The sequence below is a fragment of the Haliotis cracherodii genome, unplaced genomic scaffold (genome assembly GCF_022045235.1).
Source record: "Haliotis cracherodii isolate W230 unplaced genomic scaffold, xgHalCrac1.p SCAF_5, whole genome shotgun sequence".
Lineage (NCBI taxonomy): Eukaryota > Metazoa > Mollusca > Gastropoda > Lepetellida > Haliotidae > Haliotis > Haliotis cracherodii.
Window position 1 is genome coordinate 7280041 of NW_027266308.1, and position 576716 is coordinate 7856756.

A 576716-nucleotide genomic window follows, 5' to 3' on the forward strand; every position below is an offset into this window, starting at 1 on the left:
GGCGGACGCTCTACCACTTGACCACGGAGGCGGTCTCGTAATCAGCATAAAACAAAACGTTATGCTCAGTGCGTATAACTGAAAACAACATCACCGATACCCTTGTCCCTATGCATATGGGTAATATAGACCAACCGTCTTTATTTAAAAAATATGTGCGTGTCCCCTTGTTTCATCAAAAGTCCCCAATTCTTCGAGTGAGTGAGTGGATGAGTGAGTTTGGTTTTACGCCGCCTTTAGCAATATTCCAGCAATATCACGGCGGGGGACACCAGAAATGGGCTTCACACATTGTACCCATGTCGGGAATCGAACCCAGATCTTCGGCGTGACGAGCAAACGCTAGGCTACCCGACCGCCCCCAATTCTTCGAAAGGTAGGGGACACTGGGCCCCACATTTCCAGTTTCTGAAATGAGCACTGGTCCTTTAATGTAAAACTAACCAATGCGATATACATGTAGACGCAATGCAGATGTAGTCAAGTATTAATTACAACAACGTACAATCAGTTACAAATGAGAGAGTTTAATAAATGTACATCTCAATAAGTGACATCAGTGTTTGTCGGAGTTACAGTGCTTTAACGGTTCCAGCCTCAAAGCCTTGTTATCGAGCCGTTCCTCAATTGTTAAAGAAATTGACATGTTGCTTTGAATATCACACATTTAAACAGTTGCACTTGAAGATGAAGATGCTGATCACATCGTGCTGATAACGGGATGTTTGAGCGAAGGTATAAGGCGAGAATGACTGTGGCGCGACGTCTTCTTGGAGGTGTGCTGTGGTGAAACATCAAGGAAGTTTAGAGGGGTGCTTGGGGATGAAGGGACTCGAACGGGGCTGGGGGAGCGTGACCTTGGGGGAGACACATACCGCTCCCCACGGCTGGGTACAGGGGGAGCATGTGAAGATGGTACCTCAGTGGACAGAGTTCTTGCCAGGTGCGCGAAGCTGTTGTCTGCTGTTGTATGTGACTTTCGGGGTGAAGATGGGCTGAATACTATTGAGTGGTAAATATGTTCCGATGAATCATTTGATTGGACATCCAGGGACATATCTCCCTCGTTCTGGGGTTCATCATATGGATTATCATCGTCTTGGAAATCTGAGCCCCACGTGAGGTTTTCGTTGTCAGAGAGAAGACGTTCAGCCAGATCCTTGCCTTCGTCATCTGAAACTCAAATCCATCATAAAGGACCTTGCAACCCACCCTATATGCTGCTGAAGTGTTCTTTTTCAATCTCCTTGAAATCAGATCTTAGTGTTCGCTACCGTGGCGAACGGACGCTTGCACCAATAGACTACCCAACCACTCTGCCCGATGGTACGCTTAATCCTCTTTAGATATAATATAAAGGGCCATTGGATGCAGGACCCATGAAGATTCCGGGGTAGAATAGGTCTTCAGCAACCCATGCTTGCCGTAAAAGGTGACTATGCTTGTCGTAAAAGGCGACTAACGGGATCGGGTGGTCAGGCTCGCTGACTTGGTTGATGCATGTCATCGATCAAATTGCTTGGATCGATGCTCATGATATTAATCACTGGGTTATTTACAGACCGCCGTCATGTAGCTGGAATATTGCTGAGTGCATGATATTAATCACTGGATTGTTTGGTCCAGACTCGATTATTTACAGACCGCCGTCATATAGCTGGAATATTGCGGCGTTAAACAACAAACCAACCAACCAACGTATTACATATAGCTGGAATATTGCTGAGTGCGGCGTTAAACAACCAACCAACCAACCAACCATTGGATGCAGTGTGCGTCAAATAAACTGTTCTTACCAGCAGAGGGTTTGCACCAGAAAATATATCCTGTAGCTGGGCCGAACAGATCGCCATTTTCATAAGCTGTAGCCATGGATGTCTGGATGATTCGTGTCAGTATAACAGCAACACCCTGCATCATAGAAATCACAAATAAAAACAGGGGAAAAATAAAATATATCACAGCCATATCACAGCGGGAAAGGACTGTGACCAAGAATGGACGTCAATTGCATATACCCACATGGAAATCGAACTAGCGCTTATTACGAAGCTATACGGTAGTTAATGGGACCAGTGCATTCGTTATAACTGAATGGATAATCGAGGCTACCTCACCGCTCCTTCGTGAATCAAGGAGATGCAAGGACAATATATTGGCTATATAGCGTAAAGGCAATTTTGAATAGTATATGTAATGGAGAAACCATGACACCGAAGGAATGGTATGATTGTATAACCGGGTAGGCACAGAAAAGCCGAGGACGCATAGCCTACCCGGTTATACAATCATACCATTCCTGAGGTGGAATGCATTGTCCAACTTATAAACCGCTATCCATTAATCTATGTCATTTTTGGAGCTTATATTTACGCGGTATACGGGTCGCAAATAAGCGCGGTATAACGAGACACGCTTTATAACAGTTGTTATCGCGGGCCGCGGCGCGGACTGCACGTGCAGAAGAGGGCTGTACGTGCAGAAAGAACCGGGTGCGTCGTAATACATGGCATTGTGTCGTTGACTGTTCACAAGAGAGGATGTCTGACGATGACGATATTTTTGTTACTCAAAGTAAGTTATTTGATGAAAATTCTGCAGAAAAGGATGATGATGACTTTTGTTTCCGTTTTGGTGACCCTTTGTCAGATGATGAAGTTGCTAAAAAACTGCGGAACAAAATTTCGGAGAGAACGAGAATTAAAAACGATTCGGCTCTTGGTTTTACAATTGCTCCCCAGGTTTTACAATTGCAATTGTAAAACTTGGGGAGCAATTGTAAAACCTGAGGAGCAATCGTAAAACCTGCTGAGTGGTCTTACTACAAAAGAAAGGTCGTCTCGGAGATGGTTATAACACCGTGATAGGTTTATAAGTAGTAGTACCATAAGCCATCGTGTAAAGAGATATGGTTGCTCTTGGCTCTTGGGTCCCAATCTCATTACAATCAGGTCTTAGTTCTCGTTAGACAGTCGCTTGAATGCTAGTTGGTTGCAAGATATGATATTAATGAGTGCGGTGGATACGATCGAGGTGAGGTGAAATGGGGTTTAACGTCGCGTCCAAGATTATTGCACTTATATAGCGACGTGCATTACGTGTGTGTGTGTGTGTGTGTGTGTGTGTGTGTGTGTGGCTGCTTGTACTAGTCCGGACTGATGCCGATTTATAGTGCTAGCCCACTGAGATACCATGCCACAGTTTAACATGAGTACCCCCCTCAGGCACAGTATACCGAGCCGACCAGTCCTTGTTTTAGACACTTAATACCGAGCGCCAGACAGGGTAACAATAAGTACCATCTTTTAACGTCTTTTGGTATGAAGCGGCCGGGCATTGAACCCTGGACCTTCCGCTCTCCGGGCGGACGCTCTTCCACTAGACCACGGAGGCGGTCACGATCGATAGATACGGGATAGAATAGACATCCACCGATAACAAGATAACAAAACGTTTAGAAATGTGGGATGTGTGCATGTGACTTTGTTTATTTCAACACTTGCATCTTTTCGACTTACAACAACGCTAAATGTGTCTATAAACATAAGATTTAAAAGTGTTGAAAAATAACTAATTCTTGGTATTCTGATGACGTCGCCCTACAGTAACAGAGTGAGTGAGTGAGTATGGTTTTACGCCGCTTTATGCAATATTCCAGCAATATCACGGCGGGGGACACCAGAAATGGGTTTCACACATTGTACCCATGTCGGGAACCACTAGGCTTCCCGACCGCCCCGTATAGTAACAGAAGGTTCTTCTAAATGCTGATTGGCGGTCGGGTAGCCTAGTGGTCAGAGCGTTCGCTCGTCACGCCGAAGACCCGGGTTCGATTCCCCACATGGGTACAATGTGTGAAGCCCATTTCTGGTGTCCCCCGCCGTGATATTGCTTGAATATTGCTTAAAGCGGCGTGAAACCATACTCACTCATCCACTCACTCTAAATGTTGATAAACTTCCGAGGCAGGCAATATCAATTATCCCCAGGGCGTTCTGGTGTATTGCCTGGGACCTGGTGAATACATTTCAACTGTTATAACTATGCTTTACAATTAAGGTTTTATAAACTTGCAATCTCATTAAAATCAGATATTAGTTCTCACTACCGCAAAACAAAGATCTGAGGACATCCCATTAGGGGTCACGTCAGAACGACCTTTCGTCCGACCAATCAGCGCGTCGCTTACCAGATCATGAAAGTGACAGTCGGAATGTGATTTCTAATCGCGCAACATCGAAAACTTTAACACGGGATATTCCGGACGATAGTTACGGGCTAAACGACTAAATCCATACAATATAGACTATATCTAATAGCCATTCCAGAATGTTCTTTTGTTCAGGTTTCAAATTTTTAATCGAGTTTTTTCAAAATATGTTTCGAAGCGTAGTCGCCAATTTGAAATTAGTGCCGTAAAGCACGAGAAAGCTGCCTTCTGATTGGCTAATGTCGACTTCTTGTCAGTCATTCTATTGGTCGGTCAAAGTTCGCAAAAGGTCGGTCTGACGTGACCCGTAATGGGATGTCCTCAGATCTTTGTTTAGCGGTAGCGAGAACTATAAGATCTGATTTTAATGAGATTGATAAACTTGCCTCTTGGTGTGAACACAATTGTTTTTGATGATTGGTTTAAAGTCACAATTTTGTTTAACATGACTCCAGCTAGTCCATGTTGTACGTGTTTTCTCTCTCGCACGCTTTCAGCGAATTCCTTCTATACCACGATACACTGTATAGTTTCACTATAAGGTATGACGATGTTTTCTTATTTTTTCTGTTATTTCTTGCATTTAGTCGGTTCATACGTTGGGTAAAAAACGCCTCATCGGTTTTGGTTGAAAATGTAAACCTTAACCTCAGGAAAAGCTTTACATATACTCAACAACAAAAGTTCCTGTGACACCAATATTTTAGTAAAGTTTGGTTTTCAGTATTGTAGTACATGTATGGAATAAAGTCACAAAAACGTAACTGCTACAGAAAAGCATGCATTCCATTCAAAAGTTGACTTTTATGCAAGCCCCATGCATTTCACTACCCAAGAATGGGCGTTAACGGGATTCCATATGCACTGTTTAGCATCGTGCTGACAACAACCACTCAGAAAAACAACAAAATTACGCAATTATTCAACAATACGAAATACCACGCCTGTCCGAAAATGAGCGTCTGCAAGCCATTGGTATGCTTGAAGCAGGATCGAGTCAACGTGATGTTGCAGGACGAATGCAGTCAGAGACCATCCTCGGTGTGGCAGGCCACGCGTAACCAATAATCGACGCGACAACAACACACCTACGAAATCGATTCCAGAAAGCAACAGAGACTGCAAGAAGCATCCCTTGTCTTCGACGAATATCTTCACAAACCGTACGTCGTCGCCTCAGATGTCCCATTTTGACAGGAAACCACCGCCAAGCATCTCTCACCATTCGAGCACATGTGGGATGAGATGGATCGGCGCCTTCGACGTCAACCACGTGTTCCACAGACACTCTAGGAACTTCGAAACATGCTCCAACAGATATGGACAGATATCCCACAGGACTTTGGCAATGTCTGGTCCATTTCATGAGACGAAGATGTGTTGCTTGCATAGCAACCAGAGGTGGCCATACACGCTACTGATTTGACATTTTGGCATGTTCATGTTATTTATGAAAGCACGCATTTTCTAAAGTCAGTATGGCAAATTAAACCTTTTGAACACTTACAGGAGTCTTTTATCTGTTGCAAACCGAAATTGTTTCAGATTTGGTCAAAAACATTACTTTGCATTAAATCTTATTCAATGTCACAGGAACTTTTGTTGTTCAGTATATGTACTTAGTCATGTTAGAAACCCAAAACGAGCAAGTGGCAGAAAAAGAAAATGATAACGTTCATACCAATACTTTCAAAGTTTTCGTAAGTTTAAAATCTGACATTTCAATTGTGTCAAATGGGCCCCGTCCCTTATCCTACCACGTACCTGCAGGAGCGAAATACACACGATGAGGGCACCCACATCCGTGAGCAACCCCCACCCATAGAACTTGTCCAGGGCGGGACGACATCCCGTGTTGTGTAGTGTCGTCGACAGTCGGAAATCGTAGTTATGGTGAAGTTTGTTGTCGTGGATGTCGTGGTTGATACAGGGACGTGGTGACGCGGGATTACAACAGCTGAAGGGCACGTCGTCGTTGATGTAGTTTACAACAGCACTGGGGTGTTAAAGAGAAGCGGTTTAGCTCAGAACGTCAAGCTCTCCTATATATATATATATATATATATATATATATATATATATATATATATATGTACTAGGGGATGGGGTTAGCCCAGTCGTCTAAGGTGCCACAATTCTCTGTGCAGAACTTGGGTTCGAATCTCGCATTTTTGTTTGAAGTAAGTAACGTATCGTGTATCCAAGTGATTGCGCTAGACATATATTTTCATCACGCATAGTTTAAACTGCTGTTAAAGTGTACAAAAAGTGTAAAATATACTGATTTTTTGTTAATTCTGACCTGAGAAATATATGATCAACATTGAGTGAGTGAGTTGGGTTTAACGCCGCTTTTAACAGTATTCCAGTTATATCACGGCGTGTCAGCTTGATGTGGGAGGAAAGCCCGAAGTGATGCAGGTTTAAGACGTTTACCACTTCGGTGAAACCCACGAGCACGGGTATGGTGCTGACAAACCCAGAAACATAATCGGGGCGAACCGGGATTCAAACCCACAATCATAGTTTTCTGTCGCGCCCAAGGGACGCAACTTTGCACAGCGAATAGCGGCAGCTTAGACGACTGGGCCATCCGTGCAATGTCGAATGGTTCAATTTATAACATAAACAGTAAAAGTAATTAGATCTACTCACAATAAATAGATAATCAATTTCTGAAAGTTTTCAGTGTAAATGTGATTTCGTTTTGATGTTTTACATAGTTATATTTATGTCTTTTTTCACTCTGCATTATCTAAATTACCAAATACTTCGACCAGTGACATAGGAGTAATTAGATTCTAGATCCTAAGTATGAAATAGATTTTTTTTAAAAAGAAATATGTGTCTAAGAGCAAAATCAATGCATTCTTGTGGGTGTTTTTTAATTTTTATATATCTTCCCTCCAAGCTGTAGTTTAGCTAGGCCAAAATTAAGAAAAAAAGGAAAGACATACTTACCATTTTTATTAAAGATTTTGCTGGTTAAATTTTCGAAGTTCAATACCAGTATATATTTTTCCTTTTATGACAAATAATTCCATTACTTTCATTGACCTACGATCATTATCTATTTCAAACGTTTCCTTTAGTAGCATGGGATGGAATGGGAAACTAGTGGAAATAAACTATCACGTATGTCCATGTACATGTACATACCTAGCAAGGTGTAAATACACTTCTAAAGTCGTATTTATAAATCAAATGAATAAATGAAAGAAAAAGTGGTATTTCATGGATTGGCCATACAAGTATATTTTGAGCAAAGGTCTAAGTTAGGCAGCCAAGTGCGAAATACGACCTGATACGAGGATGTATGTTTTCTGGTGGTCATAGTGAAACAATGACATACGGCGCCCGTGTTGCGAGTGATCGAAAATAGGTTTGTTGAATAGATTTGCTGCCCATGAAAACGTTTCAACAATTTAGATTGAATCTACATGTACTTACTCTTGTGTGAAATTACGTTAGTATAATCTTATTAATTATTAAGAAATAACAATGATGCCCGATATTGAGCGATGTAAATTTGAGTATTGTTAGGGCTGTTTAGCGATCTATCACATTTTGTCCTTTGATAATGTACGATGTCAATTAACCCGAAGTTGTTTTTATCACTAATAAAAGAGCACGGTCATTGAAACATACATGGACGTAACCGGGATTTCTTCAAGATATATATTCCAAACTGTCATTCGTTTTGTGACATAATCTTTGAAACAGTCTGCGTATGAAGTAATCACGACAACTTCCGTCAATTTGTTTTGACGTCAAAAACACGCACAATTTCATCGGGATTTTTTATCGGTAAATATAACTCACGGAAAATTCTCAGTGAATGTGTACTTCAACATAACTATCATATGTCTATCACTGTTAGGACATGTACTTGCCAATGATATGAATTATTGGTCATTTAGATTTCAAACAAGGGCGCTTACTTGACTTTCCTTGCCATATTCGGGTGCGTCCATATTACGATTAATGTGGAAAAGTAGGAAACTTATAATACCAGCACTTCTATCGATGGCTAGGCAGTGCATAGATCTTTTGGATTTGGTGACTCTAGATACTGATGGAAAGACAATCAACTCGAGTTGCATGTTATACAATTTAGTTACACTGTGTGAAGAAATAAAGACGTTGCAACACTTTTGATACAATGTGTACGTTTTTGTAACCGCGACGTCAGCACAGTGCGGCACACTGCGGCACTGAGCGGTTTGCAGGCTGACTGACGTCCAGGCACCATGAGGGTTAATCTGTATAAGGAATTTAATTTATTGGCCAGTTAAATTGTTACCTAGGACACGTTATGTAAATTGTTCAACGTGTACCTAAAATTTAGATTTCATTTCAAGAACACAATCATAAGGCCAGGCAAACACATGCGTTTTGTTATGATACTTTTCCTTCATATAACCTTACCTTTTAGCAGATAGGTAGTCACTATGTATCCAGGAAACGGCAAACCAGTCTGTGTACTTATCGTTTCCACAACACTCGAACTCAATCTGCACAATGTCAATCTCTTGTTTCAAGACGGGATTCGATTTGTATTCTTTCATTGCTGTGGATATGCCCTTTCGTAATGAATCGCTTAGATGGGTAATTTGTACGAAACACATAATCCCTGCTGCGAAAATCGCCAGACAGAGCACAAGGCCTACTATAACTGTAGGGAACAAATATTTAATCACGCCCTCCCTCTTCTTCTTTCTCCTGCTCAAAAACACAACCGCCCCACAAAAGGAATTGTGAAACACGCACATAAATCCTATAGTAATTATACATGATGGTAACACTGTTGCATCTAAATCCTTAATCAAGCGAGCTTTTGTCTGAACAGCAACTTGAATGTAGGCCCCGGCACCTAGCAGCATGAGCGAAGGAATAATGCAAATCAGGCTGAGAATGGATGCCACCAAGGTAATCTTCAACCGTGACTCTTCCGAAATGTCTGTTAGAAAATTTGCCATACCGTTTCATTTTCAGCAGCCACTTATCAGCGTGTCAAATACAGAATGAAGAATAATCCATCTTTCGAAACTGTCGACTATAAAAACATGGCGATTAACGTTGTCATATTGATTGGTAATATGACGTCATTAATGTGATGACGTCATTGTCTTAGTTCATTGTGTATGACGTCATCGGTGAACATGTTCGTTCTATTTGTAGAACACCCGCTATACAATACTAATCCCTAAAATGTACGAGAGGTGTTTCTTCTGTACTTTTGCATATATCGATAAAAAATTCAGTAGTCTTTACCAAATTAACCGTTTATCGTGGAACTTATATACTATAGGTCGAATTATTATCAGTCACCACGTGAAAATGAATGAAAAATATATAAAAATTACCGCCTCCAATCGATAGCAAAATGTTAGGAATTATTTCAAACCTGGAATCGAACTTGTCTAACTAAGCTGCTGACAGAGAATAAATATGCACTACCATCCACGTCGTATTCTAACAGGATTTACTTCCCTTGCCATAACATCTTGAACGCAGAAGTCCACTTTAGTTCGTGGTGACATGGCGCTGTTGTGGTTAACGGTGGTGGTTTTACAGTTATGTTTTACACTGCAGGACAATCAGTTCTGCGAAATCGCCAATGTCCAGATTGAACATGAAGATGGAACCAGACAGGTCTTTGAATTAAAACGAATCGAGCCGATTAAAGGCGCTCCTTGCCTCGTATGTGGGAATAAGGCGAGCAACAGAGAATGGGAAACAACTCCGCTCACGTTCAACATTGTGTTGACGCCGGGCGAAGTCGTCGCGGAGTGTGGTGCGTGTTGTTACAGATTAAAAATAGTATTAATTTAGCGCCAGTTGTCAAGCATATGCGATTCAATTAAGCCATGAGGAATATCATCCAAATCAGTCATTACAGTTGTGTTATCGAGTGGACTGACACAAGTGACAAGTCGGTCGACCGCAATATACACCCACTTACGGTACTTGTATTGATCAGCTGTTGGTGGATATATAGATCTGTTTGATAGATGGGAGTAATTGTCATTTTATTGTGATACATTGTAAACTTTTGTTTCATTATTTATTAATGCATCTGTAACAGTATTCATGATTTAATCACTGTCAGTGTATATGAATTTTGACATATGGATGTATTTTGAATGTATATATCCAAATATTTATATGTGTTCTGGCCACACATAATTATGTTATGATGTTAGGGTAGATATATATACATATAATTGTTTTCATCACGAAAATGACTAAATTAATTCCATCAACACACTTTTGTGTACTTTGATTTCAAAATAATTCTGTTTTTGCTGTGAGTGAATTATGTGTGAACATAAATTCTAACTGGAATTTAACATATGTTTCTATCTTGTGCTCTGATGTGCTTATTTCTATCGTTCATGATTTAACATTTCCTAACAGAGACAGGCAAACACAATCTCCCAGCTGGGCTTTGTACCTCTCAGCATATGAATGAAGTTTGCAAAAAAGATGATCCGTCCTCATGTCCAGAGGATCCGCAGGTTGGTATGCTTTCTCAGTATTAGCCATGAGCATATCGCCATTTTTTTCATTTAATTTTTTAAATTTTCCAAGTTCAAAGTCAACTGTGCAAATAACTTTGGATTGTGTGAAACTATGAGCAAATGCGCATACCGTATTTGATGTAATAAGCGCCCTGCTCTAATAAGCGCCCACGGCGGTATTTGCTAATAAATTGGCTTGTGAACAATCCCAATTAACACCCCTTCCGATTGATCAATGTTCACAAGACTTGTACAATACTCACTCATGTGTTATATGCACCCGTAATTATGGGCAATTAAATTCTAGAGAAATATATCTGTTGTACATAAACATCTCAGGCTGTCAGCATAAACCACGAAATTTATCTTTCAACTGTTTTTTTCACCAAAATAATATTCTAATAAGAGCCCCCTATATCTAGTTTTGAGAGCGCCCTGGGCGCTTATTACGTTGAATACGGTATTTCTGTCCGTGGGCAAAAACTCAGTAGATATCTGTTATAATGCGACGACATGGAATCAAAACAGTGGAAATAAAAATTTCCCATCGACAACTGTACCAGTCATCGCCATCATCTAAGCAGCACACGCCACGTGATCACACACACCGCTTCAGTTATACAAATTACATTTTCTATTTTCTCTGGTATAGCGCTTAATTTTTATATTCATTACAATTAGAAAGAAATGCTTTTATCAATTTGTCATCTGCAAACTGACACACCAATATTGCCCAAATTCGATTTACACATGTTTATCCTCAACACTATGTACTATGAATTTCACAATATATACTGGGTTATGCATATTTGGAAAAATAGCTCAAATAGGTTTTAGAATTGTAATTTGGGGAAGAAATGACAGATATAGTAAGCTGCGACAGAACTGAAAATGCATCATCGTGTTGTTGGATTTTTCTGTACGCGTGAATTAGTCACGTGACACCTCCCACGTGACTCTTCTAAAGTTATATTTAAGCAAGGTGATTATATGCTTTGTTTTTAATATTTCTTCACAAGAGTAAGTTTTGTGCATCATTTTTGGTTAAATATTTCTCTCTTCTGATGAAATCGAGCAAAAGTATAACAAGATGCCATCATGTGGGCGCTATGACAGGGAGTTGGTGATAATTGGTCCTTGGCAATAATTAGCTAGTAGTACTAGCTAGTACCTGTTTTGCTTCAAGTGATTGGATAGTTCACACCCATTACTCCACTGGTTTCATTGTTAATAATTTGGGACATAAAAACTTCCTTTTAACTATAATTATTCTCTAAGTATTCCCTCGCTCATTCCTCATTTTATGTCAAGTGTTTTCAGGGCTCGATTTAAGGAACTTGATTTAACTTGCACGAGGTGCATGTTGACATGAAAACCTAGTTGCACCAGGTGCATGTTGACATGAAAACCTAGTTGCACCAGGTGCATGTTGACATGAAAACCTAGTTGCACCAGACATAACCAGGTTGCACCTTGGTCCCATAGAGTTATCCAAGATGAAACATAGATGCATAAACATGATAAACTAGTCTAAATACGTACAATACCAGATCTCTGACAATCTCATTAAAATCATGTCTTAGTTCTCGCTATCGCTAAAAAAAGATCTGAGGACATCACCTTACGGGTCATGTCAGAACGACTTTTCATCCGACCAGTCAAACCGTCGTTACCAGATCATGAAAGTGACAGTCGGAATGCATTTTCTAATTATGCAACCTCGAAAACGTTAACACAGGGTATTCCGAACGACAGTTAAGGCAAGTACGACTGATTCCGTCAAAATTATCGTCTATCTCTCGGTTCCGTAGGATAAACATTTGAACGGAGTAGGCACTGCCATACATTCTCAACTAGATATTAGACATTACAGAATGTTCGTTTGTTCAGTTTTCAAAATATTTATCGAGAACTGTGTTGTTATATATTATTTTTCAAGCGTAGACAGAAATGGAATTTGCCAGGTTGAAACAATGCCGTAAAGCTTGAGAAAGCTGCTTTCTAATTGGCTGATGTCGACTTCTTGTTAGTCATTTCAGTCGTCTGTCAGAGTTTGCGAAAGGTCGTCCTTACGTGACCCGTAATGGGATGTCTTCAGATCTTTGTTTAGCGGCAGCGAGAACTTAGATATGATTTTAATGAGATTGGATCTCTGATGATCACACATAACACAGAAATTTGTGATGTGGTATGGTAAATAAAACATATAGGTAAAGTGTGTGTTTAAAGATTGTTGTCGTGTGGACGGTAAGGGTTAGTCATACACAAATTTAAAAATTAAAAAAAAATAATAATTCATAAATATTAGGTTGCCTTTTTCAATAATAGGTAGCACTGGTGCCTGTTTGATACAGCTAAATCGAGCTCTCGGTTTCTGTTTGTTGTTTAACTACATACAAGCACTATTCTAGCAATATTACTGGCATGTAAATAATTGAATCTGGACCAGACAATCCAGTGATTGATATTATGAGCAATGGCCCCCGCTGTAGATGATACTTTGAATTAAATCCGCTAAGTCATTAAGTTTGACCACCAGATCCATTTACTGAACGATTTGGTGACATATACCGTATTCGATGTAATAAGCGCCTAGGGCGCTCTCAAAATTAGAAATAGGGGCTCTTATTAGAATAACATTTTGGTGGGGGGAAAAAAACAGAGTTGAAAGATCATAAATTTCTTGGTTTAATCTGACAGCCTGAAATGATACAAAAGAAAAGTCTGTGCGTACAGATATATTTTTCCAGAATTTAATTCCCCATAATTAAGGGTGCACATAATACACGAGTGTGTATTATACACGATTAAATAAGTCTTGTGTACATTGATCAATCGGAAGGGGTGCTAATTGGGATTGTTAACTAGCCAATATATTAGCAAATATTGCCGGGCGCATTTTAGAGCGGGGCGCTTATTAAGTCGAATACGGTAAGTCAAATTGAGCATCATAAGTTTTATTAATGTTTGCTTGTATGACATGTCAGCAATGCAAAAATAAGTGTAAAATTGGATTAATTTTTTTCCAGTTTAGAAGAATGTAGAGGATCCATGATCAAACAAATACAAATATAGTGGCTTAAGTGAAAATTGAAATATGAACTTCTGCAAATGTAGCGGCTATAAAAGGTAGCAGCCTATAATGGGATTCAGACCCCTGGTCTGAGGTCGGACGCCTTGTCCACATGACCAAAGAGGTTAACCCCATGAGCAAGCTGACAAGGTAAGGATGTCATCTGTTGGATGACTCCACGCCCAGTTACGCTCGCAAAGAAAAACCAGTAGCAGTTCTAATTTTGTGGTGGCAGTGATCTTGTCTTCCATTGAAATAACATCTTAGAGGGACATTTTGGAACTGTTGGTTGTTGACAGGATTATTTGTTGTCTTTTAGACATTGTATGTTTGATTGAAAAAACACTTATATACATTTATGATAACTTACATAATCATTTCAATCATTTTTCTTACAGATTTTAGCAAACAGTATAGTTGAACAAGGTCTTGTTCCCATGGCCACCGGAGATTCTGATATTGACCAAAAGATTGGTAAGATTATTTGTCAAGTCATTTAATGTAATCATGGTAATAAAAAGGATGTTTTACCTAAGACCAAATTATTAAAAATACCTGGTAGTAATAGTCTGGAAGTATGCAGATATATACCACATACAGTCAAACACTGTTGGACCCATGAAGATCCGGGTTAGAATAGGTCTGCAGTAGCCCATGCCTGCTGTAAAAGGCGACCATGCTTGTTGTAAGAGGCGACTAACAAGATCGGGTGGTCAGACTTGGTGACTTGGTAGAGGCCTGCCGTCGTATCCCAATTGCATGGATTGATGCTCATGATGTCAATCACTGGATTGTCTGGTCCAGATTTTATTATTCACAGACTGCTGTCATATAGCTTGAATATTGTTGAGTGCTGCGTTAAACAACAAACGAACAAAAAAACACTGTTGTCGAACTTTGATGTGTCAAGTGCATGGTTATTTCAAAGTTAAAGCTTGGTCCCTGCATATTCCTTCTTTATTCATCAACACAACGGTGTTTGACTGTACATGTGTAAATTTGTGGCATTATCATGTGGTCATATTAACTTCCAGAGCCCCCTTCCACAATGCAATCATAGCACTACTGCTGCCACAAGTCTGTGTTAAAGTATGGGAGTTACGATAGTCTTAGCTCTACAACTGTCGTAAGTCTGTGTTAAAGTATGGGAGTTACGATAGTCTTAGCACTACAACTGTCGTAAGTCTGTGTTAAAGTATGGGAGTTACGATAGTCTTAGCTCTACAACTGTCGTAAGTCTGTGTTAAAGTATGGGAGTTACGATCATCTTAGCTCTACAACTGTCGTAAGTCTGTGTTAAAGTATGGGAGTTACGATAGTCTTAGCACTACAACTGTTGTAAGTCTATGTTAAAGTATGGGAGTTACGATAGTCTTTTATCACTACAACTGTCGTAAGTCTGTGTTAAAGTATGAGAGTTACGATCATCTTAGCTCTACAACTGTCGTAAGTCTATGTTAAAGTATGGGAGTTACGATAGTCTTAGCACTACACCTGTCGTAAGTCTATGTTAAAGTATGGGAGTTACGATAGTCTTAGCACTACAACTGTCGTAAGTCTGTGTTAAAGTATGGGAGTTACGATAGTCTTAGCACTACAACTGTCGTAAGTCTATGATAAAGTATGTGAGTTACGATCATCTTAGCTCTACAACTGTCGTAAGTCTGTGTTAAAGTATGAGAGTTACAATCATCTTAGCTCTACAACTGTCGTAAGTCTGTGTTAAAGTATGAGAGTTACGATCATCTTAGCTCTACAACTGTCGTAAGTCTGTGTTAAAGTATGAGGGTTACGATCATCTTAGCTCTACAACTGTCGTAAGTCTGTGTTAAAGTATGAGAGTCATGATCATCTTAGCATTTCTGGAAGAAATAATATTCATATGGGAAAATATTCCAGTGTTTGTAAGATACTGGTTGTGGAAGTATATCTTTGTCAAGAATTTCAACTGGATATTTTTACCTAGGATATTACTTTCTCCTGGAAAGATCTCCAGGGGGAATAAATACCCTATTACAACATGAGAACACGGAGGGCTTGTCAGATCTACATTCAGATTCGTCTTCATATGCTAGTGTTGTATGTGCATGTGCTGCTTGTATTGATCACACACTGAATGACTTTGTATTGAAGCTCTGGCAGTGGTCTTGGTTAATTTGGGATCACATGACCTCGCCATTCAAAAGTTTACAAAAATACTTCAGGTGAGTGTTCTGTTAATCATTCCATCATCCATTAGATGTCAGATTTATCTTCTTCTTTCATGCTGCCTTGAAAAGGCTCTTATTTGAGCAGTTGAGCCTTTAAAAGACCTTAAAATTCTATGTGTCTTGAAAAGGCTGTTAATATAAATAAATAAATACAATTTTTTATAGATATTTTAAAAAATAAAAAAAATATGTAATTGTTGTTATTATTATTAAAAATGTGTGATGACATCATGTAGTAAATGATAGTTTATAACAAGAAAAAACAATGTGTGATTACGGAATGAAATATTGAGTTATTGTTTCCCTACATATTTTTGGAAGCACTTTAAATGAATTATCAAAAGTGTATGTAAACATTTCAAAATATTTTCAGGTCAAGCCAAGAACTGTTGCTGCATTCTATGGCCGAGGGGTGGCCTATGCAAGGAAAGGCTTAAATGTATGTTGCCATCAATGATACAAAGCTAAGGCATGTTTGTCACTGTCTTCTCTACATCCAGTATATATGGGGGAATTTGGGGTAGCCTCGTGGTTAAAATGTTAGTCATGTTGAATCCTCGAGGTTGATAATACATATGAATGGATGGCAGGAATATTGCTGTTAGCATCTACACTGGCTTCTGCAGCGTTCCCCTTTACCGATAATTAAAAGTTTTTTACCGGTAAAATTAGGCTTGGACCGGTAATTCATGTGACTGCCAGTCCCTGTGGACCGGCAAATAAAGTACCTTATAAATCTTTGTTGTTGAACAAAACATTGGCGATATTCAAGTCGGCTTGTCTGTTACCATCAGGGTTTCCCCGTGTCTATTTCTAGGTTAAATGTCCATTTGTAGTGACTTGTCTAGAAATATATGAATTCTACGTGGAGGCTAGCACATTATAAGGGGCACATTATTATTATTATTATTATTATTATTATTATTATATTAGTCGTGTAAGACCCTACTCAGTCACTATCTCCGTACACATGACACATGAGCCTTGTTCTGTCCGCAGGTGCCGGAAAATGCAGTATTAGCTCTGTCTGACTTTACAGAAGCCATTCAGACTGATAAGAAGAGACATGAAGCCTATGAGAGGAGAGCAGAGGTAACACTGGATTCTGTTGAAATATTTTAACCCGCAATGTAGTAATTTGTGTAGAATCATCAATAATTTGTATTGAGAGTGTTTGACCCACTCATAAAATCAGTGCTTGAATGTGTAACAGTGGCATTCCAACACTGGCCTTTGTCAAGAGTCATCTTCGTAAGGCAAGACTGTCTATCAAAGTCTTCCTGAGGCCAAAGTGTCCACAAGCCTCTATCAAAGTCTTCATGAGGCCGAAGTGTCCACGAGCCTCTATCAAAGTCTTCCTGAGGCCAAAGTATCCACAAGCCTCTATCAAAGTCTTCCTGAGGCAAGAGCATCCACGAGCCTCTATCAAAGTCTTCCCGAGGCCAAAGTGTCCACAAGCCTCTATCAAAGTCTGCCTGAGGCAAGACTGTCCACGAGCCTCTATCAAAGTCTTCCCGAGGCAAGACTGTCCACGAGCCTCTATCAAAGCCTTCCCAAGGCAAGACTGTCCACGAGCCTCTGTCAAAGTCTTCCTGAGGCAAGACTCCATGAGCCTCTATCAAAGTCTTCCCGAGGCAAGACTCCACAAGCCTCTATCAAAGTCTTCCTGAGGCAAGACTGTCCACGAGCCTCTATCAAAGTCTTCCTGAGGCAAGACTGTCCACGAGCCTCTATCAAAGTCTTCCCGAGGCAAAATCTAGTTTTGATATCAGCTTCTGGAAACCCTCGTGAAGATGGTCAAGAATGAAAACCTTACTGTATGAATGAAAGTATGTCATGTTTGGAACTTGCCAACAATCATTGTCATCACTGGAACTGTGTCAAGACAATTAAACCAGTTACTGGAACACATGGAAAGTCAAGAGAGCCTCCAGTTGTTGTGTAGACATAAAGATAAAATTAAATAAATGATCAATAATATTTACAAATTATATTTATATCAATAACTTGTATTAAGTTTCAATCTTAAAAAATGGAAAATGAGACAAGTTCATATTTAGATTTTTCTCACAGATGAAGAAAATGACACAAGTTATTTCAAGGTCACCTCTGGTATAAAAGTTTGGTACTTGTAAGCAATATGTTTTTAAGTTATTTGGAGGACAAAAAAACCTTCTGGTTTCAAACTGATGGCTGCTGTACTACTAAAGAGATGATAGTCTTAATTCTGACCAATTCTCAGTTTGATACATTTCTTTCCAAATATTACTGGATGTAAACAAAGAGGACTGAACCCACCGAGCACTACGAGTTCCAACACTCAATGACCAAAGTGTTGAAGCATACTTTTTTCATTCATTAGCAACAAACTTCAGATTTGTGTTACAATTTTATTTTACTGCCTACACCGAATTTTGGGTGAAACATTTTGCAAACCAATTAACATAGGATAAAAGGCTATAAGTGATCTGTTGTGTTAATGGTAATGTGTGTTGCAGGTGTATATCAGCCTCGGACAGTACAACGAAGCACTGGAGGATCTCACAGTGGCCATCAAACACAGGCCCACAGAGAAACTTTATTTTATGAGGGGAGTCATTAACCTTTTACTAGAGGTGAGATAAACATTTCATATTATAGTAATTGCAACACTCGGTATGATGACTCAGTATCTAAGTCTTCTAATATATAACCCACATGGGTAATCCGGATTAGAATTGTATGAGTGAGTGAGTTGTGCTTAACGCCGCTTTTAACAGTATTCCAGTTATATTGCGGCGTGTCAGCTCAATGTGGTTGGAAAGTCCGAAGTGATGCAGGTCTCAGATGTTTACCACCTGGGAGAAACCCACGAGCAGGGGTATGGTGCTGACAAACCTAGAAACATAATCGGGGTGAACCTGGGATTCGAACCCACAATCATAGATTCCTGGCGTGTCAAAGGGACACAACTCTGCACAGCGAATTGTGGCTTCACAGTTGACTGGGCCATCCATGCGCCCAGAATTTTATGATGTAAAGATAACTCCCGAAAGGCTGTTAACATCTTATCGCTTATCTAACCTTGACTTACCGTATTCGACGTAATAAGCGCCCAGGGCGCCCTCAAAATTAGAAATGAGGGGCTCTTATAAGAATATTATTTTGGTGGAAAAAACAGAGTTGAAAGATAAATTTTGTGGTTTATGCTGACGGCCTAATCGTTTATATACGACAGATATATTTTTCCAGAATTGTATTGCCCATAATTAAGAGAGCATATAACCAACGAGTGCGTATTATACACGAATAAATAAGTCTTGTGTACATTGATCAATCGGCAGAGGTGCTAATTGGGATTGTTCACTAGCCAATATATTAGCAAATATCGCCATGGGCACTTATTACGTCGAATACGGTAGTGGATCAAGGGGTTCGATTTGGTGACTTGGCTGATAGTGTGTCATCATACACCCACAGCTTGGATCGTTGCTCACAATATCAATCACTGGTTTGTCTGGACAAGACTTGATTGTTTACAGACTGCCGGCATATAGCTGGAATATTGCTGAGCGTGGCATAAACTACAAATACACACACACACTCTTCTAATTTTCAATTGTGTGATGTTTAGGACTGGCTATTGGTACAGAATTATCGATAAATATCGGACATTTAAGAAAAAACAAATCAGTTGCTTTCTGTCTTCGCCAATGGACAAAAACATGTCTGCTTTGGTAAATTAAAATTTTATTTCATCACAGTGGTTTGTGTAATATATTATTGATGACACAATATTCATATCGAAGGTTGTTAATATTTCTTCCCATCTGTTAGCCATTTGTTAGCCAGCCCTAGTGATTTTTAGTGTTGTTAGAAGAGTATGAGGCCTTAATATTGAGGCTGTTACCTGAAATACACACAACCATTGTCATGGAGTTACATTGTCTGGTGGGGTCACGGGTTGCCCAGTCGTCTAAGGCACCGCGATGCACTGTGCAGAGTTGCGTCCCTTGGGCACCCAGAAACCTATGATTGTGGGTTCGAATCTCGGTTCGCCCCGATTAAGTTTCTAGGTTTATCAGCACCACACCTGTGCTCGTGGGTTTCAATGAAGTTGTAAAAGTCAGACCTGTATCACGTCGGGCTTTCCTCCCACATTAAGCTGACACGCCGTGATATAACTGTAATACTGTTGTAAGCGGCGTTAAACCCAACTCTCTCACTACATTGTCTAGTGTTACAGGTTGTCCCTATTTATGTTTCTATGTTGATTGCGTCATACCAGTGCATGGGCTTCACCAAAGTGGTTAATGTTTAGGACCTGCATCACCTCAGGCTTTCCTCCCACATCCAACTGACACGCCATGATATAACTGGAACACTGTCAGAAGCGACATTAAACCCAAGTCCCTCACTGGCTCTAGTGTTACAAATCTGTATGAATCCTGTTGATGATAATGAAAATAGTCTTGTTGGCTGTAAGGAAATGTATATAAGCTCCACCATCCTAAATATGTTTAAGAGATACTGTTAACATACCACTTTGACAATCTAACCAAGCTCTGTAGGGCTATACCAGGGTGACATTTGGGTGTGACATTCCAGAATTTTGCCGATGCAGAGACGGATTTTAAACAGAATCTGGAGTCTGAGGGGGACATGTACATCATGTCCTACTTCAACCTGGGTCTGGCCCAGTACTACAGAGGTCGAGTGAGGGTGAGTACTGCGGGGTGAGTAGGGGTGAAAACAGCAGGGGCCGAGTCAGGATGAGTACTACAGGGGCTGTCAGGGTGAGTACTACAGGGGTCGAGTCAGGGTGAGTACTACAGGGGCTGAGTCAGGGTGAGTACTACAGGGGCTGTCAGTGTGAGTACTACAGGGGCCGAGTCAGGGTGAGTACTACAGGGGCTGTCAGGGTGAGTACTACAGGGGATGAGTAGGGGTGAGAACTACAGGGGGTGAGTCAGGGTGAGTACTATAGGGGCTGTCAGGGTGAGTACTACAGGGGCTGTCAGGGTGAATAGTACAGGGGTGAGTCAGGGTGAGTACTACAGGGGCCGAGTCAGGGTGAGTACTACAGGGGTGAGTCAGGGTGAGTACTACAGGAGCCAAGTCAGGGTGAGTACTACAGGGCCGAGTCAGGGTGAGTACTACAGGGGTGAGTCAGGGTGAGTACTACAGGGGCCGAGTCAGGGTGAGTACTACAGGGGTGAGTCAGGGTGAGTACTACAGGGGCCAAGTCAGAGTGAGTACTACAGGGGCCGAGTCAGGGTGAGTACTACAGGGGCCGAGTCAGGATGAGTACTACAGGGGATGAGTACTACAGGGGCCGAGTCAGGGTGAGTACTACAGGGGCTGTCAGGGTGAGTACTACAGGGGCCGAGTCAGGGTGAGTACTACAGGGGCCGAGTCAGGGTGAGTACTACAGGGGGTGAGTACTACAGGGGCTGAGTCAGGATGAGTACTGCAGGGTCCGAGTCAGGGTGAGTACTACAGGGGTGAGTAAGGGTGAGTACCACAGGGGGTGAGTCACGGTGAGTGCTACAGGGACCGAGCAAGGGTGAGTACTACAGGGGCTGTCAGGGTGAGTACTACAGGGGATGAGTAGGGGTGAGAACTACAGGGGGTGAGTCAGGGTGAGTACTACGGGGGCTGTCAGGGTGAGTACTACAGGGGCTGTCAGGGTGAGTACTACAGGGGCTGTCAGGGTGAATAGAACAGGGGTGAGTCAGGATGAGTACTGCAGGGGCTGAGTCAGGGTGAGTACTACAGGGGCTGAGTCAGGGTGAGTACTACAGGGGTGAGTAAGGGTGAGTACCACAGGGGGTGAGTCACGGTGAGTGCTACAGGGACTGAGTACTACAGGGACCGAGCAAGGGTGAGTACTACAGGGGCTGTCAGGGTGAGTACTACAGGGGCTGTCAGGGTGAATAGAACAGGGGTGAGTCAGGATGAGTACTGCAGGGGCTGAGTCAGGGTGAGTACTACAGGGGCTGAGTCAGGGTGAGTACTACAGGGGTGAGTAAGGGTGAGTACCACAGGGGGTGAGTCACGGTGAGTGCTACAGGGACTGAGTACTACAGGGACCGAGCAAGGGTGAGTTCTACAGGAGCTGAGTCAGGGTGAGTACTACAGGGACCGAGCGTGGGTGAGTACTACAGAAGGCGAGTCAGGGTTGATGGATCCGTACACAAAGTAATAAACAAGAAATTTTGCGACCTTCTCTACACGTTATCTTCACTCTGCACATTTTCATGTGAGAAAGAAAGTATATCATTTCATGGAGCAGTAATTAAAACCCTGTTTGTTCGGACCCTATTAATTTCTGAAAGCTTGTTTACCTGACAATGGCTGTTTTTTGTGTTCTAAAAATTATGTTTTATTTTCAGAATGCAATAGAAGTATTCAAAGAAGTTCTGAAAAAGAAACCCGATCACATAGATGCATGTACAAGTTTAGCACAGGCGTTCAAGTGAGTTCCTGTTTTCTATCTTCAGGGGCACAGGTACGTGGCCAAACTCGGCAGCTCAGCAGGAGATCTGGGGCATTAATGCCACAATAACCTCTACTTTCAAGTAGATAATTCTAAATACATGTACATGTATTTACCCATCATGAAGATAATTATATATGGGGGGCACGGGTGGCCCAGTCGTCTAAGGCGCCGCGATTTGCTGTGCAGAATTGCGTCCCTTGGGCACGCCAGAAACCTATGATTGTGGGTTCGAATCCTGGTTCGCCCCGATTATGTTTCTAGGTTTGTCAGCACCATACCCGTGCTCGTGGGTTTCACCGAAGTGGTAAACGTCTTAGACCTGCATCACTTTGGGCTTTCCTCCCACATTAAGCTGACACGCCGCGATATAACTGGAATATTGTTAAAAACGGCGTTAAACCCAACTCACTCACTCACACCCAATTATATGTAATGTGACCTTCACTGAAGCTTTCCTTGGGTTCAGATGACATAATGTTATCCATTTGTGATCTCATAAAAATATCGATGGTGTCATATCGCATTTCATCTTCTCGAGGTAGGGGCATTAAGTGAAATTAAAAGTCCAGTTTCCACCCTTGCCGAACTAGGCTGGAATTTCCAGGCTCTATCGTAGCGTCACCAGTTGCTATTACGAGTTATATCCCTTCTATGTCCCTCCTATTAACCAATCAGATTTCATCTCTCATATCACTTGCATTTGCTTCAAACAAAATGGTGGCGTACAGTCAAGACAATCTGATCGCTGATCAAGATCTATATTGTAATAAAATGGGTCTTACCCCGCATCAAGTGCATCAAATCACTTGAGCAGCTTGATTAAAAACATGAAACGACACCCAGTTGGCAGTACACATGCTTTGTAAATCCTGCTGACAACTGAAATCAGCATGTTAAGTTCCATGTTGTTTACAAACCGAATGTCTAGTTCCTTTCTGATTGGACTATGCACAGACTCGTTAGTCCGGCCAAAATGTAACTCCGGAATTCCAGCCTAGTTCGGTAAAGGTGGAAACTGGACTTTTATAGTCAGTTAACTCCCTTGCCTCGGGAAGATGATCACATTTTTCCCAACAATGAAGCATTGTGATTTCATATCACTTCATTTGACCAATCAGCAGTGAGAATCGCTAAACTGCACATTCAAATATTTTGAAGCTCTTACTCTCAGTTGTTTTATGTATATGATAGCCATGTAGTATGTCAAATTCTGAAAAATGATCATTTTTCCCCAGAGAATTAGGTAACTTGAAAGCAGCGAGAAGTCGTTTTAACCAGTCTCTGTCGCTGGACCCCAACCACAGCCTGTCCCTGCAGCTACAGGGGAGCATGATGTACCACAGCGGAGACTCCCACGCCGCCCTCAACGACTTCAACGTCAGTACAGCAGCGTCACAAATGTAGTTGTTGTCACATGGGCCATAGAGCACTCCAATAGATGCTTAAGTGTACCCTTTGGAAACTAAGTGTTCAACAAGAAGAATGCTTTTGAACCATTTTCAAACATCAAACTGCCCTTTGTCAAAGGGAAGCTACTCTAAACCTAGTCTATGAGATGTCACGGCCACAGTCAGACGTTGTTGACAGTCGGTCTGTCCTGTCATAACGTTAAGCAGTGTAGTCAGATGTACACACAGCGACAAAACAAAACAAGGTAACAATTGAAACATATTTCGGGCCAAATCCAACTAATTTAATTTGTGGAGAAGGTTTCAAGCCGCAGAGGTCTACAAGCACAGATTGGCTACAGATCCCGCTTGGCTAGGCCTCGTGCCCTCGCAAAATTGTTTCTCCAAAGTTGCCAAAACTTATAAAATGCCTTCGCTACGTCACAGTTAGACACTGATTTTCAGTATATTAGACTGTTATTTTGATAATGATAGCAATTATCTCTGTAGTTTATCCAGATTCCCGATGGTTAATTCTGACTCGATCGCCGAATGACAAGGGGGACGCCATGTTTGTTTATAAACAGTGAAAGTAGTCCCTACTTGACCTTTGATATTTGCATCTCTATCCGCATATGACCCCAACGGACATCGTTTTTATCCATTGGCTTTATCCTGCCGAGAAACCTACCCATTATATGATAAATGTAAATGTTCACATGGAAGATATCTTGTGTGTTCATCTCATGTAATGACCAAACAATAATGTCATTTCTACAGATGGTTGAGACATTGGGGAAAATATAAAAAGTGTTCAAGTGACAACAACTGTTTAATGTCATCATGCCATTGTTCCAAAGTATAAATGAGACATCGACTGAAAATTTTGTTTCACTAGCAATGTCATTAAAATCAGATCTTAGTTCTCACTACCGCTAAACAAAGATCTGATGACATCCCATTACCGGTCACGCCAGACCGACCTTCCATGAACTTTGACTTACCAATGGATTGACCACGCTTCAAAACATTTTGAGAAATTCTCGATTACAAATTTGAAACCTGAACAAAAGAACATTCTGGAATGGCTAATAGATTAAAGATAAAGCTTGCATGATTAGAAATAACATTCCAACTGTCACTTTCATAATCTGGTAAGCAACGCTCTGATTAGTCGGATGAAAGGTCATTCTGACGTGACCCCTAATGGGATGTCTTCAGATCTTTGTTTAGCAGTAGCGAGAACTAAGATCTGATTTTAATGAGATTGGTTTCACTAGCAAAACATTGTGTTAACACACATGGAAAGCGGACGCTCTTGCCTCGGGAAGATGGCACCTTAGTGACCACGACAAGTTTTGGTTCAGGGCTAGCGGACGCTCTTGCCTCAGGAAGATGGTACCTTAGTGACCACGACAGGTTTTGGTTCAGGGCTAGTGGACGCTTTTGCCTCAGGAAGATGGTACCTTTGTGACCACGACAGGTTTTGGTTCAGGGCTAGCGGACGCTCTTGCCTCGGGAAGATGGCACCTTAGTGACCACGACAAGTTTTGGTTCAGGGCTAGTGGATGCTCTTGCCTCGGCAAGATGGCACCTTAGTGACCATGACAAGTTTTTGTTCAGGGCTAGTGGACGCCTTTGCCACCTTAGTGGCACCTTAGTTACCACAACAAGTTTTTGGTTCAGGGCTAGTGGATGCTCTTGCCTCGGGAAGATATCACCTTAGTGACCATGACAAGTTTTGGTTCAGGGCTAGTGGACGCTCTTGCCTCGGGAAGATGGCACCTTAGTGACCATGACAAGTTTTGGTTCAGGGCTAGTGGACGCTCTTGCCTCCTTAGTGGCACCTTAGTGACCATGACAAGTTTTGGTTCAGGGCTAGTGGACTCCCTTGCCTCGGGAAGATGGCACCTTAGTGACCACGACAAGTTTTGGTTCAATTATCATTGTGCACATATTTTTCTGTTTCAGAAATGTTTAGAAATCGACTCGGAAAACGTTCACTGCCAATATATGCAAGGCCTGGCCTACTTAGCTATGGGCAAGTTTTACGAAGGGGTCAAAGCGTCCACAAAAGTAGGTACCCACGCATTTCATGTCCCTACATTCGCAGTGAGATCTGTGCTTGATATTACTGCAAACATGCCATAGTGTCGCTGGTCTGTGGGGACTATATGACTCATTTGGTAAACAGTTGTGGTTGGACTATTTCCTATAATTGAACCCATCTCCTTCCTAACAGAATTCCTGAGCCAAGTATCCTCTGTGTTTACCAGTAATCAAAATAATTACACTCATACTCTGTTTTAAATCTCATTAAACTCACATCATTGCACTCACTACTGCTTCACTAAGTATAGCAGTAGCAAGCACTAAGGTCTGATTTTAAAGACATTGACTCAATTTATATTTAACACAAAAGAAAAGTTGTTTATTTTTTATAATGCTTACCATTTATTTGGGGGAAATATATCTTTTGATTAAACCTATTAATCTTTATAAATGTACAGACTAAAAAAAAGAAAATCGCCATATTTTGCCTTCTTTCTTTATTTGATGAACTAAAAGAATATTCATGGTCCTACGAATTAGAATACAAAGAAATATGTCAGGGTGATCGTAAGTCCCCATCTTCCAGAGCCAAGGGCGTTAACTATAAAAGTACAGTTTTCACCCTTGAACTCGGCTGGAATTACGGATTTTGTTGGAATAACAAGTTTATGTGTAGTCAAATCAAAAACACGTAATGAACTAGACATCCGGTTCGTAAACAGCATGGATTTCAACCTGCAGATTTCCGTCAACAACAGAATTTGCAAATCTTTCCTTGTATTTATTTAAGGTGCTCAAATGATTTTTATGCACTTCGTGGGGGTAAGACCCAATATAGATCTTGATTATTGATCAGATCATCTGGACTGTGTGCAGCCATTTTGTTTGAAGGAAATACAAGTGATATGTGAGATGAAATCTGATTGGTTAATAGCAGGGATGTAGAAGGGCTATCACTCGTAATAGCCACTGGTGGCGCTACGATCGAGTCTGGAAATTTTCAACCTGGTTCGATAAGGGTGGAAACTGGACTCTTACAGTCTAGTTAACGCCCTTGCCTGGAGAAGATGGTAAGTTCCATACTTTAACATAGACTTGCAACATTCTATGATCGCTTTGTGGAACAGGGCTTTGGTAGTTTACATGGGGTTGGCATGTTAGTATTGTTATTTCCTAATCATGATTGTTGATCAAGCATTGGCTAATTTGTGATCTGTTAATGCTGATCGATGGCAGTATTTTGGAAGTGTTAACGTTTTTGTATTCTCCACTTTCAGGTGATGATAAAAAGCTCAGGATCTATAAAAATGTCACCAGAGTTCATAAAAGCTCATTACCTCAGGGGTACGTGAGACTTAATTAATCCTATGGCTACATCTGTTATATGTTGTTTCTTGGCAATTAACAACCACCTCTGTGGTCTAGTGGATAGATCGTCTACCAGAAAGCAGAACGTCGGTTCAAACCCCCGGCTGTGTCAAACCAAAAGACGTTAAAAGATGGAACTTGTTGTTTCCCTGCCTGGTGTTCAGCATTTAGGGGATAAAACAAGGACGGGTAGACCCGGAGTCAGTATACTGTGTCTGAGTGGGGTATCCACATTTAACCATGGAATGATATCTCAGTGGGCTCACACTATAAAACAGACTGGACTAGTACAAGTGCAATAACTTTGAACTCTATGGCAAACCTCATTTCACCTCATCTAGGCTGTTTCAGTAATGCCGAAGATCCGGGTTCGATTCCCGACATGGGTACAATGTGTGAAGCCCGCCGTGATATTGCTGGAATATTGCTTAAAGCGGCGTAAAACCATACTCACTCACTCTTAATTTTCGGTACAGGCAAGCAAATCCTTTAGAAAAGGATGTCTGACTTCTATAAGCCAAAAACAAAGGAAAATAGAAATACCAGTATTGAGAATAATCATTTTTACCCCGTCTTTTAAGTCACATCTTTCAATCAATGACGTAAGAATATCTGTTAGTTATATCAAACATGGTAAAATGCTACCTGTGTGATGTTACAGAATATGGTCGATATTTACATTCCAAGTTGGACGTGAACCTGGACCAACTTCAACCGGAGTACGATCTGGGAGATGAATTCCAGGATCACTGGGTTAAAACATTGCCATTTACATTTACGGTACGTCATATGTGGTACCATGGTTGTTTGAGAGATTGTTAAAAAATGACAGTTTTACCATATACTTGTGCAGAAATTAACAGGTTCTGTATTTAAGTTTAATACCTAGTAACTATAATGAATCAATCCCAGACGGTCACCCTCTATATTAACGTCATCTAGGCTTATACGGTCGAATCACTCAAAACCAGATCTCCATCAGTATGAGGACAAATGTACGGTCTTGAATTGACACAGCCTTTATTCCATTCCAGTGTCAAGTCCGTTAGTCTCTGTGTTTCTCATTGTCATTATATTGTCAATGGATGATGTCTTCATATAGTTCTCGAGGGCACAGGTGTTATTTAAGGCGCCCTAATTCGTTATGTGGAGTTGCGTCCCTTGAGAATGCCAGAAACCTATCATTGTGGGATGTGGGTTTAAATCCTGGTTCGCTCCGATTATGTTTCTAGGTTTGTCAGCACCATACCCGTGCTCATGGGTTTCACCGAAGTGGTAAACGTCTGAGACCTCCATCACTTCCGTCTTTCCTCCCACATTATGCTGACACCATGTAACACTCACTCACTCACTCACTCACTCACTCACTCACTCACTCACTCACAGATATTTAACAGGATCTTGGTGAGTATTCTGAACCCCTGTTTTGCACTGTTTGCAAACCCTACTCTCGAGCTCATGAACTCATTCACTGTTTCCAGAAACCATATCAAGAGCAGCCAGGGTTACAGCCCGACATCAGGTCAGTAGTTTACAAATCACATCAGGATGATCCATTTCCATCTTCTATGTATACCGACCTGTGAAGATCCAGGTTAGAATAGGTCTTCAGCAGCCATAAAAGGCAACTATGTTTGTCGTAAGCAGCAACTAACTGGATCGGGTGATCAGGCTCGCTGACTTGGTCAATGCATGTCATCGTATCCCAATTGCCTGAATCGATGCTCATGATGTCAGTCACTGGATTGTCTGGTCCAGACTCGATTATTTACAGACCGCTGTCATATAGCTTGAATATTGCTGTGTGCGGCGTTGATCCATGCAATTGGGATCAATGACATGCATCAACCAAGTCAGCGAGTCTGACCACCCAATCCCGTTAGTCGCCTCTTACGACAAACATAATCACCCTTTACGGCAAGCATGGGTTGCTGAAGACCTATTCTACCCCGCCCCGGATCTTCACAGGCCAGGTACATAGTAATCTGGTAGATGATTTTGTCTTAATTTTGTCATATGCATCAAAATGTGTGTGTGACATTTACCATGAAGTTTGTGTATTGCTCTGTGAACATGTCTTCACTAATGCCCTCCTACCCCCCCACTAGAGACGTCACGCCCCAGACCCTGTCCAGCTACCCACCACAAGCACAGACCCTGCTGTGCCGGGCGGAGAAGATCGGCTGGTCCATGCAGGTCAACTCAGATGGATTTACACCCAATAAAAGACTCAATCTTGCCATGGGGCTTGCCTCTATACACATAGCACAACATTTTGAGGTATGTTGGACAAACAATATTCTTAATTTCCACTTTAATTTCTTAATTTATATTCCAAACGTTACACATTGTTCCATTTTCTGGAAAACAGGTCATAAAGTTTATCTAAATCTATACCCAATAATAATAATCATCATCATCATCATCATCATCATCATCATCATCATCATCATCGTCCACTTATAAAATGCATAACTCCATACACCTTGTAGGCTCGAAGCACTGCATTATCATCACCCCAGTCAAAGGACTGTGTACTTGATTGGGAACAAGTCATAGTACAAAGATTGCATTGTGGAGCAAGGCCCTGGGTCCCGTTCCACAAAGCGATCGTAACTACAATCAATCTTAAAGACTTACGTCGATTTTAAAATCGTCTTAGCCAAAGTTTATGCCAGTTCCACAAAGCGATCTTAGGGCGATTGTAACAAGTGCCCCGTCTGTGGCTCCAGTGACACAGGCGAATCCCACTTGTCGATAAAAATCGTGCTTCACATTATGTTAATTGTACAAGATCAAAACGGATATTATTGATAGATTGCAAATGGCGTCTACAGTCGGGTGAAACACCCAGGACACACTGGACTTCACAGTCCTGTAAAGGTCAAAACTCAACGAAACAAACACTCTTGCTTAAATATCTCAAAGTCATGAGTAACTTCATTTCTGGGGACAGGGAATGTGAACGCTGGGTTGCTGGTGTTATGGACGGAGAGACAGCTTCGAGAAGTTTCAAGAGGGCAGGGCGTGGCATACGATATCACACATACAGTTCATCGTCAGATAACGTATCCAGCTGCCGGGTGCAGTCGCTAAACCCACTTTCTATGTGTAAGACACGGTCCATTTCCTTGCACATCATAATAAAAGTCGCCATCTTTGTTGTAATGGTACAATATTTAAGATCGATTTTAACAATCCTAAGTTGGTCCGGGGCAACTTAGCATTTTGATCTTAACTTACAACTCTCTTAGTTAAGATTGCTTTCTGGAATGGGTGGCCGATCGTAACTAAAATTTAAGATCGCGTACTTAGTGAGTTACAATCAACTTAGCCCTAAGATCGCTTTGTGGACCGGGACCCAGGATAAATCATATTGTTGAGCTTTGTCGCTTCATTTTTGCATTCAGATATTTGTTTTCTCTTTATGCTTCAGATGAAATGGAAAAGTTATAAAAATACAAAAGGAAGTGGAGGTATGTATAGAGATAAGACATTTGTTTTGATTTGCATGAGTCATTAAATCATATTCTCAAATTTCTTGAGGTTTTCATGTGAAGTATTCATGGAAAATATAACAAGTTCTGTCTGATACCTGGATCTGCCATTATTCATAGCTACAGATGCATGTCCGCAGGTTTGTGATTCAAGATCATCACAACAAAAACAGTGTGCATATTTAAGTGCTCAACGATTTTCGATCAGATTTTAGGAATTGTTGCCATGGCAACCTTATTGTAATGTCATTTTTTTAAAATCATTTCTCAGCTGTTTTGTCATGTCTATAGAAATTGTGTGATATTCAGGGAATAAGATTTCTGAATATTCATTTATGTGCCTCAACTTTGAACTTTATATACCACTCTTTTTGCTGTAGCAACCATGTTGAAGATATAATTTTGGTAGAATGTTGCAAATGTTCAAGAATATTCAGATAAGCTTAACAGACTCATGGTACATTGGTGGGCACTATTTCCTGTGTTGAGTTGCCTCCCTTAGGTCTGCCAGGAACCTATGTTTGTTGGCTGAATCCAAGATTCACCCTAATTATGTTTCTAGGATTGCTCGTGCTTCACCAAAGTGGTTAACGTCTAAGACGCTTCGCTTCGAGCTTTGCTCTGACATTAAGCTGACATCCATGTATAGATATAACTGAAATACTGTTCAAAGCAGCGTTAAACCAACGCACTCATTTGGAAAGTGGATGAGATCATATCCTGAAATCTCCCCCCAAATGTGCTTCACCAAAATGATAATTGTCCAAGACCTGCATCACTTTGGGCTTTCTCCCACATTAACTGAAATCTGTGTAAATCCGTCTCACCCCACTCACTCATCTTCTTGCAATGTAACCCTAGTCAATGTCACAGAAAGGCCTTTAAGCTGGAGGGAGGTATTTGGAATAGCAGTGCAATATCGTCGCCTAGCCGACCCAGAACAGCCAGTATTGTGGGTGTCATCCCTCCCCGATCACCTCACAACAGAAGGGCATCGGACAGACATCACATTTATAAGGTGGGCCCAAAGCTTCATGTGTCTTCAATCAGCTATACAGAATTGAAAGGAGAAAGTTTGTTCAAAAAAATTCATCTCACTGTAATATGGTGACACTGTCAGTAGTAGACTGGTCATTCTGTCATAAGGTTGTTTATAAAAAAGAATTATATAACTAATATATATATTTTTCCTCCTCCTGGTGTGTTCTGAATGAATAAGGGCCTCCGGATTCCTATTTTGTAACTTTCTGGGAACAATGTTTCAAATTATTTTTGGATCCATTTTATTTTTTAAATTCAATCTGTTATGATAAATGGGAACTGCTCCAGTCTATATACTATGGTAGGATGGGTGTTTGATAAAGCTGTTCCCTATACCTTGTGTTTGTTTTGCAGGGGATCAGTAGCTAACCTAAAAGTAATGCAGTATTTTGACCTGGTGTTTAAACTGGCCAAGACAATGCTAGAACACTATTCAGGGTAAGAACATTGGAATCCATAATAAATTAATCATTAGATTGTCATCCCTGCCTGTATGTGGAGCAACCACACCTCAAATTGTTTTGTTGGTCCCAAGTACCTTCAGATGAAGAGAGCGCCTCCGTGGTCTAGTGGTAGAGCGTCCGATTGAGAGCGGAAGGTCCGGGGTTCGATCCCCGACTGCGTCATACCAAAAGACGTTAAAAGATGGTACTTGTTGTTACCCTGTCTGGCGCTCGGCATTAAGGGGCTAAAACAAGGACTGGTTGGCTCGGAGTCAGTATACTATGTCTGAGTGGGGTATTCATGTTAAACTGCGGCATGGTATCTCAGTGAGCTAGCATTATAAATCGGCATCAGTTCGGACTAGTACAAGCAGCCACACAAACACACACACGTACATGCACGTCGCTATATAAGTGCAATAATCGTGTACGCGACGTTAAACCCCATTTCACCTCACCACCTCAGATGAAATTTGGCTCATGTGTTTCCTTTTTTTGATGAGCATTAACAGTTAAAACAAGGACTTAGCTTGGAGTCAGTATACACATGTACTGTGTCCGAGTGGGTTATCCATGTTTACCTGCAGGATAGTATTTCAGAGGGCCAGCACTGAAAAAAACAGCAAAACTGGACTATTACATGTAGCCAGACACATATGCATGCACATCACTATGTAAGTGAAATTATCCCAAGTTCACCTCAACTAAACTCAACTTCATAAAATGTTTATGTCTATGTGAAAACTACGGAAGCCTTTTAGGGCCATTTGTTTTTTTAATTTTTTTCGATACTATCTTGAAATTTCAAGATAATAAGTTTAAATTTCGAGATAAGTTGAAATTTCAAGATGCTAAGTTGAAATTTCAAGATACTATAGAAAAAAATAAAAAAAACAAATGGCCCTAAAAGGCTTCCATAGAAAACCTACTTGAAGCTTTTAATTTCGGATTTTCTGTCCCAAGTGAATGAATGCAGTAAATCCCTCATCAAATGCCTGGCAGTTACACCATTCATTTACTTGGGGCAGGTAGTCAATAACTCCTCATACCTCCTTCATTATTCTGTAATAATTAGACAACACAAAATGGTACAACAAATTCTAATCCTGTTCTGATACGGTAAATGATCAACATTACATTATTGATGCACTACTTCATCAACAGGATTATGTTGCAATTGTTACACAGATGAATTTTAGTTATCTCGAAGTGTTCGTTGTCTTGTAATAATGGTCAATCAGAGATGGACAATCCTGGATCCCACTATTAACCATCTTCGATGTTAGCAGTTTGAGGGATGTTGTTTCAGGGAGGGTGTGGTGTCCTATGCAGATGTTAACAGTTTGAGGGATGTTGTTTCAGGGAGGGTGTGGTGTCCTATGCAGATGTTAACAGTTTGAGAGATGTTGTTTCAGGGAGGGTGCAGTGTCCTATGCAGATGTTAACAGTTTGAGGGATGTTGTTTCAGGGAGGGTGTTGTGTCCTATGTAGATGTTAACAGTTTGAGGGATGTTGTTTCAGGGAGGGTGCAGTGTCCTATGCAGATGTTAACAGTTTGAGGGATGTTGTTTCAGGGAGGGTGCAGTGTCCTATGTAGATTTTAACAGTTTGAGGGATGTTGTTTCAGGGAGGGTGTGGTGTCCTATGTAGATGTTAACAGTTTGAGGGATGTTGTTTCAGGGAGGGTGTTGTGTCCTATACAGATGTTAACAGTTTGAGGGATGTTGTTTCAGGGAGGGTGCAGTGTCCAATGTAGATGTTAACAGTTTGAGGGATGTTGTTTCAGGGAGGGTGTTGTGTCCTATACAGATGTTAACAGTTTGAGGGATGTTGTTTCAGGGAGGGTGTGGTGTCCTATGCAGATGTTAACAGTTTGAGGGATGTTGTTTCAGGGAGGGTGCAGTGTCCTATGCAGATGTAAATAGTTTGAGGGATGTTGTTTCAGGGAGGGTGTGGTGTCCTATGCAGATGTTAACAGTTTGAGGGATGTTGTTTCAGGGAGGGTGCAGTGTCCTATACAGATGTTAACAGTTTGAGGGATGTTGTTTCAGGGAGGGTGCAGTGTCCTATGCAGATGTAAACAGTTTGAGGGATGTTGTTTCAGGGAGGGTGTGGTGTCCTATGTAGATGTTAACAGTTTGAGGGATGTTGTTTCAGGGATGTTGTTTCAGGGAGGGTGTGGTGTCCTATGCAGATGTTAACAGTTTGAGGGATGTTGTTTCAGGGAGGGTGTGGTGTCCTATGTAGATGTTAACAGTTTGAGGGATGTTGTTTCAGGGAGGGTGTGGTGTCCTATACAGATGTTAACAGTTTGAGGGATGTTGTTTCAGGGAGGGTGCGGTGTCCTATGCAGATGTTAACAGTTTGAGGGATGTTGTTTCAGGGAGGGTGTTGTGTCCTATGTAGATGTTAACAGTTTGAGGGATGTTGTTTCAGGGAGGGTGTGGTGTCCTATGCAGATGTTAACAGTTTGAGGGATGTTGTTTCAGGGAGGGTGCGGTGTCCTATGCAGATGTTAACAGTTTGAGGGATGTTGTTTCAGGGAGGGTGTTGTGTCCTATGTAGATGTTAACAGTTTGAGGGATGTTGTTTCAGGGAGGGTGTGGTGTCCTATGCAGATGTTAACAGTTTGAGGGATGTTGTTTCAGGGAGGGTGCGGTGTCCTATGCAGATGTTAACAGTTTGAGGGATGTTGTTTCAGGGAGGGTGTGGTGTCCTATGCAGATATTAACAGTTTGAGGAATGTTGTTTCAGGGAGGGTGCGGTGTCCTATGCTAACCTGAAGGAAGACATCAGGAAGGCCCAGTCATGCGAGGATCTTCTTTCAGTAGCCAGGGTAAGAAGGAGTAACTTGAAGCTGTGATGGCTTGTACAGTTGTAGCATCAATAAAGCCTCTTACCAAACATTACTTCCTCAACCCTCAACCCATTTAGTGTTTCGGGGGGGAGCAGGGGTTCACCCACAATTTGTGTTTCCATCAAGACAGCCTGTGATGAGTTATGCATTGTATTTAGCATGGGGTAGAAACTAAAGGCAAAATTATTTATGCTTATATTTTCTGAAACAAACCAATTTTCAACTTCAGACGTTGTGAGCTGTATTGAGCCAAAATTTGTCACAGTGAAAGGTTTCCAGTATCACAATCGGAAGTTCAATATGGCAGTCAAGTGGCCATCTTTGATTTCTTTTTATACCCACAAATAGTTTTGTTAAGGCGGTAAATGTATTTATTGTTTTCAAGGTATCTCAAGGGCAAACGAATACAGCTTTTGATCAATAAAGATAGGGTCTTGTAAAGTTTAGAATTGTTTTGCCATTTTTGTAGTCTGCTTTTTTTTGCACAGAAGAGAAAGATCAACCCGCATGGGTTTCTTGTGTCGACACAAGTTCCCAGTATGACAAAGACTAAAGAGGAGGATCGGTTAGACGGCGCCATGCTGATACTGACAGAGGACTTGTGAGTAGAGTCACAGTGTTGTTCATAAGCAGTACTGGCACACTGGTAGTTTATCTACTGGGTTATTGTTCTGTGGACATAGTTGTGTCATTAACTTCTTGAAACATTGGTCTAAGATATGGTGGGTTATTTTCAGAAATGGCAAGATTGTGTTTGCTCTGAACGTAGCCAATACCCAAGAGCGAATGACGATGTACTCGTCGGAGATGGACTACGTTTTTACACAAATACAGGACGAGATCAGGAAGACAGGCCTCAGCAAAATAACTGTAAGTGTTGTTGGGGAGGGGCGCAGTGTGACTTGCTTGCGCGCGTGAGTGCGTGCGTGCGCGCATGCGTGCGTGCTCGCGTGCACTCACTTACTCTGTACTGCATCTGTTGTCAGTTATCTAATAACCCATACCTCGTACTGTTGCAGGACATTGACCAGATACTCAACCTGATTGTCTCCCTGGTGTACTACTTTTACAACCTCATGCCCCTCACCCGAGGCTCCAGGTATGTCACATGTGTCTTACTCCTACCTCACCCGAGGCTCCAGGTATGTCCCTAGTGTCTTACTTCTACCTCACCCGAGGCTCCAGGTGTGTCCCTATGTACTACTTCTACCTCACCCAAGGCTCCAGGTATGTCCCTAGTGTCTTACTTCTACCTCACCCAAGGCTCCAGGTATGTCCCTAGTGTCTTACCTCTACATCACCCAAGGCTCCAGGTCTGTCCCTAGTGTCTTACTTCTACCTCACCCAAGGCTCCAGGTATGTCCCTATGTACTACTTCTACCTCACCCAAGGCTCCAGGTGTGTCCCTAGTGTCTTACTTCTACCTCACCCGAGGCTCCAGGTATGTCCCTATGTACTACTTCTACCTCACCCGAGGCTCCAGGTATGTCCCTAGTGTCTTACTTCTACCTCACCCAAGGCTCCAGGTATGTCCCTATGTACTACTTCTACCTCACCCGAGGCTCCAGATATGTCCCTATGTACAACTTCTACCTCACCCAAGGCTCCAGGTATGTCCCTAGTGTCTTACTTCTACCTCACCCGAGGCTCCAGGTATGTCCCTAGTGTCTTACTTCTACCTCACCCAAGGCTCCAGGTATGTCCCTATGTACTACTTCTACCTCACCCGAGGCTCCAGGTATGTCCCTAGTGTCTTACTTCTACCTCACCCGAGGCTCCAGGTATGTCCCTAGTGTCTTACTTCTACCTCACCCGAGGCTCCAGGTGTGTCCCTAGTGTCTTACTTCTACCTCACCCAAGGCTCCAGGTGTGTCCCTATGTCTTACTTCTACCGAGGCTCCAGGTATGTCCCTAGTGTCTTACTTCTACCGAGGCTCCAGGTATGTCCCTATGTACTACTTCTACCTCACCCAAGGCTCCAGGTATGTCCCTAGTGTCTTACTTCTACCTCACCAGAGGCTCCAGGTATGTCCCTAGTGTCTTACTTCTACCTCACCCGAGGCTCCAGGTGTGTCCCTAGTGTCTTACTTCTACCTCACCCAAGGCTCCAGGTGTGTCCCTATGTACTACTTCTACCTCACCCAAGGCTCCAGGTATGTCCCTAGTGTCTTACTTCTACCGAGGCTCCAGGTATGTCCCTATGTACTACTTCTACCTCACCCAAGGCTCCAGGTATGTCCCTAGTGTCTTACTTCTACCTCACCAGAGGCTCCAGGTATGTCCCTATGTACTACTTCTACCTCACCCAAGGCTCCAGGTGTGTCCCTAGTGTCTTACTTCTACCTCACCCAAGGCTCCAGGTGTGTCCCTAGTGTCTTACTTCTACCTCACCCAAGGCTCCAGGTATGTCCCTAGTGTCTTACTTCTACCTCACCCGAGGCTCCAGGTATGTCCCTAGTGTCTTACTTCTACCTCACCCGAGGCTCCAGGTGTGTCCATAGTGTCTTACTTCTACCTCACCCAAGACTCCAGGTGTGTCCCTATGTACTACTTCTACCTCACCCAAGGCTCCAGGTATGTCCCTAGTGTCTTACTTCTACCGAGGCTCCAGGTATGTCCCTATGTACTACTTCTACCTCACCCAAGGCTCCAGGTATGTCCCTAGTGTCTTACTTCTACCTCACCCGAGGCTCCAGGTATGTCCCTATGTACTACTTCTACCTCACCCAAGGCTCCAGGTGTGTCCCTAGTGTCTTACTTCTACCTCACCCAAGGCTCCAGGTGTGTCCCTAGTGTCTTACTTCTACCTCACCCAAGGCTCCAGGTATGTCCCTAGTGTCTTACTTCTACCTCACCCGAGGCTCCAGGTATGTCCCTATGTACTACTTCTACCTCACCCAAGGCTCCAGGTGTGTCCCTAGTGTTTTACTTCTACCTCACCCGAGGCTCCAGGTATGTCCCTAGTGTCTTACTTCTACCTCACCCGAGGCTCCAGGTCTGTCCCTAGTGTCTTACCTCTACCTCACCCAAGGCTCCAGGTATGTCCCTAGTGTCTTACTTCTACCTCACCCGAGGCTCCAGGTGTGTCCCTAGTGTCTTACCTCTACCTCACCCGAGGCTCCAGGTATGTCCCTAGTGTCTTACTTCTACCTCACCCGAGGCTCCAGGTGTGTCCCTAGTGTCTTACTTCTACCTCACCCAAGGCTCCAGGTGTGTCCCTATGTACTACTTCTACCTCACCCAAGGCTCCAGGTGTGTCCCTATGTACTACTTCTACCTCACCCAAGGCTCCAGGTATGTCCCTAGTGTCTTACTTCTACCTCACCCAAGGCTCCAGGTATGTCCCTATGTACTACTTCTACCTCACCCAAGGCTCCAGGTATGTCCCTAGTGTCTTACTTCTACCTCACCCGAGGCTCCAGGTGTGTCCCTAGTGTCTTACTTCTACCTCACCCAAGGCTCCAGGTATGTCCCTAGTGTCTTACTTCTACCTCACCCAAGGCTCCAGGTATGTCCCTAGTGTCTTACTTCTACCTCACCCAAGGCTCCAGGTATGTCCCACGTGTACTACTTCTACCTCACCCAAGGCTCCAGGTGTGTCCCTAGTGTCTTACTTCTACCTCACCCAAGGCTCCAGGTGTGTCCCTAGTGTCTTACTTCTACCTCACCCAAGGCTCCAGGTATGTCCCTAGTGTCTTACTTCTACCTCACCCAAGGCTCCAGGTATGTCCCTAGTGTCTTACTTCTACCTCACCCAAGGCTCCAGGTATGTCCCTAGTGTCTTACTTCTACCTCACCCAAGGCTCCAGGTATGTCCCTAGTGTCTTACTTCTACCTCACCCGAGGCTCCAGGTGTGTCCCTAGTGTCTTACTTCTACTCACCCAAGGCTCCAGGTATGTCCGACAACTTTTGGCTCCGTAGAGGAGGAGCTTTAATCCACATGATACAGGATTACTCGGTGTTGATTCCAACAAAGAAATTGATGACAGTGTCTCTGACAGTATCACAATTGTATGACATCATTTTAGTGTATTTTGAATTGAGCTGTATTTGTATCAAACACTGATGATGGACAAGATTTTATAAACCTAAGGCTTTGTGATGCAAAATATAATTAGAAAGATGCTCAGTGAGAAAGTATAGTACATGGATCTGTTCTCAGTCCATGTGTTGTGAAGTGTCCACTGCACAAGGTTGATTGTCTCGGTGCCCTTGTTGCAGTGTTGTGGCATACACAGTAGCCCTCGGTCTGGTCATGTCGGTGGGGAGACAGGTGACGGGGAAGATACCTACAGGCAAGGTAGGTGCTGCTTCATCCTGTACATCAAGACGGACTAATTATGTAATGGGTGGAAAAGTGGTACTTTTATGTAACTTTGCGATTCGCTGTGCAGAGTTGCGTCCCTTGGGCACTCCAGAAACCTATGATTGTGGGTTCGAACCCAGGTTCGGCCTGATTATGTTTCTAGGTTTGTCAGCACCATACCCGTGCTCGTAGGTTTCACCGAAGTGCTAAACATCTGAGACCTGCATCACTTCGGCTTTGCCTCCCTCATTAAGCTGACAGGCCGTGATATAACTGGAATACTGTGAAAAACGGCCTTATAAACCCAACTCACTCACTCACCCTCTCTCCAGTTTACAGTTTCAGAGAGTAATATATACAATATATGTCAGAAAGTGTTCCGCCAATTCGATGCCTATATGGGAATTTGTTTTCAGATATGATTTTAGATACTTTATTTTATAAAATTGTTAATGTAAGTTATTTGCGTGATTTATAACTATAAAATAGCACAGCATTATCTATTTCATTTATGATATATACTATTCAAAAGAAGTTAAAGAAGATTCTTTCATATGACTATAGTTACTATATCATGCCATGACAGATTAACTATAGTCACATGAAAGAATCTTCATGACTGGTGTTCATTAACCTCCATTAATCCATAAAATTAACACTACCTGAAATTAAAGCATCCAGAATCCAATATTTAAGTTTGTTTTTAGGTGCAAATTGCTGGAATATTGCGGATGTTGAGTAAAGCAATACTTATTCATTCATTCGGTTTGTATTAACTGTTTGTATAGGATAGAATGATGAATGGTGAAATATAGGGAATTCTTTTAGACATTTGATACTATAATATGATATATCTGTAGTGATGTGATGGTTAGAATTTGTCTCCAGCAACCCATGCTTGTCGTAAGAGGCAAATAGCAGGATTGAGTCGTCAGGCTCACTGACTTGGTTGATTCATGTCATCGTATCCCAGTTGCCTAGATCAATGCTCATGATGTCAATCACTGGATTGTCTGGTCCAGATTTGATTATGTACTGGAATATTGCTGAGCGTGGTATTAAACAACAAACAAAATGATGTAATGGTTTCAGCTGCTGGAGTTGGAAGCCATGCTAGCAGGTGCCCCGGATGCTTTTGTAGCTGTCTCTAAACAGTGGATGAGTATCAAGAAGTATGTCAACTCACCTTGGTTCCAATCCAGACCAACATGTTGTATATGTTAAGCGAGTCTTTGAAAAACTTACGTTATAGGTGAAATTATTTAGTTTAGATCATCATAAAAAATTGCAAGTGAAATTGCCTCCACAAGAAGCATTATTATCACATTGAAATAGTTCCTTGAGAGAAAATAAAAAGTGGCAGGACATCACAGTCACTAGTGGTACTTTTGATCACGGGGATCCTGGGATAGAATAGGTCCCCACCCGCCCATGCTTGTTGTAAGATGCAGCTGAATAAACATATTACTGGGGCAAGCGCATTAAATGACTATGAAATTCCTTCCTTGCTGACCTAGGCTGGAATTATGGAGTTATATTTTGGCTGGGCTAACGAGTCTATGCATGGTCCCATCAAAATCGCGTAACAAAATCGCAATCGGTTCGCAAAATGTCGTGCTGATTTCCATCGATTGCAGGATTTGCAAAGCATGTGTACCGTCAATTTAGCGTCAACATATATATTCCAAATCTTTTCATGTTTTTAATAAAGGTGCCCACATGATTTGATTACTAATAAAGATCTTGATTATCGATCATATCGTCTTGACTGGGCACCGCCATTTTGTTTGAAGCAAATGCAAGTGATATGAGAGGTGGAATGTGATTGGTCAATAGGAGGGACATACAAAGGACATAACTCATAATAGACACTGGTGGTGCTAAGCTCAAGCTCAGAAAATCCAGCCTAGTTCGGCAAGGGTGGAAACTGGACCTTCACAGTCAGTTAACTCCCTTGCCTCTAGAAGATGGTAAATGGATTGAGTGGTCACTATGAGACTTGGCTGATTGCATGTCAATGTACATTGATGACTTTGGATAGTGCACTTTGTATCAATCACTGGTTTGTCTGGTCTAGATTCCATTATTTACAGGCTTCTCTGATACAGCTGAAATATTGCTGACTGGCGTTAAAACAACAAATAATCATTAAAGCTTAACAGTGAAGTTCATATGTACATGCTCTCTCCTTTGTCTGTCTGAACAATTTATTCTCTTCTACCCTTATCTATTAGTTCATCCGTGAACATAGAGGTTAGAACTGGTCTTAAGCAACTCATACTTGTCCTAAAAGGTGACTAATGGGTTCATGCATGTCCTCATATTCTTGTAGGACTTCATTATTTACAGACCACTGTCATACAGCTGGCATATTGCTGAGTATGGCGTTAGACAGCAAACAAACCAAAAAGCGTATCTAGTTCACGTTTCATGCTGTCATTTGGGCTAACAGCTTAAATAAAATGTCATCATTTGTGTTTCAGAAACAACAGTCTTGTCTCAACACTCCCTAAAGTATGGGAGGTTTTTCCAACAGTGCGCCATGTTTTAGAAGCCCTGACAGTTAACACGAGCTCATGTTAATATATAGGAATTTTAACTGTTTTAACTTTTATATGCATTCCAGCATCGATCACACACCCCTTGATATATGCACAACAGTCCCTTGCAAATAATGATCTCATTGGGAAGTCAAAGGTGCTGCATTCTCAGTGATGAAACATGAACTTGTCGTTCAGGAGCAAGGAACACCAGGTGTCATGTCATAGGGGTGGTCTGTATTGTGGGTGGTCTGTATTGTGGGTGGTCTGTATGGGTGAGTATGGGGTGGTCTGTATTGTGGGTGGTCTGTATGGGTGAGTATGGGGTGGTCTGTATTGTGGGTGGTCTGTATGGGCGAGTATGGGGTGGTCTGTATTGTGGGTGGTCTGTATGGGCGAGTATGGGGTGGTCTGTATTGTGGGTGGTCTGTATGGGCCAGTATGGGGTGGTCAGTATTGTGGGTGGTCTGTATGAGTGAGGATGGGGTGGTCTGTATGAGCGAATATGGGCAAGTATGGGCAATTATTGTGGGTGGTCTGTATTGTGGGTGGTCTGTATTGTGAGTGGTCTGTATGGGCGAGTATGGGGTGGTCTGTATTGTGGGTGGTCAGTATTGTGGGTGGTCTGTATTGTGGGTGGTCTGTATGGGTGAGGATGGGGTGGTCTGTATTTGGGGGATCCTAGGTCCCCTGCTATGCCTATCCGTTATATATAGTGCTCTATGCCGCTGTGTGCCTTACTGTTATAAACATGAAGACCAAATAAAAAACATTTTTTAGGATAAATATTCTAGCCCAGATCAGCTTTTTTTCTTGTTTTACAGAAGATCCAAACCTATCTGTATGCAAATGCTAAAAGATTGGTTGAATGTAGGCTCATTTCAAAAACCTTCATGTTGCCAACTCTACTTGAAAATTTCAGATTTATTTTGTATTTGTCAGGGAGAATGCAGTACAGTTTCCCTCTGCTCTAAGTGTTAAGTCAGGGAGAATGCAGTACAGTTTCCCTCTGCTCCAAGTGTTAAGTCAGTGAGAATGCAGTACAGTTTCCCTCTGCTCTAAGTGTTAAGTCAGCGAGAATGCAGTACAGTTTCTCTCTGCTCTAAGTGTTAAGTCGGTGAGAATGCAGTACAGTTTCCCTCTGCTCTAAGTGTTAAGTCAGGGAGAATGCAGTACAGTTTCCCTCTGCTCCAAGTGTTAAGTCAGTGAGAATGCAGTACAGTTTCCTTCTGCTCTAAGTGTTAAGTCAGCGAGAATGCAGTACAGTTTCTCTCTGCTCTAAGTGTTAAGTCGGTGAGAATGCAGTACAGTTTCTCTCTGCTCTAAGTGTTAAGTCGGTGAGAATGCAGTACAGTTTCTCTCTGCTCTAAGTGTTAAGTCAGTGAGAATGCAGTACAGTTTCCCTCTGCTCTAAGTGTTAAGTCAGTGAGAATGCAGTACAGTTTCTCTCTGCTCCAAGTGTAAAGTCGGTGAGAATGCAGTACAGTTTCCCTCTGCTCTAAGTGTTAAGTCGGTGAGAATGCAGTACAGTTTCCTTCTGCTCTAAGTGTTAAGTCAGGGAGAATGCAGTACAGTTTCCCTCTGCTCTAAGTGTTAAGTCGGTGAGAATGCAGTACAGTTTCCCTCTGCTCTAAGCCAACAAAAGTCTGTAATGCCAGAAAGTAAAAAATGTGTGTCCTTTGATGTGTTGAAGTCAAGTCTGGATATAGTGATGAAATCAAAATTTGCCTTAATTCATCACTACAAACTAATTTCTGATATCTGGGAGGTCAGACTTACAAATACTGTGAATATCATAGCTAAGTTTTAATATTACTTGTGGAAAGAGTCAATCATTTGTTGACAAGTTGAGAAAAATCAGTTGATAACAAAGAATTTATGTGATTATAGCAAAAACTCTTATTACTGTCGTCCCTCGCTCTAACTTCCTTCACAATATGTACTGTATTCAACGTAATAAGCCTCCCGCTCTAATAAGCGCCCACGGCGAAATTTGCTAAGATATTGGCTAGAGAACGATCCCAATTAGCACCCCTTCAGATTGATCAATGTACACCAGACTTATTTATTCGCGTATAATACGCACTCGTGTGTTATATGCACCCTTAATTATGGGCAACTAAATTCTGGAAAAATATATCTGTCGTACATAAACATTTCAGGCTGTCAGCATAAACCACGAAATTTATCTTTCAACTCTGTTTTTTTCACCAAAATAACATTCTAATAAGAGCCCCCTATTTCTAATTTTGAGAGCGCCCTGGACGCTTATTACGTTGAATACGGTATGTGGCACAGCACTCTATTCTATGTTGGAGTTCATTATGAATATAGTCAGGAGAAATTGTAAGTATTTTCCAATTTCAGTAACTGTACATTCTGTTACTGCACGACACAAACACTTGCTATATACTACTCAAAAGAAGTTAAAGAACTCCCAATTTATTCCATATGACTACAGTTAATCTGTCATTCTACCATGACATTGGTTCCAAATTAATATAAGAGGTATCTACTCTACAATGGGACTACATCAAATTTCAAAACACATTGGGTTTATGGCCAGTATGTCATGTTTTACCTTACCTGACGCTACACACTGCTATAGGTGTAGCGTCAGGTAAGTAGAAAACCATTGCATTTAATCAGAAATGCTCATGTTAAGACAGATTAACTATAGTCCTATGTAAAAGATGGATGTTCTTTCATTTCTTTTGAGTAGTATAGATTGCAAAGAATAATGATTGTGTTGATTTTACACTTACTAAAATACTCAGATGGAGAATAGATGAGAAATATATTGATTATGAAAACAAATTTGAAAATAAACTTCCATGAGAACAGTATTACAGATGATGAAGGAAATTAAATGTGTCAGTGGAGGTTCTCAGTGTTCAGTGACACTCATGGTGTACCTAGTAACATGGTGACATGATTTATGCAACTTTTCCCAGAAGATTGTGCTAGTTTTCTATGGTTTGAACACAGCCAGATGTCAACAGTGCTGTCAATAAAACAGTTGTTATATCCCAATGGCATTCATGTTGTGTGTACCAGTGAGGTGACCTGTGAAGACCCGGGGTGGAATAGGTCTTCAGCAACCCATGCTTGCCGTAAAAGGCAACTTAGCTTGTCGTAAAAGGCGACTTACAGGATCAGGTGGTCAGGCTCACTGACTTGGTTGATGCATGTCATCTTATCCCAATTGCGTGGAACCCGTGATGATTCCGGGGTAGAATAGGTCTTCAGCAACCCATACTTGCCGTAAAAGGCGACTATGCTTGTCGTAAAAGGCGACTATGCTTGTCGTAAAAGGTGACCAACGGGATCGGGTGGTCAGGCTCGCTGACTTGGTTGATGCACGTCATCGATCCCAATTGCATGGAACCCTGAAGATTTCTGGGTAGAATAGGTCTTCAGCAACCCATACTTGCCATAAATGGCGACTATGCTTGTCGTAAATGGCGACTAACGGGATCGGGTGGTCAGGCTCACTGACTTGGTTGATGCAGGCCATCGATCCCAATTGTGTGGATCGATGATCATGATATCAATCACTGGATTGTCTGGTCCAGATTTGATTATTTACAAACTGCCATCTTATAGATGGAATATTGCTGAGTGCAGCGTTAAACAACAAACAAACCAAACCAGTGGATCAGTTGGGTTTAACGTTGTTTCAAGTTATGTCCCAAAGGAAGGCCGAAGTGATGCAAGTCTCAAACTTTTACCACTGTGGGCAAACCCACAGGTATGGAACCGATAAACCTGAAAACATATTTTGGGCGACTGAAGTTTGTCATAGATTTCTAGGATTCCCAAGTTGTCTAGCAGAGGAGGCAGAAAGATATTTTGCCCCTGTGGGGAATCCAGGTTAGAATAGCTCCCCAGCAACCTATACTGGTCATAGTAGACAACAAAATTGATCTGGAGGTCAGTCGCATTAAAATCAGATCTTAGATCCCGCTATCACTTAACAAATATCTGGTCGTTCTGACGTGACCCCTAATGGGATGTCCTCAGATCTTTGTTTAGCGGCAGCGAGAACTTAGATCAGATTTTAATTGAGATTGATCTGGTGGTCAGACACTGTGACTTGGTTGATTTCATGTCATCATATCCGATAGCTTGAGCTGTTGCTCATGATATCAATCACTGGTTTGTCTGGCCCAGGCTTAATTATTGTCAGCCTGTAAACAATACAATTAAAGGGTAAATGGGAAATACTGACTGCATTTATGGAATGTTGTCTTTTCAAACATCATATGGGGGCAGGTCTAAGACGCTGCAATTCGCTGTGCAGAGTTGCGTCCCTTGGGCACGCCAGAAACCTATGATTGTGGGTTCGAATCCCGATTCGCCCCGATTATGTTTCTAGGTTTGTCAGCACCATACCGTGTGTGGGTTTTCCCGAAGTGGTAAACGTCTGAGACCTGCATTACCTTTTCCATGTGCTTTTCCACCACATTAAGCTGACACACCATGATATAACTGGAATACTGTTAAAAGCGGTGTTAAACCCAACTCCCTCACTCACTCACTGAAACGTGATATAAAGCATGGTAAGACTCCATACATGTAAGACTGTACACACCGATATTTCTTGTCTGCATGTACATGGATACAAGTAACTTATGTGAGTCAGCTTGAGGTGAGGTGTAATGGGGTTTAACATCGCGTCCAAGGTTATTACACTTATATAGCGGCGTGCATGCACGTGTTTGTGTGGCTGCTTGTACTAGGCCGGACTGATGCCGATTTATAGTGTTAACCCAGAGATACCATGACGATCTACCATTAGACCAAGGAGACCCTCTCCGCCTAAGGAAGAGTCGTGTCCTTTACACTAAAAACTTCGTGATGGGTGCAGCTGTTACTGGCATGATACTGTCCGTCACACATTCGTGACCAACTCGTGTTATTCCGGGACAAGCCGAATAGTCTTCTTGCAGGTTACGGAAAGAGGCAAGTGGTGACGAATGTGTCCGTCTTATACACAGATAAGACACATTATATCGGGCTTTTTCGGAATATGTGTACATTTCGCCACTGTCATGTTCATAAGCTCATGAAATTCGCGGATGAGAAGCGCTTAGTGGTAAAGTTCAGAGATGCGACCATAAAATATTCAAGTTTTAACATTACGCTGAAAAAAACCCGGATCGCTACATCGACAGCTGTTCTTATTTTAATACGAACAGTAGACTTTTAGTTGTGTCACCCCTTTGAGCATTGACATACATCCTTGGATATTTCAGTCTGGTTGATGAAACAACTTGATTCCCGTGTGTCCGACGAACGTTGTACCTCTGCGATATTTACATATAATACTCGTGATTAACTCTGAATGGAAGAAATGCAATCGCCCACCTGTTCTCGGGGGCCTGGTGGTATGAAATATATTTGTTTCGATTTCACTAAATGATATCCAACTCTAAGTATAATCATTAAACATATCTTTAAAAGACACGTTCACGTAACTGTTAGACAAATGTGTTCGAGATTAGCATGTGGGTCAGCCAACGCATATTGCCGCAAGATCGATGGTTTTTTCGTCCATAGTTTCCTGAGACAAACGGCTTAGACTAAACAAATTGTCAAAACGGACCCTCTTAAGAGGCTTGAGAATGATGGATGAAGTGCGACCTTTTCATCATGTTTCCCATATTCTCATCAAAAAGTCCTGTTTATCATTCCGGTCAAACTCTAGGATGGGTTAATTAATATTTTTTACGCTTTCAAGCTAGGTTCAAACCCATGAACGTGTGGCCTTATCTTAGCGAGTAGGTAATCTTAAATGAGGCAACGCAGCTGTTTGGTTTACGCATGCGCAGTGGACTGGTTTGGTTCTTGTTCAGTATTAGAAGGAATGTCCCGTGTCAAATAGACGTTTAAATAATTACCATCGCGATGCTCGAATCAGACAGGCGACATCTGCTTTTGGGAATGTGATCCACGAAAAGTGTTTTAATTGAATTCTAAAGAATTTAATCAAGCACGTTTTTGCCATGAAGAGTGTAAATTTCTTTTCTCGCCTGTCAAGATGGATTTTGAAAGGAAGGAACATTTGGTCTTTCTTTCGTCGCATTCTATCTTTGTGAGATAATAAATATTCTCATAATTTGACACGCTGAAATTAAGTATCGTTGAATAACACTTTTGGCATTCTATACAGACGCATCGTATTAATTTCGTCACTGGCTACAATTATTAAGGTAATTGACGTTTGCAATGGGGTAACTTGAAACGTTGTTACTGTCGCTGTATCTAAACTTCTTCCACGACGAGGATCGCATTCTCCGCGTGTTCCAAAAGACTCGGGTCCCACACACGGGCGATCTTCGTTCTCGTATATTACTCTCTTTATTTGAGCTCGGGGTAGTATTAACGAGATTCCTGATCCTCGGAGCAAGCTTTACGTGCGGTTCTGCAGATAACTTTAACAGAACAACGTAGCCTTGTAGAAGGACAATCGGACTTGCTGCTAAGCAACATTTGTGTGTTGACATTTCGCACGTGCAAGGTCATGTGTTTATGACGTGTCACATCAGGGATTGTACGTTCAATAAAATATAGATAAGGCCAAATCTAACGGTAGCTGTTCTGTGCCTGCTGCCCAACAAGCTGATATTGCTGCCAAAGCCAGACCACCACCGTTGTATGTTTATATTAATTTGTCATTTTCATAAATAATGGCGGCATCGCATGAAAGCCTGATAGTATTGGATAGACCTATAAGGACACAAGCGACATTGGTGTGTTTATTTCATGTTGGGCTGAGTCGAAATAAGGGTACACGTGACTAGATTAAGTCTGTTTTCAGAAAAAAGGAGTTTAATGTGTTACAAGTAGATATGCGTTTTATCAAATGTATCCGTACCGTGTACACAGAATTGAGACTATCTCTGTTTGACGATAGAAATTAGATATCCCACCAAAGCTGAAAAAATACCCCCCTTGCGAGTCATCATTCGATAACGATGTTAATTTTGCAGAGTGTATTCCGCATGGGATTTATTGAGGTTGGGTGTAATAAGTAATTGGGATTATCTGTAATTATGTTAAAATTATTAAGCCATCTTGCGTTATGGAAATGTCAATATATAAGTTTGGTTTTTTTAAACGTTTTTATTGTTCCCAGAGTTGTAGATTAATACAGTATTCCGTCAAAGACATATTTCGGATTGCATAGAATGGCACAATACACTCTTTAAACAATTAAAGGGTTGGAAACAAACATTGTGCCATTTCAAACCAAAACGGTTGCAACACACAATCAGACTCAAACATGTCCTGTGTCAACAGCGAGCTATGAATCAAATGCTGAGAATAAAGGAGAGAGAACCATTTTTTGTTAAAGTTATTTTTGTCATCCTTTTTATAGCAATAAATTTCTCGATTGAATGTATGTTATTAAATAGTTTTAAAAGTTGACTAATTTCGGTTTGGTTCCTTTAATTCCACTTACACGAATATGCCTTTTCCCCAATAAAACTATATGATTGATTCAAGTATTAGAGTAGTTAGAACCAAACCAAATAAGATATTTTGTCAATTGAATTTTTTGTGAAAGATAATTGTTAAGCCAAAGTTCGAGATCATGCCAAAATTGTTTAGTTTCATTACATTCCCAAAAGACATGGCTGACGTCCTCATTGACAGCATGTTAATATATAAGCTGGTTGGGTTGTTGTTTAACACCGCACTCAGCAATATTCCAGCTATATGACAGCGGTCTGTAAATAATCGAATCTGGACCAGACAATCCAGTGATTAATATCATAAGCATCGATCCACGCATTTGAGATTGATGACGTGCATCAACCAAGTCAGGGAGCCTGACCACCCGATCCCGTTAGTCGCCTCTTACGGCAAGCATGGGTTGCTGAAGACATATTCTACCCCGGAATCTTCACGGGTCATGTGGTTTAGTGGATAGAGGTTGGTCAAAATACTGTGCAAAATAGTGGTGAAAATTATATGAATAGATCACTCAAAAATCAGTGATACACCAGGTGTTCGCGAAAAGGGTAAGCATGTCCTGCCCTATCGGTCCCCCCGCCACTCACAATTTGCATAAATATAAAAACTAAAACACCTCCAAGAAGATACACTGTAAAAATATTACGGTCTGGTCCAGAAACGAACGATGACGTTTACCAGCAGCCAAGTAGGATGTATCCAAAGAAACTTTTTTTTCTTAGATTAATCCATTTAATATACATATAAACACCACTTGTGCGCCGTTAAACAACAAACCAAACCAAAAACTAAACCCTGTGTACTCAGACATCTCCGGAAAATTTGAGATAAATTTGAAATTAAACCATATCTAAAAGTAATCACTCCATTAGAAGACCGCAAAACGGTTACAAGGCTAAGACTCACGACTTCCAGATTAGAGAGGAAGATACTCAAACACGCCACCCGCAGATCATGTTCTGTAATACTAAATAGAAGATAAACACCTTCTGTTGAAATGCCCTCTCTACAAAGGTCTGAGACTAGAACTAATATGATCATCCGCCTTAGCTATGCATCCAGTATCACTTGAAATACTACTCTTTCCACCAGAGCCTTCTGCAAAAAATATCCTCTTTTACAAAATGTTCATGCAAAGAAAATCTACATCTCTTCTCAAGATTTTATACTTACAATGGATATATTTCTGTACATTGTGTCTTCTCCTTCTTCTTCTCCTTCTTTTTCTCCCCTTCTTCTACTCCTTCTTCATCGTCTTCTCCCCTTCTTCTCCCTCGTCTTCTTCTTCTGCTTCTCCTGCTTCTTCTCCTTCTCCTCCCTCCTCACCCCCTCTTCTTCTTCTGCTTCTCCCCTTCTTCTCCCTCGTCTTCTTCTTCTGCTTCTCCTTCTCCTGCTTCTTCTCCTTCTCCTCCCTCCTCACCCCTTCTTCTTCTTCTGCTTCTCCCCTTCTTCTCCCTCGTCTTCTCCTTCTTCTCCTTCTTCTTCTTCTTCTTCTTCTGCTTCCTCTTCTCCTTCCCCCTTCTTCTTCTCCCCTTCCTCTTCTCCTTCTCCATTCTTCTTCTGCTTCTTCTTCTCCCCCTTCTTCTTCCTTTTCTTCTGCTTCTTCTTATCTGATGTGTTCACATGAATGAGAAATATAATTGGTTCCTTTCAACACAACAGATGCAAAAGTATGGTGCAAATGTCTGATTGGGGGGGGGGAGGGGGTGTCGTTCGTTCACTCACTCACTCACTCACTCAAATAGATAAGCATAGTTACCCAGTATTAACTTTGATGTGTATATATATATAAAATACAGCCCACGCAAGTCTATAATGTTTTGGCAAGTATATATTACTGCAGTAGAAAGTGAAGAGAGTCTCTGGGCTCCCTTTTATTATATTTTTAATAAGATAATTGAACAACTGTTGTTGTTTTCTGTACGATATGTTCATTTCAGAGACTCGATGTTAGTCTAACAAGACACCAGCGCGCACGCATGTGGTCATCCTGGCATCTAGTAATCTGACACCCCCAGATTGCGTTATAGTGAGGCGAGGACAGGTAGATGGGGTAACATGACTCTTGACAGGCGGGGGCGTGGGACCCCCGGGGGTGGGTCACGTGACCAGAACAACAATTTTTCTCTTTGGCATATGACATTCTTTCTGCGTTAGAGTCACTGACAAAAAGAATGGTATCAGTACACTGTGGGTTTTTTCTCACGCAGAGCGTGTGAGCAAAAGTTCGTTTAAACTTAGTGTTTTAATATGTTATTCCAAGAAGTGTTTGACAGATATGTAATTCATAACCATTGAGTTACACCCTTCATGGTCGTCTCCGACGAGGTTGTAACGGTTAATTGATCTATCGATGCATAGCAATTGTTCATGGTAGGGTGACAAAGTCTATGACAATTTAAAATACCAACAAATAGCATGTACCGTGCTAATCTACCGTTAATTCAGACACTCCTAGCAATCTACCGTTAATCCAGACACCCTTAGCAATCTAACGTTAAGCCCGACACCCCTAGCAATCTACTTTTAAGCAAGGCATCCCTAGCAAGCAACCGTTAATCCAGACACCCCTAGCAATCTACCGCTAACCTAGACTCCTTTAGCAATCAATCGTTAATCCAGACACCCCTAGCAATCTACCGCTTACCTAGACTCCTTTAGCAATCAATCGTTAATCCAGACACCCCTAGCAATCTACCGCTAACCTAGACTCCTTTAGCAATCGATCGTTAATCCAGACACCCCTAGCAATCTACCGTTAACCTAGACTCCTTTAGCAATCAATCGTTAATCCAGACACCCCTAGCAATCTACCGTTAACCTAGACTCCTTTAGCAATCAATCGTTAATCCAGACACCCCTAGCAATCTACCGTTAAGCCCGACACCCCTAGCAATCTACCGTTAACCAAGACACCCCTAGCAATCTACCGTTAACCCAGACACTTCCAACATGCACTGAAGGGTGGGAAGGGTGGAAAAAGGGGTCTAACTGCTCCCTGCGATAAGTGACTCGTGACGTGGATATTATGTACACTCCACAACGACCGCCGCCACCGCCACCCCACCCCCCACCAATTTTCAAATTCCTGGCTCCGTCTCGGACATAATTACAGCAGTCGTTATTCCACAGTGATCAATCCCTTGACAGCGACCCGATATCATCTTTGATATATCATATTTAGCAGGCATATTTGCACTATCTCCTAATACACTGTTGACGAATTCGTCATCAATGACCTATTATTCCATTAGGAGACTACAACATCAAAGACGTTCCTTCATCCGCAGCAATACCACCATTTCAGCACGACATCTCCGCGCATAGCGCTAAACGCCGGCAAACAGATTCCCGCCATTTTAACGACATCAACAGGATGTTATCGCCGTGATTATCTCCCAACACCACAGAAGTGAGGGTCTGTGGGGCTGCGGCTGTTTCATGTCACGACTTCATGTTGCTTTCACGACATCTTGTTGCACAGCAGTCTTCATTAATGTATTAGTTTTAAATGACTGCTAGTCGTAATGAGCCTCTAATTTCAATGACCACTACACCTGCATTAGATTAGAATACTGATGGAAAACACTAATGCAGGTTTTACACGGCACACACACACACACACACACAAACACACACACACACACACACACACACCACTAGGAAACCACTCATTCGTGACCAACTCATGTTATTCCGGGACAAGCCGAATAGCGACTCGTGCCCCTCTCATGGCCATTTTTGCGACCGGGTTCCGTCTTAGCGCAAACGGGCACAACTAAAACAATTGTCAACTCGTTGCGTAATGGTTAACATATATTTCCCCATATATTATATATATTTTAGATGCCTTTTAAAGCACATCGGGACGTGCGGAATTATACAGTATGATTGAACACATTTATCTGTGTCTTGGGTATATTTTTAGATGCAAGACATATGTAAAATCAAAAAATATTTCTGAGGGATTCTTTGACGAAGTACTTGAAATCATACGCGCACTCTGATTGTTTTGTCGTATTTTCGCGCATAACATTCATCGATAGGGGGACGAGTCTTCTTGCAGGTTACGGAAAGGGGCGAGTGCTGACGAATGAGAAACCACTAAAATGTAGACTAACATTATAGTCTCTCAAATGAAAATATTTTACGGAAAAAACGTTAAATTATCCTCATGCAATGAAATAAAAGGAATAAAATGAGCCTAGAGACGCTCATCATTTTCAGAAACTGAAACTGCAGCAATCTAGACTTGCTAAATATTATAGACATGCATAGGCTATATTGGATATATTTGTTTCAGGTCCTGTGTGACAGACTAACAGAGAGGAATAGTCACACTTTAACTCATATTTTAAAGATCCAAAACTCTACAGGGACATTGATAAAAAAGAAAACAAAACAAATTTCCTGCTTTCACTTCTCGTACTTTTCCTTTTCGAGAACCCCTGGTGTCATCGTGATTTTAAGTGATCCATTCATATAATTTTCATTGGTATTTTGCCCAATGCAATCTGTTTCGGCGGATAATCGAGACTGGTTATTCTCTGGCGTTGACGTTTTTTAATGTCTTTGTTACAAATATTCTTGGTCTACTAACGCCCCTTTCAATAAAACGCCCCGTGGGATTTCCGGGTAAGCACAGATCCTCGTCAACCTGTGCTGATCGTAAGAGACAACTCAGTGGATGGGGTGTTCAGGCTTGGTGACTTGAGAATGGTTGATAGCGTGTGCTCCTGCCCCGACGGTTTTGGACGTTACACATAATATCAATCACCGGATTGTCTGTTCCAGACTCGATTACCTACATGCCGCCGTCATATATTCACATGCACAAAAGTTAAGCGCCACCCACCATATTTGTGAGCTGTTACTTTTGGCACTTAATGATGACTATTATAACGAGATGTACGATTGGTATAAGTCGTATATGTAAACCTCATGTGATGCAAAAGTTGTCCCAAAGCAAGTTTATTTTGTGTTCCAAAAGAATATGAACAGAGAGGATTTTTACCGAAGACCAGAAATTGAAGGATTAGGAAACATTGAAAAACCTTTTTTTGTCATGTAACTGTCATGATATCAGCAGACCATATCAGGTGTTACATAGGCACCCTAGGGAAAGCAGAGTCTATTGCAAGACAGAAACGTCAGTAACGTGTGTGTGATCCTCGGACATTGACCACAGCTTCAAACCTACCTTCAATGACTGTCATTGACATCATTGGTTTGACATTGTTTGACATTCAAACGAGTGATAACACTGTGATGACGACCCATTTGTCTTGCAATGGCCCTGCATGACATGCCAGCATTTTTCATGCCTATCACTTGCCATCTTTCAGCGTTCGTTAACTTTCTCCTCACCATGGCTGATTTTCAACCACTATTGGAAGGGGAATGGAGCAAAATGGAACCACGTGTCTGAAACTTTAATTTCACTATTTATAGGGTAGGGGAACTGCAGCAACACGTAAAGCACGCTTTCCTTGTGGTATCTGGACAAATTTGGGTTCGCGAAACTATGGAAGCCTAATTCAGTCATACATAATCATATTTCGTATTTCTGATTCCCACACGTGATATCAAGGGACTATGAATATGGTGGCGCTTAACTTTTGTGCATGTGTATAGTTGGAATATTGTCGAGTGTGGCCTTAAGCAACAAGCAAACGCCAAATGAACGGATGCAAGAATATTTTTCTTGGTTATGTTTTAAATTTAATCACGTGTGTTCATGTAGAAACAATCTCTCAGAAGCATCGATCTAGGATGATGAAATACATCAACAAAGTCAGTCACTCGATCCCGCTAGTCGCCCCTTACGACAAGCATGGGTTGCTGAAGACCAATTCTAACAAGTGTAGAGCCTGACAAAGTAAATGGTTAACGATCGAAACGATCAAATTACTCATTCACATCTAAAATCTGTACAGTAATGTTTACTTATGTAATCTTACACATACGATAATGTTTTAAAAGCAGGTTATTTTAAAAGTATATAATCATGTGTTTATGGTATTTTTACAATAATTTGATAAGGCCAAAAGAAACGTTCGAGAAACAGATCTTGGATTTTTCACCCTATGATAACAACAACAGGTTAATGTTGTCCAAAATTCTTTTTGTGAATTTAAAGGGTTTACAACCCAAATAGCACAGATCAAGCCTTACAATGCACAACCATAGATATACAGTACATATATGGGGATTACAATATCATTACATTTATAAACCGAATTATCGTTACATTTGTCAGTTGCTGTAGATATGCTTCTGTGCTTCTGTGCTTCTGTGCTTCAATGTATGTGTTTTTATCCTTCAGGTAAGTGCGATGTAAATATCCCACAGCTGGCTTAACCTTTTGTAAATTTAAGAAAATAAATGTTTTATCATAAACGTTAGATCGATATCAAGACGCGACATATATGTAATATGGGTATTGGCGTATACGGTCGAGTGGAGAGAACTATTGTTTTATTCGCATTATTAAAAAGGATAACAAAAATGCGATTTAAAACATTTAGAAAGATGTTAAGCGTATTACAATCATTAACCTTATGTGTGTGTGTGTGTGTGTGTGTGTGTGTGTGTGTGTGTGTTTGTGTGTGTGTGTGTGTGTGTGTGTTTGTGTTTGTGTGTGTGTGTGTGTGTGTGTGTGTTTGTGTGTGTGTGTGTGTGTGTGTGTGTGTGTGTTTGTTTGTTTGTTTGTTTGTTTGTTTGTTTGTTTGTTTGTGAAGGTTAACCAAGAAGGAACATTGACAAAAGTATGTGAAGGAAATACGTATCACGCACTCATTGCTATCATGAATTGAGAATGTCGTAGGGCTAAGATCGCTTTGTGGAACTGTGCCAACAATAAAGTAATTCTTCAAAGAAAAACTTGCAATACGGACTTTAGAAATCCCGTTATGACAAATGAGGCCAGGGTTACATTTACCTTGGAGCACATTACTTGGATTTCGAAGATTATATGACAGCGATACCATTGATATATCACTGAGATTAGACAGTTCACTATTATCAACAATTTGGTAAACCAGATACACTATCCGTTTTCTACCGTAATTGTGGTGATTCCTTGCAGATGCAGATAACCGTAGCTGCTTCTCACAGTATGTGCGTTAATTCATCACTTTCCTCAATGCAAAGATATCCTTGGCTTTACGTGTACACATAAAATGAGTGTTTTCACATTTGCGGTTGTAATTGTGAAATTGATGCCAAGAAATTTGTTTTGGAACATACGACATTACGCCGAGGTTTCAAATGTTGCAATCTAGAATCAAACACTCAATAACAACCGTAAATCTGAAAACACATAATGTTTATCTACAATGTACATAGTCTGTCTTACAGACCCTGATACAAATATATAACAAATACAGCCCATGCAAGTCTATAATGTTTGGCAAGTCTAGATTACTGCAGTATCTGAAAATGAAGAGAGTCCCTGGGCTACCTTTTATTATATTTTTATTAAGATAATTGAACAACTGTTTTTTTAGACTTCAATGTAAAATATAAAGTTACTAATATAAAATTTCCGTGGTACCCACTTCCTACGTGAACTATAAGCTGTGAGACAGACAGAGGATATCTCTCTGCATGTATATAGTAAATGAATGTTACATGTATATAGTGAATGAATCTTGCACGTGTATAGTAAATGAATGTTGCATGTGTATAGTAAATGAATGTTACATGTGTATAGTAAATGAATGTTGCATGTGTATAGTAAATGAATGTTGTATGTGTATAGTAAATGAATGTTGCATGTGTACAGTAAATGAATGGTGTATGTATATAGTAAATGAATGTTGCATGTGTACAGTAAATGAATCTTGCACGTGTATAGTAAATGAATGTTACATGTGTATAGTAAATGAATGTTGCATGTGTATAGTAAATGAATGTTGCATGTGTACAGTAAATGAATGTTGTATGTATATAGTAAATGAATGTTGCATGTGTACAGTAAATGAATGTTGCATGTATATAGTAAATGAATGTGGCATGTATATAGTAAATGAATCTTGCACGTGTATAGTAAATGAATGTGGCATGTGTATAGTAAATGAATGTTTCATGTATATAGTAAATGAATGTTGCATGTTTATAATAAATGAATGGTGCATGTTTATAGTAAATGAATGTTGCATGTATATATTAAATGAATGGTGTATGTGTACAGTAAATGAAAGTTGCATGTATATAGTAAATGAATGTTGCATGCGTATAATAAATACATGTTGCATGTATATAGAAAATGAATGTTACATGTGTATAGTAAATGAATGATGTATGTATATAGTAAATGAATGTAGCATGTATATTGTAAATGAATGTAGCATGTATATTGTAAATGAATGTAACATGTATATTGTAAATGAATGTAGCATGTATATTGTAAATGAATGTAGCATGTATATAGTAAATGAAAGTTGCATGTATATAGTAAATGAATGTTGCATGCGTATAATAAATACATGTTGCATGTATATAGAAAATGAATGTTACATGTGTATAGTAAATGAATGATGTATGTATATAGTAAATGAATGTAGCATGTATATTGTAAATGAATGTTGCATGTATAAAGTAAATGAATGTAGCATGTATATTGTAAATGAATGTAGCATGTATATTGTAAATGAATGTAGCATGTATATTGTAAATGAATGTAGCATGTATATTGTAAATGAATGTAGCATGTATATAGTAAATGAATGTTGCATGTATATAGAAAATGAATGTTGCATGTATATAGAAAATGAATGTTACATGTGTATAGTAAATGAATGTTGCATGTATATAGTAAATGAATGTAGCATGTATATTGTAAATGAATGTAGCATGTATATAGTAAATGAATGTTGCATGTATATAGTAAATGAATGTTGTATGTATATAGTAAATGAATGTTGCATGTATATAGTAAATGAATGTTGCATGTATATAGTAAATGAATGTAGCATGTATATAGTAAATGAATGTTGCATGTATATAGAAAATGAATGTTGCATGTATATTGTAAATGAATGTTGCATGTATATAGTAAATGAATGTGGCATGTGTATAGTAAATGAATCTTGCACGTGTATAGTAAATGAATGTTGCATGTGTATAGTAAATGAATGTTACATGTGTATAGTAAATGAATGTTGCATGTTTATAGTAAATGAATGTTGCATGTTTATAGTAAATGAATGTAGCATGTTTATAGTAAATGAATGTTGCATGTGTATAGTAAATGAATGTTGTATGTATATAGTAAATGAATGTTGCATGTGTATAGTAAATGAATGTTGCATGTGTACAGTAAATGAATGTTGCATGTTTATAGTAAATGAATGTTACATGTATATAGTAAATGAATGTTACATGTATATAGTAAATGAATGTAGCATGTTTATAGTAAATGAATGTTGCATGTGTATAGTAAATGAATGTTGCATGTTTATAGTAAATGAATGTAGCATGTTTATAGTAAATGAATGTTGCATGTGTATAGTAAATGAATGTTACATGTGTATAGTAAATGAATGTTACATGTGTATAGTAAATGAATGTTGCATGTATATAGTAAATTAATGATGCACGTATATAGCTAAAGAATGTAGCATGTATAGGGTAAATGTATGTTTCATGTATATAGTAAATGAATGTTGCATGCGTATAATAAATACATGTTGCATGTATCTAGAAAATGAATGTTACATGTGTATAGTAAATGAATGTAGCATGTATATGTTAAATGAATGTAGCATCTTGCATCTTTATAGTAAATGTATAATGCATGTATGTTTAGTTTGTTTGTGTGATTGCTTGTTGTTAACGTCGCACTACGCAATATTCCAGTCATACGAAGGCGGCGTGTAGCTTATCGAGTTGGGACCAGACAATCCAGTGATTGATATTGAGGGCAACGAACCACGACGTCGAGGTACGGTGACACGCAGTCGTTTTACTGCACTGCCTATTATATCATGTAGAACGTTTTAACCTTTTTGACAAGTGTACCCAATTTGAAAAATGTTTTATGTCCTTAAACGATAAAGATAAGGTTAGTTTTATACTGTCATAACTTAAACTGTCCCTTTTTAACTGCCAAAACCTGCCATAATATCTTTAAAAAGTGCTGCTAATTTGTATATTCCTACTTCATATGTATTTTATTGTAATTGTTTACGGTTTTATCGAATACTCTTAGTTCATTTTTGTTTTACTGTATGCATATAAGTCTCTCGTAAATACGCATGGAATGGCTCAACTTATTTTTAAGAATGTATGTGTAAAATTTTATATATCAAATATTGAGGTAAGACTTTAATTACATGTCTGTCTGTCCGTCCGTCCGTCCGTCCGCCCGTCCGTCTGCCTGTCTGTCCATCCGTCTGTCTGCCTGTCTGTCTGTCCGTCCGTCCGCAATCCGTCGAGCCTGACCACCCAATCTATTTGATCGCCTCTTACGACCACCACAGGTTGCTTGGGATCAGGTCTAACCAGGAATCCCCGCGGGAAGCGTGTCTGTGGTAAATCCACACTGCATGTCCATGTAGTGAACGAGGAGACAAGGGATCATAAAAAAACCTGAAGTGGTCCCTCAATCTGCATGAGTGAGGAAACAAGAAAAACGCTTATGGTCATCGGATGTGTTGCCATTAATTAGAATTTGTTCTTTCAACGTTTGCAGATTTTGAACTTTTTGGTACCAAATGTAGTGGGATTAACATGTGAATGTGATTGAAGGGGTTTTCAGAAAAGTTGATCTGATAATATCTTAGTTTTTCTTGGACTTGGATTTTTAAAAAATGTTCTGGAAACTTCTGGAAAAAATAAATTTGCATCATAACAAAATAATAAATAGTTCATTGTCCGGGATTGTTGTAGGGCCCCGAGTAATTGTGTTGATACTTCTTTCGGAGAAAATAATTGTATGTCTTGAATCAGCGAACGACAAACTGTCTATCTCTGACAAAAGTGCCCAAGAGATTTTAAGCGCAACTGTATTATAGCTTAGTACTTAATCAAGAATATATTATAGGTTACCCTTATAAAGTCAGTCTTGTTACTCATCATTCATAGAAGTGTAATTATTAGAAAAAAGCATTATAAAAGGAATGTTATTCATTAAACCTGGATGTCAACTTATCATTGCTGTAGGAGTGCCTATCCATTATTTAAGGATATACAATATCGACCTACCTACAAAATTTGTTTATAAAAGTGATGAGAAAGAACTTTTAAGAAGCTGTTGTAGTCAGGTCCGATTGCAGTTTGCTACAACACTTTTAACTCAGGCACATTTAAGGGATAAACGTCTTAAAACATTTTTTTTATATCCCAAAGCTACAGGCTCCTATATACGGATTTCTAAAAATGAACAACTGGACATAGAAAATGCAGGTTGCATTTGTATTGTGAATAAAGTGCGGTCTTCTCCTAGTTCACAGGGTGGAATAACGTCACTACTTGGCTACATATCATTTAACTTAATTCTTTTCCCCAAACCAGATATGTCTGTTTGAGGATGTATCAAGATATATTTATTATTCATTTTATTTAGCCAGTGCCATTTATTTCTGTATTTATTTCATGGTTGGCCGAATGGTAGAGACCTGTAATAATGAACATTGTACAGATGACGTTAGATAGACATGTTCACCTTTGAAGGAATGAGAACCAAAATGTCTGAGAGTGTTGTTGAAGGTATGACATGTATCTGATGTCAAAGTGCAAATTTGCAAAATCTTATACAACTTCGAGATGCCATCAACAATGCTGATTATTCGGTAACAGAGAGAGGCCGATACCGCTGCTTACAATTGCATCAGCAATGTCCAGCTATTAAGAAGGAAGAAACATTATTGTATGAGAAATAAAACAAAAACAGTTAGTATTATTCTAAAATTCTGGATTGTTTTATTTTGGCAACGAGGAGACACCCATCCCATCATCATTGTGATAGCATTTATTGTTTAGTTTTAGTAAACATACTACTTAAAATCCTTCTAATTCTCTTGATAAAAATCATTCAGGTAAACATACACTCAAACATTCTTATTTGTTTTATTGCAGTAAACACAATACCGTCAGTATCATTTAAGAAGACTTCACTGAGAATTCAACAAATTGGTATCAAATGATAATTAATTACACTGAAACTTAAAATGAGACAAGATATTTATTAAACCAACATTAATGGGCTGCTATAAAGATACTGGTTCTATACAAAGCCCTGGCAGTTTTCATCACGTAGGTTCCCGTTAGCTCGATGAACGTAAACTTTCACGTGTCAACTCCATCCCATCTCAATCCCATTCACAATGACATGGTCCCTTATCTCACACAACCCGTTAAAACTAATTAATCGTTCAGTGATTAGCTCATTGGTAATTAAACATCTCATAAAGCCGAGGTGACGGGCCGCCTTCCGATAGCAAGAATGCATTCCACATGTAGGCCACACCGAACCAATAAATGTCAACGTTAATTCACGAGATTTGCCGATCACCACCTCGTAATGACGATGACGGCATAATGTTATTGTTCGATAACGAACGAGATTTCATTGACTGTAGCTAATCTCAAAATAATAAACATGAACTTGGAAACAGTTTCAATTCAAGAATAAGAAAATGTGTCCTTCACACCTATTCTTGTCACTTTTATTTTCATTTTCATCATGTTTTCATGCATTTATATTATGCATATCATTTGTCATGTTCTTATCACTGCGCCATATATATGTTCTATGTTTGTACCAGGTCCCATGTGGGTATTTTGAACAATAAAATTCTTGATTCTTGATTTTTCATTCCGCAAGCTTAAATTTGCTTTGGGTTGTATAAAACGACTGAACAACATTTTAAGAGGTGCATATACGTTGACTTTGATAATCATGTAGAAGTTGGAAGAACATGCATGAATTCTATGGATAACAAAAAAAAGTATAAAAGAAGTTGTTTTTTTATACATATAAAGGTGTCATGTATTCACACATTTACGTATGCTTAAAAGTTGAGGCGCATTAGAACGTTTGAATATGCTTAAAAGTTGAGGCGCATTAGAACTTTTGAATTAAAAACAAATATTCTGAGTTACTTTTAATATTTAAACTTTATTCTAAAATTCTTCTAAAATTGTTTAAAAAATGGTTTTCAATGATTACACATTTATGTCGCTTCTTATCTCATTGCATATGACAGGATGGGTTGGTCTGAATGTACAAATGTGTATTTCTGATGAATATTGCATATGATGGTGTAACATACATACACTTTGTTGTGATATTTGATGAAATAATGAGTTAAACAGAACCTGAAATATAAATCTGCAGAATGTGTGTTGACATTGGGTAATATTACGATGGGTTACCAAAATACAAGAATATTGTTAGGTTACTAAAAGTCAGAATAATATTAAATTAAATCATTTAAACACAAAAAACAAAATCAATACGAATGATCAATCGATCTGCAATATGTATTGTGTATATGTGTGTTAGGTATAGCAGTAGGTGAGATGTTGATGAATTCCTGTCAGTTCTTGTATACACCTAATACAAGTGTGTCACTTTCAATTTGGAAACCATTTATATGTATTGTACAAAATAATGATTGATAATTCCAAATTTCATGGAAATAGATTTGACAGCATTCATTATATATGATTAAATATTAAATTAAAAATATGAACAGAATAAGATATATCTTGATCTATATTCTTGTTATGTCATGTTTCCTTGAGAAAGATGTCTACAATCATTGCAAATAACGCTTACCATTACATAAATTGTATATATCATTTTATAGAACTTTGTTTCGTATGTGGCAGGTTTTAAGCAAGTCGCGCCCATGACACCCCCAACATAATTATAATTTAGACGCAATGTAATTAAAATTAATAGAATTTCCACACAGGTATTAGCAGGAGGGCAACAAGGTCATAACAAGGGATGAGCAAACATCATGACCAGATAGAACCTGCATTGTCACCATCGGGACACACACACCTCTCAGCCCGACCCCACGCCGGCTGCCCGACCCCCACAACGGCTCGGAATTACACGCTTCAGCACGGGTGGCCATGTTGACTATCCCAACCCCGGGGTAGGGGGAGGGAGGTCACGTCCCCCCGGAGTGTTATGTTGTAATGTCAGTGGGAAGGGGTGAGTGTCGCAGTGTTATCGTGTCAGGGTGATAATGTACATCCACACTTAATATATGGTCTATGTAAATATTTATCTAGCTTTAATTTGTTGTCTTTTCTGGTTTTTAATGTTTCAAGCAGTTGAAGCGAAGTATTATTGGTTTCGTGATAGTTTACTTGGTAAACACAACTTAATCTTCATTGGAATTCGGTTTTTTTAAATAAATGTTGATAGCGCAATGTTTCAATAATAGGATATTCTTGAATGCATTTTAGAAAAGTTTACTTTTCAAAGTGTCCCTCTTAGTTTAAACACGCATATGTAAAAAGAGATGGTATATAAAACATATTTTATTCAAGAAAAGTTTGATATTATCATTCTCCTTGACACTGTCACCACTTAACATGATTTTCTTTCACAAAGAATCCGATAAATTATTTTATACCCCACAAAGGTTGACATACTTCTGGAGATTTAAAATAGACATTTAGCCACCCACACTTCGAGTGATGGAACCTGCTCGTAGGAAATATGCCAACGTTTCAACCCAGCTGTGTGACGATGTATGTGGCGAGTCATTTCAGTGGACTTATCAGATTCAACGAGCTATTCTAATCTTTTGTTTACATTTGCATAGGACATTTTTATGTCAGAGAGATTATAAAGTTCTCTTATTTCTCAATATTGTCATCGTCGGGCTAGCAGGCTCCTATATATTTCACCAAGTCTTCATAATGAGAGCAGGACATTGGTCTTGGTTAATCCACGAAGACGTAAAAATTTTATTCCGATACAATTAACTCCGGCACGAAACTTTCACACGGAGGTGGTCTGGCTTTCTGCCGTTGATAAGGCGATAATTACACCCTAATTGATAGCTTTTGCCTTCATAAAACGTAATGACTTCCAACTGACCAATCGGCGAGCAGGAACACAATAACAATTTGAGGTACTCTCACATATGGGGACGTGAGCATCGTTTCTTTGGAGGGGCAAATTAATGCACTTACTTACTTTTTTTAATTCTATTTTACAATTTACAATTTCTGTTGGATAGAATATTCAATTTATGTTGTATTAATGATCAAAATAAGAAGAATAATATTGTATAAAATAAGTCGGCGGCATGTGGAGAGGGTTCGTGACGTCACTTACCGACCCGACCCCCCTTGGTGCCAAAATGGTTGCGACCAATGGGCTCCCATCATTGCACCACTACAAGTGTTTATATGAAATGTCGAAAACTTAAATAGTTTCATCTCGGCGTTTAGGGTAAATGTAAATGCCCCGGGCTACGAAAGAAAACAGAAGTTGGAGGACTAGAAAGAGGATGTACCTCAGCAACTGCATCAGCTGTGTGCCCGGGGGTGCCGCCTTCTGGCCACACCTCACTGGCGACAGCGTCACCGGACTCATCAAAAAAGGACATTCTTTTAATATTTCAGAAATATTACATCCAAACTCGGGAACTATCACCCACCATTATTCCACCCCTGTGTTCACATACGGGATGTCACCTCGAACAGCATCGCCCCCACCCACAAGTTCATCGGGGCTCGCACCCCTCCAGGCTTTGTGTGCCTCGGGGATGTCGGCATTCACGTCCCGGGGGTCAAGCGAGCAGGGGAGAGGGCAAAGTGACAGTTCAACATCTAATCAGCTCAAATTTGGAATTACCCGAATTTTATCTGATGATTTCGGAAAGGACAAAGGTGAAAAAGGTGAGTTCAGGTCAACGTGAATTTATTGTGTTTTGCATTTGTAGTCGACGACAATACAACTGGCACATGATAAGCTCATCAGTAAATTGTGCTTTGAAGTAGAAATGAAGACATAGTAAAATTTATGTAGAGAGAAAGATTTTTAAACTTTTAAATATGAGATTAAATCAGTATTAAGCGAAGCTCTGCGAAAAGGATGACGTGATAAAGAGCAAATGGGTTACACATGATGGTGTATAATTTTAGATTTTCACACGCTAATTTTCCAAGTTTCTTTGAAATAAAAGACGCCATTATTTGTGGTGCGGCCTTATATTTGCCTATAATCATTTGAAATATTATCGTAAATAAAATTAAATTCAAAGTTTTCACTACAATTAATAAACAAATCATTGAAGTCATAGTGACATTTTCACTCTTATCACTCTCATGAAATAAAGATTTTAATAGAAGGTTCATATTATGTACAATATGTTTTAAATATTAAAGCTTTATTTTCATTTGACTCTTTGATTAGGCGGTGTATCCCAGAAAGCTGTATAATATAAATGTCATTCTCAGGGATACTAATTGCTAGGAACAACCGTCCACTGTGGTTTCTGCTGAACGTCAGCGCTAACACCCCACGAGGAATTCGTCCACTGTATTTAAGTCATATGTCAACACCACTTTAAATGATCATAAACAAATCCCTCCGCCAAACACCTGAGCGGTCAACATCCTCTTCCGCGATACAAACAAGTCCAGGAAAGGGGTATCAGGTACATGGAGGGGGAAATAGGGAGCCCCCCCCCCCCCCCCCCCCCCCCCCCCCCAGGCTGACAGCATTAGACAACGAGTAGGGTGGCCGGGAGTTCGTGCTGGTAGCTATCTGAAACACATTGCCAGGGTAATTGTGACATATCCAATTGTTCTGACATCTGACACGTAAATTAGCATACGTTCAAATTAGAATATTCACCTGAAACGAAATAGGATATAGACTTGCCATAAAATTAAAAGGATTTGTCAAAATTATTAAGTTTAAACTGACATTTTGGACACATACTATGTAGAATATTATCTATTTGATAACAGTGCAATATGTGGTTAAATAGGACTGTCGTGACTGTTAATACATAAATGTACATATATGTCTATTTTTGGAAATGTTCTGCTATATTTACTGTAAGTTCTGCACCTTATATAAAGGAGTTTGTTTATTACGTGTAATAGAACCATATATTGTTTCTGTATGCAAATATTTTATCCCTTGTGCATTGACATTTGAATGTCATCATCTACGTCACAATGGACGCGTGTGTCACCCACTCAGACAATCAGCATTCTCAACATGTTTCAGATGGGTAATAATAATTGTTACAAGTTTTTTATATGATAATACGTTGTCATTTATCGTCATTAAAATATATTTCTTAAAATATACATTCCATTTTCCAAAATAAACACACATCCATTATCAAGGAGAAAAATGAACCAAACAATTTAGATACTGGTAAAAAATCAGACACTGAGATGATACAAATGTATCTCTATCGCCTCGAATTAATTATTATAATAAAATAATTAATATATCTATCTTTTAAATATCACCAATTATTCTTAATTGTTGTTTGTGGGATACAGATTTCAATTATCGGAGATGGTTCCAAAAACATACATGTTGCTTAATAAGCGATCCTGGTACGTAGGTAGCGTGGACTATTCAATATCCTTCACAGAAACTGATGTCACAGAAGGCGAGATCACCTTCTGAATGCGGTAATTATGCGATATCATGAAGAATAAATAGAACAAAAACATTTCTCATGTTTCTCATTTTTCATGTTACTTGCTTCCTGACATTATATTCAAGAAGTATATGCACTTACTATTTATTGTTTTGATTTAAAATTACAGACTTGTATTTTGACAGCTAACAGATATATATCAAATTATATGCCTATTCATTGTAAGCGCAAATATTTCTTTATAGTTTACTATAACAGAACTTGCCATTTATTATATTAGAATTATTATATTATGTTTGCATTGACATAATTCTGGTATATTAATTATTAGAATCAATATACATAATATCATTGAATGTTTTAGTTCATGTGCATCATGTTATTATGGTATTCTTTTCTAGATAAACTATACCTCTCAGTTAATACTATCATATTTGATTTTTAATTGAAAATACCTTAAGTAAGTAATATTATATGAAAAAGACTAACTTAGCTTGCGCATAGACATCCTTCAAAGAATACGTCTACATGGTTTTACTTTTTAAACCATAATTTGATGTAAAAAAACTAAAAACTAAAAAATCAAAAAAATCGCGCAATACAAAACTGTTGATGGGTATCTTACCTATCTTATCTATCTATCTGAAAATCAATGAATTTGTTTTTTTCGGCACAAATTTTCCTTTCAAACATGGTTGAGGTCATGTGGTTGCAAATTCATTTCTGACTCCAGTTTTCATTGAACCAATTTATTTTCACACAAAATTAACCAGCCACATATTATCTTTTACAAACTGTTGCAGTAATGAGTGATGATCAGGACATAAAATATATCAGTTCTTTCAATTTGTAATTACGTAAAATGTAAACTCGGTATACTTTCTTTTGCCCCTCAGTTTATTTATCATTTTCATATGTTTTTTGTTTCAGCATCATCACCGAAACGCTCACCCCCGACGAGCCCTGCCCGACCCCACCTGTGTCCATGTAACAGCGTTACCTGCAGCCCCGGGCACTACCCACAGATGATGTACCCATCCTCCCTGTCTGCCGTACACGCCCTGCAACCCCCTCAATACCCCATGTCCGCCGGCTCAGACGCGCTGCCAGGTGAGCTATTTTCATGTAAGTCAAATTTTATTTAATCCTTTGTTCGTTTAGTTAATGATTCATATCTTTTCTCGGATATTGTTCTCAAATTGTTTTGTTTATATGAGAATTTTAATGCTGCGCCTTCAAATATACAATGTTTCTCTGCGTCCAAGCCATTACTAGCCATATAATTATCAAAAAATCTATTATTACAAATAAGATGCACAAGCCAACATATTATATTCTTAGTTGGTATTGTTATCGACATGTAAACAAAAATATTGAGAAATTTAAGCATCATATTTTATAATATTATCCATTTGAATGCATACAAATAATGATCTATTTAGCATTATCAGTCAGTTCGCAAATCATTTTTCATAGTACTCGTAAATACATATTAAATGAGAAAAGTACTCATTATTTAATTAAATGAAACACATATAAATTAACGGTTTACATGAAATGAGAATAACTGAAAGTGTAAATTTTCAAATGGGATTCAATAATTGAATTCAAATTTTACAATTATTTACCATATAATTTGCACCATCGTAGATCAAATATCAAATCTATGATTACATCTGCTATTGTCGATTGATTTCAATAACATGTAAATATAGTTCTTTATAATGTTTCTGTATTAATACTCTCAGCTACATATCTTCATTGATATTATATAAAATTGAAGTTCATCAAATGCAACTGAACCAGACATCTTCATCACATACATCTACCATCATCACATGCTAAAGTATAGAGGGTACATGTCTACCTATTGGTTAGCATTGGGTGCTGTGCATCTTCCCGAGGCAAGTGAGTTAACTGACTTTTAAAGTCCAGTTTCCACAGTGGAAAATGGACTTTTATAGTCAGTTAACTCACTTGCCTCGGGAACTTTTAAAGTCAGTTAACTCACTTGCCACGGGAACGTTTAAAGTCAGTTAACTCACTTGCCTCGGGAACTTTTAAAGTCAGTTAACTCACTTGCCTCGGGAACTTTTAAAGTCAGTTAACTCACTTGCCTCGGGAACTTTTAAAGTCAGTTAACTCACTTGCCTCGGGAAGATGGTTCTGTGCAACACTGAGTGGAGGTAGTTTCTGCAACGATAGACAATATATAATGTCAACACCCTCAAATAACTTCAGGTGGAAAGTTCAGAATCCCATGGTAGTCGGACGTTTAGCGAATGTTTTTTTTGTACCTTTTATCGTTACGAAGCCTTACTGTAAAATATTAAAGAATATTTACAATAGATATATTATGCTCGTTATTTTTGCATTTTTGCATGTTCTGATTCAACTGTATTTTTGTGGTGTTTGGAAAAGGTTTGAATGTGTTTGATATGTTCTTTGGGTGGCATTGAACCGTAGACAGTCACTGAAAACCAATTTTTAGCTCGCCTGAGCTATCAGTTTTGTGTCCAGCCGAAACGTGATCTTGTTAACAATTTCCCGTCTACATGCATTGAAAATGTTCGTACCATTAATGATTATCGTGTTCAGCTTATCAATTAGGTTTGAAAAGTGTTCTGTTTAATCTTCGGATAGTTTAAACATTTGATATGTAAATCAATCTTGAATACCGGTACAGCTTGTATCCTTCAAAACAAAAACGAACAAATGTCTCTTAGAGATTCAGTTTTCGTAATCTGATTTCCAGTTTATGTTGGATACCTTCAGAAATGCCATCCATTACATTTCGCTAAATCTAATGCCATGTAATTTAATAAAAACATAATTTTATTATCATTTTATTATTTTTACCATTTGAGCAAGTCCCGATTTACCGTTAGATCTTTTGCACAGGTGGGAATACATTAAAGTGATAGCGTCACTCGCTAGTTATATTCGTGGCTCCGCGCATTCAAATTTAACTGAAAAGCAAGACTGTTTTATACTTCCAGTATATCATTAATGAATCAGTCGTGAAGTTTTATTTGAAATAAAACAGAAAAAAACACGATACTCATTTTAACGACGAAATAATATCGAAAATAGAAACAGTATTTTTTGTATTTAAACCAATAAAAGCTGTGTATTTCTTCAGCCGTCAGGACTCGAGGTAGTACTGGTATCTCCTTTTGTGCGAATATCCCCCGTTTTCATTTTCATTTCACAAAGTCATATTTACTGTTATTATCTGAACATACGGTAGCATGGATAGAGCATGTGCCTACATTGTTGCTTCCAATTACCAAATACAATTTCATTACAAAGATCAGTTAATCTCTGAATGGTTAATATACGCAGAGACCATAAAATAGAAATTTATTTCATTGTCTCTGATATGTTTCATAAATATATACTTTCGGTATAATTTAGTCGAACTTACAATTACCAATTCAATATACGCATCCGATTTATACACAGAAACCATAAAATAGAAATCTATTTTATTGTCTGTGGTATATTTTTCATAAATATAAACTTTTGGTATGATTTAATCGAACTTACAATTAACAATTCAAAACAATTTAATTATAAACATTAGTTAATCTCTGAATGGTTAATATATGTTTCTTTTCATAAACTTTCGGTATAATTTAATAGAACTTACAAGTTTTACCAATTCGAAACAATTTCGTAAAAAGATCAGTTAATCTCTGAATGGTTAATATACGCAGACCATAAAAATAGAACTCTATTTTATGGTCTCTGATATATGTTTCTTTTCATAAACTTTCGGTATAATTTAATCCAACAAATAAATATCAACCACTTGAGATGAATAGGTGAAAATATGTCCGGAGAAACTTGTTTAACTTTCCTCAATCAGATCTATACAAGTCTAAGTCATAAACCTTAAACGCTGCTTTTAGCAATATTCCAGCAATATCATGGCTTGACACATTGTACCCATGTCGGGAATTGAATCGGTCTTCGGCGTGACGGGCGAACGCTTTAACCACTAGACTACCCGGCCGCCCCTAAACAGATCAAGCATTCATATGAACTTTATATACAATATATTTATTTTAGCAAATTGCACTGACACAGAATCTATTTACAATAACAAGTGAATAAATACTGACCACAAATTCGGTTACAAATTGCTAAGAACCATGTACATTGAATACTTGAATGCAGGTTGGTGACGCCGGGTATATTCCGTGGTAGATCTCCTGGAACTTATGCTTGTCGTGAGAGGCGACTTGTTCGATGGTCAGGGTCGTTGACTTGTTTGACTGCAACCCTATACCCCGACATCCGTGAAGATCCGGGTTAGGATCCATGTTTGTCCAAAGAGATGACTAACGGGATCGGGTGGTCAGGCTCGCTTATTTGGAAGATGCGTGTCATCGTATTGTCACCAATTGTTACATCGATGCTCATGATGTCAGTCACTGGATTGTCTGGTCCAGACTTGATTATTTACAACCCGCATTCATATAGCTTGAATATTGCACAGAGTGCGGAGTTAAAAAACAAACAAACTAACGTAAAACCCCGACGGCTTGGAATGGTGCTCATTACATCACCCATTGGATTGTCCAGCTCGGGTATTTACAGGATGCTGTCATGTGTAGCTAGAATAGTGCAGCGTTAATAAACAACGAAAGTTACGGGTGTGTGTAATATCTTGATGATTTACAAGTTGGCAGAAAAATAAGTATTTGACTTTTTATGACATTTTTTTTATTGTGATAATGTTCCTCCTCATCAAAAACAATTAAAGGAAGATGTAATTCACGATGTTGACAGTCTTTTCGTAAAGCCCGTTGTTATTCTGTACTGGCTTCAATAATGTCAGGGTAGAGCGTCATTCTGTATTGACTTCAAGAATGTCAGGTTGTGCGTTGTTATTCTGTATTGGCTTCAAGAATGCCAGGTAGTGTGTTGTTATTCTGTATTGGATTCAAGAATGCCAGGTAGTGCGTTGTTGTTCTGTACTGGCTTCAATAATGTCAGGTAGTGCGTTATTCTGTTTTGGCTTAAATAACGTCAGGTAGTGTGTTATTCTGTTTTGGCTTCAATAACGTCAGGTAGTGCGTGGTTATTCTGTATTGGGTTCAAGAATGTCAGGAAGCGCGTTCATATTCTGTAATCGCTTAAAGAATGTCAACCACGACTACTTGTTGATATCAACCACGTTGACAATATTACAGCTCACAAACTCACCTATGGTTTCATGTTGTGATTAAGTACTGCTGACGTCTGACTTTGTTTTGTGTCTGTGTCTAAATGACTTCACCCAAAAAACAAGCGAGGGGGTGAACGTTGTTTTAAGGCACCGTCAACAATGTTACCGCTGTATCACGCCGCCCTGTAAATTAAGTCTTGACTAGACAACCAGGGGTTGACAGCATGAGCATGGATAACCTCTATCGGTGAACGATGACTCAAATTTAGCCAGGTGAAACGTGGTAACCACCCACCCCTCGTGGTAGGTTTTGGGACCTGATCCCAACAGTATCCTACAGGAACGAGTGAATGTTATTTAACGCCGCATTCGCAATTTCCGCAAGTAAATAATTGAGTCCAGACAAGTGATTGATATCATGAGCAACATCCCACGTCGTCGGGGTATACTGACACGCTATCAACAAAGTCACCACCCAATCCACTAAGTCGGGTGCACGGGTGGCCCGGTCCCATAAGGCGCCGCAATTCGTGCGGTACAGAAACCCAGGATTGCGGGTTTGATTATAAATCTAGGTTTGCTAGCGCCATACCCGTGCTCGTGCGTTTCACAAAACCTGTACACGTCTGAGACCTGCATCACTTCCTATGTTTATTCTGACCATGTTTATTCAAACTGTGTGACATTTTCTGGTTCGGATCAGTGTCAGTAGCGTCAATCTGACACGAATTAAAGGCTGATTGACTAAGAAGCAGCGTGTCGTGGCTTTGCGCGTTGCTCGTTTCATCCAGACTGGGAAAGAGTTCGAATCCGTGTCACATGACCGACAGTTACCATTTTACATACGCTACCTACAATACACATGAATCATGTATGGTAGGTCCATGTGAACAGGATAGTATTTTGTTTCCAACGTGTTAATTGGCACCGCTCCTACTTGAGGGTAGGGGTGCGTTTATGTGCGGGTGCGGTATTTTTTCAAATCAGTACATATGACACTTTTCGTGTTGTTTTACTCAATTTTAAAAGTCAGTTCTTTTCGTTCAGATAATCTTTTGGAAAAACCCCGCCTCGAAAACCTCGTTCTACCTTTAAGAATTATCGGTCGTTTGGTTCACCGTGACATCTTTTACGAATAACTCCATTTATTATTCGTGACAAATAATTACAAAGACAAAATATTTTTGATACAATTTATTCATCAATCTTTATGTATTTACAACTACTCAAATATCGCGATTACGACACACTACACCCATGAACTAACCTGTTAAAGATGTCCGTTACCGCTTCACACCGTGTGGCAGATGTATCACTCCGCCTCCTTCGCAGGGGGGCCTGTCTTAATTACCATTCGATAGGTGGCGTAATTAAACTAAATAAACTGCGCATGTTTGCGAATGGCCGTAGCTGGTCCGGAGACACTATGGTGAAGCGCACGTCAGTTGATGCCTGCGGTGAAATAGATTAATCGCTGGTAGCTATGACATGTATACAGATACAGGGAAAACAATATACACGAGCGAGTAAGGCACAAGAGGGTAGAAAGGCGCTCGATCAACTTTTGTTTATTTTACCGTAAACCGTTGACACATGATGTCGTAATGACTTTAAAATCAATTTGACAAGATGTATCTTCTGTTCTCGTCACAAACACTGGTCCTCGTAGGGCGACTGTTTTTCACGGGCCTGAAATTATATCAAGGACATAGTTAATGTCGAAAATATTTGAAGTGGTTGGACCCTGTGTTTTCTGAATTGTTTGTTTGTTGTTTAACGCCTCCCTCGGCAATATTCCAGCGGTTCTGAAATTGTAGTCGATTTATTAGTGAGTGAGTGAGTTTATGTTAAAGGTCACATCGGCGACATTACAGACATATCGTGACGACATTTTATAGTACCATTAGAGTGAGTGAGAGAGTTGATTTTACACCGCTTTTAGCAATATTCCAGAAATATCAAGGCGGGGGACACCAGAAATTGGCTTCACACATTGTACCCATGTGGGGATTCAAGCGCGGGTCTTCGGCGTGACGAGCTAACGCTTTAACCACTGGGCTACCCGACCGCCCCTAGTACCATTAGATTTACAAAGGAACATATTGAATATTTTTAAATGGTCGACTCTTAAGCATCGTATCACCAATCGTTTGGTTTTCTCCGGAGGAAATGACGTTACTTTTAGAGGTCGTTGTTTACCAAACGATAAAGTTGAATGCCGCCAATGTTACATTGATAGAAACGCACCAACATCACTCTAGGTATATCTGTGTTATGACATTTAAACACACAGCTACACTTGGCTTCAGTAGCTGATAGGGCGGTCGGGTAGCCTAGTGGTTAAAGCGTTCGCTCGTCACGCCGAAGACCCGGGTTCGATTCCCGACATGGGTACAATGTGTGAAGCCCATTTCTGGTGTCCCCCGCCGTGAGATTTCTGGAATATTGCTAAAAGCGGCGTAAAACCATACTCAGTCAGTCAGTAGCTGATATGTTTACAAGATAAAGTGACTTGAATAATTCATAGTTGTTTTGGATGGGATAACTTATTTCTTTCCGACATTTCTCGAACAGGGCCGTATTCAATCCTCAGTGCAGACAATGGGACATCCGGGCAACCCAAGAGGAAGAGATCTTGGTCACGTGCTGTCTTCTCCAACCTCCAGAGGAAGGGCTTGGAGAAGCGGTTTGAGGTGCAGAAGTATGTCACGAAGCCTGACAGACGACAGTTGGCCGCCATGTTGGGGTTAACGGATGCTCAGGTAAATGAAGCTAGAAAAAGAAAGTGACAAAAACATCACTGAAGACAATACATGAGTGAGTGAGTGAGTGAGTTTGGTTTAACGTCGCTTTTAACAGTATTCCAGTTATATCACGGCGTGCAAGCTTAATGTGGGAGGAAAGCCCGAAGTGATACAGGTCTCAAAAGTTTACCTTTTCGGTGAAGCCCACGAGCACGGGTATAGTGCTTACAAACCTAGAAACATAATCGGGGCAAACCGAGATTCGAACCCACAACCACAGGTTTCTGGCGTGCCCAAGGGACGCAACTCTGCACAGCGAATCGCGGCGCCTTAGACGACTGGGCCACCCCCACCCGAAGACAATTCACGAGATGACTTATTGGGTCGGATGGTGAAGCTCGATATTCAAGCATGTACCAAATACACACATATACCGCAGAGGGTGTTAGTTGGCGAAATGACTTGCAATCCATTTAAACCGTGACGCGTTCTTCTCACGATAACAGTTTCTAGCAGATTTTGACAGGTCTGGTAATTGCTGGTCCCTATCAAAGTATCGTTCTTTAACTAACAACATAATGACTTTCATTACGCTACTCAGATTCTCAATAGGATAGTGGGGATGTTCAATTAACTGGATATAAACTTTAACAGGATACCGTTATTGGTAATGGCTAACGTAGGACCCAAACCGCTTGTGTTTCAACAGACATTTAACAGACATGCAAAAAACATAAGTCATTAAACCAATTCCAATTTGATAAAGTTTAATTACATGCCACGACTCTCGGACGCAGAACCCCCCACGACTGCCGAGGAATATTGGTGTCTGGGTAGTGGTAGAGCGAGTGAAATGGACGCGGGAGGCAGAGGAGGGCACGCGCTGACAGCTCATTGCGGGAGGGAGGGGGCAGAAGCGGCAATAAAAAATAACATTTTGATTAAATGGGGCACACCAGGATCTCGACTGCAACATTTTCCACAGTATTTTATGTGAAGGGTCTAGCTGCAAGCGTACAAGAACACCCTCATTAATTGAATGTGATTTCTACAAGAGGGGATGTCGTATATTAATATAAGCAGCTCACGTCGTTGGAGTTGGCACTTTAATTGAAGTGATCAGCACACCGACCTGCTGACATTCTGCGTTATCGTATCTTTCCGTCGCCGTGGCAGTCGGGGGTTACGCACTCGTAGGCCGCACGTACGTGTAAGTCGGGCTTCGAGGTAGTGGACTACTTATTTACACGAAGAGCGACACCTAGCGGAGATTGTCATGAGATGCTCATAAATAACGACACTTGCCAGGAATGTTTAATCACTTTATACGTAATACCTCCATTTTGCAATTCAAATCTTGTACAGGCAGAACCGAAAATAAAATAAAATTTATAGTTGGCCGATAAGGGAAACTATCTTTGTCAAGATTGGATTCAAATATGTAGGCAGAAAAGATAATAAACCGATTACGGTGTGATGTGTATTTCAATTTGGGCGTCAACATCGCAATACGTAAGACATGTCAGCTTTACCATTTTAACAGCCTCGTTAAAACTACCGAGTGTATACAAAACATCTAGAAGCAAGACTTTCCTATGTGTTTTATTACCCAAACCTATTGATTCACGCACCCGGTGTGGGAAATTGTTTGCGATTCCCTAATAAAACGAGGGTAAAAAAAATCACAAATAGTTTTAGATACTACATGTAAACACGTCATTCTCCCGATTAACTAACAATCCAGTTAAGATAAGACAAAAATGTACGAGCCAAATAAAGCCAATGCTGGTTTACCTTTTTAAAAAAATGACATGAGAAAAAAATATCAATTATTTTTCTTGTTTCTTGATTACTTAAACCGTTGCCATGTACAAAATTTGTATCAGTTACATGTATATGCAATGAACGTGTCAGTCGTGTTCGACCACCGTATATCGTCAAAATAAAAGTTTAGGATGCTTATATTACCAAAATTATAATTTTGAAAAATTAACATATCAATTTGTTAAAGTAAAATAAATTAAATCTTAACAGACATTTAAACAAGTGATCTGATACCGTATAGTATAATTTAATACCAATGCTTAAACACCGCACTCCCGTTTGCCGATAATGGCTTTCTGGAAGCGGTTCCATCTGTGGCCGTTTAGGCTTAGTAACAGTGCGCTTCATGTTGATGCTCCGAACACTAATCGTCTATCTCCTGCAAGGAAGCGATTGCCGGCCGCCTCCCATACACAGATAGCCACTCATTTCTCACCTAACTCTTATTTACTGCACTCAATAGACATTTATCACAAGAGGCAAAACTGTACATGCAAAAAGCAAACGCATTTCCTGCAAAATCTACAGTTCCACTCTCACGTGTCTACCAAATGCTTCCCCTTCTACGTGGGGGGCAAAACATCAAAGGCCGATGCCGACATCACCCACAAAAGTTTATTCTCAATTTTAACTTGAAACGTCAGAATAAACCTCACTCTTCAAAGTGTTTGCTTAAAATCGGCTGGCAGACGTTGATAGAGACCATGGATACTTTATAAAAAAAAATCGTAACTGAAAAAGATTAAATAATTTAACCGAATAAAATTAGAGAAACGATAAACACGAACGCCATGTTTGACCATGCAGAGATCATCCACCTCGGCGGAGCGCATGTGCGGTTTACAAACTTGCAGATATTCTCACACCTTCCGCGAGGCGGTGACGCATGCGCATGTCCCTATTTAAGATAAAAGCCTGCAACCAATGAAACAAGCCGCTGACATATTCTGCACGTGATGGGTTTTGAGAATTAAATAATGAAGGACTACAATTATCCTAAACGTCCTAAGGTCTGTATGTATTTGGAAGTAAATTGACGCTGACCCAGCAATAGCGAGGGTAGAATCAGTCGAGACTAATATTCAACGGTCGAGCCATATAACGGAAGATATAACGGCGACGCAAGAAATTGACAGAACAAATTTTGTACTCATAGGGATTCGAACCAGTGTCTTTGGCGTAACGAGCCAACACTTTAACCGCTGGGCAACTCAATCGCACCCAAATAGAAAGGAGAGAAATTAGGTGGCCTCGTGATGTGAAAGTAAGACATAAACAAAACTGTCGCTGAGGTCGTGGAGAACTAGACGCCCAATAAAATTAATTTGTTTAACTTCAGGTGAAAGTGTGGTTCCAAAACAGACGGATGAAGTGGCGTCACGCGCAGCAACAGAAAGCAAAAGACGACGAGGGTTCGCCAGATGGCGAGACCGGAAGTAAGGAAGGCGAGGAAAGGGCACTAGACAAGGTTGACATCGAGGCTGACTCCGAAGAGGAAAGTGACGAGTGTGACAAAGAGGAGGAGATTTCAATAGACAGTGGGGTAGAGGAAACAGATGTACCGTGTTCTATGGTGAGCCAGGAAGAGAGTGCCAACTGAGACGGTCTCACAACAGTGGGTGTACACATCCAGCCATCTCAACTCGTGGCATTGTCGAGAAGAACACAGTTTGAGACCTTGTCCAATGAGCGATCGTCCTCTGATCACGTGGAGCATATTTATAACCCCAGTAACCTTCTGCAGGCAGATTGCGTGCTGCACGTGCGTTACATGCAAACTGTGATATTTGGCTGTGCATAAAGCACGATAGAGGACGAGTATCAATACATGAAGACACAAACGTCATTTACGCAATATGAAAACTTTCGACGATAGTAACTTTCTATTTCGATATTTTCTGTCAATTATCCTGTTACATAAGTTGCAACAAATCTATCCTCTAAAACCATCTATATGTTGCTGTTAGTATTTATCTGAATTCTATGGTGTCAAAGCTTTTTGTGAAAGTTTAAGGTATGGGAGTCCGGTATAGATTTTTATGCTGGTGTGATTGTCTACATGATGACTGTTTTTGAAGCACAAATACACGTAGGCAATCACATTCAGATCGACAGTTGTATATATATTTGTAAATACAGTCGATGTTCATAAATATGTTCTTGTAAATAAATTATTGAATATGGAATTCATTGTTATTTATTGCCTTGTTGCACAAGCACCAAATACATATTTAGAGCACGCCGGGACAATTTGTTGTTTAACGCCGCACTCAGAAATATTCCAGCTATATGACGGCGGTCTGTAAATAATCGAATCTGGACCAGACAATCCAGTGACTGACATCATAAGCATCGATCCACGCAATTGGGGTACGATGATCAACCAAGTCAGCAAACATGACCACCCCATCCCGTCAGTCGTCTCTTACGACAAGCATGGGTTGCTGAGAGATGGCACAATTAAGATACCAAGTTACACAATCTTGTGATGTTGATATATTCCCATATGCAAAGGCATCGGGGTGCGGTTCTAAGTTTTGGCTGCGGTAGTTACGATCCTTCTCGAATACACGTAATGGTAAACGGCAAGCATGTTGGCAAAGATATGCCCAAATCAATTATACTGTAACTAAGAGAGATACGACTTCCTGACATGGAGTCGTACTAAGTGCCTTCATTTCGAAGAGGCTCTTAAAAAAGAGATTAATTCTCTGACACTTTCGTAAGATGAAATAAGTGTTCATGAAGCTTGAGTTTCTTTCGTTTTCATGTCAACTGCGCAAGACCAAATTTTATCTTGCACTGGCGTTTACAGGGCACACTCACCTTTGAGGCGCCACTGAACGTTGTACCGTTATATATTTGTGTGTACACTAAATAACCCAAGATTTGCTCAATGTACCGTTCATTTCGTAGTACGTAGCGCATGTGTTTTTCTCTCGCAGCACTCCTATTGTCCAGACTGGTTTCCGGCTTTCTATGAGCTGCGACATTTGTCATGAGTGAGTATTGTTTTACGCCGTTTTTGGCACTATTCGAGCAATATCACGGCGAGGGACACCAGAAATGGGCTTCACACATTGTACCCACATGGGGAATCGAGCCCGGGTCTTCGGCGTCTTTGTGACGAAGACTGATCCATTGTGCGATTACATCTATTCCAATGGTTCTTTTGGGTGCCTGTTTGTTAACGCACGGTAACTTCTTACAGTTTTCACCTCGAGCTAAACCAAAAGAAAATGTTTTAACAAATCAAACAATCTAATTGAATAAAGCGTTTACTGAGTGAGTGAAGAGGATGTTAATGCTTGGGAAGAACTCGAATTATGTTAATAATTCTCGTGTATCGCCCTCGCCTTAAGGATAATGCACAAACATTAACACTTTCTGGACTCATAACTAATATATGGGGCTCAATGATACCAAGAAGACGCTCAGCGAAACATGAGACTTCTCCTGGACATCAACAGATTACCTGTTAAACAAGTGAAGAAGTGAAGTCTAAACCATTTCAATACACCAAAGCATAAATTTCGAGATTAATCTTTCATCAGTTAATCTTTCAAACTGATCCAGAAAATGTCCCGACCTGGACTGCGTTTTACGTGACGTACATAACCTGCGCCCTTATATCGAGGTTATGACGTACCATTTATCACTGAGGTACTGTCGAGGCAATGACACATGCCGTGCGCCATTGACGCACTCTCGAGGCAATGACAGATGTCCTGCGCCCTTGCCGTACTGTAGAGGCAATGACAGATGTCCTGCGCCATTGAGGTACTGTAGAGGCAATGACAGACTCCCTGCGCCCTTGACGTACTGTAGAGGCAGTCGACAGATGTACTGCGCCCATGACGTACTGTTGAGGCAATGACAGATGTCCTGCGCCCTTGACGTACTGTAGAGGCAATGACAGATGTCCTGCGCCCTTGACGTACTGTAGAGGCAATGACAGATGTCCTGCGCCCTTGACGTACTGTAGAGGCAATGACAGATGTCCTGCGCCCTTGACGTACTGTAGAGGCAGTGACAGATGTCCTGCGCCCTTGCCGTACTGTAGAGGCAATGACAGATGTCCTGCGCCCTTGACGTACTGTAGAGGCAATGACAGATGTCCTGCGCCCATGACGTACTGTAGAGGCAGTGACAGATGTCCTGCGCCCTTGACGTACAGTAGAGGCAATGACAGATGTCCTGCGCCCTTGACGTACTGTAGAGGCAATGACAGATGTCCTGCGCCCATGACGTACTGTAGAGGCAGTGACAGATGTCCTGCGCCCTTGACGTACTGTAGAGGCAATGACAGATGTCCCGCGCCCATGACGTACTGTAGAGGCAATGACAGATGTCCTGCGCCCTTCACGTACTGTAGAGGCAATGACAGATGTCCTGCGCCCTTCACGTACTGTAGAGGCAATGACATATGTCTTGCGCCCTTTGCGTACTGTAGAGGCAATGACGTTTACCCAGCGCACTGTTCTACAAAGGACCATGTAAAATAGCTCGTGCAATATTAAAGGAAAGACAGCTTGGCAGTACTTGATTCTGGTTACACTTGTGTTCTATTCATAGTCAATTTTATCAAACGTGTAAACGAAATGAATCTCGGCTGCGCAGTATCGCGATCCACATACATACGCCACTCCGACCGACATTATCCACTCCGAGATACATAGCACTAAATACATTAACTCTTGACATATACCAAACGCCATGGAATGACCTGTTCAAATAAATTTGTTAAACAAAGTATCCTTCTCTAATCACCCTGCCACTTCCAAGGCTATTAAACAGTCATCAATATCGTTGACTGGCTGAGAATCAGGAACCTGCAGCTGAGGAAAACGACCACCCCCTAGGGAACAATTGGCCGACCCTTGTGTAAACAAATAAATGGTTACAAATGGGCGATAACATTATGTTTACGAGGTGAGAGGGTTGTCAGACGAGGGCAAACCACGGTGTCAGCTTCTCAACTCGACGACTATGGGTACTTGACTTTATCGCAATACAAATATGGGAAGTGTAGGGGGGTATCTCGTCTTACTAACAAACCGTCACTCTCGATAAATGACCAGTAATTATCTCGCCTGTATCTGTGGTGTATGGTGTCTCCATGTCAAGCGTGGGGAACAGGAGACGATGTATGTACAGCGATACTTACCAAGACGTACAATAACTAATTACAAACATATCACTTTCGTGGAATATACTCGTGTAAACCAAACAATCATCCATGGGTTGTTTATTCAAAAATACAGCAAACTACGGTTATAACGAACACGCTTATAACGAACTGACTGATATATCGAACTTATTTTTAAGTCCCGGCCTTTTGTTGTATATAAGCTATTTATCTGCCTATAACGAACTACGGTTATAACGAACTAAAATTAGTGGTCCCTTTGAGTTCGTTATAACCGTAGTTTACTGTGTGGTCTTTAGACTTTTCGTTCTTAATCAGGGTTGCGGTGGTCATAATTATGGAGATGGACACAGCTAGATCAAAAGACCAAAACATAGTCTATGAACTATTTTAAGCTAGCTAGACTTTTACTTGTTATAATCTATACCGGTTTAAAAAAAAATTTAAATGCAAGTATTCGCCAGTTATGGTACTGGATTGCTAGAACAATTAAATTTAACTTTCTTATTAACTAGCTAGCCAGTTGTATATATGGTGAACTCTTAAACGGCTCACTCAATAATGACTTCGAAAACAAGAAAACGATTTTAGAAATTTGCCGGTATATGTGGACCTGATGTCTCACATTGGTTTCACGTTCTTACCATCGACACAAGGTCCTTGCGATGGCCCTTCGATGTCACACAGGGTTTGTCTTACAATGAGTGAGTGAGTGAGTGAGTGGGTTTAACGCCGCCTTGGATAGTACAGTGTATAACAGTTTTTCATGCGGTCAGCATGTGGGGAATACTACCGAGGTCATTGAAGTGTTAAATGTTTACAATTTTATTAAATCCAGCATGGGTACGGTGGTGACAAACCTAGAAACATAATCAGATGAACAAGGATTCGAACAAAGGTTTCTTGCTCGCCTACGGGACGCAGCTATGGTAAACCTTTTTAAACCATGGATGCGCCATCAATATTTCCATGCATTTATCAGTCTACAAATAACATTTCAACTTCAAATCCACATTTTGTTAACAAAAAAAGAAGGATTTTCAGTTGTGAACATTGACGCGACGACGAAGAATCTTGTTTAGCAAAGCTATCCATTAGCGGCCCAGGAAAACGGGAGCTTGCGATTGTTTTTAATGCCACAGCAAGGAATATTCCAGCTATACCCCCCTGACTTGTAAATAATCGAGTCTGGACCAGGCAAACCTGCGATGAAAAGAAATATCAACAGGTCATGCCATCAATTCAGTGTGACACAAATCAACAATGCCATGATGTCTATCCAATCCCGATCCGAGTTGACAGGCATTCGGTGATGGAGACCTGTTCTGGTCTGGAATCCCAACACGTGCTAGATACAGATGGAAATCTATTCTTACGTCTTCGTAAATTCAACATTCTCTTCAAAATAAACGGTCTGTCAATATTAATAGGAAATGCCACAAAACAAAGATGTGTTGTAAAAGAAAGAAGGTGAGAAATTGTCCACATGGGTTAGCCATGGGTTTGGGATCACCTTGCCGTTTTGGATGCACGTTTGGTTTGGTTTGGTTTGGTTTGTTTGTTGTTTAACGCCACACTCAGCAGTATTCCAGCTATATGACGGCGGTCTGTAAATAATCGAGTCTGGACAAGACAATCCAGTGATTGACGTCATGAGCATCGATCCACGCAATTGGGATCGATGACATGCTTCGACCAAGTCAGCGAGCCAGACCACCCGTTAGTCTCCTCTTACGACAAGCATTGTCTCCTCTTTCGCAACGCATGGGTTGCTGAAGACCTATTCTACGCCGGATCTTCACGGGTGCAGGTAGCGGTCTTTAATACGCGACCAACATGACAAATTAAAACTTCATTGGTCTCTGCCCACTCCCCACCGCCATGATATGCAGACGTCGGCTATCTGTGCATTGGCACATGTCGGTGTCGGCCGTCTGCAGCATGTCTGATAAGCCGAGACAGACATACGAGGCGAGACAATTAGCACATAGTTACCTCAAGTGTGGCTCCATCACAGGTACTACACACTCATTTGACATAATGCAGGGTTCGGATGCAAAGTTTTTAAACGCCAGAGGGCTATTAGGTGAGGTGAAATGGGGTTTAACGTCGCGTCCAAGATTATTGCACTTATACAGCGACGTGCATGCATGTGTGTTTGTGTGGCTGCTTGTACTAGTCCGGACTGATACCGATTTATAGCGCTAGCCCACTGAGATACCATGCCGCAGTTTAACATGAATACCCCACTCAGACACAGTATACTGACGTCTTTTGGTATGACGCAGCTGGGGATCAAACCCCGGTACTTACCCTCTCTGGGCGGACGCTCTACCACAAGACCACGGAGGCGGTCGCCAGAAGGCTATTACTTCTCATCTCTGACAAAAGCAGAAAAAACCCACCAAAACCCATATAAAGCTTACACGATCATGAACCATTTGATGACATCTGATGTTCACGAAACGGGACCGCGTGTCCTGCCCTATACTGCCACTCGGTGTGGCTTCTCAGCGTCACTCCTAAGGTATTGTTAGATTTCTTGTGGCTTCTGGATGTGAAACAGTTGCAAACGCTAGGTTGATACAAGACTAACACTTAGTCAATGAAAATATGTTTTACAATATTTTTAAGAAATCTCTTCGGAAGAACCTTTCCGCTTCTGCTGTTTTCGATCTAGACTTGCCTAGGCTTTGGTAAAAAAATATAAATTCCACAGTCATGGTGCAGGACTTGACAAATACCCGATCCATGACACTTACAATTTCAATATGGAATTAAGGAACAGTACATGGACCTTTAAAGCTCGTCTGGGCTGTCAGTTTTCATTTTGAGCAATATATTCACAGAATTTAGTATATATTAAAACCGGTATGGGCTGATGAAATCCAAAAGATCGCATATAAGAATGTGTTTGATATCACAGTTTGTTTTTGTTTTTTATACACAAACACATAAATTCAAACAGCTTTCAGGCCGTATATAAATAACAGAAAAAATAGGATTGGCATCAGTCTGTTACCGTTTTCAGCTGGGACGTAAAGCTCCTGGCCATATATAACCTATAGTATGTTGAAACGAGAAGGGTGTGCTGTAAAACACATCCGTCATTAAGATAAGACAGAGAAAATATTCTACATATACAATACCTCCGTCGCTAGCGTATATGATATCTCCGTCATTGTAAAGAAACATTCCAAACCAAAATGTGACAAATTCATAGAGACGCTCCTGGTGGTCGGGTTTTATCATAATGTTGCCCCTTAATCGGTTGTCTTGCAAACAGATGTTGGAGGCTTTCAACTTTTGTTTCACTGGGAATGATTATGGCCGTCTTTTACTGTTAAAATTTTAAATTCCTGCCTTGGTTTTATGAAGTGGGGAATGTCCGAGGAACTCTCCGAAGGGGCCGAGGCCATTTTGTTTTAAAGGAATGGAGAGTTATGACGATATTCCCCAGTTAAGAACAAATCTCCAGTGTTATACTTGGTCATACCATGCTCTTCTGTAATATATTTGAAAAATAAACCAGAACTCTTTGTAGACTGTATTTGAACTGTGTGAATCGCCCTTGCGTGATGCACGCGGAATACGTTCTCTGCAACTGTTTCAGGAGTACCAAAATATTAAATAGATAATTTAACACCACACCGTCATGTGTCGACGTAGTTGAGGTCGACAATTAGACGTTGTCAAATCAAACGTTGTGGTTTCGAACCCCGCTTGCGGCAAATGTTTTCCGACCAAATTTGAAATAATTCACTTGACAAAACAAACAATATAGTTCCGCCTATTCCAAGCGTACATTACCGTATTCGACGTAATAAGCGCCCAGGGCGCTCTCAAAGTTAGAATATTATTTTGGTGAAAAAAAGTTGAGTTGAAAGATATATTTCGTGGTTTATGCTGACAGCCTGAAATGTTTATATACGACAGATATATTTTCCCAGAAGTTAATTGCCCATAATTAAGGGTGCATATAACACACGAGTGCGTATTATACGCGAATAAATAAGTCTTGTGTACATTAATCAATCGGAAGGGGTGCTAATTGGGATTGTTCACTAGCCAATATATTAGCAAATATCGCCGGGGGCGCTTATTACGTCGAATACGGTATTTGAAATGTTGTTTCAAAAAAATATATAACTGACAAACAACTCTCCATTCCTGAAAAATAATGGAGCGTGGAACAATAAAATGACGTCACAGACGTATTTTAATGAGTCCTGATTCCTGTCAAGAAAGGGCACCACAAACAACAACAGAGTTACATAAGTAAACATGCATTTTTTATTTATGTGCATAACCTCTTTATTTAAACCAATAAAAACAAAAGGGATCAACATAACAATCCTGGGACAAAATGGCCCCCGTTGGCCTTATCACCCTGGCGGAGTGATACATGGTGGACTCCTCGCCGTCAAAGGTCCGTCATCAGCTTCCAACTGCGCTCGCTTGAATGTGAAGATAACAATTCCACCTTCAAACAACAATCATCAAGTACAGATAATTCTGTGGGACGAGTGTTCATTAGTATTTAAGCTCTGTGACGCGAAGCATTTCGATTTCCATTGATGTTATTCAGTCTTTCAGGAAGCCCGTAGTTCATAGAACGTGTTGAATAGGTTGACGGAATATCACTCATCCGGCTGCATTGAGGAAGTCGCTAAACGCTGCATATTGTAAACAAAGGCCTGTTATTTACAGCACAGGCAGAAGGATCACTTGATTCGCTTGAGAATTAATTATAGGTGTCAGATTTTATTTACATGCAATCCGCCCACTCCCACACGAATAGCCGAGTGATCCGAAGCTGTGCTACCATGCATTATCAAAGCCCCACTTTGTGGAACTGTAAATTGGAAAGGAATAGAGGGTTGTGACATGTTTAAATCATTAATCGGTAGAACACCATGTAACAGCCCATGGTTATACGTCCTAATAAAATATACACATGTTGTATTGTCAACCGGACAGGTGTTTTTCATTGTGTGGATTACTGACAAATATTTTTCGTAGACCTGAAAAATCCCAAATAAAATACACTTACTTCGACTTTTCGTAGATATGAAAAGAACTGATATGTCATATCCACAATGACTGGTCCTGAAAGGTAAGACTCTTTTAACACACCATTCACCCATGCCGTCTCATGGAAACAATTAATTTCTTTTGTGCAAGTTTGCGCTAACGCATTATAATACTAGTGTATGCATGGGGATTTTTTTAAATAGAAATAGAAAAAGTCACCATTTAAACCCTTGTTTGATAGCACGACAATGCAATTTCTAACTCCCCGAATTCTGGAAAATAATGTGATTTGTTTGAATAGAAAGGTCATACAATGGCTTCATTTTTTCAGTAGCGAAAGGGACAATATAGTTACTGTGTGTATACATCTAAAAATATTCTTAATATTTATTCCTGAATAAAAAAAAAAATATGTCGGAAGGAAATGAGTTAAGATGTCAGAACAACCAGCAACTCAGCGAGGCCTTCTTTGATATCCGACACATAGTCAGGAAGGAATGGGCCAACGATGTGAGAAACGATCTTGCGATTTATAAACCTGTCTTCTTCCATCTAGACACTTCCCTCCTCGCCATGTGATTCCTTTCAAGACAACACTCGCAGGAAACAATTCTAAACTCCATCAAACTTCTCTTTAACACTGTGCCAATCAGCTCTCAAATACTCGCGGTGAGTGTTATGGGTTTCGGCCAATGAGCTCCACGCATAAACAAAATGGCTGACGGTTTACTTTACGGTTGTCGTTATGGGCATTTCCTCGCCACCAGGCTAAACATGTGGCAAAATTAGCTGGGATTCGGTGTCGATATCACTCTCATTATCTGGAATTGTATTGCCTGCCATCAAGTCGCAGTTCAAGTTAGTGGGGCTATTTACTTGAGGAGTTGATATCTATATAATCTTGTTTCCTCAAGTATTGTCAGGCATTGAACATGGCATGACGTCACTTCCCGTGGCAAGAAGTTCGGAGTAATAAGCAGTGTAAACATCCCCTAGATTTTAAGGAGAAATCTGCAAAAGTGACACTTTACATTTTAACCAACAAAGAATAAAATGATTAAGCTGGTGTTGTTTAGGAAAGCATTGTCAAGCGCGGAAATATAACTTTCTGGAAAATGGTGAGGTGGGGTGCACAGCTTTCTGGTAAGGGTTGGGGAAGGGTTTGGGTGGGTGGGGGGAGGGGGGGGGGGGTAAATATTCGTTACGCAAAGTGTGCTCTGTAGCTCACCTGATTTCTGAGTGCGATTTTAGAGACACCACACCACACCACATTCATACAAAGTTTCAGCTCCATTGACCGTGTAAGTTCAGAGATGTACAAAAAGCAATAACACCAGAAATACGGGGGAATGTGTCGGTCACAAGCTCGTAGCACGACCAAATAATGAAATAATCACACATGTAGGAATGGCTGTGTAGTAGGTTAAAATGGCAGTTTCAATATTTTGACCCAATAATAAAATAATCACACATGTAGGAATGGCTGTGTAGTAGGTTAAAATGGCAGTTTCAATATTTTGACCCAATAATAAAATAATCACACATGTAGGAATGGCTGTGTAGTAGGTTAAAATGGCAGTTTCAATATTTTGACCCAATAATAAAATAATCACACATGTAGGAATGGCTGTGTAGTAGGTATAATGGCAGTTTCAATATTTTGACCCAATAATGAAATAATCACACATGGATGAATGGCTGTGTAATAGGCTAAAATGACTGTTTCAATATTTTAGCCATGTTTCAAGTCGGATTGGGATTCTGTGAGCACATTTTGAGTTTCAACTCCATTGGCCTTGTCGTTCCAGAGCAGGTTTCCAAAATGCAGAACTAGAAAAACGGGGCTAAGTGATGTTCAAATCTTGATTAAAAAAAAAAGTCGGATCGAAATTCTGTAAGCCCGTTTCAGAAACACCATACCTATATTCATGCAGTGTCAGTTTCTTAGGCCTTATAGCAGAGATGTCGAAAGTGTAAATTTAACGACTGACTGACGGACAACGCGCAACGACATATGCACCCTTGACCTTCAGTCAGTGCGTGTATATAAAGTTATCGATTGTTAAAATAACAATTCCCCCACACTGTATTGAAATCCGCGAGCAAAGAGGTAGTATACATGTGGGGAAGCCAAAACCACTGGATCCAGTCATGAATAAGGGAAGCAACTATGCACAGCGGGGTGAATTTATCTCGGTTGCAAGAAATGATATTTTTTGTTTCTGTGTGCAATTGATCATTGACTTTGTGTCAGTTCTTTTGCACTACCAGTACTGTTTTATGCCAAAGTCTTTTGTACGGACACAGTCCAGCAGGTGGGTTGAGGGACTGTATGTAAGTCCAGCAGGAGGGTTGAGGGGCTGTATGTAAGTCCAGCAGGTGGGTTGAGGGACTGTATGTAAGTCCAGCAGGTGGGTTGAGGGGCTGTATGTAAGTCCAGCAGGAGGGTTGAGGGACTGTATGTCAGTCCAGCAGGTGGGTTGAGGGGCTGTATGTCAGTCCAGCAGGTGGGTTGAGGGACTGTAAGTAAGTCCAGCGGGTGGGTTGGGGAATGTATGTCAGTCCAGCAGACGGGTTGGTGATAAAAGTTATGTGTCTTGCAGGAAACCCACACGTACACAGACATAAAAATCATGAAAATCAAAATGAAAACGCACCTTGGCCTTCTCTAACCAAGAAAGAAACCAGAGGGCGGTGTGAAGCTGCCCCAGCCCACCAAAATATTTCAAAAGGTTTTGGTTTTTTTATATGCTACTTGATGAACGTAATGGACATGTCAATAGGAAGGTTATGTACACGTTGATCTATACGGACCTCAGTATGTAGCCAACAATTCGTTTCGGTTTCAAGCAAATCAACAGTACAGTGCAAAATGCATCGGCATCAAACCAAGATGATGATTGTGTTTTCTCAAATGCATGTATTTCTGTGAAGTCCTGTAGTAGCAAAGAAAAACGGAAATAAAGGACACAACATTCCCGTTAGATCCGGCGTTTATTTAACAAATTCTTGTTTACTTGCATCCGAAACCGACACATCTAAATCGCGTTATCAAACACGTCGATAATAACATGTATTCCTGTTAATAAATTGGACCACTGTCTTTACCCCTGTCTGTCTCCCAGGCCCAAGAGAAAAAATAAATAAAAAGGAGTCCAACTCAAGTCTAGAATGATGTCGCAAGTCTAGATTGCCTCAGCTCCAGGAAATTAAGGATTGTTCTGGGCTCCATTTGGATTTTATTATTTTTATTTTGTAGATATATTATTTAATGAGATAACTTTGTTTCTGGAACTAAATGTCAGTCTATCTTTTCCCGTGCAACAGCAATAAGTTATATATATATAATAATAATAATTATAATAAAAATAATAATAATAATAATAATAACAGCAGCACGTGTTGTGTTGTTGTTCATGTGCAATAGTGGGCCTCATTGCGACAGAGTATTCAAACAAAGATCAAGGAAAGACTGACGACTCTGGACCGACAGACGTGGTATGGTGTACACGACAATACGACAATACGTGGGCGACCACGTCTACCTACATTCTACACGTTGATTAGCCGATGTGCGTGCATAGTTCAAACAGTGGGTTCCTGGAAATCCTAGACCTGTAAATGGCCTGTCTTGGTCCTTGTTAAATCTCTGACGATGCATGTGTTGTTTTTTTCAAATTTGAAATGAGGTGGTTGTCACTAAAGACTAGACCTGGTGAATAAAGTGGATAGGATAGAAGCTCGTGTCCACATTCCCATAGAAAAGACATCGCAGCATGCATGACTGGTGAGAACTGGAGCACTGACCTGTTTGGAGAATCCACCGTCAAAGTTCGACGCGACGCGACTCTTCTCTTTGGTAGTAGACTCGCACAATCTGGCATAATATTAACCATTTCTCGCACGGTGTTAAATAGTAGATGTGTTGATTTGCTGTTAAAAAAGGAAGGTGACCATAAGTTTGATAGTGGATGCTGTTCTTTTAAACATTTTGGTTTGGGAAAGCCCAAGCGTTTTCACTCCATGGATTCTTGTTTGCTCCTGAAGCCAGAGTGATGGATCCAGGTCTCACCACCTGTGACAAGCCTGAAATGAAATCTTCTGGGTTTCGATTGTATCTGGTCACTTAAGTGAAAGCCACGAACACAGGTATGAGGCTTACACACCTAGGAACGTAATCGAGGCGAACTGGGATTCGAACCCACGGCCACAGGTTTCTGGCGCGCCCAAGGAACGCAACTCTGCAAAGTGAATTACAGCGACATTTACGACTGGGCCAACCGTGCCCCCAGTATTCTAGGAACCATTGGGAACAGACCTTTGACACATGTTGCTGTTCATGAAGGATTGTTTGTTGTTCCATACGAATAGCCTGTTGTATCCATTCGTGACCAACTCGTGTTATTCCGGGACAAGCCGAATAGCGACTCGTGCCCCTCTCATGGCCATGGTTATCGAAAGAGGCGATTGGTGACGAATGTGTATCCTCTAACTCATGGAGTGTCCTGTGCCAATTTGTTCAGTGCCAGGTTGTGGACAGCATCGGTATATTCTTTCGTGGTGCTCATCTTCCCTTCTCTCTCCCTACCATGCTGGAATCATTTAACGGGCGATGATCCCTCCGCTGCAACTTGCAAAGTTACGTGGCGAAGTTGTGGACACTTTCAGACTCAAGAAAACTATTCAAATAAAGCCCCACATAAGAAATGCAACAATGTTGTTAACTAATCTGACTTACTCGAGTACAATGGGTCACTGCAAGTCGTGACGGTGTTCCTATTGACCACCATAACGACAGTCTATGATATGGGCAGTCGCAATGTTGAATCCAGGTTGTCGCGTCCAGTACATAAACTAACATGCATTAAACAACGACGAGCATAATCCTTTGGGCTTTCCCCATAAACAAATCATGCGAATGTACCTTGGCTTTGAAGGTTAACAAACACATCTGTCCGATTGTCTTGGGAATTCAAATTACGAGATTGTCCTGTTGATACGCGTGTCTTCAAGAGAGCGATTCAGTGAAGGATTCAAGAGAAGGCGGCTAGTGGACTGCGAATCATCAAAGAACAAAGATATTCGTTTCACTGATATTTCACTATCGGTGCATCGTAAGCGATTGTTCCAACCAGGGACAATATCAGATGCAGACATCAAAATATAAGTGTCAAGGTGCATACCTAGGTGTATATAGTACAGCATTCGGGATAAAGATGGCATTGGTTGATAACTGAACGCATATACGTTGCTGTTAGAACACCTTTGTGCAACACCATGCACATTCCAAGCCAAGTTCGGATGATACCGAGTACGCGAAACTCGGTTCTAGCGGTCGCAGAAAACTGCATGGTGTGCGCACACACAAATATACTTCATATAAACCGAGAGCACAGAAGCCTTAACTTTCAGACAATATTAAATATGACAGTGCAATAAAACACACTGTTCAAGTAATACCTGACCAGAGAGTTCTTGCACCTCTGAAGTAAAGATCAGGAGTTCAGTACTGAGGGATGTTCCAACAGGTAGGGTAACAAAAGCAACCTTGCTACTCAATTCAGCACGACGAACTACATGGCCATGTCATCCTATTAACATGAGCTGCAATTCAGATTGAGCTACCTATCTGGAACTTGGATTGACCTCAGGTGCCATGCATACAATACTTACACGTGCAGATGCTGGAAGGGTCCTCTGTGATTCCTGAAACTTTATATCAACAATTCTACCGTTCTTTCAATACATGTTTATTGACCAGACGAATGACTACAATTTGGCGACAAATGTGCATGAAAAACATTAAAGTGACAGAGTTATAAAACAACAAGCATGAACGAATTGCTAATGCTGACATTTGATATTCCTTGTTCATGTAATCACTACAGGATGATATCCACCAGTCCTAGATACTTCAACAGCTGCATCACTCGTCTGTATACACACACACACATATGGTGGCTGGGCGAATACTGTACTTCAAAACACTGACAAATACTACATATGATCACTTCTACGTGGACCGAATGAAAAGTATTCTATTCAGGCATGTTCTGTGTGAGTAAACATAATTTTACACCTTCTTTCAGCAATATTCCAGCAATATCACAAAAGGGCTTCACTCATTGTACCCTTCAAACCTGGGACCTCCTCCTGATGAAATTGAATGAAGGTGATTAGAGCAAGCATGTTATTCTGCATGTAAAAGTATTATACTTACACCAAATTGTAATCTTACATTAAAACACTAAGGAAATGTTAAAAAGACCCATTCCTGTGTGACAGGACATACGGGTATTACTTAAAACATACATGTCAATTAGGGGTTTTCACTGTCACAAATCATGTCAAATGCTGATGTTCCCACATTGTCAGCAGTGTAAGTAGCACAAGACAAGACCTTCCAATTACATGCGGTATTTACAAGTTGGGGCAATTTTTATAAAGATGTGGACACATAAAAATCATGAGACATTCTTCAAGCTCAAAGAATGATGAAACCTTAAAGAAAAAATATTTACAACACACCATGTACAAAGGAACAGTGAATATATGTTGTTCTGAACTGTTGACAATGTCCTGGTTGGCTTCTTATCCAGACTGTTGTGTCAAGCCTGGTGGTCCTCATGGCCGTGACAATCAAATGGTTCTTCTTTACTGCACAACAATGAGGATACACAACAGCTGCAGCAGCAACATAAAAACAGACTACAGTACAACAACAAATCTACAAGCTTTAATGCAAAAGCAAGGCTGTTCTCTTCTGGGGGGCGCCATGATGAGGCTGCAAGATCGTGAGAGGCAGTGTACATCAACGGTGAAAGAAATCATGCACTCAGTATTTACAAAGCATGCACTCATTCAAACATATCTTAAACTTTATTCATCTTAAAACAAGAAATGACATCTTTGACCACATGAACTAAAATCTGTTTTGTATTTATGTAAAAAATACAGAGATGGCTCATGGTTGTAAATATGTGGTGTCTTCCATCAGAAGCCCTGCCATGCTTCTGGAGGATCAGCTCATGGACATACAAATCTTTGCCATAATATAGCAGGATCATGTGGTGGGAACATGGCCTTGAAATTTCCTCATCCTATCAACATGGTGAATACTAAAGCTTTTCAACAGAAGAGCAGATGACCATTCCCAGGAAGGCTTGTAGGCTGTTCTCGTCCACACGGCACTGTCGCTGTATTGGTGGCTCTGTTGGAAGTCCTCTGCAAATGCCCAGAGATCTTGTGACCTTTTTGTTGACCTAACCCCCATGGGAAAATCTGGAGTCTGTTCCTATTGATCAACATTCTTCTTCCATCCTCCACAAGTATTGTCAATACCTCATGATGTTGTCTTGGATGTTTTCCAGAGATGCTGAGGGGTCTCTCAGATGCTGTTGATTCACCCACAGTCCATATCTCACACTGAACAAGCTCAGCCAGGAAGACTTTTCTGCAAAAGATTAGCAAGACACACAATATCAGTGACTTAGTCTGACTTATGACAACCTTCCCTTGAACATAGATGACTTGATATCATATTGTTGACACTCATTTACAGTACAGAAACCTAGCAATAGGAATGTTATATGGGAGATCATGAGTTTTTGTTCTCCACAGTCAGCAATATCTCAACAATATTATGAATAATCATGAATAGACAAACGAGTGCCTGAAGGCATGAACAATGAACAACGCAATAGGACACTATCAGCCAAGTCACAGAGCCTGTCCACTAGATCCATGTCTGTTGGTTTGTTTGTTTGTGATTTAACACCACACTCAGCAATATTCCAGCTATATGATGACGACCTATAAATAACACTGTTCGGACCAGACAATCCAGCGACTGACATCATGAGCATCGATCCATGCAATTGGCATTTGATGACATGCATCAACCAAATCAGTGAGCCTGACCACCCTATACGGTTATTTGCTTTGTACGACAAGCACTGTCACTTTTAACTGCAAGCTTTGGTTGCTGAAGACCTATTCTTACCCAGATGTTCATGGGTCACAAACAAGAATTGGATGCTGAAGACTAATTATTCTCCACACTTCCCAAGTGACATCCAGGTTATGATTCGGTAAGCCAAGTTTGTTTCTTTGTGATTTAACAACACTCAGCAATAATCCAGATATATGAAGGCGATCAGTAAAAAAAAGAGTTAGACCAGACAATACAGTGGTTGATATCATGAGCATAATTCTACAGAATTGGGATACAATGACATTCATTAGTGTTCAAGAATATTCATATTCAATTTGAAGACCCTGATGCAGAGCTGAAATGTTTCATATCAGACCACATTGTACTTCCATCATTGTTTGTTTGTTTGTTGTTTAACGCCTCACTCAGCAATATTCCAGTTATATGACAGCATTCTGTAAATAATTGAGTCTGGACCAGACAAACCAGTAATTAATATCATGAGCATCGATCCACACAATTGCGATCGATGACATGCATCAACCAAGTCAGCGAGCCTGACCACCCGATCCCGTCAGTCGCCTCTTACGACAAACATAGTCGCCTTTTACGACAAGCATGGGTTGCTGAAGACCTATTCTACCCCTGATCTTCACGGGTCTCCATCATTGCAATGTGTAACGGAATGTTCAATATTCCATCTTCATCTCAAAACAGACCCATTTATTTCTAGTTTTATCGTTGCTCTATCTCTGTTGTTAACTAAAACAAGACCTTGTTTTCTTCAAGTTGTTAGAAGCATCAGCATAAGGACAAAGACTTCTTACATGGTCACATGGGAACAAAGTAAAACATCTATCTAAAAGATACTATAGCTAATGAAAGAAAAGAGAAGTAAAAGTCAAGCTTCCTTAATAAAAATTGTAATTGCATTCTCAAAAAGCTAATTTGGTGATAACCTCCAGTGTAGACATGTGAGCGATACAGATGAACATCAAAGAGGAGGGAATAAAACCACATAGCCACAAACATCCCATCTCTTCATAATGGGTCCTCGGCACTTTCTTATAATCAATTAATGTTGTGGGCAATCGTCTTGACATCAGCAGATAGAAGTATCAACTTCCACAGGATAAGCTCCCAACATCACAGGCACAGCCCCTCCACCTACCTACTTACATATGTAAACACTAGAATGAAATATAGGACCTGTGACTTGCTGGGAAACACCAAACCCTGCAAAGAGCTTTGTAAGTAGCTGTGTGCCTATAAATTCAAGTGGTATTACTCATGAGGTCGTCTCCACAATCTGCGGCTTTGAGTTTCTGCAGGCTAGACTTGAGAAGACCGATGGAGACCGCTATGTCAGAGGACGCATGCTTTCGTTACAAACTCATTAATTCTTGTGCTTGATAAAGTGGGAATTTCCTACTTACTAGACTGAGAGTGACTTACTAATTATGCATTAATTGTACAGGTGTGGTGGAAGGTGCTTGTTGTTATGAATAATGCCTGGCATGCATATGGAAACTGTATGTTTCAATCTCATTAAAATCAGATCTTAGTTCTCGCTACCACTAAACAAAGATCTGAGGAGATCCCATTAGGGGTCACGTCAGAACGACCTTTCTTCCAAGCAATCAGAGCATCGCTTACCAGATCATGGAAGTGACAGTCAGAATGTGATTTCTAATCATGCAGCCTTGAAAACGTTAAAACGGGGTATTCCGCTAATTTTTATCCGAGAATTTGTCAAAATATGTTTCAAAGCATAGTCGCCATTTTGAAATTAGTGCCGTAAAGCATGAGAAAGCTGCCTCCTGATTGGCTAAAGTCGACTTCTTGTCAGTAATTCCATTGGTCAGTCTGACGTGACCCGTAATGGGATGGCCTCAAATCTTTGTTTAGCGGCAGCGAGAAGATCTGATTTTAATGAAGATTGCTATACGTTTTAAATTCAAGTAAAGGCACCTTCAGGACATGCACCCGATTTACACAAATTATTTGATTACTTGACCTGCTTGTTTTCTTAACATGGAGTAATGTGAAACCCCATTTGTCCGGAAACTCGGACATTGCACGATAACCGTTGTGAGTGTTTATATATGATAATGTGGACACAACTACCCTGGATTCACTACTCAGAAAATGTAACCATCTGGACGATTCCGCCAAGAATGTTCTGTTCACAGGTCTAAAGGGTGACACCCATATTATTATTATTATTATTATTATTCTATTATTATCATGATTATGTACAGATTAAAATAAAACATGAAGCAAAGAGTGTTTGGCCGATCCTGGCACTGTTTTTATTATTACTATCATTATTATTATTACTACTACTACTACTACTACTACTACTACTACTACTACTACTACTATTATTATTATTATTATTACAGAAAACACATAGATAACACTTATATTATCTGAAAAAAATTAATCCATAAATTTTTCATTTATTTTCTTTTTACCAAATATATACATTGAGATAAAAATGTTATAGCAAAAAAGCAAACCAAGTCAAATGACAAGTTGGTTTAACTTGTTAAAAAGCTTGTCAGTGCTCCAAGCTATCCAGATCCAATTTACAATCAGAAGAAATGTGTACGCAGCAGTCCGAGTGCCCAATTAAACAGTCCCCAGTGTCCTCGATACCTCTTGACTGAGTTACACCACTCTAATTACAAGTGGGAACCCAATGGCAACTAACTTGGCCCACTCTCTGTTTGAAAAGATGTCTAATTTATGGAGGTCTGCACAGATTGTTTCTTCCAAAATACTCCGAGGTTTGTGAGATAGGGGCGCTGTGTATATAGAAGCCATGTAGCTAGGGCTATCAACCCATCTCACATCACATTAATGGTAATAGAGACTGATTTCAACCCAATCTGCTTAGCTTTATGTAGTGAAGGGCCAATTCCAGCGGCAGATCCGCTGATATCTGCCGATGACTAACTCACTCATACATTCTCTGCCACATGCAAACACATTTGAAATTTTTCATTTCACAATCCTTCATTGGATGGGAAAAAATCCATTTAATTGAGAAATTTATTTGGGTGGTCCACCTTGGCACTTGGATTTATCCAATATATTAAGCGTAAAAGAGCATGCTGGTTCACATCCATCGTCGCTTCAACAAACGCAGGGCTGGCAGAGGCAGGGGAGGTAAGAATCCGAGAGAGGGAGGGAGGGAGGATAAAGCTTTGATTGTATCACCAGCTCGCAATTGCTTAGCTCACCTTGCAGATAGCTTCATGGGCAACTCTTGTAAATATGACTCCAGGAAATTGTGGTTTTAGAAAAGTGGCATCTCTATCAATGTTTACATTTGGAAGTGCAACATAGTAACCGCACACCAACATTTTCAAATAGTGTCTCCTACAGCATCTTTGTAGTAGGTGATAGCGCTGGCTGTGTGAGTGACAAGAAGCTATCTGCCGCCTCCGCACTCGCTACTAACCCTGGCGGGATATACAATGTGGGTGGTGTCTTCGCATGCTGACACACGTGTTTAAACACTTACGTATAACAAGATAGCGACAACTTTAGAGAGGCCATTTACACTTTTAAACACTTTATAGAAATAGACACAATATGTCAAGTTTATATAAATACTGATTATCATGAGAAAATATGAGGGAATTTTCGGAATGATGTGACCCAGGATTCCCTTCAAATTGGTTGAACATAAACTTGGCTGCCTTATCATGCAGGGAATCTGCATGCAGGCCAGGCGAAGGCTCATTAATTGCATGAGGTGTAAACAATAGCGTGACACTAGACCCAGTGTCATCTCTCGCTGAGACATAAACATGAAAACATCCTCAAAGTTTTCCCATTTGGAAATTGCCCTCGCTTCTTGATGTCCACATCTCAATTAAAAAATTCATATTCATTCTGGGATCGAAAAATAGGTCAAACAATATTTCACAAAAAAATACAATAAAGATCATTACGTTTTAACATAGACGTGTGTGTTGAACATTGTGCCAATGTTATCTTTATCAAAGGGTAACAGGAACACTGTTGTTATTGTGACGTAACGTCCAAATGGCAGGGGAAAGCGTGATAACGGGGATATGCATCTAGAGCTGCATGAGATCAACCTGCTTGTTTAACACATGCTTCAGACAACTAGTGCTATCTGTCTTTAAAGGTGACTGTTTCACATGCTAGATAAAACACATAAGCGCTGTTGAGTGATGAATGTGTGATGTGTATACATTCTGATACTGGGGTCGGGATAACAAGGACCGCTGCTGTGCTCAAACACACCAAACTTGGTGATGTTTCAGGAAAGTTTCAGCGGAGGTCGTGATACCATGTGAAGGAATATACTCTTGCAATTTAACAAAGGACAAGCTCATACTTGAATGTGATGTTTCAGGGAATACACTTTAACAAAGGACAAGCACATACTTGAATGTGATGTTTCAGAGAATATACACTTTAACGAAGGACAAGCACATCCTTGAAGGTCATGTTTCAGGGAATATACACTTTAGCAATGAACAAGCACATCCTTGAAGGTCATGTTTCAGAGTATATGCACTTTAACAATGTACAAGCACATCATTGAATGTGTTGTTTCAGGGTATATGCACTTTAACAATGAACAAGCACATCATTGAATGTGATGTTTCAGGGTATATGCACTTTAACAAAGGACAAGCACACCCTTGAAAGTGACATTTCAGGGTATATGCACTTTAACAATGGACAAGCACATCATTGAATGTGATGTTTCAGGGTATATGCACTTTAACGAAGGACAAGCACACCCTTGAATGTGATGTTTCAGGGTATATGCACTTAAGCAATGGACAAACACATCATTGAATGTGATGTTTCAAGGTATATGCACTTTAACAATGAACAAGCACATCCTTGAATGTGATGTTTCAGGGTACATGCACTTTAACAGTGAACAAGCACATCATTGAATGTGATGTTTCAGGGAATACACTTTAACGAAGGACAAGCACATCCTTGAATGTGATGTTTCAGGGAATATACAATTTAATGAAGGACAAGCACATCCTTGAAGGTCATGTTTCAGGGAATATACACTTTAGCAATGAACAAGCACATCACTGAATGTGATATTTCAGGGTATATGCACTTTAACAAAGAACAAACACATCCTTGAAGGTCATGTTTCAGAGAATATGCACTTTAACAATGGAAAAGCACATCCTTAAAACAGATTCAATATGAACCAGTGTAGCAGGCACACACACACTTTACTGTTTATTTCTGATTTTCTTCACTCAGTTGCTAAATTTTGTTTCAAACAAGGAAAAGCTCATCTGTATAAGAAGTCTTTATTTGTGTACAGTGGTCACCCTGGGGCCCCCACTTTGGCACCTCCACTTTTGGACCTTCACTTTGTAGCCCAACTTTGGCATCCCCTCTATGGGATCCCCTCTATGGGACCCCCTTTTTGGCACCTCTCTTTGGGACCCCCATTTTGGCACCCCCACTATGGGACCCCCACTTTAGGACCCCCACTTTAGGACCCCCACTTCGGGAGCCCTACTTTGCATCCCCCAGTTTAGGACCCCCACTTTGGCACCTCCACTTTGGGAGCCCTACTTTGGCACCCCCACTTTTGGACCCCAATTTTGGCACCCCCACTATGGAACCCCCACTTTAGGACCCCCACTTTGGGAGCCCTACTTTGGCACCCCCACTTTGGGAGCCCTACTTTGGCACCCCCCCTTTAGGACCCCCACTTTGGCACCCCCACTTTGGGAGCCCTACTTTGGCACTCCCACTATGGGACCACTATGGGACTACCACTTCGGGACCTCCACAAGCATGACCTCAAATCTCCAGGAGCAGAAAGGCCAAGGTAAATCCCTGGCTGTTATCACTTATTGCAGACTAAGCCTGAGCTGAGGGTGGGGAATTGATGTAAATATATCTACATCTTATGAAGGTGACTGATCTCTCTGTGGATGAAGAGAACAAGGAGAAGTGTGATTGAGAGGCAGGGGAACAATGACCTGTCAGTTCAGTCACAACCATCACTTGGTCAAGCCTTGAGCTGATGTATAACTCAGTCCAGCAAATGTTTACAAATTATATTCCTGTAAATCCGGTAAATCATTTCATTAAAATTATATCCACATACAAAACAAAGACAACATGAATGGGCAAAAGATTTTTTTTTTGAAAAAAACAAAAAAAACATTTTGTTGATTAAAGTCTACAAACATCATGACTCACTGTTAAAAACATGCTTAAGCTGAAAAAAATGGTGAAATATTGGTATTTTGTCAGTGAATCCTTTATAAAAAAAGAAAATATATTCGCCAGTAAAACAAACTAAAACAAGGATATTCATAAAACACCTCTGGTTCCACCCACAAAAGCCTCTTGTGCAAGTTATCTGTGAGCGTCTTGAAGACCCCTAATACAATTGACCATTAGCCTTGTTAGATATGTGGGGGAAAGTTGGGCTCCAATTGCATGCAAATAGCCCTCGATAGCATCAGCGGAGTGAATGTGTGAAACACAAGCTGTTGATACACCCAGCCTTTAGAGATACACAAAGTTCTACAGATAATTCCATGTTCCTTTATCACCACTCATAATTATTATGTTGGCAGTTCCACGCTGAACCTGAGGATAGGTTACACTTTTAATGAGGAGAAATGCTTGTTCATTGGAGTGTTGTGTCACTCATTGAAAACAATTTGCTATCTCTGTCTGAAAAATTAAATTATGATTCATCATGATGATAGAAACATAAAAATGAATCCAAGATGGACAACCTATTTGATAAGTCTGTGAACTGTTTTCCTTCATATCTGGAAAAAAGTCAGCACATATGTTTAACTACATCCACATTTAATGTGGGTGTTAGTGTGGCCATGGAAAACTTGTCATGGTTTCAAGATATCCATAGGTGTTAAGCTCATATAAAGGTTCGCAAGATTACGTAAATATGTCCACATAGTCCAAGGATAATTCTCGTCATGTCATGACCCAGAAATGATTGCCTGCCCACGTCACTTTTCACCTGACCTCATTGTTGGCCCACATCATTGTCACCTGACCTCATTGCCGGCCCACATCATTGTTACCTGACCTCATTGCCGGCCCACATCACTGTCACCTGACCTCATTGCCAGCCCACATCACTGTCACCTGACGTCATTGCCAGCCCACATCACTGTCACCTGACCTCATTGCTGGCCCACATCATTGTCACCTGACCTCATTGCTGGCCCACATCATTGTCACCCGACCTCATTGCCGGTCCACATCATTGTCACCTGACCTCATTGCTGGCCCACATCATTGTCACCTGACCTCATTGCTGGCCCACATCATTGTCACCCGACCTCATTGCCGGCCCACATCATTGTCACCCGACCTCATTGCCGGCCCACATCATTGTCACCTGACCTCATTGCCGGTCCACATCATTGTCACCTGAACTCATTGCTGGCCCACATCATTGTCACCTGACCTCATTGCCGGCCCACATCATTGTCACCTGAACTCATTGCCAGCCCACATCAGTGTCACCTGACCTCATTGCCAGCCCACATCAGTGTCACCTGACCTCATTGCCAGCCCACATCAGTGTCACCTGACCTCATTGCCGGCCCACATCATTGTCACCTGAACTCATTGCCGTCTCACATCATTGTCACCTGACCTCATTGCCGGCCCACATCATTGTCACCCGACCTCATTGCCGGCCCACATCAGTGTCACCTGACCTCATTGCCGGCCCACATCATTGTCACCTGACCTCATTGCCGGCCCACATCAGTGTCACCTGACCTCATTGACGGCCCACATCATTGTCACCTGACCTCATTGCCACCTGACCTCATCATGCCACTCATGATACCAACTTTATCATCCCCAAACTCATTGTCCCCAGACCTCATGATACCAACTGCAACCTAACCTAATTTCCTCATCTGCCCAGCCCATTTCTTGTACATATACACTCTTTATTTGCATAATATGTGTTATTATTAACATGAAATGTACACTACCTTCTAATCACATGTATAACTTTATGTAAGGAGAGGATCAAGTGACACACCTTTGTCCAATCCTATTGACTTTGTCAATAAATGAAGTCTAAATCAAATCAAATCAACACACACAAGTAGAGGTTCTCACTCCCTGTGGACAAAGTCGGACTTCTACCAACTCCAGTCCCAACACTGACGCAGAGGAAGGGAATGAAATACTTCAGTGTTAGTTTGGGACAAACATCAAAACACTGCCACAGGCCAGGCATCAGAGCTGACATGAAGGACGACCAACACACTTAGAAAAGGCCTTTCCTTCTGATGTGAAGTTTATCATCTACTCTTATGACCTACGGCCTGGACACTGAGATTGTCCTGAAATGTCTCTGTACCATATACATCTTCTGCGACTATCAGTTACAGTGTACTTGTTTAATATTCAACAATGAAGGATGTCAGTTCAATGAATGTCAACATGATAAATCGGGGTAGCTACCTTTAACAGCTTAAAAGTATTTTGTTTGATTCAGTGCCCTATGAGCAAAGTCATCATCTGTGATTCTCTCCCAGTCTCGCTGCGTCTGGCCAACGATAAACCCGATCTCGCGCCTTCGACTCTGATGCTGACGTTCCTCTACATCTGCCCACCGAACCTGCAACGGCAGAAAACTTGCTCAAAGACATCGCCAAACAATGCATCAAGGACAAGATCAAACTTAAACTCGTATGCTGAGGTCATTACTCTCAAAGAGTGAGTGAGTATGGTTTAACGCCACTTTTAGCAATATTCCAGCAATATCATGGCGGGGGACACCAGAAATGGGCTTCACACATTGTACCAATGACCCAGGTCTTCGGCGTGCCGAGCGAACTACTCTCAAAGAACATTTTGTACAACTGAGATGTAATTTCAAAACAAGGAAGAATGTTTGAAACAATCTTTTTTTCAGTTCAGACATGCATGGTTTTTTCCCCCAGAATAATGATTTCAATTAACAGTGAAACTGACAATATTTATAAGTCTGTTTAGGTTGGATGAAACAACCAGGTCCCCATTATTGATAAGCTTGTAAGAGTTACTTCCCCTTACAACAAATGCCTTCAACTCAGTAGACATTCGTAGCAAGTGCTCAATTTGTTGAATATTCATACAATGTGATCTATCTATACTTGCAATAAAAGAAGGAAATATAAATTGAATATCAATATTAATATTCGGGAATAATATCAATATTTGTTGCATGCAGTCGAACAAATTGTTCGCAGTTTTCTCAGAATAACCACTCACCCTCTTTTTGCCCGGTTCGGACATACGATTAAAATAGTCCAGTTGTAGATAGTCATCTAGACTCTGTGGAGACGGACTCCTCTTCCTCTTGTTGAGACGGAGGCCGTCGAGCTTGTCTGAAACACAACATGGTCACTGTTGGTATGTCTGTTGTATATCATTACACAGTGTGTGTGTAAGTGTCACACCAGTTTCAACAGTTATTGAACATTATATCACTGTGTGACAGCTTGTGGCAGAAACCCCTCAATTCAGGGCCACAAAGTAATCAGAGTTCTAAGATGACAGTAATTCCCATACATTAACACAGAGATTTGATGATGAAACCCATGAGCACATGACCAAGGATCACACTTGGATGTCTCAGGGTTCCACAGAGTAAGAAGCACATTTGGGTGTCTCAGGGTTCCACAGAGTAAGAAGCACATTTGGATGTCTCAGGGTTCCACAGAGTAAGAAGCACACTTGGGTGTCTCAGGGTTCCAAAGAATAAGGAGCACACTTAGGTGTCTCAGGGTTCCACAGACCAAAGTCTCTACCCAGTCCCAATGTGAATCCAGGTACACCTGGGTTTTGATCATGAATTTGTTAACCAGAAGGTTGCTAGTACAAACCAGAAGTCTGCCGGTACAAACCAGAAGACTGTCGGGACAAACCAGAAGACTGCCAGTACTAACCAGAAGACTGCCAGTACTAAACAGAAGACTGCCAGTACTAACCAGAAGACTGCCAGTACAGACCAGAAGACTGCCAATACAAACCAGAAGGCTTCCACTACAAACCAGAAGACTGCTAGCACAAACCAGAAGTCTGCCAGTACAAACCAGAAGACTGCCAATACAAACCAGAAGACTGCCAGTATGAACAAGAAGACTGCCAATATGAACCAGAAGACTGCCAGTATGAACCAGAAGACTGCCAGTATGAACCAGAAGACTGCCAGGACAAACCAGAAGACTGCCAGTACAGACCAGAAGACTGCCAGGACAAACCAGAAGACTGCCAGTATGAACGAGAAGACTGCCAGGACAAACCAGAAGACTGCCAATACAAACCAGAAGGCTTCCACTACAAACCAGAAGACTGCTAGTACAAACCAGAAGTCTGCCAGTACAAACCAGGAAACTGCAAGTTCGAACCAGAAGACTGCCAGTTTTAACCATCTAAGTACGCAGCCCATCCATACTGCACAACATAAAGTTCAAAAAGCGAGTTGACAAATCTCTATTAAGGTACTGACATCTAAAGCATTGCTGATCGACATATGAGGGTATTACAAGAGTAAAATACACATTGTCAGTCTCACACACTGCTCTCAATACCACTCACCTAACTGTTCCTCTGATGCTTCGATCTCCCATTTGGACTTCTGGTAGACCTGGAGAACAGACAGGTGGACAGGGGTTAGCTACAGTTACACACACAGCCAGAGAGAGAAGTGTAGGAGCCAGTGTCTGCTGATCCACTATACGTCAAATGCAGCTCAACTCTGTGAACTCCACACACAACAATCTTGTGTTAGAACCAACATTCCATCTTGTGTGTCTCCGTGGTGTCTGAAAATGGGATCGTCTTTTCCTGCCTGCATCATGGATAGAGATCCGCTATTTTGCCTTTTACGACCAACGGAATCGGTTTCGGCACATAATCAAGATTGATCATTCTCTGTCATTGACATTTTATACTTATATTTATCTACAACTTATGTAAAATGTTTGGAAATTAAATATTAGGTCTACCATGGCTTGGTGTCAAGACATTTTCTGATATCAAACCTTCTTGGCTGAATAAACATAAATTATACATAACTATAAAAATCAAATTATTTTCAGTATGCAATAAGGTTCATCAAGAAATGAAAAAATCTGGAATATTAAATCATAAACTTAACACTTGTAAAATCTACAAGAATCAAGGCAAAACATGAAAAAGGGAAGCGAGTGAGTATTATTTTACGCTGCTTTTAGCAGTATTCTAGGAATACGTAAAAGGGAAGACTGTATCAGTAAATAAATATAATGATAAAACGTTAGGTTTGAATGTTCCAGTATTAACCTTTCATGATGCTAGGGTGCAGCTGGATTGCACACAAGCGTTCTAGATGCGCATGTATACAGTATTTCACTGCATACAAAATATTGCATCCTAATTGTAATGCATAAAAATTAAGAACGGATTCAATTAATATCCACAGAGAATCCCATTGGAAGTGAAAAAAACATCAAGGTTGGAATGACTGAAACAAATTAAATTGAAGCAGGTACGAAAGACTTACAATGTATTTCTGATAAGAAATACGACAATGTTCAGACAGTTTACTGCAATATACTACAGATATATAAATCATAATGGTGGCCTGTAAATAATCAGGTCTGGACCAGACAACCCAGTGATCGATATAGTCAAGCCACAGGGGTAGGATCACAAACTATCAACCAACTCACTGAGCTAGACCATCAAACATCTGATCACTTCTTATAACCAGCAAAGATTGTTGGGGACCAATTTTATCCCGGAATACCCACAGGGAAAAGATCAAGGTAAATCCCTGATATATAATATTAGGTGCAAGTAAGTAAGGGGCGTGAACCCCTTTTAATCCAGACTTCTTCAGTTTGAAAACTTTGGAACACTTTGTTCATGAACAACAGAAATTCTGGCAGCACACACACCTTTATATGGGGAAAACTTAGTAGGCTCGGCCGTAGTTAACTTTTTTTTACAGGGGGGCAAATATTTGTACAAGTTTCACTTGTCCCCAAATTGATTCAATTAAAACTGTTTCTATGAAAAATCTAGGGGGGCAACTGCCCCCCCTGCCCCCCGGCTGGCTACGGCACTGGTAGCATAATGACAGGGTCCCCCCACAACATGGTTTACATCCCAAACACCTGACCATAGTCTCAGTGGGTTATACTTGACTCAATATATTATTTAGTCAGTTGGTTTCTGGGGACTCTACCAGAAATGATTTATTTTTCAATGTTTCAATCAACAGAATGTTAATGATTTTATTTATTTTAATATTTTGTAGACTGGATATAAAACTCCACTAGCAGGATTCTCCAAACTGTGCTCATGACTCAAATGTAGTGAGTCATGATGACTCCCCGTGTCCACAGCACGACAAACTGTGACATGCTGGTGACAGCACTTTTCATTTTGGTTCGATGAATGCATTATTTAAAGTGCCATCATTACAAAAATATGAATATGAATCGTAATAAAACATACATGGAATATCTTTTTCCATCAATTCACATCAACAAAAGTACATGCATCACAATTCTTTTTTTTGAAACAGCTCCATTGTCAAGAAAACGCCTGCAAAAGAAGTATTAGTCACAAACACAACACAGAATTACAACACATTATTGTCATAATCTTATCTAAATGATAAGCTCCGAGACTTTCATGCACAGTCCTACTGGTGCTTAACAGAGGCCAAAAATCATGGATCAACCCTGGCAGGTTAACTCTATGTCAACTCTATGTTAACTCTATGTTAACGCCATGTTAACTCTATGTTAACGCCATGTTAACTCCATGTTTGCAGTACATCCATTTGATCGCATCAGGTTATGAGTCAACAAATGCTTCTAGCAATAAAAGCTAACTTATTACTTTCATAATAATAGTTCTTCTTAACATCAGTTTAAAGAAGTACGTACACAATTTATACCAATGACAACAGGGGTCATCAAGTACACATTAGTATCGAACAAATGTACACAGGGTTTAGCCTGGGAAATGGTATGTATGGGAGAACATGTCACAAAATGAATGGGATTTATATCACGGTAATGAGATTTTTACAAATATTAATGAGATTGTATATTTTTCTACAACTTTGTGAAATACAATTTTCACTAACACATTAACTATCAAGATGAGTTTGGCTTGCAACTTCAAATATTCCAGCGACATGTATATTTCGTGTGAGAGTAATAACCATTGCGTGTACGTACTGCGCCTTCATATTTGTAAACTGACAAGGAACCGCGATTTCGTAACAATAAATGACATAAGATAGTTACGTGATAAATCGCAAAGAACAATGAAGATCGAAGCATGGTTTATTTCACGATAAAACATTGTACTATCATGAAGTCGTTTCTGGAAATCAAACATGTGATCGCAACTTGATGACGTCATATATTGGACGACATTTTTGAGAGGGGAGTGTCTACTGAGTTGTTCCCCACAGATGTAGATGGGCAACGCAGATAAACGCGCTGTCCGAAATATCGCATCCGAAGGTGGGGAGAGATATGACAATCGGTATTGGGAGAAAAGGAACAAGTAATCGATGTGAAGTTTGTGAGAATATACCGGAAATACCCACATGTGCATAAAATGGACATATCAGATATTGCCAAGGCCAGATTCTATTGAGGGAGTAATGATTATTTAAATTTGGGTAAATATTTTTAAAGCTTGTACATTTTATTATCATCCTCAAAGAGGCTCTACACAATAGACATAGTTTATTCTCCTTGCAGTGTTTTATTGTAAGATAAACAATGACCATGAGCCGTTCATTTCTTAATTAAATATATCTTGTAAGTGTATGCAAGACTGACAGAGTTTCAATAATCCGGTGGTGGGTAGGTTCAAATTTGCACATTATGGGCGATCCTTAGCCCCATTTAAACTTTGTACAGCACTTATATTTTCATCATTAGCAACCTGCTGACTACAAACAATACATTCAATATTTCTCTAGTGAGGAGCATCAGAAATTAACGGAAAAAGATCAACACACCTGAAGATCTTTTTATGTCATTACCTTAGCATAATTACTTCTCTGAGAGGCATTTCGAAGTTGGAGTTCAAAGTAAGGATAAGATATATAGATGAACAACTTCCTTCATTGTCCTTATTACAATAAGGAGCGACATTTCGGTGTAGGTACTGACACTGTTATCAAGTGACGTTTTGGTGTAGGTACTGACACCGTTATCAAGTGACGTTTCGGTGTAGGTTCTAACACCGTTATCAAGCAACATTTCGGTGTACATCGAATCATCTCTCCTACTTGTAATAGGGATGTCGAACATCCATATATGTTATCCTTACAAAGCATAATTAGTTTGCAAAAAGAGATGCGGGACAAAACCACACACCTGCTTCTTCTGGTAGACCGTTGTCAGTTATGATAATATGCGCACAAATTGACATGATGATGAGTATATTAGATTGTAAGCTTTTGGGGATGTAAGATTTTATTGACGCGAGATCGGTGAGCGTAAAGTATCGCGGAATCGCGTCTCAAAGTGTATTGGCTTCTATGTACATGTAGGTTCACAGATGTCAAGTTATGAATCCACTGTCAACAATGTTTCAGTGCAGCTGTTCACAGATGTCAAGTTATGAATCCACTGTCAACAATATTTCAGTGCAGCTGTTCACAGATGTCAAGTTATGAATCCACTGTCAACAATATTTCAGTGCAGCTGTTCACAGATGTCAAGTTATGAATCCATTGTCAATGTTTCAGTGCAGCTGTTCACAGATGTCAAGTTATGAATCCATTGTCAACAATGTTTCAGTGCAGCTGTTCACAGATGTCAAGTTATGAATCCATTGTCAACAATGTTTCAGTGCAGCTGTTCACAGATGTCAAGTTAAGAATCCACTGTCAACAATGTTTCAGTGCAGCTATTTATATGTTACATATTTATCTACTGTCAACAAAGTTTCAGTGTACATGTTCACATGTCTCAACATATTAACCTTCTGTCAACAATGTTTCCGTGAAGATTCTGACATGTCATCTTCTTTGTCAACAATGTTTCAGTTCAAATTCTTATAATTTCAACATTGTTAAATTATTGGCAAAACTATTGGCAAAGATACTTTCAAGAGAAAAACTGTAAACTTGAAATATCTGAATTGTGCCTCTTACTATAACCAAAAAAAACCACATTTCCATTCTCAAAAGAAATCTCCATTGCACAATTGCGATTATATCACAAGCATTGTTTATGAATCACTATCAAATAGTGAAGATACGATGTGTTTGATAAAAGGCCAGCAAATCCTGCCCATCTGGTAGTACCCTTAGAGCGCATTATCAATGTGGACCTTGAATAAAACACTTGAACAATATTCTACCTCTTTCACAGAGGAAGCAGAATCTTTAAATTACTTTAATTATTTTAAAATGGGTGGAATGACTAACAGAATCATTGGGTATAGAGCGTGTATACTAAAGAAGAACACTTAATATCACCTTTATAGAATGATAATAAATTGTTTTTTACTATTTTCTTACTGAATGTTTAAATGACCCAAGTTTCCACCTTATTTGGTTTGATCTCTCGTCATTCCATTGATAGTGTTGTACAACCCGACAAGTGATGAGTGTTGTGTGAACTGGTCGCAAACACAAACTTGTTGGTTAAAAGTAGCTAAGTAAGCAGATTTAGGATGGAACTAGCCTGCTTTTAGAGAACACATAACATGGACCGTGGACATATATTGCAGGGCGTGGTTTGCAATACAACATCAAGACAGGTAGGCTGATAAGATGAATGATGAAAATGTGACTGATACAAACATATAATGAATTTGTGATATGTGTCAGTGTTCACTCCTTGCTCAAGTGATCTATCCACTTATTGTTCATTCATATTGTATTGTCAGAAGACAATGATTTACAAGATGGTATCAGGGTATCACAAAACATTGGGGTAGCAAACATGTGGCTGTTGAAACTAGTCTTAACATTTATTGAAACAGGAGTGAGTGAGTTGGGTTTCACACCGCTTTTAACAGTATTCCAGTTATATCACAGCATGTCAGCTTAATGTGGGAGGAAAGCCCGAAGTAATGCAGGTCTCAGACGTTTACCACTTCGGTGAAACCCACGAGCAGGGGTATGGTGCTGACAAATCTGGAAACATAATCGGGGCGAACCAGGATTCGGACCCACAACCTAAGTTTCTGGCGTGCCCAAGGGACGCAATTCTGCTCAGCGAATCATGGTGCCTTAGACGACTGGGCCACCCATGCCCCTGTTGAAACATGAGAAATAAAACCTACCAGATTCACATGGCTCCAGGCAATTTGGCAGCCACTGAATATTTACTCACATTAATTGACAGTAGAACTCTTTCCAAAGAATTAATTAGCCATAAATTCTTAAAAAAGCTGTTTCAGGTGACTTCTAACTTGTATAACAAGACAGCACTCTTGTGCATTATTCACTGCAGTAGAGTTTATGTGTAGGTAATGCCTGCATTCAATCAGTAAATGTAGACCTGTAAAGACATATGAGCATGCAAGTTGAAAAGGCTACACTGGATAATTCGTGGTTTCATAAATTTGTCATGCATATATGTATGCAATTTTTTTTATTTATTTAAATTTAATTTAATTTAAATTAATTTAATTATGGGGATTTAGACTGCATATTTTATGCATATCTGGATTCAGAAAATAAGCCAGGTGATGATATCCCGCTGATTTTATAGTCAGTGATGCCATGTGACACCAAGTATAACGTGGGCATTATTATTTGCCACAAGTTCAAATGAACGAACTTACAGAATTGGAGAGACGGCATAGCAATCTGTTGGGTCCACCGACAATTAATTTCTGTATCCAACAAGTTTGTTGAACTTGAAAAAAAGATTAGAAGTTCATAATACAACCGCTGACCCCCAGCCAAAAATGCGACACAAAATCAATGCGACTCCCCCCACCCCATCCCCAGTGGAATGGTACATATCCTTACCTTAATCCAATCCAACAGTAAATAGCACCGCTTATTGGCGCTCAGTAGAGATGGCGGCAAATTGGTTGTGAATGGTTCCAGGGTATTTATCATCACAGAATGGAGACATAATACACAGGGTAATCAAGTATTGTTTGCCTTTCAGCTGGAATATGCAAGTGTATGTTTTGGTGTGCTATTGACTTTACACTACATTAACACATGCTGGATTCTATCTGGGTCGGCAGCGAGATGAAGAGGATGCACATCATATACAGCTGATGGTGCTGCACGCAGTTGCAGGAACTACAGACTCACTTGCAGACCACAGACTCACTTGCAGACCACAGACTCACTTGCAGACCACAGACTCACTTGCAGACCACAGACTCACTTGCAGACCACAGACTCACTTGCAGATCACAGACTCACTTGCAGACAATTCCACCATCACAACGTTTAATGTACGTTGCTCATGTCTGTTGGTGGGGGTAAAGTCCTATTTCCTGAAAATCAGTACAGTAGAATACGGATATAACGAATACGAATAGAGCGAACAAACGGAGACAACGAACTGTTCAAAATTCCCCGATTTATCTCCAACATGATATCATATAAAATTTACGTATATAACGAACTACAGCGAACTAACGGATACAGCGAACTGATATCTGATCACGGACAAACCCATCTATCACTAATTAGTGATGTGTATAGCGAACTGTTAAATCTAACTCAGTGTCAAATGTCACTGACAAGTGGCTGTACGCAATCAGCGGCGAATCAACACAATGTATTGTGTTTTGTTTTATCCAAGATGGCGGATGTTTCTGAGCGAAAACGTCTAAAACGAACAACGGATATAACGAACTGATTTCTCCGGTCCCTTGTAGTTCATTATATCCATGTTTTACTGTAATTGGGAAAGAAATTTTCATCATGGGCCTTTTGGCTCAATGATTACGAATTGTATGGGCTATTTTGGACAAATATGGGTCATTTTTGGCAAGTATTGGCCATAAATTTTACTCTATGAGCCATTGATAAATTCAACAGATTGCAGCTGAACAAAACATTTCAGTTCAATATATTCTTAATCTTGAACTTTAAACAATAACATGTCATATCATCAAGAAATATTGCTGTGCAAACTTACAAACGAAACTCTGTCGTCCCTCGCGATAATGTGCTTCACGATACCGCGTTTTCGCTTAAACCACCGGGTAATCATTGACTCCCATATTTTTCATTTTACCTCTGAAACATCTTCCCGTAATCGCAATCGGAAACAGCATATCAACAAATCTGTATTGAATTACGCAAGCTAATCCTGCTGTTACACTATCGTGTAATAAAAAGTGCACACTGTATATCTGGATAAAAGGATTGTAATCTATTTTATCAATTTTATTCACATTTTCTTCAATCCTGTTTACATTAATTTTGGGGAAATTGTGTTTGAACGAATCAGCACATCCCTCCAACGCAATGATATTTTCAGCAACAAAAAACAGTTTACCACTATTGGTTCCGTTGAAATGAACCTTAGTTGTCAGAGAATGGATCATAGACCATAAATGCCATACTTGGACTCGTTAAGTAATATTTGTAGTAGTTTGACTATTTCATGTTAAAATTTGCGATCGCAAATAGCAAGACCGCGGATAACCTCAACTCATTAAACTATTTCATAAAATTCAAATCCGGCAACATACCAAAGTGCAACGCTTATAGTTAATATTATTTTTGATAAATCTTGTATAGCTACAACTACAATAACACGATATGACAACATATTATCCCTGGTAAAATAACAGTTTCAGATATTATTTCTTCCTATCATTGCATAAAGATTCACTTAAGTTATGTTATTGGCTATTTCTGAACTGATTCACCCATAGATCTGGGAGAAAATGTGTGAACATGTGACTGCCATTTACATAGTTCAAGAGACAAATACTCACAGGGACAACGTGATCTTAATCTCTCTGTATGAAACACAATGCCAAGGGTAACAAGTGACTTAGTGAGTGAGTTGCGTTTAACGCCGCTTTTAACAGTATTCCAGTTATATCACAGCATGTCAGCTTAATGTGGGAGGAAAGCCCCAAGTGATGCAGGTCTCAGACGTTTACCACTTCGGTGAAACCCACGAACACAGGTATGGTGCTGACAAACCTAGAAACATAATCGGGGCGAACCGGGATTCGAACCCACAATCATAGGTTTCTGGCTACTCAAGGGACGCAACTCTGCACAGCGAATCGCAGCGCCTTAGACGACTGGGCCACCCGTGCCCCCCCAAGGGTAACAAGAACTGCAATTGAGATGGTAAATCATCATATCTCGTGATGTCCTATTGCAAAATTCATATTTTCATTGACCAAGTTTGTGATCTCCCTTTGTTCAACTGAAGCAAAACAATGTTTTTTTGACTGTAAACTATTCACTAAATAGCAATAATACTCAAGTGCACACGCTGCACAAAAAACCCCGATATCATCCGTCCTGCATTCCACTTTAGGAATATCGCGGTTGTCTAAAAGCAGGGAGGGGGTGGGGTGTCTTCCATGGACCTCGAGGCCAGTCACCCGGTTCCAAATTTGCACCTCAGTCTCAACTAAATCATATGGTGACGCAAGAAATGCAATAAATAGCACTGAGCAAATGACGTACTCAGTTCAAATCCTACATAATTGGAACCTTTCGTGATGAACAAAAACATGAAACGATTTCGTATGAATTAGTACAGTAGTGTAAAGAAAGATGGCGGAAATTCGGCGATTCATTGGTCAAGATGACAAAATTTACTTTTTTGGGCTGTCAACGGAAATTTGACACAGGTAAGATACCTACTGGACATGCAGGCTGTACTTTTTTGCCATTTTTTAAAATTATATGCATTGGCACATGACGCATGACTTTGCCAATCACTGGAAAATGGAATTTTCTTTTCTTATTTAAATCCAGCATTTAAATGCAACCTTATGAATTAAATAGAAAACAGAAATTGTTGAGTCACACGAACTTGTGTGACATGCTGGTTGTGAGAGCACACAATATGAGTGTAAACTAGATGGCTATTAGCACATACATCCATTGCACCTTGTGATAGACTAATTGAAGAAAATATAACATATTTTGATATTTATGCCAAGCTTCATTCAGAACCAGTGAATATGTTTAAGGTAAAACATGTTCACATCATGTTTGACTAACTCCACATCCCTCATCTTGCTAGTATCTATGGGTACTTACCACATTGTTGCCATATCTTCATCGTCAAAAAAAATAAACATTCGCTTCGCGTCAACGTGTCCCGATGTATTGTCATTCGTTTGTATTTTTTAAAACGCAGACCATGCTATAAAACATGACTGATGTAGGCACGATATTGGATACCTTTCTAGTAAGATATATAACGGATCATTGAAATGTAATAATGTAATCATTGAAATGTAATAATGTAATCATTGAAAATGTAATAATGTAATCATTGAAATGTAATAATGTAATCATTGAAATGTAATAATGTAATCATTGAAAATGTAATAATGTAATCATTGAAATGTAATAATGTAATCATTGAAATGTAATAATGTAATCATTGAAAATGTAATAATGTAATCATTGAAATGTAATAATGTAATCATTGAAATGTAATAATGTAGTCATGTTACCAGGACTGAATAACGAAGCATTGAAACACACAATTCTGAAACTATCCACAGCAGCAATGGTAAAACTAAGGAATAGAACAGGTCATTGTATATTTATGACAGGTGTGTATCAAGTAAAAAAATTACCTGTGTCATAAAAAACAACATCCCAAATTGAAACTGAATATAATTCAAAATCTTTGATTAAACTCAAGGCCATAGTGTTAATTTCAATTGGCATACTACTGTGTGATGTATTTGCAAATAGCTTATTGGATATAACACCACATTGTGTAATTTGAGTTTAGGAAATGTTAGGGTTTAATTATGAGGATGTAAATGAGTGCATACTTCTTACTATTTATTTGTTTTCCATTGTGTTTGGCACTAGATATTTTATTTTAGTTTATATTTAAAGTAACATGGGATAGTAATTCTATATTGGGATTTGACATCCTCAAAGTCAGGACACTTGAAGAAAGAAAGGAGTTGTCAAGCACCTACCTTGGGTGACACCAGCGGCTGAAAGGCAACTGGAAGGTCATCAAGGTCACACAGCACATACAGTACAACGTTAGGAGCCTCAGTGGAAGCACACGTCTGTGAGAGAACCTTCCCACTTACCCCACCAAAGCCATGAAGCTCCACCTCAACATCGTCATCATCGTCAGTCTTGTGCTTCCTGTCGGACTTCCCTTTCTTCACCGATGTGTTGTCCTTGTCCTCAGCCACTGCATCATCTGGGAGGTCCTCCATCTCCACCTGTGGGAGACATTGTGACAGTACAGACAGTGATGCTGACCTCTTGTCTGTAGTCTGGGTGTGTACACACATCCCTTCCCTGACACGCCCCCCACACTTCCCTTACCCTGACAGCCTCACCCCATACCCCACCCTGTACACTGACCTCTTGTCTGGAGTCTTCCTGTAGCAGCCAGCAGATGTCTAAATGGAGGAAGTGTCTGGGCATTTCTTCCCCCTCACCCACACATGTACACACATCCCTTCCCTGACACGCCCCCTACACTTCCCTCACCCCACACCTGTACACACATCCCTTCCCTGACACGCCCCCCCCTACACTTCCCTTACCCCACAGACCCACCCCACACATGTACACACATCCCTTCCCTTACCCCTACAGACCCACCCCAAACACCCCTCCCTTGGCCAACTTCCTGTATCAAGTCTTCCTGAGGCAGCCAGCAAATGTCTAGGTGGAGGAAGTGTCCCAGGGTCGTCTCTTCCCCGTCACCCAGGCACCCCCACCCCACAGACCCACCCCACGCACCCCCCTGTACACTGACCTCCTGTATGGAGTCTTCCTGTAGCAGCCAGCGGATGTCTAGATGGAGGAAGTGTCTGGGCATTTCTTCCCCCTCACCCACACATGTACACACATCCCTTCCCTGACACGCCCCCTACACTTCCCTCACCCCACAGACCCCCCTGTACACTGACCTCCTGTATGGAGTCTTCCTGCAGCAGCCAGCGGATGTCTAGGTGGAGGAAGTGTCCCAGGGTCGTCTCTTCCATGTCACCCACGCCCCCCCACACTTCCCTCACCCCACAGACCCACCCCACACACCCCCCTGTACACTGACCTCCTGTATGGAGTCTTCCTGCAGCAGCCAGCGGATGTCTAGATGGAGGAAGTGTCTGGGCGTCTCCTCCCACTTCTTCTGGATCTGTTCGCACAATTGTCACATAATAGTCACACAAGTGTCACACAAGTGTCACACAAGTGTCACATAACAGTCATCACCATATTGGAAGAAACAAATCTCATGAAGGTGACCTTCGTCAATTCTATATTCAACATCCTCATCTTCTCAAAACTCACCACTGTCTACTGCAGTTTAAATAAAGTAGCACCACAATGAATAAAACAGTAGCACCACAATGAATAAAACAGTAGCACCACAATCAATTAAACAGTAGCACTACAATGAATAAAACAGAAATGACTAAATCTATTTTGAATGCATTATAATTTTAGCTATCAGTTCTTAAAATTCAGTAAACATGTGGAAAACAAATTCAATTGGAATACAGAACAATTACATATAACAACTCTATGATAATCTAATAACATCCAATAGTCGTTTGTCGATTGTGGAATGGGTGAATGAGTGAGTTTGGTTTAACGCTGCTTTTAACAGTATTCCAGTTATATCACGGCATGACAGCTTAATGTGGGAGGAAAGCCCCAGGTGATGCAGGTCTCAGATGTTTACCACTTCGGTGAAACCCACGAGCACGGGTATGGTGCTGACAAAACTAGAAACATAATCAGGGCAAACCGGGATTCGAACCCACAAGCATAGGTTTCTGGCGTGCCCAAGGGACGCAACTCTGCACAGCGAATCGCGACGCCTTAGACGACTGGGCCACCCATGCCCCCGATTGTGGAATGGGAATTTGGTTGACCAAGAGCTCTGGTTTCTGCAGCCACCAGTCAGGTCTCTGTACTAGGCACAATGTGCACTTTGTATCAACCCACCTGATGAGTGAGTGAGTGAGTGAGTATGGTTTTACTCCGCTTTTAGCAATATTCCAGCAATATCACGGCAGGGGACACCAGAAATGAGCTTCACACTTTGTTCCCACCTGATGACATTCCTCACCTTCTCAATGTCCGTCAGCTTGAACTTGTGCGTGTTCCTCTTGGCACAGGTGTTCACATCAGCCTGAACGCTGGCAATGTACACCTGTTATAGTAAATCAATGAGTGAGTGAGTGATTTCCTGTTATCAGGTTTTCCGGAAAATAGAGGAAAAGTCTAGGGGGGGTCTGGAGGCAAGCCCCCCCCACCCACCCACCCCCCGAATCTTTTTAAACATTCGATTGCATTTTAAGCAGTTTAGTGCAGTTTGGCCAACATTTACACCAAGAAATGTTATAAGTCAATGGCAAAAGTCAATAAGTCAAATAGACAAAAATGACGGATGCAGTAAAATTTCAAAGTTAAATCAGTACTATTAAAAACATCGGGCATAGCTTCCGCACACTGCCCTAAATTTCACCCCCCACCCCCTAGACACAAGGACAACTGTCACAAGCATGCAATGTCTGACTCTTTCCCGATGTTGAAGCATATTGAAAAAAAATCAGCTTGTACTTACTTACTTTTCGTTGAAAAAATCAAAACTCCATTGCAAACATAAGGCATTAATACAACATATATCCCCATGTTATATTTTTTCGGACGCTGAAGAAACATTCATAGTTTTCTCGCTAATCACATTAACAAATGTAAAACATCTCATTCACGTTACAGTGCAAGTATTCGTGATAGAAACGTATGATGTCCAAAAACCCATGATGTTGAAACCTCTGATCGAAAACAGGATAATCCCCGACGGGTGTCCGGTTTTCGATAATATTTTTCGGAATGTTTTCTTCATATATTTTTACGCGGAAGATGATTTTTTCCGAGGACTACAGTTTTAAAAAACGTGATTTTCCACGTTTCCGCGGAGATTTCACATCCCTGTGTTATGTGTTACCCTGTCAGGTTACCCCTAGCAACCTATGCTTGTCGTAAGAGGCACCTATATGAATCGGGTGGTCAGACTCAGTGACTTGGTTGATGGGGCGTCAGCATACCCCGATGGCATGGATCGTTGTTCATAATATCAATCACTGGATTTTCTGGTTCAGACTCGATTATTCACAGACCACCATCATAGCTGGAATATTGCTATGCGTGCTGTGTTAAACAAACAAACAAACAAACAAACAATTTATCTTACAGCCAGCAATATTTGACTGCTGTATCAAGATGGCAGTCTACAAACTCTCAACAACTGATGGTGGGTACGCATGTCACAGAACAATAGCTCAACAGTTGTTTCGACTACCGGGGTAGGTTTTGAAAATAATTGAAATTATTCAAATTTGCCTGTCAGTTTCATTTAGACCTTTCACATCCTTTTGAAATGGTGAACAAAACCAAACAATACCTTGACAGCAGTGTCTTACTCTAAAATCATATCACATGTCACAGTTGTTTAATGTCCCATGTGACCCAGTCCTATAATGTCACACGTGGCAGTCGGATGATGACACATGTGACCCAGTCCTGTAATGTCACACGTGGCAGAGTCGGATGATGACACATGTGACCCAGTCCTGTAATGTCACACGTGGGAGAGTCGGATGATGACACATGTGACCCAGCACTATAATGTCACATGTGGCAGAGTCAGATGATGACACATGTGACCCAGCACTATAATGTCACACGTGGCAGAGTCAGATGATGACACATGTGACCCAGCACTATAATGTCACATGTGGCAGAGTCAGATGATGACACATGTGACCCAGCACTATAATGTCACACGTGGCAGTTGGATGATGACACATGTGACCCAGTAATATAATGTCACACGTGGCAGTTGGATGATGACACATGTGACCCAGTACTATAATGTCACACGTGGCAGTCGGATGATGACACATGTGACCCAGCACTATAATGTCACACGTGGCAGAGTCAGATGATGACACATGTGACCCAGCACTATAATGTCACACGTGGCAGAGTCAGATGATGACACATGTGACCCGGCACTATAATGTCACATGTGGCAGAGTCAGATGATGACACATGTGACCCAGCACTATAATGTCACACGTGGCAGAGTCAGATGATGACACATGTGACCCAGCACTATAATGTCACACGTGGCAGAGTCAGATGATGACACATGTGACCCGGCACTATAATGTCACATGTGGCAGTCGGATGATGACACATGTGACCCAGCACTATAATGTCACACGTGGCAGAGTCAGATGATGACACATGTGACCCAGCACTATAATGTCACACGTGGCAGACTCGGATGATGACACATGTGACCCAGTACTATGTCACAAGTGACCAAATCAGATAATGTCACACTCTCACACACGTCACATGTGTTGGGGCAAGGTGAAGTGCCACAGTAACAAAGATAAGTAAATGTGTGTTTGTTCTTTAACACGGCACTCAGCAATATTCCAGCAAGATCACAGCAGCCTGTACATAATCAAGTCTCAACCAGACAATCCAGTCATTGATACAATGATCAAACATCCATACTGTCATATGACGACATGATACCAATCAAACCAATAAGCCCATTAAATCGCCTCTTACGACCAGTATAGGTTGCTGGGGACGAATTCTATCCTGCAATACACAAACATCCCAAATCATAGCATATCAACGAATGACGACACTTCATTTTAATAAGAGAAATCCCTGCATGCTATTTCACTTTCATAATACATCACTGATTATTGTTTACAGTGAGTAAGTGAGTTGGGTTTAACGCCGCTTTTAACAGTATTCCAGTTATATCACGGCGTGTCAGCTTAATGTGGGAGGAAAGCCCGGAGTGATGCAGGTCTCAGACGTTTACCACTTCGGTGAAACCCACGAGCACGGGTATGGTGCTGATAAATCTAGAAACATAACTGGGGCGAACCGGGATTCGAACCCACAATCATAGGTTTCTGGCATGCCCAAGGGATGCAACTCTGCACGGCAAATCGCGGCGCCTTAGATGACTGGGCCACCCGTGCCCCCTGATTATTGTTTACAAAAAAGACATCCTCCCGAGGCAAGGGCATTAACTGACTATAAAAGTCCAGTTTCCACCCTTGCAGAACTAGGCTGGAATTTCCAGGCTCAATGGCTATTACGAGTTATGTTCCCTTCTTTGTTCTATTGACCAATCAGATTCCATCTTTCATGTAACACTTGCATTTCCTTCAAACAAAATGGCGGTACACAGTCAAGACGATCTGCTCAATGATCAAGATCAATATTGTAATAAAACTGGTCTTATCCCGTGAAGTGCATCAAATCATGTGAGCACCTTAATTAAAGCATGGAAGAATTTGCAAAGTATCTGTCGACGCCCAGTTGGTGGTATTCAAGCTTTGCAAATCCTGCAGTCGACTGAAATCTGCACATTGAAATCCATGTTGTTTACGAACCGTTCGTTACACAATTTTGATTGGACTATGCATAGACTCGTTAGTCCAGCCAAAATGTAACTCCATAATTGCAGCTTAGTTCAGCAAGGTGGAAACTGGACTTTTATAGTCAGTTAACTCCCTAGCCTCGGGAAGATGATATCAAAAGGTGTACCATATTTCTACCAGAAACAGAGACAGACATCCCTTGAATTAATGCTCCAAGACATATTCTACAAGTTAATATCATTTATATGCTTGAAAAGAGAAAGACTGGCTAGCTAACATAGATTACCTGGAAGCCCTTAGATTTTGCATAACTCCAGAAATCTTCGTAATGCTTGACCTTCTCGTTGACAGCATCCACAATAATAAAGGGGAAGAAGCCATTGTCTATTGTCTTCTTGAAGGACTTGAGCAGGTTGTCTCTGTAGGCACTCTCCATCTCCGCCTCGTACTCATACTCCAACACCTGCAACAGCAACCCTTACAATGAGAAAACACAGGACTGCAGCCATCGTGTCTTCTTGCACTCACAAACAATACTCGGAAATCATCATAAAAATATTCACCTCCAAGCAACACAGTCAGCGTGCATAATTAGAGCATTGGTGACCAACTCGTGTTATTCCGGGACAAGCCGAATAGCGACTCGTGCCCCTCTCGCGGCCATTTTTGCGACCGGGTCCTGTATTCGCGCAAACGGGCATACCTAAAATAATTGTCAATTCGTCGCGTTATGGTTCACATGTATTTACCCATATATTATATATATTTCAGATGCAATTTAAAGCACATCTGGACATGCGGAATTATACAGTATAATTGAACACATTTAACTGTGTATTGGGTATATTCTTAGATGCATGACATATTTAAAATCAAAAATTATTTCTGAGGGATTCTTTGACGAAGAACTTGAAATCATACGCGCATTCTGATTGGTTTGTCGTATTTTCGCACATAACATTCATCGATAAGGGGGCGAGTCTTCTTGCAGGTTACGTAAAAAGGCGATTGGTGACGAATGTAATTAGAGCTGTTATTATTTATATCAATACAAAAGTAGTTCTGGCAAAAATGCAAAAGTATGAGAAGAAGCCTTGCCAAATTTCTCTTTTGAGCATCAGAAAAAATCTTTTATCAATATGCCAGCCATTTTACAGCAGGATTACAGTATCTATGTGGAGAAACAAGCAGCTGTCATCAGACATGAAGGGCAAGGTGCACCGAGCAACCTTCCCATGTTCGTGCGTGAGGGTATTTCTCCTTCCAGGTACCTTCTTCGTGACCATCTTCCCCGTCTCGGAGTCCTTCTCCTTCTTCTCTGTCTCCACCATGAAGTAGTCGTCCAGACACAACATTCGCGGGGCACTGCCTCCATTGGCCAGTTCCTTGTCCTGCACATAGTTAACACACATGTCACACGTCACATGTATCACACAACATTCGCGGGGCACTGCCTCCATTGGCCAGTTCCTTGTCCTGCACACAGTTAACACACATGTCACATGTCACATGTATCACACACCACATACAAAACATCACATGCCACATGCAAAACATACTCATCACATATCACATACAATACATCACACATCAAATCACACAAAACACATCATACATCACAGATCACTTACATCACATACAATACATCACACATCACATACAATACATCACACATCACATACAATACATCACACATCACATACAATACATCACATACAATACATTACACATCACATACAATACATCACCTACAATACATCACATATTACATACAATACATCACACATCACATACCATACATCACACATCACCTACAATACATCACACATCACCTACAATACATCACAAATCACCTACAATACATCACAAATCACATACAATATATCACACATCACATACAATACATCACACATCACATACAATACATCACACATCACATACAATACATCACACATCACACATCATTCTGATTCTTCTGTACCCTGCATCATGTCCACATCATGTCGGGTTTCAGAAGGGTTTCAGTTAACGCCCTATTAATCCCAAGATGGGTAAAGTAGTCACCGATCACTCATTCAAAGCACAGCACTACTTGTGTAACATGTCTAACTGACTTACAGAACAGCATACCCTACAAAAATTACATACGCTAATAATTTTGTGAGGTGAGGTGAAATGGGGTTTAACATCTCGTCCAGAATATTGCACTTACATAGCGACGTGGATGCACGTGTGTGTGGCTGCTTGTACTAGTCCGGACTGATGCCGATTTATAGTGCGAGCTCACTGCGATACCATGCCGCGGTTTAACATGAATACCCCACTCAGACACAGTATACTGACTCCGAGCCGACCATTCCTTGTTTTAGATCCTTAATGCCGAGCGCCAGACAGGGTAACAACAATTACCATCATTTAACGTCTTTTGGTATGACGCGGCCGGGGATGGAACCCCCGACCTTCCGCTCTCCGGGCAGACGCTCTACCTCTAGACCACGGAGGCGGTCGCAAACCAAGAAATAACAAAAGCTACACTCGGCCCCTTGAGTAGGAGACCCTAGTGACTCCCCGTACACACTGCACAACACTTACACGGACAAGTTTGCTGACGTATGTCTTCCCACTGCCAGGTAATCCCCGGAGAATGATGACGATCTGGGGCGGGCGAGACTTGCGGCCCGGGGAACACAGTAGGTCCTCCACCTTGGCTGTTTCTATCTTGGGCTGGTACACAGGCTTAGCCTCCTGGGGGGAGCGCCCGTAGGACTCTCTGAAATGGAAGCTAAAAAGTGAGCACAGCTCACAGTCAATCTGTCCCCACATCAAGATCGTTGTTGCCATCATCCGTTTTAGGCTTGTTAGCTTGCTTCATAGAGTGTCCAGGTCGACAAAGGTCATCCATGGGTGGTATTGCAAAGGGTGCATGCATTTGATCAACACTGACATGTATTGTGGTTAAAAGGAGTACATGGTTATAGGGGTGTCACGATAAATCGAAATATCGATATATTGCTATTGGTAAGCACTTAAAAGTCAATAAATCGATTGTTAAATCAGTTTCTGATCAATAGTATCAATTTCAGTTAGGAATATTGATAGTTTCGATTGTATTTACCGTATCAATAAAATACATGCGATGCAGTTCAAATTTGTTTTTCTTTTGATCGTGAGTGGTAATTTACACATGGTAATGTGGAAGATTTTTCTTCTTAAATTATTAGGGTAAAAAAAAAAAAAATCAGTCATATCTCAAACTTTAATTCTTATTTATTCTTATGGTTATCACTTCAAAGGAAGCTTCAGTTCCAAGGTTTAATTCAATGCTAAAATCCATCTGAGATGATACCCTGAAAACTATCGATATTTATTGCAATAGTTTCTTTCAATATCAATAGTTATCGCAATTGTTTCTTTCAGTATCAATAGTTATCGCAATAGTTTCTTTCAATATCAATAGTTATCACAATTGTTTCTTTCAATATCAATAGTTATCGCAATTGTTTCTTTCAGTATCAATAGTTATCGCAATAGTGATATCCAGACCAATAGTCACCCCTACTATTCAAATTGATGGATCATGAACTAAAACCTGACGATACAATACATGACATACCTACAATACATTTATTGATAGTAATATACTATTAATACAATTCTAAATTAAACAATCATGAAAGTTAAACACAAATTGGTAAAGAACAATGTTCCCTTGCCAGCCTGGCCACACGAAACATGGAGAATATTTCATAAAAACTATGCAAATTATTGCAATAAATATCAAAATATTTCTCAAGTACCATCAGTCTACTTGCCCTAGCTTGTCACTTGGCTTTATTTTCAATGATTATAGATTTTAATTAACTAAGCTTAGGCTAAAAACAAAACTTAGTCTTTTTTCTCAGACACTGCACGCATCATCATAAAGTTCGCTACACATTTCATTTTTATTTCCATTTAACAAAAAAAATATATCCTTAAATATTCAAGGTCCAACGGTAGTCAAATACTGTTTTCCAGTATTTTACTCATCAAGGAATACAGTTATGTAGACAGCCCTCTTCCAGGTTGACTGTTCACTTGGTTACTTACTAGTTTGAACAACCCCAAAATAACAACAAAAAACACACCCAAACGCCATTGCCTGAGAACCAATGCTTTTATCTTTTTAAGCCTTACTAGACTCATTGTTACCAGTCCCAGACTTCAGGGTACATCACTAAGTGAATATCTTACATATCATACAGTTGCTGCATCGTGAGACCCTTATTTGGATATACCGTATTCAACGTAATAAGCGCCCAGGGCGCAGTCAAAATTAGAAATAGGGGGCTCTTATTAGAATATTATGTTGGTGAAAAAACAGTGTTGAAAGATAAATTTTGTGGTTTTTGCTGACAGCTTGAAATGTTTACATACAACAGATATATTTTTCCAGACTTTAAATGCTCATAATTGAGGGTGCATATAACACACGAGTGCGTATTATACGCGAATAAATAAGTCTTGTGTACATTGACCAATCAGAAGGGGTGCTAATTGGGATTGTTCACTAGCCAATATATTAGCAAATATCGCCATGGGCGCTTATTAGAGCGGGGTGCTTTTACGTTGAATACGGTACTTCAAAACTAGGCTACCGTATTTAAAATTAGGATGTTAATCAACTGTTACGTGTTATTCATCAGTGGATCTTGGCATGCAGTGCAACCATGGTAACATCATCATCATCATCATCATCATCATCACTACCACCACCAATATTTTGACCATCGTCATCAAGCAACTTCTTATACACAAGAAAATACAGAACTGATTACATAGCGATCTGCAACTTGAACATGTTAGTTAATAGGTGAACAAAAGCATTCTAAGATCTGGGCACGTGAATATGATTATATTCCACTTATACAAAGCCTCTAACAATGCCAACAGATAGAACAATTATATAACACACGACAAGCATTCTGATAGTATCCATCTTGACCATTAAGTGAATAATTGGGAGATCAACATTATAGGATTTGTGGGTGTCATTGAGTATTCAAAGTGCAGGATGTTCACACCTTGTTTCCATACATGGAATACTCTACTATACCCACAAAAAACATGTTTGTCAACAATCTAAACATGGTACTCAAACAGCTGAGACACATGACATCACTCTCGGTGAGGTGACGTGAGATAGGGCTTAACATCGCCTCCAAGATTATTGCACGAATATAGCGATGTGCATGCACGTGTATGTGTGAGTGTGGCTGCTTGTACTAGTCCGGACTAACGCCAATTTTACAGTGCTAGCCCACTGAGTTACCATGCCTCAGTTTAACATGAATACCCCACTCAGACACAGTATACTGACTCCGAGCCGACCAGTCCTTGTTTTAGTCCCTTAATGCCGAGCGCCAGACAGGGTAAAAACAAGTACCATCTTTCAACATCTTTTGGTATGAAGTGGCCGGGGCTCGAACCTGGAACCTTCCACCCTCGGGGCAAACACTCTACCACTAGACCACGGAGGCAGTCTCCCCACTCTGGAGTGCTATGATGTCATGATTCAATGGATTAACGCTTCTCCAAAAACAAAGTTTAATAGTTTTCGGAAAAATATTAATTTTACAATTGGTCGTGGCATCTCCCATACAACTGGGAGTGTCATGGGAAAAACAATCCGAGTATCAACTAGATGATAAGTAACTGCCCTAACTTCACACACATGGAGGGCGGTCGGGTAGACTAGTGGTTAAAGCGTTCGCTCGTCACGCAGAAGACCCAGGTTCGAATCCCGACATGGGTACAATGTGTGAAGCCCAATTCTGGTGTCCCCCGAAGTGATATTGCTGGAATATTGCTAAAAGTGGCGTAAAACCAAACTCACTCACTCACTCACACTCACACACATGGAGATGGACACCATGCATGGAGTGAGTGAGTGAGTTTGGCTTAACACCGCTTTTAAGAGTATTCCAGTTATATCACGGCTTTTCAGCTTACAGGCCTCAAAGTGCAAATTTTTATCAAGTAGCCATATGGCTACAAGTATATTTTTTCCAAGTGGCCAGTGGTAAAATCAAGAAGTCAAGCCAATATTGTAGGTAGCCAAGGGTATTTGAAATGATCTTTCATTAAATAACTATAATACCGGTATGTACAAGTCATAGCACTAGTCTTGGAATTGTATATTAGTGGAAACTGTACATGCTGTACTTCGAGTTTTGTTATTTGTGACTCGAACAATGATGCAATTTATGTTTCCAGATTATATAGGTATATCCTTGCTTCTCCAATAAACTATCAACTAAAATGAAATACTAATTACATTAATATTTATGCATTTCGGTTAATTGTTGACTTTAGGAGGAATTATTTGCGAGTACAATCAGTAGCAGACATGTTCATTTTTGTGTCTAAATATGTGTAGCAATAGAATTAAGTCACAACCAGATACTTTTCAAGGTAGTCATTTGGCTACCTCTGAATTTTAGACATTAGACAAATTGAAATTTAGGTCGCATTGGCGACCGTTTTAGTTGCAACTTTGAGGCCTGGCTTAATGTGGGAGGAAAGCCGAAGTGATGCAGGTCTTGGGTGTTTACCCCTTCAGTGAAACCCCCGAGCACGGGTATGGTGCTGACAAACCTAGAAACATAATCGGGGCGAACCAGGATTCGAACCCACAATCATAGGTTTCTGGTGTGCCCAAGGGATGCAACTCTGCACAGCGAATCGCGGCGCCTTAGACGACTGGGCCACCTGTGCCCCCCCATGCATGGAACACAGTCCCCCACTAAGGTATATTAATTTGATGGGAGGAAAGTCAAAAGACAGACATTAACACCTTTGATGAAATAAATATTTTGTATGTTTGTTGTTTAGCATGACACTTGGTGATATTCCATTATATGATGGTGGTCTGAAAACATTCAAGTCTGGGCCAGACCAACAAGCAATTATTATGAGCAATGACAGTGATAAGGGTTCAGTAACATGCAATCAATCAAGTCAGCAAGTTTGATCACCCAATCAATCAAGTCACTAAATTTGATCACCCAATCAACCAAGTCATCGAGTTTGATCAGCCAATCAACCAAGTCAGCGAGTTTGATCACCCAATCAACCAAGTCAGAGAGTTTGATCATCCAATCAACCAAGTCAGCGATTTTGATCACCCGATCAATCAAGTCACTGAATTTGATCACCCAATCAACCAAGTCACTGAATTTGATCACCCAATCAACCAAGTCAGCGAGTTTGATCACCCAATCAACCAAGTCAGCGAATTTGATCACCCAATCAACCAAGTCAGCGATTTTGATCACCCGATCAATCAAGTCACGGAATTTGATCACCCAATCAACCAAGTCACTGAATTTGATCACCCAATCAACCAACTCACTGAATTTGATCACCCAATCAACCAGGCCACTGAATTTGATCACCCAATCACCCAAGTCACGGAATTTGATCTTTCAAACAACCAAGTCACTGAATTTGATCACCCAATCAACCAAGTCACTGAATTTGATCAACCAAGTCACTGAATTTGATCACCCAATCATTCAAGTCATGGAATTTGATCACCCAATTAATGAAGTCACTGAATTAGATCACCCAATCAACCAAGTCACGGAATTTGATCACCCAAGTCACTGAATTTGATCACCCAATCAACCAAGTCACTGAGTTTGATCAACCAATCAACCCTCACTGAATTTGATCACTCAATCAACCAAGTCACTGAATTTGATCACCTAATTATGAAGTCACTGAATTTGATCACCCAATTAACCAACAAATGACCAAGTCACTGAGTTTTATCACCCAATCAACCAAGTCACTGAATTTGATCACCCAATCAAACAAGTCACTGAATTTGATCACCCAATCAAACAAGTCACTGAGTTTGATCACCCAATCCCTTCCCTCGCTGTGTAATCAAGCATTGGTTGCTGGGTGGCTATCTTAATCTGGAAACTAGGGGAGACAACTCTGCATGAAAACATTGCAGTGTCTAAGACCAATGAGTGCCATTGAAAATAAATAACGGAATTTAAAGAATGTACTTCAAAAACAGATGACACTCTGAAAACACTCACATGACTAACCAACTGCTCAAACTGAACCAAGAATTGTCAATCCTCAGTGAACATCACATATTGTGGACAAGAGATAACACTGTGAACAGATGAACTACTACACCTCAAACAGTCTGGATGGACTCTTGACAGGTGATAGCGATTACTCTGAAACAATACCCCACTGTGTGAACATCTGACAAACCCTTCATAGGAAGGATAGGAGGTCACATCAGGCGAACTTTCAAACCAGCCATTCGGAATTGAGGTATGAATAAGCAAAGCACTTAGAGCAACTTATTTGATCTCGAAATTAAACACAAACAAGCAGTTCCAAATGCAAACAATAAAGGCCATTATCATACCTCCATGTCAGAATGATGAGATCTCATTGGTTCACATGATCTTGAAAAAATACGATGTATCCTACCTGGGAGGGAAATACATTTCTGATTGGGCGAATAAATCCCTTATACCCATCTTCGCTTTTTCCAAGTCAATGAAAGTCACATGACACACTTTTATGTCTGCGCGCCATGGCGTTTAAACCTAGAAGAGTAAACCATCGAGGGAACATTTGTGTGTGTATTCTTTTGTTAAGATCGCAACTTCCAAATCAAAGCAGTAGAGAAATGAAACCAAATCAGTTAAACTGGGTGTCAAAGTTTGTTCGGGGTTCACCTGAAGCATCTTATGATGAAGGGTTTGTCAGGCAGAGAGGAATCATATCTGCAAAGGATCTGATCTTAAGGAGACTGACTTGTTGAACATTCTCAATTCCTGATTAGAATTTGATATTAGTGTAGGATCAAAATGCACCTATTAAGTGACCAATAACATACCATAAACAACATTAATCTATATTTGGACAGACACAGACAGAGATGCAGATGCAGACAGACGAAGACGCAGAAGCAGACACAAACACTTACTGTTCTCTATCCTCCTGACGGAAACGGACTCGGTCTCGGTCTCGGTCCCGGTCCCGGTCCCGATCTCGGTCCCTTTCTCGTTCTCGATCTCGATCTCTATCCCGATCTCTGTCCCTCTCCCTATCTCTGTCTCGATCTCTTTCTCGTTCATACCGATCTCTCTCAGAACTGCCACGATCACCTCCTCCTCCTCGACCAAATGCATCATAATCTGAAAGATGTGTTAAAAACATTAATGACACCAACAAAGACATGTTTCATAAGCCATTGAAGAATGTATATTGTTTTTCACAAACAGCTTAATCAATATTTAAAAAGAAACTGCTCCAGTATCAAAGAATGTTTGTTTGTTTGTTTGTTGTTTAACGCCGCACTCAGCAATATTCCAGCTATAAGACAGTGGTCTGTAAATAATCAAGTGTGGACCAGACAATACAGTGATTGACAACATGAGCATCGATCCCAAAATTGGGATACGATGACATGCATCAACGAGGTCTGTGAGCCTGACCAACCGATCCTGTTAGTCGCCTATAACGACAAGCAAAGTCGCCTTTTACAGCAAGCATGGGTTACTGAATACCTATTCTAACCCGGATCTTCGCATTTTTACTAGAGGCAAGACTAAAGACTTCTGTCCTGCAAGTGAAAGAATTTTGTTAAATGCAGCAATCCGCAGTTTTCCAGCTACTGTACGGCATATGATACTTCATCGTGGAAGTCGTCAAACCAGAGGTTGACAGCATGAGCTCATTCCAGGCCATCTGGGCATGATGATAAACAATTAGCTAGGTCACACATTGTAACCATAGATCGTCATTTGTCAGCTCTGACGAGCATGAAATACTATTCTGCCTCCAAATCCGCATAGGTGTCTGTGCTCAACTGCCATGGGAAACTATTATTTATTTTTAAGGCATGCCTACTACATGTTGTACATCCCACAAGTGATTGTCTGTCTTCCCCAAAGGAAATACTCCTGTTATTACCCCACCCTACACAGGCCTCACCCCTAGACTCCCTGCTTCTCTCTGATGAGCGTGAGTCGGACATCTCCTCGGACGGCCCGCGGCCATGCCCGTAGTCTATGACGGCCGGAGCCTGGTAGGGTTGAGCTGGGCCCGGGGAGTCTTCTGAAAGGAAAGGATGAGGATGTCAGTACAGGCACTGGGTGAAACACAAATAGTTCAGAAGAAAAACAAAAACCTGACCATTGCTTTTTCAATATTCCAGCAATAACACGGCGGGGGGACACCAGATATGGGCTTCACACAGTGTACCCATGTCGGGAGTCAAACCCAGGCTTTCAGAGTGAGTTTCAGAGTGAGTTTCAGAGTGAGTTTCAGAGTGAGTTTCAGAGTGAGTTTCAGAGTGAGTTTCAGAGTGAGTTTCAGAGTGAGTGAGTGACCCGGTGAGTGAGTGAGTGAGTGAGTGACCCGGTGAGTGAGTGACCCGGTGAGTGAGTGAGTGAGTGAGTGACCCGGTGAGTGAGTGACCCGGTGAGTGAGTGAGTGAGTGAGTGACCCGGTGAGTGAGTGACCCGGTGAGTGAGTGACCCGGTGAGTGAGTGACCCGGTGAGTGACCCGGTCCCCGAAATCCACAACCACTGTTCCTTTAGAATCTCCAACCTGTCTATGGCCATAGTCGATAGTGAGTGAGTGAGTGAGTGAGTGAGTGAGTGAGTGAGTGACCCGGTGAGTGAGTGAGTGAGTGAGTGAGTGACCCGGTGAGTGAGTGACCCGGTGAGTGACCCGGTGAGTGACCCGGTCCCCGAAATCCACAACCACTGTACCTTTAGAATCTCCAACCTGTCTATGGCCATAGTCAATAGTTTCTGCAGGTAGTATGGATGGTCGGTCAGGGTACGTGTAGCACTCCCTTGCTTCTGGGTATCTGTCAGGAGGGTATGCAGGTCTATCGAGAGGGGTATCGGAATATCGTGAGCGATACGGATCCCGATAATAGTCATCATATCTGAAATACAACAGTAACCATAGTAACACATCAGTGGTTTCAGCCCTTCATCCTTCATCCATAAAGTAAGATGTTAAAAGTTACTCAAAATACTGACAAAGTGTTGGCTGGGTACACTTTACACAGCACAGCTACACCACAGCTAGTTATATTAATCTATGAATTACACCAACATGGTTGCATGTCATTCTCATTAAAATCAGATGCCTTACATCTACGATGCCTCCATAAGTCGCATCGAGTGCACCTGGAGTAAACAATATTCGTCACGCTTGCGTGTAGATACCATGGTGCTCAGAAGCAACAGGGTTCATTAAATATCCCCAACAATAATGGCTTAGTCCTACTTATCTACATTCCGAACTTGTTGATTAAGTTCGTTTTCAAGATACAGAAATCAGATTAGAAAGTTCACCTGACGTGACTTCTTGTGGAGGAGTCATCAGATCTTCACACATAGAAGCATCATACCGGAGTAATACATCAGATTTTAATGAGACGGGGTGAACCCATGAACACAGAATGCTAACAGATGTAGGGTCATAACGGGGCCACATTCAAACCCATAAGCGGATCAGATGGATTTACTGATGCATCGATTCATTTACATCAATGGATAGGATATACAATATGCCTCCATATCTGTCAATGCATGTTTAGTTCTGTGTAGATTTTCTAAAAGGAATATTTATGAAGTTTTGAAATAATCCAGGCTGACAATCCAGTGATTGCCATCATGAGCATCGATCCCCGCAATTGGAATCGATGACATGCATCAATGAAGGTCACGAGCCTGACCACCCGATCCCGTTAGTCGCCTCTTACGACAAGCATAGTGGTCTTTTACGGCAAGCATGGCTTGCTGAAGACCTTTTCTACCCCGAATGGCCTAGTGGTACAGCATGTCAGTTAAGAAATGCTAACTCTGACTGCATAACACAACCAGAAGGAACATTGATTAAGCAGGTGAGGTGAAATTGGGTTTAACGTCGCGTCCAAGATTATTGCACTTATATACCGACGTGCATGTACGTGTGTGTTTGTGTGGCTGCTTGTACTAGTCCGGACTGATGCCGATTTATAGAGCTAGCTCACTGAGATACCATGCCGCAGTTTAACATGAATACCCCACTCAGACACAGTATACTGACTCCGAGCCGACCAGTCCTTGTTTTAGCCCCTTAATGCCGAGCGCCAGACAGGGCAACAACAATTACCATCTTTCAACATCTCTTGGTGTGAAGCGGCTGGGAATCGAACCCCGGACCTTGCGCTCTCCGGGCGGACGCTCTACCACTAGACCACAGAGGCAGTCCATGGAGTAAGCAATCATACAACTTTAACACATGATTGATTTCATGACTACATGATAGCTGGACCACCTGAACCAGAGAACAAATAACAATAACAAGCCATTAAGTATTACAATATGCATCATCATGTGATGATGTGTCATGACACGCCTAATGACAAGGAAAACCAGTTTGTTTTTAGTTAATGGCCACACTCAGCAATATTCCAGCTATATGACAGCGACCTGTAAAATAGAACCAGACAGTCGAGTGACTTGATATAGTGAGCAATAATCCACGCCTACGGGGTACGAGGGCATTCTATCAACCAAGTCACTGAGCCAGACCTTCCATTTGGTTGCCTCTTTCCACCAGCATAGGTTGCTGGGGATCTTATCTTAACTCAGAAGCCCCAAGGTACAACTAGCACAGGTTGTTGGGGACCTGTTCTATTCTGGAATCCCCATGGAACAACCAGCACAGGTTGTTGGGGACCTATTTTTACCTGGAATCCCCATGGTCTTACCAGCACAGGTTGCTAGGGACCCATTCTAACCCGGAATCCCCATTGTCTGACCAGCACAGGTTGTTAGGGACCCATTCTATCCCGGAAACCCCATGGTCTGACCAGCACAGGTTGTTAGGGACCCATTCTAATCCGGAATCCCCAAGGTAGGACCAGCACAGGTTGCTGGAGTCATATTCTGACCCGGACCAGCACAGGTTGATGGGGACCTATTCTAACCCGGACCTGCACAGGTTGATGGGGACCTATTCTAACCCGGACCAGCACAGGTTGATGGGGACCTATTCTAACCCCGAACCCCCAAGGGATGCACGTACCTGTCTCTGTCCCTGTAGGAGTCACTGTAGGGGTCGCTGTAGGGGAATCGATCATATGCTGTAGGGGGTGGGGGAAGGGGGGGAGGCGGATAGCTCCTGGCATCAGGACGGTCATAGTAGGGGTCCCGCCGTTCAAAGTACGGATCTCGTAGAGCATATGGGTCTTCTGGATGAGGTGGAGGAATTCTGGGCGGGTAATCCCGATTGAAGGGCTGTAAAATATACATGTCTACAGATGTTTTCACAAGATTTTATCAAAACATTGATGAAATGTCAAAATTAAGATCATTAATAAGATATAAGATGTAACATTCAACATGTTCAAGTGACTGAAACTGAATTTTATCCAATGTTCTTTTGTGAGTGCATTTAGTGGTTTTATACCGTTTCGAACAGTATTCCAGTTCCATCATGGTGTGTCAGTATCATGTGGGAGGAAAGCCTGAAGTGATGCAGGTTTCAGACGTTTACAACTTTTGTGAAACCCATGAGCAAACTGTATTGTGCTGACAAACCTTGAAACATAATTGGAGCAAACTTGAACTCACGATCATAGGATTCTGGCATGCCCTAGAATGTAACTCTACACAGCGAATTGCGGCACCCTAGATGACTTGACCACTCCCTGTTCTTGATGAACTAGATAACATTTCCAATTTCCTTTGAAGGTCAGCCACTCTTTCGGATGTGGGCTGGAGGATGAGAGATATGACGATTCTCATCCAATCCTCCACAGCAGCCATTGTGGCCACAGAATCCTCACCATGTTCTTACCTATGTGTCTCCTTCAAGCCTGGCTACTAAGGACCTGTAATGGCCTAGAATCCCCAGTGAGGCCTGGATAAAGACTAAGTTTATACTGGCTCAACAGTATTTCAGTTATAACACCAATGATGATGTCAGCATCATGTCACGCTTTCCGCCCAGATGTTTTGTTTGTTTGTTTGTTTTTTGTTTAACGCTGCGCTCAGCAATATTCCAGCTATATGACCGTGGTCTGTATATAATCAAGTCTTGACCAGACAATCCAGTGATTGACAGCATGAGCATTGATCCAAGCAATTTGGATACGATGACATGCATCAACCAAGTCAGCGAGCCAGGCCACCCGATCCCGTTAGTCGCCTTTTACGACAAGCACAGTCGCCTTTTACGGCAAGTATGGGTTGCTGAAAACCTATTCCACCCCGGAATCTTCACGGGCCCTGCCCAGATGTTACATGTTGTTTACCGCCACATGACAGACAGCATGATGAGCATCGATCCACGAAATTTACAAATCTAGGAACATGGTCAGGAGACATCTGGAATTCGAACCTATAAAGATTCTGGCATGTCTAAGGGAAGCAACTCTGCACAACAAATTGTGGTGCCTTAGTCTCTGGAGATGACAGGGCCAACTGGGCCCTCACACCCCCCTTTCCCTGGACAAGCAAGTGAGTTTATACTTACGTCATAAGGAGGCCAGTCTGCTTTGGGCCTGTCTGGAAAATTGTCTTCCGATGGGTAAGGATCACGTTCATCTTGACCAAATCCCCCTCTTCCCCTTGCTCCAGGACCTCTACCCCATGACCCACCACGTGGAGGTCGCCCTCTTGGACCACCACGACCGTGGGAATTCCAAGTGTCTCCAAAATTGCCTTCAAAGTTCCTGTCAAAATTTCCTTCTAGGTTCCCGTCAAAATTTCCTTCTAGGTTTCCGTCAAAATTCCCTTCAAAGTTCCTGTCAAAATTGCCTTTAATGTTACCTTCAATTTGACCCTCCTGAAGATGAGAAAAAATAATATATGGATGTAATGTTCAGTAGACATGTGGAAGAACATTTAGAGAATTCCAAAATAATAATTAACAGACTGACAGGTGCAAGGACTTATTTGGTTTATGAAACACACACAGGACAGATTCTTGATTTCAATAACCGATCAAAAGGGCCTTCCATAGATCTACATTAAAAATTGTGGCCTTGTCCAAACTAGTACTATCCCTGGAAAAGCGGATCAGAAGACTTTCCTTAAGATAGTTCCCTAACTATTAACATGATCAAGATGGAAAGGTGTGTTCATACTCTTAACTTGTGTTTCCAGTTGTATTTGAGAGGTAGTGAGTGAGTGAGTGAGTGGGGTTTAACGCTGCTTTTAACATTATTCCAGTTATATCACGGCGTGTCAGCTTAATGTGGGAGGAAAGCCCGGAGTGATGCAGGTCTCAGACGTTAACCACTTCGGTGAAACCCACGAGCACAGGTATGGTGCTGACAAATCTAGAAACATAATCGGGGTGAACCGGGCTTCGAACCTACAATCATAGGTTTCTGGCGTGTCCAAGGGACGCAACTCTGCACAGCGAATCGCGGAGTCTTAGATGACTGGGCCACCCGTGCCCGCCTATTTGAGAGGTAACAAGGCAGGTCATGTATTGGTAACATTGCTCCATTTCAGTCATGAAAGAACAGTATACAGTCAAGTCCCGTTGATCCGACATGGTTGGTTGCATATGATTATGTCGGATTAACGAGAATGTTGGATAAATGAAATTAAGTAGTATCAACGTTTGTGATCCAAAATCAGACAACTACACGATAGATAATGATACAAACGCATAAAAAAATAAAATAAAAATGAAATATTCATATAGAATACTAAACGAGCTCCCGTGTAATACCAATTTTATGAAACGAGTGAATGGTCCTGGTATCTGATGAGCAAAAGCGAGTCAGATACCAGAACTATTCACGAGTTTAGTATTTTATTTATTACTTGCCATTTATAACTTTTTTTAGAATTCCAGTCGTGTATGAATAGGCTGACACCTACACGATCCACAACTTAATCCAATCCACAACTTAATCTAAGCACATCAAAAGTGACACATATCTTTTTAATACCATACCCTTCTTTAGAATTCAGGCGTCCGTTCCACAAATTTACCATAGCGCAAAGGTTATCGTAACTCCCATGCTTTAACAGAAAGTTACGACTGTCGATGCGCTACAATACGATCACCTTGTGGAACGGGACCTGCACCACAAAGTTTACAATCACGTCACAATACTCAATGACGTGATTTGTGGAATTTTGTTGCAAGATCCATTGGCGAAACAATGCCATATGACGTTAGCCTAGCAACGGGGTTGCTGGGGTCATTGAGTGTGCATAAGCTCCTCTCAGTGATCTATCATCTCCTCACGCAATGTCGTTGTTGATTAAGCCAAGAGATGTTGAGAGCTTTCAATGTTTCTTAGTGTAACTTGTTCCCGCAGTACATAAGCACGCGCTAATGTATTACACTATGTTTTCTAATCATGCAACTTCTAAAGCTCAAAACAACACAACAGTAACGCATCAAAACACGGGCTGTGTACTCGCAGGAAGACGACCACGGAGTACGCTGATCACTGTGTCGGATCAAATGGCTGATTAATGAGTGATTTTTGGTAATTTGTTGCAAATAAGGTGTGTCGGAGTTGGACTGTGAGACTGTCAGATTAACTGGTCTAAATAGCATTGATTTAATCGGTTCCCATCATTAGTGTCGGATAAAACCGATTGTCAGATTGCCTGATTAACGAGACTTGACTGTACGTTGATTGGACAGCTTCTTACAGTCGAAGTGAACTCAAAAACAAAGCTACAGTGGCGAATGGGACGAAGGTATTTATCGTAATAGATTGGAGATTTATCACCCTGGACATCTGAGGAAGATGTTAACATGGTGTTGCTCATCCTCTGTACCTCCAGGATTTACATTTAGGTGAACCTGCACTAACGCCTGGATCCCAAACCCTGATCTCAAATGACCCGCCATTATTTTCATTAACCAACCTGATTTCCTACACTACTCAGTCTAACTGACCAATCAGTTACAATCAGCCTGATATTGTGTTGGCGAAATCAACAAAATGGCAACCAGTCCCATTGATGATGCTAGAGTTCGTCAGAAATACAACATTAAAACCTGATCAACATGCAAAAGAAAGCCCCCCAAAATCTTTTGATGGACAGTGATGTCTTCGTGTCCATTAAAACTGGCAGTGGCAAGTGCCTTACTCATTTCATTTTTCATAATCTCGACGTTTGATTGGTAGGTAAAATGAAAATCAAGGGAGGGTTATCTGAGCTTGCGAGAACCATGACAATGGACCCCGGGGCAAGTGTGGGTAATGCAAGCCTTGGACATATTGAGGATGGGTGTTTCCAGAAGAAGTGTGCTACACACAAGAGTTTAATGTTAGTTTACCTGTTTTATAGGGGTCTCATCATTATCATCCTGATAGGACACAAGGCCTGGTTTGCTATCTTCATCCACCTGCTGTTCACCAGCCCCTTCTTCTTCTTTCTCTTTGGCCTCCATCTTTACAGCCAAAGGGAACAATGGCTTGTCCTGACTGGGTGTGTCCAGTAGTCCTGGTGGCTGATCTGATGGGGATCCTTGAGAACCATGAGGTGATGGTCCTCGAGGTCCACCTAGGCCTGGAGATAGACCTTGAGGTCCAATTAGGCCTGGAGATGGACCTCGGGCTCCACCTAGACCTGGAGATGATCCTCTTGGTCCACCAAGACCTGGAGATGATCCTCTTGGTCCACCAAGACCTGGTGATGATCCTCTTGGACCGCCCATTTGGCCTGGTGCCTGACCTCTTGGACCGCCCATTTGGCCTGGTGCCTGACCTCTTGGACCGCCCATTTGGCCTGGTGCCTGACCTCTTGGACCGCCCATTTGGCCTGGTGCCTGACCTCTTGGACCGCCCATTTGGCCTGGTGCCTGACCTCTTGGACCGCCCATTTGGCCTGGTGCCTGACCTCTTGGACCTCCCATTTGGCCTGGTGCTGTTCCCCTTATCCCACCCCTACCAGGGGCTTGACCTCTTGGTCCACCCATACCAGGAGGTGGACCTCTTGGGCCACCCATCTGACCTGGTGCTTGACCCCTAGGACCAAACTGTTGTCCCGGTGCCTGGCCTCTCAGACCACCTTGACCTGGTGCCTGACCCCTTGGACCATCTTGACCTGGTGCTTGACCTCTTGGGCCACCTAGACCTGGTGCTTGACCTCTTGGGCCACCTTGACCTGGTGCTTGAAACCTGGGGCCACCTTGACCTGTTGCCTGACCTCTTGGGCCACCTTGACCTGGGGCCTGACCTCTTGGGCCACCTTGACCTGGAGCCTGGCCTCTTGGGCCACCTTGACCTGGTGCTTGACCTCTTGGGCCACCTTGACCTGGTGCTTGACCTCTTGGGCCACCTTGACCTGGAGCCTGACCTCTTAGACCACCTTGACCTGGAGCCTGACCTCTTGGGCCACCTTGACCTGGAGCCTGACCTCTTGGGCCACCTTGACCTGGAGCCTGACCTCTTGGACCACCTTGACCTGGGGCCTGACCTCTTGGGCCACCTTGACCTGGAGCCTGACCTCTTGGGCCACCATAACCAGGAGGTCCAGGCTGAAAAAAAAAGAACAAAAAACACATCAGCCCAAGAAGCTAAGATCCGAGTGAGGTAAAGTCTAAAATCAAGACAGGGTCGGCAGAAATTGACACATTGGGGAATCGAACCATGGTGTTTGGCTAGAGGAGCTAACACTTCAACCACAAGGCTACCCCAGAGCTCCCCAAACCATAAGAACCTGACTTGATATGAACATGTTCGAAAATAAAGGAGAGTCCTTGTGTCAGAGAGGGAGCCACATATGCAAATGGCCCAGAGGACACATTTTTTGGCATCATATATGCACAATTCACAGTGAAATGTAACTCTGAAGGGAAGATATCTTGAATATCTTTAGTGAGTGAGTATGGTTTTACGCCGCTTTTAGCAATATTCCAGCAACATCACGGCAGGGGACACCAGAAATGGGTTTCACACATTGTACCCCCCATGTCGGGAAACGAACCCGGGTCTTCTGTGTGACGAGCGAACGCTTTAACCACAAGGCTACCAGAACGCCCCTTGAATATCTTTAAATACAGACATCATTTTAAGTGTTTAAATAGGTAAGACCACTCAGAAATGAAATAGATCCCGCAGCACAACCCATTTCAATGATTAGGCATCAGGTCTGATACTTAAAGAGGTTGCATACAAAAACAAAAAAATTCAAGAAATGGGTTTATTTTAGTATCATTTTGTATCAAATTATGCAATAAAAAAAACAAGTCACCACAGCATTTTTTGAGTAAGTGGCGCCATCTAGAGTCACCGGATGATAAAATCATCTTGCCAATAAAATGGTCATTTTAAAGTTTGATCATTAAATGAGTGTTTTTAAATAGACATATTACAGTATTGATATGACTCAAAACAGAAAAACGAAAATTCAAGTGAAAACATTTTTAATTTCACACATCATTTGACTTTAAAAAAAAACACATTTTCCAAAAAAAAATGATTCATCTGTCACAAAGCATTTTACAAAATCAAGATATTTTTCAAACTGGCTTATTTCTAATAGTTATTAATTGTAAAATAAAATTATAAAATAAAAACAACATGTTACCAGAGGATATTTAAATTATTTTCAATCAACACAGCATACCCCTAAAATAATGAATCAGGGGAGGTAACTCTTGCCCAAATTTACGTTTTTATGAGTTCAAGTACAATTAGCCGCGAGTCAATGGGACGTAACCGCATTACAAATACTCGCCGTTACATGCAAGTCCGGTATGCGAATGAACAATGGTATCCAACGCCTTTAACTCAAGGTGAGCAGTTTAAACACGACTACTGAGTTATCTCCCTTTCTTACAGGCTGCATTTGACAAGGCAGTACTTCCTGTTTTGTGTGCGGATAAACATGCAGTATATACTGAACAAAGTTAGAGATCATGAACATTTTGGGGGCATCTTTTTGTAGCACTCAAGACACAATTTCATACAAATATCCCCAAAATATCATGAACCTTTTTTGTTCAGTATATATGTACTGTAATATTTTGTCTTGAATCAAGGACAGGAGTCCGGACTCCTGTGAATCAAGGAAGCATGATGACCTAATTATTTCCTCCCCAATATCTCCCCCTGCCTGACTTGTCTCCCTTTAACAATGAAATTGTTGTGTGATCAGCTTTACGTACCATCCTTGAGCCTCCATAAGGGTATGGCCCTGGTCCTCTTGGGTTCCTGAAAAGTAATTTACAAGAAATACAAATGGGATTAAAGAATGATTTCAACACGACTTCTCTATCATAACTCAATTATTGCTGAAAAGATATTAAAAATAATCATTATCATCGATTACATATATATATATATATATATATATAAATATACCCACCGACAAAGAAACGCGAATACCATTCATGTTGGTTAATATATGAAGAATTATTTACAGTCAAGTCTCGTTAATCCGACACTCGTTAATCCGACAATTGGCTTTATCCGACACTAATGATGGGAACCGATTAAATCAGTGCTATTTAGACATGTTAATCCAACAGTCTCGCACTCCGACTCCAACAGACCTAATTTGCAACGAATTACCGAAATCACTCATTAATCAGTCTCGTTAATCTGACACAGTGATCAGCGTACTCCGTGGTCATTTTCCCGCGAGTACATAGCCCCTTGATTTGATGTGAGACGAGTCGGCGAGTAGCTTCATATTTCAAATGCTGCAGAGATAAACTTGCTTAACAATAAACAATTAGTACTTTAAATAAACAGAACCGGATTAATCACATGCCTAGATTACCTCAATCTCATAAAGTCGGATACAAGTTCTCGCTAACGCTGAGGACATCCCAATACAAGTCACGTCAGAACGACCTTTCGCGAACATTGACCCACCAATGAAATTACTAACAGGAAGTCAACATTAGCCACAAAGAAAGCAGCTTTCTTAAGCATTGCAGCACTAGTTTCAAATTGGCAGCTTCCATTCCAGACTATGCTTTAAAAAGTATTTTGAATCGGTCATACATTGTGTTAAACTTTGGAGGATGCATGATTAGAAAACATATTCCGCTAATAATGTAACATGACAATATGAATATTGCCCTTTTCCTCTTTTTTTATGACGTGTTTGAATTGTTATCAATCATGTAGTTGTCCGATTTTCGATCATGAATGTTGATACTTCCTAATTTCGTTTATCCGACATAATCATATGCAACCAACGGATTAAAGGGACTTGACTGTATATTCAAGAGATATCACATTCGTTTGACATGCAATTGAACCTAGTGGTATGTTGTGTGAATTAGCGCTCATGAACGCATCACATGTGACTTCACAGATCCATGATGCACCATTTGTCTCGTGCTGGATTAACGTGTAAAGTTTGGAAATCACATGCAGCATATCGTGATAAGAATATAGACTTTCTGAGGTAACACTTGCCTGATTGTTAGTTTTATCATGAAGTGGTACACACTGGAAACATTACTTCTTAACATACACACTTCTCAGTGTTTCCATGGTTCACGTTTCTTTTGGTGGTGAGTATATGTGTCCTATATATGTATTTATTATGCCTCAAAGTGAATTTGACAAATAAGCGGGCAGAACTACTGACAACATATGAGCCCGTATACCGTCAGTAAAATCCAAGATGGTTGTTACTGACCTAATATGAGACAGTATATGGTCAGTGACAGCCATCTTGGATTTTCCAACACCCACATCACATATTTCACATGGAAACTCTGGCACAGAAATTCGTTATTCAACACTGTTTTGTGTTTTACTATCATTAATTTTGATGTGCAAGGAAGTTAATGTTCTTTTGGATCACGTTCGTGACGTCAATAAAGATTATATAATGTCAAAATTATCAACAAGGTTTGGCCTCTGAGGTTTGAAGAGTAGTCTCCCTTTGACCCTGACCGTCTTAGGTTGTAAGCGTAAAGTTTTCATTTTGACATCCTATTTGCGATAGGTATACCAGATAGTGTAAACTTTTCAGCATAATAAATTTGTTATGGTGTCTTTAGTTGCCGTATACTGTGTCATATTAGGTTAGCTGAAAAATATAACTAATATGATTAGGAATCAATAGATAAAGCAAATGATTAATAAAATGTACTAAAGAAACGAAAAACTCCTGCCTTTAATAGGTAAACTTTTCATTCACATTTGACCATAAAATCCTGACTTACATTGGCCCCCCGAAACCACCACCTCGACCCCGGTCTGCCATGGCCCCACGAGATCCACCCCGACCTCTTTGCCATCCTTGAGGTCCACCACGACCTCTTGGACCTCCAGGAAACTGGCCCTGGGTTAGATCTTCCTGGAAGTCCTCGCCCATTTCTTCCTCTGGAACTGCCTCTTCTTCTTCTTCCTCCTCTTCTTGCCTGTGATAAATAGTGAAACAATAAATACTATGTGTCTCTGTGCTCATGCTAAACACCGAAACCAAACAATTAAAGGTTAGTTTGTTTGTTGTTTAACGCCACACTCAGCAGTATTCCAGTGGATGTGACGTGCATGCACGTGTCTGTGTGTGTGGCTGCTTGTGCTAGTCAGGACCAATGCCGATTTCATAGTTCTACCACACTGAGATACCATGCCGCAGTTTAACACGAATACCCCACTAAGACACAGTATACTGACTACGTTTTGTCCTTGTTTTAACCCTTTAATGCCGAGCGCCATCTCAGAAAATGATTTTACTATGGTAAGAATCAATACTTTTTACTCAGTTTCACTACTAGGAAGTATCTACATGAGCTTTTCTCCATGGTCTTATGAGTGCCTGGTGAAGTGTCGATAACTGAATTGAAACTAGATGTTACGAGGTCTGAAATAGTTGCAATATGTAGACCGACATGTTGCCAAGCATTCTAAAGCTCAAGAGGAGAAATAGAAACTTCAGTATAACTTACATCTGATCCCCTGGACCGCCAAACACAGGTCCACCGAAGCCTGGTCCATGGGGAGGTCCAAATCCTCCACGCATGCCTCGGCCTCTGTTCATAAAAGCCCCTCTTTGTCCTCTTGGTCCCTGGAATGGACCGCCTCGTCCCCTTGGAGCACCTGGGGCAAGTCCTCCCTGATGTTCATAATTCTCCTCCTGTTCCTCCTCATTTGCCTCCTCCATTTCATCAATTTCTGGGTTTTCATGTCCTTCAAAGGTGATATCCATTAAAGGAGTCGGTCCTCGCATTCTATTTTGATGAGGACCCCTAGGTTGAAAACGTGGTCCTTGTCCTCTCTGGAACCTCTGCACAGGTGGACCTCTTGGCCCTCCCCACCTTGGACCGCCTGGTCCTTCAAAGCAACCCCTCGGACCACCAAATCTGGGACCGCCAAATTGAGGCCGTTGGCCCATTTGTCCAAAATTCTGATTCTGAACAGATGGATCCTCTTCTCCATAATCTTCAACAGTTTCCTCTTCTGCTTCTGCTTCTTCTTCTTCTTCTCCTTCATTTCCTTCTTCCTGCTGTCCAAACTGTCCTTGAATTCCAGGTCCTTGATGGCGGAAACCTGGACCTTGATTAGGACCACCTCTACCTCTACCACCCTGGAATGGAGGCCTGCCTTGAAAACCATGAGGACCTGGGGGTCTTTGTCCTCTAAAGTTTTGGTTTGGAAATCTTGGCTGTCCTTGAAAACGAGGACCTCTTGGCCCAGGGAATCTGTTCATATCTTGCTGGAATGGCTGGTTACCATGGTTACTTGGAGGATATCCTTGTTGGTTTCCATAGTCACCTTCCTGTTGTTGTTCTTCATCCTCATCACCAAAACCTTCCTCCATATCATCTTCATTCAAATTGTCCTCCTTACCAGCCTGCTCCTCAAAGTTTTCAGTATTGGTGACTGGACTTCCCTGGAAGCCTTGATTCGGAGCCTGGTTGGGAAACCGGGGTCGATTTCCTGGACCTCCAAATCTTTGATTCATTGGCTGTTGATTGGGAAAACGACTCTGAGGTCCACCAAATCTAGGAGTGCCGAATCTTGGAGGTGGTCCTTGAAAATTGCTAGGGGCCCTGATGCCTTGCTGACCCGGGAATTGCTGGTTGCCTTGCTGTCCGGGAAATTGCTGGCTGCCTTGCTGTCCAGGAAATTGCTGGTTGCCTGGGGGTCCCTGTGGAGACTTTCCTGGGAATTGCTGGTTGCCTGGGGGCCCCTGTGGAGACTTTCCTGGGAATTGCTGGTTGCCTGGGGGTCCCTGTGGAGACTTTCCTGGGAATTGCTGGTTGCCTGGGGGTCCTTGTGGAGACTTTCCTGGGAATTGCTGGTTGCCTGGGGGTCCCTGTGGAGACTTTCCTGGGAATTGCTGGTTGCCTGGGGGTCCCTGTGGAGACTTTCCTGGGAATTGCTGTTTGCTTTGGGAGTCCTGTGGAGACTGTCCTGGGAATTGCTGGTTACCTTGGGCACCCTGCTTCGACTGTCCTGGATACTGCTGATAGCTTGACTGAGATTCTTCAGGTTGTTTTGGAGCAGGTTTTTCACTTTCTCTTTGTTTCTCTATGACTGTCTTACGATCCTGGATATCTTTTCTCCTGCTTTCCATCTGTTGTTCATACTGCTGCCACTGCTGCTCATACTGACGAAACTGGTCTTTGTTGGGATGATCTGAAAAACAGCATTACAGTTCATACAGCTTTGTTTTTTTTTAACGCTTTATTCAGTAATATTCCAGCTATGACAGTGGCCTGTAAAAGCAAATCTGGACCAGGCAAACCAGCGATTGATATTATGAGCTACATCCATGCTGTCAGGGAAAGATGACATTCTATCAAGAAAGTCATCCATTTCAGTTGACCATTCATGACAAGCATAGTTTACTGGGGCTCAATTCTACACAGAAACCCAAAAGGATTGTATGACTGAAACAGATAATTTCAGTGATCAATTAAGATTTTTGGTTTGGTTTGGTGTTTTACATATTCCAGCCATATGACGGCGGTCTGTAAAAAATCGAGTCTGGACCAGACAATCCTGTGATTGACAACATGATCTATCCACGCAATTGAAATCGATGACATGCATCAACCAAGTCAGCGAGCCTGACCACCCGATCCAGTTAGTCGCCTTTAACGGCAAGCATGGGTTGCTGAAGACCTATTCGACCCCGGATCTTCACGGGTCGATCAATTACGAAATGTCAGGTTGTTAATCATACTTTCAGTAACACATGGAGTGGTCAAATTGATGGCAGTTGGCAGCATCTTACCATTGTACATTGTAAATTGTTGTAAATTTTTATGCAACTAGAAAAATGGAATTCAAACCTTTTCTTAGATAGCTTATTTTAAAACTAAGCACAAACAAGCCTCACCTTTATTCTGATCCTTCCACGTGTCGTACTGCTCCTTCCACTGCTTGTACTGCACATCAAACTCCTTCTCCTCTTCCATGACAGCATCCATCTCCGCAGACGAAGGAGCAGCTGCTGCGTTGCCTCCTGCTACAAAGTGGGCGAGTCAGTGAGATGGGTTCAAGTCCCGTTTGTATAACAGTATTACAGTTATATCAGGGTATGGAAGCTTAAATGCTTAATGAGGGAGCGACACATGTGAGGTGAGGTGAGGTGAGATTGGGTTTAACGTCGCGTCCAAGATTATTGCACTTATATAGTGACGTGCATGTATGTGTGGCTGCTTGTACTAGTCCTGACTGATGCCGATTTATAGTGCTAGCTCACTGAGATACCATGCCGCAGTTTAACACGAATACCCCACTCAGACACAGTATACTGACTCCGAGCCGACCAGTCCTTGTTTTAACCTCTAATGCTGAGCGCCAGACATGGTAACAACAAGTACCATCTTTTAACGTCTTTTGGTATGACGCAGCCAGGGATCGAACCACTGACCTTCCGTTCTCCGGGCGGATGCTCTACCACTAGACCGCAGAGGCGGTCGCGACACATGTGATGATGGTTTGGTTTGACTACAGGTATCTTACATGGGAAACAAGCCTTTTGTACACCTTCAAACAACATGGGTATAGGTCCCTACCCTCGTGTCTGACAATTTATAGTTTTATGGAGGTGGTGAGAGTTTTATTACTATTGAGTAACAACAGAACAAAAAAACATTTACAACGCATTAGATGATTGGATTGACCATGTGAAATGTTTTGTTGAGAACCCACATCAAATCGCAGACTTCCATTCGTCATGTTCATGATTTTGAAGAACAGCAAAGAAAAGTGGCAGCCGATCAGTGCTTTCTTTATAAAACTGATACAATTTACAAATATCTTCATAAGTGAATTTATAAACTATCATGATTATGTCTAAAAGTCATACAATATCCCAATATCCAATGATATTAATTACAAAATTAACAAACAGAGAAATCCCACTGACACTATGAACATGATAAATACAAAAATACAAAACAAGTTTAAGTTTAACACATGATTCTCTCATATTACTATACTTAATCTGTCATGCCATGACAGATTAATCATATTTGCATGAAAAAAAGCAGGTGTTCTCTAATTTCTTGTCAGTAGTTTACATTGCATATACCATCTCTACATTAGTCTTTACCTGGTGGCTGTGGCTGCAATGGCTGTGACTGTGGTGGCTGTGGCTGTGACTGTGGTGGCTGTGGAGGTGTTGGCTGTTGCTGGACCTGAGCTTGTCCAGACTGGCCTGGGTACGACTGGTATCCCCCTTGATAACCACCATGGTACCCCCCTTGGTATCCTCCTTGATACCCTGTCTGGTACCCAATCTGTGGCTGTCCCATCCATTGGTTCCACTGAGTGTGCTGTTGTGTGTGCTGTTGTGTCTGCTGTTGTTTCTGCTGTTGCCACTGTTGAGCTTGTTTAGCTAACTCTGCCATCTTATTGGATTCTGCATCATCCTTTGGCTTCAACTCCTGAAAGGTTTTTCACACTATTATACATATGTTCTTGCAGTCACTCCAAAACGCATCATAAATATTAGCAGTGTTTGACATAAGCATGATAAGGCTTTCCTGGGATGCTAATGGTCTGCTGCAATGATATTTGAACCAAGGGAAGGTGGTTGTTAACCTTATCATGCTTATAGTGCCTCACAGGCACTTTGGTGTGTATACTCCCAAGGGAGCTGAGAATGAAAATCAAGTGCACACTGATCCATTCACCTTGGTAATATTACTAATAATCACAATAATAATATTTCTAGTGCTTTGAGCGTGCTTCAATAGAATGGACGAAAGCTAAACATGTTAAAGCACATTACAAATATCCATTTATTAACTCATAAAGGAAATCTGAATAGGTTCGCCCGGTAAAGTGCGCTAACAATATCCATGTACTTATTTACCAGTCAATTGCTTAAGCATGTGTTAAGATTTCCAAATGAGCTTCATTTCTGACTGAAATAGTCTTCATAATTAACTCAGTCTCAATGAAGACTGCAATACCAACCTTAGACTTCTCTGGGCCCTTCTGATCATTATCAGGAGCTGGGGGTGGGGGATCTGGTGGGAGAGGGGGTTTGTCATCTGAAGGCACTGGAGGCTCCACAGGCGGAGCTGGATTCAGGCCATTTCCTGACGAAGAATCTATGGCGTCCACTTCTTCTTTAGGCAGGGGAGGCTTTTGACTAGCGTCTGGTGGTGGGGGTTGTGGAGGCTGGTTTGGTGGCACTGGTCCTGATGGCATTTGTGGCATGACTTGTTGCTGCGGCCATTGTCCTTGTTGATAATACCACTGGTACATATGTTGTTGCTGTTGCATTTGCAGTTGGGGGTTAATATACCCGCCTATAGAAGCCTGTTGCCAATTACCGTACATTGTTCTATCCGTCGTATAGCAGCGACTTCGTTCCTGAAACGTCAATTTTGAGTTATCGTAACCTCATGATAATCATGGCGGTCTGTTAATATGAACAGAGTTATCTATCTTAGCGGAAGTGCATCAAATAAAATCCGGAATTCAAATTCCATGTTCGGACCAAAATCAACCGGGCAGTACCATTAAAGACCGCGAATATCTTTTTCGTTATTACAATAAATAACAAATAATAAGGTTTAGAAATCATATCGTATCAATAATCAATAATCATAATTGTGATCTTGCATTGGAGGAGCCCGTAAAAGGTTAAGGTTTTATCTGAGTATATAAAATATAAAATCGTTCCATATGTGTGTCTGAGCCGTTTCTTTGGATGTTCAAGGCTGAAACCAGGGTTGGTGTCAAATGAAGCTGTGTGTTATGACAGTACTTAGATAGGGATGAAACTCCGTGCATGAGCTCGGTTTATTCCGTTAGCTAAACCTAACCTCCGGCGGCAATGAAGTAGTGATTTTCCATGATTTCATCGGACTACACGGCACAGTAAACGATTTCTTCGTATAGTTTTGGAAAGCATTTTAACATATCAATATATTTCTAAAGCAGCATTAGACAATTAATCTAAATAGTAGGCTGTTGGTGATTCTGAAATGAAGTGATATGGGGTTTAACGTTGCTTTCAAGACTATTGCACTGATATAGCGACGTCCATGCATGTGTGTGTGCCTGCGTGCGTGCGTGCCCTCGCGCTGCTTGTACTAGTCCGGACTAATGGCAGTTTTATAGTGCTAGCCCATGACTATGTAAATATAAAGAAGGAGTCAGATCATGCTTATGAGTCAAACGAATTTTACACTCACATACAGATGTCCATGAACCTGTTGCTTCTATTAGTCCGGTACCGCCTCCGTGGTCTAGTGGTAGAGCGTCCGCCCGGAGAGCGGAAGGTCCGGGGTTCGATCCCCGGCCGCGTCATACCAAAAGACGTTAAAAGATGGTACTTGATGTTACCCTGTCTGGCGCTCGGCATTAAGGGGCTAAAACAAGGCCTGGTCGGTATACTCTGTCTGAGTGGGGTATTCGTGTTAAACTGCGGCATGGTATCTCAGTGAACTAGCACTATAAATCGGCATCAGTCGACGCCCGGACTAGTATAAGCAGCCACACAAACACACACACATACATGCGCGTCTCTATTTAAGTGCAATAATATTGGACGCGACGTTAAACCCCATTTCACCTCACCTATTAGTCCGGATTAATGTCGGTATTATAGTGCTAGCCCCCATGCACTTATATAGCGACGTGCATGCACGTGTATGTGTGTGGCTGCTTGTACTAGCCCGGACTGATGCCGATTGATAGTGCTAGCACACCGAGACCATGCCGCAGTTAACCTGGATACCAAACTCGACTCCGAGCCGACCAGTTCTTATTTAAGCCTTTAATGCCGAGCGCGAGGCAGGGTAACAACAAATACCATCTTTAACGTCTTCTGGTATGACGAGGTCGGGGATAGAACCACCGACCTTCCGCTCTCGGGCAAACGCTCTTCCGCTAGACCAGAGAGGGGCTCATGTTATTCTAAAAATGACAATTCCCTAAAAGAAATCCAGGAATTATTTATGCCCCCAGCTGAGACAAATACCATTATAATTTACAATATATCACCTATGAATGGACATTTTTAGACAGTAAAGAGTATGGCTTATTTTGTTGTTTATAATCCATGTTGGGATATTTTTCCCAGGACTGGCAAGTTCTAGCTGATCATTGTCACAACCGAATACACTGTTCCACGTCCACTTTTCCTTTCATATTTGAAACTAGCGCACTAAACTAATATATTTAATGAGAATACCAGTTGAAACGAAATAAGCATGGCCCATTCGTGACCAACTCGTGTTATTACGGGGAACAACCGAATAGCTTCTTGCAGGTTACGGAAAGGGGCGAGTGGTGACGAATGAAGCATGGCCATGCGAGGTGGAAGCACCGGTATGCCTCAAGGATTATTCTGCTATACCATCTGTATTTTTATTTTGTTTCTCATTTTCCGCTTATCCGAAGTCACAATTTCGTAAAAAAATGTTTAAAAACAAACATTTAGTTATTCATCCGCCAGCTCCTTCTGAAGCCGGTCATTGTAGAGGAGAACCATGAGACAATCAGGATGGCCTGTAAACGTTGTCCCATAAGTTTAACTCCGTCCATCTATATTTCAAATGTTTTGTTTATTTGGTTACAACTAATACCCCGTTCACATGCACAACATTTACTAACGTAAGTAATTTTGCACATGTGTTACTAAACATACGTGTGTATATGTAAATTTACTATGCGTTCACATGAAAATCAACTTAGGTGTGTATATAAAGTATGTAAATTGTGTAAGGCACATGCACATATTCGTCAGTCTGTTTACGATTTTCAACCCAAAACAGGTTGTTTTCCAATCAAAGTTGAATGAGAAGAGAGTTACTTCACCGAAAATTTTCGCTTGAAGCGACATGTGTTTGATTTAATTTATAGACAAAGTTTTGACTCCTTGAAACCAAAAGAAAACACCGTCCGCTCAACTCTGTATATACGCATAAAAGTTGCAACTGTTGACAATAATTGGTTTGGTGTTGGCAAAAGAACTGATGTTAATTAGATCATCCTCTTACGTTAACATAAACGTTCCCATAGCAACATATAAACACAGTGCAAATTTACATTTGCATCTGCGCTAGACATGATGCAAATTTGCTCCTGGTGTAAATATACACATATGAGTAAACGCGTTCACGTGACAAGTATACTCACGTATGTATTTCTACACACGTATGCACATATACACACATATGTATAGGTGAGGTGGGGTGAGGTGAAATGGGGTTTAACGTCGCGTCCAAGATTATTGCACTTATATGTGTGTGTGTGTGTGTGTGTGTGTGTGTGTGTGTGTGTGTGTGTGTGTGTGTGTGTACTAAAGAAACGAAAAACTCCTGCCTTTATTAGGTAAACTTTTCATTCACATTTGACCATAAAATCCTGGCCCTCCGTAACCACCACCTCGACCCCGGTCTGCCAGGGCCCCACGAGGTCCACCCCGACCTCTTTGCCATCCTTGAGGTCCACCACGACCTCTTGGACCTCCAGGAAACTGGCCCTGGGTTAGATCTTCCTGGAAGTCCTCGCCCATTGCTTCCTCTGGAACTGCCTCTTCTTCTTCTTCCTCCTCTCCTTGCCTGTGATAAATAGTGAAACAATAAATACTATGTGTCTCTGTGCTCATGCTAAACACCTAAACCAAACAATTAAAGGTTAGTTTGTTTGTTGTTTAACGCCACACTCAGCAGTATTCCAGTGGATGTGACGTGCATGCACGTGTCTGTGTGTGTGGCTGTTTGTAGTAGTCCGGACTGATGCCGATTTATAGTGCTAGCACACTGAGATATATACCATGCCACAATTTAACATGAATACCCCACTCAGACACAGTATACTGACTCCGAGCCCACCACTCCTTGTTTTAGCCCCTTAATGCCGAGCGCCAGACAGGGTAACAACAAGTACCATCTTTGAACGTCTTTTTGTATGACGCGGCCGGGGATCGAACCCCGGACCTTCCGCTCTCCGGGCGGACGCTCTACCACTAGACCACGGAGGCGGTCTCACATATGTATAGAGGCGCATGTGAACGGGGTATAGGTGACGCAGCTTACTATCAGATTGAATGTAGCGTATGGCTGATAGTGATGAACGCACAACCCTTCCTGTATTTACTAAAAGCCATGAAATGAGACGATATATCAGACGTCCTCAGCGTCCCAAAAATTCGAATCGAGCAGAGACGACGCCAATAGAATTTGCTACGACCAGCCAACTGACAGGTGCGCCGCTATCAGTGATGAATATTACCTGATACCCGGCGTCTGGGCCAGGTGAAAACGATCCTATTCACCAGCGCACCTGAGCTAAATTCCCATTGATTTTTACGTCACAAACTGAGTTACAGTCTTCCCGTGAATTGGGTGCAACTTCCTGGAAGGCCACTTACAAAGCCACCGCATGGACTCTCATCCCATCTTAATGTTCTTCTGGGTGAACATGATATCTCAGAGGCGATAAAATAACTTATTTTATGGTCTCCTATAGTATCAACTGAGCTCAATGCAGAAGATGTTTTCAAATCATGCAGTTCGTTGCTTTGTCAACATAAACCAACTGTAAACTAATATGCGTGTTGATGATATGATGTTAATTCCCCGATAACAGACACATTGATCGAGTTTTCATCCTGTTTGTAATCGCTACACATGAGCATTATGCCAACCCATGCATCAAGTGTTTATGTCGCGATTTCGTCACACGTCCAATCGCGTAAGATATATTTTTAGACGAGGATTGTATTGATACTGTTCCTTTCTAAACAAGTCAACCCTGTACTTCTTCCGGGCGAGGGTTCCGCGTATATACTAAACACTCCGTGAGCGTCAAATGAGGGACAAAAAGACGATCGGGTGATCGCAATGCGTGACGATGTATCATCGCAGCAACGAGATGTGTAGTCCATGACTGTGATGTGAGTGAGTGAGTGAGTATGGTTTTACGCCGCTTTTAGCAATATTCCAGCCATATCACGGCGGGGGACACCAGAAATGGGCTTCACACATTGTACCCATGTCGGGAAACGAACCCGGGTCATCGGCGTGACGAGCGAACGCTTTAACCACTAGGCTACCCGACCGCCCCCCATGACTGTGGAATATATAATAATAATAATAATAATAATAATAATAATAATAATAATAATAATAATAAGAAGAAGAAGAACAACAACAACAACAACAAAAATAATAATAATGATAAAAAAATTATATGGCGCTGTACTCCATGCATAAGCATGCTCTAAGCGCTTAGACATTTATTGACCCCGGTCAATGGATCAGTGTGCACTCAACAATTATTCTCAGCTCCATGGGGAGTATACAACCCAAGCTGCCTGTTAGACGATAGAAGGTTAACACACACATTGCCATCTCATCCTACCGGGTACCCATTCACTGCTGGGTGAACAAAGGCACAATTCGAACAAAGTCACTTGCCCAAGGAGACACCATATGTGCACCATGTGCTTCACTGGAGACAGGACCGAAGCCGTGGAAACTCTCAAGCTGCTGAACAGGTCACCCATCCATGAACTCTCCGCCTCGTTATTCAGGTCTCAGACGTTTACAGCTTTTGTGAAGTCCACGAGCCCAACCCACAATCATAGGTTTCTGGCGTGCCCAAGGGACGCAACTCTGCAAAGCAAATTGCGCACCTTCATTGAACAATTGGTTTGTGTTCCCCATTATGGAATTGGGGTCGCATTGCACTGAGATTGTTCGTCCACGTCCCAAAATGTTTGTCAAATTTTGTTTCATCAGCTTCTTGTGTAAAGAGAAAAGCTCAAAGTGATGCCGACGTTTACCGCTTTGATAAAACCCACGGAAATTGGGGATACCGCAATGCCAGGGGTCACAATCGTCACCGCTCGAATAATTCCGTAACCTCGGCTTGTCCCGGAATGGGACGAGTTGGTCAAGAATGCAGGGGTCATAATCGGGCCGTATCTTGGATTCGAACCAAAGACAAGCAGATGCTGATACGGCGAGCTGAAGCTCTGAGACCCGAATTCGAAAACCTTTCACTTATGGGCTAATCTTGTCCCAAGTTAATAAAAGAAATACATTTGAGACCATTCATTTAAGGATAACTTAAAGAAACCAATAATCTTTGTTTGGACACTTTGCAAGTTTGTATAGGCGCAGTCTCCGTATGGATTTATGTTACTTTATCAATCTGGGATTCGAACCCACGACCATAGCTTTTTACACGACCAAGGGATGCAACTGTGCATATTTCAGCGTCTTGGTCGACTTGGACACTCCCATTTAATTGATGTTGTTTGTTGTTTAAAGTCACACTCAGCAATATTCCGGTTATGTGACGGCGGTCTGAAAATAATCGAACCAGGACCAGACAGCCTAGTGGTCGATATTGTGAGCAACAATCCACGGTGTCCGAGTACGACGACACGCAATCAACCACGTCAGCGAGCATGATCAACCGATCCATTTTGTCGCCGTACGACCAGCATATAGGTTGAGGGGAATGGCAATAATAACCCAGAACCCACATGGAGTCATTTATTTGAAGGGGGCACGGGTGGCCCAGTCGTCTGAAGCGCAGCGATTCGCTGTGCAGAGTTGCGTCCGTTGGTCACGCAAGAAATCTATGATTGTGGCTTCGAATCCCGGTTCGCCCCGATTATGTTTCCAGGTTTGTCAGCACCATACCCGTGTTCGTGTGTTTCACCGAAGTGGTAAACGTCAAAGACCTGCATCACTTCGGGCTTTCCTCCCACATGAAGCTGACACGCCTTGATATAACTGGAATACTGTTAAAAGCGGCGTTAAACCCAACTCACTCACTTACTCATTTAATTGAACGTGTATTAATTAGGTATAGATTTTTCATTTGTACAAGAATGATCATTGGCGTTATCACGGATCTGACCAATATTGGGATTAGCGATTTTACAATGTGTGCATCCCGTGAAGATCCGGTCTTCAGCAACCCATGTTTGCCGTAAAAGGTGACTTAATGCTTGTCGTAAGAGGCGACTAACAGGATCAGATGGCCAGGCTCGCTGACTTGGTTGATGCATGTCATCGTATCCCAATTGCGTGGATCGATGATCGTGATGCCAATCAGTGGATTGTCTGGTCCAGACTCGATTATTTACAGACCGCCGTCATAGAGCTGGTATTTTGCTGAGTGCAGAGTTAAACAACAAACAAACACTAGTTTTTCTAATAAAATTTCGGTGATTCAAATAACGCAGCGATGAATCCCGAATATTACTGAATGTGGCGTAAAACTTCTTTCACTCACTCACACGTTCATATCTTGTGGCTGATTGGTTAAAAGCAAGTACTATTTTCCTGTCATCATATTCCATTACCTTCACAGATTGTGCACCGAGAGGGTAAAATATTTCATTCGCTTTATATTGAGCAAGTGTATATAAGTTTAACAACAGATCCAAAATTGAATTTCTACACCAGAGAATAATCAGTCTCCAATATGTTCCGAATCCATGGGCAAATTAGTTTATATATAATAAATATATGAATGGATCACTGAAAATCAGTGATGACACCAGGTGTTCCTGAAAAGGGTAAGCGTGCCCTTGTCTACCGGTAGCATCCGCTACTCACACAATTTTCGGTAAAAACGTAAGTGTCAGGAGATGTGAAAACTAGCTCCAAGTAAAGGTCATGGCTTGCGGTAGCATCGCTCATCACGTGTCATACGTCCTCTGAATGTCTGCCACGCAATTTCTAGAAAGACTTGACCAGGTCTTTGATGGCGAAACTTTGGTTGAAAAATTGTATTCAGTTGTTATCAAGGTGTGGATATCGCTGAGTGCGGCGTAAAACTGCACTCACTCACTCACTCACTCACTCACCCACCCACCCACCCACCCACCCACCCACTTACTCACTCACTCACTCACTCACTCACTCACCCACCCACCCACCCACCCACCCACTCACTCACTCAACCCACCCACTCACTCACTCACTCACTCACTCACTCACCCACCCACTCACTCACTCACTCACTCACTCACTCACTCACTCACTCACTCACTCACTCACTCACCCACCCACCCACTTACTCACTCACTCACTCACCCACCCACCCACCCACCCACCCACTCACTCACTCACTCACTCACTCACTCACTCACTCAACCCACCCACTCACTCACTCGGGGCGGTCGGGTAGCCTAGTGGTTAAAGCGTTTGCTCGTCACGTCGAAGACCCAGGTTCGATTCCCAACATGGGTACAATGTGTGAAGCCCATTTCTGGTGTCCCCCGTCGTGATATTGCTGGAATATTGCTAAAAGCGGCGTAAAACCATACTCACTCACGCACCCACCCATCCACTCACTCACTCACTGGTGTTGATTGGTTTAAACGTGCAAGTAGTATTTTCCTAAAAACATATTTCTCTCACTTCACAGACTGGTTTATCCTGGAACCGAGAGAGCAAAATATTTCCTTTAGCTTCATGCTGACCAAGTGAAGGTTATGTTTAGAAGATTAACAACAGGTCTCTTCGTATGTATTTTCCTAAGTCCTTGACATCATTTAAGATGTTCGATTTTATAAAATATTTCGAACAAACGTGTGTTCGTCCCACTATTTGATATAATTTCCTTCCACGACTGCTATAAATATAAAAAAGGTCAAAAATATGACGCAGAAGAGCAAAAAGTGAAAGTGGATTCTTTGTGATTCAACACATCTAATTAAAAAGTGTAGTTGCTACATGCACACCGACACTTACAAGAGCTAGGTTTACATCAATGTCTTGCCAAGCCGATACGTACGATAGCCCAACTCCCCTAAGAGCGGAAAGTTCGTTAGCTGTAACTGCCTTCTGAAAGTCTGAAACGCGGACGACTTGGAGTGGAGGGCGGGGTGTGCCAAAACAAAACACGAGAAGCTTTATCATCCATACCATGAACTCCTGTGTCAAGCAGCAGTGTGAATCAAGACAACCTCATTTATTTTGGAAACCAGAAATCGGCGAGTTCGTGCAACCCTCTCTCGTATGAATCTCCCCTCGTTCAACAAGGTTGTTATCTCGCCATTACTGACGTCATGATGTGGAGTTCCCGATGAAATCGCCTGTGTGGTACGAGAACTTAATTGATGTAAGATGTCTTTTGATACCATAATTGACCATTTAATGTTTTACTGATAAAATGACCTTTTACTTTAAAAAACCCAAGCAGTTTCTTTCGTTTCACGTGCCCACTGCGTGCGGATTGTCACAAGCCTTGCCTGTGATTCAGTGATCTGATTACAACCAGATATAGCATCGCGGTTTCAGTGAATGCAAGTTCGATTTTGAAATGGGACACTGGGATATATACGATTCTCCTTCAACTACATGCGTGGGCCTTGACGGATGATATACACGTTTAATATAAACTTATTCATGTATCTATCATGCACACATATGCTCAACAACAAAAGTTCCCGTGACACCAATATTTTAGTGTATTTTTCAAATAAGTAAAGTTTGGTTATCAATATTGTAGTACAGGTACAGAATCAAGTCACAAAAACGCAACTGCTACAGAAAAGCATGCATTCCATGCAAAAGTTGACTTTTATGCAAGCCCCATGCATTTCACTACCCAAGAATGGGTATAAAAACATGTGCGTTAACGGGATTCCATATGCATTGACAACCACTCAGAAAAGCAAAACAATTACGCAATTGTTCAACATTACGAAATGCCACGCCTGTCCGAAAATGAGCGTCTGCGAGCCATTGGTATGCTTGAAGCAGGATCGCGTCAACGTGATGTTTCAAGACAATTTAACGTCCACAGAAACACCATTTGGTGTTTATGGCAATGTTGGCAACAGACGAATTCAGTCAGAGACCATCCTCGGTGTGGCAGGCCACGCGTAACCAGTAATCGACAAGACGACTGGATTCGAACAACACACCTACGAAATCGATTCCAGCCAGCAACAGTGAGTGCAAGGAGCATCCCTGGCCTTCGACGAATATCTTCACAAACCGTACGTCGCCGCCTCAGATGTGCAGGGATTGTCGCCAGAAGACCCGCCAGACGTCCCATTTTGACAGGAAACCAGCAGATATGGACAGGTATGCCACAGGACTTTGTGGGACGCCTGGTCCATTCCATGAGACGAAGATGTGTTACTTGCATCGCAAACAGAGGTGGACACACACGCTATTGATTTGTAAATTGACATTTTGGCATGTTCATTTTTTTTTTAAAGGAAATCACGCATTTTCTGAAGTCAGTATGGCAGATGAAACCATTTGAACACTTACAGGCGTCTTTAATCTGTTTCCAACCGAAATTGTTTCAGATTTGGTAAAAAACATAACTTTGCATTAAATCATATTCAATGTATATGTGGAAAGAACGTACCTGACGGTCACATATCTGAGAGAGAGAGAGAGAGAGAGAGAGAGAGAGAGAGAGAGAGAGAGAGAGAGAGAGAGAGAGAGAGAGAGAGAGAGAGAGAGAGAGAGAGAGAGAGAGGAGAGAGAGAGAGAGAGAGAGAGAGAGAGATTTGTATGTGCGAGATTAGCACACGAACAAACTGAACGAAGTGTACATTGTATCGGGTTCTTTATATATTCACTGTCGTCCACACTCTCCTTGTCATTGCAACCAAGGTCGTAAACACCCCCAACCCCCTCCCACCAATGAATGAATCATCCGATCAACCATACGTCGTGTCGGCGGCCGGGACACGTTCCCCTCACACAGTTTGTCTGTATGGAGTTTTGTGTCATCACTGCTTCCTATAGAGTCGTGGTTTATAGTTTAATGAATTTGTCAACGGACCAATTGACAGTAAAAACTATAACCTATACTTTGTATCCGCGAAGTGACAGCAATTCAACTGACAAGTCGAGCAGATGTAAAGTACGCTGGCACATACGTTATGCTTATACACTCGCTGTCCAGGGTGATGGTTGGTTGGTTGGTTTCACTCAACAATATTGCAGCTATATAACGGCGGTACGGAATGATGGAATTACATTACATTATTGACTTCCATGCTAATCATTTTGTAATGCATAAACCATGTGACAAAGACAATATTGTGTTAGTGTGGGTAGGATATGCAGTCACAGACTGCGGGGACTGCCCGCTCCCCAATATGGGCCCCGTTCCTCAAAGCGATCTTAGCACTGAGGTGATCGTAAGTCCCATACTTTAACATAGGCTTACGATCACCGTAGCGCAAAGATCGCTTTGAGGAACGGGGCCATGGTCAAGACCATCGTGGCTTACCACCATATAATTGTTACTGGGGGCCACGTTTTGTTTGTTTGTTTGTTTGTTTTTTTAACGCCGCACTCAGCAATATCCCAGCTGTATGACGGCGGTCTGTAAATAATCTAGTCAATCCAATGATTGACATCATGAGAATCGATTCACCCAATTGGGATACGATGACATGCATCAACCAAGTCAGCAGCCTGCCCAACCGATCCCGTTAGTCGCCTCTTGCGACAAGCACAGTCGTCTTTTACGGCAAGCATGGGTTGCTGAAGACCTATTCTACCCCGGGTCTTCACGTGTCACTGACGTTACGTACTTATCCTAAGTCACAGACTGACCATATGGGATCGAACAAAAATCATATTTTATATAGAGTCTTTATTGCGGACACTAGTAGGCTTCGGCCAGGAGTGAGAGTGAGTGAGTGAGTTGGGTTTAACGCCGCTTTTAACAGTCTTCCAGTTATATCACGGCGTGTCAGCTTCATGTGGGAGGAAAGCCCGAAGTGATGCAGGTCTCAGACGTTTACCACTTCGGTGAAACCCACGAGCACGGGTATGGTGCTGACAAACCTGGAAACATAATCGGAGCGAACCGTGATTCGAAGCCACAATCATAGGTTTCTGGTGTGCCCAAAGGACGCAACTCTGCACAGCGATTCGCGGCGCCTTAGTCCTAGACGACTGCATTTACAGGAGTGCGTACTACATTGGTTGGACAATATAAGCAATGACTATTATACGATTTGTTTGAATGGACATGATTAACCTGATTGACATCTATCTATCTATAATAAAGCTGAGACAAAATGCACGGGAGGTGGCATGTCGCTTGGGTGTCAGCAATCTGCAATTACAAAATGACGGACAAGGTGACAAAGGACGGACAGGCAGAGCTGTGAGACTTAATTACCTGACCCGTGAAGTCAGCCCAATCCGTTAATCGCCTCTTACTACAAGCATAGTCGCCTTTTACCGCAAGCATGGGTTGCTGAAAACCTATTCTACCCCGGATCTTCACGGGTCGCGGGACATATTACTGGGCGCCGTTGTACAAACCAACCTTAGCGCTACGACTGCCGTAAGTCTATGTTAAGGTATGGTGGTTATGTTCACCTTAGTGCTAAGCTCGCTTTGTACAACGGTACCCTGGGCCCCGTTCCTCAAGCGATCTTAGCGCTACGATGATTGTAAACCTATGTTAAAGTATTGGACTTACGATCATCTTAGTGCTAAGATCGCTTTGTGGAACGGGGACCTGGGCATTATGAACAAGTGTCTGGAGCACCAAAATCAACAGAAAGCTTGAGAATACAAAACGTATTTTTCTAACGATATAACGTTTACAAATACAAACAAATCACTTTATAATGGTTGTTGATATTTAAGATTTAACCTTAAAACACAAAATGTTTATGATGATTAAGCGTACATACTGTTCACAAAATACTGTTCACAAAATAATTAGTCAACTCTCAGCAAAGAAACCCACCACTTTTACTTCTATTCACCACATTGTGGGGATTATGGGTTGTTTCTGTGGCAATATTTTTTTTCTAATTGTGCTATTAATGACGAACGACATATAATTTGCTTTGAGTATTTCCATGGGGGAAAACTTATGAAATTATTTTTGTGACGATGTATAAGTATAGAGGCAAAAACATGCAGAGAGGGCGATGTCTGCTTTTGCCATGTCACATATGCTACATCTTCTCATTTTATATTATTTTCTGTATAATTGCATCACCGAGAGAGACAATTGCGTGTACGAGTTTCGTTGCGAAAACCAGATTAATGCACTGAATCTATAGACAGACCAGTGACTAGTACATTGACTTTACACAAATAACGTATTTCATCAGAAAACAAATATCAAGATAAAATAAAAAAACATGTTTGCATGAGAAAGTAGAAGCAAATGTTCCAGAAATGTTGCTTGCACTGGAGCCCCAATCACACCTATATCGACGCACGCTGCCCTCAGTCCCAGTCTAGTGTTGCGTAAGCTCCATACAGTGTATTTGAAGCGCGCGTGTGCAAGGCTGCCCTATGATGCAATATACCGGTTCGATACAAGTAGTGCAGTTGGTTATACACCGCTTCGCACGTACAATTCGTGGTCACAATTGCGGGATTTGGGGATTTCATCACCGGGACAGTTTTTGACATTGAAGGTTTTCAGGATTTGATCTTGCGTGATGTGTTCAACAAGGTGCACGTGATCATGAAAAATCGCCCATACGGTGAAAATTGACGTCTTTTTCATCATCTAGAATATACTTATTATGACCCCCGCTGTTATAATTCATTATCGATCGCCATATTGTTATAAAACGTCATTTTAACATCATCATAACCCATTTCCTCTCTCTCTCTCTCTCTCTCTCTCTCTCTCTCTCTCTCTCTCTCTCTCTCTCCTCTCTCTCTCTCTCTCTCTTTTGATATATCATCTTTATAACACCATGTTTCCACGTTATTATACAAACCTGTACGATACCACGTGGGCAGACTATCAAGGAATATTTTCTCTGTGTTTTAAGTGAAAAATTTAATACTATTTTTTAACTGACATCAAGAACTCGTTTTAGTTGTATGCAGTGGGTGACTTGATATGCTTCAGTACTTTTCCAGGCACTAACAGATTTTTTCGGAATATAAAAATGGCTACCATTTCTTGTTATACTCGTACCTGTAAAAATCATTCATTCAGGTGACAAAACATTTTCTTGTTGCCTATGGTGATTTCATGTGTATATGTGTGAAAATAAAAATAGAGAGACCTAGGGAGTGTTTTTGTTTCATTTTTTTTTATCGTATTTTTTAATTTGATGTGATTTCAAAGTCTCGGGGTTGCTGAAAATATAAATCGTATAAATTTAAATGTGCCTATATGAGACTCTCATAACATCCGGTGGTTTCTGCACGAATTAGCTTCTTAATGCATATATTTAAACCGTAACCAAACAACAAGAGAATTATCAGTTTGTTCAGAAAGAGAGACTTATACTCTCTCTCTCTCGCTCTCTCTCTCTCTCTCTCTCTCTCTCTCTCAATACCTAATGTGAATGATATCTTGTGAGTAAACTCTGCATGGTTACATGTTTAGGTAAATAAATTGAATAATATTTAAAACAATTACTTTTATGTTTAAATTTATGGTAAATGTTAAATGAAACTTGGATGCTTAGTGGAGAAAATAACAAAGACCATGCTTACATTTAAGGATTACAGCTTCTCGATTGAGAACACTCGGGAAGATTCGAGGACGCTAGAACCCAGCCCGGAAAGGGCCGAACATAGTCGAGTGACGTCACATATACCGTGTCACAGATCTAAACACTTGAGAGAAGTGCTTTCACACAGGATTTATTCGTCGAACTAGAACAGTCGTACCTGGAAGTACCATATTACATAGCCTGTGGAATACCGTTAACGATGACATCCAAAGACAAGAAAAGGTAGGAGATCAAATATATCGTGCCTAGACACCTAATCGTCGTAGGGGCCAAATATCGGGTGATGCACAGACGGTGGAGTTGTGCTCTCACACTACATATATTGTTCACCTACTTGGAGATTCATTGAGGGATGCCGTTATGCAGAACGGACTACTGAGACGGTTGTCTTTGGACTGGTAGATTCCAGACCAGATTGGCCAGCTGTCATGGGACGTTATTGTTGTGGATTACAGATTTTGATAAGAAAAAAACTTGCGTTAGACTTTGACCTTCGTTGTGTTAGGAAATACTTATGTTTAATAACTCTCTGTGGGTATAGCGAGTATAGGTTGTTTGTTGATTGGTTTGGAAACTATATTTTTATTTATCAAGTAATTGTTTTTAGAAAAGAGTGTTCTCAACGTGGGACTATTTGTGATCCGACACCATTTTGACCGATTTGATTACGTAGAGTTTTCTGGGTCGACATGTGGCCTTAGACAGAAACTATGTCACAGAAGAGATGATTGGTGTTCAGTTAATTAACTGTATTATGTTTTATGGATGTAAATGGGTTTTTTAAAACACAGTGTTTTAATAACATCAACATCCATAGTGTTTATTCAAATGAGTAATACATTTTATCAATAATGTGAACATTATTAAACAATGTAGACCATTCTTCGTATTGCTGGATTGAGTGGAGTAGATCCCATGCAAGCAGTCATGCCATGGACATTCAAAAACACATGACTTTAACTTAGTTAACTTTTTTGACAGGGGGGGGGGGGGGGGGCAATTAAGATTATTCATTTCTCATTTAATCAAGTTATAACTTTCACAAGGAAAAATATTTTCTATAAAAAATACCCCTTCCCCCCAATTTACCACACTATTTGGACACAAAGTATTTAGAATCCTTTATGAATCCCATGGGTATTATAGGTGAGAATATAGGTCCCCTGCAAGCTATACTTGTCGCTAAATGTAGCAATATATTAGGGGATAACTTAGAAAATAATACAAAATATCTTTTGTTGGAAATAATTGTTATAAAAAAATGTGAATTATTATATTTGAGCACTCCAACAGATGCCATGTAGCGACGTGCATGGATGTGTGTGTGTGGCTGCTTGTTCTAGTCCGGACTTATGCTGATTTATAGTTCTAGCCCACTGAGATACCATGCCGCAGTTTAACATGAATACCCCACTCAGACACAGTATACTGACTCCGAGTTGACCAGTCCTTGTTTTAGCCCCTAAATGCCGAGCGCCAGACAGGGGTAACAACAAGTACCATCTTTTAACGTCTTATGGTATGACGCGGCTGGGGATCGAACCCTCGGCTGCCGTTGTATATCTACTTAGGCAGTAAGGGGACACGGGTGGCTCAGTCGTCTACCGTGCCGTGATTCACTGTGCAGAGTTGCGTCCCTTGGGCACGCCAGAAACCTATGATTGTGGGTTTGAATCCCGGTTCACCCCCAATCATGTTTCTAGGTTTGTCAGCACCATACCCCGTGCTTGTGGGTTTCACCCGAAGTGGTAAACGTCTAAGACCTGCATCACTTGGGGCTTTCCTCCCACATTAAGCTAACATGCTGTGATATGACTGGAAAGCGACGTTAATCCCAACTCACTCACTCACTCACTTAGGCAATAAGGACATAATAATTTGATTATAAGATTTTCATCCACATTTTAGATTTCAATTAAGTGAAAGCTACTTTATTTTGTCATTTATATTTTTCAAACAAAATGTTCAAAGCATCTGTGTGTATTAATTGTGTTTAGCAGGGCTGGGACATCTGTGTGTATTAACTGTGTTTAGCAGGGCTGGGACATCTGTGTGTATTAATTGTGTTTAGCAGGGCTGGGACATCTGTGTGTATTAATTGTGTTTAGCAGGGCTGGGACATCTGTGTGTATTAACTGTGTTTAGCAGGGCTGGGACATCTGTGTGTATTAACTGTGTTTAGCAGGGCTGGGACATCTGTGTGTATTAACTGTGTTTAGCAGGGCTGGGACATCTGTGTGTATTAACTGTGTTTAGCAGGGCTGGGACATCTGTGTGTGTTAACTGTGTTTAGCAGGGCTGGGACATCTGTGTGTATTAACTGTGTTTAGAGGGGGTGGGACATCTGTGTGTATTAACTGTGTTTAGCAGGGCTGGGACATCTGTGTGTATTAACTGTGTTTAGCAGGGCTGGGACATCTGTTTGTATTAACTGTGTTTAGCAGGGCTGGGACATCTGTGTGTATTAACTGTGTTTAGCAGGGCTGGGACATCTGTGTGTATTAACTGTGTTTAGCAGGGCTGGGACATCTGTGTGTATTAACTGTGTTGAGCAGGGCTGGGACACACAGATGATCCAGCCCTGCTAAACACAGTTAATACACACAGATGTCCCAGCCCTGCTAAACACAGTTAATACACACAGTCAGAAAGAAATGCGAACATTAGTGACTTGTAGTGTAACCATAGAGTTCTAGATAATCTTTTTCATTAAACAATATATCACGTGAATAACCACGGGTCTGGGTAGTCCCTGTTGGTACCCAGGTTGCGTGTGTACTAAGTAGGACCCGGGTACCCACAGGACTACCCGGGTCCTACTTAGTACACACGCAACCTGGGTACCCGAGTTACCTGTCCCAGCCCTAGTGTAAACATTCTCTGACAATATTATTACCGTTTTCAACGTAATCATAGTAATAAGCGCCCAGGGCGCTCTCAACATTAGAAATAGGGGGCTCTTATTAGAATATTATTTTGTCGAAAAAAATGAGTTTAAAGATAAATTTCGTGGTTTATGCTGAGAGCCTGAAATGTTTATGTACGACAGATATATTTTTCCAGAATTTAATTGCCCATAATTAAGGGTGCATATAACACACAAGTGCATATTTTACGCGAATGAATAAGTCTTGTTTACATTGATCAATCGGAAGGGGTGCTAATTGGGATTTTTCATGTGCCAATATATTAGCAAGTATCGCCGTGGGCGCTTATTAGAGCGGGGCGCTTATTACGTCGAATGCGGTATGTCAATTGATTTCTTAATGTAGGGGAAGGGAAGATACTTCTGCAATTGTCAGTATATTTCATTGGATAACACAAGAGTGCATATTTAACGCGAATGAATAAGTCTTGTTTACATTGATCCCCCCTTCCGATTGATCTCTGCCAATCAAATCACTTCTTTCCAATTACTGTCATATGCATATTTGTGCATCACTGTAAATAGTGTGTGTCTAGGTTGTCTTTTTGTGAATTTGTTTCTGTTGTCTTTTTTCATACAGTTTTACACAGTGTCGACAAACTACTTTATCTTAACAGGCACAAAACAGAACAGCCATCACTTAAGAAAATAGCTGAAATGAATAGTTACCCCATAAACATGTGATAAAGTCAGGAAATTTATATCATTCTTAAAGTTGTCGCTGATCCATCCATCCATCCAATTAGGCCCCATAAATCATGATAAATCCATGTTACCGGTAAAAAATATTGATCTGGGCTGATTTGTCTCAATTTGGTTAAAATAATCTGTAATACAAGAAAATCATTGATCAGGTCTTTGCAATATTTCTATTGTCTTTATGACCAAAAAGATCTTGTGCCTACCATGGTGATTTGAAACTGTTTTTGTGAAACCAGGACCCTAAAGAATCAAGTGATATGTCTGCTGGGTTTGTAAATCTGAATGAGTATATGCCTCTTGAAGTGCTGTCTGACAAAGCTCTGCTCATAAAATTCAGAACTGACATGTGACATGGTTGCTATGTTGTATATGTAATTCTCAAACCTTTAAAATAATAGTAAGTCCATTTAAGGTGCAGCTAATTCCATTGACCAAGTTCTTTTAGTAATATTACCTGGTTATTATTAGTATTATTACCCGGTCATTATTAGAATTATACCCGGTCAATAGATCAGGATGCACTTGATGTTAATTCTCCACTCCCTGGGGAGTATACAACCCAAGCTGTCTGTGAGGTGCTGAAGGTTAAAAGTCACTATTACCACCTTATCCTACCGGGTACCCATTCACTGCTTGGTGAGCAGAGGCAAATTCCACCTGTTTTATCAGTATGGGGGAGGACTGAGACCCTAGAAATTCAGGAGTAGTGCTGGCAAAACTGGTTTCCCATCCAACTACTCTCTGCTACCGACATTGCTTAGCTTCACCTGATTTGTGAACTATGCACAGTGCACAGGACCACAAACACCATGTTACTCATATTCGTGAATAATTAGATATGTACAATAAGCATGATGTATACACATTTTGATCTTTCTTATGGTTTGGGCTATGCAATTTGTAATGATTTAATCATGTTAATAATTGATATCACATATATTCATGATCAGTTGTCATGAAAGTAATATAGTACTCAAAAGAAGAAGAAGAAGATCCAGTGTTTTTCTATAGTTCATATGTCATGGTCATGAGAAAATGTTCTTAAACTACATTTGATACCTGTAAAGAATCGGGTTAGAACAGGTCTTCAGCAACCCATGCTTGTCGTAAAAGGCGACTATGCTTGTCATAAGTGGCGACTATTGGGATCGGGTGATCAGGCTCGCTGACTTGGTTGATGTATGTCATCGTATCCCAATTGCATAGATCTATGCTCATGATATCAATCACTGGATTGTCTGGTCCAGACTTGATTATTTACAGACCGCTGTCATATAGCTGGACTATTGCTGAACGCGGCATTAAACAACAAACAAACAAAAGAAATAATTACGTTTGAGTAGTATATCTTCAAAGTGTAGACACATCAAGGTGAGTAACGTGGCCCAGTGGAATTATGTTTCCTATCAGTGTTATAAATTATTTAATAAAATACATCTTGATCCCCTGCATCATCAGCTTCAGTTTGGGGTCGTCCATTGTGTATTTTAAAGATGTGGCCGTCTGTGATTCTCTCAATCTGAGCTGTCAGCAATTGATGATCGTTTCCTGTGTACATTTTTTAGACCTGTCATGTCTGGCCTCAGTAACTGTTTCCAACCTAATGTCTGATAATATTTCAAGTTGAAGTTCTCCAGCGCCAGCGTTATGGTTTTATCAGTTAGACAGTCCTGTGTTGACTCATACATAAAGATCTTCAATCTGACACATCATATTTCATATTGACACAAAATCTAAATAAGATCTTAATCCCCCTTTTACAACTTTAATGCTGCATGTGTATTCGGATTACACATCTAAATAAAATCTAAATTAGATCTTAATTCCTCTTTTACAACTTGAACGCTGCACGTGTATTCGGATTACACATCTAAATAAAATCTAAATAAGATCTTAATCCCTCTTTTACAACTTTATCGCTGCATGTGTATTTGGGTTACACATCTAAATAAAATCTAAATAAGATCTTAAACCTTCTTTTACAACTTTAACGCTGCAGCCTGCATGTGTATTCGGATTACACATCTAAATAAAATCTAAATAAGATCTTAATCCCTCTTTTACAACTTTAATGCTGCATGTGTATTCGGATTATGTCAGCTGATGTTATTTGTCCAATTTGCACACAAAAGTATCAATTAGCTGAAATTATTGTCAAGTTTGCACATCAAAAGACCAAACAATAAGTTAAATATTCATGAAGTCACACAAATGCTGCTTAAAGTGTTTCATGCTTAATGCAGATTGTGGTATACATGGTATAGTGTTCAAACTTAATGTATATTTCAGCTAAACAGTATTTTGGTGTGTATTTCAACAAATAGCATTCATATTTCTCTCTTATTTTCATTGTAAGGCCTGTAGGTTATAATTCTCATTTTGTATGTGTTCTTGAAAGCAAACATTGTACATGTTGTAGGTTATTATTCTTATTTTTCATCTGTTCTTGAAAACAAACATTGTAGGTTTAAATTCTCATTTTGTATCTGTTCTTGAAAACAAACATTGCAGGAAATAATTCACATTTTTCATCTGTTCCTGAAAACAAACGTTGAAGGTTTTAATTCTCATTTTGCATCTGTTCTTGAAAACGGTTTAGAATAGGTCTTCAGCAACCCATGCTTGCCATAAAGGGCGACTGTGCTTGTCGTAAAAGGCGACTAACGGGGTCGGGTGATCAGGCTCGCTGACTTGGTTGATGTATGTCATCGTATCCCAATTGTGTAGATTGATGCTCATGTTGCCAATCACAGGATTGTCATGTCCAGACTCGATTATTTACAGTCCGGCGTCATATAGCTGGAATATTGCTGAGTGCTGCGTTAATCAATAAACAAACAGAAACTCAATACACAGTGTCAGAGATTAAGTTGTGTTGATGTATTCCGACTGTGATGGAACACCTATGGATGTTTAATATATTCATGTCGTACAGGGAAACACACATATCATGTATACAGGAGAAATACATAGTCAAATGGCCGAGTAGACTTGCACAAGTCTCTGAGGCAATAATTACTAGTTTAAATCATGCTTTCTAGATTATATGAATAATAGGAACAAATTGTCCCTTTAAGAGACTGGTGTCCTTGTACTGTCCGCTCATCTAGACTTGCCTATTGTGAGGATAGAATTAGAGTACAGTACAGCCTTGGAGCAAGGCTAATGGTGAGCTGAGATAGCCAGCTGCAAACTCCCGGGTCCTGTTCCACAAAGCGATCGTAGCGGTAAGACAATCGTAACTCCCATACTTTAACATAGACTTACAACAGTCTTAGCGCTAAGATCACTTTGTGGAATGGGGCCCAGGGCCCCGTTCCTGAAAGCGATCTTAGCACTAAGGTGATCGTAAGTCCCATACTTTAATATAGGCTTACGATCATAGCACTAAGATCGCTTTGTGGAACGGGCCCCTGGTAGGCAGAAAATAAAAACACTTTGTGCCTCAGTAGTATCAATATGTATACACTGTATCACATTGTTTAATATCATGTTTCGTCAGTGAGTTAAGTCAGCCTAAGTGCATGTTATAAGTTGTTTGTTGTCTGTCAACCTTGCCACTCTTTGCATAATAAAAATGAAATAATTTCTGTTAAAACTTACAGCTTTCTACTGATATTGTCAATTTATTCCAGTTGAATACGTAGCCCTCTTGCCCTTTACATGTGTTAAAGCCAAAGAGTAAATTAAGGCAAAAAATGACGAATGTCTACGTGATTCGAATCAGCAACACCGTGGTAGGAACAGAGGGTATTGTCAACAACATGACATGTCGACAAAAAGCAATGGATATTCATTCCTCCAATGACTAACATTTTGCCATTGAATGTAGGTTTAAAAAACTGAATATAAAATCTATGAATAACTTGAATTCTTTCTTCCCCTTCTCACACCAGCTTTCTTGTATTACTAATAAGTATTCCTTAATTTTTTTATTGTGAAAACCGTTACTCTGATTTCAGTTATATGTCTGTTTAGTTTGTAGGTTTTTTCCCCTTTTTATTTTGCACGTTCAAAGACCTTAACATGCATACTGAGCATGCTAAGATGATTGATAGCAAAATAAAACATATTCCTAATAATTATACTCAAAAATAAACATTCTGAATTTTCTGATTACATATTGTACATTGACTTTCATACTTGCTCTCAAATGAACCTTCCCCTGGGAAGGTACGCAAGTCCGGTATCATTCAAAGTATCTTTTCATTTTGCTGTGATTTTAATCGTAGCATTTTTGTTGATTTTAACTGTTTGGCTAATCTTTCTGATCATCGCCAGTAGCCCGAGGGATGGTGTAAATCCTGCTGGGGACCATGTAGGTAGCAGAAGTACCGTAAGTCCCCATGGTCCCTAGTATGGTGGCCTAGCTTTGGTTGCTGGCGATCTACAGCCCGTTTTTATACTGTGTCGTCTGATTTAATTTGATCGTTTTATTGCTCTAAAATTAGTTTTTAAAATTATAATCTGTGATATATTGCTAATTGTTGTACTGTCCTTCGGCGACAGGTTTATATATATAATATAAATGTTTACCTTGTTCAAGTCACGATATGGCTGAAATAGTGCCGATGTGACTTTAAATATTAACTCACTCACTCACTCACTCACTCAAATGAACCTTAATGGCATGTTATACTTCTGGTGTCATACAGTTCTAGCTGGAAAAACTGGAAAACAATCAAAAAATGTTGGTCTGGTCTTGTAAAAATGTTTGTGATAGTTTTTGTTTTGTTTTGTAATTTGTATTGGGGTAAGGCACACACACTGTCATTACACTTGATATTCAAACACTACTTTTCACCATGGCTCATTCATGTCAGCTTGGTGCATTAGTTCCTTCCCTTAGCCAAGCCAGGATCACTCTCAATCCAAGATTGACCGTGGGTGTACGTTTGCTGGTGGGTTTCAGAAGAGTGGTCAAATCTGTTACGTATGTCACATTGGTATATTTATTTCTTTTGATTGTTTTGGGGAACAATCTCCAGGGAGTGCACCATCTTTATAGGCAGTGTTTGTTTGTTTGTTTGTTTGTTTGCTGTTTAATGCAGCACTCAGCAATATTCCAGCCATATGTCAGTCTGTAGATTATCAAGCCTGGACCAGACAGTCCAATGATTAATATCATGAGCATCGATCCACGCAATTGGGATGTGACGACATGCATCAACCAAGTCAGTTAGCTGATCACCCGATCCTGTTAGTCGCTTCTTACGACAAGCATGGGTTGCTGAAGACCTATTCTAACCCAGATCTTCACAGGTCTCATATGCAATGAAGATAGTGGTCTACATTGTGTATGCCTGGTTGGATGGTGCGTCATGGTTTTAGTGAGGGAACAATATTTCAACGCATTTCGCAGCAGTTTCAGGATCTCCTTTTGGAAAATCTTAGATTTAGGTTTACTGTGACTGAGTGACTTGGGTGTAACATGGCTGGGACCATAACAGAAGCGTGTCTTTCAGTATCTGAGTTTATGTATGTCAGTAGGTCAGCTGAAGCTCACCCCTTGGTTTGACATTCACATCACTGCTGAATACACGACGGTATGAACACAATAAGTGCATAATTAGATTTTCATCTTAACTTCAAAATTGTGAGACTAGAGGCATTTTATGTGTTGAAACAAACTGTGGACACTAAATGTCAATGTATGTTCTTCTCATGCAACATGAATGTTTTGTAGGAGTCTGTAGACACTCGACCCGTGAAGACCCGGGGTAGAATAGGTCTTCAGGAACCCATTCTTGCTGTATTAAGCGACTAATGGGATCGGGTGGTCAGGCTAGCTGACTTCGTTGATGCATGTCATGGATCCCAACTGCGTGGATCGATGCTCATGATGTCAATCACTGGATTGTCTGGTCCAGACTCGATTATTTACTGACCACTGCCATATAGCTGGAATATTGCTGAGTGCGGCGTTTAACAACAAACCAAACAAATAATACAGTGAGATAGTGAGATTTTTTGTAAAAAACGAACTGAAAGCCGTAAGTACCACGACTTGAGGTTTAGCCAGGCTATCATTTATTTCAGCAAGTTAAAAAACCAATGAAGTACATTTAGTGATTTTCCTCATCTGTAGGTACTTGGGCGGTGGGGTGGCCTCGTGGTTAAAGCATTCACTCCTCATGCCAAAGGCCGAGGTTTGATCCCCGTCATGGGTACCATGTTCGAATTTCTGGTGTCTCCTGCATGGCTTCTCCATGGTTCAGAGCTCCAGATAAGCTGCGTATCTGCGTGAAATACGCATCAGAAATGCAGAAATACGCAGTAAAATATAATCCAAGCGTATCAAATACGCAACGAACATTACAGATACGCTACAAAAAAAATATTTGTGCGTCTCATCAAAATATTGTGAAGTAACCCTGCGTATTCGATTAGCAAAACTTATTTTGAAATTATAAACGGGCATTCCGTCAACCTTGCCAAACTCCACGATGACAGTCACATCATGATCATTTTCCATCACACTTTCGTGCGGAAGTATCGTGGTATTTTTAAGTCCTATAAAGCTCTCAAACCCACACGACACCAGTTTGCAGGGACTAGATGAGTAGTGTTTTTAAATATTTAACTTAAATACCCACATGTGTAAAAACTAGTGGGTAACAGAAATTTGAATACGCAGATAGAATTACTGATACCCAATGATTTTAAAATGCATGGGTAAAATACCCACAACACCAAAAGCTTATCTGGAGCTCTGATGGTTGGAAGTTGCTAAAAGCAGCGTCAAACTAGACTCACTCACTTGTGGACCGTCAGATTATGTGGTTGGGATGTTGGAGTAGTGATGCAGATAGAGATGAAAATCTCTTCATTTATTTATGTTGGCTTTAGTAAGCTTTTCAAGCTTTGAAAAAAAACTATTTTGAAAAGGAATATATTTTATTCCACACATACAAATGACAAAGACCACATCTTTTCATTGTTATTCTGATCAAGATGCAGATACATGAAACCTTTTTGTGTCTAATAGCATACGTTTTCACAATGAAAAATGAACAGGTAGTGCAAAAAGGTTTGTCAAAAGATTCTGTCAGCGACATGGTGTTGTGTGTAACAGGCTAGTGTGTGTAATGGCCCCGTCAGATAGAATGTGACCGCATACTGACACCATTCATTGTCACGTAGACCAGGTCATGTTTTTGTACCACTGTGAAATGCGGTTTCATAACAACACATGGTACAGCCATACATACAGAAATGGGTCCAGATTGTTGTGATCCTGATATTAATGGGGGTATAAGTTAGGGCTGGGACGGGTAACTCGGGTACCTGAGTCAGATGGGTACTGAGTAGGACCCGGGTACCCACCGGACTACCTGGACCCGTGGTTAGTAGGGCTGGGATGGGTAACTCGGGTACCAGAGTCGGATGGGTACTGAGTAGGACCCGGGTACCCACCGGACTACCTGGACCCGTGGTTAGTAGGGCTGGGACGGGTAACTCGGGTACCCGAGTCAGATGGGTACTGAGTAGGACCCGGGTACCCACCGGACTACCCAGACCCGTGGTTAGTAGGGTTCGGATGGGTAACTCAGGTACCCGAGTCGGATGGGTACTGAGTAGGACCCGGTACCCACCGGACTACCCGGACCCGTGGTTAGTCACGTGATATATTGTTTAATGACAAAAATTATCTAGAACTCTATGGTTACACTACAAGTCACTAATATTTGCATTTCTTTCTGACTATGCACCCATTCCTTCTGACTTTTCATATGGTTGAATAAAGATATAACTTAAGTCAACTTCAGTGTATGAATGACCAGATTGTTTCATACATGTATCTAAATATGTTTTGGAAGTGCTGTGGAAAAAAAAAAATCCCAATCGGACATTTTGTATCTCTTGAGACGTACAGTGGGTACCCGGGTAGGGTCGGGTACCTGGGTAGTAAATTTGCACTCGGCCTTTGTTAAATAGCAAAGGATTCTTGTATTAAACAGAAAACAGGTCTAATACTAGTAATAGCAATATAAGGATATGCGGTTGAAAAGTCAAATTTGAATAAATTTAAGAATCATGTCATCATTTCGCTACCTGGCCACCCCTAAGAGCTTGTAAGCTATTTCTAAATATTACATTTGATCATGTTTCACTTATATGAATCACAATTTATTTATCCTCTTGTAAACAAAGGAAGATTATGGATACCAGACTTCCGAATCATGACTGTGTTATGTTTTAAAGACAGCGTGGGTTATATAACCACATGAGATATTTGTACGTGGTAGTTATGATATCACTGGGATGTTGGGTATCCTTCCTTGTAGCATTGTTGTCAAATATGTACCTAGAAACCCCTATTGTTGGTGTGCATTAGTGTTTCCGAGACGGGTCTACTTCCTTGTGGGATTGAATCGGCTTGTACACAACCAATGAATAGGCTTGTAACTTTGTACACAACCAATGAGTGTAGTCCACTACCAATGAACTTTTTACACTGCCAATGAACTTTGTACACTGCCAATGAATAGACTTGTACACTGCCAATGAACAGACTTGTACACTGCCAATGAATAGACTTGTACACTGTCAATGAATAGACTTGTACACTGCCAATGAATAGACTTGTACACTGTCAATGAATAGACTTGTACACTGCCAATGAACTTTGTATGCTACCAATGAATAGACTTGTACACTTCCAATGAATAGACTTGTACACTGCCAATGAATAGACTTGTACACTGTCAATGAATAGACTTGTACACTGTCAATGAATAGACTTGTACACTGTCAATGAATAGACTTGTACACTGCCAATGAACAGACTTGTACACTGCCAATGAACAGACTTGTACACTGCCAATGAACTTTGTATGCTACCAGTGAACTTTGTATGCTACCAATGAATAGACTTGTACACTGTCAATGAATAGACTTGTACACTGTCAATGAATAGACTTGTACACTGCCAATGAACAGATTTGTACACTGCCAATGAATAGACTTGTACACTGCCAATGACCTTTGTATGCTACCAATGAATAGACTTGTACACTGTCAATGAATAGACTTGTACACTGCCAATGAACAGACTTGTACACTACCAATGAATAGACTTGTACACTGCCAATGAATAGACTTGTACACTACAAATGAACAGACTTGTACACTTCCAATGAATAGACTTGTACACTGCCAATGAACAGACTTGTACACTACCAATGAATAGACTTGTACACTGCCAATGAATAGACTTGTACACTACAAATGAACAGACTTGTACACTTCCAATGAATAGACTTGTACACTGCCAATGAATAGACTTGTACACTACCAGTGAACAGACTTGTACACTGTCAATGAATAGACTTGTACACTGTCAATGAATAGACTTGTACACTGTCAATGAATAGACTTGTACACAGTCAATGAATAGACTTGTACACTGCCAATGAATAGACTTGTACACTGCCAATGAATAGACTTGTACACTGCCAATGAATAGACTTGTACACTACCAATGAATAGACTTGTACACTTCCAATGAATAGACTTGTACACTGCCAATGAATAGACTTGTACACTGCCAATGAATAGACTTGTACACTGTCAATGAATAGACTTGTACACTGCCAATGAATAGACTTGTACACTTCCAATGAATAGACTTGTACACTTCCAATGAATAGACTTGTACACTGCCAATGAATAGACTTGTACACTGCCAATGAATAGACTTGTACACGGTCAATGAATAGACTTGTACACTGCGAATGTTATGTTCATTGTTTAGGATGCACCTTAACTTCAAGGTGCATCCATGATAGAACTGGAAAGTACCCAAATGTTAACTTGACTCAACCTTTGGTGCCAGTGAAGAATATCTGCAAAGTCACCAAACAATTAGAATAGAAATGTTGCTGCAGAAGATTTGCAGAAGAAGGCCATCGTTTGGAATGTATATCCCAAATTCAGACTGTTATTAATTAAACAAGCTGTAATTCAAAGAAAACAATCAAGGGAAGATTTTTATTTAAAATGATTGAGAGCCATGTCACTATGTCAGGTTGGGAAATGTCAGCAGCGATTAAGTTGAATCTAAGTTACCATGGTTACTAATCCCTTGTATTCCAATTAGCGCAATGACTTTATAATTTGATGTACTCGAAACCATATAGGGCCATTGTTCAAGCAGAACCTATAACCTAGATGTAGCATATAGAGAATCTCACCCGAGTGTCTTTGATATTAAATGTATCAACACGAGTTAATAAAAGTGGGAAAACTCCGAGGCTTGCTGAGGAATTTTTCCACTTTTCTCAACTTGTGATCTCACCCAAGTGATATCTCCTGTGGGAGCCAGTTTTGGATGATAAATAACTACATCCAGTGTAGCAAACAATAAAATACTGAATAGACCTTTCTATGGACAAAGAAATTCATGATCTATGTTGATATGAAATGTAATACGTTTTGAGTGGGAAAGCAGTATAGGATGGTGTGAGACAAGAAGCACTCCCAAAATACAGATGATCTTGTGAAATCTAGCATGGTCTAGTGGTTTTGATATAAACAACTGGAGACAGATTTGTACTGTAAAAATTCAATGATTGAAAGGCTGGCCTGCTGTAGATTCAACATTGCCAAGTGCGGCTTAAAACAGGATTTACTCCCTCCTCTGTGCTGATCCCTGTGCTTTTTGTGGAGACAATGACGTATCCTTTGCTTCACCCATACTGATAGCCTTGCTTCAAGGCTGTACTGAAAGATAAGTCCATGGATGTGTAGTTCTTCCTTCCTCCCAATAGGCAAGTCTAGATATGTGGACAGTACAGGACTCAGTCTCTTAAGGGGACAAATTGTTTTCATTATTTACATAATCTAGAAATTATGATTTAAACTAATAATTATTGCCCAAGAGACTTGTGCAAGTCTGTCGTACTGACGATCCAAGGGTTAACAAGGATGGCGTGTCTGTCAGGTACATCACTTGATGAAGAGGCAGAATTTATCAACCTTACTCATAGGAATCTCATGTTTCCCTTCTAAACAAATGTGTTCCTGTCGTTACACTTTTAAATGTCCATTTTTCTACTAATGCTGGCTTTGTTCAGGGTTGCAGTCTTGAAATTAATTTCCCCAGACCACAGGACTGGCTGCTTGGAAGTCTTACAGTCCTTGTCAATTGTTGCCAGTCCCAACAAGTTTCAATGAAAAGAATAACACAATAACACTATCCTTGCGACTGGATCATGTCACTCTTATTATTCATATAGAGGTTGGGGGCACGGGTGAGGCCCTCCCTTCCCCTCTTGAACTCCACTGCCCAACTCTTAAAGGTGGCAACAGAATGAGTATCATCCCTTAAAGTTGATGGGGGCACAGGTGGCCCAGTTGTCTAAGGCGCCGCGATTCGCTGTGCAGAGTTGCGCCCCTTGGTCACACCAGAAACCAATGATTGTGGGTTCGAATCCCGGTTCGCCCCGATTATGTTTCTAGGTTTGTCAGCACCATACACGTGCTCGTGGGTTTCACCGAAGTGGTAAACGTCTGAGACCTGCATCACTTCGGGCTTTCTTCCCACATGAAGCTGACACGCCGTGATATAACTGGAATACTGTTAGAAGCGGCGTTAAACCCAACTCACTCACTCATATGGAGGTTTGTATGTAGTACAAAGGTCCCCCCTAAAATAAATGCTGTGGTGCCGATTAAAAGCATTCTTAACAATAGGGTAGATTGTAGAGATTTAATTTATTTAATTATTTTTATCAGTTTATAGTTGCAATAAGACAACAAAGATTTCTAATTGAAGCTTATGCTCTGTATCACCTTCAAATCATGCGATGTATGACATGTACTGTATCTGCTGGGGAATTAAAATTAATTAAAAATTAAAAATTCTCTTTTTAAGACTGAATGTCTTCATTTGTATTAGATATTCAAACTTAAAGTGACAAAACAGACCTTTTTATATAATAAACTTTACTTTCTGAAAGTATTTTGTTAATTTGAATTTTTTTGTACATACAAAATTTCAAAATTCTCATCCTTTTCTTTGGACATGTTGGAAATGCAGGCCTCAAAGTTTCATTTTGGACCAAGAAATAACATGGCTACTTGTAACACATACTTCTTTCTCGGTAGCTTTGGGGTTTGGAATTTTGAGGCAATAATCGGACAAGAAATCTAAAAAACAATATTTTACCAGGAATAACATTTTCCAATATTGTGTTATTTGAGTTGCAGCTTTTACTATATATATATTTTAAATAGGGATAAAAATGAGAGTGTAAGACTCTGGAACAGCTGATTGCCATTGCCGTTACTTACTGCATGGAACGAGTCGAAACCATCCCTTTTATTCCTTGATTACAGGTGTCCCTTGTATTCATTGATTACATCTTTAGTACAGGTGTCCCTTGTATTCCTTGATTACAGGTGTCCCATGCAGGTGTCCCATGTATTCCTTGATTACAGGTGTCCCTTTTATTCCTTGATTACAGGTGTCCCTTGTATTCCTTGATTACAGGTGTCCCTTTTATTCCTTGATTACAGGTGTCCCTTGTATTCCTTGATTACAGGTGTCCCTTTTATTCCTTGATTACAGGTGTCCAATTATTCCTTGATTACAGGTGTCCTTTTTATTCCTTGATTACAGGTGTCCCTTGTATACTTTGATTACAGGTGTCCCTTGTATTCCTTGATTACAGGTGTCCCTTGTATTCCTTGATTACAGGTGTCCCTTGTATTCCTTGATTACAGGTGTCCCTTGTATTCATAGATTGCAGGTGTCCCTTTCATTCCTTGATTACAGGTGTTCCTTGTATTCCTTGATTACAGGTGTCCCTTGTATTCCTTGATTACAGATGCCCCTTGTATTCCTTGATTACAGGTGTCCCTTGTATTCCTTGATTACAGGTGCCCCTTGTATTCCTTGATTACAGGTGTCCCTTGTACATTTCAGAATATTAATTATCAAGGAATACAAGTTCTGTTTTCCTTCAATCAGTGGTGCTCCTATCTAGAACATCATAATTATGAAACTTGCTTTTAAAAAGTGTTAATGTTAACGGACAGGAAGCCAGAACTTCATGTTTTCTCATATCCCAAGTTGAATTTGATATTCATGTCCGCCACAATGATAATGAGTGACTTGGGTTTAACACTGCTTTTAACAGTATTCCAGTTATATCACGTTAATCATGTTTATGTGGGAAGAAGGCCTGAAGTGATGCAGGTCTTAGACGTTTACCATCTTTACCACTTCGGTGAAACCCAGGATAATGCTTCAGGAATGGTTGTAGGTTGAGTGACAGATGTTGGTTCCAGTATTTCTCCTATTCATCATATACAGAATGATACTGTAATCTAAACATTTCTTTGAACAAAATGTGAAATTTATTCTTCAAATTGGCTTTATTCAATTACAAACTGTAAATACTTGTGAAAAAATCCTTTAAATAATGTTTAACACATTTTGGGGCATGAGTTGAGCACCATCAGTAACGTGACATTCATAATATTAATATGACCATCAGACACCACACAACCATCAGACACCACACAACCATCAGACACCACACAACCATCAGACACAACACAGCCATCTGACATAACACAACCATCAGACACAACACAACCATCAGACACCACACAACCATCAGACACAACACAACCATCAGACACCACACAACCATCAGACACAACACAGCCATCAGACACAACACAGCCATCAGACACAACACAACCATCAGACACAACACAACCATCAGACACCACACAGCCACCAGACACAACACAGCCATCAGACACAACACAACCATCAGACACCACACAACCATCAGACACAACACAACCATCAGACACAACACAGCCATCAGACACAACACAGCCATCAGACACAACACAGCCATCAGACACAACACAGCCATCAGACACCACACAGCAATCAGACACAACACAACCATCAGACACAACACAACCATCAGATATTGGCGTGTCACCTGAAGGTACTTGTTGATCCTCTGTTGACCTACATATCAACCAGATCACTTGCACCAAGGCTATGTTGTTTACTCCTCTTCATGAAATATGATGCAGGCCCTCAAGTGGCCATGCACATCACTATTTCAGTAGGTACACCCTTCCCAGGTCCCCTCAGCTGGTGATGGGGTTGTTTCTGCTTTCCTGGCAACAATACATTGCCAGACATAGCATGGTGTTTGTGTATAGTCAGAGCTGCTATAGTGTACACAGCTGTAGACATATGATGGACTGGATTGTGGTACTAATAATACATGATAGGGTTTAACCAAAGGCCCAGAAAATATGTTCTGCTCCCAATAACATAATTTCTCAAAATAGGGTAGGTAATTTGGCTATATAGTTCTTCTTGGATGTTTTTGTTTTTAAGCCTGTTGTCGTGTTGTCATGAAAGAAGAGTAACATTACAAAATACTTGGGAGCCAATAGGAATCCCCAGTCTGCAGCAAATGTCAGTAAAAATTCCCGAAATTGGTTCTCAACGATTATGATATTCATGCTAAGAGGCTGTGTTCTGGAACATGCATTTTTTCTGATTAGTTTATGGTCCTGTCAAGACTTCCACACACTCGTGAAATAAATGTCTGTCCCAGATAGACATTTATTATCAAGGTTGTGATGACACCTGCTGATGTAGTATTTTCCTTATCACTGAAACTAGTTGATACAGACAGCAGTTATTACAGGTATGTATCTTATCCGGTCTAAATGTAGACAGATCGTATCACCAAAATATATGCAGCAGTGTAGCAACTGCAGTGATGAACAAGTAGGTCTCTCTAAATGAAACCGCCTCCATGGTCTAGTGGTGGAGCGATCGCTCGGATAGCAGAAGGTGGTTTGACAAAATACTACTTTTCTTCCCAATAGGCCTGCACTTAGGTAACTCCTGTTTCTTATCGGTTACCTACATCACTTTAGCAGGCGCATTGTACATGTGAACTAGTGGTCCTTGTGCAGACTATCAATTAGCCACGATTAATAGGTTACCACATACTTGTCCTCGAGAGCTGGACACTTACTAGCTGTAAATGCTGTAAGTTCATTGCCATGACCGGGAGCCATAAAGTACTGCCCCAATGACTACTTTCAGCCTGTGCATAGCATCAGAGTGTGGGATTCAGTAACACCCAGAGGCCAGTCCAGGATTATCAAGTGGGGTTCCTATGAACCAAGTTAAAAACTGAGCACAAGCCTATGCTAAGGAGACCGCCTCCGTGGTCTAGCGGTAGTGCGTCCGCCCGGATAGCAGAAGGTCCGGGCTCGGGGTCAGTATACTGTGTCTGATTGGGGTATTCATGTTAAACTGAGGCATGGTATCTCAGTGAGCTAGCACTATTAATCGGCATCAGTCCGGACTAGTACAAGCAGCCACACACACACACGTGCATGCACGTATGCATGCAATAATCTTGGACGCGACGTTAAACCCCATTTCATCTCACCTCTCTAAGTGAAATATGTCAATGTATGTGTGAGTGTGAGTGTGAGTGTGAGTTGAGTTTGATCAGTATTCAGATTAGTGATGTAACGATACGGCGATACAGTATTGTATCCCGATGCACAGCCCACAATACGATGCATCGATTTAGAAAACATGTATCGCGATACATAGGATATTTTCATAACACAGTTTTACTTACCGTATTTTCTTGAGTATAGTGCGCACTTTTTCCCCAAAAACACAGCTGTGTAGAAGGGGATGCGCATTATACACAAATTAATTAGTTTTGAAGTTTTTTCCCCCATGGAAAGACATTACCGTGAGCACGTAACACCGGAAATACCATGTCAACAAATCCATACTGAAGTTGGCAAATCATTCATGTAATTACACTGTCTGGCTATAAAAAGTGTTCTTTGTATATCTGGACTTTTGTTTGTAACATATTTCATTAATTTTATTCAAAATTCCTTTTAATATTGTTTGAATTAATTTCGGCGAAATCGTGTGTGAAGCGATCGGAACATCGCACAACTCACCGTTATTAACAGCAACCACGGTCAGATTACCGCCATTGATGCCTTGAAACGAACTTTAGTTGACAGAGAATGGATACATATATCCTAAATGCCATACTTTGATTCGTTAAAAGTCATATTTGTTTTTGTTTGACGATTCTATGTCAACACGTAATTCTCGTGATCAAGCGATCACGTGCACGGGAGCCTTGATGGTGACTGGTCAGACTGGTTGCATGTAAAAAATAATACCCGGCAATAGCGATCAGCTGCTTCGCTTCGGGTTATCATTATTTTAAATATGTTTAGTAAAAGCTGCATCAAAATTAACAAGATATTGGAATATATTATTCCTGATAAAAAAAATAGTTTCAGATACAACTTTTGCCGATCCTTGCATTAAAATCCTGTAAAGTTATATCATTGGGTGTGTCTTGACCGAATCACCGGTAGATTCCAAGAAAACGTGTGTACAGCTGATTGCTGTGTCCGGCTTAGTTTACGAGAAAATACACAAGGTAATCTTAATCCCTGGATATAAAACAATGCCTAGCTGAACAAAAAATACAATTTAAACGGTAAATCAACATGTCGGGTGATTTTTTATCTCAAATTCCGAATTTGTACTGACAAAGTTTCTCATCACCCATTCGTTTGCCGGACTTCGCTGAAGGAGTACAGTGTAATTTTTTCTGCGCATAATATTCAATTATTTTTTTTTTTCAAAATATTGAACCCGCTAGAGGGGGGTGCGCATTATACATTGATGTGCACTATACTCAAGAAAATACATGAAATACGTTTAACAGTTTCAAAGCCAGTTTGTTGTTTCAGTAAAACATACTGTATTGCTGACAATTTGCTATAACAGTAAATAAACACCTTATATCTTCTTCAACTGAACTTGTCACATCTTTTAGAGAGCAGGAAGACATCAACTTGGCTTAGCTTGTACCAGTAAACACTGTATCGTGATACGTATCGTATCGCGACCCTTGTATCACGATACGTATTGTATCGCGACCCTCCCGTATCGTTACACCTCTAATTCAGATATATCACAGTGTGTCAGCTTGATGTCGAGGAACCCAAAGTGATTCAGGTCTACTTTACACATTATTGTGTTTGTTTGTTTATTTGTTTATTGGTTAACGCCACACTCAGCAATATTCCATCTATTTGACAGTGGTCTGTAAATAATCGAGTCTGGACCAGTCAGTCCAGTGATTGATGTCATGAGCATCAATCTACGCAATTGAGATATGATGACATGCATCAACCAAGTCAGCAAGCCTGACCACCCGATCCCGTTGGTCGCCTCTTACGACAAACATAGTTGCCTTTTACGACAGGCATGGGTTGCTGAAGACCTGTTCTACCCCAGATCTTCACGGGTCACAGATTATTGCAGGGGTATCATTGGGTATCGTGCTGACAAATCTAGACACATGATCAACATGATCAAGGCAATTCTAGATTCAAACCCACAATCAAGGGCTTTTGGTATGCCTAAGGGACGCAGCAACAGCAAAATTCAGGGGCTTTGAGAGCTGGGCCTTCCATTAGAAGTAGGATGTGGTTCTGCCAGGTTCACATGTTTTGTTGTAAGATACAAAGATTAAGGTTTTGAAGGTTGTAATTGCGTTATGACATTTGGGTTATCGTGAATAGTGATGACATTATCTGCAATTATTTATTACAATGTGTTGGCAAATAGGCTGTTTGCTGTAGACACACCCAGCCCATATACAATGATGTTAGTGTCTTTTTAATTATTTTTTTTTAACACTTTGAAATACTTGTTTTCACAGTTCATAAAAGGGTATACATGTTATTTTCAATTATGTATCTGGACCAATGAACATGATGAAGATCTGGGTTAGAATAGGTCTTCAGCAACCCATGCTTGTTGTAGGAGGCGACTATGCTTGTTGCAAGATGTGACGAACAGGATACAGTGGTCAGGCTCGCAGACTTGGTTGATGTATGTCATCATATCTCAATTGCGTTGACCGATGTTCATGATATCAATCACTGGATTGACTGGTCCAGACTCGATTATTTACAGACCACTGTCAAATAGCTGTAATATTGCTGAGTGCGGCGTTAAACAATAAACAAAAAAACAAACATTCATTCACAAAAACAAACATTTAGATTCGATTCTTTACAGACCGGCATCATCATTGCTGAGTGCGGCATTCAACAACAATCCTTGTACTAGCCCACACCCCAGTGGTTCGATACACTGCAGTGTCATAGTCCTCACCATCTCATACCAATAGACATTAAAAGATAACTTGTTGTTACCTTGCCTGGTGCTAGGCATTGAAGGGATAAGACAAGGTCTCATCTACTTATGGAGGTACATTCAGGAGGTGTGTGTCCTTATTTTCAGAAGCCTTACATGCCATCCTTAGCATAGGTGAGGTGAAATGGAGTTTAACGTCGCGTCCAAGATTATTGGACTTATATTATAAGCGACGTGCATGTACATGTGTGTGTTTCTGTGGCTGCTTGTATTAGTCCGGACTGATGCCGATTTATAGTGCTAGCACACTGAGATACCATGCCGCAGTTTAACATGAATACCCCACTCAGACACAGTATACTGACTCCAAGCCTACCAGTCCTTGTTTTAGCCCCTGAATGCTGTGCGCCAGACAGGGTAACAACAAGTACCATCTTTTAACGTCTTTCGGTATGACGGGGACAGGGATCGAACCCCGGACCTTCTGCTATCCGGGCGGATGCACTACCGCAAGACCACGGAGGCGGTCTCCTTAGCATAGGCTTGTGCTTAGTTTTTTAACTTTGTTCATAGGAACCCCACTTGATAATCCTGGACTGGCCTCTGGGTGTTACTGAATCCCACACTCTGATGCTCTGCACAGGCTGAAAGTAGTCATTGGGGCAGTACTTTATGGCTCCCGGTCATGGCAATGAACTTAGAGCATTTACAGCTAGTAAGTACCCAGCTCTCGAGGACAAGTATGTGGTAACCTATTAATCGTGGCTAATTGATAGTCTGCACAAGGACCACTAGTTCACATGTACAATGCGCCTGCTAAAGTGATGTAGGTAACCGATAAGAAACAGGAGTTACCTAAGTGCAGGCCTATTGGGAAGAAAAGCAGTATTTTGTCAAATTTGGCTTTTTTAAGTCCTTATTTTCAGAAGTATGTCATAGCTACTGATTTACAACACCCATTGTCTGAAGAACATTTAATTGCAAAGGCTCATTACCCTGGAGCCATGACATCTATATGCCTTGAAACACCTAATTGCTGTTATTTAATCCTAATTGTTAATCGGCATTTTTGTGTACATCGACCGTCTGCCATCCTGCTGATGAATTACTGTTTACATTTATATTTATTACTTACTAAATGTCAGGTGACCTTGGCTATATAAGCCTTGGTCCAGAGAGAAAAAGAGAAAGAAAGGTCTTACCCTTAGCCTAGCTAGGGTTAGGCTGGGTGCTCTGGGGCACCTAGACAACAACCACTACCACTATGTGCTGACCTGGCACATAGTGTCTTTTGTATGTATATATCTACATGTATAAAGTCAAACTGTATATACCGCAAGCCATCGTCTCCAAGTTGTCACTTCCTACTGAGAACCATACGTCGGCCCCTTGCATATATGAGTATGCAAATTATTCAACGTCAGAGCAACATGATAAGTATATTAGCGATGCATTAAAAATCTAACAAACCTTGTTTGTGGGTCGTGTTATCAGTGAAACTTAAGTTACTGTTGCTAAAACATTACTGGGTATTATGTGTTGTGATAACATGATTGTTGACATTTTTCATTCCAATTTGGAGTTTATACCGACATATGCTGTCGACCTTGCCAGCACCTGAAAATGCCTAGATAAATCCTTTGGAAGTCGTTTAAATCTAATGTAAAAACAAATATCACTCATCATTCATGTCCAAATTAATTGGATGGGGATATATTCTGTTGAGGTTTCAGTTCAAATCTTTCCTTTTTACATCTTTGCTGCCAACATGCCAGACGAAAAAAGGTCTTCACGTGCAGAGCTGAATTTTAATAACTAGAATCTTTGAATAAGTTGTTTGGAGAACATTGTGCTGTACTGCATCTTTTGGATAAGCTATCAGCAAGTGTATACAGTCAAGTCCCGTTAATCTGACATCGATGGTTGCATATGATTATGTCGGATTAACGAGTATGTCGTTAAAATATTGCGAATACCACGCCAAAGACAATACTGCGACGAGATATTTTTGCGAGTTGCCGTGTTGAGATGACCCCTCGCGTACCAAACAATAGACAGCTTCTCTCCGAAGCTAGTTTTTCTGAGTTGGCCGGAAAGTTGACCGGAAGAGATTGCGACCAATTATCAAATACGATAATTGACTCAACTCAGTGTCATGTCATGTGTGGACAAAATTGCAAAGGACACTGACGCAATCAAGCGAGGTTGGAAGAAGGCAGAATTACTGTGAGGTAACAGTGACACTAACTGGTCTGTTTACACTGTCATTTGTGATGTATTGTGTGACCATTCTGCATTCATTTGTGTTTTTAACTTATTGAGTAACTTGTAGTTCTGGTTGATGATTTCAACATTTGATGACGTGTTGCAATGAGTGAGTGAGTGAGTGAGTGAGTGAGTGAGTGAGTTTGATTTTACGCCGCTTTTAGCAATATTCCAGCAATATCACGGCGGGGGACACCGGAAATGGGCTTCACACATTGTACCCATGTCGGGAATCGAACCCGGGTCTTCGGCGTGACGAGCGAACGCTTTAACCACTAGGCTACCCGACCGCCCCCGTGTTGCAATGAATAAAGTATGTATGTATTATTCATACTTATTTTTGCGTTTTTAATTTTTGCGATTGAGTCTCGTTCGCAAAACTCGCAATAATAAAACGGTCGCAAAAAAATCCCTGTTTACAGTAGTCTAGAATGGACGTCGCAACTTTGAAATTGGTACCTAAAGTTTAAGAAAGCTGCTTTCTAAGTGGCTAGCGTCGACTTCCTGTTGGTCATTTCATTGGGTCATAGTTCGCGAAAGGTTGTTCTGACGTGACCTGTAACGGGATGTCCTCGTAGAGAGCAAGAACTTGTATCTGATTGAGGTTGAGGTGATCTAAGCATGTGATTTATCCTGTTTTCTTTTTATTTAAAGCATTCATTGTTTATTGTTAAGCAAGTTTATCTCTGCAGCCGTTGTAATATGCAGCTACCAGCCGATTCGTCTCGCATCAAAACACAGGTTGTGTACTCGCGGGCAGATGACCACGGAGTTCGCTGCTCACTGTGTCGGATTTACAAGACTTTTTAATGAGCGATTTTGGTAATTCGTTGCAAATCAGGTGTGTCGGAGTCGGAGTGCGAGACTGTCGGATTAACGGGTCTAAATAGCACTGATATAATCAGTTTCCATCATTAGCTTCGGATAAAGCCGATTGTCGGATTAACAAGTGTCGGATTAACGAGACTTGAAAGTATATGGTGATCACACTTTTGACAGACAATAGACTATGACTGCCACAGAAGTCAAACCCATGATAAGCAGCATGCTCCTTCCCAGTGTGTGACACCTTCGTTACACTCTCGGTAACATGGCGCGGCCATGAAAAGAATCTTGAAATTTGCCCTCTTACCCCAAATGTAGTCACGTTTATATTTTTATTTTTGTTTTTGGGAATGTTATCACAGTGATTTTTTAAAGGATTACGACAGACCATATTTCCCAGATGAATTTACCTATTTGTTTGTTTGATCAGATTGGTTCGAGATTGCAGACAAACTGAAAATCAACCAACTTCCTCCTTACATTTTTACCATACCATTAAAGTAATTTAGTTAGGGTAAGAGTATTCGGCGTCATGGCATTCATCGCTTGTTCGTAAACATAACTGTCAGTCGGTTCAAGGCATTCAAGAGTGATGTCATGTCTGTCTCGAAACTGAGACTTCACCTCAAGGCATTCAAGAGTGATGTCATGTCTGTATCGACACTGCGAGAGTTCATCTCCAAACAGAAAGTTCTCCAGGAAATGGACATTTGATACCTGCAAATTTTAGCCTTTTAGCCTCCAATGCTGATAGTTCCAGATATATGTTCCCCACATCAAATCCTCAATAAACCCCATAAATCTGAAAACATATATAACATTTATCTCCTAACTGAAGCCTTTGCCGGTACCAGGCAGACTAAGCAAGTAGGGCACATTTTCCGTTTGATAAGGGAAATTGTTTCAGTTAGCAAAAATAGTTTATTTTGGTTTTAGCTAGAGGTTTTGCAGAAACCTGGAGCTGTGCAGTTGGATGATAAGCTTGTCTGGATGGACGCTCAGAATGACATGGCATGATTAGCACGTTGGAGGGCAGCCTGTATCGCGTGTTTAGGTTCAATTGACTGCAGGCACAGCTACATCGCAAGCCTTGGTTTTCTCACAAGAAGATGTTTTATCAAAGGTGGACAAATTGGCAATAATTAGGGAATCTTTTGAGAATGAATGTATGCCCTTTTGTTTGAGAACAAGCATATGTTATGGCTGTTTGTGCTTGGTGAATGTTTACGTGCTCTAGATTCATGTTTCCTAAGTTTATGTATCTTGAATGCAGCCCAGCTGGTTCAGAGTGATTTGTTTCAAGTGATTCAAATACATTGACATGTGTGACAGATTTACTTTACATGATTTGGCGGTTATTTAGCCATCTCGTGTTTGATGTGGACAAGTATTTATTGCAGAACTGTGTTGTTTGATTGATCAAGTTTAACTTTACGTAGGAAAGACAAGCAGTTGTGAAGCCTTGTGTGACATCCTTCAGTTTCTTGATGTATGTAAGACGTAAATTATTGGTTGAAAAACATATTTATCATTAATCAGGAAATATAACATATCTTTTTACATCAAAGTGAGTGAATGAGTGAGTGTGGTTCTACACCGCTTTTAGCAATATTCCAGCAATATTCCAGCGGGGGACAAAGAAATGGGCTTCACACGTTGTACCCATGTCAGGAATCGAACCCAGGTCTTTGGCGTGACGAGCGAACGCTTTAACCACTAGGCTACCCGACCACCCCATTTTACATCAAAGCAAATTGTTTGAAGATAATGTTGGAAAAATAACATCATTTGATAGGTTAATTTGATTGCATTGTATTTTGATTGTAAAGATATTATTGATGTTGGAGGGGGATTAAGACACTGTTTATGATTTATTTCTGTGTGTGTTGAATAGAGTTTTATGAAACTGGAGGGTTTCTTTTGTTTGTTGTTTTACAACGCACTCAGCAATGTTCCAGCTTGATGACGGTGGTCTGTAAATAATCAAGTCTGAACCAGACAATCCAGTGATTGATATCACAAGCAGCGCTCTATGCAGTTGGGATATGATGATATGCATCGTCCAAGTCAGTGAGTCTGACCAGCGTGTCCTGTTAGTTGCTTCTTACCACAAGCATGGATGACTGAAGATCAATTCTAGCCCAGATAATGAGCGGCTTTCAACACTATGGCTACCCCACTGCCCAAGGACACGCTTTTGTCCCTATTAGAAAGGTTTGGACTGGAAAACGTCTGTCCCTATTAGAAAGGCATAGACTGGAAAGCATCTCTCCCTATTAGAAAGGTTTAGACTGGAAAGCATCTCTCCCTATTAGCATGTGATTAGAAAGGTTTAGACTGTAAAGCATCTCTCACTATAAGAAAGGTTTAGACTGGAAAGCGTCTGTCCCTATTAGAAAGGTTTAGACTGGAAAGCATCTGTCCCCATTAGAAAGGTTTAGACTGGAAAGCATCTGTCCCTATTAGAAAGGTTTAGACTGGAAAGCATCTGTCCCTATAAGAAAGGCTTAGACTGGAAAGCATCTGTCCCTATAAGAAAGGCTTAGACTGGAAAGCATCTGTCCCTATAAGAAAGGCTTAGACTGGAAAGCATCTGTCCCTATAAGAAAGGCTTAGACTGGAAAGCATCTTTCCCTATTAGAAAGGCTTAGACTGGAAAACGTCTGTCCCTATTAGAAAGGCTTAGACTGGAAAGCGTCAGTCCCTATTAGAAAGGCTTAGACTTGAAAGCGTCTGTCCCTGTTAGAAAGGTTTAGACTGGAAAGCTTCTGTCCCTATTAGAAAGGTTTAGACTGGAAAGCATCTGTCCCTATAAGAAAGGCTTAGACTGGAAAGCATCTTTCCCTATTAGAAAGGCTTAGACTGGAAAACGTCTGTCCCTATTAGAAAGGCTTAGACTGGAAAGCGTCAGTCCCTATTAGAAAGGTTTAGACTGGAAAGCATCTGTCCCTATAAGAAAGGCTTAGACTGGAAAGCATCTGTCCCTATAAGAAAGGTTTAGACTGGAAAGCATCTCTCCCTATTAGAAAGGCTTAGACTGGAAAACATCTGTCCCTATTAGAAAGGCTTTGACTGGAAAGCATCTCTCCCTGTTAGAAAGGTTTAGACTGGAAAGCTTCTGTCCCTATTAGAAAGGTTTAGACTGGAAAGCATCTGTCCCTATTAGAAAGGTTTAAACTGGAAAGCATCTGTCCCTATTAGAAAGGTTTAGACTGGAAAGCTTCTGTCCCTATTAGAAAGGTTTAGACTGGAAAGCATCTGTCCCTATTAGAAAGGTTTAGACTGGAAAGCATCTCTCCCTATTAGAAAGGCTTAGACTGGAAAACATCTGTCCCTATTAGAAAGGCTTTGACTGGAAAGCATCTCTCCCTGTTAGAAAGGTTTAGACTGGAAAGCATCTGTCCCTATTAGAAAGGTTTAGACTGGAAAGCATCTGTCCCTATTAGAAAGGTTTAAACTGGAAAGCATCTGTCCCTATTAGAAAGGTTTAGACTGGAAAGCATCTCTCCCTATTAGAAAGGCTTAGACTGGAAAACATCTGTCCCTATTAAAAAGGTTTAGACTGGAAAGCGTCCGTCCCTATTAGAAAGGTTTAGACCGGAAAGCATCTCTCCCTATTAGAAAGGTTTAGACTGGAAAACATCTGTCCCTATTAGAAAGGCTTTGACTGGAAAGCTTCTGTCCCTATAGGAAAGGTTTAGACTGGAAAGCGTCCGTCCCTATTAGAAAGGTTTGCTGTCACGTCCACTAAGTAACCTCCACGTGAGGATGGGGATACTTCAGACAAAAATTTCAGATGACGTACAAGTTTGATGTATTATCCTGTCTCAATGTGTGTGAATATTTTTTATATGTGCATTTCAACGTTTAACAAACTTAAGGAGTGCTAGTGATAAGAGCTCTTGCAGTTCCAAGAACACGGGAGTGGGAGACCACAACAGTGTGTGTGTTCTAGGATTTTACATGACAAACACGTCATTGTTTGTGTGGGAATGCGCAGTGGTTGGTACGTGTCAGCACTGTTGGACAAATCACCCAGTTCTCCCTTGAGTCTTGTATTACAGGATGGAAAAGAGTCCAACCCTGCTTACAGGGCAGATAATCTTGTCATGATTACCATGATAATAAATAAGTTGCTCATCCATAACAATTTTGCCTTAGTTACCATTCCAGCTTCTAAATGCCACTCAAAGAAGTTACCATAATCCATTGCTTGGGAAAATCCTGGCTCTTTGAATTCTCTTAGGCAATCATGATTATCACAACCCATGGGTGGCCCATCAGCCAGTTGTGCTACAAGTCTCGGTGAAGTACACCCCTTGGAGATTCTGGGTTAGAATTAGTCTGAAGGAACCTATGCTGGTCTTATGAGGCAGTAAACTCATTTGTGTTGTCCGAGGCTCGGTAACTCGGTTGATTGCGTGTCATCATACACCAACGGTGTGATCGTTGCTCACAAATATCGATCACTGGATTGTCTGATGCAGATTCAATTTTATATAGGAATATTTCTGAATGGGCATCTTCTGGATGCCAGAGGGCCATTTCTCCCTCCTCTACAACCCTCACTTTGAAATACTAAAGTTTTCAGTCATTTTCCCTCTCTCTGGATGATAAATATATAATTAGTATAAATATGTATATATCAGTCTCTCATAGCCTCCGTGGAGATCCGGAGTAGAATAGTTCTTCAGCAACCCATGCTTGCCGTAAATAACGACTGCTTGTCGTAAGAGGCGACTGACGGCATCGGGTGGTTAGGCTAGCTGACTTGGTTGAAGCACGTCATCGATCTCAATTGCGTGTATTGATGCTCATGATATCAATCACTGGGTTGTCTGATCCAGACTCGATTATTTACAGACCGCCATCGTATAGCTGGAATATTGCGGAGTGCGGTGTTAAGCAACAAACCAACCAATCTTACTGTATGTATTTTAAATATGTTTAGAACCAATTAAGAAGAATATTATAAGTTTGTACAGACTTATATACTCTCTCTCTCTCTCTCTTTCTCTCTCTCTCTCTCACTCTCTCTCTCTCTCACTCTCTCTCTCTCTCAATGAACTCTCACTGCTGTGAGAGAGACATGACATCATGAAACAATGGATGGCATCACATGCTTCTAAGCTGATTGTGATGTGTTTTCCATGAGTACTGGTGGTAGTAAAGACTCCAACTCAAGTCTAGGGTGTTTTGGAAAGACTAGAAATTCCCTTCTGAAATTTAAGCATTGTTCTGGGCCATTTGACTTCAGTGAGTTCAGCATATGCTCAGACACCCACTACCTTGCCAAACAAAGTTTTAGGTTACCTTTTTTCGATTTGGAGCAAGTCAGGTCGGCCTCCAAAATGGCTCCTGACCCCTGGTGAAAAGGGTGCCAAAGGTCAAGGTCGAGTGCCCTGGTGGTGGGAGGGTGAAGGTCTACCTGCCTGCCGAGTTTCAAGCCTTTGTGACAATTTTGAAATTTGACCCCAGATGAGACCATGGGCAGTGGACTTAGGTGTTTTTCCAACCCAAAATTTAAAATTTCCCTATTTCTATGGGTCTCAGACCTTGCCATATGAAGTTATTCCCTACCCCCCACCCCCCACCCCCCCCAACACCATAGTGGTATCCCCCTTTTACTCAGATGATCTTGGCCTTGTCAGTGAGGCATGCTGTTTTCAGTCTAGTTCACTTGTCTGGCAAAGATGTACTGTTTGTGTTGCCGGCACACAGCGCTATGTGACGGTAAAATTATGGTTTGAATTTGTGAACAGTGGGTGTTTAACAGCTGATGGTTTGGTCTTCAGGAAGTTTGCATATTTGGGACATGAAATATCTGAGATAGTTAGAAAACTTGATAATCAATTATATTTTTATTTTCACAATGTGAATGGAGCACATTCCCTGTGCATGCTGAATGTTTAAGTTCCATTTGCCCCCAAATCATGGACACTGAGAGCCTTGGTCTTTTTGTGTGTTTTTTAGTTTTCATTTCTCAAATAATTCTTGCCTTCTATAGTTTGTTCACAGAGACGTTATGATATGTATCTGGGAAGTGATGCCACCCTACCTTAACCATGTTAACAGTTGATAGACTTTGTATTTATTTTAATGACTTACATGGATATTACATAATAATGTTGATTCGTCAGAAATCCTTGTTGGTAATAAATAGGATACAAAACTTGTTTCCACTTCATAACATATTTTTTCTCCGTCCATCGCCAGATCAAAATCATTCCACCTCGGGCATTAATTTTATATGAAATTTAACACTTGTTTAATATCCTATGTTACTAGTAATGCTGCCATCATGACCATCTGGACAACAGAAAGTGACTTTTTACTGCAAACATTCCATCATTCAGTTGTATCATCTTGCATAGTTTTTAACACTGATCATCTGACCTGTGAAGATCCGGGGTAGAATAGGCCTTCAGCAACCCATGCTTGCCATAAAAGGCGACTATGCTTGTCGTAAGAGGCGACTAACGGGATCGGGTGGTCAGACTCGCTGACTTGGTTGAAGCATGTCATCGATCCCAATTGCGTGGATCGATGCTCATGATGTCAATCACTGGATTGACTGGTCCAGACTCGATTATTTACAGACCGCTGTCATATAGCTGTAATATTGCTGAGTGCGGCATTAAACAACAAACAAACAAACAAACAAACAAACAAACAAACAAACAAAACACTGATCATCTTCTACAGCTGAAAGGTATTCTGAAGTTTACTTCAGTACCAGCAAGCGCATTATAAAGACAATATATGTCATTGTTAAGGTAATTAACCTGTGTGTTTGTGTATCAGTTTCCAGCATAAAAGTACACATGTTCTCTTAAAGCTGTCATCAAGTTAATGCTCTAAATACTCTTTACCGAACCTTGACACACAAACTTCCGTAATAAACAACATGTTGTGATCAGGGAAAGACATGATATGCTACAATGTGATTTTAGAATTTGAGCTTCACTGATCGGTATCTGGGGAATCTTGAACTGACATAAAGCCCATGTACAATAACTGTCCTAAATGTCTACCCATGTGTGAATTGCGGGAGCTATTGTTTTCCTCGAGACTGGTTCCTGCTGTCCTCTATTGTCTACTGTTACATGTCTACAAAATCTGACACCCTCCTGTACTCGTTAAGACGACACCAATCTGTGATTGGTGGTTAGCGGGCATTACATTGCAAGATACCTTGATCATGTTGATTGCCTGAGGCTGCTCATTCATAGGATCAACATGCCTTACAAGTAAGTCCTGCTTGTTTCATACTGTTCTGCGGTAGGCAAAAAGTATCAAATATGAAATTGGTGATTAAGTATTGCCACAAGCATGATACATTTTTACATATACGGAATAGTTTCTGGGCTCTTGTTTCAGGGCCTTGATGAAGGAAAACTACGTTTGAGTTAAGAGTTAAGCACTTGTGGCAAATGTCAGAATTTTAAAGGGGTTTGAAGTTTGAAGTTGATGTGTCCTATTCGCTAGTCAAGGTCATTACATGTGATTCTGGTTGGCTGTGGTCATGTTAGTGTTAGCTGAAAGAGTTGCAGATCATGAGGTGAGGTGAAATGGGGTTTAATGTTGTGATCGTGATTATTGCCCAAATATAACAAGGTGCATGTACTTGTATATGTGTGTGGCTGGTGAGGTGAAATGGGGTTTAACGTTGCATCCAAGATTATTGCACTTATATAGCGACGTGCATGTACTTGTGTGTGTGTGGCTGCTTGTACTAGTCCGGACTGATGCCGATTTATAGTGCTAGCTCACTGAGATACCATGCCGCAGTTTAACATGAATACCCCACTCAGACACAGTATACTGACTCCGAGCCGACCAGTCCTTGTTTTAGCCCCTTAATGCCGAGCGCCAGACAGGGTAACAACAAGTACCATCTTTTAACGTCTTTTGGTATGACGCGGCCGGGGATCGAACCACGGACCTTCAGCTCTCCGGGCGGATGCTCTACCACAAGGCTGGTGGCACTAGTCTGGATTTATGTCAGATTTATAGTACTGGTCCACTGAGATGCCATGCTACAGTTCAACATAGATACCCCATTCTGACGGTTTACAGACTATGAGCCAACCGGTCCTCGTTTTATCCCCATAATGCAGCGTGCCAGGCAGGATAACAACAAGTGCCATCTTGTAATGTCTTTTGCTGTGACTAGGCTGGCGATCGAATCTCAGAACTTCTCTCCGGGCAAACACTCGATCCACATGACCACACAGACACCCATGACAAAGGAGCATGGCTTCGAAGTACCAGCATGACAAGTGTGAATTCCATTTTGTCATTGCATGTACTAGACAAAAAATAGGCTGAACATTTGTGTGATGTACATCTAGTCAAGCCCTGTTGTTGTCTCGAACACGTGTGTAGAATCCCCAGTCTGGTCGGGCAAAGTCTTGCTATGTTTCTCCCATTTTAACTTTGGTGTGTTGGACTTGATGTGTGAAATTCCCAGTTGTACGTAGTCTGTACACTCGATCTGTACATCGTCCCAAGAGGTAGAAATAACTTACAGCTTACCCTGATCAGTGCTGATAGGTCCAGCTCAAAAGTTTTAAAGAGTTTCTTAATTTTTCTTTAATCATCTATTGATATGAACATTGTGTATGAACATAGTGTATTTGTTTTGTTGCTTGCTGTTGTCTGATGGCCAAGTCTGACAGCAATAAGGTCGTGTTGAACCCTGGATAAGTCAAACTCTATGGTCCCCAGGAGTTTGAGACAACAGGGTTTGACTAGTTTTCATAATGTCATCTTGACTGATGTTATAACATGTACAAACTGTATTTTCTTCCCTGCAACCAGAAGGAAACGATAGCATTCTTGACACTAAGGCTTACATGGAGGAGCTTTTAAATGAGCTATCAATTGACAAGTGGCAATTAGAACGACAAGCACTTACATAGCTGTTGCCATGTCTACATGGTAGTAATTTTCAGAAGTTAAGTAAAAGCGAAATGTTTAGTAGAGGCATTATAAGTAGTTTAATTCTTGTTTAATGGGGCAATGGGGTATCCTAGTTGTTTCAGTGCTACGATACAATAGGATGAATTTTATTGTACATACCAGGAGACTGAAGACAAGTTTCATGTTCTTTTTTATGTGAAAAATATAAAACGTTGAGATTAAAGTTTCTACCTAATTTAGATATTACACACAAAGACAATCAATTAATGATCAATTTGTTGAATTCGACCAATGAAGAAGTATCAAATCTTTAGCAATGTATTTGAAACATGCATTTCGACTCAGGTGATGCCAGGTTCAGGATCACGTTGATTTTTATGTATCTGTTAAAATTGAACTTTGTTATGGCCCATGTGGCCTTGCATACTGAATAAACTGTCTGTCTGAATATATACATCTTCCCGAGGCAAGTGAGTTAACTGACTATAAAAGTCCAGTTTCCACCCTTGCCGAACTAGGCTGGTATTATGGAGTTACATTTTGGCTGGGCTAACGAGTCTATGCATAGTCCAATCAAAATCGCGCACCGAAATCGAAATCCGGTTTGTAAAATGTTGTGCAGATTTCTGTCAATTGCAGGATTTGCAAAGCATGTGCACAGCCACCTCGTTGTCAACAGATATTTTCCAAGTCTTTTCATGTTTTTAATCAAGGTGCTCACGTGATTTGATGCACTTCGCTATGTACATGATGTAAGACCCGTTTTATCACAATATAGATCTTGATTATCAATCAGATCGTTTTGACTGGGCGCCACCATTTTGTTTGAAACAAATGCAAGTGATACGAGAGGTGGAATCTGATTGGTACATAGGAGAGGCTTAGAAGGAACATAACTCGTAATAACCACTGGTGGCGCAACGGTCGAGCCCAGGAATTCCAGCCTAGTTCGGCAAGGGTGGAAACTGGACTTTCATAGTCAGTTAACTCCCTTGCCTCGGGAAGATGGAATATATACCACGTCCTGATATTACTGGAATGTGAACGCATAAACCTATCCTCCCCCTCTGGTGTTTATTCTATATCACCATTTATATATCGCTCTTGCAATTGTGCACCAGTTTTAAGACACAGTTGGAGTGACACCTTTTCCAACGCTGAAAGGCCAAAATAAGATATAGGTGTTAGATGCAGTTTTGATATGAAATATATACAGGACGCAAATACCCACCACGATCCACATCAGATGTTTCATATAGACGCTAAGTTCGGCACCAATGATGAAGGAATGCGAAACAGCTAAGTTCACAAAGGGTATGCTAAGTTTGTCTTCTGTCAAGCCAGATGTTTGATATTTAACTCTCTTAAAGAACCCAAGGAAGCCTGTGAGCAGCCTTGACCATGTTGACCTATATCTGTTATCGGGAAGTGACACTGATTTACTCTAGAGGGTCCACCATCCCCAGCTATCCAGGAACTGGCATAATGATTCACACCCAAGGATCATTAGAGCTGACAGTGCCAGTACAGTTTTATAAATGTATGTTTGTATGGAAGAGATGTGGTGATGCATTCCCTGAGAAGTCATCCTGTTTGAATGGTGTTTGTATTGTGTATGTACTTCTCTGTAGCCATAATAATGTTTTGATAGCCAATCTTGTAGCCGAGATAAGAGCTGATCCAACCCTTGAGGCCACAATAAATCAATTATCCAGTTTTTTTCAATATTGTGAGTGGGAAGTATTATGTATTTTTTTATGCAATCGGATCAAGGCATCTGCGTACATGGACTGTTGATGGATGTGATTCACATGAAGAATGAATGGGTGGTAGGAACATGTTTACATGTGTATTAGAGCTCCCACAAGTACTCGAGTACTCAGGGCTTGGTCTTTGGTTTGAGCAAAACTAAAGTTTGTTATTGACAACTTGAGTATGCTCAAAGAGGTGACTAACTGGATCGGATGGTCGGGCTCCTGACTTGCTTGATGCATGCCATCGTATCCCAATTGCGTGGATTGATGTTCATAATGTCAACCACTGGATCATCTGGCCAAGACCGTTTTCATATAGCTGGAATATTGCTGAGTGTGGCGTTAAACAACAAACAAACCAACAAAAAGTAAGGGGAAGTAACTCTAATTCACATACTTTGTTCATTTCAAAACACTGTATAGAATGAAAGAAAGACGTCGCATTAATTTAGTCAAACAAGTTAGAGCTGGTGTGTATAAAGAATAGCCTTGATAGTAGTTCTTCTCCTCTGTAATTATTTTGGATGATTGTTCTGTCAGTTATCCAATCACATACAAGCTTATATCAATATCAATTCTCATAAGACGGCTGCAAATAGATTTCAATTGATAAAAAACATTTTCTCTTGTTACAAAAACATAGTGCAAGTATTTGGCCAAAGTAGATAAATTACCGTATTCGACGTAATAAGCGCCCCGCTCTTAAAAGCGCCCAAGGTGATATTTTCCAATATATTGGCTAGTGAAAATCCCAATTAGCACCCCTTCCAATTGATCAATGTACACAAGACATATTTATTCGTGTATAATATGCACTTGTGTGGTATATGCACCCTTAATTACGGGCAATTAAATTCTGGAAAAATATATCTGTCGTGTATAATATGCACAGACTTTTCTTTTGTATCATTTCAGGCTGTCAGCAGAAACCATAAAATTTACGATCTTTCGACTCTTTCACCAAAATTATATTCTAATAAGAGCCCCCTATTGCCAATTTTGAGAGCGCCCTGGGCGCTAATTTCGTCGAATACGGTACTCGGAATTGGATTCATTTTGTAGCAAGTTGAATAGTTGTCCAAGACATTTTAATGTACGCCAGTGTTATTGTCTTCACGATCTACATACAGTCAAGTCTCGTTAATCCGACATCGTTGGTTGCACATGATTGTGTCGGATTAACAAGTATGTCGGATTAACGAAATTAAGTGATTTGTGATCGAAAATCGGACGTCTTCACGATAGATAATAACCGTGTGTACCTTGTAATAAAATCATTTAAAACGAAATATTTATATTGTTATGTTGTTTATTCATTCATTCCTTAATTTATAATTAATGACAGTGAAAAAATTTTCATTTTTTTTCCGTTTATACATAACAATAGAGACATTACTCATTGAATTTATCACATCAATGACACACGTTTCCTCGTGTAAATGCAAGTGCTACTGTCTTAGTTAATCTCTGCAGCCAGTGCGTGTCAAAACACAGGGCTGTGTACTCGCGGGCAGATGACCACGGAGTACGCTGACCACTGTGTCGGATTAACGAGACTGATTAATGAGTGATTTCGGTAATTCGTTGCAAATTAGTTTTGACGGAGTCGGAGTGCGAGAATGTCGGATTAACGGGACTAAATAGCACTGAATCAATCGGTTCCCATCATTTGTGTCGGATAAAGCCGAGTGTCGGATTAACGAGACTTGACTGTAGGTCAGTTTGTCTCAGAAAGTTACATAATTAAAATCTAACACACAGGTGGGTTTGTTTACGTTTTATTTAAGTTAGGTAAAATATATCTTGCTTTCGTTCACTAGAAAATGAAAGCTGCATAAGCCTACATTCAAAATTTCTTTTTTATAACTTTTTATTTCTGTTGCATTTTTACACATGGGCTATACAATGTAACACATAGGCAGTAAACAGAATTATTGTGTAGGAAACAAAAGATGACAAGATGATCAAAATTTGTAGAATTTATCGATATTATTACTAATGAGAGCTGTGTATTTTGATCATGTTGTAAGCATGTAATATTTGTAAATCTCTTTTTTAAGAAACTGGAAGTTCGGTACCTTTTTTGAATATTTATATTTAAAAATTACGAATTTGCAAAGTAAGATAATTACATTTATAGGATCGTTGTGTCACTGATCAGATCCAAGCATAATGGGTTTTTTTGTTAATGTGAGCTTAACTTGAATCTCGTTGGTATGGTATCTCAGTCCTCCTTATACCTAAACAGTGTCTGTGCCTGTGTAGATCACTCAGCACATATGTAATTAACGTGAATATATGTTTTACTTATTAACAAATCAGATTAAAATGGTAAAAAACAGGATAAACGATAAATAAATCCAGTAAGATGAGTGATGATTTGTTTTTTATTTAAGCTTGAAATATATGTAATACACAAACAGCTGACAGCTTTTTGGCATTTAGCCTATGATTTGACAGGGACGCTGTTACTTACATACTGATTGATATGCTGTACTTGATATAACACTTAGAAACTAATGATTTTGTTTGTTTGTTTAAACAGATTACTGGTATTGTATACACAGTAAGCCCCACACAAGAAGTTAAGTTTGTTAGGGAGAGATCGAGCAGTATTACTGCAAATATAGTACTTATGATCATGAGAGGCACCAAAGAGGTGAGGTGAAGTGAAGTGAAATGGGGTTTAACGTCACGTTCAAAGATTATTGCACTTGAATAGCGATGTGCCTGCATGTATGTGTGGCTGCTTGTAGCAGTGTACTAGTCTGCACTAATGCCAGTGTTGATAGTTCTTGCCCACTGAGGCACTACTGAGTTTAACATAGATACTCATCTCAGACACAGTATACTGACTCCAACCTGACCAGTCCTTGTTTTAGCCCCTCAATGTCGAGAACCAGGTAGGGTAACAACAAGTACCACCTTTTAATGTCTTTTGGTATGACATGGCTGGGGATCGAATCCCCCCGACCTTCCAATTTCCAGGAAGACGTCCTATCCACTTATCCATGAAGGTGGTCTCAGATGCACCTAGAAATTACGCACTTGAATATTCATTGTATTGGGCGACAGAGTTACCATTTTATCAATATGTTATGTTTGTTTGTTGTTTAACGCCGCACTCAGCAATATTACAGCTATATGATGTCGGTCTGTAAAATAATCGAGTCTGGACCAGACAATTCAGTGATTGACATCATGAGCATCGATCCACGCATTTGGGATTGATGACATGCATCAACCCAGTCAGGGAGCCTGACCACCCGATCCCGTATAACACCTATTAGTCAAACATATTTCAGCATATCAATAACAAAATCAGTGATAAACTGTTGAAAACAGGGGCTATAAGAATGCAGCTAAAACTGCGGTTTCTTATTGGATTTTTTATTTTTTATTTTTTATTTAGTGATAAAATACTATGATTTTCTGAAATACAAAATTGATGTCACACTAGAGTGAACTAGCTAAGTATGCCGGAACAACTTTCAGTCTTCCCCCTAGGTGGGTGCACGAGTGGCCCAGTCGTCTAAGGCGCCGCGATTTGCTGTGCAGAGTTGCGTCCCTTGGGCACGCCAGAAACCTATGATTGTGGGTTCGAATTCCGGTTCGCCCCAATTATGTTTCTAGGTTTGTCAGCACCATACCCGTGCTCGTGGGTTTCACCGAAGTTGTAAACGTCTTAGACCTGCATGACTTCAGGCTTTCCTCCCACATTAAGCTGACACGCCGTGATATAACTGGAATACTGTTAAAAGCAGCGTTAAACCCAACTCAGTCAGTCAGTCAGTCTTCCTCAGTGACACTTTGTTTTTCAGAGAAAGATTGTGAAAATCAGTATGAAAATACATAATATTTAGATCAATTGTGTTTTCTTCTTGAATGACTTCTTTGTCTTCTTGGATAGGCATTTCTTAGAAGTTGAAAGGTGACAAAGTAGACAAAAAAGTTTATGGATAACAACTTCTTTAGCATTCTGTAATAGCAGCGTTTCGGTAAAGGTCCATATACTGTTGTCGAGCAAGACTGAATGATAAAATAATAAGGCTGGGACAAGTCCAGATTTACTACCTGGGTACTCGACCACCTATTACTCATCCCTACCTCGATACCCACTGTAGGTCTCAAGAGTTGGTTACAAAATGTCCCCCTGGACCCCTGGCAAAAAGTATATAGATACACGTATTAAACGATCTGGTCATGCATACACTGAAGTTGACTGAAGTTGTATCTTTAATCAAAACATAAAAGACAGAAAGAATGCGGGTATGGTCAGAAAGATATGTGAACATTAGCGACTTGTAGAATTAGTTATAGTAGTGAATATTTTCTCATATAATCATTTTTCACATGGCTAAACATTGGTCTGGGTAGTCCTGTGGGTACTAGGGTCCTACTCAGTACCCACCCGCCCCGAGTACAGTGGTCCCTATCTACAACGCTACCATGGGGTCTACTTACTTACTTACTTACTTTGGAGATTTAACGTGCGCTTTCCGACTGATGCGTATTTCGCACACGGGCCCGGCCAGGCCATTTAATGTGTTTCCGAAAGAGCAAAAGTGGTCTGTGCAACCCAAGAGGGGGGTTTAGGGGTTGCTTATATAGAATTTGGGAATTTTGAGATTTGGAATAGATGCCGATGGTGTTGGGGAGGAGAACTAAGGGAGCTGGGTATGGTGGATGTTTGTGTGTTTATGTAATTTTGATTTGGTAGATTATAGTGTTTTTAGATGCGTTTTATTAGTTCCGTTTTGATTAAGAATACGCCTAAGGCCTTGAAGCTTTCTAGTTTATTTTGTGGGTTTAGCATTGCTTCTAGAGGGACAGCCTTGTTTAGATTGAGGGTGGTTTGTAATGCGGTTCGATGTGTTAGGTAGTGTGTGCAGTGGATGAGTGCGTGTTCTGGGGTTTCTAGTTGTCATGGGGTCTAAATAATTGGTGAGCTTTATAGACAATGAGACGTTTAAGCGAGGCGGAGTTGAGGGGATGAACAACACAACAGTGCGCTTTTATATACAGTAACGTATGTGAAGCCAGTTTAATTGGTTTGATACGGTTACTTGATTCGAATCAAAAGGAATAACCGCTGTGTTGTGACAACACGCTGTGTGTATACAGTTTGCCATGTGAGTTGACAGTGTCGCCTCATATTGGATTGCCCACTAATTAAGAATACGAACCTTGCTTGTGGTTCTCTTTTATTGCATGCATGCGCTTCTAAGATTAAAACATTTAAACCAAAACTACCTAATCTAACAACCACCCAACACACACAGCTCCCTTAGTTCGTCCCCCAACCACTCTTGGCATTCATTCCAAATCTCAAAATTTCAAAATTACTATATAAGCAACCCCTAAAGACCCCCTCCTGGGTTGCACAAACTCACTTTTCCCCTTTTCGGAAACACATTAAATGGCCTGGCCGGGCTCCTGTGCGACATACGCTTGCAGTTGGAAAGTGCACGATAGATCTCTAATATAAGTAAGTAAGTTCTAAGATCAAAGAATGTATAGTGTGAAAAGTTCACTAGTAGAACAATCATATTTCCAGGACTTGCCGCGGATGTTTTCAAACAGATTATTAGAACTCCCTTCTGCGATAAATGGCTGATTATGCAGTGAGAACCATTATGTGCAAATGAAAAATGAACAACAATACAATCTGTGTAAAAATCTCAGTATTGAAAATGTACATATATTTTGGGAGCCATGCGTTACCGCGCGCTGTAACCGAGATAGCGCTTTATCAAAGAGCGCAATGCCCAGCGATCACTGTACCTGAGTTACCCGTCCCAGCACTACTGAATAATGAACATCATTCAGAATTATGTATGGTAGGTGAAGGATTCACAGTAACAACAGTTATCATACATGAGAAGGATTACATGAGTAAGGTAACTGATAACAACAGAAGTATAATCATGATAATATTGTAACAACATGATGGAAAGAGTGAGTGAGTGAGTGAGTGAGTATGGTTTTACGCCGCTTTTAGCAATATTCCAGCAATATCACGGCGGGGAACACCAGAAATGGGCTTCACACATTTTACCCATGTCGGGAATCGAACCCGGGTCTTCGGCGTGACAAGCTAACGCTTTAACCACTAGGCTACCCGACCGTCCCCATGATGGAAAGAGAACACACGATAAGGAAGCCAATTAAAAAGGAAGCCAATTAATCCAGATTAAATATTAGGTGGGATGATGGGGAAAAGTATTGCTTGATGAGTTCATGGTTGGCAGATGGGATGAATTGGCCTTAATTGCTGTTGAGGCAGCTTCTGCTAGTTTTCTTTGAGTGAACTCATGATGGTTGTTGGTTGGTTTGTTGTTTAACGCCGCACTCAGCAATATTCCAGCTATATGGCGGCAGTCTGTAAATAATCGAGTCTGCACCAGACAATCCAGTGATTAATATCATGAGCATCGATCCACGCAATTGGGATCGATGACATGCATCAACCAAGTCAGGGAGCCTGACCACCCGATCCCGTTGGTCGCCTTTTACGACAAGCATAGTCACCTTTTACGGCAAGCATGGGTTGCTAAAGACCTATTCTACCCCGGAATCTTCACGGGTCTGATGGTTGTGGGAGAGGATTTGGATGTTTCCCAAACTGATGTTGTGATTGGGGCCATTGCTGGTATGGTTCAAGATTGCTGATTTACTGTCTGATCTGATGGTTGAAGTTTTGTGCTCTGATCCTGGTGTTGATGGGGCAGGATGGTTTCACCTGCATAGGATTGTCCATAGTGACCGTCAGTTAGACCTTTGCCTTCTTGGAGTTTGGTGGTGTTTCTGACGTTGGCTCTCGTGATACGACAAAGTCACTTTCATCTTTTACATTTGTTTTGTCAACATTGCAAGATGCAGGAAGTTAAACATTTTTTTTCGATAACATGGTTCAATGATTGGAGGTTTGTGGTTGTGTGAAAGGAGGTTCATGGCTGCGTCATTAAGAATCTATTGCATCAATTTGTCTTTGGCTTACTGTAGGGCGGTCGGGTAGCCTAGTGGTTAAAGCGTTCGCTCGTCATGCCGAAGACCCGGGTTCGAATCCCGACATGGGTACAATGTGTGAAGCCCATTTCTGGTGTCCCCCGCCGTGATATTGCTGGAATATTGCTAAAAGCGGCGAAAAACCAAACTCACTCACTCACTCATTTAAATTAATTCTTTCTCGGTAATGCAGGAGAGCTACAGAGCCTTGTGTTGCTATATTAACATTTGTCGAGCTTAGGTAACCATCGTAACTAATTATATGATTAAATATATCCTAAAAAAACTTTGATTCTTTTAAATCCTATTAAATTCTCAAAATGTTTTTCTTGGCACCTATTTTGGGAATTAGAATATTATCTGAAGCCGAGGTGACTCTTCAACCTGCTTAGGAGTAGGAATGCTTGTTGAGGATCCTGATGGGTTTAAATGCTTAATGTAAAACACACTTCAAACAATATCGTAAACATAAAATTCATCTTTTTTTATCGTAAATGCTCAACGTAAAATATCAAAAAATAACTGCTTAACGTAATTAAATAATTAACTGCTTATCGTAAAAATGATTAAAATGGTTAAAAACAGTCTGTCTTCAAGCCAAATGCTTCGCCACAGAAAGCAGGCTGCGCAACTGACGCAGGGGACCAGTCTAGAATGTTTAGCGATATGAGATTTTACCCGGTATTAGAAATATGAATTGTCAGGATGAAACGAAAGCAGAATTAAAAGTCCCATGTCCCGCCATGGCCGATGTAGGAATTTTCGTGACGATTTTATGGAAAAAGAAGAAAAATTACTGCTTAATGAAAAAGTACCTTAAATTTTACTGCTTACTGCTTATAGTACACCCCCCCCCCCCCCCCCCCCCCCCCCCCACACACACACACACACCCCCATCAGGACCCTCCTTGTTGGAACATTTGATGGAGAATAGTGTTAAAAAGACATCACAGGAAAGAAAGTCAGTCATCAGAGTCCACAGAAGATTGTGGTTGTGACAGGAAGATGAACTTGAGAAGTGCCAGCTGTGCACTGACTTGACCTATATAGAGAAAGAGGATGTCAGGCTGACCAGTGGAGTCCATATGAACTCAGCAGGATAATACTCGATAATATTTGAGGGTCTAAAACAAGATCCCTGAGTTCATCATGATTTGTTCCCTCGTTCCTGTGTTCCCTGTTGCACATTTATCAGTGTTTCTCCAGTGCCACTCCTCAGCACTGTCTCCTGGTCGAGGGAAGGAAAAGAAGCAAGACAAATAACATTTCCATTGGGATCAACAGTCATTATTGGTAGAACAGTCTATAAGATCCTACAACCGTAATATAAAGGTTTAAATTACAGGCACATATATTGGCGCTCTCCTTGGAGCTGTGCTTGCTATCAACTCATCTGGTTGTCTTTATCATGTTAATCTGTGGAAAATCTAGTCTTGCTTCATTTGGGCTATTGAATAACAGTTATGACTGGAGTGAAGAGACTATAGGACTGTCTTATCCATGATTAGGTCAGTACAACTCTGGGAATTTACATTAACATGTGACCAAGGAAATGTAAAAGATACACTTAAACCCTGAATTGTATTGAAATACACAATAAACATGAATATGAGCTTTTTATTAAACACTAAATGTTTATTCATAATTCCTATTCAGTTTTGGAGTCTTCCAAATTTCTGTGAAATAATATTTGAATTATGATAAATTGTACATGAGGAACCCCTGCAAGGATTGGAGGAAACAGTTTATTTTTTCCTGTACTGACAATGCAGATTTAAATTTAACCAATTTTGTTTGTTTGTTGTTAAACCCCACACTCAGCAATATTCCAGCTATATGATGTCAGTCTGTAAAGAATCGAGTCTGAACCAGACAATCCAGTGATTGATATCATGAGCATCGATCCACGCAATTGGGATCGATGACATGCTTCAACCAAGTCAGCGAGCCTGACCACCTGATCCAGCATAGTCACCTTTTACGGCAAGCATGGTTTGCTGAAGACCTATTCTACCCCGGAATCTTCAGGGGTAAAAATTAACCACTTGGTTAACCAAAAGGAAGAGGAATGATTTGTGGGATGGGGCTTCAGGGGTTTGGGGAGGGGTGGGAGGATGTATAAGGTATTAAGTTTCATAGTGACACAGAGAGGCGATAGGCCAGAACACTACGTCACCAACTTGTTTAGGCTGTCACCAACTTGTTTAGGCTGTCACTGTACTAGTTTCCTGTTCTATTCTGGTTTCAAATGGGTGCCTTTCTTTCGTACACAATGGCAACAGCCACTTCAGTGCTGTCAAATCCTTACAGAGATATATGTTTTGTATTTCAGACAATTACATTGAATTGTTTTTTTTACATGGCTCCATTTTGTTTAATTTTGTTGCTTACTTCTGACATTTGTTGTGTGACAGTTTTAGGGCTGGGACGAGTCCTAATTCCGGGGTAGAATAGGTAGGTCTTCAGCATCCCATGCTTGCCGTAAAAGATAACTGTTTGTCGTAAAAGGCAACTAACGGGATCAGGTGGTCAGGCTTGCTGACTTGGTTGATGCATGTCATTGATCCCAATTGCGTGGATCGATGCCCATGATGTCAATCAGTGGATTGTCTTGTCCAGACTGGATTATTTACAGACCACTGTCATATAGCTGGAATACTGCTGGCTGCGTCGTTAAACAACAAACCAACCAATCAAATTTACTACCCGGGTACCCACCACACTATTACCCGACCCTACCTGGATACCCGCTATATGTCTCAAGACTTGTGTGTAAAATGTCCGATTGGGAATAGTTTGACTGTAGCCTTGGTAAAATGTATTCAGACACACGTATAAAACGATCTGGTCATGCATACACAGAAGTTGATTGTATTTTATTCAAACCTTTAAAGGTCAGAAGGAATGGGTGCATAGTCAGAAAGAAATGCGAACAATAGTGACTTGTACTAGTTGCAGTGTAACCATTTTTAGATATTTTTTGTCAATAAACAATATATCATGTGACTAACCACAGATCGGGGTAGTCCTGTGGGTACCCGAGCACCTGAGTTACCCGTCCCAGCCCTAGACAGTTTACTGCCAAATTACTAGGACAGTTCACATGAGGAAAACGTGGTTCACGCTTGGTAAACTCCTTACAAACACCCAGGGTCGTCAGTGAATCATTCATATAGTTTTCAATTTTGCCCTTTACGCTCAGTGGAATCTGTTTTGGCAGATATTCAAGACTGGTTATTCTCTGATGTTGACATTTTTTGTTTGTTTACATACTCTTGACGTATTGAAACGTAAAAAAATACACCTGAAAAGCGCTATTTTTAATCTATTGCATTGTGCAGTTAAGGTAATGAGATGATCTTGTCTAGGTGTTGTTGTTTTTAGGTCTGCCACAAGACTGACATCTAGTCTCTGAAATGAACATATCGTACAGAAAAATGAAGTATCTTAATAGAAATGTCATAAAAAGGAGCCTAGAGACTCTCTTTATTTTCAGATACTGCTGCTTAAGAAATTTAGACTTGCCAAACATTATAGACTTGCATGGGCTGTATTTGACATATGTGAATTAGGGTCTGTAAGACAGACTAGCCTGTCACGTCCAGGAACCTGTTCCACAAGGCGATCTTACTGCTAAGTTGGTCGTAACTCCCATACTTCATCATAGGCCTATGATCAACGTAGCACTGAGATCGCTTTGGGGAACAGGGCTCAAGGCTCAGGTCTCTTTCAACCGAACCCATTTGAAAAAGTCGAGAAATTACACTTTTTGATTTGTAATTGATTTTGACGGCCCTACCTCGACCTTTCCCAAAATTTGTGGCCATAATTCGCCATTTTGTCTGTTCATTGAGATACTGTCTCTGAGGCATTTTTAAGTGTGCTTAGCTCAGTTCCATTGATGATTGCGAGTTCCCCTATAGGCGCACGCAGTTTCTGGAACAATGTATCTCTCGTATATAAACATTTGAGGCTGTCAGCATAAACCACAAAATTTATCTTTCAACTCTGTCTTTTTCACCAAAATAATATTCTAATAAGAGCCCCCTATTTCTAATTTTGAGAGCACCCTGGGCGCTTATTACATCAAATACGGTAGATGTTACACTCAGATGCAATGGCACTTTATTGTAAATGTACGCCTCAACGATAGCCACATTCAAATGATTATTTCCCTTATTTTTGGTCAGTGGTCTTTGTCGATCTCGAAGCCGAAAGTGACGAGCCTCCCTTGACAATTGTCCGTGTTGTAAGTGGTAGAATTTTGTTTGTTACAAGGGTTTTTGTTCAATAAAGTATGCCAGAGGTATTCTGCATTAAAAAATGCATCTGGCTTCTTTTTTTTTTCTCCCTCCTCCAACCCTGGACTTTGGGCTGAAAACTCCATAATCCTAAAAATAAAAAAAGCCTGGCCTTATAGACTTGCATGAGCTGTATTGGATATATTTGTATCAGGGTCTGTGAGACAGGCTAAGCATGAACCTTCACAGCAAGATACCAGGCTCTGCTTTATATGGGAAAGTACAGTCCGAAGAAGTTTGTTTCAAGCTGAGTTAACCATTAATTGAGTTCAACATGGATGCTTTTGCCTTTGGACTAGTGAGCATTTTGACTTTTAACTTTCATTTCAAAGACAGCAATATGTTTTGCCTCTCAGTAGGTGATTTGTTTCCAAATATGCCTTCAAGAAGAATACCCGTCATACCAAAAGACGTTAAAAGGTGGTACTTGTTGCTACCCTGTCTGGCGCTCGGCATTAAGGGGCTAAAACAAGGACTGGTCGGCTCGGAGTCAGTATACTGTGTCTGAGTGGGGTATTCATGTTAAACTGCGGCATGGTATCTCAGTGAGCTAGCACAATAAATCGGCATCAGTCCGGACTAGTACAAACAGCCACACACACACATGTGCATGCACGTCGCTATATAAGTGCAATAATCTTGGACGCGACGTTAAACCCAATTTCACCTCACCTCAAGAAGAATGTTAACATGATTAACGAGCACGTTTTCTTTTAACTTTTTTGAGATAATAAATGGTCATTGTTCTGCATTGTTCTAAATGGAAGCTGTCTGCAACATGTGCATTAAGTTCTCGATATATCATAGAAAATGAAAATATTTATATGTTGTGATTAAAATAACACAATATTGGAAGATGTTACTCCTCATAAAATAATAGTTTAAGATACAATACATCAAAGTTCTTTAAAATTATATTATTGGGTAACTTTTAACCAAATCACTGGGAGATTTGGAGAAAACGTGTGAACAGGTGATTGTTGTTTCCAGCTTAGTTTACAAAACAATACACAGGGTAATCTTGATCTCTGCATATAAAACAACGTCCAGCAGAACAAGAAATACAATTCAAATGGTCAATTATCATGTCCACAGATACTTTATCTCAATATTTGCAAATTTCTATTGACCATTTGAACTCTGTGAAATGGATCATTAAGCCTGACTGAATAGAACTGAGTACTTAATATGGAAACTAAAATCTCAAACTGATTCCCAGTGTTGCCCATGCAGGGCTTAGGCCTCAGCAGTCAGGTGACTCTGTGTCTATATTCTATGTCATCCATTTCATTACTGACACAGGTGCCGCGATTCGCTGTGCAGAGTTGCGTCCCTTGGGCACGCCAGAAACCTATGATTGTGGGTTTGAATCCCGGTTGGCCCCGATTATGTTTCTAGGTTTGTCAGCACCATACCTGTGCTCGTTGGTTTCACCGAAGTGGTGAACGTCTGAGACCTGCATCAGTTCGGGCTTTCCTCCCACATTAAGCTGACACGCCGTGATATAACTGGAATACTGTTAAAAGCGGAGTTAAACCCAACTCACTCACTCACTCACTCACTCATTACTGAAACTGCTCATACTGATTTTACCACTAATACCAGCAAGTTGAAGGTGAGCTGAAACAGGTCACCATTTGCTCTGATGTGTATATTCTAGGGCTGTTACAATTCACTCGCGTATTTGGTGAATCGAACCGTATCCATTCATGAATTGAATTTGTTATTTGTGACCTATAGAATCGAATATTCATGAATATGCAGTCATGTTATCTAAAAATATCCATAAGAACATATTATATGCATAGATTTCTTGAAAGACAACACAATTTGACAATAATGTGCTCACTGGTCATTGTCATTTGAGCAGATACTAGCACCTGGATAAGGGAAGTATATTAATGTATAATATGTTAATAATGAACAAACCATGTCAAATAATTGGTGTTGCTTTTGTTTCACTGAATATAACAAATAATACATCAACAGCTGACTTGTTAGTGTATTCATGAATTAAAATTCGTATTCGTTACCCTATGTTCGTGATACGAATGTCAGCCCTCTGGTATACAGACGTCAACAAAAACAATGTTTTGTGTCTTTCACAACACTCACATATAGGATGTGACCAGTCTGGGCTTAAGGAGTGCACTACTGACACTTGTAGGCTTCTCAGCCAGAAATACATTGGTGAAGCTTTTGAAAAACATTCTAGTAATTAGGTTGTGTAAAAACCTGACATGTTGGTCCCTGCTTTTACCATTCCTAGCCTTGCTAAGGTTTGGTTTTGCTCTATGACTTGTTATAAATATGTGTAGATGGATGGATGGATGGATGGACAGAGGGATGGTCAGATAGATGGGCAGATGGATGGAAAGATGGGTGGGTGGATGGATGGATGGTTGGATGGATGGCAGATGGGTGGGTGGATGGATGGACAGATGGATGGGCAGATAGGTGGGTGGATGGATGGGCAGATAGATGGACAGATGGATGTGTAGAGGGATGGGCAGATAGATGGACAGATGGGTGGGTGAGTGGATGGATGGACAGATGGATGGACAGATGGTTGGGTGAGTGGATGGGCAGATAGATGGACAGATGGGTGGGTGAGTGGATGGATGGGCAGATAGGTGGGTGGATGGATGGACAGATAGGTGGGTGGATGGGCAGATAGATGGACAGATGGGTGGGTGGATGGATGGGCAGATAGATGGACAGATGGTTGGGTGAGTGGATGGGCAGATAGATGGACAGATGGGTGGGTGGATGGATGGGCAGATAGATGGACAGATGGTTGGGTGAGTGGATGGGCAGATAGATGGACAGATGGGTGGGTGGATGGATGGGCAGATAGGTGGGTGGATGGATGGGCAGATAGATGGACAGATGGTTGGGTGAGTGGATGGGCAGATAGATGGACAGATGGGTGAGTGGATGTATGGGCAGATAGGTGGGTGGATGGATGGGCAGATAGGTGGGTGGATGGATGGACAGATAGATGGACAGATGGGTGGGTGAGTGGATGGATGGACAGATGGGTGGGTGGATGGATGGGCAGATAGGTGGGTGGATGGATGGGCAGATAGATGGACAGATGGATGGGTGAGTGGATGGATGGGCAGATAGATGGACAGATGGTTGGGTGAGTGGATGGGCAGATAGATGGACAGATGGGTGGGTGAGTGGATGGATGGGCAGATAGATGGACAGATGGTTGGGTGAGTGGATGGGCAGATAGGTGGACAGATGGGTGGGTGAGTGGATGGATGGGCAGATAGATGGACAGATGGGTGAGTGGATGGATGGACAGATGGATGGACAGATGGGTGGGTGGATGGATGGGCAGATAGGTGGACAGATGGGTGGGTGAGTGGATGGATGGACAGATAGATGGACAGATGGTTGGGTGAGTGGATGGGCAGATAGGTGGGTGGATGGATGGGCAGATAGATGGACAGATGGGTAGGTGAGTGGATGGATGGACGGCAGATGGACGGGTGGATGGATGGATGGGTGGGTGGATGGATGGATGGATGGGTGGGTGGACAGATGGATGGGCAGATAGATGGACAGATGGGTAGGTGAGTGGATGGATGGACGGCAGATGGACGGGTGGATGGATGGGTGGGTGGATGGATGGATGGGTGGATGGGTGGATGGATGGATGGATGGATGGATGGATGGGTGGATGGATGGACAGATGGATGGGCAAGTGATATGTGAATGGATACCTGCAATGATGAGTGGTATATATGGATGTAATGATTGGGACCATAAATTCACCTGTATATACCTGAAAGTCCTCGCAAGCGACTGTCAGTGTCAGTGTAAAGTCTTATCATGCACATATTGTTGACAATATTAAGCCTGACTGAATAGACCTGAGTACTTAATGTGGAAACTAAAATTACAACCTGATTCCATGTATTGCTCAGTGCAGGGCTTGGCCTCAGCAACCATGTTGGGTGGTTGCTTTGTTGTTTAACACCGCACTCAGCAATATTCCAGCTATATGACAAGCGGTCTGTAAATAATCGAGTCTGGGCCAGACAATCCAGTGATTGATATCATGAGCATCGATCCACACAATTGGGATTGATGACATGCATCAACCGAAGTCAGCGAGTCTGACCACCCGATCCCGTTAGTCGCCTTTTACGACGAGCATAGTCACCTTTTACGGCAAGCATGGGTTGCTGAAGACCTATTCTACCCCGGAATCTTCACGGGTCCCAGCAACCATGTAACATGTTGTTGACAGCGATGTTTTATATTGATACAAGCAGGACAAGTGAATAGGAACTTCAACACAATTGTTTTACTCGAAACACGTAAGTTTACCCTGTCTGTCCAGTGAGCAATTTATGATTGTTTTTGTCACAGTATGGCTGAAATATTGCTGATGTGACTATAAGTTTCATGAACACATTCACTTGACAAATAAATTTCTTTGCGGGCACAGATTAAAGGTTATTGATAATATGGCTTTCTAAACCCCCAACCCCCGAAGTAGGATTTGCCGACCCCGAGCTGACTTTGCCTGCCTAAGCCTCCATACTCCTGGGTCTTTATGACCCCTTCTCTTTTCTAAAGGGGGTCATAGGTGTATTGTGTTGTGTCATCATTGTACGAATAATCAAGTCATATCTTGGAAGTTATCAATTATTGCGTACTTCAGGTTGTCAAAATTCTGTTCAGTTGTCTGAGGCTCTGCAGTTGACTGTGCAGAGTTGTGTCACCTGTATGAACCTTGATAGCATTTCAGATTAATGTGGGAGGAAAGCCCGAAGTGATGCAGGTCTCAGACCTTTACCAATTCGGTGAAACCCACGAGCACAGGTATGGTGCTGACAAACCTAGAAATATAATCGGGGTGAACGGGGATTCGTAACCACAATCATAGGTTTCTGGTGTGCCCCAGGGACGCAACTCTGCACAGGGAATCACAGTGGAGTTCAAGAGGGGAAGAGAGGGCCTCAAAGATGATCCCGGGGCGGTCGGGTAGCCTAGTGGTTAAAGCGTTCGCTTGTCACGCAGAAGACCCGGGTTCGATTCCCAAAATGGGTACAATGTGTGAAGCCCATTTCTGGTGTTCCCCCCGCCGTGATGTTGCTGGAGTATTGCTGGAATATTGCTAAAAGCGGCGTAAAACCATACTCACTCACTCACTCACTCAAAGATGATCAAGATCAGGGAGACCTTCAACTGCGTAAACTGTTGATTGGGTAAATAAGGTATATAAAGTATATGGTATAATTATGGTTGCGTAGCCATACAGTAGGCATATTTCATGAGACAGTTGAGAACATTCTGAGGAATGAACTGGGCATGACAATGGTGTCGGCACGCTGGGTTCAAAGGCTTCTGACTTGAAATGCACAAATTTTATTCTCTCTTGTGAGAATTTTCCCTGTTTTAAAGCAGACCCCGCTGATTTCATGGTGATTGAGTCTTTGGTTCCTCACTACCAGTTGACTAACAGTCAAAGCAGTGGAAACATCTGACCACGCCTCTGAAGAAGAAGGCATAGTGTGTTTCAAGCAGGCAGATGGCAAGGTGATGGTTTCAGCTTTCTGGGATTCAGTAGGAATCCTACTGGCGGACCACCTGCCAAAAGGTCAGCTCATATATGGCCAATAATATGCTATTCTGCATAGGAAACTGCATTAAATATCCAGGGTACATGTCATGGACAATTCTCTGAGGCTGTTTTGTTCCACCAGGACAATGCACCTGTGCACAAGTCTGTTTTTGTCTTGGCTGCAATGCATAACAATGGCTTTGAACTCTTTGAACATCCTCTGGATTCACCAGATTTGGCATCCTCAGATTTCCACCTCTTCCCGAAACTGAAGAAAGAACTGTCTGGCAAACATTACGCAAATGATGATGGCATCATTTCTGCTGTTTAGGACTTTTTACACCGCCAGAAGAAAGCCATTCTTCACCAGTACGATCCAGGCACTTCAGCATCGATGGCAGAAGTGATTGGACCTTGGAGGGATTTATGCTGAAAAATAATTATCAACCAACTTCATAAATGCAGTCCATCATATTTAGGCTCAGCACTTTCAGCAGTCCCTCGAGGCAGAACAGTCCCAAAACTGGGTTCGGGGTTCCAAGACCGGGCACCACAACAAACTAGGTCATACCTCATGGAATGTTATTAAAATAAACACATGCGTAAAAATAAATGCTTACAACAGGACCCATGAAGATCCAGGTTAGAACCCAACCCATTTTTGCTGTAAAAGGCGACTGCTGGCAACGGGTGGTCAGGCTCGCTGACTTGGTTCATGCCTGTCATCGTTCCCCAATTGCATGGATCGCTGCTCATGATGCCAATCACTGGATTATCTGGTCCAGACTCGATCATTTACAGACCGATGTCATATTGCTGGAATATTGCTGAGTACGGGGTTAATAAACATGCAAACAAACAATGCTTACAACAGAATTTTTGGTGGGACTACCAAAATTTATTTTAGGTTATTAGGTTTTTACATTCTGTCGGCGGAATAAAAATACAAACTTGCATGATGATTTTTTTTCAGTTTACATTATTTATTTATATATCCTGCATAGTTTATGCCTGTCCTTGTGATGCCTGAATGTGGTAGTATAAATACAGCATCAATGTTATCAGTGGGAGCTTCTCTCCTATTAAGCTGACAACTGACAAGTACTTGCTCACCCCACATGGTTTGTGTATCTTGTATATTGGTTCGTCATGTGCACTTGCTTTGGCCATATGTTTGGCCTCATTGGCTGGACTGAGATAAGATAAGATACATTTTATTGTACGTATACCATGTATACACCCACTGTGGGCCGGATACGGAAGCAAATGAACACATTGTACATTTACAGTTAGATGGTATGCTGAGAGGATGATAATGAGACACTGTGAGAAAATATAGTTATAGCTCAGTAATAGCACCTTGGTTTGAACCTATATAGAGAGTGCATATTGATGCATTTGAATATGCAGAGTGTTAATCGGGCTAAGGGGCTGAACAATCAGTTGACTTACGACAGACCATGGTGGCGCCTTGTTGGATAAGGGGGAGGAAGATGTATCGCCTGATGCTGGCTTATCTAGGTTCGCAGACAGGGAGACCTTTAGACTAGTTACTGACTCACATTTAGATTTCGATCATTCATCCCTAATGAGGTCAGTGGCTTATGGCTTAGCCTCATTGAAAAGTGTGTGTTTTGATTAAGAGTGGGTACATGAGTGTCTTAAGTGTCTAATTTCAGAGTATCAGCCGATTCTGGCAGAAATTGGCTCAATTTTAATAAGGAATTTTGGCACATTAATACATAAAAATGCCTGGGTTAGCCAATCAAATGCCACGTGTAATTTATTTGTTCTGGTTAAATTTGATTGGCATTCTTCGTTTATCTTCGTAACATCTATGGGATAGTGGTTGTTTTCTTCTGTACATTATGTTTATGAATTTATTGAATGTCTTATCCAGGTTTTATGTTTTATACAAATTTCAACCATGCTCTGACCAAAAGAGCAAATAGTCAACGTTTGACATGTAAATGATATAGGGCAACTGATGACACAGTTTCGGTTGGGGAGGGCCAGATAAATACCGTATTCGACGTAATAAGCGCGCAGGGCGCTCTCAAAATTAGAAATAGGGGGCTCTTATTAGAATATTATTTTGTCGAAAAAAATGAGTTTAAAGATAAATTTCGTGGTTTATGCTGAGAGCCTGAAATATTTCTATACGAGATTTTTCCAGAACTTAATTGCCCATAATTAAGGGTGAATATAACACACGAGCGCGAATAAATAAGTATTGTGTACATTGATCAATCGAAAGGGGTGCTAATTCGGATTGTTCACGAGCCAATATATTAGCAAATATCGCCGTGGTCGCTTATTAGAGCGGGGCGCTTATTACGTCGAATACGGTAAGTGTTTCAACACACATGGCTGGTTAAGCGAGCCTTTTTTCTTTCACTTGCAAGATTTAAGGGTCAGTGAAAAAAATTCATTTTGGACAATTTCAGGAGAAACTGTAACTATGAGGAAGCCTGTGAACTAAGGTGAATGTTTACCATATGTGTTTACAGTCGTTATCTATATCTCATTGCAAAATTGCTGATGTTTAGATATAAGAAAATTGATTCCTGAAAACCTCTAAAAGCTGCCTTTTTGACACATTTGAGCTAAGTTGCACCAAACAAGACCAGGTTGCACGCTGGTCTCATACAGTTATCAAAGTTGAAACATAGGCTGGTCTGCTGCCAGTGTCATGTAAGTTATGACGCCTTGCTGTAAAACGTTATAGGAACAAGTGCACATGATCTTGAAGTACCCACAGTTTGATGACATCAGAAAGCATGACAAATTACACATAACACAGGTATTGGTGATGTAGTGTGGTAAATTGAGTGTGTGGACAAGTAAGGGTTAGTCAGACACTAAATTAGTCTTTTAATAGGTTTAATACGGGATCAGGTGGTCTGGCTCTCTTACGGACTTGGTTGATGGATGTCATCGTATCTCAATTGCATGGATCAATGGTCATGATGTGAATCATTAGATTAACTGGTCCAGACTTGATTATTTACAGACCGCTGTCATATAGCTTGAATATTGTTGAGTGCAGCATTTAACAACAAACAAACAAACAAACAAACAAAACGAATTTTTTTTACATGCACTTGTTGCTTGTTGACATAAATATTAGGCTGCTTTTATAATATTAGGTTGCACTTGTGCATGTTTTATAAAGCTAAATCGAGCCCTGAACAATGTATTTTCATCATTAGGTTATTACAGTCATAGCCTGCTTATACGGACCTCAGATATCTGAAAACCTCGGTTCCCAGACAATTTTCATTCAAAACGAAATAATTACTATATAAATACAGAAATTCAGTTTCCGGAACCGGATGGTTATTTTCATACACTGAAATGCACACAAAATTGTCTCACTTACCCGGACAATACACTTACGCTGGTGGTAATCCTTCCGCTGGTGGTAATCCTTTGATTCGTGAGAAGTCAATTAACCAAGTGACACTGAGTTACGTTTGAGACGAGCTTGTTTATTGTACATGTAATCCCATTCGATAAATATGGAGTCTGTGGAGGTCAAAGGTCAAAGTTGTGACTTCAAACTGAGTATGGCCTGTCAACCAGCGAAACGTAAGCAACCAAAGTTACAGCACGCAAAAAAAGGGAAATTTGAAAAACACCCGTCAGCAAGTTTGGAAACCTTCTGTGAAAGTTAAGCCATTTGTGATAGGAAAAGCTCGACGACCGGCAAGTCCCTCAGTGATATTGACATTTTGCAAGCCGTAACACAGCCGGAGCAAGATTCAGACGATGACCAAGACGAGCAGCCCCTCCAACCCACTACAGTCACTCACAAGGAAGCTTGTGCTTGTATAGAGACCTTGATTACATATTACAGGCGATCTGGACAATTTGGAATTGTTGTTTAAAATTCTAACCTCAAAATGTGGTAAAGTTCAAACTTCCATGACAGATTTTTTTAAATGTGTAACAGTGTATGTCTTGAATAAAGATTGAGAGGATGTATCTGTTTGCTCTGTCATCTGTCATGAGTTGCATAATTGAAGGGAAGTAACTCTTTTAGTAAGAAGCTTGATTCAGTTATACAGAAATTCGATTATACAGACGAATTGTGAAATTACACAAGTGTCCGTATTAACGAGGCACGACTGTATTATGACATGCCCAGGTTATATACATGTGTTGTACAGATACTTCACATATACTGTAGTATAGTTATGCACAGATACATGAATCATCCTGTGGTGAATCCTTACAGCTCTTTGGTTTCAATTTCCCAATGGACTTGATGTAGAAAGTCAGATAGACCTCATCCTGTGTGCAAACTGCTGGGCAAGGTGTGAGTAGTGAGTGAGAGAGTGAGTGAGTGAGTGAGAGAGAGAATTGGGTGTATCACTGTTTATTCCAGTTACATCGCAGCGTGTCAGCTTAATGTGGAAGGAAAGCTCTAGGTGATGCAGGTCTCAGACTTTTACCACTTTGGAGAAACCCACGGGTATGCATGGTGCTGACAAGCCTAGAAATATAATCTGCGTGAACTGGGATTCGAATCCATGATAATAAGTTTCTAGCGTGTGTAAGGGATGCATCTCTACACCACGAATAGCGAATTAGGTATGGAAGGGTCATGGTCAGGTGACTCATTGGAGTTATGAAGCTTAAGGATTTTTGTTGCAAGAGATAATCAAAGTGGTTTTAGCTCTGTGACTTGACTGATTGACCATACCAGGATGGTGGGATTGATGATTGTGTTTTCAGTCACCGGTGTGCCTCGTTCAGACTTGATAATACACCGGTCACATCGATATAGCTGAACTATTGGTGTTCTCAGTCAGTGGGATAAGATATCTTCATTGATTTGCATCATACAAAGCATCATACAGTTGGTGAAGGCCTATAATAAGGTGTGTTCATTTTGCAGGAACAGTGATAAGAGAAAGGAGAAGTCCCGAGATGCGGCCAGATGTCGTCGCAGCAAGGAGACAGAGGTGTTTTACGAGTTGGCCCAAAATCTGCCGCTGCCGAGCAGTGTGAGCACCCAACTTGACAAGGCCTCCATCATGAGGCTCACCATCAGCTTCCTGAAGATCTGCAAGATCAGAGAGGAGAAAAAGTGGCACGGTAAGCTCCAGACTATCATGTAGTCGATGCAATTAAGTGTTTGGTTAAGGTTGGGTAAAAAAGCAATACTGTATAAAGGAATGCTCAAGTATTAATCTTAATTTCAGCTTGGTGCTGAATGAATATTAGATGCTAGATCTGAGAGGGGGAAGAGTATTGGCTGCTAGATCTGAGATGGGAAAGAGTATTGGCTGCTAGATCTGAGAAGGGGATGGGTATTGGCTGCTTGATCTGAAAAGGGGAAGAGTATTGGCTGCTAGATCTGAGAAGGGGATGAGTATTGACTGCTAGATCTGAGAAGGAGAAGAGTATTGACTGCTAGATCTGAGAAGGGGATGGGTATTGGCTGCTAGATCTGAGAAGGGGAAGAGTATTGATTGCTAGATCTGAGAAGGAGAAGAGTATTGACTGCTAGATCTGAGAAGGGGATGGGTATTGGCTGCTACATCTGAGAAGAGGAAGAGTATTGGCTGCTAGATCAGAGAAGGGGATGGGTATTGGCTGCTAGATCTGAGAAGGAGAAGAGTATTGACTGCTAGATCTGAGAAGGGGATGGGTATTGGCTGCTAGATCTGAGATGGGGAAGAGTATTGATTGTTAGATCTGAGAAGGGGAAGAGTATTGACTGCTATATCTGAGAAGGGGATGGGTATTGGCTGCTAGATCTGAGAAGGGGAAGAGTATTGATTGCTAGATCTGAGAAGGAGAAGAGTATTGACTGCTAGATCTGAGAAGGGGATGGGTATTGGCTGCTTGATCTGAAAAGGGGAAGAGTATTGGCTGCTAGATCTGAGAAGGGGATGGGTATTGGCTGCTAGATCTGAAAAGGGGAAGAGTATTGACTGCTAGATCTGAGAAGGGGATGGGTATTGGCTGCTAGATCTGAAAAGGGGAAGAGTATTGACTGCTAGATCTGAAAAGGGGATGGGTATAGGCTGCTAGATCTGAGAAGGGGATGGGTATTGGATGCTAGATCTGAGAGGGTGAAGAGTTTTGGCTGCTAGATCTGAGATGGGAAAAAGGATTGGCTGCTAGATCTGAGAAGGGGATGGGTATTGGCTGCTTGATCTGAAAAGGGGAAATGTATTGGCTGCTTGATCTGAAAAGGGGAAGAGTATTGGCTGCTTGATCTGAGAAGGGGAAGAGTATTGGCTGCTAGATTTGAGAAGGGGATGAGTATTGACTGCTAGATCTGAGAAGGGGATGGGTATTGGCTGCTAGATCTGAGAAGGAGAAGAGTATTGGCTGCTAGATCTGAGAAGGAGAAGAGTATTGGCTGCTAGATCTGAGAAGGAGAAAAGTACTGCTGGTAAGATCTGAGACAGGGATGATGGGTGTGATTGTTTTATAGAAAATATGCCCTCCGATGAATCGCCAGAGCGTCAACCTATTCCAGTTTCTGCACTCACAGAGAAACCCTTCAAACACAGGAAACAGCCTCCATCCTTAACCACAAGTGGAGCACTGCTCATTTAGCTTATCGCAACCATGTTGAACTGCAAGCACTCCAACCTGTTCCAGTTTTCTGCCACTGGGACCCATTTGTTGTTTAACTGAGCAGCCCTATACACCAGCCGCTGATGAAGCTATGTGCTTGCCGGCTCTCATCTGTATCTGTAATGCTGATGTCTGCAGATAAGGACAGCAATTACGTGAAGGCTTCCTATCACTTTCCTAAACTTTTGTGAGATATATGCTGATGTTGAGAGGCAGTAAATAAGGACTGTGCCTTGTTAGGGGAGGTTTATGGAGAGGGGTTATGTGGAAATCAGCTCGTGGCAACAGCAACATGGCCAGATACACCTGATGCTGTCATGGGACTGTGATGATGCTGTAGTTTAGTTTTAGCTCTCAGAACAAAATAACAATGCTTTGTTGTTATTCCAGCTATATGACGGCGGTCTGTAAATTATCGAGTCTGGACCAGACAGTCCAGTGATTGACATCGTGAGCATCGATCCACTCAATTGGGATCAATGACATGCATCAACCAAGTCAGTGAGCCTGACCACCCGATCCTGTTAGTCACCTGTTATGACAAGTATAGTCGCCTTTTATGGCAAGCATTGGCTGCTGAAGATCTATTCTAACCGGATCTTCACAGGTCACAAAATAACATGAACATTAGAAGGTGGTTGAAATTGAAGGGATGTTCACTCAATCCTATTGGCTGGATAGGGATTGAGTAGAAAAAGCATCTTTTGGTCTCTAGATGTGTAGTATAGGTGCAGAATGACATTTTCCCCAGTAATAAACCACTTGAGCAGTGGTTGGAATAATTTTTAATCCCAACAAGACAGTCGGGCAGGTGACCCATAAGTGTTCAAAGCACAGGTTGATTTATTAATGAATTGAATATGCGTCAGGTAACCTTCTCTGACTCTAGAAGGGGGCACGGTTGGCCCAGTCGTCTTAGGTGCTGCAATTCGCTGTGCAGAATTGCGTCCCTTGGGCACGCCAGAAACCTATGATTGTGGGTTCGAATCCCAGTTCGCTCCGATTATGTTTCTAGGTTTGTCAGCACCATACCCCTGCTCGTGGGTTTCACCGAAGTGGTAAACGTCTGAGACCTGCATCACTTGGGGCTTTCCTCCCACATTAAGCTGACGTGCCGTAATATAACTGGAATAATGTTAGATCCAACTCACTCACTCACTCAAGAATGTAAATCATAGTATGTTGGTGATAAGATCCACAAGTTCTTGTGGTGTGTTAGCGAAAGTGGAATGTCCTCTGTTGGACTAAATCTCTAATTTACAGATAATGGGGGATCAGGATACAGCCCTCTGCCTTAGAGCTTGCTATAGCCCGTAGTTTTACTTGAATGTTCATGCCATCAAGTGTTAGGTATCAGCATTGAAATAACACAAGGAGCCTTCCACATGCATGTGCACAGACAGATAACGTATGTGCACTTAAACATTATGAATATTAGTTTTCTCAGTAGGAGTAGTTTGTTTGCTTAGGTGATTAATACGTTTTTAGTTTGTTTACGGAATTTTGTTTTGTACTTAGAATATCAGTGATCAAAATGTAAAAAAATAAATCTCTACTGCCCTCACAAGGCACATAAATGTCGCCATTTTCCAACCTAAACAACTGCGCAAAACGTTATAGGGAATTAAAGGGACATAACTCTCTCTACATTGCTTCAAACTTTGTGGATGAATGCTTGTATTTTGTATTTTGGAATGAGTCCTCTTTTTGACTAAAAGCTAATTTCGGTGATATTTCATGTCAACTTATTTTTTAATTTCTTTTTTATACTTTTACATTTGGAAATACTAAAAAAATGTCAGAAAAGTCATTGTATTTTCATTTTCTTATTTTCCATTTTACATCTATGAAATCACAAAAACTAGAATAATCACATTACGAATTGATACTATTCATAAGCTAATAGCTACTTTCCAAATATAATTTTACCATGATGTCTGATGCCAAATTAGGTATTATTTGTTCATTTTGTGGCCAATATTTAACAGTGCCCTAATCAAAGCTAAATGTAATTTTCCAAATCTTAAGATTACAAACACACAATCCTGTTTACAGTTGACTGTTCCTTGAAATACGAGCAGCAGGATGTGGCGAAGTGTTGACTTTCCTTCCTGTGAACCTTTTCCACTGGAGCCACTTGATACTATGATATATATATGGCAATGCATTCGCCCAGAGCATGTGTCAGTCCTAGTAACCCTACTAGTTTCAAATATGGAACAATTTCTGTGGAGTAAAAAAATGAGATGTGGAGTGAGTTGGGTTAAGTGTCAGTGTGGACAGTAGGTCAGTTATATCTAGGCAGGTCAGTTTTATTAGGTAATGGACCTTAACACCAGAAAGCATGAAGCTCACCAACTGTGGATTGGTACCTATGACCAGCAGTTCCTGTAGTAACTAAGGGAGGCAACTCTGAAGCTGGTGTTTCTTGCATTTCCTGTGTACTCAAGTTGGGCCATGTTCATGTTATCTTATTTTCTTCAAATATTTCAAGACTGTTCTCGTGGATAGAGCGTCTGCATAGAGCGGGGTACTGATGGGTTGATCCCCAGCAGTGTCATACGAAAAGACTTATCTCCCTTAAGTGTGCCAGGATGTGCTGATCATGGCTTTGATTCCCAGATTCTCTCCAATTATGACCCGAAGTGGTTTGTGAGCACAATGCCCTTACTGGTAGGTTTACCAAAAGGCTGTGGCCTGCATATCTTTGGCCTTCCATTTCACATCAACTTACATCATTTAATAAACCTGAACACCTTACTCGCACACTTCCTCCTAAAAAAGCTACCATCTAAGGGAGATAACATTGTGCAACATTGCTACCACCCGTCCCTGACTTCCACCCACATCCCCATTGAAGATAGCAAAGGTCACAGTGACACTCAATACCCAAAACATGCAACCCACATGAGCCAGTCAAATGTACAGGTTGAAATATGTTTGTTGAAGGATACGTGCTGCTTTATGCTATCATTGCTATTTTTGCCGGGCCCCTATCATAGATAATAGACATTCTTTATCTACTGATACAACTCATACGTCATGGAACAGGTAGTTTTTTTGGGGAAGACATATTTTATAATGTTTACTTTAGTTTTTGACAACTGTCACTCATTTGATACACCCTTTCCTTCCGTAGAAGTGGTGAAGTGGCCATGTACTCTGTTGTCACTCCTTGTGTAGTGTGACGTCGTACATGGTTCAGTCACCATGCACTGGATGCCCCCAGTGGGAACTGGTGGGACAATACTGTTGTTTAACGACACCGTCAGCATATTCTACCTGTGTCCAAGTGGGCCCTAAGTAATCGAGTCTGGTCAAGTCATGTGACCAGTGGTGTTGCCCCAGTCATCTAAGGTGCTGTGATTCCCTGTGCAGAGTCGTGTCCCTTGGGCATGCCTGAAACCTATGATTGTGGGTTCTAATCCCGGTTCGCCCAGATTATGCTTCCAGGTTTGTCTGCTCCATACCTGTGCTCGTGGGTGTCACCGAAGTTGTCAACGTTTGACACCTGCATCACTTCGGTCTTTCCTCCCACATTAAGCTGACATGCCGGGATATAACTGGAATACTGTTAAAAGCGGCGATAATCCCAACTCTCTCACTCATGCTCTACCATTGACTTCCTACTGGGTACTAGGCACTGGAGACCTATTCTACCCTGCACTTCCTGCTGGGTACTGGGTACTGGAGACCTATTCTACCCTTGACTTCCTACTGGGTACTGGGCACTGGAGACCTATTCTACCCTGCACTTCCTGCTGGGTACTGGGTACTGGAGACCTATTCTACCCTTGACTTCCTACTGGGTACTAGGCACTGGAGACCTATTCTACCCGTGACTTTCTGCTGGGTTCTGGGTACTGGGCACCTATTCTACCCTGCTGGGTACTGGGTAGTTGAGACCTATTCTACCCTGGACTTCCTGCTGGGTACTGGGTAGTTGAGACCTATTCTACCCTGCACTTCCTGCCGGGTACTGGGTAGTTGAGACCTATTCTACCCTGCACTCCCTGCTGGGTACTGGGTAGTGGAGACCTATTCTACCCTGGACTTCCTGCTGGGTACTGGGTAGTTGAGACCTATTCTACCCTGCACTTCCTGCTGGGTACTGGGTAGTTGAGACCTATTCTACCCTGCACTTCCTGCTGGGTACTGGGTAGTTGAGACCTATTCTACCCTGCACTTCCTGCTGGGTACTGGGTACTGGAGACCTATTCTACCCTGCACTTCCTGCTGGGTACTGGGTAGTTGAGACCTATTCTACCCTGCACTTCCTGCTGGGTATTGGAGACCTATTCTACCCTGCACTTCCTGCTGGGTACTGGGTACTGGAGACCTATTCTACCCTGGACTTCCTGCTGGGTAGTGGAGACCTATTGTGCCCTGCACTTCCTGCTGGGTACTGGGTACTGGAGACCTATTCTACCCTGCACTTCCTACCGGGTACTGGGTAGTGGAGACCTATTCTACCCTGGACTTCCTGCTGGGTACTGGGTACTGGAAACCTATTCCACCCTGGACTTCCTGCTGGGTTCTGGGTACTGGGTACTGGAGACCTATTCTACCTTGCACTTTCTGCTGGGTTCTGGGTAGTGGAGACCTATTCTACCCTGCACTTCCTGCTGGGTACTGGGGATCTATTCTACCCTGCACTTCCTGCTGGGTTCTGGGTACTGGGGACCTATTCTACCCTGCACTTCCTGCTGGGTACTGGGTACTGGGGACCTATTCTACCCTGGCTAGAAGTGTAAAATGAGCTTCTGACGTGACCATTGTTGTCATCTCGATGTTGGCTATATGCCTTTTACCTTTTCATTTTGTCTAGATGTTCCTGATGGATTGGCCTGTGATATGTAGCAGGTGTCTCAACCATGGAAGCCAGGGTGCTTAAGCTTAAATATCCATCAAAATGTTTTATGTGTTATTATTTTGTTTTCCTTGGAAACCATAATAAGAGAGCTGTTCTTGTTGCTGACAATATCAATCTCTGGATTGTCTGGCCCAGATTCTATTATTTGCAGGTAGCCATCATAGCTGGAATAATATTGAGTGCCAGTTTAAACAACAAACAAACATATTTTCTATGCTTGCAATGTATGGGAGTAAAGAATATTAATTTATTAAAACAGATGTTCAAGCACATAAATCAACATTCCTTGTTTAAAGATTATTGTCAGCGTTTAGTTTTGTCATGCAACACTGTGTTGCAGGGGTCCCAGATATGAAGAATGAAATACCATAAAAGAAGTAAAAAACACACAGAGAATTAATCATCTAGCCTCAGCTGTGAAACTGTGTCATTGCCAACTATTGCATCAAGCCCAGCTGCACATGGAGCATACATAACATGGAAAAAGAGACAATGTTTGGCCGGCATGAAAGGTCACATGGATGTTGCTCAAGCATTGCTGTGCTGTTGTCAGCCATTGACAACTGTCTGACCTGTTGAGAGGTCAAAGTCATGAGTATCCCCAGAGCTGTGGGGGCAGTCGGGTAGCCTAGTGGTTAAAGCGTTTGTTGTCACGCCGAAGGCCCGGGTTCGATTCCCAACATGGGTACAATGTGTGAACCCTATTTCAGGTGTCCCCCGCCTTGATATGGCTGGAATATTGCTCAAAGCAGCGTAAAATCATACTCACTCTCTCCCTAGAGCTGTGAATGTCTGAGAATATGTGACAGGTGTTTTATTGGATGCAGTTGGTAGAGGTTGTTGAAACATGGATTTGTGTGACAAGATGCAGTACACATTAGTACACATTAGGACAATGGACCTGGGTAGAATAGGTCTTCAGCAACCCATGCTTGCCGTAAAAGGCGACTATGCTTGTCGTACGAGGTGACTTACGGGATTGGGTGGTCAGGCTCGCCGACTTGGTTCATGCATGTCATCGTAATCTAATTGCAGGGATCGATGCTCATGATGTCGTGCACTGGATTGTCTGGTCCAGACTCGATTATTTACCCGCAGCTGTCATATAGCTGGAATATTGCTGAGTGCGGCGTTAAACAACAATCAAACAAAAAACATTACGACAATGACAAATTGACAGGGCTTTACTTAGTGTAATGCTAACTTGAACAGTATTTCAGTTATATCCTTGCATGTCAGTTTCACGATGGGTAAAGCTGGCATTCAACCAGTGGATCGCTTTTGGAAACAGCTCTGGAAGTTGCTGTGTCTTTGCCCAACAACACGAGGAAAGGGCTTGACTTTAATGGTAGCCAGGAGCAAAAATGTCTCCTTGAAACCTCTTTTCTACCTGAAAATGCTCTTAGTGTTCTGAACATCGAGAAGCAATGAATTTGGTGATTGTAGGGTAGGTAGGGGGATGCGGAACTTACTGAGAACTTACACAAGTGTTTTTTTTTCATGAAGTTTTTGTTAAAATGGAAATGAAATACTGCAAGAGAAAAAGGTTGAATCAAAATAATCTAACACGGCAAAAACATTACTTCCTAGTCCTCGAATTGATTCTAATAGTATCTTGCCTTTACCTTTTGTTAGTTGTTTACAAAACAGATAAACATGATAGTAAAATTACCCTTGACATTGTTTTGAGAAGGAATGGTTTTACAACTAATTCTTGTACCAGGAGCATGTAGGTGATATCCTGAATTGACCTTTGGAGGATGAAAGCCTCCAACTTTTACAAACTGATGGCTCCTGAAACTAATTTAGTTGACAAGCAAACAACACACTGGTTGATGATCTTGACTTTTGTTCCATTTGCTTGTGTGTGTACACAGGGAGCCTTAGGAGTGCTGTTCAGAGCTTGAGGTAGTCACATGTACATCTCTGTATTCAGATGATGAAGAGCAGTGTGAGGATGGTGAAATTGAGAAGCGTCTTCATCAGATGTACCCAAAAGCCTTGGAGGGATTTGTCCTCATCCTCTCTCGGGAAGCCGATATCGTATACCTGTCTGAAAACACAGCCAAGTATCTCGGCATCCAACAGGTACGGTACTCAAAGTATTAATCTTTTTTGTTACAAAGCTTGTTATGTTCATACGAAATCACAAGATTGTGGTGATATTAAGTTGCATATGCCTGCAAGGTGTTTGCTCATGGAAAATGTTAAGGTCCCTGTCAATGACATCTATTCATGAGATGGTTTGAATCAGTGTCAGATCCTTTCATTCCAGGGGGCACGGGCGGCCCAGTCGTCTAAGGCGACACGATTCGCTGTGCAGAGTTGCGTCCCTTTGGCACTCCAGAAACCTATGATTGTGGATTCGAATCCCGGTTCGCCCCGATTATGTTTCTAGGTTTGTTAAGCACCATACCCGTGCTCGTGGGTTTCACCGAAGTGGTAAACGTCTGAGACCTACATCACTTGGGGCTTTCCTGCCACATAAAGTTGACACGCCGTGATATAACTGGAATACTGTTAAAAGCGGCTTAAAACCCAACTCACTCACTCACTCACTCACTCACTCACTCACTCACTCACTCACTCACTCACTCCTTTTATTCCACCACCAACTTGTGCAGGCCATCTAGATGTGATGATTTCTCTGTCCCTTTTCAGATTGAACTGATGGGACAGAGTATTTTCGACTTCACTCACCCGTGTGACCATGACGAGATCCGTGACATGATGTCAGACCGCCCCCACGGCGCCAAGGCCGTGTCCGAGGAGCGGACGCTCTTCATCCGCATGAAGTGCACGCTTACCAGCAAAGGCAAGAGCGTCAACCTCAAGTCTGCAACATACAAGGTACGAGCTGAACAAACTGTATAGGTCCTTCAGGTAACTGAGACACAGAACAAAGTATATCTTCTGGCATATTGTATATTTTCATATTGGATTGGATCGTTGAATTGAATTGTTTTATTTGTTGAAGGATTGATAATTCCGGATTGTTGCCCTCGGTCCATCAACACTTTACCTGTGGTGATTGGTTCCTTTAAATGACAAGTGTGCATCACCTGAAATGTTTTTCCCCCACATTAAGCTGACTCTGTGATATAGCTGGGATACTGTGTATGTTATATATTACTCAAAAGAAGTTAATGACAGATTAACTATGGTAATATGAAAAAATCGGGTGGTCCTTAACTTCTTTTGAGTAGTATATTAGCAAATTAGCAAAGCTTACTCCCATCTCTCAAATGCAAAAACTGCCTTGGCTCTGAACCAGTATAACACTTTCATTTTCTAAAGGGTAATTTTGTCACCCCCCCCCGTCGTCGTAATAGAATGTAAAGAATTTTATCCTAATGCTATATACTGAATATTTCGTTCAAATTGTGGAATCCCAGGGAATAAAGTGTTGAATTCCTGTTGAAGGCTGTGGTCAGTGAACAACGCAGTGCAGCAGATGCACTACTGCTGACCGTAAATCATTGAAACAACAAACGGTCAGCCTTTGCACCCAAAAGTAAAAGTGCCTGTTCTGAATAAGTGCAATGTCATGTGATACACCTTTCAAAGAAACAAACCCCTGCCTTGAAAGCAGACTTTGGCAAATGCTTGATTGAAGAAATATTTCTGTTCTGTCCCCTTTTAACACTTGCCAGTGTTAGAGAAACACCTCCCTGAAAGAAATGTCTGACTTGAACGAATACCGGGTCTTACGCCCTTCTGCCCTTCTGAAACATATAAACCCTGGTTCTTATTCAAGTATTTGTGGTAAACAGTAAATTGAGATGAGCACCGGAAACAAGTCAGGGAAATTACATCAGACTGCATCAGCCGTCCGACAGCTAATTATATTATATCCTGTTGACTACAAGCCGTGTCATGGATAGAAGGTCACTGTCGGCTTCTTGGAACTGATGGTCAGACCTGTAGACCTCCCGACAGAGCAACCACTGTTCTCCAAGAGATGGCGTTGAACAATTTGAACAGCCATCTGAAGTACCGTATTCGACGTAATAAGCGCCCTGCTCTAATAAGCGCCCACGGCGAGATTTGCTGATATATTGGCTAGTGAACAATCCCAATTAGCACCCCTTCCGACCCCTATTCGCATATAGTACGCACCGCTTCCTTCCCCCATTCGCATATAATACGCACTCCTGTGTTATATGCACCCTTTATTATTGGCAATTAAATTCTGGAAACATATATCTGTCGTACATAAACATTTCAGGCTGTCAGCATAAACCATGAAATTTAGTTTTCAACTCTGTTTTTTTTCCACCAATATAAAATTCTAATAAGAGCCCCCTATTTCTAATTTTGAGAGCACCCTGGGCGCTTATTACGTCGAATACGGTATGACCCTTTAAGGCTGAGACAACCTATTTATACTGTGACTACATTGATATTTGTTATATATTTTTGAGTATATGGCATAAGAGATGGGCATATATATTTAATATAATCAAATCTTTTTTGTGTGCTTGGTTTCCAAAACCAGTTGACAAAGACAAAGAACTTAAAGTTTTTGGGGGGTGGGGGCAAGTATATCTGTTTAATTATGTTTATTCCACCAATACATAAGCAAGATAATTTACAGGTGTTTGGAGGCCATGTACAAACTATCAAATGCCTCCCTAACCCATGTTAGTGTAGGCAATGAAAACTCCTTCAACATACTGGTGTTTTTAAGTCATTAATCGTAATTAATTCAACAATTTAAAACGAAGAATTTCAACCACCTACATTGAATATTGGGACAACTGTTTGATGAAACAGATGAGATATATAAGGACCCATGATCGAATGCTTTTTTTTTCTTTTGGCATTATCAAAAAGGATTTATGTTTTTGTTTGATATTTCCTGTCATCATATCTATGACCAAGTGAACACAACTTATGTTTCCTTGTTTGTTGTTTAACGCAACAATATTCAAACTATATGACGGCTGTCTGTAAATAATCAAATCTGGACCAGACAATCCAGTCAATGACATCATGAGGTCGATCCACGCAATTGGGATACGATGACATGCATCAGCCAAGTCAGCGAGCCTGACCACCCGATCCCTTTAGTCGCCCTTTACAACAAGCAAAGTCACTTTTTCTGGCAAGCATGGGTTTCTGAAGACCTATTCTACCCCGGATCTTAATGGGTCGGACACAACTTATAGATAACAACTTGTTTATGTTACTGTAATACAGGGGTTTCGGAAACCGTCATATGCACATACAATGAGGATTTGCAGATTTTATTGTTTTCAGTAGCTAGTCGTATATTGAATCTTGATTGACCGCCATTTTGCTTTCTGTGTCGATAGATATCATATTTATTTATGGTCAATAATTAAGTACAGATGAAAAAGGTATTCAAATAACTATTGCTATCAACGATATTTTAGTATTTGTGATTATATTATCTGTCTTGTTTTTAAATAATCTTTAGTTTTAAAAAAAACTTTCCCCGTGAGGACACGTGATAACCAAATATGGGATAATAGTCTCGATGCAAATGTTACAATGCATACACTTGAGCAGATATAACTCATGAATATTAATTAGACCGTTCACTACGTTAACAGATCGTTATTATAACAGAAACAAACATATGTTTTCCATGTATATCTAAATTGATATTATTTGTTATTAATTGTCCGGTTAATTAAACAATTTAAATTGAAACAATTCATAATTCATCATAATATGAATATGTAACAACTTGTAATGTGTGTAAAAAGTCTAAAATACGCTATTTGAAGGGGGCATGGCCTAAATGCAAATGTCCGATTGGGATTTTAAATTTTCCGGACCCCTGCTGTAATAGATGTTATACCTTTGCATTGATGAGGGATGTCATGTCTGCTTCAGATGTTTCAGTAATCATTGGAAGAAAGTGCTGCATAAAAATATTTGTATGTGCATTGAAATAGAATACTTCTACTCTGACAACAGAACAGTTTGATCCCCTCAATGAATTCCTCCCCCTGAACTCCTTTCATTGTGTTTTTCTCCCTGTCTGCCAGGTGATCAAGTGCACAGGAAGGCTGGTCGTAGCCAAGATGAAGAGCAAGAAGGAGGCTGACGATGCCTCCATGTACCCCTACCTGCTGGCTGTTGCGGAGCCCATCCCCCACCCTGCCAACATCGAGGTCCCCCTCGACAGCAGCACATTTCTCAGCAAACACAACATGAACATGACCTTCACCTACTGTGATGACAGGTAGGGGCAAGATTGTCTACTAGGGAAACAAAAGTGATAGCCATCTTCTCTTGTCAAGGTGTTAACCGCCTATAAAGGTCCAGTTTCCACCCTTGTCGAACTAGGCTGGAATTTCCAGGCTCAATTGTAGCGCCACAAGTGACTATCATGTCACTTCTATGTCCCGCCTATTGACCAATTAGATTCCATCGCTCATATCACTTGCATTTGCTTATAACAAAATGGCAGCGCCCAGTTAAGACAATCTGATTGATAATCAAGATAATCAAGTCTTTTCCCTCGAAGTGCATCAAATCACTTGAATACCTTGATTAAAAACATGAAAAGATTTGCAAAATATCTGTCCACACCCAGTTAACGGTACACATGCTTTGCAAATCCTGCAGTCGACAGAAATCCACAATTTGAAATATCATGTTGTTTACAAATCGGATTTCCTTTTCGCAACACAATTTTGATTGGACTATACATAAACACGTTAGTCCAGCCAAATGTAACTCCGGAATTCCAGCCTAGTTCTGCAAGGGTGGAAACTGGACTTTTATGGTCAGTAAACGCCCTTGCCTCAGGAAGATGGTGATAGGAGGTATCAAATGTGAAGTCACTGGAATAAACAGGGATGAGCTAAAAAGCTTAATTTTAAATGATTACTTGTTTCTTTTTATTCGTTTTTTCATCTGCTTTCAACAGGACCCTTTTTGACATTGTTGCAGAAATCAAATAACTCGACACATGACTATTTGTTACGAAACCATGCTCTTTTAAGTCTCGAGCATATTACACTTAGATCGAACTTTCCCTTCACATCAACAGTCAATATTGTTCTCCACTTGACAGCCACACTGTTCCCACTAGATGACTAAAGATTTCACTACGTATAAATACAGCTCACAATAATTGTACCTGGTGAGCTACACTACCCCAGCACTATATTTTTCATACACTTCTAGGATAAGATGGGCGGTCGGGTAGCCTAGTGGTTAAAGCATTTCGCTCGTAACGCCGAAGACCCAGGTTCGATTCCCGACATGGCTACAATGTGTGAAGCCCATTTCTGGTGTCCCCCACCGTGATATTGCTGGAATATTGCTAAAAGCGACGTAAAACCATACTCACTCACACACTCTAGGATGAGCAAGGCAATGCTCTTGGGCAGTCAGATGACAGATATAGATTGGAGTGCTTTCCAATAGACTCATTGTGATTTGTTCATAAAATAACCAGGGACAATGGGGTTAAAGCGTTCACTCATCACCCCGAAGACCCGGGTTCGATTCTCCACATGGGTACAATGTGTGAAGTAGGGCTGGGACGGGTAACTCAGGTACCTGGGTCGGGTGGGTACTGAGTAGGACCCCGGTACCCACAGGACAACCCGGACCCGTGATAAGTCACGTGATATATTGTTTAATGACAAAAAAAAGTATCTAGAACTCTATGGTTACACTTCAAGTCACAAATGTTCACATTCCTTCTGACTTTTCATATCTTTGAATAAAGATATAACTTGAGTCAACTTCAGTGTATACATGACCAGATTGTTTAATACGTGTATCTAAATACGTTTTGCCAGTCCTGTGGTAACAAAATGCCCAATTGGACATTTTGTACGTATATCTCTTGAGACCTACAGTTGGTACCTGGGTAGGGTGGGATAATAGGGGGTGGGTACCTAGGTAGTAAATTCGGACTCGTCCCAGCCCTAGTATGAAGCTGATGACTCGTGTCACCGATGTAATATTGCTGATTTCGGTGTAAAAACGTATTCACGCACTCATTAGATAACTCATTAGATAACCGATTTTCTACATTTATCCATAGAGAGCCCTTGAAAGTATTCAATAGTGGTAACTAGATAGCTATGTCCTTGAGTCCAAGTTATTTTGAAGTTTAAACTTTGCACCAAATAAGAATGTTAGTGAAGCTTTTGCTTCATGATTGAATGATAATAATGATAATAAACAACAGCCTTCTCATCCAACTGATCTTCAAGCAAATAAACATGAACTAAAACTATGTTCATTGTGTAAACGTAAACAATGTGCCATGTATCATAAACACTTTTAATTCATTATTTAGTAATAATGCTTACAATCACAACTATCTTATCCAGCTGATCTTCAAGCAAATAAACATGAATAGAAAACGATGTTAATTGTGTACACATACATAACCACTGGCCCTTCTATTTGTGACGTAGATGTCAAGCTGATTTTAGAAAGCAAATATTTCAACCCCTAGAAATTCCCCTAATGTTTGTTGATTGCTTGAGATGCACAAACATGTTTACATCTCAGCTCAGGCGCATCAGTGGACGAGCCGACATGCCTTTGTTTCCTGCATGCCGAACCACTGCGTCACCAAGCGATGACTGTGTACGGCTGCAGAATGCTATAGAATGCTTGTGACAGACACAGTGACAAGTAGACAAATTCATAGTTATTGATGTGGAAGCACCCTATGTGATAGTGTCTTGTTGTGTTGTGTTATGTTGACATAGCAATAATAACGAATACCGTATTCGACGTAATAAGCGCCTCGCACTAATAAGCGCCCAAGGCGATATTTACTAATACACCTTTGTGTATATTGTCTAGCGGACAATCCCAAATAGCACCCCTTCCGATTGATCAGTGTACACAAGACTTATTTATTCATGTGTAATACGTGTGTTATATGCATCCTTAATTATGGGAAATAAAATTCTGGAAAAATCTATCTGTCGTATAATAACATTTTATAATAACACGATAATTACAAATATCCAGCCATGTCCAACTAACTTATCATACCTCCATGTCAGAATGATGAGATCTGATTGGTCCACGTGATCTTGATAAAATACTGTGTAACCCACCTTGGAGGGGAATAAATTTCTCAGCGGGGGAATAAATCTCTTATACCCCGCCATGAGCAATACAGGCTGCACGTGGATTTCTGAGAGGCAGAATAAATCCCTTGTACCCCGTTTCAAAGCAAAAAGACACATGCTTTTTCTGAGTCAATGGAAGTCATGTGACATAGCACAAGCTAACCTCTGCTCAATCAAACAGCTGTTTTTTTTATCAATTTTTAATTTGTGTTAATTATTTATTAATGTCACATTAAAACATGTTGGTAAGATAAATTTGTTGTAGCAGGATCACTCGGGGTACAGGTTTTTTTTATGCGTCCCTCGTTAGGTTTTTACCCTGAGCGGAGGCGAGTGGTATATAACCTAACACGGGATGTATAAAACCCCATGTACCCCGAGTGATCCTGGTACACCTTATACTTTACCCTGTTATGGCAACGTAAGCTTTATTATTCTCTATAATGCCCTGTTATGACAACTGACTTGTAAGTTTTATTATTTTCTATTAGTATCACAACATATCCCACTCTGCCCAGCTAATATGTCTAGCAGGCTATGTCAGAAAGTCACATGGTCACATGAACGTTTCACGAGAAAAATGTGTTTTCCGCGAAGTAGGGTGTGTTTGGTAGATTGCTATACCCAGAAATCCTTTTGTTGACTAAACCCACCTGATCTGCAACAGTTCATCTGATTTGATGTAACCATGGTGATTGCAACACCTAGAACGATCGAAAATAAATATCAGATGTGTGACTAGTGTGAATGTAAGCATATCTTGTATGTTATGAAAGGGGATGATAAATAAATTAACAGATTTTTTTCGTCCCATCCACCTTACGATTAAATATTTTAAATTAAATCTATGATAACCTAGTTATTGTACTGTCCATCTATGACAGGTTATTTATTCAGTCTAAATGTATTTATCATAAATGTATAACTTTTTCTTATATGATATTGGCTGGAATAATGCCTATGTGATTAAATCTGCACTCACTCACTCGCTCACTCGCTCACTCACTCACTCACTCACTCATTCAAAAACAAACAAACAAACAAACAACATGCATCACATCATGTTTTTGTCCCCAAGCACCTCCTGAAAAGACGAAGAGTTTCACCCTTTGCGAACTTGATGAAATACACATATACATATAGTCCTGCAAAATATTCGAATATGTTTTTTGTGGATTACATCCTTTGATATCTAATGTACAGAGTTGTTGGCTTGATAACAGAATATAAAAAATTAAATACCACCCACTCATATTTAAAAAAAAATGGATTGAAAATCTATTAATTTATTTATTTAATCCAATTCTTTAAATTTGTTTTATTTTTCTGTCAGAATTAACAAGGAACACATAGCCCATAGACACCAATCTGATCTTTATGGAAGCGTAGTAGGGCCATGGTGAAATTCTTTTTTTTGTCTAAGTATCTCCTACGTAGGACTTAGCATCTTCTACGTAGGACTTAGCATCTTCTACGTAGGACTTAGTATCTCCTACGTAGGACTTAGCATCTTCTACGTAGGACTTAGTATCTCCTACGTAGGACTTAGCATCTTCTACGCAGGACTTAGTATCTCCTACGTAGGACTTAGTATGGCCTAGAATCACTATCTCCTACGTAGGACTTAGCATCTTCTACGTAGGACTAAGTATCTCCTATGTAGGACTTAACATCTTCTACGTAGGACTTAGCATCTCCTACGTAGGACTTAGCATCTTCTACGCAGGACTTAGTATCTCCTACATAGGACTTAGTATGGCCTAGAATCACTATCTCCTATGTCGGACTTGGTATGGACTAGAATAACTTCCTCCTACGTAGGACTTAATATCTCCTACGTAGGACTTAATATCTCCTACATAGGAGATACGAAGTCCTACATAGGAGATAGTTATTCTCGTACATACTAAGTCCTACGTAGGAGATACTAAGTCCTACGTAGGAGATACTAAGTCCTACATAGGTGATACTGAGTCCTACGTAGGAGATAATAAGTCCTACGTAGGAGATACTAAGTCCTACGTAGGAGATAATAAGTCCTACGTAGGAGATACTTAGACAACAACAAAAGTTCACCATGGCCCTACTACGCTTCCGTAGATCTTACACTTTGAAAGGTTACAATGTACATGATGTTGAACATTGATAATGTAAGATGTTAGATTATAATCGGTCACCTAAAGTAGGTAGGTGGATAATTGGATACTCATGCTTATGAAATCAATTAATTTTTAATACATGTTTTAATAACAAGGGATCAGCTTGTTTAAAGACTCTCTGACCTTTAAAAGTGAAACGTGGAACAAAAATAGCACTATTGGTTTTAGTCCACGGAACTTGTCCCTCACAAAGAAATATTTGAGGCAATATGTTAAGCGTCAAGACTGACAAGACCAGCTTAGGGCAGAGCAGGCACAGCAGGCATGGCAACATGGTCATTAATCAAGAACAAAAAACTAACATCAGAAATGTCATTAATCATTTTATATTCTTTTCCCTTCTGCAGACCATGATTGCTCAAATTAACAGTGTGTAAGCCTAGACCTGGCCAATGGGATTTTCCTCAATGGCTTTCTGCTCAGAATACGTTTACTGACTTAAGTTGTCTTTACCAATCAGTTTGTAACTCTTTTCTCATGATAAATCTCACACAACGCATAAGAGCAAAATGCTATTTTCATTTCAAACCACAATTCAGAAGATCAAGTTTGGACCTTGAGTTTAGAGTCAGTGAATTATTTATTGTGTTGTGTTACAGTAGGTTATACCACTGTAGCCTGTAAATAATTAAACTTTTGTTCAGACAACCAGTGGTTGATTGCATGAGCACATATAACCGACCAATCCCTATTCCAGTCAACTCTTGTCCCACACACGAGGAGGAATGCTTCAGGAATCCCATTTTGCAAATATGCAAGATGAATACCATATTCGACGTAAAAGGCGCCTAGGGTGCACTCAAAATTAGAAATAGGGGGCTCTTATAAGAATATTATTTTGGTGAAAAAAACAGAGCTGAAAGATAAATTTCATGGTTTATACTGACAGCCTAAAATGTTTATATACGACAGATAGATTTTCCAGAATTTTATTGCCCATAATTGAGGGTGCATATTACACACGAGTGCGTATTATACACGAATAAATAGGTCTTGTGTACATTGATCAATAGGAAGAGGTGCTAATTGGGATTGTTCACTAGCCAATATTAGCAAATATCGCCGTGGGCGCTTATTAGCGCAGGGCGCTTATTACGTCGAATACGGTACTTGTATGTGGTGAATATATCTCTTTTCAATCCGATTTGTCTCTCCTTCTTAATTATTAATGTATCATCGACAAAAATGAGTGATGTATTAAAAAAACTTTTTTGAATTATTTAGAATCCAGGACCTGATTGGCTACAACAGTGAGAATCTGATTGGTCGATCCCTCTACAACTACCACCATGCACTAGACAGTGAAGTGGTGGAGAAAGCTTTCAAAGATCGTAAGTATTGCAAGCAGAATTTGAAACTTACACTTTCAAACTGAAATCTCTCTCTATATATATTTGAGTTTTGTATATGGAAAGTATATTTCTCTACATTACAAGTTTTTCCCCACAGTGTTTGCCAAAGGACAAACAATGACCGGTCAGTATCGGTTCCTCGCCAAAAATGGAGGGTACACCTGGGTGATCACACAAGGCACAATCATCCACAACAACCGCACGCAGAAGCCCCAGTGGGTCGTGTGTGTCCACTATGTCCTCAGGTAAGGGTTAACCCCAGTAGGTCGTGTGTGTCCTCTATGTCCTCAGGTAAGGGTTAACCCCAGTGGGTTGTGTGTGTCCACTATGTCCTCAGGTAAGGGTTAACCCCAGTGGGTCGTGTGTGTCCACTATGTCCTCAGGTAAGGGTTAACCCCAGTAGGTCGTGTGTTTCCTCTATGTCCTCAGGTAAGGGTTAACCCCAGTGGGGCGTGTGTGTCTTCTATGTCCTCAGGTAAGGGTTAACCCCAGTGGGGCGTGTGTGTCCACTATGTCCTCAGGTAAGGGTTAACCCCAGTGGGTTGTGTGTCCACTATGTCCTCAGATATGGGTTAACCCCAGTGGGTCGTGTGTGTCCTCTATGTCCTCAGGTAAGGGTCAACCCCAGTGGGTCGTGTGTGTCCACTATGTCCTCAGGTAAGGGTTAACCACAGTGGGTTGTGTGTGTCCACTATGTCCTCAGGTAAGGGTTAACCCCAGTGGGTTGTGTGTGTCCACTATGTCCTCAGGTAAGGGTTAACCCCAGTGGGTCGTGTGTGTCCTCTATGTCCTCAAGTATTGGTTAACCCCAGTGGGTCGTGTGTGTCCACTATGTCCTCAGGTAAGGGTTAACCCCAGTGGGTCGTGTGTCCTCTATGTCCTCAGGTAAGGGTTAATCCCAGTAGGTCGTGTGTGTCCACTATGTCCTCAGGTAAGGGTTAACCCCAGTGGGTCGTGTGTCCTCTATGTCCTCAGGTAAGGGTTAATCCCAGAAGGTCGTGTGTGTCCTCGATGTCCTCAGGTAAGGGTTAACCCCAGTGGGTCGTGTGTGTCCACTATGTCCTCAGATAAGGGTTAACCCCAGTAGGTCGTGTGTGTCCTCTATGTCCTCAGGTAAGGGTTAACCCCAGTAGGTCGTGTGTGTCCTCTATGTCCTCAGATAAGGGTTAACCCCAGTAGGTCGTGTGTGTCCTCTATGTCCTCAGATATGGGTTAACCCTAGTGGGTCGTGTGTGTCCTCTATGTCCTCAGGTATGGGTTAACCCCAGTGGGTTGTATGTGTCATGTGTACCAATATGTTTGTTCTTTTCAATAGTGTTCATAATGTTACTTGATCTTTATTGAATGTTCCATTCTGTTTGGGAAAGACCCGTGAAGATCCAGGGTAGAATAGGTCTTCAGAAACCCATGCTTGCCGTCAAAGGCGACTATGCTTGTCATAAGAGGTGACTAATGGGATCGGGTGGTCAGGCTCGCTGACTTGGTTGAAGAATGTCATCGATCCCAATTGTGTGTATCGATGCTCATGATGTCAATCACTGGATTGTCTGGTCCAGACTCGATTATTTACAGACGACCGTCATATAGCTGGAATATTGCCGAGTGCTGCATTAAGCGACAACAAACAAACTGTTCAGGAAAACGAAATCTCGTCAGAGTCCCATCATGTTATTCGAACTGTCCTGTGTGGCCAGTGATGTTCAGGGCTCTGTTCCACAAAGTGATCTTCTCACTAAGGTGGTCATGAACTACCACAATTTAACATAGGCTTATGATCACCATACCACTAAGATCACTTTGTGGACATGGACCCTGGACAAGATCTTGTCAGAATCCAATGATGTTATGTATCTCTCTTGTGTGTTCAGTGCCGTTCAAGAGAAGAACATGATTTTGTCGGACGTTCAGCAGCAAACAGCGGATGACCTCTTGTCCTTCAAGATGGAGCAGAGCACAGACAAGATATTCGGACCCAGGACAAAGGACATGGAGCAGAACTACTTCGTTCCTGAGGAACTCAAGAACAACATCACATGTAGGTGGCTCTGCATGTTACAGTGTTGATCGCAATTCATACAGTGACGGGGTGGTCGGGTAGCCTAGTGGTGAAAGCGTTTGCTCGTCACGCCGAAGACCCGGGTTCAATTCCCGACATGGGTACAATGTGTGAAGCCCATTTCTGTTGTTCCCCGCCGTGATATTGCTGGAATATTGCTAAAAGCGGCGTAAAACCGTACTCACTCACTCACTCACTCATTCAGTGACACAATACAAAAACATGTGAATATTTAGAAACTTGATTTGTGGACTGTTCAAGTGTATATGCAATCATCAGTGATGGTTACGCCACTGTCTGCTGTTTGATGTTTCCATTGTCATGTCACTGGAACTAGATTTCTGCAGAGATACAATGTTATATGTCTGAATGAGCCTAGATACAGTGGCATGTATCTATCTGTGGCATATATCTGTCTGGGTGGAAGTACAATGTTAATATCTGTGTATTACAGTGGTGAACAATGAGCCTGCCGATCTGTCCTACTTGGCCCCTACAGCTGGAGATGGGTGTGTCCAACTTGGCTTTCCTATCTACTCCCAGGGTGAGTACCTCCTGACTTGCTAGTCTCCTCCCTGACTTGCTAGACTCCTCCTTGACTGGATAGACTCCTCCCACCCACAGACAGCAGACTGGTAAGACTCCTTCCTGACTGGTTAGACTTCTCCCTGACTGGTTAGACTCCTCCCTGACTGGTAAGACACCTCCCTGACTGGTTAGACTGCTCCTTGACTGAATAGACCCCTCCTTGACTGGATTGACTCCTCCCACCCACAGCCAGCAGACTGGTTAGACTCCTCCCTGACTGGTTAGACTCCTCCTTGACTGGATAGACTCCTCCCACCCACAGCCAGCAGACTGGTTAGACTCCTCCCTGACTGGTTAGACTCCCCTTGACTGGTACCACACCTCCCTGACTGGTTAGACTCCTCCTTGACTGGATAGACTCCTCCCACCAAAAGCCAGCTGTCTGGTTAGACTCCTCCCACTCACAGCCAGCTGACTGGTTATACTCCTCCCTGACTTGCTAGACTCCTCCCTGACTGGTTAGAGTCTCCCCTGACTAGTTAGACTCCTCCCACTCAAGCCAGCTGACTGGTTAGACTCCTCCCACTCACAACCAGCAGACTGGTTAGACTCCTCCCACTCACAGCCAGATGACTGCCTAGACTCCTCTCACTCACAGCCAGCTTACTGGTTAGACTCCTCCCACTCACAGCCAGATGACTGGTTAGACTCCTCCCTGACTGGTACCACACCTCCCTGACTGGTTAGACTCCTCCTTGACTGGATAGACTTCTCCCACTCAAGCCAGCTGACTTGTAAGACTCCTCCCTGACTGGATAGACTCCTCCCACCCACAGACAGCTGACTGGTTAGACTCTTCCGGACTGGTAAGACTCCTCCCAATTACAGCCAGCTGACTGACTGAACCAAAATGCCAAAGGTTGTGTATGTGATAGGTTATTACATTCATTCTTTGCTCATTTACAGTTGCTGATTTCGCATGCATGGACAAAGACCTGCCCCCTCCAATGTGCAAGGAAGAACCTGATCCTGGACCCAGAGACGTGCACCGCAGTCAGGAGTTTAACAGCAACAACCCCTCACCTGCCTCCCTCTCACCCAGGGTAAGTCTGCCTCTCTCCCCCTGGGTAATGCCTCCCTCTCACTCAGGGTAAGTCTGCCTCACTCCCCTTGGGTAATGCCTCCCTCTCACTCAGGGTAAGTCTGCCTCACTCCCCCTGGGTAATGCCTCCCTCTCACTCAGGGTAAGTCTGCCTCACTCCCCCTGGGTAATGCCTCCCTCTCACTCAGGATAAGTCTGCCTCACTCCCCCTGGGTAATGCCTCCCTCTCACTCAGGGTAAGTCTGCCTCTCTCCCCCTGGGTAATGCCCCCCTCTCACCCAGGGTAAGTCTGCCTCTCTCCCCCTTGGTATGCCTCTCACCATGGTTAAGTCTGCCTCTCTCCCCCTGGGTAATGCCTCCCTCTCATCCTGGGTAAGTCCGCCTCTCTCCCCCTGGGTAATGCCTCCTTCTCACCCAGGGTAATGCCTCCCTCTCACCCAGGGTAAGTCTGCCTCTCACCCCCTTGGTATGCCTCTCACCAAGGGTAAGTCTGCCTCTCTCCCCCTGGGTAATGCCTCCCTCTCATCCTGGGTAAGTCCGCCTCTCTCCCCCTGGGTAATGCCTCCCTCTCACCCAGGGTAAGTCTGCCTCTCACCCCCTTGGTATGCCTCTCACCAAGGGTAAGTCTGCCTCTCTCCCCCTGGGTAATGACTCCCTCCCACCAAGGGTAAGTTTGCCTCTCCCCCAGGGTAAGTCTGCCTCTCTCCCCCTGGGTAATGCCTCCCTCTCACCCAGGGTAAGTCTGCCTCTCACCCCCTTGGTATGCCTCTCACCAAGGGTAAGTCTGCCTCTCTCCCCCTGGGTAATGACTCCCTCTCACCCAGGGTAAGTTTGCCTCTTCCCCAGGGTAAGTCTGCCTCTCTCCCCCTGGGTAATGCCTCCCTCCCACCAAGGGTAAGTTTGCCTCTCCCCCAGGGTAAGTCTGCCTCTCTCCCCCTGGGTAATGCCTCCCTCTCACCCAGGGTAAGTCTGCCTCTCACCCCCTTGGTATGCCTCTCACCAAGGGTAAGTCTGCCTCTCTCCCCCTGGGTAATGACTCCCTCTCACCCAGGGTAAGTTTGCCTCTTCCCCAGGGTAAGTCTGCCTCTCTCCCCCTGGGTAATGCCTCCCTCCCACCAAGGGTAAGTTTGCCTCTCCCCCAGGGTAAGTCTGCCTCTCTCCCCCTGGGTAATGCCTCCCTCCCACCCAGGGTAAGTTTGCCTCTTCCCCAGGGTAAGTCTGCCTCTCTCCCCCTGGGTAATGCCTCCCTCCCACCAAGGGTAAGTTTGCCTCTCCCCCAGGGTAAGTCTGCCTCTCTCCCCCTGGGTAATGCCTCCCTCCCACCCAGGGTAAGTTTGCCTCTACCCCAGGGTAAGTCTGCCTCTCTCCCCCTGGGTAATGCCTCCCTCTCCCCCAGGGTAAGTTTGCCTCTCCCCCAGGGTAAGTCTGCCTCTCTCCCCCTGGGTAATGCCTCCCTCCCACCCAGGGTACGTTTGCCTCTACCCCAGGGTAAGTCTGCCTCTCTCCCCCTGGGTAATGGCTCCCTCTCACCCATTGAAAGTCTTCCAAGGTTAGCTTCCGTTTCATCACTCAGGGCGACTCCTGTTCCAACTCCCAATAACAAACTTATTGTCTGTTTGGGCTGAAATAGGAACTGTGTTTCAAGTACTTGTGATAAATGTAGCCCCACTTTCGGCCCTCCAGATTCAGAGCCCTGATGAGTACCAGACCATCGCCAGCCCCACTGATGTCGACCTCATGGATAAATTCTTCTCAACGATGGACACCACACAGAAGGCAGGCTCTGACAGTGACATGGAGGTGAGTTGCAGAGTTAATAGTATGTATTGTTGAAAGATCAACATTTTCTTCTCCATTAGTTTCAATCTTTCTAATACAGTATTTTGATAGTAATGACTCATTCAAAGGTTGCTTAGATGGGAGTACGGTATTTCAAAGTAAAATCCCAACTAGCTCAGTCTTGTTCAATGGTTTTGGATAGCAAAAATACCAATTTAGACATACGCTGATGTATTCCACACCACTGTTTATTGAGCAGCACTTGTATATTAAGTATATAAAGTATATAAAGTATATAAACATCCCTCGTCATGAAGAGATTCTTGTTGAGGCTGAGTTTGTAATTGGTGCTGTAGATTTAGATTTTGTGCTTTTACAGTTATGGCCCTTGATCCATGTAATTTCTTTTCTATTCAGTGCATAGTGTCTACATTGGGGAAAGTAAATCAGATTTTCTCATGACATAACGCCACCCCAGGGCCTATCTCTTCTTAAGGATGCTGTAAATCTTGAAATTAACACGAGCGTGAATTAAATGCGAAAAATGCAAGTCTTTGCTCCCATTATTAAACATCGCATTTATATCAACAATAAGACATTTTGGATAGCAGAAATACCAACTTAGACATACGCTGAAAACAAACAGCTATGTATTCCAATTTTCACTGCTGGAGTCAAGACAAGCGTTCTACTCACTTATGTCATCACTGATCACACCTGCAAGTCCCCACAGACGCAACACAGTGCCAGCGCGCATGTATTGTTTTAGCGTAAGGACTTTACTCAGTGCTAGTAAGCGGTGCTATTTGGTGGGTAATTGGATTAATGAAAAGATTGATTACGGTGAGGATTCTTCCGTAAACCTGACAGAGGACATTTTCTTTTGATAGAAATCCACTGATGCTTGAGAGGAAGGGGTGTCGCTTTCATATTGAGTCGCAATTTTGGCTAGGGTCCAGTGGTCGCATTCTTTTGGAGACGCATTAATTTCACAATTTACAGTATCTGATTATTGCTATAATAAGTTGAGTTTTATATTTGCGTGTTGTTGCAACTGACTGTGACTGCTGTGTGTAGGACGTGGACCTGAACATGCGAGCCCCGTACATCCCCATGAACGCTGACGAGGACTTCAGCCTCGTGCCTCCCAGCACAGACTCACTCTTCACACTGCAGAGTGACTTCAACCCAGGGTAAGTCACGTACATGACACACAAGTTACATCTTCCCGAGGCAAGGGAGTTAACTGGCTATAAAAATCCAGTTTCCACCCTTGCCGAACTAGGCTGGAATTCCTGGGCTCGACCGTAGCGCCACCATTGGTTATTACGAGTTATGTTGGACCTATGGACCAATCAGATTCCACCTCTCGTATCACTTGCATTTGTTTCAAACAAAATGGTGGCGCCCAGTCAAAACGATCTGATTGATAATCAAGATCTATATTGTGATAAAACGGGTCTTACATAGCGAAGTGCATCAAATCACGTGAGCACCTTGATTAAAAACATGAAAAGACTTGGAAAATATCTGTTGACAACGAGTTGGCGGTGCACATGCTTTGCAAATCCTGCAATTGACAGAAATCTGCACGACATTTTACAATTGGATTTCGATTTCGGTGCGCGATTTTGATTGGACTATGCATAGATTCGTTAGTCCAGCCAAAATGTAACTCCATAATACCAGCCTAGTTCAGCAAGGGTGGAAACTGGACTAGTTAGGGCTGAGACGAGTCCAAATTTACTACCCGGGTATCCACCCCCCCCCATTACCCGACCCTACTTGGGTACTCGCTGTAGGTCTCAAGAGGTAGGTACAAACTGTCCGATTGGGAAAAGTTTGACCGTAGCTCTGATAAATTGTGTTTAGATACTTGTATGAAACGATCTGGTGTATACAATGAAGTTGACTGAAGTTTTACTTTTATTCAAACATATAAAAGTCAGAAGGAATGGGTGTAGTCGTCAGGAAGAACTGCGAACATTAGAGACTTATAGTTTAAACATAGTTTTAGATACTTTTTGTCATTGAACAATATATCACGTGACTAACCACAGGTCCGGGTAGTCCTGTGGGTACCCGGGTGCTACTCAGTACCCACCCGACCTGAGTACCTGAGTTACCTGTCCCAGCCCAAACACAACTGCGGTTGTTGAACCTGGTTTTACTGCTGGACAATTGGAAATGGGGTTTGGTACCAAAGAGTCTCCTCAACGAATTTCCGTAATTAGGTGAATTGGGGTTTAAGGTCAAGTCCAGGGTAATTGCACTTATTTATATATGCGTGTGTCGACGCGAATTTGCAAGCATGCCCCTGAGGTCAACCCTTACTTGAGGACATAGTGAGCTGAGGTGAAATAGGGTCGTCCGGACTGATGCTGATTTATAGTGATAGCTCACTGAGATACCATGCCACAGTTTAACATGAATACCCCACTCAGACACCGTATACTGACTTTGAGCCGACCAGTCCTTGTTTTAGCCCCTTAATGCCGATGACAAGGCAGGGTAACAACAAGTACCATACGTAACTAGAGAAACTCTGAAGTAGATCAGTATGAGAAGGGAAGTAACTCTGACTTTTTTTTACTTATTAAGCAAGCCCCTCCACATCCTTAACCCAACCCCTCCCAACATTGTTCCTTTTTTCCTTTTTCTTAATTTTACCCTTATGATCATTCTTATTAGATCATTTGAATGTAATTTTCTTTTAAATTTGATAAATAGAGATTATTATCATATATAAGGAATATTGATGGATTGTTTGTGGTTTGATGCCGGACCAAGCAATTTTCCAGTTTTTGACAGCAGTCTGTAAATAATCGAGTCAGGACCAGTGATTGATATCATGAGCACTGATCTTCGCTTTGGAACAACACTAGTCTTTATGCCCTTGTTACTTCCAAAATCACCTATTTTCATTCACCAACATCAATGGTACTTGTAACTAATTCATCAGCATGTTTTGTAGACTTTTCGGTCGGACAGAGTCCGTGTTTATGGACAAGAATCCTTTTGAGATCCCCCGCTGCCCCATGCAACCGAGTGTTCGAGACATGATCGGAGGGAGTACTGTGGTAGCAAGCATAAAGCAGCCGCCAGACACCATGTTACTACAAGTCAAACGACCTCTGGACATGAATAGCCTTGAAAAAGGGCCTCCTGTTGCAAAAGCAGTAAAGCGGAATGATCCGAGACCCTTGCTTGGAGGTGAGTGAATATCTGAATCCGTTTAACACTTATAGGTTGCAAGTTATTTATGTAAGTACATTTACCATCCAAAACTCCCAAACTGGCTCCCACAGGAGATATCGCTTGGATGAGATCAAGCGATGTCTACACTGTAGATATCGCTGCAATGAAATTACATCACAATGGTATGCAGACCATTGTGACGTCACAATCAAATGACATCACTAATGGCTTTGCTACTGAAGCTGTTAGCAGTACTTTTTACGCTGAAGACACTGCTAAAAACTGTGTACAAATTGAAAAAGTAGGAAGAATGGTATTGGATGATAAATAAAATCTCACCCGAGTGTCTTTTGATATCAAATATTTCAACACTCATTGATAAAAGTGGCAATAATCCACGGCAAGCCTTGGAATTTTTCCACTTTTATCAATTTGATATCAAAAGACACTCGGGTGAGATTCTCTATATATTTGTATGAAATAGATTGGACAACAAGATTATTCTCAGTGGAAGTAAAAGAAGACTATTATGCCTCATGTGAAGTTGTGTTTGAAATGTCATTGATTGATTCAGGGATTTATCTTGACCTGCTCAGAGGCCGATATTCGGCGCCATGTCTGCAGCAATTATCAGTAAAAAGTCCAATTTTATTGTCTATTGGGGGAAGAAGTTCCTACCCCTTTAGATATACTGTAGTAATGACCATCGTCATGGTGATTTGTATATCACTGGTAACAGAACCAGAAAGGAGGAACTGGCTAGTTTTTTTCATGATTGTATTAAATGCAATGTTAAAATAACTCTCTAAAATACAGACTTATCCCAATTTTGAACCAAATAACAGTTTGGAATCCCAGATAAATCCCTGTGATGTCAAGTTTTATTAACACCTTGCAACATGTCAGTCTGAAGCATAATTATTATATTTCAAGCATTTTTTGGGAAAAATTGTATTTTTCGATAAGATCCGAGCCACCTCCTCGAATAACAAATGACAGTCCCTAACTGCTTATTGAATTTTTGATAGCCTGTGAAATTGTGAAATGTTTTAAATTCAGACAGTGTTTGTGTATGAATATCGTTTTCAATCTTTGAGTTTTTCAAATTTGTATCAAATCATACATTTCTCCGCCTTTCATTATGAAATTGAATATTTCATATAAAAAGAGCAATTTGGGGTGTGTTTGTATAATATGCACCTGATTAAAAGGGAAGCGCCATCCCCTCTAGACTGTCACAAGTACTGCATCCGATTTCATGATGCAGAGATTCAGAGGAAGCATTGGAAAGCGTAGTCCAATAACTGCTACTATGGAGCTATAGCAACTTGATCCCGGTTTGCCCCGATTATGTTTCTAGGTTTGTCAGCACCATACCCGTGCTGGTGGGTTTTACCGAAGTGGTAAATGTCTGAAACCTGCATCACTTCGGGCTTTCCTCCCACATTAAGCTGACACGCCGCGATGTGACTGGAATACTGTTAAAAGCGGCGTTAAACCTAACTCACTCACTCACTCACTATAGCAACTTGATAATTGATTTCAGTTTCTCTATTGAGTATGTCACTTTGGGTCAAAAACAAATTAACACAGCGTATACACTTTTAAGAAATGGCTACTTTTATGGAGTTATTTTGTAAGCGGTGCTTAACAGTTTCTAGGTACGGTAAACTTCGGTTATAACGAGCACGTTTATGACGAACTGACCAATATAACGAACTTATTTTTTAGTCCCAGCCATTTGATGTATATATGCTGTATATATGCTTATAACGAACTACGGTTATAACGAACTAAAATTAGTGGTCCCTTTGAGTTCATTATAACCGTATTTTACTGTACATATGTTATGTTATTGTGTGTAAAGTTCAAATTTATCACACTAGCACTGTTGCATGTTGACTTGCATCCCCCAGCATGTAGTGAACATGATAGAGAGGAGGAGTTCTTGTTCAAACCTCCTTCTGAAGCAGGCTTGATGTAAATATGCACTATGATGTTGAAGGCTCGCATGACAAGGTGTGAAACTGCAGGAGAGTCAAAGCTTCTCTCTCTATATGTCTTACAAGTGATGACTTGATCCTACTATTGTTATATATGCTGTTGAATGATATTAACCTTTGTAACAGCCTTTGGAATGCCTGCCACTATAACTACTTACCCTCAGCTTTTTGACACTTGTGAATGTTGATCAAACCGATGAATGCCATTCCTGTCAGTAACCATGGAAACATATAGCAAATTGGTTGACTAACCTTAACTTTTTGACTCACCCGAATGACCTAAAAATATAACACTAATGAATGCTATCACTGTCAGTAACCATGGCAACGCTGTCTTGGCTTGAATCCTTGGCATGCCAATAATCCCTGCATCTTTAAAACTCACCATTCTGACAAGTGATGGTTGTCCCAGGTTCTTGGAGACTGTTTATTCTTTCAGTCATGTCCACTCCAAGCAGGCAATTCCAAACGCTGTTGCTGCCACCTCCGCCCATGAGGTCCATGATACCGGGCAAAAGCTGTCGCTTCAGCGTAAATCCATTTTGTCTTCCAGAAGGTTTGCCCACCAAGGAAAGCGTATTACTTAATTTATTACTCACTGGTGAAGACCGTAACCATGGTTACAAAGTCAACTCAACTCTCCAACGAATGCGTGGGGTAAGAATGAACTTGAAAATTTGAGACAACTAAAAGGGATAGATAGATATGAATCTCTTTCCTTCATTTTAATATTTAAGAACACTAAAACTAAAGATACTATGTTCCACACAGCCACTAAAACTATACATACTATGTTCCACACAGCCACTATAACTAAACATACTATGTTCCCCACAGCCACTAAAACTAAACATACTATGTTCCACACAGCCACTAAAACTAAACATACTATGTTCCACACAGCCACTAAAACTAAACATACTATGTTCCACACAGTCACCGCCACTAAAACTAAACATACTATGTTCCACACAGCCACTTAAACTAAACATACTATGTTCCACACAGCCACTAAAACTAAACATACTATGTTCCACACAGTCACCGCCACTAAAACTAAACATACTATGTTCCACACAGCCACTAAAACTAAACATACTTTGTTCCACACAGCCACCGCCACTAAAACTAAACATACTATGTTCCACACAGCCACTAAAACTAAACATACTATGTTCCACACAGTCACCGCCACTAAAACTAAACATACTATGTTCCACACAGCCACTAAAACTAAACATACTTTGTTCCACACAGCCACCGCCACTAAAACTAAACATACTATGTTCCACACAGCCACTAAAACTAAACATACTTTGTTCCACACAGCCACCGCCACTAAAACTAAACATACTATGTTCCACACAGCCACTAAAACTAAACATACTATGTTCCACACAGCCACTAAAACTAAACATACTTTGTTCCACACAGCCACTATAACTAAACATACTATGTTCCACACAGCCAAAGAATGACGTCAAAACCTAATCCCACTTTTCATGGGGCCAAAATGGAAACATGATAAGAATCATTACTGAAATATCCTGCACTGTGTACGGGTTCCAACCCAAGAAACAGGCACTAGTAACAGGACACTTAATGTGGAGGGGGAAATCCCACAGATACTGTACAATATTCCCCGGGATGGATATATATAATCCTGGGGAATAACCTTGATTATCTGGAGATATTACGTCAGGTGAAGAACTGTGAAGATCTGGGGTAGAATAGGTCTTCCGCAACCCATGCTTGCCATAAAAGGCGACTATGCTTGTCGTAAGAGGCGACTAATTGGATCGGCTGGTCAAGCTCGCTGACTTGGTTGATGCATGTCATGGTATCCCAATTGGGTGGATCGATGCTCATGATGTCAATCACTGTATTGTCAGGTCCAGACTCGATTATTTACAGACCGCCATCATATTGCTGGAATATTGCCGAGTACAACGTTAAAAACAAACAAACAAACAAACAAACAAAATGTCAGGTCATCTTCATGGGGTTCAGCCCATTGCACGGAGAACAAGGATAGGATATCACTGTGTATAAAAGTGTAGTTGCAACAACAAAGGAAGAGACAAAGCAGAGCCCGGTTGTTCTTGCAACTATATAGTCTGTCCTTGAGCCAAGTAGCCAAAATAGCTACCAGCCAAATGCTTGTGCATTGCAATATGTTTGGTCAGATGCTTTTGATTTACATAAGAGAGAGAGTGAGTATGGTTTTACGCCGCTTTTAGCAATATTCCAGCAATATTACGGCAGGGGACACCAGAAATGGGCTTCACACATTGTACCCATGTCGGGAAACGAACCCGGGTCTTCGGCGTGACGAGCGAACGCTTTAACCACTAGGCTACCCGACCGACTCTCATTTACATAAAGTAGGCACAGTTGGGTCATCTTCCAGAACACAAGACTCTCAGGTGCTTGGGGGGTGTAAGACCATCTTCTCCTCGGTTTCCTTCCCTCATATTCTGCTGATGCTATAAGGGCTTCTGCAAATGATGATGTCCTGAAAAATAGCTTTACTGTTCTATAGCTAAAATGGATAGAATTTATCAAAGGAAAATAAACCACAATATCTGTTTTGAAAAATTTACTGCAATCAATGAATGTCACTGACCCACTTTTACAACCATGGAAACGTCACCGAGCAAACCTGATGTTGTCACTTTTGAACGTGATGTCACCTAGCAGCAGGCATGGTAGTGGCCCATCGTCAAGCAATATGAGGGCATTATCAAGTTACAGTGGCCCGCTCATTTCTGATAACATGCAGGCGGTTTAAGGATAATTCTATCCATTTTAGCTATTAATCGTGATATACCGTTCAAAGTGGTGTTAAAACCCAACTCATTCAGTTACATACAGGTTATAGTACCTACTTCAGCATTAAACAGTTTTTATTCATTGACTAGATAGATATCTCCATGTCCGTTTAGACTTGGTGTTAATGCCACTTAGAGAAGGATATTGGTTATATCATGCATCATGTCAGCTGAATGTTGGAGAAAAGCCAGGAGTCTTGCAGATCTCTGACATTTACAAACATTTACAGAGGTATAGCAGTGGCAAACCAGGAACTGAAACAATTTTACCTGGGATTTTACCTGTTCTGTTCATTTTCTTATTTCAGTTGAAACATGATACTTTGTTCACGGATTTGACTCGCCAAGACTGTGAAGTGAACGCCCCCGTGCAATCTCAACATCTTCTGCAAGGTGAGGATCTGCGACAAGCCCTTGATGCGGACTGTCGGCTCAACAAGCGCAACCTGGCCGCCGCCATGTAGCCAAGTGGCAACCTCGACCTCTACGAGGTGGGAACACGATTTAGACACGGGGAAGCAACTTGCCCCCGATTGTGCAGCTTCAGGGTAGCACTGATCTGCACGCTTGTAGGATAGTACGATAGACTGCCCCGGGCACACTTCTTGGATAAATGAGATTTGATTATCTTCCCCTAGCCAGTGTAAACAGGCACTAATATTGGTTTACTTATTCTTGATGGTTTCCTGTGTAATCATGTCATGTGTTTTATTGGTATTTTGCTGCAGACACTTTCGCTATATAGGAAAGTGTTCTTGTTCATTGGACTGCAGAGTGGATTTGTTTCAACAAGAGGTTTAATCTCTTGACTTTCTTTTTTGCTTCACAGAATCATAATTTTGCTTTCATTATGACCATGGATGCGTCATTTCGTGCACAAAGAAATTTCTTGTCGTCTTTTTGCATCAGCGACAGTTGATGTGAGATAGGTGAAGAGGAATTCTTTTCCAAATAAATTGGACAGACGGTCCATGAACATTTGGGACATCGTCCATTCTATTGTCCATCCATCATCCACAACCTTTTTATGTTTTATACTTAATTTCCAAGACTGCCGGTGAACAGAAAAATGTTTTTTAACAGAAAAACGATTAAAATTCAGAATTAAATTATTTGGTTTGTTTTGTAAAATTGTGTTCAGCTTCTTTACATTTTAAGCTCAGTAAGATGTGAAATAACATAGGTGAGTTTATCTTAAGAAATGTATACTAAAGTAAAACTTTACAAATATTCAGACAGCCTTGTGATGTGTTTTATGTAATGTGTGCTGTCTTGTTTGTAAGTAATATGGCAGCCTTTGAAATTCACACGTCTGCTAGCCAAGACAAGTAAACGTCCAATGATGGTAGCCCTCGTTGGTGTATCATTTCAGGGCTGTAATTCTTCACCAGTTCTCCATGCATCAATTTTTCAAATCATTGTAACTGAATAAAACTGGTGGATAATGTAAAAATATTAAACATTTTTGTCTCGATCTAGCAGGACTAGCTTCAAGCTGAGAGGACTAGTGAAATAAAGTTTCCTCTGGACAAGTTTAAAAAAATCCAATTTCTGAAGATGACTGACATTTAATTGTTTCTGCTGATAGATTGTTTTCATAGCTGACCAGGACGCTGTTCCACAAAGGGATCTTGTCTATTTTGAATAGACTTATAGGAGAGGATCGTCTTAGCACTACTATTGCGTGGTGAACCAACAATGCGGTTTAATCACTGCAACTGTCTTCAGTTGATGTTAAATTAAAGTATTGAGTAACGATCGCCTGAGCGCTAAGATCACTTTGCGGAACGGGGTCCAGCATTGTGGTTCTGGATATGTATAGAGCATGTTGATGTGCTTTAAAAAGAATCTTAATCCCATATTTGACCACCATTGTGCCATTCTGTGTCTAGTTTGGCGATTCATGTCAAACAGGCATTATCGTATTGTTATTTGTTGTATTATGAAATATATATAAATATTATACTAAAAATGTCCAAAAAAAAAAGAATGATTCGTAGAACAGTATGTGGTTTTTATTGGAGTGTAGTGGGACCAAGCTCACTGCCAGCATTACCATGGAAACAACACATGATTAATATGCCTGAATTTCACCCAATCAAAATGAAGTATTGGGAGGTGATACGCAGCTGATATAGAAGTTCATGGAAAAAAGCACAAAAATGACAAAACAGCTCTTCCCAGTAGTTCAAATCTCATATACTTAACTTTGACTTGATCTAGTCTCATCTCATCCCACATCACATCCACGTTGTTGTTAACGAGTTGTTGCTATGTTCTGTAGTGTATGCTATCAAGAATGTGGCTGAGTGTATTGGAAACAGTGATTGATCATGGATTATTCACTCTGATATTGGCAATATTATTCTTCAGATCATGCTACAGAATTGAAAATTTGTAATTTTTTAATGTTTTGAAAATTCACATTTTCATGATGTTGGTATGGGAGAGAGAGAGGAGTATTTTTTATTGGACATGGTTTGAAATACAACTTAGATTTGTTACAATTGTACTTGAATATATGTACAACATAGATTTCTCACAGTTGTTTCAATTTGGTCATGTTAAGAAAATTTTTGAAATCACTCTCGCAACAGAGAGCTTCACTCATACTCGCATATTTTTAATATTCTCCCATATTTTTCAGATGCATTTTGTTACAAATATTTGACACAGTGTGTTATTAATGGTATTATTATGATAGAAATAAAGTCATCTTTATTCCAGTGTTAGTGGTGTTGTTATGCAGCGGCTCCATGATGCTGGGAGACAGACATGGGGAATATAGCCCTCGGGACACAACTAGGAAACACACACCTAGAAAACACACCTGGGAGACAGACATGAGGAATATAGCCCTCGGGACACACCTAGGAGACAGACATGGGGAATATAGCCCTCGGGACACAACTAGGAGACAGACATGGGGAATATAGCCCTCGGGACACAACTAGGAGACAGACATGGGGAATATAGCCCTCGGGACACACCTAGGAGACAGACATTGGGAATATAGCCCTCAGGACACACCTAGGAGACAGACATGGGGAATATAGCTCTCGGGACACAACTAGGAAACACACACCAAGGAGACAGACATGGGGAATATAGCCCTCGGGACACACCTAGGAGACAGACATGGGGAATATAGCCCTTGACACACAACTAGGAAACACACACTTAGTGGACACACCTAGGAGACAGACATGGGGAATTTAGCCCCCGGGACACACCTAGGAGACAGACATGGGGAATATAGCCCTCGGGATACACCTAGGAGACAGACATGGGGAATATAGCCCTCGGGACACACCTAGGAGACAGACATGGGGAATATAGCCCTCGGAACACAACCAGGAAACACACATCTAGTGGACACACCTAGGAGACAGACATGGGGAATTTAGCCCCCGGGACACACCTAGGAGACAGACATGGGGAATATAGCCCTCGGGATACACCTAGGAGACAGACATGGGGAATATAGCCCTCGGGACACACCTAGGAGACAGACATGGGGAATATAGCCCTCGGGACACAACTAGGAAACACACACCTACTGGACACACCTGGGAGACAGACATGGGGAATATAGTCCTCGGGACTCACCTAGGAGACAGACATGGGGAATATAGCCCTCTGGACACACCTGGGAGACAGACATGGGGAATATAGCCCTCGGAACACAACTAGGAAACACACATCTAGTGGACACACCTAGGAGACAGACATGGGGAATATAGCCCTCGGGACACACCTAGGAGACAGACATGGAGAATATAGCCCTCGGGACACAACGAGGAAACACACACCTACTGGACACACCTGGGAGACAGACATGGGGAATATAGCCCTCGGGACACACCTAGGAGACAGACATGGGGAATATAGCCCTCGGGACACACATAGGAGACAGACATGGGGAATATAGCGCTCGGGACACACCTAGGAGACAGACATGGGGAATATAGCCCTCGGGACACAACTAGGAAACACACACCTAGAAAACACACCTGGGAGACAGACATGGGGAATATAGCCCTCGAGACACACCTAGGAGACAGACATCGGGAATATAGCCCTCGGGACACAACTAGGAAACACACACCTAGGAGACAGACATGGGGAATATAGCCCTCGGGACACACATAGGAGACAGACATGGGGACTATAGCCCTCGGGACACACCTAGGAGACAGACATGGGGAATATAGCCCTCGGGACACACCTAGGAGACAGACATGGGGAATATAGCCCTCGGGACACAACTAGGAAACCCACATCTAGTGGACACACCTAGGAGACAGACATGGAGAATATAGCCCTCGGGACACACCTAGGAGACAGACATGGGGAATATAGCCCTCGGGACACACCTGGGAGACAGACATGGGGAATATAGCCCTCGGGACACAACTAGGAAACACATATCTAGTGGACACACCTAGGAGACAGACATGGGGAATATAGCCCTCAGGACACAACTAGGAAACACACACCTAGAAAACACACCTGGGAGACAGACATGGGGAATATAGCCCTCGGGAAACACCTAGGAGACAGACATGGGGAATATAGCCCTCGGGACACAACTAGGAAACACACACCTAGGAGACAGACATGGGGACTATAGCCCTCGGGACACACCTAGGAGACAGACATGGGGACTATAGCCCCCGGGACACACCGAGGAGACAGAAATGGGGAATATAGCCCTCGGGACACACCTAGGAGACAGACATGGGGAATATAGCCCTCGGGACACAACTAGGAAACACACACCTACTGGACACACCTAGGAGACAGACATGGGGAATATAGCCCTCAGGACACACCTAGGAGACAGACATGGGGAATATAGCTCTCGGGACACAACTATGAGACAGACATGGGGAATATAGCCCTCGGGACACACCTAGGAGACAGACGTGGGGAATGTAGCCCTCGGGACACACCTAGGAGACCGACATGGGGAATATAGCTCTCGGGACACAACTAGGAAACTAACACCTACTGGACACACCAGGGAGACAGACATGGGGAATATAGCCCTCAGGACACACCTAGGAGACAGACATGGGGAATATAGCCCTCGGGACACACCAAGGAGACAGACATGGGGAATATAGCCCTCGGGACACACCTGGGAGACAGACATGGGGAATATAGCTCTCGGGACACAACTAGGAAACACACACCTACTGGACACACCTGGGAGAGAGACATGGGGAATATAGCCCTCGGGACACACCTAGGAGACAGACATGGGGAATATAGCCCTCGGGACACAACTAGGAAACACACACCAAGGAGACAGACATGGGGAATATAGCCCTCGGGACACACCTAGGAGACAGACATGGGGAATATAGCCCTCGGGACACAACTAGGAAACACACACTTAGTGGACAAACCTGGGAGACAGACATGAGGAATATAGCCCTCGGGACACACCTAGGAGACAGACATGGGGACTATAGCCCTCGGGACACAACTAGGAAACACACATCTAGTGGACACACCTAGGAGACAGACATGGGGAATATAGTCCTCGGGACACACCTAGGAGACAGACATGGTGAATATAACCCTCGGGACACACCTACGGGACAGACATTGGGAATATAGCTCTTGGGACACAACTAGGAAACACACACCAAGGAGACGGACATGGGGAATATAGCCCTTGAGACACAACTAGGAAACACACACTTAGTGGACACACCTAGGAGACAGACATCTAGTGGACACAACTGTGAGAAAGATATTGGGAATATAGCCCTCGGACACAACTAGGAAACGAACACCTACTGGACACAACTGTAAGACACACACCTACTGGACACAACTGTAAGACAAACAGCTAGTGTTCACAGCTGTGAGACGCACACCTAGTGGACACAGCTCTGAGACGCACACCTAGTAGACACAGCTTGAGATGCACAACTAGTGGACACAGCTGTGAGACACACACCTAGTGGACACAACTGTGAGAGAAACATTGGGAATATAGCCCTCGGGACACAACTAGGAAACACACACCTAGTTGACATAGCTGTGAGACGTCCACCTAGTGGACAGAGCTATGAGATGTACAACTAGTGGACACAGCTGTGAGATGCACAACTAGTGGACACAGCTGTGAGACGCACACCTAGTGGACACATCTGTGAGACACACACCTAGTGGACACATCTGTGAGACACACAACTAGTGGACACAGCAATGAGATGCACAACTAGTGGACACAGCTGTGAGACGCACACCTAGTGGACACATCTGTGAGAAGCACAAGTAGTGGACACATCTGTGAGACGCACACCTAGTGGACACAGCTGTGAGATGCACACCTAGTGGACACAGCTGTGAGATGCACACCTAGTGGACACAGCTGTGAGACGCACACCTAGTGGACACAACTGTGAGATGCTCAACTAGTGGTCACAACTGTGAGACGCACACCTAGTGGACACAGCTGTGAGATGCACACCTAGTGGACACACCTGTGAGACGCACAAATAGTGGTCACAACTGTGAGATGCACACCTAGTGGACACAGCTGTGAGATGCACACCTAGTGGTCACAACTGTGAGATGCACACCTAGTGGTCACAGCTGTGAGACACACACCTAGTGGACACAGCTGTGAGAAGCACAACTAGTGGTCACAACTGTGAGATGCACACCTAGTGGACACAGCTGTGAGATGCACACCTAGTGGTCACAACTGTGAGATGCACACCTAGTGGTCACAGCTGTGAGACACACACCTAGTGGACACAGCTGTGAGAAGCACAACTAGTGGTCACAACTGTGAGATGCACACCTAGTGGTCACAGCTGTGAGATGCACACCTAGTGGTCACAACTGTGAGATGCACACCTAGTGGTCACAGCTGTGAGACACACACCTAGTGGACACAGCTATGAGAAGCACAACTAGTGGTCACAACTGTGAGATGCACAACTAGTGGTCACAGCTGTGAGATGCACACCTAGTGGTCACAACTGTGAGATGCACACCTAGTGGACACAGCTGTGAGATGCACAACGAGTGGTCACAACTGTGAGATGCACACCTAGTGGTCACAGCTGTGAGATGCACACCGAGTGGACACAACTGTGAGATGCACACCTAGTGGTCACACCTGTGAGACGCACACCTAGTGGACACAGCTGCAAGATGCACACCTAGTGGTCACAACTGTGAGATGCACACCTAGTGGTCACAACTGTGAGATGCACACCTAGTGGTCACAGCTGTGAGATGCACACCGAGTGGACACAGCTGTGAGATGCACACCTAGTGGTCACAACTGTGAGATGCACACCTAGTGGTCACAACTGTGAGATGCACACCTAGTGGTCACAACTGTGAGATGCACACCTAGTGGTCACAGATGTGAGATGCACACCGAGTGGACACAGTTGTGAGACACACATCTAATGGAGACAGCTGTGAGATGTGTATCTTCCAGGGTTGTCACCCAACTAGGTGTATCCAGTGTCTCCCAGTTCAGGGCATACACCTAACTGGGAGACAGCCCTGGAAGATACACACCTAGGGCATACACCTAACTGGGAGACAATCCTGGAAGATACCCACCCAGGGCATACACCTAACTGGGAGACAACCCTGGAAGATACACACCTAGTTGATACACCTAACTGGGAGACAACCCTGGAAGATACACACCCAGGGGATACACCTAACTGGGAGACAGCCCTGGAAGATACACACGTAGTTGACACACCTAACTGGGAAACCCTGGAAGAAACACACCCAGGGGATACACCTAACTGGGAGACAACCCTGGAAGATACACACCTAGGGGACACACCTAACTGGGAGACAGCCCTAGAAGATACACATCTAGGGGATACACCTAACTGGGAGACAGCCCTAGAAGATACACACGTAGTTGACACACCTAACTGGGAGGTAACCCTGGAAGATACACACGTAGTTGACACACCTAACTGGGAGACAACCCTGGAAGATACACACCCAGGGGATACACCTAACTGGGAGACAGTCCTGGAAGATACACACGTAGTTGACACACCTAACTAGGAAACCCTGGAAGATACACACCCAGGGGATACACCTAACTGGGAGACAGTCCTGGAAGATACACACGTAGTTGACACACCTAACTAGGAAACCCTGGAAGATACACACCTAGGGGATACACCTAACTAGGAGACAGCCCTGGAAGATATACATCTAGGGGATACACCTAACTGGGAGACAGCCCTGGAAGATACACACCTAGGTGATACACCTAACTGGGAGACAGCCCTGGAAGATACACACCTAGGGGATACACCTAACTGGGAGGCAACCCTGGAAGATACACACCTAGGGGACACACCTAACTGGGAGACAGCCCTGGAAGATACACACGTAGGGGACACACCTAACTAGGAGACACACCTGCAGATTCACCTAGGGGACACTCATAGATTAATGTTATAACATATATCAGCTACTGATGTACAGCAAGCAAGGACACAAGGGATAAAGAGAAGATTCCCTATAAAACAGATTTCAAATTCGTTCCTAGCACAAGAAGCTGTCCGAAGAACCAGACAATCCACTGATTGACATCTCGAGCATCATTCTACACAACTGGGATATGAGGACAAGCTTGGGTTGCTGAAGATCAATTCTTACCCCAGATCAGCAAGACCACAAATGACACATATTGTACTACAAGTGCCAACATAGCAATATGCACACGGTGGGTTATGCTAATCTCGACCCGGAGCACCTCGCATAATGGTCGAACTTCCATGATGGAAGCTCCTTATCGTTCAGCTCACCCAGTGATCTGAGCTGACACTATTACCCTGCAGAGTTGCTTCCCTTGCATTTAAGAACTAGTTCTATGCCATGTAAATGGTTTATTGGTTACCCAGCAGTTGGTGTCAATTTATCTTGGAGTAAACAAAAGTTTTAATGCCTGGTCGATATCAAGGTAATTGAATTCAACAGACTCTACTTTTCTTAACCAACTACTGATGTCAATGTTTGATAATATTTATAAATATAATTTCAGTGGGAGACTTCCCATCATGTTTACTCTCTTGCCAAAAAACACTTCAGCAATCTATTAGTCAACCATCCGTGATTTATATGTGGAGTTGCGCCCCCTGTCCGTGACGGGATCAGCTAGTCATGTGTTCGAATCCCGGATTCGCCCAAATAATAATTATTCTTGTTTTGTCAATATCATTATTGCTTTTTGCACACGTGACCTAGTCATCTTATATTAAGCTGGCGCCCCGTCATTACTGAAACACTGTTTTAAATCCAACTGACCAAAGCAGGAGAGAAATATTGCCCCCCACCAAAAATAAATAAATATATATATTGTTTTGTTTTGTTGTTGTTTAACGCTGCACTCAGCAATATTCAAGTTATATGACGGTGGTCTGTTATTAATCGAGTCTGGACCAGGCAATCCAGTGATTGACAACATCAGCATCGATCCACGCAATTGGGATCGATGACATGCATCAACTGAGTCAGTGAGCCTAACCACCCGACCCCGTTAGTCGCCCAAAATGAGTATTGTTCTGTGAATGTCAAAGTGGTAAAGTGTTGTCACGAACTCTTTCCGAAAGAAAGATGAATATTGCCGGAAACATGCTTTCGACTCTTCGGCATTTTGACAATGTTATCGATCTCCATTGTTTCAAATCAGTACAGCAGAGAAATGTGCTTTTCTCCTCACTCATTGACGTTATCAATATTGATACATGTGTTAATCCTATGATAGAGGGACATGTCAACATTCCTGTTTCTAGACGTTACAACACTTTCTCAAACATGAACACACGTGTAGCCATATCTTTAAATACATTATTACAGACCCTGATACAAATATATCAAATACAGCCCATGCAAGTCTATAATTTTTGGCAAGTCTACTTTTCTGCAATATAAGAAAATAAAAAGAGTCTTTTTATTGAATATTCATTAAGATAATTTAACAACTATTTTTTTGTACGATATGTTCATTTCAGAGACTAGATGTTAGTCTAGTGTAACCACATTGGATTGTTTTATTCTAGCGATATTTTATCCTATTGATACCAACGAGGAAAACAATTACCTTTTACGGGGGTTTCAAACCACTATTTCTACGAAACTGTCACTAAAGGTCTACTGAAACACTATCAGTATTACAACAACTTCTTTGTGATTGTTTGTTTGTTTGTTCTTTAACGCCGCCCTCACCAATGTTCCAGCTACATGACGGTGGTCTGTAAATATTCGAGTCTGGGCCAGACAATCCAGTGGTTGACATCATGAGCATCGATCCACCCAATTGGGATACAATGACATGCATCAACCAAATCAACGAGCCTGACCACCCGATCCCGTCAGTCGCCTCTTATGACAAGCATAGTCGCCTTTTGTGGCAAGCATGGGTTGCTGAAGACCTATTCTACCCTGGATCTTCACGGGTCCGTTCTCTTTGTGAGGTAAGGTGAGGTGAGGTGAGGTGAGGTGAGGTGTACACGTGAGGTACATGTTTTTAATGTACAAGACAGATGCATTTCCGTTGCCAGAAATGGACCACAAGAGAATGTTTTATATTTATTATAACACAACAATAGCATTTTGAACAGGCATTATCATGTACAAATATTTTGCATACAGGCATGGCTCAACACGTGAAGTAAAATTTGCGTTTATAGGTTTGTTTGTTTGTTTGTTGTTTGACGCCGCACTCAGAAATATTCCAGCTATATGACGGTGGTCTGCAATTGGGATCGATGACTGATGCTGTCATGGGACTGTGACGATGCTGTAGTTTAGTTTTAGCTCTCAGAACAAAATAACAATGCTTTGTTGTTATTCCAGCTATATGACGGCGGTCTGTAAATTATCGAGTCTGGACCAGACAGTCCAGTGATTGACAGCATGAGCATCGATCCACTCAATTGGGATCAATGACATGCATCAACCAAGTCAGCGAGCCTGACCACCCGATCCCGTTAGTCGCCTTTTACGACAAGCATCGTCGCCTTTCACGGGGTGCTGAAGACCTATTCTACCCCGGATCTTCACGGGTCTGTGTTTATCGGATACCGAACATAGTCAACATATTAGTGCTTTTGCACCTCAAGGAAGTATGATTGCAAACGCCTGATATGAGAACGTGATACCCGTGATTGATGTACAAGCAGCTTCTTCATCAGTATGGACGGCCTCCGTGGTCTTGTGGTAGAGCGTCCGCAAGGCCGCGTCATACCAAAAGACGTTCAAAGATGGTACTTGTTGTTACCCTGTCTGGTGCTCGGCATTAATTGGCTAGAACAAGGACTGGTCGGCTCGGAGTCAGTATACTGTATCTGCGTGGGGTATTCGTGTTCAGCTGCGGCATTGTATCTCAGTGAGCTAGCACTATAAATCTGCATCAGTTCGGACTAGCACATGTACAATCAGCCACACACACTATATATAATTGCAATTCCCTTGGAAGCGACGTTAAACCCAATTTCACTTCACTTCATTCTCACAACGCCATAACGTTTTAAGCTCTCTTAGTATGACGCTGTCGGGGATCGAACCACGACCTTTTGCTCTCCGGGCGGACGCTCTACCACTAGACCACGGAGGCGGTCCTTGTGGAACCAGCTTTTACCTCCGCAACGGAGGAGGTGATTATAGGTGGTGCTATTTTGTCAAATGTCTCTTTTTTTACGGTGCTCATAAGGGACATGGAGTCTGTTTTTCAATATTTTGATGTTTCACTTACTTTTATCGTAACCTTTTGCAAATTAACACAGTTTGTCAAACAAGTCGAACTAGGCTGGTATTATGGAGTTAAATGTTGGCTGGACTAACGAGTCTATGCACTGTCCAATCAAAATCGCGCACCGAAATAGAAATCCAGTTCGTAAATTTCTGTCGCTTGCAGGATTTGCAAAGCATGTGCACCGCCAACTCGTTGTCAGAAGATATTTTCCAAATCTTTTCATGTTTTGAAACAAGGTGCTCACGTGATTTGATGCATTTCGCGATGTAAGACCCGTTTTATCACAATATAGATCTGATTATCGATCACACCGTAATGACTGGGCGGCACCATTTTTTGTGAAGCAAACGCAAGTGATACGAGAGGTGGATTGGTCTATAGGACGGACATAGAAGGGACATAACTGGTAATAGCCACTGGTTGCGCTATGATCGAGCCCAGTAATTCCAGCCTAGTTCGGCAAGGGTGGAAACTGGACTTTTAAAGTCAGTTAACTCCCTTACCTTGGAAAGATGACATTAAACTGACACGTCCACTCCGTGATAAATTACAAATATCGTTCAAACCGGCGCTAACCTAACTCACTCATTCACTCTTTTTCATGGATGAGAAGTCCCGTAAAAATTCCGGGGTAGAATTGATCTTCATCAACTCATACTTGCCGTAAAAGGCGCCTAACGGGATCCGCTGGCCAGGCTCCTGACTTGGTTGATGCACGTCATCGTATCCCAATTGCGTAGATCGATGCTCATGATGTCAATCACTGGATTGTTTGGTCCAGACTCGATTATTTGCAGCCGGCGTTAAACAACAAACATCCAAAACATAGTTGAGAAAGGTTTCATGCCGTTTTTGTTTTTATATCCCCGCAATATCGAACCCGTCTCTTCGGGATAACGAGCGAACGCTTAGACCCCCAGATTTCCAAACCGCCCCGATCTGTATCGAGTTACAGGATATACTCTGTTTATTCACGTATTCGTCTATTTTGTTAATTCTATGTTAGCCACAATTTCAACCTAATTCATGTATCATGTCACAAATATAATATTAATAAACGTCAGAACTCGGGTACCCGGGTCGGGTGGGTACTGAGTAGGACCCGGGTACCCACAGGACTACCCGGACCAGTGGTAAGTCACGTGATATATTGTTTAATGACAAATATATCTAAAACTCTATGGTAACACTACAAGTCAATAATGTTCGCATTTCTTTCTGACTATGCTCCCATTCCTTCTGACTTTTCATATGGTTGAATAAAGATATAACTTATTTCAATTTCAGTGTATGAATGACCAGATTGTTTAATACATGTATCTGAATACGTTTTGCCAGGGCTATGCTAAAAATGTTCACAATTGGACATTTTGGGACATCTCCTGAGACCTACAATGGGTACCCGGGAAGAGTCGGGTAATAGGGAGGTGGGTATCCGGGTAGTCAATTTGCACTCGTCCCAGCCCTACTCAGAACACACATTATCAATAATGTATTTAAAGATCATAAGTTACCCCGATAAAACCAAGCGAGGGCAACTCACACACATGTATTTATAGACCAGCATACTTTACACATGGTAAATGATACACAATTCACATTAAAAATTCATAGCCTTTTCGGACAAATCGTTCCTCGTCTGCGCTAAATTGGGTGTTAATCCACCCCTATAACACGGGGTATAGACGCTGAGTTAGCACCGGGCACATAGAGGGCGTCCCGAACCACCTCCAATATGGCTACCACTCTCTACCTAGCAACTGTACACACACCGCGTGCTCGCGCGACAATGTCGCTCGCTTGTCACTGACTGTCAATGGGAAATATCGCTGGGCTGACAATGAAATGGCGGAACGAGGCTGTTGAGTGTAATGTTTGAGTGGATTTAGGAGTACTGCTCTGTCGAAATATGAAAGGTAGGTGATTCTCGTTTTGCAGACATATATATCATATCGTGGTTTCTGTCATAAAAAATATTATCTATATTTTGGAGGCGACGTTGGGTATTTTTTGACGGACGTTCAACAGAGGTTGGGTGTATATAAATCAAAAGTGATAACGATCGAAACTTCGAGTTTATGACCCTATAATGAAAGAAGAATATTTATTACCACTTTAACTCGAAGGGACGGACATAGTCACTTTTATACAGTGGTAATGGCTTGAGACTATATACCACTGACCAGCTGACAGGCTCTCTCACGTTGTATCGATATATTTTGGCATTACGTGGGTCATAGTTCATTTAAATCAGGAATGTCAGTGTATATGTTGAATATGTTTTTTCTTCAAACAGGTCCTAAAACAGTTATCAAAAACTTCCGTGATATTATTAATGATATAGGGCTATATTGAGGTGAATAAGTAATGTATGTATTTGAATGCTTACCCAAATATTGTATTACCTTTGTACGTTGCTGCTAAACACTTAATGCTTGAATGGACGTGCCCTGACAACAATGAACAGCTGACTCCATTGTTATAAGGGTTATTGCCATGTTAAGCTAATTGATTATATTTTAATTGGAAATATGTTTACTCGTAGTAAACATTAACGCCAAAGCGTTATAACGAGGTTGTTTATATAGTTGTGATATGAACGCTGTAAGCCTCATGAACGTTATGCAAACTAATTCAATTTAAAAGGTCAAATTTGGTTTATGGGTTTCACCAATACAGTGACTCGATTTCTAGATCTATACCAGTGATTGAAACCAACGTTCACATTGAGTGGCGATATCACGCTGGATTAACGCTTATATGGCTAATCGCCCGATTTTTCCAAAGCCCCACGTCAAACAGGGGTTCAGCTCAATGGGATTATTTCCCACTAACTGCGAAGGTGGGACTTAAGTTACTGTGTAAATACCAGATTTTTCGTGTCACATTACGCTACAATACTTCATGTTAACATGACCGTGAAATACCTTTCCACTTCAAGGATAAACATGGTTCTTACATGTGATGCCTGGAACAATTACACGCTTGTATTTGTGAAAATATGTTACCTGCTCTGAAGGAATATGAATCGATTCAGTTCAGACAAAATAAATCATATCACCATGCGTATCTTGTCCCGGAAGCACGGGTTGCCCAGCGTTTAAGGCGCCGCAATTCGCGTTGCAGGGTTGCCTCCCTTAGGCGTGCCAGAAACCTGTGATCGTGGGTTCGAATCCCGGTTCGCCGCAAATATGTTTCTAGGTTTGTTAAGACCATTTCCGTGGTTGGTTCCAATTTACGTTGGTTGTTCGTGAGTCTTGGACTCCCAAGACAACATCAGGAACCCTATCAGTCTCGGATACACACCCTGAAACAAAGCACGCCGATACCTCCCAAGTTTACAATACTTTGGCAAGTCTAGATTTCTTCAGTTTCTAAAAAAGAAGTGAGTGTGTTGTGTTACAGTATTCCAGTTATATCATGGCGTGTCAGTTTAATGTGGGTGGAAAGCCCGAAGTGATGCAGGTCTCAGACGTTTACCACTTCGGTGAAACCCACGAGCACGGGTATGGTGCTGACAAACCTAGAAACATAATCGGGGCGAACCGGGATTCGAACCAACAATCATAGGTTTCTGGCGTGACCAAGGGACGCAACTCTGCACAGCGAATCGCGGTGCCTCAGACGACTGGGCCACCCGTGCCCCCTGAAGAAGATGAGATTCTCTGGGCCCCTTAACGTCATATATTGAAAGACAATTTAAACTAGACCAAAACAAAATATCTTTTCATTTCAGAGGCTTTATTGAAGTCTAGGTAAAACAGATCAATGTTCGTAAACGGGCACTTAAATGTACAACTATCGCCGAGCTGCGATATTCGGGATTATTGCCCCAATTTAGGACTAATTTGCTGTACATCAATTGCAGCTTACATAAACATTAAACCCGTATATGTATATAGCAGAAGTGTTTAAGAAATAGTGTGAAACAGACAAACATAACAAGCCGAACCACAAACAGCTCCCGTACACTGGTGACCCGTGAAGATCCGGGGTAGAATAGGTCTTCAGCAATCCACGCCAGTCGTCACCACTCGCCCCTTTCCGTAACTGCTATTCGGCTTGTCCCGGAATAACACGAATTGGTCACGAATGCAATCCACGCTTGTCGTAAATGGCGACTATGCTTGTCCTAAGAGGCGACAAACGGGATCGGGTGGTCAGACTCTCTGACATGGTTGATGCATGTCATCGTATCATAAATTGCGTGGATGGATGGATGCTCATGATGTCAATCACTGGATTGTCTGGGCTAGACTCGATTATTTACAGACCGTCGTCATATAGCTTGAATATTGCTGAGTGCGGCGTTAAACAACAAACAAACAAACAAACAAACAAAACCTTTTAAGGTATACAATTACGGAACAGTAACCTAATAAGTAATAGTCTATTAATCCCTTATTCAACTTTATCAAATCTAATTGTAAAGTGTATACTTTCTTTTGCCAAGCAGTTCATTTTTTTACAAAATTCTAAAAAAAGATTAATTTGTTGTAAGCTGGTAGTTTAAAAAAGGATGGCGCCGGTTGTATAACTGATTAGAGCGTTACACATTATGAGAGCGCCGGGTCGGTTTGTTTATATTTTTTCCTATGTTGTACTTCCGTCGTCGAGAGTAATGAATGAGCCGGGTTTGTTTGCCCGGTCGTGTACGGCAGCTCTCAAATGTCAGCGTTATCGCACTGGCACAGATGTCACACATGGTCAAGTGGTGAACACTGGGGAGAAAAACTCCCCAATCCCTGGATAACATCGCGCGAAACCATCCTCTCCACAACGGCGAGGATTTGGAAAGGGATATCCTGCAATATCAAGGACACAATGACTCAACGTCACAGTTCCGTAAGGGTGTGTATTACTAACTGCACTGCAATGGGATTTCAGCATCCCATGCTTGCCATAAGAGGCGAGTATGCTTGTCGTAAGAGGCCACTAACGTGATCGGATGGTCAGACACGCTGACTTGGTTGATGCATGTCATCGATCCCAATTGAGAAGATCGATGCTCATAATGTCGATCACTTGATTGTCTTGTCTAGACTCGATTATTTGCAGACGAATATAGCTGGAATATTGTTGAGCGCGGCTTTAAACAAAAAAACAAACAAAATAATTGCAAGGCAATTAAAGAACCGTGTGATTAGCCCAATGGCTAAAGCGTTGGTACGTCTAGGGGTAGAGCGTCCGCCCGGAGAGCGGAAGGTCCGGGGTTCGCTCCCCGGCCGTGTCATACCAAAAGACGTTCAAAGATGGTACTTGTTTTTACCCTGTCTGGCGTTCGGCATTAAGGGGCTAAAACAAGGACTGGTCGGTTCGGAGTCAGTATACTGTGTCTGAGTGGGGTATTCATGTTAAGCTGCGGCATGGTATCTCAGTGTGCTAGCACTATAAATCGGCATCAGTCCGGACTAGTACAAGCAGCCACACACAAACGCTATAATCATGCAATAATCTTGGACGCGACGTTAAACCCAATTTCACCTCACACTTTTCATTGCAAGGGCCAGGGAGGAGAAATGATTACACGTGAAGGTCATAGCGTGCGATAGCACTGCGAATCTACCATAATACTTCTGTTATGATTTATCAGGCTTTGGTAGGTGAAATCTTGATTGAGAAGCTAAGTTGTGAGCAAAACGTGTGTGTTTAACGCCGCACTCAGCAATATTCCATCTGTATGACGGCGGTCTGTAATAATCGAGTCATAATCAGACAATCCAGTGATTGATTTCATGAGCATCGACCCACGCAATTGGGATACCATGGCATGCATGAAGACTTGGTTGATTGCGTGGCATCGTACCCCGACGGCGTATGACGTTGCTCATGATATCAATCGTTGGTTGGACGTGATTATTTACAGACTGTGGTCATATAGCTGGATTATTGCTGAATGTTGCGTCAGACAACAAACAGCATTACAGATTAAACCATTCTTTACGTAATGGCCCTCGTGGGTTGCCGAGGGCCCACCCCTCTGTATGTGCAACAAGCTCGCTGGACAGCGAAGCACCGCGTCAGATCGGTGATTGATCACAGCTCCCCCTCCCCCCCCCCCCCCCCCCCCCCCCCCCACCCATGTGGAGGTAGATCTCGGGTGAGCCGGCGTTATCCATCACTGTCTGTAGGTCAGATCCTAATCCAGATCACGTATTCCCCCTTCACCGTAGTCATCGTTGCTGGGGGTGGGGTTGGAGCCACCACGGGGTGAGGAGGGGTACTGTTGGGGTGGGATTTCCTGGGATCACTCATCAGATTTGTTAACTGGGGGCGCTGGTGGCCCAGTCGTCTATTGCTCGGCAATTCGCTGTCAGGAGTTGTGTCCCTTTTCATGCCAGGATCCTATCCTGCAATATTATCCAAAGCGGCAAATCACCGTTTTCTTCACTGGATAGTTTTGTTTGTTTGTTTATTTTTGGTACAACGCCGCACTCAGCAATATTCCGGCTATATGACGGCGGTCTGTAAATAATCGAGTCTGATCCAGTGATTGACATCATGAGCATCAATCCATGCAATTGGGATTTTACCCCGGATCTTCACGGGTCCTCCATTGGATAGGGCGAATGTGCATGGTTTAACGAAATATTCTAAGATTATCACAGTGAAGAACACAAAGGACTGTCTTCACACATGATACTAGTATTTGGAATCGAACCCGGGTCTTCGGCGTAAAAAAACGAACGCTAAGGCTTGATATCACATTTGTATATAGTCTCTGGAAGAACATGTTGGCAAGATTCCCGACATGGGTACAATGTGTGAAGCCCATTTCTGGTGTCCCCCGCCGTGATATTGCTGGAATATCGTTAAAATCGGCGTAAAACCACTCACTCACTCACTCACTCACATGTTGGCAAGTAATCCAAAGGTAATTCCGCTAAGTGGACATGACAAGTGATCTCTGTATGGAAGTGAAGACTGGACAAAGAATGGTATTGTGACGCTAAGTTAATATGGCTAAGGTTAAGGGGATCTGGTCATCAACCCTGACAACAAGGTATCAGAAACACGGCTTATTCACGGCTATAAAGGCTTTCCGTCAGATAAAACAGCTTGAACCAGTCCTTCAAACCACATGACAAGGGTTGCCTTTCATTGTTCTAATCCAATCACGTCTGTGAACGGATTACACATAGAATTATCCAAAACCTTGATCCGGCGAGTTAAACAGACATTCGAAGGCCAGATTACACCGTCCCAATTTCTTTTTACTTTTTAAAACCATTTTTTTTGCATGAGGACTAAATGATAAGGTCTTGGCATGTCAATATACAATTGGTTATAACATTTTAACATTGGTTATAACTCTGACGGTTGGATTATAAGGCTTTAGTACTGATCAATACTACCGCTTGTTCAAAGATATCTTACATTAGGTTGCAGTGAGACTTAGGTTTATTACATGGTTTACGGACCTGCTGACCCAATACTTCACAAATGTAAAATAAAATTTAAATTTTAAGAGGTATATTTTAATTTGCCGAGCCTGTTCATGTCAGTAATACACCCTTTTATGTAGATCGATGTGGAATCGTTGACTTGTGCTTCTGAGATATATTTTAGATACAGCACATTTTGTTTCATCTAACCGACCATAGTTTAGCTCACCTGCGTGTCAGGCGCCCGGCGTCCGGCGTCCGGCGTCTTCTGTATGGGCATCATCTCCCCAGAAACCAATGAAGCCGGAACTTCACATGTTTAATTCTAACAATGATGACACCTATATTGGTGCAAGCGGTTCGAATGCGACATTCAATATGGCCGCTACGGCAGCCATTTTGAAAAACCTATTTATAGCTGTTAACAGGGCCATTTATGAGCTAAATGTAATAAAATGTGTTATATGTATTGTTAGAAATGGGGCTTAACATGGATGCGATAGCCATTCGGTGTCCAAGAAACCTAAAAACGAGTATTTGTTTCTCCTTTTTACCAAAATCTGTTGACCTAGAACTGTTTGTTTCCATAATAAGGTTTAAGTGTTTTAAAATCAACATAATACAAAATATAACATAATGTTGTTGTTTTTGTTGCAGATTAAGGCACCTTGTTGAAATTAATTTCTTGTTCCATATTTATCGATTACTCGTCAGTATTTATGATTAAATTATATAACAGCAACTATGTAAGTGGCTATATATCCAGGTGAGCTACATTGCAGTGACACTATTTTAAAGAGATAAATATTACTTTCTTCACATTTTGATCTAGGACTTTGAAACAGATCTCGGTACTAACTGAAAAAGGTAAGACAACGGCTTTTGTAAAAGCCTTGTTTTAATGATAGTCGCTCAGGACACGATTCCACGAAACGAACTTAGCGCTAAGACGATCGTAACCCAACACTTTAACAATAACTCACGACAGTCGCAGCGCTAAGATAATAACAAGACCCTTCCCAGTGAATCTTCAGTGAAAAAGCCGGAATACCTTCATACCTTCATACCTTTTTGTTCAAATATGTATTAATTATAACTAAGTGTGTTTAGAAAGCATTAGCCACATGACCCGTGAAGATCCTGGGTAAAATAGGCCTTCAGCAACCCACGCCTGCCGTAACAGGCAACTAACGGGATCGGGTGGTCAGGCTCGCTGACTTGGTTGATGCATGTCATCGATCCCAATTGCGTGGATCGATGCTCAAGATGTCAACCACTGGATTGTCTGGTCCAGACTCGATTATTTACAGACCGCCGTCATATAGCCGGAATATTGCTGAGTGTGGCGTCAAACAACAAACAAACAAACACACATTAGCCACATGTATGAATTAGGTTACAATCAATACAAGATAAAACACGAGCTCCTGGATCGAAACATCAGAGAAACCGTAACGGTAAATATTATGATTCTTGCACACGCTATATGGCCATTATAAACTTTATAAACCACGCGGCTACAGCGAGAGTATTTGACATGGGAGTGTTGCCCGGCATATGCCGTGAATAACTCCCAGGTCTGTGATCCAAGTTCCTATTGAGCAAGTTCTATCAGGGGAGATAATTGTCTTCATCACGGCATCGCCTAGTTCACTCGACGCTGTGTCAGATGGGGCACGTTTAAGGTTTAGAACCAAGATTTTATTTGAAGAATAAGGTGAACTGTGTTTGGGAGGAAAGCCCGATGTGATGCAGGTCTCAGACGTTTACCATTTCGGAGAAACCCACGAGCACGGGTATGGTGCTGACAAACATAGAAACATAATTTGGGCGAATTCTGGATTCGAACCCATGATCATAGGTTCCTTGCGAGCTTAAGGGACGTAACTCTGCACAGCGCCTTAGACGACTAGGACGCCCCTTGTCCCGTTACCATGAACGTTTGTTTGAGAGGTCAAACATCTAAGTGCCGTATCTAGTGGGACAACCGACATCTCATGAAAAATATTAACTTCGATCAGAAGCTATAACACATACACTTACTGGTGTCGTAAGAAGAAATGTAAACTAATATAATCAAATGAAGTTAGCCTGTCAAACAAACCCTTCGCCGTTCATTCCACGTTAAGATATGTACTCCATGACACTCTGTTTACCCTTAATGAATTTCAGGGATTGAATGCTTATAGATTTTTTTTGTTAGAACTTTTTCAAAACCGGTCACTATATTGTGGGATAGAAGTTTATCATCACAAACTCTGTTGAAATATTTGACAACCAGAGACTATTAATTGTAACGGCGGTGTTATATCAGCTCGATCCTTCATCAGAACGCAACACGTGGATCTGAAACTTGTGATTGGAAAATATAACTGTCAAAATGTAATACAGATTGATATGAGTCAATTTCTTTGGCAAATGATTTCTTTTAATACTTATTTTAAAGACGTATATCCATTTAATGGAATTGATAAATTTTGTATATAAATCTACAACATCTGTTAAAATGAAGAGCAAAAGAAACTATACTTCTCCGTTGATTTTACCCGAGTCGTATGTTTGATTTTCTTTTAAAAATATCTTAAGTAAGCGATATTATATCCAAGCAATGAACCGCACTGGCACTTAGTCAGCACATGGTTTTATTTTTTAAAACATAATTTTTTAAAATATTTTTATAAATTAACAAAAAATTGCTCTCATAATACACAACTTTTGATGGGTATCTTAGACGTCTTATTTTTGAAAATCAATACATTTGCTTTTAACGGCACAAATTTACAACATTTCAAATATGATTTCATACCCCAGTATTCATTGACCCAATTTATTTTTACACAAAGTTCCCCAGCCACTTTTTATAATCTTTTGCAGGAATGAGTGATGATTAACTAGACATTATCAAATTTAATAACAGTTCTTTCAATTTTCAATTACATAAAAAACAAACTCGGTAAACTTTCTTTTGACCCTAAGTTAATAACCATAACAATATATGAATAATGTTCCTCAATTTAAAAAGAGAATGATCTCAATATTATGAAATGTCTTTCTATTATGTTTCCAATGTATTAATGTAAAAAGTTAATTGAATTTATTTTTTAAATATTATCATTATTGATTGATGACAACGTAATTAAAAAAACAATAAAACAATTATACAATTAAATCTATATTAATTCAGTACAAAAAAACTTATGTGGTTACGGTGTCTTTACGCAGTTCTGATCACACAAAAGACAACAAAAACCTTACATGTTACAAATAAAATAGATACTGATCTGACAAGGGAAACATAGATAGCAACGCTGTAATATAAATCTGTCGTTATAAAGACCGCCCCACGAATAGCGTGCTGGGCGTTAGCGCTGCTTCTGAAATGAACCAGTCGCTTAGGACCTCTCTACTTGTTTGTTACCGTGTATGCTACAATTTGATATTAGTCAATGGCGGCAAGACACAAAGGAAATAACAACGAATGGTTTACCGACAACCCCCGATAACCATCCTTACCTGGACAAGAATGTCGGCACAGTGACTGACAGTTGGACAATGCTACATATTGCTCGCTGAAAAGTTCCCATGCATTACAGTCTATCAAAATCACTTCAGTGCCAATCACTCATGCTGTCAGTTGAACTCGGAGCTATAAATGTGAGATATAAGATGACTCAACCTCAAAAGGGCCTCTGTATGTATAGGGTGCTCAAGTCAAACTGGGCAAGGAAAGTGGGTACCGCTATGGTCTCCGTGGGTGAGGTTGTGACTGTTGCTCGTCTCTGTTAACTCTAGCATGGATACCGATATAGAGACCATAGACCTAGAGGCAGAATCCTTCGATTACTGTAAGTATAATTGTGGTTTGAGATGTTGAATTTCGCCATCTATGTACGAGAATGTCTGAAAACAAAACTCGAGGTTACAAGAGAGGCGTCTAAATTCCTTTCGAACTAATAAAAGTTATTTTTTCTCAAGTAGAAGACTGCTATTTAATCTGGGATACGTAAGCATATATCATGAGAATCCAGTTAAGCAAGAAATAAAAAACAGAATCGTGGTTTCAGAACGTTTGGTTAGTTTCTAAATATTTATCCCAATTTCGGGTCCTTTCGTAATGTTAGCGTCTGTGTTGAGTAAACGTTGTTTGGGGTTAACGCCTCTTTGAACAGTATTTCAGTTATATCACGGCGTGTCAGCCTGATGTGGGAGGAAAGCCTGAAGTGATGCAGGTCTTTGACATTTACCATCAGCACATGGGTGGAAACCATTCGAAAATCAAGGTGCTTACAAACAAGGGTTAAAACCAGGTCGAGACTGGGATTCGAACCCTCGATAATTCAATCCTGGCACGCCTTAGCAACGCAACTCTACACAGCCAATTTGAGGTACCTTAACCCACTGGGCCATCTATGCCCCTTTATAACAAGCAGTTATGTGTCTATATATTTTGAAGTCCATGTACGTTTATAAGTTTATGGAAATACCAGAGAACAATGATATACGTACTCAGCGATACCCAAACTGGGCGATCAAAGAACAACAGACAGTATTTACTCTGGCCAATATCGATCTAATAAATGTGACCCCTACCCTATTGATGTCCAGGCTTGTTCTGATACCCCGACGGGAAATGTATTGGTTTTTGCCGGACGTGCACGGCTGTGGTCAAGGGTGCACGACAAACTCATTCAATGACGAACCTGGGCATATCCGCCGTTATTGCCACGAGTTACTTTCAATAGCTGATACTAAAGCTTACCCATAGAATAGTTTCGAAAGCAGAAAAGCAGATTGTGTAATTGATTAATTGTTTATGATTTCGATTCAATCACAATATGACAAAAATGGTTGACTCTGGGATATCATTGTTAAAGCATGGATCATCACCCGGGTTCGATTCCCCGCCTTGGCACAATGTGTGAAGCTCTATCATGAAGATTCTAGCTGTCGCTGACCGCCTCCGTGGTCTAGTGGTAGAGATTCCGCCCGGAGAGCGGAAGGTCCGAGGTTCGATCCCCGGCCGCGTCATACCAAAAGACGTTAAAAGCTGGTACTTGTTGTTACCCTGTCTGGCGCTCGGCATTAAGGGGCTAAAACAAGGAGTGGTCGGCTCGGAGTCAGTATCCTGTGTCTGAGTGGGGTATTCATGTTGAACTGCGGCATGGCATCTCAGTGGGCTAGCACTATAAATCTGCATCAGTCCGGACTAGTACAAGCAGCCACGCAAACACATGCACGTCGCTATATAAGTGCAATAATCTTGGACGCGACGTTAAACCCAATTTCACCTCACCTCACCTCCTGCTGTCGCTGAAATATTGCAATAAACGTAGAAAACCATAATCACTCACTCAAAAGAATGGTAAAGAATATTTGCTCAAATCAAAATTCAAATAATGAAACAAATGTACACAAGCAAATACAATGTATGGTAATTCAGGAGTGTAATGCAAAAATAAAATTGCTCTCTTCAGTTGTCCTCGTCTGAAATCTCACATAAGCACGCCACACACTCTAACGTTAAAATAGCAGTGTAACAGGCTCTGTAGGTTCCAAAGAGCTTCAAAACAAACTCTGTATGTTTAGAGATGTTCCTTATCAAGTAACGCCACAGATTCCGGGGTCCATAAAGAACTGTCTGGTCAAACCCTGTGACCCATACCGTGGATCGTTAGTCATCCGTTGTCACCCTTTGTCTCGTCCAGGAACTTTTGTTTGAGACAGACTGTTTTAGAGCTCTAGTTTTTGTTCTCCGAATGACACAAGAAAGCACGATTTAAAACCACATTAAGAATGTCCTAGGGTTATTTTTTGGTAAAATAGGTTTTTCCAGGATTTTCTGGAACAGCCTTTTTTAAAAAAAAAAAAAAAAAAAAAAAAAATCCCATTCAGAGCTTGCCTGTCAAGCAACAACCTCCTTAACTCCACGTTGCCACGAATGTTAAGCTCAGAGGAAACCTGTAAAGACTGAAATGGACAAACGATAACTCGACATAGCTCAGTCGCTGTGGTGCCTTTGAGAACTATGAATAACCTCTTGGTGTAAGTCTTCTGTGTGAGTCTCGCTTGGACTAAAATACCCAACATCCAAGAATGAAAGCTCGACATGATTTCTAACACTTCAAAACCATATTTCAGGTAGAACTATCACGACAAAGGGCCCCTTTTGATTTCTTCTGACACTATAATGCCATCCATTCTTTTGCCTGTATCACTGAGGGTAAAATATTTCTCTAAACGTTTTCATATGAAATTCAAAATCATATGTAATAGGTGATATCGCTGCCAATAGTGGCATGAACCTATACTTACTAACTCATGACATTGTTTGAAGGCCATGACGTTATTAGAAGGTCTTGTCTAATGACATTAATAGTCGGTCATGTCTCATGACATTATCAGTAAGTCATGTCTCATGACATTGATAGTCGGTCATGTCCCATGACGTTATCAGTAAGTCATGTCTCATGACATTGATAGTCGGTCGTGTCTCATGACGTTATGAGTAGGTCATGTCACATGACATTAATAGTCGGTCGTGTCTCATGACGTTATGAGTAGGTCATGTCACATGACATTAATAGTCGGTCGTGTCTCATGACGTTGTTAGTAGCTTTTGTCTCATGACGTAATTGTTGGTCATGTCTCATGACGTTATAAGTAAGTCGTGTTTCATGGCGTTATTAGTCGGTCATAGTTCATGGCGTTATTAGTCGGTCATGTCTCATGGCGTTATTAGCAGGCCCTGTCTCATGGCGTTATTAGTCGGTCATGTCTCGTGACGTTGTTAGTAGGTCGTGTCTCATAACGTTATTAGTCGGTCTCGTCTCATGGCGTATTTAGTTGGTCGTGCCTCATGACGTTATTAGTAAGTCATGTCTGATGACGTTATTATTAGGCCAAGTCTCATGACGTTGTCAGTAGGTCGTGTGTCTTGACATTATCATGTCTCAACATTGTCGATCATGTCTCTTGACATTAGGTCGTCGTTTGTCAAGACTTTATTAGTGGGTCGTGTCTCATCATTGAACCTAGGTCCTCCCCATCACTGTATATAGTAAAGGTATGGGTAACTAATGACCAGGGTCATCAAAGAACATGTCAGTATTGAACTGAACACGTCAACGCCTTGATACAAAACATCAGCATATGCTTTAACCGGGTCAATAGAAACATATGTCCACAAACCACCTTTGCCTTCTTAAAATGCTATCTCCAAATGTCTTTGTTTTATTGAGGTGAGGTGAGGTGAGGTGAAATGGGGTTTAACGTCGCGTCCAAGATTGTTGCACTTATATAGCGACGTACATGCACGCGTGTGGCTGCTTGTACTAGTCCGGACTGATGCCGATTTATAGTGCCAGCACACTGAGATACCATGCCGCAGTTTAACATGAATACCCCACTCAGACATAGTATACTGACTCCGAGCCGACCACTCCTTGTTTTAGCCCCTTAATGCCGAGCGCCAGACAGGGTAACAACAAGTACCATCTTTAAACGTCTTTTGGTATGACGCGGCCGGGGATCGAACCCCGGACCTTCCGCTCTCCGGGCGGACGCTCTACCACTAGACCACGGAGGCGGTTTGTTTTATTGAACCTGTTTGAGAAGCAGATCGGTTTATGGTTCAACCATCTTACCTCATTTCCATAGGTCGTGCCACATACACATTTATACAGTCAGTAATACCCAACGTCAACAGAGGTGTACATTATCCCTTTAAAATATTGCCAAGATGTTTTCAGCATTTGATAGGTGCCCGCCATATTTAATCCCGTATGCCACCTCAGGATTAGCCCGGTACGAAATCTGTTCATATTTGTTGTTCTATGGGTTTAGTGAGTCCCTGGCGTTACTTAGGACATATGTAAAAGGATTTCTTCCCATTCTCCCTGCTAACGGCGGGTACAATGTCTTCTGGGTGAGATCTCGTCAATAGAAGCACGGGACCGTTGAGGCACCTGAAGTTTGTGGGTTCATGATCCGTCACCCTCGACGCCGAGTGTGGCTTTTGGGGCCTGACAACCCGGCGTTGCATAACAAACATATCACGAAAGAGGACCTAGCAATGTTTTTGAGTATTTTACTTTCGCTGTTGTGAAACTATTTCAATACTTTATTGGAACGGTATTGTGCGTGTGACATAAGGGTGTTAGTGGTGTTGGAGGCCAATGATTGATTGTTGAATGTGGGGCACAAGCCTAGGTTTAACGGAACTGGGGTTCTGTCTCGTGTATCTGAATAGAAAGTACTTTACGGGGTCGGCCAAAATGAAATAGGTCTTTCGTGGGTTATTGTGCTTTGAATGCATTTGGAACACATATCGCTAGCTAATACTGAACTTTAATTTATATACACAGTCGTCATACATACATGTACCCAATTCTTTGCAATGATGTAATGACTTTAATTTATATACACAGTCGTCATACATACATGTACCAAATTCTTTGCAATGATGTAAATGTATGATCAAAGAATTCGAACGAAAAAATATTTATACAAAATAAAAAATATAAAAACTATTTTTCACGAATTGTGTAACTTATTTTATGAAATATTTAAATTTAGAAAACTTGGTAATAGTCTTTAAATTAATTTAGGACATGGATCGATTCGCTTTGATTCGGATACGAATTTTTAATAGATATTCAAAGTCAATGGAATAGGACACCTGTTGTGTTCACTGATTTTCGGTGATCCATTCTTATACTTTTCACTACTACGCCGACTTTCACACCCAACGGAATCTGTTTCGGGAGACTTTTATTTAATCTCCGGAGTTAGTGTTTCATGTAGAAACGGGATATAGAAACGTCCGTCCGTCCGTCCGTCACGTTTCGTTTCCGGAGCATAACTCAGAAACCGTTCAATATTTTTTCATGAAACTTTGCAGGTCTTTCAAGTACATGCTGAACTGGTGCCTTTTGCTATTTAGAAATTTTGGAAATTTTTATTTTTTACGTTTCCATGGCAACAGGATGGACTTAGGTTCAAAACTCTTCTTTTTTTACAATTTCCATGACAAGTTACACCTCGGTTAAAAAAGGCTAGGGTGTGTTTAGATTTAATTATGTGATAAATTTTGCAACGGGCGGGGGATATAGCCACGTTATTGGCAAACTCTTGTTACTATTGTAATGACGGAGAGATGTGAACGACGAATCCTATTCACGACCGCTGTATTTCATAACGATGCACACGCAATAGTATTTATCCATGAAGCGATCTTAACAATATGATAACAGTGGGCAAATGAATTAGTTTGTTTTGTTGCTTTGAACTATATTCCAGTTAATTCACGACATATAACTTTGTTTGTTTGTTGTTTAACGCCCCACTCTGCAATATTCCAGCTATATGACAGCGGCCTGTAAATAATCGAGTCTGGAGCAGATAATCCAGTGATTGACGTCATGAGCATCGATCCACACAATTCGGTTACGATGACATGCATCAACCAAGTCAGCGATCCTGACCACCCGATCCCGTTAGCTACCTTTTACGACAAGCGTAGTCGCCTTTTACGCCAAGCATGGGTTGCTGAAGACCTACGAATCCTATCCCGAATCTTCACGGGTCATATAAAACTTTAACGTTGGAGGACAGCTAAACTGAAGCTGACCACTGGGAAACCCACAGGCTCAATTTGGTAATAATATGCAAAGTTTTGGGGTGAATCTGTTATTCCAGATCGGTGTATCCTGACACCAAGCCTACAAGCGTTGTACGTTTATGATTTGATTTAGCACTATGAATGGCTAGAAACAGACCTACACAGCCATATACCGTTATACAGGTGAGGTGAGGTGAGGTGAGGTGAGGTGAAATGGAGTTTAACGTCGCGTCCAAGATTATTGCACTTATATAGCGACGTGCATGCACGTGTGTGTGTGTGTGTGTGTGTGTGTGTTTGGCTGCTTGTACTAGTCCGGACTGATGCCGATTTATAGTGCTAGCCCACTGAGATACCATGCCGCAGTTTAACATGAATACCCCACTCAGACAGTATACTGACTCCGAGCCGGCAAGTCCTTGTTTTAGCCCCTTAATGCCGAGCCCCAGACAGGGTAACAACAAGTACCAGCTTTTAACGTTTTTTGGTATGAAGCGGTCGGGGATCGAACCCCGGACCTTCCGGGCGGACGCTCTACCACTAGACCACGGAGGCGGTCTACCTATACACTGCGTACAGACTTTGTGTATAAGTGAAAAGCGTGACATAACTGCAGTAAAACAGTCGTGTTACATGTCCACACATAGCTGTTGCCTTACAGAGATGTCATTGGTAATATATACGATTCTTTCTTTAATATGATATGATATAATAATTATTGTTTAATGGTTCATTTTCCAAAGCCGTGCAATATTCTGGAAAGGTTCTCTATGGTAATCGATGAATGATGATCGATCTATACTAATCAGCCTCCGGTCGCTATTGATCTCACAAGTCAATCAAGCTAAACCATCTCGTTGGTGAATTATTTTCGTATTGCTACACCTAATACTGTAATAGAGGCTTGAACCAAGAGGCTTGTCCTCAGCGTCAGTGTCTGACACATACACAGGGCTTCAAATTATTGCCATGAAACACATTGTGCATTCACAGAATATGGATGTGATTATTAAATGGTGAGGTGAAATTGGGTTTAACGTCGCGACCAAGATTATTGCACTTATATAGCAACGTGCATGTACGTGTGTGTGTTTGTGTGGCTGCTTGTACTAGTCCGGACTGATGCCGATTTATAGTGCTAGCACACTGAGATACCATGCCGCAGTTTAACATGCATTTCCCACTCAGACACAGTATACTGACTCCGAGCCGACCAGTCCTTGTTCTAGCCCCTAAATGCCGAGCGACAGGCAGGGTAACAACAATTACCATCTTTTAACGTCTTTTGGTATGACGCGGTCGGGGATCGAACCCCGGACCGTCCGCTCTCCTGGCGGACGCTCTACCACTAGACCACGGAGGCGGTCTGATTATCAAATGTCAAGTTATGTATATTTGTGGATTATGTTTCTATTTTAAGTATGTCTGTTACTTACATATCAATTTTCTTTCTAGGAGGTGGGGTAGCACAGCGGGAAGCGCGTTCCGTCGATATGCCCAGATCCGGGTTCGATTCTCCACAATGGTACATTAAAACCCGTCTTTGTGTCCTTCGCCGTGACATTATTGAAGATCAAATCAGTCTCTCTTACTTATCTTCTACTCAATCATAGCTGTCTGCGAGGTTCGCTATGCAGAGTTGCTTCCCTTACATGTGCAAGCTGGATCCGGTCGTCGGGGATTCGAATCCTAGAACAAGCCTTTCCGTGCTCGTGGGTTTCACCAGAGGGGTAAATGTCTCAATATCAACTTCAACATCACTGTGGTTTCGACCCGTCAAGATCCGGGGTAGAATAGGTCTCCAGGAACCCATGCTTGCCGTAAAAGATGACTATGCTTGTCGTAAGAGGCGACTAACGGGATCGGGTGGTCAGCCTGGCTTACTTGGTCGATGCATGTCATCGTATCCCAGATGCGTAGATCGATGTTCATGATGTCAACCTTTGGATTGTCTTGTCCAGACTCTATTATTTACAGACCGCCGTCATATAGCTGGATTATTACTGAGTGCGGCGGTTTAGCTGACCTGAGCGCTGTCCAAGGTAACGTAAGTCCAACTCAGTCTGTAAGTCATTGCTCAGGCCCCGCATCACAAAGCGATCGTAGAACTAAGTCAACGTTAATTTATGGGAATTCGAATGTACGAGGCCCAGGACGTATCGTATTTAAGTTAACGGATGGCATTCACCACAATGACCTTTAATTAAAATCAGGACTAAAATCATAACACGATTCACAAAAACACAAGACGTGGAAACGTCTCACATCCCTGCTGTCAGAAGATGTAACAACCAATAAGCCATATTTTAAAATCTTCATGATTTTGCATTTACTTAAATTAGAATAAACGTTTGTAGATACGACCCCGGGCGTGAAATACACTGCCGGACAAAAATAAATATACACCCACGTTTGAGTGTGGTTAAATGTAACAAACAAGAAATGGTTATTCGTTGGTGATTCATTTGAAACGGGTATCATAGTTGTGTTTTGGACCTTAGGTTTGATTTGTTTCTGCGAATGTCAGCCTAGTAACGTGTAGACAACGTTTGTAATGTTTTGGTCAAATCTTATTTCCAAGCGTACACTTTCTTTTGTCCGGCAGTGTAATTAGGATAAGATTGTATGTAAATGAAATTGTTATTTAGCTCGCCCTAATCTAAGCACCATATGAAGTATCCCTAACACAGGTATATTAGAGCCAAGGATATACTAGTCGGGGGATGGGTGTGGGGTGTGTGTGGGGGTGGGGTGTGTGTGTGTCTGGAGAGGTCATTGACCCATACAACATACAACTGACCAAGCAATATTGAACAGTACGAGTCCAGGTAATGGGTCAGTTGACCCCTTGTGTTGTCAAAACAGCCCGAGTCTCTGCTGCCAACGCTGACACGGCTGTGACATAACGGTACTGTATTATAGTCGATATCAATATATGTATATGCATGTGGTATGTATTCAGTTTTCTTACACCAAACGAATGGTTTTTCTTCTGTGTTCGCTTTAAACCGGTTCGAAATATTGCAATAAAAACGTCTCAGGAGGGATAGCGTTAATAGGCCCGATATTCCCCCTCCCCTTCAGCCTGTTATCATGGAAATTTGTTATTGATTTTATGATCGATCGATGTCACTGGAGCGTGTGTCTCGCTCGGCGGGGGGTATCTGATTGTTGATAACGCTGGTTACTACTTGTAACACGAGCTAAATACAACAACCGCTACTAGGTATAAAACAATGAGAGTAATTAGAGCTGTTCATCTCATCCTCTGGGAATTGAGGGATTTTAGTTTGCCGACTTACATTTAATCATAGTATGGACACGTGAAACAGTACCTACATTGATGTGTTTCTATACAGAAATAAACTACCTACCCGAGTGCCAAAGTCAACAGATATCTTGAAACAGGATGTCACTGACGTTAATTGTCTAACGCTTGCGTGTAGGACTGGTCTTTCTGTGTAGCGTCCCTTACCCACCACGGTCATCGATTCGTGGGTTCGAATTCCAGATTATGATCCTTGGTCTGTCAGCACCATCTCCACGCTCGTACGTTTCTTCTTCATCATTATCAATACCATAACTGATGTCATTTATATTTTGTCATATTTGTTTGTTTGTTGTTTAACGCCGCACTCGGCACTATTCCAGCTATATGACGGCGGTCTGTAAATAATCCAGTCTGCACCAGATAATCCAATGATTGACATCATGAGCATCGACCCACGCAATTGGGATACAATGACATGCATCAACCAAGTCAGCGAACCTGACCACCCGATCCTGTTAGTCGCCTCTTACGACAAGCATAGTGCTGAAGAGCTAGTCTACCCGGATCGTCACGGGTTATATTTTGTCATAAATAGATGAGACACTATAAATTGAAGAAGGAGTTAAACGTCTGACGGTTTCATTAAGCTTCAGGCATTTATGTCAGTTACAAATTCGTGATAAATCATGATAAAGTTTACAAGCGCTAAATTGGCCTTTGTCGTGTGACGTCTACCTGTCCACTTCAAAAGATAGTTCTAACCTGAACCCCGATTAAAGAGACATTGCGATAAGACACCGCCTTGACATACACCTGGTTGTGGAGGTCAAATGGACAACGCTTTAGCTATTACCCATGATGTCACGTGGTCTCGTGTGCACCGGGGCGCACGGGTGGCCCAGTCGTCTGAGGCGCCGCGATTCGCTGTGCAGGGCTGCGTCCCTTGGGCACGCCAGAAACCTATGATTGTGGGTTCGAATCCCGGTTCGCCCCGATTATGTTTCTAGGTTTGTCAGCACCATACCCGTGCTCGTGGGTTTCACCGAAGTGGTAAACGTCTTGAGACCTGCATCACTTGGGGCTTTCCTCCCACATTAAGCTGACACGCCGCGATATAACTGGAATACTGTTAAAAGCGGCGTTAAACCCAACTCACTCACTCTCGTGTGCACCACGCAGGCCACAAATCAGACGAAGTTCAGCAACGTTGGTTCGGGAGGTTGTTGTGTTGATGACAGTGTACTCCCTGACTCCCTGACTCCCTGACACAGTCTCAAGAAAACTGATTTCCCCAAGCTTGATGTTTCTTGGATTTTGTATAGACAACCAGGACACACTGAAGATTGACTTTGTGCAATAATTGGGTTGTTATCACAAATTTCCGGGTTAATTAATTATGACGTCAATTTCTACTGGACTAAAACCCTTAATTACCAGACTTTGTTATTGTCATATAGACCTTTTTGGGTTTCATTTTTAAAAGATTTCTTCCGGAAGAGGTCCATCAAAAGTACTGTAAGTCCCAATGGACCCTAGCATGGTGATCTACCTTCAGCTGCTGGCGATCTATATGCCTTTTTTTTATATTGTACCGTTATATATAGTGACATCTTTTTACAGTTGTATGCTAGTTTTAAATATTAATCTGTGATATTCTAGTAATTTTATTGTCCATCGATGACAGGTTTTAATTAAGTTAAAATATATGTATTACAAAATATAATTTCTCGTCACGATATGGCTGAAATATTGCCGATGTGACGTAGAGCTTTAACTCACTCACTCACTCTTTCGGAAGAGTGAAAAACAGCTTATGTGTATGAACAAATTTGTGACGTTATATTACAAAAGAATTACCTCTTGGGTTAGAAACATGTTGCTTTGGGTGTTTCTTTGAATGATTGAAGAATTGTACTCTAAACCCTCACATTGAAGCAGTGGTTTTAAACTGGACATCGAAACGCACCCCGGTATACGCTCGACTGCTGAAACCTATTGTCGTCAACCACCAGTGACGCTGGCTTGGTATCAAAACTACCTAAGGACATTTAACCACTTATGGTTGTCCACTATAAGTAGACCGTGGACTAGTGATCCCTGCCCAAAGAGCGGAATGTCCGGGGTTCGATCCCTGGCCACGTCACACCAAAAGACGTTATAGGATGGCACTTGTTGTTACCCTTCCTGGCTCTCGGCATGAAGGGGATAATACAAGGTATTATACTGCGCCACCGACTAATACAGCTGAGTTATGTGTAGGAAATATAATTTTACTATAGTACGAGTAATTTATGGATGTCTTGATAAAACAAGGACTGGTTGGCTCGGAGTCAGTATACTGTGCCTGAGTGGGGTATTCAAGTTAAACTGCGTCATGGTATCTCAGTGGACTAGCTTTATATAACCAAGATTAGTCCGGACAGGTACAAGCAGACACACGCACGCACGCACGCACGCACGCACGCACATACGCATAGATGTATGTTGAACGCCGCATCATTAAAACCAAATGAAACATAATGATATTGCATTCGAACTTCTTTGATCTTTGGTAGACTTAAGAATTAAAAAAATTAATTCCTCTTATTTTTTATCCAATATACGCCTCATCTAAAACACTTTAGGGAGGCATTTCTTGTCTTTATTTCTTGAAAAAAATATTTCAGGTGTTTTGAGATCGCCTTTATTTTTATCGATGGGTTTATTTATGCTTATTAACCATTTTCCCGTGAATGTAGAAGTGACAAGTACAAGACTGAAAAGTTTAACATAAATATCCCTGAATATATCGATATCAAACAAACACACTTTAAACAGGCTTTTCTTTGAAATATTTCAGTAATAAATTATCGTACATACCTACATGTACTTAAGCCACACAATGCATACCCAACTATCTTCTCATACACGTTACTGTCAGAAGCAGTTCTGACTATTTCAAATTTAGTTGTTTTGTTGTCCTTAAAAAAAAGAACATCATTATCTCCTGATCACCCCCAACAGGTGGGGACCATGGGAGTACCAGTTGCTTGGACACGATCCCAGCTAAGGCCTTTCTGACACAATCCTGCATAAGTCTTTCACTGACACACTCAGAGGCTAAGTCTCTCAAGATCACTGCCTGGCGTTGTGTGAGGACCTTGGCCCCCTGGTTTCAGAGCTTCTGTTGAGGTAGACACTTTGAAGCTTGAGGACAATAGACTAAGTGTGGGGTTTGCGATCGGCACATTGACCCGGCCAATTAGTACAATATGCAAGTAAATTGTCGTGAAATGGGTACACGATCAACGCGGGTGTTGGGGACGGGCCTCACGTAGGCAAGCACTGACACTATAATCGGTGGCCATAAAGTGTTGCTGTGATTGGAGGTGGTTTAAGTACCGTGTCGGTTAGTGCAACAATGTTGCCTGTTTGTCGTGTCAGACACTGCCTGTTCTGCCTTGAGAGTCGACGTGGGGATATGTCACCTTGTGTTTTACACAACATGTGTTTTCTGATTTATACCTGGACGATTGACGTGTGTACCTCTTCTTGATTACTGATGTGCTTGTGTAACAATGGCCCACGACCTGGGAAATGCGTACCCACACGGTATGTTAACATAAGCGACTAAACCTTTTCTATAATCTCTGCTAAAAGCAGAGTCCATTGTAAGATTCAGACCATGTAATACCTTTCAGACAAAATACAGTAGACTTCGGTTATAACGAACTCGATGGGGCCACTAATTTTAATTCGTAATAACCGTAGTTCGTAATATGCATACACACAGCATATATACAACAAATGGTCGGGACTAAGAATAAGTTCGTTATATCCGTCAGTTCGTTATAAGCGTGTTCGTTATAAACGTAGTTTACTGTACACTGATTTATAATTAGGTTTTAGTTAGATATATGTGATATATATGCGGACATATAAATCATATATTACCCCCTTGTGGTAGAAATGTCATTCGACCATTTAGACTGATACCTTTCTCCTATACTACTCAAAAGAAGTTAAAGAACACCCGATATTTTTTATATGACTATAGTTAATCTGTCATGCCATGACCATAGTCATATGAAACAGTCGGGTGTTCTTTAATAAATTTAATTTAAGTATATATTATCAATATTTTATGTCTTACCACTTTTACCCAATATTTAATTTACATCACTACTGTGGATAACGTGGAGTACTTGATTGCAGTCTCTTTAAATGGCAAGGTGAGCTACAGAACATCTTTGTTAGAAGTGCTCTAGACCAGGGCAACAGCTAAGCTGTGTACACAGATAAGCTTAGTCATACATTTATCAGTGGGTGAGTTAAAATTTTGTCATACATTTTACGTTTCGCATGCTGTGTTGTATATGCCCTATGGGTTTCAGGGAAAGGTTTAGTGGGGTGAAATGTGATTCAATATTATTGCACATATAGCGACGTGTATGCAGGTGTATGTGGTGTTGGTTTTATAGTGGTAGCCGGATTGGTGTCGGGTTTTATAGTGCTAGCCCACTGAGATACCATGCCGATGTTTAACATGAATACCCCACTTACAGTATACTGACTCCGAGCCGACCTGTTCCCTTGTTTTATCCCCTCAATGTCGAGCACCAGGCAGGGTAACAACAAGTACCAACATTCAACGTCCCTTAGACAAGGGATGTGTTCTTTAAGGTATAAGGTTCCTTGTATTAGACTCGCCAATCCCTACCTGTGCAGGGCTACTTTCTTTACCTACCATGATCCTCTGCTTTGGGGTTCAAATCCCGATTTCTCCTGATTGATAAAAGGTCCTTGGTCTAACAGCATCACCCCCTTGCTAGTGGGTTCCACCAAACGGGTGACCCGCGAAGATCCGGATTAGAATAGGTTTCCAGTAACCCATGCTTGTCGTAAGAGGCGACTAATGGGATCGGGTGGGCATGCTCGCTGACTTGGTTGATGCATGTCATTGTGTCCCAATTGTGTAGATCGATGCTTATGATGTCAATCACTGGATTGTCTGGTCCAGACTGGATTATTTCTAGGCCGCCGTCATATAACTGGAATATTGCTGAGTGCGGCGTTAAACAACAAACAAACAAACAAACGGGTAAACGTATAAGACCTGCATCAGTCTGGATTGGACAGACCATGCCCATTAAGCTGATAGCTGTGAGAGAACTAAACTAGTGTTCAGCATGGCGTTAACCCCAACTCACTCAATCACACATATATTGGTGTATCTGTACTGACCTCCACTTGTTCCAGGCCTGGACATCAGCGGGGAGAACCTGGAGGACCTCCTGGCATATGATGACCTCTTCCTGGACTACTTCAACGCCTTCCTCGGACTTCCGGTATGTATCCGTCTGGATACAACAGAGACACCCGCTGGGCATCACGGGTTTTTAACTAACACTAGATTCTGTTTACACTAGGCGCGTATGTGTGCGTGTGTGTACGTGCGGGTAACTGGGTTGGGTTGCCAGGCACGCTGGCATGGTTGATGCATGTCTTCGTAGATAGATGCTCCTAATGTCAATTACTGATTTGTCTGGTTCAGACTCGATTTATTTACTGACCGCCGTCAGATAGCAGGAAAATTGCTGACTGCGGCGATAAACAACAAATAAACAAAAAAAATGCCGTGATATAACTGAAGTTCATCTTTAATGTACATCACTGACGGATATCCTGCGTTGCAGGTGTTTCCCCAAGCCCTGGGCTACAACCGTCTGACCGGGGCGTTCGAGGAGATTGACCTGAGTGACCTGAGCGGCACCCTGTCCGGGTGCGTGTCCCCCTCAGTCCACTATGGCGCCACCACTGGGGAGTGCGAGAAGATGCTGGAGTGGGCTAGGGAGGAGAGACTCCCCCAGTTTCTCAGGTAGCATCTGTCACGTCAAACATTTCTCACAACCTCAAACATCATTCACACGTCAAACATATGTCATATCAAACATATCTCACATGTCAAACATCTCTCACAACCTCAAACATCTTTCGCACATCAAACATTTCCCACAACGTTTGAACACGTCATATACACGCTTCACACAAGATCCAACATATCACACATAAAACATCTCACACAACATAAAACATCTCACACAACTTTTGTGCTGTATCAACCCACTGAGAAAAATCAGTCCCAACGACTTGTTCACTTTCATTCTTCTTCTTCTTCTTCTTCTATGAAAACCTCACATACCAACACTTTTTGTTCTTTTTTATTTTCATTCTTATGAAAATTTTTGTTTCCTTAAGTAACGATTTCCTCCTTGCTGCAATAACGCAGTCTTAAAGAACCAATACCCCCTTCCCATACTTCGCCACCAGTTCCATTTCAGACCACACAAAATTGGTAATTTGTATAACAGAATCGCCGATTCCTCTTTTGTAATGAAAAGTGTTTAAGGGTGACTTGGTTGATCGCATATGAAACTTGCTCATAATATCAATCACTGATTTATCTGGCCCAGACTCGATTATCTACAGGCCGCCATTATATTGCTGGAATATTGCTGGCTGTGGCAACAAACAAACAACTTGCTCTTGTCCAATGAGACGTTGTCATTTGATCACGTGTTGTATGTTCAATACTGCAGACGATATTTTTCATAAGACTACGTGCTGCACGTGCAGTCCATGCAAAGTGTGATACAGCTATGTTTTAGTAAGGGGTAAGTTATCCGACTGTTGAATCTACAACTTATCAAAGACTAGAGGATGTGTAACTTAATGTCATTGCCAGAACTCAGCTGTTCCGAGAACTTAAGTTGTGCAAGCTGTTGCTGCGTCCCCTCGACGACCGTATCTCTGCCAGCCGCAACTCCAGCCGACAGCTACGGGGATACAGTCGTCAGTCCGAGAGCTACGTGTCCAGCCTTAGCAACAGCGCCGACAACAGTGCTGAAGATGCCTTGGATGACGAGTTCGGCCTGATGGAACTGAGACATTCGGCATTATACAGATTCCGGAGACCTGGCAGTAGAGCACTTAGTGACCCCGCGGGGAGGATTTACTATGACAGTGAGTGAACGACCTGTTTATAAAACAAATACAACTCAAGAACAGATCAATTAAATAAATACGTAAATTGACCCTCGCTCTCCACACATGTTCTTGTACATTCTCTGGGCTATTGCAGAGACGGGAGTACAGTACACACCCACCCCCCACCCCCCCCAACCCCCAAGCGAATCCAGCCACTCCCACCCCCACCCCCACCCCCACCCCCAACATACAGATACACCTCCTACCTTAATTTAGGACAACTATCAGGGGTGCACGGGTGGCCCAGTCGTCTAAGGTGCCGCGATTCGCTGTGCAGAGTTGCGTCCCTTGGGCACGCCAGAAACCTATAATTGTGGGTTCGCCCCGATTATGTTTCTAGGTTTGTCAGCACCATACCCGTGCTCGTGGGTTTCACCGAAGCGGTAAACATCTGAGACATGCATCACTTCGGGCTTTCCTCCCACATTAAGCTGACACGCCGCGATATAACTGCAGTACTGTTAAAAGCGGCGTTAAACCCAACTAACTCACTAGGACACCTATCGTTGCTATGGTAATATGATGGAATCGAGTGTTCTTAAACCTCTTTTGAGTAGTATATTATATTATGAATGTTTCGTGGTTAGCCTTGTGGTTAAAGCGTTCGTTCGTCACGGGTTCGAGCTCCACATCGATAGTGTATAAAATTAATTCTTTAACCGGACGTTTCTGATGACCATGGGTGCCTTTTCATGTTTCTGAAATCTATCGTTTTCACAGATAATGGGATACTTGGCCCATACCTTTTCAAACAATTTAAACACCTACGGTTTTTTTACTATTTCATGCTACCGGGTACCCTTTCACTGCTCCATGAAGAGAGGCATATTTTCACATACGTAAGCTCACGTAAACAGACACCACACGTGTTAGGAGTGCTTCAGTGTGGGGCAGCATCGAAGCCCAAGAAACTTTCAATCGTCAGACTGACAAACAATCACCCATCCAACTACTCTCCGCAAACACTCTCTTTCATTATCATACTAGTCCTGTTGATATTAAACACACATTATTAGTATATTAACAATAGCACCGGATCCGGTCCCTCTGTTGGCTCACTTGCTACATCAATTGGTGTTAATAACAATTTATCATCCCAAACTGGCTCCCACAGGAGATAGTGCTTGGGTGAGATCAAGCGATATCTACATTGTAGATATCGCCGCAATGAAATTGCATTACAATGCTTTGCAGACCATTGTGACGTCATTGTTACCATGACGTCACAGCCAAATGACATCACTAATGGGTCTGCTAGTGGCTGTTAGCAGTACTTTTTACATTAAGACACTTCTTGTTACTGTCTACAAAAAAAAAAAAGTTGGTAGAATGATTTTGGATGATAAATAAAATCTCACCCTCGTGTCTTTTGATATCAAATATATCACGCTCGTTGATAAAAGCCGGAGTTTTCCACTTTTATCAACGAGCGTTGATTTGATTTGATATCAAAAGACACGAGGGTGAGATTCTCTATGTATCTTTTTTTAGCCAGATGTTTTCCCGATCTCCTCACCCAAGCCCCTCCGCTTACTCCTAAACAAGCACTCCATTGATCTCTCCGATCTGTTGTAGGGGCAATACTCTGACAGTAAGATAGCTGTTGACGGTAACATGTCTCTCCGACTTACACAAGGGAGTGGTTTGTCCTCTTGAAAAACATACAGTGACACAAAGTACGAAAACTTTTCAATCTTCAGGGGGAATAGTTTCCTGTTTTGTCTAGACAGCTGGCTGTGTAAACAATCATGTAACGTTTGGTTCATTGCGTATTGTGTACATTAACTCTTCATGTGCCATCTGCTCCCAATGGAACAAGGGTCTTAACAGAGTTGCGCCCCTTAACTACAACGATTACCCCATTCGTGACCAACTCGTGTTATTCCGGGACAAGCCGAAAAGCGACTCGTGCCCCTTTCATGGCCATTGTTGCGACCGGGTTCCGTCTTAGCGCAAACGGGCATACCTAAAATAATTGTCAACTCGTCGCGTTATGGTTCACATATATTTCCCCATATATTATATATATTTCAGATGCAATTTAAAGCACATCGGCACGTGCGGAATTATACAGTATGATTGAACACATTTAATTGTGGGTATAGTTTTAGATGCAAGACATATGTAAAATCAAAAATTATTTCTGAGGGATTCTTTGACGAAGAACTTGAAATCATACGCGCATTCGGACTGGTTTGTCGTATTTTCGCACATACCATTCATCGATAGGGGTACGAGTCTTCTTGCAGGTTACGGAAAGAGGCGATTGGTGACGAATGCGATTGCCCAAGCTCCTACCCAGCGCGTGAAACCTTCGTTCCACTATCGGTAACATCGCTGGAAGTGTGGAAGCGTTCATTACAAGAATCTTGAAATTTGCCCTCTGTCCCCAAATGTAGTAACGTTGATGCTTTTGTTTATGTCTTTGTGAATGACATTATAGGGAATTTTGAAAAGGTTTATGACTGACCAGATTTCCCAGATGAATTTACCTTCTTGTTGTTTTAATCAGATTGGTTCGAGATTGCAGACGAACGAAATTCAACCAATTTCCCTCTTCCATTCTTACTATACCAATTATATGATAGTTGAAATGAAACATAAATTCAAATAGACACTCAAAGAAAATATTGAAACTGGGGTAAGAGTATTCGGTCGGCGTCACGGCAGTCATCACATATTTGTAAACATAACGGTCAGTCGGTTGCGAGTTCTACTCCGAGCATGGTTGTGGCCACCTATCACAGTGGGGAGCTTTGACTGGTGACAGCGGTAGTATAGAGATCTCCGCGAACAGGATATCACTGCAACGCCCCCACTCATCCACCAAAAACAATACAAACAACAACAACAAACAAAACAATAACACAACAAACAAAGAAAAAAACCACTAAAATTTAAAACAAAATTAAATAAAAAATAAATAAGAAATATAAAAGTGGGTTTCGTCTAATAACCCCATCACTTTGGGGTTTCCCCCTAACTTTGATATAACTGAGATACTTAGTAGTGTTAAAACCAAAATCAGTCACCCCAACCCCTCCCCTATAACAACAACAACAACAACAACAACAACAAAAAACCCAAACAACAACAAACAAAACAAAAACAATCTAAATTTATAAAAAAAAATAAAAAAAATAAATAAGAAATATAAAAGTGGGTTTCGTCTAATATCCCCATCACTTTGGAGTTTCCATCTAACTTTGATATAACTGAGATAAGTGGTGTTAAAACCAAAATCAATCAGTCCCCAATCACTTACTCTTTTCTTAGAGCATATGACAAACTTCGCAACAATACACTGAGAGGAATAATAATCAATTAATGTTATTGTTGCCTTTTCCTTTTCAAACAAGATTGATTTCCACACTGCCGGGATTCTGTTTATTTTATGTGTAGTTGATGATCTATTCGTGAATGATCGTTCTGCGTTAAGAAACTGATCGGACAGAATTGCATTTTCAACATGGATCGCGGCGTTGTGAAATTTAGAAAAGAACTCGTCAATTAAAAATATGAACGTAGCGTTTGAACTTTAAATTGTTACAGTTGGAGACGGCTACAGTGACATGAGCGACACAACCTCCACCGGCACACCCCCTCCGGCAGCCCCCCGGGGACCACGGAACCCCAGCAACGGGACACACAAGGAGCGAGGGGCGCTTACAGAGCGGGCGTCTTGTTCCCAAGGGGACAAGCGAGGGGGACAAAAGACAGGCAGCACGTCCAAGCGGGCAACCAGGTACCCCCCGCCTCTATTGATGGCCGGTATCAGTCCATCCTCATTTATGCAGGGTATTATATCTTCATTCCATTATGATAAGTATACTGGATACTCCCTATACTGTAACTTCATTTCGGGAGTGACGCCATTCATCGTAACAAATAGAGATATTATACACTGGATATTTGAGGATGGTATCGATCATTAGACTGGATATTCTAATACCTTTTTTTGTCAATATTTGAAAGATATTTCCTAGATAATGTTGATTCCTGTTTGTTTGTTGGTTCTTAAAGCCGCACCCAGCAATATTCCAGCAATATGACGGCGGTCTGTAAATAATCGAGTATGGACCAGACAATCCAGTGATTGACATCATGAGCATCGATCCACGCAATTGGGATACGATGACATGCACCAACCAAGTCACCGAGCCTGACCACCCGAACCCGTTAAGCGTAGTCGCCTTTTAACGGCAAGTATGGGTTGCTGAAGACCTATTCTGTAGGATGTTCACGGATGACAGGGCTATTTGGACTGTATATCCACATATATGTGTAGACACGTTGATAATTGTCCAATCGATTATCCAATGTATTTATCGACGTGCAATTATGATTCAATTAATTGCATTTCAGTAATACTGTATGGCTACGGGCCTATGGTGCTTATACTCATCAATAGAGATTTTTTCACATGACAATATTTAATCGTCTGTTTTTTAACTTCTTTTGAATAGTATCTGTAAAGAATACAGATAAGTATTTCCATTCAGAAAAATACCCTGGACATATTCGGTACCAAGGCTGCGTCGAGAGGTACCAAGATTCAAATGACAGGCCACTGATATTAGGCATCCAATCAAATTGCACTCATGGGCGAGAGAAATTGCAATGATGACGACGCTTTTGAATCGCAACAAATATAAATAGAGGCGAATGTAGCCTTACATGTATCCTACGGGAGCCTTTCAGGGCCATTTGTTCTTTTCTTTTTCTTCTTAAAATACTAAGATACTAGGTTGAAATGTCAAGGTACTGAGTTGAAATTTCAAGTCAATATCTTAAAATTGCAACTTATCTTGAAATTCCAAGATCATTATCTTGAAATTATAACTTATTTAATTTTGAAATTATTATTTAGCATCTTGAAATTTCAACAAAACATCTTCAAATTTCAAGAAAAAAAGTAAAACACCAAATTGCCCTAAAAGGCTTCCGTAGTATCTTGAAAGAATGGAGATGATAATCGAGGATGGTTTAATCCCTGTTTCTGTACTCTTCTGTAAATATTGGTTTACAATGGACATTTACTTTAGATATAATTATAATGTACATACACGTGCTTGAGTGCTGTGCATCTCGTTTAGCGTTAGAGTATATCATGTGTGTTATGTTGACAAGATCCCCGAGCGTCATACCAAAAGACGTTAAAAGATGGTACTTGTTGTTACCCTGTCTGATGCTCGGCATAAAGGGGCTTAAACAAGGACTGGTCGGCTCGGAGTTAGTATACTGTGTCTGAGTGGGGTATTCATGTTAAACTGCGGCATGGTATCTCAGTGGGCTGGCACTATGAATCGGCATCAGTCCGGACTAGTACAAGCAGCCACACACACACACACGTGCATGCACGTCACTATGTAAGTGCAATAATCTTGGACGCGACGTTAAACCCAGTTTCACCTCACGTATGTTGATAAACGGTTGATGTGTTTACTTACATCATATGTTACAGAATATCATCAGAGGTGGAAGTGTTTCCGTCAGATTCCAATAAAGGTAAATATACTTTACATATGTTATGTGGGCTGTTAGCCTAATGTTTTGTACTGTGAACCTCTTTAACTCGGACTCTGTTTATAATGTCCATTTGTCAGTAGGACGATATATCCTTGTGATCCCGACAGTGTCCGGGTGGATACAATATTCTAACATCGCTTGTCTCGAACAACGGACAACTCGACATGTATTCTCTTCCAAGAATTTCGAGGGGTCACAGGTGGCCCATTCGTCTAAGGCGCCGCGATTCGCTGTGCAGAGTTGCGTCCCTTGGGATCGCCAGAAACCTATGATTGTGGGTTCGAATCCCGGTTCAACCCGATTATGTTTCTAGGTTTGTCAGCACCATACCCGTGCTCGTGGGTTTCACCGAAGTGGTAAACGTCTGAGACCTGCATCACTTGGGGCTTTCCTCCCATATTAAGCTGACACGCCGCGATATAACTGGAATACTGAGCGGCGTTAAACCAAACTCACTCACTCCAAGAATTTCGAGATGTCATTGTAGTTATGTATCCGTTTTGGGTACATTATGAGTACAAAACATTATATACTGTTCAAAATAGGTTAGGGATCATGAATATTTTTGTTGTGAATATGGAGTACACAATTAATATAAAAAAAATCATATTCAACAAAATATTCAAGATCCCTAAGGTGTTTTGTTAATGATATATACTTTGCTTTCCTTTCTTTTTTTTAACGACAAATACAAATGGTGCCGGGGCGCTCTACGCCTCTATTTAAACGTAAAAGGCGACTATGCTTGTCGTAAGAGGCGACTATACTTTCGTAAGAGGCGAATAACGGGATCGGATGGTCAGGCTCGCTGACTTGGTGGATGCATGTCATCGATCCCAATTGCGTGGATCGATGCTCGTGATGTCAACCACTGGATTGTCTGGTCCAGACTCGATTATTTACAGACCGCCCTCATATAGCTGGAATATTGCTGTGTGTGGCGTTATAAAACAAACAACAAACCTCTATTTAAACATATGCTGTTTCTGCAGGTGTGAGAAGTCATTCGTCCAAGCACGGCAAGCGCCCACCATACTCATCAACCGAGGAGGCTTTTCTACGGGGGGCCAGGTAGGCCATCATGCCTTCACAGAAGAAATGGTTCTACCTGTCATGTGTATTTTCATATTGACCTACATACTACAGAAAATTTACACTGTATAACAATTGATGTTTTTGTTAATTGAAAAGGCACTTGCGTTTTTTAAAGAAATACTTTGGTTTTATTTATTAGGTTCAAATAACTATTAAAAAAATCAAAATATAAAATAAAATATAATCCTTCTTTGGCGGAGGTTCAAAAACTAAAACCCCATGACCCCTTTTTGTCTTCCATAGCTGTACATTGTTCAATAACCAGGACATTGTATTTCTTTTTTTTCACGAAGATTTTGTCATTTCAAATGAAAATAAACCAATGCCAGATATTTTTCAAAACAATTCTAACAGGGAAATATATGCATAACCTCCAACATCTTCCCGAGGCAAGCTAGTTAACTTGCCTATATCAAAGCCTAGTGGAAACAAGACTTTGATTAAAGTAAGGACTAGTGGACGCTCTTGCCTCGAGAAGATGACCTTCTAAAGTTGAAAAATGGAACCAACAAGATTTGTAACATGAGGTCGGAATCTCCAAACCTCTCTCTTTATTAACCGGGGGCGGTCGGGTAGCCTAGTGGTTAAAGCGTTCGCTCGTCCCGCCGAAGACCCGGGTTCGATTCTCGACATGGGTACAATGTGTGAAGCTCATTTGTGGTGTCCCCCGCCGTGATATTGCTGGAATATTGCTAAAAGCGGCGTAAACCCATACTCACTCACTCACTTTATTAACCGTAACCTTGGTTTGATACGTGTTTCTCGGATGGCCATTTACATTGTTTGACGTTTACATAGACTGTAAATAAGAGATAGAATCTGTCCTTCTCTTAGAGCCATCTCGGCCCCTATCAACTACGACGAGTACTTAAAGGCCCCCTATTTGAACGACTTCGACGCCCTGTTTGGCGAAGTCGAGCCGGAGCCGACGGGGGAGAGATACGTGGTGTTCGAGGACAGCTCCGACGACGACAACACGGAGACAGACGTCCGCAACATGGAGGGGAGGTTGAGGATGTCGTTGCAGCAGATGAAGGAGCAGGTTCTGGGAACGGTGAGTGTTGTCGTGTTCATCTGTAAAATGTCCACCATGAAGGCAGTACTCTTCAATCTAGTGTTGCCTTCACGAGTATCTGCAGTGTGAGAATTTGGGGAGTGCAATAATAAATACTATTTGGAGCATAAAGTCTGAAACCAAACGGTATATTGGGGAAGAAAAGTAGGTAGGGTGGTTTCTAGAACCGACGATATTGTAGCCTTGACCTTCACTCCGATTGGCAGATCATGTTCAACCGTTTCTCGAACACCTGGTGCCATCACTGTTCGAAATGACTCATAAGTGACTTCTTTCAGTGGCATTTAGAAGTTGGTGTGAAGTAAGACGAGTTCTATGGATGAACAACTTCTTTATTACAATTAGTGCGACGTTTCGGTGTAGATCCTAACACCTTTATCAAGCAAGTGATGGATGTTTTCTCAATACAATGTGACTGTGGCGAGAAACATCCATCACTTGCTTGATAAAGGTGTCAGGAACTACACCGACACGTCGCACTAATTGTAATAAAGAAGTTGTTCATACATAGAACTCGTCCTACTTGACTCATAAGTGTTTGTTCTTGGATTGAATCTTCCATTTTGTTGGAAGTGTGTCCTACTTGTGAACTTATGCTAGACAGAAAAAATACGTATGGTCATTTTTTTAGGAGGACATGAAATGTACAAGCAGTAACGAAAAGGAAGCGATTTTGGTCACCCAAAACTGATTATTTGTTCTTCATAGTTCGTCCATGCGATGACCGACATGTTTGAAGGACAATTATATTTCTGTTCCAGCTCTCGGGGATGGAAGCGTTCCGGTCCTTTCTCCACGACACGGCGGGTCTGAGTCTGCTCAACTTCTGGCTGGACTGTGAGTTCTACAAGGACTCCATGCAGGATGAGGAAGAGGACTCCTCTCTGGAGACAAGGAACAGGCTGTTCAGGTGGGGGCTCGGCGCAGTACGGACTGATCAGTGGACTTTAGGGGTGGTGGGGTGGGCGTGGTGACTACTGACACATAAGGTGAGGTGAGGTGAAATGGGGTTTAACGTCGCGTCAAGATTATTGCACTTATATAGCGACGTGCATGTACGTGGGTGTGCGTTTGTGTGTGTGTGTGTGTGTGTGTGTGTGCTTGTACTAGTTCGGACTGATGCCGATTTATAGTGCTAGCACACTGAGATACCATGCCGCAGTTTAACATGAATACCCCACTCAGACACAGTATACTGACTCCGAGCCGACCAGTCCTTGTTTTAGCCCCTTAATGCCGAGCGCCAGACAGGGTAACAACAAGTACCATCTTTTAACGTCTTTTGGTATGACGCGGCCGGGAATCGAACCCCGGACCTTCCGCTCTCCGGGCGGACGTTCTACCACTAGACCACGGAGGCGGTCCTGACACATAAGACACTACTGGGGCGGGGGTGAGGGGTGTGTACATAAACTCTAGAGACCATATATACCTCTCACAAGAACACCAGAACTTCTTATGAGTGGTATACATAACGATATAGGATAAGTTGTTTGTTGTTTAACGCTGCAGTCAGCAGCATTTCAGCTATATGACGGCGGTCTGTAAATAATCGAATCTTGATCAGACAATCCAGTGATTGGCATCATATGCATGAGCATCGATCTACGCAATTGGGATACGATGACATTCAACCAAGTCAGCAAGTCTGACCACCCGATCACGTTAGTTGCCTTTTACGATTTGCGTGGGTTGCAGAAGACCAATTCTAACCTGGATCTTCACAGGTGATGTAGGGTAAGAAAAGGATGCTGTACCAATAGTTATGAGTGAGTGAGTATGGTTTTACACTGCTTTTAGCAATATTCTAGCAATTTCACGACGAGGGACAATGGAAAATGGGCTGCACACATTGTACTCATGTGGGGAATCGAACCCGGGTCCTCGGCGTGACGAGCCAACGCTTTAACCTCTAGGCTACCCGACCGCCCCCAATAATTTTGAAATCTGATCTTCTCTTCCAGAGACATCCAGGACAAGTACAAGCTGAACCTGACCCAGGATGCACGGAACTACATCAGCAAGTCCGCCTCCAACATGGGCCTCAGTCACACCATCTTCCTACGCACCCAGTACGACGTCCTGCGGCGGCTGCGGGCCTACTGGGTACCCCGGTTCCTGCTGCATCACGAGAGGATGGAGCCGTTCAGGTAGCCACAGAGTTGTTTGTTTGTTTGTGACAACAACATCCCTGGCTGTATCACGGATGCTTGTAAATAACTGCTTCAAACAAGTGGTTGATATTATGACAACCACACCGGTCCAATTTGAGTTGGAGAAAGATCTGACATCGATTTGTGGATCGAAGCCCTGATCAGTTTTTGTCTCGGAAATATTAGGCTGTTGTATATCAGTAAGCTTATTATAAGAAGGAAAAACACGTAATTGTTATGCCAAATACATCATTGGCAATATTCGAACAGAAACTATTTAAATATTATTTTTATCATTTGAATTTATCTCTTATATGCTGCCCAGGAGGTCAATATAGATGAACAGGCAGTTTGATAACAGGTTGTACTGTAAACAAGGCGCCTTCATTTTATATTAGCCTCTCTAAGATTTAAAATCCTTTCACAAAAAGAGCTAATTTGTACAGAATATCGTCATTATTAGTTGTGAGCAGGGATTAGACATAATGTGGTAGGATATTCATAATAATATACAGGTATATATCGTGAAAGTAAATTTGAATAAGCTGGACGTATTAAAAGCACGTGTATTCATCATCAAATCCTTCACTACAAAAATTGCATAAAGAGTCTGTAAAATCAAGCAATAGTGGCAATACTATTGGGCCTAGGTTATTTGTGTACGCTTAATACCGTGCTCGTGGGTTTCACCAAAATGGTAATTGCACTGATACGCTGAGGTACAACTATAAATTGTTCAAAGCGGCGTACACAACACTCACTCACTCACTCTCTGTGTGACGTAGCTACGTGAAGCAGGATCCGGAGACTGTCACGTGGAGCATCAAGAAGACCATGCCAAAGAACCCCGTGCCTTTCTTCCCATCAATCTCCTTGGTGAGGTCAATGCCTCTGCGTCCTGATGACGCGCTGTCGTCGTCCTTGACCTCCAACTGGGACACCGTCACCAAGGGCAACACAAGCAGGGACATCATGTCTGTGCAAGGGAGACGACCGTCGTCGCTTGCCAGACATAATGGGTACGTTTTAACATGTATCAGGTTAGGCTTATTAAAAGTCTTGTGTAACATGACCTGCCCTCTTAAGAAAAACATGTTTAACTCTAATCTCGTTTTTGCATGAGATTCCTACCTTTTAGCTTACCTGACAGAGTCATTAAGAGCATTGTGTCTACTTTTCTCAAGCCGCAGGGACCGCCTCCGTGGTCTAGTGGTACACGTCCGCCCGGAGAGCGGAGGGTCCGGGGTTCGATCCCCGACCGCGTCATACCAAAAGACGTTAAAAGATGGTACTTGTTGTTACCCTGTCTGGCGCTCGGCATTAAGGGGCTAAAACAAGGACTGGTCGGCTCGGAGTCAGTATACTGTGTCTGAGTGGGGTATTCATGTTAAACTGCGGCATGGTATCTCAGTGGGCTAGCACCATAAATCGGCATCCGTCCGGACTAGTACAAGCAGTCACACACCCACCCACGTGCATGCACGTCGCTATATAAGTGCAATAATCTTGGACGCGACGTTCACCTCACCTCAAGCCGCAGCGGATATGGCCAAAAGTGTTCACGTGACGCAGAATCAAATTTATGTTACTTTTATGCAAATATGCGTTCGTCCACTTTGAATGTAATTCATCTTGAATTCTTACAGCTTATGTTGCTTCAGGTAAGATTGAATCATTGAATTAAGTCACTGAGCACTTTCTAAAATACTAACACGTTTCCTCTTATACAAAACGTTTTCAGAGGACAATTAACAAAATTGTTTTGAAGTCAAAAACAGTCAAATATTACAATTTTCATCGAATGCACGTGCAGCTCACACTACGATGAAACGCAACATCGTAACAATCTGTCCCACGTGATCAAGAGACAATCTGATTGGACAAGAGCATTTACCTGATAACTTTCAGTTGTTTCAGTTGTGACATCAAGGGCGGATACAGAGGGGGGCGGTGCGGGAGTGCGCCCCCCCCCCCCCCTTTATTTCGAAAGAAATCTTTATTTCTGTATAAATTACCACGAAAGACAATAAATAGATCTTAATTGTGCACCCCCCCCCCCCCCCCCCCCTTTTTCAAAAAAGCTGTATCCGCCCATGGACATGTTTAGAAAAAGATACGGTTTCACAAACACGGTTTAAGTTTGTACTATATTTATTTCAGTGGATTATTGGATGCTCCGTTTTATAACAAACACATGCACTTTTTTAACTCCTGTAACCACAGGGCGACAATCCTTTCAGCGATATCGCCCTGACTAACTACTCACACTTTCCGAGTTTCGCGGTCAACACAGCCAAGAACACCATTGACCTGGCCGTTAACCCCGATGAATATGCATGAGTGGCAAAGTCCATCCTGTTCCAGGGGTGATGGGTATAGACGGTCACTTGGGTAGCTTTGCGTGTAGCTTATTCTGCTTTGAATACGGTTCGATGTTCAGTCACAATATTATGACATTTTGAAGAAATTGGGAATATATAATTATATATCATGAGAAGAATGATTTATGATTTGTCCACGCTTCCCGTGTGATATCTGTGCACGTTCCAACCCAGTCGTCACCACTCGCCCCTTTCCGTAACCTGCAAGAAGACTCGTCCCCCTATCGATGAATGTTATGTGCGAAAATACGACAAACCAATCCGAATGCGCGTATGATTTCAAGATCTTCGTCAAAGAATCCCTCAGAAATAATTTTTGATTTTACATATTTCTTGCATCTAAAACTATACCAAAGGCACAGTTAAATGTGTTCAATCATACTGTACAATTCTGCATGTCCATATATGCTTTAAAAGGCATCTGAAATATATATAATATATGGGGAAATATATGTGAACCATAACGCGACGTTTGCGCTAAGACAGAACCTGGTTGCAAAAATGGCCATGAGAGGGGCACGAGTCGCAATTCGGCTTGTCCCGGAATAACACGAGTTGGTCACGAATGATTCCAACCCTGCACTCTTCAGTCAACTAGGCCTTAGCACGTGTTACGCCAACGAATTAAAATTTCTCGCACAGGTTAACACTTCAGTTTGATGTATCAGCACGTGTGTTTATACTTCTTACCCTCTTATTCATACGGGGGCACGGGTGGCCCAGTCGTCTGAGGCGCCAACTCACTCACTCACTTTTATTCATACAGTAACGTAACGCTGAGTTCATCACTAACGTGTTCTGCCTTACTTCAACATAGGGATTCAACTCTACAGGATAAATGTCTGTTTGTTTGTTGTTTAACGCCTCACTCAGCAATATTCCAGCTATATGACGGCGGCCTGTAAATAATCGAGTCTGGAACAGCCAATCCAGTGATTAATACAGTGAGCCTAGATCTACGCAGTTAGGATACGATTACATGCATCAACCAAGTCAGCGAGCCTGACCACCCGGATCTAAACCGGGATCATATACTAATCAAAAGAAGTTAAGGACCACCCGATTCTTTCACATTACCATAGGATCCGTGAAGATTTCGGGGTGGAATAGGTCTTCAGCAACCCATACTTGCCGTAAAAGGCGACTATGCTTGTCGTAAAAGGCGACTAACGGGATCGGGTGGTCAGGCTCGCTGACTTGGTTGATGCATGTCATCGATCCCAATTGGGTGGATCGATGTTCATGCTGTCAATCACTGGATTGTCTGGTCCAGACTCGATTATTTACAGACCGCCGTCATATAAGCCGGAATATTGCTGAGTGCGGCGTTAAACAAAAAAGCAACAAAACAAACAAACAAAACAAACAAACACATTACAATAGTTAATCTGTCATGCCTTGACATCGTTTGTTCTTTTTTCAATAGTAGGTTTTTAATCAATTAATTCTTTACGTATACATTAATACTTTTGCCCACTGAGTTACGTTTCCTATTCTAACAATTGCATTATTTCTCGAAAAACCTTAAACCGGCTTATGTTTGTAAGGCGCTGAGTGAAATACAGTAAAATACGGTTATAACGAACTCAAAGGGACCACTAATTTTAGTTCTTTATAACCGTAGTTCGTTATAGGCAGATATATAGCATATATACAACAAAAGGCCGGGACTAAAAAAATAAGTTCGTTATATCAGTCAGTTCGTTATAAGCGTGTTCGTTATAACCGTAGTTTACTGTACACTCTCGCTGTTTGTAAATAACCCGTATAAACCCGGCCTGTACATGAAAACATTGATGGTTTTATTTACTAATACTAGTTTAAAACCTCTTATCAGAACAATAACGAAGTTAGTGACGGTTACGACTCGTGTTAGTAGTTAGAAAGATACACAATAATCTTTATTCCTAATTTGGTGGGGACGTTAACAGACAAGCTACAGTCCGTTTGACTCCAAATGAGAACGATGAATTGCAAAATAAAACATGGAGGTGTTGTGTGGCCACAGTGTTGACGAGATAGAGCCACGTTATTGGTCACGAGATGGACTACGGCCAGCAACGGTCCAACCGTAATAGTGGCAGTCGGTTCAGGCACCAGCAGTTCCGACGACAAATCTATGGCATGAGCGAGTCAGATTGCGACTGAAATTATCATGAGACGGCCCCTCTAACGCTCTGTCATTTCCCCTACCACAGAACGTGCAGTACATGCGTGCTTGCGCTGTGCCTTCCACGGTTTGTCCCCACTACGCGTCATGCACACATTTCTATACAAAATAACAAGATAGTTTCTTAAAAAACTTCATCTGTCATGGGTCTTAAAATAAACAAAATTCAGATTTTGTTGGGTACAGGGTATTCATGGTCAAGTACCGTATTGATGTTTCATACACTTTTCTGGATTTCGAGTTATTTTGCAATTCATCGTTCTCATTTGGAGTCAAACGGACTGTAGTTGTAACCGACAAACTCAATAGGGCTTTAAACAATGAGCAGCATCAGGAGGTTGTCAACAGATGATCTAAGCTACTCTGTTTTCTTTTCTGATGTCATGTCTGGTGTCACGTAACATTAGGAATTCAGGTTTGTAGTCCATGTAAACACCCCTTCAGAACTATGTAAGGGGCGGTCGGGTAGCCTAGTGGTTAAAGCGTTCGCTCGTCACGCCGAAGACCCGGATTCGATTCCCGACATGGGTACAATGTGTGAAGCCCATTTCTGGTGTCCCCCGCCGTGATATTGCTGGAATAGTGCTAAAAGCGGCGTAAAACTCACTCACTCACTCACTCACTCAGAACTATGCATTGTATTTGAAGAAACGCCTCTTCATGTCTGTTGTTTGGTATCCAGGTCCACCAAGGAACGGTTCCTGCTGGCGCTGAGCGCGGACCGACTAGCCGGCGGACCTTTCCAGAAACATCTTGAAAAGTAAGACGTAGCATTAATTTTGTATAAAAACCCATTTGTACGGCCGTAACAATTCCTGTTTATATATGCAATATAATTTTTGTATGTAATAGGGACTACAGCCTGACCAGTCCAAGTATCGTTGACAGTTATATTAAGTTGACACATTTTAAGTTTGTTTGTTTGTTTGTTTGTTTGTTTGTTTGTTTGTTGTTTAACGCTGCTCAAAGCAATGTTCAAGCTATATGACGGCGGTCTGTAAATATTCGAGTCTGGACCAGACAATCCAGTGATTGACATCATGAGAATCAATCCACGCAATTGGGATCGATGACATGCATCAACCAAGTCAGCGAGCCTGACCATCCGATCCCGTTATTCGTCTCTTACGAAAGTATAGTCGCCTCTCACAACAAGCATAGTCGCCTTTTACGTTTAAATAGAGGCGTAGAGCGCCCCGGCACCATTTGTATTTGTCGTTAAAAAAAAGAAAGGAAAACAAAGTATACATCATTAACAAAACAAGTCGGCCAGCCTGACCACCCGATCCCGTTAGTCGCCCTTTACGACAAGCTTAGTCGTCTTTTACGGCAAGCATGGGTTGCTGAAGATCTATCCTACCCCGGATCTTCACGGGTCCACATTATAAGTCGGACGAACAGTCGGTTCAGCCCAGGGCGTTGGTTATTGACGTTAACAAAACAAATAAACAACTTCGGTGATAAAGAACTGTTTTGAGAGTTTCTTCGTGATACCGGCGTTGACTGTATTTAAAAGATGACAGGTAAACTGTGTTTATATACATTATGTTCCCCGGCCGCGTCATACCAAAAGACGTTAAAAGGTGTTATTTGTTGTTACCCTGGCTGGCGCTCGGCATTAAGGGGCTAAAACAAGGACTGGTCGGCTCGGAGTCAGTGTACTGTGTCTGAGTGGGGTATTCATGTTAAACTGCGGCATGGTATCTCAGTGGGCTAGCACTTTAAATCGGCATCAGTCCGGACTAGTACAAGCAGCCACACAGACATGCATGCACGTTGCTTTATAAGTGCAATAATCTTGGACGCGACGTTAAACCCTATATCACCTCACCTGATTTATATTAAAAGCGGAATAGAACAGATCCCAAGTACCTGACGCTTGTCGTAACAGGCGACTAAAATTGCATGGTCAGGTTTTGTGACGTCACTGTGGCGTTGTACCCGAGGGTGTGGTTCACTGATCATGCTATCAACCACTTGTTTGTCTGGCCCATGTAGTTAACAGCTACTAGTTTATTTGAAGATTATTGCACTTATATAGCGACGTGTGGCTGCTTGTACTAGCCCTGACTGATGCCGATTTATAGTGCTAGCTCACTGAGATACCATGCCTCAGTTTAACATGAATACCCCACTCAGATCCAGTATACTGACTCCGAGCCGACCAGTCCTTGTTTTAGCCACTTAATGCCGAGCGCCAGACAGGGCAACAACAAGTACCACCTTTAAACGTCTTTTGGTATGGCGCGGCCGGGCATCGAACCCCGGACCTTCCGCTCTCCGGGTGGACGCTCTACCACTAGACCACGGAGGCGGCAGTTATTTACAGGCCGCCATGATACAGTTGGAATGTTGTTTACAACAGTCGCCATGTAGCCTATAGTATTAGTGTGTGTGCCAGGAACGGGGACCAGTCGTTGCTGTCCAATCTGTTGTTCTGGGAGGATGTCACAGAATACGGCGCAACCGAGGACAAGTCTGCAGACCGACTCCTCCGACTACAGCACGCCTGGGCCATCTACAACAAGTTCCTGGCTCACGACAGCCCCTACTACGTCGGTATGTGCAATGCAACAAGTTTTAGCCTTCAGTTTGTGAAGACTTAGTTTAATTTAATTGAATCATGCAGTCCACTTAATTCTGCATTCATTTCAAAATATGGCGTAAAATACAACTAACTGTACTGTGTGGGATGAAGAAAATATAAGGACTTTCGAGTAGATATTACGTTGAAGTATACCATGACCGGTTGATATGACGTTAAAATATAACTGGCATCTCATGTGTGTATGATGTAGTATTGGATGAAGAATATATAAGAACTTTCGAGTAGATATTGCGTTGACGTATACCATGACTGGTTAATATGACGTTAAAATATACCTGGCAGCTCAAGTGTGTATGATGTAGTATTGGATGAAGAATATATAAGAACTTTCGAGTAGATATTGCGTTGACGTATACCATGACTGGTTAATATGACGTTAAAATATACCTGGCATCTCAAGTGTGTATGATGTAGTATTGGATGAAGAATATATAAGAACTTTCGAGTAGATATTGCGTTGACGTATACCATGACTGGTTAATATGACGTTAAAATATACCTGGCATCTCAAGTGTGTATGATGTAGTATTGGATGAAGAATATATAAGAACTTTCGAGTAGATATTGCGTTGACGTATACCATGACTGGTTAATATGACGTTAAAATATACCTGGCATCTCAAGTGTGTATGATGTAGTATTGGATGAAGAATATATAAGGACTTTCGAGTAGATATTACGTTGACGTATACCATGACTGATTAATATGACGTTTAAGTATGACTGTCATCCCAAGTGTGTATGATGTAGTATGGGATGAAGAAACATATTGTCAATTTGTAGTAGATATGACGTTAACGTATAACATAATTGTGTTGATATGACGTTAACGTATACTATGACTGATTAATATGACGTTAAGTATGACTGTCATCCCAAGTGTGTATGATGTAGTATGGGGTGAAGAAATATATTGTCAATTTGTAGTAGATATGACGTTAACGTACGTCATAATGATATGACGTTAACGTACACTATGACTGGTTAATATGACGTTAAAGCATAACTTGCATCTCAAGTGCGTATGCTGTAGTATCGGATGAAGAAAATATATGGAATTTCGGGCAGATATGACGTTAACGTATGATATGATTTGTTAATATGACCATGACTGGTTAATATAACGTTAAGTATACCATGCATCTCTTGTGTGTATGATGAAGTTTGAGATGAAGAAAATATGAGGAAGTTCGGGTAGATATGACATTAACGTATACCATGACTGGTTAGTATGACGTTAAGGTATAGCATGATCTGTTAATATGACGTTAACGTATACCACGACTGGTTAATATGACGTTAAAGTATAACTGGTATTTCAAGTGTGTATGATGTAGTATTGAATGAAGAAAATATAAGGACTTTCGAGTAGATATGACGTTAACGTATACCATGACTGGTTAATATGACGTTAAGTATTACATGCATCTCTAGTGTGTATGATGAAGTTTGGGATGAAGAAAATATGAGGAATTTCGGGTTGATATGACGTTAACCTATACCATGACTGGTATGACGTTAAAGCATGACATGACTCCAGTGTGCATGGTGGTGTTTGGGAGGAAGAAAGGATGAAGAGTTCGGGGCATGCATAATAAGTTCATAAATGTTTATGTTGTCTGAGATGGACAGGAGCATTATCATCAAACACGGAATTCAACAAGTGTAATAGTGTTAGATATGCCACGTTTTCGCTGTTTGTGATTCCCCAGGTCTCCCCGACTCTATACGAGATCGCCTCCACCAGAGCCTCCTGGAGGCTCGGGACTTCGTTGAGGCTTCCATCTACGACTCCGCCAAGTACCAGGCCGTGGACCGACTCGAGAAAGCCTGGATCAGGTTCCTGAAGGAAGACCTCAAGACTTTCCTAGAGTGAGATGTAACACTGTCCTTGTATCTTGTCCTTTGTAACTATATTATTGTACGTGATAATTTTAAGTTGTAATGAGGGGGGCGTTGCAAGCTTGAAGTAAGCAAATTAATCGCTCATCCGGGGGTCTGCAAGGCTTGAAGCGCCTGTGCACTCTTCCAAAGTGGGGCCACAACTATGGCTTGGTTGCCTTGCTCTAATGTAGAATGTAATAGAAGAGGCTCCATGACGTGCTGATGGAATTATGTCTACTTTGAAGATGTGTAGCAGACTGAGGATGATGGGGTGTTAGTTGCCCTTGCCAATTTCCCAGTTGATCCAGTCAAGATTTTCTTGTCCCGCTGTCGAACCCAGCCCCCATTTAGGTTTGAGAACGAGTGAGTGAGTTGGGTTTAATGCCGCTTTTAACAGTATTCCAGTCACATCACGGCTAGTCAACTTAATGTGGGAGGAAAGCCCGAAGTGATGCAGGTCTCAGGCGTTTACCACTTCAGTGAAACCCACGAGCACGGGTATGGTGCTGACAAACCTAGAAACATAATCAGGGCAAACCGGGATTCGAATCCACAATCAAAAGTTTCTGGTGTGCCCAAGGGACGCAACTCTGCACAGCAAATCGCGGCGCCTTAGACAACTGGGCCACCCGTGACCCGGTTTGAGAACGAAGCGACCACAGTCAGCGATTAGTACGATTGCAAGCGGGTGAAGGTTAGCGCCCAGTTGTAAGGCGAATCGCTGTACATCGCTTGCAATCGATTGGTGCTTTGTAACGCACCCCAGGATGTGTTTATGACCATTTCCTTAAAATATGACCGTTAGTTTCAGTGAGGGATTGTTTCAGCTAGGGATGGTTTCGGTGCTTCAAAATAAATTATTCAGGATTATTAACAAGTATTTTTAATCGGTGTCATTTGTTATTTATGATCACAAACTGTCACAATTAGATTTTCTTGATGTTGCTTGCTTCATTTTCACCACTCAAATAACTTAATGAATCACTTCCAGACACTGGCGATTCCTCCCTTTTCTGACTTATGTAGTTTCCGGTAAAGAATACGCCCAATGTACCCCGTGCTATCAAATTATTGCGTACCTTGTGGTCATGTTGGTTGGCTTGGCTTATCACGTGTCATTCCGACCATTGCTCATATATTTCGTCACTAGTTTGTCTGGGTGCCGTTGTACAAAGCGAACTTGGCGCTTAGGTGACCGATACTCCCATACCTTAACCTAGACTTACGACACCCGTAGCGCTGAAGTTGATTTGTACAAGACACCGAGGTCTATTGTTAGGCCATGATGACCTAGCTGGGTCATTGCGAACTGCAGCAATATTCACTCTACACCATTGATCTATTCCTCCACTAGTTGCCGAGTGCGTCCAGATGCGGACAGTCCTCCTAGCACTGCCGACGCCATCGAGATCACCGTCACCGACACGGAAGTGGTCATCAAACGACCTCGACCTTGGGTCAGAAGGTAAACGAGCATGTTCTATACAATAACATCAGCACTAAGGATTAACTGCCAGCACTGCTTAGTGTTCTCTTTTTATGAAGGGCTTAAATATGTGTAACAGGATCGTGATGGTAGCTTTCTAGGCACCGCTTTTATACGCACAGATTTGTCGTGAATATCTAGCCATCTTAACGTTGTGGACCGATTGGTGTAGTTTGGTTACTAATTCATAAGATGGAATCTATTCGTAAAATGGAAACAATTCGTAAGATGGAAACAATTCGTAAGATGGAATCAATTCATAAGATGGACCCAACTCGTAAGATGGAACCGATTCATTAGATGGAAACAATTTTAAATGAGTTGGATATTTAATGTTGCACGTATGTGTAGTACATATGTGCGAACTGTTTATTGTTATATACATGTTTATAATCCCGTGAAGATTGCGGGTTAGAATAGGTCTTGGACAACCCGTGCTTATCGTAATAGGCGACTGAAGGTATCGGTTGTCAAGCTCGCTGACTTTCGTTGATGCATGCCACTGTATCCCAATGAAATAGATCAATGCTCATGATGTCAATCACTGGATTATCTGGTCCACACGCAATTTTTTAGAAACCGCCGTCACATAGCTGGAATAGTGCTGAGTGCGACACACAAACAAACAAACCTATTAAAACTTAGATATTATTATTAATTGTACGGGTTTAGTTTGGTGCAAGTGGCACAATTTCATTTCTATTTAATCTCCAAACTAACTGCATGGAATAGAGCGTCTATGTACCCCATGTAAGTCAACTAGCGTCTCCAACAATCTGATGACATTTTCCTGATGCATGAGCTTGAACGTTAGTTTTCCTCTATTGATGATATTTGATAATACTGACTGCATGCTTTACGTCTTGTAATAGATTCTTACCAAACCAAAATTACTTTATCACACATGCTATATATCTCAAACCGTCTCATTATTTTTTCATTTCGCATTCACGTCTATCCGACCAATTTTCGATCACCTTTATTGTCCTCATGGGTTTCAATGACGGTATCGATAAATCACTGGGTCACGTTCCACAAAGCGATTGTATCTCCTACTTGACATTGTTATCAGATCTTTATTCCGATACGATCATTACTGAGATCAACGGATCTGATTTTATTGAGACTGGTATATCCCTTACTTTAACATTGACCTCTGGCAATCGTGACTCTAAGATCGCTTAATGGATCGGGTCCCTGGTCCACCTTGCTATCGAAGATCTACGACTATTCAAACTTGTATACTTAACATTAGACTCTTAATACTCGTAGGCCTATTAGCGCTGCGATCGTTTGTGCAATGAGCTTAATGCCTCTTCAACGACACGACCTTAGCGCCACTGTTCGTTTTAGTCTGTGTTGTAGTATGAGAGTAGACAGCTGAGATATTTTAGAAAGATTCCATTGTCTGAGAGCCAAGTTCAGGATACAAATAAAATAAAAATCGCCTGACCCACTTTTTCATACAATATTTTATACGTATACAAACATCAAACGTTTGTGTTCTTACACTATTTAAAGGAAGCCATCGATCGATACCCAAAGCCTGGAAGACCTCAAGTAACAGGTGACCAAAATAAAACGTCAGCAGTTTATAATTGCCAGATGAGATTTAAGTGTTTAAAAACAAATGACATTGTACAATCTCATTAAAATCAGATCATAGTGCTCGCTGGTCGAAAAATGTGACCCCCAAAATAGCACGTATCATTTTGGTATAAAGCAGCAACTGGAATGAGCGTTTGATGGCTACCTTTAAAGGTGAAAACTCAATGTATGGACTGCACGTCGGCATGTTTTCGTGTCAGCCTGTCTCCCCCGTGTGTCTGATGTCATGCCTTCGTTTCCTTCTCTAGGCTCCAGCCGCTCAGGTAACTGTGTGACGTTATACTCTCCAGACTGGGGTGGCTTGTCTGTGTGTAACTGGAGTGATTCAATTGTTATTACGTGTTCCTTCACCCTGTCTTATATTTACAACACTGTTCAAGTTTTTTATGCACGTTTTCAGCTGATTTGAAATAATTTGAATAATATTTGAAATTGCACTTCAGAAAAACAACATCCTCACTCACTAGCCAATGTTGACCAAGGACAATTCTCATGATGATCTGACCGACGGTTGCTGAAAAGCAAGCTTTTTACAGATTATCACACATATTTAGTTAAGAATGCGTTGACAAAAAAGCGCAAAAATATCCTTGCTCCATTTTTTGTATGATCTGCAAATATGTAAATCCAGATCTTTCTTTAGGCGATTACATTTTGAATTTACAATAAACTTACTACCGTTTGCTTCCCACTTGGCTTTGAAGAATTTTTCTGCAGAACATTGAACAAAACTGTTTTATTTTCTACATTGCTTCTATAAGAATATAACCATATGGTATAAACTTCATAACAATAATTATTCAATTTACAAATGTGTGTTTTACTTTATTTATGATATGTATTCCTTAACTGGCAGAAGGTCCCTTTGGTAAAAAACTTACATGCAGGGTAGCTCAGTGGTTAGAGCGTTCGCTCGTCACGTTGGACACGGTTCGATTCCCCTCGAATTGATGGAAAGCACTACTAAATCATTACATACTTGTAATATATGTTTACCTAATCAACTGTATAAGGCTTGTTAAAATTTTGTTGCGGTTTCTCACGATCCGCCCGTCCCTAAAATGCCACAGCCTATATTTTTATATATACTTTAAGCACTGTTAAGAACAATTGTTTCATCTCTTGTTTCGTTTTTTTACCGGAGTCGGACCATTTTGTTCACGGAATGATATTCAGAACGTGTCATACTCAAATGGAAACCGAGCCGTGGTAACCATGGCAACGGGCCCATCTCTTCATGCTTCGAACGTGGCCAAAATAGAATCACAAGTATCAAGTTTACTTTAATATTTATCTATCTGCTAAAATAAAATTTAAGACATTAAATCACCTACCTCCAGCCACAGGTTCATGAGAAACAGGAATATTATTTTAACTGACCTGACGGGAAGGTTTACGTGTGTGAAGGTGTATATGATGCCAGGATTGTGATGTATCGTGTGTATACAGTGTTAAGTAGACAGTTTCCCTATGTGAAGTGTACGTGTTTGAACCTCTACTAATCTTCCCACTTCTTCAGTACACCCTTCTGTGCTACCTCCATACATCGTCAATACTTCACTTTGAATACAAGACGTTCCACCCGTGAATACATATCCATGGAAGGTTAAAGGACCTACTCCGTTCATGACACTACCAGTTCCTACCAATAAACCAATGCGTGACACCCAGCAGGACATGGGACCAATCTCATTAAAATCATGTCTTAGTTCTCGCTATCGCTAAACAAAGATCTGAGGACATCCCATTAGGGTCATGTCAGTACGACCTTTCATCCGACCAATCAAAGCGTTGCTTACCAGATCATGAAAGTGACAGTCGGAATGTGTTTTCTAATCATGTTAACATTGGGTGTTCAGAACGACAGTTACGGCCCGTACGACTGATTCCGTCAAAATTATCGTCTATCTCTCGCTTCCATGGGAGAAACATTTGAACGGAAGAGGCGTTGCACAGTACATGGGAAGCACTGCCATACAATCGCAACCATATTTTAGACATTCTCGAATGTTCGTTTGTTCAATTTTCAAATTTTTAATCGAGTCCAGATATTTTTCAAGCGTAGTCTGAAATGGAAGTCGCCAGGGTGTCGTAAAGCTCGAGTTAGCTGCTTTCTAAATGGCTGATGTCATTTCAGTGGTCGGTCAAAGTTCGCGAAAGGTCCTCGTAACAGGATGTCCTCAGATCTTTGTTTAGCGGCAGCGAGAACTTAGATCTGATTTTAATGAGATTAGACTTGGGACACGTTGTATAGCGGCATCCGAGTCGTTTGTGCGATGTAAAAGAACACTCGGAACAAGGCTTTGATTCACTGGTTTAAAGTAGGGAATGACTGTTCTCTGGCGTTGACGTTTAAGGAACTACATCACAGAGCGGCCGTATGTATTCACGGCTGATGAAAGAACGCAATGTATACACATTGTGAAGTACTGGCGATGCGTACATAGTTATGCGATACCTGCATGTTTCAGTTCAACATCTTTCTATTCAGCATCTTGATTAAACCTTCATCTGAAACCATTTTCAATTTCATTTATTAACTTATATCAATTCATCCTAAGGTGTTCCCTGCCGTGATATTGCTGGAATATTGCTAAAAGCGGCGTAAAACCAAAGTCACTCACTCACCCTAAACTTGTTTTATTTTATAAATCTTTGTTCAGATGGCTGTATTTCATTTTAAGGAAGGTATGTAAATTCATTAACAAATATTGAACAGATATTTTGTACGCATGTCCATAAGGCCCTGTTTTGTAAAAAGGCATGCAATTCCTCTCTATTAGTGTTCCCTCAACCTTACTTAAATCATTTTAAGGGTTCCTGGATCCACGGCATCTGAGAGGGCACGACGACTTCAGCGTGCATTACACTTGGCCGAAGACATCGACTTCGACAGGAGGGCACTGAATAAAAAGTTACGTATTGAACGTCGCAAGTTGATGGAGAAGGAACGCAAGAAGGCTGTTAAGGCTGCATACGCCAGACAGAAAGAGGCTAAACTAAAGAAGGGGTCCAAGGTGAGGGTTATATCAAAGTGTTGCCTACGACAGTCAATCCTTGTGTAGAAATGTGTTCAGTGGTCTCGGTGACGTCATTCCTGCGCCAGGATCCGATGTTTTGAATTCTAGATTGGTCCCTAATACCTACGTCACTTTCTTTCTGCAATAACCTGGCATCCGGTGATATGGTTACAATATTGTTGTACTTAAATATTGTACATTGTTAAGGGCATTCCGTATTTGTAATAACTGACATTTTGAAAACAATCTGATTTGTCCCGTCGGTAAGATTAAAACGTAAAATGCATGATATATCAACAAGCTCTTCCATGCCATGCTCGCTTTTTTATGTATCTACATAGCTGCAAATATATAGCTTTAACGTGTGTGCATGTACTGTACAGAAATACTCCTTTTTGCGGGTAGTTTTTTGAGTGAACAAGTTAGCCAATACCTACACGGCTTCTCCACAGCAAAGATTATCCTGTGGGACAGCGCCCTTCGGTATCACGTCATCCGTCGTCATGTTAACATTGTTAATATTTTCAGAGGAAATAATTATAATATATATTGCAGCCATTTTATTCATATTTTCTTATGGAGGATGTGAGGCATCTTCCCGAGGCAAGTGAGTTAACTGACTATAAAAGTCCAGTTTCCACCCTTGCCGAACTAGGCTGGTATTATGGAGTTACATTTTGGCTGGGCTAACGAGTCTATGCATAGTCCAATCAAAGTCGCGCACCGAAATTGAAATCCGGTTTGTAAAATGTCGTGCAGATTTCTGTCGATTGCAGGATTTGCAAAGCATGTGCACCGCCAACTCGTTGTCAACAGATATTTTCTAAGTCTTTCCATGCTTTTAATCAAGGTGCTCACGTGATTTGATGCACTTCGCTATGTAAGACCCGTTTTATCACAATATAGATCTTGATTATCAATCAGATCGTTTTGACTGGGCGCCACCATTTTGTTTGAATCAAATGCAAGTGATACGAGAGGTGGAATCTGATTGGTCCATAGGAGAGGCTTAGAAGGAACATAACTCGTAACAGCCGCTGGTGGCGCTACGATCGAGCCCAGGAATTCCAGCCTAGTTCGGTAAGGGTGGAAACTGGACTTTTATAGTCAGTTAACTCCCTTGCCTCGGGCAGATGGATGTGAGGGTACATTTAAGGGTACTTTTTATGTACTAGAGCTAAACTGGTGGTGATATCCAGACGATACACCGACAAATATGAATGTATTATTATGAAATAGAATTTGAAGATTTTTCATGTTCTTCGGCTAGTATTAACCAGGTTAAAAGTCACATGTTTATGACATACTTGGGCTATTGTTGGTTTCTAAATCAGATCCAGTATTGGTGACCAGACCATATTCAATGTTCTTTTACTACTTCTATGTCTGTCTGGTTACTATTTATATATCTATTTTTTCATATTCGATTTCGGGGCAGGACAATTTAAACAAAGATCATTATCATTTAACAACAAGTAGTCATTATATCATAGAGGTCGGTACAATAGTGAATCATGTTATGCTTCATAAGAAATATTATTTATCAGAAAAGTCTTTGCTCCAGTTTGATTTTAGCGACGACGAATCAGAGAACTCTAGAAGTCGATCTGTGAGTTGATAGTTCGGCCATGCCACTTCTAGAAAACTGCAGATTATACTGAATACAGTTTTACACGTCCACCTCTAGTCTGGAGCTTTTATACGTCCTCATCTAGTCTGGAGCTTTTATCCATCCATCTCTAGTCTGGAGCCGTTATACGCCCTTCTCTTGTCTGGAGCTGTCCTAAGCCTTGCTATGTAAACTTCAACTAACCAGATTTAGATACTTTATTCTATTCGTTTGTCGTTATTCTGTATCGTTTTCCCATTTTCAAAACTCATTTTATGCTTAAGTTGGCATGGTTTTTTTATTACGTTTTTATTTTTATCATGTTTTTCTTTTATCTTCGTTTGCTTGTAATTTGAATCTTTTATCGCTGTAATGTATGCCTGCGTTATTGCACAAGATCATGGCTGTTTGATGTTATAAGTTTGCATGAATTGCTTGTCCCATGATCATGCTATGACATCAAGGTACTAACAGCATGACACGTTAGGCAGCTGATTGAATGCCTATCATATATATATATATATATATATATATATATATATATATATATATATATATATATATATATATTCAAATTCCAGCTTTTTATTTTTGCTTTGATACTTGAACGTGTTTTATTGATAAATGCACTTCCATTTTGCATGTTTGCGCATTCGTCCTACAGACCCTTAGTACATATCAACTAATGTTGGGCAGATTTTCCACTGTCGGGACCCCACTAGCATCATCCCCGGGTCTGGAATGGAACCGAGTGGAGAGAGGCCAGGATTTTGTATCAGATTAGATATTATCAGCTACAGCTATAATCTATTTTTTTTGTATTAAAAGCCATGAGCCTGAATAATTTATTTTAAGGAAAGCACTTGCAATAATGTAATTATTTATTTTCCCACAGTCTGAAGACTAATTATAATGTTCAAGATTTTTCGGGGACAGATTATCTTTTTGAAAAGTTAATTGTTATCCCCTCTCTTCCGAAAATATATAATGGTCGGTATGTTGAGATCACTCCATGGATTCGACCCGATTATGTTTCTAGGTTTGTCAGCACCATACCCGTGCTCGTGGGTTTCACCGAAGTGTTAAACGTGTGAGACCTGCATTACTTGCTTTCCTCCCACATTAAGCTGACATGCCGCGATATAACTGGAATACTGTTAAAAGTGGCGTTAAACCCAACTCACTCACTCACTCCATGGAACTCCATGGACACATATTGTGTTTACATCTTTTATTAAATACAGGGGTCGTGAGGTCTCTTTTCAGATCTTTCAGTCAGTACAAGAGTAATAATATAAAACGCTAACATCAAAGAATAACCAGTCTCGATTACCTGCTGAAACGGCCACCATTGGATCACTGGAAATGACTGAACATGGATCACTGAAATAAGTGATGACATTAGATCACGACACACATTCACTGATCTAGTATTTGAAGGAATAACCAAATTTTAACAGTAAAGTGCATGCATCTTATGGATGCCCCTAAAAAGTGAAATAATTAATTAAGTAATTCATAACGGTTGCTCTCATGACAAGTCATTTCGGACTCGCGTTAAGGAATACCGTTATATATACTGACAGTACCGCTTCACACTAGAGTAGACACTGTTGTCCTTATGTTCACAATAGACGTATAGACACTATTCCTCACGTTCACAATAGACAGTTTACTAGATAGTCTGTAGGTTACATAAGGAAATCTAGTTGTTTTTCCATGTAGATGCCATTTAAAATGGAAATGAGGGTACGGTATTAATTTTTTTCTCAATACATTGTATCCAATGTTCTCCGGTTTGAATATGTAGAACTCGACATTGAGTCTAATAGTGTACAGCTATTTACCGTTATCACATGATACTATATTACATAACCCATAGTACGAATACATCGGTATGTTTCTTTTAATTTATGATCCACTTACATGTACTAATCCTTTTTTAATATTATCACACCAATCACATCATACTATTGATCAAAGAATTGTTTATATACAGTTACTGTTGGCTCTAGACTTCCTTTATGTCGCAGTGTGTACATTAATCTTCTGTTTCCAGTCGGCTGATGGTGTTGACGGTATGGCGGTTGGAGAAGGCGAGGACGGAGTTGAGATACTGCCCTCTTATGCAGACTTGCACTCAAACAGACAGTGAGTTCATGTGCTGCCCTCGTATGTTGTTTATTTGTCTGTTGGCTGGTTGCTTAACGTCACACTCAGCAACATTTCAGCCTTATGTAAATAATCGAGTCTGGACCAGACAATTCAGTGATGGACATCATGAGCATCGACCCACGCAATAGGGATTCGATGACATGCATCAACCAAGACAGCGAGCCTGACCACCCGATTCCGTTAGTCGCCTTTTACGACAAGCATAGTCACCTTTTACGGCAAGCATGGGTTGCTGAAGACCTATCCTACCCCGGAATCTTCACGGGTCCCTTCTTATGTAAACAAAGTTTGTTCTCTGGTACACCCAACAGAGAAGTTAAATATATAAACTGTCCTTGTATGCAAACATGGTCTTTTATTTCACAAACCGAACCATTGTATTGTTTGTATCAAAGCCGTTTTTCGCGTTTACTTTCATTGTTTTTTTAACGAATATAATGCATGTGATTAAATTAAGTAATGAATTATTAAAGGAAGTAGAAATAAACGGTATCAGACTTAACGTGTTAACAGCAACGTAATGGCTTTCCTTCACTAATTGTTGGACCGCCTCCGTGGTCTAGTGGTAGAACCTCCGCCCGGAGTGCGGAAGGTCCCGGTTTCGATCCCCAGGCCGCATCATACCAAAATATGTTGAAAATGGCACTTGTTATTACCCTGTCTGGCGCTAGGTATTAAGGGGCTAAAACAAGGACTGGTCAGTATACTGTGTCTGAGTGTTTTTCATGTTAAACTGCGGCATGGTATCTCAGTGGGCTAGCACTATATCTTGGACGCGACGTTAAACCCTATTTCACCTATTCTCCCTAAATGTTGCTGTTGCATCTTGTGCTGTAGGTTGATGGCAATGTTCCGGAAGTTCATCCAGGATGGGGACTCCAAAGAGTTGGCCCTCTTCCTGCCCCTCTACAACGACCTCGACACCTACTTTGATATGAAAGACAACAAACAGAAGAAAGACTCTCACGCTGGTCATATATACAAGTAAGTCTGGAGACAGTTGCTAGATACCCAGCCATGCCAAGGTAGAGGCCATCATGTCTCTCACCACCTCCGACACACCCAGTCCTTTGACATTGGCTGATGTCATAGGCGGTTAATTTTCCAACAATGAGAGAAAAATATGTTTTTAAATGAAAATCAGAATGAGATTACTCAAAGTGTAGTGAGAAGTTCATGTTTTCCCCAATAAAATATGATGGACGAATTTAATCAAACAAATGAAACCTTTAAAGATAGAATGGTGTTAAGTGTGAGTTCAGTGTGTTCATTGAACATTTCCATGCTGTTATATAAATGAACATTTTCCACTCATTACATCAATGAACATTTTCCCATCATTACATCAATGAACATTTCCCCACCATTACATCAATGAACATTTCCCCATCATTACACAAATGAACATTTCAACATCATTACATCAATGAACATTTCCCCATCATTACATAAATGAACATTTCCACATCATTATACAAATGAACATTTCCATATCATTACATCAATGAACATTTCCCCATCATTACATCAATGAACATTTCCACATCATTACACAAATGAACATTTCAACATCATTACATCAATGAACATTGAAACATTGTTACCTAAGTTAACATTTTTTCATCGGCACATCATTGAACATTTCCATATCATTACATCAATGAACATTTCCACATCAGTACATCAATGAACATTTCAACATCATTACACCAATGAACATTTCCCCATCATTACATAAATGAACATTTCCACATCATTACACAAATGAACATTTCAACATCATTACATCAATGAACATTTCCACATCATTACATAAATGAACATTTCCACATAATCACTCAAATGAACATTTCAACATCATTACATCAATGAACATTGAAACATTGTTACTTAAATTAACATTTTTTCATCGGCACATCATTGAACATTTCCATATCATTACATCAATGAACATTTCCCCATCATTACATCAATGAACATTTCCACATCATTACACAAATGAACATTTCAACATCATTACATCAATGAACATTGAAACATTGTTACTTAAGTTAACATTTTTTCATCGGCACATCATTGAACATTTCCATATCATTACATCAATGAACATTTCCACATCAGTACATCAATGAACATTTCAACATCATTACACCAATGAACATTTCCCCATCATTACATCAATGAACATTTCCACATCATTACACAAATGAACATTTCAACATCATTACATCAATGAACATTTCCACATCATTACATAAATGAACATTTCCACATAATCACTCAAATGAACATTTCAACATCATTACATCAATGAACATTGAGACATTGTTACTTAAATTAACATTTTTTCATCGGCACATCATTGAACATTTCCATATCATTACATCAATGAACATTTCCCCATCATTACATCAATGAACATTTCCACATCATTACACAAATGAACATTTCAACATCATTACATCAATGAACATTGAAACATTGTTACTTAAGTTAACATTTTGTCACCGGCACATCATTGAACATTTCCATATCATTACATCAATGAACATTTCCACATCAGTACATCAATGAACATTTCCCCATCATTACATCAATGAACATTTCCCCATCATTGCACAAATGAACATTTCAACATCATTACATCAATGAACATTTTCACATAATCACTCAAATGAACATTTCAACATCATTACATCAATGAACATTGAAAAATTGTTACTTAAATTAACATTTTTTCATCGGCACATCATTGAACATTTCCATATCATTACATCAATGAACGTTTCCCCATCATTACATCAATGAACATTTCCCCATCATTACACAAATGAACATTTCAACATCATTACATCAATGAACATTTCCCCATCATTACATAAATGAACATTTCCACATCATTACACAAATGAATATTTCCCCATCATTACATCAATGAACATTTCCACATCATTACATAAATGAACATTTCCGCATCATTACACAAATGAACATTTCAACATCATTACATCAATGAACATTTCAACATCATTACACAAATGAACATTTCAACATCATTACATCAATGAACATTGAAACATTGTTACTTAAGTTAACATTTTTTCATCGGCACATCATTGAACATTTCCATATCATTACATCAATGAACATTTCCCCACCATTACATCAATGAACATTTCACCACCATTACACCAATGAACATTTCCCCATCATTACATAAATGAACATTTCCACATCATTACACAAATGAACATTTCAACATCATTACATCAATGAACATTTCCCCATCATTACATCAATGAACATTTCCACATCATTACACAAATGAACATTTCAACATCATTACATCAATGAACATTGAAACATTGTTACTTAAGTTAACATTTTGTCACCGGCACATCATTGAACATTTCCATATCATTACATCAATGAACATTTCCACATCAGTACATCAATGAACATTTCTCCATCATTACATCAATGAACATTTCCCCATCATTACATCAATGAACATTTCCCCATCATTACACAAATGAACATTTCAACATCATTACATCAATGAACATTTCCACATCATTACATAAATGAACATTTCCACATAATCACTCAAATGAACATTTCAACATCATTACATCAATGAACATTGAAAAATTGTTACTTAAATTAACATTTTTTCATCGGCACATCATTGAACATTTCCATATCATTACATCAATGAACATTTCCCCATCATTACATCAATGAACATTTCCACATCATTACACAAATGAACATTTCAACATCATTACATCAATGAACATTGAAACATTGTTACTTAAATTAACATTTTTTAACCGGCACGTCATTGAACATTTCCATATCATTACATCAATGAACATTTCCCCATCATTACATCAATGAACATTTCCCCATCATTACACAAATGAACATTTCAACATCATTACATCAATGAACATTTCCCCATCATTACTTGAATGAACATTTCCACATCATTGCATAAATGAACATTTCAACATCATTATATAAATGAACATTTCCACATCATTGCATAAATTAACATTTCCCCATCATTACATAAATGAATATTTCCCCATCATTACATAAATGAACATTTCCACATCATTACATAAATGAATATTTCAACATCATTACATAAATGAACATTTCCACATCATTACATAAATGAACATTTCAACATCAATTCATCAATGAACACGTTAACAATGTATGTACGCCAGGACATACCTAGACGCTCAGAGTAAGAAGTTTACCCCCATGCCCGAGAAGATCTCCACCAGGGTGGCGGGGGAGAAAGACAGGCCCAAGTCCGCCACATTGAAGGAGGTCCACAAACATGTACAGTCCAAGCTGGAGGAGCTGTTCAAAGATTTTATTCTGGTAAGTTTGCAGGGATGTGTTTAAATAACAACCCACACGCCTTAAGTGATTGAGTGATTTGGGTTGAACCCCGCTTTGACTAGTACTTCAGTAAGATCACGGGGTTCCTGCTTGGTGGGAGAGGAAATCCCCAAGTAACGCAGGTCTTAGACGTTTACCACTTTGGTGAAACCCACGAGGTCGGGTATGGCGCTGACAAACCTAGAATCAGGGCGAATATACGATTCGTAGGTATGATAATAGGTTTTTGGCAATCTTGTGGAGGCAAGTGTGCACAGCGAATTGCGCCATCTTTGACTGTTTGGCTACCCCTGCCCGACGCCTGGACTGACCCATGTTCGCGGAGGATCTACACTGCACCAAAAGATCAAAAGGGCTTCACACATTATACCCAAGGTACAATGCTGCTTGGTAAATGAGCGAACGCTTTGCTCCTTGACAGACAACTTTGTGTTAAGAATATAGGCCTGTGTTGTTGCTTCAGACAACTTTGTGTGAAGAATATAGGCCTGTGTTGTTTCTTCAGACAACTTTGTGTTAAGAATATAGGCCTGTGTTGTTTCTTCAGACAACTTTGTGTTAAGAATATAGGCCTGTGTTGTTGCTTCAGACAACTTTGTGTTAAGAATATAGGCCTGTGGTGTTGCTTCAGACAACTTTGTGTTAACAATATAGGTCTGTGTTGTTGCTTCAGACAACTTTGTGTTAAGAATATAGGCCTGTGTTGTTGCTTCAGACAACATTGTGTTAAGAATATAGGCCTGTGTTGTTGCTTCAGACAACTTTGTGTTAAGAATATAGGTCTGTGTTGTTGCTTCAGACAACTTTGTGTTAAGAATATAGGTCTGTGTTGTTGCTTCAGACAACTTTGTGTTAAGAATATAGGCCTGTGTGGTTGCTTCAGACAACTTTGCCTGTGTTGTTGCTTTTCTGTGATCCATCCCCAGATTTCCATATTTCACCACACACGTTTTCCAAATTTACTAGTTTGCCCTTTACGCCTCATGGTTTGTTTGTTTGTTTGTTGTTTAACGCTACACTAGTCCAGCTATATGACGGCGGTCTGTAAATAATTGAATCTGGACCAGACAATCCAGTGATTAATATCATGAACATCGATCCACGCAATTGGGGTCGATGACATGCATCAACCAAGTCAGCGAGTCTGACCACCCGATCCCGATAGTCGCCTAGGCCTTTTACGGCAAGCATAGTCGCCTTTTACGGCGAGCATGGGTTGCTGAAGACCGATTCTACCCCGGATCTTCACGGGTTAACGCCTCATGGAATATGTTTGGGCAGATAATGGTGACTGATTGTTCTCTGGCGTTGACGTTAATGTTTGGTCAAGAACTAGACTGTGTGTTGCAGTATCAAGCCGAGGAGTTCGGTGTAGACCCGAAGGACCTGGCGTCTATGTCCCAAGCCGAGCTCACCATGAGGATGGGGGCAGACACGGGGACGGCGTGGAAGAAGAAGAACAAGGGCAAGGTAAGGAGGGGAGACAACTCGTGTTACAGATGTGGGTACCTGCTTCAATACTTGGGTAGTCCTCGCTATTTGCATGTCAGAATTAAAGGGCTAGAGGTTTTTTCCATTGTTTGTCACGTTATACGTTATAAACCTTTCTTTTCTTGATTTATAGTTATCCTCTTTATTTATTTCTCAAATTAATGCCTCAGTTTCTAGAATTGTTTAACAAACCAAATATCCCATTTCTGTTAGTCATTCATGTTTTTTTAAGAGGTTTACAAATAATTGATTTCTTTGTTTGATACAAAACACACTTTTTCTTTATATGTAACCTTTCTATCATATGACCTTGTGTCGGAGCCACTTTGATCATTCACCAAGATGTAGTTGATGGTGGAGACAATTCATTTCTCAAAAATACAAAAAACAGGAATCAGAAGAGGAAACGAAACAGGACAAGGAGAAATCTACACAAATAAGGGAGATCACTCTTGATTCTATCAAAGTTCGCGTTTTCGAAGGGAGTCGCCGGCAGCAGCCAAAGTTAAGCGTGAATAAACCTTCACTTAAAGCTAGTGCAGATAAACGAAAACGATCCAGTTCCAAGGTCCGCGACAGGGGAGACTCCCAGTCAAGAGAACAGTTCTCGAGGGTTGATCGGGTAAACAGTGTGACCATGTGCCGTAACAATTTTAACACTTGCAGTGACCAACAGTTCTCCACACTGTGCACATTAGTAATGGATGTATGTGTTCTTGGAATTTGTTTGTTGAGTTATACACATATACGCACAAATATACGCACGTGTATAGGCTAATAGTGTGAATACTGGTAAGGCTGCATGTAAACGATAAACATAGCACATATTGAGGTGAGGTGAAATGGGGTTTAACGTCGCGTCCAAGATTATTCCACTTATATAGCGACGTGCGTGCACGTGTGTGTGTTTGTGTGGCTGCTTGTACTAGTCCGGACTGATTCCGATTTTTAGTGCTAGCTCACTGAGATACCATGTCGCAGTTTAACATGAATACCCCACTCAGACACAGTATACTGACTCCGAGCCGACAAGTCCTTGTTTTAGCCCCTTAATGCCGAGCACCAGGCAGGGTAACAACAAATGCCATCTTTTAACGTCTTTTGGTATGACCCGGCCGGGGGTCGAACCCCGGACCTTCCGCTCTCCGGGCGGACGCTCTACCACTAGACCACGGAGGCGGTCAGCACATATTGAACACATGGCAAGTGATTATAGATATTGATGTGTGTAGCTCGTTTATCACGAATAATAACTTTCTTAACAGTGACGGATACATAGATCAGCAAGTTTGATTACCCTATGATAGAGAGCTCTCATTCACGTATTCTGAAACAATCAAAAGGTTCCTTCAATTCTTTAACGAATACACAATACAAGTGTTGGTTTTGTCCTACTTGTAAGAGGCGACTAACGGCATCGGGTGGTCAGGCTCGCTGACTTGGTTGATGGATGTCATCGAATTTCAATTGCGTGGATCGATGCTCATGATGTCAATCACTGGACTGTCTGGTCAGACTCGTTTATTACAGACCGCCGTCATATAGCTGTAATATTGCTGAGTGTGGCGTTAAACAACAAAGAAACAAGCTAATGTAATTGTCCTACAAAGGACGAGCATTGTAAACCCAAATACCCCAAACACGAACAGTGAGAAAATGAATCATTTAGTATGACGTATGTAGCGCAAGCTAATAGTCCTATAGCAGACGAAGACGTTTGTTTGCTGATCAAACAGTGGCAGTTAAATACTTAAACATTGACCATTACCGCAACATACTACTTGCCTGAGACTGGTTTTGCCAATAGTACTTGGTCTGTTTACTAACACATATACCAAGAAACGCTGTTAGTGTTCGTGTGGTCCTAATTAACAATGATCAATACAATATTAACAATCTAACATATTTACTATAACCATGAGGAATAAGGATGGAATACGATGAGTTTCCAGGCATGTTACTCTCCGTATTGTCAGCAGTCTCATTAAGGTAAATGATGAAATTCAAACATAACTTTATCAGAAGTTTCACTGTTCTTGCGAAGAACCGGGGTAGAATAGGTCATCAGCAATCCATGCTTGCCGTAAAAGGCGACTATGATCGTCGTAAGAGGCGACTAACGGGATCGGTTGGTCAGGCTCGCTGACTTGGTTGATGCATGTCATCGATCCCAATTGCATGGATCAATGCTTATGATGTCAATCACTGGATTGTCTGGTCCAGACTTGATTGTTTACAGACCGACGTCATATAGCTGGAATATTGCAGAGTATGGCGTTATAAAACAAACAAACAAACAAACAAACAAACAAACACGGTCAGTGCCTCAACTTTCAGATTGCAATCTTTACGGGGAACCCTAAGGTTGTTTGTCTACTTCAAAGTGTTACTTCTTTATGATAGCATTCGACCGTATTCTCTGAAACCTATTTATGAAAGTCATTGCGAGTATCTATTCTCGAGTATTGATTTAAGATCGAGGTGTGGGCCAGGATTATGCCGGAACCTTTAGGTCACATGGTTACATCGAGAGGGTCCCAGTTCTAGGAGCTTCAGTGTACCTATTTCAGTATTAATATGGATGAAACCCAAATGGATTTTCAAAATACAAGCTAGCAATGTTGCTCGTGTGAACCTCACATTTAACAATGGTTGATTGTTAATGTTTTTGTCATGATTTTAATATTACTAACATTCTCTTGGAAATATTACTTAACATAACATGTTTATTTCAATACCATTAGTTGGTTTGCTCTTTCATTATCTTTATCGTTTTTGCAAGAAGAGTGACATTGTAACAGACATGTTCAACAGTCTTATGTGCAAGGGGCAGAGATGTCCCTTGGTAGCCTGCAGTAGCATGTTATCTCGCTGCGGTAACGGTAGATTGACTACATAGAGCCACGGTCTGACCGATAGAGTTTTCCTAGACACCCGATTCAAATCTGTATCGCACTTTGTATGCTTCAGGAAAGTGCATGCGTTGTGATCTGTTTAAGAAACAAACAACGAGTGGGAGTTGTTTATCGCACAATAAAACACTGCAGGGAGAATATTGTACGATAAAAAACGACCATGAGTCGGTTATGTCTTATACGAGCTTACGTTTGGTATTCTCACTATTTTCACGTCGATTATCTGCACCTTTTATCCCAATACCGGATGTCATATATATATCTCCCATCTTTATGTACTATAATTCGGCCATCTGCCCTGTCCAGCTACGTCTTTGAGGAACCACACACTGGACACGTCCCTATCTAAAATAACGTCGTTCAATTTATGACGTCATCAAGTTGCGAGCGCATGTTTGAATCTCCAGAAATGACGTCATGACAGAACACTGTTTAATCGTGAAATAAACCACGCTTCGTTCTTCATTGTTCTTTGCGATTTATCGCATTGCTATCTTATATCAACAAATAAAAGTTGCTTATACTTTAGATCGTGCATCAATATAGTTGCTTATGGAGTTGGAAACCAGACCGGTGAAGATTTTGTATTCGCCCTTGCCCCCCCAAATCCGTACTTTCTCGATGATTTCAACCCAAAAGTACATAGAAAGTTGCATGATCGAAAATGTTAGTTCACATATTTGAAGGCAAATGTTTAAGAAGCGAATCGTGATCAAGTGGGATGACGATTACTGTACATTATGACAGGAGTGCTAGGGATGTATGTCCTAAATCGGTAATCTACTAGGAAAACGCTATGGCAAAGACCGTACATCTATGTAGCAAGTCAATATCAAAATCGATTATCGGAAGCATCACATTCACACGGTAACCGCAGCAAGATATCATCCTTTGATTGAACAGTTTGATCTTTGAAGCAAAACTTGACACACAATATGAAAAAAACGGAAGCCTTTTAGGGCCATTTGTTTTTTGGTTTTCTTCGATACTATCTTGAAATTTCAAGATACTAAGTTGAAATTTCAAGATACTATCTTGAAATTTCAAGATATTAAGTAGAAATTTCAAGATACTAAGTTGAAATTTCAAGATACTAAGTTGAAATTTCAAGATAATAAGTTTTTAACATCCTAAGATGTAAAAATACGTTTGAAGTGAATAATCTTGTAATATCAACTTAGTATCTTGAAATTTCAAGATAGTATCTTCAAATTTCAACTTCTCTATCTTGAAATTTCAACTTAGTATCTTGAAATTTCAACTTAGTATCTTGAAATTTCAAGATAGTATCGAAAAAATTAAAAAAACAAATGGCCCTAAAAGGCTTCCGTAGAAAAATGCATGCTATTATAATTTTGGTTTTTATTTAAACATATTTTTGGGGTTTGATACCTGGGCAAGTATATGTACAATATTTCTTCTTTTTTTTTACATGAAATGAGGATGAGGATGAGGATGAAATTGTAACAACTGTAAACTATTTCGCATGTGTCATCCTTCAATGTGTATTATGTATGAAGTTTTCATTAAGAATATCATCACCTGAAAATGTAATAATATCATTTTGGAACGGCGTGTCAAGTCTGCTTTTAATGTAGACTTATTTACATTAGATGCTATGCTCCTCACAACTTGTTAACAGTGAAACAAGTATTACAGTAATAACAATTCTGGTATATCATGTAGTCAGGTTGGAGGCATTGGTGAAATATTAATAATCTTTTCTATGAATATTCACGTAATATATATTCAGTAACCATGGCAACTGTCCTACTAACCCTACTTTTACTATAGGGCTCTCCAGGCAGTTCACAGGATAGAAGTTTAGGCACTCCGTCGCCTACGTTTCTGGCTGCGCGTAGAGCAAGACGTGCGCCAAAGGTATCCCTTAGACTGGGCTCAGTCTCAGATGGTTGTTATGCAGAACTGGAGTTTTACCTTGCACCTAAATACATAACATATTTACGTCTTGTTGCACGTACTAATCCTTTCACGCTTCTGGGGACTGGGTTACCGTCTGTATGTTGTATGTACAGTGTACCTTCACGTTACTAATTTTGTATGAGAATCACCGTCGACCCCACGGTGGCAATTTCTTAATGTTAATATTCTTATTTGTGACCATGTGTTCCTCTTAATGAATTGTGTATCACCTTGTGAAAGTCGTCTATGCTGTGAAAATGGTCATTAACAGACGAGAGCATTTTTATCTGTTAAGCGTTTGCTCGTGTGGAATACGATCACGTCAGCCAACGCTTTAATGTCAGCTCGAGAAGTCTTCATGGGCTGTGTTGGGATATTTCAAAAGAGCATGCCGAAAGAGGCGACTATGCTTGCCGAAAGAGGCGACTATGCTTGCCGAATGAGGCGACTATGCTTGCCGAAAGAGGCGACTATACTTGCCGAAAGAGGCGACTAAAGGGATCGGGTGGTCAGGCTTGCTGACTTGGTTGATGCTTATCATCGATTCCCAATTGCGTGGATCGATGCTCATGATGTCAGTCACTGGATTGTCTAGTCTCAACTCGGTTATTACAGACCGCCGTCATATAGCTGGAATATTGCTGAGTGCGGCGTTAAACAACAACAAAAACAAACAAAAAGAAATGCTTGTCGTGTATGAATAGCTGGAATCCCCTTCATGGAAATCACGAACGACTGAAGAAAGAACACTTTAGCAGTGATCCATGTTACCAAGAACTCTCAGACCTCTACATAATGATTACATGTTCGTTCTCTATTTTGAGTCATATGAAGTCCAAAAATTATTTTGAGAACCCCAAAGGTCTCATTAAGATAAAATTGAAAAGTGTCTCCCAGAAGATATATAATGCATAATACGTTGCCTTACCAGGAGAAGACTTTTAGGGTTAATGGACACTTTGGTAGGAAGTGGTAAATTTGTAAAATGGCTATAACATCATGATAATTAAATCACAACAAACTGGGGGCGGTTGGGTAGCCTAGTGGTTAAAGCGTTCGCTCGTCACGCCGAACACCCAGGTTCGATTCCGACATGGGTACAATGTGTGAAGCCCATTTCTGGTGTCCCCCGCCGTGATATTGCTGGAATATTGCTAAAAGCGGCGTAAAACCATACTCACTCGCTCACAACAAACTGTATGCGGCAATTCTGACGAACACATAATAAATGTTTTGTCGCCGTATGTATTTTTGATTATATCCATACTCATCATATCGCATATTGATTAAGTACATATTGCACTGCTTATCACCGAGTAGTACCAAAGCTTGGAGGGGGACACCTGCCATACTCCCAGGTACAGCCGCACACTATTACAAACACAATAGGATTTTCTCCCACTGCTTACAAATGATTATACACCAGAGGTAGTGCCACTTTCACCAGAACTTCTGTTTTTATATATGGAGAGGGAGTGAGTGAGTGAGTTGGGTTTAACGCCGCTTTTAACAGTATTACAGTTATATCGCGGTGTGTCAGCTTAATGTGGGAGGAAAGTCCGAAGTGAATCAGGTCTCAGACGTGTACCACTTCGGTGAAACCCACGAGCACGGGTATGGTGCTGACATACTTAGAAACATAATTGGGGTGAACCGGGATTCGAACCCACAACGAGAGAACCCACATCTCTTCTTTCCGAGAGTTGACTTTAATAATTTGTTTATATAACGGAAATTGTGCTGAATGTGGCATTACACACAATTCACTCACTGCATGTTGTATGAATGCACCTATGCAGTAACGGAACATTGGGGAATTCGTTCAAGTAAAATATAGAAATACCATTAAAATAATGAATTGCCAATAGAAAAAAGAATTACCATTTCGGGATAGATGGTCACTAGATGTTTGTGTTGATATTAACTCCGTGTGTAGATGTGTTATCGTCAGGAGGATTTCATTCTTTTTGCAGAGGGGGCACGGGTGGCCCAGTCGTCTAAGGCGCCGCGATTCGCTTAGCAGAGTTGCGTCCCTTGGGCACGCCAGAAACCTATGATTGTTGGTTCGAATCCCGGTTCGCCCCAGTTATGTTTCTAGGTTTGTCAGCACCATAAACGTGCTCGTGGGTTTCACCGAAGTGGTAAACGTCTGAGACCTGCATCACTTCGGGCTTTCCTCCCACATTAAGCTGACACACCGCGATATAACTGGAATACTGTTAAAAGCCGCGTTAAACCCAACTCACTCACTCACTCTTGTTGCAGAGATGTTGTTTCGTAAACTCTTTGCATAATTATTCCGTTTTCAGAATAAATGATTGGACTAATTAATGTTTGTGTTAATATTAACATCGTGTGTGCATGTTTGTCATCGTCATGAAGACTTTTTATTGTTACGTTACATATAAAATTTGTGTTATCATTATTCAATTTTCAGGCATTGTTGCAAGGAATCACCACTTTGTGACTGATTAATGTTTTTTGTGGATATTAACATCGTGTGCGCATGTATGTCATCGTTTTGAAGATTTCGTTTTTCTTACATATAGAGTTGTTTGAGAATTCATTTTGTAACACAAATTTTGTTTTGAGACAATGCTGTATTGAGGGATAATGTATTTGATGTATTGACACACTGTGAGGAGACAAATACATTCTACATCTATGAAAAAATATCCGCTATCAATTGAAAAAGTGGAATCAAATTTTTTTTGTGATAGCGAGTTTCGTACGTATAGCAAGGTTTTAAAGGGGAGTGAGGCTCTGGCTATTTGGCAGTCCTAGCGAGATAGAATAAGGTTATTGAAACAAGACTTACCCCTCTAGTTTAATGAACATATAAGTAAAGAAGGAGTACCTTATGTAGTTGCGAACAACGTCTAAGCTTCAGGGGGGCACGGGTGGCCCAGGCGCCGCGATTCGCTGTGCAGAGTTGCGTCCCTTGGAAACGCCAGAAACCTTTGATTGTGGGTTCGAATCCCGGTTCGCCCCGACTATGTTTCTAGGTTTGTCAGCACCATACCCGTGCTCGTGGGTTTCGCCGAAGTGGTAAACGTCCTGCATCACCTCGGGCTTTCCTCCCACATTAAGCTGACACGCCGCGATATAACTGGAATACTGTTAAAAGCGGCGTTAAACCCAACTCACTCACTCTAAGCTTCACGCATGGCGCAGATTATGACGCCTACTGCTAAACAAACGTAAGAGAAACGTGTGTGAATTGAACCCCGTGTTTTGGGATAGTGGGCCTTCCGTGTGCAACGGACCCGTGAAGATCCGGGGTAGAATAGGTCTTCAGCAACCCATGCTTGCCATAAAAGGCGACAATGCTTGTCTTTAGAGGCGAATAACGGGATCGGGTGGTCACGCTCGCTTACTTGGTTGATGCATGTCATCGTGTCCCAAATGCGTGGATCGATGCTCAAGATGTCAATCACTGGATTGTCACGTGCAGCTCATGCTCTATGTGTATTCGTAAATGGACCACGTCGACTCGACACAGCAGCTGTTCACATTGTAAATTAAGTGTAAAGCTTTAGCTTTAAGCGCTAACATATTAATAATGGATCTGTTTGTCCCACAGGAATCGTCTTCGGTATTAATAGATTTGTCAAACTGTACTTTAGGAAACATTCCACCCCTGGGCTCACTTGCACAAACGATCTTAGCGCTAAGGTGGTCCTAACTCCCATACTTTAGCATAGGCTTACAATAGTCTTAGCGCTAAGATCGCTTTGTGCAAGTGGGCCCTGTGCCCTGTTCCACAAAGTGATCTTAGCGCTAAGTCGATCGTAACTCCCATTCTTTAACACTGACTTACGACAATCGTAGCGCTAAGATCGCTTTGTGGAACGGGGCCCTGGTGTAGTTTATGCAGATCCGCGGGTTCAATTGTCAGGTCGTAAGAATCTTGACCTTGTTTAGCAGTAGTTCGCCACTGAAACTTTAGGTAAAACTTCGGAACCTAGCCTCCCTATAATATACCTTGCACACTTCAAGTTGACTGTGTATATATTTATCAGCCAAGGATTGATATTTGTATCATTAATAATTGTAACACGTAAATTGTATAGTTTTACCTACATGCATTATTATTGAACGATATCATCCACTAAATGACTGTCGTGTATATGTTTCAAAGAATATTGATCTGTTTTAAATCATTTTTTTAATTTAAAGACATAATAATGATCAAACAAAAGACTATATCAATAATTCCAAAATCACCTTCGTTGTCCCGTATTGGGAGATCAGTTTTCAATAAAAACAAGAACATGTTCATCTCGTTAAAGGGGCGGTCGAGTAGCCTAGTGGTTAAAGCGTTCATCGTCACGCCGAAGACCCGGGTTCGAATCCGACATGGGTACAATGTGAAGCCTTTTTCTTGTGTACCCCGCTGTGACATTGCATGAATATTGCTAAAAGCGGCGTAAAACCATACTTACTCATCTTGTAAAGCATTCACAGTGTAACGCCTAGTCTCTAGCTGAAGAGAATCTTCCGGAATGACAGTTTTGCGTCATCCCTCTAACATAATGTACTCCACCCCCAGGCGACAGGTCGGGCCCACCCAAGCCGCGAGGACAAGATAGAGTTCCTGAAGGCCCTGGGGGAGTCAGCGATGGGGCATCTCAATATGCAGATGCTGTTCTTCTTCAAGTACCTTGTCAAACACGGCCCTGAAGATGGCATGCCTCAGATAGACAAGGACTTATTCTTCTACGTGGAAGTCCAGAAATTTAAGGTTAGTAATCAACTCTGAAACCAAAGGACAATGTATGATAACTTTGTTTGTTTGTTGTTTAACGCCGCATTCAGCTATATGACGGCGGTCTGTAAATAATCGAGTCTGGACCAGAGAATCCAGTGATTGACACCATCAGCATCAACCCACACAATTTGGACACGATGTCATGCATCAACCAAGTCAGCGAGCCTGACCACCCGATCCCGTTAGTCGCGAGTGGTACGCGAGATTCTGATATAATACCCTGCAGAGTTAGGTCCCTTTAAGTGGTTAGAGCCGATTATGACCTTGGCCCGACGTGCGTCACTTCCGGCTAACCTCTCACAGTCAGCTAAAAGGCTGTTGTAGAACCCGTATGATGATCAAAGCATCGTACAGCCCCAGTTCAACCAATCAGTATTGTCCTACTAAGCACAACCAAACCTGTATTTGACGGTTGGAGTTCAATGTATGCGGGTTTCCCTGTACAGTAAAACCACGTTAGCCTTTACCCCATAAAACCGGACACCCGGTGCTTTTCCGAGTAACCGATCCGATAACATTGGTATGCATTATTTGTTAATCAGCATCAACAGGGTTCGAGTCCATTGGATATGGCATTCTGTGAACTGTTGTGTGTCATGTTTACATCTCTATTTCTGCAGGATTGCAGCCACGCACACTCCAACGAGGAGCTTCTGCGCGCCAAGGTTCAGTCTATCGTAGAGTGCTTCCTGGAGTCTGTCACGACTCCAGCCCTCCAGGTATAGCAGACGCCGTCATGTGTATGGGAGTGAGTGAGTGATTGAGTGAGTCTGGTTTAACGCCACTTTTAGCAGTATTCCAGTCATATCACGGCGTGACAGCTTAATGTGGGAGGAAAGCCCGAAGCGGTGCAGGTCTCGGACGTTTACCACTTCGGTGAAACCCACGAGCACGGGTATGGTGCTGACAAACCTAGAAACATAATCGGGGCGAACCGGGATTCGAACTCACAATCATAGGTTTCTGGCGTGCCTAAGGGACGCAAGTCTGCACAGCGAATCGCGGCGCCTTAGACGACTGGGCCACCCGTGCCCCCCATGTATATGGGAAATGAATGGGAAGATATATATCGTAATCATTTTACTGCATGGTCAAGCATTCACACGTGCGAGTACTGGTATCGGGTATATCAACATTACAATGGCGGGTCCCTAATTAGTCAGATTCATGGCAGGTATGTAAATTCCTATTGCCATGAAGTCATGTTGTTGGGTTGTCATCAATGAATGACGTCATTTAATTCATTAATGCCATTTGCTCATTTCCCTCTTTCCAGTCTAAAACCTATGACATCATATCCTTTCTCTATTGTTTTGAGGGGGCACGGTTGGCCCAATTCGCTGTGCAGAGTTGTGTCCTCTGGACCCGCAAGAAACCTATTATTGTTGGTTCGAATCTCGGTTCGCCCCGATTATGTTTCTAGGTTTGTCAGCACCATACCCGTGCTCGTGGGTTTCACCGAAGTGGTAAACGTCAAAGACCTGCATCACTTCGGGCTTTCCTCCCACATTAAGCTGACACACCTCGTAACTGGAATACTGTTAAAGTCTTTACTGTTTGAGTCTTTTCCTTGCTGTTTCGAGAGTGTGGTCCAGTCGTCCAAGGTGTCGCATTTCACTGTGCAGAATTTGTCTCTTAGGCGTGCCAGAAACCAATGGTCGTGGATTCGAACTCAGGTCGCCTGCATCACATTACCTGATGTACCAACGCCAAGCCAAACTAACACACTATCTGACTTACTACTTCCAAAACCTTAACATCGATAGATTTTACGCATCCAAGTGTTGAATACACATATCCTTTAAATCTCTTTCCTCTTTAAACCTCTTTCCTGTGTCTTGACCGGCTGTTTTGCATATATACTTCTGAAAAAAAGAGAGTTAAGTCCTCAAACGTTTTTTTAAAGTGGTAATGGTGCCCAATACCACTACACTGTGACAAGTAACTTGACACATCTTCAACCTGACACAACCATACTATTGCTCAGGTTGATATCACGCCCGAGACTCACACGAAGACGAACAAGACCACTGCACGCTACCTTCAGGGAAAGGAATCAGGGTCCAACATTTTCGATGAAGCCCAATTCCAGGTGTTCAAGGAACTGCTTCCCTACTGGGCCGGCTTCATGAAGTCTTTTGCCATGGACGACAAGAAGAAGGCACCAAGTATGTCAACATGTGTATGGCGTTGGCTTGGTCGAGTTACGAAAAATAATACTAAAAATAATACTAAAATAATTGAAGTGTTTGCTTAGTAGAAGTTGTTTTGGGCGAATTTGAGCAGATACTGGTACAGTAAACTACGGTTAGAACGAACTCAAAGGGACCTCTAACTTTAGTTTGTTATAACCGTAGTTCGTTATAAGCACATATACAGCATTACTATAGCAAATAGTCGGGACAAAAAAAAATAGTTCGTTATATCCATCAGTTCGTTTTAAGCGTGTTCGTTATAAACGTACTTAACTGTATCTGAATAAGTGTGGACCTCGCTTTCGAAATGTCACCCTTGCATCCCAAGTACCAAGTTGCCTGACTCCCCAATGCCTTAGGTTTGGTACCTCCCAATCTGTTGACTGACATTGGGAGAGTACCCGGGTTTGCTACACGGAATTCAGCCCTTCTTACAATCTGGGTAATGCAGAAGGCTGCATTCTCCGAAAAGTTCTGGGTGGGTTCGACAAGACAGCGCTTCCCGGGAGAAGTCTCATTCGCTCTCTTGGCTGCGTGTAGAGGGAGCAAGGGCCCTGAGCTAATTATCAGCCTAACCAGCCTGACTGCAAGGATCACCCAAACCCTTTTAGCTGTATTTTCTATTTTAGTCGGTAAAAAATAATAAATAATAATATTGGACGACTCTTTATTATTTCTGAAAGGTGTTGTAAATCTTTTATTGATGACGTAGCTCTGAAACGGCGTTGAGAAATGGAAATGGAATTGTTATCCTTAATCTTCATCTTGTATTGGATCGAGCTTGAAATGTTTCAAGAGCTCAAATGTCGCATATAGGTGTGAAATAAAACTAATGTCCAGATACGAATGAGTGATTCGAACATCGAACTGTTTATTTCAGAAACTAAATATCAGAAACTTGTAGAGAAGAGAATGAACTCCATACAAAACTATCAAATGCCACCCACGACCTTCACCCTTCCATCAATACCAGAGGGCGCTGTTCCCGCCTTCACTATTACGCTATCGGAAGGGGTCAAGTTCAAGGTCAGTTGCTTTTATCGCTTTAAGGTTTTGTTGGTTTGGAATAGAGTATAACATGGTAGCATAAACTATTATAAAACATTAAAACTGTGCATGGAAGACGACACCTAGAAAGTGGTAGATATTCACTATGTAGCCTCGATGCTGTATTGTAAGCCTACTTTCTTGCACCACCTTCATGAGGTCCCGTGTTCTGATTTACACGGAGTTTTTATTACTTGGTTCACTGATTCACCAGACCAGACTTTCACAAATGCCGACTGAATTAAAACATAAATCCGATAATGTCTTTCAACTTATGTCTTATCAAATATTATACGTCAACGCCTGAGGATACCCAGTCTCGATTACCCACTGAAAGAGATTCCACTGGGCGTAACATTCAAAATAGTGTGAAAATTGTCAACTTTTAAAAATCATATATATAGGAATGAGAAGAATTCCCGTACCATATTGTTTCATTTCGTTTATTCAATAAACCTGCTGACCAGTGTCTCAAGAGATCCCTTTGAAAAAAGAGTTTTTAGCAGATATATTTTGAGCACCCAACCTGTTCTGAAAGGTAATCTGTAAACCAATTAATAATAATATCCTTAATCTATTTTCACAGACTGCACTCCTTGCATGTCCATTTACCTTTTCCTCTCCTCACTAACAATAGTTTAACGACGAATGCTAATAACATTGCTACATGTCAATACCGTTTCTGTTGGGCTGTGCCATAAGGAACGAGCATATTACTATGTATACTGTAGAGCATATTAACTATAGAACTTGATATTACAACAGGAAGATTTGCCAATAAAGGTTATTGAAGGATGTTATTCACGTATGAACGAATCGCAAATGCCACGATGTGTGATGTATTGTACGGAATCCTATAAAGGACATTGTCGCGTTGTCGCAAAGACACAATGTCGCCCTTACAAAAACAAGCAAAAAGTGTCAAAATTAACCAAAGCGCGACGATGTGACAACGCGACAATGGATTCCATAATTATGTGTTTTAATGTTTATATAGCATGCAAAGTACCCGAAATAACTTGAAAATGGAAAATATACGTCGACATAAATATCTAAAGGTATTGATAGAATGACAATCCCAATAGTATCTGCTATAGTGTTTATTAACCTGTAAATCTGCTATAGGTAGAACATCAATACTGAGGTAACTATGGCTGCATAGTCACATGTACATGTACCTGTCACCTAGCAATATATGTATTGTCACATTGTCAAGTCAAATTGTGTCACAATAGCATAAGGTATGACATCACTGCTCTGACAGTCTCATGTAGCAGCTGCAGATAAAACAGCTGTTTGATCGTTAAGTTCTAGATTGAGCTGTGCACTGTGCAAGCCAGGGCTAAAACCTGTATGCAGTTGTGAGGCAAATATTACACGCATGGTTGCTTTATCCTCGTACTTGTTCCCATGTATACACCCGCATGAAAAAAATGTACATATATACCTGTTAACATACTGTACATATACACTGTACATATACACCCTATTGCTTATACTGTACATATACACCCTATTGCATATACTGTTCAAATATACATGTACATACTAGGGAATGCACGGTACATATCACCTACCCAAGGCAAGGGAGTTAACTGACTATAAAAGTCCAGTTTCCACCCTTGCCGAACTTGGCAGGAATTATGGAGTTTTATTTTGGCTGGACTAACGAGTTTATGCATAGTCCAATCAAAATCGCGTAACGAAATTGGCATCCGGTTCGTAAACCAAAGAATTTGCAAAGCATGGGTACCGATAACGGTTATCTTAGAAATATTTTCCTAATCTTTTCATGATTTCGATCGAGTTGCTCACGTGTTTTGATGCACTTCACGAAGTAAGACCCATTTTATCACAAAATAGATCTTTATTATGGATCAGATCGTCTTCACAAGGCGACGCCATTTTATTTGAAGCAAATGCAAGTGATATGAGAGGTGGAATCTGATTGGTTAATAGGAGGGACATAGAAGGGACATGGTGGCACGACGATCGAGCCCAGAAATTCCAGCCTGGTTCGGCATGGGTGGAGACTGGACTTTTATAGACAGTTAACTCTCTTGCCACGGGAAGATGTGTATATATATACCCTGTTGCATATACTGACGTGTACATATACACCGCTATAATGTAATCAGCTATAGTTAACTGCTCCCAGTATATGCTTATACTGTCAGATGCTTTCTACGCGTTACTACACATGTATACCACTTGTGACTCGCTCGGTAGCGTCGCATAAAAGATACTCCAACTGTATTCCTAGCACCAAGGCAGTGCTATGTAAGCCTTGACAACGCCGGAATATACGAATGTGTTATAGTTGCGGCCTTTTCTTTCGCCACCAGCATACCTAACGTTGTGTGTTATATATCTTTACATATTTCAGCCTCACGCGGAAGGTTCTCTTGCTTTGTCTCTCTCGGACAAAATGTCTGAGAAGAGTGTCCGCTTACCCCTTAACACTCCCCCCTAACCCTGCTGTGGTAAGTGATGGTAGTTGTGGTTGTTGTAGATTACCGAGTGTTCTAGAACAGGTGTGTGTCTTGCGTTTTACCAGACCTACATAGTACGTGCTAGTGTATCCAATTACATGTAATGCTTATCCTCTGTTTTTTTTAAATACAAAAGGTATGTTTGACATAATGTGAAATGCTCACACGGTTATGTAGATCCTTTACAAACAGAATCAAGGTACGCACTAGATTTTTATGTATAGAATATAAAGTCGCAACCATTGGAAACGGGAAGACGTATGTTCGCAATACATTTTTGTCGGGGTAATATCTGTTTCTTTATGTCTTATGAATCGGAATTTCTGCTCGGATTGGTAATCAAGTCAAACAAGGAATTTTGCCAAGAAGTTTAAATTAAGCTACAAGTATATCGATGATCTGATATCTTTCAAAAACCATCAAATAGCCAGTTCCCTTTCACTGATTAACCCACCTGAACTAGAAATAAAGGAGTGAGTGAGTGAGTTGGGTTTAACGCCGCTTTTAACAGTATTCCAGTCATATCGCGGCGTGTCAGCTTAATATGGAAAGTGATGCAGGTTTCAGACGTTTACCACTTCGGTGAAACCCACGAGCACGGGTATGGTGCTGACCAACCTAGAAACATAATCGGGTCGAACCGGGATTCGAACCCACACAGCAAATCGTGGCGCCTTAGCCGACTGGGCCACCCGTGCCCCCAGAAACAAAGGAGACAAGAAAGTCCGGCTCTTCTGTTTCATATTTAGATCCATGCATAAAGATTCAGAGTGTCAAAACATTCTCCAAGCATCATGACTGTATGACAAGAGGGATGGCTTCAACTTTCCAATAATTAACTTTCCCTTCATGTCGAGCAATATTCAATCAGCTCCAGCCTTTGGTGTTTACGTTTCGCAACTTTTGAAATACATTCGAGCATGCCTTTTCTACAAGATTTCAAAGAGCTTCATACAACTCTTGCTCAGAAGTTGTTTGATCAACCTTTCAACATTCAAGGCCTCAGTAAGATTTCAAAAAGGAGGAGGAAATTTCTAAATTAGACGCATCATGTCCGATGCAATTCCCTATTTTGACTTCATTTTTTTAGGTGAACAATTGACTTGCCTTTGCATGTGTTTGTGACGGGTGCCACCGGTGGGGAAGGATACGCTCACCTTTTCGCGACCACCTGGTACCATCACTATTTGATAGTGATTCATAAACAAAACATGAATGTTGTCAGAATCGTACAATCAACTCTGCTTTTAGCAGAGATTTCTATTGTTTATGGGGGCAGTCGGGTAGCCAAGTGTTTAAAGCGTTCGCTCGTCACGCCGAAGACCCGGGTTCGATTCCCGACATGGGTACAATGTGTGAAGCCCATTTCTGGTTTCTCACGCCGTGATATTGCTGGAATATTGCTTAAAAACGGCCTAAAACCATACTTACTCACTATTGACTGTGGAAAGCCTTTTGTCGCTTTTTTTCATGCAGTGACTTATTGTAGTTCTCCCAGTAGACATAGTGTGCTTACACTTTAATAATTCCAATAATAAGGTGTGTTGGTACCAACGAAGAATGAAAAGCACCATCCCTTGGTTTGTCACCTACGTGTAACATGTAAAACACTCCACGAGAGAGTCAGCTGAACATCACGCCCCAGCAATATTCCAGCTATATGAAGGCGGTCTGTAAATAATTGAGTCTGGACAGACAATCCAGTGATTGGCATCACGAGCATCGATCCACACAACTGACATTCCATGACATTCTTCAACCAAGTCAGCGAGCCTGACCACCCGATCCCGTTAGTCGCCTCTTACGACAAGCATAGTCACCTTTTACGGCAAGCATGGGTTGCTGAAAACCTGTTCTACCCCGGATCCTCACGCCCCTTTGCACAGTTGTTGCGTTGTGTCATGGCGTGTCCGCTTAAAGAGGGAGAAAACCATATTTATACAGGTCGTTTTCGTTTACCATTTTGGTGAAACCCATGATCACGGATATGGTGCTAACAAACCAAGGGTCGTAATCGGGTTGAATCTGTGATCTTCGGATCCTAGCACGCCAAAAGAACGCTACTCTGTACATCGGGCTGCAGGGCCAACGCTGTTCCCCTTACACTCAGTAAACTGAACTATGTTTTTTATTTTTTTTATTTTTTAATTTTTTAATTTTTAATTTTATATTCCCTCTTTGTTCATCTCCAGCAAGTACAACATTTATATAGACATGTCATGTCAATACAATTGTGGTACATGGTTTTTTAAAAAAAGTACTTTTTTCCATACAATAAATTCTTGCCTGTAAAGTCCACGTACTGAATCAGTGTATCACTGTTCAGTTTTTAACACAGTGTGGAAGGAAGACCAAAAACTAAAAAACTTTGCATAGTTACAATTTGTGAATGACATTACCTTTGTAGCATTGTAGATGTTCACAAGATGTCATTAACTCATTGGTCTGTAGTTTATTGTTTGCCGTGCATACAAAATCATCTTTAGTATTTTTTATCGTTTGACGTGCTTATGACGAATAATAATTATTCTGTTGTTTTTTACTTGCATACAAGGGTGTCTTAGTAGTCTTTACTGTTCAACGTTCCTACAAAAGTAGCATTAACATTTGTGTTTATCGCGTGCATATGCAAGAATCATAAGAATTCCGTATCGTTTGCACCCGTGAAGATCCGGGGTAGAATAGGTCTTCAGTAACCCATGCTTGCCGTAAAAGGCGACTATGCTTGTTGTAAGAGGCGAATAACGGGATCGGATGGTCAGGCTCGCTGACTTGGTTGAAGAATGTCATCGATCCCAATTGCGTGGATCGATGCTCATGATATTAATCACTGGATTGTCTGGTCCAGACTCGAATATTTACAGACCGCCTTCATATAGCTGGAATATTGCTGAGTGCGGCGTAAAACAACAAATCAACCAACCAAATCCTTATCGTTTGACATGTGACACCTCCTGCTTTTCTCAGATGTGCATTTAAGAAATGGCGTTTAAAATCTTTGCCATGAGTGTCTAATAACAGTTTTTATAGCAAGAGTCAGCACATCCTTGAGAGCATTGTGTGGGTTTCTTAGAGCGTTGCTTTGATATCTGAGAGTAATGAAGCATAAACACGTTTTATCTTTCAGCAACCTGTAAGTATGAACAATGTGTGTCTATTTAACATGTGGGAACATTCACTCGTGAGTTTGCCTCTAATGCAATCCTCTGTCGTGTGTTTCGTTGAGTGGGGGTTATATCTTCTACCTTGACCAACCTTAATTAGCACTTAGTTACTTCTTGAACCCCACCAATATTGATCCTGATAACTAGACTTGTGTCTAGTATAAGTAGTATTCACTATTACTTTTAACTCTCTGATTACGCGTTTCCAATACATGACTCTGCAATGATATTAATACGACTGTAAATTCAACTTTACCCAAATGTTTTCTGTCGAAATGTTTGTAACTAATATTCGTGATTGTCATGTTTTCCACAAGCAATCGGGGCGGTCGGGTAGCCTAGTGGTTAAAGCCTTCGCTAGTCACGCCGAAGACCCGGGTTCGATTCCCGACATGGGTACAATGTGTGAAGCCCTTTTCTTGTGTCCCCCGCCGTGATATTGTTTGAATATTGCTAAAAGCGGCGTAATACCATACTCACTCACTCACTCACAAACAATCACCTGACTTATCTGACACATTGAATATTTATGTCTATTGTCGTAATATTTACTTTTAAAAATCAACTATTCCGTGAGTCAATAATATATAATAAGCATAATTGTTCATTGATGAAAACTAATCATCAGGACTGGACGTTCTAGGAATTTCATACATTTAAAATACTGTTAAAAGGCTAAGTTAATTTTAAAATCATGTTTCAATATTATTCAAATATGTTTTTGTCTTCAAAAAGTTGCCATAAGCATTATTTTTCTTGTAGGAGGCGCCGGATGATGGCCCATCTCTCCCAACACCCAATCCGGACCGATTGAGTAAACTGGGCGGCGCATCAGACAGGCAGAACCGGTCCAAGATGGCTAGTGCTAGTACCCTTAACAGTGCTCGAACATTCATCAAATGAGGATGAACCCAGCATGGCCTGACACTGTGTAGCTTCATTTCAGTTGCGAAATGCGACCCTTCATTACAATGGCAAGCAATTTCACAGCCCGTACTTTGAACCTATATAAGTAAAACCTGCCAGGTATATTGAAACCATTGAGACTAAATACCTCAGTGGGTAAGAATTATGTTACGTTATGAAGAGTGTATAAATACTTAAAGGTAGTCATCGAGATGTCATTCCAAACGCTGCTTAATCCCAAAACGAGGCGATGGCTTCCTTTAATGCTGAACATGTTTAATGTTATGGGAGTGAGTGATGGCGTGAAGTTTGATTTTACGCAATGCTTTGTTAAGATTTTATGTATAATTATGGTATTAATTAGTCGTGTACTTGTTCATGTCTTGCTAGTAGTATAGGTCAGTTTCAATGAATGCTGCAGTCAACTCCGCATACAAGTACGTCACATTGTCACATTTTGCCAACAAAGATCGATTTTTACTTTGTGATATTTGCACGTGTGCTTATTAGCTACCATCAAAGCAGTTGGTCAATAAGATGACACAGTACAGGATATGTCGATATGTCATCCTTGATGAGGTCACAACTGAGAAAGTAACGTCATCAAAACAATTGACTCATAGTTATGTTTGAGTTGACATTTCGCATACGTTGCCCTTAGGGATAATCAACTCGAAACTCGCTAGTCACGGTATCAAAAATTCCCCGAGCGTATAAAATTGCCAGATATTTGTTAACGAACAAAACTCTTATCACAGGCACTGATATTCCTTCATTGCTACTGAATAAATAATTTTGGATTTACTGTATTTATTTTAATGTGGAATTGTCGACATATTCTACTCAATTTTCGATAGGGACATTTTGTGATAAACATAAATGTACATGTACCTATGAACCATTGGACAGTATATATGTAGGTAACTTGTTGTCGCACAAAGTATTCAGTGAAGTAGACGAGTAATGGGGGTGACAAATGTACAGAAATTCTAAAATTTACACCGTCCGTTTTTAGCTCACCTGAACCGAATGTTTAAATATAAGTAAGCTTATATTGGTGATCGTTGATCGTCCGTCTGTCAATCCGTCCATTATAACCTCTTCCATCTCCTCTGAAACTACAAGGCCTGTAGTGCCAAAAAACTTTGTGTAGATTATCCCAGGACAGTTATCTCTTACACTTGTTCCAAGAATTATTTTCCGACTTTAAACATGGCAGCCGAAGTTTTGTCATTTTCGTTTATTTCATGCATGGCCACTCTTGTTCGTATGCAATATATGGAATCAATAAAGTTGTGATACGTTTTTGGACGTAATTCATTTTTGATCTAGCTGTATAGAAAATCCGTTGTTGACGTTTGCAAATATTTCATTATGTATTTTAACTTCAGGGTTGCAAATATTCTAGAAAGAGGTCAGGACTTTTTTCTTTAAAAGACATACATAACCATGTTGGGAATACAAGAGCATTATGACAGTGCTTCCATGTTTGTCAAATATTTGATGTTGTTTTGTGCTCAGGTGAGACAAGGTGTTGCCTGCCTTTATGGTGTGCTGACGGCAAAAGTAAGCCATACTTGTCGGTATTATTTTTAAAATTTGTCTCCCATTTGTTTCTTAGCAGTCATCCTCAATATCTCTATATTTGCAGTCGAAATGTGACAATTAGACTAAAAATGTTGAAACGGTAAATCTGATCTGGACTCATGTTTTACACGTTTTGTAATTTCTATGATGTTGTTGTATTTTTTTTATTGATTGACAGTAACGTTGCTGATTCCTAACGTTAATGTAGTTTGAATTGTTAATTTTCTTTAATATTAGCAATGTTTTATAGGTAAAGGTAAGAACGTTGATATGAATGTTGATAGCACAGTAGATGAACCACCGAGACATCCTGTCCATTTTCTATATTTGTAATAGTTTTGAGAAAATATTTAATTTCAATCAGTGTTATGGCCCTCATGTGACTTGAAGCACAGAGGGCGAAAATTTCAAAATGTATTAAAATGTACAAAACAAAGAAAATAGTTTCTATCAAAATGGAATTGATATGTTAAGATATATTTACAACAATCATGATACTATTGTATGTAGTCAGCCTGTGTTAAATGTACTGTGAACATCTTATATTTATTGCTGCATCAGTATTACCTGTACCATACCCATACAATGCCTTAATGAATCTGTCTCGTGGTTTTACTGCTGAAATGTTTTATAGAATGTGTTATTTTATATAGAATGTGCATGACATTGTATCAGAGCAGGAATCTGTGATAAACGAAACTCGGATGCCAATCAATGTTGCCATGGTTACAAAGAAATAAATGGATGTGGGTTCAAACAGCTGATAACTAGTTTGTGATTTAGAGCACGTGGGCCATATAGGAACCAATAGCATCCTTTGGATCAATGTTTCCTATACAAATCAAGGAAAGATTCATGGGGTTCATCTTCAAGAAAAATAACCAAACATTAGCAGAACGCTTGTTTTGGATATCAGTATTGGATTGAAATTAAATCAGATCAATTACGATCAACATAATGGGTGCACACGAATAGCAGCTTTTATATAAGCGCTAAAAATGAAGTAACACGATTTATTGGGAAGAAACCTTCTGATGCCCCCTTCAAATACACGGAGTCCTTACGGATCGCACAAATTCACGGATCCTTACGAATTGGCCACGAGTCATTTACGTATTCTTTCGAGCAGTTTACAGATGGTTACGTGTTGTTGCGAGCGGTTTACGATTTTTACGGATTGTTACGAGTTATTTACGAAAATATCAATCCGTGGACAATCGTAAGATGATTGTTGACATGTAAAAAAAATTGCCTCTCCTTTCACGGATCATTAAGAGTGTGTGCGAGTTGTTACGAGTTATTTACGGATACCAGCGAGTTATTTATGGATGCTTTCGACTGACTACGAGTTGACGATCCTTAAGAACTCATGAGAAAGATCTGTGACTTCTGAGTCTGCCACGAAAGACGATAAAAGATGGTACCTGTTGTTACCCTGTCTGGCGCTCGGCATTAAGGGGCTTAAACAAGGACTGGTCGGCTCGGAGTCAGTATACTGTGTATGAGGGGGGTTTTCATGTTAAACTGCGACATGGTATCTCAGTGGGCAAGCATATAAATTGGCATCAGTCCGGACTATTTACGGATACCAGCGAATTATTTATGGAAGCTTGCGATTGACTACGAGTTGGCGATCCTTAAGAACTCGTAAGCCAAATCTGTGTATGTGAAGGGGACATAAATTGAAATCTGTGACTTCTGAGTCTTCGGCGTCATAGAGAGATAAAAATCAAACACTTCCGGATAGATAAAGTGTAAGAACTCGAAGGACGCCAATGCAATGCAACTGATCCGGCTTGGTCTCTTTAGATATATAAGTCGATTGGTTATGAAAGAAGGAACACCTTTCTTTATATAATCTTAAAGATGGGCCAAGCAGAGAAGTTGGTACGAGAAGAGCTGCTCATAGTTCCCACTGATTCAGTATTACTTCCCTAAGTAGCCACTCGCAAAGGTAGTGATACCATCCTTATCAATCCATCTCTTTGTATCCAAGGGGGATAATGATGTCTTATTCTTTCTGATCTATATATTCTGTACTTCTTAAAGTATTCATCTCATATTTGAATGTTCTACTGTTGAATAATTTTATATTACTCTTCTTCATGTGTAATGTCACTGTCATTATCAAATATCTTACTTCTGTTAAAAGTGGCTGCCTCCGTGGTCTAGTGGTAGCGCATCCGCCCGGAGAGCGGAAGGTCCAGGGTTCAATCCCCGGCCGAGTCTTACCAAAAGACGTTAAAAGATGGTACTTGTTGTTACCCTGTCTGGCGCTCGGCATTTAGGGGCTAAAAGAAGGACTGGTCGACTCAGTCGAGTCAGTATACTGTGTATGAGTGGGGTATTCATGTTAAACTGCGGCATGGTATCTCAGTGAGCTAGCACTATAAATCGGCATCAGTCCGGACTAGTACAAGCAGCCACACAGACACACACACACACAAAGCCATCTGAGCGCTAAGATGATCGTAACTCCCATACCTTAACAGCCTTACGACAGTTGTCACGCTAAGATTTATGTTGTCGAACTGTGCCCAGGTTAGATAACGTCCCAGTAGCTTATGATTTAGGCGACTTGTGAACCGGATGGTCAGACGTGGTGAGTTGGTAAATAATGTTATCGTACACGTTATCAATGAATGACTTGTCTTGTCCAAACACGGTTATTTGTAGACCGCCGTGATCTAGTGGGTAGAGAGCTGGTACAGGGTAAAACTAAACATGTGTATGTACAATCATGTTCATGACTGTAGTATTTACTATCTGACGGCCAGTCAGGGAATCCTTGTCAGTTTTATTCCCTAATACACGAGTACTTAATTCAAATGGATATGGTTAGAAAGGACACTGGTGTGTTGAAAATAACTGTATTTTAGGGGTCTGTGACTTTCCGTGGAAACAAATAATACTTGTCACCAATGTCCCACTTTGACCCAATATTTGAGCTTATGAACTAAATACATACACTCATCGGAGTATAGAGTATAGAGGCATATCACCGTATGTTGTTTCTGGATCTGATGACATCCCTACGCTTGAGGACTACTGGTCAGATTCCAAAGTGTTAGAATGTAAACATAAGTTACTGTGTATTGATACTTTATGGACGTTTTATTTGCATTATTATATGCTTTACCGAACTTACACGTGTATGTAAGCCGAAAATGATGATCAGAATTAACTGCCCCTGATGTTTGAATATATTTGTCTGTTGGCATTCATGCATAGTCAATGTCAGACATGTGTACGGCTCTGTTAATCAATCTTGTATCCAACGAGAGTAGTTGAAGCCTCTATCAAACATACAGTTAGCACTATGGCGAATTCAACACTAAGTAACGCAAACTGGTTGTGAAAGAGGACTACAATGGAAACTGGATGGTCTCAGTTTCGTGAGCCTGTTGGTGATCGTTGCTTACTCAATTACTGAGTTGCACACGGGGATGATAAAGCTGCAACATTGCTGACCGGGACGTACATCATACATTCGTGGATGTTGCACTAACTCCACAGGACGTACTTGTGCTAACGTTATCTGTGTCTCCTGTCCTGGGTTTTGCAGTTGTTGTATCATTCAATACCTTTTCTCTCAGATCCACATGTAGCCACCTGCGTTACAAGTACAGAAGGGGCATTAACATTGAGAAGTATTTCTGATATATACACTACACAATTCACTAATCGTATTTAAGATTTCTTTGTCAACATATTTTCTTGGCTAATCATCCAAAAAGCTACAATGATCACTCACAGCATGATGGCTGCGGCGATGACACACAGACCAGCAGCCAACATGAAGCTGAACCCTGGGAAGAAAGCAAGGGTTACTGGGTAAAGTCCATTGAAGATGAGGTATGACAACAAGCTTCCAGTGCTATCCACCACGACAGCAACCAGTCCAAACAGGCGTCCTGGAAACAGATAATAAACACATTGAACAAGGGCATGCTTATCTAGTTGCACAGCCTACTGTAATAGGTTCATTATGTTTAAAGTATGGGGGAAAACAGTTCCCCTTATTCAGTTTTCATGTTTGTGGAGACCTTTGGCCTAACAATTACCAGCCTAACTGACCAGATATCCTGTTCAATCTGTTTATTTACATCAGGTCTCATATACGACTTACACTCCTTACCCTGGTTCACCATACTTGATATGCTGAGCCTAACACCACCTAAGCTTTACCCTGTTTGAACAGTCGGACACCTGGTATCATCCCTGAATTTCAGTGATCCATTCATATAATCTATTCACACCTTTTTTGCCTTTTATGCCCAGAGGAATGATTTTTGTGCAGAGGAACCATTGCACAGTTCTGTCCTTACAACACGCGATTGGATTATAACCTTACCCTGTTCAGCTGGGCTGACCATATTGGACACAAATGATCGAGCAACAGCTGCTGGAAAGCCTTGAAACATGGCAAATATCACAACTGAAAGAAAAAGACGGGATTCCAGTTACTTCTTTCAAACATCACCAGCGTTTATGAGAGATACATTTGATGCATTTGCTTAAGCAAACAATCATCGTGTGAATGATATTCAACTATCCGTTTTGTATGAGAAATGACATACCTTTGTGATTGGGGATGTAGCAAACATAAATGGCACATATATTTCAAGCTGTTACAAGTTATCTAGAAACAGCAACCATGTCTGTGTACTGAATCCCATGACCACAAGGCCGATGATCTTGGGCGCCAAGCCCCATAGTCCTAAAGTGGTGTCTCTCAACTGTGACCAGGGTTAGACCGCGAGTGAAGTTCTCCAGACCCTTATAGTAACCAAACGTTGTCTGTGACCAGCTGAGAGGTGCTCGCCTTGTGTACAGGAGAAGGACGTCAGCTTCACCTGTAGCATGGCAAGAGGTGACCTATATATGTATTTGTGTGAGCATTGTGTATATATTCCTGCAAAAAAAAGCGCAGAAGTAGAAAAATTGTAAATTGCTGACATCCATTCAAAACAAATACCAAAACGTCAAAGATGTATTGGCCATTTCTGCATGGATTGGGATTGATTTTTGTGGAAAGAGTGAAGTATTGCAGAGATTTGGTGAAAAGATCGAAAACACATTACCATATGAGACCCTGGCGCCGAAACACACCGACATGACATGCACGTGCAACATCACTGGTTGGGCTATAAAAGTTCGGGTTTCATTTGCATGCCATCACAATCTTACAGCAAGTGAACAGCAAAAACGACTGAAGGAAGTCCAACGCAACAACGCCATCAGCCGACCACAAATAGGAAAATTATCTTCAGCTGCAGCCAGGTTTTTTCACGAAGCACCAAACACCATTACAAGGCCGTGGAACCGTTATCAGATACACAGGTCAACACGGGACCATTCCCAGATCTGGTCGACCATGTATCACTACTGGAGCATAGGACAGATTCATCCGGCAACGTCACTTTCGTGAAAGAACCACCACAGCCTCCTTTAAAACTACGGCAATACCAGGATTGCGTAGGATATCAGCTCAAACAGTGAGGAACGGTTTACACGCTGAAGGTATTCGCACCAGAAAACCACTTCAAGCTGTCAGTTTGAGGGACCTGCCTCGTCGGCTGCGACGTCAATGGTGTGAAGGTCACAGAGTATGGCCACAACTGCGATCGAGACAAGTTTGGCTCAGCAACGAGTCACGTTGTATGCTTTGCTGTGCGGATGGTAGACGTCGTGTTTACAGACGTCGCTGGGAACATTATGCACAAAACTGCATATAGGAAATGGACAGATTTGGTGATGGTAGTGTAATAATGTGGGCAGCCATCTCCTACACTGGTAGAACAGACTTGATGCAAGTTCTGGGGAGCGTAACGGCACAACATTACACGGATGGGGCTACACGTAATTCCCATTATGAAACAAGCGAACGTCCCTTTCCAACTCGACAACGCCTGATCGCACACGGCAAGACTGACAACAGCCTTTTTCAGGAATCACAGCATCCAGGTCCTGCTATGGCCCTCCAGGTATCCAGATCTAAACCCTATCGAACATTTATTTAATGCACTGGAACAACGACTGCGAGCTCGAGCAGGTCAACAACAACCACAGAACATCCAGTTTTTGACTCTAATGGTGGCCATACAAGATATTGAGAACTGTTAACCTTCACCTTGAAAATCTGTTGTTCCATGTGTGCCATAGAGAACCTGGGTCAATGGTGCGTCACATTTTTGAATAATCGATTAATATCTGTTGATTACTAATGTTATATATAAAATATACATCTAAAATATAAAATCTTTGGCAGAGTATAGTATAATACATAATCTTACAATCCCTGTGAAAGGCATACTGGTTTAACCTATAAGGATTGTGAATTAACACTTAATTTGTAATCACCTACTGTTGATATCATAAGAAGGATTAAGGCAATGAAAAGTAAGAAGATATGGCGTTTTCTCTTCCTTTGTCTCTTCTTCATCAGAAAACGACCAGACTCCTTGATGGAGGACAGAAACCAGTACGTGCAGATACCTTCACCCTGGGGTCTTGTCGTGTTGGCTGTGATGTTCTCCAGACGTAGGAGAGCGTATAACAGTTCCCAAAAAGAGCTTCCACTACTGTACGCGAAGACGAAGACGAAGCTTGTATTATCAAGCATGACTCGAAGACCCCAACTGTTCCAGCAAAGAAGACAATCGACTCCAGGATCCCTATTCGCACAGTTCTATTGGCTAGATCAGCAATGTGCATCACGTAGCTGTACACGGACATAAGCAGGGACGTGAAACCCCCGGACAAGCCATTTACTGCAGCAGCAACCATGACGTACTCCACTTTACTTGAGGGGTAAATTGACAGAATCAAGTAGACAATTGAAGACAGCACTTCTCCCAAACAGGGTAAAATCACAGGTAGTTTCCGGCCCACTTTATCACCCAAGGATCCGAGGAGAAACAGAACAATTAAACATGACGGAACAACTTCCACAACATTTTTCCTCAAAATCCAGTAGGACGTTTGAGACTGGACATAATCCTCTTCTGTTTTGTGGTCCTCCTGGAACGTCTTGTTCTGCAGACTGGTACAGAAAGTCTCGTTGTAGCGGTCAGTGCAGATCTTGTCGAACACAAAGGTCTGGAAGGTTGGGCCTCTGAGAAATAATCCGGTTATGTAAAGAAACAAAACTGGTTCAACTGTTATGAGGTTCAAATCGAACTGCCGTCGGCCACATCTAATAACAGCCATGTTTCAGGCAAAAATCTGAAACTAATATGTAATTTCTTTAAAATGATAAAACATATTTTAATTCACATAAAGTAAAAAGGATTGGGTAAAGGTTGTAACAACTTAGAATTCATGCGTCTAAACATATTTACAATTTAAATACTTCGTTTACATCCACACATACCACAAGAAAGTGGATGGACAGAACACAATAAAATGAGTTATTTTACAAGAAAAATAAATCTGGCATTGGTGCACTCTTGGACAGATCCGGATTGCCATATAAAAGTAGTCGTATGTCGAGTTTAGATATGTTACCAATACTATCAGACAAGACTGTGAGCAATGATAGCAGCGTAGCATTTTTCATAATGATTTGCAGTTAGTCGTCAGAGTCCCAACGATAACGATGGATAATGCAAACCTTAGTTGTGTCTGGTCAACTGCAATTTACTGTACTGTGCCAAAGATCTGTGCTGTGCTGTGTATCTGCAGTGTGTACAACACTATATACATGAGGGCGTTTCATTGGAAGCATGACATTTTATTGTCATTGTGTTAACCAGTCGGCCTTGTCAACAGTGAACTTCCCAACAACTTCACCTATATGCCATGTGTCCATAACATCACAACGTGACTCATAAAGTAGTAATTCATTCAAAGGGTAGTCGTCATGTCAGCGGTAGCTGACGTTTGGGCCTGCGGTGGTACCCGCCACAATGTTTTTTTTCTAATTTCGCTAGGCAGTGGCAGTTGCTTTGACCGGCAACGGCAGTTGCCAACTATGCTATCTGGGGCCAGGCAGTGGTAGGTTCTTTTGGCAGCGAGATAGTTGACAAGCAAGGATAGAGTGTCTTATAATTAAATATACCCCCAGAGGCCGGGCAGCGGTAGTCCTAAGGCTAGCAGCGGTACCTGCTAATTGCCATTGGCAACGCTAGTTGCTATGGCAATGATTTCTTTTTCTTGTTCTAAACTACCAGCTTAGTAGCCAGCTAACAGCTGCATAAACTTGGCCATTTCATCCACTGTCAACTTTTGTTGTTATTATAGGCACAGGCATCGTCATGGGTAACCAGTGCCTCACCTTTTGCATATCACGTGATAATTAGATAATGTATCAGACCCTTTGCAAGTACCCTTTGGACTGGATTTTAACTATATGATGTTGTCAGTAATCATTAATAAGCAAAATATGACTACATATTTACGAGAAGCAACCAATTGGATTTTCGGCACCACCACACTGATAAAATACCATCAAGAGAAGTCGTATGCAGACCAGGAATGAGAGCTTTCTATTTCGATTCGCTTCCATCCAGATCAGGACGATTAAGGTGATGGCAGATACGTTTGATTAATCGAGTCTCAGTCTGCTGGAAGAGAAAGAGAAGAAAAGTATGGAGATTCAGATGAACATCCTCGTCCCTGGAGTCAAGCGAAGACCACCATTGTCCAAGCGAGCCGTTCAGCTGATGGAGGGCTGGTATCAGTTCAATCTGCACCATCCCTATCCTTCTGCTATCGTATATGAATCTCTCGCTGTTGCTGGTAACGTCACCGTGGAGCAAGTCAAGAAGTGGTTCGGCAACAAACGCAACAGGAACAGCAACACCAGGACAAGATCCGAAATCGCCAAGAGGAAATTCCGTAATCGTCATGGGATTCAGGAGTATCACATCTTCAGGGCTCTTGAGTGTGGTTACTAAATATGTTATTTAGCTTATATCTTCGTATATCTACCCATGTGCTGTGTATGATGCTATAATAGTGCTATATCTGTTTGAGTGAAGGTTGTATTATGTGTTGTTAATTGTAACATGTGCTTCTTGTGTGAAAGGAAAGTGTTAATTGAATGTAATACCCTACAGAGTGCGCTTATTTGTTATGTTTGCTCTAATAATAAACCAGTATCACATCACACATGATTTGTTCTTGATATAACCACGCAACAACGTGAATGCATTGAAGATAAATAATCATATCCACCTGACGTTCGAAGACCTATCGTGAAAGGAACATTATTTGAACTTATTTGTTTGGCCTCCATACTTCCCGCGAACCAAGGGTTCATGTATTACTCAGATATCATGTCAGAAAATCATAATACACATTTGAAATGGTTATGTAACATGCATGGTACGATTCATGTATGGTACTTCAGTCCATAATGGGAACACAATGACATCATGTTTGTTTTTCACCCTGAACGTTTCTTCTTGATGTGCATAATATGAAATACAGGCGTGCAATTATAAAGCTTCATGCCCTTATCAAAACAACATGGATTTACAATATTGTCTGGCAATGTAATCAGACGGAAATAATTATTTCCTATTGAATACATGTATACTATTTACAGAATGCCACTTCGCCCGAATGTCTTTTAATGATTGTTATACATCTTGATTGCCAGTCGAGCCGATTGCTGATCAGTAAGTACGGATTTACGGACTGCATTCATTTTCCAATAGCTACATCCTCGCCGATATTGAATGCTTTCATATTATACAATGATATTTGAAAGCATTAAGTTTTGAAATGTAATTTTCTTTATACACATTGGGGGGCCCAGTCGTCTGAGGCGCCGCGATTCGCTGCGTCCCTTGGGTACGCCAGAAACTTGGGTTGTGGGTTCGAATCCCGGTTCGCCCCGATTATGTTTCTAGGTTTGTCAGCACCATACCCGTGCTTGTGGGTTTCACCGAAAAGGTAAACGTCTGAGACCTGCATCACTTCGGGCTTTCCTCCCACATTAAGCTGACACACCGTGATATAACTGCAATATATTAAAAGCGGCGTTTAACCCAGCTCAATCGCTCTTTAAACATATTAGTTGTCTAATTACTACCCACTCAATTTAGTCGACATTAGGACGCACACATTAACGACCACATTGAAAACCAAGTGCAATTTAAGAACAACTATGAATTTACAGACTGCTTTCACTTTGTCATATCAACATGCGCACACTATATTGAATAAGTTCAGATTCTTCAAAGACGCTATAACACTAGTTTAATATTGTATTTCTTTTGGGGTTTCTATCTAAATATTAGTTGTGTCCTCACTGTCCCCTGTACAAACTAAACTAGTATCCATTATACATCGATATTCCTTCATATTCGACTTCCAATCAATGTATCAAATAAAAGATGTGGTTGGATAAGAGCTAAGTGTGAACCAAACTCTAATACACAGAGCTTGAGTTGTGTGATTAGAGTACAAAGGTAAGCACTCGAAGTGAGTATGTTTTGATAAGCAGCAGACTCTTTCATAAATACGGAGCGTAAGGTCCGTTTATCAATCAGTAACGAAAGGATTAATCAACTTTCGTATTCTGTAATGGCTATTCTTGGTAATGCATGTAAAGGTGTGTTGATAGGTGATTTCTTCTCACCTGACATGGTATATATGGACGCGGTTGTTTTTTCACAACGGTCTGGCGCAAAATCCACGCCATTAGAGGCTTAAAACGACATAAAAAAAACCCTAACATTAACAACTCAACCAACCCCGCCCAAAGAGCAAATAATCTCGCCAACCACTTTTCGGCCGTTAGCAGTAACAGCAACTTCAGCCAAAAATTCCAAGATAAACTTAAAACAGAAAACAAACCCACAAAAGAACCAAACAATAACAATCTAGAAATAAATCAACCCTACACAATGGAGGAGCTCCTCTACGTAATCCAAAACTGGAAAAAGGGCACAGCTCCAGGATTAGACCTAACTTCTTACCAAACAATTAAAAAAACTCCCCCTAAAACTACTCCAGGCACTACTCAAACTATACAATCTCATCTACCTAAACGGACAGGAAACAGGCCCTAGTCATACCAATCCCTAAACCTAATAAACCAGCTAATCAAGCTAACTCATATAGACCAATATCCCTAACTTCAAACTTATGTAAAGTAATGGAATCAATGGCTAAAAATAGATTACAACATTACTTAACCCAAAATAACATCATAAACCCAGATCAAAGCGGTTTCACTCCTGGCCGCTCAACCCTAGATAACCTCGCCCGACTAGAACAAGATATTAAGACAGGACAACTAAATAAACAATATACCACAGGCATCTTCTTAGACTTCTCTAAAGCTTTCGACATGGTATGGCACGATGGGCTAATACAAAAACTTAAAAAAATAGGACTCAAAGGTCAGATAATAAACTACATCCAGGACTTCCTAAACAATCGTAAAATAACCGTGGGTATAGACCAAACTCTATCGGACCAATGTCCCCTAGAAAATGGCACTCCACAGGGCAGTATCCTCAGCCCCACCCTCTTCAATATAATGATAAACGATCTATTCGAGGGTCTATCCCCTAAAGTAAACACATCAAAATTCGCTGATGATGGAGCCATCTGGATCCGCACTAAAAGCATGAAAATGGCCAAAAATCTACTCCAAAAGTGTCTTAATAAAATACAACAATGGGCTGACAAATGGGGCTTCTCCCTTAACTCAGAAAAAACAACAGGAATAGTATTCAAACATAAAAACATGAAACCCGCCTACCCAATCCTCCAGCCAAACAATCAAACAATCAAATTTCAAAAACAAACCAAATTCTTAGGACTTATTTTCGATGAACATCTCACCTGGGATGCTCACATCCAAAACCTAACAACTAAATGCAGTAAAGACCTACACACCCTAAGATGCCTAACTGGCTCTAACTGGGGAGCACCCAAAGATACTCTCCTCTCTCTCTACATATCCCTAATTAGATCAAAACTAGACTACGGCTGCGCCATATACAACACCCTAAACAATTCTCTATCTAAAAAACTTGACTCAATACAATATCAGGCTCTCAAACTCATTACACGCACCCAACATGGCACCTCCTACACCTCACTTCAGGCCTTAACAGGAGAAATGCCACTAAGTCTACGCAGGGAACAGCTAAGCTTAAATTTCTGGGCCGCGTCCCAATCAAACCCTCTCATCCAAAACTTAAAAAACCAAAACATCAGCCCTAAAAACCAAGCTCTAGCTCGTAAACACCCCTTACTTACCCCAATATCCCAAAGAATAACAAACTACCTAAATGAACACCAAATTAAAAATCTTAAACAAAACTGCAAACAATCAAATATCTTCACCCCTAAACTTAAAATACCCAAAATAGACACAACACTAGCTAGCCAAATAAATAAACAAACCGACCCAAACATAGCTAAAACTACCACACTAGCATACATACACAAAAATTGGCCAAATTGGTGTCACATTTACACGGACGGATCCTCAGATCCGACCTCCAAACACACGGGTTTCGGAGTCCATACCACACAACCAGCTAAAAGCACACAATCCTTCCGATTCCCAAATAACCAATCAATATTCACGGCCGAACTAATGGGCATGGCCTCAGCCCTCCACAATCAAGAATCCAAAAACCACAAAAAAATCCTAACACTTACTGACTCCCAAAGTGGACTACAAGCCCTCCAAAACAAAAATACCAAAAACCGACCTAAATTAATAAATCAAATACTTAAAAGCTCCAACGACCTAACAAAAGCAGGCAAACAAATAACCTTCTTGTGGATACCCGCCCACGTAGGAATATACGGTAATGAAAACGCCGATAAAGCAGCTAAACTATGCCTCAAAATCCCAGAAATAAGCTTAAACTTACCCATCTCAAAATCAGAAATTAAAAGGGTAAACAAACAAACAATCACAAAAATGGCATAACCTATATCTAAACTCAAATAGCCAAATCAAAAGAGTGCTCAGCAAACCACTAACCAAACCAAAAATTCTCCATACATCAAAAAAATCGACAGAGTAATCACTAAACTCCAAACAGGACACACCAACCTAAATAACCACCTAAAAAAAATAAAAAAACACACTACAGGTAACTGCCCACACTGCAAATATCTAGAAACCTCAGAACACGCACTCATCCACTGCACACACTACCTCACACATCGAACCGCATTACAAACCACCCTCAATCTAAACAAGGCTCTCACTCTAGAAGCAATACTAAACCCACAAAATAAACTAGAAAACTTCAAGGCCTTAGGTGTATTCTTAATCAAAACGGAACTAATAAAACGCATCTAAAAACATAATAACCTACCAAATCAAAATCACATAAACAAACAAACATCCACCATACCCAGCTCCCTTAGTTCTCCTCCCCAACCCCATCGGCATCTATTCCAAATCTCAAAATTCCCAAATTATATATAAGCAACCCCTAAAGCCCCCTCTTGGGTTGCACAGACCACCTTCGCCCCTTTCGGAAACACATTAAATGGCCTGGCCGGGCCCGTGTGCAAAATATGCATCAGTCGGAAAGCGCACGTTAAATCTCCGAAGTAAGTAAGTAAGTAAGTCCACAACAGACATCATTCACTCTCAGTATTCATCAATCCATACCAGTGAATATAGTGACAACGGATTATTAAAGATGGCTGGCATCGATCTGTCATATTCTCCTTGCTTGTTGGAAGATGATATATTCACCTTCGAGACATGTGATCGTAGTGAAATTCAAATCCTAGGTATGGTATTCCTGTTATTATTCTTTTAAGTGTGTGATATTGTAATTTCAAAGAGGAATCCCCTTTCTCAATTTCCATTACCTTAATCTCCAAATGTTGTTTAAATAATGAACTGTCATTTCTTTATGTTTCAGATTCAACACAAGACTGTGACATCACAGCTGGCGTATCCGAGTCTGAATTCCAGGATTCCCTCAACGCCCTCTTCAAGACAATTGAAGAACACTGTGATGATGAGCCAGATAATACATCTATGTCCGCAGATTTGGATGTAACACAAGCATCTCCTCCTCCCTTGACTTCTCTTCGTGCGGCTTGCAATGGAGAAACAGAACCACACAAGACATGCATTCCTTCACCATCACCCTTACCCAGCCGTGACCCAACCGACACCCTTTGCTTCAGTCCAGCATCCACAGAGTCCACTGTTGCAGTCAACCCATTGTTGGACGAGGACCTCCGGGGTGCCTTGGTTTCCGAGTGCAAGCAGACCAACTTTCCCAGTATGCTCTTTCAGTCCATGTTGCCAGGAAACCAGTTACCACTGACAACCAGAGAGTGCGAACTATTGAAAAGGTAGAGTGCAATTCAAATATCTATTCTTAACGTGTGTTTATTCTTCACTGTGTCAGTGTTATACGGTATTTGAAAAAAGACGACGAATGTGTGTGTTGTATAGATGATGACTAAATGAAATGAGCGTACGACTCTGTAAAGAAAATGTGTGTAATCTTTGTTTTCATCTTCTTTTAGATTCCACCATCTAGAGAGGTTCTATGCAGACCAGGTGCGAGAGCTTTCTACCTTGTTTCGTTTCATGCGTCCAGTATCGAGATGAGGAGGATGGAGGTGATGGCTGATACCAGCCTGACATGCCATTACCGAGATTGGCTTAGTCGTCATTTTGATACCCAAATACATCAGGTAAGTTTCCTGTCAATGTTAGAGGACAAAACGAAGATGTAAAGAAACATCATTTGATATCATTCATACGTGACATCGTGACATATCTAACACTAGTTTTTTTGTTCTTTCTGCCTTTAGGTGATTGATCGAGTCGAGAAAAGTCTCAGTCTTCTGGAAGAGAAAGAGAAGAAAAGTATGGAGATTCAGATGAACATCCTCGTCCCTGGAGTCAAGCGAAGACCACCATTGTCCAAGCGAGCCGTTCAGCTGATGGAGGGCTGGTATCAGTCCAGTCTGCACCATCCCTATCCTTCTGCTATCGTATATGAATCTCTCGCTGTTGCTGGTAACGTCACCGTGGAGCAAGTCAAGAAGTGGTTCGGCAACAAACGCAACAGGAACAGCAACACCAGGACAAGATCCGAAATCGCCAAGAGGAAATTCCGTAATCGTCATGGGATTCAGGAGTATCATATCCTCAGGGCTCTTGAGTGTGGTTACTAAATATGTTATTTAGCTTATATCTTCGTATATCTACCCATGTGCTGTGTATGATGCTATAATAGTGCTATATCTGTTTGAGTGAAGGTTGTATTATGTGTTGTTAATTGTAACATGTGCTTCTTGTGTGAAAGGGAAGTGTTAATTGAATGTAATACCTGACAGAGTGCGCTTATTTGTTATGTTTGCTCTAATAATAAACCAGTATCACATCACACATGACTTGTTCTTGATATAACCACGCAACAACGTGAATGCGTTGAAGATATCATATCCACCTGACGATCGAAGACCTATCGTGAAAGGAACATTATTTGAACTTATTTGGTTGGCCTCCATGCTTCCCGCGAACCAAGGGTTCGTGTATTACTCAGATACTGTCAGAAAATCATAATACACATTTGAAATGGTTATGTAACATGCATGGTACGATTCATGTATGGCACTTCAGTCCATCATGGGAACACAATGACATCATGTTCGTTTTTCACCCTGCACGCTTCTTCTTGGTGTGCAAGTATAAAGCTTCATGTCCTTATCAAAACAACATGGATTAACAATATTGCCTGACAATGTAATCAGACGGAAATAATTATTTCCTATTGAATACATGTATACTATTTACAGAATGCCACTTCGCCCGAATGTCTTTTAATGAATGTTATACATCTTGATTGCCAGTCGAGCCGATTGCTGATCAGTAAGTACGGATTTACGGACTGCATTCATTTTCCAATAGCTACATCCTCGCCGATATTGAATGCTTTCATATTATACAATGATATTTTAAAGCATTAAGTTTTGAAATGTAATTTTCTTTATACACATTGGGGGCCCAGTCGTCTGAGGCGCCGCGATTCGCTGCGTCCCTTGGGTACGCCAGAAACTTGGGTTGTGGGTTCGAATCCCGGTTCGCCCCGATGATTATGTTTCTAGCTTTATCAGCACCATACCCGTGCTTGTGGGTTTCACCGAAAAGGTAAACGTCTGAGACCTGCATCACTTCGGGCTTTCTTCCCACATTAAGCTGACACACCGTGATATAACTGCAATATATTAAAAGCGGCGTTAAACCCAGCTCAATCGCTCTTTAAACATATTAGTTGTCTAATTACTACCCACTCAATTTAGTCGACATTAGGACGCACACATTAACGACCACATTGAAAACCAAGTGCAATTTAAGAACAACTATGAATTTACAGACTGCTTTCACTTTGTCATATTAACATGCACACACTATATTGAATAAGTTCAGATTCTTCGAAGACGCTATAACACTAGTTTAATATTGTATTTCTTTTGGGGTTTCTATCTAAATATTAGTTGTGTCCTCACTGTCCCCTGTACAAACTAAACTAGTATCCATTATACATCGATATTCCTTCATATTCGACTTCCAATCAATGTATCAAATAAAAGATGTGGTTGGATAAGAGCTAAGTGTGAACCAAACTCTAATACACAGAGCTTGAGTTGTGTGATTAGAGTTCAAAGGTAAGCACTCGAAGTGAGTATGTTTTGACAAGCAGCGGACTCTTTCATGAATACGGAGCGTCAGGACCGTTTATCAATCAGTAACGAAAGGATTAATCAACTTTCGTATTCTGTAATGGCTATTCTTGGTAATGCATGTAAAGGTGTGTTGATAGGTGATTTCTTCTCACCTGACATGGTATATATGGACGCGGTTGTTTTTACATGTTAAAGCAGTCTAATCCAGAAGCCAGCTCCAAAGCCTTCTTTGGTGTAGCACATAAACTAAAACTCGTCACCACCTCTTTCGACCGTTTCAGCAGCAACCTTAATAACCTACTAAAGTAAATACCTAAACCAAGCCTAAACCAAACATAAATCCACCCAGTTTCCCAATGGAAGGCCTAAACATTTTTCAATGGAATGCCAATGGCCTCGCCGGCCATGGTTCTAAACTCAAAGCTAAATTCAAAATAGATAAAGGTCCCCATGTAGCTTGTATTCAAGAAACCAAATTCTCACATAAAACTAAATTCAACCTACCAAATTATAACGCAGTGAGAACCGACAGGTCCAAAACCATGCCAGGCAGAACAGGAGGAGGTCTAATCATCTACGTTAGAGAGGATATTAACTACGAGGAAGTTAAAGTAAACACTCCTAATCTAGAAGCTAATGGAATCCAAGTCACCATCAATAACCAAAAAATAAAAATCATTAACATCTATCACTCAACACTAAAACAAATTAAAGATACAGACCTAGATGTCCTTTACCAATTAGGAAATAAATCAACCATCTTCCTAGGAGACTTCAATGCCCATCATCCTACCTGGGGCATTGCAGATAAACTAGACAACCATGGACAACTAATATCAGAGTGGATCGAAAAAAATGACCTAATACTATTAAACAATAACCAACCAACTAGATACGACAAAACCCACCACACCATGTCGGCTATCGACTTAACAATGTGTACGCCAGACTTAGCACAAAGTCTGATGTGGGACGTCCACCCAGTACCTCTAGGCAGCGACCACTTTCCCATAAATATAACCCTAGGAAATATAAAAATACCAAATCAAACCCCTAAACAGGAACCTAAATTTCAGTACAAAAACGCCAACTGGGACCAATTCCAAGAATTATGCAACGAAGCTAATCTAAACGATTTAGAAACAACAGACCCCGAAACATTCTGTCAAAACCTAACTAACTTCATAATCAACGCAGCCAAATCCGCAATCCCCTTCAAATCATCCAACCCAGGAAAACCCACTGTCCCTTGGTGGAATGAGGAAATAGAGCTAACTAGACTAAAACGCAAATCAGCTTTCAACAGAGCTAAACGAGACCCCTCTCATCTCAAAACAGCTCATGAACTTAACCACCAAGTGCAAAACCTAGTTAAAACTGCTAAAACCAAAAACTGGAAAAAATTCTGTGAGGAGCTAAATCACCACACCGACGCTAGGAAGGTGTGGCGCAAAATTCACGCCATCCGAGGCATCAAACGGCACAAAAAAAGCCCCAATATAAACAACTCAACTAACCCCACCCAAAAGGCCAACAACCTAGCCAAACACTTCTCTAAAGTTAGCAGCAACAGTAACTTCAGTAAGAAATTCCAAGATAAACTAAATAAAGAAACCAAATTCTCCAAAGAAAACAGACAAGACAACCTAGAAATAAATCAACCTTACACCATAGAAGAACTAAATCACGTACTAAACAATAGAAAAAAAGGAACAGCCCCTGGCCTAGACCTCACCTCTTACCAAATAATCAAACACTTACCTACCAAACTACTCCAAACTTTACTTAAACTATACAACCTAGTCTACCTAAACGGACAGGTCCCATCCTCATGGAAGGAAGCTCTAGTAATCCCAATACCTAAACCAAATAAACCAGCAGATCAGGCAAACTCCTATAGGCCCATCTCCTTAACCTCAAATCTCTGCAAAATAATGGAACTTATGACTAAAAATAGGCTACAGCACTACCTAGACCAAAACAACATCATAAATCCTGACCAAAGCGGCTTCACTCCTGGCCGATCAACTCTCGATAACCTTGCCCGACTAGAACAGGATATAAAAACAGGACAGCTAAACAAGCAATACACCATAGGCATATTCCTCGACTTCTCTAAAGCTTTCGATATGGTATGGCACCACGGGCTAATACAAAAACTAAAAAAAATAGGACTAAAAGGTCAAATAATAAACTTCATCCAAGATTTCCTAAACAATCGCAAAATTACCGTGGGTATAGACCATACACTATCGGACCAGTGTCCCTTAGAAAATGGCACTCCCCAGGGCAGCATCCTCAGCCCAACCCTCTTCAATATAATGATAAATGATCTATTCGAGGGATTATCCCCTAAACTAAACACTTCAAAATTCGCGGATGACGGAGCCCTATGGATCCGCACTAAAAGCATTAAAATGGCAGAAAACTTAATCCAAAAATCTCTAAATAAAATACAACAATGGGCAGACAAATGGGGCTTCTCCCTTAACTCAGATAAAACAACAGGAGTAGTATTCAAACATAAAAACATGAAACCTGCCTACCCAATCCTCCAGCTAAACAACCAAACAATCAAATTCCAAAAACAAACCAAATTCTTAGGACTTATTTTCGATCAACACCTCACCTGGGAGGCTCACGTCCAAAACCTAAAAACTAGATGCAGCAAAGACCTTAACACATTAAGATGTCTCACCGGCTCTAACTGGGGAGCCTCCAAAGATACCCTCCTCTCACTATATACAACACTAATTAGATCAAAACTAGACTACGGCTGTGCCATATACAATACCCTAAACAACTCTCTTTCTAAAAAACTTGACTCAATACAATATCAGGCTCTCAAACTAATTACACGCACTCAACATGGCACCTCCTACACCTCACTTCAGGCCCTTACAGGAGAAATGCCACTAAATCTACGCAGGGAACATCTAAGCCTTAACTTCTGGGCCGCGTCCCAAACAAACCCTCTCATCCAAAACCTAATTAACCAAAACATTAGCCCAAGAAACCAAGCTCTAGCTCGCAAACACCCCTTACTCACCCCAATATCCCAAAGAATAACTAACTACCTCAATGAACACCAAACTCAAAATCTTAAACAAAACTGCAAAAAATCAAATATCTTCACCCCTAAACTCAAAATACCCCAAATAGACACAACGCTAGCTAACCAAATAAATAAACAAACCGACCCAAACATAGCTAAAACCACCACACTTGCATACATACACGAAAATTGGCCAAATTGGTGTCACATATACACTGACGGATCTTCAGACCCGATCTCCAACCACACAGGCTTCGGAGTCCATACCACACAACCAGTTATATCCACACAATCTTACCGACTCCCTAACAACCAATCTATATTCACGGCCGAACTTATGGGCATGGCCTCAGCCCTGCATAACCAACAATCTAAAAACAACAAAAAAATCCTAATTCTCACTGACTCCCTTAGTGGACTACAAGCCCTCCAAAACAAAAATACCAAAAAACGACCTAAATTAATAAACCAAATACTTAAAAGCTCCAACGACCTAACAAAAGCAGGCAAACAAATAACCTTCTTGTGGATCCCCGCCCACGTAGGAATTTACGGCAATGAAAGCGCCGATAAAGCAGCTAAATTATCTCTCAAAATACCAGAAATAAGCCTAAACCTACCCATCTCAAAATCAGAAATTAAAAGTGTAAACAAACAAAAAATAACCAAAAAATGGCATAATCAATATCAAAACTCAAATAGCCAAATCAAAAAAGTGCTCAGAAAACCACTAGCCAAACCTAAAATCCTACACCCCTCAAAAAAAATTGACAGATTAATTACAAAACTCCAAACAGGACACACCAACCTAAATAACCACCTAAAACAACTTAAAAGACACACCACAGGCAACTGCCCACACTGCAAACAGCCCGAAACCACAGAACACGCACTCATTCACTGCACCCACTATCAAACACACAGAACCACACTACAAACCGCCCTCAATCTAAATAAAGTTCCTACTCTAGATGAAATACTAAACCCTCAAAATAAACTAGAAAATTTCAAGGCCCTAGGCGTATTCCTAATCAAAACAGACCTAATTAAGCGCATCTAAAAATTAATTAATCTACCAATTCAAAATCCAATAAACATACAAACACCCACCTCACCCGGCTCCCTTAGTTCCCTCCTCCACCCACCTCGGCATTTATTCCAAATTTAAAAATTTCAAAAAATCAATATAAGCAACCCCTAAAAGCCCCCTCTTGGGTTGCACACACCACTTTCACCCTTCTCGGAATACACTAAATGGTCCGACCAGGCCCGTGTGCGAAATACGCTGTAGTCGGAAAGCGCACGTTAAATCTTTTATATCAGTAAGTCAGTCAGTTCCACAAAATCTACTCCAAAAATCTCTTAATAAAATACAACAATGGGCTGACAAATGGGGCTTCTCCCTTAACTCAGAAAAAACAACAGGAATAGTATTCAAACATAAAAACATGAAACCCGCCTCCCCAATCCTCCAGCTAAACAATCAAACAATCAAATTTCAAAAACAAACCAAATTCTTAGGACTTATTTTCGATGAACATCTCACCTGGGATGCTCACATCCAAAACCTAACAACTAAATGCAGTAAAGACCTAAACACCCTAAGATGCCTAACTGGCTCTAACTGGGGAGCCTCCAAAGATACTCTCCTCTCTCTCTACATATCCCTAATTAGATCAAAACTAGACTACGGCTGCGCCATATACAACACCCTAAACAACTTTCTATCTAAAAAACTTGACTCAATACAATATCAGGCTCTCAAACTCATTACACGCACCCAACATGGCACCTCCTACACCTCACTTCAGGCCTTAACAGGAGAAATGCCACTAAGTCTACGCAGGGAACAGCTAAGCTTAAATTTCTGGGCCGCGTCCCAATCAAACCCTCTCATCCAAAACTTAAAAAACCAAAACATCAGCCCTAAAAACCAAGCTCTAGCTAGTAAACACCCCTTACTTACCCCAATATCCCAAAGAATAACAAACTACCTAAATGAACACCAAATTAAAAATCTTAAACAAAACTGCAAACAATCAAATATCTTCACCCCTAAACTTAAAATACCCAAAATAGACACAACACTAGCTAGCCAAATAAATAAACAAACCGACCCAAACATAGCTAAAACTACCACACTAGCATATATACACAAAAATTGGCCAAATTGGTGTCACATTTACACGGACGGATCCTCAGATCCGACCTCCAAACACACGGGTTTCGGAGTCCATACCACACAACCAACTAAAACCACACAATCCTTCCGACTCCCAAATAACCAATCAGTATTCACGGCCGAACTAATGGGCATGGCCTCAGCCCTCCACAATCAAGAATCCAAAAACAACAAAAAAATCCTAATACTTACTGACTCCCTAAGTGGACTACAAGCCCTCCAAAACAAAAATACCAAAAACCGACCTAAATTAATAAATCAAATACTTAAAAGCTCCAACGACCTAACTAAGGCAGGCAAACAAATAACCTTCTTGTGGATACCCGCCCACGTAGGAATATACGGTAATGAAAACGCCGATAAAGCAGCTAAACTATCCCTCAAAATCCCAGAAATAAGCTTAAACTTACCCATCTCAAAATCAGAAATTAAAAGTGTAAACAAACAAAAAATCACAAAAAAATGGCATAACCTATATCTAAACTCAAATAGCCAAATCAAAAGAGTGCTCAGCAAACCACTAACCAAACCAAAAATTCTCCATCCATCAAAAAAAATCGACAGAGTAATCACTAAACTCCAAACAGGACACACCAACCTAAATAACCACCTAAAAAAAATAAAAAAACACACTACAGGTAACTGCCCACACTGCAAACAACCAGAAACCCCAGAACACGCACTCATCCACTGCACACACTACCTAACACATCGAACCGCATTACAAACCACCCTCAATCTAAACAAGGCTCTCACTCTAGAAGCAATACTAAACCCACAAAATAAACTAGAAAACTTCAAGGCCTTAGGTGTATTCTTAATCAAAACGGAACTAATAAAACGCATCTAAAACCATAATAACCTACCAAATCAAAGTCACATAAACAAACAATCATCCACCATACCCAGCTCCCTTAGTTCTCCTCCCCAACCCCATCAGCATCTATTCCAAATCTCAAAATTCCCAAATTATATATAAGCAACCCCTAAACCCCCCTCTTGGGTTGCACAGACCACCCTCGCCCCTTTCGGAAACACATTAAATGGCCTGGCCGGGCCCGTGTGCGAAATACGCATCAGTCGGAAAGCGCACGTTAAATCTCCAAAGTAAGTAAGTAAGTAAGTCCACAACAGACATCATTCACTCTCAGTATTCATCAATCCACACCAGTGAATATAGTGACAACGGATTATTAAAGATGGCTGGCATCGATCTGTCGTATTCTCCTTGCTTGTTGGAAGATGATATATTCACCTTCGAGACATGTGATCGCAGTGAAATTCAAATCCTAGGTATGGTATTTCTGTTAATTATTCTTTTAAGTGTGTGATATTATAATTTCAAAGAGGAATCCCCTTTCTCAATTTCCATTACCTTAATCTCCAAATGTTGTTTAAATAATGAACTGTCATTTTTTTATGTTTCAGATTCAACACAAGACTGTGACATCACAGCTGGCGTATCCGAGTCTGAATTCCAGGATTCCCTCAACGCCCTCTTCAAGACAATTGAAGAACACTGTGATGATGAGCCAGATAATACATCTATGTCCGCATATTTGGATGTAACACAAGCATCTCCTCCTCCCTTGACTTCTCTTCGTGCGGCTTGCAATGGAGAAACAGAACCACACAACACATGCATTCCTTCACCATCACCCTTACCCAGCCTTGACCCAACCGACACCCTTTGCTTCAGTCCAGCATCCACAGAGTCCACTGTTGCAGTCAACCCATTGTTGGACGAGGACCTTCGGGGTGCCTTGGTTTCCGCGTGCAAGCAGACCAACTTTCCCAGTATGCTCTTTCAGTCCATGTTGCCAGGAAACCAGTTACCACTGACAACCAGAGAGTGCGAACTATTGAAAAGGTAGAGTGCAATTCAAATATCTATTCTTAACGTGTGTTTATTCTTCATTGTGTCAGTGTTATACGGTATTTGAAAAAAAGACGACGAACGTGTGTGTTGTATAGATGATGACTAAATGAAATGAGCGTACGACTCTGTAAAGAAAATGTGTGTAATCTTTGTTTTCATCTTCTTTTAGAGAGGTTCTATGCAGACCAGGTGCGAGAGCTTTCTACCTTGTTTCGTTTCCATGCGTCCAGTATCGAGATGAGGAGGATGGAGGTGATGGCTGATACCAGCCTGACATGCCATTACCGAGATTGGCTTAGTCGTCATTTTGATACCCAAATACATCAGGTAAGTTTCCTGTCAATGTTAGAGGACAAAACGAAGGTGTAAAGAAACATCATATGACATCATTCATACGTGACATATCGTGACATATCTAACATTAGCTTTTTTTGTTCTTCCTGCCTTTAGGTGATTGATCGAGTCGAGAAAAGTCTCAGTCTTCTGGAAGAGAAAGAGAAGAAAAGTATGGAGATTCAGATGAACATCCTCGTCCCTGGAGTCAAGCGAAGACCACCATTGTCCAAGCGCGCCGTTCAGCTGATGGAGGGCTGGTATCAGTCCAATCTGCACCATCCCTATCCTTCTGCTATCGTATATGAATCTCTTGCTGTTGCTGGTAACGTCACCGTGGAGCAAGTCAAGAAGTGGTTCGGCAACAAACGCAACAGGAACAGCAACACCAGGACAAGATCCGAAATCGCCAAGAGGAAATTCCGTAATCGTCATGGGATTCAGGAGTATCATATCCTCAGGGCTCTTGAGTGTGGTTACCAAATATGTTATTTAGCTTATATCTTCGTATATCTACCCATGTGCTGTGTATGATGCTATAATAGTGCTATATCTGTTTGAGTGAAGGTTGTATTATGTGTTGTTAATTGTAACATGTGCTTCTTGTGTGAAAGGGAAGTGTTAATTGAATGTAATACCTGACAGAGTGCGCTTATTTGTTATGTTTGCTCTGATAATAAACCAGTATCACATCACACATGACTTGTTCTTGATATAACCACGCAACAACGTGAATGTGTTGAAGATATCATATCCACCTGACGATCGAAGACCTATCGTGAAAGGAACATTATTTGAACTTATTTGTTTGGCCTCCATGCTTCCCGCGAACCAAGGGTTCATGTATTACTCAGATACTGTCAGAAAATCATAATACACATTTGAAATGGTTATGTAACATGCATGGTACGATTCATGTATGGCACTTCAGTCCATCATGGGAACACAATGACATCATGTTCGTTTTTCACCCTGCACGCTTCTTCTTGGTGTGCATAATATGAAATACAGGCTTCATGTCCTTATCAAAACAACATGGATTTACAATATTGTCTGGCAATGTAATCAGATGGAAATAATTATTTCCTATTGAATACATGTATACTATTTACAGAATGCCACTTCGCCCGAATGTCTTTTAATGAATGTTATACATCTTGATTGCCAGTCGAGCCGATTGCTGATCACTAAGTACGGATTTACAGACTGCATTCATTTTCCAATAGCTACATCCTCGCCGATATTGAATGCTTTCATATTATACAATGAAACATACAATGATATTTTAAAGCATTAAGTTTTGATAAGCACTCGAAGTGAGTATGTTTTGATAAGCAGCGGACTCTTTCATAAATACGGAGCGTCAGGTCCGTTTATCAATCAGTAAGGAAAGGATTAATCAACTTTCGTATTCTGTAATGGCTATTCTTGGTAATGCATGTAAAGGTGTGTTGATAGGTGATTTCTTCTCACCTGACATGGTATATATGGACGCGGTTGTTTTCCACAACAGACATCATTCACTCTCAGTATTCATCAATCCATACCAGTGAATATAGTGACAACGGATTATTAAAGATGGTTGGCATCGATCTGTCGTATTCTCCTTGCTTGTTGGAAGATGATATATTCACCTTCGAGACATGTGATCGTAGTGAAATTCAAATCCTAGGTATGGTATTTCTGTTAATTATTCTTTTAAGTGTGTGATATTATAATTTCAAAGAGGAATCCCCTTTCTCAATTTCCATTACCTTAATCTCCAAATGTTGTTTAAATAATGAACTGTCATTTCTTTATGTTTCAGATTCAACACAAGACTGTGACATCACAGCTGGCGTATCCGAGTCTGAATTCCAGGATTCCCTCAACGCCCTCTTCAAGACAATTGAAGAACACTGTGATGATGAGCCAGATAATACATCTATGTCCGCAGATTTGGATGTAACACAAGCATCTCCTCCTCCCTTGACTTCTCTTCGTGCGGCTTGCAATGGAGAAACAGAACCACACAACACATGCATTCCTTCACCATCACCCTTACCCAGCCTTGACCCAACCGACACCCTTTGCTTCTGTCCAGCATCCACAGAGTCCACTGTTGCAGTCAACCCATTGTTGGACGAGGACCTCCGGGGTGCCTTGGTTTCCGCGTGCAAGCAGACCAACTTTCCCAGTATGCTCTTTCAGTCCATGTTGCCAGGAAACCAATTACCACTGACAACCAGAGAGTGCGAACTATTGAAAAGGTAGAGTGCAATTCAAATATCTATTCTTAACGTGTGTTTATTCTTCATTGTGTCAGTGTTATACGGTATTTGAAAAAAAGACGACGAACGTGTGTGTTGTATAGATGATGACTAAATGAAATGAGCGTACGACTCTGTAAAGAAAATGTGTGTAATCTTTGTTTTCATCTTCTTTTAGATTCCACCATCTAGAGAGGTTCTATGCAGACCAGGTGCGAGAGCTTTCTACCTTGTTTCGTTTCCATGCGTCCAGTATCGAGATGAGGAGGATGGAGGTGATGGCTGATACCAGCCTGACATGCCATTACCGAGATTGGCTTAGTCGTCATTTTGATACCCAAATACATCAGGTAAGTTTCCTGTCAATGTTAGAGGACAAAACGAAGGTGTAAAGAAACATCATATGATATCATTCATACGTGACATATCGTGACATATCTAACATTAGCTTTTTTGTTCTTTCTGCCTTTAGGTGATTGATCGAGTCGAGAAAAGTCTCAGTCTTCTGGAAGAGAAAGAGAAGAAAAGTATGGAGATTCAGATAAACATCCACGTCCCTGGAGTCAAGCGAAGACCACCATTGTCCAAGCGAGCCGTTCAGCTGATGGAGGGCTGGTATCAGTCCAATCTGCACCATCCCTATCCTTCTGCTATCGTATATGAATCTCTCGCTGTTGCTGGTAACGTCACCGTGGAGCAAGTCAAGAAGTGGTTCGGCAACAAACGCAACAGGAACAGCAACACCAGGACAAGATCCGAAATCGCCAAGAGGAAATTCCGTAATCGTCATGGGATTCAGGAGTATCATTTCCTCAGGGCTCTTGAGTGTGGTTACCAAATATGTTATTTAGCTTATATCTTCGTATATCTACCCATGTGCTGTGTATGATGCTATAATAGTGATATATCTGTTTGAGTGAAGGTTGTATTATGTGTTGTTAATTGTAACATGTGCTTCTTGTGTGAAAGGGAAGTGTTAATTGAATGTAATACCTGACAGAGTGCGCTTATTTGTTATGTTTGCTCTAATAATAAACCAGTATCACATCACACATGACTTGTTCTTGATATAACCACGCAACAACGTGAATGCATTGAAGATATCATATCCACCTGACGATCGAAGACCTATCGTGAAAGGAACATTATTTAAACTTATTTGTTTGGCCTCCATGCTTCCAGCGAACCAAGGGTTCATGTATTACTCAGATACTGTCAGAAAATCATAATACACATTTGAAATGGTTATGTAACATGCATGGTACGATTCATGTATGGCACTTCAGTCCATCATGGGAACACAATGACATCATGTTCGTTTTTCACCCTGCACGCTTCTTCTTGGTGTGCATAATATGAAATACAGGCTTCATGTCCTTATCAAAACAACATGGATTTACAATATTGTCTGGCAATGTAATCAGATGGAAATAATTATTTCCTATTGAATACATGTATACTATTTACAGAATGCCACTTCGCCCGAATGTCTTTTAATGAATGTTATACATCTTGATTGCCAGTCGAGCCGATTGCTGATCACTAAGTACGGATTTACGGACTGCATTCATTTTCCAATAGCTACATCCTCGCCGATATTGAATGCTTTCATATTATACAATGATACATACAATGATATTTTAAAGCATTAAGTTTTGATAAGCACTCGAAGTGAGTATGTTTTGATAAGCAGCGGACTCTTTCATAAATACGGAGCGTCAGGTCCGTTTATCAATCAGTAAGGAAAGGATTAATCAACTTTCGTATTCTGTAATGGCTATTCTTGGTAATGCATGTAAAGGTGTGTTGATAGGTGATTTCTTCTCACCTGACATGGTATATATGGACGCGGTTGTTTTCCACAACAGACATCATTCACTCTCAGTATTCATCAATCCATACCAGTGAATATAGTGACAACGGATTATTAAAGATGGATGGCATCGATCTGTCGTATTCTCCTTGCTTGTTGGAAGATGATATATTCACCTTCGAGACATGTGATCGTAGTGAAATTCAAATCCTAGGTATGGTATTTCTGTTAATTATTCTTTTAAGTGTGTGATATTATAATTTCAAAGAGGAATCCCCTTTCTCAATTTCCATTACCTTAATCTCCAAATGTTGTTTAAATAATGAACTGTCATTTTTTTATGTTTCAGATTCAACACAAGACTGTGACATCACAGCTGGCGTATCCGAGTCTGAATTCCAGGATTCCCTCAACGCCCTCTTCAAGACAATTGAAGAACACTGTGATGATGAGCCAGATAATACATCTATGTCCGCAGATTTGGATGTAACACAAGCATCTCCTCCTCCCTTGACTTCTCTTCGTGCGGCTTGCAATGGAGAAACAGAACCACACAACACATGCATTCCTTCACCATCACCCTTACCCAGCCTTGACCCAACCGACACCCTTTGCTTCTGTCCAGCATCCACAGAGTCCACTGTTGCAGTCAACCCATTGTTGGACGAGGACCTCCGGGGTGCCTTGGTTTCCGCGTGCAAGCAGACCAACTTTCCCAGTATGCTCTTTCAGTCCATGTTGCCAGGAAACCAATTACCACTGACAACCAGAGAGTGCGAACTATTGAAAAGGTAGAGTGCAATTCAAATATCTATTCTTAACGTGTGTTTATTCTTCATTGTGTCAGTGTTATACGGTATTTGAAAAAAAGACGACGAACGTGTGTGTTGTATAGATGATGACTAAATGAAATGAGCGTACGACTCTGTAAAGAAAATGTGTGTAATCTTTGTTTTCATCTTCTTTTAGATTCCACCATCTAGAGAGGTTCTATGCAGACCAGGTGCGAGAGCTTTCTACCTTGTTTCGTTTCCATGCGTCCAGTATCGAGATGAGGAGGATGGAGGTGATGGCTGATACCAGCCTGACATGCCATTACCGAGATTGGCTTAGTCGTCATTTTGATACCCAAATACATCAGGTAAGTTTCCTGTCAATGTTAGAGGACAAAACGAAGGTGTAAAGAAACATCATATGATATCATTCATACGTGACATATCGTGACATATCTAACATTAGCTTTTTTGTTCTTTCTGCCTTTAGGTGATTGATCGAGTCGAGAAAAGTCTCAGTCTTCTGGAAGAGAAAGAGAAGAAAAGTATGGAGATTCAGATGAACATCCACGTCCCTGGAGTCAAGCGAAGACCACCATTGTCCAAGCGAGCCGTTCAGCTGATGGAGGGCTGGTATCAGTCCAATCTGCACCATCCCTATCCTTCTGCTATCGTATATGAATCTCTCGCTGTTGCTGGTAACGTCACCGTGGAGCAAGTCAAGAAGTGGTTCGGCAACAAACGCAACAGGAACAGCAACACCAGGACAAGATCCGAAATCGCCAAGAGGAAATTCCGTAATCGTCATGGGATTCAGGAGTATCATATCCTCAGGGCTCTTGAGTGTGGTTACTAAATATGTTATTTAGCTTATATCTTCGTATATCTACCCATGTGCTGTGTATGATGCTATAATAGTGCTATATCTGTTTGAGTGAAGGTTGTATTATGTGTTGTTAATTGTAACATGTGCTTCTTGTGTGAAAGGGAAGTGTTAATTGAATGTAATACCTGACAGAGTGCGCTTATTTGTTATGTTTGCTCTAATAATAAACCAGTATCACATCACACATGACTTGTTCTTGATATATCCACGCAACAACGTGAATGCGTTGAAGATATCATATCCACCTGACGATCGAAGACCTATCGTGAAAGGAACATTATTTAAACTTATTTGTTTGGCCTCCATGCTTCCCGCGAACCAAGGGTTCATGTATTACTCAGATACTGTCAGAAAATCATAATACACATTTGAAATGGTTATGTAACATGCATGGTACGATTCATGTATGGCACTTCAGTCCATCATGGGAACACAATGACATCATGTTCGTTTTTCACCCTGCACGCTTCTTCTTGGTGTGCATAATATGAAATACAGGCGTGCAATTATAAAGCTTCATGTCCTTATCAAAACAACATGGATTTACAATATTGTCTGGCAATGTAATCAGATGGAAATAATTATTTCCTATTGAATACATGTATACTATTTACAGAATGCCACTTCGCCCGAATGTCTTTTAATGAATGTTATACATCTTGATTGCCAGTCGAGCCGATTGCTGATCACTAAGTACGGATTTACGGACTGCATTCATTTTCCAATAGCTACATCCTCGCCGATATTGAATGCTTTCATATTATACAATGATACATACAATGATATTTTAAAGCATTAAGTTTTGAAATGTAATTTTCTTTATACACATTGGGGGCCCATTCGTCTGAGGCGCCGCGATTCGCTGCGTCCCTTGGGTACGCCAGAAACTTGGGTTGTGGGTTCGAATCCCGGTTCGCCCCGATGATTATGTTTCTAGCTTTATCAGCACCATACCCGTGCTTGTGGGTTTCACCGAAAAGGTAAACGTCTGAGACCTGCATCACTTCGGGCTTTCCTCCCACATTAAGCTGGCACGCCGTGACTGCAATATATTAAAAGCAGCGTTCAACCCAGCTCAATCGCTCTTTAAACATATTAGTTGTCTAATTACTACCCACTCAATTTAGTCGACATTAGGACGCACACATTAACGACCACATTGAAAACCAAGTGCAATTTAAGAACAACTATGAATTTACAGACTGCTTTCACTTTGTCATATCAACATGCGCACACTATATTGAATAAGTTCAGATTCTTCGAAGACGCTATAACACTAGTTTAATATTGTATTTCTTTTGGGGTTTCTATCTAAATATTAGTTGTGTCCTCACTGTCCCCTGTACAGACTAAACTAGTATCCATTATACATCGATATTCCTTCATATTCGACTTCCAATCAATGTATCAAATAAAAGATGTGGTTGGATAAGAGCTAAGTGTGAACCAAACTCTAATACACAGAGCTTGAGTTGTGTGATTAGAGTTCAAAGGTAAGCACTCGAAGTGAGTATGTTTTGATAAGCAGCGGACTCTTTCATAAATACGGAGCGTCAGGTCCGTTTATCAATCAGTAAGGAAAGGATTAATCAACTTTCGTATTCTGTAATGGCTATTCTTGGTAATGCATGTAAAGGTGTGTTGATAGGTGATTTCTTCTCACCTGACATGGTATATATGGACGCGGTTGTTTTCCACAACAGACATCATTCACTCTCAGTATTCATCAATCCATACCAGTGAATATAGTGACAACGGATTATTAAAGATGGATGGCATCGATCTGTCGTATTCTCCTTGCTTGTTGGAAGATGATATATTCACCTTCGAGACATGTGATCGTAGTGAAATTCAAATCCTAGGTATGGTATTTCTGTTAATTATTCTTTTAAGTGTGTGATATTATAATTTCAAAGAGGAATCCCCTTTCTCAATTTCCATTACCTTAATCTCCAAATGTTGTTTAAATAATGAACTGTCATTTTTTTATGTTTCAGATTCAACACAAGACTGTGACATCACAGCTGGCGTATCCGAGTCTGAATTCCAGGATTCCCTCAACGCCCTCTTCAAGACAATTGAAGAACACTGTGATGATGAGCCAGATAATACATCTATGTCCGCAGATTTGGATGTAACACAAGCATCTCCTCCTCCCTTGACTTCTCTTCGTGCGGCTTGCAATGGAGAAACAGAACCACACAACACATGCATTCCTTCACCATCACCCTTACCCAGCCTTGACCCAACCGACACCCTTTGCTTCTGTCCAGCATCCACAGAGTCCACTGTTGCAGTCAACCCATTGTTGGACGAGGACCTCCGGGGTGCCTTGGTTTCCGCGTGCAAGCAGACCAACTTTCCCAGTATGCTCTTTCAGTCCATGTTGCCAGGAAACCAATTACCACTGACAACCAGAGAGTGCGAACTATTGAAAAGGTAGAGTGCAATTCAAATATCTATTCTTAACGTGTGTTTATTCTTCATTGTGTCAGTGTTATACGGTATTTGAAAAAAAGACGACGAACGTGTGTGTTGTATAGATGATGACTAAATGAAATGAGCGTACGACTCTGTAAAGAAAATGTGTGTAATCTTTGTTTTCATCTTCTTTTAGATTCCACCATCTAGAGAGGTTCTATGCAGACCAGGTGCGAGAGCTTTCTACCTTGTTTCGTTTCCATGCGTCCAGTATCGAGATGAGGAGGATGGAGGTGATGGCTGATACCAGCCTGACATGCCATTACCGAGATTGGCTTAGTCGTCATTTTGATACCCAAATACATCAGGTAAGTTTCCTGTCAATGTTAGAGGACAAAACGAAGGTGTAAAGAAACATCATATGATATCATTCATACGTGACATATCGTGACATATCTAACATTAGCTTTTTTGTTCTTTCTGCCTTTAGGTGATTGATCGAGTCGAGAAAAGTCTCAGTCTTCTGGAAGAGAAAGAGAAGAAAAGTATGGAGATTCAGATGAACATCCACGTCCCTGGAGTCAAGCGAAGACCACCATTGTCCAAGCGAGCCGTTCAGCTGATGGAGGGCTGGTATCAGTCCAATCTGCACCATCCCTATCCTTCTGCTATCGTATATGAATCTCTCGCTGTTGCTGGTAACGTCACCGTGGAGCAAGTCAAGAAGTGGTTCGGCAACAAACGCAACAGGAACAGCAACACCAGGACAAGATCCGAAATCGCCAAGAGGAAATTCCGTAATCGTCATGGGATTCAGGAGTATCATATCCTCAGGGCTCTTGAGTGTGGTTACTAAATATGTTATTTAGCTTATATCTTCGTATATCTACCCATGTGCTGTGTATGATGCTATAATAGTGCTATATCTGTTTGAGTGAAGGTTGTATTATGTGTTGTTAATTGTAACATGTGCTTCTTGTGTGAAAGGGAAGTGTTAATTGAATGTAATACCTGACAGAGTGCGCTTATTTGTTATGTTTGCTCTAATAATAAACCAGTATCACATCACACATGACTTGTTCTTGATATAACCACGCAACAACGTGAATGCGTTGAAGATATCATATCCACCTGACGATCGAAGACCTATCGTGAAAGGAACATTATTTGAACTTATTTGTTTGGCCTCCATGCTTCCCGCGAACCAAGGGTTCATGTATTACTCAGATACTGTCAGAAAATCATAATACACATTTGAAATGGTTATGTAACATGCATGGTACGATTCATGTATGGCACTTCAGTCCATCATGGGAACACAATGACATCATGTTCGTTTTTCACCCTGCACGCTTCTTCTTGGTGTGCATAATATGAAATACAGGCGTGCAATTATAAAGCTTCATGTCCTTATCAAAACAACATGGATTTACAATATTGTCTGACAATGTAATCAGATGGAAATAATTATTTCCTATTGAATACATGTATACTATTTACAGCATGCCACTTCGCCCGAATGTCTTTTAATGAATGTTATACATCTTGATTGCCAGTCGAGCCGATTGCTGATCACTAAGTACGGATTTACGGACTGCATTCATTTTCCAATAGCTACATCCTCGCCGATATTGAATGCTTTCATATTATACAATGATACATACAATGATATTTTTAAAGCATTAAGTTTTGAAATGTAATTTTCTTTATACACATTGGGGGCCCATTCGTCTGAGGCGCCGCGATTCGCTGCGTCCCTTGGGTACGCCAGAAACTTGGGTTGTGGGTTCGAATCCCGGTTCGCCCCGATGATTATGTTTCTAGCTTTATCAGCACCATACCCGTGCTTGTGGGTTTCACCGAAAAGGTAAACGTCTGAGACCTGCATCACTTCGGGCTTTCCTCCCACATTAAGCTGGCACGCCGTGATATAACTGCAATATATTAAAAGCAGCGTTCAACCCAGCTCAATCGCTCTTTAAACATATTAGTTGTCTAATTACTACCCACTCAATTTAGTCGACATTAGGACGCACACATTAACGACCACATTGAAAACCAAGTGCAATTTAAGAACAACTATGAATTTACAGACTGCTTTCACTTTGTCATATCAACATGCGCACACTATATTGAATAAGTTCAGATTCTTCGAAGACGCTATAACACTAGTTTAATATTGTATTTCTTTTGGGGTTTCTATCTAAATATTAGTTGTGTCCTCACTGTCCCCTGTACAGACTAAACTAGTATCCATTATACATCGATATTCCTTCATATTCGACTTCCAATCAATGTATCAAATAAAAGATGTGGTTGGATAAGAGCTAAGTGTGAACCAAACTCTAATACACAGAGCTTGAGTTGTGTGATTAGAGTTCAAAGGTAAGCACTCGAAGTGAGTATGTTTTGATAAGCAGCGGACTCTTTCATAAATACGGAGCGTCAGGTCCGTTTATCAATCAGTAAGGAAAGGATTAATCAACTTTCGTATTCTGTAATGGCTATTCTTGGTAATGCATGTAAAGGTGTGTTGATAGGTGATTTCTTCTCACCTGACATGGTATATATGGACGCGGTTGTTTTCCACAACAGACATCATTCACTCTCAGTATTCATCAATCCATACCAGTGAATATAGCGACAACGGATTAATAAAGATGGCTGGCATCGATCTGTCGTATTCTCCTTGCTTGTTGGAAGATGATATATTCACCTTCGAGACATGTGATCGTAGTGAAATTCAAATCCTAGGTATGGTATTTCTGTTAATTATTCTTTTAAGTGTGTGATATTATAATTTCAAAGAGGAATCCCCTTTCTCAATTTCCATTACCTTAATCTCCAAATGTTGTTTAAATAATGAACTGTCATTTCTTTATGTTTCAGATTCAACACAAGACTGTGACATCACAGCTGGCGTATCCGAGTCTGAATTCCAGGATTCCCTCAACGCCCTCTTCAAGACAATTGAAGAACACTGTGATGATGAGCCAGATAATACATCTATGTCCGCAGATTTGGATGTAACACAAGCATCTCCTCCTCCCTTGACTTCTCTTCGTGCGGCTTGCAATGGAGAAACAGAACCACACAACACATGCATTCCTTCACCATCACCCTTACCCAGCCTTGACCCAACCGACACCCTTTGCTTCAGTCCAGCATCCACAGAGTCCACTGTTGCAGTCAACCCATTGTTGGACGAGGACCTCCGGGGTGCCTTGGTTTCCGAGTGCAAGCAGACCAACTTTCCCAGTATGCTCTTTCAGTCCATGTTGCCAGGAAACCAGTTACCACTGACAACCAGAGAGTGCGAACTATTGAAAAGGTAGAGTGCAATTCAAATATCTATTCTTAACGTGTGTTTATTCTTCATTGTGTCAGTGTTATACGGTATTTGAAAAAAAGACGACGAACGTGTGTGTTGTATAGATGATGACTAAATGAAATGAGCGTACGACTCTGTAAAGAAAATGTGTGTAATCTTTGTTTTCATCTTCTTTTAGATTCCACCATCTAGAGAGGTTCTATGCAGACCAGGTGCGAGAGCTTTCTACCTTGTTTCGTTTCCATGCGTCCAGTATCGAGATGAAGAGAATGGAGGTGATGGCTGATACCAGCCTGACATGCCATTACCGAGATTGGCTTAGTCGTCATTTTGATACCCAAATACATCAGGTAAGTTTCCTGTCAATGTTAGAGGACAAAACGAAGGTGTAAAGAAACATCATATGATATCATTCATACGTGACATATCGTGACATATCTAACATTAGCTTTTTTGTTCTTTCTGCCTTTAGGTGATTGATCGAGTCGAGAAAAGTCTCAGTCTTCTGGAAGAGAAAGAGAAGAAAAGTATGGAGATTCAGATGAACATCCACGTCCCTGGAGTCAAGCGAAGACCACCATTGTCCAAGCGAGCCGTTCAGCTGATGGAGGGCTGGTATCAGTCCAATCTGTACCATCCCTATCCTTCTGCTATCGTATATGAATCTCTCGCTGTTGCTGGTAACGTCACCGTGGAGCAAGTCAAGAAGTGGTTCGGCAACCAACGCAACAGGAACAGCAACACCAGGACAAGATCCGAAATCGCCAAGAGGAAATTCCGTAATCGTCATGGGATTCAGGAGTATCATATCCTCAGGGCTCTTGAGTGTGGTTACTAAATATGTTATTTAGCTTATATCTTCGTATATCTACCCATGTGCTGTGTATGATGCTATAATAGTGCTATATCTGTTTGAGTGAAGGTTGTATTATGTGTTGTTAATTGTAACATGTGCTTCTTGTGTGAAAGGGAAGTGTTAATTGAATGTAATACCTGACAGAGTGCGCTTATTTGTTATGTTTGCTCTAATAATAAACCAGTATCACATCACACATGACTTGTTCTTGATATAACCACGCAACAACGTGAATGCGTTGAAGATATCATATCCACCTGACGATCGAAGACCTATCGTGAAAGGAACATTATTTGAACTTATTTGTTTGGCCTCCATGCTTCCCGCGAACCAAGGGTTCATGTATTACTCAGATACTGTCAGAAAATCATAATACACATTTGAAATGGTTATGTAACATGCATGGTACGATTCATGTATGGCACTTCAGTCCATCATGGGAACACAATGACATCATGTTCGTTTTTCACCCTGCACGCTTCTTCTTGGTGTGCATAATATGAAATACAGGCGTGCAATTATAAAGCTTCATGTCCTTATCAAAACAACATGGATTTACAATATTGTCTGACAATGTAATCAGATGGAAATAATTATTTCCTATTGAATACATGTATACTATTTACAGCATGCCACTTCGCCCGAATGTCTTTTAATGAATGTTATACATCTTGATTGCCAGTCGAGCCGATTGGTGATCACTAAGTACGGATTTACGGACTGCATTCATTTTCCAATAGCTACATCCTCGCCGATATTGAATGCTTTCATATTATACAATGATACATACAATGATATTTTTAAAGCATTAAGTTTTGAAATGTAATTTTCTTTATACACATTGGGGGCCCAGTCGTCTGAGGCGCCGCGATTCGCTGCGTCCCTTGGGTACGCCAGAAACTTGGGTTGTGGGTTCGAATCCCGGTTCGCCCCGATGATTATGTTTCTAGCTTTATCAGCACCATACCCGTGCTTGTGGGTTTCACCGAAAAGGTAAACGTCTGAGACCTGCATCACTTCGGGCTTTCCTCCCACATTAAGCTGGCACGCCGTGATATAACTGCAATATATTAAAAGCAGCGTTCAACCCAGCTCAATCGCTCTTTAAACATATTAGTTGTCTAATTACTACCCACTCAATTTAGTCGACATTAGGACGCACACATTAACGACCACATTGAAAACCAAGTGCAATTTAAGAACAACTATGAATTTACAGACTGCTTTCACTTTGTCATATCAACATGCGCACACTATATTGAATAAGTTCAGATTCTTCGAAGACGCTATAACACTAGTTTAATATTGTATTTCTTTTGGGGTTTCTATCTAAATATTAGTTGTGTCCTCACTGTCCCCTGTACAGACTAAACTAGTATCCATTATACATCGATATTCCTTCATATTCGACTTCCAATCAATGTATCAAATAAAAGATGTGGTTGGATAAGAGCTAAGTGTGAACCAAACTCTAATACACAGAGCTTGAGTTGTGTGATTAGAGTTCAAAGGTAAGCACTCGAAGTGAGTATGTTTTGATAAGCAGCGGACTCTTTCATAAATACGGAGCGTCAGGTCCGTTTATCAATCAGTAAGGAAAGGATTAATCAACTTTCGTATTCTGTAATGGCTATTCTTGGTAATGCATGTAAAGGTGTGTTGATAGGTGATTTCTTCTCACCTGACATGGTATATATGGACGCGGTTGTTTTCCACAACAGACATCATTCACTCTCAGTATTCATCAATCCATACCAGTGAATATAGCGACAACGGATTAATAAAGATGGCTGGCATCGATCTGTCGTATTCTCCTTGCTTGTTGGAAGATGATATATTCACCTTCGAGACATGTGATCGTAGTGAAATTCAAATCCTAGGTATGGTATTTCTGTTAATTATTCTTTTAAGTGTGTGATATTATAATTTCAAAGAGGAATCCCCTTTCTCAATTTCCATTACCTTAATCTCCAAATGTTGTTTAAATAATGAACTGTCATTTCTTTATGTTTCAGATTCAACACAAGACTGTGACATCACAGCTGGCGTATCCGAGTCTGAATTCCAGGATTCCCTCAACGCCCTCTTCAAGACAATTGAAGAACACTGTGATGATGAGCCAGATAATACATCTATGTCCGCAGATTTGGATGTAACACAAGCATCTCCTCCTCCCTTGACTTCTCTTCGTGCGGCTTGCAATGGAGAAACAGAACCACACAACACATGCATTCCTTCACCATCACCCTTACCCAGCCTTGACCCAACCGACACCCTTTGCTTCAGTCCAGCATCCACAGAGTCCACTGTTGCAGTCAACCCATTGTTGGACGAGGACCTCCGGGGTGCCTTGGTTTCCGAGTGCAAGCAGACCAACTTTCCCAGTATGCTCTTTCAGTCCATGTTGCCAGGAAACCAGTTACCACTGACAACCAGAGAGTGCGAACTATTGAAAAGGTAGAGTGCAATTCAAATATCTATTCTTAACGTGTGTTTATTCTTCATTGTGTCAGTGTTATACGGTATTTGAAAAAAAGACGACGAACGTGTGTGTTGTATAGATGATGACTAAATGAAATGAGCGTACGACTCTGTAAAGAAAATGTGTGTAATCTTTGTTTTCATCTTCTTTTAGATTCCACCATCTAGAGAGGTTCTATGCAGACCAGGTGCGAGAGCTTTCTACCTTGTTTCGTTTCCATGCGTCCAGTATCGAGATGAAGAGAATGGAGGTGATGGCTGATACCAGCCTGACATGCCATTACCGAGATTGGCTTAGTCGTCATTTTGATACCCAAATACATCAGGTAAGTTTCCTGTCAATGTTAGAGGACAAAACGAAGGTGTAAAGAAACATCATATGATATCATTCATACGTGACATATCGTGACATATCTAACATTAGCTTTTTTGTTCTTTCTGCCTTTAGGTGATTGATCGAGTCGAGAAAAGTCTCAGTCTTCTGGAAGAGAAAGAGAAGAAAAGTATGGAGATTCAGATGAACATCCACGTCCCTGGAGTCAAGCGAAGACCACCATTGTCCAAGCGAGCCGTTCAGCTGATGGAGGGCTGGTATCAGTCCAATCTGTACCATCCCTATCCTTCTGCTATCGTATATGAATCTCTCGCTGTTGCTGGTAACGTCACCGTGGAGCAAGTCAAGAAGTGGTTCGGCAACCAACGCAACAGGAACAGCAACACCAGGACAAGATCCGAAATCGCCAAGAGGAAATTCCGTAATCGTCATGGGATTCAGGAGTATCATATCCTCAGGGCTCTTGAGTGTGGTTACTAAATATGTTATTTAGCTTATATCTTCGTATATCTACCCATGTGCTGTGTATGATGCTATAATAGTGCTATATCTGTTTGAGTGAAGGTTGTATTATGTGTTGTTAATTGTAACATGTGCTTCTTGTGTGAAAGGGAAGTGTTAATTGAATGTAATACCTGACAGAGTGCGCTTATTTGTTATGTTTGCTCTAATAATAAACCAGTATCACATCACACATGACTTGTTCTTGATATAACCACGCAACAACGTGAATGCGTTGAAGATATCATATCCACCTGACGATCGAAGACCTATCGTGAAAGGAACATTATTTGAACTTATTTGTTTGGCCTCCATGCTTCCCGCGAACCAAGGGTTCATGTATTACTCAGATACTGTCAGAAAATCATAATACACATTTGAAATGGTTATGTAACATGCATGGTACGATTCATGTATGGCACTTCAGTCCATCATGGGAACACAATGACATCATGTTCGTTTTTCACCCTGCACGCTTCTTCTTGGTGTGCATAATATGAAATACAGGCGTGCAATTATAAAGCTTCATGTCCTTATCAAAACAACATGGATTTACAATATTGTCTGACAATGTAATCAGATGGAAATAATTATTTCCTATTGAATACATGTATACTATTTACAGCATGCCACTTCGCCCGAATGTCTTTTAATGAATGTTATACATCTTGATTGCCAGTCGAGCCGATTGGTGATCACTAAGTACGGATTTACGGACTGCATTCATTTTCCAATAGCTACATCCTCGCCGATATTGAATGCTTTCATATTATACAATGATACATACAATGATATTTTTAAAGCATTAAGTTTTGAAATGTAATTTTCTTTATACACATTGGGGGCCCAGTCGTCTGAGGCGCCGCGATTCGCTGCGTCCCTTGGGTACGCCAGAAACTTGGGTTGTGGGTTCGAATCCCGGTTCGCCCCGATGATTATGTTTCTAGCTTTATCAGCACCATACCCGTGCTTGTGGGTTTCACCGAAAAGGTAAACGTCTGAGACCTGCATCACTTCGGGCTTTCCTCCCACATTAAGCTGGCACGCCGTGATATAACTGCAATATATTAAAAGCAGCGTTCAACCCAGCTCAATCGCTCTTTAAACATATTAGTTGTCTAATTACTACCCACTCAATTTAGTCGACATTAGGACGCACACATTAACGACCACATTGAAAACCAAGTGCAATTTAAGAACAACTATGAATTTACAGACTGCTTTCACTTTGTCATATCAACATGCGCACACTATATTGAATAAGTTCAGATTCTTCGAAGACGCTATAACACTAGTTTAATATTGTATTTCTTTTGGGGTTTCTATCTAAATATTAGTTGTGTCCTCACTGTCCCCTGTACAGACTAAACTAGTATCCATTATACATCGATATTCCTTCATATTCGACTTCCAATCAATGTATCAAATAAAAGATGTGGTTGGATAAGAGCTAAGTGTGAACCAAACTCTAATACACAGAGCTTGAGTTGTGTGATTAGAGTTCAAAGGTAAGCACTCGAAGTGAGTATGTTTTGATAAGCAGCGGACTCTTTCATAAATACGGAGCGTCAGGTCCGTTTATCAATCAGTAAGGAAAGGATTAATCAACTTTCGTATTCTGTAATGGCTATTCTTGGTAATGCATGTAAAGGTGTGTTGATAGGTGATTTCTTCTCACCTGACATGGTATATATGGACGCGGTTGTTTTCCACAACAGACATCATTCACTCTCAGTATTCATCAATCCATACCAGTGAATATAGCGACAACGGATTAATAAAGATGGCTGGCATCGATCTGTCGTATTCTCCTTGCTTGTTGGAAGATGATATATTCACCTTCGAGACATGTGATCGTAGTGAAATTCAAATCCTAGGTATGGTATTTCTGTTAATTATTCTTTTAAGTGTGTGATATTATAATTTCAAAGAGGAATCCCCTTTCTCAATTTCCATTACCTTAATCTCCAAATGTTGTTTAAATAATGAACTGTCATTTCTTTATGTTTCAGATTCAACACAAGACTGTGACATCACAGCTGGCGTATCCGAGTCTGAATTCCAGGATTCCCTCAACGCCCTCTTCAAGACAATTGAAGAACACTGTGATGATGAGCCAGATAATACATCTATGTCCGCAGATTTGGATGTAACACAAGCATCTCCTCCTCCCTTGACTTCTCTTCGTGCGGCTTGCAATGGAGAAACAGAACCACACAACACATGCATTCCTTCACCATCACCCTTACCCAGCCTTGACCCAACCGACACCCTTTGCTTCAGTCCAGCATCCACAGAGTCCACTGTTGCAGTCAACCCATTGTTGGACGAGGACCTCCGGGGTGCCTTGGTTTCCGAGTGCAAGCAGACCAACTTTCCCAGTATGCTCTTTCAGTCCATGTTGCCAGGAAACCAGTTACCACTGACAACCAGAGAGTGCGAACTATTGAAAAGGTAGAGTGCAATTCAAATATCTATTCTTAACGTGTGTTTATTCTTCATTGTGTCAGTGTTATACGGTATTTGAAAAAAAGACGACGAACGTGTGTGTTGTATAGATGATGACTAAATGAAATGAGCGTACGACTCTGTAAAGAAAATGTGTGTAATCTTTGTTTTCATCTTCTTTTAGATTCCACCATCTAGAGAGGTTCTATGCAGACCAGGTGCGAGAGCTTTCTACCTTGTTTCGTTTCCATGCGTCCAGTATCGAGATGAAGAGAATGGAGGTGATGGCTGATACCAGCCTGACATGCCATTACCGAGATTGGCTTAGTCGTCATTTTGATACCCAAATACATCAGGTAAGTTTCCTGTCAATGTTAGAGGACAAAACGAAGGTGTAAAGAAACATCATATGATATCATTCATACGTGACATATCGTGACATATCTAACATTAGCTTTTTTGTTCTTTCTGCCTTTAGGTGATTGATCGAGTCGAGAAAAGTCTCAGTCTTCTGGAAGAGAAAGAGAAGAAAAGTATGGAGATTCAGATGAACATCCACGTCCCTGGAGTCAAGCGAAGACCACCATTGTCCAAGCGAGCCGTTCAGCTGATGGAGGGCTGGTATCAGTCCAATCTGCACCATCCCTATCCTTCTGCTATCGTATATGAATCTCTCGCTGTTGCTGGTAACGTCACCGTGGAGCAAGTCAAGAAGTGGTTCGGCAACCAACGCAACAGGAACAGCAACACCAGGACAAGATCCGAAATCGCCAAGAGGAAATTCCGTAATCGTCATGGGATTCAGGAGTATCATATCCTCAGGGCTCTTGAGTGTGGTTACTAAATATGTTATTTAGCTTATATCTTCGTATATCTACCCATGTGCTGTGTATGATGCTATAATAGTGCTATATCTGTTTGAGTGAAGGTTGTATTATGTGTTGTTAATTGTAACATGTGCTTCTTGTGTGAAAGGGAAGTGTTAATTGAATGTAATACCTGACAGAGTGCGCTTATTTGTTATGTTTGCTCTAATAATAAACCAGTATCACATCACACATGACTTGTTCTTGATATAACCACGCAACAACGTGAATGCGTTGAAGATATCATATCCACCTGACGATCGAAGACCTATCGTGAAAGGAACATTATTTGAACTTATTTGTTTGGCCTCCATGCTTCCCGCGAACCAAGGGTTCATGTATTACTCAGATACTGTCAGAAAATCATAATACACATTTGAAATGGTTATGTAACATGCATGGTACGATTCATGTATGGCACTTCAGTCCATCATGGGAACACAATGACATCATGTTCGTTTTTCACCCTGCACGCTTCTTCTTGGTGTGCATAATATGAAATACAGGCTTCATGTCCTTATCAAAACAACATGGATTTACAATATTGTCTGGCAATGTAATCAGACGGAAATAATTATTTCCTATTGAATACATGTATACTATTTACAGAATGCCACTTCGCCCGAATGTCTTTTAATGAATGTTATACATCTTGATTGCCAGTCGAGCCGATTGCTGATCACTAAGGACGGATTTACGGACTGCATTCATTTTCCAATAGCTACATCCTCGCCGATATTGAATGCTTTCATATTATACAATGATACATACAATGATATTTTAAAGCATTAAGTTTTGAAATGTAATTTTTTTTATACACATTGGGGGCCCAGTCGTCTGAGGCGCCGCGATTCGCTGCGTCCCTTGGGTACGCCAGAAACTTGGGTTGTGGGTTCGAATCCCGGTTCGCCCCGATGATTATGTTTCTAGCTTTATCAGCACCATACCCGTGCTTGTGGGTTTCACCGAAAAGGTAAACGTCTAAGACCTGCATCACTTCGGGCTTTCCTCCCACATTAAGCTGGCACGCCGTGATATAACTGCAATATATTAAAAGCAGCGTTCAACCCAGCTCAATCGCTCTTTAAACATATTAGTTGTCTAATTACTACCCACTCAATTTAGTCGACATTAGGACGCACACATTAACGACCACATTGAAAACCAAGTGCAATTTAAGAACAACTATGAATTTACAGACTGCTTTCACTTTGTCATATCAACATGCGCACACTATATTGAATAAGTTCAGATTCTTCGAAGACGCTATAACACTAGTTTAATATTGTATTTCTTTTGGGGTTTCTATCTAAATATTAGTTGTGTCCTCACTGTCCCCTGTACAGACTAAACTAGTATCCATTATACATCGATATTCCTTCATATTCGACTTCCAATCAATGTATCAAATAAAAGATGTGGTTGGATAAGAGCTAAGTGTGAACCAAACTCTAATACACAGAGCTTGAGTTGTGTGATTAGAGTTCAAAGGTAAGCACTCGAAGTGAGTATGTTTTGATAAGCAGCGGACTCTTTCATAAATACGGAGCGTCAGGTCCGTTTATCAATCAGTAAGGAAAGGATTAATCAACTTTCGTATTCTGTAATGGCTATTCTTGGTAATGCATGTAAAGGTGTGTTGATAGGTGATTTCTTCTCACCTGACATGGTATATATGGACGCGGTTGTTTTCCACACAATCCTTCCGACTCCCAAATAACCAATCAATATTCACAGCCGAACTAATGGGCATGGCCTCAGCCCTCCACAATCAAGAATCCAAAAACAACCAAAATATCCTAATACTTACTGACTCCCTAAGTGGACTACAAGCCCTCCAAAACAAAAATACCAAAAACCGACCTAAATTAATAAATCAAATACTTAAAAGCTCCAACGACCTAACAAAAGCAGGCAAACAAATAACCTTCTTGTGGATACCCGCCCACGTAGGAATATACGGTAATGAAAACGCCGATAAAGCAGCTAAACTATCCCTCAAAATCCCAGAAATAAGCTTAAACTTACCCATCTCAAAATCAGAAATTAAAAGTGTAAACAAACAAAAAATCACAAAAAAATGGCATTACCTGTATCTAAACTCAAATAGCCAAATCAAAAGAGTGCTCAGCAAACCACTAACCAAACCAAAAATTCTCCATCCATCCAAAAAAATCGACAGAGTAATCACTAAACTCCAAACAGGACACACCAACCTAAATAACCACCTAAAAATTTTTAAAAAACACACTACAGGTAACTGCCCACACTGCAAACAACCAGAAACCCCAGAACACGCACTCATCCACTGCACACACTACCTAACACATCGAACCGCATTACAAACCACCCTCAATCTAAACAAGGCTCTCACTCTAGAAGCAATACTAAACCCACAAAATAAACTAGAAAACTTCAAGGCCTTAGGCGTATTCTTAATAAAAACGGAACTAATAAAACGCATCTAAAACCATAATAACCTACCAAATCAAAATCACAAAAACAAACAATCATCCACCATACCCAGCTCCCTTAGTTCTCCTCCCCAACCCCATCGGCATCTATTCCAAATCTCAAAATTCCCAAATTCTATATAAGCAACCCCTAAAGCCCCCTCTTGGGTTGCACAGACCACCCTCGCCCCTTTCGGAAACACATTAAATGGCCTGGCCGGGCCCGTGTGCGAAATACGCGTCAGTCGGAAAGCGCACGTTAAATCTCCAAAGTAAGTAAGTAAGTAAGTCCACAACAGACATCATTCACTCTCAGTATTCATCAATCCATACCAGTGAATATAGCGACAACGGATTAATAAAGATGGCTGGCATCGATCTGTCGTATTCTCCTTGCTTGTTGGAAGATGATATATTCACCTTCGAGACATGTGATCGTAGTGAAATTCAAATCCTAGGTATGGTATTTCTGTTAATTATTCTTTTAAGTGTGTGATATTATAATTTCAAAGAGGAATCCCCTTTCTCAATTTCCATTACCTTAATCTCCAAATGTTGTTTAAATAATGAACTGTCATTTCTTTATGTTTCAGATTCAACACAAGACTGTGACATCACAGCTGGCGTATCCGAGTCTGAATTCCAGGATTCCCTCAACGCCCTCTTCAAGACAATTGAAGAACACTGTGATGATGAGCCAGATAATACATCTATGTCCGCAGATTTGGATGTAACACAAGCATCTCCTCCTCCCTTGACTTCTCTTCGTGCGGCTTGCAATGGAGAAACAGAACCACACAACACATGCATTGCTTCACCATCACCCTTACCCAGCCTTGACCCAACCGACACCCTTTGCTTCAGTCCAGCATCCACAGAGTCCACTGTTGCAGTCAACCCATTGTTGGACGAGGACCTCCGGGGTGCCTTGGTTTCCGAGTGCAAGCAGACCAACTTTCCCAGTATGCTCTTTCAGTCCATGTTGCCAGGAAACCAGTTACCACTGACAACCAGAGAGTGCGAACTATTGAAAAGGTAGAGTGCAATTCAAATATCTATTCTTAACGTGTGTTTATTCTTCATTGTGTCAGTGTTATACGGTATTTGAAAAAAAGACGACGAACGTGTGTGTTGTATAGATGATGACTAAATGAAATGAGCGTACGACTCTGTAAAGAAAATGTGTGTAATCTTTGTTTTCATCTTCTTTTAGATTCCACCATCTAGAGAGGTTCTATGCAGACCAGGTGCGAGAGCTTTCTACCTTGTTTCGTTTCCATGCGTCCAGTATCGAGATGAAGAGAATGGAGGTGATGGCTGATACCAGCCTGACATGCCATTACCGAGATTGGCTTAGTCGTCATTTTGATACCCAAATACATCAGGTAAGTTTCCTGTCAATGTTAGAGGACAAAACGAAGGTGTAAAGAAACATCATATGATATCATTCATACGTGACATATCGTGACATATCTAACATTAGCTTTTTTGTTCTTTCTGCCTTTAGGTGATTGATCGAGTCGAGAAAAGTCTCAGTCTTCTGGAAGAGAAAGAGAAGAAAAGTATGGAGATTCAGATGAACATCCACGTCCCTGGAGTCAAGCGAAGACCACCATTGTCCAAGCGAGCCGTTCAGCTGATGGAGGGCTGGTATCAGTCCAATCTGCACCATCCCTATCCTTCTGCTATCGTATATGAATCTCTCGCTGTTGCTGGTAACGTCACCGTGGAGCAAGTCAAGAAGTGTTTCGGCAACAAACGCAACAGGAACAGCAACACCAGGACAAGATCCGAAATCGCCAAGAGGAAATTCCGTAATCGTCATGGGATTCAGGAGTATCATATCCTCAGGGCTCTTGAGTGTGGTTACTAAATATGTTATTTAGCTTATATCTTCGTATATCTACCCATGTGCTGTGTATGATGCTATAATAGTGCTATATCTGTTTGAGTGAAGGTTGTATTATGTGTTGTTAATTGTAACATGTGCTTCTTGTGTGAAAGGGAAGTGTTAATTGAATGTAATACCTGACAGAGTGCGCTTATTTGTTATGTTTGCTCTAATAATAAACCAGTATCACATCACACATGACTTGTTCTTGATATAACCACGCAACAACGTGAATGCGTTGAAGATATCATATCCACCTGACGATCGAAGACCTATCGTGAAAGGAACATTATTTGAACTTATTTGTTTGGCCTCCATGCTTCCCGCGAACCAAGGGTTCATGTATTACTCAGATACTGTCAGAAAATCATAATACACATTTGAAATGGTTATGTAACATGCATGGTACGATTCATGTATGGCACTTCAGTCCATCATGGGAACACAATGACATCATGTTCGTTTTTCACCCTGCACGCTTCTTCTTGGTGTGCATAATATGAAATACAGGCTTCATGTCCTTATCAAAACAACATGGATTTACAATATTGTCTGGCAATGTAATCAGACGGAAATAATTATTTCCTATTGAATACATGTATACTATTTACAGAATGCCACTTCGCCCGAATGTCTTTTAATGAATGTTATACATCTTGATTGCCAGTCGAGCCGATTGCTGATCACTAAGGACGGATTTACGGACTGCATTCATTTTCCAATAGCTACATCCTCGCCGATATTGAATGCTTTCATATTATACAATGATACATACAATGATATTTTAAAGCATTAAGTTTTGAAATGTAATTTTTTTTATACACATTGGGGGCCCAGTCGTCTGAGGCGCCGCGATTCGCTGCGTCCCTTGGGTACGCCAGAAACTTGGGTTGTGGGTTCGAATCCCGGTTCGCCCCGATGATTATGTTTCTAGCTTTATCAGCACCATACCCGTGCTTGTGGGTTTCACCGAAAAGGTAAACGTCTAAGACCTGCATCACTTCGGGCTTTCCTCCCACATTAAGCTGGCACGCCGTGATATAACTGCAATATATTAAAAGCAGCGTTCAACCCAGCTCAATCGCTCTTTAAACATATTAGTTGTCTAATTACTACCCACTCAATTTAGTCGACATTAGGACGCACACATTAACGACCACATTGAAAACCAAGTGCAATTTAAGAACAACTATGAATTTACAGACTGCTTTCACTTTGTCATATCAACATGCGCACACTATATTGAATAAGTTCAGATTCTTCGAAGACGCTATAACACTAGTTTAATATTGTATTTCTTTTGGGGTTTCTATCTAAATATTAGTTGTGTCCTCACTGTCCCCTGTACAGACTAAACTAGTATCCATTATACATCGATATTCCTTCATATTCGACTTCCAATCAATGTATCAAATAAAAGATGTGGTTGGATAAGAGCTAAGTGTGAACCAAACTCTAATACACAGAGCTTGAGTTGTGTGATTAGAGTTCAAAGGTAAGCACTCGAAGTGAGTATGTTTTGATAAGCAGCGGACTCTTTCATAAATACGGAGCGTCAGGTCCGTTTATCAATCAGTAAGGAAAGGATTAATCAACTTTCGTATTCTGTAATGGCTATTCTTGGTAATGCATGTAAAGGTGTGTTGATAGGTGATTTCTTCTCACCTGACATGGTATATATGGACGCGGTTGTTTTCCACACAATCCTTCCGACTCCCAAATAACCAATCAATATTCACAGCCGAACTAATGGGCATGGCCTCAGCCCTCCACAATCAAGAATCCAAAAACAACCAAAATATCCTAATACTTACTGACTCCCTAAGTGGACTACAAGCCCTCCAAAACAAAAATACCAAAAACCGACCTAAATTAATAAATCAAATACTTAAAAGCTCCAACGACCTAACAAAAGCAGGCAAACAAATAACCTTCTTGTGGATACCCGCCCACGTAGGAATATACGGTAATGAAAACGCCGATAAAGCAGCTAAACTATCCCTCAAAATCCCAGAAATAAGCTTAAACTTACCCATCTCAAAATCAGAAATTAAAAGTGTAAACAAACAAAAAATCACAAAAAAATGGCATTACCTGTATCTAAACTCAAATAGCCAAATCAAAAGAGTGCTCAGCAAACCACTAACCAAACCAAAAATTCTCCATCCATCCAAAAAAATCGACAGAGTAATCACTAAACTCCAAACAGGACACACCAACCTAAATAACCACCTAAAAATTTTTAAAAAACACACTACAGGTAACTGCCCACACTGCAAACAACCAGAAACCCCAGAACACGCACTCATCCACTGCACACACTACCTAACACATCGAACCGCATTACAAACCACCCTCAATCTAAACAAGGCTCTCACTCTAGAAGCAATACTAAACCCACAAAATAAACTAGAAAACTTCAAGGCCTTAGGCGTATTCTTAATAAAAACGGAACTAATAAAACGCATCTAAAACCATAATAACCTACCAAATCAAAATCACAAAAACAAACAATCATCCACCATACCCAGCTCCCTTAGTTCTCCTCCCCAACCCCATCGGCATCTATTCCAAATCTCAAAATTCCCAAATTCTATATAAGCAACCCCTAAAGCCCCCTCTTGGGTTGCACAGACCACCCTCGCCCCTTTCGGAAACACATTAAATGGCCTGGCCGGGCCCGTGTGCGAAATACGCGTCAGTCGGAAAGCGCACGTTAAATCTCCAAAGTAAGTAAGTAAGTAAGTCCACAACAGACATCATTCACTCTCAGTATTCATCAATCCATACCAGTGAATATAGCGACAACGGATTAATAAAGATGGCTGGCATCGATCTGTCGTATTCTCCTTGCTTGTTGGAAGATGATATATTCACCTTCGAGACATGTGATCGTAGTGAAATTCAAATCCTAGGTATGGTATTTCTGTTAATTATTCTTTTAAGTGTGTGATATTATAATTTCAAAGAGGAATCCCCTTTCTCAATTTCCATTACCTTAATCTCCAAATGTTGTTTAAATAATGAACTGTCATTTCTTTATGTTTCAGATTCAACACAAGACTGTGACATCACAGCTGGCGTATCCGAGTCTGAATTCCAGGATTCCCTCAACGCCCTCTTCAAGACAATTGAAGAACACTGTGATGATGAGCCAGATAATACATCTATGTCCGCAGATTTGGATGTAACACAAGCATCTCCTCCTCCCTTGACTTCTCTTCGTGCGGCTTGCAATGGAGAAACAGAACCACACAACACATGCATTGCTTCACCATCACCCTTACCCAGCCTTGACCCAACCGACACCCTTTGCTTCAGTCCAGCATCCACAGAGTCCACTGTTGCAGTCAACCCATTGTTGGACGAGGACCTCCGGGGTGCCTTGGTTTCCGAGTGCAAGCAGACCAACTTTCCCAGTATGCTCTTTCAGTCCATGTTGCCAGGAAACCAGTTACCACTGACAACCAGAGAGTGCGAACTATTGAAAAGGTAGAGTGCAATTCAAATATCTATTCTTAACGTGTGTTTATTCTTCATTGTGTCAGTGTTATACGGTATTTGAAAAAAAGACGACGAACGTGTGTGTTGTATAGATGATGACTAAATGAAATGAGCGTACGACTCTGTAAAGAAAATGTGTGTAATCTTTGTTTTCATCTTCTTTTAGATTCCACCATCTAGAGAGGTTCTATGCAGACCAGGTGCGAGAGCTTTCTACCTTGTTTCGTTTCCATGCGTCCAGTATCGAGATGAAGAGAATGGAGGTGATGGCTGATACCAGCCTGACATGCCATTACCGAGATTGGCTTAGTCGTCATTTTGATACCCAAATACATCAGGTAAGTTTCCTGTCAATGTTAGAGGACAAAACGAAGGTGTAAAGAAACATCATATGATATCATTCATACGTGACATATCGTGACATATCTAACATTAGCTTTTTTGTTCTTTCTGCCTTTAGGTGATTGATCGAGTCGAGAAAAGTCTCAGTCTTCTGGAAGAGAAAGAGAAGAAAAGTATGGAGATTCAGATGAACATCCACGTCCCTGGAGTCAAGCGAAGACCACCATTGTCCAAGCGAGCCGTTCAGCTGATGGAGGGCTGGTATCAGTCCAATCTGCACCATCCCTATCCTTCTGCTATCGTATATGAATCTCTCGCTGTTGCTGGTAACGTCACCGTGGAGCAAGTCAAGAAGTGGTTCGGCAACAAACGCAACAGGAACAGCAACACCAGGACAAGATCCGAAATCGCCAAGAGGAAATTCCGTAATCGTCATGGGATTCAGGAGTATCATATCCTCAGGGCTCTTGAGTGTGGTTACTAAATATGTTATTTAGCTTATATCTTCGTATATCTACCCATGTGCTGTGTATGATGCTATAATAGTGCTATATCTGTTTGAGTGAAGGTTGTATTATGTGTTGTTAATTGTAACATGTGCTTCTTGTGTGAAAGGGAAGTGTTAATTGAATGTAATACCTGACAGAGTGCGCTTATTTGTTATGTTTGCTCTAATAATAAACCAGTATCACATCACACATGACTTGTTCTTGATATAACCACGCAACAACGTGAATGCGTTGAAGATATCATATCCACCTGACGATCGAAGACCTATCGTGAAAGGAACATTATTTGAACTTATTTGTTTGGCCTCCATGCTTCCCGCGAACCAAGGGTTCATGTATTACTCAGATACTGTCAGAAAATCATAATACACATTTGAAATGGTTATGTAACATGCATGGTACGATTCATGTATGGCACTTCAGTCCATCATGGGAACACAATGACATCATGTTCGTTTTTCACCCTGCACGCTTCTTCTTGGTGTGCATAATATGAAATACAGGCTTCATGTCCTTATCAAAACAACATGGATTTACAATATTGTCTGGCAATGTAATCAGACGGAAATAATTATTTCCTATTGAATACATGTATACTATTTACAGAATGCCACTTCGCCCGAATGTCTTTTAATGAATGTTATACATCTTGATTGCCAGTCGAGCCGATTGCTGATCACTAAGGACGGATTTACGGACTGCATTCATTTTCCAATAGCTACATCCTCGCCGATATATGAATGCTTTCATATTATACAATGATACATAAATTGATATTTTAAAGCATTAAGTTTTGAAATGTAATTTTCTTTATACACATTGGGGGCCCAGTCGTCTGAGGCGCCGCGATTCGCTGCGTCCCTTGGGTACGCCAGAAACTTGGGTTGTGGGTTCGAATCCCGGTTCGCCCCGATGATTATGTTTCTAGCTTTATCAGCACCACACCCGTGCTTGTGGGTTTCACCGAAAAGGTAAACGTCTAAGACCTGCATCACTTCGGGCTTTCCTCCCACATTAAGCTGGCACGCCGTGATATAACTGCAATATATTAAAAGCAGCGTTCAACCCAGCTCAATCGCTCTTTAAACATATTAGTTGTCTAATTACTACCCACTCAATTTAGTCGACATTAGGACGCACACATTAACGACCACATTGAAAACCAAGTGCAATTTAAGAACAACTATGAATTTACAGACTGCTTTCACTTTGTCATATCAACATGCGCACACTATATTGAATAAGTTCAGATTCTTCGAAGACGCTATAACACTAGTTTAATATTGTATTTCTTTTGGGGTTTCTATCTAAATATTAGTTGTGTCCTCACTGTCCCCTGTACAGACTAAACTAGTATCCATTATACATCGATATTCCTTCATATTCGACTTCCAATCAATGTATCAAATAAAAGATGTGGTTGGATAAGAGCTAAGTGTGAACCAAACTCTAATACACAGAGCTTGAGTTGTGTGATTAGAGTTCAAAGGTAAGCACTCGAAGTGAGTATGTTTTGATAAGCAGCGGACTCTTTCATAAATACGGAGCGTCAGGTCCGTTTATCAATCAGTAAGGAAAGGATTAATCAACTTTCGTATTCTGTAATGGCTATTCTTGGTAATGCATGTAAAGGTGTGTTGATAGGTGATTTCTTCTCACCTGACATGGTATATATGGACGCGGTTGTTTTCCACAACAGACATCATTCACTCTCAGTATTCATCAATCCATACCAGTGAATATAGCGACAACGGATTAATAAAGATGGCTGGCATCGATCTGTCGTATTCTCCTTGCTTGTTGGAAGATGATATATTCACCTTCGAGACATGTGATCGTAGTGAAATTCAAATCCTAGGTATGGTATTTCTGTTAATTATTCTTTTAAGTGTGTGATATTATAATTTCAAAGAGGAATCCCCTTTCTCAATTTCCATTACCTTAATCTCCAAATGTTGTTTAAATAATGAACTGTCATTTCTTTATGTTTCAGATTCAACACAAGACTGTGACATCACAGCTGGCGTATCCGAGTCTGAATTCCAGGATTCCCTCAACGCCCTCTTCAAGACAATTGAAGAACACTGTGATGATGAGCCAGATAATACATCTATGTCCGCAGATTTGGATGTAACACAAGCATCTCCTCCTCCCTTGACTTCTCTTCGTGCGGCTTGCAATGGAGAAACAGAACCACACAACACATGCATTGCTTCACCATCACCCTTACCCAGCCTTGACCCAACCGACACCCTTTGCTTCAGTCCAGCATCCACAGAGTCCACTGTTGCAGTCAACCCATTGTTGGACGAGGACCTCCGGGGTGCCTTGGTTTCCGAGTGCAAGCAGACCAACTTTCCCAGTATGCTCTTTCAGTCCATGTTGCCAGGAAACCAGTTACCACTGACAACCAGAGAGTGCGAACTATTGAAAAGGTAGAGTGCAATTCAAATATCTATTCTTAACGTGTGTTTATTCTTCATTGTGTCAGTGTTATACGGTATTTGAAAAAAAGACGACGAACGTGTGTGTTGTATAGATGATGACTAAATGAAATGAGCGTACGACTCTGTAAAGAAAATGTGTGTAATCTTTGTTTTCATCTTCTTTTAGATTCCACCATCTAGAGAGGTTCTATGCAGACCAGGTGCGAGAGCTTTCTACCTTGTTTCGTTTCCATGCGTCCAGTATCGAGATGAAGAGAATGGAGGTGATGGCTGATACCAGCCTGACATGCCATTACCGAGATTGGCTTAGTCGTCATTTTGATACCCAAATACATCAGGTAAGTTTCCTGTCAATGTTAGAGGACAAAACGAAGGTGTAAAGAAACATCATATGATATCATTCATACGTGACATATCGTGACATATCTAACATTAGCTTTTTTTGTTCTTTCTGCCTTTAGGTGATTGATCGAGTCGAGAAAAGTCTCAGTCTTCTGGAAGAGAAAGAGAAGAAAAGTATGGAGATTCAGATGAACATCCACGTCCCTGGAGTCAAGCGAAGACCACCATTGTCCAAGCGAGCCGTTCAGCTGATGGAGGGCTGGTATCAGTCCAATCTGCACCATCCCTATCCTTCTGCTATCGTATATGAATCTCTCGCTGTTGCTGGTAACGTCACCGTGGAGCAAGTCAAGAAGTGGTTCGGCAACAAACGCAACAGGAACAGCAACACCAGGACAAGATCCGAAATCGCCAAGAGGAAATTCCGTAATCGTCATGGGATTCAGGAGTATCATATCCTCAGGGCTCTTGAGTGTGGTTACTAAATATGTTATTTAGCTTATATCTTCGTATATCTACCCATGTGCTGTGTATGATGCTATAATAGTGCTATATCTGTTTGAGTGAAGGTTGTATTATGTGTTGTTAATTGTAACATGTGCTTCTTGTGTGAAAGGGAAGTGTTAATTGAATGTAATACCTGACAGAGTGCGCTTATTTGTTATGTTTGCTCTAATAATAAACCAGTATCACATCACACATGACTTGTTCTTGATATAACCACGCAACAACGTGAATGCGTTGAAGATATCATATCCACCTGACGATCGAAGACCTATCGTGAAAGGAACATTATTTAAACTTATTTGTTTGGCCTCCATGCTTCCCGCGAACCAAGGGTTCATGTATTACTCAGATACTGTCAGAAAATCATAATACACATTTGAAATGGTTATGTAACATGCATGGTACGATTCATGTATGGCACTTCAGTCCATCATGGGAACACAATGACATCATGTTCGTTTTTCACCCTGCACGCTTCTTCTTGGTGTGCATAATATGAAATACAGGCTTCATGTCCTTATCAAAACAACATGGATTTACAATATTGTCTGGCAATGTAATCAGACGGAAATAATTATTTCCTATTGAATACATGTATACTATTTACAGAATGCCACTTCGCCCGAATGTCTTTTAATGAATGTTATACATCTTGATTGCCAGTCGAGCCGATTGCTGATCACTAAGGACGGATTTACGGACTGCATTCATTTTCCAATAGCTACATCCTCGCCGATATATGAATGCTTTCATATTATACAATGATACATAAATTGATATTTTAAAGCATTAAGTTTTGAAATGTAATTTTCTTTATACACATTGGGGGCCCAGTCGTCTGAGGCGCCGCGATTCGCTGCGTCCCTTGGGTACGCCAGAAACTTGGGTTGTGGGTTCGAATCCCGGTTCGCCCCGATGATTATGTTTCTAGCTTTATCAGCACCACACCCGTGCTTGTGGGTTTCACCGAAAAGGTAAACGTCTAAGACCTGCATCACTTCGGGCTTTCCTCCCACATTAAGCTGGCACGCCGTGATATAACTGCAATATATTAAAAGCAGCGTTCAACCCAGCTCAATCGCTCTTTAAACATATTAGTTGTCTAATTACTACCCACTCAATTTAGTCGACATTAGGACGCACACATTAACGACCACATTGAAAACCAAGTGCAATTTAAGAACAACTATGAATTTACAGACTGCTTTCACTTTGTCATATCAACATGCGCACACTATATTGAATAAGTTCAGATTCTTCGAAGACGCTATAACACTAGTTTAATATTGTATTTCTTTTGGGGTTTCTATCTAAATATTAGTTGTGTCCTCACTGTCCCCTGTACAGACTAAACTAGTATCCATTATACATCGATATTCCTTCATATTCGACTTCCAATCAATGTATCAAATAAAAGATGTGGTTGGATAAGAGCTAAGTGTGAACCAAACTCTAATACACAGAGCTTGAGTTGTGTGATTAGAGTTCAAAGGTAAGCACTCGAAGTGAGTATGTTTTGATAAGCAGCGGACTCTTTCATAAATACGGAGCGTCAGGTCCGTTTATCAATCAGTAAGGAAAGGATTAATCAACTTTCGTATTCTGTAATGGCTATTCTTGGTAATGCATGTAAAGGTGTGTTGATAGGTGATTTCTTCTCACCTGACATGGTATATATGGACGCGGTTGTTTTCCACACAATCCTTCCGACTCCCAAATAACCAATCAATATTCACAGCCGAACTAATGGGCATGGCCTCAGCCCTCCACAATCAAGAATCCAAAAACAACCAAAATATCCTAATACTTACTGACTCCCTAAGTGGACTACAAGCCCTCCAAAACAAAAATACCAAAAACCGACCTAAATTAATAAATCAAATACTTAAAAGCTCCAACGACCTAACAAAAGCAGGCAAACAAATAACCTTCTTGTGGATACCCGCCCACGTAGGAATATACGGTAATGAAAACGCCGATAAAGCAGCTAAACTATCCCTCAAAATCCCAGAAATAAGCTTAAACTTACCCATCTCAAAATCAGAAATTAAAAGTGTAAACAAACAAAAAATCACAAAAAAATGGCATAACCTGTATCTAAACTCAAATAGCCAAATCAAAAGAGTGCTCAGCAAACCACTAACCAAACCAAAAATTCGCCATCCATCCAAAAAAATCGACAGAGTAATCACTAAACTCCAAACAGGACACACCAACCTAAATAACCACCTAAAAATTTTTAAAAAACACACTACAGGTAACTGCCCACACTGCAAACAACCAGAAACCCCAGAACACGCACTCATCCACTGCACACACTACCTAACACATCGAACCGCATTACAAACCACCCTCAATCTAAACAAGGCTCTCACTCTAGAAGCAATACTAAACCCACAAAATAAACTAGAAAACTTCAAGGCCTTAGGCGTATTCTTAATAAAAACGGAACTAATAAAACGCATCTAAAACCATAATAACCTACCAAATCAAAATCACAAAAACAAACAATCATCCACCATACCCAGCTCCCTTAGTTCTCCTCCCCAACCCCATCGGCATCTATTCCAAATCTCAAAATTCCCAAATTCTATATAAGCAACCCCTAAAGCCCCCTCTTGGGTTGCACAGACCACCCTCGCCCCTTTCGGAAACACATTAAATGGCCTGGCCGGGCCCGTGTGCGAAATACGCGTCAGTCGGAAAGCGCACGTTAAATCTCCAAAGTAAGTAAGTAAGTAAGTCCACAACAGACATCATTCACTCTCAGTATTCATCAATCCATACCAGTGAATATAGCGACAACGGATTAATAAAGATGGCTGGCATCGATCTGTCGTATTCTCCTTGCTTGTTGGAAGATGATATATTCACCTTCGAGACATGTGATCGTAGTGAAATTCAAATCCTAGGTATGGTATTTCTGTTAATTATTCTTTTAAGTGTGTGATATTATAATTTCAAAGAGGAATCCCCTTTCTCAATTTCCATTACCTTAATCTCCAAATGTTGTTTAAATAATGAACTGTCATTTCTTTATGTTTCAGATTCAACACAAGACTGTGACATCACAGCTGGCGTATCCGAGTCTGAATTCCAGGATTCCCTCAACGCCCTCTTCAAGACAATTGAAGAACACTGTGATGATGAGCCAGATAATACATCTATGTCCGCAGATTTGGATGTAACACAAGCATCTCCTCCTCCCTTGACTTCTCTTCGTGCGGCTTGCAATGGAGAAACAGAACCACACAAACACATGCATTGCTTCACCATCACCCTTACCCAGCCTTGACCCAACCGACACCCTTTGCTTCAGTCCAGCATCCACAGAGTCCACTGTTGCAGTCAACCCATTGTTGGACGAGGACCTCCGGGGTGCCTTGGTTTCCGAGTGCAAGCAGACCAACTTTCCCAGTATGCTCTTTCAGTCCATGTTGCCAGGAAACCAGTTACCACTGACAACCAGAGAGTGCGAACTATTGAAAAGGTAGAGTGCAATTCAAATATCTATTCTTAACGTGTGTTTATTCTTCATTGTGTCAGTGTTATACGGTATTTGAAAAAAAGACGACGAACGTGTGTGTTGTATAGATGATGACTAAATGAAATGAGCGTACGACTCTGTAAAGAAAATGTGTGTAATCTTTGTTTTCATCTTCTTTTAGATTCCACCATCTAGAGAGGTTCTATGCAGACCAGGTGCGAGAGCTTTCTACCTTGTTTCGTTTCCATGCGTCCAGTATCGAGATGAAGAGAATGGAGGTGATGGCTGATACCAGCCTGACATGCCATTACCGAGATTGGCTTAGTCGTCATTTTGATACCCAAATACATCAGGTAAGTTTCCTGTCAATGTTAGAGGACAAAACGAAGGTGTAAAGAAACATCATATGATATCATTCATACGTGACATATCGTGACATATCTAACATTAGCTTTTTTTGTTCTTTCTGCCTTTAGGTGATTGATCGAGTCGAGAAAAGTCTCAGTCTTCTGGAAGAGAAAGAGAAGAAAAGTATGGAGATTCAGATGAACATCCACGTCCCTGGAGTCAAGCGAAGACCACCATTGTCCAAGCGAGCCGTTCAGCTGATGGAGGGCTGGTATCAGTCCAATCTGCACCATCCCTATCCTTCTGCTATCGTATATGAATCTCTCGCTGTTGCTGGTAACGTCACCGTGGAGCAAGTCAAGAAGTGGTTCGGCAACAAACGCAACAGGAACAGCAACACCAGGACAAGATCCGAAATCGCCAAGAGGAAATTCCGTAATCGTCATGGGATTCAGGAGTATCATATCCTCAGGGCTCTTGAGTGTGGTTACTAAATATGTTATTTAGCTTATATCTTCGTATATCTACCCATGTGCTGTGTATGATGCTATAATAGTGCTATATCTGTTTGAGTGAAGGTTGTATTATGTGTTGTTAATTGTAACATGTGCTTCTTGTGTGAAAGGGAAGTGTTAATTGAATGTAATACCTGACAGAGTGCGCTTATTTGTTATGTTTGCTCTAATAATAAACCAGTATCACATCACACATGACTTGTTCTTGATATAACCACGCAACAACGTGAATGCGTTGAAGATATCATATCCACCTGACGATCGAAGACCTATCGTGAAAGGAACATTATTTAAACTTATTTGTTTGGCCTCCATGCTTCCCGCGAACCAAGGGTTCATGTATTACTCAGATACTGTCAGAAAATCATAATACACATTTGAAATGGTTATGTAACATGCATGGTACGATTCATGTATGGCACTTCAGTCCATCATGGGAACACAATGACATCATGTTCGTTTTTCACCCTGCACGCTTCTTCTTGGTGTGCATAATATGAAATACAGGCTTCATGTCCTTATCAAAACAACATGGATTTACAATATTGTCTGGCAATGTAATCAGACGGAAATAATTATTTCCTATTGAATACATGTATACTATTTACAGAATGCCACTTCGCCCGAATGTCTTTTAATGAATGTTATACATCTTGATTGCCAGTCGAGCCGATTGCTGATCACTAAGGACGGATTTACGGACTGCATTCATTTTCCAATAGCTACATCCTCGCCGATATATGAATGCTTTCATATTATACAATGATACATAAATTGATATTTTAAAGCATTAAGTTTTGAAATGTAATTTTCTTTATACACATTGGGGGCCCAGTCGTCTGAGGCGCCGCGATTCGCTGCGTCCCTTGGGTACGCCAGAAACTTGGGTTGTGGGTTCGAATCCCGGTTCGCCCCGATGATTATGTTTCTAGCTTTATCAGCACCACACCCGTGCTTGTGGGTTTCACCGAAAAGGTAAACGTCTAAGACCTGCATCACTTCGGGCTTTCCTCCCACATTAAGCTGGCACGCCGTGATATAACTGCAATATATTAAAAGCAGCGTTCAACCCAGCTCAATCGCTCTTTAAACATATTAGTTGTCTAATTACTACCCACTCAATTTAGTCGACATTAGGACGCACACATTAACGACCACATTGAAAACCAAGTGCAATTTAAGAACAACTATGAATTTACAGACTGCTTTCACTTTGTCATATCAACATGCGCACACTATATTGAATAAGTTCAGATTCTTCGAAGACGCTATAACACTAGTTTAATATTGTATTTCTTTTGGGGTTTCTATCTAAATATTAGTTGTGTCCTCACTGTCCCCTGTACAGACTAAACTAGTATCCATTATACATCGATATTCCTTCATATTCGACTTCCAATCAATGTATCAAATAAAAGATGTGGTTGGATAAGAGCTAAGTGTGAACCAAACTCTAATACACAGAGCTTGAGTTGTGTGATTAGAGTTCAAAGGTAAGCACTCGAAGTGAGTATGTTTTGATAAGCAGCGGACTCTTTCATAAATACGGAGCGTCAGGTCCGTTTATCAATCAGTAAGGAAAGGATTAATCAACTTTCGTATTCTGTAATGGCTATTCTTGGTAATGCATGTAAAGGTGTGTTGATAGGTGATTTCTTCTCACCTGACATGGTATATATGGACGCGGTTGTTTTCCACAACAGACATCATTCACTCTCAGTATTCATCAATCCATACCAGTGAATATAGCGACAACGGATTAATAAAGATGGCTGGCATCGATCTGTCGTATTCTCCTTGCTTGTTGGAAGATGATATATTCACCTTCGAGACATGTGATCGTAGTGAAATTCAAATCCTAGGTATGGTATTTCTGTTAATTATTCTTTTAAGTGTGTGATATTATAATTTCAAAGAGGAATCCCCTTTCTCAATTTCCATTACCTTAATCTCCAAATGTTGTTTAAATAATGAACTGTCATTTCTTTATGTTTCAGATTCAACACAAGACTGTGACATCACAGCTGGCGTATCCGAGTCTGAATTCCAGGATTCCCTCAACGCCCTCTTCAAGACAATTGAAGAACACTGTGATGATGAGCCAGATAATACATCTATGTCCGCAGATTTGGATGTAACACAAGCATCTCCTCCTCCCTTGACTTCTCTTCGTGCGGCTTGCAATGGAGAAACAGAACCACACAACACATGCATTGCTTCACCATCACCCTTACCCAGCCTTGACCCAACCGACACCCTTTGCTTCAGTCCAGCATCCACAGAGTCCACTGTTGCAGTCAACCCATTGTTGGACGAGGACCTCCGGGGTGCCTTGGTTTCCGAGTGCAAGCAGACCAACTTTCCCAGTATGCTCTTTCAGTCCATGTTGCCAGGAAACCAGTTACCACTGACAACCAGAGAGTGCGAACTATTGAAAAGGTAGAGTGCAATTCAAATATCTATTCTTAACGTGTGTTTATTCTTCATTGTGTCAGTGTTATACGGTATTTGAAAAAAAGACGACGAACGTGTGTGTTGTATAGATGATGACTAAATGAAATGAGCGTACGACTCTGTAAAGAAAATGTGTGTAATCTTTGTTTTCATCTTCTTTTAGATTCCACCATCTAGAGAGGTTCTATGCAGACCAGGTGCGAGAGCTTTCTACCTTGTTTCGTTTCCATGCGTCCAGTATCGAGATGAAGAGAATGGAGGTGATGGCTGATACCAGCCTGACATGCCATTACCGAGATTGGCTTAGTCGTCATTTTGATACCCAAATACATCAGGTAAGTTTCCTGTCAATGTTAGAGGACAAAACGAAGGTGTAAAGAAACATCATATGATATCATTCATACGTGACATATCGTGACATATCTAACATTAGCTTTTTTTGTTCTTTCTGCCTTTAGGTGATTGATCGAGTCGAGAAAAGTCTCAGTCTTCTGGAAGAGAAAGAGAAGAAAAGTATGGAGATTCAGATGAACATCCACGTCCCTGGAGTCAAGCGAAGACCACCATTGTCCAAGCGAGCCGTTCAGCTGATGGAGGGCTGGTATCAGTCCAATCTGCACCATCCCTATCCTTCTGCTATCGTATATGAATCTCTCGCTGTTGCTGGTAACGTCACCGTGGAGCAAGTCAAGAAGTGGTTCGGCAACAAACGCAACAGGAACAGCAACACCAGGACAAGATCCGAAATCGCCAAGAGGAAATTCCGTAATCGTCATGGGATTCAGGAGTATCATATCCTCAGGGCTCTTGAGTGTGGTTACTAAATATGTTATTTAGCTTATATCTTCGTATATCTACCCATGTGCTGTGTATGATGCTATAATAGTGCTATATCTGTTTGAGTGAAGGTTGTATTATGTGTTGTTAATTGTAACATGTGCTTCTTGTGTGAAAGGGAAGTGTTAATTGAATGTAATACCTGACAGAGTGCGCTTATTTGTTATGTTTGCTCTAATAATAAACCAGTATCACATCACACATGACTTGTTCTTGATATAACCACGCAACAACGTGAATGCGTTGAAGATATCATATCCACCTGACGATCGAAGACCTATCGTGAAAGGAACATTATTTAAACTTATTTGTTTGGCCTCCATGCTTCCCGCGAACCAAGGGTTCATGTATTACTCAGATACTGTCAGAAAATCATAATACACATTTGAAATGGTTATGTAACATGCATGGTACGATTCATGTATGGCACTTCAGTCCATCATGGGAACACAATGACATCATGTTCGTTTTTCACCCTGCACGCTTCTTCTTGGTGTGCATAATATGAAATACAGGCTTCATGTCCTTATCAAAACAACATGGATTTACAATATTGTCTGGCAATGTAATCAGACGGAAATAATTATTTCCTATTGAATACATGTATACTATTTACAGAATGCCACTTCGCCCGAATGTCTTTTAATGAATGTTATACATCTTGATTGCCAGTCGAGCCGATTGCTGATCACTAAGGACGGATTTACGGACTGCATTCATTTTCCAATAGCTACATCCTCGCCGATATATGAATGCTTTCATATTATACAATGATACATAAATTGATATTTTAAAGCATTAAGTTTTGAAATGTAATTTTCTTTATACACATTGGGGGCCCAGTCGTCTGAGGCGCCGCGATTCGCTGCGTCCCTTGGGTACGCCAGAAACTTGGGTTGTGGGTTCGAATCCCGGTTCGCCCCGATGATTATGTTTCTAGCTTTATCAGCACCACACCCGTGCTTGTGGGTTTCACCGAAAAGGTAAACGTCTAAGACCTGCATCACTTCGGGCTTTCCTCCCACATTAAGCTGGCACGCCGTGATATAACTGCAATATATTAAAAGCAGCGTTCAACCCAGCTCAATCGCTCTTTAAACATATTAGTTGTCTAATTACTACCCACTCAATTTAGTCGACATTAGGACGCACACATTAACGACCACATTGAAAACCAAGTGCAATTTAAGAACAACTATGAATTTACAGACTGCTTTCACTTTGTCATATCAACATGCGCACACTATATTGAATAAGTTCAGATTCTTCGAAGACGCTATAACACTAGTTTAATATTGTATTTCTTTTGGGGTTTCTATCTAAATATTAGTTGTGTCCTCACTGTCCCCTGTACAGACTAAACTAGTATCCATTATACATCGATATTCCTTCATATTCGACTTCCAATCAATGTATCAAATAAAAGATGTGGTTGGATAAGAGCTAAGTGTGAACCAAACTCTAATACACAGAGCTTGAGTTGTGTGATTAGAGTTCAAAGGTAAGCACTCGAAGTGAGTATGTTTTGATAAGCAGCGGACTCTTTCATAAATACGGAGCGTCAGGTCCGTTTATCAATCAGTAAGGAAAGGATTAATCAACTTTCGTATTCTGTAATGGCTATTCTTGGTAATGCATGTAAAGGTGTGTTGATAGGTGATTTCTTCTCACCTGACATGGTATATATGGACGCGGTTGTTTTCCACACAATCCTTCCGACTCCCAAATAACCAATCAATATTCACAGCCGAACTAATGGGCATGGCCTCAGCCCTCCACAATCAAGAATCCAAAAACAACCAAAATATCCTAATACTTACTGACTCCCTAAGTGGACTACAAGCCCTCCAAAACAAAAATACCAAAAACCGACCTAAATTAATAAATCAAATACTTAAAAGCTCCAACGACCTAACAAAAGCAGGCAAACAAATAACCTTCTTGTGGATACCCGCCCACGTAGGAATATACGGTAATGAAAACGCCGATAAAGCAGCTAAACTATCCCTCAAAATCCCAGAAATAAGCTTAAACTTACCCATCTCAAAATCAGAAATTAAAAGTGTAAACAAACAAAAAATCACAAAAAAATGGCATAACCTGTATCTAAACTCAAATAGCCAAATCAAAAGAGTGCTCAGCAAACCACTAACCAAACCAAAAATTCTCCATCCATCCAAAAAAATCGACAGAGTAATCACTAAACTCCAAACAGGACACACCAACCTAAATAACCACCTAAAAATTTTTAAAAAACACACTACAGGTAACTGCCCACACTGCAAACAACCAGAAACCCCAGAACACGCACTCATCCACTGCACACACTACCTAACACATCGAACCGCATTACAAACCACCCTCAATCTAAACAAGGCTCTCACTCTAGAAGCAATACTAAACCCACAAAATAAACTAGAAAACGTCAAGGCCTTAGGCGTATTCTTAATAAAAACGGAACTAATAAAACGCATCTAAAACCATAATAACCTACCAAATCAAAATCACAAAAACAAACAATCATCCACCATACCCAGCTCCCTTAGTTCTCCTCCCCAACCCCATCGGCATCTATTCCAAATCTCAAAATTCCCAAATTCTATATAAGCAACCCCTAAAGCCCCCTCTTGGGTTGCACAGACCACCCTCGCCCCTTTCGGAAACACATTAAATGGCCTGGCCGGGCCCGTGTGCGAAATACGCGTCAGTCGGAAAGCGCACGTTAAATCTCCAAAGTAAGTAAGTAAGTAAGTCCACAACAGACATCATTCACTCTCAGTATTCATCAATCCATACCAGTGAATATAGCGACAACGGATTAATAAAGATGGCTGGCATCGATCTGTCGTATTCTCCTTGCTTGTTGGAAGATGATATATTCACCTTCGAGACATGTGATCGTAGTGAAATTCAAATCCTAGGTATGGTATTTCTGTTAATTATTCTTTTAAGTGTGTGATATTATAATTTCAAAGAGGAATCCCCTTTCTCAATTTCCATTACCTTAATCTCCAAATGTTGTTTAAATAATGAACTGTCATTTCTTTATGTTTCAGATTCAACACAAGACTGTGACATCACAGCTGGCGTATCCGAGTCTGAATTCCAGGATTCCCTCAACGCCCTCTTCAAGACAATTGAAGAACACTGTGATGAGCCAGATAATACATCTATGTCCGCAGATTTGGATGTAACACAAGCATCTCCTCCTCCCTTGACTTCTCTTCGTGCGGCTTGCAATGGAGAAACAGAACCACACAAACACATGCATTGCTTCACCATCACCCTTACCCAGCCTTGACCCAACCGACACCCTTTGCTTCAGTCCAGCATCCACAGAGTCCACTGTTGCAGTCAACCCATTGTTGGACGAGGACCTCCGGGGTGCCTTGGTTTCCGAGTGCAAGCAGACCAACTTTCCCAGTATGCTCTTTCAGTCCATGTTGCCAGGAAACCAGTTACCACTGACAACCAGAGAGTGCGAACTATTGAAAAGGTAGAGTGCAATTCAAATATCTATTCTTAACGTGTGTTTATTCTTCATTGTGTCAGTGTTATACGGTATTTGAAAAAAAGACGACGAACGTGTGTGTTGTATAGATGATGACTAAATGAAATGAGCGTACGACTCTGTAAAGAAAATGTGTGTAATCTTTGTTTTCATCTTCTTTTAGATTCCACCATCTAGAGAGGTTCTATGCAGACCAGGTGCGAGAGCTTTCTACCTTGTTTCGTTTCCATGCGTCCAGTATCGAGATGAAGAGAATGGAGGTGATGGCTGATACCAGCCTGACATGCCATTACCGAGATTGGCTTAGTCGTCATTTTGATACCCAAATACATCAGGTAAGTTTCCTGTCAATGTTAGAGGACAAAACGAAGGTGTAAAGAAACATCATATGATATCATTCATACGTGACATATCGTGACATATCTAACATTAGCTTTTTTTGTTCTTTCTGCCTTTAGGTGATTGATCGAGTCGAGAAAAGTCTCAGTCTTCTGGAAGAGAAAGAGAAGAAAAGTATGGAGATTCAGATGAACATCCACGTCCCTGGAGTCAAGCGAAGACCACCATTGTCCAAGCGAGCCGTTCAGCTGATGGAGGGCTGGTATCAGTCCAATCTGCACCATCCCTATCCTTCTGCTATCGTATATGAATCTCTCGCTGTTGCTGGTAACGTCACCGTGGAGCAAGTCAAGAAGTGGTTCGGCAACAAACGCAACAGGAACAGCAACACCAGGACAAGATCCGAAATCGCCAAGAGGAAATTCCGTAATCGTCATGGGATTCAGGAGTATCATATCCTCAGGGCTCTTGAGTGTGGTTACTAAATATGTTATTTAGCTTATATCTTCGTATATCTACCCATGTGCTGTGTATGATGCTATAATAGTGCTATATCTGTTTGAGTGAAGGTTGTATTATGTGTTGTTAATTGTAACATGTGCTTCTTGTGTGAAAGGGAAGTGTTAATTGAATGTAATACCTGACAGAGTGCGCTTATTTGTTATGTTTGCTCTAATAATAAACCAGTATCACATCACACATGACTTGTTCTTGATATAACCACGCAACAACGTGAATGCGTTGAAGATATCATATCCACCTGACGATCGAAGACCTATCGTGAAAGGAACATTATTTGAACTTATTTGTTTGGCCTCCATGCTTCCCGCGAACCAAGGGTTCATGTATTACTCAGATACTGTCAGAAAATCATAATACACATTTGAAATGGTTATGTAACATGCATGGTACGATTCATGTATGGCACTTCAGTCCATCATGGGAACACAATGACATCATGTTCGTTTTTCACCCTGCACGCTTCTTCTTGGTGTGCATAATATGAAATACAGGCTTCATGTCCTTATCAAAACAACATGGATTTACAATATTGTCTGGCAATGTAATCAGACGGAAATAATTATTTCCTATTGAATACATGTATACTATTTACAGAATGCCACTTCGCCCGAATGTCTTTTAATGAATGTTATACATCTTGATTGCCAGTCGAGCCGATTGCTGATCACTAAGGACGGATTTACGGACTGCATTCATTTTCCAATAGCTACATCCTCGCCGATATATGAATGCTTTCATATTATACAATGATACATAAATTGATATTTTAAAGCATTAAGTTTTGAAATGTAATTTTCTTTATACACATTGGGGGCCCAGTCGTCTGAGGCGCCGCGATTCGCTGCGTCCCTTGGGTACGCCAGAAACTTGGGTTGTGGGTTCGAATCCCGGTTCGCCCCGATGATTATGTTTCTAGCTTTATCAGCACCACACCCGTGCTTGTGGGTTTCACCGAAAAGGTAAACGTCTAAGACCTGCATCACTTCGGGCTTTCCTCCCACATTAAGCTGGCACGCCGTGATATAACTGCAATATATTAAAAGCAGCGTTCAACCCAGCTCAATCGCTCTTTAAACATATTAGTTGTCTAATTACTACCCACTCAATTTAGTCGACATTAGGACGCACACATTAACGACCACATTGAAAACCAAGTGCAATTTAAGAACAACTATGAATTTACAGACTGCTTTCACTTTGTCATATCAACATGCGCACACTATATTGAATAAGTTCAGATTCTTCGAAGACGCTATAACACTAGTTTAATATTGTATTTCTTTTGGGGTTTCTATCTAAATATTAGTTGTGTCCTCACTGTCCCCTGTACAGACTAAACTAGTATCCATTATACATCGATATTCCTTCATATTCGACTTCCAATCAATGTATCAAATAAAAGATGTGGTTGGATAAGAGCTAAGTGTGAACCAAACTCTAATACACAGAGCTTGAGTTGTGTGATTAGAGTTCAAAGGTAAGCACTCGAAGTGAGTATGTTTTGATAAGCAGCGGACTCTTTCATAAATACGGAGCGTCAGGTCCGTTTATCAATCAGTAAGGAAAGGATTAATCAACTTTCGTATTCTGTAATGGCTATTCTTGGTAATGCATGTAAAGGTGTGTTGATAGGTGATTTCTTCTCACCTGACATGGTATATATGGACGCGGTTGTTTTCCACACAATCCTTCCGACTCCCAAATAACCAATCAATATTCACAGCCGAACTAATGGGCATGGCCTCAGCCCTCCACAATCAAGAATCCAAAAACAACCAAAATATCCTAATACTTACTGACTCCCTAAGTGGACTACAAGCCCTCCAAAACAAAAATACCAAAAACCGACCTAAATTAATAAATCAAATACTTAAAAGCTCCAACGACCTAACAAAAGCAGGCAAACAAATAACCTTCTTGTGGATACCCGCCCACGTAGGAATATACGGTAATGAAAACGCCGATAAAGCAGCTAAACTATCCCTCAAAATCCCAGAAATAAGCTTAAACTTACCCATCTCAAAATCAGAAATTAAAAGTGTAAACAAACAAAAAATCACAAAAAAATGGCATAACCTGTATCTAAACTCAAATAGCCAAATCAAAAGAGTGCTCAGCAAACCACTAACCAAACCAAAAATTCTCCATCCATCCAAAAAAATCGACAGAGTAATCACTAAACTCCAAACAGGACACACCAACCTAAATAACCACCTAAAAATTTTTAAAAAACACACTACAGGTAACTGCCCACACTGCAAACAACCAGAAACCCCAGAACACGCACTCATCCACTGCACACACTACCTAACACATCGAACCGCATTACAAACCACCCTCAATCTAAACAAGGCTCTCACTCTAGAAGCAATACTAAACCCACAAAATAAACTAGAAAACGTCAAGGCCTTAGGCGTATTCTTAATAAAAACGGAACTAATAAAACGCATCTAAAACCATAATAACCTACCAAATCAAAATCACAAAAACAAACAATCATCCACCATACCCAGCTCCCTTAGTTCTCCTCCCCAACCCCATCGGCATCTATTCCAAATCTCAAAATTCCCAAATTCTATATAAGCAACCCCTAAAGCCCCCTCTTGGGTTGCACAGACCACCCTCGCCCCTTTCGGAAACACATTAAATGGCCTGGCCGGGCCCGTGTGCGAAATACGCGTCAGTCGGAAAGCGCACGTTAAATCTCCAAAGTAAGTAAGTAAGTAAGTCCACAACAGACATCATTCACTCTCAGTATTCATCAATCCATACCAGTGAATATAGCGACAACGGATTAATAAAGATGGCTGGCATCGATCTGTCGTATTCTCCTTGCTTGTTGGAAGATGATATATTCACCTTCGAGACATGTGATCGTAGTGAAATTCAAATCCTAGGTATGGTATTTCTGTTAATTATTCTTTTAAGTGTGTGATATTATAATTTCAAAGAGGAATCCCCTTTCTCAATTTCCATTACCTTAATCTCCAAATGTTGTTTAAATAATGAACTGTCATTTCTTTATGTTTCAGATTCAACACAAGACTGTGACATCACAGCTGGCGTATCCGAGTCTGAATTCCAGGATTCCCTCAACGCCCTCTTCAAGACAATTGAAGAACACTGTGATGAGCCAGATAATACATCTATGTCCGCAGATTTGGATGTAACACAAGCATCTCCTCCTCCCTTGACTTCTCTTCGTGCGGCTTGCAATGGAGAAACAGAACCACACAAACACATGCATTGCTTCACCATCACCCTTACCCAGCCTTGACCCAACCGACACCCTTTGCTTCAGTCCAGCATCCACAGAGTCCACTGTTGCAGTCAACCCATTGTTGGACGAGGACCTCCGGGGTGCCTTGGTTTCCGAGTGCAAGCAGACCAACTTTCCCAGTATGCTCTTTCAGTCCATGTTGCCAGGAAACCAGTTACCACTGACAACCAGAGAGTGCGAACTATTGAAAAGGTAGAGTGCAATTCAAATATCTATTCTTAACGTGTGTTTATTCTTCATTGTGTCAGTGTTATACGGTATTTGAAAAAAAGACGACGAACGTGTGTGTTGTATAGATGATGACTAAATGAAATGAGCGTACGACTCTGTAAAGAAAATGTGTGTAATCTTTGTTTTCATCTTCTTTTAGATTCCACCATCTAGAGAGGTTCTATGCAGACCAGGTGCGAGAGCTTTCTACCTTGTTTCGTTTCCATGCGTCCAGTATCGAGATGAAGAGAATGGAGGTGATGGCTGATACCAGCCTGACATGCCATTACCGAGATTGGCTTAGTCGTCATTTTGATACCCAAATACATCAGGTAAGTTTCCTGTCAATGTTAGAGGACAAAACGAAGGTGTAAAGAAACATCATATGATATCATTCATACGTGACATATCGTGACATATCTAACATTAGCTTTTTTTGTTCTTTCTGCCTTTAGGTGATTGATCGAGTCGAGAAAAGTCTCAGTCTTCTGGAAGAGAAAGAGAAGAAAAGTATGGAGATTCAGATGAACATCCACGTCCCTGGAGTCAAGCGAAGACCACCATTGTCCAAGCGAGCCGTTCAGCTGATGGAGGGCTGGTATCAGTCCAATCTGCACCATCCCTATCCTTCTGCTATCGTATATGAATCTCTCGCTGTTGCTGGTAACGTCACCGTGGAGCAAGTCAAGAAGTGGTTCGGCAACAAACGCAACAGGAACAGCAACACCAGGACAAGATCCGAAATCGCCAAGAGGAAATTCCGTAATCGTCATGGGATTCAGGAGTATCATATCCTCAGGGCTCTTGAGTGTGGTTACTAAATATGTTATTTAGCTTATATCTTCGTATATCTACCCATGTGCTGTGTATGATGCTATAATAGTGCTATATCTGTTTGAGTGAAGGTTGTATTATGTGTTGTTAATTGTAACATGTGCTTCTTGTGTGAAAGGGAAGTGTTAATTGAATGTAATACCTGACAGAGTGCGCTTATTTGTTATGTTTGCTCTAATAATAAACCAGTATCACATCACACATGACTTGTTCTTGATATAACCACGCAACAACGTGAATGCGTTGAAGATATCATATCCACCTGACGATCGAAGACCTATCGTGAAAGGAACATTATTTGAACTTATTTGTTTGGCCTCCATGCTTCCCGCGAACCAAGGGTTCATGTATTACTCAGATACTGTCAGAAAATCATAATACACATTTGAAATGGTTATGTAACATGCATGGTACGATTCATGTATGGCACTTCAGTCCATCATGGGAACACAATGACATCATGTTCGTTTTTCACCCTGCACGCTTCTTCTTGGTGTGCATAATATGAAATACAGGCTTCATGTCCTTATCAAAACAACATGGATTTACAATATTGTCTGGCAATGTAATCAGACGGAAATAATTATTTCCTATTGAATACATGTATACTATTTACAGAATGCCACTTCGCCCGAATGTCTTTTAATGAATGTTATACATCTTGATTGCCAGTCGAGCCGATTGCTGATCACTAAGGACGGATTTACGGACTGCATTCATTTTCCAATAGCTACATCCTCGCCGATATATGAATGCTTTCATATTATACAATGATACATAAATTGATATTTTAAAGCATTAAGTTTTGAAATGTAATTTTCTTTATACACATTGGGGGCCCAGTCGTCTGAGGCGCCGCGATTCGCTGCGTCCCTTGGGTACGCCAGAAACTTGGGTTGTGGGTTCGAATCCCGGTTCGCCCCGATGATTATGTTTCTAGCTTTATCAGCACCACACCCGTGCTTGTGGGTTTCACCGAAAAGGTAAACGTCTAAGACCTGCATCACTTCGGGCTTTCCTCCCACATTAAGCTGGCACGCCGTGATATAACTGCAATATATTAAAAGCAGCGTTCAACCCAGCTCAATCGCTCTTTAAACATATTAGTTGTCTAATTACTACCCACTCAATTTAGTCGACATTAGGACGCACACATTAACGACCACATTGAAAACCAAGTGCAATTTAAGAACAACTATGAATTTACAGACTGCTTTCACTTTGTCATATCAACATGCGCACACTATATTGAATAAGTTCAGATTCTTCGAAGACGCTATAACACTAGTTTAATATTGTATTTCTTTTGGGGTTTCTATCTAAATATTAGTTGTGTCCTCACTGTCCCCTGTACAGACTAAACTAGTATCCATTATACATCGATATTCCTTCATATTCGACTTCCAATCAATGTATCAAATAAAAGATGTGGTTGGATAAGAGCTAAGTGTGAACCAAACTCTAATACACAGAGCTTGAGTTGTGTGATTAGAGTTCAAAGGTAAGCACTCGAAGTGAGTATGTTTTGATAAGCAGCGGACTCTTTCATAAATACGGAGCGTCAGGTCCGTTTATCAATCAGTAAGGAAAGGATTAATCAACTTTCGTATTCTGTAATGGCTATTCTTGGTAATGCATGTAAAGGTGTGTTGATAGGGGATTTCTTCTCACCTGACATGGTATATATGGACGCGGTTGTTTTCCACAACAGACATCATTCACTCTCAGTATTCATCAATCCATACCAGTGAATATAGCGACAACGGATTAATAAAGATGGCTGGCATCGATCTGTCGTATTCTCCTTGCTTGTTGGAAGATGATATATTCACCTTCGAGACATGTGATCGTAGTGAAATTCAAATCCTAGGTATGGTATTTCTGTTAATTATTCTTTTAAGTGTGTGATATTATAATTTCAAAGAGGAATCCCCTTTCTCAATTTCCATTACCTTAATCTCCAAATGTTGTTTAAATAATGAACTGTCATTTCTTTATGTTTCAGATTCAACACAAGACTGTGACATCACAGCTGGCGTATCCGAGTCTGAATTCCAGGATTCCCTCAACGCCCTCTTCAAGACAATTGAAGAACACTGTGATGATGAGCCAGATAATACATCTATGTCCGCAGATTTGGATGTAACACAAGCATCTCCTCCTCCCTTGACTTCTCTTCGTGCGGCTTGCAATGGAGAAACAGAACCACACAACACATGCATTGCTTCACCATCACCCTTACCCAGCCTTGACCCAACCGACACCCTTTGCTTCAGTCCAGCATCCACAGAGTCCACTGTTGCAGTCAACCCATTGTTGGACGAGGACCTCCGGGGTGCCTTGGTTTCCGAGTGCAAGCAGACCAACTTTCCCAGTATGCTCTTTCAGTCCATGTTGCCAGGAAACCAGTTACCACTGACAACCAGAGAGTGCGAACTATTGAAAAGGTAGAGTGCAATTCAAATATCTATTCTTAACGTGTGTTTATTCTTCATTGTGTCAGTGTTATACGGTATTTGAAAAAAAGACGACGAACGTGTGTGTTGTATAGATGATGACTAAATGAAATGAGCGTACGACTCTGTAAAGAAAATGTGTGTAATCTTTGTTTTCATCTTCTTTTAGATTCCACCATCTAGAGAGGTTCTATGCAGACCAGGTGCGAGAGCTTTCTACCTTGTTTCGTTTCCATGCGTCCAGTATCGAGATGAAGAGAATGGAGGTGATGGCTGATACCAGCCTGACATGCCATTACCGAGATTGGCTTAGTCGTCATTTTGATACCCAAATACATCAGGTAAGTTTCCTGTCAATGTTAGAGGACAAAACGAAGGTGTAAAGAAACATCATATGATATCATTCATACGTGACATATCGTGACATATCTAACATTAGCTTTTTTTGTTCTTTCTGCCTTTAGGTGATTGATCGAGTCGAGAAAAGTCTCAGTCTTCTGGAAGAGAAAGAGAAGAAAAGTATGGAGATTCAGATGAACATCCACGTCCCTGGAGTCAAGCGAAGACCACCATTGTCCAAGCGAGCCGTTCAGCTGATGGAGGGCTGGTATCAGTCCAATCTGCACCATCCCTATCCTTCTGCTATCGTATATGAATCTCTCGCTGTTGCTGGTAACGTCACCGTGGAGCAAGTCAAGAAGTGGTTCGGCAACAAACGCAACAGGAACAGCAACACCAGGACAAGATCCGAAATCGCCAAGAGGAAATTCCGTAATCGTCATGGGATTCAGGAGTATCATATCCTCAGGGCTCTTGAGTGTGGTTACTAAATATGTTATTTAGCTTATATCTTCGTATATCTACCCATGTGCTGTGTATGATGCTATAATAGTGCTATATCTGTTTGAGTGAAGGTTGTATTATGTGTTGTTAATTGTAACATGTGCTTCTTGTGTGAAAGGGAAGTGTTAATTGAATGTAATACCTGACAGAGTGCGCTTATTTGTTATGTTTGCTCTAATAATAAACCAGTATCACATCACACATGACTTGTTCTTGATATAACCACGCAACAACGTGAATGCGTTGAAGATATCATATCCACCTGACGATCGAAGACCTATCGTGAAAGGAACATTATTTAAACTTATTTGTTTGGCCTCCATGCTTCCCGCGAACCAAGGGTTCATGTATTACTCAGATACTGTCAGAAAATCATAATACACATTTGAAATGGTTATGTAACATGCATGGTACGATTCATGTATGGCACTTCAGTCCATCATGGGAACACAATGACATCATGTTCGTTTTTCACCCTGCACGCTTCTTCTTGGTGTGCATAATATGAAATACAGGCTTCATGTCCTTATCAAAACAACATGGATTTACAATATTGTCTGGCAATGTAATCAGACGGAAATAATTATTTCCTATTGAATACATGTATACTATTTACAGAATGCCACTTCGCCCGAATGTCTTTTAATGAATGTTATACATCTTGATTGCCAGTCGAGCCGATTGCTGATCACTAAGGACGGATTTACGGACTGCATTCATTTTCCAATAGCTACATCAAGGAGAACTCCAACATCGGTAATTATCACGTCATCCTTTCAGCCTTATTCACATACTCTTACAATCACTCTCACCGTTTGTTTGTTTGTTGTTTAACGCCGAACCTAGCAGTGTTCCAGCTACAGGACAGCGGTTTGAAAATAAACGAGTCTTGGCCAGACAATCAGTTGCAGTTTGTACTCCCAGCGAGCAACACTTCCCAAGCCAGCACAGAGCATTGCCTGATAGCCAGCCAAGGAAACTCCATCATCGGTAATTATCACGTTATCCTTATTCACATACTCTTAAAATCACTCTCACCGAATTAATCATAAAACCCCTAAATCCTTAAAAAACAACAACACTAAATAACCAACACCTTATCCTACCCAATCTCCCTAACACAGCTCGCACTCATTTCTACTCACACCCACGCCCACCACTCAAACACACCCTTTGACCCAACTCCTAAAAACAAAAAACACCTAATCCCCCCTTCTCCTAAACACAACGCTCGCTCTTTCCTACTCACCACCCACGCCCACCACTCACATACCTCCACTCCTTCGACTAAATATCTCTTAATCCCCGCTTTCCACTTGTCTCACCTTATCCCAGCCTTCCAGAATCAAACTTAATCTTCAATAAATAATCCATTTCCCAAACCCTCCTACTAAAACCAACAACAAATAACCACCGCAACCTCCTCCGCCTCCTAAACACAAATCACCAAGTAAAAACAACAAACCAACTCACCTCCCCAAAACACTCCACCACCACTCACCACAACACACGCTCTACAACACAACACCCAAACAATATGACTGACACCCGCAACGCCACACTCGCAGACATTCCAGCTCCTTACTCACCCACGCCTGCGGAAGCGCACAACACTTCTGGGAGGTCACTCGAAAACATCGTCCCGACCGAGTATGGCGAAAACACGACATACACCACCCCAACCAAACCAGCTAACTCGCCACCACAAAACACCAAAAAACGCAAACTCGACACATCCACTCCACCTCCATCGCCAACACCCTCCCCGGCCGCCTTCCTCACCACCTTCGCCCTCTACTTCTTCTCAGCAGGCTCAGGCACCACTCTCTCACTAGAACTTTCGGCAGACAAAATAGGACTTTGGTTCAAAAGACAAAAAATAAATTACAACAATATTAAACAAGCCAACAAAGGATACCAGATAATCTTTCCTAACCGAGAATCTTACAACGCAGCAAATAAAATAACTCAAATATTCCACGTCACGGTAATCAAACAAACACCTAATTGGCAACAATATACACGAGGCGTAATTAAGGTTAACCCAAGGGAAACAACTGAGGACTTACAATTATACTCTCTAGAAGCTAACATAAACCAAGACCAAAACCCTCAACCCCTAATCACCAGCACGCGCAGAATAACCTCAACTAGAAACGGAAAAACGGTCCCAACCTCCATTGTCATAATCAACTTTAAAAAAACCGCTAAATTCCCTGAAGCCCCCAAACACATATCCTTCGGAGCCCACACCAACTTAGAAGTCAAACCCTATATAAAGCAGGTTAAGCAATGTTCAAAGTGCCTCAAATACAACCACACTGCTTCCCAATGCACCTACCCTAAAACTAAATGTAAAAAATGCGCACAAACAGACTGCCCAGGCACATGCACACCCTGGTGCATCCACTGCAAATCCACCCAACACACCTCACTTTCAAACCAATGCCCACACAGACACACACTCACCCAGCAGGCCAACAAACACATAAACATAGAAACGGCTAAAATCCAAACACGAAAATTTGCTACACCTGCATCTAAACCACTCCTCCCTACACCACACCCAAACACCATCCCACAAACAAACACCACACCCATAACCGACAGCTCTGTCTGGGACCCCTACCGAGAAACCGCACCCACCTCACACACACAAGCAGCCACTCAACCAACCACGAACCCTCCCAAAACATCAACCCCCGCATGCAAAACAAACCTCAAAATGACCACCACAACACGACCCTCATCCAAGCACCCTACAGCCCATATGGCAACAACGCTCTCCCACAAGCAAGCACAACAACAAAACACAAACACTAAGAAAACATCAGCTACACCCATCCCGCCAACACCTTCACAACCCTCCACATCACATGCCTCCCCCATGGAAACTCAACCAGCTAAACCTAATCCAACCCATGACGAAGATTTCTCCACTACTGAGGAAACAATAGACACTACTCCAACTAAAACAAACCAAACTTCCCAACCAGCCAACACCCCAAACCTAAATAACCTCACCTTACTCCTAGCATATATGCATAGTCAAAACTCACCAAAAGCTAGTATGGAATCCTTCCACAAAGTAGCTTTCAATCTAAAATTAACCGATCTTCCCTTCTTCCTCTTTAACCTCCATCTAAAAGAACTCACCGAATAAAATAAAAAATAAAAACTAAATCACCAATCACCCGAAACCAATAATGGAAGGACTAAATATTTTTCAGTGGAACGCCAACGGACTCACCTCCCACGGCCATGAACTAAAAACTAAATTTAAACTAAATAAAGGCCCTCACATTGCTTGTATCCAGGAAACCAAATTCTCAAAAAAATCCAAATTCACACTACCTAACTACAACTCAGTTAGAACTGACAGAGCTAAACCGAAAACAAGAAGAGCCGCAGGAGGACTAATCATATTTATCAGGGAAGATATAAATTACGAAGAAATAAAAATAGACACGCCAAACCTAGAAGCCAACGGCATTAAAATCACATTAAATAACCGAAACATAAACATCATAAATATTTACCACTGGGCGGAACAAAAAGTCCAACCTGAGGATCTAAACAAACTACTCAAAATAAGCGATAAATCTACTATATTCCTAGGAGACTTTAACGCTCACCATCCTACATGGAGCATAGATGATAAAATAGATAATCATGGCAAATTAATCTCCGAATGGATAGAAACAAACGACCTAGTACTCCTTAATAGCAACCAACCCACGAGGTACGATAAGATAAACAAAAAAATGTCGGCTATCGACCTAACCATATGCACCGCAGATCTAGCCCAAAGCACTCAATGGGAAGTACACGACGTCCCGCTAGGTAGCGACCACTTCCCCATAAACATAACCATAGGAAATACAAACGTACCAATCCAAACAGAAAACCAAGAACCAAAATTCCATTACAACAAAGCTAACTGGGACCAATTCCAAGATATCTGCAACGAAGCTAACTTAAACGAAATAGAAAATAATGATCCAGAAACCTATTGTAAAAACCTAACAGACTATATAATAAACGCAGCCAAAACCTCCATCCCCTTCAAAACATCTAAGACAGGCAAACCGACGGTACCATGGTGGAATGAGGAAATAGAACAGACTAGACGAAAACGTAAATCAGCCTTCAATAAAGCAAAACGCGACTACAAATATTTAAACATAGCCCACGAACTAAACCACCAGGTTCAAAAACTAGTCCAAATAGCCAAAAGTAGAGACTGGAAAAAATTCTGCGAAGGTATAAATAACCGTACAGATGCCAGAACGGTCTGGCGCAAAATCCACGCCATTAGAGGCTTAAAACGACATAAAAAAAACCCTAACATTAACAACTCAACCAACCCCGCCCAAAAAGCAAATAATCTCGCCAACCACTTTTCGGCCGTTAGCAGTAACACCAACTTCAGCCAAAAATTCCAAGATAAACTTATAACAGAAAACAAACCCACAAAAGAACCAAACAATAACAATCTAGAAATAAATCAACCCTACACAATGGAGGAGCTCCTCTACGTCATCCAAAACAGGAAAAAGGGCACAGCCCCAGGATTAGACCTAACCTCTTACCAAATAATTAAAAAACTCCCCCTAAAACTGCTCCAGGCACTACTCAAACTATACAATCTCATCTACCTAAACGGACAGGTTCCTACTCCCTGGAAACAGGCCCTAGTCATACCAATCCCTAAACCTAATAAACCAGCTAATCAAGCTAACTCATATAGACCAATATCCCTAACTTCAAACTTATGTAAAGTAATGGAATCAATGGCTAAAAATAGATTACAACATTACTTAACCCAAAATAACACCATAAACCCAGATCAAAGCGGTTTCACTCCTGGCCGCTCAACCCTAGATAACCTCGCCCGACTAGAACAAGATATTAAGACAGGACAACTAAATAAACAATATACCACAGGCATCTTCTTAGACTTCTCTAAAGCTTTCGACATGGTATGGCACGATGGGCTAATACAAAAACTTAAAAAAATAGGACTCAAAGGTCAGATAATAAACTACATCCAGGACTTCCTAAACAATCGTAAAATAACCGTGTGTATAGACCAAACTCTATCGGACCAATGTCCCCTAGAAAATGGCACTCCACAGGGCAGTATCCTCAGCCCCACCCTCTTCAATATAATGATAAACGATCTATTCGAGGGTCTATCCCCTAAAGTAAACACATCAAAATTCGCGGATGATGGAGCCATCTGGATCCGCACTAAAAGCATGAAAATGGCCAAAAATCTACTCCAAAAATCTCTTAATAAAATACAACAATGGGCTGACAAATGGGGCTTCTCCCTTAACTCAGAAAAAACAACAGGAATAGTATTCAAACATAAAAACATGAAACCCGCCTCCCCAATCCTCCAGCTAAACAATCAAACAATCAAATTTCAAAAACAAACCAAATTCTTAGGACTTATTTTCGATGAACATCTCACCTGGGATGCTCACATCCAAAACCTAACAACTAAATGCAGTAAAGACCTAAACACCCTAAGATGCCTAACTGGCTCTAACTGGGGAGCCTCCAAAGATACTCTCCTCTCTCTCTACATATCCCTAATTAGATCAAAACTAGACTACGGCTGCGCCATATACAACACCCTAAACAACTCTCTATCTAAAAAACTTGACTCAATACAATATCAGGCTCTCAAACTCATTACACGCACCCAACATGGCACCTCCTACACCTCACTTCAGGCCTTAACAGGAGAAATGCCACTAAGTCTACGCAGGGAACAGCTAAGCTTAAATTTCTGGGCCGCGTCCCAATCAAACCCTCTCATCCAAAACTTAATAAACCAAAACATCAGCCCTAAAAACCAAGCTCTAGCTCGTAAACACCCCTTACTTACCCCAATATCCCAAAGAATAACAAACTACCTAAATGAACACCAAATTAAAAATCTTAAACAAAACTGCAAACAATCAAATATCTTCACCCCTAAACTTAAAACACCCAAAATAGACACAACACTAGCTAGCCAAATAAATAAACAAACCGACCCAAACATAGCTAAAACTACCACACTAGCATACATACACAAAAATTGGCCAAATTGGTGTCACATTTACACGGACGGATCCTCAGATCCGACCTCCAAACACACGGGTTTCGGAGTCCATACCACACAACCAACTAAAACCACACAATCCTTCCGACTCCCAAATAACCAATCAATATTCACGGCCGAACTAATGGGCATGGCCTCAGCCCTCCACAATCAAGAATCCAAAAACAACCAAAAAATCCTAATACTTACTGACTCCCTAAGTGGACTACAAGCCCTCCAAAACAAAAATACCAAAAACCGACCTAAATTAATAAATCAAATACTTAAAAGCTCCAACGACCTAACAAAAGCAGGCAAACAAATAACCTTCTTGTGGATACCCGCCCACGTAGGAATATACGGTAATGAAAACGCCGATAAAGCAGCTAAACTATCCCTCAAAATCCCAGAAATAAGCTTAAACTTACCCATCTCAAAATCAGAAATTAAAAGTGTAAACAAACAAAAAATCACAAAAAAATGGCATAACCTATATCTAAACTCAAATAGCCAAATCAAAAGAGTGCTCAGCAAACCACTAACCAAACCAAAAATTCTCCATCCATCCAAAAAAATCGACAGAGTAATCACTAAACTCCAAACAGGACACACCAACCTAAATAACCACCTAAAAAAATTTAAAAAACACACTACAGGTAACTGCCCACACTGCAAACAACCAGAAACCCCAGAACACGCACTCATCCACTGCACACACTACCTAACACATCGAACCGCATTACAAACCACCCTCAATCTAAACAAGGCTCTCACTCTAGAAGCAATACTAAACCCACAAAATAAACTAGAAAACTTCAAGGCCTTAGGCGTATTCTTAATAAAAACGGAACTAATAAAACGCATCTAAAACCATAATAACCTACCAAATCAAAATCACAAAAACAAACAATCATCCACCATACCCAGCTCCCTTAGTTCTCCTCCCCAACCCCATCGGCATCTATTCCAAATCTCAAAATTCCCAAATTCTATATAAGCAACCCCTAAAGCCCCCTCTTGGGTTGCACAGACCACCCTCGCCCCTTTCGGAAACACATTAAATGGCCTGGCCGGGCCCGTGTGCGAAATACGCGTCAGTCGGAAAGCGCACGTTAAATCTCCAAAGTAAGTAAGTAAGTAAGTCCACAACAGACATCATTCACTCTCAGTATTCATCAATCCATACCAGTGAATATAGCGACAACGGATTAATAAAGATGGCTGGCATCGATCTGTCGTATTCTCCTTGCTTGTTGGAAGATGATATATTCACCTTCGAGACATGTGATCGTAGTGAAATTCAAATCCTAGGTATGGTATTTCTGTTAATTATTCTTTTAAGTGTGTGATATTATAATTTCAAAGAGGAATCCCCTTTCTCAATTTCCATTACCTTAATCTCCAAATGTTGTTTAAATAATGAACTGTCATTTCTTTATGTTTCAGATTCAACACAAGACTGTGACATCACAGCTGGCGTATCCGAGTCTGAATTCCAGGATTCCCTCAACGCCCTCTTCAAGACAATTGAAGAACACTGTGATGATGAGCCAGATAATACATCTATGTCCGCAGATTTGGATGTAACACAAGCATCTCCTCCTCCCTTGACTTCTCTTCGTGCGGCTTGCAATGGAGAAACAGAACCACACAACACATGCATTCCTTCACCATCACCCTTACCCAGCCTTGACCCAACCGACACCCTTTGCTTCAGTCCAGCATCCACAGAGTCCACTGTTGCAGTCAACCCATTGTTGGACGAGGACCTCCGGGGTGCCTTGGTTTCCGAGTGCAGGCAGACCAACTTTCCCACTATGCTCTTTCAGTCCATGTTGCCAGGAAACCAATTACCACTGACAACCAGAGAGTGCGAACTATTGAAAAGGTAGAGTGCAATTCAAATATCTATTCTTAACGTGTGTTTATTCTTCATTGTGTCAGTGTTATACGGTATTTGAAAAAAAGACGACGAACATGTGTGTTGTATAGATGATGACTAAATGAAATGAGCGTACGACTCTGTAAAGAAAATGTGTGTAATCTTTGTTTTCATCTTCTTTTAGATTCCACCATCTAGAGAGGTTCTATGCAGACCAGGTGCGAGAGCTTTCTACCTTGTTTCGTTTCCATGCGTCCAGTATCGAGATGAGGAGGATGGAGGTGATGGCTGATACCAGCCTGACATGCCATTACCGAGATTGGCTTAGTCGTCATTTTGATACCCAAATACATCAGGTAAGTTTCCTGTCAATGTTAGAGGACAAAACGAAGGTGTAAAGAAACATCATATGATATCATTCATACGTGACATATCTAACATTAGCTTTTTTGTTCTTTCTGCCTTTAGGTGATTGATCGAGTCGAGAAAAGTCTCAGTCTTCTGGAAGAGAAAGAGAAGAAAAGTATGGAGATTCAGATGAACATCCACGTCCCTGGAGTCAAGCGAAGACCACCATTGTCCAAGCGAGCCGTTCAGCTGATGGAGGGCTGGTATCAGTCCAATCTGCACCATCCCTATCCTTCTGCTATCGTATATGAATCTCTCGCTGTTGCTGGTAACGTCACCGTGGAGCAAGTCAAGAAGTGGTTCGGCAACAAACGCAACAGGAACAGCAACACCAGGACAAGATCCGAAATCGCCAAGAGGAAATTCCGTAATCGTCATGGGATTCAGGAGTATCATATCCTCAGGGCTCTTGAGTGTGGTTACTAAATATGTTATTTAGCTTATATCTTCGTATATCTACCCATGTGCTGTGTATGATGCTATAATAGTGCTATATCTGTTTGAGTGAAGGTTGTATTATGTGTTGTTAATTGTAACATGTGCTTCTTGTGTGAAAGGGAAGTGTTAATTGAATGTAATACCTGACAGAGTGCGCTTATTTGTTATGTTTGCTCTAATAATAAACCAGTATCACATCACACATGACTTGTTCTTGATATAACCACGCAACAACGTGAATGCGTTGAAGATATCATATCCACCTGACGATCGAAGACCTATCGTGAAAGGAACATTATTTAAACTTATTTGTTTGGCCTCCATGCTTCCCGCGAACCAAGGGTTCATGTATTACTCAGATACTGTCAGAAAATCATAATACACATTTGAAATGGTTATGTAACATGCATGGTACGATTCATGTATGGCACTTCAGTCCATCATGGGAACACAATGACATCATGTTCGTTTTTCACCCTGCACGCTTCTTCTTGGTGTGCATAATATGAAATACAGGCGTGCAATTATAAAGCTTCATGTCCTTATCAAAACAACATGGATTTACAATATTGTCTGGCAATGTAATCAGATGGAAATAATTATTTCCTATTGAATACATGTATACTATTTACAGAATGCCACTTCGCCCGAATGTCTTTTAATGAATGTTATACATCTTGATTGCCAGTCGAGCCGATTGCTGATCACTAAGTACGGATTTACGGACTGCATTCATTTTCCAATAGCTACATCCTCGCCGATATTGAATGCTTTCATATTATACAATGATACATACAATGATATTTTAAAGCATTAAGTTTTGAAATGTAATTTTCTTTATACACATTGGGGGCCCAGTCGTCTGAGGCGCCGCGATTCGCTGCGTCCCTTGGGTACGCCAGAAACTTGGGTTGTGGGTTCGAATCCCGGTTCGCCCCGATGATTATGTTTCTAGCTTTATCAGCACCATACCCGTGCTTGTGGGTTTCACCGAAAAGGTAAACGTCTGAGACCTGCATCACTTCGGGCTTTCCTCCCACATTAAGCTGGCACGCCGTGATATAACTGCAATATATTAAAAGCAGCGTTCAACCCAGCTCAATCGCTCTTTAAACATATTAGTTGTCTAATTACTACCCACTCAATTTAGTCGACATTAGGACGCACACATTAACGACCACATTGAAAACCAAGTGCAATTTAAGAACAACTATGAATTTACAGACTGCTTTCACTTTGTCATATCAACATGCGCACACTATATTGAATAAGTTCAGATTCTTCGAAGACGCTATAACACTAGTTTAATATTGTATTTCTTTTGGGGTTTCTATCTAAATATTAGTTGTGTCCTCACTGTCCCCTGTACAGACTAAACTAGTATCCATTATACATCGATATTCCTTCATATTCGACTTCCAGTCAATGTATCAAATAAAAGATGTGGTTGGATAAGAGCTAAGTGTGAACCAAACTCTAATACACAGAGCTTGAGTTGTGTGATTAGAGTTCAAAGGTAAGCACTCGAAGTGAGTATGTTTTGATAAGCAGCGGACTCTTTCATAAATACGGAGCGTCAGGTCCGTTTATCAATCAGTAAGGAAAGGATTAATCAACTTTCGTATTCTGTAATGGCTATTCTTGGTAATGCATGTAAAGGTGTGTTGATAGGTGATTTCTTCTCACCTGACATGGTATATATGGACGCGGTTGTTTTCCACAACAGACATCATTCACTCTCAGTATTCATCAATCCATACCAGTGAATATAGTGACAACGGATTATTAAAGATGGATGGCATCGATCTGTCGTATTCTCCTTGCTTGTTGGAAGATGATATATTCACCTTCGAGACATGTGATCGTAGTGAAATTCAAATCCTAGGTATGGTATTTCTGTTAATTATTCTTTTAAGTGTGTGATATTATAATTTCAAAGAGGAATCCCCTTTCTCAATTTCCATTACCTTAATCTCCAAATGTTGTTTAAATAATGAACTGTCATTTCTTTATGTTTCAGATTCAACACAAGACTGTGACATCACAGCTGGCGTATCCGAGTCTGAATTCCAGGATTCCCTCAACGCCCTCTTCAAGACAATTGAAGAACACTGTGATGATGAGCCAGATAATACATCTATGTCCGCAGATTTGGATGTAACACAAGCATCTCCTCCTCCCTTGACTTCTCTTCGTGCGGCTTGCAATGGAGAAACAGAACCACACAACACATGCATTCCTTCACCATCACCCTTACCCAGCCTTGACCCAACCGACACCCTTTGCTTCAGTCCAGCATCCACAGAGTCCACTGTTGCAGTCAACCCATTGTTGGACGAGGACCTCCGGGGTGCCTTGGTTTCCGAGTGCAAGCAGACCAACTTTCCCAGTATGCTCTTTCAGTCCATGTTGCCAGGAAACCAATTACCACTGACAACCAGAGAATGCGAACTATTGAAAAGGTAGAGTGCAATTCAAATATCTATTCTTAACGTGTGTTTATTCTTCACTGTGTCAGTGTTATACGGTATTTGAAAAAAAGATGACGAACGTGTGTGTTGCATAGATGATGACTAAATGAAATGAGCGTACGACTCTGTAAAGAAAATGTGTGTAATCTTTGTTTTCATCTTCTTTTAGATTCCACCATCTAGAGAGGTTCTATGCAGACCAGGTGCGAGAGCTTTCTACCTTGTTTCGTTTCCATGCGTCCAGTATCGAGATGAGGAGGATGGAGGTGATGGCTGATACCAGCCTGACATGCCATTACCGAGATTGGCTTAGTCGTCATTTTGATACCCAAATACATCAGGTAAGTTTCCTGTCAATGTTAGAGGACAAAACGAAGGTGTAAAGAAACATCATATGATATCATTCATACGTGACATATCGTGACATATCTAACATTAGCTTTTTTGTTCTTTCTGCCTTTAGGTGATTGATCGAGTCGAGAAAAGTCTCAGTCTTCTGGAAGAGAAAGAGAAGAAAAGTATGGAGATTCAGATGAACATCCACGTCCCTGGAGTCAAGCGAAGACCACCATTGTCCAAGCGAGCCGTTCAGCTGATGGAGGGCTGGTATCAGTCCAATCTGCACCATCCCTATCCTTCTGCTATCGTATATGAATCTCTCGCTGTTGCTGGTAACGTCACCGTGGAGCAAGTCAAGAAGTGGTTCGGCAACAAACGCAACAGGAACAGCAACACCAGGACAAGATCCGAAATCGCCAAGAGGAAATTCCGTAATCGTCATGGGATTCAGGAGTATCATATCCTCAGGGCTCTTGAGTGTGGTTACTAAATATGTTATTTAGCTTATATCTTCGTATATCTACCCATGTGCTGTGTATGATGCTATAATAGTGCTATATCTGTTTGAGTGAAGGTTGTATTATGTGTTGTTAATTGTAACATGTGCTTCTTGTGTGAAAGGGAAGTGTTAATTGAATGTAATACCTGACAGAGTGCGCTTATTTGTTATGTTTGCTCTAATAATAAACCAGTATCACATCACACATGACTTGTTCTTGATATAACCACGCAACAACGTGAATGCGTTGAAGATATCATATCCACCTGACGATCGAAGACCTATCGTGAAAGGAACATTATTTAAACTTATTTGTTTGGCCTCCATGCTTCCCGCGAACCAAGGGTTCATGTATTACTCAGATACTGTCAGAAAATCATAATACACATTTGAAATGGTTATGTAACATGCATGGTACGATTCATGTATGGCACTTCAGTCCATCATGGGAACACAATGACATCATGTTCGTTTTTCACCCTGCACGCTTCTTCTTGGTGTGCATAATATGAAATACAGGCGTGCAATTATAAAGCTTCATGTCCTTATCAAAACAACATGGATTTACAATATTGTCTGGCAATGTAATCAGATGGAAATAATTATTTCCTATTGAATACATGTATACTATTTACAGAATGCCACTTCGCCCGAATGTCTTTTAATGAATGTTATACATCTTGATTGCCAGTCGAGCCGATTGCTGATCACTAAGTACGGATTTACGGACTGCATTCATTTTCCAATAGCTACATCCTCGCCGATATTGAATGCTTTCATATTATACAATGATACATACAATGATATTTTAAAGCATTAAGTTTTGAAATGTAATTTTCTTTATACACATTGGGGGCCCAGTCGTCTGAGGCGCCGCGATTCGCTGCGTCCCTTGGGTACGCCAGAAACTTGGGTTGTTGGTTCGAATCCCGGTTCGCCCCGATGATTATGTTTCTAGCTTTATCAGCACCATACCCGTGCTTGTGGGTTTCACCGAAAAGGTAAACGTCTGAGACCTGCATCACTTCGGGCTTTCCTCCCACATTAAGCTGGCACGCCGTGATATAACTGCAATATATTAAAAGCAGCGTTCAACCCAGCTCAATCGCTCTTTAAACATATTAGTTGTCTAATTACTACCCACTCAATTTAGTCGACATTAGGACGCACACATTAACGACCACATTGAAAACCAAGTGCAATTTAAGAACAACTATGAATTTACAGACTGCTTTCACTTTGTCATATCAACATGCGCACACTATATTGAATAAGTTCAGATTCTTCGAAGACGCTATAACACTAGTTTAATATTGTATTTCTTTTGGGGTTTCTATCTAAATATTAGTTGTGTCCTCACTGTCCCCTGTACAGACTAAACTAGTATCCATTATACATCGATATTCCTTCATATTCGACTTCCAGTCAATGTATCAAATAAAAGATGTGGTTGGATAAGAGCTAAGTGTGAACCAAACTCTAATACACAGACCTTGAGTTGTGTGATTAGAGTTCAAAGGTAAGCACTCGAAGTGAGTATGTTTTGATAAGCAGCGGACTCTTTCATAAATACGGAGCGTCAGGTCCGTTTATCAATCAGTAAGGAAAGGATTAATCAACTTTCGTATTCTGTAATGGCTATTCTTGGTAATGCATGTAAAGGTGTGTTGATAGGGGATTTCTTCTCACCTGACATGGTATATATGGACGCGGTTGTTTTCCACAACAGACATCATTCACTCTCAGTATTCATCAATCCATACCAGTGAATATAGTGACAACGGATTATTAAAGATGGCTGGCATCGATCTGTCGTATTCTCCTTGCTTGTTGGAAGATGATATATTCACCTTCGAGACATGTGATCGTAGTGAAATTCAAATCCTAGGTATGGTATTTCTGTTAATTATTCTTTTAAGTGTGTGATATTATAATTTCAAAGAGGAATCCCCTTTCTCAATTTCCATTACCTTAATCTCCAAATGTTGTTTAAATAATGAACTGTCATTTCTTTATGTTTCAGATTCAACACAAGACTGTGACATCACAGCTGGCGTATCCGAGTCTGAATTCCAGGATTCCCTCAACGCCCTCTTCAAGACAATTGAAGAACACTGTGATGATGAGCCAGATAATACATCTATGTCCGCAGATTTGGATGTAACACAAGCATCTCCTCCTCCCTTGACTTCTCTTCGTGCGGCTTGCAATGGAGAAACAGAACCACACAACACATGCATTCCTTCACCATCACCCTTACCCAGCCTTGACCCAACCGACACCCTTTGCTTCAGTCCAGCATCCACAGAGTCCACTGTTGCAGTCAACCCATTGTTGGACGAGGACCTCCGGGGTGCCTTGGTTTCCGAGTGCAAGCAGACCAACTTTCCCAGTATGCTCTTTCAGTCCATGTTGCCAGGAAACCAATTACCACTGACAACCAGAGAATGCGAACTATTGAAAAGGTAGAGTGCAATTCAAATATCTATTCTTAACGTGTGTTTATTCTTCACTGTGTCAGTGTTATACGGTATTTGAAAAAAAGATGACGAACGTGTGTGTTGCATAGATGATGACTAAATGAAATGAGCGTACGACTCTGTAAAGAAAATGTGTGTAATCTTTGTTTTCATCTTCTTTTAGATTCCACCATCTAGAGAGGTTCTATGCAGACCAGGTGCGAGAGCTTTCTACCTTGTTTCGTTTCCATGCGTCCAGTATCGAGATGAGGAGGATGGAGGTGATGGCTGATACCAGCCTGACATGCCATTACCGAGATTGGCTTAGTCGTCATTTTGATACCCAAATACATCAGGTAAGTTTCCTGTCAATGTTAGAGGACAAAACGAAGGTGTAAAGAAACATCATATGATATCATTCATACGTGACATATCGTGACATATCTAACATTAGCTTTTTTGTTCTTTCTGCCTTTAGGTGATTGATCGAGTCGAGAAAAGTCTCAGTCTTCTGGAAGAGAAAGAGAAGAAAAGTATGGAGATTCAGATGAACATCCACGTCCCTGGAGTCAAGCGAAGACCACCATTGTCCAAGCGAGCCGTTCAGCTGATGGAGGGCTGGTATCAGTCCAATCTGCACCATCCCTATCCTTCTGCTATCGTATATGAATCTCTCGCTGTTGCTGGTAACGTCACCGTGGAGCAAGTCAAGAAGTGGTTCGGCAACAAACGCAACAGGAACAGCAACACCAGGACAAGATCCGAAATCGCCAAGAGGAAATTCCGTAATCGTCATGGGATTCAGGAGTATCATATCCTCAGGGCTCTTGAGTGTGGTTACTAAATATGTTATTTAGCTTATATCTTCGTATATCTACCCATGTGCTGTGTATGATGCTATAATAGTGCTATATCTGTTTGAGTGAAGGTTGTATTATGTGTTGTTAATTGTAACATGTGCTTCTTGTGTGAAAGGGAAGTGTTAATTGAATGTAATACCTGACAGAGTGCGCTTATTTGTTATGTTTGCTCTAATAATAAACCAGTATCACATCACACATGACTTGTTCTTGATATAACCACGCAACAACGTGAATGCGTTGAAGATATCATATCCACCTGACGATCGAAGACCTATCGTGAAAGGAACATTATTTAAACTTATTTGTTTGGCCTCCATGCTTCCCGCGAACCAAGGGTTCATGTATTACTCAGATACTGTCAGAAAATCATAATACACATTTGAAATGGTTATGTAACATGCATGGTACGATTCATGTATGGCACTTCAGTCCATCATGGGAACACAATGACATCATGTTCGTTTTTCACCCTGCACGCTTCTTCTTGGTGTGCATAATATGAAATACAGGCGTGCAATTATAAAGCTTCATGTCCTTATCAAAACGACATGGATTTACAATATTGTCTGGCAATGTAATCAGATGGAAATAATTATTTCCTATTGAATACATGTATACTATTTACAGAATGCCACTTCGCCCGAATGTCTTTTAATGAATGTTATACATCTTGATTGCCAGTCGAGCCGATTGCTGATCAGTAAGTACGGATTTACGGACTGCATTCATTTTCCAATAGCTACATCCTCGCCGATATTGAATGCTTTCATATTATACAATGATACATACAATGATATTTTAAAGCATTAAGTTTTGAAATGTAATTTTCTTTATACACATTGGGGGCCCAGTCGTCTGAGGCGCCGCGATTCGCTGCGTCCCTTGGGTACGCCAGAAACTTGGGTTGTTGGTTCGAATCCCGGTTCGCCCCGATGATTATGTTTCTAGCTTTATCAGCACCATACCCGTGCTTGTGGGTTTCACCGAAAAGGTAAACGTCTGAGACCTGCATCACTTCGGGCTTTCCTCCCACATTAAGCTGGCACGCCGTGATATAACTGCAATATATTAAAAGCAGCGTTCAACCCAGCTCAATCGCTCTTTAAACATATTAGTTGTCTAATTACTACCCACTCAATTTAGTCGACATTAGGACGCACACATTAACGACCACATTGAAAACCAAGTGCAATTTAAGAACAACTATGAATTTACAGACTGCTTTCACTTTGTCATATCAACATGCGCACACTATATTGAATAAGTTCAGATTCTTCGAAGACGCTATAACACTAGTTTAATATTGTATTTCTTTTGGGGTTTCTATCTAAATATTAGTTGTGTCCTCACTGTCCCCTGTACAGACTAAACTAGTATCCATTATACATCGATATTCCTTCATATTCGACTTCCAGTCAATGTATCAAATAAAAGATGTGGTTGGATAAGAGCTAAGTGTGAACCAAACTCTAATACACAGACCTTGAGTTGTGTGATTAGAGTTCAAAGGTAAGCACTCGAAGTGAGTATGTTTTGATAAGCAGCGGACTCTTTCATAAATACGGAGCGTCAGGTCCGTTTATCAATCAGTAAGGAAAGGATTAATCAACTTTCGTATTCTGTAATGGCTATTCTTGGTAATGCATGTAAAGGTGTGTTGATAGGTGATTTCTTCTCACCTGACATGGTATATATGGACGCGGTTGTTTTCCACAACAGACATCATTCACTCTCAGTATTCATCAATCCATACCAGTGAATATAGTGACAACGGATTATTAAAGATGGCTGGCATCGATCTGTCGTATTCTCCTTGCTTGTTGGAAGATGATATATTCACCTTCGAGACATGTGATCGTAGTGAAATTCAAATCCTAGGTATGGTATTTCTGTTAATTATTCTTTTAAGTGTGTGATATTATAATTTCAAAGAGGAATCCCCTTTCTCAATTTCCATTACCTTAATCTCCAAATGTTGTTTAAATAATGAACTGTCATTTCTTTATGTTTCAGATTCAACACAAGACTGTGACATCACAGCTGGCGTATCCGAGTCTGAATTCCAGGATTCCCTCAACGCCCTCTTCAAGACAATTGAAGAACACTGTGATGATGAGCCAGATAATACATCTATGTCCGCAGATTTGGATGTAACACAAGCATCTCCTCCTCCCTTGACTTCTCTTCGTGCGGCTTGCAATGGAGAAACAGAACCACACAACACATGCATTCCTTCACCATCACCCTTACCCAGCCTTGACCCAACCGACACCCTTTGCTTCAGTCCAGCATCCACAGAGTCCACTGTTGCAGTCAACCCATTGTTGGACGAGGACCTCCGGGGTGCCTTGGTTTCCGAGTGCAAGCAGACCAACTTTCCCAGTATGCTCTTTCAGTCCATGTTGCCAGGAAACCAATTACCACTGACAACCAGAGAATGCGAACTATTGAAAAGGTAGAGTGCAATTCAAATATCTATTCTTAACGTGTGTTTATTCTTCACTGTGTCAGTGTTATACGGTATTTGAAAAAAAGATGACGAACGTGTGTGTTGCATAGATGATGACTAAATGAAATGAGCGTACGACTCTGTAAAGAAAATGTGTGTAATCTTTGTTTTCATCTTCTTTTAGATTCCACCATCTAGAGAGGTTCTATGCAGACCAGGTGCGAGAGCTTTCTACCTTGTTTCGTTTCCATGCGTCCAGTATCGAGATGAGGAGGATGGAGGTGATGGCTGATACCAGCCTGACATGCCATTACCGAGATTGGCTTAGTCGTCATTTTGATACCCAAATACATCAGGTAAGTTTCCTGTCAATGTTAGAGGACAAAACGAAGGTGTAAAGAAACATCATATGATATCATTCATACGTGACATATCGTGACATATCTAACATTAGCTTTTTTGTTCTTTCTGCCTTTAGGTGATTGATCGAGTCGAGAAAAGTCTCAGTCTTCTGGAAGAGAAAGAGAAGAAAAGTATGGAGATTCAGATGAACATCCACGTCCCTGGAGTCAAGCGAAGACCACCATTGTCCAAGCGAGCCGTTCAGCTGATGGAGGGCTGGTATCAGTCCAATCTGCACCATCCCTATCCTTCTGCTATCGTATATGAATCTCTCGCTGTTGCTGGTAACGTCACCGTGGAGCAAGTCAAGAAGTGGTTCGGCAACAAACGCAACAGGAACAGCAACACCAGGACAAGATCCGAAATCGCCAAGAGGAAATTCCGTAATCGTCATGGGATTCAGGAGTATCATATCCTCAGGGCTCTTGAGTGTGGTTACTAAATATGTTATTTAGCTTATATCTTCGTATATCTACCCATGTGCTGTGTATGATGCTATAATAGTGCTATATCTGTTTGAGTGAAGGTTGTATTATGTGTTGTTAATTGTAACATGTGCTTCTTGTGTGAAAGGGAAGTGTTAATTGAATGTAATACCTGACAGAGTGCGCTTATTTGTTATGTTTGCTCTAATAATAAACCAGTATCACATCACACATGACTTGTTCTTGATATAACCACGCAACAACGTGAATGCGTTGAAGATATCATATCCACCTGACGATCGAAGACCTATCGTGAAAGGAACATTATTTAAACTTATTTGTTTGGCCTCCATGCTTCCCGCGAACCAAGGGTTCATGTATTACTCAGATACTGTCAGAAAATCATAATACACATTTGAAATGGTTATGTAACATGCATGGTACGATTCATGTATGGCACTTCAGTCCATCATGGGAACACAATGACATCATGTTCGTTTTTCACCCTGCACGCTTCTTCTTGGTGTGCATAATATGAAATACAGGCGTGCAATTATAAAGCTTCATGTCCTTATCAAAACGACATGGATTTACAATATTGTCTGGCAATGTAATCAGATGGAAATAATTATTTCCTATTGAATACATGTATACTATTTACAGAATGCCACTTCGCCCGAATGTCTTTTAATGAATGTTATACATCTTGATTGCCAGTCGAGCCGATTGCTGATCAGTAAGTACGGATTTACGGACTGCATTCATTTTCCAATAGCTACATCCTCGCCGATATTGAATGCTTTCATATTATACAATGATACATACAATGATATTTTAAAGCATTAAGTTTTGAAATGTAATTTTCTTTATACACATTGGGGGCCCAGTCGTCTGAGGCGCCGCGATTCGCTGCGTCCCTTGGGTACGCCAGAAACTTGGGTTGTTGGTTCGAATCCCGGTTCGCCCCGATGATTATGTTTCTAGCTTTATCAGCACCATACCCGTGCTTGTGGGTTTCACCGAAAAGGTAAACGTCTGAGACCTGCATCACTTCGGGCTTTCCTCCCACATTAAGCTGGCACGCCGTGATATAACTGCAATATATTAAAAGCAGCGTTCAACCCAGCTCAATCGCTCTTTAAACATATTAGTTGTCTAATTACTACCCACTCAATTTAGTCGACATTAGGACGCACACATTAACAACCACATTGAAAACCAAGTGCAATTTAAGAACAACTATGAATTTACAGACTGCTTTCACTTTGTCATATCAACATGCGCACAACTATATTGAATAAGTTCAGATTCTTCGAAGACGCTATAACACTAGTTTAATATTGTATTTCTTTTGGGGTTTCTATCTAAATATTAGTTGTGTCCTCACTGTCCCCTGTACAGACTAAACTAGTATCCATTATACATCGATATTCCTTCATATTCGACTTCCAGTCAATGTATCAAATAAAAGATGTGGTTGGATAAGAGCTAAGTGTGAACCAAACTCTAATACACAGACCTTGAGTTGTGTGATTAGAGTTCAAAGGTAAGCACTCGAAGTGAGTATGTTTTGATAAGCAGCGGACTCTTTCATAAATACGGAGCGTCAGGTCCGTTTATCAATCAGTAAGGAAAGGATTAATCAACTTTCGTATTCTGTAATGGCTATTCTTGGTAATGCATGTAAAGGTGTGTTGATAGGTGATTTCTTCTCACCTGACATGGTATATATGGACGCGGTTGTTTTCCACAACAGACATCATTCACTCTCAGTATTCATCAATCCATACCAGTGAATATAGTGACAACGGATTATTAAAGATGGCTGGCATCGATCTGTCGTATTTTCCTTGCTTGTTGGAAGATGATATATTCACCTTCGAGACATGTGATCGTAGTGAAATTCAAATCCTAGGTATGGTATTTCTGTTAATTATTCTTTTAAGTGTGTGATATTATAATTTCAAAGAGGAATCCCCTTTCTCAATTTCCTTTACCTTAATCTCCAAATGTTGTTTAAATAATGAACTGTCATTTCTTTATGTTTCAGATTCAACACAAGACTGTGACATCACAGCTGGCGTATCCGAGTCTGAATTCCAGGATTCCCTCAACGCCCTCTTCAAGACAATTGAAGAACACTGTGATGATGAGCCAGATAATACATCTATGTCCGCAGATTTGGATGTAACACAAGCATCTCCTCCTCCCTTGACTTCTCTTCGTGCGGCTTGCAATGGAGAAACAGAACCACACAACACATGCATTCCTTCACCATCACCCTTACCCAGCCTTGACCCAACCGACACCCTTTGCTTCAGTCCAGCATCCACAGAGTCCACTGTTGCAGTCAACCCATTGTTGGACGAGGACCTCCGGGGTGCCTTGGTTTCCGAGTGCAAGCAGACCAACTTTCCCAGTATGCTCTTTCAGTCCATGTTGCCAGGAAACCAATTACCACTGACAACCAGAGAATGCGAACTATTGAAAAGGTAGAGTGCAATTCAAATATCTATTCTTAACGTGTGTTTATTCTTCACTGTGTCAGTGTTATACGGTATTTGAAAAAAAGATGACGAACGTGTGTGTTGCATAGATGATGACTAAATGAAATGAGCGTACGACTCTGTAAAGAAAATGTGTGTAATCTTTGTTTTCATCTTCTTTTAGATTCCACCATCTAGAGAGGTTCTATGCAGACCAGGTGCGAGAGCTTTCTACCTTGTTTCGTTTCCATGCGTCCAGTATCGAGATGAGGAGGATGGAGGTGATGGCTGATACCAGCCTGACATGCCATTACCGAGATTGGCTTAGTCATCATTTTGATACCCAAATACATCAGGTAAGTTTCCTGTCAATGTTAGAGGACAAAACGAAGGTGTAAAGAAACATCATATGATATCATTCATACGTGACATATCGTGACATATCTAACATTAGCTTTTTTGTTCTTTCTGCCTTTAGGTGATTGATCGAGTCGAGAAAAGTCTCAGTCTTCTGGAAGAGAAAGAGAAGAAAAGTATGGAGATTCAGATGAACATCCACGTCCCTGGAGTCAAGCGAAGACCACCATTGTCCAAGCGAGCCGTTCAGCTGATGGAGGGCTGGTATCAGTCCAATCTGCACCATCCCTATCCTTCTGCTATCGTATATGAATCTCTCGCTGTTGCTGGTAACGTCACCGTGGAGCAAGTCAAGAAGTGGTTCGGCAACAAACGCAACAGGAACAGCAACACCAGGACAAGATCCGAAATCGCCAAGAGGAAATTCCGTAATCGTCATGGGATTCAGGAGTATCATATCCTCAGGGCTCTTGAGTGTGGTTACTAAATATGTTATTTAGCTTATATCTTCGTATATCTACCCATGTGCTGTGTATGATGCTATAATAGTGCTATATCTGTTTGAGTGAAGGTTGTATTATGTGTTGTTAATTGTAACATGTGCTTCTTGTGTGAAAGGGAAGTGTTAATTGAATGTAATACCTGACAGAGTGCGCTTATTTGTTATGTTTGCTCTAATAATAAACCAGTATCACATCACACATGACTTGTTCTTGATATAACCACGCAACAACGTGAATGCGTTGAAGATATCATATCCACCTGACGATCGAAGACCTATCGTGAAAGGAACATTATTTGAACTTATTTGTTTGGCCTCCATGCTTCCCGCGAACCAAGGGTTCATGTATTACTCAGATACTGTCAGAAAATCATAATACACATTTGAAATGGTTATGTAACATGCATGGTACGATTCATGTATGGCACTTCAGTCCATCATGGGAACACAATGACATCATGTTCGTTTTTCACCCTGCACGCTTCTTCTTGGTGTGCATAATATGAAATACAGGCGTGCAATTATAAAGCTTCATGTCCTTATCAAAACGACATGGATTTACAATATTGTCTGGCAATGTAATCAGATGGAAATAATTATTTCCTATTGAATACATGTATACTATTTACAGAATGCCACTTCGCCCGAATGTCTTTTAATGAATGTTATACATCTTGATTGCCAGTCGAGCCGATTGCTGATCAGTAAGTACGGATTTACGGACTGCATTCATTTTCCAATAGCTACATCCTCGCCGATATTGAATGCTTTCATATTATACAATGATACATACAATGATATTTTAAAGCATTAAGTTTTGAAATGTAATTTTCTTTATACACATTGGGGGCCCAGTCGTCTGAGGCGCCGCGATTCGCTGCGTCCCTTGGGTACGCCAGAAACTTGGGTTGTTGGTTCGAATCCCGGTTCGCCCCGATGATTATGTTTCTAGCTTTATCAGCACCATACCCGTGCTTGTGGGTTTCACCGAAAAGGTAAACGTCTGAGACCTGCATCACTTCGGGCTTTCCTCCCACATTAAGCTGGCACGCCGTGATATAACTGCAATATATTAAAAGCAGCGTTCAACCCAGCTCAATCGCTCTTTAAACATATTAGTTGTCTAATTACTACCCACTCAATTTAGTCGACATTAGGACGCACACATTAACAACCACATTGAAAACCAAGTGCAATTTAAGAACAACTATGAATTTACAGACTGCTTTCACTTTGTCATATCAACATGCGCACAACTATATTGAATAAGTTCAGATTCTTCGAAGACGCTATAACACTAGTTTAATATTGTATTTCTTTTGGGGTTTCTATCTAAATATTAGTTGTGTCCTCACTGTCCCCTGTACAGACTAAACTAGTATCCATTATACATCGATATTCCTTCATATTCGACTTCCAGTCAATGTATCAAATAAAAGATGTGGTTGGATAAGAGCTAAGTGTGAACCAAACTCTAATACACAGACCTTGAGTTGTGTGATTAGAGTTCAAAGGTAAGCACTCGAAGTGAGTATGTTTTGATAAGCAGCGGACTCTTTCATAAATACGGAGCGTCAGGTCCGTTTATCAATCAGTAAGGAAAGGATTAATCAACTTTCGTATTCTGTAATGGCTATTCTTGGTAATGCATGTAAAGGTGTGTTGATAGGTGATTTCTTCTCACCTGACATGGTATATATGGACGCGGTTGTTTTCCACAACAGACATCATTCACTCTCAGTATTCATCAATCCATACCAGTGAATATAGTGACAACGGATTATTAAAGATGGCTGGCATCGATCTGTCGTATTTTCCTTGCTTGTTGGAAGATGATATATTCACCTTCGAGACATGTGATCGTAGTGAAATTCAAATCCTAGGTATGGTATTTCTGTTAATTATTCTTTTAAGTGTGTGATATTATAATTTCAAAGAGGAATCCCCTTTCTCAATTTCCATTACCTTAATCTCCAAATGTTGTTTAAATAATGAACTGTCATTTCTTTATGTTTCAGATTCAACACAAGACTGTGACATCACAGCTGGCGTATCCGAGTCTGAATTCCAGGATTCCCTCAACGCCCTCTTCAAGACAATTGAAGAACACTGTGATGATGAGCCAGATAATACATCTATGTCCGCAGATTTGGATGTAACACAAGCATCTCCTCCTCCCTTGACTTCTCTTCGTGCGGCTTGCAATGGAGAAACAGAACCACACAACACATGCATTCCTTCACCATCACCCTTACCCAGCCTTGACCCAACCGACACCCTTTGCTTCAGTCCAGCATCCACAGAGTCCACTGTTGCAGTCAACCCATTGTTGGACGAGGACCTCCGGGGTGCCTTGGTTTCCGAGTGCAAGCAGACCAACTTTCCCAGTATGCTCTTTCAGTCCATGTTGCCAGGAAACCAATTACCACTGACAACCAGAGAATGCGAACTATTGAAAAGGTAGAGTGCAATTCAAATATCTATTCTTAACGTGTGTTTATTCTTCACTGTGTCAGTGTTATACGGTATTTGAAAAAAAGATGACGAACGTGTGTGTTGCATAGATGATGACTAAATGAAATGAGCGTACGACTCTGTAAAGAAAATGTGTGTAATCTTTGTTTTCATCTTCTTTTAGATTCCACCATCTAGAGAGGTTCTATGCAGACCAGGTGCGAGAGCTTTCTACCTTGTTTCGTTTCCATGCGTCCAGTATCGAGATGAGGAGGATGGAGGTGATGGCTGATACCAGCCTGACATGCCATTACCGAGATTGGCTTAGTCATCATTTTGATACCCAAATACATCAGGTAAGTTTCCTGTCAATGTTAGAGGACAAAACGAAGGTGTAAAGAAACATCATATGATATCATTCATACGTGACATATCGTGACATATCTAACATTAGCTTTTTTGTTCTTTCTGCCTTTAGGTGATTGATCGAGTCGAGAAAAGTCTCAGTCTTCTGGAAGAGAAAGAGAAGAAAAGTATGGAGATTCAGATGAACATCCACGTCCCTGGAGTCAAGCGAAGACCACCATTGTCCAAGCGAGCCGTTCAGCTGATGGAGGGCTGGTATCAGTCCAATCTGCACCATCCCTATCCTTCTGCTATCGTATATGAATCTCTCGCTGTTGCTGGTAACGTCACCGTGGAGCAAGTCAAGAAGTGGTTCGGCAACAAACGCAACAGGAACAGCAACACCAGGACAAGATCCGAAATCGCCAAGAGGAAATTCCGTAATCGTCATGGGATTCAGGAGTATCATATCCTCAGGGCTCTTGAGTGTGGTTACTAAATATGTTATTTAGCTTATATCTTCGTATATCTACCCATGTGCTGTGTATGATGCTATAATAGTGCTATATCTGTTTGAGTGAAGGTTGTATTATGTGTTGTTAATTGTAACATGTGCTTCTTGTGTGAAAGGGAAGTGTTAATTGAATGTAATACCTGACAGAGTGCGCTTATTTGTTATGTTTGCTCTAATAATAAACCAGTATCACATCACACATGACTTGTTCTTGATATAACCACGCAACAACGTGAATGCGTTGAAGATATCATATCCACCTGACGATCGAAGACCTATCGTGAAAGGAACATTATTTGAACTTATTTGTTTGGCCTCCATGCTTCCCGCGAACCAAGGGTTCATGTATTACTCAGATACTGTCAGAAAATCATAATACACATTTGAAATGGTTATGTAACATGCATGGTACGATTCATGTATGGCACTTCAGTCCATCATGGGAACACAATGACATCATGTTCGTTTTTCACCCTGCACGCTTCTTCTTGGTGTGCATAATATGAAATACAGGCTTCATGTCCTTATCAAAACGACATGGATTTACAATATTGTCTGGCAATGTAATCAGATGGAAATAATTATTTCCTATTGAATACATGTATACTATTTACAGAATGCCACTTCGCCCGAATGTCTTTTAATGAATGTTATACATCTTGATTGCCAGTCGAGCCGATTGCTGATCACTAAGTACGGATTTACGGACTGCATTCATTTTCCAATAGCTACATCCTCGCCGATATTGAATGCTTTCATATTATACAATGATACATACAATGATATTTTAAAGCATTAAGTTTTGAAATGTAATTTTCTTTATACACATTGGGGGCCCAGTCGTCTGAGGCGCCGCGATTCGCTGCGTCCCTTGGGTACGCCAGAAACTTGGGTTGTGGGTTCGAATCCCGGTTCGCCCCGATGATTATGTTTCTAGCTTTATCAGCACCATACCCGTGCTTGTGGGTTTCACCGAAAAGGTAAACGTCTGAGACCTGCATCACTTCGGGCTTTCCTCCCACATTAAGCTGGCACGCCGTGATATAACTGCAATATATTAAAAGCAGCGTTCAACCCAGCTCAATCGCTCTTTAAACATATTAGTTGTCTAATTACTACCCACTCAATTTAGTCGACATTAGGACGCACACATTAACAACCACATTGAAAACCAAGTGCAATTTAAGAACAACTATGAATTTACAGACTGCTTTCACTTTGTCATATCAACATGCGCACACTATATTGAATAAGTTCAGATTCTTCGAAGACGCTATAACACTAGTTTAATATTGTATTTCTTTTGGGGTTTCTATCTAAATATTAGTTGTGTCCTCACTGTCCCCTGTACAGACTAAACTAGTATCCATTATACATCGATATTCCTTCATATTCGACTTCCAGTCAATGTATCAAATAAAAGATGTGGTTGGATAAGAGCTAAGTGTGAACCAAACTCTAATACACAGACCTTGAGTTGTGTGATTAGAGTTCAAAGGTAAGCACTCGAAGTGAGTATGTTTTGATAAGCAGCGGACTCTTTCATAAATACGGAGCGTCAGGTCCGTTTATCAATCAGTAAGGAAAGGATTAATCAACTTTCGTATTCTGTAATGGCTATTCTTGGTAATGCATGTAAAGGTGTGTTGATAGGTGATTTCTTCTCACCTGACATGGTATATATGGACGCGGTTGTTTTCCACAACAGACATCATTCACTCTCAGTATTCATCAATCCATACCAGTGAATATAGTGACAACGGATTATTAAAGATGGCTGGCATCGATCTGTCGTATTTTCCTTGCTTGTTGGAAGATGATATATTCACCTTCGAGACATGTGATCGTAGTGAAATTCAAATCCTAGGTATGGTATTTCTGTTAATTATTCTTTTAAGTGTGTGATATTATAATTTCAAAGAGGAATCCCCTTTCTCAATTTCCATTACCTTAATCTCCAAATGTTGTTTAAATAATGAACTGTCATTTCTTTATGTTTCAGATTCAACACAAGACTGTGACATCACAGCTGGCGTATCCGAGTCTGAATTCCAGGATTCCCTCAACGCCCTCTTCAAGACAATTGAAGAACACTGTGATGATGAGCCAGATAATACATCTATGTCCGCAGATTTGGATGTAACACAAGCATCTCCTCCTCCCTTGACTTCTCTTCGTGCGGCTTGCAATGGAGAAACAGAACCACACAACACATGCATTCCTTCACCATCACCCTTACCCAGCCTTGACCCAACCGACACCCTTTGCTTCAGTCCAGCATCCACAGAGTCCACTGTTGCAGTCAACCCATTGTTGGACGAGGACCTCCGGGGTGCCTTGGTTTCCGAGTGCAAGCAGACCAACTTTCCCAGTATGCTCTTTCAGTCCATGTTGCCAGGAAACCAATTACCACTGACAACCAGAGAATGCGAACTATTGAAAAGGTAGAGTGCAATTCAAATATCTATTCTTAACGTGTGTTTATTCTTCACTGTGTCAGTGTTATACGGTATTTGAAAAAAAGATGACGAACGTGTGTGTTGCATAGATGATGACTAAATGAAATGAGCGTACGACTCTGTAAAGAAAATGTGTGTAATCTTTGTTTTCATCTTCTTTTAGATTCCACCATCTAGAGAGGTTCTATGCAGACCAGGTGCGAGAGCTTTCTACCTTGTTTCGTTTCCATGCGTCCAGTATCGAGATGAGGAGGATGGAGGTGATGGCTGATACCAGCCTGACATGCCATTACCGAGATTGGCTTAGTCGTCATTTTGATACCCAAATACATCAGGTAAGTTTCCTGTCAATGTTAGAGGACAAAACGAAGGTGTAAAGAAACATCATATGATATCATTCATACGTGACATATCGTGACATATCTAACATTAGCTTTTTTGTTCTTTCTGCCTTTAGGTGATTGATCGAGTCGAGAAAAGTCTCAGTCTTCTGGAAGAGAAAGAGAAGAAAAGTATGGAGATTCAGATGAACATCCACGTCCCTGGAGTCAAGCGAAGACCACCATTGTCCAAGCGAGCCGTTCAGCTGATGGAGGGCTGGTATCAGTCCAATCTGCACCATCCCTATCCTTCTGCTATCGTATATGAATCTCTCGCTGTTGCTGGTAACGTCACCGTGGAGCAAGTCAAGAAGTGGTTCGGCAACAAACGCAACAGGAACAGCAACACCAGGACAAGATCCGAAATCGCCAAGAGGAAATTCCGTAATCGTCATGGGATTCAGGAGTATCATATCCTCAGGGCTCTTGAGTGTGGTTACTAAATATGTTATTTAGCTTATATCTTCGTATATCTACCCATGTGCTGTGTATGATGCTATAATAGTGCTATATCTGTTTGAGTGAAGGTTGTATTATGTGTTGTTAATTGTAACATGTGCTTCTTGTGTGAAAGGGAAGTGTTAATTGAATGTAATACCTGACAGAGTGCGCTTATTTGTTATGTTTGCTCTAATAATAAACCAGTATCACATCACACATGACTTGTTCTTGATATAACCACGCAACAACGTGAATGCGTTGAAGATATCATATCCACCTGACGATCGAAGACCTATCGTGAAAGGAACATTATTTGAACTTATTTGTTTGGCCTCCATGCTTCCCGCGAACCAAGGGTTCATGTATTACTCAGATACTGTCAGAAAATCATAATACACATTTGAAATGGTTATGTAACATGCATGGTACGATTCATGTATGGCACTTCAGTCCATCATGGGAACACAATGACATCATGTTCGTTTTTCACCCTGCACGCTTCTTCTTGGTGTGCATAATATGAAATACAGGCTTCATGTCCTTATCAAAACGACATGGATTTACAATATTGTCTGGCAATGTAATCAGATGGAAATAATTATTTCCTATTGAATACATGTATACTATTTACAGAATGCCACTTCGCCCGAATGTCTTTTAATGAATGTTATACATCTTGATTGCCAGTCGAGCCGATTGCTGATCACTAAGTACGGATTTACGGACTGCATTCATTTTCCAATAGCTACATCCTCGCCGATATTGAATGCTTTCATATTATACAATGATACATACAATGATATTTTAAAGCATTAAGTTTTGAAATGTAATTTTCTTTATACACATTGGGGGCCCAGTCGTCTGAGGCGCCGCGATTCGCTGCGTCCCTTGGGTACGCCAGAAACTTGGGTTGTGGGTTCGAATCCCGGTTCGCCCCGATGATTATGTTTCTAGCTTTATCAGCACCATACCCGTGCTTGTGGGTTTCACCGAAAAGGTAAACGTCTGAGACCTGCATCACTTCGGGCTTTCCTCCCACATTAAGCTGGCACGCCGTGATATAACTGCAATATATTAAAAGCAGCGTTCAACCCAGCTCAATCGCTCTTTAAACATATTAGTTGTCTAATTACTACCCACTCAATTTAGTCGACATTAGGACGCACACATTAACAACCACATTGAAAACCAAGTGCAATTTAAGAACAACTATGAATTTACAGACTGCTTTCACTTTGTCATATCAACATGCGCACACTATATTGAATAAGTTCAGATTCTTCGAAGACGCTATAACACTAGTTTAATATTGTATTTCTTTTGGGGTTTCTATCTAAATATTAGTTGTGTCCTCACTGTCCCCTGTACAGACTAAACTAGTATCCATTATACATCGATATTCCTTCATATTCGACTTCCAGTCAATGTATCAAATAAAAGATGTGGTTGGATAAGAGCTAAGTGTGAACCAAACTCTAATACACAGACCTTGAGTTGTGTGATTAGAGTTCAAAGGTAAGCACTCGAAGTGAGTATGTTTTGATAAGCAGCGGACTCTTTCATAAATACGGAGCGTCAGGTCCGTTTATCAATCAGTAAGGAAAGGATTAATCAACTTTCGTATTCTGTAATGGCTATTCTTGGTAATGCATGTAAAGGTGTGTTGATAGGTGATTTCTTCTCACCTGACATGGTATATATGGACGCGGTTGTTTTCCACAAAAGCAAAAAACACCTAATCCCCCCTTCTCCTAAACACAACGCTCGCTCTTTCCTACTCACCACCCACGCCCACCACTCACATACCTCCACTCCCTCGACTAAATATCTCTTAATCCCCGCTTTCCACTTGTCTCACCTTATCCCAGCCTTCCAGAATCAAACTTAATCTTCAATAAATAATCCATTTCCCAAACCCTCCTACTAAAACCAACAACAAATAACCACCGCAACCTCCTCCGCCTCCTAAACACAAATCACCAAGTAAAAACAACAAACCAACTCCCCTCCCCAAAACCACCACCACTCACCACAACACACGCTCTCCAACACAACACCCAAACAATATGACTGACACCCGCAACGCCACACTCGCAGACATTCCAGCTCCTTACTCACCCACGCCTGCGGAAGCGCACAACACTTCTGGGAGGTCACTCGAAAACATCGTCCCGACCGAGTATGGCGAAAACACGACATACACCACCCCAACCAAACCAGCTAACTCGCCACCACAAAACACCAAAAAACGCAAACTCGACACATCCACTCCACCTCCATCGCCAACACCCTCCCCGGCCGCCTTCCTCACCACCTTCGCCCTCTACTTCTTCTCAGCAGGCTCAGGCACCACTCTCTCACTAGAACTTTCGGCAGACAAAATAGGACTTTGGTTCAAAAGACAAAAAATAAATTACAACAATATTAAAAAAGCCAACAAAGGATACCAGATAATCTTTCCTAACCGAGAATCTTACAACGCAGCAAATAAAATAACTCAAATATTCCACGTCACGGTAATCAAACAAACACCTAATTGGCAACAATATACACGAGGCGTAATTAGGGTTAACCCAAGGGAAACAACTGAGGACTTACAATTATACTCTCTAGAAGCTAACATAAACCAAGACCAAAACCCTCAACCCCTAATCACCAGCACGCGCAGAATAACCTCAACTAGAAACGGAAAAACGGTCCCAACCTCCATTGTCATAATCAACTTTAAAAAAACCGCTAAATTCCCCGAAGCCCCCAAACACATATCCTTCGGAGCCCACACCAACTTAGAAGTCAAACCCTATATAAAGCAGGTTAAGCAATGTTCAAAGTGCCTCAAATACAACCACACTGCTTCCCAATGCACCTACCCTAAAACTAAATGTAAAAAATGCGCACAAACAGACTGCCCAGGCACATGCACACCCTGGTGCATCCACTGCAAATCCACCCAACACACTTCACTTTCAAACCAATGCCCACACAGACACACACTCACCCAGCAGGCCAACAAACACATAAACATAGAAACGGCTAAAATCCAAACACGAAAATTTGCTACACCTGCATCTAAACCACTCCTCCCTACACCACACCCAAACACCATCCCACAAACAAACACCACACCCATAACCGACAGCTCTGTCTGGGACCCCTACCGAGAAACCGCACCCACCTCACACACACAAGCAGCCACTCAACCAACCACGAACCCTCCCAAAACATCAACCCCCGCATGCAAAACAAACCTCAAAATGACCACCACAACACGACCCTCATCCAAGCACCCTACAGCCCATATGGCAACAACGCTCTCCCACAAGCAAGCACAACAACAAAACACAAACACTAAGAAAACATCAGCTACACCCATCCCGCCAACACCTTCACAACCCTCCACATCACATGCCTCCCCCATGGAAACTCAACCAGCTAAACCTAATCCAACCCATGACGAAGATTTCTCCACTACTGAGGAAACAATAGACACTACTCCAACTAAAACAAACCAAACTTCCCAACCAGCCAACACCCCAAACCTAAATAACCTCACCTTACTCCTAGCATATATGCATAGTCAAAACTCACCAAAAGCTAGTATGGAATCCTTCCACAAAGTAGCTTTCAATCTAAAATTAACCGATCTTCCCTTCTTCCTCTTTAACCTCCATCTAAAAGAACTCACCGAATAAAATAAAAACTAAAAACTAAATCACCAATCACCCGAACCCAATATTCGAAGGACTAAATATTTTTCAGTGGAACGCCAACGGACTCACCTCCCACGGCCATGAACTAAAAACTAAATTTAAACTAAATAAAGGCCCTCACATTGCTTGTATACAGGAAACCAAATTCTCAAAAAAATCGAAATTCACACTACCTAACTACAACTCAGTTAGAACTGACAGAGCTAAACCGAAAACAAGAAGAGCCGCAGGAGGACTAATCATATTTATCAGGGAAGATATAAATTACGAAGAAATAAAAATAGACACGCCAAACCTAGAAGCCAACGGCATTAAAATCACATTAAATAACCGAAACATAAACATCATAAATATTTACCACTGGGCGGAACAAAAAGTCCAACCTGAGGATCTAAACAAACTACTCAAAATAAGCGATAAATCTACTATATTCCTAGGAGACTTTAACGCTCACCATCCTACATGGAGCATAGATGATAAAATAGATAATCATGGCAAATTAATCTCCGAATGGATAGAAACAAACGACCTAGTACTCCTTAATAGCAACCAACCCACGAGGTACGATAAGATAAACCAAAAAATGTCGGCTATCGACCTAACCATATGCACCGCAGATCTAGCCCAAAGCACTCAATGGGAAGTGCACGACGTCCCGCTAGGTAGCGACCACTTCCCCATAAACATAACCATAGGAAATACAAACGTACCAATCCCAACAGAAAACCAAGAACCAAAATTCCATTACAACAAAGCTAACTGGGACCAATTCCAAGATATCTGCAACGAAGCTAACTTAAACGAAATAGAAAATAATGATCCAGAAACCTATTGTAAAAACCTAACAGACTATATAATAAACGCAGCCAGAACCTCCATCCCCTTCAAAGTATCTAAGACAGGCAAACCGACGGTACCATGGTGGAATGAGGAAATAGAACAGACTAGACGAAAACGTAAATCAGCCTTCAATAAAGCAAAACGCGACTACAAATATTTAAACATAGCCCACGAACTAAACCACCAGGTTCAAAAACTAGTCCAAATAGCCAAAAGTAGAGACTGGAAAAAATTCTGCGAAGGTATAAATAACCGTACAGATGCCAGAACGGTCTGGCGCAAAATCCACGCCATTAGAGGCTTAAAACGACATAAAAAAACCCCTAACATTAACAACTCAACCAACCCCGCCCAAAAAGCAAATAATCTCGCCAACCACTTTTCGGCCGTTAGCAGTAACACCAACTTCAGCCAAAAATTCCAAGATAAACTTATAACAGAAAACAAACCCACAAAAGAACCAAACAATAACAATCTAGAAATAAATCAACCCTACACAATGGAGGAGCTCCTCTACGTAATCCAAAACAGGAAAAAGGGCACAGCCCCAGGATTAGACCTAACCTCTTACCAAATAATTAAAAAACTCCCCCTAAAACTGCTCCAGGCACTACTCAAACTATACAATCTCATCTACCTAAACGGACAGGTTCCTACACCCTGGAAACAGGCCCTAGTCATACCAATCCCTAAACCTAATAAACCAGCTAATCAAGCTAACTCATATAGACCAATATCCCTAACTTCAAACTTATGTAAAGTAATGGAATCAATGGCTAAAAATAGATTACAACATTACTTAACCCAAAATAACACCATAAACCCAGATCAAAGCGGTTTCACTCCTGGCCGCTCAACCCTAGATAACCTCGCCCGACTAGAACAAGATATTAAGACAGGACAACTAAATAAACAATATACCACAGGCATCTTCTTAGACTTCTCTAAAGCTTTCGACATGGTATGGCACGATGGGCTAATACAAAAACTTAAAAAAATAGGACTCAAAGGTCAGATAATAAACTACATCCAGGACTTCCTAAACAATCGTAAAATAACCGTGTGTATAGACCAAACTCTATCGGACCAATGTCCCCTAGAAAATGGCACTCCACAGGGCAGTATCCTCAGCCCCACCCTCTTCAATATAATGATAAACGATCTATTCGAGGGTCTATCCCCTAAAGTAAACACATCAAAATTCGCGGATGATGGAGCCATCTGGATCCGCACTAAAAGCATGAAAATGGCCACAAATCTACTCCAAAAATCTCTTAATAAAATACAACAATGGGCTGACAAATGGGGCTTCTCCCTTAACTCAGAAAAAACAACAGGAATAGTATTCAAACATAAAAACATGAAACCCGCCTCCCCAATCCTCCAGCTAAACAACCAAACAATCAAATTTCAAAAACAAACCAAATTCTTAGGACTTATTTTCGATGAACATCTCACCTGGGATGCTCACATCCAAAACCTAACAACTAAATGCAGTAAAGACCTAAACACCCTAAGATGCCTAACTGGCTCTAACTGGGGAGCCTCCAAAGATACTCTCCTCTCTCTCTACATATCCCTAATTAGATCAAAACTAGACTACGGCTGCGCCATATACAACACCCTAAACAACTCTCTATCCAAAAAACTTGACTCAATACAATATCAGGCTCTCAAACTCATTACACGCACCCAACATGGCACCTCCTACACCTCACTTCAGGCCTTAACAGGAGAAATGCCACTAAGTCTACGCAGGGAACAGCTAAGCTTAAATTTCTGGGCCGCGTCCCAATCAAACCCTCTCATCCAAAACTTAATAAACCAAAACATCAGCCCTAAAAACCAAGCTCTAGCTCGTAAACACCCCTTACTTACCCCAATATCCCAAAGAATAACAAACTACCTAAATGAACACCAAATTAAAAATCTTAAACAAAACTGCAAACAATCAAATATCTTCACCCCTAAACTTAAAATACCCAAAATAGACACAACACTAGCTAGCCAAATAAATAAACAAACCGACCCAAACATAGCTAAAACTACCACACTAGCATACATACACAAAAATTGGCCAAATTGGTGTCACATTTACACGGACGGATCCTCAGATCCGACCTCCAAACACACGGGTTTCGGAGTCCATACCACACAACCAACTAAAACCACACAATCCTTCCGACTCCCAAATAACCAATCAATATTCACGGCCGAACTAATGGGCATGGCCTCAGCCCTCCACAATCAAGAATCCAAAAACAACCAAAAAATCCTAATACTTACTGACTCCCTAAGTGGACTACAAGCCCTCCAAAACAAAAATACCAAAAACCGACCTAAATTAATAAATCAAATACTTAAAAGCTCCAACGACCTAACAAAAGCAGGCAAACAAATAACCTTCTTGTGGATACCCGCCCACGTAGGAATATACGGTAATGAAAACGCCGATAAAGCAGCTAAACTATCCCTTAAAATCCCAGAAATAAGCTTAAACTTACCCATCTCAAAATCAGAAATTAAAAGTGTAAACAAACAAAAAATCACAAAAAAATGGCATAACCTATATCTAAACTCAAATAGCAAAATCAAAAGAGTGCTCAGCAAACCACTAACCAAACCAAAAATTCTCCATCCATCAAAAAAAATCGACAGAGTAATCACTAAACTCCAAACAGGACACACCAACCTAAATAACCACCTAAAAAAATTTAAAAAACACACTACAGGTAACTGCCCACACTGCAAACAACCAGAAACCCCAGAACACGCACTCATCCACTGCACACACTACCTAACACATCGAACCGCATTACAAACCACCCTCAATCTAAACAAGGCTCTCACTCTAGAAGCAATACTAAACCCACAAAATAAACTAGAAAACTTCAAGGCCTTAGGCGTATTCTTAATAAAAACGGAACTAATAAAACGCATCTAAAACCATAATAACCTACCAAATCAAAATCACATAAACAAACAATCATCCACCATACCCAGCTCCCTTAGTTCTCCTCCCCAACCCCATCAGCATCTATTCCAAATCTCAAAATTCCCAAATTCTATATAAGCAACCCCTAAAGCCCCCTCTTGGGTTGCACAGACCACCCTCGCCCCTTTCGGAAACACATTAAATGGCCTGGCCGGGCCCGTGTGCGAAATACGCATCAGTCGGAAAGCGCACGTTAAATCTCCAAAGTAAGTAAGTAAGTAAGTCCACAACAGACATCATTCACTCTCAGTATTCATCAATCCATACCAGTGAATATAGTGACAACGGATTATTAAAGATGGCTGGCATCGATCTGTCGTATTTTCCTTGCTTGTTGGAAGATGATATATTCACCTTCGAGACATGTGATCGTAGTGAAATTCAAATCCTAGGTATGGTATTTCTGTTAATTATTCTTTTAAGTGTGTGATATTATAATTTCAAAGAGGAATCCCCTTTCTCAATTTCCATTACCTTAATCTCCAAATGTTGTTTAAATAATGAACTGTCATTTCTTTATGTTTCAGATTCAACACAAGACTGTGACATCACAGCTGGCGTATCCGAGTCTGAATTCCAGGATTCCCTCAACGCCCTCTTCAAGACAATTGAAGAACACTGTGATGATGAGCCAGATAATACATCTATGTCCGCAGATTTGGATGTAACACAAGCATCTCCTCCTCCCTTGACTTCTCTTCGTGCGGCTTGCAATGGAGAAACAGAACCACACAACACATGCATTCCTTCACCATCACCCTTACCCAGCCTTGACCCAACCGACACCCTTTGCTTCAGTCCAGCATCCACAGAGTCCACTGTTGCAGTCAACCCATTGTTGGACGAGGACCTCCGGGGTGCCTTGGTTTCCGAGTGCAAGCAGACCAACTTTCCCAGTATGCTCTTTCAGTCCATGTTGCCAGGAAACCAATTACCACTGACAACCAGAGAATGCGAACTATTGAAAAGGTAGAGTGCAATTCAAATATCTATTCTTAACGTGTGTTTATTCTTCACTGTGTCAGTGTTATACGGTATTTGAAAAAAAGATGACGAACGTGTGTGTTGCATAGATGATGACTAAATGAAATGAGCGTACGACTCTGTAAAGAAAATGTGTGTAATCTTTGTTTTCATCTTCTTTTAGATTCCACCATCTAGAGAGGTTCTATGCAGACCAGGTGCGAGAGCTTTCTACCTTGTTTCGTTTCCATGCGTCCAGTATCGAGATGAGGAGGATGGAGGTGATGGCTGATACCAGCCTGACATGCCATTACCGAGATTGGCTTAGTCGTCATTTTGATACCCAAATACATCAGGTAAGTTTCCTGTCAATGTTAGAGGACAAAACGAAGGTGTAAAGAAACATCATATAATATCATTCATACGTGACATATCGTGACATATCTAACATTAGCTTTTTTGTTCTTTCTGCCTTTAGGTGATTGATCGAGTCGAGAAAAGTCTCAGTCTTCTGGAAGAGAAAGAGAAGAAAAGTATGGAGATTCAGATGAACATCCACGTCCCTGGAGTCAAGCGAAGACCACCATTGTCCAAGCGAGCCGTTCAGCTGATGGAGGGCTGGTATCAGTCCAATCTGCACCATCCCTATCCTTCTGCTATCGTATATGAATCTCTCGCTGTTGCTGGTAACGTCACCGTGGAGCAAGTCAAGAAGTGGTTCGGCAACAAACGCAACAGGAACAGCAACACCAGGACAAGATCCGAAATCGCCAAGAGGAAATTCCGTAATCGTCATGGGATTCAGGAGTATCATATCCTCAGGGCTCTTGAGTGTGGTTACTAAATATGTTATTTAGCTTATATCTTCGTATATCTACCCATGTGCTGTGTATGATGCTATAATAGTGCTATATCTGTTTGAGTGAAGGTTGTATTATGTGTTGTTAATTGTAACATGTGCTTCTTGTGTGAAAGGGAAGTGTTAATTGAATGTAATACCTGACAGAGTGCGCTTATTTGTTATGTTTGCTCTAATAATAAACCAGTATCACATCACACATGACTTGTTCTTGATATAACCACGCAACAACGTGAATGCGTTGAAGATATCATATCCACCTGACGATCGAAGACCTATCGTGAAAGGAACATTATTTAAACTTATTTGTTTGGCCTCCATGCTTCCCGCGAACCAAGGGTTCATGTATTACTCAGATACTGTCAGAAAATCATAATACACATTTGAAATGGTTATGTAACATGCATGGTACGATTCATGTATGGCACTTCAGTCCATCATGGGAACACAATGACATCATGTTCGTTTTTCACCCTGCACGCTTCTTCTTGGTGTGCATAATATGAAATACAGGCTTCATGTCCTTATCAAAACGACATGGATTTACAATATTGTCTGGCAATGTAATCAGATGGAAATAATTATTTCCTATTGAATACATGTATACTATTTACAGAATGCCACTTCGCCCGAATGTCTTTTAATGAATGTTATACATCTTGATTGCCAGTCGAGCCGATTGCTGATCACTAAGTACGGATTTACGGACTGCATTCATTTTCCAATAGCTACATCCTCGCCGATATTGAATGCTTTCATATTATACAATGATACATACAATGATATTTTAAAGCATTAAGTTTTGAAATGTAATTTTCTTTATACACATTGGGGGCCCAGTCGTCTGAGGCGCCGCGATTCGCTGCGTCCCTTGGGTACGCCAGAAACTTGGGTTGTGGGTTCGAATCCCGGTTCGCCCCGATGATTATGTTTCTAGCTTTATCAGCACCATACCCGTGCTTGTGGGTTTCACCGAAAAGGTAAACGTCTGAGACCTGCATCACTTCGGGCTTTCCTCCCACATTAAGCTGGCACGCCGTGATATAACTGCAATATATTAAAAGCAGCGTTCAACCCAGCTCAATCGCTCTTTAAACATATTAGTTGTCTAATTACTACCCACTCAATTTAGTCGACATTAGGACGCACACATTAACAACCACATTGAAAACCAAGTGCAATTTAAGAACAACTATGAATTTACAGACTGCTTTCACTTTGTCATATCAACATGCGCACACTATATTGAATAAGTTCAGATTCTTCGAAGACGCTATAACACTAGTTTAATATTGTATTTCTTTTGGGGTTTCTATCTAAATATTAGTTGTGTCCTCACTGTCCCCTGTACAGACTAAACTAGTATCCATTATACATCGATATTCCTTCATATTCGACTTCCAGTCAATGTATCAAATAAAAGATGTGGTTGGATAAGAGCTAAGTGTGAACCAAACTCTAATACACAGACCTTGAGTTGTGTGATTAGAGTTCAAAGGTAAGCACTCGAAGTGAGTATGTTTTGATAAGCAGCGGACTCTTTCATAAATACGGAGCGTCAGGTCCGTTTATCAATCAGTAAGGAAAGGATTAATCAACTTTCGTATTCTGTAATGGCTATTCTTGGTAATGCATGTAAAGGTGTGTTGATAGGTGATTTCTTCTCACCTGACATGGTATATATGGACGCGGTTGTTTTCCACAACAGACATCATTCACTCTCAGTATTCATCAATCCATACCAGTGAATATAGTGACAACGGATTATTAAAGATGGCTGGCATCGATCTGTCGTATTTTCCTTGCTTGTTGGAAGATGATATATTCACCTTCGAGACATGTGATCGTAGTGAAATTCAAATCCTAGGTATGGTATTTCTGTTAATTATTCTTTTAAGTGTGTGATATTATAATTTCAAAGAGGAATCCCCTTTCTCAATTTCCATTACCTTAATCTCCAAATGTTGTTTAAATAATGAACTGTCATTTCTTTATGTTTCAGATTCAACACAAGACTGTGACATCACAGCTGGCGTATCCGAGTCTGAATTCCAGGATTCCCTCAACGCCCTCTTCAAGACAATTGAAGAACACTGTGATGATGAGCCAGATAATACATCTATGTCCGCAGATTTGGATGTAACACAAGCATCTCCTCCTCCCTTGACTTCTCTTCGTGCGGCTTGCAATGGAGAAACAGAACCACACAACACATGCATTCCTTCACCATCACCCTTACCCAGCCTTGACCCAACCGACACCCTTTGCTTCAGTCCAGCATCCACAGAGTCCACTGTTGCAGTCAACCCATTGTTGGACGAGGACCTCCGGGGTGCCTTGGTTTCCGAGTGCAAGCAGACCAACTTTCCCAGTATGCTCTTTCAGTCCATGTTGCCAGGAAACCAATTACCACTGACAACCAGAGAATGCGAACTATTGAAAAGGTAGAGTGCAATTCAAATATCTATTCTTAACGTGTGTTTATTCTTCACTGTGTCAGTGTTATACGGTATTTGAAAAAAAGATGACGAACGTGTGTGTTGCATAGATGATGACTAAATGAAATGAGCGTACGACTCTGTAAAGAAAATGTGTGTAATCTTTGTTTTCATCTTCTTTTAGATTCCACCATCTAGAGAGGTTCTATGCAGACCAGGTGCGAGAGCTTTCTACCTTGTTTCGTTTCCATGCGTCCAGTATCGAGATGAGGAGGATGGAGGTGATGGCTGATACCAGCCTGACATGCCATTACCGAGATTGGCTTAGTCGTCATTTTGATACCCAAATACATCAGGTAAGTTTCCTGTCAATGTTAGAGGACAAAACGAAGGTGTAAAGAAACATCATATGATATCATTCATACGTGACATATCGTGACATATCTAACATTAGCTTTTTTGTTCTTTCTGCCTTTAGGTGATTGATCCAGTCGAGAAAAGTCTCAGTCTTCTGGAAGAGAAAGAGAAGAAAAGTATGGAGATTCAGATGAACATCCACGTCCCTGGAGTCAAGCGAAGACCACCATTGTCCAAGCGAGCCGTTCAGCTGATGGAGGGCTGGTATCAGTCCAATCTGCACCATCCCTATCCTTCTGCTATCGTATATGAATCTCTCGCTGTTGCTGGTAACGTCACCGTGGAGCAAGTCAAGAAGTGGTTCGGCAACAAACGCAACAGGAACAGCAACACCAGGACAAGATCCGAAATCGCCAAGAGGAAATTCCGTAATCGTCATGGGATTCAGGAGTATCATATCCTCAGGGCTCTTGAGTGTGGTTACTAAATATGTTATTTAGCTTATATCTTCGTATATCTACCCATGTGCTGTGTATGATGCTATAATAGTGCTATATCTGTTTGAGTGAAGGTTGTATTATGTGTTGTTAATTGTAACATGTGCTTCTTGTGTGAAAGGGAAGTGTTAATTGAATGTAATACCTGACAGAGTGCGCTTATTTGTTATGTTTGTTCTAATAATAAACCAGTATCACATCACACATGACTTGTTCTTGATATAACCACGCAACAACGTGAATGCGTTGAAGATATCATATCCACCTGACGATCGAAGACCTATCGTGAAAGGAACATTATTTAAACTTATTTGTTTGGCCTCCATGCTTCCCGCGAACCAAGGGTTCATGTATTACTCAGATACTGTCAGAAAATCATAATACACATTTGAAATGGTTATGTAACATGCATGGTACGATTCATGTATGGCACTTCAGTCCATCATGGGAACACAATGACATCATGTTCGTTTTTCACCCTGCACGCTTCTTCTTGGTGTGCATAATATGAAATACAGGCGTGCAATTATAAAGCTTCATGTCCTTATCAAAACGACATGGATTTACAATATTGTCTGGCAATGTAATCAGATGGAAATAATTATTTCCTATTGAATACATGTATACTATTTACAGAATGCCACTTCGCCCGAATGTCTTTTAATGAATGTTATACATCTTGATTGCCAGTCGAGCCGATTGCTGATCAGTAAGTACGGATTTACGGACTGCATTCATTTTCCAATAGCTACATCCTCGCCGATATTGAATGCTTTCATATTATACAATGATACATACAATGATATTTTAAAGCATTAAGTTTTGAAATGTAATTTTCTTTATACACATTGGGGGCCCAGTCGTCTGAGGCGCCGCGATTCGCTGCGTCCCTTGGGTACGCCAGAAACTTGGGTTGTTGGTTCGAATCCCGGTTCGCCCCGATGATTATGTTTCTAGCTTTATCAGCACCATACCCGTGCTTGTGGGTTTCACCGAAAAGGTAAACGTCTGAGACCTGCATCACTTCGGGCTTTCCTCCCACATTAAGCTGGCACGCCGTGATATAACTGCAATATATTAAAAGCAGCGTTCAACCCAGCTCAATCGCTCTTTAAACATATTAGTTGTCTAATTACTACCCACTCAATTTAGTCGACATTAGGACGCACACATTAACAACCACATTGAAAACCAAGTGCAATTTAAGAACAACTATGAATTTACAGACTGCTTTCACTTTGTCATATCAACATGCGCACACTATATTGAATAAGTTCAGATTCTTCGAAGACGCTATAACACTAGTTTAATATTGTATTTCTTTTGGGGTTTCTATCTAAATATTAGTTGTGTCCTCACTGTCCCCTATACAGACTAAACTAGTATCCATTATACATCGATATTCCTTCATATTCGACTTCCAGTCAATGTATCAAATAAAAGATGTGGTTGGATAAGAGCTAAGTGTGAACCAAACTCTAATACACAGACCTTGAGTTGTGTGATTAGAGTTCAAAGGTAAGCACTCGAAGTGAGTATGTTTTGATAAGCAGCGGACTCTTTCATAAATACGGAGCGTCAGGTCCGTTTATCAATCAGTAAGGAAAGGATTAATCAACTTTCGTATTCTGTAATGGCTATTCTTGGTAATGCATGTAAAGGTGTGTTGATAGGTGATTTCTTCTCACCTGACATGGTATATATGAACGCGGTTGTTTTCCACAACAGACATCATTCACTCTCAGTATTCATCAATCCATACCAGTGAATATAGTGACAACGGATTATTAAAGATGGCTGGCATCGATCTGTCGTATTCTCCTTGCTTGTTGGAAGATGATATATTCACCTTCGAGACATGTGATCGTAGTGAAATTCAAATCCTAGGTATGGTATTTCTGTTAATTATTCTTTTAAGTGTGTGATATTATAATTTCAAAGAGGAATCCCCTTTCTCAATTTCCATTACCTTAATCTCCAAATGTTGTTTAAATAGTGAACTGTCATTTCTTTATGTTTCAGATTCAACACAAGACTGTGACATCACAGCTGGCGTATCCGAGTCTGAATTCCAGGATTCCCTCAACGCCCTCTTCAAGACAATTGAAGAACACTGTGATGATGAGCCAGATAATACATCTATGTCCGCAGATTTGGATGTAACACAAGCATCTCCTCCTCCCTTGACTTCTCTTCGTGCGGCTTGCAATGGAGAAACAGAACCACACAACACATGCATTCCTTCACCATCACCCTTACCCAGCCTTGACCCAACCGACACCCTTTGCTTCAGTCCAGCATCCACAGAGTCCACTGTTGCAGTCAACCCATTGTTGGACGAGGACCTCCGGGGTGCCTTGGTTTCCGAGTGCAAGCAGACCAACTTTCCCAGTATGCTCTTTCAGTCCATGTTGCCAGGAAACCAATTACCACTGACAACCAGAGAATGCGAACTATTGAAAAGGTAGAGTGCAATTCAAATATCTATTCTTAACGTGTGTTTATTCTTCATTGTGTCAGTGTTATACGGTATTTGAAAAAAAGATGACGAACGTGTGTGTTGCATAGATGATGACTAAATGAAATGAGCGTACGACTCTGTAAAGAAAATGTGTGTAATCTTTGTTTTCATCTTCTTTTAGATTCCACCATCTAGAGAGGTTCTATGCAGACCAGGTGCGAGAGCTTTCTACCTTGTTTCGTTTCCATGCGTCCAGTATCGAGATGAGGAGGATGGAGGTGATGGCTGATACCAGCCTGACATGCCATTACCGAGATTGGCTTAGTCGTCATTTTGATACCCAAATACATCAGGTAAGTTTCCTGTCAATGTTAGAGGACAAAACGAAGGTGTAAAGAAACATCATATGATATCATTCATACGTGACATATCGTGACATATCTAACATTAGCTTTTTTGTTCTTTCTGCCTTTAGGTGATTGATCGAGTCGAGAAAAGTCTCAGTCTTCTGGAAGAGAAAGAGAAGAAAAGTATGGAGATTCAGATGAACATCCACGTCCCTGGAGTCAAGCGAAGACCACCATTGTCCAAGCGAGCCGTTCAGCTGATGGAGGGCTGGTATCAGTCCAATCTGCACCATCCCTATCCTTCTGCTATCGTATATGAATCTCTCGCTGTTGCTGGTAACGTCACCGTGGAGCAAGTCAAGAAGTGGTTCGGCAACAAACGCAACAGGAACAGCAACACCAGGACAAGATCCGAAATCGCCAAGAGGAAATTCCGTAATCGTCATGGGATTCAGGAGTATCATATCCTCAGGGCTCTTGAGTGTGGTTACTAAATATGTTATTTAGCTTATATCTTCGTATATCTACCCATGTGCTGTGTATGATGCTATAATAGTGCTATATCTGTTTGAGTGAAGGTTGTATTATGTGTTGTTAATTGTAACATGTGCTTCTTGTGTGAAAGGGAAGTGTTAATTGAATGTAATACCTGTCAGAGTGCGCTTATTTGTTATGTTTGCTCTAATAATAAACCAGTATCACATCACACATGACTTGTTCTTGATATAACCACGCAACAACGTGAATGCGTTGAAGATATCATATCCACCTGACGATCGAAGACCTATCGTGAAAGGAACATTATTTGAACTTATTTGTTTGGCCTCCATGCTTCCCGCGAACCAAGGGTTCATGTATTACTCAGATACTGTCAGAAAATCATAATACACATTTGAAATGGTTATGTAACATGCATGGTACGATTCATGTATGGCACTTCAGTCCATCATGGGAACACAATGACATCATGTTCGTTTTTCACCCTGCACGCTTCTTCTTGGTGTGCATAATATGAAATACAGGCTTCATGTCCTTATCAAAACAACATGGATTTACAATATTGTCTGGCAATGTAATCAGATGGAAATAATTATTTCCTATTGAATACATGTATACTATTTACAGAATGCCACTTCGCCCGAATGTCTTTTAATGAATGTTATACATCTTGATTGCCAGTCGAGCCGATTGCTGATCACTAAGTACGGATTTACGGACTGCATTCATTTTCCAATAGCTACATCCTCGCCGATATATGAATGCTTTCATATTATACAATGATACATACAATGATATTTTAAAGCATTAAGTTTTGATAAGCACTCGAAGTGAGTATGTTTTGATAAGCAGCGGACTCTTTCATAAATACGGAGCGTCAGGTCCGTTTATCAATCAGTAAGGAAAGGATTAATCAACTTTCGTATTCTGTAATGGCTATTCTTGGTAATGCATGTAAAGGTGTGTTGATAGGTGATTTCTTCTCACCTGACATGGTATATATGAACGCGGTTGTTTTCCACAACAGACATCATTCACTCTCAGTATTCATCAATCCATACCAGTGAATATAGTGACAACGGATTATTAAAGATGGCTGGCATCGATCTGTCGTATTCTCCTTGCTTGTTGGAAGATGATATATTCACCTTCGAGACATGTGATCGTAGTGAAATTCAAATCCTAGGTATGGTATTTCTGTTAATTATTCTTTTAAGTGTGTGATATTATAATTTCAAAGAGGAATCCCCTTTCTCAATTTCCATTACCTTAATCTCCAAATGTTGTTTAAATAATGAACTGTCATTTCTTTATGTTTCAGATTCAACACAAGACTGTGACATCACAGCTGGCGTATCCGAGTCTGAATTCCAGGATTCCCTCAACGCCCTCTTCAAGACAATTGAAGAACACTGTGATGATGAGCCAGATAATACATCTATGTCCGCAGATTTGGATGTAACACAAGCATCTCCTCCTCCCTTGACTTCTCTTCGTGCGGCTTGCAATGGAGAAACAGAACCACACAACACATGCATTCCTTCACCATCACCCTTACCCAGCCTTGACCCAACCGACACCCTTTGCTTCAGTCCAGCATCCACAGAGTCCACTGTTGCAGTCAACCCATTGTTGGACGAGGACCTCCGGGGTGCCTTGGTTTCCGAGTGCAAGCAGACCAACTTTCCCAGTATGCTCTTTCAGTCCATGTTGCCAGGAAACCAATTACCACTGACAACCAGAGAATGCGAACTATTGAAAAGGTAGAGTGCAATTCAAATATCTATTCTTAACGTGTGTTTATTCTTCATTGTGTCAGTGTTATACGGTATTTGAAAAAAAGATGACGAACGTGTGTGTTGCATAGATGATGACTAAATGAAATGAGCGTACGACTCTGTAAAGAAAATGTGTGTAATCTTTGTTTTCATCTTCTTTTAGATTCCACCATCTAGAGAGGTTCTATGCAGACCAGGTGCGAGAGCTTTCTACCTTGTTTCGTTTCCATGCGTCCAGTATCGAGATGAGGAGGATGGAGGTGATGGCTGATACCAGCCTGACATGCCATTACCGAGATTGGCTTAGTCGTCATTTTGATACCCAAATACATCAGGTAAGTTTCCTGTCAATGTTAGAGGACAAAACGAAGGTGTAAAGAAACATCATATGATATCATTCATACGTGACATATCGTGACATATCTAACATTAGCTTTTTTGTTCTTTCTGCCTTTAGGTGATTGATCGAGTCGAGAAAAGTCTCAGTCTTCTGGAAGAGAAAGAGAAGAAAAGTATGGAGATTCAGATGAACATCCACGTCCCTGGAGTCAAGCGAAGACCACCATTGTCCAAGCGAGCCGTTCAGCTGATGGAGGGCTGGTATCAGTCCAATCTGCACCATCCCTATCCTTCTGCTATCGTATATGAATCTCTCGCTGTTGCTGGTAACGTCACCGTGGAGCAAGTCAAGAAGTGGTTCGGCAACAAACGCAACAGGAACAGCAACACCAGGACAAGATCCGAAATCGCCAAGAGGAAATTCCGTAATCGTCATGGGATTCAGGAGTATCATATCCTCAGGGCTCTTGAGTGTGGTTACTAAATATGTTATTTAGCTTATATCTTCGTATATCTACCCATGTGCTGTGTATGATGCTATAATAGTGCTATATCTGTTTGAGTGAAGGTTGTATTATGTGTTGTTAATTGTAACATGTGCTTCTTGTGTGAAAGGGAAGTGTTAATTGAATGTAATACCTGTCAGAGTGCGCTTATTTGTTATGTTTGCTCTAATAATAAACCAGTATCACATCACACATGACTTGTTCTTGATATAACCACGCAACAACGTGAATGCGTTGAAGATATCATATCCACCTGACGATCGAAGACCTATCGTGAAAGGAACATTATTTGAACTTATTTGTTTGGCCTCCATGCTTCCCGCGAACCAAGGGTTCATGTATTACTCAGATACTGTCAGAAAATCATAATACACATTTGAAATGGTTATGTAACATGCATGGTACGATTCATGTATGGCACTTCAGTCCATCATGGGAACACAATGACATCATGTTCGTTTTTCACCCTGCACGCTTCTTCTTGGTGTGCATAATATGAAATACAGGCTTCATGTCCTTATCAAAACAACATGGATTTACAATATTGTCTGGCAATGTAATCAGATGGAAATAATTATTTCCTATTGAATACATGTATACTATTTACAGAATGCCACTTCGCCCGAATGTCTTTTAATGAATGTTATACATCTTGATTGCCAGTCGAGCCGATTGCTGATCACTAAGTACGGATTTACGGACTGCATTCATTTTCCAATAGCTACATCCTCGCCGATATATGAATGCTTTCATATTATACAATGATACATACAATGATATTTTAAAGCATTAAGTTTTGATAAGCACTCGAAGTGAGTATGTTTTGATAAGCAGCGGACTCTTTCATAAATACGGAGCGTCAGGTCCGTTTATCAATCAGTAAGGAAAGGATTAATCAACTTTCGTATTCTGTAATGGCTATTCTTGGTAATGCATGTAAAGGTGTGTTGATAGGTGATTTCTTCTCACCAGACATGGTATATATGAACGCAGTTGTTTTCCACAACAGACATCATTCACTCTCAGTATTCATCAATCCATACCAGTGAATATAGTGACAACGGATTATTAAAGATGGCTGGCATCGATCTGTCGTATTCTCCTTGCTTGTTGGAAGATGATATATTCACCTTCGAGACATGTGATCGTAGTGAAATTCAAATCCTAGGTATGGTATTTCTGTTAATTATTCTTTTAAGTGTGTGATATTATAATTTCAAAGAGGAATCCCCTTTCTCAATTTCCATTACCTTAATCTCCAAATGTTGTTTAAATAATGAACTGTCATTTCTTTATGTTTCAGATTCAACACAAGACTGTGACATCACAGCTGGCGTATCCGAGTCTGAATTCCAGGATTCCCTCAACGCCCTCTTCAAGACAATTGAAGAACACTGTGATGATGAGCCAGATAATACATCTATGTCCGCAGATTTGGATGTAACACAAGCATCTCCTCCTCCCTTGACTTCTCTTCGTGCGGCTTGCAATGGAGAAACAGAACCACACAACACATGCATTCCTTCACCATCACCCTTACCCAGCCTTGACCCAACCGACACCCTTTGCTTCAGTCCAGCATCCACAGAGTCCACTGTTGCAGTCAACCCATTGTTGGACGAGGACCTCCGGGGTGCCTTGGTTTCCGAGTGCAAGCAGACCAACTTTCCCAGTATGCTCTTTCAGTCCATGTTGCCAGGAAACCAATTACCACTGACAACCAGAGAATGCGAACTATTGAAAAGGTAGAGTGCAATTCAAATATCTATTCTTAACGTGTGTTTATTCTTCATTGTGTCAGTGTTATACGGTATTTGAAAAAAAGATGACGAACGTGTGTGTTGCATAGATGATGACTAAATGAAATGAGCGTACGACTCTGTAAAGAAAATGTGTGTAATCTTTGTTTTCATCTTCTTTTAGATTCCACCATCTAGAGAGGTTCTATGCAGACCAGGTGCGAGAGCTTTCTACCTTGTTTCGTTTCCATGCGTCCAGTATCGAGATGAGGAGGATGGAGGTGATGGCTGATACCAGCCTGACATGCCATTACCGAGATTGGCTTAGTCGTCATTTTGATACCCAAATACATCAGGTAAGTTTCCTGTCAATGTTAGAGGACAAAACGAAGGTGTAAAGAAACATCATATGATATCATTCATACGTGACATATCGTGACATATCTAACATTAGCTTTTTTGTTCTTTCTGCCTTTAGGTGATTGATCGAGTCGAGAAAAGTCTCAGTCTTCTGGAAGAGAAAGAGAAGAAAAGTATGGAGATTCAGATGAACATCCACGTCCCTGGAGTCAAGCGAAGACCACCATTGTCCAAGCGAGCCGTTCAGCTGATGGAGGGCTGGTATCAGTCCAATCTGCACCATCCCTATCCTTCTGCTATCGTATATGAATCTCTCGCTGTTGCTGGTAACGTCACCGTGGAGCAAGTCAAGAAGTGGTTCGGCAACAAACGCAACAGGAACAGCAACACCAGGACAAGATCCGAAATCGCCAAGAGGAAATTCCGTAATCGTCATGGGATTCAGGAGTATCATATCCTCAGGGCTCTTGAGTGTGGTTACTAAATATGTTATTTAGCTTATATCTTCGTATATCTACCCATGTGCTGTGTATGATGCTATAATAGTGCTATATCTGTTTGAGTGAAGGTTGTATTATGTGTTGTTAATTGTAACATGTGCTTCTTGTGTGAAAGGGAAGTGTTAATTGAATGTAATACCTGACAGAGTGCGCTTATTTGTTATGTTTGCTCTAATAATAAACCAGTATCACATCACACATGACTTGTTCTTGATATAACCACGCAACAACGTGAATGCGTGGAAGATAGCATATCCACCTGACGATCGAAGACCTATCGTGAAAGGAACATTATTTAAACTTATTTGTTTGGCCTCCATGCTTCCCGCGAACCAAGGGTTCATGTATTACTCAGATACTGTCAGAAAATCATAATACACATTTGAAATGGTTATGTAACATGCATGGTACGATTCATGTATGGCACTTCAGTCCATCATGGGAACACAATGACATCATGTTCGTTTTTCACCCTGCACGCTTCTTCTTGGTGTGCATAATATGAAATACAGGCTTCATGTCCTTATCAAAACGACATGGATTTACAATATTGTCTGGCAATGTAATCAGATGGAAATAATTATTTCCTATTGAATACATGTATACTATTTACAGAATGCCACTTCGCCCGAATGTCTTTTAATGAATGTTATACATCTTGATTGCCAGTCGAGCCGATTGCTGATCACTAAGTACGGATTTACGGACTGCATTCATTTTCCAATAGCTACATCCTCGCCGATATTGAATGCTTTCATATTATACAATGATACATACAATGATATTTTAAAGCATTAAGTTTTGAAATGTAATTTTCTTTATACACATTGGGGGCCCAGTCGTCTGAGGCGCCGCGATTCGCTGCGTCCCTTGGGTACGCCAGAAACTTGGGTTGTGGGTTCGAATCCCGGTTCGCCCCGATGATTATGTTTCTAGCTTTATCAGCACCATACCCGTGCTTGTGGGTTTCACCGAAAAGGTAAACGTCTGAGACCTGCATCACTTCGGGCTTTCCTCCCACATTAAGCTGGCACGCCGTGATATAACTGCAATATATTAAAAGCAGCGTTCAACCCAGCTCAATCGCTCTTTAAACATATTAGTTGTCTAATTACTACCCACTCAATTTAGTCGACATTAGGACGCACACATTAACAACCACATTGAAAACCAAGTGCAATTTAAGAACAACTATGAATTTACAGACTGCTTTCACTTTGTCATATCAACATGCGCACACTATATTGAATAAGTTCAGATTCTTCGAAGACGCTATAACACTAGTTTAATATTGTATTTCTTTTGGGGTTTCTATCTAAATATTAGTTGTGTCCTCACTGTCCCCTGTACAGACTAAACTAGTATCCATTATACATCGATATTCCTTCATATTCGACTTCCAGTCAATGTATCAAATAAAAGATGTGGTTGGATAAGAGCTAAGTGTGAACCAAACTCTAATACACAGACCTTGAGTTGTGTGATTAGAGTTCAAAGGTAAGCACTCGAAGTGAGTATGTTTTGATAAGCAGCGGACTCTTTCATAAATACGGAGCGTCAGGTCCGTTTATCAATCAGTAAGGAAAGGATTAATCAACTTTCGTATTCTGTAATGGCTATTCTTGGTAATGCATGTAAAGGTGTGTTGATAGGTGATTTCTTCTCACCTGACATGGTATATATGGACGCGGTTGTTTTCCACAACAGACATCATTCACTCTCAGTATTCATCAATCCATACCAGTGAATATAGTGACAACGGATTATTAAAGATGGCTGGCATCGATCTGTCGTATTTTCCTTGCTTGTTGGAAGATGATATATTCACCTTCGAGACATGTGATCGTAGTGAAATTCAAATCCTAGGTATGGTATTTCTGTTAATTATTCTTTTAAGTGTGTGATATTATAATTTCAAAGAGGAATCCCCTTTCTCAATTTCCATTACCTTAATCTCCAAATGTTGTTTAAATAATGAACTGTCATTTCTTTATGTTTCAGATTCAACACAAGACTGTGACATCACAGCTGGCGTATCCGAGTCTGAATTCCAGGATTCCCTCAACGCCCTCTTCAAGACAATTGAAGAACACTGTGATGATGAGCCAGATAATACATCTATGTCCGCAGATTTGGATGTAACACAAGCATCTCCTCCTCCCTTGACTTCTCTTCGTGCGGCTTGCAATGGAGAAACAGAACCACACAACACATGCATTCCTTCACCATCACCCTTACCCAGCCTTGACCCAACCGACACCCTTTGCTTCAGTCCAGCATCCACAGAGTCCACTGTTGCAGTCAACCCATTGTTGGACGAGGACCTCCGGGGTGCCTTGGTTTCCGAGTGCAAGCAGACCAACTTTCCCAGTATGCTCTTTCAGTCCATGTTGCCAGGAAACCAATTACCACTGACAACCAGAGAATGCGAACTATTGAAAAGGTAGAGTGCAATTCAAATATCTATTCTTAACGTGTGTTTATTCTTCACTGTGTCAGTGTTATACGGTATTTGAAAAAAAGATGACGAACGTGTGTGTTGCATAGATGATGACTAAATGAAATGAGCGTACGACTCTGTAAAGAAAATGTGTGTAATCTTTGTTTTCATCTTCTTTTAGATTCCACCATCTAGAGAGGTTCTATGCAGACCAGGTGCGAGAGCTTTCTACCTTGTTTCGTTTCCATGCGTCCAGTATCGAGATGAGGAGGATGGAGGTGATGGCTGATACCAGCCTGACATGCCATTACCGAGATTGGCTTAGTCGTCATTTTGATACCCAAATACATCAGGTAAGTTTCCTGTCAATGTTAGAGGACAAAACGAAGGTGTAAAGAAACATCATATGATATCATTCATACGTGACATATCGTGACATATCTAACATTAGCTTTTTTGTTCTTTCTGCCTTTAGGTGATTGATCCAGTCGAGAAAAGTCTCAGTCTTCTGGAAGAGAAAGAGAAGAAAAGTATGGAGATTCAGATGAACATCCACGTCCCTGGAGTCAAGCGAAGACCACCATTGTCCAAGCGAGCCGTTCAGCTGATGGAGGGCTGGTATCAGTCCAATCTGCACCATCCCTATCCTTCTGCTATCGTATATGAATCTCTCGCTGTTGCTGGTAACGTCACCGTGGAGCAAGTCAAGAAGTGGTTCGGCAACAAACGCAACAGGAACAGCAACACCAGGACAAGATCCGAAATCGCCAAGAGGAAATTCCGTAATCGTCATGGGATTCAGGAGTATCATATCCTCAGGGCTCTTGAGTGTGGTTACTAAATATGTTATTTAGCTTATATCTTCGTATATCTACCCATGTGCTGTGTATGATGCTATAATAGTGCTATATCTGTTTGAGTGAAGGTTGTATTATGTGTTGTTAATTGTAACATGTGCTTCTTGTGTGAAAGGGAAGTGTTAATTGAATGTAATACCTGACAGAGTGCGCTTATTTGTTATGTTTGTTCTAATAATAAACCAGTATCACATCACACATGACTTGTTCTTGATATAACCACGCAACAACGTGAATGCGTTGAAGATATCATATCCACCTGACGATCGAAGACCTATCGTGAAAGGAACATTATTTAAACTTATTTGTTTGGCCTCCATGCTTCCCGCGAACCAAGGGTTCATGTATTACTCAGATACTGTCAGAAAATCATAATACACATTTGAAATGGTTATGTAACATGCATGGTACGATTCATGTATGGCACTTCAGTCCATCATGGGAACACAATGACATCATGTTCGTTTTTCACCCTGCACGCTTCTTCTTGGTGTGCATAATATGAAATACAGGCGTGCAATTATAAAGCTTCATGTCCTTATCAAAACGACATGGATTTACAATATTGTCTGGCAATGTAATCAGATGGAAATAATTATTTCCTATTGAATACATGTATACTATTTACAGAATGCCACTTCGCCCGAATGTCTTTTAATGAATGTTATACATCTTGATTGCCAGTCGAGCCGATTGCTGATCAGTAAGTACGGATTTACGGACTGCATTCATTTTCCAATAGCTACATCCTCGCCGATATTGAATGCTTTCATATTATACAATGATACATACAATGATATTTTAAAGCATTAAGTTTTGAAATGTAATTTTCTTTATACACATTGGGGGCCCAGTCGTCTGAGGCGCCGCGATTCGCTGCGTCCCTTGGGTACGCCAGAAACTTGGGTTGTTGGTTCGAATCCCGGTTCGCCCCGATGATTATGTTTCTAGCTTTATCAGCACCATACCCGTGCTTGTGGGTTTCACCGAAAAGGTAAACGTCTGAGACCTGCATCACTTCGGGCTTTCCTCCCACATTAAGCTGGCACGCCGTGATATAACTGCAATATATTAAAAGCAGCGTTCAACCCAGCTCAATCGCTCTTTAAACATATTAGTTGTCTAATTACTACCCACTCAATTTAGTCGACATTAGGACGCACACATTAACAACCACATTGAAAACCAAGTGCAATTTAAGAACAACTATGAATTTACAGACTGCTTTCACTTTGTCATATCAACATGCGCACACTATATTGAATAAGTTCAGATTCTTCGAAGACGCTATAACACTAGTTTAATATTGTATTTCTTTTGGGGTTTCTATCTAAATATTAGTTGTGTCCTCACTGTCCCCTATACAGACTAAACTAGTATCCATTATACATCGATATTCCTTCATATTCGACTTCCAGTCAATGTATCAAATAAAAGATGTGGTTGGATAAGAGCTAAGTGTGAACCAAACTCTAATACACAGACCTTGAGTTGTGTGATTAGAGTTCAAAGGTAAGCACTCGAAGTGAGTATGTTTTGATAAGCAGCGGACTCTTTCATAAATACGGAGCGTCAGGTCCGTTTATCAATCAGTAAGGAAAGGATTAATCAACTTTCGTATTCTGTAATGGCTATTCTTGGTAATGCATGTAAAGGTGTGTTGATAGGTGATTTCTTCTCACCTGACATGGTATATATGAACGCGGTTGTTTTCCACAACAGACATCATTCACTCTCAGTATTCATCAATCCATACCAGTGAATATAGTGACAACGGATTATTAAAGATGGCTGGCATCGATCTGTCGTATTCTCCTTGCTTGTTGGAAGATGATATATTCACCTTCGAGACATGTGATCGTAGTGAAATTCAAATCCTAGGTATGGTATTTCTGTTAATTATTCTTTTAAGTGTGTGATATTATAATTTCAAAGAGGAATCCCCTTTCTCAATTTCCATTACCTTAATCTCCAAATGTTGTTTAAATAATGAACTGTCATTTCTTTATGTTTCAGATTCAACACAAGACTGTGACATCACAGCTGGCGTATCCGAGTCTGAATTCCAGGATTCCCTCAACGCCCTCTTCAAGACAATTGAAGAACACTGTGATGATGAGCCAGATAATACATCTATGTCCGCAGATTTGGATGTAACACAAGCATCTCCTCCTCCCTTGACTTCTCTTCGTGCGGCTTGCAATGGAGAAACAGAACCACACAACACATGCATTCCTTCACCATCACCCTTACCCAGCCTTGACCCAACCGACACCCTTTGCTTCAGTCCAGCATCCACAGAGTCCACTGTTGCAGTCAACCCATTGTTGGACGAGGACCTCCGGGGTGCCTTGGTTTCCGAGTGCAAGCAGACCAACTTTCCCAGTATGCTCTTTCAGTCCATGTTGCCAGGAAACCAATTACCACTGACAACCAGAGAATGCGAACTATTGAAAAGGTAGAGTGCAATTCAAATATCTATTCTTAACGTGTGTTTATTCTTCATTGTGTCAGTGTTATACGGTATTTGAAAAAAAGATGACGAACGTGTGTGTTGCATAGATGATGACTAAATGAAATGAGCGTACGACTCTGTAAAGAAAATGTGTGTAATCTTTGTTTTCATCTTCTTTTAGATTCCACCATCTAGAGAGGTTCTATGCAGACCAGGTGCGAGAGCTTTCTACCTTGTTTCGTTTCCATGCGTCCAGTATCGAGATGAGGAGGATGGAGGTGATGGCTGATACCAGCCTGACATGCCATTACCGAGATTGGCTTAGTCGTCATTTTGATACCCAAATACATCAGGTAAGTTTCCTGTCAATGTTAGAGGACAAAACGAAGGTGTAAAGAAACATCATATGATATCATTCATACGTGACATATCGTGACATATCTAACATTAGCTTTTTTGTTCTTTCTGCCTTTAGGTGATTGATCGAGTCGAGAAAAGTCTCAGTCTTCTGGAAGAGAAAGAGAAGAAAAGTATGGAGATTCAGATGAACATCCACGTCCCTGGAGTCAAGCGAAGACCACCATTGTCCAAGCGAGCCGTTCAGCTGATGGAGGGCTGGTATCAGTCCAATCTGCACCATCCCTATCCTTCTGCTATCGTATATGAATCTCTCGCTGTTGCTGGTAACGTCACCGTGGAGCAAGTCAAGAAGTGGTTCGGCAACAAACGCAACAGGAACAGCAACACCAGGACAAGATCCGAAATCGCCAAGAGGAAATTCCGTAATCGTCATGGGATTCAGGAGTATCATATCCTCAGGGCTCTTGAGTGTGGTTACTAAATATGTTATTTAGCTTATATCTTCGTATATCTACCCATGTGCTGTGTATGATGCTATAATAGTGCTATATCTGTTTGAGTGAAGGTTGTATTATGTGTTGTTAATTGTAACATGTGCTTCTTGTGTGAAAGGGAAGTGTTAATTGAATGTAATACCTGTCAGAGTGCGCTTATTTGTTATGTTTGCTCTAATAATAAACCAGTATCACATCACACATGACTTGTTCTTGATATAACCACGCAACAACGTGAATGCGTTGAAGATATCATATCCACCTGACGATCGAAGACCTATCGTGAAAGGAACATTATTTGAACTTATTTGTTTGGCCTCCATGCTTCCCGCGAACCAAGGGTTCATGTATTACTCAGATACTGTCAGAAAATCATAATACACATTTGAAATGGTTATGTAACATGCATGGTACGATTCATGTATGGCACTTCAGTCCATCATGGGAACACAATGACATCATGTTCGTTTTTCACCCTGCACGCTTCTTCTTGGTGTGCATAATATGAAATACAGGCTTCATGTCCTTATCAAAACAACATGGATTTACAATATTGTCTGGCAATGTAATCAGATGGAAATAATTATTTCCTATTGAATACATGTATACTATTTACAGAATGCCACTTCGCCCGAATGTCTTTTAATGAATGTTATACATCTTGATTGCCAGTCGAGCCGATTGCTGATCACTAAGTACGGATTTACGGACTGCATTCATTTTCCAATAGCTACATCCTCGCCGATATATGAATGCTTTCATATTATACAATGATACATACAATGATATTTTAAAGCATTAAGTTTTGATAAGCACTCGAAGTGAGTATGTTTTGATAAGCAGCGGACTCTTTCATAAATACGGAGCGTCAGGTCCGTTTATCAATCAGTAAGGAAAGGATTAATCAACTTTCGTATTCTGTAATGGCTATTCTTGGTAATGCATGTAAAGGTGTGTTGATAGGTGATTTCTTCTCACCTGACATGGTATATATGAACGCGGTTGTTTTCCACAACAGACATCATTCACTCTCAGTATTCATCAATCCATACCAGTGAATATAGTGACAACGGATTATTAAAGATGGCTGGCATCGATCTGTCGTATTCTCCTTGCTTGTTGGAAGATGATATATTCACCTTCGAGACATGTGATCGTAGTGAAATTCAAATCCTAGGTATGGTATTTCTGTTAATTATTCTTTTAAGTGTGTGATATTATAATTTCAAAGAGGAATCCCCTTTCTCAATTTCCATTACCTTAATCTCCAAATGTTGTTTAAATAATGAACTGTCATTTCTTTATGTTTCAGATTCAACACAAGACTGTGACATCACAGCTGGCGTATCCGAGTCTGAATTCCAGGATTCCCTCAACGCCCTCTTCAAGACAATTGAAGAACACTGTGATGATGAGCCAGATAATACATCTATGTCCGCAGATTTGGATGTAACACAAGCATCTCCTCCTCCCTTGACTTCTCTTCGTGCGGCTTGCAATGGAGAAACAGAACCACACAACACATGCATTCCTTCACCATCACCCTTACCCAGCCTTGACCCAACCGACACCCTTTGCTTCAGTCCAGCATCCACAGAGTCCACTGTTGCAGTCAACCCATTGTTGGACGAGGACCTCCGGGGTGCCTTGGTTTCCGAGTGCAAGCAGACCAACTTTCCCAGTATGCTCTTTCAGTCCATGTTGCCAGGAAACCAATTACCACTGACAACCAGAGAATGCGAACTATTGAAAAGGTAGAGTGCAATTCAAATATCTATTCTTAACGTGTGTTTATTCTTCATTGTGTCAGTGTTATACGGTATTTGAAAAAAAGATGACGAACGTGTGTGTTGCATAGATGATGACTAAATGAAATGAGCGTACGACTCTGTAAAGAAAATGTGTGTAATCTTTGTTTTCATCTTCTTTTAGATTCCACCATCTAGAGAGGTTCTATGCAGACCAGGTGCGAGAGCTTTCTACCTTGTTTCGTTTCCATGCGTCCAGTATCGAGATGAGGAGGATGGAGGTGATGGCTGATACCAGCCTGACATGCCATTACCGAGATTGGCTTAGTCGTCATTTTGATACCCAAATACATCAGGTAAGTTTCCTGTCAATGTTAGAGGACAAAACGAAGGTGTAAAGAAACATCATATGATATCATTCATACGTGACATATCGTGACATATCTAACATTAGCTTTTTTGTTCTTTCTGCCTTTAGGTGATTGATCGAGTCGAGAAAAGTCTCAGTCTTCTGGAAGAGAAAGAGAAGAAAAGTATGGAGATTCAGATGAACATCCACGTCCCTGGAGTCAAGCGAAGACCACCATTGTCCAAGCGAGCCGTTCAGCTGATGGAGGGCTGGTATCAGTCCAATCTGCACCATCCCTATCCTTCTGCTATCGTATATGAATCTCTCGCTGTTGCTGGTAACGTCACCGTGGAGCAAGTCAAGAAGTGGTTCGGCAACAAACGCAACAGGAACAGCAACACCAGGACAAGATCCGAAATCGCCAAGAGGAAATTCCGTAATCGTCATGGGATTCAGGAGTATCATATCCTCAGGGCTCTTGAGTGTGGTTACTAAATATGTTATTTAGCTTATATCTTCGTATATCTACCCATGTGCTGTGTATGATGCTATAATAGTGCTATATCTGTTTGAGTGAAGGTTGTATTATGTGTTGTTAATTGTAACATGTGCTTCTTGTGTGAAAGGGAAGTGTTAATTGAATGTAATACCTGTCAGAGTGCGCTTATTTGTTATGTTTGCTCTAATAATAAACCAGTATCACATCACACATGACTTGTTCTTGATATAACCACGCAACAACGTGAATGCGTTGAAGATATCATATCCACCTGACGATCGAAGACCTATCGTGAAAGGAACATTATTTGAACTTATTTGTTTGGCCTCCATGCTTCCCGCGAACCAAGGGTTCATGTATTACTCAGATACTGTCAGAAAATCATAATACACATTTGAAATGGTTATGTAACATGCATGGTACGATTCATGTATGGCACTTCAGTCCATCATGGGAACACAATGACATCATGTTCGTTTTTCACCCTGCACGCTTCTTCTTGGTGTGCATAATATGAAATACAGGCTTCATGTCCTTATCAAAACAACATGGATTTACAATATTGTCTGGCAATGTAATCAGATGGAAATAATTATTTCCTATTGAATACATGTATACTATTTACAGAATGCCACTTCGCCCGAATGTCTTTTAATGAATGTTATACATCTTGATTGCCAGTCGAGCCGATTGCTGATCACTAAGTACGGATTTACGGACTGCATTCATTTTCCAATAGCTACATCCTCGCCGATATATGAATGCTTTCATATTATACAATGATACATACAATGATATTTTAAAGCATTAAGTTTTGATAAGCACTCGAAGTGAGTATGTTTTGATAAGCAGCGGACTCTTTCATAAATACGGAGCGTCAGGTCCGTTTATCAATCAGTAAGGAAAGGATTAATCAACTTTCGTATTCTGTAATGGCTATTCTTGGTAATGCATGTAAAGGTGTGTTGATAGGTGATTTCTTCTCACCAGACATGGTATATATGAACGCAGTTGTTTTCCACAACAGACATCATTCACTCTCAGTATTCATCAATCCATACCAGTGAATATAGTGACAACGGATTATTAAAGATGGCTGGCATCGATCTGTCGTATTCTCCTTGCTTGTTGGAAGATGATATATTCACCTTCGAGACATGTGATCGTAGTGAAATTCAAATCCTAGGTATGGTATTTCTGTTAATTATTCTTTTAAGTGTGTGATATTATAATTTCAAAGAGGAATCCCCTTTCTCAATTTCCATTACCTTAATCTCCAAATGTTGTTTAAATAATGAACTGTCATTTCTTTATGTTTCAGATTCAACACAAGACTGTGACATCACAGCTGGCGTATCCGAGTCTGAATTCCAGGATTCCCTCAACGCCCTCTTCAAGACAATTGAAGAACACTGTGATGATGAGCCAGATAATACATCTATGTCCGCAGATTTGGATGTAACACAAGCATCTCCTCCTCCCTTGACTTCTCTTCGTGCGGCTTGCAATGGAGAAACAGAACCACACAACACATGCATTCCTTCACCATCACCCTTACCCAGCCTTGACCCAACCGACACCCTTTGCTTCAGTCCAGCATCCACAGAGTCCACTGTTGCAGTCAACCCATTGTTGGACGAGGACCTCCGGGGTGCCTTGGTTTCCGAGTGCAAGCAGACCAACTTTCCCAGTATGCTCTTTCAGTCCATGTTGCCAGGAAACCAATTACCACTGACAACCAGAGAATGCGAACTATTGAAAAGGTAGAGTGCAATTCAAATATCTATTCTTAACGTGTGTTTATTCTTCATTGTGTCAGTGTTATACGGTATTTGAAAAAAAGATGACGAACGTGTGTGTTGCATAGATGATGACTAAATGAAATGAGCGTACGACTCTGTAAAGAAAATGTGTGTAATCTTTGTTTTCATCTTCTTTTAGATTCCACCATCTAGAGAGGTTCTATGCAGACCAGGTGCGAGAGCTTTCTACCTTGTTTCGTTTCCATGCGTCCAGTATCGAGATGAGGAGGATGGAGGTGATGGCTGATACCAGCCTGACATGCCATTACCGAGATTGGCTTAGTCGTCATTTTGATACCCAAATACATCAGGTAAGTTTCCTGTCAATGTTAGAGGACAAAACGAAGGTGTAAAGAAACATCATATGATATCATTCATACGTGACATATCGTGACATATCTAACATTAGCTTTTTTGTTCTTTCTGCCTTTAGGTGATTGATCGAGTCGAGAAAAGTCTCAGTCTTCTGGAAGAGAAAGAGAAGAAAAGTATGGAGATTCAGATGAACATCCACGTCCCTGGAGTCAAGCGAAGACCACCATTGTCCAAGCGAGCCGTTCAGCTGATGGAGGGCTGGTATCAGTCCAATCTGCACCATCCCTATCCTTCTGCTATCGTATATGAATCTCTCGCTGTTGCTGGTAACGTCACCGTGGAGCAAGTCAAGAAGTGGTTCGGCAACAAACGCAACAGGAACAGCAACACCAGGACAAGATCCGAAATCGCCAAGAGGAAATTCCGTAATCGTCATGGGATTCAGGAGTATCATATCCTCAGGGCTCTTGAGTGTGGTTACTAAATATGTTATTTAGCTTATATCTTCGTATATCTACCCATGTGCTGTGTATGATGCTATAATAGTGCTATATCTGTTTGAGTGAAGGTTGTATTATGTGTTGTTAATTGTAACATGTGCTTCTTGTGTGAAAGGGAAGTGTTAATTGAATGTAATACCTGACAGAGTGCGCTTATTTGTTATGTTTGCTCTAATAATAAACCAGTATCACATCACACATGACTTGTTCTTGATATAACCACGCAACAACGTGAATGCGTGGAAGATAGCATATCCACCTGACGATCGAAGACCTATCGTGAAAGGAACATTATTTAAACTTATTTGTTTGGCCTCCATGCTTCCCGCGAACCAAGGGTTCATGTATTACTCAGATACTGTCAGAAAATCATAATACACATTTGAAATGGTTATGTAACATGCATGGTACGATTCATGTATGGCACTTCAGTCCATCATGGGAACACAATGACATCATGTTCGTTTTTCACCCTGCACGCTTCTTCTTGGTGTGCATAATATGAAATACAGGCGTGCAATTATAAAGCTTCATGTCCTTATCAAAACGACATGGATTTACAATATTGTCTGGCAATGTAATCAGATGGAAATAATTATTTCCTATTGAATACATGTATACTATTTACAGAATGCCACTTCGCCCGAATGTCTTTTAATGAATGTTATACATCTTGATTGCCAGTCGAGCCGATTGCTGATCACTAAGTACGGATTTACGGACTCCATTCATTTTCCAATAGCTACATCCTCGCCGATATTGAATGCTTTCATATTATACAATGATACATACAATGATATTTTAAAGCATTAAGTTTTGAAATGTAATTTTCTTTATACACATTGGGGGCCCAGTCGTCTGAGGCGCCGCGATTCGCTGCGTCCCTTGGGTACGCCAGAAACTTGGGTTGTGGGTTCGAATCCCGGTTCGCCCCGATGATTATGTTTCTAGCTTTATCAGCACCATACCCGTGCTTGTGGGTTTCACCGAAAAGGTAAACGTCTGAGACCTGCATCACTTCGGGCTTTCCTCCCACATTAAGCTGGCACGCCGTGATATAACTGCAATATATTAAAAGCAGCGTTCAACCCAGCTCAATCGCTCTTTAAACATATTAGTTGTCTAATTACTACCCACTCAATTTAGTCGACATTAGGACGCACACATTAACGACCACATTGAAAACCAAGTGCAATTTAAGAACAACTATGAATTTACAGACTGCTTTCACTTTGTCATATCAACATGCGCACACTATATTGAATAAGTTCAGATTCTTCGAAGACGCTATAACACTAGTTTAATATTGTATTTCTTTTGGGGTTTCTATCTAAATATTAGTTGTGTCCTCACTGTCCCCTGTACAGACTAAACTAGTATCCATTATACATCGATATTCCTTCATATTCGACTTCCAGTCAATGTATCAAATAAAAGATGTGGTTGGATAAGAGCTAAGTGTGAACCAAACTCTAATACACAGACCTTGAGTTGTGTGATTAGAGTTCAAAGGTAAGCACTCGAAGTGAGTATGTTTTGATAAGCAGCGGACTCTTTCATAAATACGGAGCGTCAGGTCCGTTTATCAATCAGTAAGGAAAGGATTAATCAACTTTCGTATTCTGTAATGGCTATTCTTGGTAATGCATGTAAAGGTGTGTTGATAGGTGATTTCTTCTCACCTGACATGGTATATATGGACGCGGTTGTTTTCCACAACAGACATCATTCACTCTCAGTATTCATCAATCCATACCAGTGAATATAGTGACAACGGATTATTAAAGATGGCTGGCATCGATCTGTCGTATTCTCCTTGCTTGTTGGAAGATGATATATTCACCTTCGAGACATGTGATCGTAGTGAAATTCAAATCCTAGGTATGGTATTTCTGTTAATTATTCTTTTAAGTGTGTGATATTATAATTTCAAAGAGGAATCCCCTTTCTCAATTTCCATTACCTTAATCTCCAAATGTTGTTTAAATAATGAACTGTCATTTCTTTATGTTTCAGATTCAACACAAGACTGTGACATCACAGCTGGCGTATCCGAGTCTGAATTCCAGGATTCCCTCAACGCCCTCTTCAAGACAATTGAAGAACACTGTGATGATGAGCCAGATAATACATCTATGTCCGCAGATTTGGATGTAACACAAGCATCTCCTCCTCCCTTGACTTCTCTTCGTGCGGCTTGCAATGGAGAAACAGAACCACACAACACATGCATTCCTTCACCATCACCCTTACCCAGCCTTGACCCAACCGACACCCTTTGCTTCAGTCCAGCATCCACAGAGTCCACTGTTGCAGTCAACCCATTGTTGGACGAGGACCTCCGGGGTGCCTTGGTTTCCGAGTGCAAGCAGACCAACTTTCCCAGTATGCTCTTTCAGTCCATGTTGCCAGGAAACCAATTACCACTGACAACCAGAGAATGCGAACTATTGAAAAGGTAGAGTGCAATTCAAATATCTATTCTTAACGTGTGTTTATTCTTCATTGTGTCAGTGTTATACGGTATTTGAAAAAAAGATGACGAACGTATGTGTTGTATAGATGATGACTAAATGAAATGAGCGTACGACTCTGTAAAGAAAATGTGTGTAATCTTTGTTTTCATCTTCTTTTAGATTCCACCATCTAGAGAGGTTCTATGCAGACCAGGTGCGAGAGCTTTCTACCTTGTTTCGTTTCCATGCGTCCAGTATCGAGATGAGGAGGATGGAGGTGATGGCTGATACCAGCCTGACATGCCATTACCGAGATTGGCTTAGTCGTCATTTTGATACCCAAATACATCAGGTAAGTTTCCTGTCAATGTTAGAGGACAAAACGAAGGTGTAAAGAAACATCATATGATATCATTCATACGTGACATATCGTGACATATCTAACATTAGCTTTTTTGTTCTTTCTGCCTTTAGGTGATTGATCGAGTCGAGAAAAGTCTCAGTCTTCTGGAAGAGAAAGAGAAGAAAAGTATGGAGATTCAGATGAACATCCACGTCCCTGGAGTCAAGCGAAGACCACCATTGTCCAAGCGAGCCGTTCAGCTGATGGAGGGCTGGTATCAGTCCAATCTGCACCATCCCTATCCTTCTGCTATCGTATATGAATCTCTCGCTGTTGCTGGTAACGTCACCGTGGAGCAAGTCAAGAAGTGGTTCGGCAACAAACGCAACAGGAACAGCAACACCAGGACAAGATCCGAAATCGCCAAGAGGAAATTCCGTAATCGTCATGGGATTCAGGAGTATCATATCCTCAGGGCTCTTGAGTGTGGTTACTAAATATGTTATTTAGCTTATATCTTCGTATATCTACCCATGTGCTGTGTATGATGCTATAATAGTGCTATATCTGTTTGAGTGAAGGTTGTATTATGTGTTGTTAATTGTAACATGTGCTTCTTGTGTGAAAGGGAAGTGTTAATTGAATGTAATACCTGACAGAGTGCGCTTATTTGTTATGTTTGCTCTAATAATAAACCAGTATCACATCACACATGACTTGTTCTTGATATAACCACGCAACAACGTGAATGCGTTGAAGATATCATATCCACCTGACGATCGAAGACCTATCGTGAAAGGAACATTATTTAAACTTATTTGTTTGGCCTCCATGCTTCCCGCGAACCAAGGGTTCATGTATTACTCAGATACTGTCAGAAAATCATAATACACATTTGAAATGGTTATGTAACATGCATGGTACGATTCATGTATGGCACTTCAGTCCATCATGGGAACACAATGACATCATGTTCGTTTTTCACCCTGCACGCTTCTTCTTGGTGTGCATAATATGAAATACAGGCGTGCAATTATAAAGCTTCATGTCCTTATCAAAACAACATGGATTTACAATATTGTCTGGCAATGTAATCAGATGGAAATAATTATTTCCTATTGAATACATGTATACTATTTACAGAATGCCACTTCGCCCGAATGTCTTTTAATGAATGTTATACATCTTGATTGCCAGTCGAGCCGATTGCTGATCACTAAGTACGGATTTACGGACTGCATTCATTTTCCAATAGCTACATCCTCGCCGATATTGAATGCTTTCATATTATACAATGATACATACAATGATATTTTAAAGCATTAAGTTTTGAAATGTAATTTTCTTTATACACATTGGGGGCCCAGTCGTCTGAGGCGCCGCGATTCGCTGCGTCCCTTGGGTACGCCAGAAACTTGGGTTGTTGGTTCGAATCCCGGTTCGCCCCGATGATTATGTTTCTAGCTTTATCAGCACCATACCCGTGCTTGTGGGTTTCACCGAAAAGGTAAATATCTGAGACCTGCATCACTTCGGGCTTTCCTCCCACATTAAGCTGGCACGCCGTGATATAACTGCAATATATTAAAAGCAGCGTTCAACCCAGCTCAATCGCTCTTTAAACATATTAGTTGTCTAATTACTACCCACTCAATTTAGTCGACATTAGGACGCACACATTAACGACCACATTGAAAACCAAGTGCAATTTAAGAACAACTATGAATTTACAGACTGCTTTCACTTTGTCATATCAACATGCGCACACTATATTGAATAAGTTCAGATTCTTCGAAGACGCTATAACACTAGTTTAATATTGTATTTCTTTTGGGGTTTCTATCTAAATATTAGTTGTGTCCTCACTGTCCCCTGTACAGACTAAACTAGTATCCATTATACATCGATATTCCTTCATATTCGACTTCCAGTCAATGTATCAAATAAAAGATGTGGTTGGATAAGAGCTAAGTGTGAACCAAACTCTAATACACAGACCTTGAGTTGTGTGATTAGAGTTCAAAGGTAAGCACTCGAAGTGAGTATGTTTTGATAAGCAGCGGACTCTTTCATAAATACGGAGCGTCAGGTCCGTTTATCAATCAGTAAGGAAAGGATTAATCAACTTTCGTATTCTGTAATGGCTATTCTTGGTAATGCATGTAAAGGTGTGTTGATAGGTGATTTCTTCTCACCTGACATGGTATATATGGACGCGGTTGTTTTCCACAACAGTAAGTAAGTAAGTCCACAACAGACATCATTCACTCTCAGTATTCATCAATCCATACCAGTGAATATAGTGACAACGGATTATTAAAGATGGCTGGCATCGATCTGTCGTATTCTCCTTGCTTGTTGGAAGATGATATATTCACCTTCGAGACATGTGATCGTAGTGAAATTCAAATCCTAGGTATGGTATTTCTGTTAATTATTCTTTTAAGTGTGTGATATTATAATTTCAAAGAGGAATCCCCTTTCTCAATTTCCATTACCTTAATCTCCAAATGTTGTTTAAATAATGAACTGTCATTTCTTTATGTTTCAGATTCAACACAAGACTGTGACATCACAGCTGGCGTATCCGAGTCTGAATTCCAGGATTCCCTCAACGCCCTCTTCAAGACAATTGAAGAACACTGTGATGATGAGCCAGATAATACATCTATGTCCGCAGATTTGGATGTAACACAAGCATCTCCTCCTCCCTTGACTTCTCTTCGTGCGGCTTGCAATGGAGAAACAGAACCACACAACACATGCATTCCTTCACCATCACCCTTACCCAGCCTTGACCCAACCGACACCCTTTGCTTCAGTCCAGCATCCACAGAGTCCACTGTTGCAGTCAACCCATTGTTGGACGAGGACCTCCGGGGTGCCTTGGTTTCCGAGTGCAAGCAGACCAACTTTCCCAGTATGCTCTTTCAGTCCATGTTGCCAGGAAACCAATTACCACTGACAACCAGAGAATGCGAACTATTGAAAAGGTAGAGTGCAATTCAAATATCTATTCTTAACGTGTGTTTATTCTTCATTGTGTCAGTGTTATACGGTATTTGAAAAAAAGACGACGAACGTGTGTGTTGCATAGATGATGACTAAATGAAATGAGCGTACGACTCTGTAAAGAAAATGTGTGTAATCTTTGTTTTCATCTTCTTTTAGATTCCACCATCTAGAGAGGTTCTATGCAGACCAGGTGCGAGAGCTTTCTACCTTGTTTCGTTTCCATGCGTCCAGTATCGAGATGAGGAGGATGGAGGTGATGGCTGATACCAGCCTGACATGCCATTACCGAGATTGGCTTAGTCGTCATTTTGATACCCAAATACATCAGGTAAGTTTCCTGTCAATGTTAGAGGACAAAACGAAGGTGTAAAGAAACATCATATGATATCATTCATACGTGACATATCGTGACATATCTAACATTAGCTTTTTTGTTCTTTCTGCCTTTAGGTGATTGATCGAGTCGAGAAAAGTCTCAGTCTTCTGGAAGAGAAAGAGGAGAAAAGTATGGAGATTCAGATGAACATCCACGTCCCTGGAGTCAAGCGAAGACCACCATTGTCCAAGCGAGCCGTTCAGCTGATGGAGGGCTGGTATCAGTCCAATCTGCACCATCCCTATCCTTCTGCTATCGTATATGAATCTCTCGCTGTTGCTGGTAACGTCACCGTGGAGCAAGTCAAGAAGTGGTTCGGCAACAAACGCAACAGGAACAGCAACACCAGGACAAGATCCGAAATCGCCAAGAGGAAATTCCGTAATCGTCATGGGATTCAGGAGTATCATATCCTCAGGGCTCTTGAGTGTGGTTACTAAATATGTTATTTAGCTTATATCTTCGTATATCTACCCATGTGCTGTGTATGATGCTATAATAGTGCTATATCTGTTTGAGTGAAGGTTGTATTATGTGTTGTTAATTGTAACATGTGCTTCTTGTGTGAAAGGGAAGTGTTAATTGAATGTAATACCTGACAGAGTGCGCTTATTTGTTATGTTTGCTCTAATAATAAACCAGTATCACATCACACATGACTTGTTCTTGATATAACCACGCAACAACGTGAATGCGTTGAAGATATCATATCCACCTGACGATCGAAGACCTATCGTGAAAGGAACATTATTTAAACTTATTTGTTTGGCCTCCATGCTTCCCGCGAACCAAGGGTTCATGTATTACTCAGATACTGTCAGAAAATCATAATACACATTTGAAATGGTTATGTAACATGCATGGTACGATTCATGTATGGCACTTCAGTCCATCATGGGAACACAATGACATCATGTTCGTTTTTCACCCTGCACGCTTCTTCTTGGTGTGCATAATATGAAATACAGGCGTGCAATTATAAAGCTTCATGTCCTTATCAAAACAACATGGATTTACAATATTGTCTGGCAATGTAATCAGATGGAAATAATTATTTCCTATTGAATACATGTATACTATTTACAGAATGCCACTTCGCCCGAATGTCTTTTAATGAATGTTATACATCTTGATTGCCAGTCGAGCCGATTGCTGATCACTAAGTACGGATTTACGGACTGCATTCATTTTCCAATAGCTACATCCTCGCCGATATTGAATGCTTTCATATTATACAATGATACATACAATGATATTTTAAAGCATTAAGTTTTGAAATGTAATTTTCTTTATACACATTGGGGGCCCAGTCGTCTGAGGCGCCGCGATTCGCTGCGTCCCTTGGGTACGCCAGAAACTTGGGTTGTTGGTTCGAATCCCGGTTCGCCCCGATGATTATGTTTCTAGCTTTATCAGCACCATACCCGTGCTTGTGGGTTTCACCGAAAAGGTAAATATCTGAGACCTGCATCACTTCGGGCTTTCCTCCCACATTAAGCTGGCACGCCGTGATATAACTGCAATATATTAAAAGCAGCGTTCAACCCAGCTCAATCGCTCTTTAAACATATTAGTTGTCTAATTACTACCCACTCAATTTAGTCGACATTAGGACGCACACATTAACGACCACATTGAAAACCAAGTGCAATTTAAGAACAACTATGAATTTACAGACTGCTTTCACTTTGTCATATCAACATGCGCACACTATATTGAATAAGTTCAGATTCTTCGAAGACGCTATAACACTAGTTTAATATTGTATTTCTTTTGGGGTTTCTATCTAAATATTAGTTGTGTCCTCACTGTCCCCTGTACAGACTAAACTAGTATCCATTATACATCGATATTCCTTCATATTCGACTTCCAGTCAATGTATCAAATAAAAGATGTGGTTGGATAAGAGCTAAGTGTGAACCAAACTCTAATACACAGACCTTGAGTTGTGTGATTAGAGTTCAAAGGTAAGCACTCGAAGTGAGTATGTTTTGATAAGCAGCGGACTCTTTCATAAATACGGAGCGTCAGGTCCGTTTATCAATCAGTAAGGAAAGGATTAATCAACTTTCGTATTCTGTAATGGCTATTCTTGGTAATGCATGTAAAGATGTGTTGATAGGTGATTTCTTCTCACCTGACATGGTATATATGGACGCGGTTGTTTTCCACAACAGACATCATTCACTCTCAGTATTCATCAATCCATACCAGTGAATATAGTGACAACGGATTATTAAAGATGGCTGGCATCGATCTGTCGTATTCTCCTTGCTTGTTGGAAGATGATATATTCACCTTCGAGACATGTGATCGTAGTGAAATTCAAATCCTAGGTATGGTATTTCTGTTAATTATTCTTTTAAGTGTGTGATATTATAATTTCAAAGAGGAATCCCCTTTCTCAATTTCCATTACCTTAATCTCCAAATGTTGTTTAAATAATGAACTGTCATTTCTTTATGTTTCAGATTCAACACAAGACTGTGACATCACAGCTGGCGTATCCGAGTCTGAATTCCAGGATTCCCTCAACGCCCTCTTCAAGACAATTGAAGAACACTGTGATGATGAGCCAGATAATACATCTATGTCCGCAGATTTGGATGTAACACAAGCATCTCCTCCTCCCTTGACTTCTCTTCGTGCGGCTTGCAATGGAGAAACAGAACCACACAACACATGCATTCCTTCACCATCACCCTTACCCAGCCTTGACCCAACCGACACCCTTTGCTTCAGTCCAGCATCCACAGAGTCCACTGTTGCAGTCAACCCATTGTTGGACGAGGACCTCCGGGGTGCCTTGGTTTCCGAGTGCAAGCAGACCAACTTTCCCAGTATGCTCTTTCAGTCCATGTTGCCAGGAAACCAATTACCACTGACAACCAGAGAATGCGAACTATTGAAAAGGTAGAGTGCAATTCAAATATCTATTCTTAACGTGTGTTTATTCTTCATTGTGTCAGTGTTATACGGTATTTGAAAAAAAGATGACGAACGTGTGTGTTGTATAGATGATGACTAAATGAAATGAGCGTACGACTCTGTAAAGAAAATGTGTGTAATCTTTGTTTTCATCTTCTTTTAGATTCCACCATCTAGAGAGGTTCTATGCAGACCAGGTGCGAGAGCTTTCTACCTTGTTTCGTTTCCATGCGTCCAGTATCGAGATGAGGAGGATGGAGGTGATGGCTGATACCAGCCTGACATGCCATTACCGAGATTGGCTTAGTCGTCATTTTGATACCCAAATACATCAGGTAAGTTTCCTGTCAATGTTAGAGGACAAAACGAAGGTGTAAAGAAACATCATATGATATCATTCATACGTGACATATCGTGACATATCTAACATTAGCTTTTTTGTTCTTTCTGCCTTTAGGTGATTGATCGAGTCGAGAAAAGTCTCAGTCTTCTGGAAGAGAAAGAGAAGAAAAGTATGGAGATTCAGATGAACATCCACGTCCCTGGAGTCAAGCGAAGACAACCATTGTCCAAGCGAGCCGTTCAGCTGATGGAGGGCTGGTATCAGTCCAATCTGCACCATCCCTATCCTTCTGCTATCGTATATGAATCTCTCGCTGTTGCTGGTAACGTCACCGTGGAGCAAGTCAAGAAGTGGTTCGGCAACAAACGCAACAGGAACAGCAACACCAGGACAAGATCCGAAATCGCCAAGAGGAAATTCCGTAATCGTCATGGGATTCAGGAGTATCATATCCTCAGGGCTCTTGAGTGTGGTTACTAAATATGTTATTTAGCTTATATCTTCGTATATCTACCCATGTGCTGTGTATGATGCTATAATAGTGCTATATCTGTTTGAGTGAAGGTTGTATTATGTGTTGTTAATTGTAACATGTGCTTCTTGTGTGAAAGGGAAGTGTTAATTGAATGTAATACCTGACAGAGTGCGCTTATTTGTTATGTTTGCTCTAATAATAAACCAGTATCACATCACACATGACTTGTTCTTGATATAACCACGCAACAACGTGAATGCGTTGAAGATATCATATCCACCTGACGATCGAAGACCTATCGTGAAAGGAACATTATTTAAACTTATTTGTTTGGCCTCCATGCTTCCCGCGAACCAAGGGTTCATGTATTACTCAGATACTGTCAGAAAATCATAATACACATTTGAAATGGTTATGTAACATGCATGGTACGATTCATGTATGGCACTTCAGTCCATCATGGGAACACAATGACATCATGTTCGTTTTTCACCCTGCACGCTTCTTCTTGGTGTGCATAATATGAAATACAGGCGTGCAATTATAAAGCTTCATGTCCTTATCAAAACAACATGGATTTACAATATTGTCTGGCAATGTAATCAGATGGAAATAATTATTTCCTATTGAATACATGTATACTATTTACAGAATGCCACTTCGCCCGAATGTCTTTTAATGAATGTTATACATCTTGATTGCCAGTCGAGCCGATTGCTGATCACTAAGTACGGATTTACGGACTGCATTCATTTTCCAATAGCTACATCCTCGCCGATATTGAATGCTTTCATATTATACAATGATACATACAATGATATTTTAAAGCATTAAGTTTTGAAATGTAATTTTCTTTATACACATTGGGGGCCCAGTCGTCTGAGGCGCCGCGATTCGCTGCGTCCCTTGGGTACGCCAGAAACTTGGGTTGTGGGTTCGAATCCCGGTTCGCCCCGATGATTATGTTTCTAGCTTTATCAGCACCATACCCGTGCTTGTGGGTTTCACCGAAAAGGTAAATATCTGAGACCTGCATCACTTCGGGCTTTCCTCCCACATTAAGCTGGCACGCCGTGATATAACTGCAATATATTAAAAGCAGCGTTCAACCCAGCTCAATCGCTCTTTAAACATATTAGTTGTCTAATTACTACCCACTCAATTTAGTCGACATTAGGACGCACACATTAACGACCACATTGAAAACCAAGTGCAATTTAAGAACAACTATGAATTTACAGACTGCTTTCACTTTGTCATATCAACATGCGCACACTATATTGAATAAGTTCAGATTCTTCGAAGACGCTATAACACTAGTTTAATATTGTATTTCTTTTGGGGTTTCTATCTAAATATTAGTTGTGTCCTCACTGTCCCCTGTACAGACTAAACTAGTATCCATTATACATCGATATTCCTTCATATTCGACTTCCAGTCAATGTATCAAATAAAAGATGTGGTTGGATAAGAGCTAAGTGTGAACCAAACTCTAATACACAGACCTTGAGTTGTGTGATTAGAGTTCAAAGGTAAGCACTCGAAGTGAGTATGTTTTGATAAGCAGCGGACTCTTTCATAAATACGGAGCGTCAGGTCCGTTTATCAATCAGTAAGGAAAGGATTAATCAACTTTCGTATTCTGTAATGGCTATTCTTGGTAATGCATGTAAAGGTGTGTTGATAGGTGATTTCTTCTCACCTGACATGGTATATATGGACGCGGTTGTTTTCCACAACAGACATCATTCACTCTCAGTATTCATCAATCCATACCAGTGAATATAGTGACAACGGATTATTAAAGATGGCTGGCATCGATCTGTCGTATTCTCCTTGCTTGTTGGAAGATGATATATTCACCTTCGAGACATGTGATCGTAGTGAAATTCAAATCCTAGGTATGGTATTTCTGTTAATTATTCTTTTAAGTGTGTGATATTATAATTTCAAAGAGGAATCCCCTTTCTCAATTTCCATTACCTTAATCTCCAAATGTTGTTTAAATAATGAACTGTCATTTCTTTATGTTTCAGATTCAACACAAGACTGTGACATCACAGCTGGCGTATCCGAGTCTGAATTCCAGGATTCCCTCAACGCCCTCTTCAAGACAATTGAAGAACACTGTGATGATGAGCCAGATAATACATCTATGTCCGCAGATTTGGATGTAACACAAGCATCTCCTCCTCCCTTGACTTCTCTTCGTGCGGCTTGCAATGGAGAAACAGAACCACACAACACATGCATTCCTTCACCATCACCCTTACCCAGCCTTGACCCAACCGACACCCTTTGCTTCAGTCCAGCATCCACAGAGTCCACTGTTGCAGTCAACCCATTGTTGGACGAGGACCTCCGGGGTGCCTTGGTTTCCGAGTGCAAGCAGACCAACTTTCCCAGTATGCTCTTTCAGTCCATGTTGCCAGGAAACCAATTACCACTGACAACCAGAGAATGCGAACTATTGAAAAGGTAGAGTGCAATTCAAATATCTATTCTTAACGTGTGTTTATTCTTCATTGTGTCAGTGTTATACGGTATTTGAAAAAAAGACGACGAACGTGTGTGTTGCATAGATGATGACTAAATGAAATGAGCGTACGACTCTGTAAAGAAAATGTGTGTAATCTTTGTTTTCATCTTCTTTTAGATTCCACCATCTAGAGAGGTTCTATGCAGACCAGGTGCGAGAGCTTTCTACCTTGTTTCGTTTCCATGCGTCCAGTATCGAGATGAGGAGGATGGAGGTGATGGCTGATACCAGCCTGACATGCCATTACCGAGATTGGCTTAGTCGTCATTTTGATACCCAAATACATCAGGTAAGTTTCCTGTCAATGTTAGAGGACAAAACGAAGGTGTAAAGAAACATCATATGATATCATTCATACGTGACATATCGTGACATATCTAACATTAGCTTTTTTGTTCTTTCTGCCTTTAGGTGATTGATCGAGTCGAGAAAAGTCTCAGTCTTCTGGAAGAGAAAGAGAAGAAAAGTATGGAGATTCAGATGAACATCCACGTCCCTGGAGTCAAGCGAAGACCACCATTGTCCAAGCGAGCCGTTCAGCTGATGGAGGGCTGGTATCAGTCCAATCTGCACCATCCCTATCCTTCTGCTATCGTATATGAATCTCTCGCTGTTGCTGGTAACGTCACCGTGGAGCAAGTCAAGAAGTGGTTCGGCAACAAACGCAACAGGAACAGCAACACCAGGACAAGATCCGAAATCGCCAAGAGGAAATTCCGTAATCGTCATGGGATTCAGGAGTATCATATCCTCAGGGCTCTTGAGTGTGGTTACTAAATATGTTATTTAGCTTATATCTTCGTATATCTACCCATGTGCTGTGTATGATGCTATAATAGTGCTATATCTGTTTGAGTGAAGGTTGTATTATGTGTTGTTAATTGTAACATGTGCTTCTTGTGTGAAAGGGAAGTGTTAATTGAATGTAATACCTGACAGAGTGCGCTTATTTGTTATGTTTGCTCTAATAATAAACCAGTATCACATCACACATGACTTGTTCTTGATATAACCACGCAACAACGTGAATGCGTTGAAGATATCATATCCACCTGACGATCGAAGACCTATCGTGAAAGGAACATTATTTGAACTTATTTGTTTGGCCTCCATGCTTCCCGCGAACCAAGGGTTCATGTATTACTCAGATACTGTCAGAAAATCATAATACACATTTGAAATGGTTATGTAACATGCATGGTACGATTCATGTATGGAACTTCAGTCCATCATGGGAACACAATGACATCATGTTCGTTTTTCACCCTGCACGCTTCTTCTTGGTGTGCATAATATGAAATACAGGCGTGCAATTATAAAGCTTCATGTCCTTATCAAAACAACATGGATTTACAATATTGTCTGGCAATGTAATCAGATGGAAATAATTATTTCCTATTGAATACATGTATACTATTTACAGAATGCCAATTCGCCCGAATGTCTTTTAATGAATGTTATACATCTTGATTGCCAGTCGAGCCGATTGCTGATCACTAAGTACGGATTTACGGACTGCATTCATTTTCCAATAGCTACATCCTCGCCGATATTGAATGCTTTCATATTATACAATGATACATACAATGATATTTTAAAGCATTAAGTTTTGAAATGTAATTTTCTTTATACACATTGGGGGCCCAGTCGTCTGAGGCGCCGCGATTCGCTGCGTCCCTTGGGTACGCCAGAAACTTGGGTTGTGGGTTCGAATCCCGGTTCGCCCCGATGATTATGTTTCTAGCTTTATCAGCACCATACCCGTGCTTGTGGGTTTCACCGAAAAGGTAAACGTCTGAGACCTGCATCACTTCGGGCTTTCCTCCCACATTAAGCTGGCACGCCGTGATATAACTGCAATATATTAAAAGCAGCGTTAAACCCAGCTCAATCGCTCTTTAAACATATTAGTTGTCTAATTACTACCCACTCAATTTAGTCGACATTAGGACGCACACATTAACGACCACATTGAAAACCAAGTGCAATTTAAGAACAACTATGAATTTACAGACTGCTTTCACTTTGTCATATCAACATGCGCACACTATATTGAATAAGTTCAGATTCTTCGAAGACGCTATAACACTAGTTTAATATTGTATTTCTTTTGGGGTTTCTATCTAAATATTAGTTGTGTCCTCACTGTCCCCTGTACAGACTAAACTAGTATCCATTATACATCGATATTCCTTCATATTCGACTTCCAATCAATGTATCAAATAAAAGATGTGGTTGGATAAGAGCTAAGTGTGAACCAAACTCTAATACACAGACCTTGAGTTGTGTGATTAGAGTTCAAAGGTAAGCACTCGAAGTGAGTATGTTTTGATAAGCAGCGGACTCTTTCATAAATACGGAGCGTCAGGTCCGTTTATCAATCAGTAAGGAAAGGATTAATCAACTTTCGTATTCTGTAATGGCTATTCTTGGTAATGCATGTAAAGGTGTGTTGATAGGTGATTTCTTCTCACCTGACATGGTATATATGGACGCGGTTGTTTTCCACAACAGACATCATTCACTCTCAGTATTCATCAATCCATACCAGTGAATATAGTGACAACGGATTATTAAAGATGGCTGGCATCGATCTGTCGTATTCTCCTTGCTTGTTGGAAGATGATATATTCACCTTCGAGACATGTGATCGTAGTGAAATTCAAATCCTAGGTATGGTATTTCTGTTAATTATTCTTTTAAGTGTGTGATATTATAATTTCAAAGAGGAATCCCCTTTCTCAATTTCCATTACCTTAATCTCCAAATGTTGTTTAAATAATGAACTGTCATTTCTTTATGTTTCAGATTCAACACAAGACTGTGACATCACAGCTGGCGTATCCGAGTCTGAATTCCAGGATTCCCTCAACGCCCTCTTCAAGACAATTGAAGAACACTGTGATGATGAGCCAGATAATACATCTATGTCCGCAGATTTGGATGTAACACAAGCATCTCCTCCTCCCTTGATTTCTCTTCGTGCGGCTTGCAATGGAGAAACAGAACCACACAACACATGCATTCCTTCACCATCACCCTTACCCAGCCTTGACCCAACCGACACCCTTTGCTTCAGTCCAGCATCCACAGAGTCCACTGTTGCAGTCAACCCATTGTTGGACGAGGACCTCCGGGGTGCCTTGGTTTCCGAGTGCAAGCAGACCAACTTTCCCAGTATGCTCTTTCAGTCCATGTTGCCAGGAAACCAATTACCACTGACAACCAGAGAATGCGAACTATTGAAAAGGTAGAGTGCAATTCAAATATCTATTCTTAACGTGTGTTTATTCTTCATTGTGTCAGTGTTATACGGTATTTGAAAAAAAGACGACGAACGTGTGTGTTGCATAGATGATGACTAAATGAAATGAGCGTACGACTCTGTAAAGAAAATGTGTGTAATCTTTGTTTTCATCTTCTTTTAGATTCCACCATCTAGAGAGGTTCTATGCAGACCAGGTGCGAGAGCTTTCTGCCTTGTTTCGTTTCCATGCGTCCAGTATCGAGATGAGGAGGATGGAGGTGATGGCTGATACCAGCCTGACATGCCATTACCGAGATTGGCTTAGTCGTCATTTTGATACCCAAATACATCAGGTAAGTTTCCTGTCAATGTTAGAGGACAAAACGAAGGTGTAAAGAAACATCATATGATATCATTCATACGTGACATATCGTGACATATCTAACATTAGCTTTTTTGTTCTTTCTGCCTTTAGGTGATTGATCGAGTCGAGAAAAGTCTCAGTCTTCTGGAAGAGAAAGAGAAGAAAAGTATGGAGATTCAGATGAACATCCACGTCCCTGGAGTCAAGCGAAGACCACCATTGTCCAAGCGAGCCGTTCAGCTGATGGAGGGCTGGTATCAGTCCAATCTGCACCATCCCTATCCTTCTGCTATCGTATATGAATCTCTCGCTGTTGCTGGTAACGTCACCGTGGAGCAAGTCAAGAAGTGGTTCGGCAACAAACGCAACAGGAACAGCAACACCAGGACAAGATCCGAAATCGCCAAGAGGAAATTCCGTAATCGTCATGGGATTCAGGAGTATCATATCCTCAGGGCTCTTGAGTGTGGTTACTAAATATGTTATTTAGCTTATATCTTCGTATATCTACCCATGTGCTGTGTATGATGCTATAATAGTGCTATATCTGTTTGAGTGAAGGTTGTATTATGTGTTGTTAATTGTAACATGTGCTTCTTGTGTGAAAGGGAAGTGTTAATTGAATGTAATACCTGACAGAGTGCGCTTATTTGTTATGTTTGCTCTAATAATAAACCAGTATCACATCACACATGACTTGTTCTTGATATAACCACGCAACAACGTGAATGCGTTGAAGATATCATATCCACCTGACGATCGAAGACCTATCGTGAAAGGAACATTATTTGAACTTATTTGTTTGGCCTCCATGCTTCCCGCGAACCAAGGGTTCATGTATTACTCAGATACTGTCAGAAAATCATAATACACATTTGAAATGGTTATGTAACATGCATGGTACGATTCATGTATGGAACTTCAGTCCATCATGGGAACACAATGACATCATGTTCGTTTTTCACCCTGCACGCTTCTTCTTGGTGTGCATAATATGAAATACAGGCGTGCAATTATAAAGCTTCATGTCCTTATCAAAACAACATGGATTTACAATATTGTCTGGCAATGTAATCAGATGGAAATAATTATTTCCTATTGAATACATGTATACTATTTACAGAATGCCAATTCGCCCGAATGTCTTTTAATGAATGTTATACATCTTGATTGCCAGTCGAGCCGATTGCTGATCACTAAGTACGGATTTACGGACTGCATTCATTTTCCAATAGCTACATCCTCGCCGATATTGAATGCTTTCATATTATACAATGATACATACAATGATATTTTAAAGCATTAAGTTTTGAAATGTAATTTTCTTTATACACATTGGGGGCCCATTCGTCTGAGGCGCCGCGATTCGCTGCGTCCCTTGGGTACGCCAGAAACTTGGGTTGTGGGTTCGAATCCCGGTTCGCCCCGATGATTATGTTTCTAGCTTTATCAGCACCATACCCGTGGTTGTGGGTTTCACCGAAAAGGTAAACGTCTGAGACCTGCATCACTTCGGGCTTTCCTCCCACATTAAGCTGGCACGCCGTGATATAACTGCAATATATTAAAAGCAGCGTTAAACCCAGCTCAATCGCTCTTTAAACATATTAGTTGTCTAATTACTACCCACTCAATTTAGTCGACATTAGGACGCACACATTAACGACCACATTGAAAACCAAGTGCAATTTAAGAACAACTATGAATTTACAGACTGCTTTCACTTTGTCATATCAACATGCGCACACTATATTGAATAAGTTCAGATTCTTCGAAGACGCTATAACACTAGTTTAATATTGTATTTCTTTTGGGGTTTCTATCTAAATATTAGTTGTGTCCTCACTGTCCCCTGTACAGACTAAACTAGTATCCATTATACATCGATATTCCTTCATATTCGACTTCCAATCAATGTATCAAATAAAAGATGTGGTTGGATAAGAGCTAAGTGTGAACCAAACTCTAATACACAGAGCTTGAGTTGTGTGATTAGAGTTCAAAGGTAAGCACTCGAAGTGAGTATGTTTTGATAAGCAGCGGACTCTTTCATAAATACGGAGCGTCAGGTCCGTTTATCAATCAGTAAGGAAAGGATTAATCAACTTTCGTATTCTGTAATGGCTATTCTTGGTAATGCATGTAAAGGTGTGTTGATAGGTGATTTCTTCTCACCTGACATGGTATATATGGACGCGGTTGTTTTCCACAACAGACATCATTCACTCTCAGTATTCATCAATCCATACCAGTGAATATAGCGACAACGGATTAATAAAGATGGCTGGCATCGATCTGTCGTATTCTCCTTGCTTGTTGGAAGATGATATATTCACCTTCGAGACATGTGATCGTAGTGAAATTCAAATCCTAGGTATGGTATTTCTGTTAATTATTCTTTTAAGTGTGTGATATTATAATTTCAAAGAGGAATCCCCTTTCTCAATTTCTATTACCTTAATCTCCAAATGTTGTTTAAATAATGAACTGTCATTTCTTTATGTTTCAGATTCAACACAGGACTGTGACATCACAGCTGGCGTATCCGAGTCTGAATTCCAGGATTCCCTCAACGCCCTCTTCAAGACAATTGAAGAACACTGTGATGATGAGCCAGATAATACATCTATGTCCGCAGATTTGGATGTAACACAAGCATCTCCTCCTCCCTTGATTTCTCTTCGTGCTGCTTGCAATGGAGAAACAGAACCACACAACACATGCATTCCTTCACCATCACCCTTACCCAGCCTTGACCCAACCGACACCCTTTGCTTCAGTCCAGCATCCACAGAGTCCACTGTTGCAGTCAACCCATTGTTGGACGAGGACCTCCGGGGTGCCTTGGTTTCCGAGTGCAAGCAGACCAACTTTCCCAGTATGCTCTTTCAGTCCATGTTGCCAGGAAACCAATTACCACTGACAACCAGAGAGTGCGAACTATTGAAAAGGTAGAGTGCAATTCAAATATCTATTCTTAACGTGTGTTTATTCTTCATTGTGTCAGTGTTATACGGTATTTGAAAAAAAGACGACAAACGTGTGTGTTGTATAGATGATGACTAAATGAAATGAGCGTACGACTCTGTAAAGAAAATGTGTGTAATCTTTGTTTTCATCTTCTTTTAGATTCCACCATCTAGAGAGGTTCTATGCAGACCAGGTGCGAGAGCTTTCTACCTTGTTTCGTTTCCATGCGTCCAGTATCGAGATGAGGAGGATGGAGGTGATGGCTGATACCAGCCTGACATGCCATTACCGAGACTGGCTTAGTCGTCATTTTGATACCCAAATACATCAGGTAAGTTTCCTGTCGATGTTAGAGGACAAAACGAAGGTGTAAAGAAACATCATATGATATCATTCATACGTGACATATCTAACATTAGCTTTTTTGTTCTTTCTGCCTTTAGGTGATTGATCGAGTCGAGAAAAGTCTCAGTCTTCTGGAAGAGAAAGAGAAGAAAAGTATGGAGATTCAGATGAACATCCACGTCCCTGGAGTCAAGCGAAGACCACCATTGTCCAAGCGAGCCGTTCAGCTGATGGAGGGCTGGTATCAGTCCAATCTGCACCATCCCTATCCTTCTGCTATCGTATATGAATCTCTCGCTGTTGCTGGTAACGTCACCGTGGAGCAAGTCAAGAAGTGGTTCGGCAACAAACGCAACAGGAACAGCAACACCAGGACAAGATCCGAAATCGCCAAGAGGAAATTCCGTAATCGTCATGGGATTCAGGAGTATCATATCCTCAGGGCTCTTGAGTGTGGTTACTAAATATGTTATTTAGCTTATATCTTCGTATATCTACCCATGTGCTGTGTATGATGCTATAATAGTGCTATATCTGTTTGAATGAATGTTGTATTATGTGTTGTTAATTGTAACATGTGCTTCTTGTGTGAAAGGGAAGTGTTAATTGAATGTAATACCTGACAGAGTGCGCTTATTTGTTATGTTTGCTCTAATAATAAACCAGTATCACATCACACATGACTTGTTCTTGATATAACCACGCAACAACGTGAATGCGTTGAAGATATCATATCCACCTGACGATCGAAGACCTATCGTGAAAGGAACATTATTTAAACTTATTTGTTTGGCCTCCATGCTTCCCGCGAACCAAGGGTTCATGTATTACTCAGATACTGTCAGAAAATCATAATACACATTTGAAATGGTTATGTAACATGCATGGTACGATTCATGTATGGAACTTCAGTCCATCATGGGAACACAATGACATCATGTTCGTTTTTCACCCTGCACGCTTCTTCTTGGTGTGCATAATATGAAATACAGGCGTGCAATTATAAAGCTTCATGTCCTTATCAAAACAACATGGATTTACAATATTGTCTGGCAATGTAATCAGATGGAAATAATTATTTCCTATTGAATACATGTATACTATTTACAGAATGCCACTTCGCCCGAATGTCTTTTAATGAATGTTATACATCTTGATTGCCAGTCGAGCCGATTGCTGATCAGTAAGTACGGATTTACGGACTGCATTCATTTTCCAATAGCTACATCCTCGCCGATATTGAATGCTTTCATATTATACAATGATACATACAATGATATTTTAAAGCATTAAGTTTTGAAATGTAATTTTCTTTATACACATTGGGGGCCCATTCGTCTGAGGCGCCGCGATTCGCTGCGTCCCTTGGGTACGCCAGAAACTTGGGTTGTGGGTTCGAATCCCGGTTCGCCCCGATGATTATGTTTCTAGCTTTATCAGCACCATACCCGTGGTTGTGGGTTTCACCGAAAAGGTAAACGTCTGAGACCTGCATCACTTCGGGCTTTCCTCCCACATTAAGCTGGCACGCCGTGATATAACTGCAATATATTAAAAGCAGCGTTAAACCCAGCTCAATCGCTCTTTAAACATATTAGTTGTCTAATTACTACCCACTCAATTTAGTCGACATTAGGACGCACACATTAACGACCACATTGAAAACCAAGTGCAATTTAAGAACAACTATGAATTTACAGACTGCTTTCACTTTGTCATATCAACATGCGCACACTATATTGAATAAGTTCAGATTCTTCGAAGACGCTATAACACTAGTTTAATATTGTATTTCTTTTGGGGTTTCTATCTAAATATTAGTTGTGTCCTCACTGTCCCCTGTACAGACTAAACTAGTATCCATTATACATCGATATTCCTTCATATTCGACTTCCAATCAATGTATCAAATAAAAGATGTGGTTGGATAAGAGCTAAGTGTGAACCAAACTCTAATACACAGAGCTTGAGTTGTGTGATTAGAGTTCAAAGGTAAGCACTCGAAGTGAGTATGTTTTGATAAGCAGCGGACTCTTTCATAAATACGGAGCGTCAGGTCCGTTTATCAATCAGTAAGGAAAGGATTAATCAACTTTCGTATTCTGTAATGGCTATTCTTGGTAATGCATGTAAAGGTGTGTTGATAGGTGATTTCTTCTCACCTGACATGGTATATATGGACGCGGTTGTTTTCCACAACAGACATCATTCACTCTCAGTATTCATCAATCCATACCAGTGAATATAGCGACAACGGATTAATAAAGATGGCTGGCATCGATCTGTCGTATTCTCCTTGCTTGTTGGAAGATGATATATTCACCTTCGAGACATGTGATCGTAGTGAAATTCAAATCCTAGGTATGGTATTTCTGTTAATTATTCTTTTAAGTGTGTGATATTATAATTTCAAAGAGGAATCCCCTTTCTCAATTTCTATTACCTTAATCTCCAAATGTTGTTTAAATAATGAACTGTCATTTCTTTATGTTTCAGATTCAACACAGGACTGTGACATCACAGCTGGCGTATCCGAGTCTGAATTCCAGGATTCCCTCAACGCCCTCTTCAAGACAATTGAAGAACACTGTGATGATGAGCCAGATAATACATCTATGTCCGCAGATTTGGATGTAACACAAGCATCTCCTCCTCCCTTGATTTCTCTTCGTGCTGCTTGCAATGGAGAAACAGAACCACACAACACATGCATTCCTTCACCATCACCCTTACCCAGCCTTGACCCAACCGACACCCTTTGCTTCAGTCCAGCATCCACAGAGTCCACTGTTGCAGTCAACCCATTGTTGGACGAGGACCTCCGGGGTGCCTTGGTTTCCGAGTGCAAGCAGACCAACTTTCCCAGTATGCTCTTTCAGTCCATGTTGCCAGGAAACCAATTACCACTGACAACCAGAGAGTGCGAACTATTGAAAAGGTAGAGTGCAATTCAAATATCTATTCTTAACGTGTGTTTATTCTTCATTGTGTCAGTGTTATACGGTATTTGAAAAAAAGACGACAAACGTGTGTGTTGTATAGATGATGACTAAATGAAATGAGCGTACGACTCTGTAAAGAAAATGTGTGTAATCTTTGTTTTCATCTTCTTTTAGATTCCACCATCTAGAGAGGTTCTATGCAGACCAGGTGCGAGAGCTTTCTACCTTGTTTCGTTTCCATGCGTCCAGTATCGAGATGAGGAGGATGGAGGTGATGGCTGATACCAGCCTGACATGCCATTACCGAGACTGGCTTAGTCGTCATTTTGATACCCAAATACATCAGGTAAGTTTCCTGTCGATGTTAGAGGACAAAACGAAGGTGTAAAGAAACATCATATGATATCATTCATACGTGACATATCTAACATTAGCTTTTTTGTTCTTTCTGCCTTTAGGTGATTGATCGAGTCGAGAAAAGTCTCAGTCTTCTGGAAGAGAAAGAGAAGAAAAGTATGGAGATTCAGATGAACATCCACGTCCCTGGAGTCAAGCGAAGACCACCATTGTCCAAGCGAGCCGTTCAGCTGATGGAGGGCTGGTATCAGTCCAATCTGCACCATCCCTATCCTTCTGCTATCGTATATGAATCTCTCGCTGTTGCTGGTAACGTCACCGTGGAGCAAGTCAAGAAGTGGTTCGGCAACAAACGCAACAGGAACAGCAACACCAGGACAAGATCCGAAATCGCCAAGAGGAAATTCCGTAATCGTCATGGGATTCAGGAGTATCATATCCTCAGGGCTCTTGAGTGTGGTTACTAAATATGTTATTTAGCTTATATCTTCGTATATCTACCCATGTGCTGTGTATGATGCTATAATAGTGCTATATCTGTTTGAATGAATGTTGTATTATGTGTTGTTAATTGTAACATGTGCTTCTTGTGTGAAAGGGAAGTGTTAATTGAATGTAATACCTGACAGAGTGCGCTTATTTGTTATGTTTGCTCTAATAATAAACCAGTATCACATCACACATGACTTGTTCTTGATATAACCACGCAACAACGTGAATGCGTTGAAGATATCATATCCACCTGACGATCGAAGACCTATCGTGAAAGGAACATTATTTAAACTTATTTGTTTGGCCTCCATGCTTCCCGCGAACCAAGGGTTCATGTATTACTCAGATACTGTCAGAAAATCATAATACACATTTGAAATGGTTATGTAACATGCATGGTACGATTCATGTATGGCACTTCAGTCCATCATGGGAACACAATGACATCATGTTCGTTTTTCACCCTGCACGCTTCTTCTTGGTGTGCATAATATGAAATACAGGCGTGCAATTATAAAGCTTCATGTCCTTATCAAAACAACATGGATTTACAATATTGTCTGGCAATGTAATCAGATGGAAATAATTATTTCCTATTGAATACATGTATACTATTTACAGAATGCCACTTCGCCCGAATGTCTTTTAATGAATGTTATACATCTTGATTGCCAGTCGAGCCGATTGCTGATCAGTAAGTACGGATTTACGGACTGCATTCATTTTCCAATAGCTACATCCTCGCCGATATTGAATGCTTTCATATTATACAATGATACATACAATGATATTTTAAAGCATTAAGTTTTGAAATGTAATTTTCTTTATACACATTGGGGGCCCATTCGTCTGAGGCGCCGCGATTCGCTGCGTCCCTTGGGTACGCCAGAAACTTGGGTTGTGGGTTCGAATCCCGGTTCGCCCCGATGATTATGTTTCTAGCTTTATCAGCACCATACCCGTGCTTGTGGGTTCCACCGAAAAGGTAAACGTCTGAGACCTGCATCACTTCGGGCTTTCCTCCCACATTAAGCTGGCACGCCGTGATATAACTGCAATATATTAAAAGCAGCGTTCAACCCAGCTCAATCGCTCTTTAAACATATTAGTTGTCTAATTACTACTCACTCAATTTAGTCGACATTAGGACGCACACATTAACGACCACATTGAAAACCAAGTGCAATTTAAGAACAACTATGAATTTACAGACTACTTTCACTTTGTCATATCAACATGCGCACACTATATTGAATAAGTTCAGATTCTTCGAAGACGCTATAACACTAGTTTAATATTGTATTTCTTTTGGGGTTTCTATCTAAATATTAGTTGTGTCCTCACTGTCCCCTGTACAGACTAAACTAGTATCCATTATACATCGATATTCCTTCATATTCGACTTCCAATCAATGTATCAAATAAAAGATGTGGTTGGATAAGAGCTAAGTGTGAACCAAACTCTAATACACAGAGCTTGAGTTGTGTGATTAGAGTTCAAAGGTAAGCACTCGAAGTGAGTATGTTTTGATAAGCAGCGGACTCTTTCATAAATACGGAGCGTCAGGTCCGTTTATCAATCAGTAAGGAAAGGATTAATCAACTTTCGTATTCTGTAATGGCTATTCTTGGTAATGCATGTAAAGGTGTGTTGATAGGTGATTTCTTCTCACCTGACATGGTATATATGGACGCGGTTGTTTTCCACAACAGACATCATTCACTCTCAGTATTCATCAATCCATACCAGTGAATATAGCGACAACGGATTAATAAAGATGGCTGGCATCGATCTGTCGTATTCTCCTTGCTTGTTGGAAGATGATATATTCACCTTCGAGACATGTGATCGTAGTGAAATTCAAATCCTAGGTATGGTATTTCTGTTAATTATTCTTTTAAGTGTGTGATATTATAATTTCAAAGAGGAATCCCCTTTCTCAATTTCCATTACCTTAATCTCCAAATGTTGTTTAAATAATGAACTGTCATTTCTTTATGTTTCAGATTCAACACAGGACTGTGACATCACAGCTGGCGTATCCGAGTCTGAATTCCAGGATTCCCTCAACGCCCTCTTCAAGACAATTGAAGAACACTGTGATGATGAGCCAGATAATACATCTATGTCCGCAGATTTGGATGTAACACAAGCATCTCCTCCTCCCTTGACTTCTCTTCGTGCGGCTTGCAATGGAGAAACAGAACCACACAACACATGCATTCCTTCACCATCACCCTTACCCAGCCTTGACCCAACCGACACCCTTTGCTTCAGTCCAGCATCCACAGAGTCCACTGTTGCAGTCAACCCATTGTTGGACGAGGACCTCCGGGGTGCCTTGGTTTCCGAGTGCAAGCAGACCAACTTTCCCAGTATGCTCTTTCAGTCCATGTTGCCAGGAAACCAATTACCACTGACAACCAGAGAGTGCGAACTATTGAAAAGGTAGAGTGCAATTCAAATATCTATTCTTAACGTGTGTTTATTCTTCATTGTGTCAGTGTTATACGGTATTTGAAAAAAAGACGACAAACGTGTGTGTTGTATAGATGATGACTAAATGAAATGAGCGTACGACTCTGTAAAGAAAATGTGTGTAATCTTTGTTTTCATCTTCTTTTAGATTCCACCATCTAGAGAGGTTCTATGCAGACCAGGTGCGAGAGCTTTCTACCTTGTTTCGTTTCCATGCGTCCAGTATCGAGATGAGGAGGATGGAGGTGATGGCTGATACCAGCCTGACATGCCATTACCGAGATTGGCTTAGTCGTCATTTTGATACCCAAATACATCAGGTAAGTTTCCTGTCGATGTTAGAGGACAAAACGAAGGTGTAAAGAAACATCATATGATATCATTCATACGTGACATATCGTGACATATCTAACATTAGCTTTTTTGTTCTTTCTGCCTTTAGGTGATTGATCGAGTCGAGAAAAGTCTCAGTCTTCTGGAAGAGAAAGAGAAGAAAAGTATGGAGATTCAGATGAACATCCACGTCCCTGGAGTCAAGCGAAGACCACCATTGTCCAAGCGAGCCGTTCAGCTGATGGAGGGCTGGTATCAGTCCAATCTGCACCATCCCTATCCTTCTGCTATCGTATATGAATCTCTCGCTGTTGCTGGTAACGTCACCGTGGAGCAAGTCAAGAAGTGGTTCGGCAACAAACGCAACAGGAACAGCAACACCAGGACAAGATCCGAAATCGCCAAGAGGAAATTCCGTAATCGTCATGGGATTCAGGAGTATCATATCCTCAGGGCTCTTGAGTGTGGTTACTAAATATGTTATTTAGCTTATATCTTCGTATATCTACCCATGTGCTGTGTATGATGCTATAATAGTGCTATATCTGTTTGAATGAATGTTGTATTATGTGTTGTTAATTGTAACATGTGCTTCTTGTGTGAAAGGGAAGTGTTAATTGAATGTAATACCTGACAGAGTGCGCTTATTTGTTATGTTTGCTCTAATAATAAACCAGTATCACATCACACATGACTTGTTCTTGATATAACCACGCAACAACGTGAATGCGTTGAAGATATCATATCCACCTGACGATCGAAGACCTATCGTGAAAGGAACATTATTTAAACTTATTTGTTTGGCCTCCATGCTTCCCGCGAACCAAGGGTTCATGTATTACTCAGATACTGTCAGAAAATCATAATACACATTTGAAATGGTTATGTAACATGCATGGTACGATTCATGTATGGCACTTCAGTCCATCATGGGAACACAATGACATCATGTTCGTTTTTCACCCTGCACGCTTCTTCTTGGTGTGCATAATATGAAATACAGGCGTGCAATTATAAAGCTTCATGTCCTTATCAAAACAACATGGATTTACAATATTGTCTGGCAATGTAATCAGATGGAAATAATTATTTCCTATTGAATACATGTATACTATTTACAGAATGCCACTTCGCCCGAATGTCTTTTAATGAATGTTATACATCTTGATTGCCAGTCGAGCCGATTGCTGATCAGTAAGTACGGATTTACGGACTGCATTCATTTTCCAATAGCTACATCCTCGCCGATATTGAATGCTTTCATATTATACAATGATACATACAATGATATTTTAAAGCATTAAGTTTTGAAATGTAATTTTCTTTATACACATTGGGGGCCCATTCGTCTGAGGCGCCGCGATTCGCTGCGTCCCTTGGGTACGCCAGAAACTTGGGTTGTGGGTTCGAATCCCGGTTCGCCCCGATGATTATGTTTCTAGCTTTATCAGCACCATACCCGTGCTTGTGGGTTCCACCGAAAAGGTAAACGTCTGAGACCTGCATCACTTCGGGCTTTCCTCCCACATTAAGCTGGCACGCCGTGATATAACTGCAATATATTAAAAGCAGCGTTCAACCCAGCTCAATCGCTCTTTAAACATATTAGTTGTCTAATTACTACTCACTCAATTTAGTCGACATTAGGACGCACACATTAACGACCACATTGAAAACCAAGTGCAATTTAAGAACAACTATGAATTTACAGACTGCTTTCACTTTGTCATATCAACATGCGCACACTATATTGAATAAGTTCAGATTCTTCGAAGACGCTATAACACTAGTTTAATATTGTATTTCTTTTGGGGTTTCTATCTAAATATTAGTTGTGTCCTCACTGTCCCCTGTACAGACTAAACTAGTATCCATTATACATCGATATTCCTTCATATTCGACTTCCAATCAATGTATCAAATAAAAGATGTGGTTGGATAAGAGCTAAGTGTGAACCAAACTCTAATACACAGAGCTTGAGTTGTGTGATTAGAGTTCAAAGGTAAGCACTCGAAGTGAGTATGTTTTGATAAGCAGCGGACTCTTTCATAAATACGGAGTGTCAGGTCCGTTTATCAATCAGTAAGGAAAGGATTAATCAACTTTCGTATTCTGTAATGGCTATTCTTGGTAATGCATGTAAAGGTGTGTTGATAGGTGATTTCTTCTCACCTGACATGGTATATATGGACGCGGTTGTTTTCCACAACAGTTTTCTTACAACGCAGCAAATAAAATAACTCAAATATTCCACGTCACGGTAATCAAACAAACACCTAATTGGCAACAATATACACGAGGCGTAATTAGGGTTAACCCAAGGGAAACAACTGAGGACTTACAATTATACTCTCTAGAAGCTAACATAAACCAAGACCAAAACCCTCAACCCCTAATCACCAGCACGCGCAGAATAACCTCAACTAGAAACGGAAAAACGGTCCCAACCTCCATTGTCATAATCAACTTTAAAAAAACCGCTAAATTCCCTGAAGCCCCCAAACACATATCCTTCGGAGCCCACACCAACTTAGAAGTCAAACCCTATATAAAGCAGGTTAAGCAATGTTCAAAGTGCCTCAAATACAACCACACTGCTTCCCAATGCACCTACCCTAAAACTAAATGTAAAAAATGCGCACAAACAGACTGCACAGGCACATGCACACCCTGGTGCATCCACTGCAAATCCACCCAACACACCTCACTTTCAAACCAATGCCCACACAGACACACACTCACCCAGCAGGCCAACAAACACATAAACATAGAAACGGCTAAAATCCAAACACGAAAATTTGCTACACCTGCATCTAAACCACTCCTCCCTACACCACACCCAAACACCATCCCACAAACAAACACCACACCCATAACCGACAGCTCTGTCTGGGACCCCTACCGAGAAACCGCACCCACCTCACACACACAAGCAGCCACTCAACCAACCACGAACCCTCCCAAAACATCAACCCCCGCATGCAAAACAAACCTCAAAATGACCACCACAACACGACCCTCATCCAAGCACCCTACAGCCCATATGGCAACAACGCTCTCCCACAAGCAAGCACAACAACAAAACACAAACACTAAGAAAACATCAGCTACACCCATCCCGCCAACACCTTCACAACCCTCCACATCACATGCCTCCCCCATGGAAACTCAACCAGCTAAACCTAATCCAACCCATGACGAAGATTTCTCCACTACTGAGGAAACAATAGACACTACTCCAACTAAAACAAACCAAACTTCCCAACCAGCCAACACCCCAAACCTAAATAACCTCACCTTACTCCTAGCATATATGCATAGTCAAAACTCACCAAAAGCTAGTATGGAATCCTTCCACAAAGTAGCTTTCAATCTAAAATTAACCGATCTTCCCTTCTTCCTCTTTAACCTCCATCTAAAAGAACTCACCGAATAAAATAAAAAATAAAAAATAAATCACCAATCACCCGAAACCAATAATGGAAGGACTAAATATTTTTCAGTGGAACGCCAACGGACTCACCTCCCATGGCCATGAACTAAAAACTAAATTTAAACTAAATAAAGGCCCTCACATTGCTTGTATACAGGAAACCAAATTCTCAAAAAAATCGAAATTCACACTACCTAACTACAACTCAGTTAGAACTGACAGAGCTAAACCGAAAACAAGAAGAGCCGCAGGAGGACTAATCATATTTATCAGGGAAGATATAAATTACGAAGAAATAAAAATAGACACGCCAAACCTAGAAGCCAACGGCATTAAAATCACATTAAATAACCGAAACATAAACATCATAAATATTTACCACTGGGCGGAACAAAAAGTCCAACCTGAGGATCTAAACAAACTACTCAAAATAAGCGATAAATCTACTATATTCCTAGGAGACTTTAACGCTCACCATCCTACATGGAGCATAGATGATAAAATAGATAATCATGGCAAATTAATCTCCGAATGGATAGAAACAAACGACCTAGTACTCCTTAATAGCAACCAACCCACGAGGTACGATAAGATAAACAAAAAAATGTCGGCTATCGACCTAACCATATGCACCGCAGATCTAGCCCAAAGCACTCAATGGGAAGTACACGACGTCCCGCTAGGTAGCGACCACTTCCCCATAAACATAACCATAGGAAATACAAACGTACCAATCCAAACAGAAAACCAAGAACCAAAATTCCATTACAACAAAGCTAACTGGGACCAATTCCAAGATATCTGCAACGAAGCTAACTTAAACGAAATAGAAAATAATGATCCAGAAACCTATTGTAAAAACCTAACAGACTATATAATAAACGCAGCCAAAACCTCCATCCCCTTCAAAACATCTAAGACAGGCAAACCGACGGTACCATGGTGGAATGAGGAAATAGAACAGACTAGACGAAAACGTAAATCAGCCTTCAATAAAGCAAAACGCGACTACAAATATTTAAACATAGCCCACGAACTAAACCACCAGGTTCAAAAACTAGTCCAAATAGCCAAAAGTAGAGACTGGAAAAAATTCTGCGAAGGTATAAATAACCGTACAGATGCCAGAACGGTCTGGCGCAAAATCCACGCCATTAGAGGCTTAAAACGACATAAAAAAAACCCTAACATTAACAACTCAACCAACCCCGCCCAAAAAGCAAATAATCTCGCCAACCACTTTTCGGCCGTTAGCAGTAACAGCAACTTCAGCCAAAAATTCCAAGATAAACTTAAAACAGAAAACAAACCCACAAAAGAACCAAACAATAACAATCTAGAAATAAATCAACCCTACACAATGGAGGAGCTCCTCTACGTAATCCAAAACAGGAAAAAGGGCACAGCCCCAGGATTAGACCTAACCTCTTACCAAATAATTAAAAAACTCCCCCTAAAACTGCTCCAGGCACTACTCAAACTATACAATCTCATCTACCTAAACGGACAGGTTCCTACACCCTGGAAACAGGCCCTAGTCATACCAATCCCTAAACCTAATAAACCAGCTAATCAAGCTAACTCATATAGACCAATATCCCTAACTTCAAACTTATGTAAAGTAATGGAATCAATGGCTAAAAATAGATTACAACATTACTTAACCCAAAATAACACCATAAACCCAGATCAAAGCGGTTTCACTCCTGGCCGCTCAACCCTAGATAACCTCGCCCGACTAGAACAAGATATTAAGACAGGACAACTAAATAAACAATATACCACAGGCATCTTCTTAGACTTCTCTAAAGCTTTCGACATGGTATGGCACGATGGGCTAATACAAAAACTTAAAAAAATAGGACTCAAAGGTCAGATAATAAACTACATCCAGGACTTCCTAAACAATCGTAAAATAACCGTGTGTATAGACCAAACTCTATCGGACCAATGTCCCCTAGAAAATGGCACTCCACAGGGCAGTATCCTCAGCCCCACCCTCTTCAATATAATGATAAACGATCTATTCGAGGGTCTATCCCCTAAAGTAAACACATCAAAATTCGCGGATGATGGAGCCATCTGGATCCGCACTAAAAGCATGAAAATGGCCACAAATCTACTCCAAAAATCTCTTAATAAAATACAACAATGGGCTGACAAATGGGGCTTCTCCCTTAACTCAGAAAAAACAACAGGAATAGTATTCAAACATAAAAACATGAAACCCGCCTCCCCAATCCTCCAGCTAAACAACCAAACAATCAAATTTCAAAAACAAACCAAATTCTTAGGACTTATTTTCGATGAACATCTCACCTGGGATGCTCACATCCAAAACCTAACAACTAAATGCAGTAAAGACCTAAACACCCTAAGATGCCTAACTGGCTCTAACTGGGGAGCCTCCAAAGATACTCTCCTCTCTCTCTACATATCCCTAATTAGATCAAAACTAGACTACGGCTGCGCCATATACAACACCCTAAACAACTCTCTATCCAAAAAACTTGACTCAATACAATATCAGGCTCTCAAACTCATTACACGCACCCAACATGGCACCTCCTACACCTCACTTCAGGCCTTAACAGGAGAAATGCCACTAAGTCTACGCAGGGAACAGCTAAGCTTAAATTTCTGGGCCGCGTCCCAATCAAACCCTCTCATCCAAAACTTCATAAACCAAAACATCAGCCCTAAAAACCAAGCTCTAGCTCGTAAACACCCCTTACTTACCCCAATATCCCAAAGAATAACAAACTACCTAAATGAACACCAAATTAAAAATCTTAAACAAAACTGCAAACAATCAAATATCTTCACCCCTAAACTTAAAATACCCAAAATAGACACAACACTAGCTAGCCAAATAAATAAACAAACCGACCCAAACATAGCTAAAACTACCACACTAGCATACATACACAAAAATTGGCCAAATTGGTGTCACATTTACACGGACGGATCCTCAGATCCGACCTCCAAACACACGGGTTTCGGAGTCCATACCACACAACCAACTAAAACCACACAATCCTTCCGACTCCCAAATAACCAATCAATATTCACGGCAGAACTAATGGGCATGGCCTCAGCCCTCCACAATCAAGAATCCAAAAACAACCAAAAAATCCTAATACTTACTGACTCGATAAGTGGACTACAAGCCCTCCAAAACAAAAATACCAAAAACCGACCTAAATTAATAAATCAAATACTTAAAAGCTCCAACGACCTAACAAAAGCAGGCAAACAAATAACCTTCTTGTGGATACCCGCCCACGTAGGAATATACGGTAATGAAAACGCCGATAAAGCAGCTAAACTATCCCTTAAAATCCCAGAAATAAGCTTAAACTTACCCATCTCAAAATCAGAAATTAAAAGTGTAAACAAACAAAAAATCACAAAAAAATGGCATAACCTATATCTAAACTCAAATAGCAAAATCAAAAGAGTGCTCAGCAAACCACTAACCAAACCAAAAATTCTCCATCCATCAAAAAAAATCGACAAAGTAATCACTAAACTCCAAACAGGACACACCAACCTAAATAACCACCTAAAAAAATTTAAAAAACACACTACAGGTAACTGCCCACACTGCAAACAACCAGAAACCCCAGAACACGCACTCATCCACTGCACACACTACCTAACACATCGAACCGCATTACAAACCACCCTCAATCTAAACAAGGCTCTCACTCTAGAAGCAATACTAAACCCACAAAATAAACTAGAAAACTTCAAGGCCTTAGGCGTATTCTTAATAAAAACGGAACTAATAAAACGCATCTAAAACCATAATAACCTACCAAATCAAAATCACATAAATAAACAATCATCCACCATACCCAGCTCCCTTAGTTCTCCTCCCCAACCCCATCAGCATCTATTCCAAATCTCAAAATTCCCAAATTCTATATAAGCAACCCCTAAAGCCCCCTCTTGGGTTGCACAGACCACCCTCGCCCCTTTCGGAAACACATTAAATGGCCTGGCCGGGCCCGTGTGCGAAATACGCATCAGTCGGAAAGCGCACGTTAAATCTCCAAAGTAAGTAAGTAAGTAAGTATCCACAACAGACATCATTCACTCTCAGTATTCATCAATCCATACCAGTGAATATAGCGACAACGGATTAATAAAGATGGCTGGCATCGATCTGTCGTATTCTCCTTGCTTGTTGGAAGATGATATATTCACCTTCGAGACATGTGATCGTAGTGAAATTCAAATCCTAGGTATGGTATTTCTGTTAATTATTCTTTTAAGTGTGTGATATTATAATTTCAAAGAGGAATCCCCTTTCTCAATTTCCATTACCTTAATCTCCAAATGTTGTTTAAATAATGAACTGTCATTTCTTTATGTTTCAGATTCAACACAAGACTGTGACATCACAGCTGGTGTATCCGAGTCTGAATTCCAGGATTCCCTCAACGCCCTCTTCAAGACAATTGAAGAACACTGTGATGATGAGCCAGATAATACATCTATGTCCGCAGATTTGGATGTAACACAAGCATCTCCTCCTCCCTTGATTTCTCTTCGTGAGGCTTGCAATGGAGAAACAGAACCACACAACACATGCATTCCTTCACCATCACCCTTACCCAGCCTTGACCCAACCGACACCCTTTGCTTCAGTCCAGCATCCACAGAGTCCACTGTTGCAGTCAACCCATTGTTGGACGAGGACCTCCGGGGTGCCTTGGTTTCCGAGTGCAAGCAGACCAACTTTCCCAGTATGCTCTTTCAGTCCATGTTGCCAGGAAACCAATTACCACTGACAACCAGAGAGTGCGAACTATTGAAAAGGTAGAGTGCAATTCAAATATCTATTCTTAACGTGTGTTTATTCTTCATTGTGTCAGTGTTATACGGTATTTGAAAAAAAGACGACGAACGTGTGTGTTGTATAGATGATGACTAAATGAAATGAGCGTACGACTCTGTAAAGAAAATGTGTGTAATCTTTGTTTTCATCTTCTTTTAGATTCCACCATCTAGAGAGGTTCTATGCAGACCAGGTGCGAGAGCTTTCTACCTTGTTTCGTTTCCATGCGTCCAGTATCGAGATGAGGAGGATGGAGGTGATGGCTGATACCAGCCTGACATGCCATTACCGAGATTGGCTTAGTCGTCATTTTGATACCCAAATACATCAGGTAAGTTTCCTGTCGATGTTAGAGGACAAAACGAAGGTGTAAAGAAACATCATATGATATCATTCATACGTGACATATCGTGTCATATCTAACATTAGCTTTTTGTTCTTTCTGCCTTTAGGTGATTGATCGAGTCGAGAAAAGTCTCAGTCTTCTGGAAGAGAAAGAGAAGAAAAGTATGGAGATTCAGATGAACATCCACGTCCCTGGAGTCAAGCGAAGACCACCATTGTCCAAGCGAGCCGTTCAGCTGATGGAGGGCTGGTATCAGTCCAATCTGCACCATCCCTATCCTTCTGCTATCGTATATGAATCTCTCGCTGTTGCTGGTAACGTCACCGTGGAGCAAGTCAAGAAGTGGTTCGGCAACAAACGCAACAGGAACAGCAACACCAGGACAAGATCCGAAATCGCCAAGAGGAAATTCCGTAATCGTCATGGGATTCAGGAGTATCATATCCTCAGGGCTCTTGAGTGTGGTTACTAAATATGTTATTTAGCTTATATCTTCGTATATCTACCCATGTGCTGTGTATGATGCTATAATAGTGCTATATCTGTTTGAGTGAAGGTTGTATTATGTGTTGTTAATTGTAACATGTGCTTCTTGTGTGAAAGGGAAGTGTTAATTGAATGTAATACCTGACAGAGTGCGCTTATTTGTTATGTTTGCTCTAATAATAAACCAGTATCACATCACACATGACTTGTTCTTGATATAACCACGCAACAACGTGAATGCGTTGAAGATATCATATCCACCTGACGATCGAAGACCTATCGTGAAAGGAACATTATTTAAACTTATTTGTTTGGCCTCCATGCTTCCCGCGAACCAAGGGTTCATGTATTACTCAGATACTGTCAGAAAATCATAATACACATTTGAAATGGTTATGTAACATGCATGGTACGATTCATGTATGGCACTTCAGTCCATCATGGGAACACAATGACATCATGTTCGTTTTTCACCCTGCACGCTTCTTCTTGGTGTGCATAATATGAAATACAGGCGTGCAATTATAAAGCTTCATGTCCTTATCAAAACAACATGGATTTACAATATTGTCTGGCAATGTAATCAGATGGAAATAATTATTTCCTATTGAATACATGTATACTATTTACAGAATGCCACTTCGCCCGAATGTCTTTTACTGAATGTTATACATCTTGATTGCCAGTCGAGCCGATTGCTGATCAGTAAGTACGGATTTACGGACTGCATTCATTTTCCAATAGCTACATCCTCGCCGATATTGAATGCTTTCATATTATACAATGATACATACAATGATATTTTAAAGCATTAAGTTTTGAAATGTAATTTTCTTTATACACATTGGGGGCCCATTCGTCTGAGGCGCCGCGATTCGCTGCGTCCCTTGGGTACGCCAGAAACTTGGGTTGTGGGTTCGAATCCCGGTTCGCCTCGATGATTATGTTTCTAGCTTTATCAGCACCATACCCGTGCTTGTGGGTTTCACCGAAAAGGTAAACGTCTGAGACCTGCATCACTTCGGGCTTTCCTCCCACATTAAGCTGGCACGCCGTGATATAACTGCAATATATTAAAAGCAGCGTTCAACCCAGCTCAATCGCTCTTTAAACATATTAGTTGTCTAATTACTACTCACTCAATTTAGTCGACATTAGGACGCACACATTAACGACCACATTGAAAACCAAGTGCAATTTAAGAACAACTATGAATTTACAGACTGCTTTCACTTTGTCATATCAACATGCGCACACTATATTGAATAAGTTCAGATTCTTCGAAGACGCTATAACACTAGTTTAATATTGTATTTCTTTTGGGGTTTCTATCTAAATATTAGTTGTGTCCTCACTGTCCCCTGTACAGACTAAACTAGTATCCATTATACATCGATATTCCTTCATATTCGACTTCCAATCAATGTATCAAATAAAAGATGTGGTTGGATAAGAGCTAAGTGTGAACCAAACTCTAATACACAGAACTTGAGTTGTGTGATTAGAGTTCAAAGGTAAGCACTCGAAGTGAGTATGTTTTGATAAGCAGCGGACTCTTTCATAAATACGGAGCGTCAGGTCCGTTTATCAATCAGTAAGGAAAGGATTAATCAACTTTCGTATTCTGTAATGGCTATTCTTGGTAATGCATGTAAAGGTGTGTTGATAGGTGATTTCTTCTCACCTGACATGGTATATATGGACGCGGTTGTTTTCCACAACAGACATCATTCACTCTCAGTATTCATCAATCCATACCAGTGAATATAGCGACAACGGATTAATAAAGATGGCTGGCATCGATCTGTCGTATTCTCCTTGCTTGTTGGAAGATGATATATTCACCTTCGAGACATGTGATCGTAGTGAAATTCAAATCCTAGGTATGGTATTTCTGTTAATTATTCTTTTAAGTGTGTGATATTATAATTTCAAAGAGGAATCCCCTTTCTCAATTTCCATTACCTTAATCTCCAAATGTTGTTTAAATAATGAACTGTCATTTCTTTATGTTTCAGATTCAACACAAGACTGTGACATCACAGCTGGTGTATCCGAGTCTGAATTCCAGGATTCCCTCAACGCCCTCTTCAAGACAATTGAAGAACACTGTGATGATGAGCCAGATAATACATCTATGTCCGCAGATTTGGATGTAACACAAGCATCTCCTCCTCCCTTGATTTCTCTTCGTGAGGCTTGCAATGGAGAAACAGAACCACACAACACATGCATTCCTTCACCATCACCCTTACCCAGCCTTGACCCAACCGACACCCTTTGCTTCAGTCCAGCATCCACAAAGTCCACTGTTGCAGTCAACCCATTGTTGGACGAGGACCTCCGGGGTGCCTTGGTTTCCGAGTGCAAGCAGACCAACTTTCCCAGTATGCTCTTTCAGTCCATGTTGCCAGGAAACCAATTACCACTGACAACCAGAGAGTGCGAACTATTGAAAAGGTAGAGTGCAATTCAAATATCTATTCTTAACGTGTGTTTATTCTTCATTGTGTCAGTGTTATACGGTATTTGAAAAAAAGACGACGAACGTGTGTGTTGTATAGATGATGACTAAATGAAATGAGCGTACGACTCTGTAAAGAAAATGTGTGTAATCTTTGTTTTCATCTTCTTTTAGATTCCACCATCTAGAGAGGTTCTATGCAGACCAGGTGCGAGAGCTTTCTACCTTGTTTCGTTTCCATGCGTCCAGTATCGAGATGAGGAGGATGGAGGTGATGGCTGATACCAGCCTGACATGCCATTACCGAGATTGGCTTAGTCGTCATTTTGATACCCAAATACATCAGGTAAGTTTCCTGTCGATGTTAGAGGACAAAACGAAGGTGTAAAGAAACATCATATGATATCATTCATACGTGACATATCGTGTCATATCTAACATTAGCTTTTTGTTCTTTCTGCCTTTAGGTGATTGATCGAGTCGAGAAAAGTCTCAGTCTTCTGGAAGAGAAAGAGAAGAAAAGTATGGAGATTCAGATGAACATCCACGTCCCTGGAGTCAAGCGAAGACCACCATTGTCCAAGCGAGCCGTTCAGCTGATGGAGGGCTGGTATCAGTCCAATCTGCACCATCCCTATCCTTCTGCTATCGTATATGAATCTCTCGCTGTTGCTGGTAACGTCACCGTGGAGCAAGTCAAGAAGTGGTTCGGCAACAAACGCAACAGGAACAGCAACACCAGGACAAGATCCGAAATCGCCAAGAGGAAATTCCGTAATCGTCATGGGATTCAGGAGTATCATATCCTCAGGGCTCTTGAGTGTGGTTACTAAATATGTTATTTAGCTTATATCTTCGTATATCTACCCATGTGCTGTGTATGATGCTATAATAGTGCTATATCTGTTTGAGTGAAGGTTGTATTATGTGTTGTTAATTGTAACATGTGCTTCTTGTGTGAAAGGGAAGTGTTAATTGAATGTAATACCTGACAGAGTGCGCTTATTTGTTATGTTTGCTCTAATAATAAACCAGTATCACATCACACATGACTTGTTCTTGATATAACCACGCAACAACGTGAATGCGTTGAAGATATCATATCCACCTGACGATCGAAGACCTATCGTGAAAGGAACATTATTTAAACTTATTTGTTTGGCCTCCATGCTTCCCGCGAACCAAGGGTTCATGTATTACTCAGATACTGTCAGAAAATCATAATACACATTTGAAATGGTTATGTAACATGCATGGTACGATTCATGTATGGCACTTCAGTCCATCATGGGAACACAATGACATCATGTTCGTTTTTCACCCTGCACGCTTCTTCTTGGTGTGCATAATATGAAATACAGGCGTGCAATTATAAAGCTTCATGTCCTTATCAAAACAACATGGATTTACAATATTGTCTGGCAATGTAATCAGATGGAAATAATTATTTCCTATTGAATACATGTATACTATTTACAGAATGCCACTTCGCCCGAATGTCTTTTACTGAATGTTATACATCTTGATTGCCAGTCGAGCCGATTGCTGATCAGTAAGTACGGATTTACGGACTGCATTCATTTTCCAATAGCTACATCCTCGCCGATATTGAATGCTTTCATATTATACAATGATACATACAATGATATTTTAAAGCATTAAGTTTTGAAATGTAATTTTCTTTATACACATTGGGGGCCCATTCGTCTGAGGCGCCGCGATTCGCTGCGTCCCTTGGGTACGCCAGAAACTTGGGTTGTGGGTTCGAATCCCGGTTCGCCTCGATGATTATGTTTCTAGCTTTATCAGCACCATACCCGTGCTTGTGGGTTTCACCGAAAAGGTAAACTTCTGAGACCTGCATCACTTCGGGCTTTCCTCCCACATTAAGCTGGCACGCCGTGATATAACTGCAATATATTAAAAGCAGCGTTCAACCCAGCTCAATCGCTCTTTAAACATATTAGTTGTCTAATTACTACTCACTCAATTTAGTCGACATTAGGACGCACACATTAACGACCACATTGAAAACCAAGTGCAATTTAAGAACAACTATGAATTTACAGACTGCTTTCACTTTGTCATATCAACATGCGCACACTATATTGAATAAGTTCAGATTCTTCGAAGACGCTATAACACTAGTTTAATATTGTATTTCTTTTGGGGTTTCTATCTAAATATTAGTTGTGTCCTCACTGTCCCCTGTACAGACTAAACTAGTATCCATTATACATCGATATTCCTTCATATTCGACTTCCAATCAATGTATCAAATAAAAGATGTGGTTGGATAAGAGCTAAGTGTGAACCAAACTCTAATACACAGAACTTGAGTTGTGTGATTAGAGTTCAAAGGTAAGCACTCGAAGTGAGTATGTTTTGATAAGCAGCGGACTCTTTCATAAATACGGAGCGTCAGGTCCGTTTATCAATCAGTAAGGAAAGGATTAATCAACTTTCGTATTCTGTAATGGCTATTCTTGGTAATGCATGTAAAGGTGTGTTGATAGGTGATTTCTTCTCACCTGACATGGTATATATGGACGCGGTTGTTTTCCACAACAGACATCATTCACTCTCAGTATTCATCAATCCATACCAGTGAATATAGCGACAACGGATTAATAAAGATGGCTGGCATCGATCTGTCGTATTCTCCTTGCTTGTTGGAAGATGATATATTCACCTTCGAGACATGTGATCGTAGTGAAATTCAAATCCTAGGTATGGTATTTCTGTTAATTATTCTTTTAAGTGTGTGATATTATAATTTCAAAGAGGAATCCCCTTTCTCAATTTCCATTACCTTAATCTCCAAATGTTGTTTAAATAATGAACTGTCATTTCTTTATGTTTCAGATTCAACACAAGACTGTGACATCACAGCTGGTGTATCCGAGTCTGAATTCCAGGATTCCCTCAACGCCCTCTTCAAGACAATTGAAGAACACTGTGATGATGAGCCAGATAATACATCTATGTCCGCAGATTTGGATGTAACACAAGCATCTCCTCCTCCCTTGATTTCTCTTCGTGAGGCTTGCAATGGAGAAACAGAACCACACAACACATGCATTCCTTCACCATCACCCTTACCCAGCCTTGACCCAACCGACACCCTTTGCTTCAGTCCAGCATCCACAAAGTCCACTGTTGCAGTCAACCCATTGTTGGACGAGGACCTCCGGGGTGCCTTGGTTTCCGAGTGCAAGCAGACCAACTTTCCCAGTATGCTCTTTCAGTCCATGTTGCCAGGAAACCAATTACCACTGACAACCAGAGAGTGCGAACTATTGAAAAGGTAGAGTGCAATTCAAATATCTATTCTTAACGTGTGTTTATTCTTCATTGTGTCAGTGTTATACGGTATTTGAAAAAAAGACGACGAACGTGTGTGTTGTATAGATGATGACTAAATGAAATGAGCGTACGACTCTGTAAAGAAAATGTGTGTAATCTTTGTTTTCATCTTCTTTTAGATTCCACCATCTAGAGAGGTTCTATGCAGACCAGGTGCGAGAGCTTTCTACCTTGTTTCGTTTCCATGCGTCCAGTATCGAGATGAGGAGGATGGAGGTGATGGCTGATACCAGCCTGACATGCCATTACCGAGATTGGCTTAGTCGTCATTTTGATACCCAAATACATCAGGTAAGTTTCCTGTCGATGTTAGAGGACAAAACGAAGGTGTAAAGAAACATCATATGATATCATTCATACGTGACATATCGTGTCATATCTAACATTAGCTTTTTGTTCTTTCTGCCTTTAGGTGATTGATCGAGTCGAGAAAAGTCTCAGTCTTCTGGAAGAGAAAGAGAAGAAAAGTATGGAGATTCAGATGAACATCCACGTCCCTGGAGTCAAGCGAAGACCACCATTGTCCAAGCGAGCCGTTCAGCTGATGGAGGGCTGGTATCAGTCCAATCTGCACCATCCCTATCCTTCTGCTATCGTATATGAATCTCTCGCTGTTGCTGGTAACGTCACCGTGGAGCAAGTCAAGAAGTGGTTCGGCAACAAACGCAACAGGAACAGCAACACCAGGACAAGATCCGAAATCGCCAAGAGGAAATTCCGTAATCGTCATGGGATTCAGGAGTATCATATCCTCAGGGCTCTTGAGTGTGGTTACTAAATATGTTATTTAGCTTATATCTTCGTATATCTACCCATGTGCTGTGTATGATGCTATAATAGTGCTATATCTGTTTGAGTGAAGGTTGTATTATGTGTTGTTAATTGTAACATGTGCTTCTTGTGTGAAAGGGAAGTGTTAATTGAATGTAATACCTGACAGAGTGCGCTTATTTGTTATGTTTGCTCTAATAATAAACCAGTATCACATCACACATGACTTGTTCTTGATATAACCACGCAACAACGTGAATGCGTTGAAGATATCATATCCACCTGACGATCGAAGACCTATCGTGAAAGGAACATTATTTAAACTTATTTGTTTGGCCTCCATGCTTCCCGCGAACCAAGGGTTCATGTATTACTCAGATACTGTCAGAAAATCATAATACACATTTGAAATGGTTATGTAACATGCATGGTACGATTCATGTATGGCACTTCAGTCCATCATGGGAACACAATGACATCATGTTCGTTTTTCACCCTGCACGCTTCTTCTTGGTGTGCATAATATGAAATACAGGCGTGCAATTATAAAGCTTCATGTCCTTATCAAAACAACATGGATTTACAATATTGTCTGGCAATGTAATCAGATGGAAATAATTATTTCCTATTGAATACATGTATACTATTTACAGAATGCCACTTCGCCCGAATGTCTTTTACTGAATGTTATACATCTTGATTGCCAGTCGAGCCGATTGCTGATCAGTAAGTACGGATTTACGGACTGCATTCATTTTCCAATAGCTACATCCTCGCCGATATTGAATGCTTTCATATTATACAATGATACATACAATGATATTTTAAAGCATTAAGTTTTGAAATGTAATTTTCTTTATACACATTGGGGGCCCATTCGTCTGAGGCGCCGCGATTCGCTGCGTCCCTTGGGTACGCCAGAAACTTGGGTTGTGGGTTCGAATCCCGGTTCGCCTCGATGATTATGTTTCTAGCTTTATCAGCACCATACCCGTGCTTGTGGGTTTCACCGAAAAGGTAAACGTCTGAGACCTGCATCACTTCGGGCTTTCCTCCCACATTAAGCTGGCACGCCGTGATATAACTGCAATATATTAAAAGCAGCGTTCAACCCAGCTCAATCGCTCTTTAAACATATTAGTTGTCTAATTACTACTCACTCAATTTAGTCGACATTAGGACGCACACATTAACGACCACATTGAAAACCAAGTGCAATTTAAGAACAACTATGAATTTACAGACTGCTTTCACTTTGTCATATCAACATGCGCACACTATATTGAATAAGTTCAGATTCTTCGAAGACGCTATAACACTAGTTTAATATTGTATTTCTTTTGGGGTTTCTATCTAAATATTAGTTGTGTCCTCACTGTCCCCTGTACAGACTAAACTAGTATCCATTATACATCGATATTCCTTCATATTCGACTTCCAATCAATGTATCAAATAAAAGATGTGGTTGGATAAGAGCTAAGTGTGAACCAAACTCTAATACACAGAACTTGAGTTGTGTGATTAGAGTTCAAAGGTAAGCACTCGAAGTGAGTATGTTTTGATAAGCAGCGGACTCTTTCATAAATACGGAGCGTCAGGTCCGTTTATCAATCAGTAAGGAAAGGATTAATCAACTTTCGTATTCTGTAATGGCTATTCTTGGTAATGCATGTAAAGGTGTGTTGATAGGTGATTTCTTCTCACCTGACATGGTATATATGGACGCGGTTGTTTTCCACAACAGACATCATTCACTCTCAGTATTCATCAATCCATACCAGTGAATATAGCGACAACGGATTAATAAAGATGGCTGGCATCGATCTGTCGTATTCTCCTTGCTTGTTGGAAGATGATATATTCACCTTCGAGACATGTGATCGTAGTGAAATTCAAATCCTAGGTATGGTATTTCTGTTAATTATTCTTTTAAGTGTGTGATATTATAATTTCAAAGAGGAATCCCCTTTCTCAATTTCCATTACCTTAATCTCCAAATGTTGTTTAAATAATGAACTGTCATTTCTTTATGTTTCAGATTCAACACAAGACTGTGACATCACAGCTGGTGTATCCGAGTCTGAATTCCAGGATTCCCTCAACGCCCTCTTCAAGACAATTGAAGAACACTGTGATGATGAGCCAGATAATACATCTATGTCCGCAGATTTGGATGTAACACAAGCATCTCCTCCTCCCTTGATTTCTCTTCGTGAGGCTTGCAATGGAGAAACAGAACCACACAACACATGCATTCCTTCACCATCACCCTTACCCAGCCTTGACCCAACCGACACCCTTTGCTTCAGTCCAGCATCCACAAAGTCCACTGTTGCAGTCAACCCATTGTTGGACGAGGACCTCCGGGGTGCCTTGGTTTCCGAGTGCAAGCAGACCAACTTTCCCAGTATGCTCTTTCAGTCCATGTTGCCAGGAAACCAATTACCACTGACAACCAGAGAGTGCGAACTATTGAAAAGGTAGAGTGCAATTCAAATATCTATTCTTAACGTGTGTTTATTCTTCATTGTGTCAGTGTTATACGGTATTTGAAAAAAAGACGACGAACGTGTGTGTTGTATAGATGATGACTAAATGAAATGAGCGTACGACTCTGTAAAGAAAATGTGTGTAATCTTTGTTTTCATCTTCTTTTAGATTCCACCATCTAGAGAGGTTCTATGCAGACCAGGTGCGAGAGCTTTCTACCTTGTTTCGTTTCCATGCGTCCAGTATCGAGATGAGGAGGATGGAGGTGATGGCTGATACCAGCCTGACATGCCATTACCGAGATTGGCTTAGTCGTCATTTTGATACCCAAATACATCAGGTAAGTTTCCTGTCGATGTTAGAGGACAAAACGAAGGTGTAAAGAAACATCATATGATATCATTCATACGTGACATATCGTGTCATATCTAACATTAGCTTTTTGTTCTTTCTGCCTTTAGGTGATTGATCGAGTCGAGAAAAGTCTCAGTCTTCTGGAAGAGAAAGAGAAGAAAAGTATGGAGATTCAGATGAACATCCACGTCCCTGGAGTCAAGCGAAGACCACCATTGTCCAAGCGAGCCGTTCAGCTGATGGAGGGCTGGTATCAGTCCAATCTGCACCATCCCTATCCTTCTGCTATCGTATATGAATCTCTCGCTGTTGCTGGTAACGTCACCGTGGAGCAAGTCAAGAAGTGGTTCGGCAACAAACGCAACAGGAACAGCAACACCAGGACAAGATCCGAAATCGCCAAGAGGAAATTCCGTAATCGTCATGGGATTCAGGAGTATCATATCCTCAGGGCTCTTGAGTGTGGTTACTAAATATGTTATTTAGCTTATATCTTCGTATATCTACCCATGTGCTGTGTATGATGCTATAATAGTGCTATATCTGTTTGAGTGAAGGTTGTATTATGTGTTGTTAATTGTAACATGTGCTTCTTGTGTGAAAGGGAAGTGTTAATTGAATGTAATACCTGACAGAGTGCGCTTATTTGTTATGTTTGCTCTAATAATAAACCAGTATCACATCACACATGACTTGTTCTTGATATAACCACGCAACAACGTGAATGCGTTGAAGATATCATATCCACCTGACGATCGAAGACCTATCGTGAAAGGAACATTATTTAAACTTATTTGTTTGGCCTCCATGCTTCCCGCGAACCAAGGGTTCATGTATTACTCAGATACTGTCAGAAAATCATAATACACATTTGAAATGGTTATGTAACATGCATGGTACGATTCATGTATGGCACTTCAGTCCATCATGGGAACACAATGACATCATGTTCGTTTTTCACCCTGCACGCTTCTTCTTGGTGTGCATAATATGAAATACAGGCGTGCAATTATAAAGCTTCATGTCCTTATCAAAACAACATGGATTTACAATATTGTCTGGCAATGTAATCAGATGGAAATAATTATTTCCTATTGAATACATGTATACTATTTACAGAATGCCACTTCGCCCGAATGTCTTTTACTGAATGTTATACATCTTGATTGCCAGTCGAGCCGATTGCTGATCAGTAAGTACGGATTTACGGACTGCATTCATTTTCCAATAGCTACATCCTCGCCGATATTGAATGCTTTCATATTATACAATGATACATACAATGATATTTTAAAGCATTAAGTTTTGAAATGTAATTTTCTTTATACACATTGGGGGCCCATTCGTCTGAGGCGCCGCGATTCGCTGCGTCCCTTGGGTACGCCAGAAACTTGGGTTGTGGGTTCGAATCCCGGTTCGCCTCGATGATTATGTTTCTAGCTTTATCAGCACCATACCCGTGCTTGTGGGTTTCACCGAAAAGGTAAACTTCTGAGACCTGCATCACTTCGGGCTTTCCTCCCACATTAAGCTGGCACGCCGTGATATAACTGCAATATATTAAAAGCAGCGTTCAACCCAGCTCAATCGCTCTTTAAACATATTAGTTGTCTAATTACTACTCACTCAATTTAGTCGACATTAGGACGCACACATTAACGACCACATTGAAAACCAAGTGCAATTTAAGAACAACTATGAATTTACAGACTGCTTTCACTTTGTCATATCAACATGCGCACACTATATTGAATAAGTTCAGATTCTTCGAAGACGCTATAACACTAGTTTAATATTGTATTTCTTTTGGGGTTTCTATCTAAATATTAGTTGTGTCCTCACTGTCCCCTGTACAGACTAAACTAGTATCCATTATACATCGATATTCCTTCATATTCGACTTCCAATCAATGTATCAAATAAAAGATGTGGTTGGATAAGAGCTAAGTGTGAACCAAACTCTAATACACAGAGCTTGAGTTGTGTGATTAGAGTTCAAAGGTAAGCACTCGAAGTGAGTATGTTTTGATAAGCAGCGGACTCTTTCATAAATACGGAGCGTCAGGTCCGTTTATCAATCAGTAAGGAAAGGATTAATCAACTTTCGTATTCTGTAATGGCTATTCTTGGTAATGCATGTAAAGGTGTGTTGATAGGTGATTTCTTCTCACCTGACATGGTATATATGGACGCGGTTGTTTTCCACAACAGACATCATTCACTCTCAGTATTCATCAATCCATACCAGTGAATATAGCGACAACGGATTAATAAAGATGGCTGGCATCGATCTGTCGTATTCTCCTTGCTTGTTGGAAGATGATATATTCACCTTCGAGACATGTGATCGTAGTGAAATTCAAATCCTAGGTATGGTATTTCTGTTAATTATTCTTTTAAGTGTGTGATATTATAATTTCAAAGAGGAATCCCCTTTCTCAATTTCCATTACCTTAATCTCCAAATGTTGTTTAAATAATGAACTGTCATTTCTTTATGTTTCAGATTCAACACAGGACTGTGACATCACAGCTGGCGTATCCGAGTCTGAATTCCAGGATTCCCTCAACGCCCTCTTCAAGACAATTGAAGAACACTGTGATGATGAGCCAGATAATACATCTATGTCCGCAGATTTGGATGTAACACAAGCATCTCCTCCTCCCTTGACTTCTCTTCGTGCGGCTTGCAATGGAGAAACAGAGCCACACAACACATGCATTCCTTCACCATCACCCTTACCCAGCCTTGACCCAACCGACACCCTTTGCTTCAGTCCAGCATCCACAGAGTCCACTGTTGCAGTCAACCCATTGTTGGACGAGGACCTCCGGGGTGCCTTGGTTTCCGAGTGCAAGCAGACCAACTTTCCCAATATGCTCTTTCAGTCCATGTTGCCAGGAAACCAATTACCACTGACAACCAGAGAGTGCGAACTATTGAAAAGGTAGAGTGCAATTCAAATATCTATTCTTAACGTGTGTTTATTCTTCATTGTGTCAGTGTTATACGGTATTTGAAAAAAAGACGACGAACGTGTGTGTTGTATAGATGATGACTAAATGAAATGAGCGTACGACTCTGTAAAGAAAATGTGTGTAATCTTTGTTTTCATCTTCTTTTAGATTCCACCATCTAGAGAGGTTCTATGCAGACCAGGTGCGAGAGCTTTCTACCTTGTTTCGTTTCCATGCGTCCAGTATCGAGATGAGGAGGATGGAGGTGATGGCTGATACCAGCCTGACATGCCATTACCGAGATTGGCTTAGTCGTCATTTTGATACCCAAATACATCAGGTAAGTTTCCTGTCGATGTTAGAGGACAAAACGAAGGTGTAAAGAAACATCATATGATATCATTCATACGTGACATATCGTGACATATCTAACATTAGCTTTTTTGTTCTTTCTGTCTTTAGGTGATTGATCGAGTCGAGAAAAGTCTCAGTCTTCTGGAAGAGAAAGAGAAGAAAAGTATGAAGATTCAGATGAACATCCACGTCCCTGGAGTCAAGCGAAGACCACCATTCTCCAAGCGAGCCGTTCAGCTGATGGAGGGCTGGTATCAGTCCAATCTGCACCATCCCTATCCTTCTGCTATCGTATATGAATCTCTCGCTGTTGCTGGTAACGTCACCGTGGAGCAAGTCAAGAAGTGGTTCGGCAACAAACGCAACAGGAACAGCAACACCAGGACAAGATCCGAAATCGCCAAGAGGAAATTCCGTAATCGTCATGGGATTCAGGAGTATCATATCCTCAGGGCTCTTGAGTGTGGTTACTAAATATGTTATTTAGCTTATATCTTCGTATATCTACCCATGTGCTGTGTATGATGCTATAATAGTGCTATATCTGTTTGAGTGAAGGTTGTATTATGTGTTGTTAATTGTAACATGTGCTTCTTGTGTGAAAGGGAAGTGTTAATTGAATGTAATACCTGACAGAGTGCGCTTATTTGTTATGTTTGCTCTAATAATAAACCAGTATCACATCACACATGACTTGTTCTTGATATAACCACGCAACAACGTGAATGCGTTGAAGATATCATATCCACCTGACGATCGAAGACCTATCGTGAAAGGAACATTATTTAAACTTATTTGTTTGGCCTCCATGCTTCCCGCGAACCAAGGGTTCATGTATTACTCAGATACTGTCAGAAAATCATAATACACATTTGAAATGGTTATGTAACATGCATGGTACGATTCATGTATGGCACTTCAGTCCATCATGGGAACACAATGACATCATGTTCGTTTTTCACCCTGCACGCTTCTTCTTGGTGTGCATAATATGAAATACAGGCGTGCAATTATAAAGCTTCATGTCCTTATCAAAACAACATGGATTTACAATATTGTCTGGCAATGTAATCAGATGGAAATAATTATTTCCTATTGAATACATGTATACTATTTACAGAATGCCACTTCGCCCGAATGTCTTTTAATGAATGTTATACATCTTGATTGCCAGTCGAGCCGATTGCTGATCAGTAAGTACGGATTTACGGACTGCATTCATTTTCCAATAGCTACATCCTCGCCGATATTGAATGCTTTCATATTATACAATGATACATACAATGATATTTTAAAGCATTAAGTTTTGAAATGTAATTTTCTTTATACACATTGGGGGCCCATTCGTCTGAGGCGCCGCGATTCGCTGCGTCCCTTGGGTACGCCAGAAACTTGGGTTGTGGGTTCGAATCCCGGTTCGCCTCGATGATTATGTTTCTAGCTTTATCAGCACCATACCCATGCTTGTGGGTTTCACCGAAAAGGTAAACGTCTGAGACCTGCATCACTTCGGGCTTTCCTCCCACATTAAGCTGGCACGCCGTGATATAACTGCAATATATTAAAAGCAGCGTTCAACCCAGCTCAATCGCTCTTTAAACATATTAGTTGTCTAATTACTACTCACTCAATTTAGTCGACATTAGGACGCACACATTAACGACCACATTGAAAACCAAGTGCAATTTAAGAACAACTATGAATTTACAGACTGCTTTCACTTTGTCATATCAACATGCGCACACTATATTGAATAAGTTCAGATTCTTCGAAGACGCTATAACACTAGTTTAATATTGTATTTCTTTTGGGGTTTCTATCTAAATATTAGTTGTGTCCTCACTGTCCCCTGTACAGACTAAACTAGTATCCATTATACATCGATATTCCTTCATATTCGACTTCCAATCAATGTATCAAATAAAAGATGTGGTTGGATAAGAGCTAAGTGTGAACCAAACTCTAATACACAGAGCTTGAGTTGTGTGATTAGAGTTCAAAGGTAAGCACTCGAAGTGAGTATGTTTTGATAAGCAGCGGACTCTTTCATAAATACGGAGCGTCAGGTCCGTTTATCAATCAGTAAGGAAAGGATTAATCAACTTTCGTATTCTGTAATGGCTATTCTTGGTAATGCATGTAAAGGTGTGTTGATAGGTGATTTCTTCTCACCTGACATGGTATATATGGACGCAGTTGTTTTCCACAACAGACATCATTCACTCTCAGTATTCATCAATCCATACCAGTGAATATAGCGACAACGGATTAATAAAGATGGCTGGCATCGATCTGTCGTATTCTCCTTGCTTGTTGGAAGATGATATATTCACCTTCGAGACATGTGATCGTAGTGAAATTCAAATCCTAGGTATGGTATTTCTGTTAATTATTCTTTTAAGTGTGTGATATTATAATTTCAAAGAGGAATCCCCTTTCTCAATTTCCATTACCTTAATCTCCAAATGTTGTTTAAATAATGAACTGTCATTTCTTTATGTTTCAGATTCAACACAGGACTGTGACATCACAGCTGGCGTATCCGAGTCTGAATTCCAGGATTCCCTCAACGCCCTCTTCAAGACAATTGAAGAACACTGTGATGATGAGCCAGATAATACATCTATGTCCGCAGATTTGGATGTAACACAAGCATCTCCTCCTCCCTTGACTTCTCTTCGTGCGGCTTGCAATGGAGAAACAGAACCACACAACACATGCATTCCTTCACCATCACCCTTACCCAGCCTTGACCCAACCGACACCCTTTGCTTCAGTCCAGCATCCACAGAGTCCACTGTTGCAGTCAACCCATTGTTGGACGAGGACCTCCGGGGTGCCTTGGTTTCCGAGTGCAAGCAGACCAACTTTCCCAATATGCTCTTTCAGTCCATGTTGCCAGGAAACCAATTACCACTGACAACCAGAGAGTGCGAACTATTGAAAAGGTAGAGTGCAATTCAAATATCTATTCTTAACGTGTGTTTATTCTTCATTGTGTCAGTGTTATACGGTATTTGAAAAAAAGACGACGAACGTGTGTGTTGTATAGATGATGACTAAATGAAATGAGCGTACGACTCTGTAAAGAAAATGTGTGTAATCTTTGTTTTCATCTTCTTTTAGATTCCACCATCTAGAGAGGTTCTATGCAGACCAGGTGCGAGAGCTTTCTACCTTGTTTCGTTTCCATGCGTCCAGTATCGAGATGAGGAGGATGGAGGTGATGGCTGATACCAGCCTGACATGCCATTACCGAGATTGGCTTAGTCGTCATTTTGATACCCAAATACATCAGGTAAGTTTCCTGTCGATGTTAGAGGACAAAACGAAGGTGTAAAGAAACATCATATGATATCATTCATACGTGACATATCGTGACATATCTAACATTAGCTTTTTTGTTCTTTCTGTCTTTAGGTGATTGATCGAGTCGAGAAAAGTCTCAGTCTTCTGGAAGAGAAAGAGAAGAAAAGTATGAAGATTCAGATGAACATCCACGTCCCTGGAGTCAAGCGAAGACCACCATTCTCCAAGCGAGCCGTTCAGCTGATGGAGGGCTGGTATCAGTCCAATCTGCACCATCCCTATCCTTCTGCTATCGTATATGAATCTCTCGCTGTTGCTGGTAACGTCACCGTGGAGCAAGTCAAGAAGTGGTTCGGCAACAAACGCAACAGGAACAGCAACACCAGGACAAGATCCGAAATCGCCAAGAGGAAATTCCGTAATCGTCATGGGATTCAGGAGTATCATATCCTCAGGGCTCTTGAGTGTGGTTACTAAATATGTTATTTAGCTTATATCTTCGTATATCTACCCATGTGCTGTGTATGATGCTATAATAGTGCTATATCTGTTTGAGTGAAGGTTGTATTATGTGTTGTTAATTGTAACATGTGCTTCTTGTGTGAAAGGGAAGTGTTAATTGAATGTAATACCTGACAGAGTGCGCTTATTTGTTATGTTTGCTCTAATAATAAACCAGTATCACATCACACATGACTTGTTCTTGATATAACCACGCAACAACGTGAATGCGTTGAAGATATCATATCCACCTGACGATCGAAGACCTATCGTGAAAGGAACATTATTTAAACTTATTTGTTTGGCCTCCATGCTTCCCGCGAACCAAGGGTTCATGTATTACTCAGATACTGTCAGAAAATCATAATACACATTTGAAATGGTTATGTAACATGCATGGTACGATTCATGTATGGCACTTCAGTCCATCATGGGAACACAATGACATCATGTTCGTTTTTCACCCTGCACGCTTCTTCTTGGTGTGCATAATATGAAATACAGGCGTGCAATTATAAAGCTTCATGTCCTTATCAAAACAACATGGATTTACAATATTGTCTGGCAATGTAATCAGATGGAAATAATTATTTCCTATTGAATACATGTATACTATTTACAGAATGCCACTTCGCCCGAATGTCTTTTAATGAATGTTATACATCTTGATTGCCAGTCGAGCCGATTGCTGATCAGTAAGTACGGATTTACGGACTGCATTCATTTTCCAATAGCTACATCCTCGCCGATATTGAATGCTTTCATATTATACAATGATACATACAATGATATTTTAAAGCATTAAGTTTTGAAATGTAATTTTCTTTATACACATTGGGGGCCCATTCGTCTGAGGCGCCGCGATTCGCTGCGTCCCTTGGGTACGCCAGAAACTTGGGTTGTGGGTTCGAATCCCGGTTCGCCTCGATGATTATGTTTCTAGCTTTATCAGCACCATACCCATGCTTGTGGGTTTCACCGAAAAGGTAAACGTCTGAGACCTGCATCACTTCGGGCTTTCCTCCCACATTAAGCTGGCACGCCGTGATATAACTGCAATATATTAAAAGCAGCGTTCAACCCAGCTCAATCGCTCTTTAAACATATTAGTTGTCTAATTACTACTCACTCAATTTAGTCGACATTAGGACGCACACATTAACGACCACATTGAAAACCAAGTGCAATTTAAGAACAACTATGAATTTACAGACTGCTTTCACTTTGTCATATCAACATGCGCACACTATATTGAATAAGTTCAGATTCTTCGAAGACGCTATAACACTAGTTTAATATTGTATTTCTTTTGGGGTTTCTATCTAAATATTAGTTGTGTCCTCACTGTCCCCTGTACAGACTAAACTAGTATCCATTATACATCGATATTCCTTCATATTCGACTTCCAATCAATGTATCAAATAAAAGATGTGGTTGGATAAGAGCTAAGTGTGAACCAAACTCTAATACACAGAGCTTGAGTTGTGTGATTAGAGTTCAAAGGTAAGCACTCGAAGTGAGTATGTTTTGATAAGCAGCGGACTCTTTCATAAATACGGAGCGTCAGGTCCGTTTATCAATCAGTAAGGAAAGGATTAATCAACTTTCGTATTCTGTAATGGCTATTCTTGGTAATGCATGTAAAGGTGTGTTGATAGGTGATTTCTTCTCACCTGACATGGTATATATGGACGCGGTTGTTTTCCACAACAGACATCATTCACTCTCAGTATTCATCAATCCATACCAGTGAATATAGCGACAACGGATTAATAAAGATGGCTGGCATCGATCTGTCGTATTCTCCTTGCTTGTTGGAAGATGATATATTCACCTTCGAGACATGTGATCGTAGTGAAATTCAAATCCTAGGTATGGTATTTCTGTTAATTATTCTTTTAAGTGTGTGATATTATAATTTCAAAGAGGAATCCCCTTTCTCAATTTCCATTACCTTAATCTCCAAATGTTGTTTAAATAATGAACTGTCATTTCTTTATGTTTCAGATTCAACACAGGACTGTGACATCACAGCTGGCGTATCCGAGTCTGAATTCCAGGATTCCCTCAACGCCCTCTTCAAGACAATTGAAGAACACTGTGATGATGAGCCAGATAATACATCTATGTCCGCAGATTTGGATGTAACACAAGCATCTCCTCCTCCCTTGATTTCTCTTCGTGCGGCTTGCAATGGAGAAACAGAACCACACAACACATGCATTCCTTCACCATCACCCTTACCCAGCCTTGACCCAACCGACACCCTTTGCTTCAGTCCAGCATCCACAGAGTCCACTGTTGCAGTCAACCCATTGTTGGACGAGGACCTCCGGGGTGCCTTGGTTTCCGAGTGCAAGCAGACCAACTTTCCCAATATGCTCTTTCAGTCCATGTTGCCAGGAAACCAATTACCACTGACAACCAGAGAGTGCGAACTATTGAAAAGGTAGAGTGCAATTCAAATATCTATTCTTAACGTGTGTTTATTCTTCATTGTGTCAGTGTTATACGGTATTTGAAAAAAAGACGACGAACGTGTGTGTTGTATAGATGATGACTAAATGAAATGAGCGTACGACTCTGTAAAGAAAATGTGTGTAATCTTTGTTTTCATCTTCTTTTAGATTCCACCATCTAGAGAGGTTCTATGCAGACCAGGTGCGAGAGCTTTCTACCTTGTTTCGTTTCCATGCGTCCAGTATCGAGATGAGGAGGATGGAGGTGATGGCTGATACCAGCCTGACATGCCATTACCGAGATTGGCTTAGTCGTCATTTTGATACCCAAATACATCAGGTAAGTTTCCTGTCGATGTTAGAGGACAAAACGAAGGTGTAAAGAAACATCATATGATATCATTCATACGTGACATATCGTGACATATCTAACATTAGCTTTTTTGTTCTTTCTATCTTTAGGTGATTGATCGAGTCGAGAAAAGTCTCAGTCTTCTGGAAGAGAAAGAGAAGAAAAGTATGAAGATTCAGATGAACATCCACGTCCCTGGAGTCAAGCGAAGACCACCATTCTCCAAGCGAGCCGTTCAGCTGATGGAGGGCTGGTATCAGTCCAATCTGCACCATCCCTATCCTTCTGCTATCGTATATGAATCTCTCGCTGTTGCTGGTAACGTCACCGTGGAGCAAGTCAAGAAGTGGTTCGGCAACAAACGCAACAGGAACAGCAACACCAGGACAAGATCCGAAATCGCCAAGAGGAAATTCCGTAATCGTCATGGGATTCAGGAGTATCATATCCTCAGGGCTCTTGAGTGTGGTTACTAAATATGTTATTTAGCTTATATCTTCGTATATCTACCCATGTGCTGTGTATGATGCTATAATAGTGCTATATCTGTTTGAATGAATGTTGTATTATGTGTTGTTAATTGTAACATGTGCTTCTTGTGTGAAAGGGAAGTGTTAATTGAATGTAATACCTGACAGAGTGCGCTTATTTGTTATGTTTGCTCTAATAATAAACCAGTATCACATCACACATGACTTGTTCTTGATATAACCACGCAACAACGTGAATGCGTTGAAGATATCATATCCACCTGACGATCGAAGACCTATCGTGAAAGGAACATTATTTAAACTTATTTGTTTGGCCTCCATGCTTCCCGCGAACCAAGGGTTCATGTATTACTCAGATACTGTCAGAAAATCATAATACACATTTGAAATGGTTATGTAACATGCATGGTACGATTCATGTATGGCACTTCAGTCCATCATGGGAACACAATGACATCATGTTCGTTTTTCACCCTGCACGCTTCTTCTTGGTGTGCATAATATGAAATACAGGCTTCATGTCCTTATCAAAACAACATGGATTTACAATATTGTCTGGCAATGTAATCAGATGGAAATAATTATTTCCTATTGAATACATGTATACTATTTACAGAATGCCACTTCGCCCGAATGTTTTTTAATGAATGTTATACATCTTGATTGCCAGTCGAGCCGATTGCTGATCACTAAGTACGGATTTACGGACTGCATTCATTTTCCAATAGCTACATCCTCGCCGATATATGAATGCTTTCATATTATACAATGATACATACAATGATATTTTAAAGCATTAAGTTTTGATAAGCACTCGAAGTGAGTATGTTTTGATAAGCAGCGGACTCTTTCATAAATACGGAGTGTCAGGTCCGTTTATCAATCAGTAAGGAAAGGATTAATCAACTTTCGTATTCTGTAATGGCTATTCTTGGTAATGCATGTAAAGGTGTGTTGATAGGTGATTTCTTCTCACCTGACATGGTATATATGGACGCGGTTGTTTTCCACAACAGACATCATTCACTCTCAGTATTCATCAATCCATACCAGTGAATATAGCGACAACGGATTAATAAAGATGGCTGGCATCGATCTGTCGTATTCTCCTTGCTTGTTGGAAGATGATATATTCACCTTCGAGACATGTGATCGTAGTGAAATTCAAATCCTAGGTATGGTATTTCTGTTAATTATTCTTTTAAGTGTGTGATATTATAATTTCAAAGAGGAATCCCCTTTCTCAATTTCCATTACCTTAATCTCCAAATGTTGTTTAAATAATGAACTGTCATTTCTTTATGTTTCAGATTCAACACAGGACTGTGACATCACAGCTGGCGTATCCGAGTCTGAATTCCAGGATTCCCTTAACGCCCTCTTCAAGACAATTGAAGAACACTGTGATGATGAGCCAGATAATACATCTATGTCCGCAGATTTGGATGTAACACATCTCCTCCTCCCTTGACTTCTCTTCGTGCGGCTTGCAATGGAGAAACAGAACCACACAACACATGCATTCCTTCACCATCACCCTTACCCAGCCTTGACCCAACCGACACCCTTTGCTTCAGTCCAGCATCCACAGAGTCCACTGTTGCAGTCAACCCATTGTTGGACGAGGACCTCCGGGGTGCCTTGGTTTCCGAGTGCAAGCAGACCAACTTTCCCAATATGCTCTTTCAGTCCATGTTGCCAGGAAACCAATTACCACTGACAACCAGAGAGTGCGAACTATTGAAAAGGTAGAGTGCAATTCAAATATCTATTCTTAACGTGTGTTTATTCTTCATTGTGTCAGTGTTATACGGTATTTGAAAAAAAGACGACGAACGTGTGTGTTGTATAGATGATGACTAAATGAAATGAGCGTACGACTCTGTAAAGAAAATGTGTGTAATCTTTGTTTTCATCTTCTTTTAGATTCCACCATCTAGAGAGGTTCTATGCAGACCAGGTGCGAGAGCTTTCTACCTTGTTTCGTTTCCATGCGTCCAGTATCGAGATGAGGAGGATGGAGGTGATGGCTGATACCAGCCTGACATGCCATTACCGAGATTGGCTTAGTCGTCATTTTGATACCCAAATACATCAGGTAAGTTTCCTGTCGATGTTAGAGGACAAAACGAAGGTGTAAAGAAACATCATATGATATCATTCATACGTGACATATCGTGACATATCTAACATTAGCTTTTTTGTTCTTTCTGTCTTTAGGTGATTGATCGAGTCGAGAAAAGTCTCAGTCTTCTGGAAGAGAAAGAGAAGAAAAGTATGAAGATTCAGATGAACATCCACGTCCCTGGAGTCAAGCGAAGACCACCATTCTCCAAGCGAGCCGTTCAGCTGATGGAGGGCTGGTATCAGTCCAATCTGCACCATCCCTATCCTTCTGCTATCGTATATGAATCTCTCGCTGTTGCTGGTAACGTCACCGTGGAGCAAGTCAAGAAGTGGTTCGGCAACAAACGCAACAGGAACAGCAACACCAGGACAAGATCCGAAATCGCCAAGAGGAAATTCCGTAATCGTCATGGGATTCAGGAGTATCATATCCTCAGGGCTCTTGAGTGTGGTTACTAAATATGTTATTTAGCTTATATCTTCGTATATCTACCCATGTGCTGTGTATGATGCTATAATAGTGCTATATCTGTTTGAATGAATGTTGTATTATGTGTTGTTAATTGTAACATGTGCTTCTTGTGTGAAAGGGAAGTGTTAATTGAATGTAATACCTGACAGAGTGCGCTTATTTGTTATGTTTGCTCTAATAATAAACCAGTATCACATCACACATGACTTGTTCTTGATATAACCACGCAACAACGTGAATGCGTTGAAGATATCATATCCACCTGACGATCGAAGACCTATCGTGAAAGGAACATTATTTAAACTTATTTGTTTGGCCTCCATGCTTCCCGCGAACCAAGGGTTCATGTATTACTCAGATACTGTCAGAAAATCATAATACACATTTGAAATGGTTATGTAACATGCATGGTACGATTCATGTATGGCACTTCAGTCCATCATGGGAACACAATGACATCATGTTCGTTTTTCACCCTGCACGCTTCTTCTTGGTGTGCATAATATGAAATACAGGCTTCATGTCCTTATCAAAACAACATGGATTTACAATATTGTCTGGCAATGTAATCAGATGGAAATAATTATTTCCTATTGAATACATGTATACTATTTACAGAATGCCACTTCGCCCGAATGTCTTTTAATGAATGTTATACATCTTGATTGCCAGTCGAGCCGATTGCTGATCAGTAAGTACGGATTTACGGACTGCATTCATTTTCCAATAGCTACATCCTCGCCGATATATGAATGCTTTCATATTATACAATGATACATACAATGATATTTTAAAGCATTAAGTTTTGATAAGCACTCGAAGTGAGTATGTTTTGATAAGCAGCGGACTCTTTCATAAATACGGAGTGTCAGGTCCGTTTATCAATCAGTAAGGAAAGGATTAATCAACTTTCGTATTCTGTAATGGCTATTCTTGGTAATGCATGTAAAGGTGTGTTGATAGGTGATTTCTTCTCACCTGACATGGTATATATGGACGCGGTTGTTTTCCACAACAGACATCATTCACTCTCAGTATTCATCAATCCATACCAGTGAATATAGCGACAACGGATTAATAAAGATGGCTGGCATCGATCTGTCGTATTCTCCTTGCTTGTTGGAAGATGATATATTCACCTTCGAGACATGTGATCGTAGTGAAATTCAAATCCTAGGTATGGTATTTCTGTTAATTATTCTTTTAAGTGTGTGATATTATAATTTCAAAGAGGAATCCCCTTTCTCAATTTCCATTACCTTAATCTCCAAATGTTGTTTAAATAATGAACTGTCATTTCTTTATGTTTCAGATTCAACACAGGACTGTGACATCACAGCTGGCGTATCCGAGTCTGAATTCCAGGATTCCCTCAACGCCCTCTTCAAGACAATTGAAGAACACTGTGATGATGAGCCAGATAATACATCTATGTCCGCAGATTTGGATGTAACACAAGCATCTCCTCCTCCCTTGACTTCTCTTCGTGCGGCTTGCAATGGAGAAACAGAACCACACAACACATGCATTCCTTCACCATCACCCTTACCCAGCCTTGACCCAACCGACACCCTTTGCTTCAGTCCAGCATCCACAGAGTCCACTGTTGCAGTCAACCCATTGTTGGACGAGGACCTCCGGGGTGCCTTGGTTTCCGAGTGCAAGCAGACCAACTTTCCCACTATGCTCTTTCAGTCCATGTTGCCAGGAAACCAATTACCACTGACAACCAGAGAGTGCGAACTATTGAAAAGGTAGAGTGCAATTCAAATATCTATTCTTAACGTGTGTTTATTCTTCATTGTGTCAGTGTTATACGGTATTTGAAAAAAAGACGACGAACGTGTGTGTTGTATAGATGATGACTAAATGAAATGAGCGTACGACTCTGTAAAGAAAATGTGTGTAATCTTTGTTTTCATCTTCTTTTAGATTCCACCATCTAGAGAGGTTCTATGCAGACCAGGTGCGAGAGCTTTCTACCTTGTTTCGTTTCCATGCGTCCAGTATCGAGATGAGGAGGATGGAGGTGATGGCTGATACCAGCCTGACATGCCATTACCGAGATTGGCTTAGTCGTCATTTTGATACCCAAATACATCAGGTAAGTTTCCTGTCGATGTTAGAGGACAAAACGAAGGTGTAAAGAAACATCATATGATATCATTCATACGTGACATATCGTGACATATCTAACATTAGCTTCTTTGTTCTTTCTGCCTTTAGGTGATTGATCGAGTCGAGAAAAGTCTCAGTCTTCTGGAAGAGAAAGAGAAGAAAAGTATGAAGATTCAGATGAACATCCACGTCCCTGGAGTCAAGCGAAGACCACCATTCTCCAAGCGAGCCGTTCAGCTGATGGAGGGCTGGTATCAGTCCAATCTGCACCATCCCTATCCTTCTGCTATCGTATATGAATCTCTCGCTGTTGCTGGTAACGTCACCGTGGAGCAAGTCAAGAAGTGGTTCGGCAACAAACGCAACAGGAACAGCAACACCAGGACAAGATCCGAAATCGCCAAGAGGAAATTCCGTAATCGTCATGGGATTCAGGAGTATCATATCCTCAGGGCTCTTGAGTGTGGTTACTAAATATGTTATTTAGCTTATATCTTCGTATATCTACCCATGTGCTGTGTATGATGCTATAATAGTGCTATATCTGTTTGAATGAATGTTGTATTATGTGTTGTTAATTGTAACATGTGCTTCTTGTGTGAAAGGGAAGTGTTAATTGAATGTAATACCTGACAGAGTGCGCTTATTTGTTATGTTTGCTCTAATAATAAACCAGTATCACATCACACATGACTTGTTCTTGATATAACCACGCAACAACGTGAATGCGTTGAAGATATCATATCCACCTGACGATCGAAGACCTATCGTGAAAGGAACATTATTTAAACTTAATTGTTTGGCCTCCATGCTTCCCGCGAACCACGGGTTCATGTATTACTCAGATACTGTCAGAAAATCATAATACACATTTGAAATGGTTATGTAACATGCATGGTACGATTCATGTATGGCACTTCAGTCCATCATGGGAACACAATGACATCATGTTCGTTTTTCACCCTGCACGCTTCTTCTTGGTGTGCATAATATGAAATACAGGCGTGCAATTATAAAGCTTCATGTCCTTATCAAAACAACATGGATTTACAATATTGTCTGGCAATGTAATCAGATGGAAATAATTATTTCCTATTGAATACATGTATACTATTTACAGAATGCCACTTCGCCCGAATGTCTTTTAATGAATGTTATACATCTTGATTGCCAGTCGAGCCGATTGCTGATCAGTAAGTACGGATTTACGGACTGCATTCATTTTCCAATAGCTACATCCTCGCCGATATTGAATGCTTTCATATTATACAATGATACATACAATGATATTTTAAAGCATTAAGTTTTGAAATGTAATTTTCTTTATACACATTGGGGGCCCATTCGTCTGAGGCGCCGCGATTCGCTGCGTCCCTTGGGTACGCCAGAAACTTGGGTTGTGGGTTCGAATCCCGGTTCGCCCCGATGATTATGTTTCTAGCTTTATCAGCACCATACCCGTGCTTGTGGGTTCCACCGAAAAGGTAAACGTCTGAGACCTGCATCACTTCGGGCTTTCCTCCCACATTAAGCTGGCACGCCGTGATATAACTGCAATATATTAAAAGCAGCGTTCAACCCAGCTCAATCGCTCTTTAAACATATTAGTTGTCTAATTACTACTCACTCAATTTAGTCGACATTAGGACGCACACATTAACGACCACATTGAAAACCAAGTGCAATTTAAGAACAACTATGAATTTACAGACTGCTTTCACTTTGTCATATCAACATGCGCACACTATATTGAATAAGTTCAGATTCTTCGAAGACGCTATAACACTAGTTTAATATTGTATTTCTTTTGGGGTTTCTATCTAAATATTAGTTGTGTCCTCACTGTCCCCTGTACAGACTAAACTAGTATCCATTATACATCGATATTCCTTCATATTCGACTTCCAATCAATGTATCAAATGAAAGATGTGGTTGGATAAGAGCTAAGTGTGAACCAAACTCTAATACACAGAGCTTGAGTTGTGTGATTAGAGTTCAAAGGTAAGCACTCGAAGTGAGTATGTTTTGATAAGCAGCGGACTCTTTCATAAATACGGAGCGTCAGGTCCGTTTATCAATCAGTAAGGAAAGGATTAATCAACTTTCGTATTCTGTAATGGCTATTCTTGGTAATGCATGTAAAGGTGTGTTGATAGGTGATTTCTTCTCACCTGACATGGTATATATGGACGCGGTTGTTTTCCACAACAGACATCATTCACTCTCAGTATTCATCAATCCATACCAGTGAATATAGCGACAACGGATTAATAAAGATGGCTGGCATCGATCTGTCGTATTCTCCTTGCTTGTTGGAAGATGATATATTCACCTTCGAGACATGTGATCGTAGTGAAATTCAAATCCTAGGTATGGTATTTCTGTTAATTATTCTTTTAAGTGTGTGATATTATAATTTCAAAGAGGAATCCCCTTTCTCAATTTCCATTACCTTAATCTCCAAATGTTGTTTAAATAATGAACTGTCATTTCTTTATGTTTCAGATTCAACACAGGACTGTGACATCACAGCTGGCGTATCCGAGTCTGAATTCCAGGATTCCCTCAACGCCCTCTTCAAGACAATTGAAGAACACTGTGATGATGAGCCAGATAATACATCTATGTCCGCAGATTTGGATGTAACACAAGCATCTCCTCCTCCCTTGACTTCTCTTCGTGCGGCTTGCAATGGAGAAACAGAACCACACAACACATGCATTCCTTCACCATCACCCTTACCCAGCCTTGACCCAACCGACACCCTTTGCTTCAGTCCAGCATCCACAGAGTCCACTGTTGCAGTCAACCCATTGTTGGACGAGGACCTCCGGGGTGCCTTGGTTTCCGAGTGCAAGCAGACCAACTTTCCCAGTATGCTCTTTCAGTCCATGTTGCCAGGAAACCAATTACCACTGACAACCAGAGAGTGCGAACTATTGAAAAGGTAGAGTGCAATTCAAATATCTATTCTTAACGTGTGTTTATTCTTCATTGTGTCAGTGTTATACGGTATTTGAAAAAAAGACGACAAACGTGTGTGTTGTATAGATGATGACTAAATGAAATGAGCGTACGACTCTGTAAAGAAAATGTGTGTAATCTTTGTTTTCATCTTCTTTTAGATTCCACCATCTAGAGAGGTTCTATGCAGACCAGGTGCGAGAGCTTTCTACCTTGTTTCGTTTCCATGCGTCCAGTATCGAGATGAGGAGGATGGAGGTGATGGCTGATACCAGCCTGACATGCCATTACCGAGACTGGCTTAGTCGTCATTTTGATACCCAAATACATCAGGTAAGTTTCCTGTCGATGTTAGAGGACAAAACGAAGGTGTAAAGAAACATCATATGATATCATTCATACGTGACATATCTAACATTAGCTTTTTTGTTCTTTCTGCCTTTAGGTGATTGATCGAGTCGAGAAAAGTCTCAGTCTTCTGGAAGAGAAAGAGAAGAAAAGTATGGAGATTCAGATGAACATCCACGTCCCTGGAGTCAAGCGAAGACCACCATTCTCCAAGCGAGCCGTTCAGCTGATGGAGGGCTGGTATCAGTCCAATCTGCACCATCCCTATCCTTCTGCTATCGTATATGAATCTCTCGCTGTTGCTGGTAACGTCACCGTGGAGCAAGTCAAGAAGTGGTTCGGCAACAAACGCAACAGGAACAGCAACACCAGGACAAGATCCGAAATCGCCAAGAGGAAATTCCGTAATCGTCATGGGATTCAGGAGTATCATATCCTCAGGGCTCTTGAGTGTGGTTACTAAATATGTTATTTAGCTTATATCTTCGTATATCTACCCATGTGCTGTGTATGATGCTATAAAAGTGCTATATCTGTTTGAATGAATGTTGTATTATGTGTTGTTAATTGTAACATGTGCTTCTTGTGTGAAAGGGAAGTGTTAATTGAATGTAATACCTGACAGAGTGCGCTTATTTGTTATGTTTGCTCTAATAATAAACCAGTATCACATCACACATGACTTGTTCTTGATATAACCACGCAACAACGTGAATGCGTTGAAGATATCATATCCACCTGACGATCGAAGACCTATCGTGAAAGGAACATTATTTAAACTTATTTGTTTGGCCTCCATGCTTCCCGCGAACCAAGGGTTCATGTATTACTCAGATACTGTCAGAAAATCATAATACACATTTGAAATGGTTATGTAACATGCATGGTACGATTCATGTATGGCACTTCAGTCCATCATGGGAACACAATGACATCATGTTCGTTTTTCACCCTGCACGCTTCTTCTTGGTGTGCATAATATGAAATACAGGCGTGCAATTATAAAGCTTCATGTCCTTATCAAAACAACATGGATTTACAATATTGTCTGGCAATGTAATCAGATGGAAATAATTATTTCCTATTGAATACATGTATACTATTTACAGAATGCCACTTCGCCCGAATGTCTTTTAATGAATGTTATACATCTTGATTGCCAGTCGAGCCGATTGCTGATCAGTAAGTACGGATTTACGGACTGCATTCATTTTCCAATAGCTACATCCTCGCCGATATTGAATGCTTTCATATTATACAATGATACATACAATGATATTTTAAAGCATTAAGTTTTGAAATGTAATTTTCTTTATACACATTGGGGGCCCATTCGTCTGAGGCGCCGCGATTCGCTGCGTCCCTTGGGTACGCCAGAAACTTGGGTTGTGGGTTCGAATCCCGGTTCGCCTCGATGATTATGTTTCTAGCTTTATCAGCACCATACCCGTGCTTGTGGGTTCCACCGAAAAGGTAAACGTCTGAGACCTGCATCACTTCGGGCTTTCCTCCCACATTAAGCTGGCACGCCGTGATATAACTGCAATATATTAAAAGCAGCGTTCAACCCAGCTCAATCGCTCTTTAAACATATTAGTTGTCTAATTACTACTCACTCAATTTAGTCGACATTAGGACGCACACATTAACGACCACATTGAAAACCAAGTGCAATTTAAGAACAACTATGAATTTACAGACTGCTTTCACTTTGTCATATCAACATGCGCACACTATATTGAATAAGTTCAGATTCTTCGAAGACGCTATAACACTAGTTTAATATTGTATTTCTTTTGGGGTTTCTATCTAAATATTAGTTGTGTCCTCACTGTCCCCTGTACAGACTAAACTAGTATCCATTATACATCGATATTCCTTCATATTCGACTTCCAATCAATGTATCAAATAAAAGATGTGGTTGGATAAGAGCTAAGTGTGAACCAAACTCTAATACACAGAGCTTGAGTTGTGTGATTAGAGTTCAAAGGTAAGCACTCGAAGTGAGTATGTTTTGATAAGCAGCGGACTCTTTCATAAATACGGAGTGTCAGGTCCGTTTATCAATCAGTAAGGAAAGGATTAATCAACTTTCGTATTCTGTAATGGCTATTCTTGGTAATGCATGTAAAGGTGTGTTGATAGGTGATTTCTTCTCACCTGACATGGTATATATGGACGCGGTTGTTTTCCACAACAGACATCATTCACTCTCAGTATTCATCAATCCATACCAGTGAATATAGCGACAACGGATTAATAAAGATGGCTGGCATCGATCTGTCGTATTCTCCTTGCTTGTTGGAAGATGATATATTCACCTTCGAGACATGTGATCGTAGTGAAATTCAAATCCTAGGTATGGTATTTCTGTTAATTATTCTTTTAAGTGTGTGATATTATAATTTCAAAGAGGAATCCCCTTTCTCAATTTCCATTACCTTAATCTCCAAATGTTGTTTAAATAATGAACTGTCATTTCTTTATGTTTCAGATTCAACACAGGACTGTGACATCACAGCTGGCGTATCCGAGTCTGAATTCCAGGATTCCCTCAACGCCCTCTTCAAGACAATTGAAGAACACTGTGATGATGAGCCAGATAATACATCTATGTCCGCAGATTTGGATGTAACACAAGCATCTCCTCCTCCCTTGACTTCTCTTCGTGCGGCTTGCAATGGAGAAACAGAACCACACAACACATGCATTCCTTCACCATCACCCTTACCCAGCCTTGACCCAACCGACACCCTTTGCTTCAGTCCAGCATCCACAGAGTCCACTGTTGCAGTCAACCCATTGTTGGACGAGGACCTCCGGGGTGCCTTGGTTTCCGAGTGCAAGCAGACCAACTTTCCCAGTATGCTCTTTCAGTCCATGTTGCCAGGAAACCAATTACCACTGACAACCAGAGAGTGCGAACTATTGAAAAGGTAGAGTGCAATTCAAATATCTATTCTTAACGTGTGTTTATTCTTCATTGTGTCAGTGTTATACGGTATTTGAAAAAAAGACGACGAACGTGTGTGTTGTATAGATGATGACTAAATGAAATGAGCGTACGACTCTGTAAAGAAAATGTGTGTAATCTTTGTTTTCATCTTCTTTTAGATTCCACCATCTAGAGAGGTTCTATGCAGACCAGGTGCGAGAGCTTTCTACCTTGTTTCGTTTCCATGCGTCCAGTATCGAGATGAGGAGGATGGAGGTGATGGCTGATACCAGCCTGACATGCCATTACCGAGATTGGCTTAGTCGTCATTTTGATACCCAAATACATCAGGTAAGTTTCCTGTCGATGTTAGAGGACAAAACGAAGGTGTAAAGAAACATCATATGATATCATTCATACGTGACATATCGTGACATATCTAACATTAGCTTCTTTGTTCTTTCTGCCTTTAGGTGATTGATCGAGTCGAGAAAAGTCTCAGTCTTCTGGAAGAGAAAGAGAAGAAAAGTATGGAGATTCAGATGAACATCCACGTCCCTGGAGTCAAGCGAAGACCACCATTCTCCAAGCGAGCCGTTCAGCTGATGGAGGGCTGGTATCAGTCCAATCTGCACCATCCCTATCCTTCTGCTATCGTATATGAATCTCTCGCTGTTGCTGGTAACGTCACCGTGGAGCAAGTCAAGAAGTGGTTCGGCAACAAACGCAACAGGAACAGCAACACCAGGACAAGATCCGAAATCGCCAAGAGGAAATTCCGTAATCGTCATGGGATTCAGGAGTATCATATCCTCAGGGCTCTTGAGTGTGGTTACTAAATATGTTATTTAGCTTATATCTTCGTATATCTACCCATGTGCTGTGTATGATGCTATAAAAGTGCTATATCTGTTTGAATGAATGTTGTATTATGTGTTGTTAATTGTAACATGTGCTTCTTGTGTGAAAGGGAAGTGTTAATTGAATGTAATACCTGACAGAGTGCGCTTATTTGTTATGTTTGCTCTAATAATAAACCAGTATCACATCACACATGACTTGTTCTTGATATAACCACGCAACAACGTGAATGCGTTGAAGATATCATATCCACCTGACGATCGAAGACCTATCGTGAAAGGAACATTATTTAAACTTATTTGTTTGGCCTCCATGCTTCCCGCGAACCAAGGGTTCATGTATTACTCAGATACTGTCAGAAAATCATAATACACATTTGAAATGGTTATGTAACATGCATGGTACGATTCATGTATGGCACTTCAGTCCATCATGGGAACACAATGACATCATGTTCGTTTTTCACCCTGCACGCTTCTTCTTGGTGTGCATAATATGAAATACAGGCGTGCAATTATAAAGCTTCATGTCCTTATCAAAACAACATGGATTTACAATATTGTCTGGCAATGTAATCAGATGGAAATAATTATTTCCTATTGAATACATGTATACTATTTACAGAATGCCACTTCGCCCGAATGTCTTTTAATGAATGTTATACATCTTGATTGCCAGTCGAGCCGATTGCTGATCAGTAAGTACGGATTTACGGACTGCATTCATTTTCCAATAGCTACATCCTCGCCGATATTGAATGCTTTCATATTATACAATGATACATACAATGATATTTTAAAGCATTAAGTTTTGAAATGTAATTTTCTTTATACACATTGGGGGCCCATTCGTCTGAGGCGCCGCGATTCGCTGCGTCCCTTGGGTACGCCAGAAACTTGGGTTGTGGGTTCGAATCCCGGTTCGCCTCGATGATTATGTTTCTAGCTTTATCAGCACCATACCCGTGCTTGTGGGTTCCACCGAAAAGGTAAACGTCTGAGACCTGCATCACTTCGGGCTTTCCTCCCACATTAAGCTGGCACGCCGTGATATAACTGCAATATATTAAAAGCAGCGTTCAACCCAGCTCAATCGCTCTTTAAACATATTAGTTGTCTAATTACTACTCACTCAATTTAGTCGACATTAGGACGCACACATTAACGACCACATTGAAAACCAAGTGCAATTTAAGAACAACTATGAATTTACAGACTGCTTTCACTTTGTCATATCAACATGCGCACACTATATTGAATAAGTTCAGATTCTTCGAAGACGCTATAACACTAGTTTAATATTGTATTTCTTTTGGGGTTTCTATCTAAATATTAGTTGTGTCCTCACTGTCCCCTGTACAGACTAAACTAGTATCCATTATACATCGATATTCCTTCATATTCGACTTCCAATCAATGTATCAAATAAAAGATGTGGTTGGATAAGAGCTAAGTGTGAACCAAACTCTAATACACAGAGCTTGAGTTGTGTGATTAGAGTTCAAAGGTAAGCACTCGAAGTGAGTATGTTTTGATAAGCAGCGGACTCTTTCATAAATACGGAGTGTCAGGTCCGTTTATCAATCAGTAAGGAAAGGATTAATCAACTTTCGTATTCTGTAATGGCTATTCTTGGTAATGCATGTAAAGGTGTGTTGATAGGTGATTTCTTCTCACCTGACATGGTATATATGGACGCGGTTGTTTTCCACAACAGACATCATTCACTCTCAGTATTCATCAATCCATACCAGTGAATATAGCGACAACGGATTAATAAAGATGGCTGGCATCGATCTGTCGTATTCTCCTTGCTTGTTGGAAGATGATATATTCACCTTCGAGACATGTGATCGTAGTGAAATTCAAATCCTAGGTATGGTATTTCTGTTAATTATTCTTTTAAGTGTGTGATATTATAATTTCAAAGAGGAATCCCCTTTCTCAATTTCCATTACCTTAATCTCCAAATGTTGTTTAAATAATGAACTGTCATTTCTTTATGTTTCAGATTCAACACAGGACTGTGACATCACAGCTGGCGTATCCGAGTCTGAATTCCAGGATTCCCTCAACGCCCTCTTCAAGACAATTGAAGAACACTGTGATGATGAGCCAGATAATACATCTATGTCCGCAGATTTGGATGTAACACAAGCATCTCCTCCTCCCTTGACTTCTCTTCGTGCGGCTTGCAATGGAGAAACAGAACCACACAACACATGCATTCCTTCACCATCACCCTTACCCAGCCTTGACCCAACCGACACCCTTTGCTTCAGTCCAGCATCCACAGAGTCCACTGTTGCAGTCAACCCATTGTTGGACGAGGACCTCCGGGGTGCCTTGGTTTCCGAGTGCAAGCAGACCAACTTTCCCAGTATGCTCTTTCAGTCCATGTTGCCAGGAAACCAATTACCACTGACAACCAGAGAGTGCGAACTATTGAAAAGGTAGAGTGCAATTCAAATATCTATTCTTAACGTGTGTTTATTCTTCATTGTGTCAGTGTTATACGGTATTTGAAAAAAAGACGACGAACGTGTGTGTTGTATAGATGATGACTAAATGAAATGAGCGTACGACTCTGTAAAGAAAATGTGTGTAATCTTTGTTTTCATCTTCTTTTAGATTCCACCATCTAGAGAGGTTCTATGCAGACCAGGTGCGAGAGCTTTCTACCTTGTTTCGTTTCCATGCGTCCAGTATCGAGATGAGGAGGATGGAGGTGATGGCTGATACCAGCCTGACATGCCATTACCGAGATTGGCTTAGTCGTCATTTTGATACCCAAATACATCAGGTAAGTTTCCTGTCGATGTTAGAGGACAAAACGAAGGTGTAAAGAAACATCATATGATATCATTCATACGTGACATATCGTGACATATCTAACATTAGCTTCTTTGTTCTTTCTGCCTTTAGGTGATTGATCGAGTCGAGAAAAGTCTCAGTCTTCTGGAAGAGAAAGAGAAGAAAAGTATGAAGATTCAGATGAACATCCACGTCCCTGGAGTCAAGCGAAGACCACCATTCTCCAAGCGAGCCGTTCAGCTGATGGAGGGCTGGTATCAGTCCAATCTGCACCATCCCTATCCTTCTGCTATCGTATATGAATCTCTCGCTGTTGCTGGTAACGTCACCGTGGAGCAAGTCAAGAAGTGGTTCGGCAACAAACGCAACAGGAACAGCAACACCAGGACAAGATCCGAAATCGCCAAGAGGAAATTCCGTAATCGTCATGGGATTCAGGAGTATCATATCCTCAGGGCTCTTGAGTGTGGTTACTAAATATGTTATTTAGCTTATATCTTCGTATATCTACCCATGTGCTGTGTATGATGCTATAATAGTGCTATATCTGTTTGAATGAATGTTGTATTATGTGCTGTTAATTGTAACATGTGCTTCTTGTGTGAAAGGGAAGTGTTAATTGAATGTAATACCTGACAGAGTGCGCTTATTTGTTATGTTTGCTCTAATAATAAACCAGTATCACATCACACATGACTTGTTCTTGATATAACCACGCAACAACGTGAATGCGTTGAAGATATCATATCCACCTGACGATCGAAGACCTATCGTGAAAGGAACATTATTTAAACTTAATTGTTTGGCCTCCATGCTTCCCGCGAACCAAGGGTTCATGTATTACTCAGATACTGTCAGAAAATCATAATACACATTTGAAATGGTTATGTAACATGCATGGTACGATTCATGTATGGCACTTCAGTCCATCATGGGAACACAATGACATCATGTTCGTTTTTCACCCTGCACGCTTCTTCTTGGTGTGCATAATATGAAATACAGGCGTGCAATTATAAAGCTTCATGTCCTTATCAAAACAACATGGATTTACAATATTGTCTGGCAATGTAATCAGATGGAAATAATTATTTCCTATTGAATACATGTATACTATTTACAGAATGCCACTTCGCCCGAATGTCTTTTAATGAATGTTATACATCTTGATTGCCAGTCGAGCCGATTGCTGATCAGTAAGTACGGATTTACGGACTGCATTCATTTTCCAATAGCTACATCCTCGCCGATATTGAATGCTTTCATATTATACAATGATACATACAATGATATTTTAAAGCATTAAGTTTTGAAATGTAATTTTCTTTATACACATTGGGGGCCCATTCGTCTGAGGCGCCGCGATTCGCTGCGTCCCTTGGGTACGCCAGAAACTTGGGTTGTGGGTTCGAATCCCGGTTCGCCCCGATGATTATGTTTCTAGCTTTATCAGCACCATACCCGTGCTTGTGGGTTCCACCGAAAAGGTAAACGTCTGAGACCTGCATCACTTCGGGCTTTCCTCCCACATTAAGCTGGCACGCCGTGATATAACTGCAATATATTAAAAGCAGCGTTCAACCCAGCTCAATCGCTCTTTAAACATATTAGTTGTCTAATTACTACTCACTCAATTTAGTCGACATTAGGACGCACACATTAACGACCACATTGAAAACCAAGTGCAATTTAAGAACAACTATGAATTTACAGACTGCTTTCACTTTGTCATATCAACATGCGCACACTATATTGAATAAGTTCAGATTCTTCGAAGACGCTATAACACTAGTTTAATATTGTATTTCTTTTGGGGTTTCTATCTAAATATTAGTTGTGTCCTCACTGTCCCCTGTACAGACTAAACTAGTATCCATTATACATCGATATTCCTTCATATTCGACTTCCAATCAATGTATCAAATAAAAGATGTGGTTGGATAAGAGCTAAGTGTGAACCAAACTCTAATACACAGAGCTTGAGTTGTGTGATTAGAGTTCAAAGGTAAGCACTCGAAGTGAGTATGTTTTGATAAGCAGCGGACTCTTTCATAAATACGGAGCGTCAGGTCCGTTTATCAATCAGTAAGGAAAGGATTAATCAACTTTCGTATTCTGTAATGGCTATTCTTGGTAATGCATGTAAAGGTGTGTTGATAGGTGATTTCTTCTCACCTGACATGGTATATATGGACGCGGTTGTTTTCCACAACAGACATCATTCACTCTCAGTATTCATCAATCCATACCAGTGAATATAGCGACAACGGATTAATAAAGATGGCTGGCATCGATCTGTCGTATTCTCCTTGCTTGTTGGAAGATGATATATTCACCTTCGAGACATGTGATCGTAGTGAAATTCAAATCCTAGGTATGGTATTTCTGTTAATTATTCTTTTAAGTGTGTGATATTATAATTTCAAAGAGGAATCCCCTTTCTCAATTTCCATTACCTTAATCTCCAAATGTTGTTTAAATAATGAACTGTCATTTCTTTATGTTTCAGATTCAACACAGGACTGTGACATCACAGCTGGCGTATCCGAGTCTGAATTCCAGGATTCCCTCAACGCCCTCTTCAAGACAATTGAAGAACACTGTGATGATGAGCCAGATAATACATCTATGTCCGCAGATTTGGATGTAACACAAGCATCTCCTCCTCCCTTGACTTCTCTTCGTGCTGCTTGCAATGGAGAAACAGAACCACACAACACATGCATTCCTTCACCATCACCCTTACCCAGCCTTGACCCAACCGACACCCTTTGCTTCAGTCCAGCATCCACAGAGTCCACTGTTGCAGTCAACCCATTGTTGGACGAGGACCTCCGGGGTGCCTTGGTTTCCGAGTGCAAGCAGACCAACTTTCCCAGTATGCTCTTTCAGTCCATGTTGCCAGGAAACCAATTACCACTGACAACCAGAGAGTGCGAACTATTGAAAAGGTAGAGTGCAATTCAAATATCTATTCTTAACGTGTGTTTATTCTTCATTGTGTCAGTGTTATACGGTATTTGAAAAAAAGACGACAAACGTGTGTGTTGTATAGATGATGACTAAATGAAATGAGCGTACGACTCTGTAAAGAAAATGTGTGTAATCTTTGTTTTCATCTTCTTTTAGATTCCACCATCTAGAGAGGTTCTATGCAGACCAGGTGCGAGAGCTTTCTACCTTGTTTCGTTTCCATGCGTCCAGTATCGAGATGAGGAGGATGGAGGTGATGGCTGATACCAGCCTGACATGCCATTACCGAGACTGGCTTAGTCGTCATTTTGATACCCAAATACATCAGGTAAGTTTCCTGTCGATGTTAGAGGACAAAACGAAGGTGTAAAGAAACATCATATGATATCATTCATACGTGACATATCTAACATTAGCTTTTTTGTTCTTTCTGCCTTTAGGTGATTGATCGAGTCGAGAAAAGTCTCAGTCTTCTGGAAGAGAAAGAGAAGAAAAGTATGGAGATTCAGATGAACATCCACGTCCCTGGAGTCAAGCGAAGACCACCATTGTCCAAGCGAGCCGTTCAGCTGATGGAGGGCTGGTATCAGTCCAATCTGCACCATCCCTATCCTTCTGCTATCGTATATGAATCTCTCGCTGTTGCTGGTAACGTCACCGTGGAGCAAGTCAAGAAGTGGTTCGGCAACAAACGCAACAGGAACAGCAACACCAGGACAAGATCCGAAATCGCCAAGAGGAAATTCCGTAATCGTCATGGGATTCAGGAGTATCATATCCTCAGGGCTCTTGAGTGTGGTTACTAAATATGTTATTTAGCTTATATCTTCGTATATCTACCCATGTGCTGTGTATGATGCTATAATAGTGCTATATCTGTTTGAATGAATGTTGTATTATGTGTTGTTAATTGTAACATGTGCTTCTTGTGTGAAAGGGAAGTGTTAATTGAATGTAATACCTGACAGAGTGCGCTTATTTGTTATGTTTGCTCTAATAATAAACCAGTATCACATCACACATGACTTGTTCTTGATATAACCACGCAACAACGTGAATGCGTTGAAGATATCATATCCACCTGACGATCGAAGACCTATCGTGAAAGGAACATTATTTAAACTTATTTGTTTGGCCTCCATGCTTCCCGCGAACCAAGGGTTCATGTATTACTCAGATACTGTCAGAAAATCATAATACACATTTGAAATGGTTATGTAACATGCATGGTACGATTCATGTATGGCACTTCAGTCCATCATGGGAACACAATGACATCATGTTCGTTTTTCACCCTGCACGCTTCTTCTTGGTGTGCATAATATGAAATACAGGCGTGCAATTATAAAGCTTCATGTCCTTATCAAAACAACATGGATTTACAATATTGTCTGGCAATGTAATCAGATGGAAATAATTATTTCCTATTGAATACATGTATACTATTTACAGAATGCCACTTCGCCCGAATGTCTTTTAATGAATGTTATACATCTTGATTGCCAGTCGAGCCGATTGCTGATCAGTAAGTACGGATTTACGGACTGCATTCATTTTCCAATAGCTACATCCTCGCCGATATTGAATGCTTTCATATTATACAATGATACATACAATGATATTTTAAAGCATTAAGTTTTGAAATGTAATTTTCTTTATACACATTGGGGGCCCATTCGTCTGAGGCGCCGCGATTCGCTGCGTCCCTTGGGTACGCCAGAAACTTGGGTTGTGGGTTCGAATCCCGGTTCGCCTCGATGATTATGTTTCTAGCTTTATCAGCACCATACCCGTGCTTGTGGGTTCCACCGAAAAGGTAAACGTCTGAGACCTGCATCACTTCGGGCTTTCCTCCCACATTAAGCTGGCACGCCGTGATATAACTGCAATATATTAAAAGCAGCGTTCAACCCAGCTCAATCGCTCTTTAAACATATTAGTTGTCTAATTACTACTCACTCAATTTAGTCGACATTAGGACGCACACTTTAACGACCACATTGAAAACCAAGTGCAATTTAAGAACAACTATGAATTTACAGACTGCTTTCACTTTGTCATATCAACATGCGCACACTATATTGAATAAGTTCAGATTCTTCGAAGACGCTATAACACTAGTTTAATATTGTATTTCTTTTGGGGTTTCTATCTAAATATTAGTTGTGTCCTCACTGTCCCCTGTACAGACTAAACTAGTATCCATTATACATCGATATTCCTTCATATTCGACTTCCAATCAATGTATCAAATAAAAGATGTGGTTGGATAAGAGCTAAGTGTGAACCAAACTCTAATACACAGAGCTTGAGTTGTGTGATTAGAGTTCAAAGGTAAGCACTCGAAGTGAGTATGTTTTGATAAGCAGCGGACTCTTTCATAAATACGGAGCGTCAGGTCCGTTTATCAATCAGTAAGGAAAGGATTAATCAACTTTCGTATTCTGTAATGGCTATTCTTGGTAATGCATGTAAAGGTGTGTTGATAGGTGATTTCTTCTCACCTGACATGGTATATATGGACGCGGTTGTTTTCCACAACAGACATCATTCACTCTCAGTATTCATCAATCCATACCAGTGAATATAGCGACAACGGATTAATAAAGATGGCTGGCATCGATCTGTCGTATTCTCCTTGCTTGTTGGAAGATGATATATTCACCTTCGAGACATGTGATCGTAGTGAAATTCAAATCCTAGGTATGGTATTTCTGTTAATTATTCTTTTAAGTGTGTGATATTATAATTTCAAAGAGGAATCCCCGTTCTCAATTTCCATTACCTTAATCTCCAAATGTTGTTTAAATAATGAACTGTCATTTCTTTATGTTTCAGATTCAACACAGGACTGTGACATCACAGCTGGCGTATCCGAGTCTGAATTCCAGGATTCCCTCAACGCCCTCTTCAAGACAATTGAAGAACACTGTGATGATGAGCCAGATAATACATCTATGTCCGCAGATTTGGATGTAACACAAGCATCTCCTCCTCCCTTGACTTCTCTTCGTGCTGCTTGCAATGGAGAAACAGAACCACACAACACATGCATTCCTTCACCATCACCCTTACCCAGCCTTGACCCAACCGACACCCTTTGCTTCAGTCCAGCATCCACAGAGTCCACTGTTGCAGTCAACCCATTGTTGGACGAGGACCTCCGGGGTGCCTTGGTTTCCGAGTGCAAGCAGACCAACTTTCCCAGTATGCTCTTTCAGTCCATGTTGCCAGGAAACCAATTACCACTGACAACCAGAGAGTGCGAACTATTGAAAAGGTAGAGTGCAATTCAAATATCTATTCTTAACGTGTGTTTATTCTTCATTGTGTCAGTGTTATACGGTATTTGAAAAAAAGACGACAAACGTGTGTGTTGTATAGATGATGACTAAATGAAATGAGCGTACGACTCTGTAAAGAAAATGTGTGTAATCTTTGTTTTCATCTTCTTTTAGATTCCACCATCTAGAGAGGTTCTATGCAGACCAGGTGCGAGAGCTTTCTACCTTGTTTCGTTTCCATGCGTCCAGTATCGAGATGAGGAGGATGGAGGTGATGGCTGATACCAGCCTGACATGCCATTACCGAGATTGGCTTAGTCGTCATTTTGATACCCAAATACATCAGGTAAGTTTCCTGTCGATGTTAGAGGACAAAACGAAGGTGTAAAGAAACATCATATGATATCATTCATACGTGACATATCGTGACATATCTAACATTAGCTTTTTTGTTCTTTCTGCCTTTAGGTGATTGATCGAGTCGAGAAAAGTCTCAGTCTTCTGGAAGAGAAAGAGAAGAAAAGTATGGAGATTCAGATGAACATCCACGTCCCTGGAGTCAAGCGAAGACCACCATTGTCCAAGCGAGCCGTTCAGCTGATGGAGGGCTGGTATCAGTCCAATCTGCACCATCCCTATCCTTCTGCTATCGTATATGAATCTCTCGCTGTTGCTGGTAACGTCACCGTGGAGCAAGTCAAGAAGTGGTTCGGCAACAAACGCAACAGGAACAGCAACACCAGGACAAGATCCGAAATCGCCAAGAGGAAATTCCGTAATCGTCATGGGATTCAGGAGTATCATATCCTCAGGGCTCTTGAGTGTGGTTACTAAATATGTTATTTAGCTTATATCTTCGTATATCTACCCATGTGCTGTGTATGATGCTATAATAGTGCTATATCTGTTTGAATGAATGTTGTATTATGTGTTGTTAATTGTAACATGTGCTTCTTGTGTGAAAGGGAAGTGTTAATTGAATGTAATACCTGACAGAGTGCGCTTATTTGTTATGTTTGCTCTAATAATAAACCAGTATCACATCACACATGACTTGTTCTTGATATAACCACGCAACAACGTGAATGCGTTGAAGATATCATATCCACCTGACGATCGAAGACCTATCGTGAAAGGAACATTATTTAAACTTATTTGTTTGGCCTCCATGCTTCCCGCGAACCAAGGGTTCATGTATTACTCAGATACTGTCAGAAAATCATAATACACATTTGAAATGGTTATGTAACATGCATGGTACGATTCATGTATGGCACTTCAGTCCATCATGGGAACACAATGACATCATGTTCGTTTTTCACCCTGCACGCTTCTTCTTGGTGTGCATAATATGAAATACAGGCGTGCAATTATAAAGCTTCATGTCCTTATCAAAACAACATGGATTTACAATATTGTCTGGCAATGTAATCAGATGGAAATAATTATTTCCTATTGAATACATGTATACTATTTACAGAATGCCACTTCGCCCGAATGTCTTTTAATGAATGTTATACATCTTGATTGCCAGTCGAGCCGATTGCTGATCAGTAAGTACGGATTTACGGACTGCATTCATTTTCCAATAGCTACATCCTCGCCGATATTGAATGCTTTCATATTATACAATGATACATACAATGATATTTTAAAGCATTAAGTTTTGAAATGTAATTTTCTTTATACACATTGGGGGCCCATTCGTCTGAGGCGCCGCGATTCGCTGCGTCCCTTGGGTACGCCAGAAACTTGGGTTGTGGGTTCGAATCCCGGTTCGCCCCGATGATTATGTTTCTAGCTTTATCAGCACCATACCCGTGCTTGTGGGTTCCACCGAAAAGGTAAACGTCTGAGACCTGCATCACTTCGGGCTTTCCTCCCACATTAAGCTGGCACGCCGTGATATAACTGCAATATATTAAAAGCAGCGTTCAACCCAGCTCAATCGCTCTTTAAACATATTAGTTGTCTAATTACTACTCACTCAATTTAGTCGACATTAGGACGCACACATTAACGACCACATTGAAAACCAAGTGCAATTTAAGAACAACTATGAATTTACAGACTGCTTTCACTTTGTCATATCAACATGCGCACACTATATTGAATAAGTTCAGATTCTTCGAAGACGCTATAACACTAGTTTAATATTGTATTTCTTTTGGGGTTTCTATCTAAATATTAGTTGTGTCCTCACTGTCCCCTGTACAGACTAAACTAGTATCCATTATACATCGATATTCCTTCATATTCGACTTCCAATCAATGTATCAAATAAAAGATGTGGTTGGATAAGAGCTAAGTGTGAACCAAACTCTAATACACAGAGCTTGAGTTGTGTGATTAGAGTTCAAAGGTAAGCACTCGAAGTGAGTATGTTTTGATAAGCAGCGGACTCTTTCATAAATACGGAGTGTCAGGTCCGTTTATCAATCAGTAAGGAAAGGATTAATCAACTTTCGTATTCTGTAATGGCTATTCTTGGTAATGCATGTTTAGGTGTGTTGATAGGTGATTTCTTCTCACCTGACATGGTATATATGGACGCGGTTGTTTTCCACAACAGTTTTCTTACAACGCAGCAAATAAAATAACTCAAATATTCCACGTCACGGTAATCAAACAAACACCTAATTGGCAACAATATACACGAGGCGTAATTAGGGTTAACCCAAGGGAAACAACTGAGGACTTACAATTATACTCTCTAGAAGCTAACATAAACCAAGACCAAAACCCTCAACCCCTAATCACCAGCACGCGCAGAATAACCTCAACTAGAAACGGAAAAACGGTCCCAACCTCCATTGTCATAATCAACTTTAAAAAAACCGCTAAATTCCCTGAAGCCCCCAAACACATATCCTTCGGAGCCCACACCAACTTAGAAGTCAAACCCTATATAAAGCAGGTTAAGCAATGTTCAAAGTGCCTCAAATACAACCACACTGCTTCCCAATGCACCTACCCTAAAACTAAATGTAAAAAATGCGCACAAACAGACTGCACAGGCACATGCACACCCTGGTGCATCCACTGCAAATCCACCCAACACACCTCACTTTCAAACCAATGCCCACACAGACACACACTCACCCAGCAGGCCAACAAACACATAAACATAGAAACGGCTAAAATCCAAACACGAAAATTTGCTACACCTGCATCTAAACCACTCCTCCCTACACCACACCCAAACACCATCCCACAAACAAACACCACACCCATAACCGACAGCTCTGTCTGGGACCCCTACCGAGAAACCGCACCCACCTCACACACACAAGCAGCCACTCAACCAACCACGAACCCTCCCAAAACATCAACCCCCGCATGCAAAACAAACCTCAAAATGACCACCACAACACGACCCTCATCCAAGCACCCTACAGCCCATATGGCAACAACGCTCTCCCACAAGCAAGCACAACAACAAAACACAAACACTAAGAAAACATCAGCTACACCCATCCCGCCAACACCTTCACAACCCTCCACATCACATGCCTCCCCCATGGAAACTCAACCAGCTAAACCTAATCCAACCCATGACGAAGATTTCTCCACTACTGAGGAAACAATAGACACTACTCCAACTAAAACAAACCAAACTTCCCAACCAGCCAACACCCCAAACCTAAATAACCTCACCTTACTCCTAGCATATATGCATAGTCAAAACTCACCAAAAGCTAGTATGGAATCCTTCCACAAAGTAGCTTTCAATCTAAAATTAACCGATCTTCCCTTCTTCCTCTTTAACCTCCATCTAAAAGAACTCACCGAATAAAATAAAAACTAAAAACTAAATCACCAATCACCCGAAACCAATAATGGAAGGACTAAATATTTTTCAGTGGAACGCCAACGGACTCACCTCCCATGGCCATGAACTAAAAACTAAATTTAAACTAAATAAAGGCCCTCACATTGCTTGTATACAGGAAACCAAATTCTCAAAAAAATCGAAATTCACACTACCTAACTACAACTCAGTTAGAACTGACAGAGCTAAACCGAAAACAAGAAGAGCCGCAGGAGGACTAATCATATTTATCAGGGAAGATATAAATTACGAAGAAATAAAAATAGACACGCCAAACCTAGAAGCCAACGGCATTAAAATCACATTAAATAACCGAAACATAAACATCATAAATATTTACCACTGGGCGGAACAAAAAGTCCAACCTGAGGATCTAAACAAACTACTCAAAATAAGCGATAAATCTACTATATTCCTAGGAGACTTTAACGCTCACCATCCTACATGGAGCATAGATGATAAAATAGATAATCATGGCAAATTAATCTCCGAATGGATAGAAACAAACGACCTAGTACTCCTTAATAGCAACCAACCCACGAGGTACGATAAGATAAACAAAAAAATGTCGGCTATCGACCTAACCATATGCACCGCAGATCTAGCCCAAAGCACTCAATGGGAAGTACACGACGTCCCGCTAGGTAGCGACCACTTCCCCATAAACATAACCATAGGAAATACAAACGTACCAATCCAAACAGAAAACCAAGAACCAAAATTCCATTACAACAAAGCTAACTGGGACCAATTCCAAGATATCTGCAACGAAGCTAACTTAAACGAAATAGAAAATAATGATCCAGAAACCTATTGTAAAAACCTAACAGACTATATAATAAACGCAGCCAAAACCTCCATCCCCTTCAAAACATCTAAGACAGGCAAACCGACGGTACCATGGTGGAATGAGGAAATAGAACAGACTAGACGAAAACGTAAATCAGCCTTCAATAAAGCAAAACGCGACTACAAATATTTAAACATAGCCCACGAACTAAACCACCAGGTTCAAAAACTAGTCCAAATAGCCAAAAGTAGAGACTGGAAAAAATTCTGCGAAGGTATAAATAACTGTACAGATGCCAGAACGGTCTGGCGCAAAATCCACGCCATTAGAGGCTTAAAACGACATAAAAAAACCCCCTAACATTAACAACTCAACCAACCCCGCCCAAAAAGCAAATAATCTCGCCAACCACTTTTCGGCCGTTAGCAGTAACAGCAACTTCAGCCAAAAATTCCAAGATAAACTTAAAACAGAAAACAAACCCACAAAAGAACCAAACAATAACAATCTAGAAATAAATCAACCCTACACAATGGAGGAGCTCCTCTACGTAATCCAAAACAGGAAAAAGGGCACAGCCCCAGGATTAGACCTAACCTCTTACCAAATAATTAAAAAACTCCCCCTAAAACTGCTCCAGGCACTACTCAAACTATACAATCTCATCTACCTAAACGGACAGGTTCCTACTCCCTGGAAACAGGCCCTAGTCATACCAATCCCTAAACCTAATAAACCAGCTAATCAAGCTAACTCATATAGACCAATATCCCTAACTTCAAACTTATGTAAAGTAATGGAATCAATGGCTAAAAATAGATTACAACATTACTTAACCCAAAATAACACCATAAACCCAGATCAAAGCGGTTTCACTCCTGGCCGCTCAACCCTAGATAACCTCGCCCGACTAGAACAAGATATTAAGACAGGACAACTAAATAAACAATATACCACAGGCATCTTCTTAGACTTCTCTAAAGCTTTCGACATGGTATGGCACGATGGGCTAATACAAAAACTTAAAAAAATAGGACTCAAAGGTCAGATAATAAACTACATCCAGGACTTCCTAAACAATCGTAAAATAACCGTGGGTATAGACCAAACTCTATCGGACCAATGTCCCCTAGAAAATGGCACTCCACAGGGCAGTATCCTCAGCCCCACCCTCTTCAATATAATGATAAACGATCTATTCGAGGGTCTATCCCCTAAAGTAAACACATCAAAATTCGCGGATGATGGAGCCATCTGGATCCGCACTAAAAGCATGAAAATGGCCAAAAATCTACTCCAAAAATCTCTTAATAAAATACAACAATGGGCTGACAAATGGGGCTTCTCCCTTAACTCAGAAAAAACAACAGGAATAGTATTCAAACATAAAAACATGAAACCCGCCTCCCCAATCCTCCAGCTAAACAATCAAACAATCAAATTTCAAAAACAAACCAAATTCTTAGGACTTATTTTCGATGAACATCTCACCTGGGATGCTCACATCCAAAACCTAACAACTAAATGCAGTAAAGACCTAAACACCCTAAGATGCCTAACTGGCTCTAACTGGGGAGCCTCCAAAGATACTCTCCTCTCTCTCTACATATCCCTAATTAGATCAAAACTAGACTACGGCTGCGCCATATACAACACCCTAAACAACTCTCTATCTAAAAAACTTGACTCAATACAATATCAGGCTCTCAAACTCATTACACGCACCCAACATGGCACCTCCTACACCTCACTTCAGGCCTTAACAGGAGAAATGCCACTAAGTCTACGCAGGGAACAGCTAAGCTTAAATTTCTGGGCCGCGTCCCAATCAAACCCTCTCATCCAAAACTTAATAAACCAAAACATCAGCCCTAAAAACCAAGCTCTAGCTCGTAAACACCCCTTACTTACCCCAATATCCCAAAGAATAACAAACTACCTAAATGAACACCAAATTAAAAATCTTAAACAAAACTGCAAACAATCAAATATCTTCACCCCTAAACTTAAAATACCCAAAATAGACACAACACTAGCTAGCCAAATAAATAAACAAACCGACCCAAACATAGCTAAAACTACCACACTAGCATACATACACAAAAATTGGCCAAATTGGTGTCACATTTACACGGACGGATCCTCAGATCCGACCTCCAAACACACGGGTATCGGAGTCCATACCACACAACCAACTAAAACCACACAATCCTTCCGACTCCCAAATAACCAATCAATATTCACGGCCGAACTAATGGGCATGGCCTCAGCCCTCCACAATCAAGAATCCAAAAACAACCAAAAAATCCTAATACTTACTGACTCCCTAAGTGGACTACAAGCCCTCCAAAACAAAAATACCAAAAACCGACCTAAATTAATAAATCAAATACTTAAAAGCTCCAACGACCTAACAAAAGCAGGCAAACAAATAACCTTCTTGTGGATACCCGCCCACGTAGGAATATACGGTAATGAAAACGCCGATAAAGCAGCTAAACTATCCCTCAAAATCCCAGAAATAAGCTTAAACTTACCCATCTCAAAATCAGAAATTAAAAGTGTAAACAAACAAAAAATCACCAAAAAATGGCATAACCTATATCTAAACTCAAATAGCCAAATCAAAAGAGTGCTCAGCAAACCACTAACCAAACCAAAAATTCTCCATCCATCCAAAAAAATCGACAGAGTAATCACTAAACTCCAAACAGGACACACCAACCTAAATAACCAGCTAAAAAAATTTAAAAAACACACTACAGGTAACTGCCCACACTGCAAACAACCAGAAACCCCAGAACACGCACTCATCCACTGCACACACTACCTAACACATCGAACCGCATTACAAACCACCCTCAATATAAACAAGGCTCTCACTCTAGAAGCAATACTAAACCCACAAAATAAACTAGAAAACTTCAAGGCCTTAGGCGTATTCTTAATAAAAACGGAACTAATAAAACGCATCTAAAACCATAATAACCTACCAAATCAAAATCACAAAAACAAACAATCATCCACCATACCCAGCTCCCTTAGTTCTCCTCCCCAACCCCATCGGCATCTATTCCAAATCTCAAAATTCCCAAATTCTATATAAGCAACCCCTAAAGCCCCCTCTTGGGTTGCACAGACCACCCTCGCCCCTTTCGGAAACACATTAAATGGCCTGGCCGGGCCCGTGTGCGAAATACGCGTCAGTCAGAAAGCGCACGTTAAATCTCCAAAGTAAGTAAGTAAGTAAGTCCACAACAGACATCATTCACTCTCAGTATTCATCAATCCATACCAGTGAATATAGCGACAACGGATTAATAAAGATGGCTGGCATCGATCTGTCGTATTCTCCTTGCTTGTTGGAAGATGATATATTCACCTTCGAGACATGTGATCGTAGTGAAATTCAAATCCTAGGTATGGTATTTCTGTTAATTATTCTTTTAAGTGTGTGATATTATAATTTCAAAGAGGAATCCCCTTTCTCAATTTCTATTACCTTAATCTCCAAATGTTGTTTAAATAATGAACTGTCATTTCTTTATGTTTCAGATTCAACACAGGACTGTGACATCACAGCTGGCGTATCCGAGTCTGAATTCCAGGATTCCCTCAACGCCCTCTTCAAGACAATTGAAGAACACTGTGATGATGAGCCAGATAATACATCTATGTCCGCAGATTTGGATGTAACACAAGCATCTCCTCCTCCCTTGACTTCTCTTCGTGCGGCTTGCAATGGAGAAACAGAACCACACAACACATGCATTCCTTCACCATCACCCTTACCCAGCCTTGACCCAACCGACACCCTTTGCTTCAGTCCAGCATCCACAGAGTCCACTGTTGCAGTCAACCCATTGTTGGACGAGGACCTCCGGGGTGCCTTGGTTTCCGAGTGCAAGCAGACCAACTTTCCCAGTATGCTCTTTCAGTCCATGTTGCCAGGAAACCAATTACCACTGACAACCAGAGAGTGCGAACTATTGAAAAGGTAGAGTGCAATTCAAATATCTATTCTTAACGTGTGTTTATTCTTCATTGTGTCAGTGTCATACGGTATTTGAAAAAAAGACGACAAACGTGTGTGTTGTATAGATGATGACTAAATGAAATGAGCGTACGACTCTGTAAAGAAAATGTGTGTAATCTTTGTTTTCATCTTCTTTTAGATTCCACCATCTAGAGAGGTTCTATGCAGACCAGGTGCGAGAGCTTTCTACCTTGTTTCGTTTCCATGCGTCCAGTATCGAGATGAGGAGGATGGAGGTGATGGCTGATACCAGCCTGACATGCCATTACCGAGATTGGCTTAGTCGTCATTTTGATACCCAAATACATCAGGTAAGTTTCCTGTCGATGTTAGAGGACAAAACGAAGGTGTAAAGAAACATCATATGATATCATTCATACGTGACATATCGTGACATATCTAACATTAGCTTTTTTGTTCTTTCTGCCTTTAGGTGATTGATCGAGTCGAGAAAAGTCTCAGTCTTCTGGAAGAGAAAGAGAAGAAAAGTATGGAGATTCAGATGAACATCCACGTCCCTGGAGTCAAGCGAAGACCACCATTGTCCAAGCGAGCCGTTCAGCTGATGGAGGGCTGGTATCAGTCCAATCTGCACCATCCCTATCCTTCTGCTATCGTATATGAATCTCTCGCTGTTGCTGGTAACGTCACCGTGGAGCAAGTCAAGAAGTGGTTCGGCAACAAACGCAACAGGAACAGCAACACCAGGACAAGATCCGAAATCGCCAAGAGGAAATTCCGTAATCGTCATGGGATTCAGGAGTATCATATCCTCAGGGCTCTTGAGTGTGGTTACTAAATATGTTATTTAGCTTATATCTTCGTATATCTACCCATGTGCTGTGTATGATGCTATAATAGTGCTATATCTGTTTGAATGAATGTTGTATTATGTGTTGTTAATTGTAACATGTGCTTCTTGTGTGAAAGGGAAGTGTTAATTGAATGTAATACCTGACAGAGTGCGCTTATTTGTTATGTTTGCTCTAATAATAAACCAGTATCACATCACACATGACTTGTTCTTGATATAACCACGCAACAACGTGAATGCGTTGAAGATATCATATCCACCTGACGATCGAAGACCTATCGTGAAAGGAACATTATTTAAACTTATTTGTTTGGTCTCCATGCTTCCCGCGAACCAAGGGTTCATGTATTACTCAGATACTGTCAGAAAATCATAATACACATTTGAAATGGTTATGTAACATGCATGGTACGATTCATGTATGGCACTTCAGTCCATCATGGGAACACAATGACATCATGTTCGTTTTTCACCCTGCACGCTTCTTCTTGGTGTGCATAATATGAAATACAGGCGTGCAATTATAAAGCTTCATGTCCTTATCAAAACAACATGGATTGACAATATTGTCTGGCAATGTAATCAGACGGAAATAATTATTTCCTATTGAATACATGTATACTATTTACAGAATGCCACTTCGCCCGAATGTCTTTTAATGAATGTTATACATCTTGATTGCCAGTCGAGCCGATTGCTGATCAGTAAGTACGGATTTACGGACTGCATTCATTTTCCAATAGCTACATCCTCGCCGATATTGAATGCTTTCATATTATACAATGATACATACAATGATATTTTAAAGCATTAAGTTTTGAAATGTAATTTTCTTTATACACATTGGGGGCCCAGTCGTCTGAGGCGCCGCGATTCGCTGCGTCCCTTGGGTACGCCAGAAACTTGGGTTGTGGGTTCGAATCCCGGTTCGCCCCGATGATTATGTTTCTAGCTTTATCAGCACCATACCCGTGCTTGTGGGTTCCACCGAAAAGGTAAACGTCTGAGACCTGCATCACTTCGGGCTTTCCTCCCACATTAAGCTGGCACGCCGTGATATAACTGCAATATATTAAAAGCAGCGTTCAACCCAGCTCAATCGCTCTTTAAACATATTAGTTGTCTAATTACTACTCACTCAATTTAGTCGACATTAGGACGCACACATTAACGACCACATTGAAAACCAAGTGCAATTTAAGAACAACTATGAATTTACAGACTGCTTTCACTTTGTCATATCAACATGCGCACACTATATTGAATAAGTTCAGATTCTTCGAAGACGCTATAACACTAGTTTAATATTGTATTTCTTTTGGGGTTTCTATCTAAATATTAGTTGTGTCCTCACTGTCCCCTGTACAGACTAAACTAGTATCCATTATACATCGATATTCCTTCATATTCGACTTCCAATCAATGTATCAAATAAAAGATGTGGTTGGATAAGAGCTAAGTGTGAACCAAACTCTAATACACAGAGCTTGAGTTGTGTGATTAGAGTTCAAAGGTAAGCACTCGAAGTGAGTATGTTTTGATAAGCAGCGGACTCTTTCATAAATACGGAGCGTCAGGTCCGTTTATCAATCAGTAAGGAAAGGATTAATCAACTTTCGTATTCTGTAATGGCTATTCTTGGTAATGCATGTAAAGGTGTGTTGATAGGTGATTTCTTCTCACCTGACATGGTATATATGGACGCGGTTGTTTTCCACAACACTTAACTCCAAACAGGACACACCAACCTAAATAACCACCTAAAAAAATTTAAAAAACACACTACAGGTAACTGCCCACACTGCAAACAACCAGAAACCCCAGAACACGCACTCATCCACTGCACACACTACCTAACACATCGAACCGCATTACAAACCACCCTCAATCTAAACAAGGCTCTCACTCTAGAAGCAATACTAAACCCACAAAATAAACTAGAAAACTTCAAGGCCTTAGGCGTATTCTTAATAAAAACGGAACTAATAAAACGCATCTAAAACCATAATAACCTACCAAATCAAAATCACATAAACAAACAATCATCCACCATACCCAGCTCCCTTAGTTCTCCTCCCCAACCCCATCAGCATCTATTCCAAATATCAAAATTCCCAAATTCTATATAAGCAACCCCTAAAGCCCCCTCTTGGGTTGCACAGACCACCCTCGCCCCTTTCGGAAACACATTAAATGGCCTGGCCGGGCCCGTGTGCGAAATACGCATTAGTCGGAAAGCGCACGTTAAATCTCCAAAGTAAGTAAGTAAGTAAGTCCACAACAGACATCATTCACTCTCAGTATTCATCAATCCATACCAGTGAATATAGCGACAACGGATTAATAAAGATGGCTGGCATCGATCTGTCGTATTCTCCTTGCTTGTTGGAAGATGATATATTCACCTTCGAGACATGTGATCGTAGTGAAATTCAAATCCTAGGTATGGTATTTCTGTTAATTATTCTTTTAAGTGTGTGATATTATAATTTCAAAGAGGAATCCCCTTTCTCAATTTCCATTACCTTAATCTCCAAATGTTGTTTAAATAATGAACTGTCATTTCTTTATGTTTCAGATTCAACACAGGACTGTGACATCACAGCTGGCGTATCCGAGTCTGAATTCCAGGATTCCCTCAACGCCCTCTTCAAGACAATTGAAGAACACTGTGATGATGAGCCAGATAATACATCTATGTCCGCAGATTTGGATGTAACACAAGCATCTCCTCCTCCCTTGACTTCTCTTCGTGCGGCTTGCAATGGAGAAACAGAACCACACAACACATGCATTCCTTCACCATCACCCTTACCCAGCCTTGACCCAACCGACACCCTTTGCTTCAGTCCAGCATCCACAGAGTCCACTGTTGCAGTCAACCCATTGTTGGACGAGGACCTCCGGGGTGCCTTGGTTTCCGAGTGCAAGCAGACCAACTTTCCCACTATGCTCTTTCAGTCCATGTTGCCAGGAAACCAATTACCACTGACAACCAGAGAGTGCGAACTATTGAAAAGGTAGAGTGCAATTCAAATATCTATTCTTAACGTGTGTTTATTCTTCATTGTGTCAGTGTTATACGGTATTTGAAAAAAAGACGACAAACGTGTGTGTTGTATAGATGATGACTAAATGAAATGAGCGTACGACTCTGTAAAGAAAATGTGTGTAATCTTTGTTTTCATCTTCTTTTAGATTCCACCATCTAGAGAGGTTCTATGCAGACCAGGTGCGAGAGCTTTCTACCTTGTTTCGTTTCCATGCGTCCAGTATCGAGATGAGGAGGATGGAGGTGATGGCTGATACCAGCCTGACATGCCATTACCGAGATTGGCTTAGTCGTCATTTTGATACCCAAATACATCAGGTAAGTTTCCTGTCGATGTTAGAGGACAAAACGAAGGTGTAAAGAAACATCATATGATATCATTCATACGTGACATATCGTGACATATCTAACATTAGCTTTTTTGTTCTTTCTGCCTTTAGGTGATTGATCGAGTCGAGAAAAGTCTCAGTCTTCTGGAAGAGAAAGAGAAGAAAAGTATGGAGATTCAGATGAACATCCACGTCCCTGGAGTCAAGCGAAGACCACCATTGTCCAAGCGAGCCGTTCAGCTGATGGAGGGCTGGTATCAGTCCAATCTGCACCATCCCTATCCTTCTGCTATCGTATATGAATCTCTCGCTGTTGCTGGTAACGTCACCGTGGAGCAAGTCAAGAAGTGGTTCGGCAACAAACGCAACAGGAACAGCAACACCAGGACAAGATCCGAAATCGCCAAGAGGAAATTCCGTAATCGTCATGGGATTCAGGAGTATCATATCCTCAGGGCTCTTGAGTGTGGTTACTAAATATGTTATTTAGCTTATATCTTCGTATATCTACCCATGTGCTGTGTATGATGCTATAATAGTGCTATATCTGTTTGAATGAATGTTGTATTATGTGTTGTTAATTGTAACATGTGCTTCTTGTGTGAAAGGGAAGTGTTAATTGAATGTAATACCTGACAGAGTGCGCTTATTTGTTATGTTTGCTCTAATAATAAACCAGTATCACATCACACATGACTTGTTCTTGATATAACCACGCAACAACGTGAATGCGTTGAAGATATCATATCCACCTGACGATCGAAGACCTATCGTGAAAGGAACATTATTTAAACTTATTTGTTTGGCCTCCATGCTTCCCGCGAACCAAGGGTTCATGTATTACTCAGATACTGTCAGAAAATCATAATACACATTTGAAATGGTTATGTAACATGCATGGTACGATTCATGTATGGCACTTCAGTCCATCATGGGAACACAATGACATCATGTTCGTTTTTCACCCTGCACGCTTCTTCTTGGTGTGCATAATATGAAATACAGGCGTGCAATTATAAAGCTTCATGTCCTTATCAAAACAACATGGATTTACAATATTGTCTGGCAATGTAATCAGATGGAAATAATTATTTCCTATTGAATACATGTATACTATTTACAGAATGCCACTTCGCCCGAATGTCTTTTAATGAATGTTATACATCTTGATTGCCAGTCGAGCCGATTGCTGATCAGTAAGTACGGATTTACGGACTGCATTCATTTTCCAATAGCTACATCCTCGCCGATATTGAATGCTTTCATATTATACAATGATACATACAATGATATTTTAAAGCATTAAGTTTTGAAATGTAATTTTCTTTATACACATTGGGGGCCCATTCGTCTGAGGCGCCGCGATTCGCTGCGTCCCTTGGGTACGCCAGAAACTTGGGTTGTGGGTTCGAATCCCGGTTCGCCTCGATGATTATGTTTCTAGCTTTATCAGCACCATACCCGTGCTTGTGGGTTCCACCGAAAAGGTAAACGTCTGAGACCTGCATCACTTCGGGCTTTCCTCCCACATTAAGCTGGCACGCCGTGATATAACTGCAATATATTAAAAGCAGCGTTCAACCCAGCTCAATCGCTCTTTAAACATATTAGTTGTCTAATTACTACTCACTCAATTTAGTCGACATTAGGACGCACACTTTAACGACCACATTGAAAACCAAGTGCAATTTAAGAACAACTATGAATTTACAGACTGCTTTCACTTTGTCATATCAACATGCGCACACTATATTGAATAAGTTCAGATTCTTCGAAGACGCTATAACACTAGTTTAATATTGTATTTCTTTTGGGGTTTCTATCTAAATATTAGTTGTGTCCTCACTGTCCCCTGTACAGACTAAACTAGTATCCATTATACATCGATATTCCTTCATATTCGACTTCCAATCAATGTATCAAATAAAAGATGTGGTTGGATAAGAGCTAAGTGTGAACCAAACTCTAATACACAGAGCTTGAGTTGTGTGATTAGAGTTCAAAGGTAAGCACTCGAAGTGAGTATGTTTTGATAAGCAGCGGACTCTTTCATAAATACGGAGCGTCAGGTCCGTTTATCAATCAGTAAGGAAAGGATTAATCAACTTTCGTATTCTGTAATGGCTATTCTTGGTAATGCATGTAAAGGTGTGTTGATAGGTGATTTCTTCTCACCTGACATGGTATATATGGACGCGGTTGTTTTCCACAACAGACATCATTCACTCTCAGTATTCATCAATCCATACCAGTGAATATAGCGACAACGGATTAATAAAGATGGCTGGCATCGATCTGTCGTATTCTCCTTGCTTGTTGGAAGATGATATATTCACCTTCGAGACATGTGATCGTAGTGAAATTCAAATCCTAGGTATGGTATTTCTGTTAATTATTCTTTTAAGTGTGTGATATTATAATTTCAAAGAGGAATCCCCTTTCTCAATTTCCATTACCTTAATCTCCAAATGTTGTTTAAATAATGAACTGTCATTTCTTTATGTTTCAGATTCAACACAGGACTGTGACATCACAGCTGGCGTATCCGAGTCTGAATTCCAGGATTCCCTCAACGCCCTCTTCAAGACAATTGAAGAACACTGTGATGATGAGCCAGATAATACATCTATGTCCGCAGATTTGGATGTAACACAAGCATCTCCTCCTCCCTTGACTTCTCTTCGTGCGGCTTGCAATGGAGAAACAGAACCACACAACACATGCATTCCTTCACCATCACCCTTACCCAGCCTTGACCCAACCGACACCCTTTGCTTCAGTCCAGCATCCACAGAGTCCACTGTTGCAGTCAACCCATTGTTGGACGAGGACCTCCGGGGTGCCTTGGTTTCCGAGTGCAAGCAGACCAACTTTCCCACTATGCTCTTTCAGTCCATGTTGCCAGGAAACCAATTACCACTGACAACCAGAGAGTGCGAACTATTGAAAAGGTAGAGTGCAATTCAAATATCTATTCTTAACGTGTGTTTATTCTTCATTGTGTCAGTGTTATACGGTATTTGAAAAAAAGACGACAAACGTGTGTGTTGTATAGATGATGACTAAATGAAATGAGCGTACGACTCTGTAAAGAAAATGTGTGTAATCTTTGTTTTCATCTTCTTTTAGATTCCACCATCTAGAGAGGTTCTATGCAGACCAGGTGCGAGAGCTTTCTACCTTGTTTCGTTTCCATGCGTCCAGTATCGAGATGAGGAGGATGG

At 40.9% G+C, this 576716-nt stretch overlaps 9 protein-coding genes and 2 pseudogenes across 16 annotated transcripts; 7 read left to right on the forward strand and 4 right to left on the reverse strand.

Annotated features, from left to right (window-relative positions):
- Positions 1-700: 700 nt before the first annotated feature.
- On the reverse strand, positions 701-9189 carry LOC139444202 (peripherin-2-like). The gene is made up of 4 exons (XM_071225114.1): positions 8639-9189; positions 5975-6206; positions 1797-1911; positions 701-1173 (listed from the first exon to the last, which is right to left on the reverse strand). The coding sequence occupies exons 1-4, from the start codon at positions 9187-9189 to the stop codon at positions 701-703; spliced, it is 1371 nt and encodes a 456-aa protein (XP_071081215.1).
- A 551-nt stretch (positions 9190-9740) lies between these two features.
- LOC139443015 (tetratricopeptide repeat protein 13-like) lies at positions 9741-42279 on the forward strand. Of its 2 annotated transcripts, none has more exons than XM_071223938.1 (25): positions 9741-10007; positions 10631-10731; positions 14206-14281; positions 15941-16011; positions 16391-16456; positions 17017-17109; positions 18516-18632; positions 20605-20718; positions 22392-22474; positions 23734-23875; positions 25858-25962; positions 27216-27282; positions 27968-28086; positions 28788-28828; positions 29415-29586; positions 30743-30782; positions 31665-31821; positions 32199-32282; positions 35042-35123; positions 35633-35745; positions 35882-36014; positions 36164-36243; positions 39367-39445; positions 40544-40623; positions 41935-42279. In XM_071223938.1, exons 1-25 carry the CDS (start codon positions 9752-9754, stop codon positions 42032-42034), a joined length of 2571 nt encoding a protein of 856 aa, XP_071080039.1. In that variant the 5' UTR covers positions 9741-9751; the 3' UTR covers positions 42035-42279. The 2 variants fall into 2 exon arrangements, with proteins under 2 accessions (XP_071080039.1, XP_071080040.1); XM_071223939.1 differs by having other exon boundaries at positions 31677-31821.
- LOC139443016 (uncharacterized) lies at positions 42244-42972 on the forward strand (annotated as a pseudogene).
- Positions 42973-50710: 7738 nt separating this feature from the next.
- Positions 50711-54695, reverse strand: LOC139442341 (octapeptide-repeat protein T2-like). Its single transcript, XM_071223140.1, has 2 exons — positions 54674-54695; positions 50711-51078 (listed from the first exon to the last, which is right to left on the reverse strand). Exons 1-2 carry the CDS (start codon positions 54693-54695, stop codon positions 50711-50713), a joined length of 390 nt encoding a protein of 129 aa, XP_071079241.1.
- Positions 54696-64910: 10215 nt separating this feature from the next.
- Positions 64911-78652, forward strand: LOC139444114 (H2.0-like homeobox protein). The gene is made up of 4 exons (XM_071225017.1): positions 64911-65349; positions 68010-68204; positions 74830-75017; positions 78163-78652. The coding sequence occupies exons 1-4, from the start codon at positions 64911-64913 to the stop codon at positions 78421-78423; spliced, it is 1083 nt and encodes a 360-aa protein (XP_071081118.1). The 3' UTR covers positions 78424-78652.
- Positions 78653-92767: 14115 nt separating this feature from the next.
- Positions 92768-149473, reverse strand: LOC139442089 (YLP motif-containing protein 1-like). Of its 3 annotated transcripts, none has more exons than XM_071222874.1 (22): positions 149026-149473; positions 148157-148490; positions 146936-147061; positions 144537-146229; positions 143808-144005; positions 141786-141831; positions 138951-140153; positions 136167-136478; positions 134715-134926; positions 132398-132579; positions 131615-131737; positions 130605-130815; positions 124193-124382; positions 122872-122991; positions 121887-122063; positions 118246-118329; positions 117223-117306; positions 116243-116380; positions 105569-105617; positions 104240-104355; positions 103448-103604; positions 92768-94459 (listed from the first exon to the last, which is right to left on the reverse strand). In XM_071222874.1, the coding sequence occupies exons 1-21, from the start codon at positions 149392-149394 to the stop codon at positions 103458-103460; spliced, it is 6114 nt and encodes a 2037-aa protein (XP_071078975.1). In that variant the 5' UTR covers positions 149395-149473; the 3' UTR covers positions 92768-94459; positions 103448-103457. The 3 variants fall into 3 exon arrangements, with proteins under 3 accessions (XP_071078975.1, XP_071078976.1, XP_071078974.1); XM_071222875.1 differs by having other exon boundaries at positions 124193-124370; positions 146936-147064; XM_071222873.1 differs by having other exon boundaries at positions 146936-147064.
- A 14109-nt stretch (positions 149474-163582) lies between these two features.
- Positions 163583-256334, forward strand: LOC139443413 (hypoxia-inducible factor 1-alpha-like). 3 transcript variants are annotated; one of them, XM_071224402.1, is made up of 15 exons: positions 163583-163747; positions 220942-221141; positions 229448-229599; positions 230173-230361; positions 233532-233728; positions 239984-240090; positions 240209-240356; positions 241980-242146; positions 242622-242711; positions 243662-243798; positions 245481-245597; positions 246654-246769; positions 248551-248789; positions 251217-251434; positions 253917-256334. In XM_071224402.1, exons 1-15 carry the CDS (start codon positions 163725-163727, stop codon positions 254070-254072), a joined length of 2256 nt encoding a protein of 751 aa, XP_071080503.1. In that variant the 5' UTR covers positions 163583-163724; the 3' UTR covers positions 254073-256334. The 3 variants fall into 3 exon arrangements, with proteins under 3 accessions (XP_071080503.1, XP_071080505.1, XP_071080504.1); XM_071224404.1 differs by having other exon boundaries at positions 251331-251434; XM_071224403.1 differs by lacking the exon at positions 163583-163747 and adding an exon at positions 195424-195716.
- A 10861-nt stretch (positions 256335-267195) lies between these two features.
- LOC139443903 (regulator of G-protein signaling 22-like) lies at positions 267196-348757 on the forward strand. Of its 3 annotated transcripts, XM_071224792.1 has the most exons (27): positions 267196-267297; positions 290895-290983; positions 291332-291513; positions 292381-292658; positions 296235-296427; positions 298147-298190; positions 299204-299282; positions 300141-300360; positions 301143-301291; positions 302346-302531; positions 303320-303553; positions 304181-304195; positions 307768-307845; positions 309487-309644; positions 311406-311565; positions 312932-313042; positions 317487-317688; positions 319256-319300; positions 321360-321451; positions 322313-322459; positions 325714-325873; positions 327245-327364; positions 336776-336967; positions 337615-337713; positions 338982-339162; positions 340070-340215; positions 346655-348757. In XM_071224792.1, the coding sequence occupies exons 1-27, from the start codon at positions 267291-267293 to the stop codon at positions 346793-346795; spliced, it is 3708 nt and encodes a 1235-aa protein (XP_071080893.1). In that variant the 5' UTR covers positions 267196-267290; the 3' UTR covers positions 346796-348757. The 3 variants fall into 3 exon arrangements, with proteins under 3 accessions (XP_071080893.1, XP_071080895.1, XP_071080894.1); XM_071224794.1 differs by lacking the exon at positions 319256-319300; XM_071224793.1 differs by lacking the exon at positions 304181-304195.
- Positions 348758-351867: 3110 nt separating this feature from the next.
- On the reverse strand, positions 351868-355597 carry LOC139444164 (lysosomal proton-coupled steroid conjugate and bile acid symporter SLC46A3-like; annotated as a pseudogene).
- Positions 355598-394263: 38666 nt separating this feature from the next.
- Positions 394264-395772, forward strand: LOC139442348 (uncharacterized). The gene is made up of 4 exons (XM_071223147.1): positions 394264-394357; positions 394493-394934; positions 395113-395284; positions 395407-395772. The coding sequence occupies exons 1-4, from the start codon at positions 394264-394266 to the stop codon at positions 395770-395772; spliced, it is 1074 nt and encodes a 357-aa protein (XP_071079248.1).
- An 18137-nt stretch (positions 395773-413909) lies between these two features.
- On the forward strand, positions 413910-415417 carry LOC139442354 (uncharacterized). The gene is made up of 5 exons (XM_071223153.1): positions 413910-414003; positions 414139-414256; positions 414408-414578; positions 414757-414928; positions 415052-415417. The coding sequence occupies exons 1-5, from the start codon at positions 413910-413912 to the stop codon at positions 415415-415417; spliced, it is 921 nt and encodes a 306-aa protein (XP_071079254.1).
- Positions 415418-576716: the final 161299 nt, after the last annotated feature.

Bases quoted from the DNA above. Each gene is read 5' to 3' on its own strand.
- LOC139443015 (XM_071223938.1), top strand. From the start codon at position 9,752: ATGGCGCTGTTGTGGTTAACGGTGGTGGTTTTACAGTTATGTTTTACA. The intron at 16,457-17,016 runs GTATGTTGCCAT...TTCTGTCCGCAG, and splicing joins ATGCAAGGAAAGGCTTAAAT to GTGCCGGAAAATGCAGTATT. The intron at 32,283-35,041 runs GTAAGAACATTG...ATGTTGTTTCAG, and splicing joins ATGCTAGAACACTATTCAGG to GGAGGGTGCGGTGTCCTATG.
- LOC139442341 (XM_071223140.1), bottom strand. From the start codon at position 54,695: ATGTCAATGACAGTCATTGAAG. The intron at 51,079-54,673 runs GTAGGTTTGAAG...ACATCAGATAAG, and splicing joins GTCAATGACAGTCATTGAAG to AAGAAGCAGAAGAAAAGGAA.
- LOC139443413 (XM_071224402.1), top strand. From the start codon at position 163,725: ATGACATCCAAAGACAAGAAAAG. The intron at 221,142-229,447 runs GTAAGCTCCAGA...CTCTGTATTCAG, and splicing joins AGAGGAGAAAAAGTGGCACG to ATGATGAAGAGCAGTGTGAG. The intron at 240,357-241,979 runs GTAAGGGTTAAC...TTGTGTGTTCAG, and splicing joins TGTGTCCACTATGTCCTCAG to TGCCGTTCAAGAGAAGAACA.
- LOC139442348 (XM_071223147.1), top strand. From the start codon at position 394,264: ATGGCTGGCATCGATCTGTCGTATTCTCCTTGCTTGTTGGAAGATGAT. The intron at 394,358-394,492 runs GTATGGTATTTC...TTTATGTTTCAG, and splicing joins TAGTGAAATTCAAATCCTAG to ATTCAACACAAGACTGTGAC. The intron at 394,935-395,112 runs GTAGAGTGCAAT...ATCTTCTTTTAG, and splicing joins GAGTGCGAACTATTGAAAAG to ATTCCACCATCTAGAGAGGT.
- LOC139442089 (XM_071222873.1), bottom strand. From the start codon at position 149,394: ATGTACGGTAATTGGCAACAGGCTTCTATAGGCGGGTATATTAACCCC. The intron at 146,230-146,935 runs GTGAGGCTTGTT...GCTGTTTTTCAG, and splicing joins GTGGAAGGATCAGAATAAAG to ATCATCCCAACAAAGACCAG. The intron at 130,816-131,614 runs GTGAGGCCTGTG...CACATCTTTCAG, and splicing joins GAGAAGCAGGGAGTCTAGGG to ATTATGATGCATTTGGTCGA.
- LOC139444114 (XM_071225017.1), top strand. From the start codon at position 64,911: ATGCCCCGGGCTACGAAAGAAAACAGAAGTTGGAGGACTAGAAAGAGG. The intron at 65,350-68,009 runs GTGAGTTCAGGT...TTTTTGTTTCAG, and splicing joins AAAGGACAAAGGTGAAAAAG to CATCATCACCGAAACGCTCA. The intron at 75,018-78,162 runs GTAAATGAAGCT...GTTTAACTTCAG, and splicing joins TGGGGTTAACGGATGCTCAG to GTGAAAGTGTGGTTCCAAAA.
- LOC139444202 (XM_071225114.1), bottom strand. From the start codon at position 9,189: ATGGCAAATTTTCTAACAGACATTTCGGAAGAGTCACGGTTGAAGATT. The intron at 1,912-5,974 runs GTACGTGGTAGG...TCTATGATGCAG, and splicing joins TGTGTATTTCGCTCCTGCAG to GGTGTTGCTGTTATACTGAC. The intron at 1,174-1,796 runs GTAAGAACAGTT...TTTGAGTTTCAG, and splicing joins CTGGTGCAAACCCTCTGCTG to ATGACGAAGGCAAGGATCTG.
- LOC139442354 (XM_071223153.1), top strand. From the start codon at position 413,910: ATGGCTGGCATCGATCTGTCGTATTCTCCTTGCTTGTTGGAAGATGAT. The intron at 414,579-414,756 runs GTAGAGTGCAAT...ATCTTCTTTTAG, and splicing joins GAGTGCGAACTATTGAAAAG to ATTCCACCATCTAGAGAGGT. The intron at 414,929-415,051 runs GTAAGTTTCCTG...TTCTGCCTTTAG, and splicing joins TTGATACCCAAATACATCAG to GTGATTGATCGAGTCGAGAA.
- LOC139443903 (XM_071224792.1), top strand. The intron at 313,043-317,486 runs GTAAACGAGCAT...AATCATTTTAAG, and splicing joins CCTCGACCTTGGGTCAGAAG to GGTTCCTGGATCCACGGCAT. The intron at 317,689-319,255 runs GTGAGGGTTATA...TCTTTGCTCCAG, and splicing joins AACTAAAGAAGGGGTCCAAG to TTTGATTTTAGCGACGACGA.